The sequence below is a fragment of the Stegostoma tigrinum genome, chromosome 9 (assembly GCF_030684315.1).
Source record: "Stegostoma tigrinum isolate sSteTig4 chromosome 9, sSteTig4.hap1, whole genome shotgun sequence".
Lineage (NCBI taxonomy): Eukaryota > Metazoa > Chordata > Chondrichthyes > Orectolobiformes > Stegostomatidae > Stegostoma > Stegostoma tigrinum.
This window is the reverse complement of record NC_081362.1, coordinates 56784516-57361231: the sequence shown is the minus strand read 5'-3', so window position 1 is coordinate 57361231 and position 576716 is coordinate 56784516. Positions and strand designations below refer to the sequence as shown.

The window sequence follows — 576716 nt, the reverse complement described above, 5'->3', positions numbered from 1 at the left end:
TCTCCTGAGGTGATTCTAAATGGGTAGAGACTGAATCCACTTGTTTAGTTCCAGGGTACACAGAGAAGATAGGGATCTGATCTGGTGTATTAGCAGCCAACTTCTGTAAGGCAAGGTTAGCAGGTAAAGTTCTTGGTGGATGTTTGTCATTGGTAGCAGATGAGGGAACACTGACCAAATTCCCAAAGTGTTTATCATCAGTGTGAAATACTGATAGATGGCATGTTTGTGCCTAATGCTGCTTTAGGAAATTCTTATCTTTGCTTTTTTTCCTGTCTTCTTCTGCATTTGGTGAAGATAGAGGGCATAGCATTAACCTTTCCATCCATGCTTGATGAGATCTGGCAACATTGACAGCAGCTGGATCGACGAGGCAAACACAAAGCAAGCTCACAGTGGTGGCAGAGTCAAGTTTGGGCCAGTGGGGTAACCCAGTAGCATTGGTGGTGACTTCATTGGCAATGTCCAGTGAGCACTCATAGGACATCAGTAGAGGTAAAATGGCACGTGAGAATGTTAATATTTTTTCCCCAACAGCAGCGCAGTGAAGGGGTTTCATGCCTGACAATCACACCCATGGCCCATGGCAGAGCACTTAACAAGGAGCACTTCTTCTTCTGTGTTTCTTTATTTTTCTGCCTCTTTATTCTCTATTTTGGTTTATTTTTCTGTGTTTTAGTGTGGTGCCAGAGAGAGGCAACACTCTACAACACTTGTAACAAAATACACATGACAATAAATAAATCATATTTAAAAAACTACGTATACTGTGAAAGTGTTCATTTGAACAACATACACTCAACCACCTTTCGCTTCACAAGTTGCGTTTCAAAGAGAGAATTGGTCTGTTGTGCCTTTCTAACACTTCTCCAGAATGGGTATTGTTTAGCTAACTGTTTTATTTTCCAGTCACTTCTTTACTTCTCTGCAATAATTGGCAGGAATATTAAAGCTTTGAAGCCTTTAGAAAGGCCGGAAACCATTGCATCTCCATTGGCAGTGAACTATCTTTACACAATCCTGAGAAGTGCCTCTTGTTATCATTTGATGTCAGTTCAATATCTACATGTGCCATTGTTGCACCAGCTTAAGAAAGCATGGAACACAAAAAGGTCATTCATCCATTAGTCGTATTTCCTCCTATTTGAAGCAACAGCAATAAGATGAAAGTACTGTTATTTAGGTAATGGTATTGCTAATTTGATGTTCTGTTTTATTGCCTCGGAATATCAGAAATTTTGCAGGAGCTTCAATGGACAAATGTTTCAATGAACATAATTCAAGCTTTGTATTGAATAACTGCTATGTAAACCTTATTATTGATGTTTCTCATGTTAAACTGGTCACAGCTACCTGCTTCAAATTACATTTCCCTCTTTTACCAGTAGGTGGTGAAATAATATGATTTCTAACCTTAATCTGACCATAAACAAAGAATAAATTGAGCTGAATCAATTTTGGAGAGTTTCAGAATGGATTTCTTTCCATGAGCCATGGCGACTATTCTTGCACAATTCTTTGTTGCTCACCTCATTGATTATACACTCTGTCTCCATGGCACCACTGTCTTACAATCTTGCTGTCAGCAAAGGGGGATGTGCTCCCAGGGCCAGGACCACCTGGCAATCACTCAGATGCCATATTCAAAAGCCAGCTGTGCACCATTTCAAATGCTGCAAGGCAGGAACTGCTCTTAATATATTGCTGTACACTAAAGTACAGCAAGTGCAATCACTAGGTGAAGTGGCAGACATTTAAAGTAGTACATTTTAAGGAGTAGCATCATCTAATTAGCAAAATACAGGCTACATACATCTTAAAGATGATATGCTCAACTTTCTACTGATCCCCAAGATGATTCATTTTAAAGTTCTATGTAGTTTCAGCTCAGAACTCTGAACATTTTTTGAAGCAGGCAGCAACTCTTTCCTAGCCAATCCACCTGCTCCCACAAATGCTCATTAATCCTCTGCTGTCCTCTGTGAGTTGGTTGATTGTCCAAATAGTTTCATTTTTGTTTGGTCTCTCCTGTATGCATTCACTGATCTTTGACTTTCCCCCTTTCCTACAATCATGAGAGTCATTCTCTCTCCAATGTCACATATGCTTTTTTCATTGTGTTGGCTAGTTTTCATACTTATGCTCAGTTCCTCACTGCTAGGACACCCCACTCTTCAACCCAATTAGCTGCCTGCACACAGTGATCTACAGCAGGAGAACCTCATGCTCCTCTGTTTTGCTGGCAGCTCGAAGTCAAGTAACAGTCTTTGAAATGCAGATCAGAGAATTATTTAAAGTCAAGCAAGAAAATGGGAAAGCAGAGAGGAAAACATTATACCTGACAGAGCTAAGGAATGGTGATGAGACATAGATTGAGCTTCCTTTCACCAAAGCAAATCCAGGAAGGACTTGAGAGTTATTGTATCATGGAAATAGAATCTCTACATAATGAAAACAGGCCATTCAACCTATCAAGTCCACACCAACACTCAAAAGACCATCTCACCCAATCCCTGTAACACTGCATCTTCTCATGGCTAATCAACCTAGCCTTCACATTCCTGGACAATTAAGCATTGCCAATCCACCTAACCTGCACATCATTGGAATGTGGGAGCACTTGGAGGAAACCCATGCTGACACGGGGAGAATGTGCAAACTCCACTCAAACAGTCACCCAAGACTGGAATCAAACCCAGGTCCCTGGTGCTATGTGGCAGTAGTACTAACCACACAGCCGCAATGCCACCTCTGTCTATCCATGGAACATAGAAGACTACAGCGCAGTACAGGCCCCTTCAGACCTCACTGTTGTGCCGACCTGTCAAACCAATCTGAAGCCCATCTAATCTACACTATTCCATTATTATCCATATGTTTATCCAATGACCATTTAAATGCCCTTAAAGTTGGCGACTCTACTACTGTTGTAGGAAGGGCATTCCATGCCCTTACTACTCTCTGAGTAAAGAATCTACCTCTGACATCTGTCCTATATCTATCACCCTGCAATTTAAAGCTATGTCCCCTCGTGTTAGCCATCACCATCCAAGAAACAAGGCCCTCACTGTCCACCCTATCTAATTCTCTGATCATCTTTTATGTCTCTATTAGGTCACCTCTTAACTTTCTTCTCTCTAACAAAAACAGCCTCAAGTCCCTCAGCCTTTCCTCATAAGACCTTCCCTCCATACCAGGCAACATCTTGGTAATCTCCTCTGCACCCTTTCCAATGCATCCACGTCCCTCCTATAATGCGACGACCAAAACTGTACACAATACTTCAAGTGCAGCCACACCAGAGTTTTGTACTGCAGTAACGTGACCATAGAAATGAATTAAAGTTGCCTGGGATACAATATTGTGTTGCAAAAGAAAACTAAATCCCAAGTAAATCAAGGAGTTTCGTTTTTGAAGTATCTTTGTCCATAACATTGAAATGAGGCCAGCTGTAGTTCAAAGGAACAATGTGAAATCAAAGCGGAGATGGTCGTTTTGCCTGCACCCTCACAAGTTGAAACAGAGTTTCAGCAGTATAATCTGAATGTTGATGATGAATGAAATAAAGTCTGCCAGTATCAAGATTTGAAAGGATGTGGGCCAGCAACAAGCTTGAATTAGGGCGACTCTGCTACTTGGCCCGAGTGTGATGATCATATATGATAAATGTTGGTGAAACATGAGCCAGAACAAATTCAGCCATTCAATTTCTCAACGTGGCGATCAAAGAAAACTCTCAACAATTCAGTACAAAATGATATTTGCCAAGCGGAGAAGAAATGCATCATCAGTAGCATCTGTGATGCATTTTAAAGGACTTTGAATTAAAGCAAAATTTCAATGATGCTGGAACTCTGAAATAAAAGACGGAAAATGTTGGAGAAACTCAGCAGTTGGGTAGCATCTGTGAAGAGCAAAATTGAATTACCATTTTGAATCTAATGACCCTTCCTTGGAACAGAGTTTGTGAGGTTTCACCAGCAGTTTCTGCTTTTATTGATAGGTTAAGGAAGTGGACAAAAAGTTGGCAAATGGAGTATAATGTGGAAAATGCAAATTTGTTCATGAAGGAAGGGCGAACAAAAGCACGAAATATGATTTAAATGGGGGAAAAAAACGGCAGAAAGCTGCAACACCAAAATACTTGGAAGAAAGATAGTAGGAGCTGCAGATGCTGGAGAATCTGAGATAACACAGCATAGAGCTGGATGAACGCAGCAGGCCAAGCAGCATCAGAGGAGCAGGAAGGCTGATGTTTCAGACCTAGACCCTTCTTCAGAAATGGGGGAGGGGAAGGGGGTTCTGAAATAAATAGGGAGAGGTGGGAGGCGGATCGAAGATGGATAGAGGAGAAGATGGGTGGAGAGGAGACAGACAAGTCAAAGAGGCGGGGATGGAGCCAGTAAAGTTCAGTGTAGGTGGGGAGGTAGAGAGGAGATAGGTCAGTCCAGGGAGGATGGGCAGATCAAGGGGGCGGGATGAGGTGAGTAGGTAGGAGATAGGGGTGGATCTTGAGGTGGGAGGAGGGGATAGGTGAGAGGAAGAACAGGTTAGGGAGGCGGGGACGAGCTGGGCTGGTTTTGGGATGCAGTAGGGGGAGGGGAGATTTTGAAGCTTGTGAAGTCCACATTGATACCATTAGGCTGCAGGGTTCCCAAGCGGAATATGAGTTGCTGTTCCTGCAACCTTCGGGTGGTATCATTGTGGCACTGCAGGAGGCCCAGGATGGACATGTCATCTGAGGAATGGGATTGGGAGTTGAATTGGTTCGCGACCGGGAGGGGAAGTTGTTTCACGCGAACCAAGCGTAGGTGTTCTGCAAAGCGGTCCCCAAGCTCCACTTGGTTTCCCCTATGTAGAGGGGGCCACAATGGGAACAGTGGATGCAGTGTACCACATTAGCAGATGTGCAGGTGAACATCTGCTTGATGTGGAAAGTCTTCTTGGGGCCTGGGATGGGGCTGAGGGAGGAGGTTTGGGGGCAAGTGTAGCACTTCCTACGGTTGGAGGGGAAGGTGCTGGGTGTGGTGGGGTTGGAGGGGAGTGTGGAGCGGTCAAGGGAGTCATGGAGAGAGTGGTCTCTCTGGAATGCAGACAAGGGTGGGGATGGAAAAATGTCTTGGGTGGTGGGATCGGATTGTAGATGGTGGAAGTGTCAGAGAATGATGTGTTGTATCCGGAGGTTGATGGGGTGGTATGTGAGGATGAAGGGGATTCTCTTTGGGCGGTTATTGCAGGGCGGGGTGTGTGTTGTGGGAGACATGGTCGAGGGCGTTCTCAACCACTGCTGGGGGTGGGGGGGTGCGGTTATGGTCCTTTAAGAACGCGGACATCTGGGATGTGCGGGAGTGGAATGTTTCATCCTGGGAGTAGATGCGGCGGAGTCAAAGGAATTGGGAATAGGGGATGGAATTTTTGCAGGAGGGTGGGTGGGAGCTGGTGTATTCTGCGTAGCTGTGGGAGTCGGTGGGCTTGAAATGGGCATCAGTTTCAAGCTGTTTGCCTAAGATGGAAACAGAGAGCTCAAGGAAAGTAAGGGATGTGTTGCACACGGCCCAGGTGAACTTGAGGTTGGGGTGGAAGGTGTTGGTGAAGTGGATGAACTGTTCGAGCTCCTCTTGGGAGCAAGGGGTGGCACTGATAGTCATCATTGTAACGGAGGAAGAGGTGGGGTTTGGGGCCAGTATTGACCTTCTTTGCGTTGTATACTATTTTAGTCTGTCTCAAAAGAATATATTGGTGTCAAAGGGAGTGCAGCACTGATTTACGAGCATTATATCCAGACATCAAGAGTTAAATTAGGGGAAAGATTGGGAATTTATACGGCTAAGGGGCGATTTCATCAACATTTGTAATATATTAATGTGAACAGACAGGTTAGATTAGGATTAGGTGCATTACATAAATTTTTTTAGTCAGAACTTTCAGGAGTAGTTAGAAAATATTTCTACACATGAAGTTTGGGAGAAGTTCATAACTTACTTCCACACTTAGTGATTGATATTAAATCAGTTGTCAATTTTAAACCGGAAATTGATAGTTGTTTAATAGCAAATAGTATTCAAGGTATAAGGCAAAGGTGGATAACTGGAGTTAGGTTACAGATGGCAAAGATCTCATTGAAGGTTACACAACTGGTTCAAGGAGCTTATTGACTTTCTACTGCTCCTATATCCCAATGCCTGGTGAAAATCAAATTGGTTCTTCACATTTACTTTTAATTAAAAACCCAGTAATTGTGATTGCGATTTATTGATATTTAAAGTTAAGGAGAATCTACCATTTCTGATGTAATGCATTTTGTGGGAGTAGATGTTCTACTCTGTCCCCTTCCATCCTCTTATCCAACCCAACTACAGAAATTGACCTTTCGTCTTTGACTTTTGGACTACGTTTTTGGGTTTTCATGTATTTATGCTTTTATTTCTTCTGATTCAAATAAAGACATCCCAACTATTTAAGTCACAGGTGTGATATTAAACTAAATATTCAGATGACTGCTTCTGGCACCATTTACATGAGCTAGCTAAATGCTTGGTAATCATATTTTACTTGCCACTATCATCTCTTTAGGATTGGATCCACAGAGTCTGATGTAGTGCAGGAAAACCACTAGATGGTCTATTGCAAAGAAGCTCTTGTTTTAAACAAGACACAGTTTTCACCCCAACCACAAGATCACCTGGACCATCTCCAACACATCCCTCGCCTTCCTGGACCTCTGTCTCCATCTCAGGCAACCACCTAGAAACTGACATCCATTTCAAGCCCACCAATTCCCACAGCCACCTAGAATAGGGCGGCACGGTGGCTCCCTGGCTAGCACTGCAGTCTCACAGCACCAGGGACCCCGGGTTCGATCCCAGCCTCGGGTAACTGTCTGTGTGGAGTTGGCACATTCTCCCCATGTCTGCGTGGGTTTCCTCCAGGTGCTCCGGTTTCCTCCCACAGTCCAAAGATGTGCAGGCTAGGTGGATCAGCCATGCTAAATTGTCCGTAGTGTTCAGGGGTGTGTGGTTTATAGGGGGATGGGGTTTGGTCTGGGTGGGATGCTCCAAGGGGTGGTGTGGACCTATTGGGCCGAAGAGTCTGTCCCCACACTGTAGGGAATCTAATCTAATCTAAAAAAAACTAATCTAATCTACTACACGTCCTGCCACACACCTTCCTACAAAAACTCCATCCCCTATTCCCAATTCCTCTACTGCCACCACATCTGCTCTCAGGATGAGGCATTCCACGCCTGTCCTCGTTCATTAAGGACGGCAAAATCCCCTCTGCAGTGGTCGAGAACACCCTCGACCATGTCTCCCGCATTTCCTGCAACTCATCCCTCACACCCTGTCCCCGCAATAACCACCAAAACAGAATCCCCCTCATCCTCACATACCACTTCACTAACTACCAGATCGAATGCATCATCCTGCAACACTTCTGCCATCTGCAATCTGACCCCACCACCAAAGGCATTTTCCCATCCCCACCCTTGTCTGCTTTCTGGAGGGTCCACTCTCTCCAAGACTCCCTTGACCAGTCCACACTCCCGTGCAATCCCACCACACCCAGCACTTTCCGCTGCAACCGTAGGAAGTGCGACACTTGCCCCCACACCTCCTCCACCAACCCTATCCCAGGCCCCCAAGAAGGCTTTCCACATCAAGCAGATGTTCACCTGCACATCTGCCAATGTGGTATACTGCATCCACTGTACCCGTTGTGGCCTCCTCTACGTTGGGGAAACCAAGTGGAGGCTTGGGGACCGCTTTGCAGAACACCTACGCTCGGTTCACAATAAACAACTTCACCTCCCAGTTGCAAACTATTTCGACTCCCTCTCCCATTCCTCAGACGACATGTCCATCCTGGGCCTCTTGCAGTGCCACAACGATGCCACTCGAAGGTTGCAGGAACAGCCACTCATATTCCGCTTGGGAACCCTGCAGGCCAATGGTATCGACGTGGATTTCACCAGCTTCAAAATCTCCCCTCCTCCTACTGCATCCCAGAACCAGCCCAGCTCCTCCCCGCCTCCCTAACCTGTTCTTCCTCTCACCTACCCCCTCCTCCCACCTCAAGCTGCGCCTCCATTTCCTATCTACTAACCTCATCCTGCCCCCTTGACTTGACCATCCTCCCTGGACTGACCTATCCCCTCCATACCTCCCCACCCACACTCACCTCTACTGGCTCCATCCCCGCCTCTTTAACTTGTCTGTCTCCTCTCCACCTATCTTCTCTATCATTCTACAATCTGCCTTCCCGTCTCTCCCTATTTATTTCAGAACCCTCTCCCCTCCCCCTTTTCTGATGAAGGGTCTAGGCCCAAAACATCAACTTTTCTGCTCCTCAGATGCTGCTTAGCCTGCTGTGTTCATACAGCTCCACACTTTGTTATCACAGTTTATTGTATGTCAGCCGTCAAGTAAAAGTTACATTGGTAGAGATAGACATTACTCAAAGAGTTAGTGGCTGTCTCCTTTGAAATCCAGTGTTTTTCTACATTTCTCCATCCAAATCCTTGTGAGGTCATCATATTATGTGGAGCTTAATGCTGGCTTCAGCATTTATCCTTTCAGAACCATTAACTTATACAACATATATAATTTCTTGTTTTCAAATCAAAGACCAGTATTTTGGAGTTAGTACAGGGATCTGATATTTTTCAGAGTGGTTGATCAGCTTTTGATTGTTTTCTATTCTCGTAATAATGGAACTGTAACATGCAAGTTTGCATCTGAGATTAGTCCCCCTCAGTTTAACAATGGTGGTTACATCTGTGCATGTCAGGTAATTAACCTCTTGTAATCTGCTTCCAAACCTGAGTTACTAACTCAAATGTATGTGACAACTGCCCACAAAGAGCTTTCATTATAACCCTTCTAATCATTAGTCTTCATGAGATGACTTGCCTCTCTATTGCACAATTCTGATTAATAGAAATAATTGATATGAGGATTGATTTCCAGTCTTCCTTCATGTCATTCTGCTTGATGTCACTGCAATGCATTATTCTATCCTTTTCCTCAAGGATGAAAAAAAATTCGAAAACAAAGGAAAGCAGCAAATATACTATTTTAGCATTTCCTTTTGACCAACTACACAGTTTGACAAGAGTATTTCTTTTTATTAGCTGTTATGATTAATATAAATTTACACATGCATATATTTTTCATTAGCTATCAGAATATACATATACACTCATCACAACAAGAGATTAAAGCCTTTAAAATAGTCTTTGACTTCCAGTAACTTTTTCTTAAGTTAATGGTGCATCTAAAATTCACAGCAGTTACCTCCAATGGTCAGTACTGTGATTACCGAGACTGTTACTATGGGAACAATTTAAGCTGTCCTAAAAGCTGTCAGTTCTGTGCTACATTTACTACTTGTCATTCTTGATGTCACAAAGCTCTTAGAAAACATGCCATTGTTACACAAACTCAGCACAATAAATTTATCTGCTGCAATTTTATAACATAGAACTGGACAGTTAAGAAATACAATGTGAAAATGACATGTTTATAAATATATTTATTTGCAAAGACTGTTGTGTATCTATGTCTACTTCTCCAAGTTACCACTCTACTGACAGTGTAAATATTTTAAAACTTGGTTTTGGGGTATGTGTACCTCCAACAGGTCTATGATTTGCCTGAGGTGACACAAAGAACAGTCATATGGACAAATTAACAAAGTCCTGCAGGGGCTGATGGAACCATGCTGCTGTATGCATTACCACAATTCAAAAGGACCTAAAGATAAAATCAGAGTTTACATAATAAAAAGGTCATATAAAATTGTGCAATTTCAATTGTTTATACATAATTTGGCTTCTGAAGCTATTGTGTTAATTGAAGGCTTATTATCTTCCCAAATTGTTGGATAATTCCGACACTGTACTAGACATTTAAACTCAACCAGCTGTAGCATCTGTGACGGTATGACCATCAAGTCATTGTAAATTAAATAAACACTTGCATGTGCTGCAATACCAACAATAAGCATCTTGTGTTGTGCATACTTTGCTGCCATCGTTCTCTTTGCCTAATTGGGGTCTAAGCCTTTTGGATTTACACTCATGGACGAAACCCAATTACATCTCTTAATGAAAACTGGTTCTTGTCTTAATAGGATAGAACATAGAACAATACAGCGCAGAACAGGCCCTTCTGGCCCTCAATGTTGCGCCGACCTGTAAACTAATCTAAGCCCCTCCCCCTACACTATCCCATCGTTATGTAGCTTCGAGCATTATAGCTTCTAAACTAATCACTAAATCATGAATTGATTCAAATACATATACTATTGAAAGCAAAATCCGAAAGAACTGCGGATGCTGCAAATCAGGAACAAGAACAAAGTTGCTAGAAAAGCTCAACAGGTCCAGCAGCATCTGTGAAGAAAAAAAAAGACTTAATGTTTGTGGTCCTGTGACCGTTCCTGAGAACTGTTATCACATAGCCTGCCATTACACACTACCTGTTGTTACTCACTACTGGTTCCCTTTAACAACTATTCACCACCCCAGCCTGATCGTTATCAACTCCTTTGTCGGTTCAACTGTTCTCTTTCTTTAGGTTCTATCCTATTGTTTACACCCTACCCCACCCACCTCCCTATTTTCTGCATATAATCCCTTCTAGGGTCTAGGCCCGAAACGTCAGCTTTTGTGCTCCTGAGATGCTGCTGGGCCTGCTGTGTTCATCCAGCCTCACATTTTATTATCTTGGATTCTCCAGCATCTGCAGTTCCCATTATCACTGAGCTTTTCCAGCAACTTTGTTCTTGTTACTATTGAAAGCAATTGGGCCCACAGTTCATAACATTACGGTTTATCAAGGCACAACAGACACAGATACCTTTAATGAATCTTTTTTGACAGTTGCTTTAATCTGAGAACAAATAGCATCCTTGAAAGAACAAGAATTAACAAAAAAGTGATGCATCCAGTGAATCTGTGAAGTTTTTCTTAATTATGTCAACAGACAAGCAGAAAAATTAGACAATGGAGCTTTGCAATCAGAATTTCTGAAACCGAATTGATGTTAGAATTACTGACAAGTCAATGTCAGATTTAATGTAGTACAATTCTTGACTTTGGAGAAAACTTGTGGTAGAAGCAGTAAGCAAACTCTTGAGGGGAGAAATACAACTTTATCTCAGGAGAGCAACAAAATCCATTTGTGTAGTTAACAAAGTGTGAAGCTGGATGAACACAGCAGGCCAAGCAGCATCTCAGGAGCACAAAAGCTGACGTTTCGGGCCTAGATTAGTGTAGTTGGTGTGTATGGAACAGACAGCGTATCCCAAACCACAGATCTTAAGAGTTAATGTCAGATCTGTGGAAGATCTGTATCTTATAACTGTTTTTCCAAGGTATGTCCAATCTCGTCTATTGTTTACCCCACTCACCAATTAAATCTGCCAGGCAAGATTACTTTTCCTGCAGTTTCTAACTATTGTGATTATATATTCTTCTTACTTTAAAGGATTTATTAAAAATTCTTAAAATGTTGTATTATTTTTGTTCCCAAGTAAATTCTTAATTCTTCAATATGGAAATGTTTTCAAACTTTAAATTCTGTAATATAAAAATGCTGCATTTCTGTACTCTTTACCTGGAATGGTCCCTTTGTTTTGCAGTCAAAATGTAGGTTTCCTGCCTTCCATGGTCAAAAAGGTTGCTGTCCTTTTCAAAGTCAAAATGAACGGCTTCTCAGGTTTCATAGCATAATAAACCATGCACATCCTTTTCCACAACTGTTCGAAATAAAGCCTCTTACTGCGGCCTTAATAAATTCTTACCTGACCACAATTTAAATTAAGATACTCCCTCTCTTATTGCAGCCCCAATAAACTTCTTGCAATCTTCTTCTGTTTGACTTTAATTAGGCTTTTAAACTGTCCCTTTGTCACTTTAAGAGATAATGGGAACTGCAGATGCTGGAGAATTCCAAGATAATAAAATGTGAGGCTGGATGAACACAGCAGGCCAAGCAGCATCTCAGAAGCACAAAAGCTGACGTTTCGGGCCTAGACCCCTCATCAGAGAGGGGGATGGGGAGAGGGAACTGGAATAAATAGGGAGAGAGAGGGAGGCGGACCGAAGATGGAGAGTAAAGAAGATAGGTGGAGAGAGTACAGGGGGGGAGGTAGGGAGGGGATAGGTCAGTCCAGGGAAGACGGACAGGTCAAGGAGGTGGGATGAGGTTGGTAGGTAGATGGGGGTGCGGCTTGGGGTGGGAGGAAGGGATGGGTGAGAGGAAGAACCGGTTAGGGAGGCAGAGACAGGTTGGACTGGTTTTGGGATGCAGTGGGTGGGGGGGAAGAGCTGGGCTGGTTGTGTGGTGCAGTGGGGGGAGGGGACGAACTGGGCTGGTTTAGGGATGCAGTAGGGGAAGGGGGGATTTTGAAACTGGTGAAGTCCACATTGATACCATTAGGCTGCAGGGTGCCCAGGCGGAATATGAGTTGCTGTTCCTGCAACCTTCGGGTAGCATCATTGTGGCACTGCAGGAGGCCCATGATGGACATGTCATCCAGAGAATGGGAGGGGGAGTGGAAATGGTTTGCGACTGGGAGGTGCAGTTGTTTGTTGCAAACTGAGCGGAGGTGTTCTGCAAAGCGGTCTCCAAGCCTCCGCTTGGTTTCCCCAATGTAGAGGAAGCCACACCGGGTACAGTGGATGCAGTATACCACATTGGCAGATGTGCAGGTGAACCTCTGCTTAATGTGGAATGTCATCTTGGGGCCTGGGATAGGGGTGAGGGAGGAGGTGTGGGGGCAAGTGTAGCATTTCCTGCGGTTGCAGGGGAAGGTGCCGGGTGTGGTGGGGTTGGAGGGCAGTGTGGAACGAACAAGGGAGTCACGGAGAGAGTGGTCTCTCCGGAAAGCAGACAGGGGTGGGCATGGAAAAATGTCTTGGGTGGTGGGGTCGGATTGTAAATGGTGAAAGTGTCGGAGGATGATGCGTTGTATCCGGAGGTTGGTAGGGTGGTGTCTGAGAACAAGGGGATCCTCTTAGGGCGGTTGTGGCTGGGGCGGGGTGTGAGGGATGTGTTGCGGGAAATACGGGAGACGCGGTCAAGGGCGTTCTCGATCACTGTGGGGGGAAAGTTGCGGTCCTTGAAGAGCTTGGACATCTGGGATGTGCGGGAGTGGAATGTCTTATTGTGGGAGCAGATGCGGCGGAGGCGGAGGAATTGGGAATAGGGAATGGAATTTTTGCAGGAGGGTGGGTGGGAGGAGGTGTATTCTAGGTAGCTGTGGGAGTCAGTGGACTTGAAATGGACATCAGTTACAAGCTGGTTGCCTGAGATGGAGACTGAGAGGTCCAGGAAGGTGAGGGATGTGCTGGAGATGGCCCAGGTGAACTGAAGGTTGGGGTGGAAGGTGTTGGTGAAGTGGATGAACTGTTCGAGCTCCTCTGGGGAGCAAGAGGCGGCGCCGATACAGTCATCAATGTACCGGAGGAAGAGGTGGGGTTTGGGGCCTGTGTAGGTGCGGAAGAGGGACTGTTCCACGTAACCTACAAAGAGGCAGGCATAGCTGGGGCCCATGCGGGTGCCCATGGCCACCACCTTACACGTAACCTACAAAGAGGCAGGCATAGCTGGGGCCCATGCGGGTGCCCATGGCCACCCCCTTCCATACAACCCCTCCCATTCTCTAGATGACATGTCCATCATGGGCCTCCTGCACTGCCACAATGATGCCACCCGAAGGTTGCAGGAACAGCAACTCATATTCCGCCTGGGAACCCTGCAGCCTAATGGTATCAATGTGGACTTCACCAGTTTCAAAATCTCCCCTTCCCCTACTGCATCCCTAAATCAGCCCAGTTCGTCCCCTCCCCCCACTGCACCACACAACCAGCCCAGCTCTTCCCCCCCACCCACTGCATCCCAAAACCAGTCCAACCTGTCTCTGCCTCCCTAACCGGTTCTTCCTCTCACCCATCCCTTCCTCCCACCCCAAGCCGCACCCCCAGCTACCTACTAACCTCATCCCACCTCCTTGACCTGTCCGTCTTTCCTGGACTGACCTATCCCCTCCCTACCTCCCCACCTATACTCTCTCCACCTATCTTCTTTACTCTCCATCTTCGGTCCGCCTCCCCCTCTCTCCCTATTTATTTCAGAACCCTCTCCCCATCCCCCTCTCTGATGAAGGGTCTAGGCCCGAAACGTCAGCTTTTGAGCTCCTGAGATGCTGCTTGGCCTGCTGTGTTCATCCAGCCTCACATTTTATTACCTTTGTCACTTTAATTCTGGTTTTGTGTTGTTATCAATGCTGCAATTACTATTAAATAATTTCTATATCCTTGATTTCCAGACTGTGACTGTGCCTTCTGGTGTCTGCTCACCATTCAGGTAGCTTCTGTTGTGTGTTAAAGCAATCCCTTTGTACTTCCAGCCTGCTCAATTCTTCCGCAACATTAAAGTTTTCTTCTTCCCCAGCAAGGAATTTAACTTTATGCAGGTGTGTCCAATGCTGGTTGTTTCCCAGTTGAATCACTAATCTGGATTATACCTATACATCCACATGGCTTGTTGGAATCTATAACTGACAGGTGCCATCTGTTTCTAGCTGTCACTTGCTTCCATGTTTCTTACCAAGTAAGAAGTAAAAGGCATTATCATTAAGTGCTGTTTCTCAGTTGCTAATCATTGGAGGAATATGCCTGCAGGCTGTTTGACTGTTCAGGTTGTGCAGCTACTGGCTATCTGTGTAGCTTCACACTTGGCTATCTGTGTGATTGGTTCTTAAAGTTGAAATATCTTTGAAGCTGTACACGTTCGCTACTGCCTCTGTGCCCAGTGAAATTGTCTGCTTTTAGCTTGGCTGGAATGTTTACTGTTGTTGCCATGTGGAAGAAAATGATGCACACTGCTGGTACCACACTGTACATTGGTGGTGAAATGTCAACCACTTCTTGCTATCAGAGATAATAGGAACTGCAGATGCTGGAGAATCTGAGATAACTAGGTGTGGATCTGGATGAACACAGCAGGCAAAGCTGCATGTTAGGAGCAGGAAAGCTGACATTTCGGGCCTAGACCCTTCATCAGAAATGGGGGAGGGAAAGAGGGTTCTGAAATAAATAGGGAGAGATGGAGAGGCGGATCATAGATGGATAGAGAAGATAGGTGGAGAGGAGACAGACAAGTTAAAGAGGCGGGGATGGAGCCAGTAAAGGTGAGTGTAGGTGAGGAGGTAGGGAGGAGATAGGTCAGTCCAGGGAGGACAGACAGGTCAAGGGGGCGGGATGAGGTTAGTAGATAGGAAATGGGGGTGCGGCTTGAGGTGGGAAGAGGGGATAGGTGAGAGGAAGAACAGGTTAGGAAGGCGGGGACTGTGCAATGTCACTGCAATCGTCCGTAAACTGTAGACTGTGTCTTTGGTGTTCAGCTTAGTTTTGGTATGGAGGCAAGTAAAGGAAGGTGATTGCCTAGTGATATTATCGCTGGACTGTTCATCCAGAGACCCAGATAATATGCTGGGGATCTGGTTTTGGGATGCAGTAGGGGAAGGGGAGATTTTGAAGCTTGTGAAATCCACATTGATACCATTGGAATGCAGGGTTCCCAAGCGGAATATGAGATGCTGTTCCTGCAAACTTCAGGTGGCATCGTTGCGGCATTGCAGGAGGCCCAGGATGGACATGTCGTCTGAGGAATGGGAGGGGAGTTGAAATCGTTCACATTCCTTTACTTAACAGGTTCCAAGATTTACAGTGGCACAGAACAGTGAGCCTTAATGTGAAGAAGCTCTTGTCTTAGAGGTATACAGAGCAGGAACTGACCCTTTGTTTAAACTTGTCCAAGCCAACCAATTTTCCTAAAGTGAACTAGTCCCATTTGCCTGCATTTTGCCCATATCCCTCTTAAATATTTTCCTATCCATCCACTTGTCCAAATATCTTTAAACGGATATAGTTTATTGCAAGACAACAAGTACACATTACATTAGTAGGTTTGCTTTTGTTACAAAGATTATAATGAAACCTGTGGATATAGGTCTTAAGATCCTAGGACTCGCTGCATTCCTCATCCAAGTCCATGTGACATCACCAGATTGGGTGAAGCTTAATGCAGTTTACAGCATTAACCCCCAAAGAATCATTACCTTATACAACAATAGCAAACAAGATTTCGCTTAAGTGGCAAAGGATTAGAAAATGAAGTAGTGACAGAAGGTAGATTAATTGGGGGTTGTCTATCTTTTCCAGTCCACATTAAAAGTTCCAAATGCTTTCCTGCCATCCTGTTATTCAGCTAACTTTGACTCAGTAAACACAATTGGCTCAAACCCAAAAGATTATAGGTTCAAATCCAATTCTAGTGGATTAAGAATATAATGCAGGTTGATACTCCAGTATGATAGTTAGGGAAACTGAACTGCCATTAGGGATGAGCAACAAATACTGCCTAGCCAGTGATGGCCTCATCCTGTTAATCAATAAAGAAAAGGAAACTGTACTATAGGAGGTGTCCAACAGGTGAGGTGTTAAATTGAGGGTACTTCGGCTGTCATAAATTGGCTTAAATGCAACATTCCATTACTTGAAAAACAAGAGTTCCATTGGTCGCCATTATTTATCCATTAACCAACATCTCTAAAATAGATTATCTGATCATTTGTGCACTGATGTCTGGGAGAAATTGCAGCAATTGGCTGCAGCGGTTTTCAACACTGCATCATTCTATAAAGTACTTCATTGGTCATTAAGCACTTTGGGACCTATTGTGTAAGCTAAATTCTTTTCAAAGATATATCAGGGAAATGATCCGTAGCCATTAAGACACAGTCCATAGAAACTGATTTTGCATGACTTTTGCCTGAATGCTTGAGGAGTTGGCTTCAAGAAGAGGATTAACATTTTCCTGATTGCCATCTCAGTGAATCCGCAGGATATGATGGAAGTATTGGCTGATGGAATGTCTCTAGTACACTTGTGCATGACTGATAGACAATTCAGGTTTTACTGCATTACAGGGGTATTCCGTACGCCAGTATTATTGTCAATGTTCATAGGTCTTTATTGCCAAACAGTCAGTGTCATAGTATGCAGGAGGCTGATTTGGTAATGCTGATGCAGAATTGGATCTGTACGTCAATGCTGGCCAATTGATTGAGATGGTCACCAAGCTATAGGAAGTATTCCAGAATCCCACCTACAACAAATATGGAGATGAATTATTTAGCTGACCAGATGTGGGTTCACATGCATTTATTTTGGTAACATTCAAGGAGAAGCAAAGTTTCTTGTACACAGAATTGAAAAGACCAAGGTTGTCTTGCAAATCTGACGCAGACTGGACAATGTCACTGCAATCGTCCGTAAACCGTAGACTGTGTATGTCTTTGGTGGTCAGCTTAATTTTGGTATGGAGGCAAATAAGGGGAGGTGATTGCCTCGTGATATTATCGCTGGACTGTTAATCCAGAGACCCAGATAATATGCTGGGGGTAACAAAGTGTGAAGCTGGATGAACACAGCAGGCCAAGCAGCATCTCAGGAGCACAAAAGCTGACGTTTCGGGCCTAGACCCTTCATCAGAGATAATATGCTGGGGACCTGGGTTTGAATCCCGTGACAGTAGATAGTGGAATTTGAATTTAATAAAAATATCTGGATTTAACAATCTAATAAGGACTGTGAATCGATTGTCAGGAAAAACCCATCTGGTTCACTAATGTCCTTTAGGGAAGTAAACTGCCATCCTTACCTGGTCAGGCCTTCATGTAACTTCAGATCCACAGCATTGTGGTTGATTCTGAACTGCTCCCTGGGAAATTAGAGATGGGCAATACATATTGCCTAGCCAGTGATGCCCTCATACTGTTAATGAATTTAAAAAATCCCATTTACGTGATATCTAGTAAACAAACCACTGGATATCTTCATTACACTTCAGAAGGCGGACTAATATGGGGACCAAAGATATAAACTTAAATTTTAAGATCAGAATTCAGATGCCACCAGATTCAAGTCCAACAGGTTGATTTGAAAACATAAGCTTCCTGAGCATTGCCCTTTCATCAGGTGAGGTGACAAAGAAGCACACAGACACAGGATTTATAGGTGGAGAGGATCAATGGGCCGAGACATCAAAATATTATACAATGGATCGAGTAGAATGTCGACAGCTGAATAACAAGCAAAGGAATGACCTATTATCTGATTAACTGAAGCAGAGAGATAATTATAAAAAATTAAAAATAAGGTGGTGCTGGAGAGAAATCAAATAACTGAAATAGCTTAATAGGTAAAAGAGTTGCATGCAGAAGGTCTAGCCAAAATAATAAGTAATCCAAAACTGTACAATTCAAGTACAGAGATCATAAGAATTTTGTCAAGGTGATGGTGTCAAACAGGACAGTAAAGAAGATTTTACTGATGCAGTGCAGTGCGGTCACATGTAGCGCGACATGAACCTAAGATCACAGCTGAGGCTGTCTTCATGGGTATGGAACGTGGCTATCAGTTTCTGCTTGGTGATTGTGTTATTGGGTATCTTGAAGGCCGCCTTGGAAGATGATTACCCAAAGATCGGAGGCTGAATGTCCTTGACTGCTGAAGTGTTCCCTGACTGGGAGAGAACATTCCTGTCTCGCGATTGTTACGCATTGTCCATTCTTTCATTGTCATAGCGTCTTCAAGGTTTTTCTGATATCCCATGCCTTGGGTCATCCTTGTCTTCAATGTATAAGATAGACAACATTAGCCGAGTAACATGAGTACCTACCATGTATATGGAGAGTGGTGTTCTCAACGTGTGATAGTAGAATCCGTGTTGATGACCTGGCATGTCTTGCAGAGGTTGCCATTACAGGATTGTGTGGTGTTGGGTTGTCCGGAAGGCTGGGTAGTTTGTTGTCAACGTTGGTCTGTTTAAGGTTTGGTGGTTGTTTGAAGGCAACAAATGGAGGTGTTGGGATGAGCTTGATGAGGTGTTCATCATCATCGATGAATGTTGAAGCCTGCGAAGAACATGGTGGAGTCTATCCACTCCAGGGAAAGTACTCGATGATAAAGGATACTGTATCAGTTGTATCCTGTGTCTGTCTTCTGAGGAGGTCTTTGCTGTTTTTTGCTGGCACATGCTGGAGCTGGCGATCGAAGAGTTGAGCATCATATCCTGTTCTTTTGAGGGCATCCTTCAAAATCGCTGGGTGTCTATCACGTTCTTCCTCATCTGAGCAGATCCTGTATATTCGCAGGGCTTGTCCGTAGGGGACAGATTCATTAACATGTTTTGGATGGAAGCTGAAGAAGTGCAGTGTCGTGGGCTTGGAGAAGAGTGAAGTACTGAGGCGTCCAAACTTGTTGGAGATGCATGCGTCCAAAAATGAGACTGATTCTGAAGAACGATCATGCTAAGTCTGATTGAGGGATGAAGCTTGTTGATACCACTATGTAGTTGTTTCAGTGATTGCTTGCTATGAGACTAAGGATAGGAAATGTCATCAATGTCTCTGGTGTGTAGTGTTGTTTGGAGGCTCTGTGCAGCAAAGTCTTGCTTAAACTTGTGCATGAAAATGTTGGCATATTGGGGTGCACATCTGGTCCCCATAGCTGTTCCATGTGTCTGGATGAAGAACTGGTTGTCGAAGGTGAAGATTTTGTGGTCGAGGATGAAGTGGATGAGTTGCAGGAAGGCATCTGGAAATTGGCAGTTGTTGGTATTGAGTACTGAGGCTGTCACAGTGATGCCGTCATTGTGAAGTTGCTGATGTAGAGTGCCGAAACATGCATTGTAACGAGGAATGTTCCTGGTGTGACTGGTCTGTGGGTGCTGAGTTTCCGTAATAAGTCTCTAGTGTCATGGCAGAAGCTGGGTGTACCTTGTACAATAGGTTTCAAGACACCTTCAACTGAGCCAGAGGGTTCTCACATAGGGTCCCATTGCATGATGCGATTGGCCATCTAAGTGTGTTGGCGTTGTGTGTCTTTGGAACGCAGGAGATGTGCCAAACGCAAGAAGCACACAGAATGAGAGAACATAGGATAATTTTAAGAGATTTAGAACAAATAATAGAATAATAGATCAGGAGAAACTTTTTAACAAATTATGAAGGTATGAAAATCACTTCTAGGATTAGACGCAATCTCAAAAAGCATATCAATATTTATCTTTGATGATGGGGCCTGGGGAAAGAGCAGGTAATTGTTATTTAGACATTCAATCATGAAAATAAACGCCGACTGAAATTTTGGCCCCAGTAAAGTTTTAGTGTTGTATATTGATATTGGTGTTTTCCTTCATGTGAATATTAATCTTAATCATTATGTGAGCTCTTTTCTCTCCATAGATACGGCTTGCTACTTGAGTATTTTTCTTTTTTTAGTCCTAAGTGCATGTCCTGACCTCATGTCCCTTAATCCAGTTTTCCTTCATAAATACTTAGTTGAGATGTCACATTCTCAGACCATTTGCCGCTTCACCTCTGTAATTTAATCATAAATGTAGAAATAATCGAATTTCTCTTTGGGAGCCAGGTTTCTTCTGCCGGTGATTCTGCAAAGGTCACGATGGTGCATGGGAGGCAAGTCCAAACAGGAGGCCAGTCTCTGTTCCTATCGCTAACTCCGGTTCCCCAGGTGAAGTTAAGGCCGGAGGATATTGAATTGAAGTTTTTTTAAATTATCAGTGTTTTCGTATAGTTGGGATTACTGACCCAGTATATTCTGGAAGGTTCTGTCTACGTTGCATTACATTGATTTACAACAACTTCGCAGATCGTGAATATTTGCGCTCGGTGAGCAGACGATCAATGGTAACTCGCCGTTGGCATGGTGACGAACGCGACATTGGACAGAATTCCCGCCCACAAAATTTTCTGATTGGTCAAATGACAAGCGTGCCCCATGGTAACCTGTACTTCATTGGTTATGTCCACTGTCCATATTCAGACCGATCGTAACGTGTTGCCAGCAGCAGAGAAATGTTTCTTCGTTTGAAAAAACCCTTCCTGTAAGAAAGTAACATCAACTAAAAAGGGTAAGAGAGACGATCTTTTTTGTAAATGTGAGTTAATTTGCAACATTTTGCTTAGTGTAATGCAACGGCGGGCGTACGTAATTATCATAGATATTTTGTAAAGCTCTCTGCAAATTGATAAAGTTCAGATGTGAAGTATTGCTTTCACAATTAAGTTTATAACGGAGCTGCAACTTCGAGATACTCGTAATTTTAAAAGCCTGGATTTATTCAGTATCAGCTCCTGAACCCCAGTAAAAACATTTTCTAACAGTATCCGACCCCACCACCCAAGACATTTTTCTATCCCCACCCTTGTCTGCTTTCCGGAGAGACCACTCTCTCCGTGACTCCCTTGTTCGCTCCACACTGCCCTCCAACCCCACCACACCCGGCACCTTCCCCTGCAACCGCAGGAAATGCTACACTTGCCCCCACACCTCCTCCCTCACCCCTATCCCAGGCCCCAAGATGACTTTCCACATTAAGCAGAGGTTCACCTGCACATCTGCCAATGTGGTATACTGCATCCACTGTACCCGGTGTGGCTCTCTCTACATTGGGGAAACCAAGCGGAGGCTTGGGGACCGCTTTGCAGAACACCTCCGCTCGGTTCGCAATAAACAACTGCACCTCCCAGTTGCGAACCATTTCCACTCTCCCTCCCATTCTTTAGATGACATGTCCATCATGGGCCTCCTGCAGTGCCACAATGATGCCACCTGAAGGTTGCAGGAACAGCAACTCATATTCCGCTTGGGAACCCTGCAGCCCAGTGGTATCAATGTGGACTTCACCAGCTTCAAAATCTCCCCTTCCCCCACCGCATCCCAAAACCAGCCCAGTTCGACCCCTCCTCCCACTGCACCACACAACCAGCCCAGCTCTTCCCCTCCACCCACTGCATCCCAAAACCAGTCCAGCCTGACTCTGCCTCCCTAACCTGTTCTTCCTCTCACCCATCCCTTCCTCCCACCCCAAGCCCCACCTCCATCTCCTACCTACTAACCTCATCCCACCTCCTTGACCTGTTCGTCTTCCCTGGACTGACCTATCTCCTCCCTATCTCCCCATCTATACTCTCCTCTCCACCTATCTTCTTTTCTCTCCATCTTCGGTCCGCCTCCCCCCTCTCCTATTTATTCTAGAACCCTCACCCCATCGCCCTCTCTGATGAAGGGACTAGGCCCGACACGTCAGCTTTTGTGCTCCTGAGATGCTGCTTGGCCTGCTGTGTTCATCTAGCCTCACATTTTATTATCTTGGATTCTCCAGCATCTGCAGTTCCCATTATCACTTCTAACAGTAAACTTCATTTTGAATGATAGGTGTACCATATTGTATCTTATCCGTTAGCTGACTTTTTCAATTTTTGTGTACAATAAAAAATGGCTTCTGTAGTCAAAGGGAAATTTCTTAAAATTTCTTTTCAATCACGCGGCACTGAAGTGCATCAATGTTCTTGATAGTTTCTGCAGAAAAGCTGCATTTATGTAGAGCACAAAACACCGGACGGATCATTTGTACAGGCTTTTTCAAAAATAATTCAAAACTGCTCCTTCTTCTTTTCCCATTTGTGCAATATCTTCCTTTATATAGCACACTGCATTTTCCATAAGAAGAAGTGACTCTCATTTGGTTGGGCAAATTATACCATGCTCCAGTCAAACCTCCAATATGAACTTCTTTTCTTTTAACTTTCAATGACAATTTTGAATCAATGAACCTCAACACAGACTCCTCAAACAATGGAAATATTCTGCATCAGCCTCCTCCTTCCACTACCTTGTATCTTCATTAAGCCTTTAAGAATTCCCTTTACTGTTTGCTGAACCTTTTGAGATTACATTCCGAATTCACAAAATCAGATTATCGTGTATAATGTTTAGGATTGTGAAATGTGCGTTGCCCCTGCAAACCCCACCTCTTCCTCCGTTACATTGATGAGGAGCTCGAACAATTCATCCACTTCACCAACACCTTCCACCCCAAACTTAAGTTCACCTGGACTATCTCTGACACCTCCCTCACCTTCCTGGACCCCTCTGTCTCCATCTCAGGCAACCACCTAGAAACCAATATCCATTTCAAGCCCACCGACTCCCACAGCTACCTAGAGTACACCTCCTCCTACCCACCTTCCTGCAAAAATGCCATCCCCATTCCCAATTCCTTCGCCTCTGCTGCATCTGCTCCCAGGATGAGGCATTCCACTCCCGGATATCTCAGATGTCCTCATTTTTCAAGGACCGCAACTCCCCCCCCGGCAGTGGTTGAGAATGCCCTTGACCATATCCCCTGCATTTCCCGCAACTCATCCCTCACACCCCCTCCCCGCAATAACAACCAATCATCCTCTGACACTTCCGCCATCTGCAATCTGACCCCACCACCAAAGACATCTTTCCCTTCCCACCCTTATCTGCTTTCCGGAGGGACTACTCTCTCCGTAACTCCCTTGTCCACTCCACACTCCCCTCCAACCCCACCACACCCGGCGCTTTCCCCTGCAACCGCAGGAAGTGCTACACCTTCCCCTACACCTCCTCCCTCAGCCCCATCCCAGGCTTTCCACAACAAGCAGATGTTCACCTGCACATTTGCTAATGTGGTGTACTGCATCCGATGTACCCGTTGTGGCCTCCTCTACATCGGGGAAACCAAGCGGAGGCTTGGGGACCGCTTTGCAGAACACCTACGCTTGGTTCGCATGAAACAATTGCACCTCCGAGCTGCGAACCATTTCAACTCCCCCTCCCATTTCTCAGACAACATGTCCATCCTGTGCTTCCTGCAGTGACACAACGAAGCCACCCGGCGGTTGCAGGAGCAGCCACTCATATTCCGCTTGGGAACCCTGCAGCCCAATGGTATCCATGTGGATTTCACAAACTTCAAAATCCCCCCTTCCCAGACTGCATCCCAAAATCAGCCCAGCTCCTCCCCGCCACCCTAACCTGTTCCTCCTCCTATCTCAAGCCGCACTCCCGCTTCCTTCCTACTAACCTCATCATGCCCCCTTGACCTATCCGTCCTCCCCGGACTAACCTATCCCTTCCTACTTCCCCACCTACACTCGCCTCTGCTGGCTCCATCCCTGCCTCTTTAACTTGTCTGTCTCCTCTCCAACTATCTTCTCCTCTACCCATCTTCAGTCTATTTATTTGAGAACCCTCTCCCCCTCTCCCTTTTCTGATGAAGGGTCTCGGCCCTAAATGTCAGCTTTTCTGCTCCTCAGATGCTGCTTGACCTGCTGTGTTCATCCAGCTCTAAACTTTGTTATCTCTATTGCCCTTGCAGTACAGCACTTGCAACCACCCTCCAGACTGAGCAATAGATATCCCAATTTTTATTTTTATGTTGGCCAAGCAACTTCCTTTTCCAAGCTCTATCTGTTCTCATTACAAGTAGCATGATTTTTCAAAGAGGTAATTGACATAAACAGAGAAGTTCCAGGTCACATTTGTTCGTGCCCTACATTCATTCAGATTTAATGAATGCCTTCTGACATGGAAATCGTGGACACAATTTCTCAGACAAGATTTCACCAGAGAATCTTTCTGCCTCAAATTGCTTGCCAGATTGCATTGGCAGGACCCCAAAGTAGGCAATTATGTTGAGGAAGCCTCAGGCCCGTGGCAATGTATGCTAACCTGACCAAACAAACAAATCTATTTACATAAATCGCCTTGTTTCAGAAATATTAGTTAGAATCAGCAATCCTAACTTTTTAAAATTAAACTTCTCTAAAAAGAAAGTTTCTGACCTTTGTTTCAAGAAATAGTAAAACACCAGTGATAAATTTCCGGAGGAATGCTCCTGGATGTCTGCCATCAAATTGACAGAAGAGCTGCAGAAACCCAGGGGAAAAAGAATCAGTTAGAAGACTTTGACTTTTGAGAAGCATTCTTTGAATTTGTGTTATTAGCTTTAACACTAATTAATAAATAGGAAATTCTGGGATGCACAAAGTGCAAGGCCAGATTCCCACTGGTTTATTGGTGCATTGTTAAAATGGATCAATTCTTCTATTCAGCTCTCAGGAAATGTTTGACACAAAGAGAATGTAAATCTGTCAATGCCTCCTGTTCCTTTCTGTACAGTTTCTATTCAAATTCAAGCTGAAACCACAGTAGAAAATCACCTGAAGTTGAGGTCACCACAGTATCCCTGCAAATCAAAATTATATTAATTTTGTTCATATGAACGGGACCCCTTTCAGATAGCTAAGTGTCCATTCAAAAATTATCATTATTTCTTAAGATAGTGAATATTCGCATTTCATTTTGCATGACTGAATTGATTGGGTACTTTGTTGATGCCATTTTTACCCTTTCCAGGAAAATAGTTTCTTTTCACTTGGGGAATAAATTTCATCCTGATCTCACTGACAAGCCCTAGTAAAATAAATGTGGAGAGATAATTGATAGTCAATAAATAAAGCCAACAAAGAATTTTCTTAATTCATTCCAACTTCTACTAGTTAATTCAATTTTTAAATATTTTTACCATGTTAAGCATAATATATAAGTTGGCAAATTTGGACATAGTATGGTCAATTATCGTGATGAGGTAAAATAAAATTACAGTATTATGACTTGACTGGCATTTGTTTTTCAATAAACTGTGCTGAGCTCCAGGTGTAAGGCCTTTAATGACTTATTTTTGAGGCTTTCATGAGCCTGCTGTTCTGTGAGTAATGAGTGTACAGTTCTCTACTTTTTATCTACCACTGTTTATTTAAACAGTGATTGTCAGTGGCAACATATAAATAAACTATTTTCTTCCAATGAAATATGCTACCTAATGGTTGCAACTACCAATGCTCATTCAACTTCATCATATTATTGGACTAAATATCTGAGGATTGCCTCCCATGATTATCAGCGAAAATATTCCAAAACATCGATGCATATAGATAGGAAAATTGATTAAAGTATGTTGAAGCTAATTACACTTCAGAGTAATGATGATGTATTTGCTGTTGAAACAGCTGGATATTTTGATTAAAAAAGAAAGTTCGCCCACATTTACATGTTCATTATTACCAGAGCGTTTCAACCCAGTTCTGTCAATATGATTCTAAAATAGAACCTTACAATTTTAATAAAATGTATTACAAAAGCTTTCTTTGCTGTCAAACATTGAATTGAGTATGAGTGCCAGTTATAATAGAATCATAGAACACATAACACATGAAGAGACTATTAAGTCCATCTTGCCCTTGCTAGTTCTTTGAGCATGCTGTCCAGTTAATCCCACTGTCATGTTTGTTCCCTATCTCATGCAAATGATTCTATGATATGTCCAGTTCCTCTTTGAAGGTTCTGTTGAATCTGATTCCATCACTGCTACGTCTCCCCTTGCTTGTTTTATGTATCCTGCCAATATTTAGTTTTGAAATAGCTTCACAATATGTTATTAGGTGATGTTATGGCTTTCTAAACAATTAATATTCAAAATGTGACATGAATATCCAAGCTCAATTGAATAAAATTGAAAACTAATGACATTTACCATACAAGAGGAGAACATCTGTGCAAGTGCCTCAATTTCAGCTTGTCCAAACTACTCTAACAGTAGTTCCCCATGTCCATATTTTTGACAAACCCTCATTCAACTCTACTTTAAGTGATGCCAAATTGTTTGTCATAATAACCATCTGTGGCAAAGCAATTGATTGTTTCATAATCTTCCTCCCACCTTCAAGCCTTTATTAGCTCATGGCTTGATTGTTTCCACACACTCATTGCCTGTATCACATCTTCCATGCTTCATAGACTTGAGCTGATTGAAACTTCTGCTATCCAGATCAGTGTTGAAGAGAATTATAGGAGATAGGATTTATAATCATCTAGAAAGTAATAGTTTGACTAGGGATAGTCAACACGGTTTTGTGAAGGGTAGGTTGTGCCTCACAAACCTTATTGAGTTCTTTGAGAAGGTGGCCAAACAGGTGGATGAGGGTGAAACACTTGATGTGGTGGATATGGATTTCAGTAAAGTGTTTGATGAGGTTCCCCATGGTAGGCTGTTGCAGAAAATATGGAGGCATGGAATTGAGGGTGATTTAGCGGTTTGGATCAGAAATTGGCTAGCTGTAAGAAGACAGAGGATGGTTGTTGACGGGAAATATTCATCCTGGAGTTCAGTTACTAGTGGTGTACTGTAAGGATCTGTTTTGGGGCCACTGCTGTTTGTCGTTTTTATGAATGACCTGGATGAGAGCTAGAAGGGTGGGTTAGTAAATTTGTGGATGACACTAAAATCAGTGGAGTTGTGGATAGTGCGGAAGGATGTTGCAGGTTAGAGAGCGACGTCGATAAGCTGCAGAGCTGGACTGAGAGGTGGCAAATGGAGTTTAATGCGAAAAAGTGTGAGGTGATTCACTTTGGAAGGAGTAACAGGAAAACAGAGTACTGGGCTAATGGTAAGATTCTTGGCAGTGTGGATGTGCAGAGAGATCTCAGTGTTGCTGTACATAGATCCCTGAAAGTTGCCACCCAGGTTGATAGGGTTTTAATGAAGGTGTACAGTGTGTTAGGTTTTATTGGTAGAGAGATTGAGTTTTGGAGCCATGAGGTCATGTTGCAGCTGTACAAAACTCTGGTGGAGCCACACTTGGATTCTTGCGTACAGTTCTGGTTGCCGGATTATAGGAAGGATGTGGAAACATTAGAAAGGTTGCAGAGGAGATTTACCAGGATGTTGCCTGCTATGGAGGGAAGGTCTTATGAGGAAAGGCTGATGGACTTGAGGCTGTTTTCGTTAGAGAGAAGAAGGTTAAGAGGTGACCTGATAGAGACATACAAGATGATCAGAGGATTAGACAGGGTGGACAGTGAGGGCCTTTTTCCTCGGATGGTGATGGCTAACACGAAGGGACATAGCTTTAAATTGAGGGGGGATAGATATAGGACAGATGTCAGAGGTAGATTCTTTACTCAGAGTGTAGTAAGGGCGTGGAATGCCCTGCCTGCAACTGTAGTAGAGTCGCCAACTTTAAGGGCATTTAAATGGCCATTGGATAAATATATGGATGATAATGGAATAGTGTAGGTTAGATGGACTTCAGATTGGTTTGACAGTTCGGTACATCACCGAGGGCTGAAGGGCCTGTACTGCGCTGTAATGTTCTATGTTCTATGTGACATAGAAAAATTTGGTCTGCATAATGGTAAGTTACAATACCGCTACAGTAAAGCAGTAATAGCTGTGAAACGCGCAAAGTTCTATATCTCTAATAGATTTCTGAGAGTCGCACAGTGTTGCAGCATTGTTTGGTATAAATGGGATAAAAATGGTATGATTATCACGGAAAGACATCTTGTTCTTGAAAAGTAGCTTTGAACTAAAAGCTTGATAAATTGAAAATTTTCAATAAGTTAGAAAACTTGCTTAGGAGAGTTTATAAAAACTTTTAACAAGAGATACCAGAATTGCTAAGTTTAACAAATTTGCTTGTCACCATTTTACATGTTGTTTTCTCTGCCATTTAGGACTTCAGTCAGCCATGATTCCTAAGCATTCCCTGATGGGACCATTTAAGGGACATATGTGCATAAAGAGCAGCCGTAAGTATCATTATAGTATAGGGTGGAAATCAACAAAATGAAACTGCATTCTGAGTCGTGTAATAAGTTATCTGTCTAGCATGTTGTTTTCTTTCAAATATACTTGACATCTGTGCAACAAGTACTAAGAAGCCACTGAAAATGGAACAAAAACTTTAGTAGTTGTTGTCCATGAGCTGTTACCATGAATAAGCTAGTTTTTTAAGGCTTCAACTTGTACTAGTATGAACAAGAGAACTCCATCCTTCTCCACAGGGCATCCAAAGGCTGGTCCAGTCCATTATCGACATCTGCTCCTGTGGCTTTTCCATCTCCCCACGTACTCCACTCTCGCAAAGGATTTACCTGAGAGCCACTGATAGCCAGGCACATAACCTGAAACGTATCTCTGCAAAATTGAGTACACAATCTCTGGAAGCATGGCAGGTGTAAATAAGTGTTTGAAATGAGGCCTAATACCAAATTTCAAGATGACTTCGCGTCTCCTTTTTGTGGTGCATTTTGCCTGCCAACACTTGATGTAAGTTACCCTAGCAAGGAATACACATCAGGAAATAACAGGCAGTGATGCAAGATTTTCCATCCATTTAAATTTACAAGAGGCTGTCATGGATGAACAAACTCAATCAAACCTCCTCAAAACATGGCAAGGAGATAGCGTAGACCCTAACGTTTTATTATTTTAAAGGCAAGTGCCAGGCATTGAGCGGCAGATCCAATTCAATTCATCAAACTATCAGGTTTGAAGCAAAATACATTTTATTGATATATAATTGTTAAAGCACAGACAACATAAAAACAAAAGAAAAGAATTAACTGAACAGTAACTCTATCAAAATACTAAACAAAATTTTTAAAAAACTACTCACTTACTATTCTAATTCAATAACATCCCCTAAGCACATCCTTGGCAAAGGCAAATTCAGTAGAATAAATTGTCTTGCTTACAATTCTAGCAGCAGGAAGAGAGCCCAAGCTTTAGCTGTTATAAAGTGAGAGAGAGAGATGTAGCAGCTTTCACAACCCCAACAACTACTAGTGGCTAAACTGAAAAGTTCTGGTTCGATGAAAGCTTGACTACACCCATTTAGGGTGCTTCTATTGTTCCAACTCTTAAAAAAAACCAAGGCCTCTCAAGCTGTTTACTTTAATGGCTTGAAGCAGACCACTCATTACCTCCATTTCAAACTCTCTTCATAAAAATTGATTGAATATACATCTTAAAACATAGTATCATCGCAGTAATGTTAGAGCATAAATCAGGTAGGATACTGATAATGCAAATCAGTATGCTACACAGACTAAAGACCACCAAAGGCACTTTTCAGATATAAACGAATGGAGAGCAGGTTTAGTAATCTGTTCTCGGCTTAATCAATGGTTTAAAGGAACTGCTGAAGGCCATTCAGAAAACAACTAGGAGTATTGCACATTTACTTTTATAGGGTCAAGAGACGGACACCTGGTCTATTTGGGCCCACAGATACATTGGGTGATTGCCAGGTGTTAAAATCCATTTCTAAAACCAATCTTGGTTGCCAGTTTAGCACGAGAGCTGGCTGATTTCCTGTCTTACCACCAACCACCAAGGTGCAGCGGATTGATTACTTAGTGCTCAGACCATGCTGGTAGCAATCATATGGGCCTGAACTGAGGGTGGCTTGGGCTTACTGAACAAAGCTGTCTGCAGGTAGCACATACTCTGTTTGCACCTGGTTCGGTCGGATATTGAGGATCATGGATCCAGTCTTCAGTTACAGGGAGCAAAATGACAGAAAAATATTTGCAGTTGTTTAATTGATACACATTTTCTGTTTATTGAAGTGGTTTTCTATTTACTCATTGCAACTTGAATCTTTAACTTATTGCTCTCTAACTTTGTTGATAATTTGTTTTAACTTATTGTTTGACATTTGTTTTCTACATTTCAGTTCAGATTTGTTGGTATTATGCTTTGAATCTGTTTGCAAGGTGTGATGGTAAAAGTGTGATCATGGAAGTGTGATTTCAAAGTGTGAAGTTAGAAGTAAACATTTCATAATAGTGGGTGCAGGTTGTAGATTCAGGTTTTCAGGTTGTAGATAAATGTTGTCAAAATGTGTGAATCACCAGTGTGTATCTTTGAGTTTTCATTTGATCAAAATCTGTAGATTTTAATTACTTGGAGTTCTAAAACCTCATTCAAATGAGCAAGGTTGGTCCTTGCACCTCCCTGAATCATTACAGACCATGAATATATCTGTATAATAGTCTGCAGGAAATCAAAGTCAAATTACCATGATAGTGAAGAATTAAAGGCTTATCCCTACTCACACACACCAGGCCACATGTACAATCAAAAATAAATCTATAATAATAATTTTTATTTTTAAAAAATCGTGCTGAAGTTCCAAGTGCAGGTGGCTTTTATTCACCTAAAAACATTTTCAACATGTTTTGATGTGGGAGGAGTTCTAGTTCCCAAGAATGAGTTGTATAGTTAAAATTAATGCAAATGAGCTGTGGTTTGGTATGTATTGAAATCTACCAATGTCCTCTCTGAATTAAAAATGATTACTCCTCACGATAGAGGTCATTTTCATACTAGAAAGTGCTTCGCAGTGATTGTAATGTGATCAGGATATTGGATAGCACACCAAAACATAAAGAGCATCACTGACCACAGCCGGGAAAATATCCTGTGGTAATTTTCAGAATTAAAGTTTTATCTGCAGAAAATAGTTTAAATGCCAATTTCAACAAGCTGGGAGGTTATTATACTTAAAATATTGGGTTTGAAGAGATGGAGCTATAAAACAGCAGGTGAAGAAACTTAAAACAATGCATGACCTCGCTGAAAGCAGGAACTGAAAAGTAAAATATAGAAAGGAAACTGACACTTTCTATGTCTAAAGAAACAGAAACTGATCCTGACTTCATTCTGCCCAGAAGTTTTGGTTTCCAGGATTTAAAGCTACAATTCTATTCCTCATTCCCACCCAAAACACTTAAAATCATTCAGATGCCACTTTCTTGTTAACATCAGGGCCTACTATGCAACTTGTCTACACATTTTGCTTGTTTGTAATTGCAGGCTAAATCTAACTTTTTGTTGTTTATTTGTTAATTTAGTTGAGTTTAATGGACTCAAACCCACCTCATTAAACTCCTACCACGCCCATAAGATATCTCCTTAATGTGAGGCTAGCTCAATTCTACCTACTCAGTGTAGCCGAAAGAGCTTGCCACTTACCAATATTCCAGAATAAAAGGACACTCCCGGCATCCACGCCATCTTGAAAATGCCATTACGTACCTACTGCAAGTGTTGGGAATCTGGAGTAGCCTTGCATAGTTCAATATGTATTCACTGGACATGACTGATTAGGATAAATTGGCACCCACTTTACAGACAGGTACCCAGGTGTTCTGGTCACTGGGTCGGTGAAGAGGCGAGATAGCTTATTTTATTTGTCCAAGGGACATAAGTGTCACTACTAAGTCAGCATTTATTGTCCACCCCAATTGCCCAGACAGCAGTTAAGAGTCAAGTTCACTACTTTGGTTTTGGAATCACATCTAGGCCAGACCAGATAAGGATGAAAAGTGCTCTTTCCTAAAGAAAATTAGTGACCCTGATGACTTTTTTACAACAAACAGCAGTGGTTGCATGGTTGCTATTGACCAGCTTGTAACTTCAGATTTTTATTTAATTCAAATTTCACCAACTGTCACGATAGAATTTGAGCCCATGTCCCAGAACATTGGCCTGAGGTTCTGAATCAGTCCAGTGATGTTACTGCTATGTTACCACCTTCTCCTACACTCCTCATCCATGCCCAGCCAAATCAGTAAGTACCATTCTTCATTCCAGTGCAGTTCTTACATTAGTCCCACTGTCAGTGTCTTTCATGGCATAACAAAAATAACCCTTGGCTGTGATGCCTTCTCTCTTTTGTGTCCCGCAGGTCAAGTGACATGCCCACTGACTGAGTGGTCAAATGGGCTGCTGTGCAAGAAATGCTGTCCAACACCTCTGAGAAGGAAAGTTCAGATGCCTCAGAGGAAACATAGGCGAGGCTCTGCTACCACCCTCTTTAGCAGTAGGAGCAGCAGCTCAAACCCTAACACGTTGGTGGAAAGCTTTGCTAAGTTACAGTTGGGAGCACATCTGTTTGAACAGATCACTGCCACATCTCTCCTGCTGACTTGTGGAGGTGGAGGAAGAAACACTGTAGGTCACAGGCACTTGCACTGCTGGAGACAAAGCACCTGCTCTGCCCCAGGCAGAAGAGGACCTTGCAGTGTTGGCATACAGGGACTTAATGAACGTGCACAGCGTGAACAGACAGAGAAGCACCAGGTATTTGTATGGCAGGAAATGGCCCTCGTAACCCACAGGCTACCAGGCTGCAGCCACACTATGCGGCCCCAATTGCCTCAGGCATCTGAACTTCTGGCTACCTTTAGGGAGATGCTGGTGGCTGCCAGGAGACCCAGGTTCAGCTTCCTCAGGGTCTGCTAGACTTGCACCCAGACCTGCACTCCATTGCACAAGCCGTTGGTCCTGAGTAGCAATGATAAGGGGACAGGGGAAATGGGCCACCTTGAACTTACACCTCTGAAATAGACAGGTCAGTGCCAGTCAGCACCCAGCTGGAAGAGGCCTTTCAGAGGAAGCCATTGAGGTGGGTGGACTTTTCTCCTTCAGCCTGCTTGTAACATCACGCCTGAAACAGTTCAAACTGAGGAGTGTGTACTTGCCTCCAGCAAGCACAGATGCAGCATGTTGAACCTTTGAGACAAAAATATCCTTAGGGTCACCTTATGAAATTGTCTCCGCTACAGAACAGGCTCCCTCCAACCCAGCAGCTGAACCTGACTAGCACCTAGACAAATATCAAAGAAACTCTCGAGGGCAAGTTGCAGACATGGTTGGCATTTCACTGGAATTAAAGCCTCACAACTGTTAAAACATGCTCGGAGTGTCACTACTTCTGATTGTTTGTGTTTCTGTGTAGCTCCTATTGTAACTGACACGCTGTATGATCAGACACCAGTTTACATGTGTGATGTCCCACAGAGAAGTTGCTGCACCATGTGTGTGCAATGTTAAAATCACATTTAGAAAGGTCTTCAACAACAAATCACATTTGTCCAGGTTTGCAAGTATTTGTAGTGGCCTCAATGGATAAAGATATCACTTTCCCACAAAATGGTCTACAGTATTTGTACCTGGGAGGGGTTTGGCACACAGTGAGCCAATACATAGGTATTTCCCGGGAGCAGGTGGTTGCCGATGTGTATCTTGTATAGTGAAGGGCCTGTGTATAGTGTTATCGCCCTTTGAAGGGCATCACATTGTTGGGCTCTGCAGTCCCCTCCCATAACCAGGTTAAGGCACTTAGCTTGCCAATTGTGGATGTGGTTGTGGTCATTTTCTCACTTTTGCACAGTTGTAATCTCCAGAGTAATGGACAGTGACGTCAAACATTTGCACCATAATTTCCAGAGCCCATTTTCAAGCATCAGGAAGGCCCAGAAAATCTAAATCCCTTTCCTAGCAGCACTTCCCATGAACTGCAAAGGCATTACATCTCTTCAGGTGCCTACTGAATTTGTCATGAGCACCCCACAACCCCACCCGACTGGTATGTGAGGTGACTGTGCCAGACATGCGCTGTTCCCCTTGGAAGACAGGGTGACCCTTACTGTCAGTGACCCCTTTCCCATGTGACATTACTCTCATCCATGTTTTAATATCTCCTACCCTTACATGTACAATTGCTCCCTTCAAGTTTGTCATCTCTCCTGCACCCCAGCCCTAATTTCTTTCCCACAGCAGTAGTCCCTTTCTCTTCTGACCCTTCTTACCCCTTGCCTCCCTTGGATGGACATGTCAAACTAACTGCAGCCAATCACCCAAACAACCTAGCTGGAGAGCCCCAGACAGGAAGTGCCCGTACCCCTGCCTGATGCATGAACATCACCCCAACTGTGTTAGTCCTAGGCCCTGGACAGTCCTTTATGGAAGCACAGCACTGACCTACTCCCTGACTACGGAGGCACAGACTCCTGGATCAAGACTATCCTGACTGTGACAAAGCCCGTGGTCTGATTTTGGATGCTTTCTTGACTTATTGCACCTGGACACTCTGTCTGATGCAAGCCTCCATGGACTACACTGAAGATCGCTCCCTTCAGACTTAATTTTGCTTAAGGTACATGCAGTGTGTTTGCCGTGTAAGTTCCTGGTAGATAGTGCAGGTATGAGAGTGACGTAGCAACATCCTATATGCCAAAATGTTTGCCCTGTTGGTAAAAGACTGCTGACCAGCAAGACAAGCAGTGTGTCTCTGTACTAAGAGGCCAGGCAAGGATGCTGTGAGAATGCATTGAGGCGTGAAGTAAGTGAAAGCTAAGAGGGCAATGGAGCAGCCCTGGGATGCAGCCTGATCTAGTATGTGAGCTGGGTGTGTCCTTGTACACTGAGTGTCCATACAGCAGAAGTGTAAGTGCAGGTGCTCGTGTGCTTGGAGAGGTGCCATGAGGGTCTGAGAGACTCCAATTGTTCAATTCCAAGATTTGTTGGCATGAGGTGTGTGCAGCTAATGCACTGGAACATGCCTTGGACATGTCGCTGGGTGTTCAAGATGATGGTCTAGTGGTGTAAGTGACTAGATGAAGTCACCAGGTACCCATTTTGACTTTCATGTCAGGAGTTGTTGTTCTCTGAAGACAAAAATGTGCATATTAATGAGGCAAGGTTCAGTGTTAATGAGACTATTAATAGGCAAAATCTGTATTAATATGCATCTCACTATTTCCTCGTGAGACTCTCATCTCAATACCTTGAACTCTTTTCGAAACTGCAAGTTCTTTTCGACATTGAGAAAGGCCACCTCACCTGACTTCTCACACAATTTACTCACATTTCTTGGCATAATCCATGTCATTCAGGGCCTAGGCATTTTGAGTCAACCTGTTGGAGGGTGTGACAAATCTCTGGAGCAGATGGGATTTGAAACCAGCTACGTATCCATATAAAAATGACTAAGCTGTCTATATAAGTCCAACGCAATTAACATTCCAACTGCAGTGAATGCAATAACAATTCCACAACAAAGTGATATTTTATAGTGTATAGGAACTCTCCCTTCAGGCACCAAATTACTGCAGTACCTTACTGTAGTCCAGCTCTGAAGAAGCGTCACTGGACTTGAAACATTAATTCTGATTTCTCTCCACAGATGCTGCCAGACCTACTGAGTTTTTCCAGCAATTTCTGGTTTTGTTCTTGTTTCTGATTTCCTGCATCCACTGTTCTTTGGGGGTTTTTTTGCTGTGGTACATATTTTTGTTCAATATAATGTGAGCTAGGAGTGCTCATAATGAGCATTCAGTTCATTTCACAAAGAAATCAAATTTGTAAATACCAAACTTATGAACCCTTTCTTAATCTTTTAGACCTCTAATATAGAATGGTTGAATGTTTAGGTTAGGAATAACGAAGAAATATTTGCATTTACATGGTGCATTTTATAGTATCTCAATCTGTTTTACAGTTAGTTAAATATTGCGAAGTAGACTCATGTAATAGAGAGAACACAGCAGCTGGTTTTACACAGAGGAAAGTCCCCACAGACTGAAGAGACAATGACCAACGACTCGTTTTTTAAATGATGTTCATGAAAGGACAAATATTGGCCAAAATGCTGGGGTAAAGTTCTCAACTTCTCTTTAGAATAGAGCTGTGAAATCTTTATGTTCACCAAAAAAATGTAAACAGGGACTCTAGTTTAAAGCTAATAAAATGTGAGGCTGGATGAACACAGCAGGCCAAGCAGCATCTCAGGAGCACAAAAGCTGACGTTTCGGGCCTAGACCCTTCTCTGATGAAGGGTCTAGGCCCGAAACGTCAGCTTTTGTGCTCCTGAGATGCTGCTTGGCCTGCTGTGTTCATCCAGCCTCACATTTTATTATCTTGGAATTCTCCAGCATCTGCAGTTCCCATTATCTCTAGTTTAAAGCCACAGGTTGAAAGGAGGCATCCCAATCATGCATCAACCCTTCAGTGCTATGCTGGATTTTCAGCCTAGAGTTTTGTGCCTAAGTCTCTAGAATGGAACTGTGAACTCACAAACTTTTGACTCAGGGGTACAATACTGAACTCCAATCTTTCTCAATTGAAAGCACCCAGAAAGACCCTGTTTTATTATGTTTTCTGCCTTCAAATTCCAGTAAATTTCCCAATCTCAATTGAATTATATGAAAATAAATATTTTTGCTGAGCAATATAAAAATGTGACTACAGGCATAACCTTGTGGTAATATTTGTATCTGATCTTCTATAATCCTTACAATCTCCAGCAAATATGAAGATATGTTAATATGTTTTATGTATTTGCATGTTCATTAAAAGCTTAATTTAATCTCATTTCTTGGAAATTATGTGAGCATTCGCTCATAATGGTTTATTTCTTGCAACTGTTTTCACTTACTCAGAGACCTCAAGAATCACTGCAAGACGAAAACATGCTGTGCACTGAAATGAGTGATGCATCTTTGTGTAACACTGTGTATACTTTATGAATTGCTGAGACAATTCATTTTGTAAACTTTTGTCTGACAAGTGAGTTGCTTGTTTCCATCCAACATTAAAAATGGAAGCAGCAGTAACCGTTTATTCCCCTGAGCTTGCGTTGCCATTCAATACTATCATCACTGATATTGTGCTTCAACTCCACTTATCAGCCTACTCTCCATTGTCCTTGATTCCCTGAGAGGTTAGAAATCTATCCGTCACTGCCTTGATCCTAATCAATGATGGAGACTCCACAACCCTCTGGGGCAGAGTATTCCAAAACTTTCTAACCCTTTAAGAAAAGTAATTCCTTTGCATCTCAGTGTTAAATAATTCTGAGTCGGTATCCCTGCTTTTTAAATTGCCTGACTGGTGGAAACAATCTCCCAGCACCTACCATATGAAGCCCCTTCAGAATCATGTACAATTTAGTAAGATTGCCTCTCACTATTCCAAACTCCAGCACATATGACCCAATTTTTGCAGCTTCTCATTATAGGACAAATCTTTAATCCCAGGGACTAATTTAGTGAACCCTCATTGTACAGCTTTCAGTGCAAAGATATATTCAATTAAATGTGGAAATCGAAACCAAAGACAGTGCACCAAATGTGGCCTCAGCAAAACACTATAAACTTGCCAAAAGGTTTCTTTATTCCTCCATTCAATCCCCCCTTGAAATAATGGGAACTTGTGTTTGCCATTTGCCTTCCGAAAAGCTTGCTGTACCTGCCTGTTATCATTTTGCATACCTTGTCCGAGCATACCTAAGTCTTTTGAGCATCTATATTTACAAGTTACACACCTTTCTGAAAAGAAATTCTCCCATTCTCATAACTAAAATGAATAACAACATTTCCCTACATTATAATCTATTTGCTATCTTGTTATCCACTCACCTTGCAACCTCTTTACCTTTCACGTTGTTCTTTACTTTGCCTTTCCACCTAGCATTGTGTCATTAGGAAACTTTGATACATTACTGTGTGTCTCTACATGTAAGTTAATGCAGATTGCAAATAGGTCAGGCCCCAGCACCATTCCTCAAATTACCCCACTAGTCACATCCCGCCAACTTGAAAATATCTTGTTTCTATAATTCACTGCTTCCTATAGTGTAACCAATCCTTTGTCCATACAAATATATTACCCCCAGCATGATGAGCCCTTGTCTTGTTTATCAATCTCTGTTCAGCATCCAATGAAATGCCTTTTAGAAATCAAGGTATACTACATCTGTTAGTTCCCATTTATTTTTCTTACTGGTTAAATCCTAAAAAAACTCTGAGAAAATTGTCAAAAAAGGATTTTCCTTTAGTAAAATCATGGTGACCTGTTTTAAGTATATTACACCTTTCTAAGCATACTGTTAAAACTTCCTTAGTAATAGCCATTATCAGAATAATTGATAGATTAACTGAGTTGTAGTCGCGTGTTTTCTCCCTGCCTCCTTTCTTGAAACGTGATACAATATTTTTCAACTTTTAATCTGATGGAACCACTTCCAAATCCAAGGAATTTAGGAAAATAACAGCCAGTGCATTTATTATCTCTGAATTTATCCTGTTTGGAACACTAGAGTATAGGCCATTAGGTCCTGGGGATTTATCAGATTTTAGTCCCTTGCTTTGTCCAATTCTTTTTATCTGTTGATATTAATTTCCTCATTGTTTTTAGTCCTAGATTGCTGTCTACTCTGAAATGAAACTTGTGCCACCTTCTGTAAATACATCAAATAAAACAAGTGTAATAAACAATAAACTTCAGTGGCTGCTGTATTTCTATTACTCTCTCCCACACAATGCCAACAAGATATAAATCCAGAGATTACAAATTGCTGCCTCAGTCTGTACTTGCAAATTGATGAAAACTGTTCAATTATGAAAAGTTAACCATTGCTCAGTGATTATATTCATGCCTCTGAGTCAAAGTGTTTAGATTCTATCTAAGACTCAAGTGGATGATGTGGATTGGCACTTTAGTGTGACACTGAGACATTAAATGAGACATTGAATTGAGGTCTCATGTGGATATAAAAGATCTAATGATAAATTCGAAGAATGTCGGGGTGATTTTCTAGATGGCCAGGGTAATATCCATCCCAAAGACTGCATTAAGTGCAGATTATTTGTTCACGCATCTCACTGCTGTTTGCCAGACATTATTGGGCAGACATTGCCTGTTGTGTTTGCCTACTTTGACTATGCTTCAAAATGAATTCAATTATTGTAAAGCACATTGAAACAGCCTAAGGTTATACATGCTTCTTCTTAAAAATTTCAGAGAACAGGAAATAATAAGATTGTGAATGCTTTCTTTAACTTTCAAAGGCAGCAAAGATGACCTGAAATGACTGGTAGCTATTATTTAGCAATTAATCTGTGTGCCTCAATTGATGAGTTATTGTTCTTAAGCAGAACAATGGCTCATCTATACTAGTCTTTGCAACAGTTAAATTTTTAATTTAATATGCATATAAAAATATAATGTAATACTTTTTGTTTTATTCACTCACAGAATGTGGGCTTCACTGGCTGTTCCAGCATTGTTGCCCATCTCTAGTTACTAGAGAAGGTAGTGATGCAGAAGGTACATAGCCTTCTTGAATTTCTGAAATCCGTTTGGTGTAGTTACATCCACAATGCCACTAGGGAACAAGTTCCAGGATCATGACCCAATAACACTGAGGTAATGGATTTCCAGTTCTGGATGGTGAGTGCTTTAGAGGGGAACTTGCAGGTGGTGGTCTTCCCATGAATCTGCTGCCCTTGTCCTTATGGATGGTAGCAGTTGTGTGGTTAGAAATGCTGTCTAAGAATCATTGGTGAATTCCTGCAGTGCATTTTGTAAATGGTACTGTTTGCTGCAACTGAGCATCAGGTGGTAGAGAGACTGAATGTTTGTAGATGTGGTGTCAATCAAATATGCTATTTTTCCGGATGGTGTCAAGCTTCCTCCATGTTGTTGGAGCTGCACGCATCCAAGGCGAATGGGGAGTATTCCATCACACTCCTCACTCGTGCCTTGTAGATGGTGGACAGGCTTTGGGAAGTAGCAAGTGAGTTATTCACTGCAGGACATTCAACCTCCGACCTACTGTAGTGGCCACAAAGTTGATATCACTACTCTAGTTCAATTTCTGGTTAGTGTTAATCCCAGAATGTTGATAGTGAGGAGTCATTGATCGTCATTGGAGGAAAGTAATGTTAAATTCTATCAAGAAATTAATGTACCATTAAAATTCATTTAAAGTTTGTAGTGCCCATGAAAGTTGTTTATTCACTAAGTAAAAAGCGTTATCATTAATGTTAGACCATCAGTGAGAACAACAGGCAGAACAAATTGTCTGCATTAGTTCGTTACGATTCAAATAGATATTAGTTTTGTGAAGGCATCTTCCCACCTGTGTTCTCCCATGATGGATTGCTAATCTGAACGGAGCATTTACAGAGAGGAATTGATTAATTTTCCATAAGGAGGGAACTAAACTGACAGAGAGTTGATTACCTTGGAGGGCTTTGTGCAGATCCATCAACTGTGAAGAGATTGAATGCAGTTCTGTAGGGATGGAAATTATGTAACATGAAACTCACAAAATTCTTGCAAGGAGTGACAGGGTGAAGATAGATAGAATGCTTCCCCTGGCTGGTGACTCTAGAACCAGGGCGCAGTCTCACGATGAGGGCAGGCCTTTTGCATCTGAGAGGAAATATCTTCACTTGGAAAGTCATGAATCTTTGGAAATCCTTAACCCAGAAGGCAGTGAAATCTCAATCATTGATCAGGTTCAAGACAGAGATCAGTAGGTGTCTCAAGACTCATTCTCTGAATTAAATTCTGTCTTCTAGCTGCAGCCCATACTGCCTGCCTATCTATTTCATGGTGCAGTCAATTGATATGGACCCCACTGTTTGCCACAAATATTACCACAATTCAAAATTCTACTCTGTATTCCACCACCCAGGTGCAGTGGCCCTCGTACTGACCCTTGGGGAATACCAAAGCTTACCATCCTTTAGTCTTAAAAATAACTATTTCCCACAACTTATTATTTTCTATCCTTAGGCCATATTTTATCAAAGCTGACATCGACTCTCTTGTTTCAAAAGTCTTGACTTCTTTCAACTGACTGTTCTGTGCACCATGGTTAAAATGTGTCTCAAGTTTCATATGGTTAATGTCATTTCATTCTTTCATCAATGTTGTCTGTTAATTCATCAAAAATGCAACTGTCAAGCAAAAATTGCATTTTACAAATTGAGGCTGACTGTCATTACCTCACACCTGATGATCTGTTTCCTATTGTTCCTCAAGCCTTTCATACCACTGATGTTAATTTGACGGAACTTCAGTTACTAGGAGTATCTTTATATCCTTTCGGAGAATCATGGAATTCATACAGTGTGGAAGTAGGCCATTTGGCCCATCAAGTCCACATCAATCCTCCAAAGAGTATCACACCCAAACCCACCCATCTATCCCTTCCACCCATCCCTGTAACCCTGCATTTCCCACGGCTAACCTACCCAGAAGCACATCCCTGGACACTTATGGGCAATTTAGCATGGGTAACCCACCTAACCTACACATCTTTGGACTGTGGGAGGAAACCAGAGCATCAGAAGGAAACCCACGCAGACACGGGGAGAATGTAGGAACTCCACACAGACAATCGCTGAGGCTGGAATTGAACCTGGGTCTCTGGTACTGTGAGGCAAAAATGCCAATCACTGAGCCACCGTGTCACCCCTTTCTTGAAGAAGTATATGACATTTGTTGCCCTGCAATCCTCTGGCATCTTCACTATGCCTAGGGATGATTGGACAATTATAGCAGGCCCTTCAGTGCCTTCCTACAGCGAACTGGGATCAAACCCTCCATACCAGGTGACTTATCTATTCTTAAGCATAGCCAAACTTCCACAGCATACTGCCATTCAATTTTCAACTCATTCATTACCTCCGCCATCCACTCTTCTACTGATATTTTGTCAGCAGCTTGATCCATAGGAAACATCACAGTCGCATTATATATTCTAACCACATCCTGTTCTATAACACTTCTGTCTCCAAGCATCATCCATTGCTCCATTACCTTTTTTGTTGCCAGTTTTTGTTTTAATTTAATGTTTGCTAGATCCCCACTCGTCCACCTGAAGTTACTTTTTTGTTCTTGAGGATCTATGATTGCTCGCATATTTGCTCCTCACTCTTTGTCTTCGATTAGTTGGAGACCTAGTAAATATTTTTACCTAAAGAGTAGAACTCCATGACCACAAGGAGTTGACAAAGGTAATGGTGTAGAAGAATTTCGCGGCTTTCGAACTGCAGATGCTGGAAATCTGAAACAAAAACAGAAATTGTTGGAGAAACTCAGCAGGTCTGGCAGAATCTATGGAGAAAAAACAAACCCCTCTTCAAAATGACTGTGGCTTGAAAAGGTTTGTATGTGTGTTGATGCTGGCATAGGGGGAAGAGTAAACAATGGATGGAGAAAGAGCCCAGAGAAAGAAAACAACAGTTTGGAGACAAAATAATGGGTAATGGTCAGCATAGAAGAATCAATAGCTGTCAATGGGGACAATGGGGTGGTTGTGGTAGAAGCCCATGTGATGACAAGGCTTTGTGTGCAGGTGGAGGGGAGGACAAGAAAGAAGGTGTTCAGGCACCAAAATTGTAAAACTTATTTTTGAGTCTTGAAGGCTGCAGGTTCCAAATTCAATGAGAGATACTGTTCTTCCAGTTTGCATCGATCTTCACTGGAGCACCACAGCAAGCCTGAGGCAGTAATTTTGGACAAGGAACTGGTGTGTTGAAATGGCTGGCAAAAAGAAGCTCAGTTTCATTTTTATGAATAACCATAAGTTTTCTGCAAAGCGGTCACCCAGTCTGTTTCGACACCCCAAAGCAAAGGAGAGCACATCGTGAGCAGCGAATACAGCAGACTGGATTGAATTATCTTCCACCCAGAAGATGTGTCTAGGAGAGGAGTGAGGAAGTAAACAAGTGGGTCTTGCTCCTCCTGCGGTTGCATGTGAAAGTGCTGTGGGGTGTGGGGAGGAGCAGACCAAGGTGTCCCGGAGGGAACGGTTCCAGCAGAAGGCTGACAGGGAGGGGAGGGGAATATACTACTGATGGTGGCATCCCACTGGAGATAGCAGAAATGGTGGCAAATGATCTTTAGATGCTGATGTGGTGGTAAGTGAGGGCCCTATCAGTGTTGATGGGATGAGAAGGGATGAGGGCTGAAGTGCGGGAGGTAGATTGAACACAGATGAAGGTCTGTCAGTCACAGCAGTGGGTAAACCTCAGTTGAGGAAGAATGTGGACAGAACATTGCAATGGAAACGGAGACAGTGGGAGAATGGAATGAAGTCTTTACGGGTGTGAATATGTATAGTCCACGTAACAATGTGAGTGAGTGAGTTTGTAACAGATGTTGAAGAAAGGAAGGGAGGAGTCAGAGATGGGTCACATGAAACTTGCGCCACACAAGTTGGAAGTAAAATTAATACACATTTTCAATTCTGGACACGAGTGGCAGTAGTGATGAGGTAATTGATGTACTGGAGAAAGGGCTGTGGATGGGGGCCAGAGTAGGACTGGAACAAGGAAGGTTCCTTGTACCTCACAAAGAGACAGGTAAATCTGGAGCCCATGACAGTACCCATGACCAGACCTTTGACCTGAAGAAAGTGAGAGGAATTAAAGGAGAAGTTGTTCAATGTGAGGATGAGTTCGACCAGCTAAAGGAGGGTGATGGTGGACGGAGGTAACAAAGTGTGGAGCTGGATGAACACAGCAGGCCAAGCAGCATCTCAGGAGCACACTCCTGAGATGCTGCTTGGCCTGCTGTGTTCATCCAGCTCCGCACTTTGTTATCTTGGATTCTCCAGCACCTGCAGTTCCCATTATCACTGATGGTGGACGGAAATGGTTCGGAAGGGTGGGGATGGCTCCTGATCTTTGGACAGCTGGTGTGGAGAAGCCTGACGGACCTCCCCATGTGACTGCACTTGGACCAAGCTAAAGTAGCCATTAATAGGTCCATACATTGGCAGTAGAATTGTGGAGGGTATGATCATTCCTGACGTCCTCCCCATCTTTTGCAGTTATGCACTTACACATGTGTCTTTGAAGAAGGAATGCATAGTATCTGATGGCATGCTTAAAGCTTTTAGAGGCCATTGGACTCTGGGTTTCAGGGTAGGGTGGTTGGCGCATTATTTCCACCAGAAGTAATGCTCATTTTGATCTACTCACTTGCTTTCTGTTTGCATCGTACTAGTGAGCTGTTTTGAGTTTCTTTTCTTTTAAATTTTGCTCAATTTGCTTTTGTTTTTACCAAAAAGGAAACTGTTTAAATTTGTAACATTTGGCTTTTAGCTCCTTCAGATAAGTCTTCAAATGTATATAACGGTGAGTCATAGTTATTGTGTATGTATGGTTTGTTGAAATAACATTCTGACTGGAGTATTTCACATCTAGTGATTAACATTAGATTGCATAATGTTGAAAAATCCTTTCAGAAGAACAGACTGAAGATTTGTAAATGGTACATAATTCTTGTAAACAGTGAAAATAGTCAAGGAAATGCAGAGAGTTCATATTTTGTACGTGCTTTACTTCCAAAGTCCATAATTTTGGATGAAGTTAGTACATAACCCATGAAGGATGATGACAGCTTGTGAACTTGATTAATTTGACAGCCTTTTCAGAAGTCAAAAAAGTATGTAGGTAAAGGAAATATAGTGATTTTGCATACATTTTCAGAAGACGTTCAACGAGGTGTAATTTACAAATTTTTCAACAAGATATTATCTTGTCTTTTCAGTTAGCAGTGCTGTCTTAAGTGTATCTCATATTCTGTACAATATGACATTTCCCATTGTCCACTGTTTAGTTAAATGGCAGTGACCCATAGCCAGTAACACAGAATCCTTATTGCACATTTTGGCTATGTCACAGCTGCAACCATATATTGTCTCCTATCTTCAACAAAACCAGATTTAAAATTTCAAATAAGATAACCCATGATTGCAAACTAACAATCTGGCTTGTTTGCAGAAAATATTCAATGAAGAGTGTCAATTTTACTTACCATAAATTGAATATGCAAGTACTCCAATTGCCCCTCCATATAAAAACTCATTTTCTCGGAAGAGGGAATGATTCACTACGGCACTACAAGTTAAAATGAACAATTTCTTCACAAATTTGATGTCATCTTTTAGAGTCCCACTGAAATCAAACAATTTGAACTCATAGATTTAATTAATATGCATAATTTATAGAAGCATTCAGTGTATGTGAAATAAAAATTTGTTAGTTTCAATGGTGTCATACATTTGAAATATTAAATTGTACATCAGTGCACATGGCTAACTGTGATATGGAGTGAAATTTCTCCTGACTCAGAATGATAGTGAGAAATGTGAGAGAATCGCACAAGATATCAAGTGAGGCCTCTCTTGACATCAGGAGCAATAAGTTGCATTTTCGGACTAAGTTCCAGACATCAAGATGAGATTGTCATTACTAAGTGGCAAGAGGTCCATTAACTGGGATTATTGCTCATTATCAGCCTCAATTTTACCTAATCTCCACCTGCCAGATAGAAACTACTTGTCAAGAATTTCTGAAATGCAAGTCAGCGTGGATATCTGGTGACTCTAGCTCACTACTTGATCCTTCAGACCTCCATCTTTGACACTCAGCACCAACATTTCAGGATATGCTGCATGAACAGCAGCCACATGCACTGCACATCCACAGACACTACCATCAGCACATGCCAGCCTCTCTAAACCATCATGGCACATCTCCGGTTCATTTATATTCGCTTCTGCACTGCCACACTGCACTTTGGAGTGCACTGGCATCTATCATTGGAATACTGCTGCAAGGGTACTTTGCATGCAGGGTCCCAGTTCACTGATTGGACCAAGCTGAAATTCGGGATTAATTGCTTGCTTTTTTAGCACCCATTCACTTAACACTTGTCAGAATGCTCATTGAATCTCTGCTTGCTTTGCTTTCAGCACTTTGCCTCCTCAGACAGAGGCAACAGACTCACAATATTGACTTGCTTTTTAGGGCGGACACAATGCTAGGAAGCTTGTCATGATTTTCAGTGGTCACAAGCCAAGGGAATGGACATGTTGCAGTACAGCAACATGCCAGGTTAATCTCACATATGCAACATGTGCCAGCACTATATGTTACATGTGCTTCAAAAATCTAACAGGAGTAGTCCTCAGTCATGTCACAGGTATCACACTTTATTCAGGGGTTCTGGTACAATACGTTAAGGGCAGTCTCCGTTATCAGTCTAGAGGCTTGATCACAAACAGTTTGGCAAATCAGGGCAGTCAGCATTAAGCTTCTCTCCTTGTAGGGGTGAGGACCTAGATACTAGGCATTCCACCACATATCTAGGCCCTTTTTCTTCTGTTGTGATCCAGATTCTCCTGGAATGAGAGAAAGGAAGGGATTGAGTAAGATAAAAGTGGGTGGCTGTCAGTACTGCCGTAGATGGAGCATGGGGGTTGAGATGTCCCAAATAAGTGAGCTGGCAGCACAGAGAGTTAATATTATGGGACAGTTAGGTGGGGAAGAGCAAGTGAGGGAAAATGTTACATGCAATAGTGAGAGTTGCACAGTATGAATCTTGGTGGGAAGTGGATGCTGTAGCAAAAGTAGAGTGGGTCTGAGGGAGCCGAGACAATGGTGGCACTTGCTTTGGCAGCACAGAAAAGGTCATTGACCTTCCTCTTTTGTTGCTGGATATTCCTCGAGACGGTTGAGACCACACTGACCCAGGTGACAACCTTGAAACAGGCAGGCAGGGTCTGGTGATGTGGACCCCTCTGCTGGTCCTGAGGGAAGAGAACAACCCTCTGATACACTACCCCATTGCCAAGACCTAGGTCCCTGTCTGCAAAGCCTAGTGTCAGTTTCCCCTGATCTACCTTGTCCAAGGCAAATGCTATGAACCCATGCAGGGCAGCTGGCCTGACAATGCTTGACTGAGTGTACATTTAAAGATGATGCCTGAACTAGGGATCCCATCAGTGATGAGTACTTCCAGCAACCATGAGTGGGCAAATCAGATTGTGGTGCCCTTTCAGATGTAAGGGCATCATAACAGTGTGATAGGAAGTTATAGTGGTGTAGGTAGAATCATAGCATGAGAAAACCCTTTAGCCCTCCAAGAAACTTGATAAAAATGACAGTTTACCATTATGTGGGAATGTTTAGCCCATAATTCTTTCTACACAGAAAATAATAAAAGGTAATTGGCTTCAAATTATATGAAATAGGCTTCAAAACAATCTCATTAGGCAACCTTTAATCAATAGATTGGTGAAGAACAATGATCAATGTGGATTGCTTTGTTTTTTCAGCATTTTGCTTGGGATCATCCTGCAAGCTATCCACACAGTTTATTATTCAAGATCACTTGGCTATGCATTACAAGAGTCTACAATCAGCCAAAGGTATCATAGTTAAAATATAGATGCCTATGCTTAATTGTCATTTGTGGCTATGTATTAAGCAAACAACAGACATTATGAAGAATTTTTTTAATTTTGCTAATGTGACACAAATATTCATACCTAATGCTACAAGGATAAAGTATTTGCTAGAGCGATGCAAAAATATCTTCAATTTTTTGTACCAACTTTTTCCATATCAGAAAGGAGTAGTGTAACTCAATGTGCAAAATTTAAACATCTGTAAGTGAATATTTGAGAGTACTGAATTGATTTTAACATTGACTAATAGGTTGTAACAGGTAAACAGTTTATTTGCCAATTATATACCTTCCCCATTTTATACTCCATTGAAAGCACATTTAATAATCACCATTGAAATTTAAAATCCGCCACAAATATTTGTTCTACAGTGGCCTTCAACCATAACATTAAATCAGGCAAAAGGGTTATATTAGAAAATAAGACTGAGACCATGAAGGATTTTCTGTTTGATATTATTTTGAAGCCTTTATTAACTGATCCATTTTAAATTAATTAATGCCAACATTAGAATAACAGACTCTGCTCAGGGCCTTGTGGCATGGTGATATCCCTACATCTAGCTTCAAGTTCCACTGTAGGATGTGATGGCGACAGAGGTTTAACAGACAAAACATAACAAATAAGTTGATTTTTTAAAAAATTCTATCAGAGGCTAAAATCTCTATTTTGAAAATGAGATTACCAGCTATTTAGTTTAGAATATAGAATATTGCAATAGAAACCTTTCAGCCCACATCCCATTCCTCTAAAAGAGCTTCTTGTTTAATTCTATTCCCTCCACCCTTTTCCTAGACAGTTATCCTTTTCCCTTTGTATGTTTATCCAAAATTTTCAATAGGCTAATGTGGATTTCTCTATAATCATTATGTCCAGTCCTACTATTCCACTGTTCTTACAACTTACTGCATTAAAAAAATTCTTGTAACCTCTAGCTTCATTCTTCTGAAATTTATGTTCTCTAGTTGATAACTTTTAGACCAATAAATGTATTTTTACATTTATTTTATCAAAACCCCCACAAATTTGAACATCTATTCTGAGCTTTCAGTAAAAGAAGACCCACATATAAAATCAGAAATTGCTGGAAAAAAAAGAACATGCCTGGCAGCACCTGTGGAGAGAATAACATTGCGGGTCCAGTAACCCTCTTCAGAACTCAAAGTTACCAGCATTAGACCAGTTACTCGATTTCTACTTATAAGTAAAACTTTTTCTCTTTGATGCCATCTCAAAGTATGGTAACCTATCCTGGAAATAGTAGACTCTTTGCATAGCTTGCCATAGTTGTCCACTATAATTACGACCAGAAGAACCATGGAAAATTTGGTAAGACTGTTTAGGGCATTTCTGTTGGATCTATTTAGATCTTCTTTCTGATTACATTGGTTAATCAGGAGAGATTCTGCGATAATGTTGTATATTTATTTAAATTTAACATCACCTTTTTTCCTTTATGCTGTCCTTTAGCATATCCAAAAGTATTATTAACTATATACTCCTAAATAATAAGATAGCAGCAGACAAATTGGATGTTTTTGTTTAAGAACTCAGCATTAGAACTTGTGTTGTTCAATATTGCATAGTGTCTTTTCTATGAACCTGCCAAAGGCCAAAATTGCTATAACCTCTCTGTGATATATCTAAATTCAACTGGTTAATAATTAAAGCATATTTCTGTGGTAGAGACATTTTAATATAAAAGTGTTGGATAGACTACAATTATTGAACAGATCTGACACATCACTTCTGCCATTAAAATCTACCTCTTCAGATAGGTGTCAGTGGAGTCAAAAAAACTGATTCACACTTGTACTGGACTATTCTAGCACATTTTTTAACATTAAGATTCAGAGTTGATGATAGCTATTGAATTATTAAGTCTGAAGTGTCTGTGTAGCTCTAGATAAATAAATTGAATACCTGAACATTTAAAATACATTCAGATTTCTTTCTAAAATGTGTGTGTGCATTTCTTTTTTTCATTTCATCAATTCATAGAACTGAATTATAACGAAAATGAATGTTTACTATCAAGGGTAAATACCACGCAATTAGATTAATTCATGTAATTTTCACTGTTTTCTTGTTTGTATATATTTCAGCCATTGTTGATTCATCTATGCCAAAAAGCATGTCTACCAGTATTAAATGTAAGTACTTAATTCATGAGCAATTACAAAATCAGTTGTAATATTTTATAGCAGGCAGAAGTTTCCTGCAGTCTTTAGAAATGAAAGATCATATAGATAGCCAAGTTGTACTCTTATCTTACATGACATAGAAATAAGTAGAATTTGCAGCACAGCAATAGGCCATTCAGCTTAACTTGCTCTTCTAGAGTTTATACTCCAGCTGAGCCTCCTCCTATCCCTGTTCATCTAGCTATCCTTATATTTTTCTATTGTCCTATCACATTTCTTCTAAGATCATACCTACAATCCCCTTTTTTCTTCATTTTGTTTCTCCCTTCTCCTCCTTAAATAAGTGGTATATGGGGAGGCCTCAATGAGTATGTGGAATGTACGTGATCTAGATTCTCAATGCCAACTGGTGTACTAGTTCTGGGATACAGAAGTTGGAAATGGTTACAATGGGGTGCTGTAGCTGAAATGATGAGAAGTTTAGTAAGTGCATGAGAAAGAGATAATGTGGAGCTAACTGAAAAACATCTTTGAAGGTTGAAATGACATAGATTCCAAGATTCTCAGAAACTACATTAGAATTGTTGATATTGATAGAGTTAAAAGAAAGAGGCAATAATGCTCATTTAAAAAGTATGTAGTTGGAGGTGCATTGTCACCATAATTTTCTTTGTCCTAAAATAACTTTAATATCCCGAGCAAGATGAATAAGATACAGAAACGATGAGGCAAACTTAACTCAGCCTTGCGCAATGACTACCAAATAATAGAAAAGAAGAAAGGAAACCCTTAGTGAACACAATATATTGTTATCCTTCAGTGATACACCTACTGTCTTACTGTTGTTGTGTCCCAAGCCACAGTTTCTTTAAGGTCTAAATGAGAAATGAAGACTGCAGCTAATTACGGGTTAATTGGAGAGTATTTGTTGGGACTTAAAGTAAAGCTACATTTGTGTAATATTCCTAGCGCTCAAAACATTGTGCATATTTCAATAGTGAAGCTTGAGAGCTAGGGGCAAAAGACTGCCACAAATAGAGGAACAGCTGGAATTGGCCCCATCCATTGGAATAAAGAAGAAGCTCTGTCATTACGGCTAAACAATGGTGTTTTAGGAAAATATAACTAGTGGAAGCCTTGAAAGTTGGAAACAAGAGAGAATCCTTTCAGAAATAAGCTTTGCTCTCTTTGGTCATTCTTGTTACTTGAGCAACTGGACATTGTTTAATCACATCTTTTGAATCTCTACAAGGTATACCCTTCTAAAATTACTGTCCTAAATGCTTCTCAAGTGCAAACTATTTACAGAATCACCTGACACTCCAGAACTCACAGGGAGTTATTTACTCAAGCGTGGATCTTCTAAATTATCCTTCCCATCTGCAATGCATTAACAGTCCTTCAGTCTTGGTCACCACTGTCACGTACTGTCTCCTTCTCATTGTTCCAATATGAATCTTGCTCTACCACTGCAAATAAAACATCAAAACCAAATACGTAGTAGAAATCATTTCATCCAACAGTTCTATTTAATCTGCATCAACAAAAAATTGGAATCAACTTTTCAAAACTATTTTTGTGTGTTCGTTTCTGAGTTGTATGCACAGTGACTGTAGCTGGGAGGTGGAAGGCTTTTGAATGGTCAATGAAAATTCCTGCCTTATCCCCATGACACTAGATTCTCCTACTGATTAAAAGATGTCTATCTCAACCCCAAAAGTATTTAATGATCCAGCTATGACAACATGCTGCAGTAAAGAACTCTACAGATTGGTTCAGAGAAAATAATCTTCTTCACCTTTGTCTTAAGTGGGTAACCCCTTATTCTGAGTTAATACCACCTGGTCCTAGACTGCCTCACAAGAAAAAACAACATCTTTCTAGCTAGCCTTTCAAGTTCACTAAAATTCTTAAATGTTTCCAAAAGTGCCTTATATTTTTCTAAACTCCAATGAGTACAAGTCCGCATTCTTAAAAAAAATCCCTCCATGCCCAGGGTCAATAGTGAACCTATCTGAACAGCCTCCCAAGCCATTGCATCTTTCCTTAAATAAGGGAACCAAAACTGCCCGCAGTATTCTAGCTGTGGTCTGACCTGTGTCTTATACAGTTTTAGTAAGACCATCCTATTTTTATTGGTCATTTCCTTTGAAATAAAGGGCAATATTCCATTTGTTTTCCATATTACTTGCTGAAGTTCGATACTAGCATTTTGTGATATAAGCATGAGGACACCCAAATCCCTCTGTGATAAAGTTCTCTGTAGTCTTTCCTTGTTTATATGAAATAATCATTTATCTTCTGTCCTTCTTGCTAAAGTGCCTAACTTCATATTTTCCCACATTGTATACCATCTGCCAAATCCTTACCAGTTCTCCATTTGTAGATTCTCTGTGCCATTCTCACTACCTGCCTCCCTGTTTATTTTTGTACCATCTGCAATATAGAATATTCACTTTTCCTCATCTAAGTCATTAATACCCATTGTAAATAATTGTGACCCCAACACTTCTTCACTAGTTACAGGTTGCCATTCTAATTCTGTTAGCTAGCTATTTCTCCATTTATGCTAATATATTACTGCCGACACTGTGGACTATTATTAAGGAGCCTTGTGTGTAGTACCTAATTGAATGCCTTTTGGAAATCCAAATATATCACATCTATTAGTTCTCCATTATCTATCCTGAATACTACCTCCTCAAAGAGCTGTAATAAACTTATCAGGTATGATATTTTCCTTCATAACGTCATGATGACTCTATTTGGTTATATTATATATTTCTAAATGCTCTGCCATTGTATCTTTTATAACAAGTTCTAACACTTTGCCAATGACAGATGTTAAGCCTACTGGCCTATAGTTATCTATTTCTGATTCCCTTTTGAATAAAAGTGTTACCTTTGCAGTTTTTCAATCCTCTAGGATTTTTACTGAGTCTAAGGATTGGAGTCATCGAGTTGTACAGCATGGAAACTGAACCTTTCGTCCAAATCATCCATGGTGACCAGATATCCTAAATTAATCTAGTCTCTTATGCCAGAATTTGGCCCATATCCCTCCAAAGCCTTCCTACTCATGTCCCCATCCAGATGCCTTTTAAATGTTGCAATTGTACCAGTCTCCACCATTTCCTCTGACAATTCATTCCATAACGCACCACCATCCGCGTGAAAAGGTTGCCCCTTAGGTCACTTTTATATTTTTTTCCTGTCAATTTAAACCTAAGCCCTCTGGTTTTGGACTCCGCTACCCTGGAAAAAAAAATCCTTGGCTATTCACCCTATCTAGGCTCCTCATGATTTTACAAATCTCTACAAGGTCACCCCTTCGGCCTTTGACACTCCAGGGAAAGTAGCCCCAGCCCAATCAGCCTTTCGCTATAGCTCAAACCCTCCATACCAGGTTTGTAAAACTTTTCTACACCTTTTCAACTTTAACAACATCTTTCCTGTAGCAGGGAGACCAGAATTGAGCAGTAGTCTAAAAGTGGCCTCACCAATGCCCTGTACAACCACAGCTTGTAAGTCCATTTCCTATACTCAATGCACTGACTAATAAAGGCAAGTGTATCATATATCTTGATGAGTGATAATGGGAACTGCAGATGCTGGAGAATCCAAGATAACAAAGTGAGAAGCTGGATGAACACAGCAGGCCAAGCAGCATCTCAGGAGCACAAAAGCTGACGTTTTGGGCCTAGACCCTGGCCTGCTGTGTTCATCCAGCTTCACACTTTGTTATCTTGTATCATATATCTTCTTCACTAACCTGTCTACCCATGACACCATCTTCAAGAAACAGTGAATCGAAGTTCCCTTTGTTCAGCAACACTTCCTTGGACCCTACAGTGTGTATAAGTCCTGCCCTGATTTGTCTTACCAAAGCGCAACACACACATTTATCTAAATTAAACTCCATCTGCCACTCCTCAGTCCATCTGATTAAGGCCCTGTTGTACTATGAAATAACCTTCTTCACTGTCAACCACACCACCAATTCTGGTGGCATCGGCGAACTTACTTACCATTCTACATATATTTACATCCAAATCATTTATATAAATGGCAAAAAGCAATGAACCCAGCACTTATCCCCGTGGCACACTGCTGGTCATAGCACTTCAGTCTGAAAAACAACCCTCCACCACCACCCTCCGTTTCCTACCTTCAAGCCAATTTTGTATTCAAATGGCTTGCTCTACCTGGATCCCACCTGATCTAGCATTGCTAATGAGTCTACCATGCAGAACCTGTTTGAATGCTTCATTGAAGTCCAAATAGACAATGCCCATTGCTCAGTCTTCATGCATCTTCTTTGTCACTTCTTCAAAAAGCTCAATCAAGTTAGTGAGACACTATTTCCCATGCACAAAGCCATGTTGACTATCCCTCATCAGTCCTTGCCTTTCCAAGTACATGTATATCCTGTTCCTCAGTATCCCCTCCAACAACTTGCCCACCACTGTAGATACCAGTCTACAGTTCCCTGGCTTTCCCTTGCTACCACTCTTAAACAGTGGCACGACATTAGCCACCTTTCACTCTTCTGGCACCTCACCTGTGGCTATCGATAAAACAAATATCTGAGCAAGGGGCTGAACAATCACTTCCCTAGCTTCCCACAAGGATCTGGGGTACACCTGATCAGGTCCCAGAGATTTATCCACTTTTATGGGTTTTAAGATGCCCAGTGCTTCCTCCTCTGTAATAAGGGTAATTTTCAAGACATCAACTGTTTACTTCTCCGAGTTCTTCCATATCCTTTCTAAAATAAATATTGATGCAAAATATTCTTTTCATACTTTACCCATATCCTGCCTTGTTGATCTTAAGGGGTTCTAAGGGGCCAAAACATTTTCATTTCTCCTTTTTCTCTCCTGATTTCCCTCTTGAGTATTCTCCTACTTCTCTTATACCCCTTGAGGCATTAACTTGATCTCGCCCATCTAAACCTGCCATACACCTGTTCTTTTTCTTGGTCACACAATTTATCTAGTCATCTGGCATTCCGTACATCTACCAGCCTTGCCCTTCACACTGACATGAAGATAATGCCTCTGGACTCTCATTATCTCAGTTTTGAAGGCCTCCCACTTTCCAACTACCCTTTTATCTTTGAATCACCTCTCCCAATCAACCATTGAAAGTTCTTGCCTAATACTGACAAAATTGGCCTTACTCCAATTTAGTGCTTTAACTTTTAGATCAGGTCTATCCTTTTCCATAATTATTTTAAAACTGAAAGTGTTATGATCATTGGCCCCAAGATGCTCCCGCACTGACACCTCAGTCACTTTCCCTGCCTTGTTTCCAAAGAGAAGGTCAAGTTTTGCTTCTTCTCTAGTAGGTTTATCCATATACTGAATAAGAAAATGTTCTTGTACTCATTTAACAAATGCCTTTCCATCCAAGCCCTTAACACTATGGCAATCCCAGTCTATGTTTGGAAAGTTAAAATCCCATACCATTACAACTCTATAATTGTAACAGATATCTGAAATCTCCTAACAAATTTGCTTCTCAATTTCCCTCTGACTGTTATGGTGAGCCTACAGTACAATCCCATTAATGTGAGATCATCCCTTTCTTATTCCTCTGTTCCACCCAAATAACTTCACTGGATGTACTCCCAGGAATATCCTCCCTAAGTATGGCCGTAATGTTATCCCTAACCAAAAGTACCACTTGCTCTTCTCTCTTGCCTCCCTCTCTATCCTTCCTAAAGCATCTAAAGCCCAGAACATTAAGCTGCCAGTCCTGCTCTTCCCCTGAGATACATCTTTGTAATAGCTTTGACATCCCAGCCTCATGTTCCCAACGATGCCCTGAGTTCATCTGCCTAATCTGTCAGACCTCTTGCATTGAAGTAAATGCAATTTAATTTATCAGTCTTGCCTCATTTTCTGCCTTGCCATTGTCTGCCTTGACTATTTGATTTGCTTCCTTTCTCAACCATGTCAGCCTCAGACTTGCCTCTTTTCTCACAATCTCTTTGGGTGACCCCCACCTTACTAGTTTAAAGCCTCCCAAGTAACAGTAGTTAATCTCCCATCAGGATATTGGCCCTTTTGCAGTTTAGGTCTACACCATCCTTCTTGTATAGGTCACTTCTACCCCAATAGAGATTCCAGTGATCCAAAAATGGAAATCCTGCACCATTCTTCAGCCATGCATTCATCTGCACTATCCTCCTATTCCAACTCTCACTAGCACGCGGCACCAAGAGTAATCCAGATATTACTATCTTGAGGACCCACATTTTATTCTTGCCTAATTTTCTATATTCTGTCTTCAGAACTTCATCCCTTTCTCTTCCTATGTCATTGTACCAACATGTATAGTGATCTGCTGAGCCTCTCCAAGCCATCCTTGACCCTGGCACTAGGGATGCAACATACCATTTTGATGTCTCATTGTCAGCTGCAGAAATATCTGTCTAGCCCCTGACTGTAGGGTTCCATATCACAATCAATTCCATGGAACCTGACATATTCCTGATTACAGTGGAGCCAGTCTCAGAGAAACCTGGCTGCCAGTGCTACATTCCCTTCAGAGTCCATCAGCCCAAAACATTTTCCAAAACAGCATACTTGTTTAAGATGGGGATAGCCACAGAAGATTCTGTACTACCTGTCTACTGGTCCTACCTTTCCCAGAGGTGTACCTGACTCTATCTGCAGTTTTTGTACCTTTCTGAAGCTGCCATCCATCACACCCTCCGGTTCTTGTAAATTCCTCATTGCCTGTATCAGCAACTCCAACCAATTCATGCCATCCAATAGGATTTGTAACCAAACACACTTCCTGCAGACATAGCCACCAGGAACCTTGAAATTTTCCCCAACCTCCCACATTCGACAAGAAGAGTGCATTGCTCTGCTAAACGCCATTTCTGCACCTTAATCTACATACACAGAAAATAGCAGTCTTATTACTCTAAAGACATTGCTTTAGGATAACTTAATACCTATGTTTTGTATTTTTAAAAAATTTACCGAGAGAGATCTCACTAAAACATAAAATAATGCCCTGACCCTTTTCATTATTGTATGTTTACAAATAAAAATCAAGATTTATAACAGTATAAGTCTTAAAAACAAATACTTAACTGATCAATGAAATCCTGACACTCCCAGCCGTGAGTAGTTCTAATAATGAGGTCTGCCCAAGGTCAGCTGTCAAATTTCACTGTTGTTTTTTCTTGCACCGAACTCCACTTTCCAGAGATTCTTGTACTTTCACAGTTGGAAGATTACATCCACTATCTCTATCGCTACTTCCTTTGAAATCCTCGATTGTAACCATCGCATCCAGGAGACTTATTGGCCTCTTGCTCCATTTGTTTCTGCTGTACTTTTCTGTAGCATTATTTATTGTGTTTATTTTCTTCCTCACCCCCATACTCCTGAGCCCATTAATTATTTAAGTATTTTTGGAATGTAGTTAATGATATTTACCTTGGAGACTGATGTAAAGTATTAATTCAACTCTTCTGCTATTTTCTGGTTCGCTTATCATTTTCCTAGTCTCTTTCTCTGAGGCCTCTGTAGTGATTGTAACAAGGTCAGCCAGGTGAACCTTACAGAAAATGAGTTCCCTGATTGGAGCTGTTAATCTGATCCGATCACTGAGCCTTGGCTGACAAATACGAACAAGAGTGTCAGACATCCTGTTCACTCCTAGAGCGGACTGGATGAGTGTCAAGGACACTATGAATGAAGGGTGACTTGATGACAGTATACCAGCGCCTGTGGAGCTATGTAGGGTCTATGTTCAGTTTGACCTCTTGGTTCAATTTTATATATTTAAAGAAGCTTTTGTGTTTTATTTTGATATTACTTGCTCATTTTCTCACTCGATTAATTTTTGTTCTTTTTGTTGGCTTTTAAAACTTTCCCAATATTCTGGTTTGCCGCTAATCTTTGCTGTATTATTTCTTTTTTGTTCATTTTGATATCATCTTTAAAGTCCATGGGTAACCGTAGCTGGTTTGTCCCCTTCCTGGATTCCTTCTTTCTCACTGGTATATAGCCTTTAGCTATTTCTTCCTCTCAACACAAATAAGCACCAGTATTCTTAGGATGGAAGGCTTCTCTGTCTACCAACAAAACACATGGCCATGAATATAAAATTCAGTCTGAGATGTAAGGAAAAACAAAAGACAGAAGGAGACAATAACAGCAAAGTCCATTTACCACAGCCTGGTCCTTCATTTCAATGTCAAAACCACATGGGTTGCTGCCTTAATTATGGTCATGAATCTTCCAAGTCTCAAAAAGGAATCTTTAGATTTCATCTGCCATAGGCATCTCTCCTACTTTATATTTCTCCTTCTCTCTGTAGGAATTTTTTCTAAATCCCCACTCTTAAACTAAATAGTTGAGCATTCTTCTTCACCTCTCACTTTGGCATGGGTTTCATTTCTCTTATTCTTGGAAGCCTTCTGTTGTTTATTTGCATTAAATGTGCATTTGATAGTTAGCTGTTATATTACTGTCAGATTATTCAACTGACATTTTCATGTGTGTTGTATTATATCACAGTTAATAGGGAATGCAGTGACTGCAGCCAATGACTTTCTGCTGTATGGGTGTGGCCTTCTTCCTACCTTCGGCACTTTCTCACACTTACCGTTACGTAAAATGATAATTGGTGCATTTGCCGTGTGGCGTCCCTGTTGCAATAGGTGGCATGCTTTTGGTTTCACACACTATATGGCATATTCCACCCTTATTCAGCCCAAGCCATTCTAACATCCAAAAAATTTGTAAGTGAGATGTGGCATTCATTGCTCACCTGAGCCATAGACAGTTTCCCATGGCACTTGTCTGCATTGATTGGCAAGTCATCCAATGATTGGATTTGTCTTAAGCCTTCAGCTACAGCATTATACTGTCAGAGGGCTTCATTTCAGGTACTGACTGACGTTTGTCTCCTGTGGTCTGTCACATTGCCATCATGTATTTAGATGAGATCCACATTTGGAAGAATGAATGTTAGTAAGTTTTTTTAAAAAGATAGCCTATTTATGAAGCATGTAAAAGAGGAAATCTTCCTCAAATATTATGGACACAGCTCCAATGCCATGTGATCTGATATTGTGGCATAGCTGCTTCCACACATGCTCAGTACTGTACCAGTATACAAACATGCACACAAAAAAAGTGGGAGCAAAAGTAGACCTTTCAGGCCAGCCATCTCACTGAGTAGGATCATGGCAGATCTGTTTGTGTCTTGAATTCCAGATCCCTGTTTGCCTGTAATAATCCTCGATTCCCTTGCCTAAAGAGAATCCACGTAGCTCTCCCTTAAATATGTCCAATTACCCCAACTCCGCGCCTTCTGAAGCAGAGAGCTACAAAGCCACAGAACCTATAAAATCTTCATATCTCTGTCTTGAACAGTGCTGCCTAGTTCTGGACTGACCCGCAAAACAAAACAACTCTTCCAAGTCTAACTCGTCCTTCAGACCACAAGACGTGGGAGAAGAATTAAGCTATTCAGCCTATCAGGTTTGCGCTGCCATTCAGTCGTGGTTGATTGGTTTCTCAACCCCATTCTCCTGTCTTGTCCCAGTAACATTTGATCCTGTTACTAATCAAGAACCTGTCTATCCCCGTGTTAAATACACTCAGTAACTTGGCCCCCAATGGCAATGAGTTGCATAGATTCATTACTCTCTGACTGAAGAAATTTCCTCCTCATCCCAGTTCTAAAGGTTTAGTCTTTCACTTTGAGACTGTACTTTTGAGTCCGAGTCTCCTACTAGTGGAAACATCCTCTCCAGGTCCACTTTACCTTGGCCTGTCAGTATTCTGTAAGGTTGAAGACCATCTAGGACCTTATTCACTTCAATCAATCCCTCCTCAGTTTTCCGGTGAAACAAATCCCGTCTGTCCAACATATCGTCTTAAGATAAACTGCTCATTTCACAAATCAGTCCAGTAAACCTCCTCTAAACCACCTGCAATGCATTTGCATCCATCCTTAAATAGGGAGACCAAAACTGTATCCAATATCCAAGATTTGGTCCAATTAATTCCCACTATAACCAAAACATAACATTCTTACTTTTGTCTTCAATGTCCATGGCATCCCATTAGCCTTCTTGATTATGTGTTGAGACTGCCTACTAACTTTGTGATTCATGCACTAGGACACCTTGAACTGTCTGCACTTCGGATTTCTGTAGTGCACTCCTATTCTTAGAGTAAAGGGATGATTAATCCTTTATTCCATAACCAACACTTCCACGTCAAATCTGCCCTCCTTCATTGATCATCAGTGTTAGCTCAGTGACAATCAAGAATAAAAACCACCATGAAATAAACATAGTGAAATAAATGTGTTAGTCAAACAATTGTTTGGATATGAAAGTTATTCTTGTTTATTTCTTTCATCACCATCTTCTCCATGCTTTTGCCTGTCCTAGAGTTCCAATGCATTGCTATCCCAGTGGTCACAGCGTAGCTGGTAAAAAGCTGCTTGTTTTCAGATACTCTTAGAGGACGACGTCAAAACTCTCAACACAAAAGATTTGGTTTCAGATTACTGTCTTGATGTGGTCAGCAGCTTTCTAGGCCGGCTTAGAGTCAACATCAAGTTCACAACTCTATTTTTTGTGCAGATTTCTGACAGATGACAGAAAATTGTGATTCTTGGAATCATTGTCACTTCCCAGGGTAGTTCAGGTACAGTTCTAATACTGTGCTGGAGGCACAATAGGTGTACTGCTGTGAAATCCCGCAAGCCCTTTTGCAATACACAATGCCATGGTGGTAGCAATCTGAGTTTGATAAGAGTCATCAGATTACATGCCTTCAGTCTGAGCTTCAATTGCAGATTTAGATTTTTGATGGAAGCTGCTTGTGCTAAAATGAAGGCTAAGGCATTGACATCAGAAACTGTACCATGGTTGGGTCTTCAAATGTGCTGATGACATTGGCCAAACCTCTCTGTCAAAAAAGATGGTTCCACATCTGCTGTGCCAAGCTCATATTGGCCTCCTCCAAGCTCCTTGACTTAGTCCGCAAGTTTCCCAAAACATCAAGCATTTAATTGTGGTTATTCATCAGTGTTTTTCTGGTGCATTGGTTCATGAGTTCTCTGCAAAAAAAGTCATTTGGATCTTGACTACTGTCAAGCTGACATTTGCATTGCTCTTACTGCTTACCCTTGTCATGCCCAGAGATTCACCATTTGCAAATTTTGTTATTGTTGTGATATCCTCCAATTATCATGAAGTGGAAATATCAATGCTGACAACAGCAAGTGTGAATTCAAATATTGATACTTTGCCCTCATCATCACTGTCTTGTAGCTGTTCCTGCAATTTCTGGGTATCTGAAAGGGGAAAACAATCAGAGTGAAATTGTTGCGTGGAGGAAGTAAGAATTGTATGATCCATAAATATCTATAGCATATATATCAGAAGAGTGTAAGGGATATAGAAGAGGTGAGATACGGGAAAGAATATTTCGTATGAAGAAACTGTGATTCTCTGTTCCTGCGCTGGCTACAGACTTATTAATTACTTATCCCAATAATGGCCAGAACCATCTCTTCAAGAGGCTTCAGGTTAATGTCTACATCAGATTAATTTAGAATGGCATCATGGTCAGCACAGATACGGTGAGCGAAGGGCCTGTGCTACGTTCTATCCCCTGACTCTGGCGGAAATCCTCATTCATTCCTTTTTGCTTTGTTCTTACCTCTAAATCAATTTCTGGAAGACACATTTCTTAAATTTAAGATAATCCAAAATTCTGCTTAGCTCCTTACTCACACAAAGCCTCTAGCCCAGTATTTCTGTGCAAATTACTGTTGGCAGTTATGTAAAAATCATGGATTGTTACTCTAAGATTAACACAATGTAATGTAAGCACAACTTAAGAGTAATACAATAATGATCTCATTGGCTATTTTGGGCAGACAGACAGCTCTTGCTGCCTGTAGAGTGAACACCTCCATAATAAAGCTCCAACTATTTCATTCTTCAGCTTCCATGCCCTTCATGAAACTTAACACATGACAAAAACTGGTCAAAATGATAGCACAAAAGGCATTCCACACCCATTCCACTGTAAAGGAGCATTGTGAGTGATGCATATGCTACATGATGAGAAATGTCTTGAACTAGGGGTGTGTACTCAGAAAGATAGAGGAAGCCTCAGGAATACCCTGTTTTTAGCAAGAAGAAGTAGTACTAAAATTTTCATGTTACATCGTATGATGCAGGCCCCTCCCATTTCTAAACATAAGGCAGGAAATTTCAGAGAAAACCATTGAAAAGTTGGGGGAGATCTTTGTGAGGTTTGATTATCCAGAATAACTTGTTAGTGATAATGGTCCAGTTTATATCACAAGAATTTATGCACTATTTAAAGCAGAACTGATTTCAATATGTCTGATCAGCTCCTTACCACCCAGCCACAAATGATTTGGCAGAAAGGTGTGCTCAGACAATGAAATATTCCTTATGAATAACTTGTATATGAATATGACTTGTGAACAGGATTAGTATCTAAAAGGCTGAGCGAATTTTTTTTTTAACATACCAGAATACAATGCACTTGATGATTCAAAATTCTCCAGCATTGCTCATGGTAAAGAGTCAGTTCCACCGACATTTGATTTGCTGAAACCATCCAAGACAAAAGACATTGGTGACAGCAAACAACTGAATGAGGTTTTCTAACAAGTGAACAAGGCTAAATGTCACATTTTCCAAAAGGTCAAAAAGCGTTGGTGAGGAATTACAATACTGTCAAGAAGTGGGGAGTAGCCATCATTATAGCACATACTGGACCAGTTTCCTATCCCATACAGACAAGTGATGATATTGTATAGAGAAGACATACAGATAATCTCTCGGCAACCAAAATGAATGTGCTGGCGATAACGTTAATTGAAGATCCTCAAATAACTGTGCCAAATAGAGATAACAAGGTGTAGAGTTGGATGAACACAGCAGGCCAAGCAGCATCAGAGGAGCAGGAAAGCTGATGTTTCGAGCCTCGACCCGTCTTCAGAGACCTGGATATACCTGAGGATAGAACAGTAAATGGAGCAAGTCAGAGAGGCAGTACCTTAGTGAAGAAAACAATAATATTGTACGAACCTCCGAACATTCAGTCATCTCAGGAAAAGATGACAGATGATGTTCCTAGTACTCTTAAAACACCAGAAGCTAAAGCCAACAAGAAAAATAAATACATTCCTGAAGTGTGACAACAGCCATGTACGAATCCTCTGAAACATCTTACCTACTGTTTGTTATATATATGATTATAAACAATGTTATTTTCATTGTAGGAACCTCTGATATAAATGGGGAGCGATATTGTGTATTTGTTTAAGTATGGTGGACTGTCACTGACCTATCCCCTCCCTACCTCCCCACCTATACTCTCCTCTCCACCTATCTTCTTTTCTCTCCATCTTCGGTCCACCTCCCCCTCTCTCCCTATTTATTCCAGAACCCTCTCCCCATCCCCCTCTCTGATGAAGGGTCTAGGCCTGAAACGTCAGCTTTTGTGCTCCTGAGATGCTGCTTGGCCTGCTGTGTTCATCCAGCTCCCCACTTTGTTATCTTGGATTCTTCAGCATCTGCAGTTCCCATTAGCTCTGCCTAACCTTGCTACCTGTGTGTGAACATCTTCATAATAAAGCTCCTATGGTTTTTTGCCTGACCCTCGCATTCCTTCTTGGATCTTAACCCTGACGTAGGCCCCTACTTAAGAAATACCTCAATTTTAAATTCTCATCCTTGTTTTCAAATCTTTCCGTGGCCTCACATCTCCCTATCTGTGTAATGCCTTCCAATCTAAAAACTCTCCAAGATATCAGTGCCTAAATCTGGTCTCTTAGCTTCTGTGATTTTAATTGCCTCACCAATGCTGACTGTGCCTTCAGTTGCATAGGACCTAAGCTCTGGATTTTAACTGTAAATCACCTCGTTCTTCTCTTATGACTTTAAAACTTTCCTATTTGACTACGCTTTTGGACAAGTGCCTGAATATGTGATTTGATGTCAGCTTTTTGCTTAAAAATACCCTCGTGAAGCACGTTTTCATACATTAAAGGCATTACATAAATAAAATATGTTTTTGTATGCCATCTCGTCTTTTATGAGAAGAAAGTGTGTCAGCTAGTGTTGTGTTACTTGTCTGGGAAGTCTCTTTACCGTGATTGAATAGCATCAGATTGTCCAAACTATGGATTACACTTGTGATGGCAGTGTTCCTTGTGTGAGGCTGCATGCAGCATATTGATATGTATCCTGATTGTTAAGAATTTGTTTACTGATAAGAATTGGAGCTGTTTCATTTCGAACAGTCTATGAGGCTAATGGTACAGTTGGCAGAAGATGATACTCGAAGGTACATTTGCTGACCATTCATGTGAACATATTACAGTACTGTATCCAGATGTGCAGGGCTTGACTCCTGAAGATGATCTTCACAGTCATCTTTTTCACTTTCTTCTGACTGTGTGTTTTGGAGATCTCCTAGCCTCCTAGAAGGTACAGTGAGACATCCCCTCAAGTAATGGCATGGAAAGCCTTATATCAAAATTTGCTGATAATGCAAAGTTAGGTGACGTTGTAGATTGTTTAGATGTTTACATGAAATTACAAAGGGGTATTGATAGAGTAAGTGATTTGGGAAAACTGTGGGAGGTAGATTTTGGTGTCAGCAAGTGTCAAGATATCTATTTTGAAAAGAGAAAGGATAGATCAAGGTACTTTGTAGGTGGTATGAAGTTACGAACAGTGGATGTCCAAAGAGGCTTGGGTGTTCGGGTGCATAGATCTTTAAAATGCAACAAGTAGGTGCAGAAAATAATCAAGAAGACTAATGGAATATTGACCTTTACATTTAGAGGACTGAAGGAGAAGGATGCAGAAGTTATGTCTCAGCTATACAAAATTCTGGTTAGACCGTACTTGGAGTACTATGAGCAGATCTGGACATCACACCTTTGGAAGGATGTATCAGCCTTTTAAGAAGTACAGCATTGGTTAGCAAGAATGATACTTGGACTTCGGTGTAAACTAATAAAGAGAGTTTATACAAATTAGGCCTGTATCTCTAGAGTTCAGAAGGGGTAGTCTAATCGAAGTCTTCCAGAAATTAACGGGAAAAGATGGGGGAGATAAAATAAACAATTTCACTGGATTGAACAAGGGGACATAATCTAAAATTTAGGGCCACACTGTTCAGTAGGGATGTTAGAAAGTACTGCTACACATGCAGGATGTTGAGTATCTGAAATCCTCTTCCACAAATGACAGTTGATGCTAGATCAGTTGGTAATTTTAAATCAGAGATTAAAAAAAAATTGTTAAGCAAATGTATTGAGGAATGTGGGCTAAAGGCAAATATATGGAATTAGTTCACAGATCAGGTATGATCTTATTGAACGGCAGAACAGGCTTCAGAGGCTGAATGGCCTATTCCTGATGCTATGTTAAGATGTCTAGTGTGAAAACATGAACTCCATGCTCTCTGTCATTCTTGTCTGCCCTAGGTCAGTTCCAACTGCTAAAGGACTGCCAATGCCTACTCTAGCCACAGTGCACTTCTTTAAGAGGTTTAGACTTGCTTTAAACCATGCAGGCTACTTTATAACTGTTGCCAATGACTCATTATTTTGGCTCCTTGCTCAGTTTGTCACCAATCAATGGCATGGTTGGCAGTGACATTCTGCCGAAAGCATTTTAAATGGCATGCAGCGCAAAGTCTGTATGTTGCGTGTGGTGCAGCTAGTGAACACTCCTTAGTCAGCTATGCCTATTGTCAGGGATATCTAATTTAGCCCCAAATGAATGATCATAAATCAACAAGTCTACACATTACTTTGTAAAATGCCAAGTTATTTTAGTTTAAATTTTTCGTACTTACTTAATTGATTCCCCAATTACTATCTCTGCTCCATCATGTGGATGTTCTGAGTTAATCATATTCTTGATTTGTTTCTGTGCCATTTGTTGATTGACTGTTGGCAGAGATTTGAGAACAAACCTAGTTCAGATACCTTTCCATGTTCATTGAAAGAGATGGAATTTTTCATTCTTCATATTCTGTGAAGTTATGGACTGCTGTCATAACTCATCAAATGAGGGAGGTTATGTTTACATATTAAAGCCTGTGATAAAATAAGATAAAGAACTGCAGATGCTGGAAATAAATAGTAAAAGAAATTGGTGGAGAAACTCAATAGGTGTGGCGGCATCTCTGGAGGGAGAAACAGAATTAGCATTTCAAGTCCAGTATGGCCCTTCTTCAGAACCCTGTTTAGCATCTGCAATATTTTCTTTTGATCTGATCAAGTAGAATGCAAGATCAGAGCAATTCATTGTCTTGCCCACTGCTATCTTCATGGGAAGTTATAAGTAAAACTTGTTCAGTGATATGTACCTGACGTTGAATATAAATTATCCTTAATCAGTGCAGTATGCATCTGAAATACTGTTCCTTGCAGAAACTAAAGTAGGAGCATTAGTCTGAGCAGACACTGGATTGAAATAGCCTATACTGGGAAGCCATCTCGCCCTCCTGTTAGCAGCAGTTTGTCTTCCTCTAAGTCACTCATGTCCATACCATCTGTTGTGTTGTATTCCAAAGTGGCATGCAAACTATTTTACTCATGTCTGGGGCCAAGTGTTTTGTGCAAAAACCTTGAAGTCAGGAACAGTCTGCCTTTAGCACCCTGTTTAGCACTCCCTTCACTTTAGCAATGCCAAATAAACAGGACAGACCATCAAACATTTGTCCAACATCAACATCAAGTAGAAATCAATAGCAACTATCCTGAAAATTTTTCATTTTTAATTAATGCAGAGGTATTAGATGGAGTGGAGATCCTTCCCGCTCCATAACCTATATTCAGCTGTGTCAGGATGAGAGAGGGCATTAGCTCAACCCTGAGTTCCAAAATGGCAAAGTTGACATTCCTTCTACAAGGTCTCTGGACTTGAATGTTAACTCTGATTTCCAAACACAGATACTACCAGACCTGCTGTTTCTCCAGCGATTTCTGTTTTTGTTTCAAATCTTCAGCATCCACACCTCTTTGTTTTATTGCCAGACAGCTGATTTGACATTACAGTCTGCTAATTCTGCATTTTTCTGGCATATGTTCAACATAGTATCCAATGTGACCTGCACCGGAGTTGTGAAGATTCTACAGTCACCATTCTGGAAATAATATTCCTATTACGTAGAGAAATACGGCACGGTGGCTCAGTGGTTAGCACTGCAGCCTCACAGCACAAGAGACCCAGGTTCGAGTCCAGCCTCGGGCGACTGTCTGTGTGGAGTTTTCACATTCTCCCCGTGTCTGCGTGGGTTTCCTCCGGGTCCTCTGGTTTCCTCCCACAGTCCAAAGATGTGCAGGCTAAGTGGATCGGCCATGCTAAATTGCCCATAGTGTTCAGGGGTGTGTGGGTTATAGGGGGGATGGGTCTGGGTGGGATGCTTCAAGGGCAGTGTGGACTTGTTGGGCCGAAGGGCCTGTTTCCACACTGTAGGTAATCTAATCACAGGTACTAGATAACAGAATTTTGTGGTGCTATAGAATGCTAATATGAGTATGCTGGGCTGTTGGTTTAATACTTTATTTTCAGCTGATAGAGATAAAAGTTTTATAAACTCAGAGCAAGAGTTCCTGCATTCAGTCCATAAGCTCAATTACTGTTAGATCGGGCCAGCAGATGCCCTCCAGCATTGTACTAGACTTTGCAAGCTAGGTAAAAGATATCTAATCAATACAGGGAACAAACACTGTAGTGGCATACTCTGTACATCCACCTGCTGAATATTGTCAGAAATTCTGGCACTTGCCCAGCATTGCAGATTTGGAGGCATTATACAGAGTCCTTCAACCCAAACCATGTTTCTCTGTCAGTAACAGGTAAGGGGGACGATCATGAAAACTAGAAAAATAACTTTTTCAGTGAAAATGCAGTGAACGAAAGGGAAGAAAAATAGATCAGCTACCAGCAACAGTTACTTATTTACTAAATGTTAGCTCTGAACTCCCATTTGTTTGTTATTTATGTATTAGGGCTGAACTGTTCAGTGCGGTACAATTATTTATAACTAACAGTCACGAAAGATTGTTTAGCCAACAAAGATGCTGTAACACAATTGTAACTAAATAATATCTGGAAATGTTCAAAGCATCATGGTTGACTTCTGCTATTGCAGAATGCTGAAACTGTTTCATTCTGTTTATAAACTCAAGTTGTTGTGTAACCATGGTGCGTGTTATCAGATTTGTTTTGTTTATTTAGTTCCTACCAGAACATCCTGCTCACTTGTGGAGTCAACTTGCTTTTCAATTGTATGTAAATCACAAACTATACATGCTTCCTTTCACATGCTAATCAAAATCTGTAATCAATTGTTTTATTGATAGAGTGAAGTATTAGTAGAATTTTAATGAGGTATCTTTGTTTCTTTCTTTGGTACAGCAAAAGATATTTTTCTGTCAACATTAGCTTTTATCATTTATGATTAAAACATTAACATGGAGCATGTTATAAAAGTAATTTTAACATGCTTTTAAGAGAACCATGAAAGCTCAAATTCTTTATTTGCTTTTAAATTAAACCACAATCATTTCATTTTTTTAAATTCATTTGTGGGACATGGGTCTTGCTGGCTAGCCAACATTTTTTGCCCATCCCCAGTTGACTTTAGAAGGTGATGGTGAGCTGCTTTCTTGAACTGTTGCCATTTACATTCTACATTGACACACAATACCTAAGTAGGGAGGGAATTCCAGGTTTTTGACTGAGCAACAGTGAAGGAACACTGATATATTTCCAATTCAGTATGGCCTAGAGAGGAACTTGCAGTTGGTAGTATTTCCATGTATCTGCTGTCCTTGTCATTCTAGATGGAAGTGTACACATGTTTCGAAGGTCTTTGGTGAATTTCTACAGTGCGTCTTGTACGCAGTACACACTGCTGCTACTAAACGACGATGGTGGAGGGAGTGGATGCTTTTGGATGTACTGCCAGTGAAGTGGGTTGCTATATCCTGGATGGTATCAAGCTTTTTGAGTGCTTTTGGAGCTGCACTCATCCAGGCAAGTGGGGAGTATTCCATCACACTCCTGACTTGTAGACTCTGGGGAGTCAGGAAGTGAGTTGCTAGTTGCAGTATTCCTAGCCTCTGACCTCCTCTTGTTGCCACAGTGCTATTTTAGGGGGAGTCCAGTTGAGTTTCTGGTCAATGGTAATCCCCGTGATGTTGATAGTGGGGTATTCAGTGATAGCAATATGATTGAATGTCAACAGATGGTGGGTAGATTGTCTCTTATTGGAGATGGTCATTGCCAGGCTTTTGTGTGGCATTTGCAATGTGTCAGCCCAAGTGTGGACATTGTCCAGATTTAGTTGCATTTGAACATGGACTGCTTCAATGTTTGAGTGTTGCAAACGGTACCAAACATTGTGCAATCATTGACAAACATCCCCACTTCTAACCTTATGATGGAAAGAAGATCATTGTTAAAGCAGCTGAAGATGATTAGGCCTAGAACACTACCCTGAGAAACTCTTGCAGGGATGACCTGGAGCTAAGGCGACTGACCTCAAACAACCACAACCATCTTCCTATATGCCAAGTATGACTCCAACAAGCCAGAGTTTGCCCCTGATATAAATTGATTCCAGTTTTGCTAGGGCTTCTTGACGCTACATTCAGCCAATATGGCCTTGATGTCAAAGGCTGTCATTCTCATCACACCTCTGGAATTCAGCTGTTTTATCCAGGATTAAACCGAGGCTGTAATGACATCAGGAGCTGAGTGACCTGCTGGACCCAGACTGGGTGTCAGTGAGCTGGTTATTGTTGAGCAGGTACTGCTTGATAGCACTGTTGATGACAACTTCCATCAGTTTGCTGATGATTGAGAGAAGACTGATGGTGCAGTAATTGGCCGGGTTGGATTTGTCCTGTTTTTCATGTGCAAAACATAACCAGGCAATTTTCCACATTGTTGGATACATGCCAGTATTGTAGCTGTATTGGAAGAGCTTGGCTAGGGGAATGGCACTTCCTAGAGTACAAGTTGCCTTTGCACTATCCATTGCCTCCAACTGTTTCTTGAAATCATGTAGAGTGAATCAAATCATCTAAATTCTTAATAAAAAGATGAAAAGATGAAAGAAGATGCTGGAAATCAAAACCAAAACAGAAATTGCTGGAAAATCACAGCAGGTCTGGCAACATCTGTGGAGAGAAATCAGAGTTAACGTTTTGAGTCCAGTGACTCTTCTTCAGAACTTCAGAGTTCTGGCATGCTGTTCTGCATTATCCATTGAACCAGTGGTAGAGTGGGGAATATGCCAGGCCATGAGTTTACAGATTGTGCTGGAATTCAGTTCTGCTGCTGTTGATGGTCCATAGCACCTCATGGATACCCAGTTTTGAGTTGCTAGATCTGTTCAAAGTCTGACCCATTTAGCGCAATGTTAGTGTTATGCAGCACAATGGAAGGTATTCTCTATGTGAAACAATGTGCAATCAGGACTTTGTTTCCACAAAGATTATGATTTCGTCACTTCTACTGTTCATGGCTGATGATCTGCAACTAAGAAACTGATAAGAATGGGGTCAAGTATGCTTTCCCTCCAGTTGGTTTCCACACCACCTGCCATAGAACCAGTCTGGCAGCTATGTCCTTTCAGACATGACTAGCTTGATCGGTAGTGCTGCTGTCGAGCAATTCTTGATAATGAGCTCTGAACATAATCATCCGTAATGGACTCTGGAATCTTACCAACAACCAAAGTCAGGCTAACTGGCCTGTAATTTCCTTTCTGCTGCCTCCCTCATTTCTTAAACCAGGGACACTTACCCAACTCCAGTGATTGTTGAAAGATCACCGCCGATCTCCTCAGCTATCTCCTTGAGAACATTGGTGTGTTATCCAACTGGTCCAGATGGTTTGTTCACCTGCAATTACCAGACCTGTAAGCTTCCCCAGCACCTTCTCCCTAACGATGGCCACTACCCCACTTCTGCCCCTAACTGTCTTGAAGTTCTGATATGCTACTGATGTCTTCCACAGTGAACATTGATGCAAAGTAACCTATTCAATCCCTCCACCATTTCTTTGTTCCACCTTGCCTCTTGCTACCTGCTTACTATTTGCATGCTGGTAGAAGCTATTAGGGTTTCCATTTATGTTAACTGCCATTCCGCTCTCACCTACTCTTTGCCAAGTTTATTTCACTCTTCATTTCACATCTCAATTTATCATGTTTGGCATGGTCCTCATTGAAAAGTTTTCCTGATGTGTATCACACACTTTTTGCATTTCATCATATTTTCTATTTCCCTTGTCATTAAAGGAGACCTGTTTTGGTTCCCTTACATTTTGTCTTTGTTGAATGTCTCTAAGCTGTGCCTGAAAGCTCTCTGTATACATCACCCATTGTTTCAGTAATATTTTACCTGTCACTCATATGATTAAAATTAGGCTTTTTCCAATTTAGATATATTCAGATTAGATTGATTCTTGCTCATCTCCATCAGTAATCTAAACCTTACAGCACGGTGATCAATCTTACACCATCACTCTCTCACAGATACTTGGTACACTTGAACAATCTCATTCTCCACCGCCAGCTCTTGCAATATTTCTTTTTCATTGAATAAGGAACACACTAGATTGGTAAAGTTCTCTTGAATCTATTTCGCAAATTATTCCCCCTGCTTACCTTTCAACACAAGCCTAATTGACATTTGGGTAATTAAAGTTGCTGCTGTATAGTTCTTGCACATCTCTGTGATTTTGCCTGCTGATTTACTCCTCTATTACCTCTTTCTTCCATTTAGAGAAACCTATGACACTTCTTGACCAAAGAATGGTGAGCATGTGGAAGTTACTACCACAGGGGGTGATTAAAGCAAATAACATAGTAGCATTTATCTGCAAGCTAGATATGGGAGTAGATAGTTGTGATGATATATTTACAGGAAGGGAGACAGGAGGAATTACAAACAGAACATAAACCCTAGCATAGACTGATTGGACTGAATAGCCTGTTGCTATAAGCTGCATCCTATGTTATCTTGTATAAGTTCATTGCTGGCATTGGGTAGGTGGTGTATTATGAGGGTCTGTTTTGAATCTGTCTTTTATTTTATCATACATCTATCAAGCACCTTGGAATTCAATAAAGTCACTTGACAATGCAAGATGTTGTCCTAGAAGAATACAAGTGTTTAGACACCATCACACTATTTAAAAAAAACCCTAAATAATTTAACAAGAATGTTTTAATTTTATAGACAAGGATCAGCAGAAAAGGGAGAGGCTAAATAAAGCAGTGAAAAAACACCAGAAGGAAATTCTGCACTATCGTTCAACATCTCAAATGAATTACAGCTCTGTTTCCCTGGCAACAAGCAGAGTAAGTAGATTCTATTGTGGCTATCAAAAGGGAATTGGATCATTGTTTGATTTGCAGGCCTGTGGAGAATAAGCAGGAGAATAGGGTGAATTGTTTAGTTCAAATAGAAAGCCAGGATGGACACAACAGGCCTTCTGTGTTGTTACCATTCTATGATTCTAAAATGTGATAAATAAACCAGGTTTCTAACAGTTGTTAAGAAGGTTCATGTAATTGGAATATGCACATTAGGGATTTTGTGCATGTCCTTAAAAACTGATGCTATTGCCTACTGGTACAAATGACCACGTGGAAGCCATTAGTGAGTCCTAATTGGACTTTGTAAAATGCAACAGTGAAATTAATTCAGACATTAGTGTTTTTTTGATGTTGTTGTTCAGTCTGTGGGAAAAATATAGTGCTGCCTCAAGCAAATGTTCACTGGATCCATGTGTGGACAGCAAATGACTGACATTGCACACGATACAATGAAAGAAGATGCAGGCATAATGATTGAAGCAGGAGGCGATCTTTTCTGTATGTGGAAATCCCGTCTCTATGACAGAGGTTAGCTACATCAGAAGATCATTGGATTTTCTCTAGGTGAGCATTCATAATCCCTTTTACTTAAAGTCTCATACAACTCAAATTTTAAATATATCCATGATATTGAAAGCATCCACATTTTTGATCCCCTCAGATTACCCAAAAGGCAATAAAAATACATGTTTCCACTGTTCATTTGTATAAATCTGTTGGTCCAGCCAACTAAAAGAAATTAATCACATTCTATTTACTTCCATCTCACTCAGTCACTCTGAGAACTCCATTGTCTCTACCACCTCAGTGTTGGCAAAATAAAATCATTATAGTGCCTCCACAGAGATACTATATAGATTATTAACTTCTAACTTACATTATTCAATTTTAATAACTGAGACCTTCATGGACTAAGGTAAAAAAATGTGAGGCTGGATGAACACAGCAGGCCCAGCAGCATCTCAGGAGCACAAAAGCTGACGTTTCGGAAACGTCAGCTTTTGTGCTCCTGAGATGCTGATGGGCCTGCTGTGTTCATCCAGCCTCACATTTTATTATCTTGGATTCTCCAGCATCTGCAGTTCCCATTATCACCTTCATGGACTAAAATAGCTTTTAAAAGGAGGAAAATATTGTCTTAAAATGGTCACGGAAATCATCTGACTACAAATTGAGGCATGTTCAGGAAACTAATATGGAATAAGCAAAGTTGTCTGAACTGAAATTATTACCGTGTCCAAAGTCAATGAAAGCAGTCAACTAAGTTGGGCATCACGAAACTGCATTTCCTATTTTACTTTGCATCATAAACAAGTTGGACGTAAAAATATGCCTACAATGCTCCAGCTCAAAAGACAATAAAAAACTCAGGAATACACAAAGGAATCATATTTCAGTAGCTGCTGGGCAGAGCATCAGACAGAGAGAAAGAAAAAATGATGAGTAACAAGAAGAACAGGACGATCATCTGTCTTTGTCTCCCTCTTTTTGTCACCTGTTCTCTCGTCTCTTTGCATTGAGAGAGCCAGCACTGATGATAAAATAAATTGGAGAACCACTCATTCAGCAAGAACTGAAGGATAGTACAAATGTTGCTACTGATAAGGATGTAAAACATCAACAATTCTGACAACTCATTTATATTTCCTTTTGTACTAGACAACTCCCAATCCCACTACACCCCTTCTAAAACTTTAGGAATTTGTGTGTGTATTGGGTGTACGTTTAGTTATTTTTGTTGGAATTAGTAGGTGATAAATTCCGCTTTCTTTCACTAAAGAAAATCTTGTGATTGGCTCCTTAATTTTGACAAACATTACATTTTAATTGAAGTGTGATCTAGAAAGAGAATTTAAATTTTTTTTTCTCACCTGATTCATCCCTCCTCACTTAGGATAATAGTCTTTAACAAAAATTTTTGAATCAATAATACAGATGTTTCCTGAATTAATGAAATATTCATATTTATATATCTATATTTAAGGGATCAGTTCATTTAGATAACAACTTCCTCAAATCCAAAGAATCTCAAAGTGTTTAACAGCTCATTAAATACTTTTGATATGTCTTCTCTGTAGTAATAGAGGTAAATACAGCAAACAAGGTGTGCACAGAAAAGTGTCACAAACAGTGATATAGTAATGATAAGCTAATGATGGTTAATTTGGCTGAGAACAGAAGGTGATGTTGGGTCGCAGAGATGACAAACTTGCACCAATCAATTGTGTTGCAAGCGGAACAGTAAGCACACTCTACCTGTGGTTTTAAATTACTTCTTTGCACAACCAACCTTACAAAGCCCTGAATTTGAAGTAATCAGCAGCATTTGGCAGAAACTGTGATTGGTTAGTGGTACAGAAAGATTGCCTGTGTTGTGAATGCACGCGAGGTAGGTTTCATTCAAAAACTATTTCCACGCGCTAGTACTTCGAGCAGTGGCTAAGTGTGTGATAGAGTATGCATCAAGGATTTCAGACACTGCAATGGACTTCAACTTCACATAGAAGGTTGTATCAGCTGTAACGCAAGGTTCATCTACTGCTTCAATTCATTAGATACCAATCACACGTCCACCAGCAATCTCTAACAATCAGAACTCCAACATTTATATGCCTTACCTCTGGGACATATACACATATAGCAGTGTCACAAACCTCATGTCAACACTCACAGTTAGAACACACAAATAGCTGTTCAACCATGAAAGTTACATCACCCAAAGATTTTGCAGGATGCACATAAGCACAACGTCCTCTTTGTCACAGAAGATGATGCTTAAAGCATGATGCAACAAAGATCTGGAGGAAATCAAACATGTCTCTATGTTTTAATATGTTTCAACACCAATATTGAAGCGTTCTGACCATCTTGGGAAGGGGTATTGCTAAGGCTATTTCCATTGGCAGAGCTGAAGCCATTAATAATAAGTGTATCTGCATAATTAATCTTCTCTCAGTATACTTTTCCATCATCCAATAATCTCTTTGGCTCACAAGTTATAGATTGTGTAAGCCTACACTTCTTACTTCCTTCCATCCCCTCTTTATTACCAAACTCCTGCCCCATTTCCTTTCAAATGAGCAAGAGTTGGAGGCTCATGTTCATTGGTGGAAAAGAAAGAGACAATGAAGATTAACAACTGAACAATTACAGCCGTAAGGTCAGACCAAGGTGGGACCTTTACATGGCGAGATAATGGACATAAGTGTGCAGGAGCCAGGATGAGGATTAAGAATAGTACAAGTCCTGCTTGCTGGAAAGCAAATGCACACACTGGGTCTGCTGTAGAGGATTCAAATGAGCACTTCAGTGTACTGGACTTCAGAAGAAGGCTGATAGTTCTACATAGTCAAGTATGTGGGGTACTGGAAAGTCAGCCCTCGGCATCAAGCAGCATAATCAAGTCTGACACAAATTTGGCACAAAGCTCTGCCCAACCTTTCCAGCATAGAAGCGGTGGCTAACTCCATCAACATTTGCCAAGCCCACTGTGATACTATGTCTGATGGCTGTGCTACAGCTTCCACTGCAGTGTAAACAGCATTTATCAAAGGTCAGCTTACTACATTTGAAGCTTATACGGCTATCTTCATGACCCGAATACAGTTCTACAGAATAGTTGCTAAGGATGTCAGAGTAATCTTTCCCTCGATTCTCCAAAACAAAAACATTAAGATTGCTGGTACTGCCATGTGAGAATAGTGGTAGCTCCTTGGATCACAAACATATTGTCCTCTCTTTCACAAATAAGGTTTTAGGGCTCCCATCCCTTCTGTGTTGCCAATATCCTTGTTGTTACCTTTCAGCCAGCCAGTGAGATACTACAGTCCATGCTGAAATTATGCAGTCTGAAACCAGTTCAAAAGCTTCTAGGCTGAAAGCTATGCAAACCCATCCAGCCAGGTCCATCCGCAGTTTCTTCAATTGGAGGTTGGTAGTCTTCCGTCTGCAATTGAAAAGGCACGATGTAGCTGTACTAGCAGAGTCAAAAGCTGTTCGAAGATAGCCAACAAGGGAATGCAAAATGATAATTGATATAATTGTGCATGCATTTTGTTATGTTTGAGTTAATAAATTTGCATTGGAATGTACATTCTCTGATGGTTTGAACTTTTTGTGTTTTAAAAAGAGGACAATATGAGAATCAATTATATTTTTATTCTTTGATGTGATGTGGGCATCATTGGCAAGTCCAGAATTTGATGCCTATCCATATTTGCCCTTGAACTAAGTGTTTTGCTAAACCATTTCATAGAGTGATTAAGAGTACAAAGCATTATTGTTAGTATGGAGTTATGCTTAGGCTAGATCAGATAAGGGCATTAGATTTCCTTTCCGAAAGGAAATTAGTGAACCGGAGAGATCATTGCCACAAGGATGATACTTTGTTGAGTTGAAATAGCATTTTCCTTCCATTGCCCACCATAAGTGAGATACCATGCTGCTCTTGTGAAACCTGAAGCGCAGTGTCCATCATGAGATCTGATTCCACAATTAGATGACATTCGCTGGTTAATCCTGAGTTTACAAGGAATTATACTAACGACTGGTTTAGGACTGGCCTCACAGTGTGGCACTTTTGTGCGGACTCAAAATTACATATCAATACACAGGGCTCTATTCTTTGCTGACAGAAATGACATGGTCATGCATTGTATCAGAGGGGTTTCAATGCAACAACATAACTGTCAGCCATTCGCTGGTTCATTTGACAGAGCAATAGTTTGAATAAATCAGCGTCATCAGGCCTTGTGTAAAATTTAATCAAAACCTGACCATTAACTGTCAATCATCAGTCAGCACTTTCTTATCATTACAGTATGCCTTGACCAACCTATTAAATTAGTTTTCTAGTGAATTGTCCTGGTGAGTGCAAGACAAAAAGCTTCAACAGAATAGATTTTTTTTAGCAATATTCACATTTGGTATTATGGGAAAACTAATATAAAACTAGTTCAACTTAGTTAACTTGCCTAGTTAAAAATCTCACCTTTACCCTTTATAAGTATGTGGCTCAAATGCATGTTCAACAGGGATGTACTATAAGGTAATACCTAGGACACTGAGTTAATGAATCAAGGTTTGTTGCATATATTCAAAGCAGACAATATATTCATCTAAGGAACAAGGACTATTTAAATAACAAACAAAAGTTACAAAGTTGTATTTATGAGAAATACAGGGCAGACCGGCATCCGGATCCAAAACACTGCTCTTGGACAGGAAATTCCTTACTTCCTCGGGATAAAACACTTCCAAATTTTCACAACAGCAGAAAGTATCTCTAATTACCTTTCAATATTGCTAAACCCTGGACAGAAAAGTCCCTGGCGAATGTTCTTCAGCTCCAGATCAGTCAGAATAACTTCCAACACTTAAAAACAAGGCAGTGAAGCATTTTAGCCTGACTACTTGTCTCTTAGAATAGAGATATGTTGCATGTACTAAAGGCTTTGTTGGCTGACAATAACTTGAGGCGTCTGGTTCCCTTCATTCCAGAGCTTATCTACCCTTCACAGTGTAGATAAACTCCATTTTAAAATGTGAACAGTTATTAAATTGCATTAGAAAAAAGAATAAAACTGCAGATTTCATTTATTATTGATTGATTATTGGTTAGTTGACCTGCTTTCTGTAATTAATCATTGGTTTCTGGATGATAACTAGCTTTGTTGGTATTTTGAGATTAAGTGTGCCATGATCAGAATAGTTCTTGTATTCATACATTTTTTTCTCCTGTTAGACTAGCAAAATGCACTGATTTGTAAAAATAAACTTATAGAAATGGCTAGAAGAACCAAATTTTGAACTAAAATATAAAACACAATGATTTTTTAGAGACGTGTGGGCAGTGTTGATAACTAGGAAGATTTAGCAGTTATCATCCATTATTTCATCAAGTAGTCTCCATGCCCTTTCCATTTGCTGCACTTCCTATTGAACTTCTTCCTCATTCTCTACTCTTGTTTCATGCTGTTTACACCTCAGCTTCTCACTTCATAGCTGGTACAACGGATTTTCCCTCATAGTGCTTGATTTGTGCAACAGGTAACATTTTATCAGTAGCACTATTAATTTTTCAACTCAGTACTGCAGGCCTATTCCAGAGATGTTCAGGAAGTAGAGGTATTGCATAAGGACTCTGATGCCTTGATCTATATTATTCCTGTAACACACCTGCTGTGCACATGCCCATGAGTCCATGACCAGAGTCATGGTTAATGGCATAAAGTATTACTGTTGAATGACGAAACTGTGCCTATTGTCAGGATAATATGCATTCCTCTACATGATATTCTGTCTGTAGTGATATTTTAACTACATATTCAATGAATAGAATTTGATTTGTTTTACAAACATGGCTGCTTTCAGATGAGGTGTAAGTAGTCAAAAGCAGCAAGATAGATTGAGATTAAACTGTCTATCCATGCAGGGAGCCTCAATGATCTTTTATGCAACAATGTACTGCAAGTAGTGAGATGTTTGGAAGGAGGCAGACATGTAACTGTTAGGCTAAGAACCACAAATGTCTTTTTCTGATGTTTTACATTTGGCTGCAGCATTTAGCAGATTTTAGACACAATCTGTTTACTAATATCCTGAGAGATTATGAACTCTTGTTCTGAGCCCTTCTCTGCCCTCTTCTTTCCTGCAATTTGTCCTGCTGTACGTGATATCTCTTAATTATTCCAGTTATACTCAATTCCTCAAACAACCCCTACAAGTCATCCATGTCTGGAAGTAACTTGTTTTAGCGCAGCCTCTAAATGAACAGAAGGGTGTGTCAGCACCAGCCAGCTTAGTCTTCGTAAATTATTTAAACTTTGGGCAAGTATTGAAAAACGACAAAAATGCCATCAATTGCACCAGCAGCTAGAACAAGTAATGTAGCACCTAACCGTTAAGTAGTCAAGATCCATTTAGATAATGTTAGTTGTGGAAGTAAGGTGACGAAGGGTTAGGGGTATTCTTCTGCATGTTTTTAGTATTGTATTCACCTTTTCAAAGCTGGAACATGGCATTTGAAAGTGACAACACTGGCATCAAATCAGCATTACATAGTGATTAACATCATGGTCTACCTGTTCTGCGTGTTGCCAGTGCTCACTAGGCACATGTTCCCAGGCACATAAATCCTTCAGAAATATGGAAACATTTTGGATCCAGTATTTTATTGTTAAGAAATCAAGTAGCATCTGAATGATATATATTAAGCTCAATTTCTCTCCTAATCTGTTGTACTGTTGTTGATTTAGGTATTAATACTGGCCAGGACACCAAATAGTACCACGTAATCTTTTGCATTCAGATGAAATCACAGCATAGCACTTTACAAATATTGTGTTGTGGTTGATTATGAGCTCATGTCTATAGAATAACAGTTGAGCTCATAAAACTTGTAGTGGTGATACTGTCATGAGGATACAAAATATGGATGACTACTTTTGAATTCCATTGTCAGATTTAATACTGTGGCTTTCACAAACTGAAATGCTTTTAAAAAGAGACCAAAAGCATTGACTCTTAACAGGTTAGCCAAGTTTATGAAACCTAGATTAGATCCCTAATTGCTCCAATGAGAAGACTCTAATATTCTCTGTGATTTATGGCATTATGAATACTTTCATAGGTTGGAAAATAGAACTTTACCTGAAAATACCGAACCCTAAAACAGCCAGTAAATATTCAACCTGTTGTTATTTCAAGTGGTTTCTTTGGCATAGCAGTGGGGATACATTTTAGGCAGCAAAACTGAAACAGGCTGAAGAAGGCACTTTCTCTCACATCTCAAAGAGAAGAGCCTAGTGACAACACAGACTAGAAAGAAACATCAGAAAAGCAAAGACTCAGAGGGGATTGAAGGATGGGTCAGCAAGTTTGCAGACGACACGAAGGTTGGCGGTGTTGTTTACAGTATAGAGGGCTGTTGTAGGCTGCAGCGGGACATTGACAGGATGCAGAGATGGGCTAAGAGGTGGCAGATGGAGTTCAACCTGGATAAATGTGAGGTGATGCATTTTGGAAGGTCGAATTTGAAAACTGAGTACAGGATTAAGGATAGGATTCTTGGCAGTGTGGAGGAACAGAGGGGACTTGATGTGCAGATACATAGATCCCTTAAAATGGCCACCCAAGTGGACAGGGTTGTTCAGAAAGCATATGGTGTTTTGGCTTTCATTAACAGGGGGATTGAGTTTAAGAGTCGTGAGACCTTGTTGCAGCTCTATAAAACTTTGGTTAGATCGCACTTGGAATACTGCGTCCAGTTCTGGTCGCCCCATTATAGGAAAGATGTGGATGCTTTGGAGAGGGTTCAGAGGAGGTTTACCAGGATGCTGCCTGGACTGGAGGGCTTATCTTATGAAGAGAGGTTGACTGAGCTCGGACTCTTTTCATTGGAGAAAAGGAGGAGGAGAGGGGACCTAATTGAGGTATACAAGATAATGAGAGGCATAGATAAAGTTGATAGCCAGAGACTATTTCCCAGGGCAGAAAAGGCTAACACGAGGGGTCATAATTTTAAGCTGGTTGGAGGAAAGTATAGAGGGGATGTCAGAGGCGGGTTCTTTACACAGAGAGTTGTGAGAACATGGAAAGCGTTGCCAGCAGCAGTTGTGGAAGCAAGGTCACTGGGGACATTTAAGAGACTGCTGGACATGCATATGGTCACAGAAATTTGAGGGTGCATACATGGGGTTCAATGGTCGGCACAACATTGTGGGCTGAAGGGCCTGTTCTGTGCTGTACTGTTCTATGTTCTATGTTCTATTTGCTCATTTTCTCATTAACATTTGCACCTGCTTTGAGCCTGAGAACCCAACTAACTAATGTGGTTTCAGGAACATTCTGCCTCAAATACACCCAAGGCACCCTAAATTATATCAGAGATAGTAAGAACTGACAATGTTGGATTCAGAGATAGCAAGTGTGGAACTGGAGGAACACAGCAGGCCAGGCAGCATCAGATGAGCAGGAAAGCTGATGTTTCAAGTTCCAGACCCGAAACATCAGCTTTCCTACTCCTCTGATGTTGCCTATCCTGCTGTGTTTCTCCAACTCCACACTGTGTAAACCCTAAATTGTATGTTCTTTTGTTCATGTGTGTGTGCGCCTGCCTGGTGGACTTCAGAGAGGTCACATGCTTTACATTGAATCTTTATAATCCTTCTTGAGGTTAGCAGGTAACAAAATTGCTCTTCCATTTCCTCAAGAACACCTTATAATTGATTCATTATTGCTTGCATTGAAAACACTGAACAGTTAGCATTGTAGGTTCATCACAAAAAATATATTGTCAACATTCTATAGTTCTTTCATCTTTTTCTCCCTGTTGTGGACTTTTTCTCACTGTTCAAGGCTGTAAGCAACTCACACAATCCATTCATACATCCAGCGGTCCCAGCCAGGAGTTATGCTTTAAAGCAGAAGTTAAGCAAAGATGGGATACAACATGGAGGGGACAATTCTTTTAGCCGCAGCACCTTTGAGTGCAAGTCCTTGATGGACATGCTACATTTATTCCACAGCACTTCTAGCAGTACACATATACAAAATTTGCCCTTTTGAATTCAGAACTGAAGGTTTCAAAGTTTAAACATTCCTTAAAATTATTAACATTTCCAAATAACTGTTTCACCTATTATTTATATTCCAGTTCTTTGCTGAAGTAGTTCACAGGTATTATGATTCCATCATTTGCTCTCCACGGTATCTGTACTTCACTCCACATATTAAAAGATGTTCTGATATCTGCTTCAAATACTTTTGTGGTAAAATTTCATGGTCCAATAGCTCTCTTTTACATGTTATCATGATCTCGAAGGAAATTTCTTGCCCCAGCACTGCATCTCCAAATAGAGGAAATCAGCTTTCTGTATGCACTTTAGCAAAACTCTTCATTGAGCAAAACTCAGTTTTAAATCTCCTTTTGTCCTTTTCTGTTCCAATGGAGATAATTTTATTATCTCAAGTTCTTCTTCCATCATAATTTCCTGTCCTTGGTCGCATCTCGTGCATCTACAATGTGCTGGCTCCGACCATAATAAACTCTGTCTAAATAAAAATGATAAATATGTACAAAAATCATTCAGTTTAAATTCTCCCTTTGTGGCATAATCATTGCTCTGAACAAATTTAGCATCATTTTATTAATTTGTATGTTATGGCCCATTTATAAAATCAAGAATGGACGTTTCATTTACAAGTGCTTACAATTTTCGGAAATTATTTATTTCATATTCACATCTAATCAGTCATCAATATCTTTCAGCACTTTAAGCTGTATATACTCTGTTCCGTGTAAAGATACACTAAGCACGGACGTCTGGGATATACCACTCCTAACATTTGATCAAACTTAAACTTCTTCTGTTCATCAACCAGTTTAAAAATATATTAATAAATTGTCAAATGTAATGCCTTCTGAATTTTCAGACATGCCACGTCTAGTGGATTGTTGTTTTACTTGGCCACAGTTGCAATAAAATCTAATAAACTTGTCAAAAATATGACAGGAAATAAATTGGCCCCCTAGTATCCATTTTTCAGGTACCACATGACTTCTTATCACCACAAAAGAGTGAGAAGATGACATACATTTTTGTGGGCAGAACTGGACTCCCGGAGTGTTAGGCTCAAAGATGTTATTTCATAAAATTCTTGATCTCAAAATAGTATTGAACTCTGGTTACAAATCAAAAAAGATTTGCCTTTTGGAAAATGAAAGCAGGAGTGGAATTCAGTTCCTCTGTTGGAATTTGCTTGATGGAGTAGGACATTTCTGTATCAGAGGAATGTCAAAATGTCCAAGAATCTGATGCGGTATGTTCTCATGAGTATTCTGTACTAAAACTCTTGTCAGCTGAGAACTAGCACTGAGAACTTTAATTACCTTTCATTTTAGAACTAACAGTTCCCTGTGGAGCTTTGGTTGAGTATTATTTAACTCTTTCTCCTTACCTTGAAAAGAAGGAGAGATAAGACTAACATCTTTCCTGGGTTTAGAACATGCTAAATAGCAATACCACCAGTAAATGGAGGAATTTAGCCCAGACTTTGGGAGTCTTGCCAGCTGGCTGGAGACCCAATGAAAGCCCCACTGATGTCCATTTCAAGCCCACCGACTCCCACAGCTACCTAGAATACACCTCCTCCCACCCACCCTCCTGCAAAAATTCCATCCCCTGTTCCCAATTCCTCCGCCTCCGCCGCATCTGCTCCCACGATAAGACATTCCACTCCGCACATCCCAGATGTCCAAGTCCTTCAAGGACCGCAACTTTCCCCCCGACAGTGATCGAGAACGCCCTTGACCGCGTCTCCCGCATTTCCCGCAACACATCCCTCACACCCCGCCCCCGCCACAACCGCCCAAAGAGGATCCCCCTCGTTCTCACACACCACCCCACCAACCTCTGGATACAACGCATCATCCTCCGACACTTCCACCATCTACAATCCGACCACACTACCCAAGACATTTTTCCATCCCCAACCTGTCTGCTTTCCGGAGAGACCACTCTCTCCGTGACTCCCTTGATCGCTCCACACTGCCCTCCAACCCCACCACACCCGGCACCTTTCCCTGCAACTGCAGGAAATGCTACACTTGCCCCCACACCTCCTCCCTCACCCCTATCCCAGGCCCCAAGATGACATTCCACATTAAGCAGAGGTTCACCTGCACATCTGCCAATGTGGTATACTGCATCCACTGTACCCGGTGTGACTCCCTCCACATTGGGGAAACCAGGCGGAGGCTTGGGGACCGCTTTGCAGAACACCTCCGCTCAGTTTGCAACAAACAACTGCACCTCCCAGTCGCAAACCATTTCCACTCCCCCTCCCATTCTTTAGATGACATGTCCATCATGGGCCTCCTGCACTGCCACAATGATGCCACCCGAAGGTTGCAGGAACAGCAACTCATATTCCGCCTGGGAACCCTGCAGCCTAATGGTATCAATGTGGACTTCACCAGTTTCAAAATCTCCCCTTCCCCAACTGCATCCCTAAACCAGCCCAGTTCATCCCCTCCCCCCACTGCACCACAAAACCAGCCCAGCTCTTTGCCTCCACCCACTGTATCCCAAAACCAGTCCAACCTGTCTCTGCCTCCCTAACCTGTTCTTCCTCTCACCCATCCCTTCCTCCCACCCCAAGCCGCACCCCCATCTACCTACTAACCTCACCCCACCTCCTTGACCTGTCCGTCTTCCCTGGACTGACCTATCCCCTCCCTACCTCCCCACCTATACTCTCTCCACCTATCTTCTTTTCTCTCCATCTTCGGTCTGCCTCCCCCTCTCTCCCTATTTATTCCAGAACCCTCACCCCATCCCCCTCTCTGATGAAGGGTCTAGGCCCGAAACGTCAGCTTTTGTGCTCCTGAGATGCTGCTTGGCCTGCTGTGTTCATCCGGCCTCACATTTTATTGTCTTGGATTCTCCAGCATCTGCAGTTCCTATTATCTCTGAAATTCCCACCTTGCCTCTCTTGGTGAAGACTCTTCATATTAATTGCTAATCAGGAACTTGAGTAATCAGTGACAGGCATTTCCAGATTGTCTTTCAGGAGCAGCACCCAACCCTGAACTCCTTCTCATGCTATGTCCCTCAATCAAGTATTGAGCGCTTTTCAAGAGGAGATCCACCCCAGCCCCTGCCCCCACATCTGAGAGTGACAAGAAAACCTGACAGGGATTTGCTTTTGTGCTCACTGTATAACTCTATTAAAGAGCGATGATAGCAGAATCACAAGGGCCTCAGTTGGCATTAATACAGAAATACTACCAAAGGGCTTTCTTCCTCCAAACCCAATCAGGGAAGATTTAGAAAAGCAGCTTGATCCACACCCACCACTTTCCAACCTGTCCTCCCACTTCCAAAGGACTTAGGGAAGGACATTAAATTTTACCCACAGGGAGGACTCACCATCAACTCAACCACAACTCCCAAAAACACACCCCACACTCCCACTTCAGCTCGGACCTAACCCCCAAACCCCAAAAGACCTGACAACTTACAATCAAACTCCCCACGTCTGATACCCCAACCTAAACCCTTGGGATTCCAACTGCCTCTCGTACCCCTCCTACCCATTCCGACCAAACCACTGACCTAACTCACCATTGAAGCCGATTTCTTCACCCCACCGATTCCCCATCGCCATCCTGACCTGACTAGATGCTCCCCCTTCTCCTTCTTCCCGCTTGTCCAGTAGATCAGACTCACCCCAGGACCCTCTAACACTCCACTCCCTGCCTTGAACTAGTGCCCTGACTCCTTCACCCAGTTACCTGCCACACAAACTCCATCACCCCAAGTGCACCTGTATCCATCACCCAATTGATTGCCAACCCTCACTGGCCTGGACCTGCACTCCCTCATCCACCTTGAGGCCTATACGCCTCTTCTCACATATTTACTTCACTTAACTGCTATCCTATCACTTCACCCACATGGCACTGTTTCTTTCACCCACCTGGCACCCTAACACCCTGCCCACTGACACCATACCACTTACCTTACACTCTTCTCAGTAGTTTTCAAAGTTACTTAAGGACCTTTAAACCACAGGATACAGAAGTTACTGCTGAATAAGTGGATGTGGGAGCTGATCTTTAGTACAAAGGTACCTTGATGGTAAAGGAGTTGACACCAGTTTTAGGAACAATAAACCAGATGCTTGTTAAAGAGATGATTAACAATTAGTTTATCTTTAAATGTTAAGGAGAATGTGTGACATTGGTGAATAATTCTTCAACTACTGCTCTCTCCTAACAATGATTAGCTGATTGGAAGTAAACAAATTGTTGCAGAAGATTTGAGCAGTACTTAAAGGTATCATCCTTATGATCTTTTACTATTGGCCTGCTGTAGTAAGTTTGAAAAAGATTTTTGAAAGACACCAGGAGAGACTTGGGGTCACTTTCTCCAGATTTTCCCAACACCATATCAACATTTTTTCCCTGAACATTTCTGAAGCTTTTACCTAAAAAGGATAAATGCTGTCCAGTATCTTGGTTGACAACTTATGGAAGTCATTAAGAGTATGTTTGATCATGTGTCTTACTTTGTCTACAGGAGCAGTGGGGGTGGCCAGGCAGAACTACATTGGCTGTTACAAGATAGGGTGCTCAAAAAGGAAAGTAGATATTGTTAAGCCTTAGACATCCTTCCTACTCTGGGCCACTGCCAACTAGATCTCCAGTACTATATCTCTTAGTCCCAAGGCATCCGAAATGTTTGTCATCCACAATACTCCACATTCTCGCCAGAGATGGGTGACTAAACCCACATGTACTGCTTCACAAAGATCTATATGTGTTAAACCTGCATATGTTTTAATATTGCTTAGTAAGTTTAATTTGTGGTAACAAGTAACTGGAACTATGATAAAACTAAACTTCCAAACAGATATGTATTTAGTGCCTGTTTTTATTTTTTCCTTAAAATAACCCCCACTGAATGACAGCAGGAGAGGTCCTGCAGAAACTCATGCCACTTTTTTGTGCTTTATATCATTTGGACAGAAGTATTTCCAAGGGAGCAGCCCATCGCTGAGATGTGATTCTATTCTTATTGGATCAGGTTACAGCTAAATTGCTGAAGTACTTTGTAATAAAGTAAAAACATCAGCATGAGTTGCAGTGTAGTAATAAATTACATGCTGACATTTCATAAAAACAGGCTAAAAGAGAATTCAGTCAATTTTGATAATGTCCAGCTTGTTGAGAGGAACGAGATCTCAGTAATCTGAGATCTTGAAGTGGAAAATTGTCCAAAAAAATCATCTTTAAATGAATACCTTAGATTCCAGCTCTGAAGAAAGTGCGATGCTACTTGACTGGTTTAACTTTATGACCAAGAGTAGAGTTTTGTTCTCATAATGTTCAGAGGAAATTTACTTTGATGAACTGTTCTTTCAATTTTAAGTATGTACGAGCTAGGAGCAAGTGCAGGCCATCTGGCCCTCATGCTGGCACAATTGATCAACAACTTCATGACTAATCTACCAGAACTGCTCTTTCCCACTCTGTCCCGATATTTATTGATTTCTTTAGTGCCCAAAATCAATCAATCAGTCTCAGCCTTGAATACACTCAATTGCTTTTTTAAAATAAAAAATTAATTCACAGTGATTAGGTGTTGGTGGCCTGGTCAGTATTTATTACTCATCTATTATTGCCCTAAACTTATAGACTCACTAGTCATTTGCAACACACAGTTAAAAGTCAGTCACATTGCTTTTGGCCTTCATTCTCAGGTAGGAATAGCAACTACTATTCAATTTCTTATTTCACTTCCTATCATATGAAGGAGTGCAGGTCTGAAAGGCTTCATGCTGGTAAGTGCCTCAAATGCCACCTTTTTCAATGTCATTCAGACATGATAGGAGGCTTTTAGGGCCTCGGAGGAGTAAGACTTACTAGCTGGGTCTTCCTCATAGTCTGTGTAATAATTCCCATCACATGTAACTTATATATTGATTGCTGCCATGCAATAAGCTACATTTTGTTTAAGTCAAGGAACTCTCTCATTAGATAACTAAGTAATTTTCCTCTACGCCATTAAGCTCTGTAGATCCTACCATGAAAGAACAATGGATGCAGCAAATCTATGATTTAGCTCACACAACATGACGAGGATTCATCATACAAGACTTTCCCTAAAACCATTTAATGGTCACAATGTCAGCAGTGTTTTACATATATAACACATCAAATGAAAAACAATTCAAATGCGCTTCACAAGAACTTCACAATCTATTTTTAATATTGTTTAGAAAACTTTAAATTTTTAAGGATTGTGTAAAATGTATTTTTCTAGTTGTTTGAAAAAACTAGCATTTCCGTCCTGAAGAAGAGTAAAGAGTGAATGTATTGTACTCCAGCATATGTCACATACTATTATCTGATCTTTACATTTTGTCATGCACAATGTGCACATTGCCAATGAGAACTAAACAGGACGCCTTTCGCTTTACTGGCATTAAACTATTGCAAAACTTGGTTAGACAGTCTTTCATGTTAAATGACTTGAGGAAATTTTCTATAGGAACTTACAATGTATATATTCCACCCTGGGCCTTAGAAGTAACAGATGCATAACATTTTCTAATCTTACTTCTTACTGATGCTAGCTGAATTTTCCTCCTTAAAAGAAAGAAGAAAAAATTGAATAATGCTGAAAAGATCGACGTTGCCAAAAATTTTCATGTTACACTCATCAGGACAAAAGCAAGGTTCCCAAGTGTTAAATGATTGTAGCATTTTAAATTGCAGGAAAAGGGTGCTGATTGGTCAGCAGGTTGACTCTGTTCAGTCAAGGTAATTTCATGGAGAAAATACTGGCAACTCACTGTATCCCAAATTCTGGATAATTCAAAAAAGTATGAAGCTTCTGTATGTTCCTTTTGTTTGTGAACTATGGGTTCCTGCATATAAATGTATGGCTCATACAGGAAATCTAATTGAGCCTCTACAAATGATCTTAAATTGATTTTAGTACAACTATTGATATACTCAGCCTTATTCAGCAAATATTAACCAATTGTTCTCAAAATCCAAAACAACACATTTACTATTTATGTGATTCTACAATCAGTTCTGCGTTACTAAAAGTGAGACTTGCAATGATCATGTCTCCTGTCATGACTGCAGCATGCCTTAAAGTACTTTACAACCAATTAAGTTGTAGTCACTATTGTAATGTGGGAAATTAGAAGACACATTTATTGCCCCCTAATTAAATCATATCCAGGCTGTATTTGGTTGCATTTTGACTGTTATTTCATAAATCTTGTGGCTGCCTGAACTGGGCCTGTGCTATAAATGTTAAATGCACTCATCACCTTCACAGCCACAGGGAAAGCTGTAGGATTTATAACAGGTCTTCAAGCAGTAGATGAAAGTGCTATCCCATTGCCACTTTGGTGAACAAATTCATCTTCTGCATATCCCCTTGAGTATTAATATTCATAAATGGTTTCTGTTACGTATATATTCTGTAGGAAAATATCAGTTGGAATTCATTGTCTTTACAAAGTCATGCCCATATGGCACACCATATGTGCTCCTGATAATGGAGTGGTGAAGAGGTGGCAGGCAGCAGACTTTCTAGTGACATTACTCCATCAGAAACAGTCGGTAGCTAGTCCAGATCAGTGAAGGCAGAAAGACAAAAAAAATCACAGCATCAGAGATTGCTATTGAATTTGTAAACTCTTCAAAATATAGACTCCAACTGGATTAGCTAACACCAGCACCAATGGTGCATTTTTAATTCTAGTGAAAGTTATCCTAAATGCCTTGACAGTATAAAACCGTGGAACTCAGAGCTGTTCCAACAATAGGCTTCATTACAATAGATGTTAAATTACTCATGCAATTTATATATTATAACATGTAAATTGATTCAGGATAAATCTTGGCCAGGATAACCTTCTTTCTGTTCTCAACTTGTACCAAAGGATCTCTTACATGGATCTGAGAACACAGATGGAGCCTTCATTTAACATATTATTTAATAAACGGCTTCTCCATCAGTGCAGTAGCCCTTTTCTTGATGTTGAAATTACTGCCAAATGAGTGTTAGGTGCAAGATTAGAGAAGGTTCACTTTTCTAATTTGAACTGTTGCAAGTAAGCACATAGTTTCTATAGAACTTCCCTGATCTTGATGGTCATATCGCTGGACTAGTAATCCAGAGGTCAAAGCTAATGCTGCAGCACCAGTGCATCTGGTGGAATCCAAATTCAATTAATTATTTAGTTAATTTTAAACATCTGGAATTGAAAGCTAGTTTCAGTGATGGTGCCATGATACTATCACTGACTGTTGTAAGAAAAAAGCCATCTAACACTAGAGTCTTAAGACCCTGTGAAAGAGCTCAATAGCATAAACAGCCGTAACAGCCGAATAGCTTTTCAGTTCATTCCAGCCATTACACCAAAGCCAAAAAGGAACACAACCAAACAGATCACCTGGCATCAATGTAGACACTAGAAACCATAACACCGCACCTAGCTGTTAATGCTGCAATATCCCCCTAATGAGAATGGAGGGCATTGTGCCGAAATTGGGAGACCCATCTCACTAACTAAATAAGCAACAGCCTGACTAAGCCATACTTTCCAAACTGTACCATATAATGGCCCAGACACCATCATCACCATCCCTGGCTAAATTCTATCCTACAGGAACAGCAGACCCAGCAGAAGGGTTGGTAGCATGATGGTATAGAGTTTCAAGGGAGTTGCCCTGGGTCTCATCAGTAACTGAGGACCTTGCCTTCTCATGTCACCAAGGCAAACACAAGCAAGGAAATCTCTTTGCTAATTGCTACTGACTGTTGCGCTTTGGCTGGTGAATCAGTATTCCTCTAAGTTGAACACCACTTAGAGGCAGCATATGGGTGTCTTGAAGGACGTATCTGCCAGATTGGATTTGTAGCATGTGTTAAGGGAACCATAAAAAGGGGAAAATAGTAATAGATATTCTCATCCTCAACGTTCCCATCAAAAGTGCATCTGTTCATGACAGTATTAGGGAAGAGTGATCACCACAGTGTCCTTTTGAAAACCAAGTCCAGTATTCACACTGAGTATACCCTCCATCAGGCTATACATCACCACTATCACTGTGTTAAATGAGATAGAGCTTGCATGGACCAAGCAGGTCAGAATAAATGTCAACTTTCAGCTAACTCGATTCATCTCACATTTGTCAAGTTACATCTGCAGACAATTTGTACTACAAAAGCCCTGACTACAATCTGGCAATAATACTGAAGACAATACTGAATAACACTGTACTGCAGAACTCAATGAACCACTAGCCATGTTACTCCAGTAGAGCTACAATGTTGGTACTTCCTACTGTTGTAAGAAAAAAGCCATCTAACACTAGAGTCTTAAGACCCTGTGAAAGAGCTCAATAGCATAAACAGCCGTAACAGCCGAATAGCTTTTCAGTTCATTCCAGCCATTACACCAAAGCCAAAAAGGAACACATGTATATTGAAAATTTCCCTTTGTTGTAAAAGTCAGGGCATCTGATTGAATCAAATATAACCTCATCATTCTTCTCTCAATCATCATCAGAGTGATGCAATGTGTTGTCAATAGTGCTGTCACCTGATACTTACACAGTCATAATCTGCTCACTGATGTTTACTGATGATTACACAATGTTTGGTACTCCCTGGATACTGATGCAGTCAGTGCCAGTATGCAGCAAGACCTGAACAACATTCATGGGCTGATAAGCAGCAAAATTCAAAGCATGCAAGTAGCAGGCAAGGACTGTCATTGACATGACACCCCCTTGACATTGATTGGCATTGCAACCAGTTTCCTTGGGCAGGGTTTACTATTAACCCAAAGCCAAACAAGACAAGCCATATAAATATTGTAGTTGGAAGATGCTGGGAATTCTGAGGCAAGTAATTAATCTCCTGCCTTGCCAGTCCATCATCTAAAAGGCACAAATGAAGAGTTTAATGGAATGCACCCCATTTTTCTGGATATGTGCAGCTTCAACAACTTGCAAAAAGCATGACATGATCCAGGACAAAGCAGCCCATGTATATATAAGATGCATTGCAGCAACTCAGCAAGGCTTCTTTAACAGTACATTGTAAACCTAAGACCTCTAACAGCTCAAGGACAGCAGATGCATGAGAACACCGCCACATACAAGTTCCTCTGGCGTCACACACCATCCAGACTTGGAATTACATTGCTATTCCATCACTGTTGCAGGTTTAAACCACTGGTAGCACTGTAGGTATACCTTCACCAGGTGATTGCTGTGACTCAGCTACAAGTCAGAGAATGCGGACCTTATCAGCGAAGCCGACATCCCATGCAAGAATTTTTAAAAATAGACACCAAGAGATGACCAAGATGGAAAAGAGCCTATGTCAGTGAAAGGGTGAAAACAGATGCAAAATGGTGCAATGGTAATAATGAATGTCTGTTTGAATATCTGGTTTTAGTATGCAACTTCAGTCTGAATTGCTAATTTGAGTTGCCCGGGGGCATCTGCAGTTTAACACTGAAGTATTGATGAGATGCAAATATTTTTGGAGCAGTATATGGGAGCTTCACAAACATATTCCCACCAAAGTATAGAATGTGCTGGTTGACGTGCAGCTGCTCATCTCTGTACAGGACAGGGATCACATGAGAAGACCACACAGAATCTTGGACACTGTCCTGCAGGTCCTGGTGGAGTAGGTCCAAAGGAGGAGCGATGTTATGTACCCACAGGGGAGGAAAGCAGGAAGCAATTCATCATGCCCTTCTGTACCTCCCATCCCTCACTCCTCTAATAGCTGGTGCTACTTCCCAAGACTTCTTTCCTCCTCCCTTTGTCTTGCAAACCAAGAGCGTCACCTATGGTGTTGGTGAGTAAATACCCCCTTTCTCCTGATAACTGCTTACTATTCTTAGGTGGAATCCTGAGAATTTCAAGCATAAACATCTTGACCACATGATCCAGAAAGTCACCTGATTCATTTCAAATTCTCAGCAGCCAGTGAAATGTAAAAATTAATGTACCTTCAATGTGGCATTCAAACTTCTCAGTGAACATTTGTTTACTCCCTATCAGGTAGCCTTTAAATAAAGGATCACCCACAAAAGCAACTTGCAGTCTCTTTATTGACTGCGACCAGGCAATTTAACTGTCAGTCAATCCCGTAATGATCCTCTGGGCGACTGTTCTTAATACAAGCTTCAACTCCTTTCACAAGATAGTATCTAATGGTGAACAAATTGGAATCTAGTTTTCCAACTTCAGCCCCTGTCACAGCCACCTCATCACCTCATGAGCACCTAAATCATACTGTTTTATAAGGTTCTGAAGGGATTAATGCTGAAGTACACCTTAAGCACCACCCACTTTGATAGAGCTATGTAAGTCATACAGCGCAGAAACAGAGCCTTTGATCCACCTTGCCCATGCTGACCGAGTTTCCCAAACTAAACTAGTCCCACTTGCCTGCATTTGCCCCGTATTCCTCTAAACCATTCCTATTCATGTACCCATCCAAATGCCTTTTAAATGTTGTAACTGTGCGTGTATCCACCACTTCTTCTGGTAGTTCATTTGATATATAGACCACCCTCTGTGTGGAAAAGTTGCCTCTCTGTTGCTTTTAAATTGTTTTCCTCTCGCCTTAAAATTGTGCCATCTAGTTTTGAACTCCCCAACACTAGGGAAAGACTTCTGCTATTCAATTTATCTATGCCTCTGATGACTTTATAAAACTCTATAAGATCAACCCCTCAACTCAAAAACTCCAATGAAAAATGTTCTGGTTTATGCAGCCTTTACTTGTAATTCAAACCCCCCAGTCCTGGGAACATCCTTGCAAATCTTTCTGCACTCTTTCCAATTTAATAATAATCAGCAGAAGTCAATATTTCAGTTGTCCTTTGAGCGCTCGGTGTTCTGATGTTTTAAAATCAGTGCTATCATTGTACACTTTTCCTTCAGAAGCCCAACTAAAGATGGTTCTCCAGTTGCTTCCACTTCGCCAGACAAAAATATATCTTGCTGCTGTGCCAAAACTGGTTCCCTGAAATATAAGCTGGTTTGTGTAGTTCAGTATCTGAGTTTGTTATTTTCAAGCTTGAAAATTGTACATGCCGTCTTTCATCTTCAGTATTTTACACTTATTACACAGGTACAAATCAAAAGAGATGAGGGTCTTTTCACATCTGAAAGATGTTATGATTCCTAGCTGATGGTACCACTGTGAAGTGAGATACTAGAATAAATTTGATCTGATAGATTTTTTTAAAGCCAAATGATAGTCACTGAAACATAGTCACATGAGGCTTCGAAGTGTCTTTAGTAACAAGACAGATACTTATTACACAAATGGGAAGCAACAAATCAAGTTATATGAACACAGAAAATAGTGCAAAATATTCAAAAACATCGCAAAACAAAGTTCCAATTCATTTCCTAAAACTATCTGTTACAGAGTCAAATCTGTAGGAATGAGCCCTTTTAACAATCTTACTCTTAACAACTTCAACTTAATTGATTCTTCTTGATTCTTTCTGGTGAACTGTCAAGCCTTCCTACATAAATACGAATAAAAACTCAGCGCATAGACCGTCACCTTCTCCAACAGACTGCAGATTTCTAACCAAACATTCTTGGTCTGGACGTTTCACAAATTCAACTTTTCTATTCAGATAACTGGGCTTTCCCTGAACTGTCCTATACTCAATTATAGGAGGAAGACTATACTTGCATCTCACCCCAATCAGGTCTCGCCAAATACTCCCTAAATTTTTTCTGAAGGATATTCTAAGCTAAAATCAATCCTTAAGTGTTGAAGGGTAAGTGCCTTCAATGTTTGCACTCCCTAATATAAACCATTGCAGTAAAAGCAATTCTGCATTAGTAGCCTAGGGAGCGCCAACTTCCTGATACTCACTGAATTAAGTCACTGTACTGGAAGGACTGTCTCACCTAGATAGTTTTGTAAACACTTTGGCAAAGTAATCAACCGCATATGCCGCTACTTTAAAATCTAAACTGTGAAAATGATTTCTTTGTATTTAATATGTTTATATTTTAATATGTATTATTAATTATAATATATTAACATATTATATAGATCACATATCACTCAAAATTGGTTTGTGTGTTTTCAGTGTCTTTTGATAATATGTTCATTCCAGTTCAGATTATCTTGTTTATTCTATATTTGTTTCATGAAGCATGGTTAACCTATAAGTTCAGCTAATTGTTGTGGCCATCAGTGCTTTTCCCTTTTAAAACCATTTCAAATCAGATATTAAAATCATATGATGCAATTCCAAAAGGAACTGTTCATATTTTATTTCTATCTGCTGGAATTGGAGGATATTTTGAACTCTTGTTTTGCAAAAAGCAATTGATTCAAGATCAATTGATAATTCTAGAACTAAGATGGGTAGTTTTCTGGAACATAAGTAAGTCTATACAGTTAAATCACAGATCAGACAGGATGTCATTGAGTGGCAGAATAGACTCAAACATGATATGACCTGTTCCTGTTCCTATGTACTTAACCATGCTGGCTATTCATTCTTATGTTGGGTCAATCCAGTTCAGGAACAAGAACCTGATGAAGAGACCTTTTCAAGATCCTCAAAAGAAAACATTCAGTGGAGACCTCCTTGATAAGCATTCCGAATGGTTTACAGAAGAAAGACAGGCTTTCACTCCAAGAATATTGAAGAATAGGGCAAAGTCATTTCTTTTGAAGTACAAGTATTATACAGCACCGATAAAGACGCAAGACAATTCAAATGTAACTCCAACATGCAACAGGATAAGCACTGATGCTAACATTGAAAGGTACTTGTGTTTGCATTGTAAAATAAAATGAAACTTAACAATAAATTCAATTACATAGGTTTAACTAATGACAATTATATTTTAGCATATTTCTGGTCAACAAAAAATTAACTGCTACAAAAAAAAATAACCTGAGTGTATTTTTCATTTAATAAGATGGCTTTTATTGCTTCAACATAATGCTTAGCTATTTATTTCTGGTCTTTAGGCATCTACCTACCTTACATAAGCACATCTAACCAGTTAATGAAACTTCAGTATCCTTTTAAAAATGACATAACAATTGAACTACAATAATACTTATGAGGAATTCAGAAATTGTCTTAAGGCTTTACAAATCAAATAGGTACAAGACTTGGCAAGCTGTTCTCCCAGAATTGATTCCTTCCCAATTCCATTTTTGAGCCAGAAATTTTTGTCAGTCCCCCTACTTTCCTCCCTACTGGGAATAGATAGGCAGGTAGTGCGGCCTTAAATCAGGTGCCATGTCAGGGTGCTAAGATTTTACCCATGAGAGATACATATTCTATGGTCCACCCATCTTTGGTCACTTAATAGTCACTTAATACATCCCTCTTGATGCTTGTAGTATTTTCACAGTGGCAGAGGGATATGATAGATGTGCTCATGCCATGTGATGAAGCTGCCAGGTATACCCTGGCAGCAGATTGAGTGGAGGGGAGGGTGATCAGCAGTGAAGAGTGCCTTCTGTTTGACCACTCTGTGCCCCAGGAAAGACTCCCCACCTCCCAAGTGGCAAGGATGGCACTCCCTTTGTTCCTCTCCCCTTCCAGACTTCTAATTGCCCAGATGGGGGTGGATGCAATAACCTAGGGCAAATCAACTGTAAAATCTGGTACTGACTTCCTGGACCATTAGATACTGGCTTGCACCTTGCTCACAAGCTGGTGAGAGGGGCCACTATTTTGATATAAAATCCCTGCCTTGTTTTTTGAGCATAATCTCTGACCTGCCCCAAACGGATAGATGAGGTTAACAATCATTAAGTGGCCGTCAGTGTTGATGGTACTGCATATATAAATACAGTCTGCCTATTGAGCTCATTAAATTTAAGTCAAGGTGAATGGCTATGCTTGGAATTATGAGTAGTGTATGGTATTTCTCTATTTACTGGTGCACACTGGAACAATTTTCAACAACTGCAGTATTGGAAAACTATTCAATACCATGGAGACAAAAAATGAGGTCTCAAACTTTGAATGTTCTCCAAATTTGCTACATGAGCCACAATGACCTAGTTCTTACCTATTCCTTCTACTAGACCGTATGATTAATGTTATAATGGAACAGATTACTGAATGATTTGCACAGTGCATGCAACACTACAGAGAGCAGCAGCAAAAGGCACAGCAACTTTGGGCTGTGGGCAATATAGGAAGAATGTCCACCAGAGCCTTGATGGACTGCTATGAATCATTGCAATTTTGTTGAATGACAGGTAGAAAATTCTGCAGCTTATGGGATTTGAACAGCAAGTTAAACTTTGTTGGTAAAAATGTAACAATAAAACATGGAAGCACTTTTAAAGAAATATTAATCATTGGCCACTAGATAATATGGATGTGAAGTAATTCTGTAAGTACTTTTAACAGAGAAGGTAGTGCAAAGACAATATCTATATTGACAAGTAGAATACTTTCATATAAATGTGACAAACTCGCTGACAAAATTAAAAGTAAACAGATGCAAAGGATTCAAGGGGATCTCATGAAGTATCCTGAACAGCGTAGGCCCTGAATTCTAGATCATCCTTCCTGGTGGTGACTATTAGATTAGATTCCCTACAGTGTAGAAACAGGCCCTTTGGCCCAAAAAGTCCACACTGCCCCTTGAGAGATCCCACCCAGACCCATCCCCCTATAACCCACATACCCCTGAATACTATGGGCAATTTGGCATTGCCAATCCACCTAACCTGCACATTTTTGGACTGTGGGAGGAAACTGGAGCACCCGGAGGAAACCCATGCAGATGCAGGGAGAATGTGCAAACTCCACACAGACAGTCGCCCAAGGCTGGAATTGAACCTGGTGCTGTGAGGCTGCAGTGCTAACCACTGAGCCACCATGCTGCCCCATGGTTAATTGGTACAATTGGGCCTGCTGTCCATTTAAGGGTAGTGAGATAGCTCTCTCAGAAATCTGATAGCTCTACAGCCGAGACTGCATCACCCAGGAAGATTGACACTGCTGAGGCTGCAAGAAAAAAAAGCATCTCCATTTTTAAGTGCCTTCATGAGCAGTTGGAATGTTTTTTCTCTGTCTGGTAGGCACTGGTGATCAGAGGAGTAATCGCAGCAGCTGTGAGTGTAGGACCACAAGAGCGGTGTTTATGAACGGAGTCCCCTTCACCTGGGCCGTGGGGCCTTCAGTACTGCCGGACCCTCACCCCACCCCTGCCCCTGCAAGAAACTGAAGAAAAGCCATTTCCAGGCAACCACTGGCTTTGCCATGTGATTGCCAGCAGCCCAGGGAAATGGCCCTACATTGGTTCTTTAACTGGCTAGGTTGACAAAGCCTTTGCTGTTCACTTACACGCACAACTGTCAGTTCAATCACCACTATGATCCTGTTTGATATTCCCTTCTAGCAAGTTTGGGTTGGAATGACAGACTAAAGTGAGAGGGTACAATATAAGTAAATGGGGAGGCAGGCAGGTAATGGTGAGAATAACTATGCCCGCAGCTCAGAAGAAATTGGTTCTTAAACTGACTTGATGTGGTTCAAAACATGGAATTTGTTAGTCTGTCTTTTCAGGAAAGAATGTGAAACAACTGTTTTCTATATGTTGCATTTTAACGAATGCAAAATTTGATCCAATCGCAACATTTTGTGACATTGTAACAATTAAACTACTTTAAAATGCTTTATACTCCAGAGTATTTCTGGTGCTGTTTTCACATTTTCTCAGAAATATGCCTCAGGGAAAATTCCTTTTGATCACAGTCAGGTTATCTCATTGAAACTTACAAAATACTTAAAGGGATAGAAAAGGCAGATGCAAGTATGATGTTTCACGTGTTCTGAGAGTCTAGAACCAATAGACGCAGTTTAAAAATAAGGGCAATGCCACTTAGGTCCAAGATAAGGAGAAAAACATTTATTCAGAGGGTTGTGAACTTTTAGCATACTCTAGCACAGAGGACTGTGGAAGCTCAGTCCTTGATGATGTTTAAAGTAAAAATTGAATGATTTCTGATTACCAACAGTGTACCAGGTCATGGGGGTAAGGCATTGAAGTGTTCAATCCACCATGACTGTACAAAATAGTAGGGCAGGCTCAATGGACTGAGTAGCCCCATCTTATTCCAATGTTCCCAAATAGTGTAGCAATAATCCATGTTCCACAACTGTACTGCACTTCTAAAATTTCAAAAAGTCTGTCTATCACAGCCATCGTTTCCTAATCTATCCTCCCTGTAAGGCATCACTCTGTCATGGCTTACATTCTCCAGTGCTCTCTGAAATATTCTAACCGAAGTTTTCAGTAATTCTCTATTCTGTCTAATTTAGCGCCTGCTGCTAGGAGATTGCACTGAGCTTTTTAATCACTTGAAACAAAAACAAAAATACTGAAAACACCCAGAACATCAGGAGCAGAGATGAGAAGCCAAGAAAGGCCAATTCTTAGAGAGTTTGTGACAATGTCAGCCGTGGATAGGCCATCACTGTTTATCGAGCATTGATTGACCATGAGCAGGGTCAACAAAGTGATATGCAAGGTCTTTCTCACTTCTTTCTACTTGGCTGGCTTTGAGGGTGGCCTTCCTTTTTGATATCCCCAGTACCTGCCCTGGGAACCCCATTATCACATTGTCAAGTTTATGTTCACTTTGTCTTGTAAGCTTCTTATGAAAATAGAAACTTTCAGACACTGGAAATAACTAAATATATTGGACCACATTTTTGTGGTGCACGTAATAGTGTATCCACTAACATTCACTGTTATAAATGAGTAAATCGGGCAGCAACAGAAAGCTTTTAAGTATGTGCAGTTAAATCAAAAAGCAGGAAGTTGCTACCCGAGTTACTTTGCTCTTGAACATACTTTGTTGCACCAATACGTTAGTGAGAAAATTGGTATGCACAAATATGTAACACCGTTAAGTTACCCACCAGATATCCATTCAAATATGAACCTGTTTGTAACGTTGTCTTTATGCCTCTTTTATCTTTCTTGCACTTGCATATTTCTTCCTGTCTCTTTAATTTTGTTTTATCTATATGATTTTAGATTTTATTTAACCTAACACTTCTTGCTTTCGACTCTTTAGCCAGATCTTTAGGTCTACATTCATGTCAAAATGGATTGTGGCTGTCAAAAATGTTAGGCAACATCCAATTGCAGAGTTCCCACCCCTTTCCCAGAGTGCCTGATTTTTACGATGTCAGGATAAGACTGTGGATAGTGAGCCCACACTCAGCAATCCCACCTTAGACTATTGCAGAAATGGGCTTTTCTGATATACCACTATTCTTTTCGTATCAAAACCATTCTGATAGGAGACATGGTTCCTGGCAACTTACCATCTCAGTAGTGAAACCATGAAACAATCATTGATTGTCACAGAGACCCAGACTGGTTCAATATTTTCCTTTAGGGAGGGATATCTGCCATCCTTGCCTGATCTGGTCAACATGTGACTGCAGACCACAGCAATGTGACTGACTCTTAACTGCCCTCTGAAATGAGCTAGCCAGGCACTCAGTCAACAGGAAATTATAAATGGTCATCAAATTCTGGCCTTGTTAGCGATGCCTACATCCTATGAAAGAATACATTTTAGAAGTTATATTTCCCATGCTCTTTCCACGTGCCTTCCATTATTCCACACCTCTTTAATGCTTCCTTCATCCCAATTTCCATTCACTGTACATGTACTATGTACAAAACCTATAAACTACATAACAATGATGAAAATTTTTCACAATGCTGGTAAAAAGAAAACCCATTCAAAAATCTCTTGAAACAAAAACTGCTGCTGTTTCACCCTTATAAGAATGGTAATCATTCTATCAATAACAGAAGCATTACCCCCACTTCATACCTTTTATTCCTGTCCAAATAAACATAGATAATGAAAAATCACATCCCAGAAACAATACACTACAATAACTTCATAAAGTTATCAATCTCGCAGAACTTTAACCTATGAAAAAAGACCCCTGCAGAGCTGATTCCATTGGAGTGCAACCAAATATTTATAATGAAGCCATCTGGAGAAACAAATGTCTGACCATCTGCTTCTGTTTGTACAGTTCCCCAATAACCTCATTGTGAATGTCACTCTCCCATGCAACCCGTGTAACCCTTGAAGTTTACTTATTTCAAGTGCACATCCAATTTGTTTTCGAAATCATTGATCATCCATCACCTTTGTGGCAGTGAACTTCTGGCCATTACCAGTCACTGCATGAAGTGCTCTCCCTCATATTCTCTCTGCATCCCTTGCACAAGACTTTCTGCGTAATTTAGTCCTTGTATCATTTGCTAGTGGAAATAGGTCTTTTCTTATCCAAATCTGTGCTGACTAACTGCAATTAATTCGAAGTTCTTCAAATTTTATTCCCTGATTGATTTTTACTAAAATCTCACACACCATGTTAAACTATTTTGCCTGTAGTTACGAGGACTGCCCCATGCCTATTCTTGTATAAGGATGTCACATTTGCCAAGCCTCTGGTCCCTCTTTCATATCAAGAGAAGATTAAAAGATCATGGCAAGCCTTCCACTATCAGCACTCACACTTCCCTCAGCAACCAGGGGTGCAAGTCATCAGGATTTATCTATTCTAAGCACTTGCTTTTAAAATACCTCCTCTCAAACATTTTACCCAATCCATTGCCTCTACTATTTCCACATCCATGATATTTTGTTGGATTTCCCTTCGTAAGTAAACACTAAAAAAAGTATTCTTGCCTTATCATGGGTCTCCAAGCACATATCACCCTCTTTTTTTTCCAAGAGAAGAGCCGCTGTATCACGTACAACCCATTTGCTATTTACATGCCAGTAGGAGACTTTTGACTCCTTTTATTTATTGACTGTCATATATTCTCATATTCTGTCTATATGTTGACCATACCAGACCTACCTCTCCACCACCTCTCTCGATCCCTCGGCTGTAACTAAGATGTATGTCTGCTTCTCCAAGTTCTAGTATTGCATGGAGAAACTGTTTCCTCCAATAAATTATTGGAAAAATCAAAGCTATTATCTTCCAACTACTAGAAACTCCATTGTCAAGCCCCCAGTTCTGTTCCTTTAACTGAAAGCTGTTTGATGTGGAACGAGGTTTTTTGCATCTGTCCTTATTCATGCTTTTGTTGCCTGTAGACAAGCATCCCATGTTGTACACTTTCTGAACCTCAGGTTATCCAAGATATTGTTGCCATATCCAAACACACACCAAATTAATTCCTCCATCACTCTGGTATTCGCTGACCTACATTGACTCCCTTCCTACCTCTATGCTCTTTCTCATCACTACACACTCTGCAATATCTGTGTTCCATTCATTCTGACCTTTTAAACATTCCCAATTTTACAGCAGCTGCTGAAATTATAGACTCAGGAATTCTCGTTTAAAACATCTGGATGGGCTACCTTTCTTTCCTCTTGAAGATATTGATCAAGCTTTTCATCCTCTGTCTGAATAGCTTCTTGTGTGACTTAGCATCAAATATTGTTTGATAATGCTCCTTTGAACCATCTTGAGACAGTTTGCTATGTTAAAGGTAATATGTAAATGCATATTATTGTGGTTATAGTCAAACCCAGTGCCAAGAGCTAAAGTAACAATGGGGTTAATAGGTAACAGAGTTCAACATTGTGAAAGTGGATCGATTTAGGAGAGGAAAATGAGTAAAATCCAGATATAGTTCCAGAAGTGTAGCATGAGACAGACTTTACAAATGGGTGGAATACAGTGAGATTCTGGGAATATAGCCATGTAACTGTTACTATTAGAGGGTGAAGAGTGTGCATATGCTTGTTACTAGAAATCTTCCTCCAGCTTACAGCTTTATCAGCCCAGGCAATGGCAGGAATGCTGCAATTTAGGACTAATTTGCAAATGTGTAGCCAGCTAGTGAAACAAAACATTGCAAGTGCTGAAAATCTAAGATAGAAACTGGAAGTTCTGGAAAAAACTCAGCAGACCTGGCAGCATCTTTGGAGAGAGTAAAGGGGCTAATGTTTCAAGTCTGACAAACTCATCTTCTGAACTTTCTGCAAATATTTTGAGTAATATGATTGGTTTGCTTTACCATTACTAATAAAACTAATAGTAAGAGAAATAATCACACTATTCTGCCAGTGTAGCAGTAAATTGATGGTTATTGAAAAACAGATTTAGCTGCAGAGACTTTTATTTTAGATATACAGAGATCTTTGATCCAATTTAGCCAGACTACCAAATGAGCAGCAAGGTATCTCGCAGAATGTTTGACATCTTGCAGGGGAGATATGCAGGGAGTCTCATAAATGTTGTGGTATATCTAACCTTTATGCAACTTACCATGTCCTAGAATTTCTGACCAGATCAGCGCCAGGGAAGACTAGTGGCCAACAACTACATGTGTATTGTGCAGTATTCCATCAAAACTTTGGCCCTTGTGCTTAATTTTCAGAACAAGTGTCTTTTTAAAATTAAATCTGTACATTTTATTCATATTTCTTTTCCTCAGCTTTACAGAAAAGTCTTCTGTCCCATTTTATCTGGAGACAAACTGTCCAATATGGTATCAATCACAGGTAATGACATTTTGCTTGGTACAAAAGGTTGCGTATATTAAACAGCATAATCGATAAATAGTCATGATTAATAAATTATGTCTCAGAATATACTTATGTACACATATGAGAAAAAGACCAACTGAGATCAGAAGCTTTACTGAAAACTAAGCGGCGCATGATCATTCAGCATAAATAATCTGCATTCCCAAAGGCCATGTTGATTGTCTTTTTTCCTGAAATTATGATGTTTGCTATGTTAAATTGCTACTCCTGATTTGTTTGGTTCATTCACATTGCATACCTACACGGAGTGTGATAGACACATTTGTACATCGACTTAAAATCAAATAAGGTAAAGAAATTACAATGGGTTGGAAAATAGACAATGTAAAATGTACTATTAGCATACAAATTAAAATGTTGGAACTTATGTTATTTTAGAAACAGTGAGGGAATAAGATGCAGTAAATTGTGCCTCAAAAAAGTCAGTTCAGACTCCTGTGGTGTATGACTTTCAACCATGCTGTATTATTGTACGATCCTGTAATCATGAAATTGGACAGTGCAAGAAAATATGAATGGGAATTGTGGTGCAGATTTACTGTGTACCTATTGCATTTGATATAGACAATATGCAAACATAATTATTTAATGATTAATACACAAGCCAGCACTAAGTGTACTTTTCAGTGGGCAGGTGACTCAAAAATTGCCCAAGACTAGCATAGTTCAAGCCTTTTAAAGGGAAGACATGGCATGGGAACAGAGGATGCTGGAACTTGTTGTACAACTGAACCTGACTTTAAAAAGTCACAAAAATGACAAGACATTTCACAGAAGAGGCTCCAAGCTTTTATAAATCTGCTTTGGAAGCCTTGGTGCCAGATTTTGTTTTTATTCATTTGTGGGATGTATTTATTGCCCATCCCTAATTGCCCAGAGGGCATTTGGAGTCATAGAGTCATACAGCATGGAAACAGACCCTTTGACCCAATTTGCCCATGCCGACCAAGATTCCCAATCTAAACTAGTCTCACTTGCCTGCATTTCGCCCATGTTCCTGTAAACCATTTATGTACCTGTCCAAATGTCTTTTAAATGTTGTAGCTGTACCTGCTTCTACCACTTCTTCTGGCAGTTCATTCCACATATGAACCACCCTATATATAAGGAAGTTGCTGCTCAGGTCCTTTTAAAATCTTGCTCCTCTCACCTTAAAAAATGCTCCATAGTTTTGTACTCCCCACCATAGAGAAAAGACATTTGCTCACCTCACCTATGCCCCTCACGATTTTATAAACTTTAGAATGTCACCCTTCACCTCATACGCTCCAGTGAAAAAATCCCAGCTTACCCAGCCTCTCCTTATAACTCTAACCCTTAAGTCCAGGCAACATTCTGGCAAATCCTTTATGCATCCTCTCCAATTTAATAATCCCTTCTCAGCGTGACGTAACCAGTACTGCACACAGTATTCCAAATGTGGCCTCACCAACATCCTGTACAGCCTCAACATGACATCTCAACTCCTGTAATGAATGGTCTGAGCAATGAAGGAAACATGCTAAATGTCTTCTTAAACTCCCTTGCATTATTGTGACAGAACTTTCAAAGAACTATGTACATAAACCCCTTGGCCTCTCTATTTGACATCACTACCAAATGTAGGAATGAAGCCTAAAGTATATTTTAATTTTGTGGTGCGTTCCCTCAGTTAGATTCTAATTGTAACATATATAAGAACAATGCTTACATTTTTTCTAAGCTATTGTCTGGTTATAACTGCTGACTGTGACAGTACCTTTGTTTTATGGTCTTGGAAGTGAGAGCTTGACATTCGTAAGCCTGCATTAATTTGTAGATTTCTCATGTGTGCATGGAGTTTGAAATGAAATAGACAGATTGCTACCTGGCCAGGGTTGACAATGTTCAAATGATACGTTTCCTCCCAATGCTGCTATCCTATTTATCCAAATCCTCAGATATAGTTTTGAATGAATTAGTGTTAAGTAAATGTTTTAAATTAAGTTTCAGGTTACAATGATTTGTTAGAATGCCATAGACTTCATACAATGAACTAATATAATTCTGCAGCAGGTTACTATATATACAACTGCCTATTTGCTATCGTATGATAGTTCAGCACATAAATTCTCCACAGACTAAGGTAGACTCCTCTCAATCTTTTTGACTGTTCCTAGCATAGTCTCCTTGCAAACTGCTAACTCAATTTTCACCAGTGAAAAACTGCTGTGTTTGTAAAGCGAATTAGACATATTTGTGCTCCTTTTGCAGGAAATGCAGAAGTTGAATACTAGAGGTTTGTCTGGAAAAGGACACAGTTCCACTACAGTGAAATCAAAGCTGATGGCATGGTAATGCATGATTCATCTATCTGGACAGCATTAAATATTTATCGTATGAATCAAAGCAAATTTCAATTTCACTTTCTTGTCCTACAAATATTACAAATACTTTGATTATGGTAAAGCATATGTTACTATGTGAAATTTGTAATTCTGTTTAATGAATAACCTACAACTACTGATTTTTCTATTGGGCATACCCTGAAGAGGGCTCAGGGGAAGAAGGCACTTGTCAGGTAGGCACAGATTTCTAGTGTTAGACTTTTAGTCCATTTAAAATAATAGATTGTAAAATCGGATTCTGTAGCCTCATGAATGTCTCACCAATATGCCATATGAGAATCATGAAAGGCGCCGACCTAAGGAATCAGCATCTATATTTTTGCGTTGCTTGGTTGCAAAGATCAATAAAACCATCACAGGCTAGATTTGTTTTCATGAAAATTTATCACCAGACATTCACCAGAACTTACCTTTAACTCAACAGAGATTCCAACTTGACTCACTTTTCTATATAATCTTCCTGATAATATTTTCCTGACTTCAATATTGAAGCCACTTCTGGAACACAAGGAAAATCTAATGTGCTTGATGTTTACATCATAGTGTTGTGCCTTTTTAAGGAAATGCAAAAGTGGCTAGTAAACCCAGTTGGTTGAGAATAGTGTCGCATCTCATGAATTGTTTTGAGGTATTCCCCCAAAGTCACCTGAGATCAATATTTCTAAATATGGATGTGTGTATTTTTTATCCTTCTAATGTGAGAGAATCCCTTTTTAAATACCCCAGTGGCAAGCTTCTTGCACACAAAGGAAAGGCTAGTTTCTTCTAAAGTTCTTTCCCAGTAGGTGACTAGAGATGCTGATATTTTTACAAAATAAAGTATAGGAGATCGTCTCGTTCCGTTGTTGGTAGGCTATTACGGAGAACCAGACATGTTCCTGGGAACTGGGTTCATGGCAGATGGGTGATTTTGAATTTGATACAAATGTGGAATTAAGAGACTAGTGATGACCATGAAACTGGTGTTGATTGCCAGCGGGAAAAAATCATCTGGTTCACTACTGAGATATCAAGGTGTAGAGCTGGATGAACACAGCAGGCCAAGTGGCGCCAGAGAAACAGGAAGGCTGACATTTCGGGCCTCGATCCTTCTTCAAAAATGAGGGAGGGAAAGGGGATTCTGAAATAAATAGGGAGGGAGGGGAGGGAGATGGTAAATGCATAGAGGAGAAGATAGGTGGAGAGGAGACAGACAGGTCAAAGAGGCAGAGGTGGAGCCAGTAAAGGTGAGTGTAGGTGGGGAGGTAGGGAGGGGATAAGTCAGTCCAGGGAGGACAGACAAGTCAAGGGGGCGGGATGAGGCTAGCAGGTAGGAGATGGTGGTGGGGTTTGAGGTGGGAGGAGGGGATGGGTTGGAGGAAGGACAGGTTAGGGAGGCGCGTCAAGCAGCGCTGGTTTTGGGATGCGGTCAGGGAAGGGGAGATTTCAAAGCTTGTGAAGTCTACATTGGTACTATTGGGCTGCTGTTCCTGTAACCTTTGGGTGGCATCATTGTGGCACTGCAGGACGCCCAGGATGGACATGTCGTCTAAGGAATGGGAGGGAGAGTTGAAATAGTTCGCAACTGGGTGGTGCAGTAGTTTCATGCGAACCCAACATTTGTGTTCCGCAAAGTGGTCCCCAAGCCTCCGCTTGGTTTCCCCGATGTAGAGGAGGCCACATCTGGAACAGCGGACACGGTGTACCACATTAGCGGATGTGCAGATGAAAATCTGCTTGATGTGGTAGGTCTTCTTGGGGCCTGGGATAGGGGTGATGGAGGAGGTGTGAGGGCAGGTGTAGCACTTCCTGCGGTTGCAGGGAAAGGTGCCAGGTGTGGTAGGGTTGGAGGGCAGTGTGGAGCTTTTTCAGGAGTCATGGAGAGAGTGGTCCCTTCGGAAAGCAGATAAAGGTGGGGAGGGAAAGATGTCTTTGGTGGTGGGGTCATATTGGAGATGACAGAAGTGTCAGAGGATGGTGCGTTAGATCCGGAAGTTGGTGGGGTGGTATGTGAGGATGAGGGGGATTCTGTTTTCGTTCTTGTTGCGGTGAGGGGATGTGAGAGATGAGTTGTGGGATATACAGGAGACACAGTCGAGGGTGTTCTCGACCACTGAGGTAGGAAGGTTGCACTCCGTGAAAAACAAGGACATCTGAGATGTTTGGGAGTGGATTGCCTCATCCTGGGAGCACATGTGGCGGAGGCAAAGGAATTGGGAATTTTTGCAGGACAGTGGTTGGGAAGAGGTGTATTCCAGGTAGCTGTGGAAGTCAGTGGGCTTGAAATGGATATCGGTTTCTAGTTGGTTGCCGGAGATGGAAACAGAGAGGTAGGCAGGAGAGAGAGGTATCAGAGATGGTCCAGGTGAACTTAAGGCTGGGGTGGAAGGTGTTGGTAAAGTGTATGAACTGTTCGAGCTCCTCGTGGGAGCACGAGGCGGTGCCGATACAGTCATTGATATAACAAAGGAAGAGGTGGGGTTTAGGGCCAGTGTAGCTACGGAAGAGGGATTGTTCCATGTAATCTACAAAGAGGCAGCTCCCACGAGGAGCTCAGACAGTTTATCCACATCACCAACATCTTCCACCCCAACCTTAAGTTCACCTGGACCATCTCTGATACCTCTCTCCCCTTTCTGGACCTCTGTTTCCATCTCTGGCAATCACCTGGAAACCAATATCCATTTCAAGCCTACCAACTCCCACAGCTACCTAGCATGGGCCTCCTCCCAACCACCTTCATGCAAAAATGTCATCCCCTATTCCCAATTCTTTTGCCTCCACTGCATCTGCTCCTAAGATGAGGCATTCCACTCCCAAACATCATAGATGTCCTCGTTTTTCAAGGACCCCGACGTGCTCACTCAGTGCTCGAGAATGCCCTCGACCGTATCTCTTGCATTTTCCACAACTCATCCCTCACAACCCCTCCATGCTACAACTAAAAGAGAATCCCCCTCGCCTTCACATACCACCCCACCAACCTCCGGATCCAATGCATCATCCTCCGACACTTCTGCCATCTGTAATCTGACCCCACCACCAAAGACATTTTTCCCTCCCCATCCTTATCTACTTTCTGGAGGGACCACTATCTCCATGACTCCGTTGTCCGCTCCACACTCCCCTCCAATCCCACCACCCCCGGCACCTTTCCCTGCAACCACACGAAGTGCTACACCTGCCCCTACACCTCCCCCCTCACCCCCATACCAGGCCCCAAGAAGACTTTCCACATCAAGCAGATGTTCACCTGCACATATGCTAATATGGTATACTGTATCTGCTGTTTCAGATGTGGCCTCCTCTACATCGGGGAAACCAAGCAGAGGCTTGGGGACCACTTTGCGGAACACCTACGCTCACTTCACGTGAAGGAACTGCACGTCCCAGTCGCGAACCATTTCAACTCCCCCTCCCATTCCTTAGATGACATGTCCATCCCGGGCCTCCTGCAGTGCCACAGCGATGCCACCCGAAGGTTGCAGGAACAGCACCTCATATTTTGCTTGGGAACCTGCAGCCCAATGGTATCAATGTGGACTTCACAAGTTTCAAAATCTCCCCTCCCCCTACTGCATCCTAGAAGCAGCCCAGCTCATCCCCGCCTCCCTAACCTGTCCTTCCTCCCACCCATCCCATCCTTCCACTCAAACCCCACCACTATCTCCTACCTACTAGCCTCATCCGGCCCCCTTGACCTGTCCGTCCTCCCTGGACTGACTTATCCCCTCCCCATCTACACTCACCTTTACTGGCTCCACCCCTGTCCCTTTAACATGCCTGTTTTCTCTCCACCTATCTTCTCCTTTATCCATCTTCTATCTGTCTCCCCTTCTCTCCCTAGTTATTTCAGAATCCTCTTCCCTGCCTCCATTTTTGAGGAAGTGTCTAGGCCCGAAATGTCAGCTTTCCTGCTCCTCTGATGCTGCTTGGCCTGCTGTGTTCATCCAGCTCTACATCTTGTTATCTCAGATTCCCTAGCATCTGTAGTTCCTACTATCTCTGGTTCACTACTGATCTAGGAAACTGCCATCCTGGTGTACATGTGACTCCATGCCCACAGCAACATGGATAATTCTTAACTGTCATATGAAATGGTCTAGCACGCCACTCAGTCATATCAATCATTACAAAATCTCAACTAAGAAATGAAACTGGATAGATCACTTCGGCAGCAGAAGCAGCAATGGTAAAAACAGCCCAAAAGATCCTGCATTTCCAACCCCACTAATCTGCCATGAGTAAGAGTAAGGTAAGAGTGACTACGGCACAATCCTTCTAGAGGCAAAGACTTGCTTTCACATTGAGTGTATCTTGCATCGTGTTGTGTGACACTATCACTGTGTTAAATGAGGCATCAACCTGGTGAAACTACCAAACAAGACGACTTGCATGCTCAGCAGCATAAGCAACAAATGGTATGTAGAACTAAATGATTCCACAACCAACAGATCATATTAACATTCTGCAGTCCTGCCGCATTCTATTGTGAATGGTAGTGGACAATTAAACAACTCACTGGAGAAGAAGACTCCCCAAGAATCCCCATCCTCAATAATGGGTGAGTGCAGCACATCACTGCAAAAGGTAAGGCTGAAACATTCACAAAATCTTCGGTCGGAAGTGCTGAGTGGATGACCCATTTTGACCTCCTCTGGAGAACCCCAGCATCACAGATGCTGGACTTCAGCCAATTCAGTTCAACCCATGCGATAACAAGAAATGGTTGGAGGCACTGGATACTCCGAAGGGCAAGGGTTCTGACAATATTCTAGCAACAGTGCTGAAGACATGTGCTCCAGAACTTGCCTTACCCCAAGACGAGATCTTGTGGTACAGCTACAACACATCTACCCAGCAATGTGGAAAATTGCCCAGCTATGCCCTGTACGCAGAAAACAAGACAAATTGAACACAACCAATTACCACCCCATCAATCTACTGTCAATCATCAGTAAAGTGACGGGAAGGTGTCATCAGTGGTGCTACTCAGCAGCACCTGCTCAGCAATAATCTGCTCACTGATGCCCAGTTTGTCTTCACCAGGGACATTCAGTTTTTGACTTCATTGCAGCCTTGGTTCAAACATGGACAAAATTACTGAATTCCAGAGGTGAGATGACATCAAGACTACATTTGACTAAGCGTGCCATCAAGGAACCCTAGCAATATTGGAATTGGGTGAAATCTCTCCATTGGCTAGAGTCCTACCTGACACAAAGGAAGATGGTTATGTTGCTGTAAATCAGTCAGCTCATCTCCTGAACATTTATGCAGGTGTTCTTCAGGTAGCCTCCTAAATTCAACTGTCCTCAGCTACTTCATCAATGACCTTATGTCCATCATAAGGTCAGAGGTAGGGATGCTCACCAATAACTGCACAATATGCAACACAATTCATGAATCCTCAGTTACTGAAGCCGTCCATGGCCAGATGAAGCAAGACCTGGACAATATTGAGGCTTAGGCTGAAGATGGCAAGTAAAATGCATACCACACAAATGCCAGGCAATGACCATGGCAACTAATGGGCAATCCAACCATTGCTTGGTGTTGTTTGATAGTATTGTTATCACTGAATTCCCTACTGTCAATGCTCTGGGGTAACTATTGTCAAGAAACTAAATGGATGAGTAACATAAATAGAGTAGCAGCAAAAACAGGGTAGAGACAGACTCTCCAAAGCCTGTCAACTATCTACAAGGCACAAGTCAGGAATGTGGTGCAGGACTTTCCACTTGCCTGAATCAATGCAGCTCCAACAACACTCAAGAAACTTGACACCATCTAGGACAAAGCAGCCGATTTGATTGGCACCACATCCACAATCATCCAGTCCCTCCCTTACAGAAACTCAGTAGTAGCGGTGAGTACTATCTCAAGGATTAACCGTAGAAATTCACTGAACATCCTTCGACAGCTCCTTGAAAACCCATGATCACTACCAACTAGAAAGACAAGTGCAGCAGCTCCTCTCCAAGCCATTTACCACCCTGATTTGGAAATATATTGCCATTCCTTCCCTGTCATTGGGTTATAATCCTAGAGGTCCCTCATAAGGGCACTGTGGATCTTCCTACAGATCATGGTCTACAGCAATGGAAGGAAACTGCTCACTATCGCCTTCGCAAAGGCAGCTGGGGATAAGCAAAAAATGCTCGTCCAGCCAGAAATGTCCTCATTTCATGAGTGAATAAATCAAACATCAAACAGAATGATAATACTGCTGTTTTATGTCATGCTTTTCCAGGGAAGATGAAATGAAATATTTACAGTTTCTCAAAGATGTAACAGATGATATATTGCTCAGAGGTTACCATTCTAACAGGTAAATTAGAGAAATAGAACATTTCCCCAAACTGTCGTATTTTACAAGTATATTTATTTACTGTAAGTTATTTTTGTGGTGATAATTTTCATGTTGAAGCTACAGGGTCTCACACACTAGAACAAATATGGCAATTTTGGGTGCATGGAGAAGTAATTGATCATGATAAATAGATGAAATTCTTTATTTATCTACATCTGTGTGCAGAGCAACCAGCAATCTATAGGCGGGAACATTTATGAAACATTCTATTCCTAGAAATGCTTGGCAGCAACATTCAATTCTGCCCAGAAATAAGAGTGGAACCAGTTCCAGGTTTTCAATAGGTTATTCAGGACAGTTTGAGCATCAGAAGAGCAGTTCAAAGGGGATAGGCAGTGAATGTGTTAGGTAGACAGAAGTAAACTCCATGTTTAGGGGTGCTGCAGAACTGTGCAGAATTTGTGAAAGCTTAGGACTCAGCTTGAGTATCAAGAGAAGTTGGATATTTCTGTGCTATTAGAATGAATTTGGGAAAAAGTTCTAGAAATTAGGAAGCAGCTCATTGTTGGAATTGGCTCTGAAAAGAGGTCCTAAGGAGATCAGAAAGTATGAGGTCCCTGGCTCTGTGTTGGAGAAGCCGTGAGGGACTCAGAGGAAGCCTGTGAACATTAAAACTGCATTGTATAGTCGAGAGCGTGCTGGTTGAAAAGCTGACCAATAGTTTTTGCTTGATGCAACTGAACAGGATTCAAGTGTGGGGAAAGAAACATGGACTTGATCAGCTGGGTGAAGCTTTCTATGGATAAGCAGCTCCAGTAATGTTTGTGAACGAGTGCTGGGGGGTGCACTTTCAGAATCCAGAGAGCCTCGAATCAGAAAAGGAAAGTGATCAATCAGACAAGAAAGAATCGTTGAGGCAATCAATGACAGAATGCTTGTTGAGAGAGTTTCAAGACCAGATTAGCAGAAGTGAAGAATTGTAATTCTTTGTGAAATTTAATATTTATTGACCCCCTGTGGTATTAGCATCTGGGGAGAATTGCTGGGAATTCCGTTGGATCTATTTTGATTGCATTTGTTATTTGATGTGGGCTGTCATCTGTTTGATTAGCTTGTTTACTCATATTTGCCACATGTAAATGCTGGTTGATAGAAATAAGTTGAAAATGTATTGTAGATTGTCTTCCTGTTCTAAAATTGTTTAGGAAAGTTGATGTTTGTTCAACGCTATGATGTATCTTGTGGCTTTATTCTCTTAACAAGATCCCTGGATCTCACACATTGCCTGTTTTACAGTTAAAAATTTCTGGCCCCATGCCAGATCATAACATAAATCAGACCATCTGATGCGGGATTATAACAGGCCATAATTTTCACATTGAAGGTCTTAACCATCAAGAACAAAAATGACAATCTGGTTGCATAGAGCACATACATTTGTATCCAACATCTTTAAATTTCCAATGGGCAGCTCCTGGTGAGGTACCTTGCTGCTATGAGAGAAAATAATGATGTGTTTCCACAATCCTGCCTATCATTGTTGAACAGTGCATTTGAATGTGTGGTAATATTAATTTAGGATGGTGAAGCTGTCTGGGTGATATTATATTGACAAGCCTACTCAATTTTTTCTTTCTGTTCATTTACTTCCTTGTATGGGGCTATGAATTGCGGTTTCAAGTACGGACTAACCTGTCCAGCACTTCACCAAGTGACCATATTTTATGAGTAAGCCTGGATGTTCAGGGTTGGTACGTGTACAATGGAGGGGCATCATTGTTTTCAACAGATATGTTTACATTTTATTAGAGTAAAAGGATATCTTTTGACTGAAGTTGTGTCTGTAACTCTGAAGTAGCCACAAATCTAATGCCCTTATGAGTATCATTATAACCAAGCACAATCCAATCATCATCAAATGCATACTTGGCTATACAGTAGTCAAGAATAGAAACTATAGCCAAGTCCAATTGTAGTACACCTTCTAATACCCCAATTAAGATTGGCTAACTTAGTGTAGACTAGAGATTGAAGTTGGAATGTACCTTTTCTCTGTGATTCAATGCAATACAAAGCTTCGGATTTGCCTACTGAACTCTGGGAGAGTTGTAAATACATAACTTTAACCGCCTTCTCAACTTTGTATAAACAAAATTATTTAAATATTTTGATGCATAAATATTGTCATCCTATGTAAAAGAAAACAAATTCATTCTGCTTAATTTATTTTTATCTTTTATAGGATCCTGGAAAACATTTTCCAAATACATATTGAAAGGAGCAAATACCATCTTAATGAGGTAAACTACGGTTCATGTTTGATGATCCATGCAGTGATTATTGTATGAACAGTGACATAAGCATATAAGGCAACTATCAGAGCTTGATACTAATGGCCAGAAGTTTTGATTTTATTCCCACGTTTAAGTGTTAGCTGACAAAAAAATAGCTTTCTGCTGTTACCCAGCAATTCTTCTCAGATTGTTCCAGGATTCTCTTCTACACAAATGCATAAATCCAGCATCAGGGGAGAATTTTCTTGTGATCCGAGAAAAAAAACTATAGTGATAGTCTGCAAGTATAAGAATATACGGCCTTAAAAACAACCAGTTTATAACAGTTACATAAGAAAATGTAAAGCCAACTTTGTATTGCAGAAAATAGATTTACTGTTAGCTAAATGTGTGCTTAACTATTCACAACTTGGTTTTTAAAGAAGTTTCAAAATTATTGGTAGGATGAATATCCAACAGCTTCTTTATTTTATTTTTTGTCTGACTAATGTTGGCATCCAGATCTAAGAAAGTTTCTCTTTTATAACTAGCAGCTAGGCCCAACTCCCACTGCTTAGAGATAATGGGAACTGCAGATGCTGGAGAATTCCAAGATAATAAAATGTGAGGCTGGATGAACACAGCAGGCCAAGCAGCATCTCAGGAGCACAAAAGCTGACGTTTCGGGCCTAGACCCTTCATCAGAGAGGGGGATGGGGAGAGGGAACTGGAATAAATAGGGAGAGAGGGGGAGGCGGACCGAAGATGGAGAGTAAAGAAGATAGGTGGAGAGAGTATAGGTGGGGAGATAGGGAGGGGATAGGTCAGTCCAGGGAAGACGGACAGGTCAAGGAGGTGGGATGAGGTTAGTAGGTAGATGGGGGTGCGGCTTGGGGTGGGAGGAAGGGATGGGTGAGAGGAAGAACCGGTTAAGGAGGCAGAGACAGGTTGGACTGGTTTTGGGATGCAGTGGGTGGGGGGGGAAGAGCTGGGCTGGTTGTGTGGTGCAGTGGGGGGAGGGGACGAACTGGGCTGGTTTAGGGATGCAGTAGGGGAAGGGGAGATTTTGAAACTGGTGAAGTCCACATTGATACCATTAGGCTGCAGGGTTCCCAGGCGGAATATGAGTTGCTGTTCCTGCAACCTTCGGATGGCATCATTGTGGCAGTGCAGGAGGCCCATGATGGACATGTCATCAAGAGAATGGGAGGGGGAGTGGAAATGGTTTGCGACTGGGAGGTGCAGTTGTTTGTTGCGGACTGAGCGGAGGTGTTCTGCAAAGCGGTCCCCAAGCCTCCGCTTGGTTTCCCCAATGTAGAGGAAGTCGCACCGGGTACAGTGGATGCAGTATACCACATTGGCAGATGTGCAGGTGAACCTCTGCTTAATGTGGAATGTCATCTTGGGGCCTGGGATAGAGGTGAGGGAGGAGGTGTGGGGACAAGTGTAGCATTTCCTGCGGTTGCAGGGTAAGGTGCCGGGTGTGGTGGGGTTGGAGGGCAGTGTGGAGCGAACAAGGGAGTCATGGAGAGAGTGGTCTCTCCGGAAAGCAGACAGGGGTGGGGATGGAAAAATGTCTTGGGTGGTGGGGTCGGATTGTAAATGGCGGAAGTGTCGGAGGATGATGCGTTGTATCCGGAGGTTGGTAGGGTGGTGTGTGAGAACGAGAGGGATCCTCTTAGGGCGGTTGTGGCGGGGGCGGTGTGTGAGGGATGTGTTGCGGGAAATACGGGAGACGCGGTCATGGGTGTTCTCGATCACTGTGGGGGGAAAGTTGCGGTCCTTGAAGAACTTGGACATCTGGGACTTGGACATCCCACAGCTACCTAGAATACACCTCCTCCCACCCACCCTCCTGCAAAAATTCCATCCCCTATTCCCAATTCCTCCGCCTCCGCCGCATCTGCTCCCACGATAAGACATTCCACTCCCGCACATCCCAGATGTCCAAGTTCTTTAAGGACTGCAACTTTCCCCCCACAGTGATTGAGAACGCCCTTGACCGCGTCTCCCGTATTTCCCGCAACACATCCCTCACACCCCGCCCCCGCCACAACCGCCCTAAGAGGATCCCCCTCGTTCTCACACACCACCCTACCAACCTCCGGATACAACGCATCATCCTCCGACACTTTCGCCATTTACAATCCGACCCCACCACCCAAGACATTTTTCCATCCCCACCCCTGTCTGCTTTCCGGAGAGACTACTCTCTCCGTGACTCCCTTGTTCGCTCCACACTGCCCTCCAACCCCACCACACCCGGCACCTTCCCCTGCAACCGCAGGAAATGCTACACTTGTCCCCACACCTCCTCCCTCACCTCTATCCCAGGCCACAAGATGACATTCCACATTAAGCAGAGGTTCACCTGCACATCTGCCAATGTGGTATACTGCATCCACTGTACCCGGTGCGACTTCCTCTACATTGGGGAAACCAAGCGGAGGCTTGGGGACCGCTTTGCAGAACACCTCCGCGCAGTTTGCAACAAACAACTGCACCTCCCAGTCACAAACCATTTCCACTCCCCCTCCCATTCTCTAGATGACATGTCCATCATGGGCCTCCTGCACTGCCACAATGATGCCACCCGAAGGTTGCAGGAACAGCAACTCATATTCCGCCTGGGAACCCTGCAGCCTAATGGTATCAATGTGGACTTCACCAGTTTCAAAATCTCCCCTTCCCCTACTGCATCCCTAAACCAGCCCAGTTCGTCCCCTCCCCCCACTGCACCACACAACCAGCCCAGCTCTTCCCCCCCACCCACTGCATCCCAAAACCAGTCCAACCTGTCTCTGCCTCCCTAACCGGTTCTTCCTCTCACCCATCCCTTCCTCCCACCCCAAGCCGCCCCCCCCCTCTACCTACTAACCTCATCCCACCTCCTTGACCTGTCCGTCTTCCCTGGACTGACCTATCCCCTCCCTACCTCCCCACCTATACTCTCTCCACCTATCTTCTTTACTCTCCATCTTCGGTCCGCCTCCCCCTCTCTCCCTATTTATTCCAGTTCCCTCTCCCCATCCCCCTCTCTGATGAAGGGTCTAGGCCCGAAACGTCAGCTTTTGTGCTCCTGAGATGCTGCTTGGCCTGCTGTGTTCATCCAGCCTCACATTTTATTATCCCACTGCTTAGAACCTGCTTCCTCTGATTGCCCCACCAGAGAAAAGGGAATGTGAAAGTGAGTGTGATGCAATATGTTTGGATAACATAGCTGCCATGACTGACTAGCACCAGTGCAAAATATGGGAGGGGGGGGATAAAGCTGTAGATGTTAGGTATGGGTCCTGATTGATAACAATTGTTGAGAAGTGAATGCAGGGAAATGTAGTGTTTTGAGTCAAGGAGTGAGTCTAGTGCTGTAATTGGTGAGATGTGTTACTGGAAGATTGCCTTCATTGACATTCACCACTAATCTAAAGTCATTGAACCTTTTTGCTACATTGCATCTAGCTCTTTGAGTTTTGATTTCCTTTAAGCCCCAGGGAATCCTGGCCAATTTCAGGTCCCTTGTAGATAAAATGAATCTCTTCTCTTCTGCCTCTCTGTCTAATGACCTCATTCGGAGTATTTGGAGTCTTTTATCTCCAGTATTTTGCCATTTCTGAGAATAGAATGGCTTTTAAAATGTCCTCCAGTATCTACTTAACCCCCGATGCACTACCCCTTCAAGTACAGCCTGGCTTTAATTTACGTTGGCTTGCCACAATTTTGATTTCCATGCACATGGCTGAAGGTAGTCAGATACTTTCCTAATCAACCTGTTCAGTGACATTATTACCCAACTCTGGAGCAGGTGTAACTTGAACTTGGGCCTTGTGACCCAGAGGTAAAGATGCGACCATGTTGTCACTGGACCCATGTGAAGGTACTGATTACCCAAGAGTATGTTAATGCAGGGTTTGTGCTTCAAACATAATAGTGGCAAGAGAGCATCAGGTTTGTGTGAAGGTCAGTTATTAGTTACTAGGTTACACCTGAAAGCATTGACACCTTGCATCAATTTATTGATGAATTAAAGTAAGAGATTGATGGGGCAGTAATTTAATACATTAGGTTTCTACTATGTTTTGTGTTCAGAACTAATGGGACAATTTTACACATTGTCAGACAAATGCCAGTTTTGAAGCTATACTGGAACACTTTGGCTTGGAGTGCTGCTACTTATGGAACACAAGTCTTCAGCGCTATAGCTAGGAATTTGCACAATCATTGATATATCTAGTGCACTCAGCCATGACTATGTAAGGTTTTGACTTATCAGAACAGTAATGCTTGGCACAATTGAACCAAATCAGGAATTGACTGATTAAACCAGTACTCTGCCAGATTTATGTGTTTGTAGAAGATGTTATCATTGGTTTTCCTCCAAATGCAGGTACCCAGCAACCTTCATGCATCTGCCACTCATGTGCAGCTTCTTGATTAGGGGCTTTACAATTCACAGTCCTGCCACTGTTGTTAGTTCTTCAACACCGAAGGATTTGGCAAATGGACTTTGGTGGAAAGCTGCATGAAACTTTGATAAACATGTGAATCATGATTGTCAAATTTTGGTGATGCGTTGAATCATGATGACTGTCTTCACAGCTAGTGAAAGTCACAGTCTTCTCCTGTTATGCCATTGAGAACTTTAGATGATTTAAATGCTATAGTTTAAGAAAATGTGTTTCAAATTGGGTCAGGTGGAGAATTTCCAACAGATTTTTGGTGTCTAGGAATCAAGCAATATGGGGATATAGCAGGAAAATGGAGGTAAAGCCAAAAATCATCCATGATCATATTGAATGGCAGAGCAGACTTGACAGGCTAAATGGTTAACTCCTGTTCCCATGCCTTGTTCTGGTGGTTTGTGAAATAGTTGAGTAGTATGCAAATGAGTGACTGCCAGAAATTGGCTTGGTCGGAAGCAGGAACCTGCCATATATACAGCACAGAGTAGGCTGACTGTTTCACCTTGGAGTGCAGCATGCATGAAGCATCTGTGAGAACAGAAAGACGACAAACTTTCAATTAACCAGGCTAATGGTGGACAATGTGTAAACTTAACCATATTCAAGAGAAGTGAGTTACTTACGCTTGAAGAAACAATACCGAAATATAAATTCACCCAGAAATGTTATATTGCTTTTTTTTAATTGGTTGGCATCTCCATGTCTAGTAATCTATTTCAGAATCACTTTTTCAAGAATAGATGCCACTTACACCTACAAGATTGTGGAATAAAAATTCCATTAGTATTCCTGCAATATTGTAAATGTGCTACTCATCATGACTTTGCTACTTTAGTTAATCAGTATGCTCACACTACCAAGCTATGAGCATGTTCATTTTGTCTGTTGGTTATTAGACTTAACTAATGCCTGGAAACAGTTTACACTGGAATTAAAAAGGTAATTTACTACTTGACATAAACAGATGTGCAATTTTCAAATTACAACCAATGCAAATGAGATATACAGCTTTCTCTGTTAGTGGTATGCCACATCTGCCGGTGCAGCCAGGACCTAAGAAAATGATACAAATACAGAAGAAGATTCTATATTTATTTGAATGTGTTAGTTAGCATAACATCAAGATAAAACTGAGGATACATGCAAAAAAAGATATACACGTTGAGTAATTCGATGCTTTGTTGTTGGAATCATATTCTTCCTAGACTGATGATTGCCATAGATCTGCAGTTCTGTCAGTTCTGCACTGCTCTTACAAGTTTTGCAGATGTCAGAAACATCCAATCCTTTATTTACATCATCCATATTCTCCTCTGATTCCTTTTTCTATATTTTTTGTCTGTCTTTCCCTCCAGTTACTGTCTATTCATTTGTAGGATGTGAGCGCCGCTGGCTGCCCAGCATTTATTGCCCATTCCTAGTTGCCCTTGAGAAGGTGGTGGTGAGCTGCCTTCTTGAACCGCTGTAGTCCACCTGCTGTGGGTTGACCAACAATGCCATTAGGGAGGGAATTCCAGGATTTTGACAGGGAAGGAATGATCGTATATTTCCAAGTCAGGATGATGAGTGGCTTGGAGGGGAACTTGGAGGTGGTGATGTTCCCATATGTCTGCTACCCTTGTCCTTCTAGATGGAAGTGGTCACAGGTTTGGAAGGTGCTGTTTGAGAAGCATTGGTGAAGTTTGGTTGTGGAGGGAATGGATGCTTGTGGATGTAGTGACAATCAAGTGGATTGCTTTGTCCTGGATTGTGTCAAGCTTCTTAAGTGTTGTTGAAGATGCACCCATTCAGGCAAGCGGGGAGTATTCCATCACACTCCTGACTTGTGCCTTGTAGATGGTGGACAGGCTTTGAGGAGTCAGGATGTGAGTTACTCGCAACAATATTCCTAGCTTTTGACCTGCTCATGTAGTCACTGTGGTTATCTGGTGAGTCCAGTTGAGTTTCTGGTCAGTAAAAACCCCCAGAGTGTTGATAGTGGGGGATTCATTGGTGGTAAACACCATTGAATGTCAACAGGTGTTGGTTAGATTGTTTCTTATTGGTGATGGTCATAGCCTGGAGTTTGTGTGGCACGAATGTCACTTACCACTTGTCAGTCCAAACCTGGATATAGTCCAGATCTTGTCTCTGTTTACCTTTATTCTAATTTTGTGACCAAAGTATTGCATCATTCTCCTTTTGGTGCTGTACACTAATTTCCAAGTTTAATTACAGTGTGACATTAAAAGGAACTGCAGAAATTGTGCTGGCTATAAACGGACACGATACGCATGATGTACTTCTTATTGCAGTAACTTAGATTATTGAGAAGTAATGTTCTGCTCTTTAAATCTTATTTCCACAAAACTACTCAGCATTTATTTCCCTACTTGTCCCTCATGTTAGCTAGTAGTAATAATGAATATCTTTCTTATTGTACAATCCTCCTCTTTCTTCAAATCCATTGTCTTCCCACTCTTTTCATAAGAAAAAAATCTTTGAGCTCTACCTCTCATCCGACTCGACAATCTACATATTCTTCTCAACATGTCTGAGGCTTTCAAAATAGTTCAATTTAGCATCCTGTTCTAATTCCACCACACCATTATCCAGCTGGAGAGTTGCATTTCCTGTTTCCATTCTTGTCTATCCAACAGAGATCAGCAAATTATGCATGCATGTTAAACGATAGGAAGGATAGGAAAAGGTGGAAGAATAGTTCTGTTAATTAGTTATGGTATTAGCACAACAGAGTTTGATGACCTAAATTTAGGAAACTGAGATATACAAGTGGTTTTAGTAGAGATGAAAAATGATAAAAGGAAGAAGTCACTTTCCGGAGTGGTGTACAAGTCCCAGAAAGGTAACTGCATGGTAAAGCTTGTAATAAAGGATCAAACAACAAGACCTTGTCAGAAGGATATGGCAATATCAATGTGCGTTTAAATCTACATATAGGTTGGAAAAACCAAATGAATAATTGTGGTTGGATGAAGAGCTCACAGAATGTTTTTGGGATAGTTTCTTGGAAGAGCATGTTCTGGACCCAATCAGAGAACAATCTGTGGTATCCTGGTATTTTGCAGTGAAATGGATTAATTAATTCATCATGGTGAAAGTATCACTAAATTTCAGTATTCATTAAAATTTACATTAATTTTGAAGTAGTGGGTCCAAGACTATTTCTTAAACTTAAATAAGAGCAGTTAAGAAGGCTCAAAGTAGAAGTAGCTAGAGTGAACTGGCAAATTAAATTAAGGGAAATGTTAACAAAGGTACAATGGCAGACTTTTAGGGGGATATTCCAGATTACACAGAATAAACATTTTCCACTTAGAAAGAAGAGTTCCAGGCAGAGGACCTACTATCCATGGTTAACTAAAAAAGTTAAATGCAGTGTCAAGCTTAGAGAGAAAACAGATAAAGATGCATGAATAGGTTGGAAGATGAGGCGTAATATATAACAAAAAAAATGAATGACTGAAAGAATAATAAGGGAAATATTAAAGTATGAGAAGATACTAACTGGAAACATGAAAACAGATAGTAAGAGTTTCTGACACTTAAAATACTCGCATACTTAAAAAGTAAAGAGTTAATAAAATGAGCATTGGACCAAAAAAAATGTGATCTAGTAAAGTAATATTGCAAAATAAAGAGCTGGTTGATGAATTGAACAGGTATTTTTCATTGGTTTACACAACAGAGAAGACAGAATTAGCTATAAATCAGGAAATAGAGGGGAGGGTGTTATTCAAGAAAATTATAATCACTAGAGAAGTGGTATTGGGCAAATTGTTGGAGCTGCAGGTGACAGGTCCCAAGGTCCCATTGGACTTCATCCTTAGTGTAACTCCTTCAATCAAAAAGGGAGGGAGACATAAAACAGAAAGCTAAATACCAGATAGCTTAGTATCTGGTATGAGGAAGACTCTAGAAACTATTTATTCTGTCACTGTTTAATTGCCTCGAGACCTACAATGCCAGAGTGGAAGAAAGAAAGCCTTGATATGAAAGAACTGCATAAGATGACATTAAAAGTTGTTGGTGGAAATAGTATCTCATTATATTGAAGGTAACGTGTCAGTATAGCTCGAAGATTGGATGGCTAACAGGAAGCAAAGAGTAGATAGAAGTGATCATTTTCTGCTTGGAAAAATGCAACAACTGGTGTGTGCCACAGAGATCAGTGCTGGGTCCTCAACATTTTTAAAGATTGTATAAATGACATGGATGATATGACTGAAGGTATAGTTGTTACTTATCTGATGACACAATGCTAGGTAGAAAAACAAGATGTGAAGAGCACATAAGGAGGCAACAATGGGGTAGATTGTCGATTAAGTTATTGGACCTGATCTGCAATGGAGTATAATGTGGGAAAATGTGAAATTGTGCATTTTGGTAGTAAAAATGAGAAGAAAGATATGGCTGAATTTTACCAGACGTCACCCAAGTATCAATTTTAACAAGTTTCATAGAAGGTTTCTCTCAATGAACCTCAGCATAATTTCTAAGCCTATTTTCAGAAACTTGCCTTGTTAGCTGAGCACCAAGCCTGTAAGGCACTCTGCTTGTCATATTTTCCCACTTGTCAGAGGTGGACATATTCAACACTGCCAAAACACCCTGGGATTCCTGGCACCGGTGCCATTTTTAAAGCCCAGGCATGTATCCATTCAAGTGCTGCCAATCAGGAGTTCCTCTTCATCATTCACCTTGTGGGAATGGAACCAAAGAGAGGACCTCTTCTCAGGGAACATAAGGGGTGTGGCTGGGATTTAATTGCAAATGCAGGAGCACACTCCGAATTGTATGTCTTTTAAAAACCAAGCTTATCTGTCCTTAGCCGTACCTCAGTTAAGAACCTTGTGTAAGGGAGTGTTACTCTTTCCCTAGTGTCCAATATAACCTACAGCTTAGTCACACTAACCATTGTGCTGCAGTATTCCACATTGAAGCCAGAATGGTTATGACCATTGATGTTTCCCCATCCAGAAGAAATCCAGGTTGCCCAGTGCATTATCATTCCCTTTATATGTTGAGTTTCCCTCTTTCAACGTTATTGTCTTTTCACTTTTATTGTCCCTTCCGTAACCCAGCATACTCCCACCAATCCACACAAGTGATTTCCCAACTTTCCTACCACAGTAGTAGCCCATTACAATTCCTTGATTTTCATTGAGCAGATCCCCAGAACTGATTATGGCCCATCCTTCTGATCATCTTGGACAGAGTCCCAACTGGAGACTCACTAGACTCCTGACTGATCTCTGTGCAGCTCCCCAATAAACCTACTGCAGTTCTCTGTATTTGTACTCAATGCTATTATAATCACAGGATTGTTTTTCTTTTTCAATTTTGGATGATAATCTAGTTTAGAAAGAGAAAAATTGGTGTACTGTTCAATCAATCAATTGCCCACTTTCCTTGGATTTATATTTTTCTATTCTTGCACTCAATCCCAGAGTCTTACAACCCCGTCTTCAAACTATGAATTTCTACTGGTGTTCTCTCCCAAGTTCAATCACAGCTCGACCCCTCCCCCCACTGCATCCCAAAACCAGCCCAGCCTGTCTCTGCTTCCCTAACCTGTTCTTCCTCTCACCCATCCCTTCCTCCCACCTGAAGCCGCACCTCCATTTCCTACCTACCACCTCATCCTGCCTCCTTGACCTGTCCGTCTTCCCTGAACTGACCTATCCCCTCCCTACCTTCTCACCTATACTCTCCTCTCTACCTATCTTCTTTTCTCTCCATTTTCAGTCGGCCTCCCCCTCTCTCCCTATTTTTTCCAGTTCCCTCTCCCCATCCTCCTCTCCGATGAAGGGTCTAGGCCCGAAACATCAGCTTTTGTGCTCCTGAGATGCTGCTTGGCCTGCTGTGTTCATCCAGCTCCACACTTTGTCATCGTCAATCACATACTCTAATTGATTCTGACTCCTGGCTGAACTCCTCATTTTAGCCTTTGTAAGGGCAATTAAAGATGAGCAATAAATGCTGTAGTGGGATGAAAAAAATGTTTGAAGTAATCCAGAACTAGCTGTCCATGTCCTAACTCACACCATTGCAATCACACATCACCACAGTGCTTGTTGACCTGTGTTGGCTCCTGATGAAGCAGCATTATGTAGTTAATTTCTCATCCCTGTTCTTAAATATTTTTATGTTATCCCTCTAACCTCTCCCCCACCGCCCCCATGTCTATCCGTAGCCATACAAGTTATCTACACATATCATATTTCACTTGGAGGTTTTGAGCTACAGAGAGAGGCTGAATAGGCTGTGGTTATTTTCTCTGGAGTGTTAGAGGCTGAGAGGTGACCTTATAGGAGTTTATAAAATCATGAGGAGCATAGATAGGGTGAATAGCCAAGGCCTTTTCCCCAAATTAGCTGAGTCCAAAACTAGAGGGCATAGGTTTAAGGGGAGAGGAGAAAGATGGGAAAGGGACCTAAGGAGCAACTTTTACACACAGAGTGTGGTGCATGTATGGAATGAACTGCCAGAGTAAGTGGTAGAAGGAGGTATAATTACAATATTTAAAAGGCACCTGGATGGGTACATGAATAGGAAGTGTTTCGAGAGATATGGGCCAAAAGTCGGCAAATGGTACTGGATTAATTTAGGCCATCTGATCAGCATGGATGAGTTGGACCAAAAGGTCTGTTTCCATGCTGTATGTCTCTATCAGCACTGATTTTAATTGTTCTGAAATTGGTTTTGTCATCCAGAAATTCCCTCTAAGCCTCATTTGTCTATTTCTCTTTCCTCCTTTCAAACTGGTCCTACTGCTAAGGTGTTTGTGTGACTTGATGTCAAAATATTGTTTGATAACACCACTGGGAAGCTCCTTTGGATATTAAGCTATGTTGAAAGCATTCTATAAATAAAAATCATGTTGAACCTTTATAGTAACCTATGGAGTGAATGCTCCCATATTTTGGTAAAGTTCAATTTTGCGGAGTTTCATGAATGGTTTCCTTTGATAAGCCATGGTGACATTTCTGTGTACCAGTTTAAACGCTACAAGCCAGAATTGCCCTTTACAAAATGAACAACAACACATTATAAGGGCTATGTCCACATGGCCTGAAACATGGTTGTGTGAGTGAGATAAATTAATACAGAGGAGAACAATGAGATTGAAAGAGTAGGACAAAATGGCCCAAAGCAAAAGCCCAAATCTACTCAGCATGTTCAGGAAACAATTTTTTGGTCTCAACATTAGTGAGGAACATGGTGTCAGGCTGTCTGCTGCTTCAAGGAGGCGCTCACTGAAATGCACCGTATTTCAGTCAAAATCACATCCTTAGAGCTGGGTATTGACAATATTGTCAGTAACTTTGTAGGTTACTGTGACCATGAACACATATGCATCAAACATCCTTCAGAATGCAACAGGCAATGAACAGACAGAGCACATACATGGCTTAGCCACTGTTACACATTTGCTTATGGTGCAGAGTGCTATTGACTCCATTCAGTTATCCATCCATGCTCTGCATTCAAGTTCTAAGATGTTTTGCAAACACTTACTCCATTTCTAGTTCTTCTGCGCCCATGATCAGGGCATATTCTAGACAAAAGTTATCTTCCTGGCAAAAGTCATTCTGTTGGCAGATCATTCTCCTAAAAGGTCAAACCAGAGGATTACTACTGGATGGTAAGGAATAGTCACTGACCACTGGCTCATGACTCTGCATACTAGAGCATCCTGGATAGAATGGAAGTCATGGTACAACATGAAATGGACCAAATAGCTCATCGAATTATGGAAAGACAGTCAAGCTGCTTGGACCACACTGAAGGTATTGCAAAGAACTTGCAGGAATTATACCATAATTTACCATTATTTGTGAAATGTTGCAGCACCTTGCTTTCAGAACAGCACAACCCCATGTTGCTTGGTATATAGCAAGCAGCTAAGGAGCAGAAACAAGGGGATGAGAAAGATAAAAAAAAAAGAAACAGTGGAAGTAGTGAAGAGAAAGCCAGTGCTTTCTTTCTAGTTGGCTATCTGCAATCAGTTCATCTGATTGTTGAACCAGTGGAACAATCCTATCTCCTCATCATAGTGTTCTATTGGCCACAACATTGAAATAATTATCAGTACCAAATAATCAACTTTGTTAAATAATTTAACATTCCATACAACTATTAAGAGTCACTAGTTTGCATTCCATTAGTGATTGTATTCCATATCATATTTCTCAACTTCTTAAAAATTCATTCGGGGATGTGGCATCACCAACTGAGCCAGCATTTATTGCTAATATTTAATGCTCTTGACTAAGTGGTGGTAACTTGCCATCTTGAATCATTGTAGTCCACTTAAAATGCTGAGAGGGAGGGAATTCCAGGACTTTGACTGAGTGATACTGAAGGAATGGCAATATATTTCCAAGTCAGGATGGTGGATGGCTTGTAGGGAAACTTGCAGGTGGTAGTGTTCCCATGTATCTGGTTCCCCTGTCCTTCCAGACAGTAGTGGTCATGGGTTTGGAAGGTGTGGTTCTAAGGAACATTGGTGTATTTCTGCAGTGCAGCTTGCAGGTAGTACACACTGCTGCTAATGAGTGTCGGCGATGGCGGGAATGGAGATTTATGGATGTGATGCCAGTCAATTAGGATGTTTTGTCATGGATAGTGTTACATTTCTTGAGTGTAGTTCGAGCTACACTCATCCAGGCAAGTGAAGAGTGTTCCATCACACTCCTGCCTTGTACCTTGTAGATGTTGGACAGGCTTTGGCAAATCAGGATATGAGTTACTGCAGGCTTCCTAACTTCTGACCTGTTCTTGTAGCTGGAGTTTTTATTTATTCATCATGAAATGTGGGAGGTCGCTGTTGACCCTTGCAACATCTCTGTCTATAGTTGGGGTTCGTTCAAGCCAAGTGTTCCTGGTGCCCAAAGTAGTTGGGAGGCCAGGGAAGTGGTTGGGAGATTGTCGAGGAACAGTTGGGTGTACAGTGTGAATGATAGGGGTGTGATTACCCAGAAGTAAAACTCAGCTTTCACTGTGTAACATTGCCTGGATAACTGACAGAACTGTCTTAATCCTTCCACTCTAGGCTTTTCTGGAGGATCCCGGGAAGTAGAAGAATTGTCCATCACATGTTCAAATTGCCATGGAGGTCAGCACGCTGGGATTTCCACAGGGTCTTAATGCGCACCTTGAGTCGCGCATTCAGTATCTGGTGATCAAGGAAGTGGAACGCTTAGGCCAATTAAATTATTGATCAATGTGCATCATCAAACAAAGTCTCCTTCAAAGAATAGGAATCAAGTTAACTGAAGAGGCTAATCATGCAGTGTCATTTCACAGTGTTTGAATAGCTGCGCTGAGACTGTTCCACAAGATAATAATCTTATCAACAATCGTTGCAAAGTTCAGTAAGTGCACAACTGATGCACAGGCCTTCTAAATTCCCCCAGATGCTTCCCTACTATATTAGCCTGTGTTATCAACAATGTGATGTGGGAGTTACACGTTAATCCAGGACTGGATTAAAAGTCGTTGGAGCCCTGAATATGAAGAATATTTCAGTTCATACATTCGTTGTCAGCTGTATCATTCAAACAGGTGCATAGTAAAATGCATGAAGGATTACGACAATGCATAAATGAGATTGTCCACTGGTAATAGTCCAATTTATAGAACTAATTGTTTGAGCAGCTTCCGACAGCCAAAATTACTGTCCTTAGCTCCCATTTTTCAATTTCTGCTGTGGCTGCTGCATGTAAATGTAATCCCAAATTTATTATCAGGATTGTCCCTCTAATGAAATCCTATTGTAACAGATTTTATATTCTGCTGCTGCACAGGAAGTCTGCCTCAATATTATCTTTCTGATTGCATGTTCCCTTATGTATTCCTATAGAGTATATCCTAATCCAAGTTCCCACTGTCTCTGAAATTCCATCTCACCGCATCACAATTGTGCATTGGAATTTGTATCTAAACAGTATATAAGTTTGAAATGACTTACTTAATGTAGTGAAGCATTGCAAGGCACTGTATAGGAGAATTGTCAAAATATATATTGACACTGAACCACATAAGGGGATATTAAGAAAACAAATTTTGGAAAAGGAAACTAGAAGCTAGATAGAACAGCTAGGTTTGAGGGAGTATGTTAAAAGAGGAGATGTAGAGAGGTTGAGGGAGGAAATTACCGATCTTAGGGTTCAGGCAACTGTCAGTTGTGAGGATATCAAAATTGGAGTTGAACAATAAATCAGATTTGGCAGAGCACACAGACGATTTTGGACAATGGAAGTGGTAGAACTATGGAGGAATTTGCAAATAAGAATAAAAATATTAAAATTGAGGCCTTGCCAGACCTGCAGCCAATATTAGGCAACAAGAATAAGAAGGATAAATGAGATGATGTGAGTTATAATATAAGCAACTGAAGTTTAAATCACTTCAAATAGGGAGGGAGGCTAGCTAGGATGCGTGACATTACAGGGTGGAATGAATGTTTTCATATTGGTGAAAAGAATATAGTTTCAAAAAGATCAATTTAGAGTGAAATAGTTCACCAAGATTGTGAAAAGTCGAGTTGAGCCTCAGGCAGTAGGTAAGGGATAGGGATGGAGTTGGGGGAGGGATTGAATTTATGATGAAGTTTAAAGACAATTGTTTTGGTCTTCTCAATATTAATTTGGAGGAATTTCTTTTTCATTTAACGAGCACTAATTGCATTAATCACCAAATCCCACGTGAATAGCATCCTGCTGGTTACCACAGACCAGAAACTGAACTGGACTAGCCAGGAGGCAGCGCCATAGCGTTAATGTCGCTCGATTCGAAGGAACTATCTTGGATCCATCATATTTCAAATTTGAGTTCACTAAAAATCTGGAACAAAAAACGAGACATTTGTAATAAAAACACATCTGGTTCATTAGTGTCCTCCTGGGGAGGAAATCTTTATCTTGTCTGGCTTCCATGTGAATTCAGACCCACAGCATTGTGGGTGGCTCTTAACTGCTCTCTGGGAAGTGATTGAAGCAGAGTTCCTGTGCAGCAGCAGATTATGAAGTATGTTGCAATAGTACTTATTTAGAAAGGCATTCCCGACACTACACAAAGGATTAAACTTGCATACTGCAGCCGCAGCAGAAGTTGAAAAAGGATAGAGCTAAGGAAAGTAATTTTGGACATTGGTATTGCATTTCTGAAGTTGGTTGTGAGACAGATAAAGCTGCTCAAATAATTAGATCTATAAATTGGGCTGTTACACTGGATGATCTCATTTATATATTGCATGTTTTAATATGAATTATTTTGAGTGTATTCCATCGTGTATTTTACTATACACCTGCCTTCTAATGAATCACGAATGAGGGCCACATTGTATAAGTGACACTGAGTGTATGAATCCAAATATTCTTCAAATTCAGGGCTCCATCAATGTTTAATCCAGTCCTAGATTATTATGATGCTTAGACATTGTTCTTAACACAGACCAGTATGGTAGGGAAACATCTGGAATTTGAAAGGCCTGTGCATCAGTTCTGTACTTATTGAAGTCTAACAAAAGATTGTTGACAAGATTATTATCTTGTCGTAGAGTCTTAGCACTGCTATGATTCAAGCACTGTGAAATGACACTGCATGTTTAGCCTCTTCAGCTAACTTGATTCTTGTTCCTTGAAGGAGAGTTTGTTTGATAATTGCAATGCACGTTGATCAATACTTTAATTGCCCAATTCTTCCATCTTTGCATCATCAGATACTGAACGTACAACTCAAGGTGTCGAGACCCTGTGGAAATCCCAGCGTGCTGACCTCCATGGCAATTTGAACTTGGGAAGGACAATTCCGCTACTTCCCAGGATCCTCCACAAAATCATAGAGTGGAAGAATCCAGACAATTCCATCTGTTATCCACAAAATGTTACATAGAGAAAACAGAGGTTTACTCCTGGGTAACCACAAAACTGACATCACACCGCAATCACTCACACCAATATGCCCAACTGTTCCTCGACAATCTCCCAACCACTCCCCTGACCTCACAGCTACCATGGACACCCAGGAACTCTTGGTTTGAATTAAACCTAACTATAAACAGAGCTGCTGCAGGTTTCCTCCAGGGTTCCCTCGTGCCCAATACATTGTCTTCTGGTTTCAGAGGTCGATACTGCACACAGACCTCAGAGGGTCACGTACCAAAAAATAATAGAGAATTGGTCTTGACTACCTTTCCTGAGTCTGCTAACTTCCTGACTACCTCAAACTCATGACTAACCTCCGACGTGACAACCCTGATCCAACCTGACCACCCCAAAACGCACCAACCCACTACTCTGATAAAATAGTGTAGATCTAAAATTTATAGCTTAACTATTTCATCTGAAATGTGAATAACTTCAATTATCTTTCTAAACCTTAATGAAAAGCATTATTTTTCCTAAACAGAAAGACACATTGAATTGTGAAAGTCATCTGGCATCTGCTCCCACTGTTTTTTCGCATTTAACAATGTGCAGTGCTGCCTGATAAAAGCTTTTAACCAAATTAATGGGAAAACCACTAAGAATGAAGCTAGATGTGGAAAAGCAGAGTTTAATGAAAAGGAAAAAACGTTAACCATTTCTTTTAATTGAGTACCCTAAACTGAACCATACTGCAATTATTCATGCTGCATATTGCAGTGCAATGAAATGTGAGAAATAAATATTATAAAGCAGAGGCACAGGCATTATAGATCTGGCTAAGCTAATTTACTTGGACAATGAATAGTGTACACAGTTAGAAGGCAGATTTATTTTTATTTGGAACATAAAACATCCAGGGCCACAGGGGAAACAGGAGTCGATCTAGCGGTGTTACAATTGTGGAGACTCAGCAGGGACATGACAAACTGAATGGCCTGCTTCAGTGTGGTATTTCTTCAGAATTGACAGGCTGAATGTTATGCAATGATAAATCATACCACTACCAGGACTAAAAGCAGGAGCATAACAGGACTTTGTATGGCATTTAACCATCAACCGTTGATTGAGAGGGCATAGCCAGGACCTCTGTCAAATGGGATTGGTAAGCCTGCATCCAGAGCTCCCAATAGATGTGACTGTTGATGCTATAAGAAGGCAAATCCCTGCTTAATTGTTGTTGAAGACCAGCTAAGTTTTTAATCATGCCGGGACAAGCTCTGACATTTGGAGGGATGCATGGGTGACTCTATTGCTGTTTTCAGTGAGGCATAAAGGAGAGACCCCCATCCTCAAATCATTTTTGCTCTCCCCATGCATCTGCTCACCTCCCAACATCAATAAAATAACTGCAGGCATGGGATATGATCCATAATTGAGCTCTTAATAGGTACTAATAGGATTCCTTTCAACAATTCATGATCTCTTTCTAGGCATTTAGTTACTTTCAGAGACATTGTACAACGTTATACTGTGCTTTCCTCCCTTACATTTTTATTCTTCATGTTCCCAATTCTTGGGCCCAAACTCTTGCATGTCATTCTATATGTTCACCCAGTCATGTTTTCAGTGGTCTTCCCCAATCTACTTGTATTCATTGCATTTCATTACTGACTAGCCCCATCTGGTAGATATTTGACTTTAGTATCAACTTTAGATTGTTGTTTTTTGGAACCAATGGTGTCTTTAGATCATCAGAGTTGATCAATCCTTCATCAAATGAACTGTCAATTGCAACAGTCTGATCTCCAGAAAAGTGTAATATTTGGTTATGAGAAGTATCTGGTTCCTTCTTACACTTTATAACTCATTTAGAGTCTGCAATTTTGTAATCCACAGGAAGCAATCTTAAAGAGTGTACTTGAACGTGTTATTCTTATGCATTACAATTATTGTTTTTCCGTCTATATAAATCTTCCCTGAGCTCTGAACTCTAAGTCCCTGTCTTTTATGATAAACCATGTTTCCAGAACAGTTCTGAAGAGTCGTCAGTGGACCCAAAACATTAACTGTGCTTTCTCTCCACTGATGCTGCCATACCTGCAGAGTTTTTTCAGCAATTTCTGTTTTTGTTTTTCATTTCTAGATCAGCAGTTCTTTGATTTTCCTCCCTAATTTAAACTGGTTTCCAGTAACCTGACATTATCAATTAAGAATCGCTGATTTCTCTCTGAGACATCGGCTTTAATTAATGCCTTCCTGCCTGCAGGCAGTGCATTCAATTATTTCTTTTTTGTTTTCTAACTTTTTGCCCTCTATTTTGAATAGCATTTCATTAATTTCTTTAGTGGAGAGGTCATATACCTCTAAAAGAATGCAAAAGTGAATATGTGAAACATCAAAGCTATTGTATTCGGAAAACCTGTTATAAATTCACAGATTTTCCAAATTGCTTTTATGTTTTACATATTCAGTTTCGTTTGTGCCTTTTTCATTGATGGTACAGTCAGTTCTGTTACGACACATGTTCCGTCAACACAAATTGACTGTAACATGATCGACGAATGGGGGAGCACTATTTCTAAAACGTTAGCACCAAAAGAATCTCTGTGCTGGCATCATGTGATCATTTCACGGGTTTTATCATGAAGTGCTTTCTGTGAGAGGTACAGTACAACCACTTCCCCCACAAAGTCATCTTGACATTCTTTCAAGTTGAAGTGTTCAAATTTACATTTATTTCATTATTAGATCTGAATTAAAGATTTATTCAAATTGTGCCATCCTGTTTGTTAGGCTTTTGAGTGACTTTTGAGCAGGTTCAAGTGATATTTTTGATGGTCTGCCCCTAACCCCACTTTTCCCTATTATTTCTGTAGCACAATTTTCTATAACACAATGTTGTACACAGCTATTGTGTTAAAGCAGAACCAACTTTATTCCTAATAACAAAGACATTTCTCTGCATGTTACTGTACTGATAAAATGATTGATTTTAGCTTTTGTTTTTAACAAAGAATAACTACTTTTAAAATAGATTTTAGTGCATCATCCTCCTCAAATCTGAACACTAAAATGGTCCCTGTCTGAGCCAAATCTCCACCATCTGCCTCTGAATCTTCCATTTTGTGTTTAACTTCAAATACTGTGTTGCACATTTTGAGACAGTTCATACGCAATGGTACTTTCATTCACATCTCAGTATTTCTGGCGTTTTCCCTTTTATTGTAAGTCTCAAACTTACTTCACTTCTCAAAGTTTTCAAAAGCATTTCTAACCTAATTTCTCTTCATTTAATTCTTATTTCACAATGTCATCTGTGACCTGTATCTCAATGCTCTTGCTAGACCATTAGCATGGTGTCCTCCATTTTCTGCTCCATAGCCAATTTTACATTTGCACAACGAATGCCACTGAAAAGTAATGCTTTCAAAAAAATTTTTTGCGCTTCTGACATTTGTTCAGAGAAGAGCTTGACAGAGTCCACACATTTGCTTTTCTAGTCAGAGTTACATTCCAAATCATGCACTATCAACTCCAAAACCACTTCTTCCCCACAAATATGCACTTATTAATCAGTCAATATCTCACACAGTTAACATATAACTACCATCTGTTCCCTAGTACTAGTTGGCTTTATGGATCTCTGCCAGACCCACTTGAGAATACCAATCAGAACAAAGATTTCATTCAGGTACACAATCTGTTATAACAAGAGTATTTGGTTTTATTTATCATCCTGATTCAAAGAACCTACTATGAGTTGGAGATATTGATTGAAATGTGAAGTGGCAGGCACCTCACTGTGATAATGGATCATTGTGTAATCAGTCATGTAACACTAACCCATAATAAGAACATACAAAATAAGTGAAGTAGATCTTCTAGCCCTAAAAGCCTGTTGCTCCATTTAATAAGATCTTGGCTAATTTCTTGGTGTTTTGAATTTCAATTTGCCAGCAACCTCCAAGAACCTTTGCTTCCATCCACCCCTGCCTTAAAAATATTTAATTCACCCACTTCAGTGCTTGCTGAGGCAGAGCATTCCAAAGTTGCACAACCCTGAGAAAAATAATCTTTGTACTCTTGTCCAAAACCCACAATCCATGATTTTTAAAAACAGTGCCCTCTAGCTCTGGACTCAACGACAAGAGAAAACAGCCTTTCCACTTAGACTCATAGGATGTTGAAAGACAGAAAGGAAAAGGAAAAGTGGGAGGGATTGTCCCAGCAATAAGACTTGCTGGCAATGATCTACAGTATTTCCCACGGAGCTGAGACGACCGAGAGCACCTCATTTGGGGTGATTTTTATTTTTTCTTGGGAATACTTATTAAGATTGAAGAAATTAAAAAGAAAATCTGCTCCACTCATTCATAACCAAATTTCAAGAGGACTGAACTAGAAATACAGGCCAGAAGCACAGAGCTCGAAGCCACTGTAAGAGGAAAGGGCAGATTTGCAATTTGATTGTCATTGCCCATTACCTATTAATAGGACATATCTGACTAGTATGTCTGTCCTTATCAACCATTTTGAATTCCCATTCCTTTTGAATGGATTTCAGGGCTCTCATCTTAATCTATCAATCTCTCATGATTTTGTGCTGTCCTATGTTTGTCCATTCAGATCCTTTGCGCTTCTGAATTTAATGTATATACTTCCTGAACTCTATTCCACTATTGGCGATAAAATCTTCAGTTTGCTTTTTTCCTTCTTTCTAACAAACATTCATCTCATTATATATGCTAAAATCCCTAGAAAGCTTTGTCTCTTTAATCACTCTTTTTGTCACCACTTCTAACCTTTCAATTATTTAGCCCCTCCTCCCTTTTCTAAAATGCCTTAAGACCATTTGTTTTTTTTTAAGGCATCGTATAAGTGTGAGTTGTATTGGAGTACTAGCAGCCAAGATGCCAATTTTATGCTTGATTGTTTGAAAAAAAAGTAATTCAATTTTTATAACTACTATGAGGATACCTAGAGCATATTTCAATTAGAGATTAATTCAACGGAATGATGAGTACATAGGCTGGTAAGTGTAAGTAAGATTGAGAATTAGCAAAAACCTTGTGGACTAATAATTCCAAAGCAAAGAATTAAACTAGAGAGAAACTAATAACGTGCCAATGAGCTAGAAATGAGAAATACTATAATAGGATTCAATGGGCTCATGTCCAAGATATGCAGATTACCGTTGTGGATTGAATTCAAAGGAGATGAGTCTTAATAACCTAAAACCATACACAGTTTTTTGATTCATTTGAATATTTTTCTTGATTTATCAGGATCAAATACATATTCTTTCTTACTTGGAGATTTTTAAAGGCTATCTTTAGACATAGAATGTTCATTCAAACAATGTAAATAATTTATTTTTCGAGATGGAAAACCCTTACAATCATTTTGGATCAGGAATAGATAATGACATTGTGGTTAATGCTACAGTTGCAATAACTAATTGCGTATGTTTAACGGTTCCTCTTAAATAAAAAAGGTGAATATAGGAGAATTTTTGCAGTGCTCTCCTAATTCATGGCTGCAATTTTAATGGAAGAGCTCAAAATGACAGAGGAATTTTATAAGGGCTGAAGTTATGACAGACAAGCAGGAGAACCCCTGCAGGAATGTACTCTCCAAGTTATTTTAGATTAGGGAAATTAATGCCTTCGATATGATAAAGCACAGCAGTACTATAAAGATTTTACTAGACAAAAAAGGTAGGAGGGAAGTTGAAGTTCAATTGCATTCACTTAGTTGTAGATTACAATATGCATTTCTTCTTTATTTTACTTAGTTTCATGTTTCTCGGGAAGATAATCTACCAGTTTGGTTGGACATTGAGGGTTCAGTACCTAAAGCTGCATTTCCTTGAAACAAAGCTTTAGGCAAATATTAATGATTATTCTGATTGGAATAAGTTATGATTTTCATTCAAGTATATACTATAATTAATGATATTGAAAAGTTGATTGTCCAACAAAACAAGGGCTCTTGTACATTCCTTTGTTAAAGAGAATGCTCAAAATATCTTATTTATTGTCATTATTCCTGTATTTTGACTTGGAGAATATTCTTGTATTAGACTGCAAAAACTCAAGTAGGTAGCTACAGTGTAAGATCAAATTAATGTGTTAATTGTGAAGAGCTTAAGAATGTTTAAGTCTAATATCATTGGATAGAACTATAGTTATTTTTGCCTCAAGCTATTTCATCCATATAGATTAGAATAAAAGTTTGATTTATGGTATTCATCTTTAGTAATTTCACAGTAATATTTAGTCAGATATTTTCTTTCAATGATAGAATCTGTTGAATTATGTCATTGCCTATTTGGCAGCAAACATTCATTAGAATTGGTCATTTAATGGTTCACTGGGCTGTACAGAAAATGAAAAAGTAAACTCAAAACACATAGTCAATTTCAGAACAGTTTCCTTTAGGACAAGCACAATTATACATTAGCTACATTTAGAAAAGTGAACATTATGATAGGATTGACCTATATTTTATAATTACACATAAGACACTATGAATGCATATACAGAAGACAAACATTAAGTAAAAAATAGAATGTGACTTGCATTGTTAATGTCATAACAGAAGACTAACCAACTCATACAGTAGGGGTCATTATACAATGTTAACTCATGTACGTACCAGACTGACACATCTCCCGCACCATTCTGAGAACCATGTCACATTAGTGAATAATAGCCGCTAAAGAAAGCTTGCAGCTGGCAGTTTTCCAATCTAGGGAAACAGCATGCACTATAGACAAGGGGCAAGCCTATAATCATGAAGTGCACCAGTATTGGTGGGGTTTGGGGTCAGTGCGCTAACAAGTAACCATGGGTGCACATATATTTCACTTTTATCACAATATAAAAATTAAATTGAGGATTCTGAAGTTATAAAATACGTGGTATTATTGTTGCTATGCAAGATTTCTGCCTTTTGTATAGCAGTAAGAGTTCTTATCAACTCATATTGAATACTTAACCAGTAGATTGATGTCTTATTTCCAAAGGATTTTATATTAATTAACCAGGGTACAGCAGCGCTGTAAAGTTCACAAAGCAATCGCTGAGAACCATCTGGTGAATGAGCAGGACTCAGGCCAAGGCATTTATCAACATGGCTTGAGGCCAAATAGATAACTGATACACTTGAGCTACTCAAAGTGCTTTTTTGAAGGTTGTTCACTAGGTCTCCTCTCCGTTTGTTGTGTCACTACCAATAGCATTAAATATTATGAAGTCATCAAAACTCCACAAGTTAGATCAAAAACTCTATCTCACAGATAAGAATTTTCATTCACTTAACTTACAATAAAATAAATGTTCTCACTTAGAAATATGGTGAGCATTTGGCTTATGACTTGGTACTTTGGAAAATTAATTGGGTGTATTTCAGGAAGTATACAATTGAGTATGTCACCTCCTACCATCTCTTCCATCAGGTAGAAAATACAAAAGCCTGAACACGCTTTCAGCTTCTTTTGGCTGTTATCAGACTGTTGAATGGACTCTAGCCTCAAATAATGTAATCTATATGCCTCTAAGTCTTTCTGATCTGTACATCCTTTGCTTGCTGTGATCTGCCTGTACCACTCGTAAACAAAGCTTTTCACTGTATTTCAGTACAAGTGAAAATAAATCAATCAATCAGTCAGAGTCTTCCACAGAAGTAAGGATACGTGGCAGGTCCTGTTAATTCAAAGAGATTAATAAAGGTATTAAGTTCAATAGGACAGAGGGTGTATATCCTAAACTTCTGAAAAAGACTTGGAAAATAATCGTGAATTTAGATAACTATAAAGCAAAAGAAATCCAATCAGTTGACCAATATACTTGTCTCCCATTTTCACTGAAACCAGGAGAAGTCTACAGAATAGTTAAATTCTAGAAGACACATAAGAGGCACTGAAGGTTTCGAAAAGATTCTAAAGTTTTTCACTCCTTGGAAATACAGCTGACTTTTGATCTACACCAGGATGGTGGGGCGGGTTGGGGTTGGTGTACATGGTAGAGATCCCAACACTATCCTATCTCCCTCCAATTAAGTCCAAGATAGGAAAGCTTGTGGCTATCTCATCCACCTAGAGGCCAGTTCAGGCCCTTGAATGGCTATAATAGCTTTGTCCTGCTGCCATAGGATTCACCATCCAGGGAAACTGACTGTCCAACCCTCTTGGGTACCTGTGGCATTATAGACAGTTTCCCTCTTCCAGGGAAATAATGTGCCCAAATGAAGGATTAATATCAGAAACAGACTGTGGGATTGGTGTGTCACAGAACACCAGCCACCTTGGTTGTAAGTTTTCCTCCCTCACCACAACCCCTGCTGGCCTCCCTCATAGGAATCAGTATAGGCAGAAGCTAGCATTGTGTGAGAAATAGTCACACAAAGTGATTTTCCCTAAATTAGCCAAACAATGGCCTGAAAGCTGGTTCATCGACCAATTAAAGACAGCAAATTGACTCTCAAAGCTGACAGCCCAGTAGGAAGTGCTCAGCTTGAAAGCAATGGCAGAATATTATGACATACCACATGACTGTAACAAAGGAGCAAACACAGAGAATGCTGAAGAAACTCAACAGATCTGGCAACATCTGTGGAAAGGATTAGCATTTCATGTTTGCTTTGATTCTTCTTCTGAAGAAACCCTTCTAAAAGAAAATGTATTTGTGCCTCTCTTCAATTAGCTATTACCTGTTTAATGAATTATACAACTTCAACAGTGTGATGCAAGTAAAGACACTTTTATGGATATACATACCATGCATAATTTTATCTAGCGTTTGTTTTACCTGAAACTATATTCTGTTTTGTTTCTGTCACACTGATGTTTTTGACTGAACTGTTTGTTTTCAACATTAGCAGTAACATTTGGTAGGAAAACATTTAAAAGTGCCTATAAGTGTCCCCCCCATCAAAAGCTCAGCTGATGAGTTTCCTGTAATGGACTGCTGATTTGGTCTATACTTCAACAGAAACTTAGCCAGTTACAGTTGCATATTGAGTTTTCATACAAATATACATGCAAACATACAAAATAGGAGCAGAAGGAGACCATTGCACTCCTTGAACCTGCTCGGTCATTTAATAGATCAGGACTATTTTATTGCATTGTTGACTCCACATTCTCATCTACACCCAATAACCCTTGATTATCCTGCCTAACAAAACTTAGTCAGCACTTCATTTCTACAGTACTTTGTCAAGTAGCCTAACTAATCTTTCAGCTGATCCCATTAATGCCAAAGGTAAGGAGTAGTGTGGGATATGCAATACAAATTTTCTTCATGAAATTTTGGAAGGTAGCAGAATGAATTTGATGGTCATTATCTGATACTAATTGGTAATCCATGACAAGTAAAAATAGACAATAACAATTATTCATTCAGTATTGGGGTTTTGATCTATTTGCTTTACTTCGATTCACTTCGACTGCCTTTCATTGAGAGCCAATGAACTGTCATTTTCCTTTTGACAAAAATCACATTTCTTTGAAATGCCCCTGTGGACCATGATTACAATTGGTAGGGGTTTTCTGGTGGCTTATTTCTGCAGCTTTGGCAGGTAATACATTTGCTTACCGATGATTCTAGGTCTGTCTCTAGACAAATGAACATACATCTTCCTATGAATTATTAGACTGACTATTCTTATGTGTTCAGTATATCTAAGACTCTGCTTGACACAGCCCTGCTAACTTGACATTTCATTGTGGAATGTTTTCAGTTCCTCATCTAATCACTGGTCAAATTTTGGTCATCCATTCAGTGCCTTCTCATAGAATATTTTCTGAATTGTCTCTTCCTGATCTTCAGCTGCAATTTCAGTTTCCTGCAATTTCAGGAAAGTGTTCTATTTGCCAATATTGTAAACAGTGAACCTGCACAACCTGCATTAAGCCTTCATATGGCAAATTCCACAGTGTTTCAACAAATACCTTCTCTTTTGAAATATGATTATAACTTTGAGATCATACTGAGAGAGATTTACAGCACACCATTGCAGCTTTGAGACAGTAAGGACTGTAGATGCTGGAAGCTGGAGTCAATAAATGTGGAGGTGGAAGAGGACAGCAGGTCAGACAACATCTGGGGAGCAGGAAAGTCAACGTTTCAGGCCAAAATGTTGACATTCCTGCTCCTCAAATGCTGTCTGACATGCTGTGCTTTTCCAGCTGAAAATTATTGCATCTTTAACACAGCCATCATCAAATTTGCAGACTGTGGCCCTAGAATAGTTATTGCATGTTTATGATCTATTACAAGTAGGATTTTATTACCCAACAAAACAGTTTCCCAAGGCTGGCATTGACCCTGGGTCTCTGGTGCTTTGAGCCACTATGCTGCCCTGAAGTCCAGGTGTCATCCTTGTAAAGCTGCATTGAACTCCCTCTAAGACCAAAACATCCTTCCAAAGGTGTGGTGCCAAAATCCGTTCACAGTACTCTAAGTGAGGTCTAAGTAGGGATTTGTATTACCGCAATCTAATGTCTGCATCCTTATACTCCAGCCCTTTAGATATGAAGGCCAGCATTCCATTAGCCTTCTGGATTATTTTCAGCACCTGTTTGTATCTGTTTGTTTAAAAAACAATGCACCTGAACCTTCTTGTTGGACATTCATTATATTTAACTTTGTGCCTTCCAAATAATCCCTGATCTATCCTTTTTCCCTCGAAATGGGTAACCTCATACTAACATATATTAAAATCTATCTGCCACAGCTTTGCTCATTCACCTAATTTATCAATTACCTGCTGTAATTTAAGCTGTCATCAACATTGTCTGCAACGTCATTTTGAGTTCTGAAAGATTGTGCATTTTCAAAGGAACAGAATTTAAACATGAAAAATAAAAAAATACAGTTCGTTTTTAGATTTCTCTCCATTCTTTCTGGCATGAAAACTTAACGTTTGAGAAAATACGAAACTGGCCTAGGCTTACAAAATATTGATCTTGCACATACCTGATTAGGATGTGCATTTCTACACTGATTATGTCTTCATATCTGTCCTTGAAAATGCTGCCATTGCTATTTAATTGTTGATCGGGTTTCTTGATCATTTCAATTTGGTGCCAGTATTATGCCTCAAATGGAGTAATGCACTATAAATCATTCTCCACTATTTCTGGGGTCATCATGGAAGTTAAAAAGTTTTAAAAATTTGCAAAAACAATCCCCAGTTTACCTGTCTTTTGAAACTAGGTTGACAGAATCTACATTTCTGTACTTAACAAAGATTACTATTTATTACAAATCGGTAGATTTTAGCTACAGGCACACAATTATGCACATTGACATATAAATCAAATAGTTAAAACTCCAGCCCCTCATATAAAAGTCCTCCTACACATATATACAGACAGTGTCAAATAAACATGGTGTTTTAGCTGGAGGGAAAGATGAGAAGATAGTTCAACAGTCCCTGTCCATAGGGTTTATTATTACATAAATTATATTGCATGCATTAATACTATGTATGTTCATAATATAGGAGTGCAATCCACATGCCATTCAGAGTAAGTGTGAGATTGCCCCAAAATGAAGACACCCTCACTCCAAATTTTGTCCTTCTGTATGGAAGCAGTCGTGCATTTGGAAGAAGTGTCTGAGCATCTTTGGTGAATTTCTGCAGTGCATTATGTAGATGGTACACACTGCTGCTACTGAGTGACCGTGGATGTTTGTGGATGTGGTGCCAATCAAGGGAGCTGCTTTGTCCTGGATGATGTCAAGCTTCATGAGTATTGTTGGAGCTGCACTAGTCGAGGCAAGCGGGGAGTATTCCATCATACTTCTGACTTGTGCCTTGTAGATAATGGAGTTCAGATGACATAGTGCTCATGTCACTGGGCTAGTAATCCCAGGATCCAGGTTAATACTGGGTATATGGGTTTCCAATCCTACCATGGTGGCTGAAACTTGAATTCAAATGAATAAATCTAACATATAAAGATAGCCTTATGACTACCCTTAGTAAGGCTATTGTTGATTGTTGTAAAAACCCAGTTGGCTTGGTGTACTCTGAGGAAGGAGGTTTGCCATCCTTATCCTCTGACTCCTGGACCGCAGAAATACAGACGATTCTTAACTACGCTCTGAAATCTACTTAATTCAATTGCAATTATGGATGGAAATCAAGTGCTGACTTTGCCAGCAACACCCACGATGGATGAAAAAAATAGAAAAAAGGTCCTGCTGACTGTCTTTGAAAACCAAAGCTTTTCGAAATGATAATTTACTCTGTCCCCCAGTCATATTAATTTTTCCAGTGCTGATGTTATTCTGACTGGCCTGTAATGACTTAGTTTGTCGGTTTCTGTTTTTTATTTAAACAACAGCATAGAAGTAGCAGTGATCGTGATGAGTATTAACTATCTTTAAAAAAGGTCAATAGAAAACAGAATCAGGTCTGATAGAAAATTTCAAAAGAAATTAGATGAGTATTTGAAGGGGAAGAAATTAAAGGATGTGATTGGCGAAAGAACGAGAGAGTGAGATTAATTAATAGCTTAGCGAAGGAGTTGGCACTGGGACAGTGAACTAAACGGCCTGCTTCTATACCGTATTATTCTGTGATAATGAGGTTCTGTATTAAATCCATGTTCCTCTACTGTCCAAGTTCATGCTTGCCCCAACAATCTTATACCATGCTCCTTTCCCTTTTCCCCAGGGATATTGTGGCCAGCATTTCAGGTTGATAACTTCTCATTGGAACTGGAAGTAATTAGGTATTTAATAGTTTGTAAGCAAGTCCAGAAACAGGGGATGGGGGGAGGAAAGAATAAAAGGAAGGTGCATGATAAGTCTGCTTATCTAAGGAAGGTTGTTGGAGTGGTTCCAGAGGAGGTTTAAAAGGATGATCCCAAGGATGAAGGGCTTGTCAAATGACAAGTGTTTGAGGACTCTGTGTCTATACTTAGTGGAGTTTAGAAGGATTGAGGCCTGGGGTGGGGTGTTTGTGGAGGTGGGGGTCATTGAAACTTACTGAGAGGCCTGGATAGAGTTGACATGGAAAAGATGCTTCCTATTATAGAAGAGAATTGGACTCAAACGTACTATCCCAGAGAGAAGGGACAAACCTTTAAAACTGAAATAAGGATGAACCCTTCAGCTAGAGGGTGGCCATTCTATGGAATTCATTGCTGCAGAGGGACGTGGAGGCCAAGTCATTGAGTCTTTAAGACAGGGATAGGTTCTTGATTGGTAAGGGGATGACGGGTTACTGGGAGAAGGCATGAGTGGGTTTGAGAAATATATCAGCCATTATTGAATGGGGAGCAGACTCAATGACCTAATTCTACTCATGTATCTTCTGGTCTTACAGGACTGAGGCAGAAATTGCTGACTGAGATTATGGTGGAGAGCAAAAAGGTTTGTAATTGAGATAAACACACAAACAAAAGATGAGTCCAGAGGATATATCATCAGCTACAGCAAAATCATTACTAGCCCATTTAATTCCACAGTGTGTAAACTAGCCAATTGTAGAAAGCGTCTCCAAACTGTCATATTACTATTGTTAAAACGTAACATTTTTCCACCATTTACCTTACAGGAACTCCTCCTAGTATGCCATAAGCCTTTATCATAAAACTAGTAGTGATTCTAATAAAAATGTTTTTGACTGCAGGAGACAAATTAACAATTACTAATGTTGCTCCCAGATGGCAAGTATGAGCATTGAGCCAAACTAATTTTCTTACTGAAGGTAAATCTGTTTTTCCAATGTGTGACAAATCTCTCTGATAATTTCCTTTCCTTGGAACTGAAACAAGCAGAATAGTTGGCATATGACTGATAACTAAAAATAGCCAGTCAGATGTAGTACGAAGATGTAAGTAACATATTCTTTTCAGTTGCTGAAGTCAATACAATCTGCTAGTGCACTGCAGGATCCTTAAATGTAAGTGTAGAAGAAGCACATGTAACATTTTGAAAATCTGCTAAATGTCACAAGGGAATGAATATGTGCTCAAATGTATAAATAATAAGCAATTGCAAAGTAACAAATCAATCAAGAGAATGAATTACCAATTCAAACCATAGAAACAAAGCTCCAGCAGTGCCCTTTAGTCATTCCATATTGTTTATAATCATAAATAATGTGTTCTACAGGGGAGTGAAGTTTAACTTGCTAGTATGGGTGCATGTCAGAGCATGCAAATGGTTAAAAGAGCAAGCATGCAAGAAGCCAACATGAACCTTCCAACTTCCACGTTTAACTCAAGCAGGCTTAATTGCGAGCATGTTGGAAATCCTAATAAGACAAGGTTTGCTGCAAGGAACTTGACTGCATTTTTAACCATGAGTTCTTTGTTTAAACTGTCAGAGCACAGTTTTTGTGGACCTTCTTCAACCTGGTGAAACAAGGTTAAACAAGGTGAGAGGTCAGCAGGGAATTTAAGATGACCACAGTGCTGAATTTCTTCGCCTCCAGCTAATTCAAGGGATTTCTAGAATCTCGCAACCTGCAGTGTACAAGTCATCTCTTGGGTGACCACTTACATCCACTTCTCAAATGACAACACCAGCAAAGGATCTATCTGTCTCAGCCTTAAATATACACAAGGACTGTGCCCCCACAGTTCTCTGTGGCAAGGAGTTCCAAAATTATACAAACTAAATTTTTCTACTGACGTAGTTGTGCTTCTTCTGAAATAGTTTGTGCTCCTTTTTTAGGAGAGAACAATATTTGCTTCTGAACCCAGTCAGGTCTCCTCTGAACGACCCAAATTCTTATAATCTCTGGGTTTCCTTAGATAATGACAACCCTTGATTATTCTGATGCAAAACCAAGATAATCGCCTCCAATATTTGCACTCCTTGTTGTAAACCAGTACATTAACAAACTTCCATTAACAGTTGAGGAGTCCCTTACCATCTGACATATATTGAATGAAATAACTGTTCAGAAAGTGTTTGTTAAACCTCTGACCAAGTGTTTTTTAAACTTCAGAAAATTAACCACACCGTGCGATACTATTCTAAAATCCAAGCTCTAGCATATATCTATATCAATCGCCCTTCATCAAAAGGTTACATCATTAGACAACAGGAAAGTAGCAGGGTCAAGGGAGGTAATTGCCTGCCCATTTTTTAACTGCTTCTGCCATGTGAAAGAGTTAAAGTCAAGCCCAGTATGTCATAAATGGTGTACTCTGGTGTTTTGCTACACAGATACATGAAATGTCCTGTGGGAATCAGCTCAAGCAGGCATAATTTCTGATGAAGGATCTCAGACAGATGCCTGCATTTAATATGGATTTCCTCCAAATGTAACAGATGGACAATAACTTCCATGATAAAATCTACTAACCCTTAAATTGTAGCAGATGGGTAATGTCCAAAAATACTCAAGCAAGTGTAAACACTTAAAGTATCTGATATAGAATGCTTGAAGTGACTTTATTTGGTAAAATTATAATGATTTTCATTAAACCCTCCATTTTGGCTGAAATTAAAATCATGAAACACGTCCTTACTTCCTCAAACATTGTTAGGTTAAGTAATCCACTTTCCTAATTATTGTTCTGCTTGTTTAATTCTGGCTGTCATGCAATAGAAATCTTCATATAATAAGGTTCTCATTGCAACTTAATAGGGAATCACCCTTGTGAATAAGTATTTACCACACAGTCTAAAATTGCAAAGTCAAATCAATTCTAACAATCTCAATATACCTGTTGTATTTGATTTCCTCCCTCCTAAAACAAATGGTGTTGCAAACATTTCTTTATGAAGCTAATGCATCTTTAACGATAGGTTCTGTACTTACTTGCTGAACAGAAGTACATGATATGTAAAATTTCAGATCCACTGTTCCAACTTGCAGTTATGTTTTTTGGGTGAAATTGTTTGTGCAATTCGTAGCATTTTCTCAAAGGGCAATCATGTTTTGCATGGTGTACACTTTACTCACATTGCTGAATATACACAAGTAGTCAATAAACTACAACATTTTGATTTGTGATTAATTCTGCCCGAATATCAATATGTAAGTGCAATGTGTTTTACTGCAGACTACAGTACAATGAGCAAAACGGATAAAAATTTTTATCTCTACGTACATTGTAAATACGCATGGGGTAAAATTACATCTTAAATATGATTTTCCAAAGTTAAAATGAGGGGAAAGAACGTATATTCCATACATTTTAGTGTTTTTCAAAGAACTTCACAATCAATCAAACAATTTTGTGAACACAACATACTGAATTTGAAGAAATTCCACAGTAGATTTGAAATGTTAACTCTTTTCTCTCCTTGCAGGTCCTGCCATACCTGTTGAGCTTCTCAAGCATTTTCTGTGTTTGTTTCATTTTTCCAACATCCACAGCATTTTGCATTTATTGTACTGAATTTTACTTGTAGAGCTCATTTGGGTTTTTGTAACTTAATTGAACAAAATCCCAATTTGTGAGACTTAATTGCAGTTTCTCTAAATGTTCAATTTGTGTTCCAATGTAGCACTAGTCACTTTGAGGATCATTTTGATTTTGGGCAGTAATGTGAAGTGTACAATATTGAATTAGCTGAACATCTCTGGATTTTCAGTTTTATTGGTATTAATCAAATATATACTGGCTGTTTTTTTCCCAGTGACCCCCATTTAATGTTGTAGCCCAAAATCAAATTTAAACCCTCTGTAGGAATGTAGGAACAAGAATAGGCCATCTGGCTCCTCCAGCCTGTTCTATTATTTGATTATATTAGTCTGGCTTTTTGCTGATTCAGGATGGCACAAGAGCCTGAGATAAATGGCAAGCATGTGTAATGAGGCAGGCTGCTCAGAGAGCTTAGGGTGAAGGAGCCTCTTGGGGGGGCAGTGACCATAATATGAAAGAAATCACCCTGCAGTTTGAATGGGAGAAGATTGAAGCAGATGTAACAGTATTACAGTCGAGTAAAGGTAACTACAGAGGGAGGAATTGGCTAGAGTTGATTGGGAAGGCAGCCTAGCAAAGATTTTTTTGGAGCAACAATGGCAGGAGTTTCTGAGGTAATTCAGGAGGCACAGCAGAAATTCATCCCAATGATGAAGAAACATACTAACGGGAGGGTGAGGCACCAAAGTTCTCAAGGGAAATCAAGGGATCGCAGAAAAGCAAAAGAAAAAGCCTACAATGTGGTGAAGATTAGTCGGAAAATTTAAAAACCAGCAGAGGATAACTAAAAAAAGCAATAAGTGGGAGGGGAGAGGTTGAAATATGAGAGTGAGCAAGTTAGTAATATGAAAGAAGATCACAAGTTTTTTAGATATCTAAACGGTAAGAGAGAGGCAAGGGTGGACATTGCACAGCTGAAAAATGAGGCAGAAGTGTAGTGGCAATCAATAAAGAAAAGGTGCCGGGGAAGCTAGAAGGTTGAAGTTGGATAAATCACCCACACAAGATGAACCACACCATAGAGTTCTGAAGAGATAACTGAGGAGATTGTGGAGGCATCAATGGTAATCTTTCTGGAATCACTGGAGTCAGAGAGGATCCCAGGGACTGGAAAATGACTAACATAACACCTCTTGTGTAAGAAGGGAGGGAAGCAGAAGGCAGACATCTATAGGCCAGTTAGACCTCTGTGGCTGGGATTAAACAGCAAGTCAGATAAAGGACAGCAACGGACATGACCTGTTTGGATTTCCAGAAGCCTTTGACAAGGTGCTGCAATGGAGGCTGCTAAACGCGTGAAGAGTCCATATTGTTCAGGGAAAGGTACTGACATGGATAAAGGATTGGCTGACTATGAGAAGGTGGAGAGTAAGGATAAAAGGGTCTTTTTCAGGATCATAGAATCACAACAATGTGAAAGTAGGGCATTCAGCTCATTAAGCTGACACCAAAACTCCGTAGAGCATCCCACCCAAAACCCCCCTGTCCCGGTAACCCTACATTTCCCATGTCAATCTACATGACCAACACACCCCTGGAAACTATGGGCAATTTAGCATGGCCAGTCCAACTACCCTGCCCGTCTTTAGACTGTGGGAGGAAACCAGAGCACCCAGATAAAACCTGAGCAGACATGGGGAAAAATGTGCAAACACCACAGTGACTACAAAAGTTGATGAGGGTCGAGCTGTGGATGTGGTGTATATGGACTTCAGTAAGGCATTTGATAAGGTTCCCCATGGTAGGCTCATTCAGAAGGTCAGGAGGAATGGGATACAGGGGAACTTAGCTGCTTGGATACAGAATTGGCTGGCCAACAGAAGACAGCGAGTGGTAGTAGAAGGAAAATATTCTGCCTGGAAGTCAGTGGTGAGTGGGGTTCCACAGGGCTCTGTCCTTGGGCCTCTACTGTTTGTAATTTTTATTAATGACTTGGATGAGGGGATTGAAGGATGGGTCAGCAAGTTTGCAGACGACACAAAGGTCGGAGGTGTCGTTGACAGTGTAGAGGGCTGTTGTAGGCTGCAGTGGGACATTGACAGGATGCAGAGATGGGCTGAGAGGTGGCAGATGGAGTTCAACCTGGATAAATGCGAGGTGATGCATTTTGGAAGGTCGAATTTGAAAGCTGAGTACAGGATTAAGGATAGGATTCTTGGCAGCGTGGAGGAACAGAGGGATCTTGGTGTGCAGATACATAGATCCCTTAAAATGGCCACCCAAGTGGACAGGGTTGTTAAGAAAGCATATGGTGTTTTGGCTTTCATTAACAGGGGGATTGAGTTTAAGAGTCGTGAGATCTTGTTGCAGCTCTATAAAACTTTGGTTAGACCGCACTTGGAATACTGCGTCCAGTTCTGGGCGCCCTATTATAGGAAAGATGTGGATGCTTTGGAGAGGGTTCAGAGGAGGTTTACCAGGATGCTGCCTGGACTGGAGGGCTTATCTTATGAAGAGAGGTTGACTGAGCTCGGTCTCTTTTCATTGGAGAAAAGGAGGAGGAGAGGGGACCTAATTGAGGTATACAAGATAATGGGAGGCATAGATAGAGTTGATAGCCAGAGACTATTTCCCAGGGCAGAAATGGCTAGCACGAGGGGTCATAGTTTTAAGCTGGTTGGAGGAAAGTATAGAGGGGATGTCAGAGGCAGGTTCTTTACGCAGAGAGTTGTGAGAGCATGGAATGCGTTGCCAGCAGCAGTTGTGGAAGCAAGGTCATTGGGGTCATTTAAGAGACTGCTGGACATGTATACGGTCACAGAAATTTGAGGGTGCATACATGAGGATCAATGGTCGGCACAACATTGTGGGCTGAAGGGCCTGTTCTGTGCTGTACTGTTCTATGTTCTATGTTCTACCACATAGACAAGGGTGGATCCCTGGTATCATGAGGCAGCAGTGCTAAGCACTGAGCTACCATGCCATACAAGGATAGCAGCTGGTGACGAGTGGAGTTCCACAGTGTTGGGACTACAACTATTCATGTTATACATTAACAATCTGGAGGAAGAAACTGAGGGCATTGTTGCTAAGTTTGCAGATGACACAAAGGTAGGTGGAGGGACAGGTAATGTTGAGAAAGCAGGGAGGCTGCAGAAGGACAGGCTGGGAGAGCGGGGAAAGATGTGGCAGATGGAATAAAATCTGAGAAGATGTGACATTACGCTCTTCGGTAGGACGAATAGAGGGACAGATTATTTTCTAAATGGGCAGAGGCTTCTGAAATTTGAAGCACACAGGGACATAGGAGTCTTAGCTCTGAATTCCCTTATGCTTCACATGCAAGTTCACTTGGCAGTTAAGAAGGTAAATGTAATGTTAACATTCATTTCAAGATAAATACTGCAGAGGCTGTGTAGGGCTCTGGTCAGACAGCATTTAGAATAAAGTAAGCAGTTTTGGACCCTGTACCGAAGGAAGGATGTGTTGGCCTTGGAAGGGTTCCAGGGGAAGTTCACCAGAATGATTCTGGGGATGAAGGGCTTGGCATATGAGGAACGGTCAAAGACTGTGGGTCTGTACTGCATGAAGTTTAGAAGAATGACAAGGATCATACTGAAACTTACAGAATACTGAGACACCTGCATAAAGTGGATATCATAGAATCCCTACAGTGTGGAAACAGGCCCTTCGGCCCAATAAGGCCGCACCAAGCCTCAGAGCATCCCACCCTGACCTGACCCCTTGTAACCCTCCTAATCTACACATCACTGAACACTACAGGCAATTTAGCATGGCCAATCCACCCAACCTGCACATCTTTGGACTGTGGGAGGAAACCGGAGCACCCAGAGGAAGTCCACGCAGACATGGGCAGAATGTGCAAACTCCACACAGGGCCCAAAGCTGGAATTGAACCCGGGTCCCTGGAGCTGTCAGGCAGCAGTGGAGAAGATGTTTCCATTGGTGGGCGAGCCTAGGACCTGAGGGCACAGTCTCAGAGTGAAGGGATGAGCTGATACTGACCAGGTTTACTACTTAGTACTTAATAGCTACTTACATCACATTTGAAAGATCAGAAAGTCAAGAATGAGGTTGGGAATCCTGTAACTGGAACCATTTCTGAGATATCAGGCTTGACTTAATATAGCACATCACTGTTAGCTATGTGGCACTAAACACTGAATTTGAATTTGTCTTTAAATACCACTACACCAGATGGTTCGCTCCTCCCTGTAACAGTCCTTTGTATCCTGATAGACAAAGTTTGTTTTAATGTCAGTTATCCTTTCATTGAGTATCTTGTAGAACACACAGCATCTCAGTCTGCAAGAGTGTGTCTTTTGAATTGTAAGTTGAAATGTCATTGCTGACATTTGCAGACTCCTGGAAGGAGACTTTCTGCCAAGTGGACTCTGTAGGCACGCACTGTCATTGGCAGTCAAGGTCACCATGGATCTGAAGTTGTTCTCATGCAGCTCCTTCCAGAGACCTGGAGAATCTCACAATCTACTATGCATGTCATCTGTCAATGCCAAATTTGCTCTTTAAATCCACTTCACTATTGATAAGACCAATCAGGAGAGGGACATTTGATTTGCAACCAATGCTAGCAATGCTCAGCCATGACCCCAACTCAACACCCATGGCTCCTCATGCCTCCATGCCAAGCAATGCCCCCCCCCCCCATCCAATCCCCATGAATTGTCCAGCCGCACCACCTCCCCCAGGCCAAGAATACATAATGTGATTGGGTTGAGATCCTAAAAGTCCATTACTTTCTTCAAATACCTGAGTTACAGGGAAAAGCATCCCTTGCTTGGTACTTTGGGATGCTGATCTCATCTGTTAAATTCACAACATTTCTTTATACAATATTGAGGTTTCAATTGCTTCTGGTTTCAGCTGTTGATATTTTAAAGGACCTGGATGTTTAACACTTTTATTGGCTTATAGTAAAAGAAATTTTATTTCAGAAAGTGAAACGTAGCAAATGAATGACTCTGGTGGATGCATTACTGGCAGTAGACACTGCTTCCTTGGTGGCACTGGTGAACAATCTATAGCAGCCAGCCTCTGTTGGCCAGCTCTCCTTGAAAACAGGATAACAATGGCCTTCATCTCACGGAAGGTTTACTACTGATTAGTCAAGTGCTTAATGGACACTTAGTTCAGTGCATCATCCCAAAGTCAGACAACATGCTGCCTCTCCACTCTGCTGGCAGGATCCCCATCACTGACATAAAATGTTGCCCTTTGTGTGCAGAAGTGTTTCCCAGTTTCATTCCTGAAAGATGTTCTCCACAATTTATACTCTGCTTCATTTTCTTTGGCTCCCCAACTATAAGAAATAACTTTATCCAATTTGCTCTTTCTCCTTAAAAACATGAAAATTTCAATCAAATAGTTGAAATTTCCTACATTCTCAGTTGTACGACCCTACATTTGTGTAATTTTTGTTTGTGATATAGTAATTTGATGCTTGGAGTATAAAAGTATGGTGCCCAGAAATGTTCACAGTTAGTTAGGGAGCTGTAGAGATGATGTCAGGGTTTGTTCTGCTCTCAGCCAGGGCTTTTGTCACCTGTCAGTCTTGGGGATCGATCATGATCAGTGCTGGGCTATTTGGGCAGTAGAAATCAAGGGGCTTATCAATGTTGTTTTAAGCTGAGCTGGAGAAAGTGGAAAACTCAACTGTGGTTTTGGGGCCATTACACTGGGAATAAGGAAGGTAGTGACTGAGAAGGGGCCAACTCTGAAAATAAGAGTGGGATCTTTTGTAATATGGGAGGATATAGGATATGGTGGGAATGAGAGTTTTTGCAAATCACCTCCATCTGGTTTCAACAGGAGGCAGGGTGGGGGGGGAGTGGGGCGGTCAGTATATTGTGAATATGAGTATGAGACGCAGTAGGCTCGGGACTAAAGCAGAAAATAAAGTGGAGATATTAGTTGTTAAATCATTCTGGAGAAGGGTCACTGAACTCAAAATGTTAACTGTGTTATCTCGCTATGCAGATGCTGCCAGATCTGCTGAGTTTTCCCAGCTATTTATGTTTTTGATTCTGATTTCCAGCATCCACGGTTGCTATTTTTTGTTTCGTGAAGCCAAAAGGTTAGTTTGGAACAGGGGGAGCCTCAAAGCTAATTGGGCTCACTGGGACAGCTAAACAAGAGAATACATGAAAAGTTTGGGTTGAATCTTGACTTTCAGGCAGAACATGTAATTCACTCAGAGAATCATGAACTGAATGCCATTCCATCTTCCACCAAATCTTAACTGCGCAACCAGGATAAAAAGTGGTTGTCAGCACTCTCATGGTGGGTGGATTAAGTTTGTTTTGATTTGTGTGCAGGGTTGGTTTGCACTTATGGATGATTAAAGTGGTTTTCAGGACAGTTATATTAGTCAAGCATCAATAGATTCAATAATGACACACATATGGCATCAAATCACTCTGCCTATGCAGTTCATGGATTGACCAACTATATATATTACAAACCTTGGTCACAAACAGTCAAGACAATGTCACAAATTATTCCAACTAATCTTTGTGAAGCAAAAATGATCACAACTGACCTAAAAGGTACCACATATGTTTGTGAGTTCTCCAACATATTCTAAAGGTCCCATAGCTGCACAGCTTTCCTCTTACAATGAGCTCAAAGCATGTTTTATAATATGGATTCTTGTATTCAATGTTGCATTTCATAGCTGATGTGGGGCTGAGGTGGGGAGATTTGCAAACTGGTAGTGCTCCTACCACAGCTACAATATCCCATTGAATTTGCACAACAGAGCTTGTGATGTATGCATCTGTATAAGATGTGAAATCTCAGGGGTCTACTTTTGGGGCATTTCATGGTTCTCCCTTAGGGAGGCCTCTATGTCCTACTGTATCACAACCTGCATTACAGCCTCATTTGTGTTTGCTATGACTTCTCAGGAATCACATCACTCATTCGGTATTATGTTTTTGACATTTTCCACACATTTTCATGCATCCATCCCGAATGGATCCAGCAACAGCAGCTGCTATCATCATTGTTACAGTCAGAGGATGACAGTGTGGACGAATTGAGTCAATATAAAGGTGTCACCCAGCCCAGGACTAAAAAATGCTTCTAGCAGATGTTGTATACCATTGATGTGCCTCCAGCAAATGCTGTACACCCTTGATGTGAGGAAGCCATGGCCAAATTAAACCCCCAGGATGTGGAGGAGGTTTAAAAGGGCCTGAATGTAATGAGTATACTATCATTTCCACTGAATGACCAAAGCCTAGTGCAGGCGCAGAGTGAAGATGGCCCAGGACACTTTACCAGAACTGTAACATCTACCCGAGCAGGACTTGTCTGAAGGAGTGAGTGGCCAACTCATCCCAGTGACTCTTAGGGTAACGTCAGCACTTGATTGTTATGTTACTGGCTCATTCCAGGCATCACCTTGGGGCCTGTGTGAATTCTGCCAATCCTCAAGATACAAATGTAGTAAGGATGTTACATGTATTATTTGTGCAAGACCTTACCCCTTCATTTCCTTTTCCTGTGTTGAGACCAGTGCTGCAGCCCAGGCAGTGGGATTTTACAACATCCTCTGACTTCCCCAGGTGCAGGGTGGTACAGACTGGGCACAGATTAACAGTGTCATTTTATAATGTGGCTGAATTAATTAATCGGAAAGAGTTCCAGTCAATCAATGCCCAATTCATTGGTAATCTTTGCTATTACACCTTAGAAATCAGTGCCAGATATCCTGGAAGTAGCCAGGATGTCTGCTCTCTTGCTAACTCATAAGTTCCTCCCTCATTCCAAGGGCTAAATGCCAGAGAAGAAGGACTGCTGGGAGACAAGGACTGTCCTCTCCAATCTGATGTCTTCTTTAAGGAACCTGCGGCTGGAAGAATGTAGGTACAATGCAGTTCACTCTTCTACCAGGACTTTTGGAACAAACAATAGGGATCTTCAAAATGAGATTCCAATGCTGGGATTGAGCAAGCTGCAATTCACTGCAGATAGAGTGTGCTGTATAATCCTGACATGCTGTACTCTGCACAACCAGAGCAGGCAAAGAGCAGATGACACGGACGCTGAGGATGTGGGAGAACAGTAGCAGTCTTCTGAGGAGAAAGATGAAGATATTAAATGGGAGAAACATCACTTTCACCACGGTAGAGCAATGTTACATTCGACACAACAAGCCAAGCAATCCCTAACTGATACCCTCTTCCAAAAGATCGGAGTTGGCTGACTGGGTGATTACATCACTGCTGCACATTCCTTCTGAGCGAAAAAACACCACTGATCTGGGAGACTATCCCTAACCAGACTAACGGGGTTTGGTACCAAAGTGTCTGTTGGCAGCCCTGAGGGAAGAGAGCAGCAGTGCTATCAATTACTCCATCCACAAGGAAGGACCTCCAGGTCCCTGTCTGTGAATTTGGGATGCCAGCATCCTTTTGCTAGCCATCTCTTTTTGAAATATAGTGCAGCAAGACAATTGGACTGGCCATGCTGCAGCACTTGAAATAGTGCATAAAAGGGGTTTACGTATGGTGCCCACAGCCCCTACACAGTAGGGTCCCATCAGCAGCAAGCATTTCTGTTTCTGAGAGTGCCTGATTCAATGAGTAGAGCACCATGGCAGATGAATGTATAATTAATGAGGTGAGCAAAAGAAGTTTTCGTGAGACATGTCACCATTAGAGAAACTGTCCATGTAAATCCTTGAATCGACAGTTATACAAAATATTGGGTAGGCGGGGGGATAAGGGAGGAATTCAGCCCATTAGCTTCAATGCCACTGTTATATTGCTTATGTTAGTTTTGTTGAGTGTTTATCTCTTGTTTAATATTGGCTTTCTTGAGATGTCTGGCATTCTGAACTCCCCCTCTACCAGAAATACTATTGGAAAGTATTTACACAACATTTTCATCATATCCTGATGACATTGGAAAAGAGAACAGATTGCTCTTTTACACTCTTTATTTCTTAACATAATTTCAAAAATCTTTTTTATTGATTTTGATTGAGCTTGCAAGTTTCTTTCGTGTACTCTTTTTATGACTGTTGGGGTGGAAGCTTATAGGCATTTTAGGGCACTAGACACATGCATCCCACAACTGCAGAGATTGGCATCTGATATGTGCCACCCACTAAGCACCTTCATTGCACATCAAAGACCTGCTGATTGAAGGCTGTGCCCGAACTGTGATTGTAATGCTGCAGCAAGGATACCTTGTGCTAAGGGACATGCACCCAGAATCAATGGCTGCATCATCGGGCTGTTCATTTACTGTGTCATAGTACTAACTCACTCTGAGCCTACCTGGATGCTCACAGCATTCATTTCCTTGCCTTTCCTTTTTGTACTTTGCTCTGTCTGCCAGAGATGCCAAGTTTTAACTATTGCTATCTTACTGTGTAGTTTAGCACAGACACAAAGCCAGGAAGTTTATCATGGTTGTCAAAAGGTCTCAGTCAAGACAAGGAGGATGGCCTTTGCTCAGTGGGACACAGTAAAGTAAGTTGAGGGCAGCCTTGGATTCTGGTCCACAGCCTGCTCAGGGCAGCCAGAGTCAGGATCCCCAACTCATAAGTGTGGAGACGCTGAATGATGGGCAGCACACAACCTGTCTTGACTCTTACTGGCCTGTTGTTGGCTGCTTTCTTTCTGGACTGAGAGACAGGCAGGTAATAAGGGAGATGAAAGTGATTGGCTAGATGTTCCTATGAGTGCAGACAGGGAACGTACCGTGAATAAGTGAGTGGGCAGAGTAAAGGTCATGCAGGATGAGTGACATCGGGGCTTTGTTTGGGTGAGAGCAAGAGGAGAAGATGTTGCAGGCAATAATGTGAGTGGGAGAGTATGAGCCTTGGTGGGAGGTGGGTGCAGTAGCAGAGATGAAGGCTGAGATATCAGAGAAAAGAGAGTGGCAGTTACCCTGGTAGAGTGAAGGACATTGCCAGGCAATCCTTCAGATGGTTGAAACTGCCTTAACCCAGCTGGTAACTTTGAACCAGGCTGGCATGGCCTAGTGTTCTGACCTCCACTGCTGGTCCTGGGGGAAAAGCAGGGCCTCCAGGATCCGCCCACAAAGTGGAGCACCAATTTCCTCCTGTCTGCCACGTCTCGGGCAAATACAAGGCACCTTTTGATTGACAGTGCTTGTCTGGATGCACAACAAGCTTTTAAACATCACATGGATGCAAAGGATGGTGCTGTTTCAGCAGATATCCACTGAGTGGCGAGTTATTCCAAACAGGGACCATGGTAAGTTGAGTCAAAAATTGAGCAATGGGAGACACCACAGTGGCATAACAGAGAATTAATGAGGCAAGCTACGTAAGCTAGAACAAGAAGACTCATTAGTTGCTGCAGCAAGAAGTCCTCCTAAAAACTCAATGCATCTCAGACTTAGCCAGATATGTAGGATTCAGGCTTGGTGTCTGTTTTTGGCAGCACTTTGTATCCTTCTCAATTGCCAAAGACTGCCATATTCTGCATTTCTGTATGCTTTTTCTTTTCATTTTGTGTGGTTGCATACAAATTAGTCATCTATGCCTTCTTTTTGACAAGTAGAACACTTAGGATATTAGCTAGTTCTGTATCATTTTAATGTCCTCTTTGACCTCCTTTCAAGTTATCTATTAATCTGTTGCCCAATTTACTGTAGGAAATCTTAGTTTTCACATTGAAGTCACCTCAGTTGATCTGGGATCTCAAAAGCTGTTTCATGGTCCTCTTTTTTTTACTCCATCTTTGATGATTGTTAATGGAAAACGTTAATGGACATTAAACATTATTCTTGAGATTTCTTTCAAAAGGCACTAATGCCCCAAGATTAAGAGGAACAGGAATCAGTCAGATAACAGAAAGTGAGAGGTGACTACAAGGTAGATGTGAACTATCCTGCCAGCCATTTCACAGGTAAACAGATACATCACAACAAGAGAGATTGGGGCATCTCACCAAAGAGGAGGAGAAACTCAAACAAAATAAGACTAAAGAAGACTATTCTTGTTCCTCCAAGTTTCACACGAAAGATAAATTGTTTTACCGATATAGGCCTCCTCTGTGTCCAGCTCCTCAACCCATGAGTTCACATGGCAGGAAATGGCTTGCCTTGACTGGCCTCAGTTAAAAATGCTTTCAGGGATTGATTATATCATTGAGCATTGACACTCATATTTATGTTTGCAAGGTTCCAATCTGCTTTGTGCGGGCACTTCATCTGACTGTCATATCTTGCAGGTTAGGATCGGATACAGTAAGCATAGTGTTAAATTCCAAGTTGGTAAATAACCTGTACATTAACTATCCACTTGTCTGAAATTTACCATCTGGGTCGTGTTAAAGTTTTAATGCACAATTGAAACAGCAGGGTTTAAAAATAAATGCTTGATTTTTTATGACTTATGATGGAATATTTGACTTCTATGCTAACAAAACAACTGATTTAATGATTCTATTCCCATTTATTACTGCAAGTCATACTATGATCAGCGGGATATAATCATATTGTATAAATTACACAATATAATTTGCAGAAGTTAATTTTAGAAATGGACAGACTTGATTTTGAAGCATGCAGTACTTTATTGGGGAGCTCCAGTGATGACTTTTCCAATGAGGACGATATTTGAATTGCCTACTTAAAACTGATGAATTTCACTAAAATATGAAATAAGCTTAGCAGCAAGTTCATTTCAGGTAGAACACTGACATTGGCAATGCAGTTGTTTTTAAATATTGGAGACCAGTTTTAGAAAGAAGGCCTAACTATAATTGACCTGCTCTTTGTAATAGACCTGCTGTTTTTTAATATCTGATTTATTGTTGAATCACCGAAAATGCTGCACAGAAGAATGTGTTCAACATATCACCCCTCTGCTGCTGCTATCTCTTTCCATTTCCTGCCTTTGCCCCAAAAATTAATCCTTAAATCTCCACAACCACAATGCCAGATCAGCTATGCTTAAATCAGTCATGAGTGAAATGCTCTATGATTGTGACTGTAATGAATTGTGTCTCCATTTTGACTTTGCCCATTCGGCAGATTTTAATCCAGAAAACCACACCATTGTTTTTCAATGCCTTCCCTTCATTGACCAGCTCAGTAAAATTGCCCTCACTTGGTTTCACTACCACCTATACGACTTTAGTGAGAGGATCTATTACACCGTGTTCTCATGCTCCTAAAATCTATTCTTGTTTCTGTAATTATTCTCACCTACACATCATCATCCTGAACTCCTCCACCGTTTTTGTGTTGTCAAGCTGTCGGATACCTAGTATTAGATGAGCTGTAATTTCTTTCTGTTAAGCATTAGGAAGGCAAAAGGCTTTGTCTTTGGCCCTCCCATAAACTAAATTCCATTGCCGCCAATTCAACCCCCTTCCCTCGTGAAGCCAAGCTAAAGAGGGGTGACCACTACCTCATCATCCTCTCAAATCTTGAGCTGAGCATCTGACTTCATAACCTCTCAGCCAAATGACCACTAAATTTCAACTCTGTAACATCATTTGCCTTTGTTCCCACCTATCCCACCTGTTGCTGACATAGGCGTTTATGCCATCTCATCTCCATGCTGAACGGTTCCACCACTCTCCTGTCCAATCAACTGTCATCTAATCATTGTAAATTTAAGCATGGCAAAACTTCTGCTGCTACTTGTATAAACTAAATTAGATTCTACCCTTACATCTCAAATGAAAAATAATTCATATCCTAATTGAATCTGTCCATAGCTTCTGCTAACTTTCCTCCAATTTCTATTACTCTGGTACATTCTGCTCTCAATTCTTCGAAATATGAATTTCCCATTTCTCCATGCCCATAATTATTTCCGGTGCCTTCAGCAATATAGGCAATACAAGAAACCACTCATCCTACCATCATTACCCTCCTTTAAGATGTAGTCATTCCACCACATCTGCAAGAGTTCCGTTCCTGAGAACCCCAGCGAATGTTGAAATTTCTGATTCCCTTCACGTCTCGGAGAGGCAGGATGGCTGTTATGTTAGGTCAGAAGGAAACATTTGGCTTGTTTTAAAATAGCTTAAAAATTGCAGTTGCATGATTATTGCTTGAAGATGTTGATCTTTGTTGTTACTTATTTTTTGGCATGGACAGCCAAATTTGCAATTTGTGATTGTGGAGGATTTACTCCTTAAGAGATTGCTTAGACATTGTAGGATTTCTTGCTTTACCTAATGTCCCATATTTTAAGGAGTTTGACTCTGAAAGGCCCCAGTATTAAATATGCTACTATGTGTAAAGGCATGTTGATATATTAATCCCAACTCCCAATGAACGGAACTAAACAACTTTTTTTACTGCTTTTAGACCTAACAAACAAAGAAGAACAAAAGTTATATAAACAAACGTTTGGTCTTAAATATGCCCCAAGGAATTGCCAACAGAAGTACCACCCACAGAATATTGCAGAAGAGCAAAGAACCACTTCAAGGCTTTCTTGTTCTGGGAGAATTGCCTGGGAGCCTGTCACTTTACTTCCATGCCCATTATTTACCTAGATGTATATTATATCTCTATTCCTCTTGCTGTACTCCTACAGTGCTGATGCTGGAAGCAATTGGGCAAGAATGATTGACAATTTCCAATAAGGCTGACTTTGTTATTGTTTTATGGGTTTATACCAAATACGCAAATTCAAGCCATAGTCCAACTGAGCTAGCTTTTGGGGATTGCCTGTTCACTTTGCCCCACGGTATAGCTGTCAAAATCACAAGATTTCATGGATCATCTTCATTCTAAGCTCCTTGCAAAATAAGCGAAGAGAATGAAACCAGGAGCATGTCACCTTCATACACTATAAATAAAAGCGAAATACTGCTGATGCTGGAAATCTTAAATATAGACACGAAGTGTTTAAGAAATTCAACAGCCTTAGCAGCATCTGTAGACAGAGAAACTGAATTAACATTTCAAGTCCAAAGACACTTATTCATCCACTATAAATCCTTAGCACAGGTGTAGCTGCAGAACTCAATATCTATATTCAATCATACTCTAAAAATGTCTTTGTTTGACATAAACCAGTCACATTTCTAATCCTTATCACATGGTAATTGCCGGTGAGGGAGCAAATTCTTAGTTAATCCATCCAGAAAGGTCCTGCATTTCCTAAGTGCAGCATCTTAAATTTTTCCAGAATTCTTAACTCCAGTCATCTGTAAGTAAGTCTATGCCATGTGTGAACTCCACTTGTATAAAAGTATCCTGACATCAGTTTTCAATTTTGAGCCTGTGTCTCCTTATCCTAATTGGTGTGTTTATTTGTACTGCAACACCAGGAGGAACACTTCCTGAAAATGCTCAGAGGCAATGCCGGGCACAATACTTAAGAGATGCTTTTATGTGCAGCTGGTGACTTATAACTCATTTGCAATAGACAGACAGCCTAAATTAAGTTTTGAGATGTAAACCAAAAACTGTTATTATGGAGTAAATTAAAACAGAATCATGTCAGGATTGACTGTTCTATTCCAAAAATATTTTACCAATCTTTATTATTACAATTCTCATCAGAAATGCATTGAGTGATGTGTGTTTGTAGATGCTACCAAAAATCCTTGAAAAGCATCAAAATTATGACTGACTCAATTTGCATTATTTCTGAATATTTGCTACTTTCTATAAATGAATGCATTCTAAATGGGGCTATCCCTGAAACCCTTGGTGGCAGTTTATAATTCTTCCATCTGTGACAAGGACATTTGTTCACCATTATTCACCAAAATTTGAGAGGATTAAAGAAAAAGTCTTCATTTAACATAGGGCTTGAGACAAAGACCATTGGATTAAGAGTTCCATTTGCTAAAACTGCACCAGGCAAGCTCTGTGGGAATTGGATTTGGAATAGGTGCATCTATTGTGAATGTCACCTCGAGGTGCAGCAACAAGCATCTCAAGCAGAAAAACAATGCTGCGACCAGCTTTTGTCATTGGCTCAATCTGTGTGTTTGCCTCTGGGCATTTGATCAGCCATTCTGGAGTTTGGATGAGTGGATGGATCACTGCAATGGCAGGAAGAACCCTTCCCCAGCTGGGTGCTGAAGACAGCTGAGTCAGTGTGACGAAGGAGGCGACAACAGAAGAGACCTAATCCACAGACAGTGCTGTAAAGGGGAAGCTTCTCTTCAACAGCCCCAGCTTGCTGTTCTGTGATTCCCCCTACCCTCAGCCTCTCCGGCATCCCCATCCCAGCTTGATTACCTTGTCTACATATGTATGGGCGTCATTTTGGTGTTCTGGACCATTACTCCACTTAGACTAATGCTTTTGGTCCTGTCCCCAATAGAAAGGCACCAAGATCAGTTGGGGCAAGTGCTACATGCCACAGCGTGGGCTGAGTGTACTCAGGCAGTTGTTCCTGACAGCTGTCTGGTCAACATCGAGAGGTACCTTCTGTCCAAGTCTGCTTACTAGTGTCACGTTTACACCCTTCTGGTTCATCCTGTGAATCCACTAGGATTGATTTATCTAAAGTTAGAGCTTAGTTCATATGGCAAATGATGCTGCACAGTCTGACTTATTAGATATTGTTTCCTCCTCGGACAAATCTAGAAGAAGAAAATAGAAAAATTGCTTTGTACCTTGGTAACCTGACATCATATCTAATGAAAAGTATTGAGTCTTATGTTGTTTTGGCTAAGTGGAAGTTATGTCAAATTTTTTGGACAGATTCTTGAGGCCTGAAGGATTTCCCACCATAACTCAATATTCACTGGAAATGTGTCATAACACCTTCATCTCTAATGTCCACACCATCTTTCAAAGGCATACCACTTCTATTTTGGCAGTTATGCAGCAAAGCCACACTGAGGCACAAACATTGCCAATGAGCAATGCTTCATTACGTTAGTTAGAATGTATATCAAGAAGTAAATTTTTTAACTAAGTACCGGTTTTGAGCTTTTCATAACATGACAGTTTGGGTGTGTCAGTCAGTACTCTGATTGGCAGAGCAACTGATTTTGTGTTCAGTAACTAACTGAATGTCACAATTTACCCTTACAAAGAAACAAATCTCAATATGCCTGTTGGATCATTCTTATGAAGTTGTGTAGAGTAATCATTAGTTGCAAGGCAGGAAGCTAGAAATTGTAAAATAAAGTGCACAGCTCCTTTAAGAGGGCAAAGTACTTTTCTAGGCTCCGAGATTTATACAGAAAAAAATGTGCCTGCATGTAGCTGAAGATGGACAACCAGTTCTGAAATTGAAACATGAATCAATTTGCAGTGTGACTGGAAACCTCAGGCTTGGTTCGGCAATTAGCCGGATTTAGCCAATTATTTAAACCAAGCTCTTAGTGGTTGAAAGCCAGTTGAATTTAAATCAGATGGTTTTGACAACCTTGGGCCAATGCAATTGTAAGAAAATTTGATATGTCATCCAAGGTATATAAGGAGAGGGCTTTTGAAAATCGGTGTGAGAGTGAAACACCATCTGAAAAATATGCATCTAGCTCTCTCGAGGATTTACTAAGCTGTCTACGAAAGCGCCATCTATCCATAAAAGCTACCATGGTACTTCCAGCTAAGAGTCCTCACAGAAGACCTCACAGAGAAAACATCGCTGACAGCCAGATCAGCGGAAGAAAGATGTTTATGACTTGAGAAAAGTAGAAGAAAAGCATGAGGAACTAAGTTTTAATCTATTTTCTTGTATAAGTGGGACTTGAGTTTATTGGATCAGTGTGCTTGTAGAATTTAGATCAGCAAGGGAATAGTTAGCAATTAAGGGTGAATTGTTTGGTTTGTTAGTATTTCTCTTAATCTGTTCACTTTTAGGGTTAAATAAATGAATTGTTACTTGTTACTTATAAAGTGAATATCAGGTATTTTCTTTCATTTAACCTCCTCTTCACCATAACAGTTTAACAGATTAGCAGAGTAGGCAAGCTTCTCTGGGCATTTTGGGTTTAGTTATTAGAAGGGGACCTCTACTCCCACTTTAACAGGTTGGGGCTTTGTGTTTTACTTTTAATTATCATAGGGATTTGACCTCCCCTTCCAGCAATTATAGAGTCATGAAGTCACAGAGCTACACAGCATGGAAACAGACCCTTCGGCCCAACTCGTCCATGTCAACGAGATATCCTAAATGAATCTAGTCCCATTTGCCAGCATTTGGCCCATATCCTTCTAAACCCTTTTCTATTCATACACCAATCTAGATGCCTTTTAAATGTTATAATTGTGCCTGTCTCTAACACTTTTTCTGGCAACTCATTCCATATACGCACTACCCTCTGCATGAAAAAGCTACCCCATAGGTCCATTTTAAATCTTTCCCCGTCACCTTAAACCTATGCCCTCTCTAGAAAAGACCTTGGCTATCTATGCCTCTCATGATTTTATAAACTTCTATAAGTTCACCCCTCAGCTTCCAATGCTCCAGAAAAGGTAGTCCCAGTTTATTCAGCCTCTCCCTATAGCTCAAACCCTCCTACCTGGCAACATCCTTGTAAATCATTTCTGAACCCTTTCAGGTTTTTCAACATCCTTCCTATAGCAGGGAGACCAGAAATGAATGCAGTATTCCAAAAGTGGCCTAACCAATGTCCTGTATTGCCGCAACATGACATCCTAACCCCTTTGTTCAATGCACTAACCAATAAAGGCAAGCATACCAAACACTTTCTACACAATCCTGTCTACCTGGGACTTCACTTTCAAAAAACTATGAACCCGCACTCCAATGTCAATCAGATATAGAAATCTTTAGATTCTGATAAAGGGCTTTGATTTTAGAATCAAAACTTATATTTCAAATTCCGTTTATAAAGTTAACGTAACACTTATATGGAATTAAAATAAGGCAATGTGTTCTCTTTTCTAAGAAAACAATTATTATATAAAGGATGAAGAAAATCAGAATGTATTAAAGTAAGTCAATGCTTCGTTTATGAAGAAATTATGCGGTGCAATAATAGTCTAATGGAGCTTCTTTCTTACATTGTGAATCATTCTGGAATGCTTTTAGAAACAAAGCTCTTTGTTTGCACTAATTAAATGGTATAGCCAGTTCGAAGACCTTTACAGAACATTTCATAACATAGTGCCATATGACTATTGGACATATTATCAATGTATTTTGTGTTATTTTTACTTATTGGTATTGTGACAAAAGGTGTATAATACGTAATTATCATTTGGCATTTGAACTTTAAATTAGAAGCAGATGGATTTTATATGGTAACAAAAAAAAATTGCTAGAAAAACTCAGCAGGTCTAATGGCATCTGCGGAGAGGGATTGAAGTTAACATTTCGGGTCCAGTGGTCCTCCTTCAGAACTGATGGTAGCTATGAAAACGTCTTTTTTTAATGCAAAAGATAGGGTGGAGGAGGACGTAATAAGTAAATGATGGGTGGAGTTAGAGACCAAAGAAAGAAAAAAAAGTTGAACAGACAAAGGAGTGGATAACGGTCAGCCTCAGAGAATGAACAGGTACTTATGGAGATTATTAGTGGCTAACAATGGGTTGTGTGTAAAAGCAGACTGTGATAATAAGGCCTGGTGTGTGGGGGTGGGTGTAAGCGTGGGGAAGGTGCTCAAGCACCTCTAATTTCGAGCATCTGTAGTTCTTTGTATTTTTTTAGATTTTATTCAGTTCTGTGAAGAGTTTCTTGAAAAGGTCAGAAAGTAATTTGGAACATGGACCGAAGAGACCCTGAAAGCTTATGACTTCTGTTGCTAAAGAATATCTGCAATCTGTGTGAATAGGTTTTGTTGACTAATCGTACGATAATGAATAAAAAAGTAAGCAAATTATCTATGTAGCCAGGTTTCATACTGGTATCCAAATTGTGCAGTATTTCAGTCAGCTGGGTTTATAGCAGTGTGACAATAACGTGATTAAGTTTTTCAATATACTGAAACTGCAACTAATGACCTCTCAAGATACATGGCATTGGTAACTAACTACATAGAACTGTTTGAAAACCCACAGAAAACGTTATGTTTATTGGACATGAAAGAAGCTTCTCTGCAGTGAATGCAGAATTTCAGAGTAGAAAATAACATGCAGAAACTGGCTTAAGATTTATGTACATCTTTTGTCTCACAAGAATGTGTTTACAACAGATGCTAATGACAAAAATAAGAGAATAAAGCTATTAATTGAAGAGGTGGTGTTAGGAAGCATTGCGTAACTGAAAAGATTCTAATGAAACATTGGCTGGAATTTATTGGAGTTTGCAAAGATTATACCATTGGAGTCAGAAGTGTAGGGTGGGGTGGGATGAGTCTGCTTTGCAAGAGCCAGGGCTGTGTTTTATATTCTGGAACCAACTGTTCCCAAAAATTGCCAATTTAATCAGAGGCAGCTCAGCAGCATCACTGAGAACAGTGGTCACTGCTGAGACTGGCAGGAGACCTAGAGCCTACAACAGGGATCTTCTGACCCCAGGCCAAGGACAAAATGAGGAAATATTGGGGTAATCATTGAGGAAATCATTGGACCTTTAGGGACTACCTCCCCTTTCCAAGACCCATCCTGGTTTCAATAAATCATCCCGCTCCCAGAAGGCTCCTGGTCAAAGCCTCGTGCAGCACTGGGTTGATCCATTGTGGTCTTTACATATTGGTCTTAATTTCCTAATTGGTCTTTGTGTATGAATGTTGGCTGGCTGCCTCTTTGGTGTGACCTGTACTCTCAGAGCACACTGGGGGACCAATCTGAATTGGCTCCTTATCATTTCCAGCACCTAAATCTGCCTCCTTGGGAGTTGGTAAAATTCAGCACAGTGTATAGGACCAGAGAGCATGATCTCAGAATAAGGTGGCCATGATGTGGAGGTGCCAGTATTGGACTGTGGTGGACAAAATCAGAAATCACATGACAACAGGTTATACTCTAACAGATTTATTTGGTCACAAGCTTTCAAAGTGCTGTTCCTTTGTCAGATGCGCTGCACCAGTTGTCGTGTAACTTCTGACTCAGAATAAGGGGTCACTAATTTAAGATCGAGATGAGAGGAATTTGTTCTCTCAGCAGGTAATGAATCTGTGGAATTCTTTACCACAGAGGGTTGCAGAGGCTGTGTAATAAAGACATGCAACACTGAGTTAGATTTTTATTCAGTAGGGAAATCAAGCATTCAGGGAAAAGTTGAGGATTGTAAGAGCAGGCATGATCTCATTGCATGGTGAAATAAGCCTGATGGACTGAACGGTCTACTTCTACTACATCTTATGGTCCAAATTCATAGAATACCATGAAAAATAACAATGTTGATTTGCAAAACTTGATATTTCAGACTTTTCAGTATCCTTTCCCAAATTAATGGAATATTGTATTTTCATCATGCAGTCATGCTATTTTAACTAATAGTAAAAACTAATTAAACATTTCTTTACCTCTCTACAGGAGAAGTTGAAAAATATCCTACAAAACCTGAGACATGAGTTGCAAACAGATCTATCTGTTAGCTCCTCTGAATACAATGCAGCAGCAGTACAGGAAACTCTGCTTCTTGGTAAAACATTCGACAGAACACGTAGACCTGCAGACAAGGAACCAATCCGATTTAAAGATGATGACAAAGGAAAACATGATTGGAGGAACTCAGACCTGACTGAAAATGAGAACATATATCCATGAAAATGGCAAACACAGAATGGGGTTGAAAACTTGAGGAAGAGACTTGCCACAGGGCTTTCTAAAACAGATCAAGGCTTCCAGTAACATTCATTCTGAAGAAAAGTGGCAAGGGCATTTCACGCATCAAGATCACAGTGTTCATGGTAGATATTTAGTTGACCAGTAATGTTCTTACACCAGTTTCAGGAGGTACTGAAGTAGAGTTTACTTAAAGCATTAACACCTGTCATTATCACCTTTCTACTCTTTAGGTTTCAAATTTACTTGTAATTTATCAATTTCCAGTAATGAGTAGATGGTGCAACTTCTTGCTCGACTCATATTACTCTAAAAAGATAATACAAATGTTCTATTAAATGACAAAATTTATTCTTCCAGTTACATATGAAATGAAACGACATTTCTTCAGCCAGAGAGTGGTGGGCTTGTGGAATTCATTGCCACGGAGTGCAGTGGAGGCCGGGACGTTGGATGCCTTCAAGGCAGAGATCGACAAATTCTTGATCTCAGAAGGAATCAAGGGCTACGGGGAGAGTGCGGGGAAGTGGTGTTGAAATGCCCATCAGCCATGATTTAAATGGCGGAGTGGACTTGATGGGCTGAATGGCCTTACTTCCACTCCTATGTCTTTTGGTCTTATAGCTTCCTTTTTATTGTGGAAGCGATGTTGGGATTTTGTTATTATTGAGAGACAATTTCATTATCTTATTATGCATCACATAATGAAGCCTGCAAAAGAAAATCCTAAAAACGTCTTCAATTCATTTGATCTGTGAAGATTGTTTGTTGGAGGATAGGGGTGCAAGGATATTTTAGGTCGTTGATGGCTGATAATTGCACACCAGCTTTCCTGGATCAGTAGCCTCTCTACTTAACAGTCACACAGATAAACAACTAACATAAGTTTTGAGTAGAAACCCTTTGTACCACAATGAAGAAAGCATTTTTCCACTGCAAGATGTGTTCAAGCAGTCTTTTACCTTCCTAGCTGAAAGGAACTGGAAATAAACTGCTCCATAACAAAGTATGAACATGCCAGCAAAGTGCCCCAAGTTGGATGCACATTCAAAGAAATGCATGTTCCCAACCTAGCCTTCTTGATTGAGATAAGCTTTATGAGGGGAAAGACCATAAGACATAGGAGCAGAAATTAGGCCATTCTGCCCATTTAGTCTGCTCCGCTATTCAATCATGGCTGATATGTTTCTCAACTCCATTCTCCCACTTTCTCCCTGTAACCCTTGATCCCCTTGACAATCAAGAATCTATCTATCTCCATCTTAAATATACTCCAAGACCTGGCCTCCACAGCCTTCTGTAGCCGTGGATTCCATAGATTCATTGACCTTGGGCTGAAGAAGTTTCTCCTTATCTCCATTCTAAAAGGCCTTCCCTTTACTCTAAGGCTGTGCCCTCCGGTCCTAATCTCTCCTACCAATGAAAGCATCTTCCCAACATCCACTTCGTTCAGGTCATTCAGTATGCTGTAAGTTTCAATTAGATTCCCCCCTCGTCCTTCAAAACTTCATCGAATACAGACCCAGAGTCCTCAAACGTTCCTCATATGTTAAGCTTTTCATTCCTAGGACCATTCTTGTGAACCTCCTCTGAACCCGCTCGAGGGCCAGTACATTTTGCCTGAGATATGGTACACAAAACTGTGCACAATACTTCAAACTTGGCCTGACCAGAGCCTCAGAAGTATATCCCTGCTTTTATATTCAAATCCTCTCAAAATAAATACCAAAATTGCATTTGCCTCCTTGACTACTGACTCAACCTGCAAGTTTACCCTGAGAGAATCCTGGACTAGAACCCCCAAGCCTCTCTGCACTTAAGATTTCTGAATTTTCTCCCCATTTAGAAAATAGCCCATGCTTTCATTCTTCTTATCAAAGTGCATGACCTCTCCCTTTCCCATGTTGTACTCCATCTGCCACTTCTTTGCCCACTCTTCTAACCTGTCCAAATCCTTCTGCAGCCTCTCTGCCTCCTTAATACTACCTGTCCCTCTACCTATCTTTGTATCGTCTGCAAACTTAGCCAGAATGCCCTCATCTCCTTCATCTGGATCATTAATGTATAAAGTGAGAAATTATGGACTCAACACTAACCCTTGTGGAACACCACTTGTCCTGGCTGCCATCCTGAGACAGATCCTTTTAACCCCTCTCTGCTTTCTGCCAGACGATTAATCTTTTCATAGAATCCCAACAGTGTGGAAACAGGCCCTTTGGCCCAACCAGTCCACACTGACTCTCAGAGCATCCCACCTAGACCCATCCTTCTATGACCCACCTAATGTACACATTCCTGAATATGATGGACAATTTCATATAGCCAATCCACCTAACCTGCACATCTTGGGACTGTGGGAGGAAACTGGAGCACACAGAGAAAACCCATGTAGACATGGGGAGAATGTGCAAACTCTGCACAGATGGTCGTCTGAGGATGGAATCAAACCCAGGCCCCTGGTGCTGTTAGGCAGCCATGCTAACCACTGAGCCCCATCATGCTACCCCCAGCTAGCACCTTGCCTCTAACACCATGGGCCCTTATCTTACTCAGCAGCCTCCTGTGCAGCACCTTGTCAAAGGTCTTCATGAAGTCGAGGTAGATAACATCCATTGGTTCTCTCCTTAAGAACTCTGTGGTGTAGTTCATCTGATTAGATTAGATTAGATTCCGTGGTCCTGGTGATTTATCCACCTTCAGTTCCTTCAGTTTTTCTAGCACCTTCTCCTTGGTGGTGGCTACCATACGCAACTCTGCCCCCTGACTGTCGAACTTTTGGGATATTACTCATGTCTTCCACTCTGAAGACTGATGCAAAGTAATGATTCAGTTGCTCAGCCATTTCCTTGTTCCCCACTACTATCACTCCAGCGTCATTTTCTAGCAGTCCAATGTCCACTTTTGCCTCTCTTTTGCCCTTTATATATCTAACAAAACTTTTACAGTCCTCCTTTATATTACTGGCTAGCTTACCCTCATATTTAACCTTCTCCCTCCTTATTTCTTTCTTGTGTCCCCTGTTGGTCTTTGTAAGCTTCCCAATCCCCTCGTTTCTCACTGCCCTTCACCACATTATATGCTTTCTCTTTTGCTTTAATGCTATCCCTGACTTCCCTAGTCAGCTATGGTTGCCTCATTGTCCCTGTACTATGCTTCTTTTTCCTAAGGGTGAAATTTTGCTGCGTCTCCTGAATTACTCTTAGAAACTCCTGGCATTGCTGTTCCTACTGCCTTCCCTGCTAGGTTCCTCTCCCAGTCAATTCCACCCAGCTCCTCCCTTATGCCTCTGTAGTTGCCCTTATTCAGCTGTAATACCATTCCCTCTGATTCTATCTTGATAAGGTTCCACATGGTAGACTCATTCAGAAAATAAGGAGGCATGGGATTCAGGGAAATTTGGCTGTTTGGATACAAAATTGGCTGTCCAATAGAAGACAGAGGGCAGCAGAAGATGGAAAGTATTCAGCTTGGAGCTTGGTGAACAGTAGTGTTCCGCAGGGACCTGTTCTGGGACTTCTGCTTTTTGTGATCTTTATAAATGACTTGGATGAGGAAGTGGAGGCATGGGTTAGTAAGTTTGCCAATGACTTGAAGGTTGATGGAGTTGTGGACAGCATGGAGGGCTGTTGTAGGTTACAAAGGGACATTAACAGGATGCAGAGCTGGGCAAAGAAGTGGCAGATGGAATTGAACCCAGAAAAGTGTGAAGTGATTCATTTTGGAGAGTTGAATTTGAATACAGAGTACATGGTTAATGGTAGGATTCTCGGCAGTGTAGAGGAACGGAAGGATCTTGGTGCCCTCATCCATAGATCCCTCAAAGTTCCTACCCAATTTGAGAGGGCTGTAAAGAAGGCATATGGTGTGTTGGCTTTCATTGGCAGGGGAATTGAGCTTAAGAGCCGTGAGGTTATGCTGCAGCTCTATAAAACTCCGGTTACACTACATTTGAAATATTGTGTTCAGCGCTGGTCACCTCATTATTGGAAAGATGTGGAAGCTTTAGAGAGGGTGCAGAGAAGATTTACCAGATGCTGCCTGAACTGGAGGGCAAATCTTATGAGGGAAGGTTGAGGGAGCTAGGGCTTTTTTCATTGGAGTGAAGAGGATGAGAGGTGACTTGATAGATGTGTACAGGATGATGAGAGGCATAGATAGAGTGGATAGTCAGAGACTTCTTCCCAGGCCGGAAATGACAATGACGAGGGGTCATCATTTTAAGGTGATTGAAGGAAGGTATAGGGGAGATGTCAGAGGTAGGTTCTTTAGACAAAGCATGGTGAGCATATAGAATATGCTGCCGGCAGTGGTAGTGGAGTCAGACACATTAGAGCCTTTTAAGCGACTCTTAGATAGGCACATGGAGGATATAAAAATGTAGGGTAGTGTAGATTGATCTTAGTTGTATTATAGGTCGGCACAACATCGTGGGGAGAAGGGCCTGTAATGTGCTGTACTGCTCTATGTTCTTCTATGTTCTATCTTCTCCCTCTCAAAATTGCAGAGAAAATTCAATCATACTATGATCACTGCCTGCTAAGGATTCCTTCACCTTAAGCTCCCTTATCAAGTCTGCCTCATTGCACAACACTAAATCCAGTATTACTTTTTCCCCAGTGTGTTCCACCGCTAGCTGCTCCAAAAAGCCATCTCATAGACACTCCATGAATTCCTTTACTTATAATCCACTAGTGCATTGCAAGAAAGCATAATCTAATGATGTGGAGGTTGAGGATTTAGAAATTACTGTCAAAGAAAACATGATGAGTTGCTGCAGTGCATCTTACAGATGGTACACACTGTGAACAGATGGTGCGAAGAGTTAAATTTTAAGTTGATCGATGGGGTGCCAATCCAACGGTAAAATAATGAGTAAAATATTGTAAACACAGGAGATCCGAAATAAAGACAGAAAGTGCTGGAAAATCTCAGCAAGTTTGGCTGCATCTGTGGAGAAAGCTAGAGCTAATATTTTAAGTCCAATAACACTTTAAAAGCATTGGATTTGAAACATTCCACAAATGCTGAGATTTTCCAACATTTTCTGTTTTTTTTCTCCCATTCAAGCAGTTTGCTTTGTCATGAAGTGTTGTAATGAGTTGCAGATATCGAGCAAAGATATTACATCACACTTTGGATATGTACCCTGTAAAAAGTGCAAAATCTTGGGACAGTCAGGATGTGAGTTATTTGTTGCAGAATACCCAATTTATGCCATGGATCACAAGGTGAATCCAAGCGGTTCTCTCGGATTCAGTTAAATATAATTAAGAGAAGAGTCGACAACAGCAATTTGCCTAAATATGGCTGTTTGTTAAGCAATAACAATGATAATAATGAGTAAAAAATGGAAAGGAAAGAAAAAACAATAAGCCTCATGCCCTTCTGCCTGTCAAGGACCCCGCAATTGAATGCCGTTCTGGAGGCTTAGGTTCGTCCCTGGTACCAAGGCAAAGTCCAACTCTCAGAGCAAAACTCTCTCTCTTGTATACAGTGTAACACAGCCAGGACAAAGAATGCAGATACAGAAGACAAAACTGCTTGCTAGTACAGAAGACACAGCTACAGAAAACAAGCTGCTGGTGCCGTTTCGGCCCATAAAAGCATGCTCACAGGACTCATTTAAGGTCATGCAGTTGTCGAATGTCATCATTAACTTTCCCAGCCTATACAATCCACCCCAATGATATTTGACACCGCATGTTACAATTGCAAATGCAGACGCAGATTAGTGATAGCTACCCAAGCATATATAATAAGGGTACGTAACCTACATCAGAAAATTAAAACTACAATGAAAATAACCATCATCAATATGAATAAAACAACAATAGGGTGTATCATCAAATCAGTGACCACGGTGGCCTTTGGGGATTGATCCTTAAATATATCCCACCAGTGATGTATGGTCAAGGCTGTGATGGAATCAGCAAGTCATGTTAAGTGTCTACCGCACATGACTTTGATGACTTTTCATTCATCATATATTTTGCCCCCTTGTCACCAGTTCCTGACTAATATGAGCACTTTCACAGAGAAATCGCTTCAACCAAGTCAAGTTGACAACTGGTGGAAGGTTCTGAGAAGAAATCATATCTTATCAGTTTATCATCTTTGACAAATCACTCTTTCTGTTAATTTCCCCCCTCTGTCTATACACTGTGATGCTTCCTGTTCCATTATTAATATCCTATTGGAATCACCTTGTCCGTGGGCTAGTATCTCACCAGGCTTAGGTGGTGTTGTGGATGGCGTACCCACACTTTTCCCCCTTTACAAAGGTTGTCCGACATTGTAGGTTTATTGGGAGGATGTAACTGGCCACCTTCTTTAAACATACTACTCATGGGTGTCCCTCCTTTCAGGGGCGGTTATTCAGATTATACAATGCCTGTGACAGAACTTTGAGCCACCCCTGTAATGTGTGATCAGCAGTCAGAAACTTAATTTGTTGCTTTAATAGCCCATTCATTCATTCTACAAGGCCAGCTGCTTACGGGTAATAGGGAATGTGGAACATCCAATGTATCCCATTGCTGCACCTGCTGATTTGTAAAGTGTGAGCCATTATCTGATTGTATTTCTGATGGTTCACCACAGTAGGATATCAACTGTTCTGGGCTATTGACAGTGTTACTCTAATTTGCTAGTATTAGCCCAGAGTAATTGCCCACCATGGTAGCAGATATTGATATCATTATTGTAACGGTAATGGGCCATCATTGTCAACCTGACAGATTTGAACAGGCCGATCTCCTCACTTGATATGTACCATTGGCTTTTTCGACAATAAGACGTTTTACCTTTTAACATTTCTCACACTTGCCAATTTTTCACCAGATTGGTGGGTAAATTACCTATTGCGCAGTGCCGTGATACCCTAAGGGTCCTGATTTTTCATCAGTCCGTTTTCCAGTGTGGTACTCTTCAGATGCATCTTCAACCATCTGGTTTTTACTACCATCCACAGTATTGTTGTGTTCAGCAGATTTCAAACCATCCTTCATATGGGCATCAACATGGTACATGGTAATTTTTATGTGCTGTGCCTTCACCCATATTTGTTTCCATAGTTCTAAACCACCACATCTCCACCTTGATATCCCTGTTTGTCACTCACTCGGGTGGGTGTCATTCTTCACTTACCAGCCTCCACATCCCCTGTCCTCACAACAAACATACCTGTCCCACTGCCTGTTCCTAGGTGTTGGCCCTGATAAGGCAAACACCTCTTATCCAGCCAGAACCACTTTGTGTTAGCTGGCTCCTCATTCCTGCTGTGAAAGCTTTCTGGTCTGGATTCTGAAACTGTGGAGAATACATATCCGCTTGTATAGCCACATCCCTGAAGTGTTTTATACCTTCTGGTATGCTCTCCCATTCTTCAACATCTCCTTTCCGATCTATCGGGAAGGGCTATTTGTTTCCTACTGCTAATGTCAGTGCATTCCACAATGATCCAGTTTGCCCTATGTTTTTACAATGCTTTTCACATGTAGATCAACACATAGTGCTCTCTGTCGCACTCAGCATAATATGGGCAGCACCTTGGTCCGATGACCGCCAAGAGTTCACCCGATTTCTGCTTAAAGTGCGACCCCAAGTTCTGCAATTCCGATATAGAGTGATCGCTCACTATTCTCAAATTTTGTGGGTTTTGTCCTCCTATTTTTTTTTTGCCTGATTTGTTATTAAGGGTCATGCCATGAATACCTTTTCTGAGGACGGCTGCAGAGGCGGAGCATTCCCATACATGTCTGTCCATTCATATGCCGAATGAGACGAATACCACATGTCCCCATCTGAATGGTTGGGGTCCCATTGTGAGGTTAATAACGTGTGCACTTTAACTTTCCAATTGTGCCGTTTTGCTCTTTTTCTATTGTGCCATTGCCAGACAGCATTTAATTTGATTCTGTTTCTCCTCTGCATTCTTAGCTCTCTCCTGCACTGTTTTAATTGCTTCTGCTAGGGTGATGTTATGTTGTTCTACCGTCGTCAATGAGGCCTCAAGATGCCTGTCCTTGGCCTAGTACTCTTCTAATTCTCCACATGTAAAACGCAAAGCTGTTTACAATATCCATCCCATCTGCAGTACACTGTTGTTGCTTTTGGGGAAGCCTGCTTCCCACAAGCACTTGCATTTGGCAGTCTGTATGAATAATCCTCCTTTCTTTTTCCAGTTATAACTTGCAGGGGTCCTAATTGTGCTAACAAGTTATCTACAGACCCGAATCCAGAGTTTGCTGCATTCCATCCCGGAATAGTGAAGGTCTCCAGATCATCAGCTTGCCTTTCCCGTCTCTTAAATATTTTCCTGAATCCCATCCTTGTTGCCAAAATGTGTCTTGGATCGCAGGGTGTAACCAAGCGGTTATTTTGGATTCCTTTAAATATAGTTAAGAGAAGACTCAGCAACAGCAATTTGCTTAAATGTGGATGTCTGCTGAGTAGTAATAATGATAATAATGATTAAAAATTGGAAAGGAAAGGGAAAAAACACCCAACAAGCCTCATGCCCTTTTGCCCATCAGGGACCCCTTGATTGATGGCTGTTCTGGAGGCTTAGGTTTGTTCCTGGTTTTATTCATGATCCCGGTCCGAAGCAAAATCCAACTCTCAGAACAAAGCTCTCTCTCTCATTTACAGTATAACACAGCCAGCACAGAGAATGCAGATATAGAAGACAAAACTGCTTGCAGGTTCAGAAAACAAGCTGCTGGGTCTTTGGCCCATAAAAGACTGTTCATAGGACTCCGTCTAGGTCATGCAGCTGTCGAATATTGTCATTAACTTTCCTAGCCTATTTTCCCATCTTACACAGCCTCTAACCTACTATTAGTCACAACGATTTTTTTAGCTGATGCAGTTAAGTTCCTGGTCATAGTTATTACCCATCACAAAGGATGTTCATACTGTTGAATGTCAGGGGTGTGATCAGACTGTTTTGTTGGAAATGATCAATGCTTAATATCTTTGTTGTAAGCACATAACCTGTCACTTATCAGCCCATTTATTTTTTGGATTGAATATTATGTACGTCCTGCTGCATGCATACGGGTGAAGGCTGCTTCATTATCCAAGGGATTGTGATGGGAACGGAAGGCTGAAACTCCAAGTCAACAGTCTCATTTCTGATTATATGTTGAGGGGAAGTTTTACTCTAATTCTCATTCCCTTCAATTTTACTAGAGTTTCTTGATGCTGCACTCAAGTGAATGTTTTGCTGAAGTCTTCTCAGCTTTGAAATTCAGCTCTTCTGTTTTGATCAAGACTGAGGTGTGGAACCGAGGGGTTCTGGCAGATCCCAAACTAAGCTTTAGTGAACAACTTAGTTATAAGTACTGTTTGATACCTCTATTGCCAACACGTTTATTTACATTGCTAATGATTGAGAATAGGCTGACAGACAAGATGAAATATTTTCTGCTTCTTTCTGGCAGACAGGACAGTATGTAATCCAGGCAATTTTCCACATAATACAGTAGACAGTCGTGTAATACTTAGGTGGAGACAGTAGGATTAGACATAAAACACAAGTCTTCAGTAATACAGCCAGGCTGTTGCTGTGACCCATGATCTTTGCTGTATCACTATGTTCAGACTCATTTCGATACCAAATGCAGTAAATCCATTTGTAAGTTTAGCTTGTGATTTTGACAACCTTTAGAAGAGGTGAAGATTGACTTCACCTGGCTGATGATGATTATGAATGCTTCAGCTTTATGTTTAAATGCTCAGGTACCAGGCTGTACCGTCTCTGAGGATTAAGATGTCAATAAAACCTCCTCCTCTTGTTAGTTATTTGATTTTCCACTATGATTCACAACTGGATGTGGCAAGATTTCAAAGTTTTGATCTGACAAAGATCTGCAGTCTAGGTGGATTAGCCATAGGAAATGCAGGGTTACAGGAATATGGTAGGGGATAATTGGGTGGAATGCTGTTTGGGGGAGGGTCAGTCTGATGGGCTGAATGGCCTGCTTCCATACTGTAAGGATTCTATGATACTTTGATACTGAGGCTGTTCAATTGTCCATAGCATGCTGCTTTTGTTGTTCAACCTGTGTTTTAGATTCACCAGATTGACACCTCATTTTTAGGCATGCCTGGCTATGGCATATATTTGACACTCCTTATTGAACTAGGTCTGTTCCCCTTTGTATGGGGACTTGCCCAGCATTTGAACGTACAGTATATTTTGTAATTAAAGTGTTTTGGTTGTATTAAATCATTACAAATGAAAGCAAAGCTTTGAAGTTATTACAGCCTTGATGGCAATGCGACACTGAAAGATATGCTCGGCCATGAGGTTATAGCATTGGACAGAATACAATTGCAGCTGTTTATCCAAATGACTTGTAGATGCCCAGTTTCAAGTTCTAAATATGTGGCAGTCCTACACACACAATAAAAGGTATCCACATTGTGAAGACAGGGCATGGCTCCTCAAGGACCACAACAGCTAATTCTATAAATACCGTTATGGAAAGATGTCTTTGACACAGACATTTGAGGAGGATAAGGTCAATTGAGCTACATCTCAGCATTAGAACAATAATAATGCTAACGAGTCACTCTAGCTAATGGACATAGAATGTATTCTGGTTGGGAAATTTAGTGCCCTTTCTGCCCTTAATACCAATTCAATGTTGTAATCAACACAGAGGAATACTGATACATTAGAACATGCTGCTGTCTCACCACTAATCAGCAAGTTTCCTGGCTCATGTTTGATACCATGCAACCTTGTGGAAGTTGGCTCTAAGTCAGTGTTAAAGACTGTTGAGCTTTATACCATTGGGACACCATCTGTAGTGGGTCAGGTCTTACCCCAGAGTTGGTAGAGGAAGAATTTGGTAGGTTACCTGAAATGTATGATTCTGTGAGTCACATGTTAACATGTCCCCGTTTTCCTCTCCCAATTTTGGCTCAAGCCTCCAAAATGTTCAAGACAAGGACACTTCAGAGTTGATTGAGCTGAATGTGCCTTTGTGTCTGCTGTCTTGGTTGATGCAAGGTGGTCCACTTTGTTTGACGATATTTTATAGCAGCAATTTGATACAACTGAATATCTCACTAGGATCTAGCCCCAAAGTCTTCTTCCAGGTTTTTGGATTAATAATCCAGTAATATAATTTATTTGCCAGCACGTGGATGACAATGCCATTAGGAAAATTTGAAACTAAAGCTTAGTTAAAACCAGTCACAGTCACAATCTTAATTGAAATTTGATTAATTTTAATCAATTTCTGTACAATTATATACAAAATGCTAGAAAAGACAAAACAAGCACATAAGTATTACATTCCTACTCTAATAGGAGTAAAATATTATACATTTTTTTAAGAAAGCACAAGTTTATTTGCCATGTACTGCATAAAGGTTGTTACTAGTTATGAAACCTTACCCCACAAACAGATCTGAAACTTCTAGCAGCTTAGAACTCAAATTTAAGCTTATGAAAAAACTGGACTTGTTACAAAATCACAGCACATTTAAAGATTTTTCTGAATTATTCAAATTAATGGCTTTTGGGATGGTGCTTTATGACAATAAGGCCCCTCAACTAAAAAAAAATCACTTGAGATGTTCAGGATGCTGCCAATATTTTACAGAAAATTGTAATTTAGGGTTAATAGTTTAGAAAAGAAATAATGTACAAAAGTGGCAGTTTTCTGCAAACAGTAATCTTAACCATTTTGTAATATTACTATCCTCCTTTACAGAGGATACTTTACTACTTTAAAGCTGTTTGACATATGATAGTTGGCATTATTACTAGAAACTTACAATCATTTACTCTGTAAATCACTGTACTTTGCACACTTTACAGTCAACTTTGGTACTTCCTTTTTGCACCGAGAACTTCTGCAGAAGAATTTACAATGGAGTACTCCTGTTAATAGTGTGCTATTTCTACTAATATTTGTTTACTGTACTTTGCAATTTTCATTTTCGCCTGTCACAGTAATCTGTTTGGTGTAGTGTTTCTTTTGTTCCACAAATTTCTTTGTATTCAATGGGCACCTACTTTTTTCTGATTGCTTCCCATCAGATGTATTAAAGCCCATTTTATTTGCACTGTTTGTTAAAGATGATAGTGGTGGCTCTGTCACATTTGGTACTGAATCCGGATGTAATACTGGAAATTCAGCTGAGTGCTAAGGAACACAATGAAGATAGATGTCAAAACGTGAAATTATGTCATATGATGAGCAAATATCATGAATTATTTTCTGTTTATTATGAGGGAATGCAATCAAACAGGTACAAACATGAATAGGAAACTATAGTCCAACAGACAGGAGAATATTCCATATCCATATTTGCTTTGTTGTTGTGCTGTTCCTTCCATTAAAGGATTTAATAATTTTTAAATGTACTCTTAAGAAAAGCTTTGGTCATGATTTTTTTTAAACATTCTGCACCAAGGCTCTAGTATACTGGTAATGTCAGTTATCTGGAATTCAAAATTAATATTTTGAGGACTTGGATTTGAATACTTCTATGGCAAATGGTAAAATTTGAATTCAGTAAATTCTGTAATTAGAAATGAGTTAGTGATGACCATATGGCTGCAATACACTGTTGTAAATATTCAACCTTCTCTGATCTGGCCGATATGGGACTCAAGACCCATAGCAACTTGTTTGACTCTTAGCTGCCCTCTCTAATAGCCTAAAAAGTTCAAGGGTAATAAGGGATAGGCATAAATGCTGGCCTAGCCAGCAATGCCAATCTTCCATGAACAAATAAAATGTTTTGTTAAAGTTCAAGAATAATTAGTCCACAAAGGAAGAGTGGAGAAAATTCAAGATAAAAATATAATTTGAAACTAAATAAACTAAACACAGCCTAACTGAATTGAAACACAATGAAATGAGAAAAACAAAACAAATACTTTATCAATTTTTATATAGAGACAAAGGGATGAAGATTAGTGATTACAGTGGTTGAGATCGGATTTGGTAAGAAGTTAGCCTAAAAATCTCAATTCTTCCTCAACATGCCAGATTGAATGGATGTGAAACAAGGGATGGAAAGCAAACCCCAGGCACTGAACTGGTTAAGTTAAATATTTAAAGAAAGCTGAGCAGCCTCTAATTTAGGAGCCAATTATTAAACCTTGCAGGTGAAGCACTTCGAAGAGACCTTTGGAGAGGAAGCAAGTAACTTTATGACACTATATGTGAGCAAAGTGATGCAAAATTCTTTTCTTCACTCCTCTAAGCTCCCCACTATCAAAGCCCCATGCCCATCCTTGTGCCATACAAAGACCCCTGAACTAAAGACCAAGCCTTTCTTCATTAGCCTCAATGTCTAGGCCAAGGTAATTTATGACCCCCACTCACTAGACAAAACTACTTCTTAAAGATAGCATAACTTCTGAAGGATACAGTCTCAATAAATTTTTGCCACGTTTATTTCTTCACAGTCTACAAATGGGCCAACACTTCTTTATCAGGATCAAATGGTATTTTTCATGCTGTATGACTCTATATCAATTATATCATCACAGGAAGAAATGCGCCTGCTGAATAAAGTTACCTGCTGGACAGGACTGCTTCCTGCTGTTGTCTCTGACTTGCTGCAGGTTTGCACAAATCCCTTATCTTGCATCTGTCTCTGGGGAGATATCCTGCTCTGAACTGCAAGGGTGGAACTTGCCCTGTTTAGTAAGGTTGTCCTTCGCAGTATGCAGGGACTATGTGATACAGTAGGTATGTCTGCAAAACCTGAAGAAAAAGAAAAAGATTATCATTAGACACAACCACTGCATAAATTCCAGAATTACATAAATATGTATTGAGTCAACAGTTGTTCAACCTGCTCGTGAATAAAAGACCCTAAATCAATTAATCAATTAGCTTTTGAAAATATGCTTCAACAGATGCAACATTTTGCATTCAAATTCACTGTTCTCATTAAAGACACTGACTTGCAGGATTATTAGGACCCTCAGGCAAAAGGATTACAGACACTGCCAGATATTTCATTTAGTTGAAAACAGCACTGGGCACTAGCTTCTGGAACCGCCTGACTTGTACTCTTCTTACAGGGATGCTGTGGGAATTTTAACCATGGGTCGGGTACACCATAAAAGCCTAAAGGTCTCAGAGGTCACACAATTAAACTGCTTGCCGAACACAAATTAATAATTTATAACTACAATGAATGTGTCTGCTTCAGAATAAATTACCATTTTAAATTTACAGAGGATATGTTCCCAACGCAAATATGATATATTGCTCAACCTGTGCGTGTGCGTTTGCACTCACATAGTCACGATAATTCCTTTCTTTCTGGCCAGTTAAGCTTTTTACTCAAAACGTTTAACTCATTAATTTCAATTTAGCAAGTGAAAAAGACAAATTTACCAGCTATATCAAGATGACTCCGTACATAAGAAGCAGCATAAGTTTATTCATGAATAATCACCAACATGATTGGAGTTCTCAGCTATTTACCTTATCGTGTTTCAGCTTTATGCAAAGATACAGAATCTCATTTATTCCTTTGCACAAGACGTGCAGGTTAGGTAGATTAGCCATGGTAAATGCAGGATTACAGGGATGGTGGTTTGGCGGTTGGGGGGGGGGGGGGGGGGGGTGGGGGGTGCACGGTACTGCTCCTCTTTGGAGGGTCAGTGCAGACTGCAGAGGCAATGGGTCAAACTGCACCGTTCTGCACTGTAGACATTCTGTGATTCTATGAATCAGAAATAAATAAATATTGAGCCAAAGGAGCTATTGCATATGTATGCATGATTGGCTCCACCTTGCAATGGCATTGACTACAAATATAGAGACTTAAATTTTAGACATTGGGAGACTCATACCAAAAGAAAACGTCCTGAGTACGGAAGTCTTTAAGTGCCTTTTCATTTACTATTATACCTGCTTCATGCAACTGCACCCATGATCAGGCACCCCCAACCCTTCCAATCTCTTCGATCTGCCCAACCTTCCAGTGTCCATGCCCATACCTCACTGCGACCAGCAGAACTCCAATCTCTCCCTCCACTAACACTTCCAATCTCCCCAACACGCTCACATTCCCAAGACAAAAAGAGGTAGGGAGCAGCAATAGACAGAGTCTGCTCTGCAGTTCAGTGAAATCATTACTGAACTGATAATCATTATCGCAGTGAGGTCTCCTATCTCTCTGCTTCTCAGCTACATCCTAGTGCAAAGAGCCCACTAGCCCATCAGCTAGTTCCTTAGTCTATCTGCAGCTTGAAAATGAAGAAACAAAAAAAGTTAGCAAAAATCTCTGTTAGATTTGACTGGAGTGGAAGGAATTCTGTATTTTCCACATCTGCCATTACATATCTGTTCAGAGGCAATCTAGATAGCTTGTCCATTCTTTTCAGTTCAACCTTTTAATCTCAAAATGATAACATTACTGATCAGCAATTAATACTCTATTTGGAGTAGTAAAATGTATTTTTTTAAAAATAAATCCTTCAGCTGCTGTTATTCATAATCTCCACAGACCATAAGACATAGGAGTGTAAGTAAGGCCATTCGACCCATCAAGTCCACTCTGCCATTTAATCATGGCTGATGGGCATTTCAACTCCACTTACCCACACTCTCCCTGTAGCCCTTAATTCCTTGTGAGATCAAGAAATGATCAATCTCTGCCTTGAAGACATTTAATGTCCCAGCCTCCTCTGTGCTCCGTGGCAATGAATTCCACAGGCTCACCACTCTCTGGCTGAAGAAATGTCTCCTCATTTCTGTTCTAAATTTACCCCCTCTAATTGTAAGGCTGTGCCCACAGTTCTTAGTCTCCCGGCTAATGGAAACAACTTCCCAGCATCCACCCTTTCTAAGCCATGCATTATCTTGTAAGTTTCTCTTAGGTCTCCCCTCAACCTTCTAAACTCTAATGAATACAATCCCAGGATCCTCAGCCGTTCATCGTATGTTAGGCCTACCATCCCAGGGATCATCCGTGTGAATCTCCGCTGGACACGCTCCAGTGCCAGTATGTCCTTCCTGAGGTGTGGGGCCTAACTAGAGCTTTATAAAGTCTCAGAAGCACATCGCTGCTTTTATATTCCAACCTTCTTGAGATAAGTGACAACATTACATTCGCTTTCTTAATCAGAGACTCAACCTGCAAGTTAACCTTTAGAGAATCCTGGACCAACACTCTCAGATCCCTTTGTACCTTGGCTTTATGAATTTTCTCACCGTTTAGAAAATAGTCCACACCTGTATTCTTTTTTCCAAAGTGCAAAACCTCACATTGAATTTCAGCAGCCATTTCCTGGACCACTCTCCTAAACTGTCTAAATCTTTCTGCAGGCTCCCCACCGCCTCAGTACTACCTGCCTGTCCACCTAACATCGTATCATCGGCAAACTTCACCAGAATGCCCCTAGTCCCTTCGTCCAGATCATTAATATATAAAGTGAACAGCTGCGGCCCCAACACTGAACCCTGCGGGACACCACTCGTTACTGGTTTTAACCCAACTCTCTGCCTTCTGACAGACAGCCAATCCTCAATCCATGCCAGTAGCTCACCTCAAACACCATGGGCCCTCACCTTACTGAGCAACCTCCCATGAGGGACCTTATCAAAGGCCTTTTGGAAGTCTAGATAGATAACATCCAATGGGTTTCCCTGGTCTAAGCTACTTGTTACCTCTTCAAAGAATTCTAACAGGTTTGTCAGGCATGACCTCCCCCTACTAAATCCATGCTGACTTGTTCTAATCCGACCCTGCACTTCCGAGAATTTAGAAATCTCATCCTTAATGATAGATTCAGGAATTTGACCAGCAACCGAGGTCAAGCTAATCGGCCTATAATTTTCCATCTTCTGTCTTGATCCTTTCTTAAACAAGGGGATTACAACAGCGATTTTCTAGTCATCTGGGACTTTCCCTGACTCCAGTGACTTTTGAAAGAGCACAACCAAAGTCTCCACTATTTCCTCAGCCACCTCCCTCAGAACTCGAGGATGTAGACCATTCGGGGCCAGGAGATTTATCAACTTTTAGACCTTTTAGCTTTTCTAGCACTCTCTTTTGTAATGCTACCATAGTCAACTCTGCCCCCTGACTCTCCTTAATTGTTGGGATACTACTCATGTCTTCCATTGTGAAGACTGACGCAAAGTACTTATTAAGTTCTTCAGCTATTTCCTTCTCTCCCATCACTCGCCTTCCAACATCAATTTGGAGCAGCCTAATGTCTACTTTTGCCTCTCGTTTGTTTCTTGTGTATTGAAAGAAACTTTTACTATCATTTCTAATATTACCGGCTAGCCTACCTTCATATTCGATCCTCTCCTTCCTTATTTTTCTCTTTGTTATCCTCTGTTTGTTTTTGTAGCCTTCCCAATCTTCTGATTTCCCAGTGTTCTTGGCCACTTTATAGACTCTCTCTTTTTCTTTGACACATTTCCTGACTTCCTTTGTCAGCCATGGCTGTCTAATCTCCCCCTGGATAATCTTTTCTTTGCGATGAACCTCTGTACTGTGTCCCCAATTACACCAGAAACTCCTGCCATTGTTGCTCTACTGTTTTCCCCGCTAGGCTCTGCTTGCAGTCAATTTTCGTCAGTTCCTATCATGCCCCTGTAATTATCTTTATTTAACTGTAAAAAGATTATATCTGATTTTGCCTTCTCTCTTTCAAACTGCAGACTGAACTCTACCATGTTATGATCGTTGCCTCCTAAATGTTCCCTTACTTTAAGATCTTTAATGAAGTCTGGCTCATTACATAGCACTAAGTCCAGAATAGCCTGCTCCCTTGTGGGCTCCATCACAAGCTGTTCCAAAAAGCCATCCTGTAAGCATTCCATGAATTCCCTTTCTTTGGATCCACCGGCAACATTATTCACCCTATCCACCTGCATATTGAAGTCCCCCACGATCACCGTGACCATGCCTTTCTGACATGCCCTATCTATTTCCCGGTGCATCTTGCACCCCTGGTCCTGACCACTTTTAGGAGGTCTGTACATAACTCGCATTATGGTTTTTTTGCCATTGTGGTTCCTCAACTCCACCCACACAGACGCTACATCATCTGACCCTATGTCATTCAGTGCCATAGATTTAGTTTCATTCTTAACTAACAGGCCAACCCCACCCCTCTGCCTTTTCGATAAGTTGTAAATCCTTGGATGTTTAACTGCCAGTCCTGAACTCACTGCAACCATGTCTCTGTAATGCCTACCACATCATAATCATTCAAGATGATTTGTTTCGTTAACTCATCTACTTTGTTACGAATACTACGAGCATTTAAGTGCCTTAATGCTATCTTATCATTATTAGAGATATTGGAAATCCTAAGATGTCTTAAGTTTATCCTTCCTTTTTGCTGCATTCCTAGTCTGCCTCGAGCTTAAACCCACTTGTACACATAATATCCTGCTGCTTATCCTTCCATTTAACTCCATACTCCCTGTTGCTTTCGCCTTCCCTTCCCCGACTGAGAAGTTTAAAGTCCTACTGACCACCCTATTTATCCTTTTCACTAGAACACTGGTTCCAGATCGGTTCAGGTGGAGACCGTCCCAACGGTACAGATCCTCCCGATTCCAAAACTGATGCCAATGCCCCATGAAATGGAATCCCTCTTTCCCACACCAATCCCTTAGCCACGTGTTTATTTCCCTAACTTTCTTATCCCTATGCCAATTGGCATGTGGCTCAGGCAATAATCTGGAAATTATGACGCTTAAGGACCTGTACTTCAATTTCCTTCCTAGTGCTTGATAATCCCCGAACAGGTCCTCTACCCTAGCTTTGCCGATGTTGTTAGTCCCAACGTGGACCACAACAACTGGATACTCCCCCCTCCCGCTCCAATATCCTTTCAAGCCGGTCAGAGATGTCTTGCACCCTGGCACCGGGCAGGCAACACACCACGCGGGACTCCTGGTCCAGCTTGCATTGGATACTATCTGTTCCCCTAATTACAGAATCCCCTACAACAACTGCTTGTCTTTTTGCTTCACCATCTTGAATGGCCTTCTACACCATGGTGTTGTGGTCAGCTGGCTCATCCTGTCCACAGCCCTATCCTTCATCCGTACAGGGAGCAAGAATCTCTTACCTGTTGGACAAGGTCAAGGGCTGAGGACTGCTGGCTTTGAGACAAGTGCTTAAATAGCAATCACTTAGCTTCCCAACAGCCTCTCTGCTCCGACCTCACTTCCGCCCTGCTCCCACCGCTCTCTGCTGAAAAGGTCTCATTAGTAAAAGTCTCATTATTAGCATATTTTACAAACCCAACCTCATCATCCATCTCCATTTTACCTCGAAAAGAAATAACTTGATATGGGCTGACTCTAACCTTTACAATGGCGGTGGCAGGTAGGGGATGCAATATGTGTGGAAAGGAACCAATGATAATTAGTTAGTATGCAACACTAGCATCTATCCAACAATATGGAAAATTAATCAAGTATATCCCGTCAATAAAAAGCAGATCAAACTTGGCTAATTACTGCCCCCCTCTCAATCATCACTAAAAGTGATAGAAGGTTTTATCAACAGGGGTATTAAGCAGCATCTGCTTAGCAACAACCTGCTCACCTAACTGCCCGAAGCCTGCACACCATATCCGAGGCACAAGTCAGTGATGGAATACTCTCCACTTGCCTGGATGAGTGCAGCTCCAACAGCATTCAAGAAGCTTGACACCATCCAGGACAAAAGTAGCCCGCTTGATTGGCACCACATCCACAAACAATAGACAACAGACAATAGGTGCTGGAGTAGGCCATTCGGCCCTTCGAGCCAGCACCACCGTTCATTATGATCATGGCTGATCATCCACAATCAGTATCCTGTTCCTGCCTTATCCCCATAACCCTTGATTCCACTATCTTTAAGAGCTCTGTCTATCTCTTTCTTGAAAGCATCCAGAGAGTTGGCCTCCACTGCCTTCTGCGGCACAGCATTCCATATATCCACCACTCTCTGGGTGAATAAGTTTTTCCTCAACTCTGTTCTAAATGGCCTACCCCTTATTTTTAAACTGTGTCCTCTGGTCCTGGACTCACCCATCATCCGGTCCTGGACTCGCCCATCAAACATTCACTTTCTCCACCAATGACGCTCAGTAGCAGCAGCAGCAGCATGTACCACTTACAAGATACACTGCAGAAATTCACCAGAGATCTTTAGACAGCACCTTCCAAAGTTGCAACCACTTCCAGCAGAAGGTCAAGGGCAACAGATACATGGGAACACCACCATCTGCAAGTTCCCCTCCATGCCACTCACCATTCTGACTTAGAAATGCATCACAGTCACTGGGTCAAAAACCTGGACTTTCCTCCCTAACACACTGTGGGTTTACTTACCACACTGGTTCAAGAAGACAGGTCACCACCAACTTCTGAAAGGCATCTAGGGATGGACAATAAATACCAGCGAGCCAGTGACACCTACGTCCCATAAGAGAATATAAAAAAATTCTCCTCTCTATTAAAGTCAACATAGATGAATACCTGGCACAGCATAAAAATGGATGATCAATCAGGTATAGCATATCTATTGTTGCTGCTAAAAGTTTGAATTAGGCTTATTGTTTCAGTCCTGGCAAACTCTGGTGTCCTACCTAAGCTAAATAGCCAATTCATTTTTAAATTAGTCTTAAGTAAGCTTTATCATTTGATTGGGCAAGGAGGTGTTTGTGTGATGTCAGTGGTAGTGGTGTAGAGAGGGAGCGAGGCAAATCTTTTCACTTATAATCAAGCTGGAAACTTGGCTGATTTTTTTGCAATTCTTGTCTTTGGACATTAGTAAGCTGTACCATCAATGCAAAAGTTAAGTCAGGAAACTATTTTCCAGGTTTCAGTGGCTGATAAAACCACAGAAGCAAGTTTGCATTTGTAATAATCTCAATCTTTTCATTTATTCTATAGGTGTGAGATTGAATAAACTCACCTTTTTTAACAATATGTGGAAGACCCTCTGGTTCAGATGGAGTTTCAGTTTTTGCAGCAGGCCTTAAAACAATCTCATGCTCTTTATCATTTTTTGTCCTCTTTGCAGAATTCTGCAAAGCTTCTGACTTCAATTTATCTCGTTCCTCCTTAGATTCAACTCCCCTTACTCTCTTTGCAATAAGGTTTGATTGAGCAGCTGGGTGCTTTTGGTGACTTTTCTTTCCAGCTAATTCCAGTGAAGCATTCACAGGCTGTTCTGCAATACGGTTCACACCTGGAGACTTCAGATATTTTTGTTGATTGTTGGACTGACCAGGTGACTTCTTTTCACCCTTGTGTACAACTGATCTTGGTGTAGCAACTTGTTCTGCAATACCATTCTCTTCTTGAGCATTTGACTGTTGTAATTTATTGCTCAAGAAGACCACCCTGCTCTTTAACATTTCATTTTCCTCCTCCAATTTATGGCTGCTTTTAATCAGGTTCCAATATTTCTCCATATTTTCATCAGCTTCTTTTGTTTTTTCCTCCAGTGCCTCCTTTAGATCCTCCAACTCAGCAGTTAGTTCATCCATCTTTGAATCTGGACAAGACATTAAAATTATTAATCTATGAAAGCCTCGCAAAGGTTGGATAAATTCAGGGTTATGACAAGCTAAGTGGATTTTATAACTACTGTTAAATCTGATATGCTTAAATTTTACCATTCATACCACTCCTCCATAAACAGGTCAGGCCCTGTTATAATCTCATTTTAATCATTTGGTACAGTGCTGGTTCAGGAAAACATACTTGCGATGGTGAACACAACTAAATATTTCTATTTTAAAAACTTATGTTCATATAGGAAACAGGAAGAAAATTTGTCAGTATGGTGCAGTTGTCACTAATCAAACTTGAAATTCAAATAATTATAAGCTATTAAAAATTGCTGTTGAGAATGTATCTAACAATGGTTAAGGTATAGATTAATGAATTTTCAAGCAGCAAGATGAAGGACTTCAAAACTGATTCATTTTACAATTTTTTTGTTACTAAGGATAGAAATACTGACATAGTTCAAAAGGCACCTTAGTGGGAAAGGTGCTAAAGGAAAAGAATGCAGTACAACTTTTTAAAAGCTTTTTTTTAAAGAAAACATTTGAAGGAATAACACACCTTTTGTTCCTCGAATGCAATGTCGGAAAAGCTTTTCAAATTGCAGCAGTGTAAGTTTTTGATTCTCATAATCAGCTAGGAGTGCTTGCTACTAGAATAGTCCTTGTAGTGTCAACGTGTGACAAATTTTGGCTAGTTTTCTGCTGTTACGTAATATAATATATAATTTAACTTTTAAGCTTAAAGTTTCTTTGGAAAAATGGATATCATTGTGAACTATTAGAAGTTTTCCCAATTATGAAAAATATTGTTCATTAAAGCAAATAACAACAGAAAAGATTTACAAGTTAAGACTAGAAAGGAATCAGGCCAAAATTAATAGATGTTTTAATAAGTCCAAAATAGGTTAACTAGTTCAAAGGACTAACCAAACCATCTGCATTACTTTTAAATTTGACATGTTTCTTTTATTTAAGTGGTAGATTAATCTACTGACTACTTACCCAGTTTTGGGTTTTTCTGGAGCTGTGCAAGTAGCTCCTCTTGTTGCTGAATGTGTTTTTTCAGTGACTCCTTTTCATGTTCAAGTTGTTTACAGTTTTTCATCCAAAGTAACAGTTTATTTTGAGCACAATCCTTGTCTCCTTTTAGCTTAGCCATAGATTTTTGCAGTTCTTCTGCCTAAAAAAAGGTTTTGTTGATAAAAAATTCTTCAATAATTGTTTAGATACTTTTATTTTCCAAATAAATGCACTCATTCAAGTTTGTAAACCATTTTAACGTCCTCTTCGATTTTTAAAAATTTCTCTCCTTCCTGAATCATGGAAGTCAGGTGTTGAAGGATAGAAGTAGAACTAATTTTAACACACTTTAAAAGGCATCTGGATAGAACTCTTTCCCCATGTAAACTTTGTTCCTAAAACTTCAATGTCTCAATGCAGCTGGTTCCATTTGTGTGTCTCAACATGACTTCCATCCTACTATCAGTTTCTTTCAATCTTTTCCTGTTCATGGAAGTGTAAAGTAGTCTCCAGTTATTGCACACTATTGCATACAACTGTATACAATTAATTACAATTAGTTCATGGTGATGTGGGACATAGGGCATTACGGTGGCTCAGTGGCTAGCACTGCTGCCTCTCAGCACTAGGGACCCAGGTTCAATTTCAGCCTTGGTCAACTCTCTGTATGGAGTTTGCACATTCTCCCAGCGTCACTGGATTTCTGCTGGGTGCTCCAGCTTCCTCCCACAGTCCAAAGATGGTCAAGATAGGTGGATTGGCCAGGCTAAATTATCCATAGTGTTCAAAGATGTGCAGGTTGGGTCCACTGCTATGGGAAATGCAGACTTGGGGAAATGGGTCTTGGTGGAATGCTCTTCAGAGGGTCAGTGTGGACTTGTAGGGCCAAATGTCCTGTTTCCACACAATGGGGTGCTACGATGATGATTATGAAGTGCTACAATTCATGGTTTAACATTTCTACAAGTTTACAAAGGAAATACTACATGAGCATTGGCTCAAAAGCTAATGTGCTAAGCTCTTAAGTTCTTTGTCCAAAAATTGCAATTAATTAGCCTGTATGCTCATTTGTAAACATGTCATATTCACTGTCGGTATATGCATGATCATGGGCACTAAGAAGGATTACTTAGCATAAGCCATTTCCTCTAACTGTGAACAGAGGAAAATTAAAGTGACAGATAGGCAGTCAGATTTTTATTTCTAAAAATCCCTGCAAATGTGAGCTTCCATAGGCTTCAAAATAGAATGCAACTAGGAAAAAAAATCTTGACAAAGCAGGACAGTTCTGTGATTGGTGGAAGGCAGAATTTACATTCCTTTGTACTATCACATATCATTCTAATCATCTAGTAAATCTGATAATACTGTCTGCTCTTTACTGTTGCAAATATTAAAATTAAACTCTTTTGTGTTTCTTTTCTGTTCCTGTTTACTAAATAAACAGCATACTAACGAGAAAATCCAGTTTAAGTCATACCCTTGAGTTAGACTATTGTATAATTTGTTTTTATTTGGCAGCATGCAAATTAAACTACAGATATATCTCTCAGAATTTGTACTAAAGCCCTGAACAATTTGAACACTCATATCAGTAATTTGTTTACATTAAACAGGAGGAGTGTTAAGTGTAGAAATTAGCTGCTATTGAGATTTCACCTGAGTTTTACCTTGCAGATAGCTTCTTTTAAGGTAACATTTACTTCTTCTTTTGCAGTCTTTAGGTTGTTAATTTCCATTTCTTGTTCAGTTAGCTGTTTCTGCATCCCAGCCAATTTTGCTTGGTCCAGCTGTACTTGAACATTATGCTAACAAATTAAATGCAATGTTTACAATTATCAAAGCAGTATTAAGATTTTGGGGTAAATTTTAACAAAAAATTTCTGAAATAAAACATTGATAAAAGTAAAAGCAAAAATACTAGAAAACAGGTACTTATAACAAGATTTTCATGACTCTGTCCATGGCAGAATGGATACCGGTGAGCTTTAAAAATGGCAGTAAGGACCCATTTCATCGTGTTTTTTCCCCACATCAACAATTATTAGCTACAAAGAATAAGGGCACAGGAATAAACCCTAGACATAGCGTTCCTGAGCTTGGCAGCTGCATTGAGAGTGTAGGGGTTTCAGACCCTAAATTTTAATGGAAGTCATGCCAACTCTTGAAGATGTCGTCATGACAGCTCAGAGAAGTTGTGAATGCTAAAGAATATTCAGTCTGGTGCATGGCCTCCTTTATCAAGTAAATTCCAAAAGTATTGCACATTTCACATGTCATAATTTTGTATGTTGTATCTGTATAGAATGCAGCAATTGATGATGCTCTTAAAAGATAAATGACCATTAAACTGATCTGCATGATGAGAGTAGAAAAAAAAACAATGCTTTAGATTACATTATTTATTATATAAAAGTATATTGGACAGTGGTGATATTCAGATTTGACTATCAACTGTTCCCTGTGATTTAAAGTTTTTGTTATTTGACAGCTCTGACATCCCTGCTTCTGCTTTAAACTGTTAGCAGCTGACTGAGCTCTTCCAGTCATCTGTTTCGCCTACTTTGTACTTTGACCAGATGGTTCAATTCTGTAAATGAATTTGAAAGGCTTAGTGTATTCAGCTCTAGAAGTTTTGTTTATAAATATGAGCTATGCAATCTTATTATGAGTAGTCGGCTGGATTCTAAATATCAGAAAAGGATTCAGCTCATTAGGGTTGTTGTCACAGCTCTTAAGGTTTATTCAGCAAGTTTATTCAGCTTGATAGGTTTAAGTCTACTTTATAGGATTCTGTGTCTTGGGATAGTTTATGGAACACCATTTGTTTACCTCAACAATTTTAGCACCACATATTACTGAATGATTTTGTTTTCGTAGTTTAAGAATATTACAAAGACTTTCTAATGGCACTGTTGAGCTCAAAGGTTCCGTATATAGTGGACACAGAGTGAGTGGTTGTCAAAATGATGGTTTATGGGTGGGAGGATGCGTTTGAGTGGTATGGGCAGGATGTCAGGGGAAGCAAGGTTGGTGGCTTCACACTCATCTACCAATCTCGATAGATGTCACAGGGAACTGAGGTAGGTCAAACCTGACATTTCTTCCTCAGGTAATAAAGTGTGAAGCTGGATGAACACAGCAGGCCAAGCAGCATCTCAGGAGCACTCCTGAGATGCTGCTTGGCCTGCTGTGTTCATCCAGCCTCACATTTTATTATCTTGGATTCTCCAGCATCTGCAGTTCCCATTATCACTGATACACTTTCTTCCTCAGGATTGCTTTATGATACGGAGTCCCTGAGTCCAGCCTGCCTCCTGAATCACAAAAATTGTGTAGGCAGTATTGTCTGCTGGATGCAGAATCACTTTGTTCAAAAATGGCTTGACTCATGATTACTATCTTAATGTGTGGAATTTGGGCACTAATCTTTATTGACAATGCAATGCATTTCAAATCAGTAATGCAATCAATGAATCAATTATTATAGCGATTTAATTTTGATAATCATCTGTGAATATTTATATTGTCATTTAACAAATGCTTTAATGTGCTATTTAAGGAAGATTTTTTTTTTGGCCATGACTTTAAAGTGTGTTTTTTGTACCTTTCAACAAAATCTCACTAACATGCAGCTTAAATCCTAAAAACATTTAAAATTCAAAATGCCCATCTTCCCTATGGGAAAGCTTACTTTCTATCAAAGAATAGGAAACATAACTCTACCCTGGGAAACGATTGAAATTGTATGTTTATGAGCAGTTATTGCCAAGACCATCACTAATAGTTACTGCCAACTAGAACAACCTTAAGGAATAGGCAAATTCAGATATAAGCTAAAGGTTAATTTCCTTCCCACCATCACACAGCAATGAGGTTACCGATTTTAGCAATGTTGTTTGCTGGATAAATAGCGGCAAAGAAACAGAGACAGCGACAGCTTGCATTCTCTCCTGCAAATAATTCTCAATGTTGTTTATTTCTACGTACTGAGCAAATGGGCCTCGATTTAACGTCTCTTCAAAAATATGGCTCCTCCAAAATGAAAGCATTCAGTCCATACACTACTGAGGTGCTAAAATGGATTATGTACTCCTCTAAATTGATTTTAAATTTACCAACTTCTGTCTCTGAAGTGAGACGGCTACAGTTGAAGCATGACAAGCAACCTACATAATCTGGGTGCTTGAAAACAGAGCAATTAAATACTCAACAGTCAGAAAGCAGGGAAAAAAAGAGAAAAGGGTTTCACAACGTTGACTCTCATCTCAGCAGAAAGTAGTGCAATTATTTGGATATAAAAGGAAGTTGTAATATGCTTGAGATCATCTTAAACATAACTAAAAACAGGAACTCAGATAGCAAGAACTGCAGATGCTGGGGTCGAAGATAACACAGTGAAGATGGAGGGAAAAACAGCAGGCCAGGCAGAATCAGAGGAGCAGGAAAGTTGACGTTTCGGGTCAGGAGACTTTTTCAGAAATAGGGAGGGGTAAGGGAGCTTAGAAATAATTAGAGACAGGAGCAGTGGGGCTGTGGAAGGTAGATGGAATGGTGATAGGTGAGTGCCATAGTTTAGACCAACTTTCCTGCACCTCTGATGCTGCCTGGCCTGCTGCATTCTTCCAGCTTCATCCAGTTATCTAAAAACAGGAACTACTTGCCATTCATCCCATTACATACAATAGGCATTTACTTGCACAAAATGGTTCCATTTTGTTGTGTTACAGTCATTACTTTCTAAAGTTAATTCACCATATTATGTACTGTAATGCTGTGAAACAGGGTTATTGACAGTTCTTGGCTTCTGCAAGATTTCTAATATTAAACAAAAAATTAATTATTTAGTTTCTGTCTTAGCTCTGGATGAATCTATTATCAGCCTTGATTTGGTAGAGTATATTACCTGATCTTGTAAACCTTTAAGCACAGCTTGATGCTCTTCTTGGATGCACATTAGTCTGTGTTTATGTTCATCTAGATCCTTTTTGAGGACATCAGTGATCTGAAGTTCGTTTTGAAAATATCCAACATCCTTTTCTAACTTGTTTTTTTCTGATTGAGAAATTTCTAGCTGTAACTAAAGTTAAAGGCAACTTTAAAAATGGAGACAACCATATCTAAAATATTACTTCCATTACTATGTTTTATTCTTGTATCTTTAACTAATTTTTCAAGGAATCAATGAATAATTATCCTCCACTTGCCTGTTAAAAAAAATAGAAATGCTGTTCTTGTTAGATACAAGACTGCAGTCACAACTAATTTCTTGATACTAAGAAGTGTAGTTTGCTAATTTATAATAATTTTTTTAACTTTAAAAATACATCCATACTTAAACTTTGTTGTTGGTCGTGATAGGAAAAAAAACTTTGACTTTTGCAAATGACAGAATGTTGGAAATTTATGATACTGAACCTTAAAACTTTCTGACTGACGTCTGAACTCTTCAAGTTGCGCTGAAATCAAATTCTTCTCCACATCAAAGTCCTGCTGCATTTTCAGAATCTTTTCATTGGCTATGGTTAAGTCATCCTGCAGTTTATGATAATTCTCTGTCTGATCATTTACCTAAAAGATAGCCATTTGGTTGGTTACTAAACACTACAGTAGTTCGATCATTTTACAAAGTGTCAAAATCTTGTCACGCGTTTGATGTGACAATACCAAAGGTTACCCTGGGAAAAAACATGTCATGTTTTAATATTGACATAATTGGTTTAGGAAGCCTTTGTTAAAACCAGTCAGATTTTGCAGCCAGCAACATTGTGAATTCAAATCATGAGCTGGTTGGCTAAAGACTCTATTGTTCCAACAGTGCCAGAACACAGAAGTGACCACTGCTGGATGTACTAGAAGAAGTTCTACTAAATACATCTCTTGACCCCACAGCCAATAATGAATTTCATGTTAATGCAAATCTAATGCCAAGTCAGGGACAGCTCTAGATGACACAGATGTCAATTGAACAATATGAGTAGTCAACCACATGAAAATTTTCATGAATGATAAAGGAGACACTAAAGTTTATTTATACTGTTCTCTCTTTAAGTTTACAAAAGCAAAAATACACACTGGAAGCTGAAATATTGGGGTAAATTTTATGCCCCCTCCCCAGCACATGTGAAGGTTTCAGAGTGAAGTCACATGCAATAAAGCAGACGGTCAATGCACCACCTTCCCATCTACTCTTGATTCCCATATAACCGTGGATGGGGAACTGGCCAATTCAAAACGTCATTCACCTCAGTGGCTGTAAAATATGCACCTAGCGGACATTCAGCCAGTCTAACAGCAGATAGGAAGGGGAAATGCTACCTCTTTTGGTCAGACTCCATGGCCAGCAGGGACATCCCCGCACCCTCAAGAGGATACAATCTCAAGTCATTAAGGTCACCACCACAGCATTCTTGTCGCAGGACAGCCAGATTTAAAGTCAACAAGGTGCCAAGTAATTTTTCAAACATCATGAAAGGAATACTTTCGCCTATAAATTCACTCCATTATTAAGATATTTATCCATGCCAGCCCAACTCCCTCACTCGCCATAGGCACAAGTACTGGCTACTTGTGATCTCTCGTACTGGTGCCATCTTTGAACCTCAGCCATGTACCCAGTCAAATGCTGGCAGTCTAGATTTGCCCTTCACCATACATACTGTGAGTCTGAATCCACAATCCAATGTTTCTTATTGCACATGCATGGCACAGCTGACAGTTCACTGCATAAACACCTGTACGTTCCTACTCTTGTTGGTGTTTGAGTATCAGGTCACACAACTTACCTCTCCTTAGTCACAACCCATTTTACAGTACAGTATGGAGAAACTGGTACTTGATGGATTCAAGTTTCCATGGACATGGAATACTCACGGTACATAGCCTGAGAAGTTGGGGATTGATGTCCAGAGGAAAAACCATACCTGCTCCAACATTCATTATTGTCTAGTGTCTATTGTCTATACACCAGATGGGAGAATAAGAGACTGCATACTAATGAGACATGATTAAATAGTAAGGACGGTGATAATGAGTGATAATAATCCACTCTTGCCTCTTTACTAGCCAGAATCTTACCTCAACATTCAACAATTGGTTAGAAAATCTGACTTATTGGTCTCAAAATAAAAATCACCTCAAGATTTTTTCAAGTTTCTCGCCAAATCCCACATCATTCACGGCTAGAAAGATTCCACACAGAGTAATTGCATCAAAGGTCTACAAAACAAACTTCCTTGTAAATTGACAAACCTAGTACGATAGGGCCAGAATAATCATATAGGCTGTATATTTATCCCCTTGCTATACCTCCTAATACACCCACAGCTGTGTTGTCAAATTCAGCCTAACTCCATTTACACGTTTGCTGGTGACACCACCGAGGTGGGTTGGATCTCAAACAATGACGAGACACAGTGCAGGATTGAGATAGAAAGCTTAGTGGAATGGTGCAAAAACAAAAATCTCGCCCTCAAATGTCCATAAAATGAAGGAGGTGGTTGTTGATTTCAGGAAGCAGAGTGGAGGATACGGCCATCCATATCAATGGTGATGTGCTGGAGGTAGTTGACAGTTTAGAGTTGCTAGGGATAAACTATTACCAACAATCTGTCCTGGTCCATCTATATCAATGCTACAGTCAAGAAAGCACACCAACACCTCTGCTTCCTCAGAAGGCTAAGGCAATTTGGCATGTCCACAACAACTGTTACTAATTTTCATAAATACACCATAGAAAGCATCCTATCTGGATGCATCACAGCTTGGTATGGCAACTACTCTGCTCAAGACTGCAAGAAATTACAAAGAGTTGTAAATGTACACCAGTGAATCATGCAAACCACCCTTCCTTCCAATGACTTTGTCTACATTTCTCACTTCGTCAGGAAAGCAGCTGACAAAATCAAAAACCCTTCCCATGCCAGTTACTCTGCCTTCCATGCAAAACAATACTATTCACCTGTACCTTGGTACATATGACAATAATAATAATGAGATCAAAACAAAGAGGGTAAATCACGAAGTAAGGATCGCACTGATCCAAGTTTGGGAGCTAAACGCACATAGGAACAGATCATTCAGCCCATCCAGCCTGTTCCACCATTCAATGAGATCATAGCTAACCTCTGGCCAACTACCCATCTTTGGCCCATATCCCTTAATACCTTTGCTTAACAAAAAAATTATTTATCTCGGATTTAAAATTAACATCTGATCTAACACCAAGAGTCGAATATGAGAGAAAGTTCCAGACTCCTACCACTGTGTATGCAGAATGTGTATGCTTTCTAACATCTGTCCTGAATGATCCTGCCCTAATTTGGAGACTAAGTCCCCTAGTTCGAGAATCTCTAGCTAGTGTAAATAGTTTACCTTGACTTTTCCGACTAATATTTTAAAGACTTCAATCAGATCACCTGCAAATCTTCTAAATTCTAGAGGCTTGATTTACATAATCTCTCTTTATAAATTAATCCCTTAAATTCAAGTATCATTCTTGTAAACCTACATTGTCTCCCTCTAAGGTGAAGGTATCTTTCCCAAGGTGTGATGCCGAGATCTGCTGAACTGGAGGAAGCAAAGATCGGAAAAGGTTCTGTTTTATCTAAACTAAAATTGAAAACTGAAATGTAGACTTATGCATGTAATGGTGAAGAGCATTAAATGTAAATATAATGGCTATGATTAACAAAAGAACCATCTAAATCAAGAGCTAGTGTAACGGTTTTGCTGAAATGATTGTACCTGAGCCGCTGCCAACCTATTAATGGTCTAGTTCAATATGTAATTAACACAAATCTGTTGAATGTGCACTTTAAATGTTGCAGTGTACTAGGAATCTAAGAAATACTTAGCCAGATTTGATGCACGACAGTGGAAGCACCAGGTGTGTGTGCATTTAAGGTTTTCTTTAATACACTAAATATATTTACACAATTTTCTAAAGGACTGAGCTGAATGTGGTTTGAAACCAATATGCTAAATTTATAATTTAATTTCCCAAAAATTGACAAGAATGTCTAGTTAACATTGTACTCTTTGGTTAGCTATCAGAGTTTGATATGGACATGTGCACAAATGCAAGAAATTCAGAATTTGTGCACTAAAAAACCCTGGTCAATTTAACCACTTCGAACAGAGATCAGTTTACATTAACAGAGGTATGTTGCATGTGGTCAGATTTCACTGTTTTACCTTGCAGGTAGCATCTTTAAAGGCAACATTGATTTCTTCTTTTGCAGCCTTTATTTTGTTGATTTCCAGGTCTTGTGCACTGAGCTGTAATTCCATTTCGATTATTTTCTTTTGGTACAACTGCACTTGAACTTCATGCTAACAAATTAGAGACAGCATTTGGTAAGGAAATATCCATCAAATGGTTTAGTCTAAGCATGTACAAAATACTCTGACATTAATACTAATGCTGTTAAAGTAAAATAAATCAAAAATAATAGAAAACAAGCATTTATCTTGGAAAAGTCCAAAACATAGAACATAGAACAGTACAGCACAGAACAGGCCCTTCAGCCCATGATGTTGTGCCGACCATTGATCCTCATGTATGCACCCTCAAATTTCTGTGACCATATGCATGTCCAGCAGTCTCTTAAATGTCCCCAATGACCTCGCTTCCACAACTGCTGCTGGCAACGCTTTCCATGCTCTCACAACTCTCTGCGTAAAGAACCCGCCTCTGACATCCCCTCTATACTTTCCTCCAACCAGCTTAAAACTATGACCCCTCGTGTTAGCCTTTTCTGCCCTGGGAAATAGTCTCTGGCTATCAACTCTATCTATGCCTCTCATTATCTTGTATACCTCAATTAGGTCCCCTCTCCTCCTCCTTTTCTCCAATGAAAAGAGTCCGAGCTCAGTCAACCTCTCTTCTTAAGATAAGCAATCCAGTCCAGGCAGCATCCTGGTAAACCTCCTCTGAACCCTCTCCAAAGCATCCACATCTTTCCTATAATAGGGCGACCAGAACTGGACGCAGTATTCCAAGTGCGGTCTAACCAAAGTTTTATAGAGCTGCAACAAGATCTCACGACTCTTAAACTCAATCCCCCTGTTAATGAAAGCCAAAACACCATATGCTTTCTTAATAACCCTGTCCACTTGGGTGGCCATTTTAAGGGATGTATCTGCACACCAAGATCCCTCTGTTCCTCCACACTGCCAAGAATCCTATCCTTAATCCTGTACTCAGCTTTCAAATTCGACCTTCCAAAATGCATCACATCGCATTTATCCAGGTTGAACTCCATCTGCCACCTCTCAGCCCATCTCTGCATCCTGTCAATGTCCCGCTGCAGCCTACAACAGCCCTCTATACTGTCAACGACACCTCCAACCTTCGTGTCATCTGCAAACTTGCTGACCCATCCTTCAATCCCCTCATCCAAGTCATTAATAAAAATTACAAACAGTAGAGGCCCAAGGACAGAGCCCTGTGGAACACCACTCACTACTGACTTCCAGGCAGAATATTTTAAATGATTATTACAATTTAATCTCAACAAATTTCAATAAATGATTTACACCAGTCTAATTTTGATTGCTAATTAACTAAGCATAACTATTTATATCTCATGTAAATAGAACATTGAATAAAATAATAAGAAAAATATTTTTCTTTGGGCTTTCAGTATCCTCACCAATCAAAAGCTTATTTATTTTCTTAGACAACTCAGAATTCACATCTTCTATGAGGAAGGAGCTTATCCACTTCATTTCAAAGAACGAAAAATGATACATCATACTGGGAACCAGCAAAACTGTATGCAGAAGCAAAATTATATCAAAGAATTTCTTAAATAAATACTTAAAATCCAGTCAATCTGAAGCAGCATTTAATTCAGATTATTCATGGTTAACTAAGTGGTCAGGTGTAAGCAGGAACTAAAAACTCCTGTAGCATGCTCAATGTATCACAAGCAAGGAGGCAAACAAGAAACTTCCAGCCTGAATGTCTAATGAAGAACAACTATGAAATTAGTGTATTCATTTGACAAACAGAAGGTAAGCTTATTCCTGACCCTGCCAAGTTCAAGAGGCAACCTCGACATCAGTCAATTGCATTCAAAGTTTCAGGTGCAGCAAATGATTCACTACTTTGCCAATTCATTCCAGAGAGTGTGGAACGCAAATTCATACTCAGTGTATTCAAACAGATAGTTTTGCATTCTAGAAACAGATTACAATCTTATGCCTGAAGTCCACATTCAACAAGCACAGCGATAAGCATAGTCTCTTCACAATGTACTAGATTCCCTGGCACCCCGACCCTAGCAAAAGGATTGGGGTGAAGAATGCCAAGATGATTGCTAATCGGGTATTAATAGATTTGAGGTGGACAGCTTCTACCTAGTGAGAGCAAATCCTGTCTAAAGCAGAGTTGGCAGTCAATTAGAAATCAGCAACTCCCCAGAATTTTTATCAGAAACCTGCAGTATCTTGTCAGTTGTCAAGATGGCAGGATCGTCTCAGGATGGTAGAGAGGATTTAAAGTTTGAGATGCCATTGACGGAAGGTCTTGTGTGGGGAGATAAAAACTTTGGGAGGGGCACTCTGATGGAACTAAGGGGCCCATTTAAGCAGCATAATCCACTACTGACTGCCAGCTTTTAGTGGGGGCCTCTTCTGCTGTTGGTTGATACCCCTACCGTTAAAACCTTTTTTGGCATAAAATCCAGACCATATTCTACTTCCAACCATCACCCATGCAATTGCATCTTGCAGTTTCTTACATGGTCACACAGAAAGGTGCCCACAAATTAGAGCGATATATATGAACACAAATGGTGGACAGAGTAGCAAGGATCATGCAGTTGCTCCTGAGATTCAGGCTTATTTCTAGATTTACTTCTAGATTTTTCAGTTATTAAGAAATGTTTGGAGGGACATCAGTCAAGTGCAGGTGAGTAGGGATGGTTTAGTTTGGGATTATGGTCGATATGGACTGGATGGACCAAAGGGTCAATGAGAATCAATATTTGACTGAAAACAGGGAAAGCTCCCACGCACTTCCCCGAATAGTGCTTAGAGATTTCATCTTCTCCAATGAAATACTGACTAGGACTCTGAATGAACTTATCTGTGCACCATTTCCTCTATACTCGACTGAGGTGCCAGCCTGGATTATGTGCTCAGTGTTCCACAAAAACACTTTGGTTTGGGGATGATCATTGAGACATAAAAAGAAAACTAAATGTCAGAGGGCTTGAGAGGAAGGACAATTAAAGACTGGAAGACTCTGAATGTAAACAGAAAGAGGAAGAAATTCATTAGCATTGACCAACTTCATTGTTCTGGAGAAGGATAGATTCCATGTATTATGATATTTGGGGTTTCCTTACATCATAATTATATTTGATAGCAACCAGATATGGTAGGTTCGTTCCTCTCGTCACATTTTATAGGACTTTGCTCATACAAAATAGTTCTAATTTTGAATCTGACAGTATTTATGTTCTCAAGGCAATTTGAGATGTTAAGCACTGGGATGATCGGACAAAGGGTTATATTTTGAAAGATTTCAAATACTAAACACAAAATTAATATTTTGATCTTGGTCTTAGCACGAAACCTTTCTATCAAAACTGATTTGGTGCAAAAAAATTACCTGATCCTGTAAATCTTTAAACACCACTTCATGTTCTCCTTGAATGCATTTTAGTTTTAGTTTATGTTCATCCAGTTCCTTTTTCAGGACATCAGTGATCTGTAGTTCATTCTGAGAACATTCAACCTCCTTTTCTAACTTGTATTTTTCTGATTCACAGATTTCTAGCTGCAACTAGAGATAAAACCAATTTTAAAATAGAAACAATTACAATTAAAGCATCACATCCAAAACTAATGTCTACATTATTGTCCATAATTACATCCCATACTTTAATTGATTTTTCAAGATACAAAAAAGCAAAGATTTTTCTCCTGTCACAAAAAACGAATGTTGTTCACGTTAAAGACTTTGGACTCAAAGCTTTCCTGCTCCCCTAAATATACGCATGGCTAATTTATCACAAAAATATTGCTTTTGTACATTTCAAGCCACATTCTGTATTGTAATAGGATCATACTCATGCTCATTTATCTCTTTTGAATAGAGAAAAATGAATTTGCAAAGAAGGCTCAATTTTTACACCTAAAGTTGGAAAAATTCCTGATTCCACAAACCCGACTCAGGAGAAAATGACCTTGATGCTCTGAATTTCACTCTCGGTGGGCAGATGATTAACAGAACTCAAACAAACCTCCCCCGAAAATAGTACACAGGCAGCCATAGCAACGTGACTTCTAGGTGCATGGAAAAAATCCAGTTGTAAGAGAAGATGAAACAAAAAACAAAAACAGCCTGCACACTTTTCACATGTCTCCACACTCTCCATCTTAAAACAACTCATGCCGCAACCACCTCACTGCCTGATGCACTCCTGATGCAAACATACGTCCCTACCCACCCCAGAATGACCCCTCACACTCCCTATGCCAACCTATGTCCCTCTGCCCACTTATATCAATTTATAGACAATCATAAACACATTTACCCTGACATCGCCCATGCCAACCCAACATCCACCACAGGCAGAATTCAGGACTCATGCTGAATCTGGCACGTTCCAAGCTTTCCTTACAGACAGTGACAAAATCTCATTCACCACGTGCAAATTATTTAAACTATCTAGTCCCTTCCAAAAATCTCACATTTCATTCAAGTACATCATCTTTTACCAGAACATAAAAATGTATAAAAACATCTGTACTCATAACCCTGCATATAAACACATTTGACCAATCAAACTGTGAACTGACAGGTAGCAAAGTTTAATGGTAGGTTGTGGAATTAGTTGAAGCATAAAACCTATAAAAGTATCCCTCAGATTTATGTCAACAGACACACAGTGTTAAAGCATTCATTTTTATTTTAAAATTGCAGATGTTTCAATTTAAAGGACAAGAGACTTTAATGCCTCAATGGCTTGACAGCTTAAATAGCTTTACCTACTTTTCACAAATTTTCATACCAACTTTTAACAATTCAAAAGGGGAAAGTGACCTTTCCAAAAGTTTCCCTGGACCTATACATAAGGTCTCTCATCTCTTTAAAAGATTACTCTACCTCCCGAAGAACTCCAGTAAGCTTAGATCTTCTCCTGAAAAGTATAACACTTAAGTTGCATCACAGAAACCTGGGTGGCAAAGATTATACCTCAGTGAAGACTTTTCCCCCCACAGGTAGCAGCTTCTGTGAACCATGGATATGCAAAGTACAACTCGATCACATTCTCCCCCTCCCTTCTACACAGAAATTAGTGGATATGAGTTTGGGGGTGGGACTTCTGAAATTGGACAACTTTGACTAAATTGAAGAACCTCTCGAGCCAAAATTATCTTTGGTCTTATGCCCAAAAAAGATGTCATACTCCTAACTTACAATGAACAAACTTTATCAATGTGGATTTTTTTGAAATTTGAAATTGACTTTTCCTTTAACAAGTGGACAATGAGATGCAAAGATGGAGTGAGATTTGAAACTTCTTCACACAGAGAGTAGTAAGCCTGGGGAATTCTCAACACAGAAAGCAGCCTAAGCCAAAACTTTGGATATTTTCAAGAAGAAATTAGATATAGTTCTTAGGGCTACTGTGATCAAAGCAAATGGGGAGAAAGTGGGAACAGCGTACTAAAGTGAATAATCGGCTATGATCATACCGAATGGCGGGGCAAGCTTGAAGAACCGAATGGCTTCCTCCTACTCTGTTTCTATGGTCACTGAAGATCGGATCACCTGACTTGTGTATTTAAAAACTGACTCACTGTCCAACAGAGAACAGAAATAATCACACAAAATTCTGAAAACATGAAAAAACATTCCCAAATTGATTGCGTCTTCTTCAAAACAAAGGTGCTGATCAACATAATCTCCTCAGGGTGAGCATCTTTAAACAAACAATGTGGCTAATCAATCAAAGGCACACTATATTTGGAAAAGTAACTGAAGTTGAGAGATTGTCGTAATAAGGCAGCTACGTTTATCCCTTTTCAATCTTTAAATGCTGACTGCAGAACGTAAGATACGGCAGCAGCAGAAAGGGCAAGAACATCTGTGCATCCTTTATGGGTCCACCAATCCAGTAAACTGACCCCAATAACAAGACTACAAGCAACTAATTTCGAGACCTGCAGTAAGTCCATCCCTTCGACAGAATCCTGAAACGAGTTTGGCACGTGGCTTCGGCTGTTGAATTCACCTAAACTACGCTTTAGGAATGAAGACGTCTTCTTCATCAGGCCTGCAATGTGTGTTTTCCAGAACAAGACAATCATGTGAATAATTAACTATTCTTTTGCTTATAACCTGTAAAAGTGCACTATTCTCATCGACTGTACTCTCCTTGTGTGTGTGATTTTGAGTGAGTGTTGTAGCGTTAGATGCCAGAATGAACTTACAAACAAATAAAACAAACTTATAACTCTAAACACGTAAAAAAAAACTTGCTGCCGGTTCACAAATTATCCACACACACTGGTTAAAAACACACGCACCCTCCTTTCAAAAGATTATTGATTGCAGACAGTTTGGAAAGGAATAGGGGTTTCAATAATTTTCTCTCATCCTATCTGCAACAATGTAGCTAAATAGCTTCACAAAAGAATAGTGAGGCTTCTTACACGTTTTGCTGATTAAAAAATTATGAAAATATTGATCTCTGGCAAATGACGAATTCTTGGACTTTTTCTTATACTGAACCTTAATGTTTTCTGTCTGATTCCTGAATTCTTCAAGTTGTGCTGAGATCAAATTCTTCTCTGCATCAAATTCCTGCTGCATTTTCTGAATCTTTTCACTGGCCACAGACAAATCATCCTGCAGCTTACGGTTATTCTCTGTAAGATCACGAACCTACAAGACGTCATGGTTGGTTATTAAACTAAATGTTATAACATTTGTGGATGATTACACATTAATGTATTATCAATTGGAAAACCAATGATACACAATTTGCACTAATATCAAAATTGTTGAGAAAGGATATCCTATGTTAAAGATAATGGGAACTGCAGATGCTGGAGAATTCCAAGATAATAAAATGTGAGGCTGGATGAACACAGCAGGCCAAGCAGCATCTCAGGAGCACAAAAGCTGACGTTTCGGGCCTAGACCCTTCATCAGAGAGGGGGATGGGGAGAGGGAACTGGAATAAATAGGGAGAGGGGGGGGAGGCGGACCGAAGATGGAGAGTAAAGAAGATAGGTGGAGAGAGTAGAGGTAGGGAGGGGATAGGTCAGTCCAGGGAAGACGGACAGGTCAAGGAGGTGGGATGAGGTTAGTAGGTAGATGGGGGTGCGGCTTGGGGTGAGAGGAAGAACCGGTTAGGGAGGCAGAGACAGGTTGGACTGGTTTTGGGATGCAGTGGGTGGAGGGGGGAGGGGGGGGTGGGGGGACAGCTGGGCTGGTTGTGTGGTGCAGTGGGGGGAGGGGACGAACTGGGCTGGTTTAGGGATGCAGTTGGGGAAGGGGAGATTTTGAAACTGGTGAAGTCCACATTGAAACCATATGGCTGCAGGGTTCCCAGGCGGAATAGGAGTTGCTGTTCCTGCAACCTTCGGGTGGCATCATTGTGGCAATGCAGGAGTCCCATGATGGACACGTCATCTAGAGAATGGGAGGGGGAGTGGAAATGGTTTGCCACTGGGAGGTGCAGTGGTTTGTTGCGAACTGAGCGGAGGTGTTCTGCAAAGCGGTCCCCAAGCCTCCGCTTGGTTTCCCCAATGTCCTCTACATTGGGGAAACCAAGCGGAGGCTTGGGGACCGCTTTGCAGAACACCTCCGCTCAGTTCGCAACAAACAACTGCACCTCCCAGTCGCAAACCATTTCCACTCCCCCTCCCATTCTCTAGATGACATGTCCATCATGGGCCTCCTGCACTGCCACAATGATGTCACCCGAAGGTTGCAGGAACAGCAACTCATATTCCACCTGGGAACCCTGCAGCCATATGGTATTAATGTGGACTTCACCAGTTTCAAAATCTCCCCTTCCCCGACTGCATCCCTAAACCAGCGCAGTTCGTCCCCTCCCCCCACTGCACCACACAACCAGCCCAGCTCTTCCCCCCCACCCACTGCATCCCAAAACCAGTCCAACCTGTCTCTGCCTCCCTAACCGGTTCTTCCTCTCACCCATCCCTTCCTCCCACCCCAAGCCGCACCCCCATCTACCTACTAACCTCATCCCACCTCCTTGACCTGTCCGTCTTCCCTGGACTGACCTATCCCCTCCCTACCTCTACTCTCTCCACCTATCTTCTTTACTCTCCATCTTCGGTCCGCCTCCCCCTCGCTCCCTATTTATTCCAGTTCCCTCTCCCCATCCCCCTCTCTGATGAAGGGTCTAGGCCCGAAACGTCAGCTTTTGTGCTCCTGAGATGCTGCTTGGCCTGCTGTGTTCATCCAGCCTCACATTTTATTATGTTAAAGACATGCTTTTCGATATGGTACTTAAATAAGTGATAGCCAAAACGTTATTTTGGCTTGACAGCACCATTCTGTTAGTTGTGAACACCTCTTATGTTGCTCCTGCCTGGTGGTGGTGTGAAAAAGTTAACTTCACCGTTGATCAAATTTCAAATCACTAGGCATCTACCAACATCAATATTACCAATAAGACTGGAGAATTATCACACAGGAAATATAATGGAGCAAACAACCTTTAATTTACATCAATTTTAAAGAAGCCAAACCAAGAGTACTTCATCTCAGAGACTGAAATATCATAAATTTTAAAATGTTGTAAATACAGCATCTTTTATTTTGCTAGCAAACTGGCCCCAGAGAATGCATACAAAGTGAGATTCGGCCAGCAACATACAGCTGATTGGTTTTTGGTATTGCGATCAATTGTTTATGACAAAGGCCTTCTGCCTGCCCATAACTGTGCAATTGGCTCCAAAGTAGCTGAACAACTTATGGGAATTAATAGTATGCCCAGAATCCTTTGGACCACCCGTACGGGAAGTAGTGCCTTTTTCTCAGCAGTAAAAACACCTTAAACCTGAGGAAAGCCAGTTTATTCTCCTTAGCCAGTTGCTGTTTGCTGTTCCATTTAAGCAATAAGTCAAAACTTTATAAAGTTATTAATCAGCCATTTATGCCTCCTGTAAGCAAGTGCCTAGAAAACGGAGATCATGGAGCAGCGTGTTTTAGCAAGCCAAAAGGATCACCTCAGCAAACACTGTGGACAGGAATAATAAAGTGTGAAGCTGGATGAACACGGCAGGCCAAGCAGCATCTCAGGACCACTCTCGAGATGCTGCTGGCCTGCTTTGTTCATCCAGCTTCACACTTTATTATCTTGGATTCTCCAGCATCTGCAGTTCCCATTATCACTGTAGACAGGGATGATTGAATTGCCTTCCCAGATTTTCCCTCACCCATAACACCAATTTATTTTGTGTGTGTGCCTGTAGTGTGCATACAAGGGGAGTTTTATATAGCAATTAAACTTTTACCTATAAAGAGTTATGTATCAACAGTGAATTGTTCACCTATACCTAGAATCTATTTCAATAACTAGTAATTCATGTTAAGTACAAAATCCTGCCTGTACTTTTTGCCAACTTGGGTCTAAATATATGTAAATTGAGAAATTTTGGACATTTTTATAAGATTTTTATTTCTGCAGGAATTTCAGAGCTCGAGTTCCAGTATGCTACTCCAGTGATGTGATAATATTGAAAATTATGGAATAAATCTAATCGAAAGATTTGGCATTACACATTATAAAATTAGGGAAAACAGGATATCCAGCACCTGTTATAGGTTAGTAATTAATTTAATTAACCTGTTTAGGGATGTTATTACACACCTCTGGAGCAGGTGGAACTTGAACCCGGACCTCCTGGTCCAGAGGTAAAAACACAATCACTATGCCTCAACAGCCACACTTTAATAGGGTATCCTGCGAAAGAGGACGGGTAAAACGGTCAAACATTTTTTTGATTTCATTTAACTGCACATGTGGACAGCAGAAGCAACTGTAAGTTTTACAATGCAATAATGGCGAATGGCAACAGTTTTTTTTTTGCAGTCAATACAAATGTAATATCTGGGCTAATAAATTGCCATTCCCATTCTAAAAACTAGCAAATCAGAATATTTATAAAACTAATTCCTTAATTTTTGCCTGTCATGCAGAGAAAATTAAGACTTTAAAAGGGGTGAAAACAAGGATAAAAGAGCTGCTTTTATATTTTGCAAAACAGTTAATAGGAACATTGATATTATGGGTCTGTTTTGCAGGAGGCCAATAATGGCATTTTTTAATGCTCACGCACGTCCAAAAAGTAAACTATGTTACAAACTGTAAATTCTGTTTTCACATATTCAGGGAACAACAAATGCTCTCATGCATCTCTCAAAATTATTTTAGTTGGTTATTATAGCACTGGTTGGAAGTTTCCATTTTCTTTTGAAGTAAGGGGTAACATGTGAAGAGGTGACTGAGATGCCAACCCAAACTGGTGAGATAACTCAAACTACCTGCGATTCAACTCACCAAAGCAAATGAAGTTGAGTATCTCACTCAATCACAGGCCTCTACACTATTGACTAGCAGTGAGAAGGTAAGTTTTCTTCTTGTGGGATGGGGTATGGAGAGGGGGGAGACTTTGAGCAAGGAAAGGCAAGTGGCTTTCAGAAACTACCCCCTTGACCGCCATCCTGTCTCCAATTGACCCCAGATCAGGTCCACGGGAGGCCCCTCACCAAATCAGTAGGCAAATTGCCATGATTTCTCAGTTGGGAAGGCAGCTGATGGAGGTGGCAAGTTGAAGCTCTTAATTGTCAGCAAGTCCTGAAAACCAGCAACAGACCTTTTTTTGATCACTTAATTGCAGAGGTGGTTAGAAGAGGTGGGTTTGCAGGGCACAGTTGAACAATTATCTCCGCTTCTCACCGCCTCTAGCAAGGGAAAAATCTGCTCATTAAGTATTCAGCTGCCCACATTCCCTCTCTAAATTTCCACCTCTAACCAATTTTCTTTCCCATTCTCCCCTTTTCAAAACTACCCGAATAAATTCATGGCCATAGGGGTACACAGTATATTCCTTTGTGTCTAAATGATATAGTCAGTTGTATCCCAGATTACGGGGTCTACAGCCTTGTTACGATGACCAATTTCTCCATCTGTCTGATTGATCACCCTCTTAATCTCTCCCTTTTGTGCACAGTATTGGTTTTCATTCTAGTTTTAAAGCCCCTTTGCACACAGAATCAGAGTAATACAGCATGGAAACAGACCCTTCGGCCCAAACTGATCAATGCTGACCATAGTGCCCACTCAGCTAGTTCCAAGTGCCCACATTTGATCCACAGCTCTCTAAACCCTTCCCACCCTCTGTACCTATCCAAATGTTTTTTATATGTCGCTATTGTGCCTGCTTCAACAACTTTGTCTGGCAGTCTAGTCCAAAAATGCACCACTGTCTGCGTGAAGAAATTGCCTCTCTTGTCCTTCTTAATTCTTAAAAGACTACATGCATTCATCCTATTATGCCCCTCATGATTTTATACACCTCAATAATATCACCTCTCATTCTCCTACGTTCCAAGGAGTAAAGTCCTATCCAGGCCAACCTCTCCCTATACCTCAGGCCTACTTGTCCTGGCAACATCCTCGTAAATTGTCTTTGCATACTTTCCAGTCTAACTATGTGTTTCCTGTAACAGGGTGACCAAAACTGTGTACAATACTCCAAGTACGACCACACCAACAACTTATACAACTGTAATATAATGTCCCAACTCCAATATTCAATGCCTCAACTGATGAAGGCCAGCATGCTCGGTGCCTTCTTCACCACCCTGTCCACCTTTGATGCCACTTTAAATGAACTATGCGCTTGTGCTCCTAAGTCCCTCTGTTCCACAACACTCCTTAGGACCTTACCATTTAATGTACAAGTCCTACCTTGGTTTGACTTGCCAAAGTGCAACATCTCACATTTATCTGTACTGAATTGCATTTGCCAATCCTTGGCCAACTTCCCCATCTGAGCAAGAACCCTCTGAAATTTTTGATAGCCTTCCTTGCTATTAATGTTTCCTAATTTTGTATCATCTGCAAACTTAATAATCATACTTTGTATATCCACATTCATATTGTTTATGTATTAACAAATTACAAAGGTCGCAGCACCCACCAATATGGCACACCACTAGTCACAGTCAACAGTCACAGGCCTCCAGTCCGAGAAACAACCTTCAATCATCGTCCTCTGCTTCCTACCACCAAGCCAATTTTGACTTCAATTAGCTAGGTCTTCCTGGATGCCATGCAACCTAACCTTCATGACTAGTCTGCCATGTGGGGCCTTGTCAAATGCTTTGCTAAAGTCCATAAAGACAACATCCACTGTGCTACCCTCATCTATCCTCTTGGTTTCATCTTCGAAAAACTGCAAAAAATTGGTCAGAAATGACTTCCCACGCAAATATCTACGCTCTGGTAATATGTATGCAGTCCAAAACATCCCTACTTGTTTCCCTTATTTCCTTAGCATCCATGATTCTCTCCTCAATAAACACAGAGGAGAAATATTCATTAAAAATCTACCCCTATCTCCTGTGGCTCCATTCATAGGCAGCCACGCTGATCTGTAAGGGGACCTATTCTCTCCCTGACCACCCTCTTACTCTAGTGTAGCTACAGAACCTCTTGGAATTATCTTTAACTTTATCTGTCTTTATCCATCTCATGCCCTCTTTTTGCTCTTTGGATTTCCCTTTTAAGTGTACACCTACACTATTTACAGTCACCTAGGGATTCACTTGAGCACAATAGCTTAAACCCAATGTATGCCTTATTTTTCCTGATCACAGCCTCAATCTCACTCGTCAGTTAGGGATCCCTAAACCTACCAGCTTTTCCCTTTACCATCACAGGGACATACTGTCCCTGGACTCTTGATATCACACTTTTCTTCCTTTTGTTAGTCGTTCCTTTTCCTTCAAACAGACTCACCCAATCGACCTCTGCTAAATCCTGTCTAATGGCCCCAAAATTGGCCCAGCTTAATCTGTGGACCTGTCCTATCTTTTTCCCTAACTATGTTAAAACTGAGAAAATTACGGTCACTGGACCCAAAGTGCTCTCCGACTGGCACTTCAATCATTTGCCCAAACTCATTTCCTAAGAGGAGGGAAGGTGCAACACTGGATTTAGTAGGGCCCTCTACATGTTGCTTTAAGAAACTTTCTTGGACACATTTGACAAATCTACCCAATCCGAGCCTTTTACACTCTGGGTGGCCCAGTCTGTACGGGGAAAATTAAAATCTCCAACCAATACTACTCCATTATTCCTACAGGTATCTGCAATCTCTCTACACATCTGCTCCTCTTGTATCCACTAGCTATTTAGGGGTCTATAATACAGTCCCAACAGTGTGAGCATCCTCTTCTTGCTTCTAAGTTCTAACTGTATGGCCTCACCTTTTGACCCCTTAAGAATATTCTCTCCAAGCAATGTTATTACATCCTCGTCTATCAAAACATAAATTCTCATTTTTTAATTATTTCTTCAATGATAGAACGTGGGTGTGGTTGGCTAGGTTAGCATTTATTGCCAATCCTTAAGCGACCTTACAAAGGTGGTAATGATCTTTCTTGAACTGTTGCAGAGCTTTGGGAATAGGTGCATCAACTATGTTGTTAGGGAGATGGTTACAAGATTGTGACCCAGCACAATGAAGGAACGCGATCTAATTCCAAATCAAAATGATGTGTGGATTTAAAGGGAATTTGCAGATGATGGCATTCCAATGCACTGGCTGTTTGTGCCTGTCTAGGTGATAGAGGATGCAGGTCTGGAAGATGCTGTTACAGGAGACTTGGTGAGTCAGTGTAGTATATCTTGTAGATGGTACATACTGCTGCCACCCTGTATCAGTGGTGGACAGTGAATATCGAAGGTCACTCGTGGGGGTGCAATTCAAACAAGCTGCTTTGTTTAATTTGCACCCCCTTTTGAGTTGTTTGAGCTGCACTCATCTGTGCAAGTATTCCATTACACTCCTGACACATAACTTGCAGGTGATGTGCAAAAACCGGGAAGTTAGGAAGTAAGTAGCAATCATGTTCAAAGGTGCTTTAAAAGTATACGGCAAACCAATACTTAGCTCAAAATGCTGATGTTGTTTGAATATGATTATTAATATTTGTATTGATGTTGATTACAATAATTCTTGATTCACTTAATGGTGATTTCCTTAATTTGTAAGCATTTTTGTTAAAGAAAAATTGCGACTCCAGAATTTGGCAATGATAACCAAATAACACTGAAAGCATTGCAAGCCATTCAATATGCAAAAATGTAAATGAAAACATCTTAGTTAATAGACACACTAGGAGATATTTGTCATAATATTTACAGCAACATTTTTTCAGGGATGCAGTAAATTAACATTATCAAATAAAATATAAACTAAAACACAAAGATTTAAAAATTAAACTCCATTTAAATTGATAAATCTAGGTTGAAAGTTCCAGGGTAGTTGAAGAAATTAAGACAATATAAATTCTGAAAAGAACAATCTTGATCAACTGGGTCAGTGAGCTGGTATAATTTAAATAAATGTGAGGTGTTGCAGTTTGGCAAGACAAATCAGGGCAGGATTTACACACTTAATGGTAGGGCCCTGGGGAATGTTGGCACACAGAGACCTAGGGTGCGGGTATATAGTAGCTTGAAAGTGGCTTCATATGTAGACAGGGTGGTGAAGAAGGCATTTGGCAGGCTAGCCTTCATCGGTCACAGCACTGAGTACGGTAGTTGGGGCATCATGTTACGGCTGTACAAGACATTTGTAAGGCTACATTTGGAGTACTGGGTACAATTGTGGTCAAGCTGCCAATAGGAAGGATTTTATTAAACTGGAAATTGTGCAAAAAAGATTTACGGGATGTTCCCGAGACTGGAAGATTTGTTGAGTTATAAGGAGAGGCTGGATAGGCTAGGACTTTTTTCCCTGAAGCACAACAGGCTGAAGGGTGACATAACGGAAGTTTACAAAATCATGAAGAGCATAGATATGGCACAGATATAGCCAAAATCTTTACCTCCGGGTAGGAAAGTCCAAAACTAGACAGCATAGGTTTAAGGTGAGAGGGGAGAGATGTAGAAGAGCTCTGGATTAATAACTTTTTCACGCAGGGGGTAATGCATATGTGGAACCATTTAAAAGACTTTTGTACAAGTGGATGGATAGGAAAGGTTTTAGTTGGAATAGGGCAAATGGAACTAGTTCAATTTAGGAAACCTGATCAGTATGGATGATTAGGGCCAAAAGAGTCCGTTTCCATGCTTCCACAGTTCCAACGAATCTGCTTCCATTACTCCATAATGCTAACATGGAGTCAAAATTGGTATTCAAATGACAGGATGCAGTGAAGACAAAGTCTAACTTTAGCTTTAAGTGGACATGTTCATTCAAAAGGATTTTGAAGAGAATTTGGGAAAGAACATTAAATGTGGATGTAATGTTTGTGATCAACAACAAAATCATTTAAACGAAAGAGCTAATATTTTGTTGAGAACATTTTACCTGATCAAGAAGTGTAGTTGTTTGCAACTGTGCAACCTGTAGTTCATTTTGTAGTTGATTCTCAGAAATTTCCTTCATGTTTTGCATTATCGTTAACCTGGATGTCAAATCTTGCGCTTCTTCCTGAGATTCCACTAGTGCAGTCTGCAAATTGTTCCTTTCTCTTTTTAAATTCTCCACTTCAATATGCAAATTACTCAAAGCCATAGAATTTTTCTGCTTCAATTGCTCCAGATCTGTAATCTGTTGCTGAAGTTTCTCTTTGTCTTCTGTATGCAAATTCAACTGCTGTTGAATTATTTGAAGATCTTTACTTAGTATTGTATTTGTGGATTTTAGCTCCACATTTAGCTCATCAGTTTTACAAACGTGGTTGGATAGCTGAATATTTTCACATTCCAAATGTGAATTTTGACTGAGGTATTTTTTCTCACTTTCTCTCAATTTTTCCAACTCTTCTTGGCAGATTTTCATCTTTTCTTTTAAATGGCAAACGTGAGACTGTAGTTCACTAACAGAATTTTCATGGGCTTCTATCATTTTGACTTTTTCATTTTCAGCTGCTTCAGCATTTCTTGCCGAATGTATGCACTGAGTTTCTAATTTTTCCTGACTTTGTTGCAGTTGCTTCTCTAAAGTTTGTTTCTCAGAGTTGAGGGAATTGAGGTCCATTTTCAATCGCTTCAGATTTTCAGTAATCATTTCCTTCTCTTCCTTTAATATTTCAACCTGTTCCTTTGCAGTTTCAGCTTCTAATACCATTTGCTCCATATTTTCTTCAGAGGCCTGAAGCTCCCGTTCAACTGCCTCAACCTTGTCTTGAAGGGAGTCTGTTTTTCGTTCACTGATTTTAAGTTTTTCAGCCATTTGTTGCTGTTTGCTATGATCTGCTTCAATGCGTACTTTAAGTTTCTCAATAGCATGCCGCATTTCAGCCACTTCTGCCTTGGTAGAATTCAACCTTGCTGCAATTTCACTTTTTTCTGATTTAGAGAACTCCAAAGACTGGAGTAGTTTCAACTTTTCAAGCTCTACCGCATTAAACTTGCTCCGCAGAACTTCAGTTTGCTCTAGGATAGATAAGTTTTCCTTCTTCAGCAGATTTAGTTCTTGTTCTAATTGCTCCTTTCCTTCTCTATCCAACACTGAATTATTTTCCAAACAATCAATTTCCGGGATTATGCTTTCCTTTTCCTTTGAATTTTTCTCCATTTGTTCAGCAAGAACTTGTCGTTGACTGGTTAGTTTCTTTACTTCAGCTTCAAGCATCCGGATTGTATTAACATTGTAGATTTTCTCTGCTTCAAGATCTTGAACTTTTTCCTTCAACTTTTTACTAGTTTGTTCCAATTCATTATTTGTCTCAGCTAGAGTACTAATCTCCTGAATGACTCCATTATTTTCTGTTTCAAGCTCATTCAGCTTTTCTGCCTGAATGGAAATGGTCCTTTGACTTGATTCATGTTCTTTTTCTAACAACTGCTTTCTGATCTGCAACTCATCCAGATCAACTTCCATTTCAAGAATGTGTTTTTCCAGGTTAGCTTTATCCGATTTTGCTCGCTTCAGTTCATTTTCTAGTTGAAGGAATTGCTCATTCCTGTCTGTTTTATTCATCTCTGGGCTTTCCAACACCTTTGTCATGTCAAGCAATTTACCTTTATCAATTTTCAACTGTAAAGTAATATTTTTGAGCTGCTCTTCCAAATCATTTACTTTGTCTCGAAGATTTTGATTTTCAAGCACAGAAGACTTCAATTCATTACATAGTTGGAGCTTCTTTTCTTCAAGAATGAGCATTTTCTTTTCTAACTCAGCATAAGCAGCAGTTTTGTTAAATAGTTCTTTTTTATTGATATCTAGCTTGCTATGCAAATTCTCCATCTGACTGAGTAGCTCTTCAGTTATTTTCTTATTTTCTTCATTTGGAAGCAGATGAAGTATTTGGCCAGACGCCTGGTCGAATTGTAACAGAGATCCAACAATAGTTTCATGGATTGATTGGCATTCCACTGGGCCACTAACTTCATCATTACCTAAATGTGTTGATTGCACTATGCACTGTTCTTTTGCATTGCTTTCATTCAGTTCATTATCAACGTCCTTGCTTACATTCTTAATATTATCAAAGTAAATGGTGGAGTCCTTGGAAAATACAGGGCTTTCACTTGTTGTTCCAGATTGTAAAGTGGGTTGTTTCACCCTTTGTACATTAGAATCAGGGGACACATTTTGTCTGCTAACAGATCCCAATTGATTAGTGATGATCATCACCTCTGTTTGGTGTTTCTTTGAATCAATAAGCTTTAATTGAAAAATAAAAATAGTTGTAAGTTAAACACATCAATCCTTACAAACAAAATACAGTCAATTGTCGGTTTCAACTATGTAATGCCAAACATGATATACAAATGAAACCTTGCAATTATATAGCAATACACAAATCATTAAAAAAAGACAGAAAATGATCCCATAAGAGACAACAGTACTAAATTATGCCTGGCATTTCGGGCTTTTTTAATATTATTACATTTTAGACAAAAATTGTTCTAAAATATCAGTAAGTAATTTTGAGATGTCGTGAATGACTGATGGGAATTATGAAAGGTAATCATGTTCCTTCTAAAATACATGCATTGGCAGTACTTTTGAAACCTGTACAATGTGTTTAAAATGTTCCAATTCCATGCAAAACCAAGGCAAAAGTTTTTAAAATGAGTTCAGTAATGTAAGTATTATTTGGGTTGAATGTCGATTCTGAAGATTTTCAATATTGAGCGCAGGATGAGCAGAAAATATGGAACCAGTCAACAGCTTGCCAAAACAAAAAATATTCTATGAAATTTCAGATTGTTAGATACACATTCTGTATTGTACAGAAGACAGTTCACAGGCTGTGATTCACTGATTTCAGATTGAGTGACGGAAAAACTACCACAAATGGGATTAATTAACTGTGATCGCTTGAGAGGGAAGGTTTATAAAACTATGATTGCTATTTCTGCATGCCATTTGATTAGTACCGCTACAAGGAAGGACATGTTTAGAGTGTCTGGTTCAAGATTGCTTCATGAACCAACAGAACATTTTTCAAGAGCTATGGCATTTACTTAATTTAACAGGTCCAAACACTAACATTTATTCACTAGTAAACCATATACTATATATTACAATATTTCATTACTATGATATTGATTTTTTATTATTCACCTTATGCGGAGTACTCTCTTCATGATGATAGCTAGTAAACAGCAATGACTGGGAACTGAGGTCCAGAGACTGAAGTTGGATTCTCGCACCTTCTAACTCTGTAGACAGCAACTCATTTTGCTGCCTCTGTGCAGCCAACTTTATTTCCATCTCAGTTGTTAAACTGGTCAACTTCAACTGCCATTGTTCAATTTCTGATGAATGTTGTTGCTTCAGAAATTCAAGTTCTTGTCTTGTTGCAGTTAAGGTTTGATGCAAATCCCAGGTTTCTTGATCTGCAGCATCTTGGTGTTTTTGAAATTTTTCTCTGAGCAATGTAAAAGACTGCTCAGAAGTCACAGACCAAGTTTCCAGTTCCACAGGCTTCATTATCAGGTGATCATCTTCAACAGAAAAGGTTGTTTGGTTATTTACAATCAAGTTGGGTGAATTTTCAATTGTGTTCAGAAGATTTTTCTTATCATCTGATGAATCATTTTCAACAACATCAGCCACCTCTTTCTCTTCTGAAATGTTTTGATGCCTAGTTTCTAGGGATGAAATCATCACTTCTTTTACAACTTTGCACTCTTGAGGATCATGGATAGCAACATTGTTTATTAAATCTACTTTACTCAATAGCAATGCTTTTTCAGTTTCCAAAGCTGCAATAAGAGACTGTAACTCAGACACAATTGAGGTGAGATGTGTTTCCTGTTCTTTACGTTTTTCAAGTTCACTCTTCAGATCCTCACCAGTTTTCCTTTGTAGAGTTATTTCTTCCATCAAAGTTTTATTATGACTTTTACTTTCAATGACATGTAAGTTCATAGCCGATAATTCAGACTGCACATTACTCAAGCCTTTCTGCACAAGAGCTCTTTGCTCCTCACTCTGCTGCAGTGCAACCTCCATACTACTCAAAGTAACTTGCATTTGTGCTTTTAGGTCCTGCTCTTGAGAAGCCATTTTAGATGCAATATCATTATTTTCACTCATTAATTCATTTACACGAAGTTCAGAATGACACAGCTTCTTCTGAAGTTCCTTTATCTCCTCTTCTTTTAGACTGCATTGCCTCCCCAATTCTTGGCTTTCAGCAAGCTGGATTTCCAAGGAATGGAGATGATCAAAATCCATTTTTTGTTCATCAAATTTACTCTGCAGCTCTTCAATTGTTTGTCTTTGTAGTGTTATTTGTTCCAGCAAAGCTGACTCTTGGTTCTTACTTTCATTAAATTTCAAATGCATATTTTCCATCTCTGTCTGCATTGAAGTTAATTCCTTCTCCAGAAGAATCCTCTTCTCCTCACTATTTTGAAACTTACTCTCCACACTGCTAATCTCACTTTGCATTTGTTCTACTTGGGAAATATAAGACTCTAAAGAAGCCTCTTTATCTTCAAGGTCCATCTGAAGAAGCTGAAGTCGAGCTTGAATTTTCTGAAGTTCAATTTCTTTTGTATTGATTGTGTCTTTCAATTGTTCTGAAATAGTATTTTTCTCTGTAATTAATTTACTGTGGTTAATATTTTCAGACTGCAGTCTTATCAAATCACTTTCAAGCTTTTCTAATTCTGCTGCAAAAATGGTTTCTTTTTCAGTTTTCTTTGTTAACAAGAGTGTTAATTGTTCTTTTTCCTGGAGCAATTCATTGTGATCTTCCAGTATTTTGTTTTGTCTTGCATAGGATTCAGAAAGTTCCTTTTTTAAATGATCAATTTCTTCCATCTTCTGCAGCTGTAACTTGAAACCATCTATTTCCTCAAGCATTGTTTTGATCCTTTCCTCATAGTCTAGAATTTTGGCATTATATTCTGTAGAACACTCAGTATGTTTTCTTTGCAGCTCCTCAGCTTCTGTATTTCTCATCAATAATTCCTGTGAGCTTTCATGCAACTGCATTTGCAAGAAATCTTTGTTTTCTTCCAAAGCACTGCATTTTTCACGAAGACGTTTCAGTTCTTCTTCTAATGCACCAAACTGATGCATTAACCCATCTTCCCTTGTTTCCTTCTCATGCATCTTTTCCAGCAATTTCTTCATGTCACTTTCTTTGTCTGCTACTGTGTTCTGCAGAAATCTTTGATTTACACTTAGTTCTTCACACAGAGTTTTAAGATCTTTGAGTGAGTTTTCTTTGGTAGCAGCTTCTTCTTCAAATTTTTTAGTCTGTTCCTGCAACATTGTTTCATTTCTTTTCATTTCATCAGCGAAACTAGAATTCACTTTGTTCAACTCTATATTTTCCTGCATCAAAGTGTTGTTGGAGTTTTTCAGTTCTTCAATTCTCTTAGAAAGCTGTAGGAGTTCTTCTTCCTTCAAACTAATTAATTCGTCTTTTTCCTGAATGCACTTCTCAGACAAAAGACAAACTTCCAGCTTCGCTTCTAACTCGTCATTGGCTAGCTGCAAACACTTCAAATTATTTGCATTGGTCTCAAGTTCTCGTGAAATGTTTTCAACAGATTTATTTTTCTCATCCAAGATAACTTGCAATGCTTCGTCATGTTGCAGTTTCAGTTGATGAATTTCTTGTTCCATTTCTATTTGCAAGTCAACACATTTCTTTTCTCTCTTCTCAATTTTTTCTTCAAATTCTTCTGTCTGTTTTAACAGAGCTTCACACTTGTTCTCAATCTCAGATCGTTGTTGTCTTTCAAGTTTCAGTAAAGATTCTTGAGAAGTAATCTGCTCCTTGAGGAGGGCGATATCATGTTGGTAAATTTCTAACGTTGACTTTGCATTTTCAATTTCAAGACTGTCAAGTAAAACTTTTTCATACTCGTGCATTACGTGTTTTTTCTCTGCTTCAACTTTAGCGAGCTGTCCTTCAAGATTATTTGTGATCTGCAAAATGTTGTCCTTCAAATTCAAAATTTCCATTTCTTTAAGTTCAATTAAGCATTCTTTTGACTTTACCAGATTACTGACATTTTCATAATCAGCAATGAATACACGCTGAGACTCTTCAAGTTTCAAAACTTTGTTAATTTCTTGTTGCAATTTTTTCTCCAGTTCAGCTCTCTGTGCTGTGAGCTGAGAAATGCTCAAGTTCAGGTTTTCTATTTCCTTTCCATTCTTTTGCTCTTGCTGCTTTGATGAACTCATGAATTCTTCAAAGGTCTGCTTTTGTGTTTCTAACTCTGAAGTTTTGTTGTCTAGAATTTGCTTGAGATTATCAGTCTGGTGATGCAAATTCTCTTTTTCATCCTCAACTGACCTAAGCTTTTCTGATTGCTTTTCATTTATATGCTGATAAACTTCTAGGCTCTGTTCCTGTTCTTGATTTTTTTTAAAACTCATTGCAAGATTTTCTTCTAATTCTTTAATTTTATTATTCATCACCTCCTTTTCACATCGAAAAGTATTTAGAACATGCATATTTTCCATCTTCCACTGAGCCAGGGAATTACTTTCCTCTTTCAGTTCTTGAAATGCCTTTTCTTTTAATTGTATATTCTTTTCTAGTTCTTCAATTTGATTTGTCATTTTTTGACCTTTGATATTTAGCTGTTCCATGCTTTCTTCTTTCTCTTTCATTCCCTTACAAGCAGAGTCAAGTTGCTGCTTCAGATGAGAAATTTGTTGTTCAAGCTCTTCCATATTTATACACATGGACTTGCTCTGTTCATCTAATTTGTGTTGTAGACTTTTAATCTCAGCTTCCTGAGAACTGTTCTTACCTATAAAGAGAAAAGGAATGCAGAAGTCAAAAGCAACAACTTTATCCACAAATCAATACTCAACACAAATGAAAATGATCTTGCAATAGAATTAACTAATATTAAAACCATTTATGTCGACCTCATTTTGGAGGAGGAGGATTTCCTCGGTATGTCATAATTACAGTTATAAATATGCTCTTATACAATTTTACAAATGCTGTATGTACACTAAAGAAATCTACCACATCATTGTTAAATGAAATTGGAAGTTTTCATGAAATTTACAAACACGAGTTAGTTCACCAAAATACAATTTTTAATGAGTATCTGTAGGAGCACATGGAGCTGGCAACACTAGTCTGATTCACAACAATCATACCTGCAGCAAGCTTCTGTATTTTAAAAGGAACTTTGACTTAGAGACGATGAACTGTAGTCCAGGCTTTGGACATTGTGTTTCAGAGAGGAAGACATTTAGTTTGAATTAAGGGACAGGAGAATGTAACTGTGAATGAGGCAGATATGGTGACCCATTTGAGAAGCCTCACCCCTTGCACTACCCAGCAAATACAAAAGCCTGTATTTTCAAATAGCCAGACTGCGTTTATTCCAGTACAGGTAGAAGTTGCACATGGCAACATTAAGGGATTCCATTTGTAGCACACTCCAAAGGAATTGCAGAGGATGTTGAGGTTTTTTTTGCTGGGCAATTTCTCTAAACCTGGTTCTATCTGAAAGTCTTCATATAAATTAGAGAGTTCAGACTTTCCAATGAAATTATATAAACTACTCAGGATAATCCAGAATATAGAATGTACGGTCTTACTCAAAAATAGCTATTTAAAGGACCCATACTTAGCTTACTCACACCCCCACCAACCTTAATGATCTAACCCAAACAACCCCTGCTCTGCACCTGACCCCATATGGAAGCCACGGAACAAACTACTTTACATCTGTTAATGTATAAATGAGATTTCATTAATCCATAGTAATAATCATACAAGAGTTTGGAATTTGGTAATAGATCAAACCAAAAGGCTTTGTATCTGCAAGCATTTGGAATTTGGAGTAGAATTAGCAAGTTAACAGCACAAAGAGACAAATGAATATGATTTGGTGGCAATTACAGAAATGTAGTTGCAAGGAAGCCACTTTAAGGAGTTGAATTTCCAAGGGTACTCAGTATTTCAGAGGAACAGGCAGGATGGAAAAGGAGGTGGTGTAGCTTTGTTAGTAAAGGGTTACATGAGTACCATAATGAAAAATGAAATCAGCATTCGTGATGAAGACCTGGAATCTGTCTGGGTAGAGATAAGAAATAGCACAGGAAAGAAGTTCCTGGTGGAAGTAATCGAGAGATCCCCAAAAATAGTCACGCAGTGAGCCATGGTATAAACCAGGAAATACTAGGGACTTGTGAGAAATGAATAATCATGGGTGATTTTATTCAGCAAATTGATAAAAGGTACCTGAGAGGGAATGTTCATCGAGGGTATAAGAAACTGTTTCTTGGAACAATGTGTTTTGGAACAGGCATGACGACAGATTTGGGTCGAATAGATTAGGCAGGAAGAGCAAAAGGTACAACAATCGATTGCAGTGTCAGCTGTTTAAGTAGATACTCAATTGTTCCCAAAATAGGCTCCAGAAAGGAAGAAAGATTGTAAGGGGAGAAGAAACATCCATGACTGAACGAGCAAGATAAAGGTTATATAAAGTCAAAAACTAGGAATACCATACGTCAAAGACTAGTGGCAGGCTGGAAGACTGTGAAACTTTAAAGATCAACAAAGAATTACTAAAAAAAGTAACAGAGATAGTGGATCCATCAGTTTTAATATTCCAAATTTCCCTGGATGCAGGAAATGTCCCACGAATTGGAAAGTCGGAGGGGAAGGCAGACAATAGGAAATTACAGACCAGTTAGCTTAACATGTCATCGGGGAATTATCAGAATCAAAGCAATAATAAGACATTTAGAAAGTCAAAACACACTTCATTGGAGTCAGCATAGTTTTATTAAGTATAAGTTGTGTTTTGACTAATTTACCTAAGTTCTTGAACATGTAACAAGCAAGGTGGATAGTGGGGACACTGCAGATGTGGTATATCTGGAATGTCAAGGTGCCACACAAAAAGTAATACAAAAGGTAAGGTCATACGGACTTGGATAATTTATTCACTTGGATAGAAGATTGAGTAATCAACTGAAAGCAGAGTCAGGATAATTGGGTCTTTTTCTGGTTGGCCAGATGTGATTAGTGGGGTACCAAAGGATTCAGTGTTTGAGCCCCAAATATTTAGACTCTACATTCATGACTGGAATGCAGGGATAGAAAGAACTGTTGAAAGATTTGCAGATAACACTAAAAAATAGGGAAAGTGGATTGCAATTAAGAAATGACAAATAAACAAATGAGGTATATGAGCCAAAATTTGGCAGATAAGTTTAACATGGATGAGTGTGAAATTATCCATTTTGTTCAGAGGATTAGAAAAGCAACTTGTTAACCGAGTGGAGTCAAAGATCAGAGTGCTTCGCTGCAGAGGGATCTAGGTGGACAAAGATACGACGTTTCCTCTCATGGAGCAATCTAGAACGAGCGGTCATAATTTCAGTATAAGGGATAGCAGATTTAAAAAAGATGAGGAGAAATTTTCTTTCAAAATGCAGTGGCTTTGTGGAATTCATTGCCCCAGAGTGTAGTGGATGCTAGGCATCGAGTAAATTTAAAAAGGCGATAAACAGATTTTTAATTAGTAATGGGTTGAAGGGTTATGGACAGCAGGGAAGAAAGTCGAATGGAAGACAAGATGCGATCAGCCATGATCATATTAAATGGTGGAGCTGAATCTAGGGGCTGATTGTCTATTTGAGCTGCTAGCTTTTAATGTTCATATAAAGGATCCTCAAAGCATGAGTGATCATAATATAATAGAATTTCATGTTCAGTTTCAGATGTGAAATTTAGGTCTGAAACTCACAGATTAAACTTAAATAAATGAACTACAATAGTATAAAAGATGGACCATGCATGTAGACAATGAAAAATAAGTTAAGATTTAAGACAGTTAAGTTATGGCATGCATTTTCAACCAAGATGTATTCCATTGAGAAATCAATCCTGAGAAGGGCAAACTATTCACAACTACATAAGCTAAGGATGTTATCAAATTGAATGAAAAAGCATGCATTGATAAAACAGACTCAGGGTGTTGCAGGAATTAATAATAATAATAATAAGAGGATTGGCCAACCATTAGAAAACGGAGTTCGGAAAAATGGTAAAACAGGGCATTTTGAAGACAAATATCCAGAATCCAAAGTTTATTGGCAATGCAAAGACAAATGGGAAAGTAAATGGTGAAGTACAGAATTTAATATAGGGATTGATGGAGATCTTGTCCACTGGCTGAAGAACACCTTGTCACCTCTTTCCAGTAAAGCCTTCACATTAAATGCCTCCAAACAGCAGGAAGTGCTGTAGTTTGCTGAACTCTGATGGAGATTGCTTTTCAAACTTCTAAGTGGCAAGTACCTGCCTTCTCAACCTCCCTCCTGTCCAATTAAGTTCTCTTCATCATAGGAGGAGGAGGAGACCATTAAGATTATAAGACGGGAAAATCAAAATCCAGGTACAGCGCATATCAGATATACAAATGGAATTTTGACCTTCATAGTAAAAGGGGCTGAAGTACAAGAGGAAGGTGAGTGTTGCCATATCTGTTGAGAGACCTAGAGAACAGTTTGGACTTTACATTTAAAAGGAGTGCTAAACTTACACTGGAACAATTCAGAACTCGTTAGAATGAAGTGATCATGTTAGGTCCATAGATTTGGGAGTTTACAATGAGTTAACCTATTAGATTCTGAAGGAGATTTACAAAACATGGAAACAAAGACGACATTTCCCTTGTAAGGGAATTTAAAGGGGGGAACAATTTCAGAAAAACGGACTTTCCGATCGAGATGGATAAGAGAACAAATGTCTCAACAAAAACCACACAGTCAGTCACACAGCGTGGAAACAGACCCTTTGTCCAAATAGACTACACCGATCATGTTATCAATATAAGCTAGGCCCACTTTCCTGCATTTGGTCTATATCCCTCCAAACTTTTTCCAACCATGAACTTATCCAAAACATCCTTTAAATGTTGTAACTGCACCCGTATCCACCGCTTTCTCTGGCAATTCATTCCACACACAAACTGCTCAAAATTTGCACCTCGTGTTCTTTTTATCTATTTGTCCTCTCACCTTAGTTTTGAACTCTCCTATCCTAGGTAGACAGATGTAATTCACCTTATCTATGCCTTTCAGGATTTCATAAACCTCAATATGGTCACCTCTCAATCTCCCATGCTCTAGTGAAAAACATCCCAGTCTGTTCTTATACCTCAAACCCTCCATGTCCGGCAACATCCTGGTGAATCTTTTCTGAGCCCACTCCAGGTTAATGATCTTTCCTCTAACAGGTCGACTAGAACTGCCAACAGTACTCCAGAACAGGCCTCACCAACATTCTGTACAACCTCAACATGATGTCCCACCTCCTATGCTCAAAGGTTTGAACAATGAAAGCAAGTGTGCTAAATGCCTTCTTAACCATCCTGTCTACTTTTGACACAAATTTCAAAGAAATATGTACCTGAACCCCTGGGTATCTGTTCTGCAACACCACCTGGGGCCTACCATTAATTATATCAGTCCGGTGTTTGTTTCTATTAACAAAATGCAATACTGCACATTTATCTAAATTAAACTTTATGTGCAACTCTTCAGCTTTGTGGATAGCAAATGCGCCCCCCCACCAAGAGTGGGGGACTCCATTACTAGGGGTCATGAGTTCAAAGTGAGAGGAGGAGAGTTTAAGGGAGATATGCGTGGAAAGTTCTTTTCAGGAGGGTGGTGGGCACCTGGAACACGTTGCCAGAGGTGGTGGTAGATGCAGACACGTTAGCGTCTTTTAAGATATATTTGGACAGGTACATGGATGGGGAGGGAGCAAAATGGACATAGACCGTTAGAAAATAGACAGGGACTGGCCCCCACAGCCCTGACCCGCACACAGGGACTGGCCCCTGCAGCCCTGACCCGCACACAGGGAGTGGCCTCCGCATCCCTGGTTAAACAGAGGATCTTGATCGGCGCAGGCTTGAAGGGCCAAAGGGCCTATTCCTGTGCTGTAGGTTTCTTTGACCTAATTGATCAAGATCTCTTTGTAACCTTAAATCATCTTCACTGACCACTATACCAACAATTTACTATGTCTCCTATATCCTCATCCAAATGATTTATATGAATGACAAAAAAAAAGTGGACCCAATACCAATCCCTGTGGAACAACATATGGAAAACAATGCTCCACAACCACCCTGACTCTTGCCATAAAGCCAATTTTATACCCAATTGGCAAGCTTCACCCTGAATCCCATGTGATTCAAATTTACTCATTAATCTACCATGCAGAACTATGTCAAAGGTTTTAGAAAGTCAGAGTAAAGAGCATCTACTGCTCTGCCCTCAAATCTTTTTGGTTACTTTATTTGAATTTTTTTTAATGAAGTTTGCAAGGCAATTTTCCTTGCACATACCAATGTAGATTATCCCTGTGTTGTAGCCCTGCTAGAACAGTTTGGCTAGGGACAGCACAGTAGAAGAGAGTTGGGAAAGTTTCTTGTTGAATACCTAGCATTGGACTTCTGACCAATGTTTCACAGCATCCAGGTCAAAAACGTGCAACAGAACCTCATGTCGATGCTTAACTCTTCCTACCCTCACCTTGTCTCAGCTCATGATTCATGTTGAGGACCATTTATAGACAGCAGAGGGGAAAAAGGGCAAAGACTCCACAAGGGACACTAATGCCTACTGCCAAGAAAGTAGCACCAATGCTAACCAAAACAGGTAAAATCCTAATAGACACTGTTGCTAGAATGGGACTGTGGCAAGTGTTGAGGATATAAACATGCAATATAACTGGTCTTGATTTTGTCCTCACTAAACAAGATCTGCACTATGCTTTTGTCTATGACAATAATTCTAGGAATGAATACTACAGAGTGCTTGTGATGACAGCCCTGTCTCGACATTGTGTGGCACTACCACTGTATGAAATGGACTGATTGCGAACAAATTGAACATCATTTAATCATTAAAATAAAACTGGTGGGAGTGGAGCGAAAACACAGGACTCAAAATGAGGTCTGTTTTTCTTTCCACAAATGCTGCTAGATCTGCTGACTTTCCTCCAACACTTTGTATTTTTGTTTCAACTTCTATCCATTCATTCACAGAAGGTAAGGCATTGCCAGCTGGGCCAGCCCATGCCTAGATGCCATTGAGGATGTGATGGTAAGCAGCCAAATGAAAGTAATGAATATTTGGAAATTCTCTTCATCACGAAAGCAAAATGGAGTCTCTGACACTACACATATTCAAGGCTAATTTTGTTAAAGTTTTGACTTACAAGGCAATTCTGTGATATGGGAGCAGAGAATAAGATGGCGTTGAGGCCGTGATCAAAAATCAGTCATGATCTTACTGAAGAGAGAAAACAGCTCATGAGGCCAAATTTCCTCCTATTTCTTTATAACAGAGAGGTAGTTCATATATTTTGTACCAAACCCTACACGTATTATTTTCTTTATTCCACAAGTCTTGTTCCAAAGTATTATTCTAAAGTGGACGCTGAAATAATATTCTGTCAAGCTGAGTGGGAAATCATCCATATGCACTAATATCTTAATAAAACAAGCAAAAAAAACCTGTCAACTGTGGTTCAGATTTTGCTGCTCAAACAAAAACAGCATAACCTCGGCCATCAGTACTGCACTGAAAATATTAGCAAAGGGAGCTCAGACAAGGGAAGGCAGTGACCAAGTGGTATTATTGCTAACTATTAATCCAGAAACCCAGCTAACGTTTTGGGGACCCAGATTAGAATTCCATCGTGCCAGATGGTGGAATTGGAATTCAATTTTTTTTTTTTTTTTAAAAAGCCTGGAATTAAGAATTTAACAATGCTTGGTTTTTCTGACAATCAATCTGGCTTATTAATGTCAGTCAGGCTCGTCACCTGGTCTGCCTACATTTGGTCTGCCACAGCAATGTGGTTGGCTCTCAACTGTTATCTGAAATGGCGGAATAAGCCAGTCAGTTGTACCAGTGCTTACGAACTCACAAAGAAATGAAACCAAAATGGGCTACCGGGAATCAGGAAAGACAAAGCAACAGCCCTGTCGACCCTGCAAAATCCTCCTTACTAACATCTAGGGGCTAGTGCCATAACTGGGAGAGCTGACTCACAGATAGCCATGGAATCATACCTTACAGATGCTACTACCATCGTCAACCGTAGATATGCCCTGACTCACAATCAGGGCAGAACTGGCAGAGGAGGCAGCTCAGTGGTACACAGGTGGAAGGGAGTATCCCTGAAGTCCTCAACATTGAGCCCTGATTCCATGAAGTTGCATTCCTTCAGGTTAAACATGGGCAAGGAAACCCCCAGCTGAAAATCGCATATCGTTCATCCTTGGCTGATGAGTCAGTATTCTATGCTTAGCAACTTTTGCGAGGAAGCACTGAGGGTGGCATGGGTGCAAAATGTATAATTGATGGAGAATTCCAATTTCTAACACCAAGGGTCTTTGAGCAGCATCACTATTGATCGAGCTGGTCAGGTCCAAAAATACAAAGCTGCTAGGCTGTGATTGTGGCAGGTTTTAAGAGAACCAATAAAGAGGGAAAAACATTAGACCTCATCCTAACAAATATGCCAGTTGCAAATGCATCTGTACATGACCACCGCACTGTCCTTGTACAAACAAACTCCTGCCTTCACACTGAGAATATCCTCCATGTGCTAAAACAGAACAGACTTTGAATACATCCAGCATCTCAAGACTGAACACCTGTGAGGAATTACAGGCCATCAACAGCACCAGCATTATATTCTAATCACAACCTGCAACCTTATAGTGCAGCATGTCACACACTAAACCATTGATCAGCTGGTTGATGCTAAAAACCAAAATCAGAAATTGCTGGAAAACCTCAGCAGTTCTAGCAGCATTTGGAGAGAAAGCAGAGGTAACATTCCAGGAGAGAGTAACCTTTCCATTGATCCTTCCTTCAGCCAGTGGAGTGCAGAAACACTAGTCATATCTAAAAATAAGGGGTCAACTCATGAAGTTACCAACAGGACTACTTGCATGCCAGACAGCAAAAGCAAGAGAGAGACAGAGCTAAGGATCAGATCTAAACTCTGCAGTCCTGTCACATCCAGTAGTGAATAGTGGAGAAAAACTGAATAACTTAGTGGAGGAACAAGTTCCATAAAAAGCCCACAGAGCAAAAGATGAGGCTGAAACAATTGCAGCAAACTTTTCACCAGAAGAAGTGCCAAGTGGATGATCCAATTCAGATTCCTCTGGTGGTCCCCAGCATCAGTCTTCTGCTAATTCGATTCACTCCATGTAAAATCATGAAACACCCGAGGGCACTGGATCCTGCAAAGGCTATGGGCCCTGATAAGATTCCAGCAATAGTACTGAAGATTTGTGCTCAACAACAGGTTGCTCCGCTCGTCCAACTGTTCCAGTAGAGTTTAACACTGGCATCAATCCAACAATGTGGAAAATTACCAAGATATGTCTTGTACACAAAAAGCAGGACAAGTCTAACCCAGCCGATTACCTCTTCAGTCTACCCTTAGTCATCAGTGAAGTGATGGAAGGTGTTATTAATAGCACTTTCAAACAGCACCTGCTGATAACTTGCTCACTAATGTCCAGTTTGGCTTATGCTAAATGACTCCACTCCTGGCCTTTACAGCCTTGGACAAAAAAAGATGAATTTCGCAGGTGAGGCAAGAGTGACAACTCTTGACATCGAGACTGCACTTGACACTGTGGCATTAAGGAGCCCTAACAAAACTGGAAACCATGGGCTTCAGGGTTCAAACTCTCTGCTGGTTCAAATCATAAATAACATAGGAAGATGATTATGGTTTCGGAGATCAGTCATCTAAGTTCCAGGACATTTCTGTAGGAGATCCGAAGGGTAGTATCCTCAGTCCTACCATCTTCAGCTGCTTTGTCAATTAGCTTCCCTCCATCATCAGGTCAGAAAGGGGAATGTTCACAGATGATTACAAATGACAGCACCATTCCTGACTCCTCCGTTACAGGAGTCCATGTTCAAAATGGAACACGATCTGGACAATATCCAGGCTTGGGCTGACAAGTGGCTATAACATTCATGCCATTAATGCTAGGCAATAACTTTCTCCAAAGGCAGGCAGGCAGACAGAAACAGTCTAATCCACTGTCCCTCGACATTTAAATGGTGTGATGATCACTAAAACTCCCACTATCAACATCCTTGGAGTTAACACTGCGCAGAAATTCAACTGGACTCACCACAAGCACAGGAGCTAAAATAGCAGGCTGTAAGCTAGGAATACTGTGGTGACTAACTCACCTCCTGACTCCCCAAAGCCTGTCCACCATCTACAATGCACAAGTCGGAGTGTGATGAAATAATCTAAAAACTTGCCTGGACGGATACAGCTCCAACAACACTCAAGAAGCTGCTCGCCATCCAGGACAATGCAGCCCACTTGATTGGCACTACTTCCTCAAGTATCCACTCCCTCCACACCAACACTCAGCACACATAACCTGCCCCATTTACAAGTTGCACTGCAGAAATTCACCAAAGATCCTTAGATAGCACCTTCCAAACCCATGACCACTGCCATCTAGAGATATCAGGGCAGCATATAAATGGGAATATCACCACCTTCAACTTCCCCTCCAAGCCATTCTCCATCCTGACTCAGATACTTATTGCCATTCCTTCATCGTCCCTGGTCAAGATCCCAGAACTACCTCCCCAACAGCACTGTTTCAACCTGCAGCACATGGAATGCAGCAGTTTAAGAATGCAGTTCACCACCTCAAGTGCCACCTGGGACTGGCAGTAAGTGCTGGCTAGCCAGTAATGCCCACATTCCATGAATGAATAAAAAAAAAGTAGAATAATGAACAAAAAAGGTTCTTACTGTCAATGATTTTACACTTGCCCATAGGGTTCAGTGGAGAGGTTTTAAAGAACTTGTAAACCCCATGCAATCATAATGGAAATTTCCATTCTTAACACCATTAATTTTGCTGTAAAAACCCAAAAAGTTAAACCTTGTCAGAAGAGGTTTAGTCAGATTTTTAATGTCATACTAAATTCATAATTATTGCTGAATATTTTTAGTGACCTGGAAAAGTTAATTTAATGTTTAGGGAATGCCAAATTTCTCCACAATGACTAAAAACTCCTTTAAGATTTGTGCTTACATAAGAATCTACTATCTTAATACAGTCAAATTTCTCTATACAAAAATTTGAATTAAGTGAAGAATTTCTATTGCTTTTTAATATCCCAGCCTTGAGAAGGTAAGTACTTCAATCAGATTGTTTGCCTACCTGCTGCTCATGTAACTGCTGCAACTCCAGATTTAAGGTACCATAGTGAAAGGGAGAGAAACCGATGCCAGAGGTTACCTGACATATGCAGGCAGATTGCTTCATGGTCAGTGGCAATGTCCAGCAACAGCCTTACCACATAAGCCGACATATCATACCCGATATTATCATTTCTGTTTGGTGGTGACCTTTAATGGCCTTTTGCCAATTCTTCGCTCCATTCAAATTGATTCTATATCTTGGTCTTTAGATTTAAGACCCCTTTCTCACTAAATATGTTGATCTCAGTTTTCGTTACCTTACTTACTTTGCCTTTTCACTAATTCTTCTGAAAGACAGAAGGATTATGGGGCCAATTAGGTTCAAGGTAGTCTGTTGGTTTTTCATATAAAACCGATAGATCAGGAGCGAACCCACTCTTATTTGCTTTCTCTGGGGAAAATAATTTTCATTTGCAACATTTTCATTTAGATTAGATTACCTACAGTGTGGAAACAGGCCCTTCGGCACAACAAGTCCACACTGCCCCTTGAAGCATCCCACCCAGACCGATCCCCGCCCCATAACCTTGAATACTACAGGCAATTTAGCATGGTCGATCCACCTAGCCTACAAATCTTTGGACTGTGTGAGGAAACTGGAGCACCTGGCAGAAACCCACACAGACATGGGGAGAATGTGCAAACTCCACACAGACAGTCACCCGAGGCCGGAATCGAACCCAGGTCCCTGGCGCTGTGACGCCGCAGTGCTAACCAATGAGCCACCGTGGTTTGTCATGCTTCTTTTTAGGACTGCTAATCCAGTGATATCCATCTCCTACAACATAGCTCAAGAAACGGTTTTAAAAATCAACTGAACAGGAAATACTTGCAGTTAATTCAGTTTTGTTAAGATTTGCATATTCTACAAAGATATTGGTTAAAGAGTTTACTTTTCATCTCTTCCCCAAAATTCCAAGAGTGGTTAAGATCTTGTTTGGTCTTCTTTAATTCATCCTCCAGTTGGTGAATTTGTGTAGAATTCTGTTGAATCTGCTTACTAAGACAGTTTCTTTCTTCTTGAATACTCTGTAATTAGAAAATTGTCTTTGTAAAAGTTTGATTCTAAACTGGAATTGATGTGAATAAATTGAGCTAATTAAAAAACATGAATCACATTAAAAAATTTACACATAACTATTACTATTCAGTTTCTCCCAGAGGATATAAAAGAAAAAAAAATTTAAGACCGCCAGCCTCTACCATGACTTAATCCACTTGCAACTCAAACCACCATCTGTGCGTAAATCACTTCCAAACTCAATTATTCTAATGCTCTCCAGCAACCTTTGAGATTGTGTAATGAGGCAGGATTAATTAGCAATATTGTGGTTCAAGATCTGTTTGGGTTGAGTGACCATAATACGATAGAATTCTTCATTAAGATAGAGTGACAGTTAAAATGGAGACTAAGGTCCTGAACTGAAAGAAAGCTAACTTTTGATGAGAGACATGCATTGGCTAGGATAAGGTGGCCCAAGGATATTTAAGGGGTTGAAGGTGGATAAGCAATGATAGACATTAAAAAGAATGCATGGATGAACTTCAACAATTCTACATCCATGTCTGGTGTTAGAGTAAAACGGAGATGGTGACTCAGCCATGGATAACAAGGGAAAAATCAGGAACAGTGTTACAGCCAAAGAGGAGGCACAAAACTGGCCAGAAAAAGCAGCCAACTTGAGGACTAGGAGAAATTTAAAATTCAACAGGGGAGGGCAGAGGGTTTAATTCAGAAGGAGAAAAAAGAATGAAAGTCAGCTTGCAGAAAACAAAAACTGACTAAACTTCTATAGATATGTGAAGAGAAAAAGACTGGTGAAGACAAATGTAGGTCCCTTGCATTTAATAATGAGGTAAATTCATAAATGGACAATGATTATGAATAATAGATCTGTCTTCCCTGAAAAGGACACCAATAGCCTTCCAGAAATGCTAGGAGTCAGAGGGTCAAGCATAAAGGAGGAACTGAAGGAAATCCTTATTAGTCAGGGAATAGTGTTAGGAAAATTAATGGGATTTAAGCCTGATAAATCCCCAAGGCCCGATGCTCTCTATCCCAAGGTACTTAAGTGGCCCTAGAAATAATGAGTGCATTGGTGATCATTTTCCAGCATTCTATAGAGGGAGGTTGTAGACATGCTCACTGAGCCAGTGGGTTTCATCTGCAAACTTTTCATCACCCTGCTAGGTAACATCAGTGCACCTCCAGCGAAGAGTCAGTGTTCTGCCTCGTCTATTATTTACGTGCCTCCGTTTGCTGGGGTCATTTGTGTTATTTCCAGTTTTGTTTCAGTGGTTTATACACTGAATTAGATCTTGTGTTTGTTGATGGAGTTCCGGTTGAAATACCAGGCCTCCAGGAATTCCCTGGCGTGTCTCTATTTGACTTCTGCGATTATCCATGTGTTGACCCAGTCAAATTTGTGCTCCTCACTGTGTGTAGTGACAGGAGTGAGAATTGGTCATGTCTCCTGATGCCTAGTTGGTGTTTATGTCTCTGTATAGCCAATTTTCTTCCAGTTTTGCCTATGCAGTGTTTCTCACGGTCCTTGCATGGTATTTTGTATACTACCACAGTTTTGCTGGTTTTGGGTATTGGATCCTTTACATTTATCAGTAGCTATTGTAGAGTGGTTGTCGGTTTGTGAGCTACTCTGATACCTAGGGATTGAGTAGTCTTGTGGTCATTTTGGAAATGTCCTTGATGTATGGTAGGGTGATAAGTGATTCTGGTCGTGTTGTGTCTTCCTGTTGTGTTCTGTCTCAGAGACAATGGCGGATTATGCTTTGAATACCCATTTATTTTGAAGACTCCATACAAGTGTCACTGTTCTGCTTTGCGTAGTTCCTGGTTGCTGCAATGTGCTGTGGCTCATTTAAATAGTGTCCTGATACAGCTGTTTGTGGGAGTTGGGGTGGTTGCTAGTGTAATTGAGTATTTCGTCTGTATGTATAGTCTTTCTATATATGGTAGTTTGGAGTTCCGTTGTTTGGAAGTTCCATGGTAGAATGCACAGAAGACTTTTGGCAAGGGACCTAGAATGGAGAATTCAAAAGCAGGAGGCACATTTGTAAAGTGAGAGGAAAGAGATTTAAAAAGGAAAGAGGGGCAACTTTTTTGACAGAGTTCATACGTGGAATGAACTGCCAGAAAAAGTGGTGGATGCAAGTAGAGTTATAACTTTTAAAAGACATGTGAATAAGTTGGTGAATAGTAAAAGATTTGGAGGGATGAGCCAAAAGGCAGCAGATGGAACTGTTTTGTGGGGGAGCACTGCTGGTGCAGACTGGTTGGACTTAAAAAAGGGTCTGTATCTATGCTATATGACTCGTCGACTGTACTCTTACGAGATACCCATCCTTCCCCAATTGTAGGCTTTTGGTTCATCCGTATGCTGTCCATATTTTTTGGATCAAGTATTATTCATCAGTTACTCCAATCCTCTATAAAAAAATAGTTCTCTCGCTCCACCATTGCTCAAAAAACTTTAAGCGTTAATCTTACACACAGTTAACCCTACCTTTCTACACAACCTCCAAGCCCAACAACTCCCCGACTTGCATAACCAAATGCTCTGTTCTGGACTTACTGCTCAAGAGACTCTCCTTTTCTCCCTACCTTTGCAACCATACCTTCAGCTGCTCAGGCATTGATATAAAACTATAATAAAGATCTGCAAATCTGAAACAAACAAACAAAAAGGCTGCTGGAGAATCTCAGCAGCTCTGGCAACGTCTGTGGAGAGAAAATACAGTTAACAGTTCAAATCCAGCTGAGCAGCTGAAGATGCCTTTTTGAGCTTCTCCAACTTCCTGCCAATCTTAAAGTATCTTCTGAAGTTCACAGCTGAACAGCTCCTTCTCAGACTTTCTAAAGTTCTTTGGATCAGAGTAATTTTTCCTCAAGCCTCAGTGATATAACTAGAGTGGTTTCTGCACTAAAGACTATGTAAATGCAAGTTACTGTTGATATGACTGGTATATTGAATAACAATGAGTTAGTCTGTGTCATTCTTTGACTGCTGTCTAGCCTGTAGACACAAGAGAATAAGAACATACATATATTGAGAAAAGGGAGGTCAACACTAACTTAATGTGCCAAAATGTCAAGCAGAATTGTTCATTCTTCTAAAGTTTGAATTCTTTACTAAATCTTACTTCAAGTTCTTTTTTCAAGTCATTTTCCTTTGTCTGATTGTCCTTTAGCATTTGGTTAGAACAAGATAATTGTTGCTTAATTTCGTCCAGTTCTCTTTCTAGTTTTTGTTTGTGTGCTGCTACCTGCAACCAAAAAAAAACAACCGTTAATCACCTTTCGATGACTTGTTGTCCTTAAGTAACATGCAAGTACTTTATAAGATTAGTTTTCTTAACTTGAAAATAATTAAACCTTACTTAAATTGAAATTATAATGAATGCACTGTAAGTCGAGTTCTGAAACACCTTGTACACCAATGGGAAATCTGCATTTTATTTGAATCATAGTTCACATTGCTTTTAAGCATAACAGAAATTCAACGAGACTGTTTACAGTTACTGCTTAAAAAACTTGAGCAAAAAAGGAGTCTAAGTTTACCAGTAAGTGCATTCATTCAGATAGTTCAATACTGCAAGCTGTACACATTAGATAAATCAGTTGAGTCCAAAATTACATACTTTATCACTCTCCAACTGCAGAGCATTGTAATCATTTTTAGCTTGCTGCAACTCCTGGTTCAGCTTATTTTTCATTTGACTGAATTGTTGGTCCAGATTGTGCAGTGAGTGTTGTTGATGAGAAAGCTCCTATGAAACAAATAAAATTCAGAGATTAAATGTACAGATGTATCTCCATACAAGGAGCCCTGGCAAAGCTGGAGTCAATGGGAACTTGGGTGAAACCTCTCCACTCAGTGGAATCATATCTAGCACAATGGAAGATGATTGTGGTTGTTGGAGGTCACTTGTCTCAAACACAACATATCACTGCAATAGTTGGGGCGTGAGACTTGAACAGATGTTCCAGCCAAAAGGTAGGGGCACTGCAACTGTGCAACAAGAGCCCAATGAATTCCTCAAGACATTTTCTATTCAACCTCTTTAGAGATATATTACTACACATCTCTGGAGCAGGTGGAATTTGAACCTCGCTCTCCCGGCTTAGAAGTAGGAACACTACAATTATTTCACTATGTGGTCTTCAACCAAATGATTTTCAGTTGCTTCATTAATCATTTGCTCTCCATAAGATCAGAGGTGAGTATGCTTCTTGATGATCACACAATGTTCAGATACTCAAGTAGCCCATGTCAATCTGCAGCAAGATAACAAGGTGTGGAGCTGGATGAACACATCAGGCCAAGCAGCATGTTAGGAGCAGGAAAGCTGACGTTTCAGGCCTAGACCCTTCAATCTGCAGCAAACCTGGACAACATCCAGGGCTTGGACTCTTAAGTGGCAGGTAATATTCATACTGCACAAGTGCAAAGCAAAGCAATGACCATCTTCAACAATACAGAATATAACCATTTCTCCTAAACATTAAATGGCATTAACATTGCTATCAATATCTTGGGGTCACCATTGATTAGAAGTTAGATTAGAAACTGGATCGGTCATGCTGATATTGTGGTTAGGAGAGCAGGTCAGAGACTGAAAATTATGCTGTGAATAACTAACTTCCTGACACCACAAACCCTGCCCAAGCACAAGTCAGGTGTGTAATTGAATGCTCTCTACTTGCCTGAGTGCAGCTCCAACCACACCTTTAAAAAGGTCAGCACCATTCAGGACAAGGCAATCTACTTGAGTCACACTCCACCCGAGACCTTCAACATTCATTTCCTCCACCACTGAAACTAGCAGAAATGTCTAGCATCTTCAAGGTGCAGTGAACTAATTCAGTAAGACTCCTTCAACGGTATATCTCAAACCTTTGATCTGTACTGTTGAGAGGGACACAGAACAGATACACAAACAGCACTATCTGAAAGTTTCTATCCAAGGGACATGCCATTCAGATTTGGCCCATTCCTCACTGGGTCAAAGTGCTGAACCCCTCTAGCAGTGTGAGCATCATTTCAAGAAGGCAGCTCACCAGCACCTTATCAAGGACAAGGTCAAGGCCAAGGCCAGCATTTGTTGCATGTTAGCCACCACTCAAAAAAGGTCAGGTCAGTGTCTATTATCAAACCATAACAATCACCTAAAAATATCACAGGTCACTGAAATATACATATCCTTTTTACACGAGAGAGCGCGAAGGTGGCGCTCAAGAGAAAGCAGTGGGAAGTAACGGAGCGGCATGGGAGGATGGAGACGAGAAGCAGCAGCAGCACCTGCCGGTTTGATTCTGCAATGAGGAAATAATGATGGCCACTTTGAGAAGGGCCATTGCTGAGAACCATTATTTCCCCACCTTGGCTCAGTCCTAGAAACTAGTCCTGCACTGTGCATTCTCCAGTCATGCTCAATGCCAGATGAAGCTCCACTAGGTCACTCATACCTAGAGGTTTGTGCAATAGCCTTCAAGTCAAACTTATACTTCAGTTCTTGACAAACCACTCTGTGGGCTACCTGAAGCTTTAAATAATAATGTAAAAGCACCCAAAATGTGGAAATTGCAGGAGCAGCCAGAAGAAAATCATCCAGCAACTAACTATTGAGTTGTTGCTGATCCCTTTGGATAACACTTGGATGGAGTGGGTTTGCAACGGGAGATTTTATACACTCAACAGTATGAAGGAACACACAATGCTAAGGTTCTCAGAGATCGCAGTGTGGAACTAAAACATGGCATTGAGATTAAAGCATCATTACACACTGATAGAAGTTACAAATTTGCCTGTTCTATGTTGTCCCAGTGGTTGTTAGTTTGCCTGTACATACCCCTTTGTAAATATACGGTCCAGTGCACTTTTTGTTAGAAATTTGAATGCATGTAGGCATGATGCTGGCAGTTGACCAAGTCCATAAAAATAGGTGCTAATAGAGCCCTTTTTGATCCTCAATCTCAGCATAATGGCTGGATTTTAAGGATCATTGTAGTCCTATCCTATTCCACAGCTAGAAAGCCAGCAAGGAGCATGCGCACCATACTAAGATAATAAAATGTGAGGCTGGATGAACACAGCAGGCCAAGCAGCATCTCAGGAGCACAAAAGCTGACGTTTCGGGCCTAGACCCATCAGAGAGGGGGATGGGGGGAGGGAACTGGAATAAATAGGGAGAGAGGGGGAGGCGGACCGAAGATGGAGAGTAAAGAAGATAGGTGGAGAGGGTGTAGGTGGGGAGGTAGGGAGGGGATAGGTCAGTCCAGGGAAGACGGACAGGTCAAGGAGGTGGGATGAGGTTAGTAGGTAGCTGGGGGTGCGGCTTGGGGTGGGAGGAAGGGATGCCACAATGATGCCACCCGAAGGTTGCAGGAACAGCAACTCATATTCCGCCTGGGAACCCTGCAGCCATATGGTATCAATGTGGACTTCACCAGTTTCAAAATCTCCCCTTCCCCTACTGCATCCCTAAACCAGCCCAGTTCGTCCCCACCCCCCACTGCACCACACAACCAGCCCAGCTCTTCCCCCCCACCCACTGCATCCCAAAACCAGTCCAACCTGTCTCTGCCTCCCTAACCGGTTCTTCCTCTCACCCATCCCTTCCTCCCACCCCAAGCCGCACCCCCATCTACCTACTAACCTCATCCCACCTCCTTGACCTGTCCGTCTTCCCTGGACTGACCTATCCCCTCCCTACCTCCCCACCTACACCCTCTCCACCTATCTTCTTTACTCTCCATCTTCGGTCCGCCTCCCCCTCTCTCCCTATTTATTCCAGTTCCCTCCCCCCATCCCCCTCTCTGATGAAGGGTCTAGGCCCGAAACGTCAGCTTTTGTGCTCCTGAGATGCTGCTGGGCCTGCTGTGTTCATCCAGCCTCACATTTTATTATCTTGGAATCTCCAGCATCTGCAGTTCCCATTATCTCTGCGCACCATACTGTTGGCTGCACCACTGCAATTTATGATCGGAATCAGCACTAATTGCTAGATCACAAGACTTCTGCCCTAACTTCAGGGAAAGACCGGTCTTAGGAGAGCGAGAAAGACGGAAGCTCTGTATTCCCAGCAGCACCACAAAGAATCACTGTCCACTGCTGGGATTACTGGCAGGAATAACAAAGATGAGAAATTGTGGGAACTGCCAATGCTGGAGAATCAGATAAAGGTTAAAGCTGGATGAACACAGCAGGCCAAGCAGCATCAATGGAGCAGGAAAGCTGATGTTTCGGGTCGGGACCCCTTCTTCAGAAATGGGGGAGGGTAAAGGGATCCTGAAATAAATAGAGAGGGGGGTTGGGGGCAGGGGGAAGGCAGATGGAAGATGGATGAAGGAGCAGATAGGTAGAGAGGAGACAGACAGGACACAGAGGTGGGGATGGAGCCAGTAAAGCTGTGCGGTTGAGGGAGGATAGATTTTGAAGCTTATGAAGTCCACATTGATAACATTGGGTTGCAGGGTTCCCAGGTGAAGTGGAGGTGCTGTTCCTGCAACCTTCGGGTGGTATCGTTGTGGCAGTGGAGGAGGGTCAGGATGGACATGTCGCCCAAGGAGTGGGAAGGGAAGTTGAAATGGTGCGAGACTGGGAGGTACAGTCTTTTGTTGCAAACTGAGTGTAGGCGTTCCAACGATGCCACCTGAAGGTTGCAGGAACAGCACCTCATTTCATTTGGGAACCCTGCAACCCAATGGTATCAAGGTGGACTTCAAAATTTCCCCTCCCTCTACTGCATCCCAAAAACAGCCTGCCTCCCTGACCTGTCCATCCACTTCTCCCACCTCAGCCCCCACCCCCATCTCCTACCTACCAGCCTCATCCTGCCTCCTTGACTTGGCCATCCTCCTCTGACTGACCTATCCCCATCCTAACTCCCCACCTACACTCCCCTTCACTGGCTCCATCCCCACCTCTTTGACATATCTGTCTCCTCTCCACCTATCTGCTCCTTTATCCATCTTCTATCCGCCTCCCCCTCTCTCCCTATTTATTTCAGAATCCCCTTCCCCTCCCCCTCCCCCATTTCTGATGAAGGATCTAGGCCCAAAACGTCAGCTTTCCTGCTCGGCCTGCTGTGTTCATCCATCTCTATACCTTGTTATCTAATAACAAAGACAAACTTGCATTGGCAGGTCAATCCAGGCTATTACTAGGCCAGGCTGAGAATCACTGGTAAGGAAGGTCATAGGCCATGAGGTCAGATGGACCAAGTAGAGAAGGAAACATAATCTGGAGGAGATATGGGGGTTGTCTCTGATGGGCACGGTGCCCAACAGTATAGATTTTCTTCAGCAGCCCCCATGCTTTTGCTGGCTATAAAACTTATCACGTAGCTGGACCTCCCCCAGTGCAGGTAAAATGGTTGCACTGGCAGGATGGTCGCTATTAGTTGCCCATTTAAGAACATCAAAAGCTCCAAGGGTACACTAGCTGCCACTTCTTCGCTTGTCACTCAAAATGGCAGGCAGGCAGCATTTAAACCCACCACTGAAGTGTGTAGCATCCAAGCCATTCATATTTTTAGGATGCCAAACATGCAGAATCAAACTGATAGAGATCTATAACAACCCCTTGGTCCATCATATCTGCACCAGGCAAAAACCATCTAAAAATATTCTAAAGTCATTTTTCTAGTAATTCTAGAGTGCTCAATTATGTAACTAAAAACAGAATTTAGTTTCTTCAGTAGCACATTATTTTAAGTTTGCCCCAAATGTTTGATAATATTTAAGTACTTTTTTAAAAATTCTGTTAGTGACGCTCTTGCTTTGGTAAAGGACGTACTACTTCTCACTTTTCCACCCTATCTTTGGCAACATTCATCAAGTTAGGTTAGTAGATGAATTTCCTTTAGGTTTTCTTCACATCATGACTGAACCCCCAGTCACAAGTACCAGATACACGGAAAGTGCATAAAAACCAACAATTGCTTTTGTCTTCAAACTACAATGCATGCTTTTACCAGAGAAGGTTTTGATTTCAAATAACTCTAATTTTGCATACTACGGCATTTTTAATCACCTGTTGGAAATCCTTTTCCTTATCTTTTAACTTGTGTTCCATGTTTCGTCGTGTACTTTCAGCATTTTGTCTGTGGCAACTCAGTTCATCAGATACCTGCTTCAACTTCTGTTCAACCATCAGACACTACAAAAACAGAAACAAAAAAAATATGGATGGGACTTCTATACCCTGGGATGAATTTGGCCACAAATACATGCAAGAAAGAAATAATTTAAGTTTAGGTTTGTGGAATATAATGCATAACATGTGTAATCGAGGTTTCTTTTAAGATTTAAAATGATTTATACCCAAAACAATAGACAAGTTAGTTTCACAAGTGTTGTCGCAGTTATAGCTTCTATCCTCATCAAATTTGGAAAAAATGCTTTTACTTTTTTGCTCAAATTAATCTTCTATTCTTAGCTGAAGATCTTGGCTGGAATCTTCCTGTCACTGATCTGACAGGAGTGGGAATGCAGTGCAAAAAAAAACAAAACCTCACGAGTATAGGTGAAAAACACCACTCACCCCACCCGCAACAATTTATCAAGCTGATCCACTTCTATTAACACCTCAGTTTACATATTTGTGCTAAGTTTGCCAAATGCAATATTAACATTTTCAGCTTTCAATTTTTTTGAGAGATAGCAAAAGATTAGATTTTTAAGGCTAAGATAACTAAGTATAGAGCTGAAGGAACACAGCAGGCCAGGCTGCAGAGGTACAGGAAAGTTGATGATCTGAAATGTCAGCTTTCCTGTTCCTCTGATGCTGCCTGGCCTGCTGTGTTCCTCCAGCTCCACACTTGGTTATCTTGGATTCCAGCATCTGCAGTTCTTGCTTTCTCAGATTTTTAAGGCTGTATTTTTTTTTTTCTAAAACAAAATGTTATTTATCTTTTGGATTAAGTTCACTATTTTAGAGAGACTTAACCTCCCATTTTTCAATCCTTACTTGTGATTATCAATGGTGAAAACAAGAAGAGATTGCCAGTCTTAGTTTCTGCAACTTCAGAATCCAGCCATATACAATTTTCATAGTTAAACAGCTACGGCTTTTAAATCCATGCATACAGCTTTAAAGAATTAGTTCTGAAAAAAGCAATGTCTCAAATGGAATAGTTTCAAACTCATTCTCCAGATAGGACATTTGTACCTTTTGAAAAGGCATTAAGTAAATTCAGAAAAAGGATGATAAATGAAACTTCACTAACATTATTTTGCGGCTTTGATTAAAAATAAAATTAGATAAACATGCAGAAGAAACATCTTCATGTATACAAGTGGTGAATAATGATAAGACAAAGTGAAATATCTCAAATTTGGTTTGGCAAACTGGAAATGCACCTTGCTATAAATAAAACGAAGTAAAATATATAAATAAACAATAAATGCAACGTGCTATAAAAGAAATTGTAGTAGTGTGAAAAGTGCAACACAGTTTCCAGCTGAATTTTCACAGGTTTTGAATAAAATCAAATGAATAAATTTCTGTTGATATTGGAAAATTAAGGGATCAGGGAATTGTCATGAAGATGGCCTATATGGCACATTAACTAAAACAATGTAAATTGCAATTTACGTATGTAACAAAACAGTTTATGTAACTACTAACAAAGGGAAAGGGGTCTGACTCAAAGTAGCTGTTAACTTTCACCTGTGAAGACAGACTTTGTGCCCGCATCAAGTGGTATGGAAAAACTTTAACAAAGACAATGGCACCCTTGAAGATGTGAACAGCTCCTTATCTTGTCAGGTTGGAGGATGGATCATTCAAGAGTAATGATTGGGACATGTGATCTTAAAATATATTTTTTAAAAATCATTCAGCCATATAATGGCGACTGAAGAAAAGCTGTAAAAGATATTCTATATTTACTGGAACAGAAAACTGGCACAGGGTTAGATCACGTGAACCAGCTCTTTGAATATATAACTACTGGCAGGCAGAACAACAGGAATTGACTACATTTACATCGGTCTCGTTTTTCCTTTAGAAAAGTCTCAAGAATGCACCCGAATTGGGACTTTTAAAAATCAGACAGAAAACTACCTTGCTGCAAACATTAAAATTTTAAAGAAAACTTTGATCCTGGCCAAAAAAAATTACTTGAGGAGAAGGGGACATACCAGGCACTAATGTAAGCCAACTGCCTCAATAAGAACCTAAAACAGGTAGATATAATTAGTGAATTAGTGTTACTGCACTGTAGGAATCTATGAATCTTTATTGACTTTCCAATATTTGAATCTACACTCCCAACTTGGCACTGTTTAATATCTGATTCTCTGTAAAATTATATTTCTTTTCTGCATTACTGGGGAATAGTATAAAGTGTATAAATTCACCCTTTTAGAAATAAAACTTTAATTTTACTGATCTAACTCAAGGATAATTGTCTAGTATAAAATCAACTGCATATTGAATTGACATACTTCTAAAGAATTCAAACACTTCTTATAGTCAGACAAAGGAGGGAAAAGGGCAAAGCTAGTCTTTTCCTTCTCACCTGTTTATAACTGGATACACTCAAATAAGCAAATAAAAGAAGCAACTCAGCTTTATTAAGTTCATGAGGTAAAGCAACCAAGCATCAGGGAACAAAGAAGAATTCTAGAAGAACAAAATTAAAAAGTCAGGGAAGTTAACTTAATTGTATTTGGGCACACTTGAAATGATATATACAGGTCAGGTCATATTATAAAAATACAGAAGCAGTTGACATATTGTGCAAAAAGAAATATTTTAAAAAAGGTAACACCAGAACTGGTAAGTAAACTTTTGAAAGAAAGCAGCTGAGCGGTGACCTGACAGAGATCATTAAGATCGTACTTGTTATGATTGGGTAACAATAGAGAAAGGTGTCTCTACTTCTGAAGAGGTGGAAAACTAGAGATCATTTATATAAGATAGTCACTAATAAATCCCACAGGGAAATTAGGAGACCCTTCTTTATCCAGAATGGCAAAAATGTGGAATGCAATATTACAAAGAACATTGGAAGGAAATATAATTTAAAGGGGATAGCTAGATAATCTTGTAACAACAATGGAATTTACTGATTTCACGGGGAGGAGGAGGTGGTGGTGGTGGTGGTGGTGGAGACAAGATTCACGTGTGCATAATGTTGGCATGGGCCAGTTGGGTCAATGGTTGTTTTGTGCAGGAGATTCAATGTAACGCTCAAGGTAAGACAAAATAAAATTGGAAAATGATTCAATTTCAAGCAAGTACCTTTCATTTAAGAATATTGTACAGTTATGGATTTTAAAAACTGAATAAAATTAAACCAACTAGCTACATTATCATAGAATTTACTAGTCTGAAAAATTAACATAAGTGAATTAATAGTTCCTACTGTACCTTAGTACTGGCTTGCTCACACTGTGCTGTTACCTTGGTCAATTCATCTCTGGACTTACTGAGTTTTTGTTCTTTCTCTGAAAGATCTATTTTAGCTTTATCAAACTGGAACTGGATTTCATGAAGTTTGTTCAGATGATTTTTGATTTCTTTCTCCTGAGCTTTAAGTCGAAATTCCAGATCCGAAACTTTACTTTGCAGGTCTTCGAAAAAAAAGTGCACACGTTTCAGCTTTATAAATTAAGTACTGCTGCAGTACAGCATTTAATCATTTACTCTGCTTGAAACATCTCAACTATTAAAACTATTTCATGCAAGAGCGATATAACAGCTAGCACTGAAATACTTCAAAAACACAAGGGCACCGGTAGGGTGTGCAATTGCAGAATTCAGTTTAATCACAGGCGGTTGGATCCAAAGCTTCTATTCAAATGTATTGTTTCAAATATTTATTTTTTTAAAAACTTAGCAATTCAATAAAATGAATCTTTGTGGAATTTATTAATTTCAGGTTATATCTTATGTGGAAATAGAAATTTAAAATAAATATATTAACAATTTTTTTAAAGTGCTGGCTTATCAGTTATGCTTTCAGTCTTATTAAAATAAGTGGTCAACTATATGGTAAATGGAAGTATAATGTGGGAAAATGTAAAATTGCTTTTTTATTCTCCTTGCTAATATGGACATGTCGTCTAAATGGTTAAAGACTGCAGATGGCTCTGGGTATCCTACTGCTTATGTCACAAAGTTAGGCTGGAAGAAAGCAAGTAATTAAGAAAACTAACAATGTTAATTATCGTGAGGGGAATTGATTTGAAAAGTAGGTTATGCTTCATTATGGAGCACTGATGAGACATCGGATTTCTGTGAACAGTATTGATCAATTTAAAGGTAGGACGTAAACATGTTAGAAGCAATTCAGAAGAACTTTACTCAACTATTACATGTAACGGCTTTTGTCTTATGAGGCAAGGTTGGACAGGCTAGGCTGTTTTCTGAGAATTTATAAAAGGAAGCGACCACTTGGTTAAAGTAAGAGATCCGGAGGGATCTTGACAGGATAGATGTTGAGGGGATGTAGGAGAATGTAGAATTAGCAATCACTGTTTAAAAGTTAGTAATTGGGCAATTGAGAGAGGAGGCAAAATATTTCCTCACAGATGTCCATGAGTCTTTGGAACTTACTTTCCAAAAAAGGTAATGAAACATCAACTTGAGTATTTTAAGGTTTCGGTAGATAGATTTGTGGCAAGCAAGAGGTTGAAAAGGTATCAGGGGTTGGTCAGTATTTGGATTTACGGTTAAAAATGAAAATCAGTCATGATCTTATTAAATGGAGCACAATAATGGCTTCAGAATGACTTACTCCTGCTCCTATTCATAACATTTGATAAGAACGCATAGTTAAATTTAAACTGGCCAATAATATGACAGCTTCATGACTGATTTAAGGACTTAGACAGCAAAATCTTCATTATTAAAATCCATTTTTCTCTGTAGAAATTAGGGACAATCCACTCTTACACTGATAGCAATACCATGACAGTTCCACTGAGTGTAAATTGTGAAACAGAAAATTTAAATCATCCAGAAGCTGAAAATCATTAACCAAATCATGCAAGGTACGATGCTAGTATTCATGCAAAAAAATTAGAACTTCTGCACCCAACATGTTGTGGCTGGCTTAAAGATGAGGAAAGGTTGAAAAGCCATCATGTCAATTTAGATGGATGACAGAAGTATAAAGCAGTCCCACTAAGAGGCGATTTTGAGATGTGGTCACTATGGATCATGGGGCACAAGTGTACGCTACATTGAATGCTGATTTCACTTTTATTTCCTGGACACTTAATATATTGCTGTAAGAAAGACAAAAAAAAAGATTTATCCTTCTGCAGTACAGGATTCACTTCTAAAATTGAATTCAGGGTGCATTACTTAGGTTGAAGAAAGCATGTTAACAAAGAGTAAGAAATTGAAGAACATTCAGGATGCCTCAAAGATTAGAATTAGAAGGACAAATTGAGAAGTACATTTAGTCAAATAGGGTATAATATGTGTTTGAACGCTGCTTGTGATCCTCATGGTTTTAAGAATTGCAAAAAGGTTCCCGAAAGCAGTTTTTCCTCAAAATGGTTAGTTATGAGCAATTATTTTTGGTCACTACAATACCTTGATTTTGTAACTTCAGTTGGTCCTCCTGCTTAGAGCTGTCCGTGCTGTTAAGCCAGCTTGTTGATTGGGTAGTCTTTTGCAGTGATTTGGGACAATGCTTTAAGGGAGTTTCTTCTTGGTCCCATTGAAAATTCATGGCAACACCTTTCTTCAAAGGGGTTTCTAGTGAACGAGAGGTTTGGTGACTTGGAGTCTGTTCTTGTTGCCATGGAAATATAAAAGAGGATCGTTGATGTGCAATATTCCGATGGCTAACGGTGCTTGGAGGCTGTGTCTGGTTAAACAGCTAAAAAAACAAAAAAATGAAAAAATCAATTCAGAAAAGGAGTTCTCTAACAAGCATTCTCCTGTAACTATGTTTGTTAATTTGAAATTGAAAACACTACTATTGCTGTATGAACTTTTATTTACAGCATAGATATAAACCCACATTACAAAAGCAGGAAAGTGTACAGCCTCATTGTGCAATCCAGGTCACCAAAGTGCCTTGCTACTTTAGAGATGATTGAGAAATACCACAATAACACTTAGCATTTATGTGAAGTTTCTAAAATCTATAATCGCGAATTGCTTTAAATTAAAAACCCTGACCCAGAGAAAGTTAGGTGGGAGGAAGTAAAGCATTGTTAAAGAACTGATTTTTTTTTTAAAAAACAAGGATCCTAAAGGAGCCCAGGGACATGGAAAGGCCAAGAGCTCAGGGACAGAACTACAGAGTACGGGGACCAAGTAGCTGAAAGCAGAGCTGCCAACAGTGGACTGAAAGATAGGTATACCAGACTGGGTTTAGTAGAAAGAACAGTTCAGGAGGAAAGATCAGTTGTGTGATTAGGGTATGTTACAGAAATACATTAGATTAAGCAACAAAGGATTGAAAGAGGAGAACAAACAAACAAGTTATAAATCTTAGCAATTTATGTCTGGTCCTGCGGGGGTAATCTTAATCTTATTGATCTCTTTGTTGAGTCAGTCACTTGAGCCATCTGTGCCCATTTGACTTAGTCACTAGACCAATAATCACTGTCCCTTCCTGCCAAAAATTTTACCCAAGTGAAGCCTCACCAGTAAACAAGGCTTGTGAGAAATCACTTGCCAAATCTGTACAGTGTCAGTGTGGGTTTTATCCACCAACTTATGCTTTCATCTCACTTCCTATACTCCACTGGCTCTGTCCTGTGTCAAACTACTCACCATTCCTCCCTTTATAAACTCTCCTTTAAAACCGTGGTATCTTCTCTCACGTTAATCCTCACCATAGGCATCTCACTAAATTATACGCCCTAAACGTCCAAACTGCATCTTTCCATCTTCAGAACTCATTTCTTCTCTTGCTTTAGCTCCTCTGAATTCACTCCCTCCCCCACCCACAGCCCATATTAAATCTTTCCTTCATATAACTCCTCCTAGGATTTTGAGTGCGAGCAGCAGCGGAGGCAAGACGGACCCGGAAGACAGCAGCTAAGGTAAAGCAGTTTATTTTTAAAATTACTTACCGATAGCGGGCAGCGGTGTTTTTTTTTTCCTCTTTCAGAGAAGGAGCAGGAGCACCAGAGGAAGTGACGAGGACCAGAGGGGCAGCCGGGAAGGAAAGCAGTGACCATATATATCAGCAAGGCGGCTAAACCCGAGACTCTACAACTGTAGTGTCTCCCACCCGCCCTCCTCCTCTAACCTAGTTAAAAAGGTAAGGTTCATTCTAAACTTTCTCTATTGAACATAAGTTTGTTATTAATTTGTTATTATTACTTGACGTAAGCTTTCTGCTTTAGTACTGAGTGGGTGTTCAGATAAGTGGGGTATGGATGCTAGGGCAGTTGCTTGCTCCTCCTGCAGAATGTGGCAGTTGGGAGATGTGGCACACGTCTCCGCTGGCTACATCAGCGGGAAGCGCACCCAGCTACAGCTCCTTGAAAACCGTGTTAGGGAAATGGAGCTGGAGCTGGATGAACTACGGATCATTCGGGAGGCAGAGGGGGTAATTGAGAGGAGTTATCGGGAGTTGGTCACTCCTAAGGCTCAGGTCGAGGATAGATGGGTTACAGTTAGGGGGAGGAAAGGGGACAGACGGACAGTGCAGAGATCCCCTGTGGGCATTCCCCTCAGCAATAAGTATACCGTTTTGGATACTGCTGGGGCGGGGGGGATGACCTACCAGAGGAAAGCCATAGTAGTCAGTTCTCTGGCACTGAGCCTGACACTGTGGCAAAGAAGGGAAGGAGGCAGAATAGAAAAGTACTCGTGGTAGGGGACTCGTTAGTTAGGGGAATCGACAGGAGGTTTTGTGGGCAAGATCGGGATTCCCGGAAGGTATGTTGCCTCCCTGGTGCCAGGGTCCGGGACGTATCCGATCGGGTGTATAAAGTTTTAAAAGGGGAGGGCGAACAGCCAGAAATCGTGTTACATATTGGCACAAATGATATAGCCAGAAATAGGTTTGAGGATATAAAAAGTGATTTCAGGGAGTTAGGATGGAAGCTGCAGAGCAGGACGAACAGAGTAGTGTTCTCTGGTTTACTACCGGTGCCACGAGATAGTGAGGTGAGGAACAGGGAGTGGGCGCAGCTGAACACGTGGCTACGCAGCTGGTGTAGGAGGGAGGGCTTCAGATATGTTGATAATTGGGATGCCTTCTGGGGAAGGTGGGACCTGTACAAGAGGGACGGGTTGCATCTGAACTGGAAGGGGACCAATGTCCTGGGTGGAAGGTTTGCTCGAGTAGTTCGAGAGGGTTTAAACTAGTATGGCAGGGGGGTGGGAACCTGAGCTGTATACCAGAGGTGAGCGTTGATGCAGGTGAGGCAGTAGCAAGAGGTAGACCAGCTAGTGGGAAGGATTTTCCTGGGAAGGAACCAAGGGATCGGTTAAAGTGTTTGCTTTAATGCAAGGAGTATCAGGAATAAAAGTGATGAACTTAGAGCATGGATCAGTACCTGGTGCTATGATGTTGTGGCCATAACAGAGACATGGGTTTCTCATGGGCAGGAATGGTTGCTGGATCTTCCAGGGTTTAGAACATTTAAAAAGAATAGGGACGGGGGGGAAAAAAGAGGAGGGGGTGTAGCACTACTAATCAGAGAGGGTATCACAGCTACAGAAGCTTCCTGTGTCGAGGAAGATCTGCCTACTGAGTCAGTATGGGTGGAAATTAGGAACAGCAAGGGAGTAGTCACCTCGTTAGGGGTTTACTACAGGCCCCCCAATAGCAGCAGGGAGATTGAAGAAAGCATAGGTCGACAGATTTTGGAAAAGTGTGTACGCAGTAGGGTTGTTGTAATGGGTGACTTTAACTTTCCTAATATTGATTGGAACCTCCTTCGAGCAGAAGATTTGAATGGAGCTGTTTTTGTAAGGTGTGTTCAGGAGGGTTTCCTAACGCAGTACGTTGACAGGCCGACGAGGGGAGAGGCCATTCTAGACTTGGTGCTCGGAAACGAGCCAGGGCAGGTATCAGATCTTGTGGTGGGAGAGCATTTTGGTGATAGTGACCATAACTGCCTCACATTCTACATAGCTATGGAGAAGGGGAGGATTAGGCAGAATGGGAGGATATTTAATTGGGGAAGAGGAAACTATGATGCGATTAGACATGATTTAGGAAGCATGGACTGGGAGCAGTTGTTCCATGGTAAGGGAACTATAGACATGTGGAGACGGTTTAAGGAACAGTTGTTGGGAGTGATGAGTAAATATGTCCCTCTGAGACAGGCAAGAAGGGGTAAGATTAAGGAACCTTGGATGACGAGAGCGGTGGAGCTTCTAGTGAAAAGGAAGAAGGTAGCTTACATAAGGTGGAGGAAGCTAGGGTCAAGTTCAGCTAGAGAGGATTACATGCAGGCAAGGAAGGAGCTCAATAATGGTCTGAGGAGAGCCAGGAGGGGGCACGAGCAAGGCTTGGCAGAAGGAATCCGGGAAAACACAAAGGCATTTTACACTTACGTGAGGAATAAGAGAATGGTCAAAGAAAGAGTAGGGCCGATCAGGGATAGCATAGGGAACTTGTGTGTGGAGCCTGAGGAGGTAGGGGAAGCCCTAAATGAGTTTTTTGCTTCTGTCTTTACGAAAGAAACCAACTTTGTAGTGAATGAAACCTTTGAAGAGCAGGTGTGCATGCTGGAATGGATAGAGATAGACGAAGCTGATGTGCTGAAAATTTTGTCAAACATTAAGATTGACAAGTCGCCAGGCCCGGATCAGATTTGTCCTCGGCTGCTTTTGGAAGCGAGGAATGCAATTGCTTCGCCACTTGCGAAGATCTTTGCATCCTCGCTCTCCACTGGAGTCGTACCTGAGGACTGGAGAGAGGCAAATGTAATTCCTCTCTTCAAGAAAGGAAATAGGGAAATCTCCGGCAATTATAGACCGGCAAGTCTCACATCTGTCGTCTGCAAGGTGTTAGAAAGGATTCTGAGGGATAAGATTTATGACCATCTGGAAGAGCATGGCTTGATCAAATACAGTCAACACGGCTTTGTGAGGGGTAGGTCATGCCTTACAAACCTTAGAGTTTTTTGAGGATGTGACTAGAAAGGTTGATGAGGGTCGAGCTGTGGATGTGGTGTATATGGACTTCAGTAAGGTATTTGATAAGGTTCCCCATGGTAGGCTCATTCAGAAGGTCAGGAGGAATGGGATACAGGGGAACTTAGCTGCTTGGATACAGAATTGGCTGGCCAACAGAAGACAGCGAGTGGTAGTAGAAGGAAAATATTCTGCCTGGAAGTCAGTGGTGAGTGGAGTTCCACAGGGCTCTGTCCTTGCGCCTCTACTGTTTGTAATTTTTATTAATGACTTGGACGAGGGAATTGAAGGATGGGTCAGCAAGTTTGCAGACGACACAAAGGTCGGAGGTGTCGTTGACAGTGTAGAGGGCTGTTGTAGGCTGCAGCGGGACATTGACAGGATGCAGAGATGGGCTGAGAGGTGGCAGATGGAGTTCAACCTGGATAAATGCGAGGTGATGCATTTTGGAAGGTCGAATTTGAAAGCTGAGTACAGGATTAAGGATAGGATTCTTGGCAGCGTGGAGGAACAGAGGGATCTTGGTGTGCAGATACATAGATCCCTTAAAATGGCCACCCAAGTGGACAGGGTTGTTAAGAAAGCATATGGTGTTTTGGCTTTCATTAACAGGGGGATTGAGTTTAAGAGTCGTGAGATCTTGTTGCAGCTCTATAAAACTTTGGTTAGACTGCACTTGGAATACTGCGTCCAGTTCTAGGCGCACTATTATAGGAAAGATGTGGATGCTTTGGGAGAGGGTTCAGAGGAGGTTTACCAGGATGCTGCCTGGACTGGAGGGCTTATCTTAAGAAGAGAGGTTGACTGAGCTCGGTCTCTTTTCATTGGAGAAAAGGAGGAGGAGAGGGGACCTAATTGAGGTATACAAGATAATGAGAGGCATAGATAGAGTTGATAGCCAGAGACTATTTCCCAGGGCAGAAATGGCTAGCACGAGGGGTCATAGTTTTAAGCTGGTTGGTGGAAAGTATAGCGGGGATGTCAGAGGCATGTTCTTTACGTAGAGAGTTGTGAGAGCATGGAATGCGTTGCCAGCAGCAGTTGTGGAAGCAAGGTCATTGGGGTCATTTAAGAGACTGCTGGACATGTATATGGTCACAGAAATTTGAGGGTGCATACATGAGGATCAATGGTCGGCACAACATTGTGGGCTGAAGGGCCTGTTCTGTGCTGTACTGTTCTATGTTCTACTCATTCTCACTACCAGCCTCTCAAACTTAGCATGTCCCAGTGTCCATTTCCATTGTCTCTCAAAATGCTTCCTTGTTACTCTTAGCAGCCACAACCCTAAACTCGACTAATCAGGCAACCTAAAATTTCCGCCAATGTTTCCTGTTATCTGCAGATGCATCCAACTGCACTCCGAGGATAACATGGCCTCTTACAAGATGTCCTATTTAAGACGCTGTGTGCAAAATTGAAAAGGTACCATCCATTGATAAAAAAGAAACCATGCATGAAGAAAACAGTTAAAGGGAACATTGCTTGCTGCTGCACTTTTTTTCAAATCTTAACTATCAAGTCTTTGGCCCTCTTTTCCTCAACATGCAATTTTTTCCATGCACTTGTGGGACATGTGCATCACTGGCCATCAGAGTTTCCTTGATAAAGAAAAGGGATGACCCGCCATCTTGAACCCCTGCATTTTGACCCACAATCCCCTGATGGAGGGAATTCTAGGATTTTGGCCTAGCAATAATGAAGGCTTATCCTTCCAGATGGAAACGGTCATGGGATTGGAAGATACCATCTGAGGAACTTTACCAAAGTTCTACAGTGCATCTTGAAGATTGACACTCACTAGCAGCAGTGTGTTCTGAGGTTGCTGCATGTCGGTATGGTGCTAATCATGCAGGTTGTTTTGTCCAGGATGATAAGCTTTTTCAGTGTTGCTGGGGCCTGCACACATCCAGGCAAGTGGGGAACACTGCATCATATTCCTGACTTGTACCTGGTTAACAATGTACTGGCTTTGGAGAGTCAATAGAAGAGTATTATTCATTGTCTCTGACCTGCTGTTACATCTGCTGTGTTTATGTGGCAAGTCCAGCTGAATTTCTGGTCAGTGGTTAGGGTGTTAGCTAGAGGATTCAGTGATGGTAACACCATTGAATGTCAAGGTGCAGTCATTAGATTATCTTTAAGAGATGGTCACTGCTTAGCATTTGTGAAGCGACTGCCACTTATCAGCCTAAGTCTGGATATTGTCCAGATCTTGTTGCATTTGAACTTGGACTGCTACAGCATCAGAGCAGCAACAAATGGTGCTGAACTTTATGCAATCATGCCCCCTCTTGTCACGGCCCATAGTATTTGCGGTATCAAGTGCTTGCAATAGTTTCTTGATCTCACGTGGAGAGAATACAATTGGCTCAGACTGACATCTGTAGACCACTGGAGGAGACCAGGATTGAACATTCACTCAGTACTAGCGACTGAAAATTGCTACGAATCCTTTAGCCTTACTTTTTGCACGGATGTGCTGAACTCTTTCACCATCGAGGATGGGGATATTTGTGCAGGGTCCTCCTCCTTGTTTAACTGTCTTCCATCATTCACAACAGGACTGCAGTGCTTAGGTCTGATCCATTGGTTGAGAGATTGCTTAATTCTGACTATCACTTGCTGCTCATGCAGTTTGGCAAGCAAGTAGTCCTGTTTGGTAGTTTCATAAGGTTGGCACCTCATTTTTAGATATGTCTGGTGCTGCTCCTGGCATACCCTCTTGTACTCTCCATTGTGTCAGGGTTGGTCCACTGGCGTGATGGCAATGTTTGAGTAGGTGATATACTGGGCCATGAAGTTGCTGATTGTATGGGAATACAATTCTGCCGCTGTTGATGGCCCACAGAACCTAATGGGTGTCCAATCTAGACTTGCTAGATCTATTCAAAGTCTGACCATTTAGCACAGCAATAGTGCTACAAGACATAATCTAGGTATTCTCAACATGAAGGCTGTTGCAGTCGTCACCGTTACCATTACGGTCATAGACAGATGACTATCGCAGAGCCTCAACACAGTTAACAATCCATGATACTACCCTGTGTGGACATAAAAGTTTGTGTCAAGCTGATAGTCATATTCAGAACTAGAGTGAGACTCAGTCACAGCTGTAAAAGGTGAAACAATGAAATGTATACACGTGGAAGTTCACCTGTGCCAAAGCCCCTTCAATAAAAATTCTCCCTCATCCTATCACTTCATCTTAGCAAACTTCCTACTTCTGCAGCTGCATGTGGGGAGTCTGCAATGCAGTCCATTAGCCACAGAGTTTTGGTCAGGCAGCCCCCAGGGTGTTTGGTTCTGGGCAGCCCAGATATGTCAGAGATCTCTTAACAGAATCATGTGAACCACCCTCATCTAAAAAACTTCCAAGGGTGCAGGTGAAAGGTCCAACCAACTCAAGTCCCTGGAGAAAATTTCTGACAGACCCACATTTGGTTGTTCTTCTGGTTGGGTGCCTCCTGGCACCATTCTTTCTTCTCGTGAGGAAGGGTCACATGGTGGAACACCAGGTTCCCCAGACCTCTGGTTATCAGGAGTGAAGATGTGGTGACGACGGCTGGGACAATGGAGTGAGCTGTGCGGCTTCTCTAGCAAACCCTCAGTGCTGGACTTGGCTTGCTGTAGCAGTTACTAGTGGGTCCATGGAGCCAGACAATTGAATGAGTTGCTGTGCTGCTGCAGTTTCTGGACAAGGTCAATTGCATCCAACCTATCTGTCAGTCACTCTTCCCTGTGCACATGGATGAAGTCCCTGCATGCTGACACCACCAGGTCCTCTCCTGTCTAGGACTGAACAAGTGCTTGGTCATCAGTAATCATCAGATTTGCCAGTGGCCTAGTGCATTATTCTCCCTCCCCTCAGGCAGTTAGAGGTTTCAGTGAGGTGCTAGCCAGATTGTAATCATAAGATTTCTGACACTAACATCCTCCTTGGGGTGTCTGTCTCCAAGGTGAAGGTGGTGGGCACAGCATTCAGCCATGCCGATGCTTCTCAGGCCTCAGTGCATTCGATCCTGGAGGTTGAAGAGATGGCTTCTGGGGAGCTAGTCATTTCTCCATCCATGTACTCAGTCCTCTAGATGTAAAGGCTGGGATTCTATTAGTTCTCGATTATTTTCTGTACAGGCTCTTGACATTTTAAAAATTTATGCAGCTGAACCCCCAAATCTCTGAACATCCACTGTATTTAAATTTCATACAAACTACAAAAGTAACCTGATCTATCTTTTTACAGTCTAAAATGGTAAGTTCTGTTGCTTACATTTAACCCTGGCAGATGGAGTTCAGAGTTGTAGGGGAATGAACAATGCCACTTATCATTTGGCACTTTGGCATCTCTACAGCAGTCCCAGTTCTGTCTGTGACAGCCAGGATTCTCTCCACTTATGGGCGAGAGACCAAACATTGGGCAACCCTCCACTCGTCCGGGCCCTTTTTACCCTACTGTGGGTTGTCTTCTTCAGGAAGAAGTGCAAGTTCTGGATTGAGTAAGATGAAAGACGGTAGGGTGCTTTGGTGAAGTGAGTAGGCAGAGTCAAGTTGGTGATGTGGAAAGTTGAGGCTGACAGCCAGTCAGGGAAGATGCTGGTGATACTGCGACTGGCAGAGCATGAGCTGAGGCAGAAGGTGTGTGCTGTGGCAAAGATAGAATGAGCCTGAGGTGACAGAGTGAAGGTCGTGTCACTTACTTAACCTGGCAGAGCAGAGAAGATCAGTAACTTTCTTACAGCACTGCCAGCCATTCTACCACAGTTAGGACAGCACCGACTGGATTGGTCATCTCTAATTGGCTTGTCAGGGTCTGCTGGCATGATCTCCTCTGCCAGTGCTCCAGCAAGAGGACTCCTTTCCTTCATACCACTGCTCAACCAGGACTTTCCTGTCCATGTCAGACTCTTAGCATTGTCTTGCCATTCTCAGACATGCTTACATTCTATCTTTGATCAAGCAGGACAGTTTCAGAATGCCAACACTTGACCAGATGCACAGCAGCGTTTTAAATACAGCACAGGCAACAGTTACACTGGTCTACTAGCAGATGTGCAACGAGTAGCAAGAAGTTCCAAAACAACAGGTGGTAGAATCAGATGCGACTAATTCAATTACCACCTATCTGCTCTGATTGCATTAACAAATATTTGGCAACACAAGACAAGAATCTCTCTGGGCCTGGTGGTAAAAATCCATCCTAAAAAAATGTGACAGCAACTTGTGTTAAGCCCAAAAAAAAAACAAAAATGTAAGGTTCAGTTCCATTTATTTCTTTCCTCAAAACAGAAGTGCTTTGCAGCTAAATCTCTCAGATGCCAAAGCAGGGATCAGAATCTGCCATAAGAAAATAAACTAGAATTATGGCATTTAATGTCACATGAAAGTTATTTTTGAATGAAATAATAGAAGCCAAACCAGAAAGTTGGATTAGTGAAAAATAAAATTTTAATGTCAGTTCTTTATCCCTAGAAGCCTACTGCATGAATACAGTTCAATAGGTAGAAAAAGACAGTTGGGGAGAGTACGAGAGCGCGAGAAGGAAGAAAAAGTTAACAGAAAATGTAACTAATCAACCCTCGGCTTGAGAGAAAGCTGGAGTTGTATTCATGTGACCAAAACAAATTTGTCAAAAACAAAACCTCAATTAAATAACAGCATTTCCCAAGTGCAAAGGAAGCAATTTTAAAAGAATGAATAACTTTAAAGATGGACAGATGGAGGACGAGTCCCGAATAAAATAAAGGTGTCATTCCCTCCTTTCAAATTCATAACAATTTATACCAGCATTCAAAGGATGGGAAAATTGAAACCACTACTTTAACTCTCAAAGCAAAATCAATTTTGTTTACAAATTTAAGTCATACAAATATAAAAAACAAAAAAAAAAAAACTTTTAGCCAGCAGCACAAAACAGACAAGGATAACTTGGGACTCTGAAATTTAAATTTCAACAGAAATAGAAGGAATTGGGCCAAATGTAAGTGGGTTGACAAACTGCCATTGCCTGTATTCCCCATCAAGAGTTAAAATTTCAACCTCCGATCTAGTTAGCATCAAACAGCATATTTCAAAAGCCTAATAGAAGACTATTTACATTTTAAAAGTGACATATTGCAAGTGCTTGAAGTCTGAAATAAAACATAATATTTTAGGTTTGTGATCTTTCAACAGATCAGCTCAACATGCTGAATTAAACCAAGGAATTAATAGTGAATGAAAGAAAAATGAAAAACAGATTCTAAATGTAGATGGAAATACTTACACCAGAACCAAGAACAGTTCTCAGTTCAGTTACCTTTCAGTCATTTTTAGACATGCCAACAAATTTGCTGCATATTTCCAGCAAATTTTCTTTGAACAGACAAAGATCTATCTTACCTTGGTTTGAATGGTTTTTAGTTCGGTTTCCAATCGCCTTCTTTCTTCCACTTCTTTATTGTATTGTTCCTGTAATTCCTCTAGTTTTGGATCTATGAATCAACAAAATGACTTGGTACCACAACAAGCACTACAAATTTGCTTCAGAAATTTAATAAAAATTTAACCTTTTTGAACATTCCACACTATTAGTATTCCCCAGCTAACAGTACAAACTTGTCCATGATATTAGAATGAGACTCTTGGTGTTCTAAATCATACTGATCCCATATATTGGCCAATCTTAGGCATGGCAGCTACAAGGAACATAATCAATAATATAAGCAGCTAGAAATCAGCCTGGATTATACACTAGCGTCTTGAACAGGGCATGGTGCATAAACAGGTGGTGTCTCAAAACACAGCATGCTACCAATAAGCTCAAGGTAACACTTGTGATTTACTCTCATGTTCAAATCTTATAAAACATTACAATCTAATCCCAGGAATATTCTTACTTGGTGTCACAGATCCAGAGAGATTTCTTTGTGGTGTTCCAGACTGTGTATCTCCTAACATTACAGTCTGCTGGCTTCGTTCAAGTTCTGACTTGTACCTATTAAAACAAGATTGGTAGTTAGATGAAAATCTGATCTAACTGCCTTTAATTCACAGAAGTAGAATCAATTCTTAAATTTGTTTCACTGACTAAAGAAAAAATAATTCAAATATAGTTTAGCCTATCTACACAATTAAAAATCAAGTTCAGCAGTGACTTATCAGCAGTATTTTTGGGCATCTAGCGGATACTATTAACACCCTGGACCTATATTTCTTCCATCTTCGACAAATGGCTATGTAATCTAGCCACCATTTTATTTTAGAGCTTCTAACTCCTAGCTCAGGTGATTCCCAACCTATTCAGTATCAATGCACTCTATAATGAAACAAGCAACTCCACAACCCACCAAGTTTTTCAGCTGAATTAATTACCTATACAGGTCACATTTACTATGCCATAGTAGCAATAGAGATATGGAGCAATTGATGAGGCTCCCCACTCACTATTCATCAAAACAGCTGCCTTTCAACATGTGCCCATCTTGCAGAGGTTGCCACGTGGTCTAGTCATGGAAAGGAGGCCCAGTGATGGGCAGGAAGCCCATCTGTCTGCAATGGCAGCAGCCCTCCCCCACTGTGTGAGCCTCAGTGAGCCAAACTCCTGTCCCCTGGATTCAGCTCTAAGGGCTGGCTCTACAAGTTGCGGTTCCCGCACTTACCATTTTCTCAGCTCTGCTCTGGTGAAGCCCTAATCACCTGTAGTAGCAGCAGCACTTGATCCAACTGACTCAGTCCAGGAGCAAAAAGGCCAAAAAAGGTAACAGGCTCACCTACCTCAAGCACAGAGTGACACTTCCGTGCTCCAGACACAGCTATACCTCCCACACCACAATAACAGCAACTGCTATCAGCAGGTAAAGCATACTGCTTCCCAAAAATTTCATGGCATACTTCTCACTTTGTAGCACACCATTTGAAAAATATTAACTAGCCCACACAACATCACGCTGTTAAACACTAGCTTATAAAGTTAAATTGCAATATGTCATTTGTTAAAAGGAACATGCTCTCTTATATACAGAGTATATTATGCCATTATATTAAATGCTATCCTCAAATTTAAGTTCTGAAGTCACATTTGTTTAACTGCAGATTTTTATTGCATCTCTAATCTTTGCTGAAAATCAAAAAGGTTGCTGGCATGTAATTCCACAAATAGCAATCAGCCTCCAATATCTAATGCGAAAAATTCAGCTCATTGTGAGCATACAGACAAGATCTGCATTTCTGTGTCACATACTGACAAAAGGTTGAAAGTTGGTTCACTAACAAGCAGCATTAATAGATCCTTTCCACATCAACAAAATGCATTGAGCTGTGTACCACAGGGATCAGTGGGTTATCTTATGGGGCAAGGCTGAATAGCCTAAGCTCACATTTGCTGGAGATTAGAAGAATAAAAAGGTGATTTAGCTGAAGCATCACAAGATCCTAAGAGTATGTGACAGTTTAGATGTGGGCAGTGTGTTTCCTCAGATAGGAGAATTTAGAAATGTAGTGGGGGTGGGGGTGAACAACCCATTCAGAACAAAAAATTTAAGTGATTTTGTTTCCTCTTAACAAGCCACAAATGTTTGGAACTCTTCCTGAAAGGGTAGAAGCAGGGTCCTTGAATATTTAAGGCACAGGTAGATATTTTTATTAAGCAAGGAGGCTAAAAAGTTCAGAGACAGATGGGAATGTGGATTGAAGTTTGAGAACAGCTTATTGAATGGTCGAGGAAGCTTGAGGGCTAAATAGCCTATATTTCTTCTAATAGATATGTTGTTTTGATTATGAAAGCAAATGAAAAGGTTGGGAGGGATATGGGCCAGGAGCAGGCAGATGGAATTAAATTAGTTTGGGATTATTGTCAGCGTGGGCTGAAAAGGGTCTGTTTCCATGACCCAATAAATAGAAAGCCAGCAGTTTTACCACATTTAATGTCATTACAACAGAATCTGATACTGCCTTCAATATGATGGCAATGAATGTACATTCTTATTTGGAATTTACCAGATACTGATGAGGAATAGAAATGTAGCAAATGTTTATCACTGTGTTGCAGAGGAACTGAAGACAATTCAAGCACTGTCCCAAGCAACTGTATAGAACAATTAGCAAGCATAAATGGTTAATTTTCCAGTATTTACAACTTAGCCTCTCACCAACTGAACCTGGTGAACTGAAGTGATCTTGCACTTCCAAAACTACAGCCAGGAGAGTCCTGAAGAGGTAACATCTGACTTGAAACATGAATTCTGTTTCAGTCTACAAATGCTAAATTTGCTGAGTTTCTCCAGAAATTTAATTTACTAATTAGGAGATGGAGGACAAAACACATCCTCTGCAAATAATCTGCTCTGTTATTTCAATTCATGAGGCAGTTTAAGTATCACCCTCTGGTGGCTAACTGTTATACCATCAGGCTTCCTGATTATTACTTAATTGCAATTAACATTTGAAACCAACAAGTTAGTGTTGCATATTTTCCAAGTAAACATGTTCCAAAGTCTTACATTAATGAGGAAGACACAGTTCACTAAGGTAGTGTTAATTTGGTTCACCTAATTGATTGCATTGTTTCCAGCAGTGCTCCATCCCTGGCTTTGGTAAGAAACAGTGCCTCCTTAGTTCTTTGTATGCCCATGCATTATATTATCTTGAGCCAATTTATCAGCACAGTATAAAAATCTCCATTACCTCTTGTTCTCTTGCTCAAGTTTATCCATCCGTATCTTGTTTGATGCAAGCTGTCCTTCCAGGTAATTAACCTGTGATTCCTTCACTTGCAGATCATGGGAAATTTTCTGTCTGATTTTCTCAAGGTTTTCACATGATTCTATTAAGTTCTGGTGTTCACGCTTCAAAGCACTTGTTTCAGTCTTTTCATTCTCTACCTGGTTTACAAACAAACACAAACACATGGAAAACATCAATATATTTTCAACCTCAAAGAAAACTTAGATTACTTTACAACAAACTTATCTCCCCTTTCTGAAAGTTTTAACATGCTAATAGGCTATTAATCTTCGGCAACTATTTTCAGTTGTTTATTGTGGATTTCAACCCATACAATGAGGTTCAGTAAACTATTTTCCCACATAAGCATCATAGCGAGAAGAGATTTAAGATCAAATTATGCTTTTTGCACGAATTTACAAGTATCTGTGCAGTTGTTGTCAGTACTCTCATACTATCCATGGAGACAGAAGACATCCACAAACAGGGTGAATTTCTGTAAAGAATAGTGCAAACTGCTGAAAAGCAGTTCAATAAACATCTGAGAGAGATCAGGACAGCAACTGAAGAAATTCATTCCTGCAGTCAAGGTTGGCATCCCAACGCACTGTTCACATACTGCACCATTGTCAGAGATTTAGTCCTGTCTATTTACTCAGAGTCAACATTTGGGAGGAGTTCGTTATTCCAAGAGCAGCAGAAATCTCCTTTAGACAATGATTTCTTTTGATTTACTAGACAGTAACATTCATCCAATTACTGTCTGTACTTCATACAAATCAGTTGCCATATTTGCCCACAACACAGTTATGCCATTTCAAAGTTATTTGCAGTATGTAACATGCATCTGGGAATATTCAGAGACAAACAAAATAAATTCAAGACTGCTAAAGAAAATTGACAGTTGCAAATGTAAAAATAACTGAATTAGTACATGCAACAAAAAGGACGAGTTTTCTTCCCACTTCTCTAGCTAATGCACCACTTATTCCATCCCTTCTGCTTCAATCATCTACAGATTTGTAAAAGGGAAAATCATCTCTTTCTCCCACTGCAGTCACACTGTCACCAGCACTACAGTTAAAAAGAGTGTTACCACAATATTCAATTACCCCAGGTTCACTGCATGCCCATGTCCACTAGAAAAGGGGACAGATAAGAGAAAATTTGTCTGTCAAATTCAGTTCCATGATTGTGGTGTAACAAAAGACTATCCCTTGTACCCATATTGGTGCAAGCATCTTCTACAGGTGCCCAAGAGGCATTCACCAGCGGAAAAAAGTCCCCTTTATTCTTTCATGAGATGTGCGCGTCAATGGCAAGGATAACATTTGTTGCCCATACCGAATTGTGCTTGAACCATTTTAGAGGGCAGCCAACTTTCAGTAATTCTGAAATCACATGTTGCTCAGACTGGGAAAGGATGACAGATTTCTTTCCATAAAAGGAAATTAGTGAACTAATATCAATTATAGCTTCATTGTTATTATTACAAAAACACATTGCCTAAGAGAATGGTAGAAACAAATCAAATTCTGACGTTAAAGCTTTTGAGAAGATTTGTAGCGTGAGTTGCAGAGGAGGCTGTAGACTGGCTTGCCAAGCCAGTGTGTTTGGCTGCAGGCATTTTGTCACCCTGCTAGATAACAGTCAGTGGGCCTCCGGTGAAGTTTTGGCATTCTGTGCCACTGGTTATTTATATGCTTCAGTTTGTTGGGGTGGTTGGCATTACTTCTGGAAGTCCATCAACAAACACATTGAACTGGACCCTATGTACAAACCACTGGAAAACAGAATCACAGCCAAATGCACCGGCTTAGTGAGCAAGACTACAACCTCAGAATTCTGACTGTCAAAAAGAAATTTGATGTTTAGCTAATGGGAACAAAAAAAATGCAGGGCTACGAAGGTAAAGGCAGGAATGTAAGATTAGTCGTATGTGCTCTTGCAGAAAGACTGCACAAAAATGACAGGTTGAATGATCTCCTTCTGGTGCTGCATCTCCCTTCATTGATTAGATCTCTAATTTTAGTAAAATAAAGTGGCTAATACTGAAGAAATATTCTTGATTACAAGACCATCGAAAACTCCCAAAGTTATTGAAACAAAATACACCTTAACATGTTGTTATTTCTTACACTCTATTGTTTTTATTTAGAAATCTTCATAATTGTACATGTTCTTTGAATAAATTTCATCTTTCATTTGCATTTATTGAACCTTTCATTAACTTTACATATTGGCTCTCATTTGCTTTATTTCCAACACCAATAATGTGCCATCACAATACATTCTATTACTAAATAGCTCTCATTTCGAAAACACTATACTTCAGTAGCAGAATTGTACTTTTCTAAAAAAAAGACAAAATGTTCCTGTCATCATTATTTATCTGTTCCTTTAACTTGAAAATCAAGAAAGAAAGTTTATATTTATACTTATGTCTCACCTCAAAATCTTCTAAATTGCTCCACAGTCAATGAAGTACTCAGAGGCAAAGTCACTATTCTTATGTAGCGAACAATCAAAGTCAATTTGCACACAAGATCCCATAAATCAGGAATTTGTATTAGTGATTTTTGGTAGAGTGATAAAGATTATCAGGACATCAGTAAAAATTCCACGCTCTTTCAACTTTGCTCGACAGAAACGGTTTAGTGTTTTACTCAAGCAGCAACTCGCAAAGTGACTTGAATTTACAACAATGGTCAAGAGCTTAAAGTGCTCCAGCTAAGCTGAAGTCTCATCATATTTCTAATACTATTAACATTGATAAAGTGACAAGTGGGACAGTGATGAATGGCCTGTTACTTGAAGCACATGGTACATGGGATTAATGTTGGAACACTGCCCAACTGTAGTATGCAAGGCAACAAGTGGTTGCAATTGCATTGTTGATCTCGTTTTTGCAGTAGTTCTGACTTCAACAGCAGTATTCTTTCCTGAAAGATCTTTGGTCAGTTGTATGTGGCAAAATTCCCAAGCTTTAGATATCTTAACTTGTAAACTATCGCTATTTGGGGTTTGGATTGTACAAAACCATTATTGTAAATATTTCCACAATAGACTGAAATGTGCTGGAAACCCATTTTAATTGGACCATGAACTTTATTACTGGTGGTTACTAGACCTGAAGCACATTACCCTGCACAAAGTTGACACTAGTAGTAAATACCACTTAATTACTAAAATGGCATTTACAAGAGCCAAAATGCAGCAATGCACTTGGTCCTCAGGAGATACGTACACCATGATCATGAAGCATGCAATTAAAAATACCTTATTTAAGTGATGGATTAAGTTCACCATACATTGCATACAAGTTAAGCTGAAAGAGTTAAATAAAGTTGCAGAAATAGTTTGCTGCAGTGGAGTTAACAAAATCCACAACCCATCCCAAAGCACTTTACCACCAAAAAGTTAGTTTTCAATGCAGTCACTGTTGTTACCATAGGAAACTGTAATGGCCAATTTTATTCTGCCAACTGACATTAGTGGTTCATGAAGCCTTGTTATGTGCAAAATTGGTTGGTACTTTCTCTTAAAGGAAGAAATAGTTTAAATCCTCAAGCCCATCAGGGCACTTAGAATTACAACACTCTAGCTGAGCCAAGAATAAACTTCCAAGGGGGAGAAAAAAAACTGACATCTATGAACAACTGAGCTATTTCTACGCAAGTGAAGAATCATCACCTTTTGCTTTTGCTTCAGCAATGCAGCTTCCAGAGATTCTAGTTGAAATTGTCGCTGCTGGCGTTCCTTTTTCAGTTTATCCAACTGAGTTTCAATCTCCTGTATCTTCTGCAGTGCCTTTGTAGGTAAACCCTGTTTCCACTCTTCCGCTACCCAACTCATTTTGCTCAATTTTGTGAAGAATTTAGATCATAAACTAAGAAACAGGAAACAAATTTTAGTTAGTCAGTGCTGTTTACAACATCAGAGGACGCTGGATATTCCATCACGCTCTGTCAGAGCTCTGAGGTTATGCATCAATAGAAACATACTGCAACTTCAAACCCAAAAAGAGACTATTCAATTTAAATGAAGTTAAACTTGAGTATTACCATTACAATACCAGAGATGATGCAGCAGAAATGACAGTTTAAATAAGTTCCCACTAGGATGAAAGGAAACAAGGCTATTAGTTTTGATTATCAATAGTATAAAGGGCTATGGGGATAGTGTGATTATAAAGGCACTCAAGCATTTGATCAGCCATGATCATATTAAATGGTGAACTGGGCTCAAAGGGTTTAATGGCCTACTCCTTTTCTTAGTCCAAGATTAGGAACAAGGAAGCTTTCAGGTGGTTTAGACAATTTGGGAAGATAAGGTAATGTTAGCCTTCTATTTGAAAAATTATTTCATATACATGGTCACTCATCAATTACTGCTCTCTATCAGTGAAATTGCATAACAGTCACGAACATTAACTCCAAAAAACAGTCACAAGAGCTAATTTCCTGAGTGAATGAAGTTTCAAGAATTCTTGCCCTTGCTACACATACACAAACCCGACAAACTTGCAAGATGGTTAAATCAATTAAAATGTAGAATTCTTTCTAGATTGCATGAACCACTTGCATGCCATGGGAAGTTCAGACTTAGAAAGAAACATATCATGCAATTACAACTCTTTCATCTTCAGAATTCTGCAATCTAATATTTAGAAATTTCAAATCAAACCAATGCACAACTATCAGCTTATCACCGAAAATTAATTGGTAATTTTTGAAATTTGGATTTCAAAATACATGCAGGTGTATTTTTTACTTCTCTGAAGGAAGTATCCCCACAAAAAAAAAGAGAGGCTATCCTTCTAGAACAGTAATTAAATGTAGTCTTTGTTAGAAAGCAGGTGATTGATTAACACCCAGGATTTGCAAAAGATTTTTATACTGTTGTGCTTACGACATTAACATAAAAATCCAAAGCAATTAGATTTGTTGTCTGTTCAGAAGAATCTACTTTGAAGGGAGTCATTGATTTTTAAAAATCAGTTCGGACGACACCAACGTTGAGTTTGGAAGCAAGGGTAGTTTGTCTTCTAGGTGGAACTTTTCAGGGCAGCTCAGGGAACTGGGTACCTCGGCGGAAGGGTTTTAGTTTAGAAAACTTCCAAACCAGGGCATTATGTGTCCAGCTTATTAGAACGAAGAAACGCTAGGCTCTCAAATTTGAGAAGTCAGATTTGGAAAGGACTGCAATTTTGTCCACAATTCGAAGCCCAAAAAAACTGCCACAAGTCAATTCAGTGGAATCCTAAAGAGTTGAAATAGAGTTAATTTCTCTAGACTGGAGTGTCTATAAATGGATAGGGTCAGGAAATGTTTAGAATTTTTTGCTGTGTCTTTCAAATCTTGTTATCTTCCATATTTACAGCATCTAATTTTTAAGGTTAGAATTTAAAGTGCTGGTGGCAAGCAATGGAGAAATGTGCACTCATGCAGAGGGAAGTTACATTGCTGAAGGTAACCATGGTCATGTGATAATTCAGGGTATATGAGGGAACATCAAAACAACCTTCTAGACAAATAGAGAGGGTGGTTGTTATCAGAGTTACAACCTTCCTGCTAAACTCCACTGTCATTAACTGTGTCTCTTTTGAAGCTGCAGTGTTCCACACAAGTATTTCTGATAGGTCTACCTGGCTGATGATTTGGTCCTCCAATATGTTTGATCTATTCCATGTGCTTTTAACATCACTTTTCTCCCCCCTAAAATTGAGATATAGTTTCCCAATCAGCCTCTATTCAAGGGACAATCCTCTGCCATTTTCACTAACTCTAATGTGATGTCATGAATAAACATCTGTCCCTGACAAACAGTTGCTGGAACAGCTCAGCAGATCTGGCAGTATCTGTGAAGGAAAGAACAGAGTCAACATTTCAGATCCAGTGAGCCTTCCTCAGAACCCAGAGGCAGTTCTGAGGATGGGTCACTGGACCCGAAGAGTTGACACTCTTTTCCCTTCACAGATGCTGCCAGACCTGCTGAGTTTTTCCAGCAACTTTTTTCATTCCTGATTTACGGCATCTGCAGTTCTTTCAGTTTTTAAGAATCTGTCCCTGTCCTTTTTCAGGATTACAGTCATAAAGGTTTACAGCTGGTCAAGAGGCCTCAACCCATTGAATCTAAGTTGGTCAAAACAAGCACTTAACTATTCAAATCCCATTTGCCAGCCCTTCACCCACTGCCTAGTTTGCTCTGGCATCAAAGTGCACTTGCAAATACCACTGAAGGCTTACAAGTGCTTCTTCTACTACGCTTACAGACGGATTTCCAGATTCCCAATATTTTCCTTACATTCCCTCTGAACCTCCGGCCTCTACGTTAAATCCACGCCACAAGTCATGAAATCCTCCACCAAGAGGACAACGGTCCTTTCTGTATACTCCTCCATGCCACTCAATTTTATTCACTTCATCATATCTCTTCTCAGTCTTCTCTGCTTCAAGGAAAAGAAGCCTCGTCTTTTCTACGGGAATTGTTGCTAGCTCAACACTGACTCATTCCCAACACTACCTCACTTCCTATGCATTTTTTGCATTCTCCTTTTACATCATCCAAGGCACCAAAAACATTGGTGTCCTCTCCAACAAGGACAGGCAAAAATAGACTGTTTCGAAGAAGGGTCACTGAACTCAAAAGTTAATTGTGCGTTCTCACCACAGATGCTGCCAGACCTGACTACCAGCAAGTTGCTTTTGTTTCAGATCTTGAGCAACAGTAATTTTTGTTTTATAGGCTGGGTGAACCTTTGTGGAATACTTACATTCAGTGCTCATAAAAGACTGGGCTTTACATCATTTGAATTCTCTACTCCGGCATTTACGTCCGTGGCTTGCTGCAGTATTGCAATACAAGCTCAAGCAAGAACACTTTTCATTTTGGTAGCATATAACCTCTCGTACCAATCTTTTCAATGCTACAATCAGTTCTGAAGATGGGTCACTGGACCTGAAACATCACCTCTTGCTTTCTGTCCACAGATGTGGCCAGACTTGCAACTTTCCTAGCAATTTCTGATTTCGTTTCCAGGATTACCACCATCTACAGTTACTTTCCCCCCCCCCCCTTCTTCTGTATTAAATAATGAGTACTCAACCTTACATCGTAAGTATTTCTAATCAGTGACACACACATCTAGGAGTTGAGACTTGATGCTGGGTCTTCAAAAATCCAGAAAGACACGAACACTGCACCATAGGAGCCAACTTCTGCCCCTAGCTTGCTCTGAGATAATCTTCTGTTTTATTTTTATAAGTCCGTAAGACTTGGAGCAAAAACTAGGCCATTCAACCAATAGAGTCTGCTCTGCCATTCAATCATGGCAGATAAGTTCCTTGACCCCATTCTGCTGCTTTCTCCCTGTAGCCCTTGATAATCAAGAGCTTATCTATCTCAGTCTTAAATGTACTCAATGACCTGACCTCCACAGCCTTCTGTGGCAGAGAATTCCATAGATTCACCACGCTCTGGCTGAAGAAGTTTCTCCTTATCTCCATTCTAAAAGCCTCCCTTTGTTCTAAGGCTGTGCCCGCAGGTCCTAGACTCTCTCCAATGGGAGCATCTTCCCAACATCCATTTTGTCCAGGCCATTCAGTATTCTGAAAGTTTCAATTAGATTCCCCCTTCATCCTTCTAAACTCCAATCAGTATCATCCCAGAGTCCTCAAACATTCCTCACACGTTAAGGTCCCCAATCCTGGGACCATTCTCAGGAACCTCCTCTGAACCCACTCCAGGGCCAGTACGTACTTCCTGAGATGTGAGGCCCAAAACTTCACACAATACTCCTAAAGTGGCCTGACGAGAGCCTTATAAGGCCTCAGTAGTACATCCCTGCTTTTATATTCAAGTCTTCTTAAAATAAATGCCAACATTGCAATTGCCTTCTTGACTATGACTACTAACCTGCAAGTTTATCTTGAGAGAATTTGCTAGCTTATTTCTCTTTTTATCCTTTCAGTTTGCATTTAGGTAGGCACTATGCAACCTTTCAGGCTTCACCCGCACACATCTGATTCCTTCCTTATCAGAATTCTCTTTTGAAATTTCTATCACAATCAATTTTATTAGTAAGTCTCTCCAGTCTCCCAGACTATTGCAGTCTAATCCTAATGTTCCTGGTACACCAAATTTCTCCATTACTAGTATAAAAATCTTGCATTTCTATTTTCCTCCTAAAAGGTTAACACTTTCTCCGCAGACATTGTTTGACAGGTTGAATACTTCCAGCATTTCAGATTTTATTTCACGATTTACTGGATCCACTGTTAAGTATTTTTCTTTTGTATCAGCCGTTTTAATTGGTTTATACTTTTATCATACATCTCAAATTGTACCCATTGCAAAGACTTACAACTGGGTTCGCCCAGTAATCCTAGGCTCGCTTACTAATGGAGCTGCCTTGCAATAGGTTCGCTTAGTAATGGGACATACTAAATAAGAGCAAAAATCATTTGGTTTCTCCAGCTTGCTCAGTCAGTCTATCGTATCATGTCGATCTACTGTTTTACAAATTCCACGTTCGCATTTAACCCGATAAGGCTCGAGGCCCCCACGACCTAAGAATATCCACGCGGTCTTAACAATATCCAATAACCCACATCCCACCCTATCCAAGGCAGAGTTACAGTCGTACAACCCTCCGGAAATTGGGGGGGGGGGGGGGGCGCCGCGGGGGAAAGAACCCTCATCGCTCTCTTGAAAGGATCACCCCGATTTTAAAACTGTGACCCCTCGTTCTTACGGGAACGACAAGAGGAAATATCCTTTCGACGTCCGCCTAGTCAAGACCATTTAGGATCATGCATACTTCAGCCAAGTCACTCCTTAGTCCAGGGTAAATAAACCCAGTTTGTCCAACTTATCCTCATAAGATAACCCTCCCATTCCAGTCACAGGAATCCTTCTTCGGAACCCCGCCCGACGCATTTACATCCTCCCTTAAGTAAAGGGATCTAAAACTGGGACGTGTCTTTTACATCCTGTAGTCTACACTGGTTCATTCACTAATCTTGCTGTCTTGGAACGGGGTTACACTCTTACTACCCTCGCAACTGAACACTTAACGCTACTTCCAAGTGCTCAGTATTGTTTTGTTTAAACGACTTTGCATACACCGCCTGATCTCTGATTCGGCATATAGCAAGGACTAACTTAAATGGAGCGATCACGAAACGACAGTTGCGATGCGAAAATCCCCGGCTCCCAGTTTTCCGACCGACCTCTAAAAGCGTTAACTAAAGGCAGCAAGCGTTTCACGCCCCTTGCTCGCAAACCGACAATAACACGAAGACATCGCCGAAATGAAAACATCAAACCACACACCAGAACCAGTAGCACTTTCAGCACCAACAGCCCGATTTCAAACTGCTGCGGGCTTACCAACAGCTTCCACGAGCCAACGGCGCAGCGGCCTGGCTATAGAGCTGTCCTATTGGTTAGAAAGCGGGAACACCCCCTTAGCCCCGCCTCTGATAGGCTAACTCTGACGGCGACGAGCCACGGTTACAAGGTATGATTGGTTTTAAATTTAAACACGAGACCCTCTGTCTATTGGCTGACTCTCCGCAGCCGTTGGACTTGTCCCCGTGACCCGGCCTCCTGATTGGTCAGTCAGCCCAGTGCCGGCGGAGAAATGGATTCCTGAGCTAGAACTAAGGGCTTTACCTGCAGCCGAGGTACATTCCAAACTTATGATGTCATTTCCAACTGAAGATGCCGGGAAGAGAAGCATAAATACTTAAGTTCAAGGAATAGAAAGGCTACAGCTTTCATCAAAAGTGGGTATGATGACACGAGAATGGGCCTTTTCAATTTCTTATAAAAACAGAAAGAGCTGGAGAAATTCAACAGTTCTTATCTGACAACATCTATGGATATCGATATAACTGTTCTTCAGATCTGCTGAGTTTCTCCACCATTTTCAGTTTCTTTTTCAGATTTCCAGCAGCCAGCATTTTGTTTTTATCTGGGAATTTTCAATTCTGCCCCATGCATCTGCCTTTGTGTTGGCATCACACATTAGCATCCCGATTTTGCCAAAATGATTGAATCTGGATCAGTGTGTAACAATGATGAAATAAACTTTTTTTTGTTATTGATGAACAGTTTTTGGCCAAGCTGAGCTTTCTTGCTGTCTTAAAAAAAATGCTTTCTGCTCTCCGAATTCTCTACTCGAATTGTTCCAATCTTCCATCAATTATGTAATGTTGAACTTCAGGCAAGGATATAGGATTTATGTTGCTACATGACAAATTTTAGGAACAATTTTACTAATTTGTATTTTATTACCTGGTGGGCAGGAACAAGGATGTGCTTTTTACAGCTGGTTGGAGATGCCTGTCAATTCCATCACTTTGTTGTGGCAAACTGACGTCTTATTCTCAATCAGTGGGGTGTTCAAAACACTTAACCTTTAATAATTCTTAAAACAAGAATCTTTGAATAACATTTTTGGTTGTTCATCAGTGTGTCATTTATCAAAAGATAGATATTGGCAACTGCCAGGATCCAGGGTGCTCAAATATAACCAGTTAAAATGTCGCAGATTATCGACACCAACTAAGATGAATACAGCCTTGGAATGCTGGGTGAGAGTGGGAGACTGACTGCAAAGAATTCCAACAATTAGTGACAGGCCTACCTTCTAGGTGTACCATTAGTAAGATAGCCTGGGATTGTTATTGCCCAGAATACAGCAAACCTGCCTGGCGTGGGTATGGTTATTCATTTTGTGACAGAGGTTTAAATTGGTATCATTCTCTAATCACAAAAGTGTGAGTCAGTAGCTGTTTTGAACAAGATGGAATCTAAAAATCTCTGGATCGCGCAGCTTGCATTCACCAGAAACTGAACTGGGCTATCTACATAAATAATGTGGCTGTAAGAGCAGGTCAGAGGCTAGGAATTAGATGGCAAGCAACTCACCTCCGCCGTTGCTCATCCTACATATCCAATTCACCAATCAGAGATGTAATGGAATATTTTCCACTTACTTGGATAGATGAATTCCAACAACATTCAAGAAGCTTGACATCACTCAGGACAAATTAGCCCACTTTACGAGCATCCCATCTACCACTTCAACATCCTTTCCCTTCACGACTGATGCACAGTCGTACAATGGGTACCATCTAAAATATGCACTCCAGCTAATCACCCAAATAAGGACACACATCTCCTGACTGCCAGTTCTAATCCAAAGAAACAATTTTTTTCATTACTTTCCTTTTTATTTTCATTTATGGGATAGAAGCTTCACTGGCCAGGCCAGTATTGCTTATGAGTAAATTGTAGTGTGCTTCCATCTTGAACCTTTGCAAAGCATGTGAGTGGGTACACCCACAGTGCAAGATGGCCCAACAACAATGAAGAAATTATGATATGCTTCCATTGCAGAATGATGTGTGGCTTAGAAGAGAATTTGCAGTTAGCATTGTTGTCACATTTTTGATGTTGTTGTAGCTCTAAGTGGTAGAGATCACAGGTTTCAAAGATGCTTTTGAAAAGATCTTAGGTGACTAAGCTACAAGATGCAGAGATTTTTAGATTCCATCCTATTCAAAATGTTCATTGACTCAGACTTTTGTGATGCAAATGGTACTTGGATGTTGTCCATGTCTTGTCGCATTTGAAAATGTTCTGCTTCACTATCTGACGTATGGTATCGAACATAGGGCAACCATCAGCAAATATCTGACTGAATTTTTGATGGGGGTAAGGTGGCTGATGAAGCAGTGGACAATCTTGGGGCCTAAAATAATACCTTTATATTGTTTTGGGACTGAGATAATGGACCTCCGATAAATACAACCATATTCCTTTGTGCTAGGTCTGACTCACTCCAGCATGTATTTTTTTTTCATTTGATTTGCTTTTGACTTCAGTTTTGCAAGGGCTCCTTGAAGTCATACCCGGTCAAATGCTGCCTTGATGATAAGGGTAGTCATTCTCACCTCAACCCTAGAGTTCAGCTCTTTTGTCAATGTTTGGACATCAATCCTGGTCCATCCACATCGATGCTACAGACAAGAAAGCACATCAATGCCTGTACTTCCTAGAAGAGTAAGGAAACTCAGTATAACCACAATGACTCTTCAATTTTTATAGGTGCACCATAGAAAGTATCCAATCCGAGGCATCACAGCTTGGTGTGGCAACTGCTCTGCCTGAGACCACTAGAAATTACAAAGATGTGAACACAATCCAGTCAATCACAAAAAACAGCCTTCCTTTGACTGACACTTCCTGCTCAGGAAAGCAACCAGCATACCACCCCAGTTATACTCTCTCCCATGGGGCAGAAGACTCACAAGTTTGAAAACACATACCAACAGATTCAAGAACAGCTTCCCCACTTTTATCAGATTTATGAATGGATCTGTTATATATTAGAGTTGACCTTTCTCTCCACCTTCTCTGTAGCTGTAACGCTACATTCTGCATTCTGTTCTACAACCCTATGTACTTATGTAAGATACAGTTTGTCCGGTTAGCACTCAAAACAGTACTTTTCACCGTACTTCAGTACATGTGACAATTATAAATCAAATCAAATCAAGGCTGTGATGATGTCAGCTGTTGGTTAAACCCAAACTGAGCATCAACTGGCAGGCTGTTCCTTTAAAAAGTGCTGCTACTTGATTGCACTATCAATGACCACTTACATTGCTTTGCTGATGATCGAGAATCATCTCAGACACAGAATGATGGAGAAACTTAGCTGTTCTGGCAGTATCTGAGTAGAAGTGAAACAAAGTTACCATACCATATGGTATGACTTCTTCAGAACATCTAAAGACTTTTCTTTTGAAAAACATTCATACCAGACTTGAAACATTAACTCTGTTTCCCTGGCCATAGATAATGCTACATCTGCTGAGTTTCTCCAGTATTCTCTGATTGTTTCAGGTTTCCAGCATCCGCACGATTTTATTTCTATTCTAGTAACATAGCTGTAATTGACTAGGTTACATTTATACAGCTTTTTGTAGAAAGAACATACCAGGACAATTTTCCACATTGCCAAATAAATAAGTGGTTGTATCTGGAGGGGAACAGCTTGGCTGTGGGTGGGGCTACTTCTGGAATACAAATTGTCAGTCCCAATATAATCGAAGCCTATAGCCTTTGCATTGCCTTTAAACTCTTTTTTGATATCTTGTGGGATGAATTAAATTGTCTGAAGACAGGCACTTGTAGGACTGGGGACCTCAGGAGGGTAGATCATCATTGAGATTGGACTGTTTGTGGAGCCTCCTATTCCTCTTCATTGTTTCATTGTTCACGATCATTCATGCCAGGATGTAGCAGAACTGCAGGGCTTAGATCTGATCGGTTGGTTTTGGGACTGCTTATCTCTGTCTATTGCATGGTCCTCTGCAGTTTGGCATGTGATGTGGCTTCACCAGGCTACCACCTCATTTTTAGGTATATCTGATGTTACAGAGAAGTGGAAAGCCAGACTCCTCTGATAAATAGAAACACAACCCCCAATCTGTTGTGGCGGGGCATAGAGGTTCACTTCTAATAATTAAACCCGAAACACACAAAGTCTCTCGCCTCACCTTTATAATTTATTGAAAGAATGGTTAAATGAAAGAAAATCCCTGATATACACTTTATTAGTAACAACTTATTTAACACTAACAGTGAACAAATTAACAGACTTACTAATAAACCAAACAATTCCACCCCAGACTACTAACTACTCCCTAACTGGCCTAAATTCTACTGGAATACTTTTCAAATAAACACAAGTCCTATTTATATAAACATTTAAAAACAACAATAAATTAAAACTTAATCTCTCCAAATTTTCACAGATTGCGTCTTCTGGAACACTCTGCCTTCTCCATTACACCATGATGATTTAGTCAGTGACAACTTGGAGCTAAAATGCACAGTACCTTTTTCGGATAGATGGTGCTTTCTTGGAGAGTTTAGCGATTCTTTGTGAGAGTTCAGGGCTTATTTCACAGATGGCAGGCTTGCTTTCCCCTCAGGTGACAGTTCTCACCGTGATTATCAAAAACCGTCATTGTATATACCCCCCAATGACACATCAATTTCTTCTGATATGATTGGTTTCAGGTTGTCAAAATCATCAGTTTCAATTTTAAATGGCTATCTATATTTAGATGCCTGTTTTAAATTAATTAGCTAAATTAAAACTTGTTGTCTCGATACCAAAACAAAAGTGCCTTTTTGCCTGCCAACTATAAGGCCTTTGATACAGTGATAATGGGAATTGCAGATGCTGGAGAATCCAAGATAATAAAATGTGAGGCTGGATGAACACAGCAGGCCCAGCAGCATCTCAGGAGCACAAAAGCTGACGTTTCGGGCCTAGACCCTTCATCAGAGAGGGGGATGGGGAGAGGGTTCTGGAATAAATAGGGAGAGAGGGGGAGGCGGACCGAAGATGGAGAGAAAAGAAGATAGGTGGAGAGGAGAGTATAGGTGGGGAGGTAGGGAGGGGATAGGTCAGTCCAGGGAAGACGGACAGGTCAAGGAGGTGGGATGAGGTTAGTAGGTAGGAGATGGAGGTGCGGCTTGGGGTGGGAGGAAGGGATGGGTGAGAGGAAGAACAGGTTAGGGAGGCAGAGACAGGTTGGACTGGTTTTGGGATGCAGTGGGTGGAGGGGAAGAGCTGGGCTGGTTGTGTGGTGCAGTGGGGGAGGGGACGAACTGGGCTGGTTTTGGGTTGCGGTGGGGGAAGTGGAGATTTTGAAGCTGGTGAAGTCCACATTGATACCATTGGGCTGCAATGTTCCCAAGCGGAATATGAGTTGCTGTTCCTGCAACCTTCGGGTGGCATCATTGTGGCACTGCAGGAGGCCCATAATGGACATGTCATCTAAAGAATGGGAGGGGGATTGGAAATGGTTTGCGACTGGGAGGTGCAGTTGTTTATTGCGAACCGAGCGGAGGTGATCTGCAAAGCGGTCCCCAAGCCTTTGATACACTTGTTTCCATTTTGGAGTTCTCTGTACAGTACTTGTAAACTTCCAAGCACAGACAAAGCATAATCTCTTAAAGGGACCATGCACTACTTCTCCTCACTATAATCTTTGCCAACAAATTCGAACTTCCTGCCTTCTAATTCAGAAGTACGTCATACAACTGACATGCCCTGCTGTCCTCATTGAGCAAGGATAGGTGTCCAGCTTGATGGTCATGGTAAAGTGTGGATTATGATAGATCATAAGACTGCACATTGTGGTTGAGCACAATTCTGTTGCTGCTATTGGCCCACAATGCCATCTTATGCAATTAATAACAGTTAGTTTGAGCTTTTGCTAGGTTGAAAACAAGTGCCAAGATATTTCCACAAGTAATGTATTGTGTAGTGCAAAATTCCAGAAAATATGTGAGTAATCTCACCATTCCCCTGACAATAGCATGGTCACAAACAATATACATTAAACATTGATTCTATCCGTTAGAAAAAAAGTTTTCTCTGAGTTGCACATCCATCAGCCTGAGGGAAACTCATCTGCATACAAATAAGTGGGCCAACTCATAGTTACCTCTTCCAGAAACTGCTACCCCATACAGACATTGGAGTTCTACATGTTGGCAGGAAAATATAAGGTAATATTGATTGTGAGTGCAGAATTTTAGCAGCTTAACTTCCGATACTCTATTTTGGTTAAAAAGAAAGGAAGAACTAAAACTTATGTTGAAACCAAAACAAATCATATTTATATATTACTTTAAAAGTAGTCAAAAATCATTAGTCAAAATTTGACACTGCATTACATGAAGTGATATTGTGGTAGATGACCTATAGTCATCTAGCTGGTGGGTGAAAATCCTTTTCAATTAATAACTGCCTTATCTCTGCTTTTGCTCTTTCACGTTCCTCTCTTAAAGCATCAAGCTTTCTCTCATAATCCTTGGATAATTAGATACAGGCTTCCCCAGCATTAGATTGACAGGCCTTTTCAACTCTCTCAGTCCATTTTGTTTTATTTCTGATTTGGTATGTGTTAGGATATGGTAAAAAAGATTTGAATGGCTTGAAATTTGTGGAGAGTTGATGTGTGACAGGCGAGGTGTGCTTTGGAATACTCAAGTCCACAGGTAGTAAAGATGTAAAAGATGGGGTGATAATGTCATAGTTATAACGTCATTGTACTGGTATTCCAGACGCGCAGGCTAATGCTCTAGAGACATGGGTTCAAATCCAGATAGGGAGACTAGTGGAAATTAAATTCCATGCATTAATACATCTAAATTAAAAGCTAGTGTCCATAATGATGACCATGAAATCACCATTGATTTTTCTATAAACTTATTGGGTTCACTAATCTCTGTTGAGGAAATTAGTCTGTCATTATCTAGTTTGTTCTACATGTGGGAAGTGGTAATAGCCCTACCTCTAAGTCAGAAGGCCTAGGTTCAAGTCCCACCTGCTCCAGAGCTATATAATAACATCTCTGAAAATTGATTAGGAAAATATCTCTGTCCAACATGTGACTCTATATTCCAATGCTGTCTGCAAAGGGCTAGCAAAGTTATAAAGAAATAAAACTGGATCACTTACACAGCATTGACCAAGGAGCTCCCTTCCTAATAGGCAGTGAGTGTAATTGCAGCAGTGGATAACCAATAAAAGACCTTGTCTGCCAAGCCTCCTATGACAACATTTTTTTTTAAATAGCAAATGGGCTGAGATGATGTCAAGTCAGGTGATGTTATGAAGTTGGAAGTAGGGATTATGATGGGTATTGTTGAAATGGCTATATAGGATTCTCTTGCCTGTGAAGGCAGAGTTCACAGATGACATTGAACCACTGCAATTTCTAACAGGCAAAAGCCTTTCATTTCCACTGATTCATAGGAGAACAGTTTGGAGAAAGCTCTAATCATTTGCTGTATCAATCTTTTCATGTCGGCACCTATGTCTCAAAGCAAATGTCTGTCTCTCCAAGCCAGAGCACAGATTTGAGTCCAGGATCCATCTGAGCTTGTACTAAAGCTATAAAGGCTGATGGCACTGATTTACTTGGTGAGGGCCAAGCTGAAAAATCCATGAAGGAGGGAACGTTCTCCAGAAAAGATGGCAAAGTGTTGTACAGCTGGCAGTGGTTCCTCTATTTGTTCAGTCATAAATAGAGTGAAAACTCCTTGGCAGGCATTTAAATAGCAAATTTCACTGCCTTTATGAGGCCAACAATTTTCAGGGATAAGCTTATGAAGTCCACGTATGGCAAAACTGACAGAAGACACTCTTCATTCATCATTCCTGAGCTATCCCTGCATTTGGTTCCTACTGGATGCTTCACTGTATTTCAAACCCTCTGGCACGTTGATTGTGTTAGATAGTGAGCCAATGTCTTTGTCAATGCGTGTGAGGGAGACAGCATGTGAGGACGGATCCTTGAGAGGATAGATCACCATTAAAATGTCTTATTTGAAAATCTCTTGTTCCTGAGAAATATCTAGGTGAAAGAGATAATGGAAGAGAGTTAGGATGGTACTCAGGAGCTGAACATTAGCTAGTGGTGGTCTGAAGATTACAGTTCAAAGTTGTGAAGCTTGTTGAATACTTGCTGAAGTAATGGATGGATTATTAATTGAGTCATAAAGTTCTGCGGCACACATAAAAGTCCTTTAGCCCATTAAATCAATTCTGATTGAAAACAAACATTTAACTATTCAAATCCCATTTTCCAGCCCTTGTCTCCATAGCGCTGTATGCCTTGGCAGTGCAAGTGTGCATCTAAATACCTCTTACATGTTATGAGAATCTCTGCCCCTACCACTCTTACAGGCAGTGGGTTCCAGATTCTCACCCCTCTGGGTGAAATTTGTTTCCTCGCATCCCTTCCAAACCTTCAGACCCTTGCTCTAAATCATTAATCCCTCCTTCAAGGGAAAAAGATTCTTCCTGTCTACCCTAATTTTATACATCTCAATCATGTCCCGTCTTAATCTTCTCTTCTACAAAGGAAAACAACTACAGCCTTTTCCAAAGGAACTGTTCCTTCCTTAGTACTCTGATCCATTTCTAACATCACCTCTTCTCCCTACAACAGCTTTGCATGCATGCACAGAAGATGCAACGTCTGCTCTTCTTTCATTTTATCACATTCTTTCATTTTATCACCCAAGGTTCCTAAAATTCCATCCAAGTGAAACAATGACTTATTTGTACTTCTTCCAAAGTTTACACAATGTAGTCTCCACCCAATGGGGAAGACCAAACAGAGACAGGGTGATCCTTTCATGATTTGTTTTATTCAGTACGCAAGAAAGACACTGAACCTCCTGGCTTTTCTGTCCACAGCCTGCCACAGCATTACAATGAAAATCAATACAAGCTGAAGGAATGACATCTCATCTTTTATCTTGACGGTCTAGAGCCTTTTGCACTCAATAATGAATGCAATAACTTTAAAGCACAAAAATATTTAATCAACCTGTTCAAATATGTTATGACAGACCTCTGGAGTAGATGGGATTTGAACCTGGATCTTCCAGCTCAGAGGTAGGCGTACTACTACTACTGTACAAGGGCCCAATCTCTGGTTTTGTCTTGTTCTATGTGTTAGTCTGTTATTTTAATTTTGATAGCTTACTTCTTCCCTTATCATTTTATGTGGCATTTAGATAGGTACAATATAGCCATTCAGACTTCATCTGGACACAGAAATTACTTCTTTTCTCAATACCATTCTCTTTGAAATTTGTACAACAATCTATTTTATTAGTTAATCTCTCCTATCTTCCAGGCTATTGTTACTTATGCACCACTAATTTTCCCCATTATTATGATTGGGGATTCTCTGGTCAGAGGTCAGACAGAAGTTTCTGCAGCAACAGCTGAATGGTGTGTTGCCTCGCTGGAGCCAGGATCAAGGATATCACAGAGAGGGTGGGGAATATTCTCAAAGGGAAGATGGACCAGTTGGAGGTCATTGTACACATTGGAACTGATGACATCGGACAAAAAAAGGATGAAATTCTGAGGAGACAATATAGGAAGTTAGGCAGCAAGTTAAAAAGTAGGTCCTAGAGGTTAGTAATACCTGGATTAATCCTGGTGCCACGAGCTAGTAAGGGTAGGAATAGGAGGATAGAGCAGGTGAATGCATGGTTGAGGAGCTGGTGCAGGGGAGAAGGATTCACATTTTTGGATCATTGGCATCTTTTCTGGGGTAAAATTGACCTCTATAAGAAGGATGGATTACAACTGAATTGGAAGGAGTCTAATATACTGGCAGGGAGATTTTCTAGAGCTGCTATGGAGAATTTAAACTAGTAAGGAGAGGAGAGCTGGTGGGACCCGGGTAGATAGTGAGAAAAGAGATCAGTCTGAGACTGATACAGTTGGGAAAAAGAGTAAGTCAAACAGTCAGGGCAGGCAGGAACAAAACAGAATATGAGATAGGACTGGTAAATTAAACTGCATTTATTTCAATGCAAGCGTCCTAACAGGTAAGGCAGGTGAACTCAGGGCATAGTAGGGAACATGGGACTGGAAATATCACAGCTATTTCAGAAATGCGGCTCAGGGAAGGGCAGGACTGGCAGCTTAATATTCCAGGGTATAGATGCTATTGAAAGGATCAAAAGTGGGGGGCAAAGAGAGGAGGGGGAGTGGTGTTTTTGATTAGGGATAACATTACGGCTGTACTTAGAATATTCCTGGAGATACTTCAGTGAAGTTATTTGGTTGGAACTGAGAAATAAAATAGGGATGATCACCATCTTGGGATTGTACAATAGGGCCCCCTAAATAGAGTGAAATTGAAAAGCAAGTCTGCAACGAGATCTCAGATATCTTTCAGAATGATAGGGTTGTAATGATAGGGAATTTTAAATTTCCAAACATAGACTGTCACAGTGTTGAGGGCTTGAATGGAGAGGAATTTGTTTAAGTGTGTACTAGAAAAATTTCTGATTCAGTATGTGGATGTACCTACTAGAGAAGGAGCATAACTTGACCCATTCTTGGGGAATAAGGCAGGGCAGATGACTGAGGTGTCACTTGGGGGAGGACTCTGGGGCCAGTGATCATAATCCTATTAGTTTTAAAATAGTGATTGAGAAAGATAGACCAGCTCTAAAAGTTAAAGTTCTAAATTGAAGAAAGGCCAATTTTGAAGGTATTACACAAGAACTTGCAAAATTTGTTTGGAGGAGGATGTTTGCAGGTAAAGGGGTGGCTGGAAAATGAAGGGCAAAAGGGGGACCTGAGATAGCTTTGGCAAACAGTATAAAGGAGAATCCAAAGGGATTCTATAAAAACATTAAGGACTAAAAGGTAAGTCGGGTGAGACTAGGTCCCCTTAAGGATCAGCAAGGCCAACTCTGTGTGAAACTGCAGGACATGGGGGGAAATACTAAATTAGTATTTACTGGGTTTACTGTGGAAACGGATATGAAAGATACAGAAAATGTGGAAATAAATAACAACATCACAAAAAATATCCACATTACAGAGGAGGAGGTGCTGGTCGTCTTAAGAAGCATAAAGGTGGGACCCAATCCGGTGTACCCAAGAACTCTGTGGGGATCTAGGGAAGTGATTGCTGAGCCACAGGTGAGGTGGTTGGAGGTTGGCTAATGTGATGCCACTGTTTCAGAAAGGTGGTAGGGAAAAGACAGGCAACTACAGACTAGTGAGCTTCACATCAGTAGTGGACACGTTTTATAGAATAGAATCATAGAATCTCTACAGTGTGGAAACAGGCCGTTCAGCCCAACAGGTCCACACTGGCCCTCTGAAGAGCATCCCACCCAGACCTATCCCCCTACCCTTTCCCAGTAACCCAATATTTCCTATGTCTAATCCACCTAAATTACACATCCCTGGACACTGCTGGCAATTTAGCATGGCCAATCCGCCTAACCCACACATCTTTGGATTGTGGGAGAAAACCAGAGCACCCAGTGGAAACACAGGGAGGATGTGCAAACTCCTCACAGACAGTCGCCCAAGAGTGGAAGTGAACCCCAGTCACTGGTGCTACGAGGCACTAAGGCTTTGTGCTGCCCAAAGTTGTTGGAAGGAATCCTGAGGAACAGGACTTGAATTGATTTGGAAAGGCAAGGACAGATTAGAGATAGTCAACATGGCTTTGTGCATGGGAAATCATGTCCCTATAACTTGACTGAATTTTTTGAGCGAGTAATGAAGAGGATTCATGTGGCAGAGCAGTGGATGTGATCTATATGGACTTCAGTATGGCATTCAACAAGGTTCATCATCTTAGACGGATTAGCAAGGTTACATCACACAGAATACAGGGAGAACTAGCTGTCTGGATGTAGAACCAGATCAAAGGTAGAAAGGGGTCGTGGTGGAGGCTTGCTTTTCAGAATGGAGATCTGTGGCCTGCAGTTGGAACAGGATCGGTGCTAAGTCTACTGCTTTTTGTCATTTATATAAATGATTTGGATGTGAACACAGGCGGTATGGTTAGTAAGTTTGTAGATGACATGAAAGTTGGAGGTGTGGTGGACAGTGAAGAAGGTTATCTCAGAATACGATAGGACCTTGATCAGATGGGCCAGTGGGCCAAGGAGTGGCTGCTTTGAACATTTGCAAAGAGCATATGGCCTCTCCTAAAGGCTATCTTCACTCTTCAAAAGGGTGTTTTACCTCAGTAAAAGAGCTTACCTCTCCCTAAAGACCAGAAAAATAATTTTTAATGGGGCTCCGGCATTGGAAATCACAATTTATTTATTTAAGCTGGAAAAGAAGCCTCGTGAAAGCGTCTAACTAAAGAAGAAAATTTAGGAGAAACTAAAGATCAAAGCACCTGGACTCAGTAATTAAGCCATAATTTCAGTGAAATAATTTACAAAGGCCACAGATAGAGACCTTTATTTAAAAGTTTGTGCAAATGTGTTTAAGCCGTGAAAAGTGGAAAGCTATCCATTTTGCCCAGAAAGAATTGGGAAAACTCCAGCTGGGCTGCAGAAGGCAGGAAAGCTCTAAAAAAATGTAGAAATCCAGCATTTTGATCATTATGAAAGGTGCAAAGACCATGTAAGCTTTACAGAGATACAATATTATAAAGAAAGTGAGTTTTGAAATTTGAAAACAGTAAGTCACTACAGAACAGCCTTAACATAATTTAAAGTTTTATTGAATAATTTAACACAGCATTACAATTATGCAGAGTTTAAAAGAACTGGCAAACAAGGAAAATACTGTAACAAAGTATGGGTCTGGATGAACTCAGCAGGCCAAACAGCATCTTAGGAGCACAAAGCTGAAGTTTCGGGCCTAGACCCTTCATCAGAAAAAAAGCTTTTATTTCTGATGAAGGGTCTAGGCCCGAAACGTCAGCTTTTGTGCTCCTAAGATACTGCTTGGCCTGCTGTGTTCATCTAGCCCCACACTTTGTTATCTTGGATTCTCCAGCATCTGCAGTTCCCATTATCTCTGAAGGAAAATACTGTACACAGTTTAGCAAGCAACTGAAGTGACTGAATTTAAAGCAACTTTGGTGAACATAAAAATACTATGTTAAGGAATAGCAATTTACAATCAATATTGAAATGATACAGACTTAACATGTTTTTCCTCAGAATAAGAATTGGTAAGCATATTGAGAAGAATTGAAAAGAGGCATAACACTTCCTCAAAAATTCAAAATCAGGTTGGAAATTTTGGAGTAAACAGTTCTTAAGATACAGTATTGCCACAAAGTTAAACACTAAGTATAAAGGTGTAGAGTTACAGAGCTGCAGAAAGGGGATGATTATGCAGGAAAATGTACTTTATGCATTCATGGGAGAGATCAGTAATCTTAACAACATAGGTTTCGCAGAACTTATTTTGTGTCAATGGACATCTTGTTGAATTCAAGTTTGAGACAAGTGCCAAGATTACTATGTCCTGTTACTATGGTCCAAGAGTACAGATTTGCAATAAGTTGCACTACATCATGCTATGGAGCACGTCTGAGCCTCAATATCCCTTAAAGGGTTGAAAGAACCTGACTAGTCTGATTAATTCCAAGAGAACAACTAATCTAGAAACAAATTGTTGCTAGCCAACTGATCAAAGGCAACTGGTAGAAGATTTAATTGGGGTCCCTAGACTCACAGTAGAACCCAAATGGATAAAGGAGATATTGAGATTATCTACAATGGCATGAAGAAAATGTTTCATACAACAGGGAAGAAATGGCCAGCATTTCAACCAAATTTGGCAAGAGCACGAGGAAGACCAACAATATGCGCTGCCATGCACCAATATCATATTGAAGAATAGCGGGACCAAAGGTCTAGAGGGTTGGTTAAGAAGCCTACTTTGACCACTGGCAGCATTTCAAAATGATTGACAACTTACTCGTGTATGACACAAGATTTGTTACTCCAGCATCCCTTCAGGAAGATATACTGGAGACATTTGGATATTGCTAGGTGTACAGTGAGGTATTAGTCAGCAATATCGTGGCCACATAAAAAACATCACAACCCATTGTGAAATCTGCAATTCTACAGGATTGTCAGGTTTAGAAGACAATCCTATCATCACTGAAGACATATGAGTAGATAAAATTCAGCTCTGTTTGCAAGAAGAAACAATTACTATGAGGAAGAATGAGCAGTACATTTGACGGTATCTGATGAGTCTTGAAGTTGTTCAGATAGGAGAACAATCCGGTAAACAAATTGATACTGTGGAACTATTAATGTCAGTGATAACGATCATGCTGATTGAGCAATAATCTTCTAGTAATACGACTGAAAGTGTGAAAAAGCCTAGTTCACCATTCAAACAAGACAAATGAAGACATTTAGCCTGATCAACAAATTGAAGGAGATGAGTGACATACAACTCCATGAGAGCCAGATCACAGATTTAGGAAAGAGTCAAAAAGAAGAAATTACCTGATTTTAGCATCCAGGATACTGAAAAACATGCCTGGTCCAGAAATCCAGGATATTGCAAGCAAGAAAGTACTTGTTTCAGCCGAGCAGCTGTCTTTCATAATGGGCATTCATAAGATTAAATGACCTCCAGATAAGTTAATGAACCAATTACTAGGTCAAGCAGGAACAACAACCTCCACAAAGGATATCCAAAAGATAAAAGATCTGCCAGTGGATTTGTGATCCATAGGTCAAAATCATGGCCCACAGGCCTCAAGTAGAAGGTCTATCTTCTTCCAAGTCCAAAGAGAGTGTATGCTGGAATAACTGTGAAATAACAACATTCTACGTTAGTGGAGTCAGAAATTTGAGGGTAGATAGGAGAGTAGCAAATGAATGTGTAATGGTTATCTATTAGGGAAAGTACTTGGGGGAGATATTGTATAAGATAATAGTTCTGAGAGATAATGTTGTAGCTGTATTAGCTTCATTCAATCCAGTTATGTCACACATTCCATTTCTACACTAGCCTTTGTAGGGAGCAGATGTATTCTGTCTAGCTCGCAAGTGTCTTTAGTAATTATGCTTGGCTAGCAATGTAAAATTATTATTTGTTGCTATTAGACAATAAACTATGTTGTTAACCAAGGCAAGTATCTCTTCTAGATAACAAAGTGTGGAGCTGGATGAACACAGCAGGCCAAGCAGCATCTTAGGAGCACAAGGTAATGAGAGGCATGGATAGAGTTGATAGCCAGAGACTTTTCCCCAGGGCAGGATTGACTGCCATGAGAGGTCATAGTTTTAAGGTGTTAGGAGGAAGGTGTAGAGGAGACGTCAGAGGGAGGTTCTTCACCCAGAGAGTTGTGAGCGCATGGAATAGTTTGCCAGTGGTAGTCGTGGAAGCTGAGTCATGAGTGACATTTAAGCGACTGCTGGACATGCACATGGACAGCAGTGAATTGAGGGGAATGTAGGTTAGGTTATTTTATTTTTCGATTAGGATTATTCCACGCACAACATCGAAGGCCGAAGGGCCTGTACTGTACTGTACTTTTCCATGTTCTGTTTTCTAAAAGCTGACATTTCGGGCTTCTGTTTAGATTCACCAGTGGTCTGTCCTCTGAAACAATATAGATAAAGGAGGATTGGTGACAGTGAACTATCACAGAGTCATACAACATGGAAAAAGGCCTTTCGGCCCAACTCATCCAATCTGATCAAGTTTTCAAAACTAAATTAGTTGCATTTCCCTGGAATTGTCCCTCTTCTAAACCTACCTTATTCATATATCTATCCAAATGTCTCTTAAATGTTGTAACTGTACCGCATCTACCACTTCCTCAGCTAGTTTATTCCACATTCAAACCACCCTCTGTGTGAAAAGCATACCCCTCAGGTCCCTTTAAAATCGTGCCTTCTAGTTTTGAACTCCCCTACCCTAAGAAAAAGACTTTTGCTATTCACATTATCTATGCCCTTCATGATTTTATAAACCTCCATATAGTCACTCTTCAACCTCCTATGTTCCAGTGAAAATTGTCCCAGCTTATCCAGCCCTTCCATATAATTCAAACTTTCCAATCCTGGAAACAACCCTGTAAATCTTTTCCACACCCTGCTCTGTAAGTTCCACTAAAGACAGAAGAAATAAAACCAGTGTGGAATAAACTAGCTGAGGAAGTGGTAGATAAGGTACAGTTACAACATTTAAGAGACATTTGGTTAGATATATGAATAAGGTAGGTTTAAAAGGGGAACAATTCCAGGGAAATGGAACTAATTTAGTTTTGAAAACTTGATCAGCTTGGATGAGTTGGGCCAAAAGGCCTTTTTCCATGTTGTATGACTCTGTGATAGTTCGCTGTCACCAATCCTCCTTTATCTATTATTAGCCAAAGGATGAATCCATGAAAGGAAATGAAAGCTAGATAATAAAATGTGAGGCTGGATGAACACAGCAGGCCCAGCAGCATCTCAGGAGCACAAAAGCTGACGTTTCGGGCCGAGACCCTTCATCAGAGAGGGGGATGGGGTGAGAGTTCTGGAATAAATAGGGAGGGGGGGAGGCGGACCGAAGATGGAGAGAAAAGAAGATAGGTGGAGAGGAGAGTATAGGTGGGGAGGTAGGGAGGGGATAGGTCAGTCCAGGGAAGACGGACAGGTCAAGGAGGTGGGATGAGGTTAGTAGGTAGGAGATGGAGGTGTGGCTTGGGGTGGGAGGAAGGGATCGGTGAGAGGAAGAACAGGTTAGGAGAGCAGAGACAGGTTGGACTGGTTTTGGGATGCAGTGGGTGGAGGGGAAGAGCTGAGCTGGTTGTGTGGTGCAGTGGCGGGAGGGGACGAACTGGGCTGGTTTTGGGATGCGGTGGGGGAAGGGGAGATTTTGAAGCTGTTGAAGTCCACATTGATACCATTGGGCTGCAGGGTTCCCAAGCGGAATATGAGTTGCTGTTCCTGCGACCTTCAGGTGGCATCATTGTAGCACTGCAGGAGGCCCATGATGGACATGTCATCTAAAGAATGGGAGGGGGAGTGGAAATGGTTTGCGACTGGGAGGTGCAGTTGTTTATTGCGAACCGAGTGGAGGTGTTCTGCAAAGCAGTCCCCAAGCCTCCGCTTGGTTTCCCCAATGTAGAGGAAGCCACACCGGGTACAGTGGATGCAGTATACCACATTGGCAGATGTGCAGGTGAACCTCTGCTTAATATGGAAAGTCATCTTGGGGCCTGGGATAGCGGTGAGGGAGGAGGTGTGGGGGCAAGTGTAGCATTTCCTGCGGTTGCAGGGGAAGGTGCTGGGTGTGGTGGGGTTGGAGGGCAGTGTGGAGCGAACAAGGGAGTCACGGAGAGAGTGATCTCTCCGGAATGCAGACAAGGGTGGGGATGGAAAAATGTCTTGGGTGGTGGGGTCGGATTGTAGATGGCAGAAGTGTCGGAGGATGATGCGTTGTGTCCGGAGGTTGGTGGGGTGGTGTGTGAGAACGAGTGGGATCCTCTTTGGGCGGTTGTGGCGGGGGCGGGGTGTGAGGGATATGTTGCGGGAAATGCGGGAGACGCAGTCAAGGGCATTCTCGACCACTGTGGGGGGAAAGTTGCTGTCCTTGAAGAACTTGGACATCTGGGATGTGCGGGAGTGGAATACCTCATCTTGGGAGCAGATGCGGTGGAGGCGGAGGAATTGGGAATAGGGGATGGAGTTGTTGCAGGAGGGTGGGTGGGAGGAGGTGTATTCTAGGTAGCTGTGGGAGTCGGTGGGCTTGAAATGGACATCAGTTACAAGCTGGTTGCCTGAGATGGAGACTGAGAGGTCCAGGAAGGTGAGGGATGTGCTGGAGATGGCCCAGGTGAACTGAAGGTTGAGGTGGAAGGTGTTGGTGAAGTGGATGAACTGTTCAAGCTCCTCTGGGGAGCAAGAGGCGGCGCTGATACAGTCATCAATGTAACGGAGGAAGAGGTGGGGTTTGGGGCCTGTGTAGGTGCAGAAGAGGGACTGTTCCACGTAACCTACAAAGAGGCAGGCATAGCTTGGGCCCATGCGGGTGCCCATGGCCACCCCCTTTGACTGTAGGAAGTGGGAGGAATCGAAAGAGTAGTTGTTGAGGGTGAGGACGAGTTCGGCTAGGCGGATGAGGGTGTCAGTGGAGGGGGACTGGTCAGGCGTGCGGGACAGGAAGAAGTGGAGGGTCTTGAGGCCATCTGCATGCGGAATACAGGTGTATAGGGACTGGACGTCCATGGTGAAAATGTGGTGTTGGGGGCCAGGGAATTGGAAGTCCTGGAGGAGGTGGAGGGCGTGGGTGGTGTCATGGACGTAGGTAGGGAGTTCCTGGACCAAAGGGGAGAAAATGGAGAAAAGGGGAGGAAATGAAAGCTGCTGACTGAACTTCTAGGAAGCATGAAGAAAAGTTACAAATGACATAAAGTATGAAATAAATTGTGTGATTTTGTTTTGAATCAGCTTGCAAACGTCATCTGTTCTCGTACTAACTACTCCATTTAATTTGTGCTGCAAGGCTTACCCTTGTATTTATTTCGGAAATACAAATGGTTGATTGAAGTGGTAATTAATGATCACAGACTCTATTCTGTGGCATTGGGCACTCACGGTTCAAACTGTTCAAATAACCATTAGGTTTGAAATTGTACATGAAGGACTGTTGTTGGATTATAAACAATTATATTCAACATAACTCAATGTTCAACAATCCTAATTTTCTAACAATTGATGTTTTTGTTCTTTTAAAATGATTAAGCAAGTCACTTAACTAGTGACTACTTATAGTTTGCAAAGCAGGCCAAAAGTCAGAATGGAAATTAATAAACTGCCTAGCAGCATTTTATCATTTCTCAGTCAAACCCTAATCACACAACTCATTTTGTCCCTCTCTCCATTACATCCCATTGTGTTCAAATACTTTTAACTTAATTAGGTATTGTTATTGTCATTCCTCAAGAATGTGTTAATTTCCAACAATAAAAGCAGTGAGACATAACAGGAAGCTGTCACAATATTACCATAATTACCACAACAGATTATTCAATCAGATCAAAACATGCCACTTGTTTGCTGATAACTTTAAAGAATAGAAGAGAATAAAAATGCATTGTCATACGTACTTTTACATGAAAAATACAGTGAAAGGTTTTATAAGTCACCCTTCATGGCACCTACATCATTGACAGAAGTCATACATAATGATATTTTTGATATTTTTAATTAAAAAAATGTAAAATTAAAACAAAGTTCATGATAGTTTATTTAATGGCTCCTGGGCTCAGAGAAAGCTGATTAAGGAAAAATGGAGCATCCTGAAGATCCAGCCAGGATGACGGCGCCATGCCAGGCTGCTGAAAAACTGGGTCGGAGCCTCCACTGAAGAACACTCCCTTTCCAGGCTGAGACTGCCACTGCTGGATGAGACAACCTACCAAGCTGCTGGAATATCTGGATGCCAAAGACAAAAAAGACCACCACGCCAGGCTGAGACCACCATTCTCCTCCTTCAGTCACATGGGCCTATCTGCAGACCTGGACCCTTGGTCTAGCCTGCAAGTCCCGGCTGGGGGAGTCAGCTGAAGACCTGTTCCTCACTCATTAGAAGATCCCGGGCTGGGATGGAGCCGTGTCCGGCTTGTCCTGGCATTAAGAAGAATTAAGAAAAAAAACAAAGAAAAAGAGCAAATGTGAAAAGAAGGAGAAAAGGAGAAAGAAAGCCAAAGGGGATGGACAAGTCCTGGGCTCAGTCCCTGTATTCCGCTGCCATCTTGACCTATTACAAAGGTGTTAAATGGTGTGGAATCTTAATGCAACTATAAAAAAGTCAAAAGGGTATTGCTAACCGAAACTATGCACAAAGATTGTTGCCCTTATCATGGTGTTTTATGGCTTTTGATTCATGATAGTGAAAAGAAACTCAAGTCCCACATCATGATGGTGTTTCTGAATAAGTTTTAGTGTTTATCCCTTAGTGCATATACATAATTATAAATTTTTAACAATTAACATTATCACAGTTGTAATACCCTACATTACCACATATTTTTTTCTAAAACAAACCTGTTATAAGCAGGAATTATTTTGTAACTTTATAAAGATACATTTACTTGGGACAAAATATTACTCCTTTTACATATTGGTGAAATATTCTGACAATCAAAGAGCTGAAAAACAACAATATTTCTATATTTAACTATATACAGAGTTAGTATTCTTTCCTATCTGTCTGTAATTTGTTCAGAATTTTGATACATTTAATTGATTAATAAAATTGTGTGGTAAACTTCAGGAAGATACTTAGTGAAAGGGATTGTGACAATTGTTAAGGTCAATATGAAGAACATCCAAACAAAGGGATTACCAACAAGATTTCACATTTTGTGACTTTAGTTATTACCATTTTACATTTTCTACTTGGGTAAAATCATAATTTACACATGCAACAGCAGATGTAGCAAACACTATCCTATGGCATTAGTTGGCAGTCAACCTCACTTGTTCATTCCACAAACAGTTTCAGTCACACAGTCCCTCCGAACCGAATTCTGGTCTCTTTCTTTCAAGGACTTAGCCAATTTGCCACAGGCAACACACAGTTTTTGTCTTCTCTTTGTCTCTCTAGTCTAGTCTATGTACACTAAACCATCAGGCTTCTGCAGTACCTTGTTTTATGGCTGAGAATTAAGTCGAAGGATAGTGACCTCTCCTGAAAATTCAAAGAACAGGAAAGTCAACAGTCCTGATGAAGGGTCCTGACCTGAAATGTCAACATTCCTGTTCCTCTGTTGCTGCCTGACCTGCTCTGTTCCTCCAGCTCCACACTATATTGACTCTGATTTCCAGCATGTGCAGTTCTTCCTACCACCTGAAAATTATATGGGCAGCCCCAAAATTCCATGGACTTTGATTCTGGTACATCCTTCAGAATTGTACCTTCCAACATCCATTGATTCTAAACTTGCTGGAGAATGCAGTCAATAAGAAAGTATCCAATTATCTTGGGCCTGTTGTCACGCATGCTGCACCAGGTACATCTTAAGCATCTGCCTGTACTAAACAATTGTGAAATCTGTTTTGGTGATAGGTCCAATGTGAATGACTGGTGCTCCTAGAAATATTCAAAATAGGGTCCAAGCCTGTGCTTCTGTGGCTTGATGACCTATACTGATCCCTGATTATGCCAGCAGGAAGATTATGCACTTTGCTTAGGATAACAGGATGGAAATATTTTTAATTCCTGAAGATTGATTGTATGTCAAACCTGTAGCATTAGGTTTATGGTGACATGAAGTATCTAAAAACAAAATCAATGTAGTCCCAGAATTTATTTGCATTCTATATTGAATTTACATTTCAGTAAATGTCATATGACTCATTTACTGTGTCTGTGATCTGTAATTGTTTAAAAATTTATTATTTATGCCATTGTATCTTTATTATTTATGACAATGTATCTTCCTCTGTTAAATATGTGTAAAAATAAGTCTCTTTTCAGTGGTTACCTAAGTCCTACAAGCGATTGAATAAAATGTAAATTATAAAATAACATACAAGATGTATTTTTGTGTGCTATTAAATGCTGTCAAGTGTACCACTAGCAAAAAAGGTCAAGAATACAGAAAAGAATATAAAGGAATATAGAGGTTGAACTTCTGAGAGTTTTACTGATCGTCCACTATAACTGTGATACAGTAACATTTCACTGGGATTTACTCAGGGCCTTTGCAGATCCCTCAGTAAATGTATTTATCTGAAAATTCGTATGGAAATTCACACTACTTACATCAGTAACTACAGTGAATCCTTTCTTCAAGAGAAGTTTGTAAGTCACCCAATCACAACCTGTCCTAATCACTGTGAAACATCTCACCGTCCACCCCGCTTTGTGTTGTCTGCAAGCTTACAAATATTTATTTCCTTCAACTTAATCAGCAATATCTGCTATGAGCTCCTGGGGTCCAAGAATGCTGTCAGGGTACAGCAGTTATTATGGGTGACTTCAATCTACATATAGATTAGGCTAACCAAACTGATAGTAATGTGATGGAGGAGGATTTCCTAGAATGTATGACCAACATGTCAAGGAACCAATGAGATAGAGAGCCATCTTAGACTGGGTATTGTGTAATGAAAGAGGATTAATTAGCAACATTGTCGTACAACATCCTTTTGGGAAGATTAGCTATAATATGGTAGAATTCTTCATTAATATGGAGAGTGACACAGTTAAATCTGAGTCTAGGGTCCTCAAGTTAAAGAAAGCTAACTTTGATGGTATGAGGCATGTATTGGCTAGGATAAACTAGGCAAGGGTACTTAACAGGTTGATGGTGGATAGACAATGGCAGACATTTAGAGAACACATGGATGAACTTCAACAATTCTACATCTATGTCTTGACTTATCACAGATCATATTTATCTCTTCAGTATGGAAACAGGCCCTTCTGCCCAACAAGTCCACACTGAACCTTAGAGCATCCAACCCAGACCCATCCCCTTATAACCCACCTAACACATCCCTGAACACTATGGACAACTCATCATGGCCCATCCATCTAGCCTGCACTAGGACATTTTGGACTGTCGGAGAAAACTGGAGCACCCGAAGGAAACCCATGCAGACACGGGGAGAATGTGCAAACTCCACACAGGCAGTCACCTGAGGCTGGAATCGAACCTTGGTCCCTGGCACTGTGAGGCAGCAGTGCTAACTACTGAGCCACCGTGCTGCCCCAATAAAGGCAAGTGTCCCTATTGCCTTCTTAATTACCCTATTAACCTGCTCTGCCAACTTCAAGGATCTGTGTTCAAGCATCCCAAGATCCCTCTGTTTCTTATGAGTTTCCTTCAGTGCTTTGTGTCTTGTCACTTATTTTAATGTGCAACACCACACACATATCAGGGTTAAATTCTATCTGCCACAGATTTGACTAAACTGTCTATATCCTCCCAAAGCTCAAGACCTTCTACCTCATTGTCAACCACCTGGTCAATTTTTACGTCATCTGCAAACTTACTTATCATCTTCTCTGACATTTTCATTTACATCATTTATATATATATATAAAATCAAAAATCAAGAGGGGACCCAGCCCCAATCCCTTGGTACATCAGTGGACACTGGCCTCCAGTCACATAAACAGTCTTCTCCCAACACACTCTCTCTCCTGACACTTAATCCAATTTTGGAACCAACTTGCTAAGTTACCCTCTTTATCAGTCTCCCATGTGGAACCTCGTTGAAAGTCTTAACTGGAATTTATGTTAATTATATCAACAGCACTACACTCATTTACATACTTGGGCAGCTCATCAAAAAGTTCAGTTACATTTGTTCAGCATGACCTCTTCTGACAAAACCATGCTGACTACCCCTGAGCAAACCTTGCTCTCTAACTGGAGATTAATCTTTTTTCTTCAGAATTTTCTCAAAAGTTTCCCTATCGTTGATGTGACGCTTGCTCATGAGCACTTCACTGTTCTATTGCTGTACTATTCTTGACAGGTGAATGAGCTGTCTTCCAGTCCTCAGGCACTTCTATGGCCAAAGAGGGAGTAAAAAATTGGGTCAGGGCCCTGTGATTTCCTCCTTCAGAAAATAATTTCATGAAATGTAAATTCATGTTTATGGAGGTTTTTTTTCATAAATCCTATACAGCAATGAATACCCACCCCCTTCTTTATCAAAAGTATTTCCAGCACTTATCTGCCCCTTTTATTGGTGTTGGCAGTGGCTCATATAATATCCTAAACTGTTTACCACAACATAGAGAAATAGAGGAGAAATTAAAGAAGACAATTTAAAGCATCAACAATCAAACTTATCAGGGCCTTCAAAGGTAGTGTGTAAAGTACAAAAGCAAAGACATTGAGAAGTGAATTCCAAAGTGCTGAGGTAATGGCTCTACTATTGTTGATTGAGATGTGGACAGAAAGTGACAAAGTAAACCAGAGTCAGAAATATGGAGTCCTGCACATTGTCCCTACAAAACAGTTGGCTGAAGACTCAGGGTAACAAAGTGTGGGGCTGGATGAACACAGCAGGCCAAGCAGCATCTTAGGTGCACATAAGCTGACGTTTCGGGCCTAGACCTTTCATCAGAAAAAGGGGATGGGGAGAGGATACTATCCCAACAGACAGCATATCGCATTCTCCTGTCACACTTGTGGTTAGTGAACAACATTGGTTTCTGACATGGAAAGAGCCCAATTTTAGTTTTCTCACCACTATTTTCAAATCCATTCATGGTTTTGCTCCCTTTATTTCCAAAAATTCTTCAAACATATGACTCTCTGAGATCTGTATACCTGTACATCTCCAATTCTCACTACTTGCACACTCTCAATTTTCATCAGTCATACCTTCAGGTAGCTGAGCCCTAACCTCCCAAAAAATCTTTGTTTTTCCCTTTCTTTAAAATCCCCTCCAATCTCCCACTAGGATAAAGATTTTCGTCAGTTGTCTAAATGTATCAATGCATTCCTTAGTGCCAAATTTTATGCGATAACACTTTCAATTTAGTGCACTGCGATTACACTGGAGGAGTTATTCAAATTTAAAATGTTTTCAATGTTTCAATTGGAATATTTTTCATGGGAAGCCTTCTGGATGAGCTTAGCTAAATTGGAACTCAGGATTGTAAAATAGGCATTCAAATAGAATGAGTACTGACTGAGATTTAAAGCATGGAAGTAAGAAAGATTAAATAATATTGATGGTAAAATGTGAGGCTGAATGAACACAGCAGGCCAAGCAGCATCTCAGGAGCACAAAAGCTGACGTTTCGGGCCTAGACCTTTCATCAGAAAAAGGGGATGGGGAGAGGATACTATCCCAACAGACAGCATATCGCATTCTCCTGTCACACTTGTGGTTAGTGAACAACATTGGTTTCTGACATGGAAAGAGCCCAATTTTAGTTTTCTCACCACTATTTTCAAATCCATTCATGGTTTTGCTCCCTTTATTTCCAAAAATTCTTCAAACATATGACTCTCTGAGATCTGTATACCTGTACATCTCCAATTCTCACTACTTGCACACTCTCAATTTTCATCAGTCATACCTTCAGGTAGCTGAGCCCTAACCTCCCAAAAAATCTTTGTTTTTCCCTTTCTTTAAAATCCCCTCCAATCTCCCACTAGGATAAAGATTTTCGTCAGTTGTCTAAATGTATCAATGCATTCCTTAGTGCCAAATTTTATGCGATAACACTTTCAATTTAGTGCACTGCGATTACACTGGAGGAGTTATTCAAATTTAAAATGTTTTCAATGTTTCAATTGGAATATTTTTCATGGGAAGCCTTCTGGATGAGCTTAGCTAAATTGGAACTCAGGATTGTAAAATAGGCATTCAAATAGAATGAGTACTGACTGAGATTTAAAGCATGGAAGTAAGAAAGATTAAATAATATTGATGGTAAAATGTGAGGCTGAATGAACACAGCAGGCCAAGCAGCATCTCAGGAGCACAAAAGCTGACGTTTCGGGCCTATCATCTGATGAAGGGTCTAGGCCCGAAACGTCAGCTTTTGTGCTCCTGAGATGCTGTTTGGCCTGCTGTATTCATCCAGCCTCACATTTTATCATCTTGGAATTCTCCAGCATCTGCAGTTCCCATTATCTCAAATAATATTGATGGCTTTGTTTTTAGGGCTAAGGCGAGTTGAGTCAAAAAGAGAAGAAATATGTAGGTGGATCTACTTGGTCATGCAGTCCTTCAGCCATCGGAAGTCTGGAGCTATATAAATGCAAGCTTAAAGTCAACGCCTTTAAAGTCCAGCATCACCCACATGGTGTCGCTCGTGAGCTGGTCTGAACAAGTAAGTGTCATCGTTCAGTGGTATATCCACATAGCATAACAATCCCACAGCTCGGTTAACGAACTGTGTGAATTCCCAATGAAAGAAAATGCATTGCTGCAAGAATTCATTACCTGGTAGGTGTTCAATGCAGTGTACTTTTAATGTATAAAGAGCGCAATGTTGATTTTAATCCGGCCAAGAGGAATCGTGCAGCACACTGTTAAGAGAGCAATCCCCCAACCGATTACGCTAAAATATTGCATGGGCAAAGTAACCAAATCGATTACATAGCTAAAGTGTTGCAGTACAGCTTTAAATCGACGTTGCCTGGGTGTGTTTTCGGTGTGTGACCATTAAGAAGCAACGACATCTCAGCCCTTCATCAGCTCACATTCCTCACATTCCACATTTCTGATGTCACGAGGCGCAGATCTTTTTTTCCAAACCCACAAACTGTGACCATGTTATTTAATCGAAAATAGTCTCGGCTGCAAGGGGACGACTAGGAAAAAAGAAAGGAGGGAGGTTAAAACAAAACAACTTGGCGATCACAAAGGCTCTCGGACCGCTGGCAGCTGCTGAAGAGTTCAGAATAGCAAACAAGAAAGTGGGCAGAAAGAAAGTTTCACCAAACAAAAGTAGTTCTTGAGCGGATGAGGTAGGGCTCTCCGTGTAACTTCAAACACTTCTGGTGAGCAGACGGACCCTGGTCCCGCGGTCCTTTAGACGAGTGGATCCTTTATCCAGAAAGGGATTTTTGTGCTAGTTTCTGCTTGTGGAAACTTTTCTCCTCCCCCCCCCCCCAACTCCCCAAACAAGAAAGGAAGAAAACACGTTGGAAAGTTTGAAGGGACGCGTGCAGTTTGTGGTTTTAATGGACTGATCAGACACAATAAAGACATGTAAACAGGTAAGGGAACTGGAGATCCTAAGTCCAAGAGCTTGCCTATTTGATTGACTATAGAAAGATAGATATACCAGAGAAGCATAGCCTTTTGATCCAAGATTTCTACTTGTCCTTGAGTGGTTTGTAGGAGTAAGTCAGACATGCCGATTAAAGGGAGGTTGTCTGCCTTACTCTCCGGCTCAAATGCCAGCATTCCTCGACAGCCCCCTTTTTTTCCAACCGCCTTGATGGTGAGGGGAAGGTCCAAGCCAAGGTATGACAGCGAGTATTTGTTTAGATTCAACTCTTCACAATACAATTCCTATAACAGAAATCTATGGCCCGCCCTCCAAGGAGGCTAACTTCAGCCTGTACTTTGTTGCAGTATATTTAAAGAGACCGTCTCGCGTTTCGGTGGCTAGGCTGACTAATGAAATAATTGTGAAAATGCCATCTCTGCCGAAATTCCACACTTAAAAGATGCTTTACTGGAATAAACGCTTTGCAAAAGTTTCCAGACTGTAGTGTAAACTGATAGATGAAGGCGATGACTCTTTGTGTGGGAGACAAGGGTTAATTTCTTTTACTTAATCATAAGGAATTGCATTGTTCAGATGAATTCTCAAAATATGAAAGCAAAATTTTAAATAAGAATATGATTTTTAAGTGCATTACTTGAATTTTGACGTTGGATCGTTGCTCAAATTTGTCAAAATATGGCTTTTTGTTCCAAGTTGGCTTCTGCATTGTTGCGATTCTGTTTTCTGATTGAAGTACCGTATTGGAAACAAAAGATGGTGTTGACTTTGAGAAGACAGTTCACTTAGTGAACGCATCTTGCAATAGAATTTGCAGTTTTACCATTTAATATTAACACTTGTGTAAAAAATTGGAATATTTGTATAAAGTTTTGAATGAAGCCTCCAACTATATTTTCATATTTATTAAATTTTACATATTTTCAATGTGCCTCTTCGAGCAGACTAAATTTGACAACATTTAGTTACAGCAGTGTAAACAATCTGATCTGAATTCCCATTTGTCACTGATCCACATTATGGACTAATCAACTATAAACTCGCAGTTTTGAAGCATATGACCTATAGGTATGCTGGAGTTCAAATTTGGGGGAAATCTGTGGCATAAACACCAGACGAAATCAACCTTGCATTAATGTTGTCACATTTTTCAAGAAGATCCAGCAGTTTAATGAATCCTAGACTTGCACTATGGTAACTCTGCTATGAAAAGCAATAGGAATTTTGGACTGAAGCAATAAAATCAGGAATAATGGACAATCTGATTATTGTTTATATATTGGAATTATGTTTGTTACAGAAGTGTGGAGATAACACTACCTCTTAAATAAACCTGTTATGATATCAGGTTATGTTTACCACGCTGTTGGATGACCTTAGCTTTGATTAATGTTCACTGTTCAAAACCAGAACCCAATATCTTCAGCTCTTCTTGGCTTTCGTTTAAAGTCTAAGGGATCCAAAACATTTGACAGAAATATATTACTGTAAGTTGGCTGCATTACAATGGTGACTACACTGCAAATGTACTTCATTGCTGTAAATCGCTGAGATGTCTACTGCACATGGAAAGCACAATATCATTGCATGTCATTCTTTTAATTTTATTTTGAAAAAATGAATGTTCAATGTAATCCTTTTTAACCAATTTGAATATATAAATATTTCCTCAATTTTCAGATTTTTATTTAACGTATTTTCACCTAATCTCATGCCTGCAACTGAAATTGTGTACAAAGTCAGTTTGTAGCCCATCACTAATACAACTGCCAGTCGGCATTAGAGACCACACAGATGTGAGTCCCTAGTCATGCTGTGTCCCTCTGTTACTTTCTCATTGCTGAGTCATAATCCCAATGCTCCCCCCTTAACAATACTGTGGGCATATCTACACCATATGGACTGCAGTGGATTAACAAGGCAGCTCACTACCACCTGCTTATGGACTATTGATGAGGTAATAAATGCTGGCCTTGCCAGACTGTATCCTGTGAATGGATATTTTAAAATAAAAGTTGCACTCAGCTGCAATCTCCTTTTGATGGGTTTCACGGTGATGCTGTGTCTACCTGTTGGGCAGTTGCAAAAAATCCCATGGTACAGTTCAAAGAAGACCTTATTTTCGAAGCGTCTGCTAGATTTTCGATATTACAAAAATGATTAAAATTTGAAAAGCATGTAATTGACATTGCAGAGTTTTGGGATGTTCTAAGGTCGTGAAAGGCATGATAAAAATGAAAATAAAAGCAATATACTGTGGATGCTGGAGATCTGAACTAATTTAAAAAATGTGTTGGAGAAAGTTAGCAAGTTTAGCAGCATCTGTGGAGTGAGAAGGAGTCAACAATTTAAGCCCCACGGCTTTTCTTCCGAACTCTTCTGCCCTGAAGAGTTATATTGTGCTCAAATTGTTAACTCTGTTTCTCTCTCTACAGGTGCTGCCAGGCCTAAGTTTCTCCAGGACTTTCTGTTGATTTAAAAATGCAAGTTCTTCAGATGATGTTAACTGGTTCTACATTTATTACTGAATTCTAGATGTCTTGATAAGGCATTGGCAGGTCTTTTTAAATTGTTACGTGGTGGTGTTCCTCCAGTGAAGCCAGCCCTGTCCAAAGTGCCTAATCACAATGCGAATTTTATTTGATTTTGTTTAGAACAATTGAATACAGTTTTGTGATCTATTGACAGTTCAGTAAAATGCCAATTAACTTTTCTGAAATTATATTTACATGCACATTTGTTTTGTGTGTATCGGGTGTGATGCCCTTCAACAACTGTTTTTAAAAAAATGAACTTGGATTTGTCCGGCAACTTTCGTGATCTGTGCACCTCAAACTGCCTTAAAATGAACAAAGTATGTTTAAAGTGCAGTCACTGTTGCAGTGTAGTGAACCTAGCAGGCACTTTGCATCCAGCAATCTCCCACAAAGAACAAATGTGATAAGACCCACGTAAAAATGGTAATAGAAATGAGCCAAAACTCAAAATAAAATTTCTTCTCCCTGCATCCTACAACATTTTGAGACCCTCAGTTCTCTAATATACTAATTCTTGCCTTTTTTGAGAATTTCTGATTCGAATTGATTTTTTTGGTAACTATGCCTTTGCTTGAAAAGCCCTAAACTCTGGACTTCAATCCAGAGCCTGTTTTTAAGTCATTCCTGCTTTGAATTGCTGGCAGAAATTTGGCTTTTTGTTTCCAATATTTTTATTTGTTTGTGCTTGATTTGAATCAAGACTGACAGCACTTTCTGTGTTGATGAAAGAAGGTGGCAAATTTGCATTGCCCAGGTGTGGGCAAAAAGGGTGCTGCCAGCCTTTGTAAATCACTTGTCTAAATATTTGAGTAAACAGAAGACTGTCTCATGTGCTGGTTTCCAATATCCACCATAGTCAATTTAAATATTCTGATGAAAATTTTAGCGCAGAATAATATCATTGACATTGCCTTTTGTTTTGAATGCAGCCATTGCTTTGCAAGCTGGATTTTCAATGTTATTGTGGACTGCAGCATCTGTCTTGGCTGTGTTGTGAAATTGTGTAGATGCTGACACAATTTTAGACTCTGTTTTCAGGTTGTAATTGCCTCACATAGGTCAGTTCTAGGGAATGATTGGACAAAAGTCAGATGATAGTAATTCACACTGAATTACAGAGTGATGAAGTTAATTTTTATTTTAAAAAAAACTCTGTTTCTACACCCTTTTGGGATTTTACATATGATTAGTAGGCACTTTTTTCACAACTTTGGTGCACATGCCTATTCATTTTCTGTATGTAGTGATTGACTGAGAGCCGACACTTGCCTGTGAATTTTGAAATTTATTTGTTTTCATGAGAAAGCAGAGGTCCCTTTTGGCTCTGTGGCAACCTATTTGTTTTAGAAGCACTATTTAACTTGCAGGTGGCAAGTCACATTTACAAGTGATGTTTATTGCAACTGATTTTGCTGTTTTAGTTGCATGCAAGTAAATCCTGTTTAGCAATTTCAGATCCAAACCAATTCCATTCCATCCTTTTGAAATGTCAGGATTACAATTTTATTTTAAACTTTTAATAAAATGAGCATTAATGTATTCATTTCAAAACCAATTGATGCTGATTCACTCTATTAAACTGACTGGTTTTATTCTGCACATTGTTTGAAATTAAACTCCAGAACAATGTAATAGAAAAAATACAAACTTGCCTTTCTGCGAAATAATCGTGCACAAAAATAAAGTATGCAAATGATTAAAATACTAAATTTGAAACAAATTTAGACTTATTTTTCAAATGTTTACGGTAACAATGGATTTATGTATGAATTGTAAAACTTATGAAATTATAGTATTCTTTCTCCGTTATTAGGCAGTTTAAGATTGAGTGCAAGTTTTTTTTTGTAGATTTACTTTATTTACTGTAATTGCTTCTGTTCTGCTTCTGCCAGCAATATTACCAAAAGTGATGGTTCAGTAGTTGGTCAATCACCTGATCAACTGAACTCCAGAATGCCCATGTAGATCTCTGGATGGCAGACCCATCATACGTGGAAGTGGTCAACGAGTTCTTTCTTTATATCATCTGATGTTGTCCTAGAAGAATGACTAAATGAAGTATGTACTCATCCTATTGACAGTCCATGTTATATTCACCAAAGCAGATTGCTGATTTGAAAGTAATACAGTGCCTGCTTGTTTTAACAGTTATAAAAACCAGCCAGTGCTACATGAAGCCAGATGCTTGTTTTCACCACTACAAGTGTACCTTCAACAACGCTGGTCCTGTTATTAATTTTCTAATCTCTGCTTTAAGGGACCAACACTTGCTTAAGCTACTTTTTCCTTTCTTTATGTAATTGAAGCTTTTATGGTCAGTTTTTATATTTCTTGTGGTTTTCTCTCATACTCTAATTTCTCCATCTCAATTTTTAGTCATCCTTTGCAGGTTTCTAAAATTGTCCCAGCCTTCTGAGCCATGCTAACCTTTGCAACATCGTGCATCGTTTCTGTGCTTATACCATAATTAAATTCCTTACTAATCACAAATTCTTCTCAGAATAACTTCAGAATGTAATCTCTACTGATTAGAAAATATCTTTTACAAAGGTGTCATTGCTGTTCGTTTGAGTAGGTCTTTGACCAAAAATAGAACATTTTAGAATTTCCTGTGTACATTTTAAATGTTATGTCTTCCATCAGTGCATATTCTAGAAAGAGCCTTTTCTTTTCATAGGATCATAGAACCCCTATCATGCAGAAGAGGCTGTTTGGCCCATCAATTTGGCACTGACTCTCCAAAAAACATCCCACCCATACCCAGGCCCTTACTCTACCCTGTAACCCTGTGTGGCTAACCATGGTCAATCCAACCAACTTGCACATCTTTGGACCGTGGGAGGAAATGAGTACCCAGAGGAAATCCATGCAAACACAGGGAAAATGTCCAGTTTCAACTTGGATAGTTGCTTGAGGGTGGAGTCGAACCCGGGTGCTTTGAGGCAGCAGTGTCAATCACAGAGCCACTGCGGTGTCTTATTTCTTTTTATCTTTTGCCTTAGCCTTACTTATTTTTCCTTATATTTTCGTGCTATAGTCTCCATTTGAAAGAGAATGTTATTCGTATCAAATGTATTTTAGATTGGAAGTTAATTTTCAAATTGTTTAATTCAGGAATTGGCGGAGGTATTTCGTAAGATACTGTTATAAATAGCAATGTACATAATACCTTAATCGATTTTAGTATAAGCATTGTTTCTTCATATTAGCCCAATGTGGAGACCTTTTTAAATATCAAATCTGTGAATGGATGGTTTCTTTTTGATCAGGTATTATTTCAAATGCATGACTTTCAGAGTGTTTTGGTGACAGTGTTGGCTCACTTGATTTGCTTTCCTGACCTTGCTCTGTATTAATATGGCTATATGAAGAGACTCTTTTCAATTGAAAAGCATCCCTTTATAATTGTATACTCAGTGTAATATTATCAAGAATAACATTAGGAGAATGGCACAATTCAGCCCTATCACTACTGTGATAGTTAATCTGATTTCTCTGATTTGACATTGTAATTAAAGTAAGGTTGAGCTAGTTTAAACAACTTTAAAAGTATGGCATGTATGATATTTCAGCAATTTAAATAGGTGGAGTATATAGATGGTTGAATAATTTAATTTGTTACACTTCAGCAGCTACCATGCAAACCAGTTTAGGCGCACAGAAGTTACAATAAAGCAACAAGCTACTTGGTCGATGCCAACATTAACTCCACGAGCAAGCAAGTACTGTTTAAACACATTTGGCTGCCTTGTTTTCATATTTCTTCAACCTCTTTGCTTCATCTACCTATATAATCTAATGTTGAATTTTAATGAAATGGTGACCTCAGCTGTTAACTCTGGAAGTGAATTCTTCAGATTCAGATCTCCTGCACAGTGACCTGCCTGCTTCAAAGAAGTTCAGAATTAAGGCAGCCGTCTGTGCAGATTCTGTAATTTGATGCTTTAACCAGGAAGGGCAACAGCACTCTGAGACATTGTTGACTGCCAGCCTGGACTGCACAAAGGCTTGGAATTTGTCCAATTGGCTGCAAATAATCCTTCAAGCCAATACCCTAATGGGTAAGGTGACCTTCTGTGAGTAGCAGTGAGAAGCTTGTAGTGATTGATACTTAGATGCAGAATAATAAATTTGAGCAATCCCCCCCATATGCCGAGTCATTCTTTCAGATTTGGTTGTGGAGTCACAGAGCTGTACAGCATGGAAACAGACCCTTCAGTCCAACTTGGCCATGCCAACAAGTCCCATTTGCCAGCATTTGGCCCATAACCCTCTAAACCTTTCCTATTCATATATCCCTCCCGATGCCTTTTAAATGTTGTAATCGTACCAGCCTCCACCACTTGCTGTGGCAGCTCATTCCATACATGCACCAACCTCAGCGTGAAAATGTTGCTCCTTAGGTCTCTTTTTAAATCTTTCCCCTCTCATCTTAAACCTATGCCATTTTGTTTTGGGCTGTGCTACCCTTGGGAAAATAATTTGGCTATTCACTCTACCCATGTCTTTTGTGATTTTCTGTAAGGTCATCTTCAGCCTGTGACACTCCAGGGAAAAGTAGACCCAGCCTATTCAGCATCTCCCTATAGCTCAAACCCTCCTACCTGGCAATATCCTTGTAAATTTTTTTTGAGCCCTTTCAAGTTTCACAACATCCTTCCTATAGCAGGGAGACCACAATTGCATGCAGTATTCCAATAGTGGACTAATTTATATTCTGCACTGTTGAAATACAGCCTCCCAACTTCTGTACTCAATGCACAGACCAACAAAGGCAAGCATTCCACTATACTCACCATTCTTCACTATTCTATCTGCCTGTGACTCTACTTTCAAGGAACTATGAACCTGCACTCCAAGGTTTCTTTGTTCGGCAACACATTGCCATTAAGCGTATAAATCCTGCCCTGATTTTCCTTGGCAAAATGCAACACTTCACATTTATCTAAATTAAACTGCATCTCCCACAGCTTGGCCCATCGGCCCATCTGATCAAGGTCCCGTTGTAGTCTGAGATAACCTTCTTCGCTATCCACTACAACTCCAACTTTGGTGTCATCTGCAAACTTACTAACCCATACCTCCTGTATTCACATCAAAATCATTTATATAAATGGAGAAAAGCAGTGGATTCAGTACCAATCCTTATACACACCACTGGTTGCAGGTCTCCAGGACTTGTCAGCCTGAACCTGTAAATTTGCTCAAATTAAATTGGGTATTTAAGAGCGAACCGGAGAGTGAACCTATATTGAACATTAGACATTCTTCAGGTGATTTTTAAATGGGATGAAAACGTCCACGTCCAGGTGATCCAAAAGTAATTGTTGGAAAGGATCTGGATTACAAATGTGATATAAAATTATATATTTGAATTCATTTTACTCGATGTGCTTTGGATTCAAGCCTTGGCCACTTTGTGGTTTGCTCGAGCAAAAACTCTCCATTGTTGTTTGTAATGCTACGGCTCATGCTTGAAAGTCTACCTTGTGACATCAAGGCTTTAGCTGTGACAGGCAGTTATATCAAGCCAAATGAGTGAGGAAGAAATGAGATGGTGAGGATTTGGGGGGAGTTGAATTTTTATTGACGGTGCCCTACCTATTGTGTTAATTACAACTTGGAAACATAAAGCAATGCTGGGGATGGTAGAAGTAAAGTACTATGGATATTGAAATTGAAAATAGGAGTGCTTGAGAAACCCTGCAGGCCTGGTAGTATCTCAGGTTTTCTCTTCAGTGTTAACATTTGAAGTCTTCAATGCCATTTGCAACCCTGGGGATAGTATTGCCCATTAACTTACTGCAAATGATTTCTTGATAAGCCTGTGTCTTTTCAAACTGGTCTTTGGAAATCCACACGGAAGCACATTTACAACACTGCTGTGGATTGTTGAAGTTCTCATTTTTGGAAGTCTGAATTGGGGATCCCTACAATTATTAATGTAAGAGGTCTCCCACAGGCAAGTTTGAACACCAGCAGGAGTGATACAACAAATGACTGCTTTACTTCTATGTTCATCTTTCGACATTAGTTTGATACTCAATAATTTACATGGGAATTGAGATAAAATCTTTGATCTGTGACAGTGTTGCTTTATAAACTACAAAGATCATTTAAAAGTCATAAACATTTGATTTTCAAAGACTTATTGATCTAAATGCTGAAAAGTCAAGAATTTTGAATAATATTTATGTTCCAAATTGTTTCAAGTGACTTCAATGGGAAGTAGATTTTATGCTAAGAAACATGTGAATTTTTTTCTTGAGAACAATGAGCCATTTAAAATCCTAAGGATTTGGATTAATTATATTGAGTGTTTTTTTTTCAGCTGGTGCCAGTAGGCTCTTCAGTAAGCTGTAAACAAAATGCACTTTTTTCAGCATATAAAACATACCTGATTGTGTGTGAAATCATCTTTATCTTTACTATTCCCAACTCCTAGATGTGCTGTGAATGTATTACCCAGTTTAAAACTGAGCTATTTAGATTACAAAAGTCCAGGTTTATGGTCGTCAGCTCTGGTGTCGGTGTATGCAATTTGGAGAATGCGAATGTCAACCAAGGTTTTATATCCAATTGCTGTTGACAGGTATCCATGTAGCAATTTTGGGTGCATTTCATTTACCATTACTCAGTGTTGAATAGCCTCCTGCTAATCGTCTTCTGGGTTTGTACAGGAATGGATGGCTGAAGGCGAGCTTGAATTCACTGAACTGTCTCCCAATGTGTACCTATGCAATTAGGTAAGAAGGAAGAGAAACACTGTCTTTAAATGCATGATACATATCATTCAAGATAAAAATGGTAGACTGATCACAGCAGTCCATTTTAAAATTGCAAAACATCCTATGGCATTTTACAATAGTCCGTATTAACTTATAATGCCTGTATCATTGTGATTTGAATTTACAATGATCAGCTTTAATAAAACCTTAAATCATAATATCTTTAGATTATTAACAAACTTGGAGAGAACTGCTGCCAACATGGGGCGTTCCACTCCCAAACATCCCACTTATCCTCTTAGTTCAAGGACTGCGACATCCCCTGCTTCAGTGGTCAAAAATGCTCTCGACCGCATCTCTTGCATTTTCCGCACCTCTGCCATCACATTCCCTCCCTGCGACAAGAACAAAGACAGAATATCCCTTGTCCTCACGTATCACCCCACTAACCTCCGGATTCAACATGTCATTCTCCGCCACGTTTGCTACCTGTAATCTGACCCCACAACCAAGGACACATTTCCCTTCCCACCCCTGTCTGCCTTCAGTAGGGATTCCCTCATCTGCTCCACATCCCCACTGTTCCCACCACGCCCGACACATCTCCCTGCAACTGCAGGAAGTGCTACACCTGCCCCTATACCTTCCCCCTCATCTCCATCCAAGGACCCAAAAAAACCTTCCATGTTAGACAGAGGTTCACTTGCACATCCACTAATGTGGTCCATTGCATCTGCTGCTTCAGATGTGGCCTCCTGTACGTCGGTGTGACCAAGCGGAGACTCGGAGATTGCTTTGTAGAGCATCTGCACGTTGTAAGTGACAAACAAAGAAACCTACAGCACAGGAACAGGCCCTTCGGCCCTCCAAGCCTGCGCCGATCAAGTCATGAACCACTTCAACTCCTCCTCCCACTCCCTGGATGACATGTCCATCCTGGGCCTCCTCCAGTGTCACCATGACGGCACCTGGAAACTGGAGGAGCAGCACCTCATATATTCTGCATTGGGAGCCTACAACCCAATGGTCTCAATGTGGACTTCACTAGTTCCAAAATCTCCCCACCCCTGGCCTCATCCCATGACCATCCCTCCCTCTCATCCCCACCTCCTTGATCTGACACAATCTGTCCGCCTTCTCTCCCACCTATCCATTCCTCCCACCTCGCTGACCAATCCCCACCACTGCCTACCTGCACTCACCAATCAGCATCCCAGCTACCTTCCCCAGCCCCACCCCTCCTCTCTACTTATTTCCAAGCTCCCTTCCCCCTCCCCTATTTCTGAAGAAGGGTCCCAACACGAAACATCAGCTTTCCTGCTTCTCTGATGCTCTCTGACCTGCTGTGTTCCTTCAGATCCACACTGTGTTATCTCTGACTCCAGCATTGGCAGTTCTTACTATCTCTCTTGGAGGAGTTAATGCTCAATCAGATGAAAGAACATCTTGTCAATACATGTAGGCTTTGCTTTTATAGGAATCATGTTTAACCCATACTTTGAGTAATGTATACAATTTTGGTCTCACACTACAGAAATAATATTGAAGCACAGGAAGAGTGTTGCCAGTATTTTAAAAATGTTAGTAGCATGGTGAGGAAGCAACTGTCAAACAATTGAGGAGTCTGAGGCTTTTCCTTTTTAAATGGAAAAGAATACTAAGAGGAGATCTAATCATGGTCTGGAAAGTTGTGAATATGAAGGAAGTGTTTTCACCTATCTGAGTAAGGAGGCATAAATATGACATTACCCATTACTGATCTACTAAAAAATTTTAGAGTTCTTCTTTGCACACAGAATTTTGGGAATGTGGTGTGGCTGAAACGATATTGATGCATTAAAGGGGTTTGAGGAAGAAGGGAATAGAAAGAGAGAGAGTTGGGCATCAGGCGGTAATTACAATGGCAAGAAGCTCCTAAGGAGTAAAACCATTTGCAAGGATAAGCTGGATGGAACAATCCCTTTCTGTGGTCTGAAATATAATTGATAAAATCCTAAAACAAACCTCTTCATACGTACAATAATAAAACCTGATTTTATTTTTTGGAAAAGAAAACCTGTTTTACCACTTGAAATGAAATGTCCTATTAAAACTAGTACAGTTCAGATGCATTCGGTTTTTAAAATTCTTCAATGTTGAAACATAATTGATTCTAATCATAGGGGCATTGGGATGTCTTCACTCCTCCACATCCCCATCCCCACATTAATTACCTGTTTTTTAATAACTGTGAATTGCCCTATTGGTGTATTTTTCCAATCCCAGCAATCTTGGTACCTTTCTATTGCCCCACCCCCCCAAAATAAAATTTCCTGATTTTTTTTTTCTTCCTTGCCTTGTTGTTTTCCCCTTCCTACTTTACCTAGCTCCCTGTCCCTTTGCCACTCCTTTAACTCCTGTTCGTTTTGATATCTGAATTAAGATATGTGTTTCTAGTCTGTAGACCCCCGGTAGTTTTAGGCTAAACTGTTGATGTCTTACAGATGGCCACGTACTTGTAAAGTTGCAGCTGTGTCTTGCTAGCTGTGTTGAATTATTTATGGTAAAGGGAAATTTCAGTGTAGATTAGCAAGTCATTTATGATTGTCATGTTTGTGTTAGTTCCTCCTGAAAATGTTTGTGGCAAAAGATCTAATTCTTCGTCATTTTGTTATGCATGTTATACTTCAATGATTGCATTTTGCATATATTTATAAATAAATATATTAAGAATCACATCTATTAGTAATCTTAAGATCATAGAACATGTGACCAGAACTAAACCATTTTGCCCATTGAGGCCATTGGGCCATTCAATAAGATCATAGCTGATTAGATAATCCTTGACTAGAGTATCCTGCCTTTTCCTCATAACCTTTCATTCCTTACTGTTTAAAAATCTGTTTACCTCATCCTTGAATATCTATAATAACCCACCCTTGGCAGTTCACTGTTGTAAGGAATTACTAACACATTACCTCTGAACAAAATTCCTCCTTATCTCTGTCATCAATATGCAGCCCTTTGCCCTGAGACTATGCCCACTGGTCCTGGACTCTCCCACAAGGGGAAACAACTGCTCCACCTCTACCCTCTCAAGCCTTGAAAAACCATATATGTTTCAAAAGGTCACCTCTCATTCTTCTAAACTCCAGTGGATAAAAATCCAAACTACTTGACCTCTCCTTGTAAGAAAATTTCTCCAAATTCAGGATCAGCCTATTGAGCCTTCTCTGGACATCTCCAATGGCAGTAGAGATAACAAGGTGTGGAGCTGGATGAACACAGCAGGCCAAGCAGCATCAGAGGAGCAGGAAAACTGATATATCTTTTCCTAGACAAGGGTACCAAAACTGCTGTCCATATTCAAGGTGCCTTATATAGTTTTAGCAATACTTCTTTCTTTATTCTCCATTCCGTCTGAAACAAAGGTTAAAAATCCATTTTCCTTCTGTATTACGCACTGAATTTGGATGCTAGCCTTTTTTATGATTAATAATAGTTAACATTAACTTTAGATTTCTGTTTATTTATTCCTTTCAAATATGTTGGTGAAATTCCATCTGATAATAGACTTTGAACAGGATTATTGAGGTGCCGTGATTAAAAATTATGCTATCGTTGGCCTACAACTTTTTTGTTGTACAGCTTTGTTATTATTTTGTGTAGATTTGTGTTTGAGAACTTCCATCTTGCTGTTATGTAAGGTTGAAAACAAGGTGGATACTACTCAAGTAGGTTACAATTAGGTTCCCCTCTACATGGGCAAAACTAGACGCAGACTGGGTGATCACTTTGAAAAACACCTATGTTCAGTCCACAGAAATTATCCTGAGCTTCCAGCTGGCTGACGTTTCGAGACACCATCATGTTGCCTGGCAAACATCTCTGTCTTAGGCTTGCTGCAGTGCCCCAGTGAAGCTCGGAGTAAGCTGGAAGAACAACACCTCATTTTTCGCTTGGGAACACTGCAGCTTTCTGAACTCTATTGAGCTAAACAATTTTGGGGCTTGTTGCACCTTCTCCCAAGTCCTTAGCCCAAACCCTAAACACCAAGCCTTATTATTCACATGGGCTGCAACCACACCCAACCCATTTTCAGCTACCAATAGTTTCCATTTGACATCTATTCATTCTCCTGGGATAACTTTTACCTAGTCCTTTGTCCAACTTTTGTCTCAAAAACCAAAAGAACTGCGGATGCTGTAAATCAGAAACAAACACAAATTGCTTGAAAAGCTCAGCAGGTGTGGTAGCATCTGTGGAGAGAAATCAGAGTTAATGTTTTGGGTGGAGAGACACTTCCTCAGAACTACAGTTTTGAGGAAGAGTGGCTCGACCCATAACGTTAACTTTAATTTTTCTCCACAGATACTGCCACGTCTGCATAGCTTTTAGAGCAATTTCTGTGTTTGTTTCTGATTTATAGCATCTGCAGTTCTTTTGGCGTTTTTGTTTAGGTTACAGTTAGGTTGGGCTTGCTCAATTTTTTTCCGTCTAATGCTTGATTTGTAGTTACTTATTCAGTCTTTCTGGAAAAGAATGGCAGGTCTATTTTTGCTCTTTTTGGTAGACATACATTTACTATTAATCAGCATTTTATATCCAATAGTAATGATAGTTTTTAGTGCTTAACTTTACTAAGTGGATTAAAATAGGTATTGCTTGGAACATAAAACGAGTAATTAACATTCCCTTAAGTGTCGTGACAGTCAGAGAGTCCGTGGGGTTGAAATTTAATACATGAGGATTGTTGCTGGTCTGATTTCTACTCTTGAAATTCAAAGAACATAAAAAATATTAAAACACATTTTTTTGGGAGAAAAAGTCAAGAAGATATAAACCAATTAAACAGAGGTTTTCAAGCATTCTAATGGAATCCAGGTCTTAACTCTGTATCGCTGCAAGTGAAATACCATACATTGATAATACTTCTAACATTTTAAAAGAATCTCCCAATCTTGCTGTGTTTCATAGGTTGAGTTTTGTCTGTTGGGGCATTAAATTGTTTGGTTTTGGAAACTGACTATTAAAGTAGTAGCTTTGTTATTAGCACTTTAATCTCTTGCAGTGTGCCGCACAATGCTCTTAATACGAAAGCTGGAAATTCCTATTTTTTTTGCTCCTTCTGTATTAGTGAGCCTAACACTCACCCAGTTAGTAATCTTTTTCCAGGCTTTCTTTCATGTTTATGGATTAGCATCAATATTTTGCCTGCTACTTGCACCGCTCTCTCTCCCTCTCTTTTCCCCCACATCCCTAAGTTGTGTATTCCTTTTCTCTTTCTTCGACTATTCTCTCAATCTCTTCTTCTGTTTCATCTGGAGAAATCATAAAGCGCCCCAACCGAATTAAACAAAAGCATTGATCTACATTAAGATAACACGGTGTGAAGCTGGTTGAACACAGCAGGCCAAGCAGCATCAGAGGAGCAGGAAAGCTTGACATTTCTTTGTTGCTGTTTATAGCGCTTCTTAAATACAACCTTCTTTTGTTCTTCAGAACTTAAGATTGTGGCATTACTTTCTAATTCCATCTTCCCAGCAACTCCTAAATTTGAATCTCACCAGGTGGCTAACCCTGTCGTCGCACTGAAGCAGCTGATCCAAAATCACAAATGAAGTTCTCAATGGTTCTGGAGAGATAGTAGGAACTGCAGATGCTGGAGAATCTGAGATAACAAGGTGTAGAGTTGGATGAACACAGCAGGCCAAACAACATCTTGACCTGCTGTGTACATATTCTCTATGGTTGTGACTGGATTCGTTATCACACCTTAACACTTGCGCAGCCTTTGATACGTCACCCTCCCAGTATCTTTTCTCCATTGTCCTGCTTCGTGGGATTGATCTGATATAATTTTATCATCATCTATCCAGTTATTACAGAGAATCTTCAGCAATGGCTTTTTTCTTATCACCTGTACCATTTGTCTTCTCAGTCCTCTCAGAGTCTATCCTCAAGCTTCTCTTCTTTTTCTTTCGTCCGTATGTTGTTCCTTAGCATTATCATCCACAGAAGTCAAATGAGCTACATGTTGATGAAATCTAGTTGCACTTTTGCACTACCTCTTTTGACTATTCCGCTGCACATACAACATTGTCATACCACTACCTAGTCAGGGATGGACTCCCGTATCTTCCAGTTAAACATTAGGAGGATCAAAGAATTGGCTTCAGTTACAGCTACAAGCTGTCTACCCTTGCCACCATATCACCCTCCTCCTGAGTTATTATCTCAGCCTAAACCAATCCGTTAGCAATCTCAGCATCTCCTTCAACTCTGAGCAGTGCTTCTGACTGCATATACTCTCCAGTGCAAAGATGGCCATCGTGTTATTTTAGATATCATAATTATTTCTTCATTTTTATGTGTATTCATTCAAATTTCTTTTTTTTGGGAGGGAGAAAACGGTTGCTGTTGCATTACTTTCGAAGCTGCATGAAATATTCACTTTTGTCCTCCTTTTGACTGCAATCCTGTGCCCCTGCCCAAACTTCATTTTAAAAGCACTTCACTTTTTCCTGAAATCCCTTTCTAATTTCCAGACTGACCTGGCATTTTCCAGCTGCCTTGCATATCCTAACACATTGGTTCTGTACATTTTAATACTTCTGGATCAGCAGACATGGCTGAGATCACTTGAAACATGTATTTCTGTATTCTGCAAAATTGGAATATTCTGGAAATAAAAAGCCAAGACAGAATACATTTTGGCTGCTGGCACAGGCCAGAATTTCTTTGATTTCTTAAATAAAGGCTTATGGAATTCTGAGCTCACTGTCATGCATGACATGGTGCCAGTACGCTAAACATTTGCAAAGCACTTCTCCTCCAATTCAAACAAATGTTATAGGTTAGTTTCAGATGGTTAACATCAATAACATGGCTTCTGGTGTTTAGCAGTTTCTCTTCCTTTAACAAGCTAAATCAATAAGTTACAGTATGGATCAGTGAGCCACTTTTAATCGTAGACAATGGCCTCTTGCATCCAGATGCAAATTGAGCATCTTTACAAAAACTGGAGCCTTACCTGGGCCACAACTTAATTGTATTAACATATGGATTACTGTCCATGTTTGAGCACCACTCAGCAATTTTTCTAGTCTTTGATCTCTCTGATCACCATTACCAACAGCCCTTTGTTGAACAAAAACATGCACTATAATTTTTTTGAGATAACAAGGTGTAGAGCTGGAGGAACACAGCAGGCCAAGCAGCGACAGAGGAGTAGGAAAGCTGATGTTTTGGGTTGAGACCCTTCTTCGGAATGTCAGCTTTCCTGGTCCTCTGATGCTGCTTGGCCTGCTGTGTTCATCTAGCTCTGTACCTTGTTATCTGAGATTCTCCAGCATTGGCAGTTCCTACTATCACTATAATTTTTTGTTCAATTTCTTTTTTTGGTTGCAAAGTGCATCAATCTGACCTGCCCATTCAGGCTTTTTCATGTCACTCCCTTCCTTGCTTCCAAGTTCATTTCTTGTCAATACGCAGAGCGATTTAATTAGTGATAACAAAGTGTGAAGCTGGATGAACACAGCAGGCCAAGCAGCATCTCAGGAGCACAAAAGCTGACGTTTCAGGCCTAGATCCATAGTGATTTTGTTTTAACACCAGTTTCCTTTCGAAGACCGTGTTTCATTCCTGATCAAGTTACAGGTTTGTTGTTTGATGAGCAATTGTTTTAGTCTCCAGTTTACAGGCTGTTCCTTGTGTTTCTCTATGATGATCAAGGTTACTCCAAAACAAAAACAGAAGTTGTTGGAAAAGCTCGGCAGGTGTGGCAGCATCAGTGAAGAAAATATCAGAGTTAACATTGCAGGTCCGGTGACGCTTCCTCTGAACTGATGGTAGCTGGGAAAATGTCAGTTTGTGTGCAGAAATGGGGAGGAGGATGGGGTAGGGAGTACGCAATAAGACAGAACCAGGAGAGAGAGAAGAGCAGTTGGATATTTAAAGGAATTGATGACAACCTGGCTAGCAAGGTGAATAGCTGTTATCGGTAGTGTGTAATGGCAGGCTGTGTGATAACAAGGCCTGGTATGTGAGTTAGGGAGCTAGGCAAGGGAGTGTTTAGGTCCTAAAATTATTGAACTCCGATATTGAGTCCAGAGGGCTGCAGGTGTCCCCAAGTAGAAAATTAGGTGTTATTCTTGCAGCTTGCGATGATCTTCGCTGGAACACTGCAGCAAACCAGAGACAGGTGTTGGCCAGGAAACAGGGTGGTGTATTAAAGTGGCAGGCAACAGGTAGCTGAGGTTCTATTTTGTAGGCAGAACATAGATGCTCCATAAAGCGGTCACCCAGTCTACACTTCGTTTCTCCAGTGTAGAGGATACCACGTTGTGAGCAGTAAATGCAGTAGACTAGATTCTGGGAAGTGCCTGTAAAGTGTCACTTCATCTAGAAGGTATGTTTGGGCCCTTGGATGCTGGGGAGGGAGGAGGTAAATGGGCAGGTGTTGCACCTTCAGCGGTTTCAGGGGAGGATGCTGTTGGAAGGTGTTGGGGGTGAAGGAAGAGTGGACCAGGGTGTCCCAGCTTGAACGGTCCCTGTGGAAGGCACAGAAGGGAGGGGACGGGAATATGTGCCTGGCGGTGGTATCTTGCTGGAGGTGGCAGAAATGGCATCTGATGATCTTGTGGATGTGGATGATGGTGGGATGGTAAGTGTGGACAAGGGGAACCCTATCGCTGTTGTGGGAGGGAAGAGAGGGGGGGAGGGCGGAAGTGTGGGAGATGTGTTGGACCCGGATGAGGGCCCTGTCGACAACGATGCTGGGGAATCCTCAGTTGAGGAAGAGGGTGAACATTTCAGAGGCTCCCTTGTCAAAGTTGACCTCAGCAGATCATATATGATGGAGATGGAGGAACTGAGAGAATGGTTTGGAGTCTCTACAGGAAGCAGGGTGTGAGGATATATAGTCCAGGTAGCTGTGGGAGTCATTGAGTTTATAATGGATGTTAGTGGCCAGTCTATCCCAGAAATGGGAACAGAGATGTCGGGGAAGGGAAGGAAGGAGTCGGAGACAGACCAATTAAAAGTGAAGGCAAGGTGAAAATAGGAAGCGAAAACAATGAACTTTTCCAATTCCAGACGAGAGAGGGAAGCAGCAGTGATATCATCAGTGTATCGGAGAAAGAATTATGGGTGAGAGCCAGAATAGGACTGGAAGAAGGAATGTTCCGTGTATCCCACGAAGAGACAGGTCGCCGCAGGACCCATACAGGTACCCTTGGCCACCTCTCTTACCTGAAGAAAACAAGAGGAGTTAAAAGCGAAGTTGTTGAAGGTGAGGGCGAGCTTGGCCGAGCGGAGGAGGATGGTGGGTGGGAATATGTCAGGCTTTTGCTCCAGGAAGGAGTGGACAGCCCGAAGACCCTCCTGATGGGGAAAGGAAGTGTAAAGGAATTGTAAGTCCATGGTAAAGAGGAGGTGGCTGGAATCTGCAAACTGGAAGTTTTGAAACCCTGCGTAAAGTGTCAGCGGAATCACAGATGTACATGGGTAGGGACTGGACAAGGCGAGAGAAGGTAGGAAAAGTTGAGTTCTGTGAGGCTGGAGCAGGCTGAAACAATGGGTCTATTTGTGGATTTTTGGAAGGAGGTAGAAGTGAGCTGTTTGGGGTTGGGGGACTATCAGCTTGGAAGTAGTGGTGGTGGGGGTGGGTTGTGGGTGGTGGGAGTGGGGGAAAGTCACCAGATGAAATGAGGTCAGTTACCATAGTTGATACGATGCCCTGATGTGCGATGGTGGGGTCATGGTCCAGAGGAAGACAGGAGGAGGTATCTGAGAGCTGGCACTCAGCCTCTGCAATAGAGAGGTCAGTAGGCCAGATCACAACAGCACCACCCTTACCGGCAGGCTTAATACCAAAATCAGGGTTGGATCTCAGAACACAGAGTGCAGTCAGTTCAGAGGGAGATAGGTTGGATCGGTGAGGAGTATACAGAAAAATTGAGGTGACCAATATCACATTGACAGTTCTCCATGAACAGGTTGAGTTCAGGTAAAAGGCCAGAGGGAGGGGTCCAGGTGAAGGGACAATATTGGAACTGGGTGAAGGAGTCTGTGGGATGGGGAGAGGACTTGTCCAAAGAAATGACCGCAGAGGCAAAGACGGTGGAAGAAGAGCTTGACGTCATGTTGTGCCCGAAATTCGTTAAGGTGGGGATCCAGAGGAGTAAAGCTGAGACCTTTGTATTCTGTACTCCGCATCGGAGAGCGGAAGGTTAGGAGGGATGGTGAATATCTGACAGGAGCTAGGGTTGGGGGAAATGGATGGAGTCAGTGGGAAGGGCAGGAGACTAAGGTTCCAGAGGGCTATGCGTACCTTTGAGTTGTTGCATCTTGTGGGCTTGATGCCTGAAAGGGAACAAAAAATTTTCTTGTTCGTATGATGAATGAGCCGAAGGATGAAGTGGAACAGTGGAGTGGTACAACCCTGAGCCAGTGTGTTGCAGTGCTTTTGGAGATAAAGGTCGAGAGTGTGCATGTGACACTGCCTGGCACTGAGTGTGGATCTCTGGATGCGACAAGAGCAGCTGCCCATGGAATGTTGAATATCACCGGAGATATGAGGGATGAAACTTCAGTTGGAATCCAGATGGGGTGAGTGTGAGCTGGAGGCAGTTACTGAAGAATGTAGTAACCTGTGGACTTGGTTGTAATTCACCTGAACTTTTACATGTGCTGTTATTTCCTACACACTCACTGTCTCTTGTGCTCTCTCTCTGTCCTTCCCCCACCCCGCCTTTTCTGTGTCCCTCTCTTCCTCACCCCCCTTACTGTCTCTCTCAACCTCTTTCACACATGCTGTTTCAATCTCAAAACGTGTAATTTTTTTCCCGGATCTCAAAGATTGTGTGGAAATTTTTGCCCTGTATCGGTCTCGGTGTATCATAATTACGAATTCATTTATGTACTCTAACTTTTAGATTTTTTACGTTATTGGCTTTGTCTTTCCCCATGTAAAAGCTAAACCCAGATGTTCAAGCTGTCAGCTGAGGTTCTCTGAGCTGTAATCATGATCTTGAGACAATTGTCTATGTTCAAAGTTTAACTGAAGTACATGTTATTGAGCAATTAAATTGTGTAAGTATTCACCCTGCCTCTGTAGTCCTTTCAAACATTTCGAATGCTCACTTTCTCCTCAACATCAGTAATCTTTTAGTCTAAATCAATAAAACCATAAGAAATAGGAATGGGAATAGGCTGTTTGATCTTTCGAGCCTGTTCCTCCATTCAGTAAGATCATGGTTGATCTGACGTTCCTTGCATTCACTTTCCAGCTTTTTCCCCATTATCTTAGATTCTTAATTGGGGTGAAATCAATCTAAGCCTTAAGTATACACAAGATCTCTTCCCCCACACCTGCCTGTGGTTGGGAATTCCAAGGACTTCCATACATTGTCAGTGCAATTCCAGAGAAATGGTTGGCCGTTCTTGAGTAAACTAATCTGTTGCTTGATCTTGCATAGTCTTCCAGCATACACTAGAAATGATAGCAAGTATTTGTAGTATTGCTGTTTTTCATTCTATTAATCCTCTTCTGTTATGGGGAGAAATACCTTGTGCATACATATTATTCAAGACTGCTCTGAAAATTATTGTAGCTGCTTAGGGCTTTAATTTCATCACAAAAATGACATTTTCTGAAAATAATTGTCAAGCAGTAGAAAGGGAAAAATTCAGCTAAATCGCTTCCAATTATTGATTGTAGAATAAGTTTGGGTGGAGATACAGAATATAGGAAATACAGGAAGGAAGCCTCTCGTGAAAGAAGTTTGTAGTCAGCTAATAAAAGTTAATAGATAATGACACCAACTAATTTAAGGTTTCTTAGAGTCATGGAATTATAGAGCTGCTCAGCATGCACACAAACCCTTCGGTTCCAAACATCCATGTTAAACAGATATCCTAAATTAATCCAGTCCCCTTTGCCAGTATTTGGCCCACATCCCTCTCAGTCCTTCCTGTTCATGTACCCATCCAGGTGCTTTTTAAAAGTTGTAATTGTACCAGCCTCCACCATTTCCTCTGGCAACGCATTCCATACAGATACCATCCTCTGCATGAAAATGTTCCCATCAGTCCTTTTTTAAATCTTGCCTCTGACAAACATATGCCCCCTTGTTTTGAACTCCTCTATCTTGGGGAAAAGATCTTGGCTGTTCACCCTATCCATGCCCCTCATGATCTTATAACCTATAAGATCATCCCTCACCCTCGGATGCTCCAGGGAAAATAGCCCAGCTTGTTCAGTCTCTCCCTATAAGCTCAAACCCTCCAACCCTGGCAATATCCTTGTAAATCTTTTCTGAACCCTTTCAAGTTTCACAATATCTTTCCTGTAGCTGGAAGACTTCAAAGCAAGCTCTAGGGAAGAGTGATTAAAACATAACAGAATTTAGCATACAGTTCGAGCGTGAGAAATGTGGGTTTATGAATCGCATCTCCAGTTTAATTAAAAGTAATTACAGGGGTATGAACACAGTTGGCAAAAGTAGCCTGAGAAATAGGTTAAAGGGGAGAGGTAAGATGGCAGAGAAACAATGATGGTCATTTTAGAAGATACATTTCATTTTGAGGAGGGGGGAAAAACTGCAAATGCTGTACCATTCATTGGTAATTAAGGAAGATCAAGATGTTGTCAAAAGAAGAAATTAGAGAATGTAGAAAGCTAGCATGAAATATATAAAATAGACAAAAGCTTCTGGAAGTATATAAAAAGATAGAGAGCAGTTGAACTGAGCTTTAGCCCCCTAGAAGATGAGATTGGGAATTAATAATGGGTAGCAAAGAAATAGCAGCGACTTTTGAACACCAGTTTTGTATTTTGTTTCAAAGTAGAAGGAAAGAAACACCAAAAATAGGAGGAAATTGAGAAGGGAAAGAGACACCGAAAATAATCAAGATTGTTAGAATCCCTCAGAGATTCTTTAGGTTTAAGCTTCTTTTAAAAAAACTTGCAGTTGATAAGTGAAAAGAAAACACAGTAAGTTTTCACATTTTTTTTAAACTTTGTTGTAACACAACTAGGAAAACAATTGAGTAAATACCATTTTTTCTGAAGAAGGGTCTACACCCAAAGTGTCAGCTTTCCTGCTCCTCTGCTGGACCTGCTGTGTTCATCCTGCTCTACACCTTGTTTTCCAGTACATGCTGTTTCCCTTTTGAAAGAAACTTCTATTTGAAACTGCAGATTCTATATTTATGACATGCCACAGTCCCCGTGGAATTACGAAGAACAGAACTGTACAGTACAGAAACATGTCCTCTGGCCCACCAAGACATTCTAAACTAAATCCTTTTTCTTTTCCAGAATCCGCATCCCTTTATTCCCTGCCTATTCATATATCTGTTGTGATGCCCTTTAAACATTGCTATTGTATCCACCTCCTCTGGCAGTGCATTCCAGGTACTTATCACCGTCTCTGTAGAGAAAAGAAACCTGCCTCTCGCATCTCCTTTTAAATTTACTCCCTTTTTTTTACCTCAAACCTTTGTCCCCTAATATTTGACATTTCTACCCTGGGAAAAAAAGACTATCTATTCTATCCATGCCTCTCATAACTTTTTAAAACTTACATCAGATCATCCCTCAACCTTTTGATATTAAGTGAAAACAAACCAAGTTTGTCTAATTTCTCCTCATGGCTAATATCCCCCAAACCAAGCGACATTCTAGTTTCAAGCTTTTGTGCTCCTGAGATGCTGCTGGGCCTGCTGTGTTCATCCAGCCTCACATTTTATTATCTGACATTCTAGTAAGCCATTTCTTTACTCTCTCCATATCCTTCTGGTAGTTGGGTGACCAGAACTGTACATAATATTCCAAATGTTTCCTAACTAACGTTCTGTTCAGCTGCAACATGACGTGCCAATTCATTTTACTCTATGCATCCACAGTTAAAGGCAAGCACACCACCTGCCTTCTTAACCACTTAATCCACTTGTGTTGCCGCTTTTGGGAAACTGTCAATCTGTACATCTAGATCTCTCTGTACATTCTGCCATTTACTGTACACTTCCCTGCTGCGTTAGACCTTCCAAAACATCGCCACACCTTTGCCCACATTAAAACTCTTTCTGCCATTTCTCTGGCCAAGTCTCCAGCCTATCTGTATCCTCTGGCAATCCTCCTTAAAATCCACAGCTCCCCCAATCTTTGTGTCATCTGTAAACTTGCTAATCAGGCCTCCTACATTCTTCTCCAAATCACTTACATTTATATTACAAATGACAGGGGCCCCAGCACAGAACCCTGTCAAAACCCACTGGTAACAGATCCCCATTGTCACTCACCTATCTTCCATGACTACGCAGCTCTGTGTCCATCTAACCAGCTTCAACTTTTGTATCAGCCTGCCGTGCGGGTCCTGCCCTGACCAATCATCTTTGTCATTTCCACAAAAAACTCAGTCAAGTTTGAGCTTCCATAGCCATGCTGCCTATCACCCTGATTAGTCCACATTTTCCAATGTGAGTAAATCCTCTCCCTAAGAATATTTTCCAGAGATAGGACATAAGGAAGGTAAAAAGTTTTATAGAACCTGTGACAGTAGTTTTACTAAAAAAGACAGAATGTGCAAGAATACCTAAATAGGCTGTGTAAGAAAGATAACATGAGATTGGGTGAATCCAGACAAACAAATGTGCCTGGAAAATTAGTTCAGAATAGATGTTCAGGACAATTTCTTAGTACATTCTAGAAACAAGCAGGGGGCAGGAAATTCTAGAGCTGGTAATGAGAAAAGAGACAAAATCAAGCATCACCTTCATGGTAAAGGAGTTTCTAGGATGACAGTGATCATAACATGAGTGAATTTCACTTTCAGTTCATGGGGAAGAGTGAGAGTCAAAGACTTGTACTTTAAACTCAGATAAAGATAATTTCTCGAGATTTGAGGGCAAGGCTAACTAAAGTGAACTCGGAAACAAAGTTAAAAGATACTACCTGGCATTCCAGTGGTTGATTTTAATTGGGGACATTTAATAACTCAAAGCTTTATGCCCATCAGAGAGAGAGAGAGAGAGAGAGACTTGTGAGAAGGTCAGAAATTCTGCAGCAAATTACTGTTTCCCTTTTATAGATGGTTGACAGTCATTGTAAGGGAATACAGTCCACCTCACTGGATGAGTGCAGCTCTGACAACATTCAAGAAGCTTGATTCCTTCCAGGACAAAACTTCATCAAAACTGTCAATCTCCACCACCTGAAAGGACGATTGTAGCAGATTTATGGGAACAACACCCTCAAGTTTCCCTCCAGCCATGACACGAGCTTAGTGAAGAACTCCTCACTGTTCCTTCACTGTCTCCTGATCAGTATCCTAGAATGCTCTTCCTAACAGCACTATGGGCATCCCTACACCCCAAGGACTGTAACACTTCTTCCAGAGTAATTCATCACCAATTAAGGTTGGGTAATAAATGCTGGCCTATCCAATGACGCCCGCATTCTATGGATGGAAAAATAAATGCATTGTCCACGGTTAAATATGGGAGTTAAGGATAATTTAAAATAGAAAGAAGCAAAATAAAAAGTTTTGTGAACTGACAAGGAATTACTAAATGAAAAGGAGAAGGTAGATTATAAAAGAAAGCTGATTGGTAAGATAAAAGTTATTGGTAAGAGATTTTACGAGTAATTAAGTAGAAAAAAGGAATTAAATTTTGTATTGGTCCTCTAGCTAGTGAGGTGAATTAACAATGGAAAACACACCAACAGAGAATTTGTCTGTATTGTGTCTATCTTCATTGTAGATCGTGGGCCCAAATTTCATTTCTGGGGCTGGGATTGCACTGGATTGGTAGTTGCTAAGTGTGATCCAGAAAGCGTTTACAAAAAAAATGCTAGTTCCAGAGGTAGGCCAGAATGAAAACTAACTTTCAAGCTCCACTTTTAAATGTAAAAATAAAAATCGAGGTAGAAAATGTATCCATGCTCTTATTCCCCATGCTCAATCTGTGCCCTTGTACCCAACTGTTATGGCTCCTCATACACTCTGCTTATCTACTCATTCCTGCCCCACCTTGCATTACCTCACGCATCCCTTTTATAGGAACAGGAGTAGGCCATTCTGTCCATTGAACCTAAATAAGATCATCGCTGGACTGTGGCAGGTCTATCCCAGGCTCAGTAACCCCACGCCTTGGATTGGCTGTCTGCTGTATTGAATCCAGTGTCACTGAAGAGGTAATGGCTGTTGAGTGCAACATCTACCCGACACATAGGCTCATTGCTGGATTTTAAAGCAAAGAAGAATGATGGTGGCTTGGGTATCACAATAAGAAGGCAGTTGGGTGGCTCCCTGCAGGCCCCTCTACCAGATCACTGGATGAGGCACTGAGTGCATTAGAGTAGGGAGCCCTTAAACATCCTGGTACTGGATTCTTCTTGTCGTTCTTCCATGGTAAGACCACGGTCCACTGCTGAAGGTTTAAGTTGGCATTAGTTGCCCACGTATGGGACTCAGAAGCAATAAAGGAAGGAGGACTGTCCAGAGGCCTACCCATTGCTGAATCAATAACAGTGGAGTTAGGAAAGCAGCAGGGTTACCACCTGCCTTTTTTCTGCCTGATTAAATACCCTGCACTACCAAGACTCCCCACAGGAGAGGACATTTGAATTCTGAGGAGCTCTAATTCCCTCCTGTTCTGAACCTAAGTGATACTGCGGCCAAATATAGTGGTTTTCACTCAGTCAGTAAAGGAAAAAGATAAACACCTCTGCTTACTGTGTAGCTTAGCTCTCAATTTTATACCATTTTCAACCCTTAACCCCCACTACCCACACCATTCCCTTTCAAAGCCCTTTTTTTGTACTAAACAAAGCATAAGCACAATATAACATATGTCCTTATTTGACCATTTCCACACTCAGAAGATTTCAAAAGGTCACTTTATAAATACTTGCTTGTGTTTCAGTTAGCATTCATTTTTATGTTTTCTGTGCAGTAACATTTCAAGTAGGATTCTTAAATGATTACTGTTCAACCCTGCCATTGTAGAGCGAATGCAAATTTTGCTGCCTTTACATACATGAAAACATGATTAAGCATTATGCAAGTCATAATATCTTTTATTCAAAGTATACATTTTTTGGACACATTGTAAAATTTGAAAATGCTAATGGTAAACTATTAAATCAAATAATGTTTGCCAAATATCACTGGAATTGCTGTGAATGGTAAGCATACTCGTATCTTCATGCTCAATATAGAGCCTAACATTAGAATCAGTGGTGTACTGTTTCAGGAAGCTCCTGTTGTGTGCATTAGATGAGCTCCGTTGATTTGGTTACAGGGAGGAAATAGAGCCATCATTCCTGCCTCCAAGCTCACTACTTAGCTCACCAATATCGTAAGTACAAACTTCCAGCTAATATGCCTAGAGTATATATGGATTAATTTTCCCATTTTTAATGCCACCTTTAGAAAATATTTTGGACCAAGCAGGAAATAGAAATCCCACTGAGCTGGTGCAGTTACAAAGTTTCATAAGTAAGAAACGCACCCTCGTTCCTGAGGTTGGAAACTCTGTAAAACAGCAATCAGCAAGTTTGACAGTTTAGCTGGGACTGTAAAGCACCAGCAACATTGGAGGATCTGTATAGATGTGCAAGGAATGCTGTGGTAGTATCGCAGCTTGTTGTCAAGCTTCTCTAGCCAGCTTTTTTGATACGTGTGTGTATTTCATAATGTCAGAAACAAATTTATTGACCCACCTTTTCTGTTTTTTAAAAAACATACCTGCCAAGAGAAATAAATGAGAGAGGAGGATTTTGACCAATCTATACAGACTTGGGAAATGTAATGCATTCATTAACATAGCCGTAGGGCTGCACCATGGTGTAATTAATGAATTGGGGGTGGGGTGACGTTGAGGTGGGACGTGTTGTGTGGGGACAGTGCTGAAAAAGAAATAACAGTGGTCACTCATACCTTGTTTTTGCTGCAAATTGCCAAATAAAGTATGTTTTGGCCAGAGGCACATTTTATACAGCTGCTTATGTACAAGGTTGGCCTGAAGCAGTAAATAGTCGTGATTCCTCAACGAATGAAGTTCATTATAGTTTGCAAACTTCAAAAACGAGGCTGGGGCTGCACTTAGCTTGCTTTTAGATGGTAACTCAGCAGCATATCCTTCCACATCAAGGATTAGAAATGAGAGTGCATTTTAATATTACATGTGTGAGCAGTTATTTACAGCACATGCTTCCTGACATGTGCAGGCTGTCTGAGAAAATGCTCTATCTCGCATATCACAGGTGAAGTCATTGCCAACCATAGATGCATAGGACCATTTCAAACCACTACTGGGTAGTCTGTTCAGTGCAGTATTTACATGCCAATTGTGATGACAAATAACAGCTTGGACTTGCATACCCTGCTCTTTCTTAGCTGCACAGCCGCTGGGAGATTCTGTGCCCAGTGGTTGACAAGCCAGTTCTTCCGTTTTTAGACGCTGCTGGATTACAAAATAATTAGAGGGAACGCTGATTATGCAGCATCTTTAACATGGTAAGAATATATCAAATCACAAGAATTGAAACCGATTCCTAGAAGGAGACACTAGGTCAAATAAAGGAAACAGAATTAACTTTCACTATACACAATTTAAAACACTTGAAAGAATAATGTAATTTTGTTAAATCATCTGTTGGCCTTCATAGCGAGGGAATTCAAGTCCAGGAAGAAGGATATCTTACAATTATACAGGGCATTGGTGAGACTGCACCTAGAATATATTATGTACAGTTTTGGTCTCCTTGTCTGAGGAGGGATATTCTTACGATAGAGAAAGTGTAGCGAAATTTTACAAATTTGATTCCTGGGATGACCAGACTGATATATATGAGATTGAGCCAGTTAGGATTGTATTCAGTGGAATATCAGTACTAGAGAGGTTAGAAGTAGGAAGGATGTTCCTCATGGAGACAGTGCAAAATCAGTGGTCGTAGTTTAAGGATAAGGGGTAAACATTTTAGGATTGAGATGAGGAAAAAGTTGGATATCGCTCTTGTGACTAAATGGATATGGGGGAATGGTGAGATTAGGATTTTGGGCTCAATGATCAACTAATATCATCTTGACTGGCAGAGCAGGCTCAAGGAGTCAAATGGTCTCACGCTGCTCCTAACCTCTACGTTTCTGTGTTTTATGATTAATGAGGACAACGTTCATGTTAATCTGGAGCCAGACTAGTCAGAGAGTTGAAAGTGCCAGGACACCTTTGTTATAGATGGAATTTATTGGATTACTCAGTCTTGCAGTTCCTTCTATTCCCTTTAGTGTTAGCGTTCCATATATACTCAGAAAATTAATAACCACCATCTATTTTGATCCTATCCTAAAATAAAGACATTCAGTTTTTTAAATACGATTCACCACCAGTTAGGTTCAAAATTTATAGGACGGACTTTATTTTAGTTGTCATAAATGTAATGTAGAGCAATACACTTTAAAAATGACAAAGTAGATTGTCATGTGTGTCTTTATCTCTCACACACTTTATATAAGAAATGGGTCTTTTACTAGCATATTTCCAACATTTTTAAAGCGTAGTTGGCTAGCTTCTCTTGGTGTCTATTTTTGATCTTTCCACTTTTCTCACTCTCCCCTGACCTTTTTCTCACATTGCTTTTTCATTGTTCAGTACGATCAGCAGGAACAAATTTTTGAAAAAAAATTACATTAGTTATTTTTAAACCATTAATACCTCTTTCATCAGTTTTTTTCAAAACATGATATTTCTTATTCTAAAAACACATCTGGTGAGTACTTTTAAATTTTACTCAGTAGTTCATGACCTGACATACCTGCCCTAGTTCTTTTGTTTTACATTTGTTACATTAAATAGTTCAAAGCAAAAGTTAAATGTTCCCTGGCACAATTGCTTTGCAGTTCTAAATAGTCCTGGCCCAGTTTTGCCAGGAGTAATTACACAAAATGTGATGTGACCAAGTTTTGTTTAGTAAATAGGTTCCTGATGGGATCTCAAACAAGACTTTTACTTTTAACATGTGCTTAGATTTGGCAATACTAACTTCTTGCCAAGCTTTAAGTTCAGATGCCTAAAATGCATTCTTATTTAAAGCAGGGAAGTGGAGAAAATATTTTCTCATAACTTTCAGACACACAAGATGCAAGTAGCATCACATTTACAAATTGCACGCCAAAAAATTCCTATTTTCCTTCTTCTTCAAAACCCTACCCAACTTTTCACCATCCAACATCAGAAATAATATTTTATGGTTGTGATGAAATTTACTTTTAATTCTGTAACATATGTTAATGTTTATGATTAGGTGATGTGACATTTGTAAACATTTTTCTGTGTGGGCAGTTGTTTCCCATCTAACTAGTAAAAGCAGTCTTGCTGTCCTGTACCCTGCCTTTTATTTTTAAAGTTGATGCTGGGTGTTGAACTTCACTTTGGAATGCAGGCACCCTGTTGCGCTATTAGTGGAAATGCGGGAACCAGCTCCTCGTATTTATTTCATAATCCATTCTTAGACACATGTTTTTGTGGGTCTGTAGTATCGTCAGTTCCCACACCATGGGACATTTCCACTTTGGAGTGCAGCTGATAGGATGGTCAGCTACAAGCGCTTCGGACAAAATCGTCAAAGTTAAAACTTTTGCAGCTACATTAGGATATTTATTGCAGTACTGCTTCTTGAAAGATGTTTTTAGAAATTGAAAACTTCCAGAAGAAACTACTCAAAGCTGTTTGTTTATAAAAATAGGCCAAGGGATATTTAAGAATCTATTTATGTGACTTGATTATAATCAAAGAATCTGAAATATAATTGGGGACTGTTTTCCCCCCCCGAAACAGGCTGACATTTGATGAGCTCCATGTTATTTGAGGAGTAAACACTTTATTTTCAAGAATTTTTCCTGATAAAATTACAGCATCATAATATTTAAACAGCTTTCTACCAGTTTTGTTGTTGCATGAGACAGTCCTTGCTTTAGAATTCAAGTTTTGTAACAATATTATAAATTGCTCCTTATGTAGTCTAAACAAAAGTGAAAAAAGAAATAACTTCAATGGGACATTGAGCTACGACAATGAAATAGAAATCTGATTAAGTTTTAAAGCACATTTGAAACATTTGATTATAGATTCAGGTTGTTGGACAGGCTATAGCATTTATGGCAGCTCAAATCTTTGACAACTAGGTTGAAGTTAATAGACTTTACAGGCTATAAAAATGACTGGCTGCTTCTTTATACTTAATACTAATTCTTTCTGTGATGTGTATTGATCTTTTCAACCTTTTTTGCTCTTTTGAAAAAAACTTACATTGTTCATTTCTGAACGGAATAGAATTACTCTGCATGTCCATCCTTGAAAGCAGGACAAGTAGATGAGCTAGTTAAGGCAAATCAGATACTAACTAAAATGATGGTTGAGACAGGAAGCCTCAAGACATTTTAGGAATTATTCAAACAAACAGTTGAAACACACACAACATGAGGCTATGGGCCCAACACTGGAAAATGGATCAGAATTGATGAAAACAAGGTGTAGAGCTAGATGAACACGGCAGGCCAAGCAGCATCAGAGGAGCAGGACAGCTGACGTTTCGGGCTTGGACCCGTCTTCAGAAATTTTGCCAGCTACAAAATGCCAGCTTCCTGCTCCTCTGATGCTGCTTGGCCTGCTGTGTTCATCTAGCTCTACACCTTGTTATCTCAGATTCTCCAGCATCGGCAGTTCTTACCTTCTCAGAATTGATGTGTTTTTTTTTTTATGACTGGTGTGGACATGATTGACCAAAGGGCTTCTTTACGTGCTGTAAAAATTCCATGATTGTAAATAACACATTCTGGAAAACATTTGTATCTTGATTCAGAATGTACGTCAAAGCGAAAGTGTTTATGAAGGTTTAGTTCTCTCATTCAATCTAGTTGTCTTCCTCATGTTCCAGATCAGAGCTGTAATTAGTCCTGTATGGGAAGCACACAGTCAGACATGCTTGTTCAAATTTAGAAATGAAGTGGACAACTGAATAACAGTCATTCTAAGCATGGCTTATGGCAGGGGTGAAATCAGAAAGCTTGGGACGGAGGTTACGGTCCATGCAGCATTCCTAAGGAAGGAGGAGTTGAATTTGTAGAGCTTGTGTGAGATTTAGAGCAGTCAGTTTAAACAACTCAGCCACTGTTCTCTTCTGCAAATGGAGCTCTCTTGACTATTGTGGTTCTTTTTTCTTTCCAATGTATTCTTTATTTCTACATTTAATTTTTGTCAAACAGTTCCATAAATTGATGGAAATGTGTGGTGAATTGATTTATAGCCAAGGCTCGGGCTACCAGTAAGCAAGTTGTGGGCCCAAAAGATGAGTACATAAGCTAGACTGGCTCTTCATGGCATCATTTAGAGTGCACTACAACATTTGGAGATGCTGTTTCTCAAAATGAGGAGTTAAAATAGTGACGTGTACCCTTTTTGAATGCAAGCAATCTGATAACATGACTTGAGGACGATCAAGATGTTTTCCAGGTACCGTGTCCAGATTTGATGACCTCTATTTTTGTAGAAATGTATTTTATTCGTTAAAAAATCTTTATCTGCATTCACAGGAACTAAAGTAGTTGTATACAGTCTTTGTGTAACAAGAAAATCAAACGATGGAATTTGACATTCCCTGCAGCTGCGAAAACCAAGGTATTTCTTACTCGTGTAGGAAAGTATTTACATACTTTGCAGCAAGAGAGGGCCCAACAACTGAGAGGATTCCCATTATACTTTGGCAGAAAGACCTCAGATGGTGGTCTTTCCCCACTGTGCCTTGGTGTTGACTGCCCCAGGCTTTAGTACATCCCTCAGCACATGGTACTGGACTTTTGAATGTGCCAGTCTGTAACACTTGCAAGGGGTTGCCTCTTTACACTGGCAGATCAACAGGTTTTGGGCAGACCCAAGAGGGTTTTTACTGAATTGATGGTCCTCCAGACGCAGTTGTTGTTTGTCTCAATAGAGCACAGAGTTCTGTGTTTGGAGTGTGTGTGTGTGTGTGTGTGTGTGTGTGTGTGTGTGTGTGTGTGTGTGTGTGTGTGTGTGTGTGTGTGTGTGTCTGTCTCTGGCTCTCTCTGTCTCTCTTCCTTCCCCTTCCCCCGCACACGCATTGTCTCCAGACCTTCCTTACAAAGGCACATTCCAGCAGAGGATGAATGATATCTAATGTAAGTTTTTTGGTCTTTGAACTTTGTTTGAATGACATTGTGTGCGAATTAACTGACTTAATTAAATTTGATCTATCACTATCATGTGTACCGAAGTACAGTGAAAAGTGTTGTCTTGAGTGGTTTCCAGGTTGATTGTACTGTACAAGTGCATCAGGGTAACAGAACAGAGTGCACGATACAATGCTACAGCTCTTGAGAAGCTGCCACAATTCCCTACTTTATGGCAGTGATTGTAGTTCAAATGTACTTTACTGGTTGTAAAGCACTTGGAGCATTCTGTGGATGAGCAATTTAAATATGTGCTATTTTAGCTCATCCAATTTTGAAACCCAGTGCTAACATTGAGCATCACTGGGTAGGTACAGCAACTGCCACATGCAAAATACAACCATCCAGAGCCTGGCAATGTTTCTTGAGCTCACTATTAAAGGTTGCTTGTTATTATACAAATAATAGTATACTTTCTTAACTTTTAAAACTAATTATTTTTAAGGCTTTTCTGAATATGATTGCAAACCTTTTCTGTGTTCTTACATCCACAAGGGCTCACACATTTGCGTTATAGCTCACAGAAGAGCAGCCTTTTAATTACAGCGCTATGTACTAAATTCAAAGCTGCACCTTCAGAAAAACGGGAAAAAAGAACTATACTAATGCACTTCACCACCATGAGCATGGGGGTAAGACTATAATTTTTAAAAATGGAAACTGTCAATGTTTACTCATTTGGTTTGGGCAAGTAATATTTTAAGGGTTGGTAATATTTCAATAACTTAGCCAAGATATTGACGCCTCTGGGACGGGACTGGATTCTTGCTTGGGGAAGATCAGAAAATTTTATCATTCGTAATCAAAGGATGGGTGGTGTTCCTAAACTTCAAAGCATGCCTTGGTCTTGGGCATAATTTAAATCAGACTTTGGTGATGTGACAGCGAGAAAGTTCAGATATTGTTAAAGTGCATTCCAATTCTGTTAGTAGCCGATCAAAAACACAAGAAAAGGAATTTTGTGGCATTAGCCATTGTACCAGTTAGCTGGAGAACCAAAAGGAGATTGGCACTACTTCTTTCCAGGAAGGCTTGACAAATTACTTGCCAGTCAGTGGCAAGGCCACTAGTAGGTCTTCCTTTGGACCTGAAATCCTTTGGACCAGATTCAAGACCTGAAGCTGACGTTGAGAGGGAGAGAGAGATGAAGTCCATTTGGCATCAGCAGCGCTTGTGCTGAGCAGCCCTACTTGGGGAGGCAATGAAGGAAACTTCCAGAGCTTGGAGGTGATGAGCAAGCTGTACATTTTCACCGGTTGTGTGGGCTGATGACAACATATCACCTTGTATTTGGGTTAATCTCAGCAATGGTGGGATAAGCCCATTAAGTGATTAGTTCACCAGTGATTGTGGCAGATGCAAGAAGGCAACGGGATTCAGGTTTGCCGCCACTCCACTAGTTAAATGCTCTTTCTGCCTCCAAGTAAAAGCAGAATTTAATTTTGCTTTCATGAAGTATAATTGTACTTGTGCATAGGAAGAAATGCACCAAGTGCAGCTTCACTCAGAAGGTATGCTGAAGAATGTATTGTGCTTATGTTTATTAATGCGCGGTACTAATCTGCAGAAAAGTATAGGAGCTGTTTTAGTTGTGCATTTGAAGAAGGATGTAATGCTATTGAAGACTGAATAGCTTTATTGTGTGGTTAAGCATGATTTACCAAGTGAAGCAAATTCAAAATCAAACCTGTGTCTGGTTAATGTAACTGGCTAGACATTACCAGTTAAGGTATTTATAATACAGGGTTTCCTAAAGACTGTGTTGGGAAAATCCACTTGCCCAGCAGGTTGGGAACAAATAAATGTAGCCCCTAGGTTATTGACCATTATCCTGTAGCTTAAACTGGATCATATGCTGAGTGTACCATCGACATCAGGTACAATCATAGTCTGCACTACAATACAGTGTGCATTAAAAAAAAGCTTATAAATCCTAGGAATTAAAGTAGATAGGGGAGTACAGCCTTGTTAACCATACGACGATAGTAGGGAAAAATACTATAATCTGTTATAACCTATGTGATTATTGAATATTTAGGAATTTCTGAAGGAGATATTATGTTTAACAATCCTGATGACATTTCAATTTTTAGGCTATTTTGAGGATTACTAAAGTCAGTTTGGGTGAACCATTGAATGTGTATATTTGGAATTTCAGAATGCTTTTGATAAAGTCCCACCAGGAGGTTAAATATCTGACAGTGAGCTCTAATTATGTAAAATGCTCATTAGTTTTCCAAGTATTTGCATCTCCTCTCAAATGCAGCTGATTGTTGCTGTCTGAAATTTCTTCAGCATGATAGGATTAGAAAACATTTTTGCCAACACATTTTTCTTGATGTAGGTTTTGATTTTGTTGACAATATGAAACAGTTCTCCTATGCCAACATAGCTAATGTCAGTTAATTCTGCCTTTTCAGGCTCTGACAGAAGTCTAGAAAACTCTGCTTTTTAAAAAAATTCTTCCACTGATTGTGAACAACTGGTCAAGACACATTATGACATTTTCTTGATCTGTGGTTCCATGACAACTGGCTAAGAAACAGTCATTTTAGATGTTATAGGAAGGATGGAAAGGGAGGCAGGAGAGGTGGTGGAGTGGCATTTTTGGATAAGGAAAATGTTTCTACTGAAATTAGAGAGGGTATTTCTGAAGAAAAGTCCAGTGAAAATATATGCGTAGAAATAAGAAAAGGATGATCACTTTGATGGTTTTGTACTATAGGCCCCCAATAGTAAGGGGACAATGGAGGAGTAAATATGTAAAGAGATCTCAAATATATGTAAGAATAATAGGACTGCAATAGTACGGGATTTTAATTTTCCAAACATTATCTGGGATTGCTGTACTGTTAAAGGCTTGGATGGTGAGGAACTTAAAGTGTTCAATTTTTTTAATCAATCTGTAAATGTACCGACTAGAGAAGGAGCAAAACATGACCATCTCTTGAGAAATAAGCAAGGGTTAGTAGGGGAATACTTTTTGGAACTAGTGAGCATAATTCTCTTAGTTTGAAAATCGTTATCGAAAAGGATAAGCCTTCCATAAAAGTTAAAGTTCTTAATTGGAATAAGGAAAATTTTAATGCTATGAAACAAGAACTTTCAAAAGTTATTTGGAGTCAACTGTTGGCAGGTAAAAGGATAACTGCCGATTGGGAGGCTTTCGCAAGTGTGATAATGAGTTCAGGGTCATGATGTTCCTGTTAGTTTGAAAGTAAGACAGGTAAGAATAGGTAACAACTTATAAATAAAAATATTAAGGTTCTAGTCAAGAATAAGAATCACATATTACATATGGACAACAGGGATCAAATGCATCTCTTGAATAATATAAGGTGTGTGGGGGCATCCTTAAGAGGGAAATAGAGTCTTGGCAGAAAACACTAGGGATAACCCAAAGAGATTTCACAAGTACATTAAACACAATTAGAGAGAGAATAGGACCCCTTAAAGATCAACAAGGTTGTCTATGTCAGAAGCAAAAACAAAGTTGCTGGAAAAGCTGAGCAGGTCTGGCAGCATCTGTGCAGGAAGAAACAGAGTTAATGTTTTGGGTCTGGTGACCCTTCCCAGAATTGATGGTGGCTGGGAAAATGTCAATTTATATGTAGAAAAAATTGAGGGAGATGGATTAGAGAGTAAACAATAGAATATAATAGGAGGATTCAAAACATGAGGGATGAAACTTCAGTTGGAATCCAAGTATTTACCAAAACTTGTTTCCACAGCCTCAGACTCACCCCATGTGGATTCCAACTGAGTTCCATATGGTAGATGGCATTTAGTTTGGATAAATGTGAGGTGTTGCATTTTGGTGTAACAAGCAAGGGCAGGATTTGTACAGTTGATAGTAGGGCCCACGGTAGTGTTGTAGAACAGAAATCAAGAGGTTCAGGTCCATAATTCTTTGATATTTGCATCACAGGTATACAGGGTGGTTAAGAAGGTGTTTAGTGCAATTGCCTTCGTTGCTCAGATCTTTATAGGAGTTAGAATGTCATGTTGCGGTTGTACAGGATGTTGGTGAGACCTCTTCGGGAGTACTGTGTGCAGTTTTGGTCACCCTGTTATCGGAAGGAAATTATTAGATTAGGACGGTTTGCGAAAGATTTGCCAGGACGTTGCTGGGAGTGGAGTGTTTGAGTTATGAGGAGAGTCTGCATGGCTGGGACTTGTTTTCACTGGAGCGTAGGAGGTTGAGGGGATTTTATAGAGGATTATAAAATCATGAGGGGTATAAATAAGGTGAATGACAAGGGTCTTTTCCTAAGGGTGGAAGATTTCAAAACTCAGGGGCATATTGTTAAGATGAAATGAGAAAATTTGTAAAGGACGTGAGGGGCATCATTTCTATAAAGAGTGTTTGTGTGTGAAATGAACTTCCAGAGGAAGTGGTGGATGCAGATATAGTTACAACGTTTAAAGATGTTTGGTAAGTACATGAATAGGAGAAATTTGGATGGACATGGGCCAAACACAGGCAAGTTGGACTAGTTTGGTTTGGCAACGTGTTTGACATGGACTAAGTAGAAGTTTATAAAATCATGAGGGGAATGGATTGAGTGAATAGCCCAGGTCTTTTTCCCAGAGTAGGAGTGTCCAAACCTAGAGGGCAGAGGTTTAAGGTGGGAGGAGAAAGGCCCCTTTTTATGTCTAAGGGGCAGCTTTCTCACACAGAGGGTAGTGAGTGTGTGGAATGGGCTGCCAGAAGAAGTGGTGAAGGCTGGTACAGTTACAACAGTTAAAAGGCAATCTAGACTGGTACATGAATAGGAAGGGTTTAGAAGGATATGGGCCAAATTTTGGCAAATGGGTCTAGATTAATTTAGGATATCTGGTCAGCATGGATGAATTGTACTAAAAGGTCTGTTTCCATGCTGTACGTCTGTGATGCTGTAGTTAATTGGACAGGCGGGTCTGTTTGCATGCTGGATGACTCTGACTCTATGACTCTATTGTCTATTAACTTCACTCATTTTATAATTTAAAGATCGATGTCAAAACCCACATGGATGTTCAAGAGTTAGAGCTGTTTTTTGTGACGTATGTATATAACCTGTACCATATAGAATCCAGATTTTGCAGAGTTGCTAGCAGAACATCTGTTTTTAATCCCAAGAGCCATCTCTCCTAGACCATGTAATTGCATTGTGTCAGCTTCTTCAACAAAGGTATACCATTAAGACAATATAGTGATACTCCTGCACTGCCACAATGATGCCACCCGAAGGTTGCAGGAACAGCAACTCATATTCCGCCTGGGAACCCTGCAGCCATATGGTATCAATGTGGACTTCACCAGTTTCAAAATCTCCCCTTCCCCTACTGCATCCCTAAACCAGCCCAGTGCATCCCCTCCCCCCACTGCACCACACAACCAGCCCAGCTCTTCCCCCCCCACCCACTGCATCCCAAAACCAGTCCAACCTGTCTCTGCCTCCCTAACCGGTTCTTCCTCTCACCCATCCCTTCCTCCCACCCCAAGCCGCACCCCCAGCTACCTACTAACCTCATCCCACCTCCTTGACCTGTCCGTCTTCCCTGGACTGACCTATCCCCTCCCTACCTCCCCACCTACACCCTCTCCACCTATCTTCTTTACTCTCCATCTTCGGTCCGCCTCCCCCTCTCTCCCTATTTATTCCAGTTCCCTCCCCCCATCCCCCTCTCTGATGAAGGGTCTAGGCCCGAAACGTCAGCTTTTGTGCTCCTGAGATGCTGCTTGGCCTGCTGTGTTCATCCAGCCTCACATTTTATTATAGTGATACTTGTGCCAGATCAATCTTAAAAATAGTGAGCTAACCATTGAAGTAAATATCTTCTTGCCAAAATACTTGGCTGAGATCCTCTATTCTTCTGGGAATAACTCTTCTGCCTTTTTGTTTTACTGACAGTGTCTCCATAACATTTTTTTAATAATTTGGGAACCAGAACTGTCTTTTTGTATTTTAAGGTTTCATGAAAGTTTCACAAATGTTTTTGTCTTTATTTAAATTGTATCCCTCTAGAAAAAATCAAATGTGGTTGATTGCTTTAGGGTGACTTTGTGAAGGGCAGGTCCTGCCTTACAAGCTTTATTGAATTCTTTGAGGATGTGACAAAACACATTGATGAAGGCAGAGCAGTGGATGTGGGGTATATGGATTTTAGCAAGGCATTTGGTAAGGTTCCGCATGGTAGGCTCATTTAGAAAGTAAGGAAGCATGGGATTTGGGGAAATTTGGCTGCCTGGGTGCAAAACTGGCTGTCCAATAGAAGACAGAGGGTGGTAGTAGATGGTAAAATCCAGATGTGGCCTAACTGAAGTCTGATTCAGCTGCAACATGACTCAGCAACTTTTATGCTCGGCTCCTTTACTGATGAAGGCAAACATGTTGTACCCTTCTTTACCACCTTGAGTTTAATAATTTTAGAGTGTGACCAGTCTCCCATGTCTGTTATCTACGCCATCTCTCCTGTCATAAAATGGGCTGTTTACAGTACTGCCAACCCTTTTTCAACTACTTAGTCCCCATCATCATCTCTCTAGCTTCTCTTCAGTGGCACACTAAAAACAACAATCTCAGTTTCTGTATAATTTTTTTTTATCTGTCACTCTTGCTCTGTTCCCCGGCCACCTACCTGTACACTCTGCCCATTGTCTGTTTAAGTGCCATCTCTGACCTGTTACTAGTCCCAAAGAAGTGTCGTAGGACTTGAAATGTTAAAACTCTTTTCTATCCAAGATGCTGCCAGACCTGTTAAGTTTCTCTAGCAAATTCTGAATTTCCTCTCAAGTTTTTGCTACCTGTCCACTGATTTTTTTTAAAATCCATTTGTGCTGTGTAAATTGGCTTATAAATTTAAAGCACAGGATGGGCTACTGCAGAATTTGTGTAGCTTGTCTTGATCACGTCTACTGTTGATGTACTTATTGAGTTGTTCGACTACACTTTGACTGTTGAACCAAAATTAACATCAACATTGTGCATTTTATGGTAAAGGTTTTATTTTGTCTGTGGCTTTGTTTTCTTAGTAAGTACCCAGGGTTCAATCAAGTTTTGTTTCATCAAGCAAAATAAATTTATTAGCCTTAACCAGATTCTAACATGATCCAATCCAGGATTGTAACACCCGTTATGAATTCACAATGCGGTATTTTATGAAGCAAAATTCAAAAATATTAGGCCTAGATAATGCAGTAGATCTAAGTATTTGTTACTACTTTGAAGAATTCACTAAGTTTAATCAAACATGACCTTCCCTTCTGAAATCCAGACGGACTATTCCTTGTATTTTGAATTTTTATTCTAAATGTAGTGGAACTGATAGGCCCTGGTACACAAATACACCAGTTATTAAAACAGCAAAGCAAATAGATAAGCTGTTGAAAAGGCAGATGGACTGCTTGGATTCATTTAGAGAGAAATAGAATAAAAAGCAAGTAATACTAACCTTGTACAAGATTGGATGACGGTTAAAATACTGTGTGCTGTTTGAGTCATTCTCTGTCTGGAAGGGAATAAAATGATGAAAAAGATGAATATGTTCATTATGATGCTACCAAGGATGAGGTTACAGGAATATAAAATTCACAAATTGTATGTCTTTCAGACAGTGAATGTTTGATATTCTCATGTCTTTGAAAGGCAACAAGAATACATAAAGAATTATTCCTATAGGTCAGTGCAATGAAGGAGCAACTGAGCACAATTTACATTAAGCATAAAAATAATTAGAAGTTAGATAGTTGCTTGGGAAGATTAAACAGGAGAATGGAACTCGGCTAGGTGATTTTGCACTGATGAAGAGCAGGACAGATTTGGTAATTCAAGAAAATCCAGGATTTCTGATGACGAATCTAGGTCTTGAAAGAAAAGTTGGCATGATCTATGTCCTTGGTGTTCCCAAACACTAATTCATCAATGAATTCCTTTTGATCTGTCGGTATTGTATGGCAGAATTTTGTGATCTGGCTCTGTACCAATCAGAATTCTCTAGCCACTGGAACTTCTGACAGTGCAAAATTTTTCTTTTTAAACTGCACTTTTTCAGTATTCAGATGATGCATTATTTTAAAAATTGAATAATTGAGTTTACAAAAGTTATTCTTGGGCTTTATGTTGCAGTTATTAAATATTGGTTTTGGCTATTGTGATTGAACAAAGATGTAGTGCTTGGAACAACTGCACGTGAAATTAAGAGCTCAATTCTTACTTTACAAAAATCTAATCTGGAGGTCACAGTGTTATCCTGGCCTTGTTAAGACATTGAGACAGCCAAGTGTGCCTTTCTACCTCTGTATTTGTTACACGGTTCACGTTATAGTCTAGGAGGTTTATTTGAAACCACAAGCTTTCAGGTGCAGTGCTCTGAAAGCTTCGTAACACAGTAAAATTGCAACTATCAGAAGACCCTCAAAGTTGATCTCAAAGGCTCATAACCAGACTTTTGAATCCCAGACTTCATGAATAATCAATTATCGATGCTGGTTTGTAGTTTAAGCAAAAGACTTGTAGTTTAAGCAAAAGACTTAGTAATTTGTTAACAATGCAATTACTTCAGTCAAACAAAATTAAACAATGGGTTCTAATTGGTTTGTGCAATAAACTCAGAAATATTTTTGTGTTCAGCCCAATTTACACAGACCAGCAAAGATGTTTTAAGAGACAAATAAAAGAAAACAACCAAATTAGCCATATTATCTAAATTGGTTTTCATGATGCATTGTTCCAGAGGCATAGATGATGGTTTCTTGATTAATTTTCTGATGTCAATCAGAGTAGCTTTTTACTTTTCGCTCAGTTAAAGGCAGTAATGCTTAGTTTTCTATTCTGAGCTTCCACGTGTTAATTCATTGGAGGATAGGTATGGAGCTTTCAAATCTTTGACCTGTGGTATCAACATTTTTTATGTTTCAAAAGTGTGTTCTATTCATAAAAATCTTTACGTACCTGCATTGTCACTACAGCATCAAAAACAAAGTTGCTGGAAAAGCTCAGCAGGTCTGGCAGCATCTATGAAGCAGAAATCAGAGTTAACGTTTGCGGTCCGGTGAACCTTCCAGTTCTGGTGACTGCACCCGAAACATTAACTCTGTTTTCTCCTTCACAGATACTGCCAGACCTGCTGAGTTTTTCCAGCAACTTTTGTTTTTGTTCCTGATTTACAGCATCCGCAGTTCTTTTGGTTTTCATTTACTCACTACAGCAGTTTGATTCTGCACACAGACGTAACAAATGGGGGACAAACAAACCAAATGCATTTCTTATCTAAACAAGACTGTATTTATATGCAGGAGGGCTCTGCTCCTCTCCACAGTTAGTTGAAATGGCTGTTGGGGTTGCAGCGGTGGGGAATGTATTTAGACACTCTCATATATCCCCTTCCAGAATGTGCCTTTGCAAAGAACGTCTAGAGAGAGACGCAGTGGTTTTGTCGAGGGTAGTCCCGCGCCGCCAAGTGATGCAGGATTCTGCTCTGCAGTTGGTTCTCCCAGACGCAAGCTGAGACAAACATCAACTACACCTGGAGGACCATCAACTTGGTGAAAGACATTCTTTGGTCTGCCCGAAACTTGTTGGTCTTTCAGAGCAAGGAATTGACCTTGACTGTGTGTTGCAGGCTGACACATTCCAAAGTCCAGCACTGTAGTGCATCCTTCAGCACAAAGTCTGGGTCAGCTGCTGCCAAGGCACAGTGGGGAAAGACCACCAGCTAAGGTCTTTCTACTGAAGTACAGTGTAGATCTGTTCAGCTATTGGATAATCCTGTAGCATCAACAGCCTGATTCCTTTCTCAAAACAGAGTCCAAAGCCCACATTGAACTCTGATTGCTTCCTTGCAGACTAACCACCTCCTTCACAAGGTCCCCATTACTTTTCATCAACTGCATCTACTTGAGCAGAAGGCATTTTCTCTATTTGATGGAACCAGTTCCCAGGTACTGACTTTGTTAGTAGCCAATTTAGAGTAATAGAATTGTACAGCTTGGAAACAGGCCCTTCAGTCCAATTTGTTCATGTTGACTAGATATCCTAAATTAGTCTAGCCCAGCAATTGGCCCATATCCCTCTAAACCCTTCCTATTCATGTACCCATCTCGACGACTTTTAAATGTTGTAATTGTACCAGCCTCTATCATTTCCTCTGGCAGCTCATTCTATGCATGCATTACCGTTTGCATGGTAAGGTTGCCCCTTAGGTCCTTTTTAAATGTTTTCCCTCTCACTTAAACCTATGCCCTCCAGTTTGGGACTCCCCAACCCTGGGGAAAAGATCTTGGCTATCCACCCTACCCATGATCCTCATGATTTTATAAGGTCACCCCTCAGCCTCTGACATTCCAGGGAAACGAGCCCCATCCTATTCAGCCTCTCCATATAGTTGAGAACCTGCAATCCTGGCAACATGCTTGTAAATATTTTCTGACCTCTTTCATGTTTTATACCTTTCCTTTGGCAGGGAGACCTGATTTTAATGTAGTATTCCAAAAGTGGCCTCAGCAGTGTCCTGTACAGTCTCAGCGTCATCTCCCAACTCCTGTACGCATTGCACTGACCAGTAAAAGCAAGTGTACCATATGCCTTCTTCACTACCCTGTCTACCTGTGACTCCACTTTCAAAGAACAATGAACTTGCACCCTAAGTACTGTTTGTTTGGCAACACTCCCTAGGACCTTGCCGTTAAGTACATTAGTCATGCCCTGATTTGCCTTTTCAAAATGTAGAACCTCACACTTATCTAAATTAAACTCCATCTGCCACTCCTCAGCCCATTTGCCCATCTAATCATGGTCCCGTTGTACTCTGAAGTGACCTTCTTCACTGTCCAGTGCACAATCAACTTTGTGTCATCTGCACACTTGCTAACCATGCCTCCTGTATTCACATCCAAATCATTTATATAAAATGACAAACTACTTCTGCTATCTGTTGAAATATAATGCTCTTCCCCAATTGTGAATCATCTATGGAAATTTTGATTTGGTACCAATCTCCAATTAACTTCCAGGCCTGGTCTAAAGAATAAACAAAAGCTTGTTTTAATCTGTTTTTCTTTTTAACACAAGTTGTTATCCACTGTGCTAAAGCCTTCTTTAAGTCACAGTTCACAGTTCCAAATCAAAATAGTAAAACAAAACAATGAAAAATCAGCCAGGACTCTAACAGTCTTCAGATGTTGTGGTTTTACTGTGATTCCATGCTGCCCAGCTCTTTTCTCATCTCTCCTCGACAGGTAGACTGGGCATCTTGTCTTGTTTCCAGAGTCATTCAACTCCTTGTTAACCATTCGGTCATTATTTCTGAAACCCAACACCTTTACAATGAAGAGATCCTGCTGAAGTTGTACAGTTTTATTTGGGTGAAGCTGTACCTGGAGTACTCATTGCAATTTTGGTCCTTGTGTTTGAAGGTTTTGGAGGCAGTATAGCAAAGAGTCACTAACTTGTACCTTCACATGAGGGTTAGAGTTGGAAACTGACTGACTAAATTGGCCTTCCATTTTTTTTTGTTTTATTCATTTGTGGGACATGGGCATCACTTGCTGGCCAGCATTTATTGCCCGTCCCTAGTTGTCCTTGAGAAGGTGATGGTGATCTGCCTTCTTGAACCGCTGTAGTCCACCTGCTTTATGGGTTGACCCACAATGCCATTAGGGAGGGAATTCCAGGAGTTTGACTGGGAAGGAACAGTGATACATTTCCAAGTCAGTCTGGTGAGTGACTTAGAGGGGAACTTGGGGGTGGTGGTGGTGTTCCCATATGTCTTCTACCCTTGTCTTTCTAGATGGAAGTGGTTGTGGGTTTGGAAGGTGCTGTCTAAGGATCTTTGGTGAATTTCTGCAGTACATTTTATAGATAGTACACACTGCTGCTACTGAGCATCGGTGGTGGAGGGAGTGGATGCTTGTGGACGTGGTGCCAATCAAGCAGGCTGCTTTGTCCTGGACGGTGTCAAGCTTCTTGTTGATGCTGCATCCATTCAGACAAGTGGGGAGTATTCCATCACATCCTCCTGACTTGTACCTTGTAGATGGTGGACAGACTTTGAGGTGTCAGGAGGTACTCACCACAGTATTCCTAGCTTCTAATCTGCTCTTGTAGCCACTGTTTATGTGGTGAGTCCAGTTGAGTTTCAGGTCAATGGTAACCCCTAGGATGTTAGTAGTGCGGGATTCAGTGATGGTAACACCGTTAAATGCCAAGGGGCAATGGTTAGATTGTTCCTTATTCATGATGGTCATACCCTGGCATTTGTATGGCACGAATGTCACTTGCTACTTGTCACCCCAAGCCTGGATATAGTCCAGCTCTTGTTGCATTTGAACATGGACTGCTTCAGTATCTGAGGAGTTGCTAAAGGTGCTGAACATTGTCCAATCACCGAACACCCCCACCTCTGACCTTATGATGGAAGGAAGTTCATTGATTAAACAACTGAAGATGGTTGAGCCAAAGACTATCCTGAGGATCGACTGCAAAGATGTCCTGGAGCTGAGATGATTGACCTCCAATGACCTCAACCATCTTCCTACGTGTCATGTATGACTCCAACCACCAGCGAGTTTGTCACCCGATTCCTGTTGATTCCAGTTTTGCTTGATGCCACGTCTGCAGCCTTGTTGTCAAGGGTTGTCACTCTCGCCTCACCTCTGCAATTCAGCTCTTTTGTCCATGTTTGAACCAAGGCTGTAATGAGGTCAGCAGCTGCGTGGCCCTGGCAGAACCCAAACTGGGCGTCACTGAGCAGGTAGTGCTTGATAGCACTGTTGATGACACTTTCCGTCACTTTATTGATGATCAAGAGGAGACTGATGGGGCAGTAATTGGCTGCGTTGGATTTGTCCTGCTTTTTGTGTACAGGAAATACTTGGGCAATTCTTCACATTGTTGGGTAGATACCAATGTTGTAATTGTACTGGAACAGCTTGGCTAAGAGAGCGGAAAGTTTTGGAGCACAAGTCTCGCTACTTCTTGCCAGAATGTTGTCAGGCCCGGTAGCCTTTGCCATATCCAGTGTCTCCAACCATTTCTTGACATCGTATGGAGTGAATTGAATTGGCTAAAGACTGGTATCTGTAATGCTGGGGACCACTGGAGGAGGCCAGGATGGATCATCCACTTCATACATCTCGCTGAAGATTAATGAGAAAACTTCAGCCGTCTTTTGCACTGATGTGCTGGCCTCTTTCATCATTGACGATGGAGATATTTATGGAGCCTTATCCTCCAGTGAGTTGTTTAATTGTCACCACCAGTCACAGCTGGATGTGGCAGGACCGTAGACCTTAGATCTGATCCGTTCATTATATCCGGTTTTGAGGCGATATCATTGAGGCATAAATTCTGAAGGGCCTTGATAAGATAAATGCTTAGAGATTTGATTCCCAGCAGAAACAAAATACAGGATCTCAGCCGTAATGGATGGGGCTCCCATTTAGGACTCCCCAAGAATTGTGAGCACTCACCATTGAGCGTACTTAAGGCTGTGACAGTCAATTTTTTGATGTCACGAGGAATCCAGTTAAATGGGAAGCAGACATGAAGGTGGAGTTGAATTTAGCTATGATTATATCAAATGGTAATGTAGGATTAACAGGTTTACTCCTGTAACTATTTCTTCTTGACTGATCAGATTTTTGGTTATCACCTACTCTCCAGGTGTTCCAGATAACAAAAATGTGACTGCATTATGGTTGGGTTAGAATTTTAGTGGCCAGAACCTAGGGTGATTTTTATTTTTGCTCTCTCTGTTTTGGAAGTTGAGGCCAATTATGAATTACTACCTCCTTTCACATCTGTGTTGTCTATTTTCAGCAATAGCTGTAGAAGTCCTGAGTTGAGTGATAATGGAAACTGCAGATGCTGGAGAATCCAAGATAACAAAGTGTGAAGCTGGATGAACACAGCAGGCCAAGCAGCATCTCAGGAGTACAAAAGCTGACGTTTCGGGCCTAGACTCTTCATCATCCTCTGAAGGGTCTAGGCCCAAAACATCAGCTTTTGTGCTCCTAAGATGCTGCTTGGCCTGCTGTGTTCATCCAGCTTCACACTTTGTTATCTTGAAGTCCTGAGTTGGCTTGATTCAAACCATACAGATCTGTTTTGTTTTGTTTTGTGCCTGCCTTTCTGTGTACAGTTTCAAGGTCTGCCAAATTACAGATTCCGAACAATTTTTTTTGTTCTGTTTCATCAGTCTGAGAATTTCTGACTTCCAGCACTTAGATACAGGGGAATTGACCGAGCTAGCCTGCTTACAACCCAAATAATAGGAATCTCCATCCTGTCCCCCACCACGACAATAATTTTTCATGTCATAAAATATGACTAATGTTATGTAAAGAATGGTTTCCCAACAACAAAGTCTAATAATTGTCATCTGTAACAAGCACAGCTAGTACTGGACAATATCAGCAGGTCTGGCAGAATCTGTGGGGAGGGAAACAAAGTCAACTTTTCATGTCTGGTATGACCCCTCTTCAGAAGAGAAACGTGTTTGTTTGAAAACTGATTTTCATTCAACCCAGAAGAGTCTTACTGGACTCAAAATGCTAACCTTGTTTCTCTCCCATCAGATGCTGCCAGGCCTGCTGAATTTCTGCAGCATTCTCTGTTTGTTTATTACAGGTATTCCTACACCCGCAGTATTTCACTTTTTTATTCCATTGTCATCTTTTACAAGGGGAAACATTTGTGTAAACAAAGTAGAATCTATGAGTACTTACTCGCTGGGGCGATGTACACAGAGGTATGTGCGTTAAGAATGAAATCTTCAGTGTGCTCTGAATTCTTGCATCATTCGCTGGATTTGTATCATGGGCCTAATTTTAAAACAAAATTGTTGCATGTAACCCCACAATGCAAGTAGAGCCCATTCAGCCTATCAAGCCTGGACCGACCCTCTGAGGAACATCCCACTCCCCCCTCTTATCCCCATAACACAGCATTAACCATGGCTAATCCGCCTAGCCTGCACATCCTTAGACACTACAGGGCAATTTGGCAAGGCCAACCCACGTAACCTGCACAGTTTTGGACTGTGGGAGGAAATCAGAGCACCTCAAGGAAACAGGTACGGGCACTGGGAGAATTTGCAAACTCAACACAGGTGCCAGGGATCGAATCCAGGTCCCTGACACTGAGAGGCAGCAGTGCTAATCATTGTGCCATCGAGCTGCCCATGTTCCCAAGCATTTGGTTCCAAGCTATGTTTTGAGTTTATATAAAAGGTTGTTTTTTTTTTATAAAGGCAAAGTTCATTTTCTCTCCTGCTCCCAAACTGAAATCTGTTAATGTGGAGCTTTGCATTATTTTTAAAAATATAATTGTGCTGTGCTGGTGCCAGATATAAATCCAGAGCACTCAGTTTCAACTTCAAAGCAAGTGTTCTGGATTCATGAAACCTGAGTAACCATTTCAAAAAAAAAAATTCCCTGTGTCAGCAACAGCTAGCCCAAATTTATTGTAGAAGTGTTGCCAGCCACTGTGTGAAACTTGTGTCTAGGAAATCACAGGCATTACTGAGGCTGTAAAATAGATCAAAAAAACAAGAATATTTTTGTTGGCTTTACAGGACAGGAATCAAGGTAGTCATAGATGTACAGCATAGAAATATACCCCTTGGTCTAACTTATCCATATTGACCAGATATCCTAAATTAGTCTAGTTCCATTTGCTATCATTTGGTCCATTGCCCTCTAAACTCTTCCTATTCATGTACCCATCCAGATGCTTTTAAATGCTGTAATTGTAGCAGCCTCCACCACCTCCTCTGGAAGCTCATTCGAAACACACACTACTTCTGTGTGACAAAGTTGCCCCTTAGGCCCCTTTCAAATCTTTCCCCTTGCACCTCAAACCTATGCCCTTTAGGTTCGGAGTCTTTGAAGAAGTGTGAGGGATTACTGTAGCTGCTGAAGGTTGAACCACTACAACAACATTTTTGGCTTCGAGTTAAATTATAATTGATAGTTTGGCACATTGGAGATGACGTGAATAGAGTCAAAATTCATAACATTTTTAATTAACAGCCATACTCCTGACATTATGTTTGGCAGACTATTGAGGTTGAAAATGATTAGGCATGAAGATTTTCTTGAGAGCTCTCGTCATGAAATTCAAGTAGTGCAATTTTCGACTTCCAAACATGCATGACCATTCTCCAGCTGGTGATGATAGCACCAGACCTCTATCACATTAGAAATTGTACTTTAATGTATAATTCTGTAGAAACTGATAACTTTGCTGCATGGAAGTCAATTATGAGTTTCAAGCTCTGTTCTTAGCCTGACATGTAGTATGACACTATTGTCATAATATTTTTGTCTTCAATAGATTTGTGTGGTGATTACTCCCTCTACTGTTGTGGATCAAAGAATTTCCAGATAGCCAAATGGTTGCGGAAGATCCTTTTGGATCCTTCTTTATCTGAAAGCCTGGTCTTGCAGTACTATCCTTCGAGATTAGGCCAATTTTTAGTAAGTTGTGGCCCTGCACCCTTGACTCTGAACCTTTGAAGTCTGATTTACATGTTATGCTCTTGTTTTCCACAATTCTTCTTCTGAATGGAATTCTGCCAAACAACGGGTACTGAGACCAGAAGGTTTTCTTGGTCTTGTTTGACAAGCCAGAAAACTTCAAAGAATCCAGTGTCCATACTGAAAACTTTGAGGTCCTAGTCCAGCCAGCTATGTACTGCTGTGCCTTTCCCTTTGTCTAGTCATCAAATAGGACAGCACCTAACCCAGGTATTTTGTTCACTGGGAAATAGTCTGCAGAATTTACAAAAGCCCCACAAGTCAATAGATGGTGGACAGGGACTAGGAAAAGTGAGCCTTTTCCCCAGGCTTAAAAATGTTAATTTATTTTTCTTTGATAAAAGATACTTATTCCAATCTTCAAACCACGTAATATGTTGGGGAAGAGAAAGGAAATAAAAGAGCAGTTGATAGACAAATGCTATTCGAAGTGGTTTGTCTCTGGGTAATGAAAGGCAGCTCTGTCACATCAAAGAAAATTGTTCTCTCTTTCAGACGTTGTAAATTGGGCCACTATTTGTAACAGTGAGCAGACCTCCTTCACCCGCAGTTGGATGTGCTGTGCCTCCTGGTGACTGTGTTTTATCCCTCATGACCTTTTCTCATCATTATTGCATTCAAACAGCTTCCATTCATTGCCACAGGTGATTTTTGTTTTGCTCAGCCATGCTGATATTGCCCAATATGTTCTGCTTTCTAAAGATTATAGCTCATTTTTGCATAACTAATTTAGATCTTTTAGGTCATAAGCTATTAGGTCTGATGTTTTAGCACTGTGTAGACCTTCATTCCTAATTGCTAATCAAATCTTAACAACTTACTTTTCTGCAATAAGCATGCATTAATCTAGAAATCATCATTCTGAAGGTTATTTTAAAAGTTTTATATTCTTTCAGATCTATATCCCAATTTAGATTGGGGAATTTTATGGACATACTGATAATATACTTCTTGCTGCTATCAATCCAGCACAAAGTCTGATCATTTGCCTTGCTTAAGTGAACTAAACTGGACTTTTGATGAAGGATTTCCCTGCTTACCAGCAAGTTGTGTTTTAAACACGCACATTTTGCTGCAATAAACAAAAACGTTAAGGATTGTTTTCAATACTTCACCATAATTGGAGTGTGTCAGCCACGTGTTTCATCTTCAGCAGCAACATTAACTTGTTTGCTGACCTTTCAAGCAGAATGGGCCTCCTCCTCCTCCTCATCATCATCATCCTCATGTTTTCTAATGCTGCTCGCCTTGTCATGTTAATGATAATGTTAATGATAATGATCTACTGAACAGCTGATAATCAAGGATTGATCAATTCCGTGGGTTAGTCCGTTTACAACAGTAAAACACATTAAAAATTATGAAAGAAACACGACATTACCAGAGTGATGGAAAAAACAGTTAAAGTTTTGGGTCTGGTGACTCTTCCTCAGAACAGAGTTCTGACTATTTCCCAGTGAACAGTTCTGAGGAAAGATCACTGGACACAAAACGTTAACTCTGTTTTTTCCTTCGCATTGTTTTTACTTGATCTGGCTTAAATCACCAGACCCGAAACGTTAACTTTGTTTTCTCCTTCACAAGTGCTGCCAGATCTGCTGAGCTTTTCCAGCAATCTTATTTTTGTTCCTGATTTACAGCATCTGCAGTTCTTTTAGTTTTTATTACATTTACCATTCATTTCTGCATGTATGTAGCTTGTAGATGCATAGCAGAACAATTGCTAGGTAGAATTGGAACGTGGTATGGACAAAGCACATGTGGGGGGGGTGGGGGCGCAGTAATGTGGCATGGTGGTAATGTCCCCATGTCTCAGCCAGGAGGCCCTCGTTCAAGGGCACCTTCCCCCGCCCCCAACTTTTCTGCAGGTCGGTATTAACTTCTCTGAACATGTTGATTAGAAAATATTTATGGAGGCCTTAAGGGCGAATTCTGTCTTTAACAGAACTCAACCCTCATGTTTTTCCTTGACTCATATCTTGCTCAGTTGCATTAAGCAAATATTGCTGTGGCTTTGCTTCACTCTCCTTCATAGATGCACTAAACTGTTCATGGCAAGCCGTTTCTGCTGAATCCCCACAGCTTCTGGGAATGCTTTTGGAGCCTTGACCCAAACACTTTTTTGACTGAAGTTTCAGGAGTTAATAGACAATTCAGTTTTAACAGCGCAGCCCCCAACAAACTGCTCTTGACTTTTCGTTGAGCCCCCGACAAAACAGACACAGTATGCTCTATTTGCAGACACAAGATTTAGTTTTACCGCTTCTTGGGGGCCACGCTTATACTCTGAACTGTGCTGCGCCTGCTGTAAAATGTTAACATTACTGGGTTTCTGTATCCATGGTCTTGAGCAAAGGACTAGAAAAATGATATAGTTTTAGGAGCCAAGAGTTCCACAGCCTTTTGAAAATTGAAATTCAGACCTTTTCTTCATTAGCACATAAAAGAACTGAGCATCTTTGGCTTCTGTTATCAGAGAAAGCTGTAGTGTAGTGGTTTTGAGGTGAAGGAAGTACAAAGATGGATGAAAACTGAGCAAACCCTGTTTTGAGTTGCGCTTTTTAAAAAAGCCTTTCTTCAATCAGCTAAAGTTGCCTTCTTACAGTCATTTCAAATTGGTAATTAGACTGGTATCAAATCTTCCCTTAGGTTTTAAGGTATGCTGCTCCTTCAAGGGTGTTACTCTTTTGATGCTTTCTCTTTTGATGTTTTAGTGTTCATTTTTGGTTTGCAAAAAGAGGTGTCTCAGTAAAGTTAGTGCTGCCTGTTCAAAGGAGGGACAAAACATCAAAGAAAGAGCTTCAAAGGAGTTGCAAGCCAGACCCAAACTGTTCGCTCATCCCTACAATTGTGGCTGTTCTTGTGGAATTATTGTGTTATTTTAACTTGATAAGAAGACTAAAACTTAACTAAATTAGCAATGTTGTGGCTTTAGATTTAGTTTCTGCAGGCGAACAAAGCCATTTAATTAACTTTCTTTTTATAGAGTCTGATGGCATTTCCAAATGAAGGACGGTATAACAGTCAAATTGTTTTCACTCTGCTTAAGTCAACCTTTATTAAACTTGTAGAAGTCTATTATCAAATCACATCTTGTTTAGGAAATATAATGTGGTGCAATGGTACTTAAAATCATCTTTTTGTAAAGTAGCGTTTTATTTATTGAGAAATTTGAGTCAAAGATTAAGAGCCATATAAAAACAAATACTAGGGGTGCTGAAAATCAGAAATAGAAACAGTAAGAACTCAGCAAGTCTGCCAGCATCTATGGAATGAGCAAATAGTTAAAGTTTTTTAAGTCTGACATGTGTTGACTGTTCCTCAGAACTCTTATTTAAGATCCATATCACTGGTCATCACCAAGATTGAAACGAGCCAGATAAATCAAGAAGTGTTTGCTGTTAGATGCCTTTAAAATTGGAGTAGGTGGGGAAGCCTGACAGCTGTAATTTTGAAGTTCTGGACAGCAATGAGTTAAACTTGATTTTTTTTTGCAGAGAGGCAAATGGATGAAATGTGGGTAGAATAGCAAATTTGGAATTCAGAAAGAACAGAATATTCGGATAAACTGGGCAATGATGTATTCTTGCCCCCATTTTGCTAGATTTTGAGAGATATTGCCTGTTCTCAGGTATTGAATAAACTGCAGTAATTAAACATGGTCCATAGGTACGGAAAATGTTCATAACATTTATTTTCCTATTAAATTGATTTTAATGGGAAACCTGCTTTTTATATCATTTAACTTGCCAGCAGAAGACCTTCAAAGAGCAGCTTTTATTTTACATGTTTAGATACCCTATTTGAAGGTTGGAGAGGTTACAATTTACCCCGAGCCTCAGTCTTCAAAGGTTGAAGGCTTGCACAAAGTCAATTGAACAACTATTAAATGAACTCTTATTTGCCAGTAATTGCTATGATAATTTATGTACTCAATGGGACATCTCTCTGTTTGTTGACTAGTGCACTGAGGCCTTAGAACATGTCGACCTTCCAACAAGTCTGTAAAAGAACCATCGAGCCACAAATTCTCACATTCAAAGTCAACCATACATCCATCAACTTGGTTCAAACGTTCGGCTATCTTGGGGAACATCCTGTCCCCCCCACTGATCTTCTATTGGATGATGAAACAAACGTCTGGGGCAATTGCTCAAACTCCCGGACTTACCTACATTGCCAATATATGTGCACGATCCAGTAGGAATTGGAGTAGGCCATTGAACCTGCCGAGCCTACTCCACTATTCAGTACAATCATGGCTCAGTGCTTTTTACTCATCACGCTCCCATAACCCTGCATGCAGCTGGTAATTAGAAATCAGCATATCTCCATCTTAAACATAATCAGAGACTGAATCTCCAACCATCTATGGTCGAGAATTTCAAAGGTTCAAAAATCTCTGAGTAAAAATATTTCTCCTCACCTTGGACATAGGTTGCATTCCCCTTAACTTTAAAATTGGGTCCCTTAGTCTAGCTAGAGAAGCATCTTACCCGAAACTGTCCTGTCTGTCCCTTTTTGAAAAATGTATTTTGTAAGTTTCAATGAGATCACCTGTCATTCTTTGAAACTATAGAGAATACAGGCCCAGTTTGTCCCATCTGTCTTCATAGGACAGTCCTGCCATCTTGTGAGCCTTTGTTGCATGCCTGCTGTAGTGATAATACCTTTCCTAAATAAGAACAAGACTACACACAGGACATAGGCCCTAGAAGAGGAGGAAGTCGCAGACTTAATTTTAGGTAATGGAGCTAGCCAAGTGTTGAAGAATTAGTGGGGAGTGTTTTGCAGAATCTGTTAGTTTCAAGATTCCTTTTGGAAAAAGACAAGGATGAGCCAGAAATTGAAGTTCTAAACTAGTGGATGGCTGATGGTTTTTTTTTTAAAATGTCACGATCCGATATGATTTGACCAAAGTGGACTGGGAGCGGATACTTTTGGGTAAATCTGTACTAGAGCAGTAAGAAACATTCAAGAAGGAAATAAGGAGAGTACAGAGTGAGCATCTTCTAATAAAGCCAAATCCAATAAACCCTGGATACCAAAGGATACACAGGATTAGATGAAGAGAAGAAGAGAGGTTTATGACAGATGCTGAGGGCTCATAAACATTGAAGCACTAGAGAAGTGCAGAATGTGCAATGGAAAGCTTAAAAAGGAAATTGGGACAGCAAAGAGGGGGCACAAAAGAATAATGGCAGAGAAAATGAAGGGAAATCCCAAGTTATTTTACAAGTACATTAAGGTAAAAGGATAACTAGGAGAAGAGTAGGGCCCATTTGAGAATCACAGTGGCAATTTGTGCATTGAGCCAGAGGAAGTAGGATAATGAATACTTTTGTGTCAGTGTGCACTGTTGAGGAGGAATGATGTGGGTATAGAAATCGGGCAGAAATACTGCGATGTAGTTTTAAAAATTAGCATACACAGGAGCTCATGAGTCGTTTGGTGGGCTTAAAAGTAGATAAATCAGCAGGATCAAATGAAATGTACTCCAGGCTGTTGAGTGAGGCAAGGGAGGAAATAACAGGAACGCTGGCAGTAATTTTTTCAAATCCTCTCAGGCCACAGGAGAACTGATCGATGACTGGAGGATAGCCAATGGAGGGGGCAAGGGATAAACTAAGGCCACTCAGTCTAAACACAGTGGTGGGGAAACTTTTAGAATTCTGAAGGATAGAATTCATTCCTACTGTCCAAATAAAGATTGTTCAAAAATGTTCGGCATGGTTTTGTTCAAGGGATGTTCTCTCTGACAGTGTTCAAGGCATTTTTTGAAGAGATCAAATTTGATAATGATGGAAGCACATCCAACATCATCTCATTTGAATCCTTCCAGGCTTTTGATAAGATCCTGCATGGGAGACTGATCATAAAGGCAAGAGTCCATAGGATCTAAGGAAATTTGACTAATTGGGCTGAGTGGCAGTAAACAGGGCAATGGTTTAGGGATGTTTTTGTGACTTGCAGTCAGTGTCCAGTCAGGTTCTGCAGGGTCCAGAGTTGGAACCTTGCTGTTTTTTGGTAAATATAAATTATTTAGACTTGAATGTAAGAGGGTTGATCAGTAAGCTTGTGGATGATTTAAAAATTGGTGCGTTGCTCAGTAGCGAGGAAGATAGCCTCTGATTACAGGAAGACATAAATGGAGTAATCAGATGTGCTTATCAGTGTCAGTTTGAATTCATAGAGTCCCTACAGTGTGGAAACAGGCCCCTCTGCCTAACAAGTCCACAGTGAACCTCAGGGCATCCCACCAAGACTCATCCCCCTATAACCCACCTAATCTGAACACCCCTGAGCACTATGGGCAATATAGCATAGCCAATTCACCTAACTTGCACATCTTTGGACTGTGGGAGGAAACCAGAGCACCCAGAGGAAGCCCACACAGACACGGGGAGAATGTGAAAACTGCATACAGTCGGCTGAGGCTGGAATCGAACTCAGGTCCCTGGTGCAGTGAGGCAGCAGTGCTAACCACTGAGCCATCATGCTGCCCCTATCCAGATCCAGATAGGTGTGAGATGATGCAATTGGACAGGACAAAACAGGCAAGGGATACATGAATGATAGGCTGCTGGGAAGTACTGAAGATTGGAGGGACCTTCGTGTACGTGTCCACTAATCCTGTAAGGTAGCAGGATAGACAGATAAAAATGGTTAAGCATGCAAATGGGATACCAGCTTTAATTAGCTGAGGCCTAGGGTTTAAAAGCAGGAAGGCTATGCTAAAACAGTATGAAAAGTTGGTTAAACCACAGCCAGAGTATTATGTGCAGTTCTATAATCCACATCAAATGAGGCATATGATTGCACTGGAGAAAGTGTAGAGGAGATTTACCAGGATGTTGCCTAGGGTGGAGAGTTCTCATTACGAAGAGATTGGATAGACTGGGGTTGTTTTCCTTGGAGCAGAGGAGCATGAATGAGGAGGTAACAGGATTGAGATGTATATAAATCAGAGGCAGCAATAGGATAGACAGCAAAGAGCTTTTTTTCCCTTGTTGGAGAGATCAATGACTAGGCGCATAGATGTAAGGTAAGGGACTAGAGATTTAGAGGAAACGTTTTGCACTGAATGGTGAGAACCTGGGCCTCAATGCCCTTAAGGGTGATAGAGGCGGGAACACTGATCATTTTAAGTATTTAGATGTGCACTTGCAATGCCAAAGCATACAGAGGGAAAGACCACTGTTTGGGGTCTTCTTGCTGAAATTAATTGGGGGTCCATTCAGTTATCAGACCCTCCTGGTGCCTCAATACATATAAATATGGTCTTGTACGTGTAAGAGAGGCCTTTGGTTTGTTGGAATAGAGACAAACTCAAATGTTTGTTTACTTGATCTGTTACTGTATAGAACTGAACTGAATTTTTGACAATTGTATTTATACAAGAGATTTTTGTAATGAATAAAGTATAGTTCTGAAATTAAAAAAGCTATGGGTCAAGTGCTGGAAAGTCAGATCAGAATAATTGGTTCTTTTATGACTGGTTCAGACTCTGTAGGCCAAAGGGCCTTTTTTCTATGCTTTCAACCTCTATGACTGTGTTATGAACAGATAAGCCCAAGTATTGATCCTTGTAGAGCCCCCCCAGTCTCAGCCAGCCATGACCTTTTTATCGCTTACTCTGTGAGTCCACAGTGATGCAAACCCTTAGAAATATTATTCATGTAAAACATCGATCTCAAAAAATACCACAAAAAAATAGCCTCAAGGAAATCAACATTTACAACAGTAATGCAGTAAACAAAAGTGATCATCTGGATTGTGGGAGACCATACTGCTTGAGAACATAGCAGTTCCAAACTTAAATTTGTGCCATTGCCCTTGGGTAAATGTAATCTTATGTGCAGTGCAAGTTTTAAAAAAGCATTTGGCTTTCTTGAAACCTGTTCTAATTGTGGATGGTAACTTAGTAAGATTTGCTGAGGCAAGTTAAAGCCAATACTGTATCCAACCACACACATTGCAGAACACCTGTTAGGATAATAATAGATGCTCTTGAAAGCTGTTAATTGGGATGGTCCTGGTAGAAGTCGATTTATCTGATCGTTTCAACGCAATTCAAAATTCCAGATGTGTAAATTGTTTTGCAGGAACTAGCCTAATGTTGATTCGTGAGTAAAGACAGCAAAAATACCAGGACATGCAAGGACTTGTGAGAGCTGGAAGAAGTTATTAGTGCGATCATACTGACCTATGATAAACAAAAATAAATTGCTGGAAAAGCTCAACAGATCTGGCAGCATTTGCAGAGAGAAAACAATTAACACTTCAAGTCCAGTAACCCCTTTTCAGAACACAGCTCCTTCATCTGCAATTCTTCGTTTTATTATACTGCCCTGTGCTGCTTTTAAATTATTGTGTTGAAATCAGCCATGATATTGACGATTAAATTTTATTATTAAAAAAGCTTTGAATTATGGACTTTAAGCAAGCTTTAGTTGGGGAGTGGGGAGTCAGATGACAAATTAGCTTTTTACTTTAGTTTGAATAGTGAGAGCGAAAAAAAAATAGCTGTCAGAATAAGGAATCTGTGGAGCTGGCGGACAAACTGTTCTATCATGTTTCAAAGTAATTTAGTGCTGATATAAAAATATTTTTATTGCATGTACACTTATTTGGATTAAGTTGGAAGGCTGTTAGTTTGAGTAAAAAGCAAAGGTAACAGAGGCTCTATGTCATTGCATTATATGTGTAAAAATAAGTTAGAATATAGAACATAGAACAATACAGCACAGAACAGGCCCTTCGGCCCTTGATGTTGCACTGACCTGTGAACTAATATAAGCCCATCCCCCTACACTATCCCATCATCATCCGTATGCTTATCCAAGGACTGTTTAAATGCCCCTAATGTGGCTGAGTTAACTACATTGGCAGGCAGGGCATTCCATGCCCTTACCGCTCTGAGTAAAGAACCTGCCTCTGACATCTGTCTTAAATCTATCACCCCTCAATTTGTAGCTATGCCCCCTCGTACAAGCAGACGTCATCATCCTAGGAAAAAGACTCTCACTGTCCACCCTATGTAATCCTCTGATCATCTCGTATGTCTCTATTAAATCCACTCTTAGCCTTCTTCTCTCCAATGAGAACAGACCCAAGTCCCTCCACCTTTCCTCATATGACCTTCACTCCAGACCAGGCAACATCCTGGTAAATCTCCTCTGCACCTTTTTCCAATGCTTCCACATCCTTGCTGTAATGGGACGACCAGAACTGTATGCAATATTCCAAGTGACTTAAATGATTTGGATTTCAAAAATATTATTTATTCGTAACACAATCTTTTCCTCCCATAGTTACATTTTTCTCCAATGTACCTTGCAACTAGCCTGAAAAACAAACATGGATCCAACTTCACCAGAAGTGGCTTTTCCAGCTAAGCCCACCTAATTTAGAAAATCTTGTCTCCGTCCTCTTCAGTTTCCCGCTACCTGTCCTTTTTATTGTTATGATCCCTACAGAGACCAATCTGTTTCTTTTAAAAAGTGAATTTCCCAACAAATGACAAAATGAATGAAATTTCACTTTTGAAAACAAGTTTACTGTAACAAACAAACTAAAATCAACAAATCCACCATCCTCTGACAGGGTGGAATTTCAGTGAGAGACTCCTGAATGAGCAAAAAGTTTGCGGATGAAACTGGACTGTTTATTTGATGTCTGGTCCTACCGACTTCCCTCACTGGTACGGATGGGTTTTTTACACGAAGTTGCCTGTCCTAGCACATTGTGCGTAGAGCAATAAATTCCATTGCTTTCAAGTAGAAAACAATCTTTTACAAGAATTGTACTTGTTTGTTAACATAAAAACAATTTACCATGCTCTTTACAGCAGAAGTTGCTTCCCCACATCTTTTTATTTTTTCCCCATGTGTTTATCCAAAAAGTATTTGTTTCTTTTTGTGTCAATGTGTAAAAACTGTCAGTTGATTTTCAATAAGCATTTGGTTAGATCACCTAGGTCCATCTCTGATCAAATGCTCACCATCCTCCCAGCAAGAAATTCTGCTTTTCCTTAGGTAAAAAGCCTTTTAAAGTATACCAGTTTTGTAAAGCCCAACAGTCATAATACCATACCATCATCTTTTGCATTTCATGTCTCTCCATCTCCTCCTCTCTGATCTTATCTTGCCTGTCTGTTTATATTGCTATATTGTGCTAATGAATTCAGAACTATGGGTGTGATTTTTTTCCCCCTCCCTCAAAACAGGAAGTAATGTGGCACGATGGACAAATAATTATTGGGTAGGCCTCTTCCGCCTCTTCCATTTTAATTCTGATAAGCAGGTCCATGGGCAACCTTCTCAAACTGCCACCAACAATGACCCATCAGTATTCAATTAAAGGCTATTTAGGGACTTGAAAATGCACTGGCTCCATTACCTGTCTACCTGGCAAATGAGAGAAGTGGCTGCTATACCCAGCAGGGAAACAAGGATGCCTGTCTGCTGGGTTATGCAGATCCCTCACTTGCTTCAATATGAGGGCAATTAGGGCAGAAGGGTAGTAAATGAAAGCCACACTCTGCTGTTATGCCCAACCCAACCCCGTAATAAAGACCAAATAAAGACCTCACTGACACAATTGGAAGTGGAAATAAAGCATAGTATCCCATAAAGTGCCCACCTTTTGCGTTACAAAAGAAAGAAATGTGTCAGTAAGTGTTGCTTGGTCTTCTTGGTTAGTGTGGTTGTCATGAATAGCTGGCATTATCTGAAACCGCAGATATGAGCATGAAGCACTCAGCAATTGTGTGTGGGTGAGATGAAGTATATAAATGTAATTGTTATTTGTAGGTGAGTAGTTTGGATGCGGTGAACTAAACCAGGGCAAAGGCTACGGGCACAGTTGCAAAGGTAAGGCAATTGAAGATGCCTTTGGCGTTGACTACTCATTCAACATTGTTGAAAACCTTTGTAGCTGTACATCCGGGTGTACCTAGTAGTGGCCTGTGCAGATAGCTGCTCCCATTGCTTGTTGATCATGTGTGTGCAGAGCCTCCTGAATTTTTGTGGACATCTCACCTCCTTTCCAACTTCTGTACCAGATCTCCAGTACAATATTTGAAAATCTTGAGACGTGCTCTGCTGCAAGATATTAGCATTCCCGTACTGTTTCCCAATATTGATTAATTCCTGCATGACTCCCATTAGTTACTTTGGCCACAGTACCTTCCATTTCAGCAGTACAAGGTGACTTCTTAGCTTGACGTGAACATATGATATTGGCTGCTGTGCCATGTGCAGGCAGTGACTAGCACATGCTGTATGCAGAAATTATCATCATGAACAGCAGTGCAAAGTGGTAGGTTGCCGACAATTGATTTAATACATGCAGGTTTAATTACACCATTTTTGAGGTTAGTCCAATTTAACATTTCTAGTTTTGCTGAAAGTATTGGTGAGCCGGAGCAAGAATGGCTACATTTTGTATCAGAATTATTACTTTGTTTTTCGTGGAACTAAATTTAAAAAGGTCCAGACCCAAAAGATCAGCATTCCTGCTCATCTGATGCTGCTTGGCCTGCTGTGTTCGTCCAGCTCTACACCTTGTTATCTCAGATTCTCCAGCATTGGCAGTTCCTACTATCTCTGAATATATTATGGCATCTATGTTTAATAGCTTGTATTAAAATTGTGATATCTGCTTTCCTGATCTTTTATATGATCTGATTGAAGATTTACATTATATAATGTCAAAACAGCATTGTTCCATTGAATATCTGCAGTTGTTTTAATCAATCAATATTTGTTGGCATTGGTTGTATATTATGCACTGGCTTTCTACCAGCTGTGGTCATCTTTTGATTTGGCTTAATCATAGTGACGCTGAAAAATAATTCTGTTCATCTGTCTTCATCAATGAATGCTAACCAGCTCATCACCTTGTTTGCTTAAATATCTGCAGAATACTTGCCTAGTAATGTGCCATGCTACTGTATAGAACATTGCTTATTGTAATGATTTGCTTAGGTTGTGAATTTTTTTTCTTATACCCATCACCAGTTAAAATAAGGAAAGAAGGAAATGGCATGTTTTAATATAGCACCTACCACATCTTTAGCATGTTCCAAAGTGCTTTACACTCTATTATTTTAATACATAATAAGTGGAAGATCCTACTTATCATAAAACGTCTATTTCATGTTGACTTGAGGAAGAAAATATTTGCCAGGATACTGGGATTATTTTTTGATGTCCTTTTGGCTGGTTCTGTATTACTTTTAGTTTATATCTAAAGGGGCACTCCACTTCATTTCAATGTCCCATCAGTGCAGAACTCCTTTAGTATTCCATAGAACTATCAAAATCTAGAACATGTTCCCCATATAGAAGAGAAGATTGATAAGAGTGTTATAAGTACTATAATGGGTCTGGATGAAATAGTTGAGAATAACTGTTTCCATTTAATTGGAAAGTTTAGACATGGAGGACACCAATTTAAGCTGGTTTGACAAATAACCAGAGACAAACGAATGCAATACCTGAGGGTGATTGTGGCAGATTCAATTGCAGCTTTCTGACAGGAATTTAGATAACTAACTGTGTCTGAGACGTTTCTATGTCTGAGGAAAAGATGGGGGAGTGGAAGAAATGTGTTGGCTGTAACAGAGAGTTGGCACAGATGCAACTAGCTGAATAATCTCCTATTGTGCTATGTAACCACTCTATGATTATATATGCTGAAGGCTTGAAGTAGAACTAAAGTCAATGTTCTCCTTATTCAAGTGAAAGCTGCCGCTATGTCAATGTGATACATTATTCATACATCAACTGGGGCAATTCTGCATAGTATAGAAACGCCATGAAGGTTATAGCTGTCTGCTGAATATTGAGCATGTACATGTCTTTCAAGTCAACCAAGGATATGTTTTTGACTTGAGGAAACAATGAAGTAATTTCAATAAAACAGTTTATGGCAGAAAATTGAATTCTAGGGGCCTTTTTTGAATGTGGTTCTGTGGGTCAGCAAATGATTGATTTGCATCAATTCCGTTGGCTTTCAAAAGTAGTGTTATTCCACAGGAATGAACACCAACCATAAATATTTTGGAATCAGATGAACTAAGCCTCTTGGCTCAGAGATAAGGATGCTATCACTGCACTACAAAAACTCCCTCACAAACTGTAAGAAAAAATGACGTTATCTGATACACCTGTCCTAACTCATTAAGTCCCATTTATCCATCGTCTTTTTGATCTTTCTCTGTGCATGCTGACTATTTGCTTCTGGTCTGGCAATACCTCGGTTTTACTAATCTCACCCTCTAATTTAAATTCTTCTACTATCTCACAACGCCCCTCTGATAACTAAAGCCGTAATACCCAGAGGAACTCGTCCCACCTCGTAATCTGTTAAAGTGTGAAATGTGGTATTTTTACCAACGACAACAGATTTTTCAATTTAGCCAATTGATTTGAACCAGCCGTGAGATATCACGTTGAAACCTGCCTCTTGCCCGCCCCTCCCCCAATCTTTTATAAAGGAGTGGTTAAATGAATGAAATCCCAGATACTCATTTTATACTCAAGTAACAATTTATTTATCTAACTCTAATAGTAAACAAAATAACAATACTAACAAACCACAAAATTCCCCGTTAACTACTAACTATTCCAAAATAAACAAAATTCTAATATTATGCTGTTCCAATAAATACCACTCCCACTTATATAAACCAAAGTAATAATAAAAATAAATTAAAAATTAGTCTCTCAAATTACAGGCAGGATCAGACTTCCAGAATGCTCTGCCCCCTCTCTGTTGGTCCTCAGTCCCTTCTCCATTTAATGCCTGTGTCAGGAATATTAGCTAAGAGTATTGCTATACCTTTTGGCTTAGATGATGGATTTCTCAGACCTTAGAGAATTCTTTGAGAGCCAATGATTCATTCTTTTAAGGCTGAGAGCTGATCTCTTAGAAGATGACAGTTGACTGTCTCACTGATTTTTCACATGCCCTCTTCTTTTATACCCTTGATGATTTATTATTTCTTATAATAGGATTGATCCTAGTTGTCAAAACCATCAGATTTAAATTTAATTGGCTTTTGATGTCTAGGTCCCTAGAATTCAATTTTCTGCCATAAACTGTTTTATTGAAATTGCTTCATTGTTTCCTCAAGTCAAAAACATATCCTTGGTTGACTTGAAAGACATGTACATGCTCAATATTCAGCAGACAGCTATAACCTTCATGGCGTTTCTATACTATACGACCTGTTGTCGTTGGTAAAAATGCAGTTTTGCCTGCTAACAGTATAGTCTTTTGACACAATGTTTCACTTTCAAGAATTCTGAGCATCTGGTGCTACACATCAACTTCCTGCCAAAGCATTTTACAAACATCAAATACTCTACCCAACTTTGGAATGACATCGCCAGTCTCAAGTTCTGCCTCATGTATCCCCTGATTTTTATCTCTTCTTTTGATTCTCAGTCTTTAAAATCCCATCCTTTCCCTAAATCTCTCCAGGTGTTTACTCCACTTTCCTCTTTTTTGCGTTGTTTAAGTTGATGACTGGTGTTTAAATGCAGCTTGATGCAACGAGCAATTTATAAGTCTCCAATATTTCCCACAATTGCACATTAGAAGTCATAGAGCATTGAAGCAGACCCTTCAGTCCAACTTATCCATGCTGACCAGGTTTCCTAAACTAGTCCCATTTTCCTGCATTTTACTCCTATTTTAGTTCACAATCAAACATACAGAAAAAAAGGTAACAGCCTTTACACTAAGGAATGCAAAACATTTATGTTCTTGTAGTTAGTGACATGTACCATTTTTGGAATAGCCTTCCAGCATATACTGTGTGGGTTTCTAGAAGAACAGTGGCCACTTTGGGCTACTGGTACCTCTGGAAATGAACTACACTGTGAGTCAAAAGGGACAGGAGGTATTCAATGCAGAGCATTCTTGAGCTTCAGTGAACAGATTTGTTTTTAAATTTAGTTTCCTTTTTCTCCTTTATACTAAGATTATTATAATGGAAAAATACTTGATTCACAATCCATTGATCCAGCACTAATTGACCATTATCCTGTATTTACACCATTTAAAGGCTCTGATTTAATCATGAACTAGGATAGCAAACATTTTACAGGCCGATGGTTTACAAAACATTAATAATACACGTTAATTATTCTGAATATTCGGTAACACTCTCAAGATTACTTAATATATCAATATTTTTTGTGTCCAGTTTTCAAGAATCAGGTACACATCCTTAAGTTTGAATATCAAACTCCAGAACAATTCTAAGCATGTTAGTGTAAAAGATTCCATGCACAGTTTGGACGTTTTCTCCCTAGTGCTCCAGCCTATATTTATCCCTCAATCAACATTACAAAAACAGATTGGCTGTCAGTTACGACATTGCTGTTCATTGGAGTGCAGTTGTAAAATTTTCTGTCATGTTTCCTGCATTGCCAAATTGATTGTACTTCAGAAACAGTTCATTTTACGAAGTGCTTTGAGACCTCTGGTAGCCTCGACCAAGGATATACATAGCAAATCCTTTTGTTTTTCATTCATGGTATTTAGTTATTGCTCAGGAGAAATTCAGGATGGAATTAAGACTCAGTGGCAGAGGACATTTGCAGTATTGGGGAGCAAAATAAACCTGGTCAGTGGGCATAATGCTGCTGTGACCTTGAATTTGGTGATAAATATAAGGAGACAGAAAATCAAAAGCATAGAGAAATGTATCAAAAGATGATGCAGAAAGGCTTTTTTTTTAAATTGGCTGCCTTCCCAGTTAAGGAATGAGCCTCAAGTTTTCCATATTTTTGTAATAAGAACCTGAATTTGGTGTGGTTTACATTTTACACATGTTTCCTGTGGAAAATTTATGTTCATATTTCCTGCAGACTTTTCTCCCAGAGTCAACACTGAGTGCAACATAAAAAAAATCTCCTATGCATTACATTCGATAAGCCGTTTACCTTAATCATTCCAAAGCAGCAAATCATTTTACTAACATCCACTTTCTTCAGAATGCATACAAAGTGGCCAAATTTTACCAGAAACTGTCCAGATGGTAAGTTTGGTGAGTTTTGTAGAGGAGTTTCTCTGAGTTCTAGTCCCTTCCTAAACTTGCCTCATAACCTATGCACTGTGCTGGTTGTATCCTCCCTCTTGCTCTGGGCAGATGTTCTTGCAACTGCCAGGATATCTGGGGATTTCTGCCACCTGTACACAGCCAAACATTGCAAGGAAGCTCTGGAATTGCACATTTCATTTGCACTGCCCCAGACATGTTGGACAGAGGGAAATTGGCATATCATTTTGCCAGAAGAGACTTAAGTGCTGGTGACTGGCATGATTGAGAGGGGAGCCATTCTGTTCCCTCATAAACACAGAAGACACTGCCAGTCTGGCCTGAGGCACTCATCCTGGTCAATGCTGTTTCTTTGATCTGGACAAATGTCAAGCAAGGCAAAACAGAAAATCAGCAATCTTCGCTGCAGTGCAATGCCACCATCTTCTCTCTGCTACTTCACATTCCCTTTATCTCCCCTACTGTGCACACTTCCCACCATGACTCACTTGCTTGCATGAAACATCTTGGTTCATTCGCTCTGTCCCACCCAATTCCCCCACAACACCAATCCTGGCTGCCGTCTATGCTGCCTACACACTCACTCAGAACACCTCACCACCCTTCTCCCAACTACACCTAACCACTGCGCCAGACACTTCCACCTCACTTATTCCCTCCTTTTGCTTTATTCCAGGAGGAAAAGGCCCACAATAGGGCTTAAAGAACCAAGACGTGATGGGTGCCCAACATTTGGCTCCTGCTCTCCTAAGAGAGGAATAACCATGTCAAACAAAATGGACTAACATCAAAAACTGCCCCAACTTATTGTACTGGGATCCCCTTGCCTGAAGGGTGTCTCCCCTGACTTGACTGAGGACTACTCCCCTTAGACCTTGAGACATGACTGTTTGGTTGGTGCATGTGCATGGTGCAGGTATGAGATCATCAGGTGTGAGGCACTGTCTCTGTTGTTGTAAGAGGTGCAGATCTGGCCCATTCACTGAAACTGTGCTGTTTCAGTCAACTGAGCTATCTTCCACTTCATCTGGAGGTCTAAGGTCGACCTGTCTGCAGGGATTCCACGTACAAAACTCTGAAGAAGGCAGGGAAGCAAATACCCAATGTCGCCCTTATTCTGAATGCCTTCTTTTATGTGTGGCTGCATCAAGCTGTGCGTAGACCCTTGATATGCAAACAGCAAGCGTTGCTACATACTCCACCTGAGCCTGGTGTTGTGGAGGATAGGACTGGCCTCTTTGCTGCGGAACACTCCAAGTAGTTGGACTATTCTGTATCATCTGCCCTTTGTGGAGATATTTGCAAAGAAAAACACCTTTGACCACAAGTGCATCAGGAATTGGTCAGCATACAGCCTCCTTGAGAGCCTGATGGAAAAGGAGAGGATGGATGTTGTTGCGTAGTCCCCTGAGCAGACTCTGAACGTCTTTTGGCAGAATGTCTCATTACCAGAACTTTCCAACAAGCACCAAGACATTGCTTAGCTGGTAGTGAGAAGGGCAGTACCTGTGAGACTCTCTGTTTACACCCAGTCGATGTGAGCACCACATGCTGCCCTTGAAGCCGCTGTGGGAACATTGAGACTTCACACAGCTCCTGATGGAATGTGCCTACATAAAGGAAGTCTGGAGTAAGATGCAGTGGCTTTTGTCGAAGAGCATCCCAAGCAGCTGTGTGACCCAGGACTCTGCCCTATTGTCTGTTCTCCGGGATGCACATTGTGAGAAACATTTGACTCCACCTGGAGAACAATCAACTTGGTGAAGAACATTCTTTGGACAGCCCGAAGCTTGTTGGTCTTCCAGAACACAGAATTGACTTTGACCCAGTGTTGCAGAGTGGCACATTCCAAGGTCCAGGACAATGTACTGAGGGATGCACTAAAGCTGGGGACAGCTGCTGTCAAAGTGCAGTTGGGAAAGACCACTGCCTGAGGCCTTGGTGCTGAAGTTATTTGGGGGTCCGTTCTGTTATTGGACCCTCCTAAAGCCTCCAATGCAGGTAAGTATAGTCGTGTGTAAGATATGCCTTTGGTTTGTTGGGGTAAAGTCAAACTCACATATTTGTTTGTATACTTGATATTCTACTGTACGGAGCCAAACTGAATTTTTGACAATGTACTTGTGCAAAGCTATTTTTAAGATGTACAACATGTCCATTCTCTGTCTACTAACAACCATGAAAAGCTGTCTGGATTCGTGTTTGTGCTAAAAGGCAAGTCAACACAGAAGTACTGTGAATCTTTAAGCTCTGCAAAATACAAAATGGCAAGGCAAAGCAGTGATACTGTACTAGTTGCAAGATGTGTTAACACAGAGAGCAATGTAAGGAATGTTCAAATCCATGAATTGATCCTTATCCCGGGACACACACTGTCTTGGGAGCATTATTTTAATGGAAGGTGCCTGTATACGCCGAAGTGCAGTATTGAAGTGCAGAATTGTGTTGTTTATGGATCAGAGATGTGTGACGCAGCTGGCACATGTCCAATGCCAAAGTATGTGGATGGGGGTGCTTGTGGTCGCTGCCTATGGGGAGTGCCCTGAGATGTCAGTACTTGGTGTCAAAATAGAGAGTTTGAATGGTCCGGTTGTCGCTGCTACTCTCATGTTTTGAATTGCCACCTAATTCTACCTGGTGGGTGGGAGGATAAAACACTATGTGTAAGTGAGATGAGATTAATTTTACTGTGAGATTTTAATGCATTTAAAGAGGCCTCTGCTTGCTGTAGCAAGATTCTTGTCTCGTTATTTAGCACTTGGATAGTAAGTAAGACATTTTGCTCTTGATGGCAAGAAACTCTTTACTGCTGATCTTGCCTGACTTTTCCAATTTTCTTGCCAATTCAATATTATTCAGTGGCTGGGAAGGCACTATCCAAGAATTTCAGTCTATGTGGTATTGAAAAATAAAATCTTCCATTAGCTGCTTTATCCTTCTGTCAAAACAGGTAAACTACCTGCGAACAGTACACAGTTGAGATCCAACATGTCGTCTTACCATGATGACGCATGTCTGTGAATGATTATGAACCTCCTTTCAGGCCTACGAACATGCACTGCACTTCAAACTCGATATCCTTCTGATTCCCAGTTCTCCCCACTGGTGACTCTGCATTCAATGACTGAGGCTCCACTGGGTAGGGAATTGCTCTTCGGTTCTTTGGATCAATTAGTTTTTTCCATGTGCTTATTTGCGACAAAACTGCATTATTATTGCTTTTTCAAGCAGATGGCTGGCAACGCCATTTTTTTAAAGAGAAGCTTGGTGTTGAATAGGATTTGCATGCATTTTTAGCTTGAAGGATTGCATTTTCATTTTTGAGACAGCTAGTGGGAGTCGGGAAAATTTAGGCCAGGTTAACAAATGTTGTGTGTTGGCTCAAAAAAAGGTGTTGCTTCCATCTGTGTCAGTCTCTCTCTAATATCAATATGAAGAATGTCTGTTTATCTTTATGCTGTGATAATCATTTTTAATAAGACATACTTGAAGTTAAAATTTTTAAACAAACTATACTTTAGCCAGAGATAATGGGAACTGCAGATGCTGGAGAAGCCGAGATAACAAAGTGTGGAGCTGGATGAACACAGCAGGCCAAGCAGCATCTCAGGAGCACAAAAGCCGACGTTTCGGGCCTAGACCCTTCATCAGAGAGGGGGAAGGGGTGAGGGTTCTGGAATAAATTGGGAGAGAGGGGTTTGCAGTGGGAGAGAGATCCCCTGAGCTTTGTCCGGAGGTAGGAGGGTAACTTGTTCAAGTTAGGCATCCCTTGAAGAAGTTACCTTCCTCCCTCCGGACAAACCTCAGGGGATCTCTCTCCCACTGCAAACCCCTCTCTCCCTCCCCCTTTTCTGATGAAGGGTCAAGGCCTGAAACGTCAGCTTTTGTGTTTCTAAGGTGCTGCTTGGCCTGCTGTGTTCATCCAGCTTCACACTTTGTAATACTGTAGCCAGACTTGAGTGAACCATGATTACATCAACCTGATGAATATTTTGTCATATACATGGAGCTGAATGACATGTCTAAACTTGACACATGTTGAATTCTTTTGTTACGAAAGGTATTTTTTAAAGGTATCTGCAGTTGAAGTATTTTGTACCTTTTTTTTCATTTCTATTCAGGTTTTAATTGTGTTGCAATCATTATTTTATTTAAAAGCATTTCTTGTCATTCACAAGGAAATGGCCGGTTTCTGGTTCGTTCTCCTTTTTTTGTGAACCAAGGGCTGGATTGTAACCTCCTTTGCCACTGGGTTTGAAGACAAGGGGATGCTAAAGTCCAAATGGGATGTCTTCATGCCACCTAGCTTCCCCCACTCCCTCACTGAGGCCATTAAGTGGGCAATTCCGCTTACAGGTCTTATCCCGCTGTTGCGAGTCTCTTTTTCTTGCATTGGGACAGTCGCACTAAGTGGTATCAGGTGATGGGGATGGAATTTCTTCTGCAGCACCTGTAGGCCCATTTGGAAGCATCCAACTCTGCTGAGGCTGGCCGGTCAGTCCACATCACTGGCACCTCAACTCTGGACTTAAGAGGACCCTTAGGTACTGTGATCCTACATCTGGCCCAAGCATTGATCATTAAAGTGTGGTAGGGCTGTTTTCAGGATGGTGGATGGCAACAACCTCCCGCCCACCCCATCTTCCCCAGAACACATACACACTTAGCCATTGGGATGAGGACTCAGGTGCCCCATAAAACTCAGCTTTGAGCCTAAAATTACAATCAGAAGAGAATGGAGTGAAATTGAAAATGGGCTGGAACACAACTTAGAGAATTAGAGTTGGGGGTAACAGTTATACAACACACTTGATATCCAGTTTTACCACAGCCAATGGAATCAACGGGATATCGGGTAAAATGTAGAAGAGATGAATGTGAAAACCTGTTTTGTATTCCCGCCAATGTCTAGTTTCACCCCAATTTTATATTTTGTTATTTTAATAGCACTTTAGATAATTTTAGTTTTAACTTGTTAAAGTTTATTAAATTCTCAGATAACAAAGTGTAGAGCTGGATGAACACAGCAAGCCAAGCAGCATCAGAGGAGCAGGAAAGTTGACAATTCGGGGCCAGACCCTTCTTCAGAAAATTTTTTTTCAGAACAAGGGTTTAGGCCCGAAACGTCAGCTTTCCTGCTCCTCTGATCCTGCTTGGCCTGCTGTGTTCATCCAGCTCTACACCTTGTTTTCTCAGATTCTCCAGCATCGGCAGTTCCCACCATTTCTGAAATTTATTAAATGCTCAATAAGATTTTAAAGAAAGGTATTCTTTGCTGACCTGCAGGTAACCTACAATTTAATGTAAATAGTATTTTCTCACAGTGAAAGAAAACATTTTACTAAGTTTCCTGACATTGTAAAGTAATATGTTTTGTATTTCTTTGTTATTAAGTCTTCATTTTATCGTAATTTTCATTTCTTCTTGTTTGGATACGATTATAGCTGAATGATGGGAAGTCATTTGACAAATGCTGAGTTATAGCCAAGTTTGGTGTCCTCACACGTGTCATCAGGATTCATTTAAATGGCAATCAGGACTGGTAATCTTCCTGAATTTTTTTTTCTTCTTCCTGTCTGAAACTTGGCCAGATGAAATCAGTTAGGTTAGGTTAAGAATAAAAGCAATGCTTTTCTTAGTCTCTCAGGCTTAGCTTCCTTAGATGTAGCTCAGCTTTTTTACTATATTCATAAGCAGAAATGACACATTTTCTCAACCGAGTGGCAACTGAAATTGATAGCCTTCCTGCCATAGTTAAAAGAATAACTAAAGGTGAATTAGTCTTATTACAAGCCTTTTGGCCTGAGTAATAGTGCCATATCAAAGTATCATTGCGTGGGCATTCCAGAGAGAATGAGCAGGCCACTTTTTTAAATTGAAATTTGTTTCTAAATGGACAAGAAGAAAGCGGATACTATCGTTTGGGGTGTTGTTCTTGGCGCATCATGAACAATGCCTCCTCTCTCCTTCCTTCCCATCTGCCTGGGTCTCCAAAGCCCAGTATCCCATCCCCTTCCCGAAGGTGATCAAACATTCCTTACCCGCTTCACAGGGGACTGGCTGCATTTCTGGCATCACCATTACGGATCTCTTGGAGCTGAAGAGACGACTTGTGTTGCTTAATTTTAAGTTTGCTCCCCTTGTTATGGGTTCCCCAATCAGAGGATATATTTTTCAGGATGTGAGTTTGCTCGCTGAGCTGGAAGGTTCGTTTTCAGACGTTTCGTCACCATTCTAGGTAACATCATCAGTGAGCCTCCGACAAAGCGCTGGTGTTATGTCCTACTTTCTATTTTTCTGTTTAGGTTTCCTTGGGTTGGTGATGTCATTTCCTGCATTTGTGATGTCATTTCCTGTTCTTTTTCTCAGAGGATGGTAGATGGGCTCCAAATCGATGTGTTTGTTGATGGAGTTCCAGTTGGAATGCCATGCTTCTAGGAATTCTCTGTGGATGTCTCTGTTTGGCTTGTCCTAGGATGGATGTGTTGTCCCAATCAAAGTGGTGTCCTTCCTCATCTGTATGTAAGGATACTAGCCACAAAACAACATTATCCACTGTCACTAGTATCCTTACATACAGATGAGGAAGGACACCACTTTGATTGGGACAACACATCCATCCTAGGACAAGCCAAACGGAGACACGCACGAGAATTCCTAGAAGCATGACATTCCAACTGGAACTCCATCAACAGACACATTGATTTGGAGCCCATCTACCATCCTCTGAGAAAAAGAACAGGAAATGACATCAACAGGAAATGACATCACCGACCCAAGGAAACCTAAACAGATAAATAGAAAGCAGGACATAACACCAGCGCTTCTTCGGAGGCTCACTGATGATGTTACCTAGAATGGTGATGAAACGTCTGGGAACAATTTGGCAAGCTCAGTGAACCAGCTTACATCTGGAACACAATAAAGACCCACTCTCTTGTGGACCGAGAGGAGGAGAGTGCTGTGTTGGAGGTGAAAGGAGGACGTCAGGTTGGCTGTGCACCCTTGCGACCAGTGGATCTTAATGCTGGCTTCGGCCTAACGCTGGTTCAGGGGAGCAGCCAACCTGCAATGATGGCTGCGGCAAATGCTCGTGCCCCAGGTCAGGGGGTCCGGAACACCATCTGTGTTTCTGTAAAGAAGGTGGATGAAAGTGCACCTGTGGACCGCACCTTCTTCGTGAAGAGGGTCCTGTTGGACTGTTGTGGGTTCGCTGCTGCGGACATTTACTGCCTGCAGGATTTCCCTGGAGGAGGTTTTTACGACGTGACCTTCAGGAGTGCCAGGCTTTGCGAGCGCTTCCTGGAAGTTTTCAAGGAGAAAGGAGGTGAGGGCCCCCTCTCTGTATTGACCGCTGTCCCACTGTTTGTGATGCCAGCACAGAGGAGCCGTTTGGTGACTGTACATACGTACAACCCGCATGTGCCAGCAGTTGATGTCCTGACCTTCCTTGGAAAGTATGTGAAGGTGGAAGGGGACCTAACTGACATCGTGGACCCCTTTGGCATCTGGACGAGTAAGAGGCAGGTCAAGGTGACGCTGAGGATGGGCGCGGACAGGAATGTCGTACACCCACCGTCCAGCTTCGCGATTGGCGGGAGCAGGGGCTACCTGACCTATGCAGGCCAACCTAAAGTCTGCCATGCCTGTGGTAGGTCAGATCACGTGGCGGCCGACTGCAAAGCCACCATCTGCAGGAACTGCAGGGAGGAGGGACACCTTGCAAAGGATTGCCCACGAGAGAAAAGCTGCAACCTTTGCGGGGAAGCGGGCCACCTCTATAGGGCATGCCCGTGGCGGGGGACCACCTACGCCCAGGTCGCCGGCAGGGGCAATGCGGGGCCAGCCCCCCCGGAGGAGAGGAAGGCAGCAGGGCCCAGCAAGGACCCCACGAATGTGCAGGAGGGCCAGGCCTTGCAGGAGGGCCCAGCCCCGCAGGATGGGCCCGAGGCCAGCAAAGCACCCCTGCAGGCTCCGATCCCCCCCCCCCCCCCCCGACAACCCGGAGTCGATGGAGGCGGCGACAGGCGACCCAGGGGAGTGGACAACAGTCTGGAAAGCGAGGAGGAAGGTGCGTCGACGGGCCCAGGAACCGCAACCATCAGGCGAGAAGAGGCAGCTAGAGGGGGGCTATAAGAGGTCCTCTGACGAGGGGGATTTGCAGAGGGCCCACCCGAAGCAGAAGTTAAAGATCTTGATGGGGAAGGAAAGCAGCACCCGGCTTCCAGGTGACGGGAGGCATCCTGAGGCTCCCTCCGACACCCAGTCAAGTGCTACGGGAGCACTGGAGGGCCCCCCGGAACTTCCAGGCGGGAAGGAGGAAACAGTGCTTCCCCAGCCTGACCCGGAGCCGGACCCTCCTGCCTCCGCACCCCTGACGGGGGGATGCCACCCGGAAGGCAGCACGGACGGTTTCCTGAGCCCGGAGAGCGTCCAGCAGTTAGCCTGGGCAATGGGCATGAAGGGACAGATGGAGGGGCTGGACCTTGGACTTGGGGAGGGTACTGCGGTCACTGCCCACAATGGGGGTACGAGTTGCGAGCATTAATGTGCGCAGCGTCAAGTCAACCGCAAGATGTGTGTCCACGTTGGCCTACGTGACCACCATCAAGGCGGACCTCCTGTTTCTGCAGGAGTGCGGGATACCGTACCTCGGCAGGTACGGGAAATGGTCCGGCGCCTGGACCTGTGGACCTTCGATCTGGTCGGGGGGTAACGACTGTCGCTCCTCGGGCCTGGCTATTCTGCTGCGGGGGCGCAACTTCACCATCTCTCAAGTTCAGGAGGTGGTGGGGGGGCACCTCCTAGTGGCTGACATCACCTATTGGAACGCTCCCCTGAGGCTGATCAACGTGTACGCCCCAGCGGTACGGAGTGAGCAGTTGGCCGTCCTGCAGCGGCTTCCACCCCTGCTGGCTACGTCCAGGCCGGTCATCCTAGGCGGAGACATCAACTGTATCATTGATGCAGATGGAAGATCCGGCGTGGGGACAGCGGGTGGGGGGAGTCAACTGGACGTCACGTCCAGATTCCTGATGGGCACGGTGAAGGACGCCAAGCTGCTCGACGTCTTCAGCACCCCTTCAGACGGAGTGCAGCAGAGGGACACCTGGTCGCAGCCAGACGGGTCTATCCGCTCAAGGATAGACTTCCTGTTTGTGTCACGGACGTTCTCGGTCAGGTCCACCGGCGTCGAGCCGGTGTTCTTCTCTGACCACTGCCTCCTGCTGGCGACTGTCACTTACAGGACGACCAGCCGGCCGGCAAGGGGATGTGGAAGCTCAACACAACTCTGTTGACCCCAGAGAACGTGGAGGAGCTTAAGAGGGAGTACGCCGGTTGGAGAGCCGTGAAACCCCTCTTTGAGTCTCCAGGCGACTGGTGGGAGACGGTGAAGGAGAACATCAAGAGGTTCTTTGTCCTCAAGGGTGTTCAGAAGGCAAGAGAGAGGCGGGGAAAGCTGTCGCGACTCCAGAAAAGGGTGCAGAACCTGTTCCTTCTGCAGTTGATGGGGGTCGATGTCATGGAGGACCTCCGCGAGGTGAGGGGCCAGCAAGCCTCGCTCTTCGCCACGGAGGCCTCCCGGATAATCTTCCGGTCCAGGGTCCGCTCTGTGGAGCAGGACGAGACGTGCTCGCGTTTCTTCTTTCAGATCGTGCACAAAGAGAGCTCTGTGCTTAGCCGGCTGAAGGAGGACGACGGCTCAGTGACGTCGTCTCGGCCCGACATTTTGAGGATCAGCAGATCCTTCTATGCCGGACTGTACGACACGAAGCCCACGGACAGCACGGCCTCCGAGTTGTTCCTGTCGTCTATCACGGAGATCTTAGACAATGGCACGAGGGAGTGGCTGGACCGGTCGATATCCCTGGACGAGCTGGCCAGAGCCCTCAAGCCCTTGGAGAGGAATAGGACTCCCGGAAGCGACGGCTTACCGGTCGAGCTGTATTCCGCTCTGTGGGGCCTGGTCGGCCAGGACCTGCTGGAGGTGTACGATAGTGCGCTTCGGGCAGGGGAAATGTGCAAGTCCATGAGGAAGGGCATCATCACCCTCATTTACAAGAGGACGGGGGAGAGGGAAGAAATTGTGAATTGGTGTCCCATTTCACTTTTGAACATGGACTACAAAATCCTGGCCAAGGTCATAGCCAACCGGGTCAGGTCTGTCCTGGAGTCAGTGATTCACCCTGACCAAACCTGTGCTGTGCCAGGCAGGAAGATCGCTGAGAGCCTCGCGCTCATCAGGGATACGATCGCCTACGTACAGGACAAGCGGGTGGGCACCTGCCTCGTCAGCCTGGACCAGGAGAAGGCCTTCGACAGGGTCTCTCATGCTTACATGAGGGACGTCCTCTCCAAATTGGGGTTCGGGGAGGGCATCCGCAATTGGATCCGGCTGCTCTACGCCAACATCGTTAGCGCAGTCTCGATCAACGGGTGGGAATCAGACAGTTTTCCTGTTAGATCTGGAGTCAGGCAGGGCTGCCCACTCTCTCCTGCCTTGTTCGTGTGCTGTGTGGAGCCCTTCGCCGCCTCCATCAGGAAGGACGTGAGCCTGAAGGGCGTGAATATCCCAGGCAGCAGAGGCCTTCAGGTCAAGACCTCCCTGTACATGGACGATGTCGCCGTCTTCTGCACCGATCGTCGGTCGGTGAGTAGACTATTGGACATCTGCGGCCAGTTTGAACTGGCCTCGGGTGCCAAAGTCAATAGGGGTAAGAGCGAGGTCATGTTCTTCGGGAACTGGGACGACTGCTCTTTCATCCCCTTCACCGTCAGGACAGACTACTTGAAGGTGCTGGGTGTTTGGTTTGGTGGAGCTGGGGCATGCACTAAGACTTGGGAGGAGCGTATCGCCAAATTGAAGCAGAAGCTGGGCAGGTGGATGCTCCGGTCCCTCTCCATCGCGGGTAAGAACCTGATTGTCAGGTGCGAGAGGCTTTCGGTACTGTTGTATGTGGTGCAGGCCTGGCCTATTCCCTGGGCCTGCGCCGCTGCAGTCACCCAGGCCATCTTCCACTTCATTTGGGGGTCGAGGATGGACCGGGTCCGCAGGGACACCATGTACAAAGACCTGGGAAATGGGGGAAAGGGCGTACCGAACGCCACCCTCGCCCTGATGGCTACCTTTGTGTGTGGCTGCATCAAGCTGTGCGTAGATCCTCAGTACGCAAACACCAAGTGTCACTACTTACTGAGGTTCTACCTGTCCCCGGTGTTGTGAAGGATGGGCCTGGCCTCGTTGCCGCGGAACGCTCCGAGTAGTTGGACCGTTCCGTTCCACCTGTCCTTCGTGGAGAAATTTTTGAAAGGAAACACCTTTGACCACAAGGCCGTCAGGCAGTGGTCAGCACGTAGTATCCTCGGGACCCTTCGGGAAAAGGAGAGGGTGGATCCCGTCGTGTGATTCCCCACGCAGACTGCCAAAGTCGTTTGGCAGAATGCCTCATCGCCAGAACTTTCAAACAAGCACAAGGACATTGCTTGGCTGGCGGTGAGAGGGGCTCTGCCAGTGAGATCCTTCATGCATGCCCGGAATCTCTGCACCACCGCACGCTGCCCTCGAGGTGGCTGCGGGGGGGATGAGACTGTCGATCGCCTCCTTCTGGAGTGTGCCTATGCGCAGGAGATCTGGAGGGGGATGCAGTGGTATTTGTCGAGGTTCGTCCCGAGCAGCTCCGTGATGCGGGACTCCGTGCTCTGTTTCCGGGGATGCACACCGAGACCAACATCAACTGCGCCTGGAGGACCATCAATGCGTTGAAAGACACTCTTTGGCCTGCCCACAACTTGCTGGTCTGCCAGCTGAAAGAACTGACCCCAACCGAATGTTGTAGACTGGCGCACTCCAAGGCCCAGGACTACGTGCTGAGGGACGCGCTAAAGCTTGGGGCAGCCGCCGCCAAGGCGCGGTGGGGAAAGAACACCGTATGAGCCCCCTCGTCCAGAAAAGGGAAAAGAATCCTATCTGGTAACTGGGCCCAGCTGGCGCCTTCCCCAACTGGTCAGGGGGCCAACTGGGACTGTGCGGGGTGGTTTCTTTGCTTTGTTTTTTTTTCTCTGTTTTGTTTTTTCCTTTAGTTGGTGTACGTACCCCCTGGGTAACCTGGAGTGGCTTGCATAACTGGGTAGGTGTATAAATGTTTTATTTTTTGTACATTCTATGAATAAAGTATATTTTTTCAAATAAAAAAAAGTGACGAAACGTCTGAAAACTAACCTTCCAGCTCAGTGAGCAAACTCACATCCAGAACCTCAACCTGAGCTAAAATCTTCTCAAAACTCACTAAATATCAAACTGATTTTTTAAAAAAATGTTCTTTTTTTAATTGTTTGTTTAGAACTCTTCAAATGCTTTCTGCCAACTCTCAGGCTTTCGTCAGACTCTCTCAAAAAAAATAGGTAGGAAGTGCAGTCAGAGATTTGGTTCACAATTCAAGTGGCCTCCCACTTCATGTTCATTTATCTGTTCCAAACAAAGACAAAAATTTGGAGGATTCATTAGCAGTGTCTCCAGTGGCAAGAATCTTGCTTTTTAAAACAGTTCCCCAAAGATAAGTAAAACCACATCTCCAGCAAGAAAATATCAAACTGGATGTGAGTTTGCTCGCTAAGCTGGAAGGTTAGTTTTAAGACGTTTCGTCACCATTCTAGGTAACATCATCAGTGATCCTCCAATGAAGCGCTGGTGTTATCTCCCGCTTTCTATTTATCTGTTTAGGTTTCCTTGGGTTGGTGATGTCATTTCCTGTTGATGTCATTTCCTGTTCTTTTTCTCAGAGGGTGGTAGATGGGCTCCAAATCACTGTGTTTGCTGATGGAGTTCCGGTTGGAATGCCATGCTTCTAGGAATTCTCGTGTGTGTCTCTGTTTGGCTTGTCCTAGGATGGATGTGTTGTCCCAATCAAAGTGGTGTCCTTCCTCATCTGTATGTAGGGATACTAGTGATAGTGGGTCATGTCATTTTGTGGCTAGTTGATGTTCATGTATCCTGGTGGCTAGCTTTCTGCCTGTTTGTCCAATGTAGTGTTTGTCACAGTTCTTGCAAGGTATTTTGTAGATGATGTTCGTTTTGCTTGTTGTCTGTATAGGGTCTTTTAAGTTCATTAGCTGCTGTTTTAGTGTGTTGGTGGGTTTGTGGGCTACCCTGATGCCAAGAGGCCCGAGTAGTCTGGCAGTCATTTCAGAAATGTCTTTGATGTAGGGGAGAGTGATTATGGTTTTTGGGCCCGTTTTGTCTGTTTGTTTGGGTTTGTTGCTGAGAAATCGGTGGACTGTGTTCATTGGGTAACCGTTCTTGTTGAATACGCTGTATAGGTGATTTTCTTCTGCTCTGCGTAGTTCCTCTGTGCAGCAGTGTGAGAAAAAGAACAGGGAATGACATCACCAATGCAGGGAATGACATCACCAACCCAAGGAAACCTAAACAGATAAATAGAAAGCGGGACATAACACCAGCGCTTCGTCGGAGGCTCACTGATGGTGTTACGTAGAATGGTGACGAAACATCTGAAAACTAACCTTCCAGCTCAGCGAGCAAACTCAAATCCAGAAACTCAACCTGAGCTACAAATCTTCTCAAAACTTGATATATTTTTCAATATCTAGACAAATCTCTTTCTGATTTCATATATTTCAGTTAGATCTTGCCTTTACAATCTAAACTTGAGAGAGCGGCAGCAAGAAATTGACTTGCAAGAACATTTGTATGACGGAACTGTTAATAGATAAACAAGGTCACCTCTTGTTGGTTGACTGGGTTAATAATTCCTCTGCAACTGTTTATGTTGTTGAAATGTAAGCAGATCAAAATTATTTAGTTTTAGGTCTTTAATTTTGTTTTATTAAGCAAACCTTACACTTTCTACATAGATTATGCAGCATACTGCTATGTATGTCTGCTGATGGTGGCAATGATGCAGAAGCTTCTTTTATAATGCCCCTCATGAGAAGAGATTTCCTTATCTTCAATTGTGACAAAATAACACACAAACAAAAAGTACTTTTTGAAAATTTTACTCCCATTAGTGCACGATGGAAATATTCTGTATTGATTTTATCAGATAAAGTGTGTCATTGTTAACCTTTTGCAGGGATTAGGAACTTGCGCAAAAGATTACAAGCTTAATTATAAACAACTTCTCTGGTTTCTTCCATCACTCATTATTCCTGAAGCCATATGCCATGTATATGTATACCAGAATAACACAACTAGAAATACAAAGGCTAATCTGATGGCTGTGTAAAGTGATTAAGTAGCCTGACAATGTATTAGCATCTGCAATTGTTAGGTTTCACACTGTTTAGTCACAGCGCCATAAACAACTACTACCTCTATTGCATTCACGAGTTCACGAATGGAAGTGGTTAAGAAATGGAATTCTATCAAAATTGGAATTTCATTGAACATATTATTCTAAAACTCTTGCTTCATTGACTGCTGCAGTTGAATTTCTATCATCGACAGAATTTGTTTTCCTCGTAGATTTTGCAAGCAGTAAAGCTGAGCTGTAATTATTAGTTGTCACAGTCTGCTTAAATAATGGCAAGTTTCTATTGGGAACTGAGCAATAATTCAAGTGAAATGTGTTGCCCAGGGAAAGCATTTATTGATGTTTCCAACTACAACCCTTAATGTCAATGTATAGGCTATTGAAGTGCCAAGAATGTGGAGTGTTTTGTAAGGGAGAATTTTAAAAGTAGAACCCTTCAATTTTCATTTCTAAATGTAGTATTATCAGTTGTGAAGCTTTCTAAATGGTTTTGAAAGTAGTAACACCCACAAGGCTTTACATTGTTTTGCTATCACCTGTTCCCCATATCCATCTGACAGAAGGATGGCCAAGTGGTCTATTTCAAAGTCTATTTCACCTCTATTACTGAGTCGTAAGGAAGTGTGAAATTCCATTGAGGGTCTTCAATTCCATTTTTGGTTCTATGAACCAGAATGCAACTTGCAAGAAATTGCACAGATAAATCTATTTTCATGTGCCATGTAGGATAACATGGTCAGCTGCATTGCTGTTCTCATGTTTAGTTTTCTTCAAAAAGCCCAGATTCTATGCGATGGTGATAAATCTAAACTGACAGCCTGAGTTGGATCTCTTCAGATGTTAGGATTTCCCTTTATGGGTAAAAATGTATTGAATTGGACTAGAAACTGTACAAGGAATCAGTGGGTTTAGTGTTGGGGGCACTAATCATAGGATATCTCCATTGATCTATTAGTGCAGTTTGCAGAATGGGCAGCACCTGTCATACTGATTGTGAAGCCTGATGGCTCAGTTTGCCTTTGTAGGGATTTTTAGGCAATAGTAATCTGCTTCTCACAGCTGGATAAATACCTGATCCCTCACACAGAGGACTTCTATACAAAATTGGCAGAAGGCCTGTCCTTTATGAAGCTGGATACAAGCTACTTCTATTGCAAGTGCAACTGGATGAGGAGTCCCAGAAGTATGTTCCTGTTAATACCCAAAAGGGTTTATGCCAATATACAACACTGCCAATTGTAACAACAACAATAACAATTTGATAACAAACTGTCCCTGTTCCTATTCGATTATAAGACCACCCTTCACACAACAGGGATAACTCCAGTGTTGACGTGGAGGAGAGTCCCCACCTGATTAATCATGATACTCCCAGACCTTTTGTGGGGGTTGGTGGGCATTGGTGGGAGAGAGAGAGTGAAATGCCAGCAGTAACATCAATGCCGGCCACATACCTCCTCCAAGCAAGAGAGATAGTTTAACTTGGGGGATGAAGTTGGCACCAGCACATACAGGGCCATTTCTATGGGTTGCGAGGTGAGGTCACTGCAAGGTCAGGTTCTGTGACCTACAAAGTTAAGGTCGATGATACAGTTCTGAACAAACGTGTGGATCACCTGAAAGCTGTTACCTTGCAAACAGGGCACGAGCAAAATATATCTGGCCTCTCAGAACAGCCAGGAGGCCTGTCAGAAACTGTAGGCTCACCGCCTTCATCTAGTGTCGAGGAAACTTCAGAGTTCAAGATGGATGCAGTCTCAATATCATTTCTGCTGGAAGAAGAGGAGGAAAGTCTTCTGAGAGGCTCTGAATGCAAGAGACCAGCTATGATCCAATACATACCACCTGTGTCAGACAAACTGGACCCTGGTGCAAAAATGTCACTGGAAAAGCTACAAGATAAACACCAGCCTTCATCCCTGGATTTCAGGAGGGAGGGAGGGATGTAATGATTGGAACCAGGTGGACCTTGTTGACCATGAGGTCCTTGATTGGCTCAGGTTAATAACCCCCATCAGGAAATCCTGGCTGACCTTAGAATCTCCTCAATTCAGGGAACTGACTCTGAGCTGCCTGGACCATAGCCAGTGTACTGTGCACAAATAAATAATGGGTAACTTGGTGATGGGATACTGGCCCCTGTGCAGTTATTTCAACATGCGAAAGATTTGCAAGCTTTCATTTCCAACGAATAAAAGAAAAGCTGAAAGCGCAGTTGTGATGCTGCAAAGGAGAGCTGTATTTACAGGAGCCACTGTTAATACACAAATGCCATGCTGTTGTGTTAATACAATGTTATGACGGGGAAAATGTGACTTCCTTTATTTTGGGGGAAATAACAAGTATGAGGAAATGCCACTTTGGAGGATGACTTTTTGAGAATGTAGCTGATGAAGTGTATCAGGAAACCTAGGAAATTGAAGCACCTTCGACTTTGTTGAACCTCCAGGTGGCTAGATATCTGACCCCAATTACGTCCATTTTATTCTGGTGTCAAATGGAAATTTGCAGCCAGCACAAAAACCACTCTGAATGTTTATGTTTAGTCTCACCGGTTGCATTTTCAAATTGTCTGTTGCAGGATTACACATTACCTTTAGTTATCGTTCTGTTTGTTTTGCCTGAAATGGAATGCTGGACTGCATCCAGAGCAGCATTCCACTAACAGAAGGTATAACAAGAACAGACATGATATATGAAACTGGATTGCCTTTCCCCCAGGAGAGAGAAATTGTAAAACTGTTCTTTGCAAAGAAATACTGTAACAAGCATAAGTTAACTACAACTAGCCATGGACAAAATTGAGCCACTGACACTATTCAGTTAGACTATTTCTTCCTGGCTAAATCTCTGCATACCAGTCGTTGTGAACATTTTAAGGAGCCAGCTATGTTGTAGCTTTGTGAGGAGTTTACTGCTGTGGAGTAACATAATTGCTTTGCTCAGGCAGTTGCTCACAAGGTGAGAGGTTGCCAGTCCACACCCCTAAGAAGCTATTGAAATTGTTTGCTACAGAATCTCTGTATTGGCATCAGGTTTGCCAGAATTGCGATCTGCTACATCATGTGAGGTCCAAGTGCATGGAACAAATTGTTGATTTCTTTGGTGCGGCACTTATTTTACTTCTGATTTATGTTTTGTATGCAAATTTCTTTTGAAGTAACAACATAAATGTTTTGTACAACAGATCAGAATTAAAAAATACTAACGAAAAGGCAGATTCCAAGCCAATGGAATCATATATAAATTGCAGCTGCATTTACATGTATGTATTTTCACTTTTACAAAATATCACAGAAGTGTAAGCCCTTTGTCATCGAAGAGCCTACTATGTTACTTAAATATTCCTAATAGTAAGGTTAGACTTCCAGTGGTTGTGGCACAAGTATGAAAATTACATGGACTATCAAGTACTAATTGGGAGATTCCAATTTGATTTATTGATATATTTCTTCAGAGAAATTATTGGAGAATTATAACTTGTGCCATGTAGAATGTTTCTCTTAATGTTCTGGGTATTCTGTTTCATACTATACATTTGCCTAGAATTTGTGTATGCTTCTACCATCGAAATACAGCATTATGTGAACCAGCACAGACATTCTGAAAAATTGTACCACAGGTGATTCAGGCCATTATTTACATTGGACCAAATTTTCCTAGCATCCATTGCTGTGGTCTGAACCTTGATGAAACTGTAAGAAATTGACGTTTTTCTGAGCTCAGCTTGTTGATATATTTAATGTTCAATTTGCTGAATTAACTTTTGAAAATTAATTCATTGGATATTGCTGGCAAGGTCTAGACAGGGAAGAGGATACAGCCAAAAGTGACATTGTGGAATTAGTCATAAAGCCCAAACCAGTTAAAGATGGTAAGTTTCTTTCTGCAAAGGACTGGTTGAGTTTTTTCAACAAACCAATACCTTTTTACTGGAATAGATTTTTATTTCCACATTATTTTTCAACTGAATGCAAATTCTAATATTCCTACAGTGGAATTTGAGCACTCACTCATTCTTTTCAGATTATTAGTCTAGTATTCTGGATTATTAATGACTTTGATTGTTACTGCCACATAGAGTAAACTAAAACCATGACCTAGCTGTTGCGTGATTTATGACTCAAAGTTTGCTCTCACTTGAGCAAATATCTTTTTATTGAACTTTGCCAACTTATTTGGATGATTCAAAACAAAAATGGTTTTTGACATTTAAATGCTGGTTGAAATATTTCTTACATAGGAATATGGGAACAGGAGTAGGCCTCTGAGGCTGTTGAGCCAACTCAACCATTGAGTTAGGTCTTAGCTGCACATCTACCTGGATGGTATTTAAATTTTTGATAGCTATTTATTATTTCGGTCCTGATCCGAAATGTCAAGCTTTCCTGCTCCTCTGATGCTGCTTGGCCTGCTGTGTTCATCCAGCTTCACACCGTGTTATCTCAGATTCTCCAGCTTTGGCGGTTCCTACTATCTCTGTAACAATTAGTCAATAGATCTTGGGTTGACTTTTCAATATAATTCTCCTGCAAAACACAATTTTAAAATGAATCTGCAATCACCATTTGAGAACAATTACAGTTTAGATACCTTTGGACAACAGATACTTGTGCTAACTAATGCATTTTTCATACTGGGTGCAGACATTGCATTCCTTCTGTTAAAAAACAAAATAAGTAACAGATTTGTGGAAATTCAACATGTCAAAAATGTACTTTAAAATTCAGACTAAAAATTGGATGCATATCTGTTCACATGCTCAAAGTCAGAATTGATAGAGAGGTTATTGCCTTAATGGAGTTCTCCATGAAACATTGATGTAAATCTGCATTGTGGTGCTTGGTGTAAAATGCTGTACCTGAGCAGAATTTGCATGTGTGTGAGAAGAGGCACCCCTCATTAGAGCTGTTATTGATGAAATTAGTTACTTTTTAAGGTCAATATAGCCTCCAACTACTGAGTTACTGGTTGCTGAAGAAAACTGATCATGTGTGAAACGTTGAAAACCATTTCTAACTACTTGCTGCATAATTACATTTGGTTTTCCCTGATGACTGCAGTTTCAACTGCAGTTTTTGTAATTGGTTTCCTTCAGACACATAAGCAGGGATTCATAATTACTCCCAATGTTTGGTCCTAAGATGTCTTTGGCTGTTGCAAGGTAGCATAAGTTCTGCCCAATTCTCCAATCTGCTATTAAAACTGAGTCTGTGGGGAGTGTAGGACTTGTGTCCTGTGTACTTGCTGAGATCCGGAGAGGGAAAAAATGACGGTGCATTACCACTTGAAATAGGCCCTTGAAATGGGAACGAAAACAGAAGTTGCTGGAAAAGCTCAGCAGGTCTGGCAGCATCTGTGAGGAAAAAGTCACAGTTCACGTTTCGGGTCTGGTGACCCTTCCTCAGAACGTACAATTTGAAATGGGTCCTGGCCCAACATTGCAGCATATAATTGGTGGGCAGCCCATTCATGGTATAGCCACCTGGGAACCCATCAAGCTTACTCCAATGGTTACCCAGTCCTCACTGTGTTGCATGCCCAATTTCTACTCCAACTTCAAATTAGTTTTGGTGAAATGCTACATGATATTGTATGTATCTCCCAAGTCAATCAGAAAGAAAATAGGCTAAATATCTTGAATTTTTCTCTCGTTACGATCTGCTTGAAAGAGTCTGGCTGGTATCCTATCACTGTTCCTACTATACACATATTTCATTGGATAAGCCATCTCTTCTCCACTGAAATATATGTAAGAAATGCAGGTGCTTGTGCTGTTTATTGACAAAATTGACAATTTGACTCTAAATTGACTGAACAGTTTTGCATAGTACATTGCAGAGTGTGTGGTTTCAAGTTTGAAATTCCTGTGTATCTAATCTGCCAACGGCAATGAAAAAGAAAACCTGTTGTGGGTGTGTTAGAACCAGACCTTCATATTTGAATGAATTGTAGACAAACAAAAAAAAACTCAAACTATGTCTTGATGGCTATTTATTGAAAGTTGTTTTTGTTTTTGCTGTGCTGATTTAAAATTTTGGAGCATCTTGGCAAAATACACCTCAGTTTTAAGTGAAAGTATTTGTCATGTCATGTTCTACTCAAGTATGATGGTTATATAATCTGTACAGACGTCGACTTACATTGTACATACTGTGCAGTGAAAGAATCTGTTAACAAAAACCTTTCTAAGGATAGCATTTTGTAGTGTTCAGTTGAGATAATAAGATTATTATATACCTTTTTAAAATGTGTAAATATGTGTGCAGCTATTTAATCTGAAGGTACTACATTGCTAAGAGAGACTAGAACAAAATGTCCCTGGCATAGGTAATTACAATGTAATTGATTTGGGTATTTCTTACAGGTTTTGCCAGAAAATATTTGTGGGGCTTTGTGGAATACTTGAACTAGAGAAGCAAGAAATTTTGTTGTTGACAAGTTCCTAAATTACCATCCCAGCTCTGAATGCACTTTTAAGTTTGGCATTATTTGTTGGACAATGTATGCAAAATGTGCCTTGGAACTTAATAGTTCATATGGTCAGACTGCCTATAAGTGTCATCGTAACTTCTTGTTCAACTATGAGCATAATCTCAGCCCCAAAACTTGGTATTTTAGAAAAATCAAAGCCTTTGATTTAAATGTCTTGGAGGAATGCGTGAGTATAACAAACAATTCTACAGTTGAAGTTAAAATAGTATCAGAGGTAATGGGAACTGCAGATGCTGGAGAATTCCAAGATAATAAAATGTGAGGTTGGATGAACACAGCAGGCCCAGCAGCATCTCAGGAGCACAAAAGCTGACGTTTCGGGCCTGGACCCTTCATCAGAGAGGGGGATGGGGAGAGGGAACTGGAATAAATAGGGAGAGAGGGGGAGGCGGACCGAAGATGGAGAGTAAAGAAGATAGGTGGAGAGAGTATAGGTGGGGAGGTAGGGAGGGGATAGGTCAGTCCAGGGAAGACGGACAGGTCAAGGAGGTGGGATGAGGTTAGTAGGTAGATGGGGGTGCAGCTTGGGGTGGGAGGAAGGGATGGGTGACAGGAAGAACCGCTTTGCAGAACACCTCCGCTCATTTCGCAACAAACAACTGCACCTCCCAGTCGCAAACCATTTCCACTCCCCCTCCCACTCTCTAGATGACATGTCCATCATGGGCCTCCTGCACTGCCACAATGATGCCACCCGAAGGTTGCAGGAACAGCAACTCATATTCCGCCTGGGAACCCTGCAGCCTAATGGTATCAATGTGGACTTCACTAGTTTCAAAATCTCCCCTTCCCCTACTGCATCCCTAAACCAGCCCAGTTCGTCCCCTCGCCCCACTGCACCACACAACCAGCCCAACTCTTTCCCCCCCACCCACTGCATCCCAAAACCGTCCAACCTGTCTCTGCCTCCCTAACCGGCTCTTCCTCTCACCCATCCCTTCCTCCCACCCCAAGCCGCACCCCCAGCTACCTACTAACCTCATCCCACCGCCTTGACCTGTCCGTCTTCCCTGGACTGACCTATCCCCTCCCTACCTCCCCACCTATACTCCCCCCACCTATCTTCTTTTCTCTCCATCTTCGGTCCGCCTCCCCCTCCCTCCCTATTTATTCCAGTTCCCTCTCCCCATCCCCCTCTCTGATGAAGGGTCCAGGCCCGAAACGTCAGCTTTTGTGCTCCTGAGATGCTGCTGGGCCTGCTGTGTTCATCCAGCCTCACATTTTATTATCTTACAGTTGAAGTTATATTTTTTAATTGGTATATCAACTTTTTAAATTGGTATATCATTGTATTGTTACACAATGAGAGGAGGCTATTCAGCCAATTATGTCTGTGCCTAACTGTTCAAATGAGAATCTTAGTGCAATTGCTCACATTATTCTTCCTGAAATAATTGTTAAATTTCTTCTTGAGTGCATCAATTGAACATGCCTCCACCACATGCTTGGGCAGTGCCATCCAGATACTAACACATGTAATGCCTTTTTGCTTTTTCTTTAGCCATTACTTTAAATATGTGCCCATTGTCTGCCACTCATTTCCTGAGTGGGAACATTATTTCCCTAGTTACTGTGACTAGATTGCGCATAAATTTGAATACAGTAATCAGATCTCTGCTCACTCTCCTCTTTGTGGAGAACAATCTATCTTCATGACTGGTTTCAAAGATGAGAAACTTCACTGTTGTAAACCTCTTCTGCACTTTCCATAATGCCTTTATATCCTTTGTTAAAATGAAATGCCTAGAACTAGATGCAATACAGCAGCTGAAGCCGATTTTAATATCTTGCATCAGGTTTGGCATAACCATCTTGCTGTTGATTTTCTGACTTGAGCTGGTTGCTTGTAAATGCTCTTCATCAATTCCCTTGCAAAATGAATTTCCAAAGATATGCTCCTATTAATCCGGGACTAGAAATTTACAACATTGTCTCCACCTGCTGCTTGACCGTGGATAACAACACAGTCACTTGTCTAAAGGGAGCAAGAGAGAGAAAAAAAAAATCAAAATATTTGCAATATTTGTGGAAACGTTAGTTCACCTATTGCCTCACCATTTTATTTGATGGTTGTTGGTTTTCATTTCCTACTGCTTAATGATGTATGTGATTAATACTGTTCTATTAAATAAAATGGAAGATAATCACTGCAACAAATTTCATATAATATGTGACAGTGAAACGAGACCGAAAACATGCCAAAAGGTACTGGCATGACATTTCAGATAACCAACATATGGCGTAGTGTTGCTTGTATAAAGTAAATTTATGTGAGTTTTGGAATAACAATTGTAGTTTGCTGTATTTTAATCCTACTAGTTTATGATACAAAATGCACAGTGCTGTCAACCTGGAGCAACGTACGAGATGGCCCTTATTTAAGCTAGCAAATCTATTTGCTGGAAGTACACATAGCCTGAGGTTAGGTTAGTTATTTGTCGCAAAAGTGGAAATTGCTGGATAAACTCAGCCGGCCTGGCAGCATCAGTGAAATGAAAGCAGAGTTAACATTTCAGGTCCAGTAACCTCATTGCTTGGTCAAACAGTTTTGCAGATAGAAATGGGTTTGTCTGTTTCAGGTTGTGCTTGATATTTTAAAGCAGTTTCTCGTTTTAATGCAGTGTGCCAAGTCAAATAGAATGCTTTGATGTTCTCAAATTTAGTTTTAATATATTGAAATGGCCATTTTGTATGTAAAATATCCAATCTAAAAACACTAGTTATAGATTGCAAGATGAATTTTTGTCATGCAGGACAAATATGATAAAGTATAACAATACAACTTGACAGTCATCTTGCATAGACTGAAGCACAGCTCAGGGCAAAGTCGTACCCAGCCCAGTTCACCTTGTAAATTCCTCCACATTGTAAGTTTTAGATTACAATTTAGAATCAAATCCTAATTTTCATATATCTGGCTGGGACTAACAATCGAGTCAACAAAAGACAGTCTAATGAAGTAAATCCAGGAATTGTTACCTCACTTCATGAAGTAACATTTAACCAATCAGGGCAGAACTCTATAGATGCACTGTGGTTCTCGCTTTCCAATTTGGCTTAAGGTGCAAGGTTGACACAGCCTCTGGTTTCTTTCCAACTTCCCTGGGTACTTTTGCTTCTAATTGGATAGCAGTCTCTACAGACTTTTGTTTCTAACTTGGTGCACAACTTGGCACTGATAGTTATTGTTATTAACACTTGCCACACCACGCCTGCAACATGATCAATGATTTAATTACATTCTGAACAACCTAGGTGAGACAAGACTCCTTCCTAGCTAGTTTAAGGCTTGCACGATCAATCTGTAATGATCCCTTTAAGGTGATGAATATTGTCATCTCCCACTGTCCCCGATAGGTTCCCTTTTGAAGGCGAATTACTCAGGATCACATTTCTCATTTATCGTCTGCCTGTGTTCCTTTATGAATCCTTGCTAAGGTAAAAATATATTTTTAGATCTCTTTGCCAATTTGTTTAGGTTACTAAGAAGTATGCTGTCAGATCCACATAATTGATGCTCTGAACTCGTTGTCCCAGGGTTTGCTTAATTTGGGCAAGTTTCCCTTTAAATCAAATGCATATGACATTTTTAAGAAGTCATTTGTTAGATGAATTTGTTTATCTGTGGTTACCTGGAATGGATTGATTTTCCTTTCAAAGTGAAAAATATAGTTTAAAACAGTTATGAAGTAGGTACTACTTGAGTTCTACAAAGTATGTATAAATTAAAATTGTTTATTATTTAATGTGTGTAAATGTTGAGGTAGTGAGATACTATACATTCAGTCACCACGTAGATTTAAGTAATAAAAGTTGAAAGAATTGTACAGTTACAAATTAAACTATTGTTACAAAGTTGGCTCTGATATAGAGATTACAATCAGGTAAATACAATTGCTTCTCTTCTAAAACGCTAAATTTAATACAAAGCTAATGCATGATACAGCTGCTACTTATTTTTTCTTGCCTTGTGGCGGCAATACTACTTCTGGCTGTCCTTCATTGCTAACACCAGATTTCAGGTATGGATTTAATGAGTTGAGTGCATATGAACTTGAAGTTCTCGCAGTGTAGCTCCTGTGAAACAAAAGTCATCTAAACTAGGATCTCTTGGCCTTTGCCCTTTACTTGACTAATGAATGTATTGCCGTCCTTCTATTCAGAATCCCATGGTACATTCCTTTGTCAAGCTGGGTCACATGAAATTACAGTGCTAACATCTCAAGGAACAATTTAAAGGAATATAATGGATTAATTGATGAGTTTATGTCAATTGCGTGATTATAAAAGAAACTGATCATGAGACACCAATCACACAGCTAATCCTACAACAATAATGAATGAGCACTTGTGCCAATGTTAGGATAGCTGTTTGATGTAGTAACACTGTATCGTATCTTTCAACTAATGTACTAGATTCTACCAGAACATAGTCTGGAAGCGTCTTGTCTCACCAGCAGTCAATAGATGTGAAGCTGGAACACCACAGCAGGTCAGGCAGCGTCCGGGAAGCAGGAAAGTCAACATTGTAAGCTTCCTGCCTACATTTGTGACACAACCCATGCCCTCCGGCTTTTCCAAAACTTACAATTCTCCGAACCCAATACCTCTTCTTCACCATGGGCATACAGTCCCTCTTTACTCCTGTATCCTCCACACAGACGGCCTAAAATCCCTCCGCTTCTCCTCACATAGATACAGCCAGTCGCCCTCCATTGGCACTCTCATTCACTTGGCAGAACCGGGCCTCCCCCTCACCAATCTTTCCTTTTCATTCTTTCCACTTCCCACAAACCAAAGGGGTGGCCGTGGTTACCTGCGTATGCCCAAGCTATGCCTACCTCTTTGTAGGATTCGTGGAACAGTCCCTCTTTCACAACTCACCGGCACCATCCCTGATCGCTTTCCCTGCTGTATTGGTGACTGTATTGGTGCTGCCTCGTGCTCCCAAAGGAGCTTGAACAATTCGTCAACTTCACCGACACCTTCCACCCCACCCTCAAATTCACCTGGACCATTTCTGTCACCTCCCTCCCCTTCCTGGACCTCTCCATCTCTATCACTGGAAACTGACTCACCGCCACTCAACCAACCTCCATTTTAAACCCACTGACTCCCACAGCTACCCTGACTACACCTCCCCTCACCCACCATCCCGTAAAAAATGCCATGTCCATCTCAATTCCTCTGCCTGTGCGGCATCTGCTCCCAGGATGAACTCCGGAACATCCAGGTATCTTCCTGCTTTAGGGACCAGAATTTCCCTTCCTCTGTAGTTAAGGATGTCCTCAACCATGTCTCCTCCATTTCCTGCACTTCTGCCCTCAAAACCCCTCCCCTAACAACAATAAAGATAGCATCCCTTTAGTCCTCACATACCACCCCACCAAACTCTGAATCCAACACATTATCCTTCAACATTTCTAGCACGTGCAATCAGACCCCACCGCCAAAAAGATATTTCCTTCCCCACCATATCCACTTTTCACAGAGACCGCTCATTCTTTGACTCCCTTGTCAGCTCTCCACACCCCACCAACTTCTCCACCACAACTGGTACCTTTCCCTGCAACCACAAGAGGTGCAATGCCTGACCCTACACCTCCATTCTCACCTCTGGCCAAGGTCACAAACAGTCCTCCCAGATCCGACAGATGTTCACCTGCACTTCATCCACCTGATCTGTTATATTCGTTCCCCCCCGTTGAGGTCCCCTGCATATCGGGGAGACCAAATTCAGACTCAGGGACCTGTTCGTGGAGCATCTGTGCTCTGCAAGCACCAACCAATCCCAACTTCCAGTTGCCATCCATTTTAATTCCCTCTCCCATCCTTGGCCTCCTCCACTGTCAGAGCGTTGCCAAATGTAAATTGGAGGGACAACGTCTGATATTTCACCTTAGGAACTTACAGCCCAGCAGCCTTAATATTGATTTCATCAGCTTCAAAATCCCTCCACCCTCAGCTTTATCCCATGTCCAGCCCTCCCTGTCCTCCTCACCTCTCTGACCTGAACTAAACTATCCATCTTCTGATACCCCTATCCACTCCACCCTTCCCACAGACCAATTACTGCTTCCTACCTGCATCCACCTATCACCATCCTACCCGGGCTTCATCCACTCCCACTCCCCAAATCCTCTGTTTACCCTTGGACTCCCCTCTCCCTCCTGAATCTTGTCGAAGGGTTTTGGCCCAAAACGTTTACAATGCTGCTTTTCGGATGCTGTCTGACCTGCCATATTTTCCAGATTCACATCTATTGACTCTGGCTTCCAGCATTTACCATTCTTACTGTCTCCTTGTCCTACCAGCAAGTTGGATCACAAGAACTGGCGCTAGAGTGATTTACAGTTCAGCAGGTACGGCTTTGGGAATCCTGTACATTGACTGTCAGTCCAATGAAGCCATGGGACATCAGCACAAACATCAGTGATGAAACGTGTTGTTAACAACCAAACCCCATTCCCCAAACCGATGAATCATTATTCCTCCATTTTGAACATAAATTTAAGGAAACACTGATGATAGGAGGCCACAAAATGTACCCTGGGCTGGTGGATCTCATAGTTCGACACCATGAATGGTGCGAGATCAGCACTGTTGACCTAGCTGGTTAAGTCACGCTGAACTGGGCCTGCAGCCGATGTTGAAATAACCGAAAAAGAGAGTAACCTACATCACTTCATCCTCTTTAATCGATGTGTCATAAATGAATCTATACAGGACAAAGCTGGTGGGAATAACCACCATGCTATCCTTGTGACGAATTTCTGTCTTCACACTGAGAACACTGTCCATTACGTTGTATTTTTTGAAAAAGAATATGTTTTGAACAGACTTAGCAGTTCAAAGCTGTATATCAATGAATTGCTATGTACCATGAACAGTGGAATTGTTATTGAATCACAGGCTGCAATCACCTGGCTCACTGTATCCATCGGTCTACCATTCCCATCCATTTTTATGAGCTTTGAGTTATTTATGGTGACATATCTCAAAATAGAGTGAAAAGTGTTTTGTTGCCACAATACTGTGCCATTTTGAGTTACAAAAACAGAAGAAGTTACATAAATAGGGTTCATCTTCTGTACAAGGTGTCCCAGGCCTCAAGGAGTCCACATTTCAGGTACCCCACAACCAGGAACTTCTACAGTCCATGAGCAATACCATAACCAAAAACAAGCTACAACTTGATGAACGTGGAATTATTTGCATGCTAAACAGCCATAGCGACTTGCTATAAACAGAGCTAAGAAATCCCAGAATTAATTGCCAAACTTGGAGCTCTGTTATCCTGGTGTAGCCAGTCAATGTTGGTGGTGCAAACTGAATAGCTGAATGAGGAAGTTTCATTAAAATCATCATCCTCAACATTGGAAGTCACTAAAGTCCTGTCTGCCACATTTCCAGCTTTCTTCATCCAGAACTGCCAAGTCCGTGATCCAATTCTGGCCTCTTCCGACATCTCCATCATCACAGGTGCTAGACTTTATCCAATTCAATTCACTCCACTTGCTATCAACAAATTGCTGAGCTTGCTTGTTTTGAGAAGGCTATCAGACCCGACAATAATCTAGCTGCAGCGCTAAAGATTTGACCGCCAGAACCAATTGCACTTCCTGCCAAGCTGTTCCAGTATACTATAACGCTGGCGTCTACCCATCAAAATGGAAAATCACCTACTTATAACCGAGCCACAAAAAAGCAGGACAAATCAATATTCGTCAATTACTGCCCCATCAATCTACTCTCAATCATCAAGAAGGTAGTGGAAGATTTTATTGACATTACTTTTGAGGACCGCATTCTCACTGATAACTTGCTTGCCATTGTTCATTTTGGATTCTGTCTAGGCCACGGCATTGCAGGCCTTAAAAGTACTCTGGCCCAAACGTTGAAAGAGGAGCTTAAATCCATAAGTGAAGTGAGATTAAAGTATCTGCCCAGGGTGTTAAAGCTGCATTTGACCTCAGTGGGGCAGCAAGAAGGCCTTGTAAAATTGAAGTCAATGAGAATCACCCAGAAAAAATTTCTTCACTGTTTGGAATTATACCTTGCCCACAAAATCAGTTGTGGTTGTTAGAGATCAGTCATCTCAGTCTTGGCATCAACTACATGAATTCCTCAGGTTTGTGCCGAGGCTCAAGTCATCACCTTTGTTTCTTCAATGATCTCTTAGTAATAATTCCAGAGTGTTCAGTTCCATTTGCAGCTTCTCAGACACTGATGCAGTCTGTGCAGGAGTTGTATGAGCCAAAGAACTTTCACTATCATGGAAGTGCCTGGCAATGATCATTTTCAGTGAGAGAATACAACCATCTCCCTTGCTGTTCAGTGGTACTACTATTATTGAATTTCCCTACCGTTAATATCTGGGGTTCACTGTTGCTTTGGAACTTAACTGACTAGCCACATAAATGCTGTAACTTCAAGAGCAGATCAAGGCTGGATTCTGTGCCAGATGACTCACCTCCTTGCTTCCCCCAAAGCTGTTTCAATCGCTACACAACACAAATCTCATTGGCCCTTATGTTAGCTGACATTGTTAGAAGTTATCATGTTCTATCCCCAACCTTCAAATCTCTCCTTCAAATCTGCAATCATCCACTGTCCTTCCAATGAACGAATCCTTGACCCCCCTACATTCTTGCAACCTACTGTCTATCTCCAGCTACTGTATCCTTTCCAAGGTCTTAATTATCTTCCAAATTCTTCAGATGAAGAAGGGCAGGTGGGACATGCAAATCCTAGAGCATCCTGACTTGGAAGTATCATTCCTCTTTCAGCATTGGATCAAAATCCTGGAACTCCCTACCTTACACAACAAACACCTGTCTACAGCAGACAGAATGCAGCAATTCAAGAACATGGTTCACCGAGCCTTTATGTAGATCAGTTGAACTATTGGCAGAAAAGTGGTAGATGGAGATTAATATGGAGAAATGTGAGGTGATGCATTTTGGAAGGTCAAGTACAGGTGGAAATTATACTGTGAATAGCAGAACCCTTAGGAGTATTGATATGCAGAGGGATCTGGGTGAGTACGTCCACAGATCACTACTGGCAGAGCAGGTAGATAAGGTAGTAAAAAAGGCTTATGGTGTGCTTGCCTGCATTGGAAGGGGCATGGAGTATAAGGACAGACAAGTTATGCTGCAGCTTTATAGAACCTCAGTTAGGCCACTTTTGGAATATTGTGTATAGTTCTGGTCACCACACTACCAGAAGGATGTGAATGCTTTGGAAAGGATACAAAAAAGGTTTACCAGGATATTGCCTGGTAATGGGGGATTTTAGCTATGATGAAAGGTTGGATAGACTGCATTTGTTTTCACTGGAATTCAGGAAGTTGAGAGGCGACTTGATTGAAGTTTATGAAATTGTGAATGGCATGAATAGAGCGGATGAGGCTTTTCTCAGAGTAGAGAGGTTAGTTACTAGAAGATACTGTTTCAAGGTGTGAGAGAGGAAGTTTAGAAGAGATGTGACGGGCAAGTTTTTCACACAGAATGGTGAGTGTCTAGAGCACGCTGCCAGAGGAGGTGGTGGAAGCAGACATGATAGCAGCATTCAAGAAGCACCTAGATGGATACATGAATAGGTTGGGAATAGAGAGATAGGGATCCTGTAAGAGTAGACAGTTTTTTAGTGTGGAAGGGCATAATGCCTCTGCACAGACTTGGAGGGCCGAAGGACCTGTTCCTGTGTTGTATTGATCTTTGCCTATGATGGTCATTAAGCATGAATGAAAGAAATCCATATAAACGTCAATTGGCATATTCTTCATAACCCCTTCAGGTGGCTATTATGCATAATCCCGGTTGAGTCTATTCTTGAACCTGATTAGGACTTGCTTTTGGAATTGTACTGCTATTAATGTGGATCCTGAATCATGTGACAAAAGTGGTATAATCACAGTCAAAAATTCAGAAATGTCATGCGTGTGATTATTATTACTGTGATTTCTGAACAGGCTGTAAAGCAACCAACTGCGTATTAATTCTGAGATAACACAGTGTGAAGCTGGATGAACACAGCAGGCCAAGCAGCATCAGAGGAGCAGGAAAGCTTGACGTTTCGGGTCAGGACCCTTCTGCGTATTAATTCTACTCAGTTTAGGATTTGGTTGGATAGAATATTTGAGTTGCTGAGCAGAAGGGTGAAGCATCGAGAGCTACAAGTTTGCCCATAGTTGTGGGTGTGCAAACAATTTTTAAGATAATGCAGTGATAAAGTCCAACATAATTTCAACTTTTTTTCTTCTTTGATTTTGCTTGACATGCATGTAGGGGAAGTTGTGGAAGCTAAAGGGTGGTTAGTTCTGCTGGCCGTAACGCAGAATTTGAAGGTTGAAAGTCCACTGACTGACATTTCTCCAGTCTTAACTGTGGTTAAGGATGCTGTAGAACCACTATATGCTGAAAGCTTATGATTGACAATAGCTGAAATAATTGTACTATTTCCATATTTATTTCCTTATACTTTTTAGAAAGGCTTTTGATAATCATTCATGACAAACTAATCAAGAAAGTAAGAGCCAAGGGATCTCAGGTAAAGTGGCATGTTAGATCGAAAATTGATGAAGTGACAAGAAGTTGAAGAAGATGGGAGATGGGTGTTTCAGTGACTGTAAGTCTGTTTCCAATGAGGTTTCACAGGGTTCAGTTGATAATGCCTTTGCTGTTTATGGATTGCATTAATGATTTGTACTTGATTGTACGGGATATGATCAAGAACTTCAGGATGGCATGAAAATTGATAGGTCGGTGAATAGTGAGGAGGATAGCCATCGACTATCGGAGGATATGAATGCACTGGTCAGGTGGGCAGAACAGCGGAATTCAACCCAGAATAGCGTGAGATAATGCACTTGAAGGGATAACAAGTGAGGAGTTACAGTATGAGTGGTAAGACTCTGGAAATTATTGAAGATCAGATGAACTTAGTTTGCATGAATCTTGGAGGGTCACATCTATGAAGCAGAATTGGATATATTTAAGGTTATTTTTCTTGGAGTGGCACAGGTTAAGAAAGGACATGATAGAGGTCTATATGATTCGGAGACGTAATGTCGACAGGATGGCATTTTTTCTATTAATAGAGAGTTTAATAATCAAAGCATATAAACTTAAGAGGTAGAAGGCTAAGAAGAGCGTTGAGAAATATATACACTGAGCGGGTGGTGAGCGTCTGGAAATCACTGCTTGAAAATGTAGCTGAATCAGAAACTCTTGGAACATTTTAAGCCGCATTTAGACCTTTGTTTGCGTTGCCATACCCTCCAGCACTATGAGCCAAGGGCTGGAAAATGGGATTTGTGTGTTCAGATCAACAAGGACATGATGGGCCAAATGGTCACCTTCTAAATCGTCAACAGCTAAGTTAATAACCAAATGTCTTATCACTGTTGAATAGCAATTTGAGGTTTATAGAGAGGAAAGAATTCCTGGTAAATCATTTACTCAAGCTAGCCTGCCCCAAACAGATTAAATACTCAGTGGCATAATAACAATCCTTTGATAGTTTTATACCATTTCTCAAAGTCTAACATGACTTTATAGCTTTATGATATGCAGTTAATGTGGTATGTTGCTGGCATGCATAAAGAATGTGGGCTAAGAATGCAACATGTTTACACAGGAACCTGCTTTATGACCCTGGTTAATGAATGGGTTTTGAATCATTTAAAATCTTGCCCCACTGTTAATCTCAATATTGAAACAGTCCACTACCTATTGGCCCTGACTCGCAGCCAATGCATCAGATCTAGGGTTTGCAGTCCTACCACATCCAGTTGTGCATGGTGGGGAACTAAATAAACAACTAACAGACCGAACAGGCTCCTGACCTCACCACAGCACAAGTATCGACAGAAGGGGTCAATTCCAAAGGTGATGTGGAAGTGACTGCCCTTGATATCAAGGCAATATTTGACCAAACATAACATCAAGGAGCTCAATGGGAATTGAAGGGGAAACTCTTTGGTTGGCCTCGTACCTGGCCAAAGGAAATTTGTAGTTGTTGTTGTTGAATGTTAGTAATCTCGGCTCCAGCACACCTCTGCAGGAATTCCACAAGATTGTATTCTTGACCCAACCATCTTCAACTGCTTTATCAATGACATTCCCTCCATCATTAGGGCAGAAGTTGGGATGTTCCCTGATGATTGAACAATGATTGATCAGCACCATTCATGACTCTTTAGGTACTGAAGCAATTGATGTACAATTGCAGCAATATCTGAACAACATCTAGGCTTGGGGTGATTAAATAGCAAGTAACACTCGAGCTACATAATTGCCAAGTAATGACCATCTCCAAAAAGAGAACCCCACCTGTGTCTTTTGGTGTCTTGAGGATTTCCATTGACCAAGAGCTGATCTGGGCCAGCCAATTAAACAGTGACTGTATGTGCAGATCAGTGGCCAAGAATTCTGCAGTGAGTAACTCACCTCCCATCTCACAGGTGTCTGTCTACTCTCTGCAGAGTTTAAGTGTGCTGGAAAACTCTCCATTTACCTAGATTAATTTAGCTCCAAAAGCATGCCAGAAACTCAACACCATTAATGACAAAGCAGCCCCATTGATTGGCATCCCATCCACTCCCTCACGATCGACATACAGTGGCAGCAGAGTGTACAAGAAAGATGCATAGCAGTAACTCATCAAGGCAGTGACCTCCTGCCTAGAAGGAAAGGGAAGCAGATGAATTGGAACCATGCCACCAATAAGTTCACTTTCAGGCTCCACGCTATTTTCACTTGTTGGGTCAGTATCCTAGAACTGCCTTCTTAATAGCACTTTGGGTGTCTGTGCACCACAGGGATTGCAATGGCTTAAGAAGCCAACTTTTCAACAAAGGCAGTTAGAAATGCGTGATAACTATTGACTGAGCCAGTGAAACCGACATACTGTGAGCAATTAAAAGTTATGTTGTCTTATCGCAACATCGCTACAGTATTGCTGAGTATTATTCCCCCTCAAAAGCTGACCTTCAATGACTTTTCCCGATTACTGTTGCCAATTATATACTGCTTTGTGAATGATTGCGGTGAGACAATGATTTTTTGAGCGCTGAAATGCCCTGACAGTTCTCCAAATTGACTCTCAGCTGTACTGCATTAAATTCTACATATGATTCAAAGAGTGCTCAAAGAATAAATTCTCAGGAATTATTAAACTCATCTGAAAACAATCTATACTTGTTAGTAAACTATCTTATGTCAAATGTGTATCAAATGTTAGTTTATATGTCCATCACAAAAGAGCTATCCATTTCCTTTGTAAGAATTGGATTTTCCTGAATTAAGATGAGTCTTAAATGTTCGAATATTCTTTGCCTTTAGCTTTATTTATTATGTTCAAAACTGCCCTTTCAAACATGGTTCTAACCTAATCTCGATCTCATTGTTCACAGGAAGTCTGAAATATTTAAATGTCACCAGGAAAGGGGTAGCTGTTTCCACCCTCAGCAGGAGAGGAGCTCTGAGACAACAGGCAAACTGTTTGAAGGATTCCGTTCTGGGAGAGGCAGCTTTTGAGGCTAGTGAGCCATGCCTTTCAGGCTGAAATTGAGGAGGACCAGGCGGTACAATGTTCTGAGCAAGAACTGCTTTGTGACACGCATACAATTGCTAGATAGCAATGTCATTGAGTGCACGTTCTCCGTGGAGAGTACAGGACAATATTGCTTGGAGGCCGTGGCTCAACGGTTGGAGTTACGTGAGGTAGGTGAACTTAATGTGTGAATCTTCTAATAATAAAATGTAGGCTTAAAGCGTAACTTTGTTTTTCACAAATAAAGGTACACCTTGGAATTACACTCCAGATATTTTCAGAACTGCCAATAAAATGTGAACTATGCGCCTGTTGGGTGTAATGAATCACCATGTATGTCAATTTTCTTTGACATGATGGTAATACAGTAATTTCTCAACATCAACTTAAAAGAGGAGTTTTTTGTTTCGAAGGAGGAGAAATTTGGGTATTTGAGAGAAAAAGTTGGGAGAGGATCTGCATGCACAGAAGTGAAATGTTAATTAGAACTCTTGTTTTTTATATGCATCCAATTGCTTTTTTATGTGTTCAGTCTTCCCAGAATTATATTTCATAGAATCATAGTATCCCCACAGTGTGGAAAGAGACCATTCAGCCCACTGAGCCTGTACCAATCCTCCGAAGAGTATCCTACCCAGATCCCCCACTCTATCTCCGTAACTCTGCATTTGCATGGCTAGCCTGCATAACCCTGGACACTGAAGCAATTTAGTATGCCCAATCCACCTAACCTGTATATCTTTGCACTCGGTTTACTTTGGTTTTGTTTAAGTATGGGATTATGTTTGACTTTCCACATTTCTGTTGGATGTTAATTTACTACCGTGCTTAACAATTGTGGATAATTTTAGTCAACTTGCTGTAACTGGTCTCCTGGAGCAATGGGACTTGAAGCCAGGCCATCTGGTCCGGAGGTAAAAGTAAAACCACTGCACCACAGGAGCCCTTTTTAAATAAGCCATTCCACTTCTGGATATTCTTAATCACCCTGTTCAGGCATATATTTAAGCCAGGTGGAACTTGAACCTGGATCTTCTGGCCTATTATTCTGAAATTTTTGTCTTTGAATCTTAGTTCAACTTTTATGCATCAAGAATAACTTTATTCGCAATCCTGTAATCTGTAGCAGCCTCCTTGGAGAACAAAGCATAAACTTCCATGTGCTTCCTTGTTACCCTGCTTTCCATGACAAGTGTCCCGCTTTTCTCTTGGCCACCTCTTCTGTTTACATAACTTCTCAAAACAAATTAAAAATCATTTCGGCCCCTTTTGTCAGACTTCCAGAGGTCTTGCACAAATTTATGTAGCTCCCTGCTGCGTTTTTAGTTGCCCTCGCATCCAGCCCATTGGGGAATGTTCTTGAGCTAAAGACATTCATCTCTTTCTTTTCTCCCTTCTAAGCTGGTATTCCTTTCTCTTTCCCACCTTGCTTCTTTTTCCTTTCTCTTTGGAATTCCAGTTCCAGCCTTTTATGCACTTTTTTTTCCTTTTTCATTTCCCTGAAATTCTTTTTTCAAGTTCAGTGTTTTTAAATTTTATTTTTCATTTTCCAGTTCAAGCTGCTTAATGATCTACTGGATTCTGACTATTTTGATTGACTTAATAACTAGATTGTCTTGTCCATGGCCAATTTCAAATGCTATGCCAATACCCCAGTGTCTGCTTTCTTTTCTCCTTTTTAATCCTAACTTCAACTTGTCTGCTAATGCTAATGGATTAGTTTCGGTTATTTTTCACAAATCACTCCAGGATAAGTCTTCCATCTCGACAGAATCACAGAGACGTTCTAGTGCAGAACGAGGTTGTTCAGCCCATGTTCCTGCACCAGCTCTCCAAAGGAGCACCTCACTTATTGTTTTGTCTTTTCATACTGTCACACGTTGGATGAATATTTGATGTGGCCTAACCGCAGTCCAAAGTCCTGTATAGTTCCTGCATAACCTCTTAGCTTTTGTAAACTATATAAAATAGACAAGTACCCCCCTACCCCAAGATCTTTCTGTTTCTCTGAGCTTCCCAGTGCCCTGCCATCCATTGAGTATTCCTTGTTACTTCTTCCAAAGTGCATCAACTCACACTTAAATTCCATGTGCCAGTTATCTGCGCATTTGACATCTGACCAATCTGCCTACAAGCTCCTGTAACTTAAGACCTTCTTCCTCATTTTCAATCACCCAGCTAACCTTCATGTTATGTACAAAGTTATCACATCTCTTTCCTTACTCTCACTCCCAATTCCCATTGCAATATTTTCTTCTATATCATTTACACTTACCACAGTTAGCAATACTGTACACTAGGCACCAGTCACACAAATAGCCTACTACTACCACTCTCAATGTCCTACCACAAAATGCTAAATTTGGATCCAATTTGCTATGTGCACCGCATCTTGTATGTGTTTACTTTCTTTTTTCAGCCTCCTATATGGGACTTTCTCAAAAGCTTTCCTGAAATTGATTTGTCCACTTTTAAGCTCACCAAGACTTCTAATATTATCCCATTCCTTTATGTAAATCAGTTCAAGAGGGACTATATCAATATCCTCCTTCTGAATGAAGAGATTGTGAAGTACTTATTTACAACTCTACCTGTGCCATCTGGCTTGATGTATGGTTGTCCCCTTGATCCCAAATGGGCCCTACTCTTTCCCTGGTTGTTCTCCTGCTCCTGTTTGCTTTCTTAAGTCCCCCTGTACTTTGTATATTCCACCAGGACCTCAGTTGATTTGCTGCATTTATATCCATTTAAAACCCTCTCTTTTGCTTCTTATCCAGTCCTGAATATTCCTAGATGTCCCAGGTTCTCTGATCTTGTTGCCCCTACACTTCAACCTAAGGGGAACACGTTGGGCCTGTACTCTCTTCAATTCATTTTTGAACATGCCCTGTTATTCTGCTATAGATTTACCCATAATTTCCTGCCTCCAGTCATCCTTTCATTGAGCTATTTTTAAAGAAAGATAAAGTCCGGTCTCTCCACAGAATTTGAAATAACTCTGTATTTTCTAAGCCCTTCAAATCTCCAGTCCTTCAAAAAACTGTTGAACACAAGGCCTTCATAACAACAATTGGCATATGTCTGGAAACTGATACCATGGTTTTAAATTAGTGATGGAAATCATAAGGAGAATCTGTGGATTCAATCCTTAGTTGGAATGGACATCAAAAAGATGACCCAGTGGCGACCTATAATACATTTGATGCAATGGTTTTAAACAGAGTGATGAGTGTCCAAATAATGCAGAGATGGATTGTGGTAGCAACAGGTTAAGGATAATGGTGCAGTTGTCTCCACCATTCCACCAATGGTGATCATGTCTTTAGTTGCCAAGAATCTAAATCTGAGAACCTTCTGGCTCTCTACTTTTTCAAGACCTACCCCTTTAATTAAGTGTTTAGTCTGTGTGAAATTCTGATCTTATAAAGCATTTGAGAAACATTTAACAATTATAGGTGCTTCGTTAGTGCCTTTGTTGAAGACAGATGGAAGCGAGCCATGCCTCTTGCTGTGCAAGATAGTTTGTGACTGACAATTGCAGTTTTAATGTGTGGGATAGGTTAAAAGACTGATTAAATGTTTTTCCAAATCAAAATAGCAACATATTTTCAATACTGATGTGTTTACAGATTTTGCGTGATTTTTACTCATCTGTCACTGCTTATATCAGTGTATGATTTGATTTGTGCTGTCTCTTTTCACCAAATGAGATCCTCTGTTTATGTAGCATGGGTGCACATTCTAATTTTAATGATCCTTTTGAATAGTTTTTGTTTTAAATTTTTCATTTGAAGTTTTTCCCTCTCATCAGGAGAGTTTACTTTATATAACCAGCAATTGAAACTGTTTAGTATCCTGTGCGTGTAGACACATTAAAGTGCATAGTGTCAGCATTCTGGTAATGGATTTGCTAATGATGTCTCTGTGTAAAAGCTGTTGACTAACATCATGTTGTGATATTTTACAACTGTTGGTGGCTGGAGAGTGATTATGATTTCCTTCTTTTCAAACTGCCTTTTGACATTTCTGTCGTCATCGTTCCAGTGTCTGTTGATGGGCTATCATGGACATTAAGTCTCTCCTGAAGAGAGATTTTATGCCGTTGACCAATTTAAATTCAATGTATCAAATGGAATGTTCCTAACAATAGCATCAGAATTTGATGCAGTTACAGTAATGCAAGATATTAATGAGTTGATTTTTGTCATTGCATGTCTTGTACGTGGCTGTTATTTGGTGGAAACACGATCTATAGTAATGAACATGTTTTCAGATATTTTATTCATGAACAAAGTTTGGTTTAAAAATTAATTTCTTGTTATTATAAATGCATGGACATATATCAGTGGTGACTATATGATTATCAAAAGCTCAGATTTTGTAGCTAGAGGCAAACTGATGCTGCCAGTTATTCATTTCTCTTACGTTTGGCTGTAAACTGCCCATGGGTTTAATTTTTAACTGGAACTCTGGTTAGAAAGCTGTTTTGATACAGTACCCTCTACAGGAGATTTGGTGCCAGTGCAAACAATTGTACTGAACCAATCAGATTAATGGATCCTTACAGAGGCACACGTTCAAAACTGGACAATGTAAACTCAAATAGTTATTCTTTGCCAGGTTATGTGCAGAAAGAAAAGGATGATGAGAGGGAAATAAAAGATACAAGGACTTGAAGCTTATTTCAACTCATTTTTACAATTGTCCAGCAATAATTGAAATGTGAGGGAATGAGACTGGAAATAAATTAATTTTCCATGCCACAGAGTTTGGCAGAAATTCAGGCTCCATTGTCCTGCTAATATTTATTCACTGGAATGACCATGTCCCAAATTGTTCTGGTGAGTTTAATTGTTAGTATTGCATCTTCACACTCTATTTCAGTGTCAAGTCTCTCAGTGAGGTACTGGTGTAAAAAAGCTTCTGGAGAAGCAGGGAAAGTGAAGACTGCAGATGCTGGAGTCAGAGATAACACAGTGCGGAGCTGGAGGAACACAGCGGGCCAGGCAGCATCAGAGGAGCACTTGCCTGTTGTGTTCCTCCACCTCCACACTGTATTATCACTGACTCCAGCATGGGTGGCTCTTACTTTCATAGTACCTGTGGACACAGGTCCTTTGGCCCAACAAGTCCACACCAACTCTCAGAGCATCCCACCCACACCCATTCCCCTATAAACCTACCTAATCTACACATCCCTTCAATTTACCACGGCCAATTTACCTAGCCTGCACATCTTTGCACCAGAGAACTTGGAGGAAACACATGCAAAGATGGGGAGAATGTGCAAACTCCACACCCAAGGATGGATTCGAAGCCGGGTTCCTGACGCTGTGTGAGCCACCGTCTAGCAACAATCTATCTCAAAGTCAAGACAGTGACTTTTTTGCTGGTTTCTGCATTTAACAATGCTTAGTTAAATGAGAGAAGTTCTTGTCCAATTTACACTTGAATTATTGTAACGAGTGCTAATAGCCTCACGAATATTATTACCATGAAATCTGGGCCGTTACCTTTTCGTCTTTAAAACTTTTATTTAAGTGAATGGAATCTGCTTGCTTTTTTTCTCATAGCAGGTACAGACAAATTAAAGTATATATAATATTTTGCATGACTATAATCCTGTGAGAAAATGTTTTGGTTTGGCTTTTTTAGAAGTGTAATTAGTATTTTTATCAACTGCAATCCGGTTTCTCAATACTTGCAGCATTGACCAATTTATCGTATTGGTACACTCACTGTGTGGTGCTTCTTTCTGATTTGGAAATGCCTAAATTCAATCTTTTTTTTGTGCTGAGTAACCTGATAAGTGCCTGGTTGGAGATAATGGGAACTGCAGATGCTGGAGAATCCGAGACAACAAAGTGTGGAGCTGGATGAACACAAAAGGCCAAACAGCATCTTAGGAGCACAAAAGCTTCAGGACTCGCGGGGAGAAACGCTTCTGAAGGGTCGCTTTGGCTTGGCCTGCTGTGTTCATCCAGCTCCACACTTTGTTATCTCAAGTGCCTGGTTGGAGTACATTTTAATCTGGTGTCACCCATTAAGGAAAGGGAAAAATCCTTTGAGATTACCACTCTGGATCACTTGTGACTGCCATATGTTGGAAACTGCAGGCATGGATATCAGGGTTGATCAGGCTGTAATGTCCTTGGAGACAGGCTCCAGCTATTTGGTTTTATGGAGGAATACCAGCTATTAGGTATTGTAGCAGGTAGGGAGTAGGGTGGAGGTGGACTGAGAGGGTGGGCTTGCTGGGATCTTTGAATTCTATGCAGGTGAGAGTAAACAACAGGAATTTTTCAAGAATAGGGCTTGGATCCCATGCTCAATGTAAAGAATGAACTTGCATCTGTTTTTGTGCCTTATGGCCTCAGGAGATCCCAAAGCATTCTGTGTATATGAAATTACTCCCTGGAATGTATCACAGTTTTGTAGGCAAATGCAGCAGTCAGTTTGTTTGCATCACAAGTAACAAAGAGATGTGTGATGACTGAATTAAGACCATGAAAATAAATTAAGTATGATAGTCAGGACATAGGAAGGTTTCCCAACTCCTTTTTTTCAGACTGAGAGTTTTTGGGTGTTTTTACATCCATCTGAGCAAACAGGAAGGATTTTTGCTTAATATGTGTTCTGAAAGATGCAAATCTTGACTTTGCAGCATTTCTGCATTAATGGACTGAAGAGTCCATCTGATCATTTGCTTTAAAATGATCAATGATTCACGAATTTGTCATGGAGAAAATACCAGCTTAGCACAGTTTCTAGAGAAGCAGCACAACTTGACAGCAGTTCTTTGTTTCTGTCAACCTTAAACTAGCATTTACACATAAAACATTTCTGGTGAAGTTGGTATGTTTGTGCAAAAGCACTTCTTTCAGTGATATACTTTCTTCCCTTGTCATCCTGTACCCACTAGCCATTCTACACCTGTCAGGTTTGAGGCTAATGATCAACAACTTCGGAGCAGCAGGGGACATGGAACTGTAACTGAGGTGAAGTAGCCTTGACACTAGGGATCAGTACCCCAAGCCCAGTGAGCGGCCAGAGTCAGTGGCCAAGCCCAGAGAGTAGCAAGGGTCAGTACCAAAGCCCAGTGAATAGCACGCAGTGAAAACCAGTAATCGGGGCTAGAGAGTGAAAAAAGTAGTTGACCAGTACTCAAGCCCAAACAGCAGTGAGAGGCAAGTGCCAATACCTACATTTAGAGAGCAATGAGAGGACCAGTAACTTTGGCTAGTGTTGTCAAGATCTAGAGCCCAACAGGCTCTGTGCTTCAGCGTCAGTGTGCCAGGTATGGTTCCTGTCCCATTGTTCTGTTGTAAATGTGATTTTTCTGTTGTTTTCCCAGCACTACAATTGTGCGCTAGCTACACTCCCCAATCTCACAACCTTTGCCAGTACAAGCAATTGGAAGGCTCAGATGATCTCAGCCACAGTTGTTGCTATGATCATTCTGTGGTCAACCAACAGCGGTCAGGATTCAAATAGGTTTGTGTCGAAAGGCTTTGCTGTATGACAGAAAAGGTTTTTTTAAAAAAACAGTAATGTTGGAATGCATTGTCACTGCACATTTCTCTATGCAGCATTGTAGCAGAATACTAAGAGAATATCAAACTGACCGATGTGCTTTAGGATGGAATTTCCTGTGAGGAAGTATTTGTGAAACCACACCTAGAATTATTTATTTTGCCAACTCACGTTGGCTGCCAATTCTATTAGACACACCTGAGAGGAATATTCATCATAAACAATTATATGATCCTTCCCAAAATAAAAAAGAAAACTTCAGGCAATTGATGGAGTCAGATGATAATCATGAAACCATCCTGGTTTGAAGTATGTAATGAAATTAACATTCAGAGATTACAACCATGTATTTTAGTCAATTTAACAATGTAGACTTAGTCGCCTAATTTTAGTTAGGTTCACTCATCTTTTGTAATGATTGACAGTGGTGACCAGGCACTCCATAAAGTCAACACACCATGGTATCCTTATGAAAGGTTAGAATTAGGAGGTATTCAGATATAACCTCTGTGATTCATTCACAGTGATTGCCAAGAGATAACATTTGTATGATGTAATTTCGTCTTCGTCAAGTACTATTTTCAGCCTGTAAACATTCTCGAGTTTCTCTACATGTTCCCAAAGGATCTGCTGAAAGTTTTCTTCACCAATTGCTTATTTGTTGAAAAAACATTGATTCTTGCCTTGAGGCACTTAAACATTTAGCTGAGTATGCTATCCAGTGTCAGAATAATGGTCCTTTTTTGCGATGATTAAATTGTAGTAATCATTCTGTTTAGCTGTATTTCCCTTGTCAAATTCCATCTTGTGGCATTTGAACTATTTGCTCCAGGCCTGTTTTCTTCAGGCAGGGAAGAAAGTGACCAGACTAGACCCCATTGTGATGGTGTGTACAGCTCTATTATAGATATTATTAGTTGGGTGTATTTATTGTAGAAATTGATTAAAATCTCCACTAAGAAATGACAAAGCACACATAGAATTCTCTTTACGGTGAAATAGTTGGGTTGGTCACTTGTGGAATCCTAAGTTATTGCCACTGTGGCTAGCGGTTTGCTTAACTTCGCTTCAACTATGAAGTTATTAGTGATTTTTCTATTAGTTCTGAGCATTTGTATCATGTCAGCATATATATTTTTCTACCATGTATAAAAGCAACACCAGTACAGAGGTCCGTCAGTTTGAAGTTGTTCTGATAGTGCTTTTTTTTGTTGTAGAGTGCTTTTCAAACTTGGGAACTTGTCCTAACAAATGCCTCCATATTCATGTCAACATAGTTACAGTGCATTTTTGGTCTGTTTTCATTTAAACACTTGCCACTTCCACACTTATTATTTCTACCAACCCCTTGCTCCTTTCCCTCTTAACTCCCCCTTTCTTTTCTTTTCCTCCCTCCCAACTCCCTTTCACTCGCTTCCTTTTTTTATCTTCCTTGCTGCTTCTCACTTGCCACTTCTCTTCTTCCAAATACCTCATTTCATGCTGTTGGTTTCTCCCTACTCTGACCTCCCCTTGCTGCTTTCCCACTCACCACAGAGGATAGACCACTGGTGAGCCTAAACAGAAGAGGCATTTGTCTTAGCACCATGGTTTCCTGAATTATAGCAATAAGTGCAGTTTGCATGACACGTAAGGTGTAATTAGTGAGGACGTGTTAGGATCTCCTACAAAAGAGAGCTGCTTCATATGAAGGTTTGTGTAAAATTCCCCAGCTCCAACCAAAAGACGCTGACATCCACAGATTGCGTGTTGAGCTAATGCAAATTCAACATTTAACTCTTTTTAAAACCATTTTCTTATATGGCAACTTAAGTAGAAAGGTACCTTTTCAGGTGAGTCAGAAGCTTTTATTCTGCCTAAGTCAGATTCAAAGACAGCAACTAGGTTTTGAAGTGTAAAAAGTACAGGTCAGCATGGTAACCCTTTCTCCTTATGTGTTCATTTGGGGAATATGATTTTTCTTCAGTACGTTTTCATTTAGCACCCTGCTATTTAGAAACACATTAGGTGTGCTAAACAAGGGACAATTGAACACAATCCTGTCCTCCTTTAGTGTTAAAGTACCTGCTGAAAGTGTAAGAAAAATTTGTTAACCAAAACCTTGGTATCCAGCAAAGAATACTGGTTATTCAAAATCTGAACTTGGCATAATGTGTGAAGAGGAACTTTCTTTATATCTTCTTGAAGTAGTTGGAACAATGAATAACATCTGTCATGTCTGTGATGAGGACACTGGCTACAATGATCCCATCATCAGACCAAAGAGGATAGTGTGGATATAATGAATAATTCCTGGTGCAAATGTGAAAATCAAAAGAGGAGGGAAGTCAAGAAAAACCATTGAAAACAATTGTATAAGTGATTTGGCAAGTAGCCATCTTCAAAACTTTTGATCTCTGCTTTTTTGGGGGTATGACAAATTTACTGTGGAGTTTTATCGAAAGCAACATACATTCCCTTGAGGGAAAAATTACCACAGGGATTCTGTAATTTTAACATGGACATTGATAACATGAAAAAAACATTTTCTTCTTCTTTGTAACTTGTAACAACTGACAATAGAGTTCGACTGATGATAAAATGTGAGGCTGGATGAACACAGCAGGCCAAGCAGCATCTCAGGAGCACAAAAGCTGACGTTTCGGGCCTAGACCCTTCATCAGAGAGGGGGATGGGGAGAGGGAACTGGAATAAATAGGGAGAGAGGGGGAGGCGGACCGAAGATGGAGAGAAAAGAAGATAGGTGGAGAGAGTATAGGTGTGGAGGTAGGGAGGGGATAGGTCAGTCCAGGGAAGACGGACAGGTCAAGGAGGTGGGATGAGGTTAGTAGGTAGATGGGGGTGCGGCTTGGGGTGGGAGGAAGGGATGGGTGAGAGGAAGAACAGGTTAGGGAGGCCGAGACAGGTTGGACTGGTTTTGGGATGCAGTGGGTGGGGGGGGAAGAGCTGGGCTGGTTGTGTGGTGCAGTGGGGGGAGGGGACGAACTGGGCTGGTTTAGGGATGCAGTAGGGGAAGGGGAGATTTTGAAACTGGTGAAGTCCACATTGATACCATTAGGCTGCAGGGTTCCCAGGCGGAATATGAGTTGCTGTTCCTGCAACCTTCGGGTGGCATCATTGTGGCACTGCAGGAGGCCCATGATGGACATGTCATCTAGAGAATGGGAGGGGGAGTGGAAATGGTTTGCGACTGGGAGGTGCAGTTGTTTGTTGCAAACTGAGCGGAGGTGTTCTGCAAAGCGGTCCCCAAGCCTCCGCTTGGTTTCCCCAATGTAGAGGAAGCCACACCAGGTACAGTGGATGCGGTATACCACATTGGCAGATGTGCAGGTGAGCCTCTGCTTAATGTGGAATGTCATCTTGGGGCCTGGGATAGGGGTGAGGGAGGAGGTGTGGGGGCAAGTGTAGCATTTCCTGCGGTTGCAGGGTAAGGTGCCGGGTGTGGTGGGGTTGGAGGGCAGTGTGGAGCGAACAAGGGAGTCACGGAGAGAGTGGTCTCTCCGGAAAGCAGACAGGGGTGGGGATGGAAAAATGTCTTGGGTGGTGGGGTCGGATTGTAAATGGCGGAAGTGTCGGAGGATGACGCGTTGTATCCGGAGGTTGGTAGGGTGGTGTGTGAGAACGAGGGGGATCCTCTTTGGGCGGTTGTGGCGGGGGCGGGGTGTGAGGGATATGTTGCGGGAAATGCGGGAGACGCGGTCAAGGGCGTTCTCGATCACTGTGGGGGGAAAGTTGCGGTCCTTGAAGAACTTGGACATCTGGGATGTGCGGGAATGGAATGTCTTATCGTGGGAGCAGATGCGGCGGAGGCGGAGGAATTGGGAATAGGGGATGGAATTTTTGCAGGAGGGTGGGTGGGAGGAGGTGTATTCTAGGTAGCTGTGGGAGTCGGTGGGCTTGAAATGGACATCAATTACAAGCTGGTTGCCTGAGATGGAGACTGAGAGGTCCAGGAAGGTGATGTGCTGGAGATGGCCCAGGTGAACTGAAGGTTGGGGTGGAAGGTGTTGGTGAAGTGGATGAACTGTTCGAGCTCCTCTGGGGAGCAAGAGGCGGCGCCGATTCAGTCATCAATGTACCGGAGGAAGAGGTGGGGTTTGGGGCCTGTGTAGGTGCGGAAGAGGGACTGTTCCACGTAACCTACAAAGAGGCAGGCATAGTTGGGGCCCATGCGGGTGCCCATGGCCACCCCCTTAGTCTGTAGGAAGTGGGAGGAGTCAAAAGAGAAGTTGTTGAGGGTGAGGACGAGTTCAGCTAGGCGGATGAGAGTGTCGGTGGAGGGGGACTGTTCGTGCCTGCGGGACAGGAAGAAGCGGAGGGCCTTGAGGCCATCTGCATGCGAATGCAGGTGTATAGGGACTGGATGTCCATGGTGAAGATGAGGTGTTGGGGGCCAGGGAATTGGAAGTCCTGGAGGAGGTGGAGGGCGTGGGTGGTGTCACGGACGTAGGTGGGGAGTTCCTGGACCAAAGGGGAGAAAATGGAGTCCAGATAGGTGGAGATGAGTTCGGTGGGGCAGGAGCAGGCTGAGACGATGGGTCGACCAGGGCAGGCAGGTTTGTGGATTTTGGGAAGGAGGTAGAAACGGGCCGTGCGGGGTTGGGGAACAATGAGGTTGGAGGCTGTGGGTGGGAGGTCCCTTGAGGTGATGAGGTCATGAATGGTGTTGGAGATGATGGTTTGGTGCTCGGGTGTGGGGTCATGATCGAGGGGGCGGTAGGAGGTGGTGTCGGAGAGTTGGCGTCTGGCCTCGGCGATGTAGAGGTCAGTGCGCCATACTACCACTGCGCCACCCTTGTCTGCTGGTTTGATGGTGAGGTTGGGGTTGGAGCGGGGGGCTGCCTGTTCTGCGGGGGAGAGGTTGGAGTGGGTGAGAGGGGTGGAGAGGTTGAGGCGGTTAATGTCTCGACGGCAGTTGGAGATGAAGAGGACGAGGGAGGGTAGGAGGCCTGGGGGTGGTGTCCAGGAGGGGGACTTGTGTTGAAAGCGGGTGAAGGGGTCAGTGGAGGGAGGGTTAGGTTCCCGGTTGAAGAAGTAGGCATGGAGGCGAAGACGGCGGAAAAACTGCTCTATGTCCAACCGTGACTGGTATTCGTTGATGTGTGGTTGTAGGGAGACAAAGGTGAGCCCCTTGCTAAGGACTGACCGTTCGTCCTCAGTCAGTGGGAGGTCTGGGGGAATGGTGAAGATGTGGCAGGGTTCAGTGTGGCTGTCTCCTCTGGGGTTGCTGGCTGTGGAGGTTGTGGGCGGAGCGATGAGGTCGTCGGCCGTGGGCAGGGTTCCGTCGGCGTCAGCTGTGGGCGGGGTTCCGTCGGCCGTGGGCGGGGTTCCGTCGGCGTCGGCCATGGGCGGGGTTCCGTCGGCGTCGGCCGTGGGCGGGGTTCTGTCGGTGTCGGCCGTGGGCGGGGTTCCGTCGGCGGTTGGAGGATCGGGGTGGGCAGCAGCAGCTGCGGTGAGGGTGGTGTGTGAGGTGTTCTACCTGGAAGTGGAGGTGGTGACTGCAGCAGCGGTTCCAGAAGTTCTGTGGCCGGCGGAGGCGGATGTGGCGTCATCGGTGGGGTCTCCGGCCGTGTCCTCATGGTCAATGGCGGCGGGTGCATGGTGGGGGAGGGGCAGGGACAGACTCGGGATTTGGGAGGTGCTGGAATCCTCTTGTGGGTGGCAGGGGCCAGTGAGTTGGTTGTACTTACGATTTTTGGTGTCCAGTAAAGCTGAGTGAAACTGGGTATTCAGTCTGTGGATTCTGCGGAGGATAAAAAACAGCAGGGGTCCTTTGCAGGTCTGGGAGAGGGAGGCTCTGAGCTGGGGCAGGCTGGATTGCAGTGTGTGGAGGTGCCGGCGCATGGCTGCAAGTGTCTGTTTCAGGACTCGCAGGGAGAAACGCTTCTGAAGGGTCTGAATATTCTGGGTGTAGAGGTGGTCACAGTTGGAGCCAAATTGGGAAGGCTGAAATGTATACTGTAGTCCCTTGGGGATGATCTGGTTCCGTAGGCAGGTGCTGAGGAAGGTGATGTGGCTGTCTGATAGAGTTCGACTGTTCCTTTTCAAAATAAAATCAATACACTTACCAACAAATGGCCATCTGCATTGTTTTTAATCCTGTGTCAAAAAATAAAATTTCTGCATTTTCAACCATGTGATCTTGAAATGATTAAAGTTAAAGTAAGTTGACTATTGTTCCCTTCCTTTTCCTTGATTCAGAACTGGATAGGTGAGACAGAAAGCAGATCGGTTCATATAAATTATTTAAGACCAGAGAAGTTTATTTTTCTATATTGGAACTAATTTAGCACATATACACATTGTAAAGTCAGATTTCTGGCACCAATTTTTTCTCTAAAACGTAGGGGATTGATTTATAGAATCCCGATAGTGTGGAAACAGGCCATTCAGCCCACCAAGTCCACTACACCCCTCCGAAGAGCATCCCAACCAGACACATTCCCCTACCTTTCCGTGTAACCTGGCATTTCCCGTGTCTAATCCATCTAATGTATACACCCCTAGACACTACGGGCAATTTAGCAAGGCCAGTCCGCCTAACGCCCACATCTTTGGACTGTGGGAGGAAACCGGAGCTATGGGTGGAAACCCACGCAGACATGGGGAGAATGTGCCAACTCCACACAGACAGTCACCCAAGGCGGGAGCACTATTTCAACCGGTTGACATCTACCTCTCCCACCATCTTGTTACCTAACCATTTACGGTGGCACATGAGCTGACCCCAAAGTAGTCAGTTGGAGATTTTGTTTTTGCCAATGCTGTCCCCAAAACTAGCTTTGCACCAGCGTCAGTTTGACTAGATTTGTTAGAAAATTTGGTCATTTTGACTAAAAATCAGTTATCAACAATCTGGACAAAGCAGAGGACTCTCGCCACGTTCTGTTTTACTGTGCTTAATTAGTTGTCCGTATTTGAATACTTGATGGAATAATTTTCTTTTCTTTAGTTTGAAAAAGCTAACTTCAAGAAGTCAACATAGGAGCTGAGTGTCTCTAGCTTTACAGTAGGCAGTTTATAAAGTATCGTTTTATCTGAAACTCTTCTAACTCTATGAAAATTCATTTCACTCAATATAATTGCTAGTAGTGATCTTTAGCACAACTGAGAGGTATCTATTAGTTCGCAGTAGACTAGGTTGGATTATGAAAACTGCCATATCTCACCTGTGCTTATGATGAAGGCTTACAATGTAGAAAAGTTATTTGTGCAAACCTTCAAAAATAATGGGCAGGAAAAGACCAACTGTGTATCAAACCAGCCATATTTAGGATACATGATGGTAAAGTTCTTTTTAATCTGTCCAAATGATGTAACTCCTGGAACTAGCAAAGCAAAAGAAAAGCTCAGGATGTAGAAAAGTCATTTTATGCACTTATAATTTTCCTCTGCTTTAGAGGTGATTTTCTTTTTCCTGCCCAGAATGCATAGATTGTTTCAATGAAGTGTTTTATTATGTCTCATAGTCAGTGTGTCGATATATCTTTTTAAGAGGCATACTGCACTATAACATGTGGTCTGAGGGTGTGAAAATCTCCTGTTCCACCATACTCTGAAATCACTTGAAGCATGACACTGTAGTGGAAGAATACTGCACTGTTTTAAGTTACTAATTTAGTGTTAGCACCTTGCAATCCGAGAAACACAATATTTGTACATACTAGCACTGTAATAAGTATGCTTTTATTTAAATTCATTCATGAGATGATGGCATCACTGACTAGGCCTGCATTTATTGCCTATCTCTAACTGTTAAAAGTCAGCCACATTATTGTGGGTCCACAGTTATGTGTAGGCTCGACCAGGTAAAGATAGCAGTTTCCATCCCTAAAGGGCATTAGTGAATAAGATAGATTTTTCTAACGATTGACAGTGGGTTCATAGTCATTATTAGACCCTCAATTCTAGATTCTTTATTAAATTCAAATTCTACCATCTGCTTTGGTGGAATTCAGAACAGTACCAGGGTCTCTGGATTATCAGTCCAGCAATAATACCATGAAGCCGTCACCTCCCCTTGCATTCCTTATGGACTCTACTCTTTTACAACTACTGATGTTAGCGTAACTGATCTGTATTTCCTTGTTTTCCCCTTTCACTTTTGGTTAAGTAGCCCGTTTTCATTTGCCGCTGTCCAATCTACTGGGACAATGTTGGAATCCATGGAACTTTGGAATACGGCAATCTGTGCTGTCTCCTTGGCTATTTCTTTTGTTACCCTGGGATGTAGATGATCAGAACCTGGGGATTTATCAATTTTAATCAATCAGTTCCGTGGAGGGATCACTGGATCTGAAAGTATAACTTCGATTTTTCTTCACAGACGCTGCCAAACCTGCTGAGCTTTTCTAGTGACTTCTGTTTTTGTTCCTGATTTACAACATCCACAGTTCTTTCAGTTTTTCTTAATTTCTCAAGCCTGGATTCTCAGTCCTCCCTTGGCTAGAATGTGTCACTTCACTAAAACTTCCTCAGGGTTTTGTCACTAATCTTTAAGCCTGTAAGGTCAATTGCAAAGGTGGCTTAAACAATTAATAAAATTGGATGTTTGGCTGTATCCACTCATGAGAGAGAGAGAGATACCCAGAGCCTGTCTTATTTTAAACCTTTGGAAAATTTGCAAAGTTTCTAATCTCATGACTAGCTGGGTCTGCTTTTTATTTTGTTTTGATGGATAAGCTGGCTATTTTCCACATTTCTGTTACTCCCCAAACTGTGTTATTTAAATATTTCCCACTGTGATGAATTAACAACTTATATGCAGTGTTTTTAGCCAGATGTTTTTCAGTTGTTTAGAAAATAGCATTAGTGTTATTAAAGAGAAAAGAAAACTCCAGGATTAGTTGTTGTTCATTTTAATTTAAAATCAGATTTTTCAAACTAAATGACCTTTTTATATCGAGAGTAAATCTCTGTGTGTCTCAATTTCATTGTCTCAAAGTAATTTTTTTTAGAAGAAAAATCCCTACAGTGTGGAAACAGGCCCTTCGGCCCACCAAGTCCACACCAAGCCTCAGTGCATCCCACCCAGACCCATCCCCCTATAACCCACCTTAGCTAAACATCCCTGAACACTACGGGCAATTTAGCATGGCCAATCCACCTAACCTGCACATCTTCGGACTGTGGGAGGAAACTGGAGCACCCGGAGAAGACCCACACAGACACTTGGAGAATGTGCAAACTCCACACAGACAGACACCCGAGGCTAGAATCGAATTTGGGTCCCTGGTGCTGTGAGGCAGCAGTGCTAACCACTGTGCCACCATGCCACCCCCAAATGATGATGAGTTGGATTATTTTTGTAGAAGTTGGTAGCAGGAGTCTAGAAATTTGCCAGCCCGGTGCTCTTGCCTTGGGAGCAGGATTTTTGTTCCAGGAATTCAAGTGATGTTTGGTTGGGCTCAGTCCACTACAAAGTACACATGCACTTCAGAACAAAAGTCCACCTTGGCATTCTAGGATTTTGTCCCAATTATAATTGTAATTGACAAGCATACAACAGCCATTTAGGCCTTGCACCCTCCCCACAGGATCCCCTTGCCAACTCATGAAATCCACATTTATTGAGGCATAGCTCAGAGACCAGACATTGACTAGTCTGTTAAAATAGCTGCACCCAAGGGAAGCTGTTGCTTCATTGACAATTTCTGTTAATTCCACAATATTTACAAAAGAGAGACCTGTTGAAAACTAGTAGATTTTTTTGTTAAGACTTTAAAGGTTCAAATGATTGACATGTTTAGAGGGATGTAGGAGAAGCAGTATTTTCCTTAGAGAAGGAATTTTTTTTAAAAACTGACTGATTTGAAATTTCCCATGTATGTGGTTGATTTGATTAAGTTTATTGTTTCAGTAAACTGCTGAATGGATGTGGAAGAGCAATAGCTTGACATGGAGGATGTGGGTGGAGAGCTAAAGAGGTCATAAGTAAGACCTTTTGAGAACATCCCTTTTAAATGGTTCCCTCATCCATGACATCTGAGGTGTACTAAACTACAAAACTGGCCCTGATGTATGTGGCTTATAAAAGTTTGCCTTTAAGGTCTCTGGCTATACAATGTTGAACTTCTTCCTAGCAATTAGTCTGATTTGGGTTTACAAATTGCTCATACATAAATCACTGGTTAGCTGTAATAGTTGCTTCAGAACTTGTAATGGTTTTCCTGTTTTAAATAAATTAACCCACAGAATTAATCCCTAATGAATGGCTGATTTATTAGACCATTTACATTAACATAGCATCATGAAAAGTGGTGTACTTGGTTGACGGCCTTAAGTTTGCTAAACTGCATGGAACAACATTCTATATTCCTTACAGACAGTGCTGAAAATGCAGCTTGCTGGTAAGCCATTAATTGCCTATTGAGAGACCAGGCCAATTCACTTGAAAAAAGCAACTGATAAGGTTTTGTGCTAGATTGACAATAAGCGAAGAAAAATCAAAAATGCATTATCAGAATGCCCATAAAATTCTGTTCTTTAAATTGGGACACAGCACACCTCCTAACGGATTCAGTATGTTTTAAATAGCCATCACAGCTGTGATTTTTTTAGATTGAGGTGTGCCTAATACAGAAAAACAAGCCACTAAGATTTTCTTAACAATTAGATACAAGGGTCTACACAGACATGGTATGTCAAGATTAAAGAGCTGAAAGATCTCAAAAATTAGAAGATTGATTGAGAGTCAGATTAAACTTTTATTTTCATTGACCAGTATTTGTATCATTTTGATAGAAGTTTACAGAATATGTAAATGACTTGATTCACATGCACAGTTAATTTTTTAGTTTCGGCAAGTGAACAGAATTGTTGAGTTGGTAATTGTATCCGCACCCATGGATGCTTTACGGCAGGAACTTCTAAATAAAGCAAAGACTTGTGGCATGGAAAACCTACTGAAGAATGGATGGGAGTATGAAGTAATCCTTGCAGACTGACTAAACTTGGAGATCCTATGTACAAATTCAGCAGTTGATTTATTCATTAGAGCACCCAAATTTAATGAGACAAATGGAACTTGCGGCTTTCTGCATGCACTAAGGAAATGCCAGCTTTCAAACAATTTTATGTATGGCATTGCTGTAGTGTATTACCGTGGCCAAAGGCTGTTAGAGCTGCAAACATCTGTGTGCTGGCCCAAACAACTGGCACGCAATGGGTATCTTCAAACTACAGTAAAGATAATCTAGTATCCAGGGTTTGAGGGATGATTTGTAGTTTGGGTGCTGGTTGTAGATGTTGATATCTTCACTGAGCTGCTATCAAACCTCCTAGCTCAGTGCAAACACCAACATCTATAATCTAGTATCCCACTCGAAAGTTATACATGATGTGATCAACATTGTGCACATCAGATGCACAATGACAGAAAGAGTTGTAGACACATTTTTCACACTGTTAATTTGATGGAAAACATCAATGCCATGTTAAATTGCCTGGAAAAAATCAAATTTATATCCTTGGAAAATTATTGACTGTTGATCACAAAAATTGACATGGCAACTGGCAATGTATCAGTCCTGCAAATTCTAAAATGCATGAACCCAAAGATATGAGAAGCAACATTGAAAGTAATAGAGAAACCTGTGAATGTAAAATGATGGAGCCACTTTACAAGAAGGACTGTAAAGTTAGACACTTGCTTTTTTTTCATTTTCTTGCCTTTACATTCTATGTTTTGGTTTATTTTCCTGTGTTTGAAGATGGCACCGGAGAGTGGCAACACTGTACGACACTTTTCAGTGTATTTTGTAACTTGATACGTGTGACAATAAATAAATAAAATAAGTTTCACAATAGAAAACGTTACCAATTCTGTGTGCAGGATCAATAGTGCTAAAGTGCATATATAATCAATTTCTTTGGATGCCGTAGATGTTCTACGATATCAGTACTGTTGGGATCACCAATCACCTGTCTGCGTTAATTGCAATGACCTAATCCTAGTTAAAATTTGCTGAGTCAGGATGATTTGGAGCAACTTGCCTGTGAAACAAGTCCAGTTCAGCAGAAGCAACTACAGCAACATAAGCTTGTGCTCAAAGCAATTCTCAAAGTGCCAGACCTGCCAAAACATGTGGATATGCACATCACAAAAGAAGTGTCCAGACCCAAAACCTGAGCTTTCCTGCTCCTCTGCTGCTCTGCCTGCTGTGTTCATCCAGCTCTACACCTTAACACAAAAAAGTCATTTATTTCAGAAAGAAATGCCAGTAATGTTGATCACTGGGGGGAAAATGTCTCTTAACACGACATGGAAGAAACCGAACAAGCACTGGTGCAGCATGTGGAAGCGGTTCAGATTTCAAGCATGTCAAAAAGAAAGAAAAGTTGGAGAGACTAACAGTTATTAAGGCCACTTTCAAAGAACAAAATGTACTAGTCCACCAGAAAGCTAAAGTGTTGGTAGAATTTGAAGAATCCAAGCTTTTAAACCAGAAACTTCATATTGACCAGGAAGCTGTTAAAGGACAAAATAGTTAAATGCCAAGAAGATTACCTCCACTCGAGAAACAAGAACAGTCAGTGGCTAATCTAGATCCAAAACTGGCTGTGGTGCATCAGGATAAACAAATTCTAGAATAGCAACTGCACTCGGTCGGTTTGAGGGGTGGAGGGATGAGAGGAGAAGAACTTGATAACAGTGTGATCATCATACAGTCTGGAACATAAGAACAAATCACTAACATTTTGTCAAGAATCATAGGCTCTCTTATCATAAAAAGCTAGGCATGTCCTTTTGGAAAGGAAGAGGATGCTCTGTGTGTACCATTCCTTTTCCTTTGAAAAGTGTTTACTTTTAAGGACATCATGTGCTGTGTGTATACAATGTTGTAACTCTTCCTGAAGCTTTGCTTTGAGTTTGCAAGTTCTTAGAAGTCAGTTGATTTACCTCAATGCCTGGTGCATAACTGTATTGTGTTTTGTTTTAACAAAACTAACACAGCGAGTTAATTAATCCCTGATAAGTAATTATTAGATTATTATTGTTAACATGATAAACCCCTGCAATTTCCATGAATTTGGAGCTAGCAGATGTCTTCTCTGCACTGGAGCTACTCAGATCAGGAGTATACCATGCAAGCACAACTCATTCCAAACCCTACCTTCATCCCACCTTGAATCCCAGATTTTGGCCTGCGTCACCATTTATGGGTCAATGGATGCTCTCAAATTCTGCAAAATTTCTGCCTGATACCTTTCATGGGGGAGTAAGCTTTTTTTTAAAATGCGTGTTGAAATTGCAACTGAAATTGGCAACTGTTTGTTTCAGCATATTTTCACAGTTCACCTTGTCTCCTCTGCCCTTTAGCTTCATCTGTCTTGCAGTGAATTAATCCCAATGACCTAAAGATATTTGATTGCTGATGTACCTTCCAGCACCTGAATCAGGGAGCAGCTTTTTGTTTCAAATCTAGCCTGCCTCAAGAAGTTTACTTGAAGGGTTAATTTTAAACTGGGACTGAATAGGTTAAGTATCACTGAAACACCGAGAGAAGCATTGGGTGATTATCATGACAAAGCCAACACCACAATGTCAATGGCACTGGATCATTCTTCATACCAGATGTGACATTTCCTGGGGTTCTCCTTCCTCTCCTGCCCCTCAAGCTATGTATACTCAATTGTGTGTCTCTGTCCCTAATGGAAAGGCATGCCTATGGTTATTCGTGGGCTTCGGTTAATAATTTACCTAATCCTAAATATCAAAATGTTTAAACTGTTTTACAGTACCTTTGCAAACCACTTAATGTCATACAATGTATACAAGTCACAACACGTAGCTAATTCAGCTTCTCTTGAAATATAAACAACTTGTCTAAAATGTTACTGTCTGACTATTTGCTCATTTTGTTAAGGGGGCAGAGATTACACAGGTTCTTGCAGTGTAGATAACCTAAATCCCCATGTTCCTGACCACGTTAATGTATTAAACAGCCTGTCATTTTCCAATCTGTCATTGTAATAACACGTTATTTCAAATACTCTTTGAAATAATACCAGAAACATATTTCATTACAATACTGAAGTAAATGGGATGTTTTAAATGTGGTTTGCTCCATTTGAAAACATGTAAACCTAAAGAACTTTGGGGAAGGCAGGATTGTTTGTGGGTGTTTACAGATGTGTAAGTTGTTACTATAGTGATTCTGTCTGTGTTACATCCTCTACAGTGCTGACACAATGTCTTGGCAATTTCAAAATACAGCTGTTACACAATTGTTCTATATGTAGATTGACAACTAATGGATTACCTGCTTTTTGTGTTAAAATTTTGCTAGAAGCTCCTCCTGATTCACTTTTTTTTCTTTTCCTGGGTTTTTCCAATGCCAACTCATCCTGGAACCTCACCCAAATGTTCATTGATTGTAATCTTGACAAGGAGCTTCAAAATGGCAAGCTGGAGTTCAAACTTCAAAGCCATTTTAACTGGTATTAGGATGTATTGTATGTTGTGAGAGAAGCTTTAATCAGCGGGGAGTGGGACAAAAGGCAAGTAACAGATAAGGGAAGTGGTAGAAGTACACTGTTTGGAAGTAATGGAAACAATGAGAAAGAGGCAGCACATTGGATACACAAGAAGAGCAGGCACAGAGGTATGCAGAGTAGTACAGGAAGAGGAGAGCAATTGAGGAAACAGCCAGGAGGGAAGAAAAAAATTGTGGATGGTTACAGTTTTAGAATAATAAAGTGCTATTTGTGTTGACACTCTTTTTTTAAAAAAAATAAACAAAATAAAGGTAACACCGTATCTGAAATTCCCATCTGTCATTCATTGGTGACCAAGCCAAACAGATCTTGCCTGTGAATATAATTAAAATCTAGTATCCTTTTACAATGTGTACTAAGGGGGTACAGAAGTATCACAGAAAACCCTGACATTGTTCTTCCTCAATATTTATACAAGCAGATTTTCCTGCACAAGTTATTGGTAATTACTAGACAGCACAAAAATACTGTTGCCCCTTTCCACAAGTCAGAAGCATCTGGTCAAGTGTAATTTCAAAACTTATTTTGTTCGAATTAACTTTGCATGAGAAATTGAACTTGAAGCCTTTAATGTCCATCTGTCACAGCATGTGATCAAATGAGACATTTATTCTAAGTTATTCTTTAATGAATACCACAAAGTGAAATAGCTACTGATTTGCAGATGGCAAATTCTACCCTTTACATTGGAATGTGTGTTTGGCGAATTAAGCTGGTTGAAGTCGAATGTTGCAAAGTTGGTAAAGGGTTTGTGGATTGCAAAACAGGACATCTGGATTTGTTTGTCATATGTTAGGGGAAAGAGTGTGTGGTCCCTTTAAAAGGTGTGTCTTTTTAGTCTTGGAGAACAGTCTGGAGATAGCATCAGATGCGCAGTGTTCTTGAAATTGAAACATTGTATCACAAGGCTGTACTGTTAGCAGGCAAAGCAGCATTTTTTTCAAGACAACAGGTTTTTGAATTTGGCCAATTAATTTAAACCAGGCTTCAGATACCAAAGCCCAGGTAAATTTAAATCTGATGGTTTTGCCAACCTCGGACCAATCATAGTTTAAGAAATTAACAAGTCATCAAGGGTATAAAAGAAGAGGGCATTTGAAAATGGGGGTAAGAGCAAACTGTCATCTGTTAAGAGAATAGTTCTCAACAGCTATCAGCTCTAAAGAAAGAAAAACACTTGCTGTCTCAGAAATCACTCAGATCTTAGAGTAAGCACCCTCTAAATAAAAATACTATTATTCTCAGCTAATATTCCTGATACAAGAATTCAACAGAGAAAGGCATTCCTGAATGGAAAACAGCAGAGAAGGCAAAGCAGCGGGTGATATGGTGGCTCAGTGGTTAGCACTGCTGCCTCTCAGCACTAGAGATCCGGGTTCGATCCCAGTCTCGGGCAACTATAGAGTTAGCACATTCTCCCTGTGTCTGCGTGGGTTTGCCCCAGGTGCTCCAGTTTTCCCCCCACAGTCCAAAGATGTGCAGAGTCGGTGGATTGGCCATGCGAAATTTCCTATAGTGTCCAGTGATATTTGGGTTAGATGTGGGGAAATGCAGCTGTAATGAGTCAGGGTGGGTTGCTGTTTGGAGGGGAAGTGTGGACTTGTCGGGCTGAATGGCCTGTTTCCACACTGTAGGGATTCTGTGAAGATTCTGGAAGATTTATCCTGGCTGTAATTTTAAGAGTCTAAGTTGTAAGTTTTTTTTTGTTTCTTATACTTTGGTTTATGTGAGTGGGAAATATCTATGGAGCAGCATACCATTAGAATTTTGTTTTATTCAGGAGTTTAGAAAATTAGGGGGGAATTGTTTGGTTTGTTAGTAGTTGTTAATTTGTTTGCTGTTAGAGTTAGCTATATAAAATTGTTACTTGTTGATTGTAGAGCAACTGTCAGGAGTTCATTTTATTTCACCTGTACGTTATAACAGGTTGGGAAATGAGGGACAGGCAAACCACTTTTCACATTTCCTTTAACAAATTACGACGTGAGGTGAGCTTTATAGGGTTTTCAGTTTTAGTTATCAGAGAGGTGTCGACCACATAGGTAAGACCTTAAAAAGTAGGAATAGGAATGGAAGTAAGCCGTTTGGTCCCTCAAGCCTGCTCCACCATTCACTTAGATCGTGGCTGATTTGACGTTCCTCATGTTCGCTACTTGCCTGTTCTCTGTTACACTCAATTCCCCTCCTGATCAAGAAACAATCTACCTCAGCCTTATTTATACACGAGAACTCTGCCTCCATAACTCTCTGTGGCAAGAAGTTCAAAAGTTCTCTCCATCTTCCTCATCTCAGTCTTAAATTGGTGGCCTTTTATTTTGAGACAATGACCTCTGGTCCTAGACTGTCCCACGAGGGAAAACATCCTTTCAGTAATTACCCTGTCAAGCCCCTAAAGAATCCAACATGTTTCAATGAGATCATCTCTAATTCTTCTAAACTCCAGTGACAAGCATGCCAACCTGTTTAGCCTTTGCTCATAAAACAATCCCTGTACACGAGGGATTATCCTCGTGAACTTTCACTGAACTGTCTCCAATGAAATGATATTCTTCCTTAAATAAGGAGAGGAAAACTGCTCACACTACTCCAGATGTGGTCTCACCACCACCTTGTACAGTTGTGGTAAAACATCCCTACTCTTATACTCCAACTCCTTAAAATAATCCATTAGCCTTCCTGAATACCTGCTGCACCTGTGTACTAACTTTCTGTTTCATGTAGAAGTATCCCAAGTACCTTTGTGCTGCAGCTTTCTACAGTTTTTCTCCATTTAAATACTACTGATCTTTTGTTCTCCTGTCCAAAGTGAACAGAAGTTCACATTCTTTGCACTGTGCTGCATTTACCAACTTTTTGCCCAATTATTTAACTCAATAATATAAATGTTTTAGGTCTGGAACATTATAAATTTCAAAAGATGGTTGATGGGTGCAGGACATTCAGTACTTTTAGCCTGTTCCACCATTCTAGATCATGGATATTGACCTACTGTAATGCTAAAGTCCAAAAATGTACAGGTTAAGTAGATTGGCTATGCTAAATTGCCTGTAGTGTTTAGGGAGAAAAATGCAGAGATAGTTGGAGGGTGGTTCTGGGTGGGATGCTCTTCAGAGGGTCAGAGTGGCATGTTTCCATACTCTAAGGATTCTGTGATTTAATTTTGCTGTTCTCTTCCTGTGTCCATTGATATTCACTAGTAACTAGAAATCTATCAATCTGTCTTGAGCGTACTTGATGACTAAACTTCCACTGCACATTCTCTGTCAGATAATTCCAAAGATCCATTACTTCAGAGTGAAGAAATTTCTCCTAATCTTAATCCTAAATGGCATGCCCCTAGTTCTAGATGTCACCTCCCTGCCACTCAGCAAACGAAGGTATCCTTAGTGCACCTACCTTGTAGATCCCTCGAAAAATGCTTCCATAAGATCACCTCTCATTTTTCTGAACTACAGAGAATACGGAAGGGGAATGTGGTTCTGCTGTCAGAATTGAGGGAGCTGGGTAGAAGATGAACAAGCAGAACTTAAAAAGTAATAATCTCCAGATGACTCCCAGTGCCTCAAGAATAAAACAGATGAATGTTTGGTTGAGAAGACAGTGGCGGAGGAGGGAAGGATACTAATCCCGGGGACACTGGGATTGACTGAGAGATTGGACCTGTACAGACCAGATAGGGTACACCTAAACAGAGCCAGGACTGAGTTATTTGTGCAGTGTCTTCTTAGTGCTGTTGTGAAGGGTTTAAACTAAATCAGCACAAGAGCGGAAATGGGGAGAGTAAATCCGAGAGGAATATCAGGGAACACAAAATACAAAGAGAAAGTTTGCGTTAGAACTGAAAATAGTAATTTGGTAGTTGGAGCTGGACTAAGGGAGAAATTGAAACATTTGAAACCACTGATACAATGCAAGTGTGAGAGTACAGGGAGTATACCAAATAAGACTGAGTTACAAGCATGAAAGAGAAGAACTGATTATCACATTCCTGGATTCAAAGTCTTCAGGAAAGACGAGAAAAGGAGGAAGGTTACGATATTGGTTGTAGTGCTGGACAAGGACAGAATCAATTTTAGAACTGGAATGAGATGACAACAAAGCAGTGACAAAGTGGTTGATGAGGATAATGCTTTAGATTTGGTTTATGTCAATTTTCTCATGGTGCTTATACAATGATGCATAACAGACCTGATATCAAAGTAAGAGATCGTGGAATAATGGGGATAGTAGCGATGTGGATGCAAAATTTATTGAGTAATAGGAAATGGAGAATAGTGGTTAATGGATATTTTTCGGGCTGGAGGAAGGTTTGTCGTGGAGATTTCCAGGAGTTGCTACTGCAATCTTTGCTGCTCCTGATGCATATTGATGATCTTGACCTTGGTGTATAGGAAAACATTTCAAAGTTTACAGAAGATACAAAACTTGGAAGCTGGTATAGAACTTGACCAACTTGTTGATGCCCTTTTGAAGTGGTCAGAGGTGTGGCACATGTTGCTTTGCGGAGAAGTGTGAAGTGATCCATTTTGGTAGGAAAAAATATGTAGAGATATTCTACAATGGAGGATCCAACTCAACAGGATGTGATGAAGCAGGAAGATTTGGGTGTACATGTGCATAAGTCACAAAAGAGGAGCAGGAGAGAGCCAATAAAACATACAATACCCTAGGCTTCATGGTAGATGCATGGAGTACAAGAGCAAGAAGGTGACGATGCTGAACTTGTATAAAACAGTAGTTAGATCTCAGCTGCAGTATTGTGCACTGTTCTCAGTGCAGGAAGGTTGTGACCACATTGGAGAACGTGCAGGAAAGTTTCACAAGAAAGCTTCTCAAAATGAGGAACTTCAGTTAGTTTGATGTATGAGAAAGGTTGGGGCTGTTTCCCCTTGGAGAGGGGAAGGCTGAGAGAAGATTTTATTGAAGCCTTCAAAACGATGAGGGGTCTGAACAGAGAAAAAATGGAGGAAAATATTCTTGCTCATGAAAGAATTAAGAGTGAAGGGGCACAGATTTCAAGTAATTTGCAAAGGGAGCAAGTGAGATGTGAGAAAACCTTCACACAAGTGGTTTGGGTTTGCCTTAATGGAGGCAGGTCAATGAGATATACAGACATTAATGATAATTGGTATAAATATAAAATGCATGGTTACGGGGAAAAGGCAACAGACTGGCATTAAGCCATAATGCCCATTCGGAGAGCCAGTGCAGACACGGTCTCCATAATGATTTTGATTGCATTTGCTAAGCACTAATTGGCTGTCATGTTTCCTCCATGACAGTGCAAAAACTTCAAAAGGTATTTCATTCGCTGTAAAGCAAGTAGAGAGGTCTGGCTGTCATGAAAAGTGCTTTAAGAATGAAACTGTTTTGTCTTAAGGTTTCAGACCAAGAGGTATTAAAGATAAATTGGTGGATGGTATAAATGAATTGCTGAAAGCATAGAAACCAGGAATAAATTGTTGTCTTTTCAGTTTGCACATTGCATTTTGCAGTGCGCCTAAGGAAATTATGTTAGATCATACCCTGCCAGGTAAATCTATGTTTCATATGTTAGCCTTCATTCATCACACTTTAGATGTCACACATGCAAATGATTGTAATAAATCATTAGCAAAACTCAGAGATATATAAGCAGTTTCCTTTCATTGACTCTAGCTCATTTGGGCCATCGACCTCAATGTGCCATTATAGCATTGGCTTTAAGTGAATTATGTTGAATAACATTAGAGTATTGAGTTTGAATATTCAAATCGGGCTACAGAACCTTGGTCCATCAACATTGTCACAGGAAATCAATTATTACACAAATATTTTTGACACAGGCATTGAAATTTCTAAATGTGCCAAAGCTGTGACAAACCAGGTAGAAGGATGTGGGTGAAATTGTGAAGATATGATGAAGGAGTGGGCAGTTAAATTGCAAATAAAGTACAATTTTGATCATTGTAATCATGTATTTTGGGAAAAGGAAATGATTGTACTATTAATTGGAAATTCTCATTAGAATGGAAGGACAGAAAAATGTTCAGCGTATATATGCCTTTTTAGAAAGAGGATTAGAGGTGGAGAAAATCATGATAAAGGAAAACACGAAGCTATAAAAACAAGATCTAAGCAAGAACTTCACTCTTCATCAGAACTGGAGCCGAGAAGATAAATGAGCAGTTGAGTTCTTTATAAAAAGTAAATTTAAAAGTAAATATGGTATGTGTAAACTGGTATTTATAAATATACGTAAATAGCAAATTGTATAGAAAAATGTTAAGTAGCTGTTCACAACAATTTAGGAAATATTTTTGTAAATATTTAGGTAGAAGGTAAAATAAAGCTATTAAATATTACACAAACAGAAATTGCTGGAAAAACCCAGCAAGTCATCTAGCATCTGTGGATTGAAAGCAGAGTAAACATTTTCAAGTCCAGTGTCCATTCTTCAGAATTGAAGGGATTTGCTGAACTTTTCCAGCAATTTCTGTTTTTGCTTCTGATCTCCAACATTCACAGTTTGTTGGTTTTCCATTCTATTAAACATTACCTTTTAGACAGTGCGGTTTGTTGTCACTGAGAAATTGGACATTTGCAGGGGTAAGTTAGATGATAATATTTGTGTAATGTGGAAATAGGCAACATTGAGAGAAGCAGTTGAACTGTGGAGAAGTTAATGGTAATGAGTTGGGTAAGTGTATGTGGTGACTGAAGATTCAAAGTAAGCGATGCAGTATTAAAATTTCAGCAGGAAATGATGGGCTGTAGAGAATTTTGAGTTAGCAACTTCTCTGCAAAATATGAGGATGAGGGACAAGTGTGGAAGATGGAGCTTCAGCCATTAAGACGAAGAGAACGGTGAAAAAATAGGTCACCAGAAATGTTAAAAGTCATGTACAGTTTTAATAGCTAATTTAGGCAAGTTTAAGATGACTTCAGATGTTAACTCTGGCTCAGTTGGCATCAGTCTTGCTGATGAGTCAGAAGGTTATGGATTCAAGGCTGCACTCAGGCAGAATTTGATGTCCTCCCTTTTGGGTAATTTTGGTGGTGGGTGGGTTAGATCTTGTCAGCTTCCTCCCTCTGCCCCAAATATGTCTATGGTCTAGAGATTTGTGGTTGGTGTTCCTGCAGCCAAATGAAGCCTTAAAGTGAGCGTTAGTTGCCCATTTAATGCCCATATTCCATGGCTCCTGGTACTTATCTAGCAATGGGTTAGTGAATTTCCCTGAGGGAAGCCTAAGAAGCAAACCCTGTTGGATTCGCAATAGCACTTAATAGTCAATACCACCTGACATTGGGTCCTGCCTCTTGTAAACCCTTGCCTTTTGATTTCCCTCTCGTGCCATTCACTAACCTGTGACCTGAGCCCCTCTGCGACTATAGCCTTGGATGGGTGTCGCACTGGCAGAGATCACTATGCCCCAAGTGCTGCTGTATAGCAACAAAGAATTAGCCCCTGTCAGTGAATGGAACATTAACCTTGATTGCAGGCAAGGCCTCCTGCTGCCCAGTTAAGTGGTAGAATGCCACTTTCTGTGAAGGCATTAAGTGCCAGCATCGGGCTTTAGCCACTACTCCAGCTGGCTTGCAAGATTTGCTTACATGAAATTCTACCCTCGGAATTGAGCACAAAAATGAAGTTGACACTCTAGTGAAGTACTGAAGGATTGCTGCATTGCTGGATGTCTTATCCTTCTGATGTTAACCCTAACCTGAGGCCCACTGTTCTCTCCAGTAGAAGTAATAGATCCAAAGGCACCATTTTTAAGAAGGGCAGGGTTGTTACCTCTAGTGGCTTGGCCAATATTTATCCTTCAGTCAACGTCACAACAAAACATGCAAGCTGACTATCACATTTCTGTTTCCAGAAATTTGCTGTGTCGGTATTGGCAACTGTGTTTTCGACATATCAATGGTGACTATGCTCGAAAAGTACTTGATTGAATGTAAAACATTTGGAACACCCTGAGGTTGTGACAAGTGCTACCCAAATGCAAGTTCGGCTTTTAATTTTTTTTCCCCCAAGTGAAATTTTCTTTTCAAAAGTTGGGAATAGAATGAAATCAAGCAAAAGACCGTGCTCTTAACAAAAAGGGAGAACAACAAAACACAGAGGTTTGGATTAGTTCTCTATACTTGAGCCAAATGTGAACCTGCACCGCTGGTCTAACCCCAGGCCACCAACAGGCCATTTTCTTGTTGTGGCATGATTGGGCCCAGCAGAATGACGCGCCGTGCTCACTGCGAATCAGCCTTATTAAGAGCTGAGTTGAGGGCAGCTAGAATTTTCCAGTCGGCTTCCATGTTCCTCATTGGCGGAGGCCAGATGAGGTGTCTGAATGCCATCAGGCCAGCATTCCAAGCAAGCTTAAAACTAAACTAAAGGCAATGGAGAGCAGCCTATTCTGACCTCCCTGGCCGTTCAATTTGTTTTTTGGCTAAAATCTTAAACAAATTGGAGAGAGGTGCTGTTCTTTTGGAGCACCCTATCCCTTCCTTGCCTTCCATTACAGTCTGTCATTCCTCTCTAGCTGGAAGACTTCTGCTTGGCCGTCCAACTTTTAGACCCCGACTGCCTTCCTTAATTGGATGTACAATCTGTCTTCCTGGTAGTTAAAAGCATGGCCTTGTGAAAATCCCAGTGAGTGATTTTTCTCCTACAACGGGAAGGGTGGCAGCCCCCCCCACCCCCCCACCACATACTATTGCCAATGAGAAATCTAACCCTAAAAGTGGAAATAAAATGCTTAAAAGTTAGATAGTGAAACATCGAAACAGGGCTAGAATGGAAATGACATTGCAGTTATATAGCCACTTTAGTGTAGGAAAAAAATCCCCTTGCCTTGTAGCTTCCTTCGCACATATTAAGAAAAGCCTCGTCAAAGAGGTAGGTTTGAAGAATCAATCTAGAAGTGGTGAGTTTTAGATAGAGAATTCCGACTTTAGGATCAAAGAAGCTAAATGCACAACAACCATTGATACAGCAATGTCATAGAGAATACACTGAAGTCCTAACTGAGGAATGCAGAGAACGCGGATGTTGTGAGGGGGAAGAAGTTGTGGAGATAAGGAACGGTGATGTTATTGACGAATTTGAATGCAACAAGGCGAACTGTAACGTTTGCAGCATTGCTGGAGCGTGGCAGAGACTGGTGAGTGAGACTCGGAACAAGTTCCCAAAAAAGAAACAGTGTTTTAGATGAGTCCACCATGCTGTGGACAATGGAAGACTCAACTGTGACAGCTTTGGAAATATCAGGTCTGGCTGTAGGAGGAAGGGCAGATGGAGTTGAAAGTAAGCAGTTCTGGTGTTTGAGAGCATTTGTCATCAGAAACATGGCTCAATATCATGTTAGATGCCAAATATACAAGCAATTTGATTCAGCCTCCATCAGTGAGCAAAATGAAGGATGAAGTCAGAGGCAGAGGATTTAAAATAGTGATCTTTGCCATATTTAATTGGATGAAATGTCTCCTCTACTGAGACTAAATATGAGCCAAATGATCATGATGTTTTTGAACATTATGGGGATGAAAGAGGTACTGGTTGAAAAAAATGCACTGTGCCATTATGAAAGTCCAAATAGTGGGAGCAAGAAATTTAGAGAAAATAAAACTGGATTGACATGAAAACAAATGCCATGGTGAGAAATGAATACCAGCTGTGGTTTAAAAGTGGAAATACTGAATGCAGGAGTTAAAAGAAAACAGATTTGTGCTTGCGAACACAAGCAGCCACTTTTGAGAAAGGATAAAATGAATATCAATAATAAGAAAGTATGGAATGAGGGAAAGATAGACACAAAGAAAAAAGAAAATGTCAGGAATGAGAATAATAGAAACCATTCAGGTAGATGCAAACTTCAATGAATGTAACAGATTGTAGGTCACAGCTAAAATAAACAACTTGTGTATTAAGTTGAAACCTAAGCACAAGTCCTTGTAAATTAAGAGTGTACTTAACCTTGTACAGGTAGGTTTTAACAATTGTCTGCACCTAGCATTACATAAAATGCTTTACCTTCTTAAAATCTGATATTAACTGCTTCCAACAGTTCTTGAATCAATTAAAAACAATCTCAGGCTGATAATGTGGTCCTATGAAAACAAATTAGAAGCGCATGACTGTGCTACCTGTTAATGTATTTAGATAATGGAATAAGATTACATGAAGAATTCCTCGGGAATGATTTGGAAATACTTCAATGGATTACATAATAAAACACCAGAAAGGAATCTTTCAAATGGAACAATATTTATTTATAATTAAGGTCCCAAAGTAGTCAGTGTCCTCGCTTTACTTAGAAGTGCAAAATGTAGCCAACATGATGTCATTTGTATCTTAAATATGTTCTACCAACTGTCTGGCAAAACTAGCAAGAACAATATTTGTGCATAGGCAATATGTTACCTCCAGTTAATAAAATGTTACCTTTACTCTGCATCAAAGAGCACTGTCAGCTGAGCGCTGTCTCAGGATTTTGTTTTCTAATACAGTATTTAACAGGGAGAAAAAAGTGCCCTTCACCATTTTGGAGCTGGTTATGATATGTCCCATTAAAGTGGTGCCTTTAACCATTTTTCCATGAGTGCTGGTAAAATGTTGGCTGTAGGAGAAAAGTCACATGCTGAGGCTGGCTTTTCAAGAATAATGATGGGACATACTGTAAGATATAATTGACATAAGTAAGCCTCATAGTAGATACTGTCAAAAGGAATTTCCAATGCCTTGAACAGTGGCTGAATTGCAATACGTAAAATGAACTCTTGCCAGATTTCCAATGACTCTCAACTAATTGTATCTTGGTTATTTGTTTGTGTGAGACAATTAGCTACGAAGCTGATTGTTTTTAGCATTATTTTCCACTGAGGTAAGAAGTCTCGAATATATAGGTTCGATTGTTTTGGAGGCTGTATTTCCTTTTGGGTATAACTTGAGAAGCAGAGAAGCTGATTAATGAGCAATGACACACTTCTTTTAAAAGAGGCCTGAGGAGGTGACAACAGGAAACGAGTGGGAAGACGTTGCAATTGAGAAAGGAATGTAGTCAGTACAGAAGCAACTCTGATTTGGACCAGTAAGGGAGAGCTTATTATGTCAGAGGGGAGATGATGTTGTACAGAAAGTTACAACACCTTACTATTTCTGTTTCCAACTTATGGATATCTCAAAAGGTGGAACAAGGTCCAGAGTAATAGGAGGACTCAAAAGGCCCAATTCTTTAAACTTCCGCAGAGCATCACCAATAAGGGGAGGTGACAGCCTAGTGGTGTTATTGCTGGACTGTTAATCCAGAGACCCAGGTAATATTCTGGGGACCCAGATTTGAATCCCACCAGGGAGGTGGTGGAATTTGAATTCAATTTTTTAAAAATCTGGTATTAACAGTCTAGTGATGACCACAAACACATTGCTGATTGTTGAACCCATCTGGCTCACTAACGTCCTTTCAGGAAGGAATTGCCATCCTTATCTGATCTGGCCTACATGTGACTCAGGACCCACAGCAATGTGGTTGGCTCTAAACTGCCCTCTGGGACTTTAAGAATGAGCAATAAATGCTGGCCTAGCCAGCAACAGCATCAACCTTCCATTGTTTTGCTGATGATTGAGAATAGACTGATGGACTGGAAATTGAATTTGCTTCAGAATTTGTGGACAGAACATATCGGGGCAGTTTTTCACATTGTTGAGTAGCTGTCAGTATCATGGCTAGTCTGTAATAGCTAGGCGAGGGGCACAGTTAGTTCTGGAGCACAAATCCTCGGTACTATTGCCAGAATGTTGTCAGGGTCCACAGCCTATGGAGTATCCAGTACCTTCAGCCATTTCTTGATGTCACGTGGAATAAATTGAATTGGGTGAAGACTGATATCTGTCATGCTAGGAACCTGAGGAGGAGGCCAAGATGGGATCATCTCCAAACTGTTCGCTGAAGCTCAGCCTGTCTTTGTTTTAAAACTGCAAATTTGGGATGCATTTAAATTGGGCCATGCAAATAACAAAAATACTTGATAAGCAGGTTTTATTCTGTGCTCAGTTGTCCTTGTAACTCTACAAGTTAAAAACTCTCTTCTTAAAACAAAAATTTGTTGAACTTTTGCCATTTTGGTGGTTCTCAGGTAAACCTGCAGAGTATATATGAAAATACAGAAGAATGCTACAAAGTATCTCAAAATAGTAATTAGAGTTTATTTGAAATCATGCTCAACAGTTCATTAAATGAAATAGCTGAGATTTTTGTGAAATATGTATGGTTTTGACTTCTAATTTGAACGAAGTCAGCTTCTGTCTGGTGTTGTCAGTGTTTTCATGTCTTTATCACTTGAAGAACAAATGTGCTCAGTGACACAGCTGGGAAAGTAAAGGGAATCTTGCTTATGATCTCTTGATTCAAAACCCCTTTGATTAATTTTTTAGCAGTAAATACTCTCTGCTGTGTCTTTGCCTATTTAATTCAACTTATTTAATTTCATGAGAAAATGACTTCAAATTAATACAAACAAACTATATGTTGTGAAGTTTTTAAATTTCCTGTTCAGAGATTCTTAGGGCTGTAGAAATACTTAGCTCTGTTATAACTCTCTTGTTTCTTCTGCCAGACACACTATTTTGGACTGTGGTTCCTCAGTAAGACCCAACAGGGACGATGGGTGGAGCTAGAAAAAGCCCTAAAAAAGCAACTCGACAAATTTGCCAATGAGCCTCTCCTCTTCTTCGGAGTGATGTTCTATGTACCCAGTGTCTCAAGACTTCAGCAAGAAGTCACAAGGTACAGAAAACTAACAAACATTTTTCTCTTAGATAACGACGTGTGGAGCTGGATGAACACAGCAGGCCAAGCAGCATCTCAGGAGCACAAAAGCTGACGTTTCGGGCCTAGACCCCTCTGATGAAGGGTCTAGGCCCGAAACGTCAGCTTTTGTGCTCCTGAGATGCTGCTTGGCCTGCTGTGTTCATCCAGCTCCACACTTTGTTATCTTGGATTCTACAGCATCTGCAGTTCCCATTATCTCTGAAACATTTTTCTCTTAGTGTCTTTTAAATTGAGGTAGAAATGATCTTCAGGAAGAATTGTGAACTTGCAAAATTTTCATTCTGCAAAAATTTACAACTGATGAGATAAAAAGATAACTGTGAATGCTGAAATAAAAGTTTTAAAATGCTTGAACTCACTATTATTTCTTCTTTTCACTGACGTTTTGGTGCAAAATCTTTGATCAGTTCTGTTTCAGGGTCTTATTTAAAATGAAACTTTTTTCCCACTTTTGAATACTGAACGATTTGCTATATATTTCAGAAATATCACTGGAACATCTGTTTCTCTGGTGCTGTCGCATACGTCATGTTGAATAGGAAAGAATGAGTATTAATGCAGCAAGCAGCGCAGACTAGAGAGGATAATGTGTGACATGATGAAGGCTGTGTTTGAACATGAGTTGGATAATAAGATGAAGTGTTGAGGATAAAAGTTGGTTTCTAATGTTGCTATTTGTGATGCATGCAAAACTAAAACACTTGGATGCATAATTCTTTTGCATCTTTGGTGTATTTATTCGTTACCATTCCGGTCTCTTTTTCACATTAGAGCATGCTTTTAAAGCCTCTGAGGTAGAGGAATTTCAGATATATTATTTAAATGTTGGATGCAATTTTTAAATTTTTGAACATTGTGTTAACGTACAAAAATGCAACATTTTGACACATTCACAATAAATTCAAATGCTTGCAAATGATTTCAATAACTCAAAATTCTATTACACCAGTAAGAATTACAAAGTATTTACATGCTTTGGCCTAGCTGCTTTATTTCGTTATTTATGGTTCACAAAATCCTGTTACCACTTTTCTTCATCCAGCCTTTCAAACCATAACCTCTGAAACCTCTCTACCATATATTTTTTTTAAATTTAGCATGCCTCAAATGCTTGTATATTATTTGCTTCATTTACTCCATATTGTACAGTGAGGTCCACACTCTAACTCCTCTTGGGGTAAAGAACGTTCTCTGAAATTTCTTGTTGAATTATCTTCAATATATGTACTCTGTTTATTTTGTGTTTATAACCCCTAGATTGAGATTACCCTACAAGCAGAAACATTTCCGCTTTTTGACATACCAGATTCCCCAGAATTGTAAACTCATCTATTAAGTACTAGCCCCAGCCATCTATTCCCTCAATAAAATATCCCCTGCCTGTTCCACATTTCCTGATAGTTTGCAGGCGATCCATTCTGGGATCATCTATATAGCTTCAAAAAAAAAGAACTGAGCCTGTAGTCTTAAAAGTGGTTCATGATTTTAAGATTACAATGATTGACATTACAAATTAAATTGGTTACTAGCTGAACTATTCATTATAAATAAAATGACAATTCCTTCACTGCTTATGTTTTAATTACCAACTCTGACTGCCTTTAAAGCTAGTACCTTAGGCACTTGTCACAAGGATTTCATTTAATTCTTCAGCTGGTAGAGTAATGAGAGGGAACTCACCTAAAAGCCCAACATAATGAACTGGAGATTTGATTTTGAACTAGCCTTGGGTAATTCTTCAGCTACAGGGTACTGTTCTGTTTGACTGATCAGAAGTACCGGTTTGAGTGGAATGTTTAACATTTTGATGGAGTGGCTTGTCTCAGATAGCCCTTAATAGGCAAACAAAAAAGATATTAAGATTGATTCTGAATTCGGCACAAGTAACAGACTTTGAAATTTGAAACGTGTTTCATCTACATTATTGTTTAGAGAACCATGGATAGCTATTCTGTTCTAGAGGACAAAATTTTATGTGAATTGAGGACAATCCACTTCTGGGATAAGTGGCTGATCCACGTCTGCCCAGTCGAACAGCCTGAAAACCTGCAGCTTGCCGGGATGGCTCAATTCAGGTCATCACTGCCAAGGATCAGAGAGAAGAGGAATCATTGAGATATATAGCACAGAAACAGGCCCTTCAGTCCAAGTCATTCATGCCAACCAGATATGCTGTGTAAATCTAGTCCCATTTGCCAGCATTTGGCCCATATATCTCTCTAATTCTTTCCCATTCACACACCCATCCAGATGCCTTTTAAATGTTGCAGTTATACCAGCCTCCTCCACTTTCTGTGGCAACTTATTCTATGTATGCGCCACCCTCTGCATGAAAAGGTTGCCCCTGATGTCTACTTTATATCTTTTTCCTCTCACCTTAAACCCACACCTTCTAGTTTTGGACTCCCCTACCACAAGGGAAAGACCTTGCCTATTTACCCTATCCATAGCCCTTGTGATTTTGTAAACCTGAACAAGACCATCCTTCGGCTTCTGATGGTCCAGGGAAAATAGCCCTAGCCTATTCAGGCTCTCCCTATAGCTGAAATCCTTCAACTCTGGCAACATCCTTATAAATCTTTTCTGCGTCCTTTTGAGTTTCACAACATCCTTCCTGTAGGAGAGACACAAGAATTGCACACAATACTCAGAGTGGCCTAACCAATGTCCCATACAGCTGCAACATGACCTCCCAACTCCTACAAATAAAGGCAAGTATACCAAACAGCTTCTTCACTATCCTGTCTACCTATAACTACACTTACAACAAACTATGCACCTGCACTTCAAGGTCTTTATTCAGCAACACTCCCCCAAGACCTTACCATTTTCATTCAGAGATTTATTTTTTTCATTTGCTGGGATTAACCAGGCAAGCCCTAGCAATTGGGAGTGTTGAAGTATCCATTTGGGACTGTTGCACTGCTGGAAAATTGCAGCTTAAAATGGTGGTTAATGGTCCAGTTAACTGAATTAATTGGCTGCCTGCTTCCAGTAGATAGGCATCTACCCAACTGCCCTTCCCAATCACTGGTGGTGATGGGAATATGTCAGGCATCTCTCTTCTGTCATTGTTTTACAAGCTGTCCCCTCTCCTAGCCCATCACGAGAGGGCTATTAAAATTCTGACGAACAGCTCAACTTCACCTGTCTCAACATACCGGTTCTTCTGCTTTTGTTGTATTGTTTTCGTCTGAAGCAATTCATTCTTTTCTACTTCCTGTGCTTTCTAAACCAAACTGGAGCTGGAGTTGAATGCTGTGGGACACTGGGAGAGTTTTTGCTTTTTTTTCCTCCTCTCAAAAGTGCCATGGGAGCTTTTAACGTCAAATTAAATCACTGGAATGGATAAATGAGGCCTTGACTTAATGTTTCATCTGAAAGTTAATTGCTTTTAATGACTGCTTGTGTTGGATATAACTAGGTCAATTATGACAGCTTAGTCTGTATTCGAATACCAAAGCGGAGCTTGAACTCATGACTAAGAATGCAGATGTGACCATTGAACCAAAACAGTATAAATCAATGAGGTTTGAATTTCTGCTCAAGTACTGTTGCTGAGCTGATGGGTTTCACCCACATCTGGAAGCTCAAATGGTTCCTTCTCCAGTCCTCTTGATCTTGAAAGAATCTGTCAAAAATCAGAACAAATGGGGTGAAAATATTGCGGTTAACTCAATTTACCTTGTAACATGTGGTTCTCATGCAAAAGACAATTTTCTTGAAAATTGGATCATCCACACAGCCAGTTTCCAGTTGGCATTTTAACTGGCCAAGAATTAAGTCTAAATGGGCCTTCCAATTTGAGATCTAGTTCCATTCACGAGCAATAACAACAATTTATGTTTACATTTATATAACAATGATTCCCACTGGTTACAAAGACAAAGGAAGGAAAATAATTTTGGAGATGTATCATGACTTACGTGGTTGTTCAAATAGATTTTTTGCTGGCTTCGGCTGGCTTCAAACCCATTTGGAACAAAAAATTATAATCTTTTACCAAAACATATTTAAGTGGGAGGACAGAAATTTAAAAAAAAGACATGAGGGGCAAATTATTTTACACAGAGGGTGGTTTGAATGTAGAATGAACTTCCTGAGAAAGAGGACGTGGGCATAATTACATCATTTAAAAGGCATTTGGACACGAATAGGAAAGGTTTGGAGGGAAATGGGCCAGGAGCAGGCAGGTAGGAATAGTTTAGTTTGGGATTATGCTCGGCATGGACTGGTTGGACCGAAGAATGATACAGCATGGAAACATACCCTATCTAGTTTGGATTTGAATCAGCTTCCACAATGCGGGTTGCTGGAGAGGTTTGAGCATATTGCATGGCTCACTACACCATCAAACCAAACATTCATTTATCAGCTGATTAGAAGTTTCAAATGAAACCAATCTCGGAGCAATGAATCATAAAATAGCCAGTGGATTGCATTCTCCACTGCTGACATCTCTTTGGCAGGATACTTCATGGCCTTATAAAAGTCACACTGCTTAATTTGCAACATTGTTCTCACTTTCCACATAGTTATGCATTTCTAGTGTTTTAGTACCTCGAACATTCTATGACAATGGATGGTGAATAATAAATTCTGAATTTATTTCTGTATTTCCATTCTGTGTTAAGAAATTTACAGACATAGAACACTCAAGTTTAGCAAACATTGTATCTCCTTGATTGCTACCAAAATAGTTAAATATTTGTTTTAAGTAATAAGCATACAGCAAAATATTATTTTATCACTGTCAGCTTTACCACCCACCTCAAATCAGAGCATTGGAAAATGTTTTGGCATGTCCAATGAAGATACGCGAAAACAGTGTATTCTGAAGGTCATAATGAGCTCACAACAGAAAGATTTTGTTGTTATAAATGTAAAAATAAAATCTGTTATTTAAATTGTGCAGCTGAATTGAATGCTCATTTTTCAATAACTTACAAGGAAAGGCCCTTGGAAGAAGGGGCAAGAGAAATTTTAAATTCCAACAGTATCAACTCTGTCTTCCAATGAAAGATCCACAGTATTACTGATGCACCTCTCATATTAACAGGTTTTTTAGCTGAAGGAAACACATCTATTCCAAAGTTAGTGTAGGGACTGCTACCACCACTTTTTAAAGAGAACAAAAGAGAAGTACAGCACAGGAACAGGCCTTTTGACCCTCCAAGCCTGTGCCAATCATCATGCCCTAGCTAAACTAAAAAATAAACCTGGTGTGAAGCTGAATGAACACAGCAGGCTGAGCAGGAAAGTTTGACGTTTCGGGTTGAGACCCTTCTTCAGAAATGGGGGATGGGAAGGGGATTCTGAAATAAATCGGGAGACGGGGGAGGCAGACCGAAGATGGATAAAGGAGAAGATAGGATGAGAGGAGGCAGACAGGTCAAAGAGGTGGGGTTAGAGCCAATGAAGGTTAATGTAGGCGGGGAGTTGGGGAGGGGATAGGTCAATCCAGGGAGGATGGACAGGTCAAGGGGGTGAAATGAGGTTAGTGAGTAGGAGATGGGGGTGGGGCTTGAGGTGCGAGGAATGATTAGGGAGGTGGGGAGTAGCTGGGCTGGTTTTGGGATGTGGTCGAGGGAGAGGAGATTTTGAAGCTTAGAAGTCCACATTGATGCCATTGGGCTGCAGGGTTCCCAAGCGGAATATGAGAAGCTGTTCCTGCATCTTTCGGGTGGCGTCATTGTGGCACTGCAGGAGGCCCAGGATAGACATATCGTCTGAAGAGTGGGGAGGGCGTGTTGAAATGGTTCGCGACTGGAAGGTGCAGTTGTTTACTGCGAACCGAGCGTAGGTGTTCTGCAAAGCGGTCCCAAGCTTCAGTTTGGTTTCCCTGATGTAGAGGAGGCCACACCGGGTACAGTGGATACAGTATACAACATTGGCAGATGTGCAGGTGAACATCTGTTTGATGTGAAAAGTCTTCTTAGGGCCTGGGATAGGGGTGAGGGGGGAGGTGTAGGGGCAGGTGTAGCACTTGCTTCGGTTGCAGGGAAAAGTGCCGGGTGTGGTGGGGCTGGAGGAGAGTGTGGAACAGACAATGGAGTCATGGAGAGAGTAATCCCTCTGGAAGGCAAATAAGGGTGGGGAGGAAAAATGTCTTTGGTAGTGGCGTCGGATTGCAGATGGCGGAAATGTTGGAGAATGATGCATTGGATCCAGAGGTTGTTGGGGTGGTACATGAGGATGAAGGGGATTCTGTTTTGGTTATTGCGTGGATGGGGTGTGAGGGATGAGTTGTGGGAAATGCGGGACACACGGTCGAGGACATTTTTGATCACTGGAGGGGCAGTTGCGGTTCTTGAAAAAAGAGGATATCTGGGAGGTTCGGGAGTGGAATGCCTCATCTCGGGAGTAGATGCGGTGGAAGCGAAGGAATTGGGAATGGAGGATGGCATTTTTACAGGAAGGTGGGTGAGAGGAGGACTATTCTAGGTATTTGTGGGAGTTGGTAGGCTTAAAATGAATATCAGTTTCCAGGTGGATGCCAGAGATGGAGACAGAGACGTCTAGGAAGGAGAAAGAGGTGTCAGAGATGGTCCAAGTAAACTTAAGGTTGGGGTGAAAGGTGTTGGTGAAGTGGATGAACTGTTTGAGCTCCTCTTGGGAGCATGAGGCGGCGCCGATACAGTCATCAATGTAACGGAGGAAGAGGTGGGTTTTTGGGCCAGTGTAGCTTTGGAAGAGGGATTGTTCTACTTACCCTTCAAAGAGGCAGGCATAGCTTGGGCCCGTGCAGGTACCCATGGCCACCCCCTTTGTCTGTAGGAAGTGGGAGGAATTAAAGGAGAAGTTATTGAGGATGACGACGAGTTCGGATAAGCGGATGAGCGTGTCAGTGGAGGGTGACTGATCAGGCCTACGGGACAGGAAGAAACGAGGGCTTTTAGGCCATCTATTTGGGGCATACAGGTGTATAGGGACTGGATGTCCATGATAAAGATGAGTTGTTAGGGACCAGGGAATTAGAAGTTCTGGGGGAGGTGGAGAGTGTGTGTGGTGTCATGGATATAGCTAGGGAGCTCCTGGACCAAGGGGGAGAAAATGGAGTCCAGACAGTTGGAGATAAGTTCAGTGGGGCAGGAGCAGGCGGAGACAATGGGTCGACCAGGGCAGTCAGTTTTGTGGATTTTGGGAAGGAGATAGAAGCGGGCAGTGTGGGGGTGGGAACAATGAAATTGGAGGCCATGGGTGGGAGGTCAGCTGAGGTCTTGAGTTTGCGGATGGTTTGGGAGATGATGGTTTGGTGGTCGGGGGTGGGGCCATAATCCAAAGCCAATCTATCCATCTCCTGTTGTACCCTTTTATAATCATTAGCCCTATCAGCAACTCCACTAAACATCATGTTGGCAAACTTACTAATCAGACCACCCACATTTTCCTCCAGATTATTTATTTAAACTACAAACAACAGAGGACCTAAGACTGATCCCCGTGGACCACTATTTATTGGTCTCCATTCTGAAAAACACTCTTCCACCGCTACCCTGGCTTTTATGACCATGTAGTTTTGTATCCATTTGTCCAGCCCACCCCATATCCCATGTGATTTTAGTTTTTATACCAATCTTCCATTTGGGACCTTATCAAATGTTTTACTAAAGTCCATATAAACTACATCCACAGCTCTTCCTTCAGCAATTATCTTTGTCACGTCTTCAAAAAATTCAATCAGGTTGATGAGACATGACTTTCCCCATACAAAATCATGCTGCCTGTCACTAACTAGTCCATTTTCTTCCAAATATGCACCTATTTTGTCTTTCAGTATCTTCTCCAAGAGCTTCCCCGCCACTGACGTCAGGCTAGCCAGCTGATAATTTGCTGGATTATCCCTGCTTTTTTTTTGCTGGTTCTGTGAGTCAGCTCACTTCATTGCTAACTAATGTACTGCTGCATCCATTTATTAGTCATCATTGGCCAATATTGTGCTAAATCATTGCAACTCAGACACATTGTGCCAGGTTTTTCTTCAGGCTTTGAAGGATGAGGCCATAAGTGAAGGTAAATCTGCTGAATTGGCCTTTTTGTTTACCTTTCTTCCTGATATAGCAAGCTTACTGTGTTTGCAATAATCAATACTGGCTTCAGTAGAAATTATACACAGGGTCTGACATGAAATATTTATCTTCCATGGAAAACCATTTGCAATAAGCAAAGCATTGCTGGTAGAATTAAGAAAATGCAAGTATTGAAGACCACCCATTTTGGTAAAATTCTAAGAATTCCATCTGATTGTAACTTCACATTTGACTAACAGAAAGCTAAGGCTGTGATTCAGGGTCGAATTTTGGAATTTGGTAGCATTACTTTGCAGCAGTGATGTTCTTGTCATGTTCACCTTCATGTTGAAGAGGAAGCTGAAGAGGTGAAGCAGAGGTTGTCTGAATGGCCAAAAACCGTAGACATTGGTAGGCACTCACCCAGAGAAATCCACATCTAGAACAACAAACCCTTTTAAATTTAGTCACCAATGTCTTAGAATACCGTACTGAAAACAAGACATGCTGGAAATCACAGCAGGTCAGGCAACATCTGTGGAGAGACAGCATGCTCTGAGGAAGAGTCAACTAGATTGGAAACAGTAGCATGCTATCTCTCCATGGATGCTGCCTGACTCCCTGTGATTACCAGTGTTTTTTGGTTTTCAGTACAAATTCTAGAATCTGCTGTAGTTTGCTTTTAGAATACCATGTTTCTCATGGGGTGAGGTGGGGGGGGGAGCGCAAACAAAGTTATTCTCTGACTGATGAGAAATTGGAAAAGGTTGCGCTATTTTATTGACGGTTGCTTTCTTGAGAACGAGGTACTGTTGGGAGAGTGTTTGCAGCTTTGCCTTAAGCTGTTGTCTCCCTTAATGCTGATATTGGTTGCTTTTAAACTGAAGCTGTCAGCTAGAGAATGGAAAAGTCCCCAAAAGCCATAGTGGATCTTCTTTCTCCAGTAATTTAAGGAGAAATAGACGTTAATAGGTTACACAGTTATCAGCGCTTACAAAAATAATCTGCCGCCTATCCAATTAGCTGAAAGACTCAGGATAACAATATTCCAAAAGCCAGCCTTTTTTGGTTATATGTTAGCTTATATGCCCATGGCAGCAAGGCCCACAAAACAAATTACAATTTCGAAAGGGGAGGAATGTTTATATTGAATGTGCATCCTCTCTTAATATTTCAACACACCATGTTAGTTTCCTTTGATTACCACTGCTCATTTCTATTTGTCACTGAGAGCAAGATTGTTCTGTTGATTCTGAATTCTACACCATGGAACATATTTAAAAAACACAATTTGCTGTTGTCAACACAGACTTCTTTCAACAGGCTTTAGAGAAAATAGTTAAAGCCTCCATATTTTGTTATCAAAGTCAAAAGCAACATGGTGAAATTTCAAACTTATAGGAATCTCTGGATTCAGTGCCAAAAAGACCCACTTTTTCCACTGCTGTAAAGAAAAAAAGGTGTTAATCATACGTACAAGTTGGGACTATATAAGAGCTTGTGTAACTGATTTGGTAATGTAGTCACTGGATGCCAGTGTTACTAAAAGGACTAGAATGTGCACATACAAACAACTGCAGGACACTAGAAAGCATCTGCAAATAAAATTCATTTCTAGAAGTATGAACGCATAGATTTCATGAGCTGAGTAGAATTATTTGCATGTGATATTTTTATTGCCTATTTTGAATTGAGATTACAAGACCTGTTGGATTTCTGGTCAGACTGAATGAATGATGCAGCGCTCAAGGGGCAGATTATGCAACAAGAGGGCTGCACTAATTCACTGAAAACTCAGCAGCATGCTTTTCTGTGTTATTTTATTAGAACATTGTTAATAATGAGTCTTTATCTGCATTCTTATTCACACACTGTTCAAAATCATCAAGGTGTTTTGAAATCCACAATCAGTTTAAACAGAAAAGCACAGGAATGAATGCACTTCTTCATATCCATTCAGACTGCTTTGTTTTCAACCTATTTCTTGAGATGAAGCTCCCCTACATGACATTATAACATGGGCTAGTACACAGAAATGTTACAGCACAAAAGGAGGCCATTCTGCTACCATGTTAGTACCAGTGCTCCAGATGAGCATCATGAACTGGTACCTTTCTCCTGCCTTTTCCCCATGGCTTTGCGGATTATTTCCAACCAACACTTCCAGGCAGGGCATTCCCGATTGATTAGAAGGAGAGGATTGGTGGTGGATAGTCCAAAGTTACTTCCACTGAGTATGTAAGTTGTACTAAATTTGAAAATATTTCTGGTTGAAGCCTTTGGCTTGGCTCGGAATTATCAAACGGCTTCTTTCTTGAGAGAAATATAAACTAAAGGGTTTTGCCAAAAACATTCATTTTGAAGTTTAAGTGAACTTCTCCCACTTTTCCTGCACTTTTTCACATTTACATTCAATATATATATGTTCACATTTACATTCTTAATGCAACTGCTATGGATATTAAATACAAAATTTTCTGTTTGCTAGTCATGCTCATCAGCTCATACATTTTGTGAAAGTGATATGAGATTACTTTATTTGAAATTTTAATTTATCTTTATTATGAGAATTACAGTTTAAAGTTAGCTTAACTGTTGAGGGAACAGAAGTTCTCACAAAATTATAAGATAGTAGCTAAAAGCATTGGAGCCTTATTTTCATTGATTCTGAGCTGCTTAATATAAAATAATTACTTCCGAACTTTGTCCCGTTCTGTCTTAATCACTTTTCTAGGCCCCACTGTCCAAGATACTACTCTGATCACGATGAGAGAAAATCAAGAAAGGTTCCAGTTAAGCATAGCTAAACATCTCAAGAATTTCTCCTGCTGCCAGACTGTAAACTTAAAAGCTGTAGTTGGATGTCAACACAATCATGAGTGTTGTGCAGGAGCTTAAAAGAAGCATTTGTGTGGAGGCCCTTATGTGGTTGAAAATCTTGGAAGAATTTGGCGTGAAGTTTAGCAGAGCAGTATGTGGAATTCTTGGGTAGTGCTGTGTTACAACTCTTGTCTTATCTGGTTTACAAGTTTCCACAGAGTTAACGCATTCAGTCCTTCTGCAGATGTCAAATTATATTATCAGATAATGCACCCAAAAGCCAGAAAATACAACTGGAGTTGACCTAGTTTGTCGGACTAGTTTGCCGGACTAGTTTGCAGAAATATGATTATATATGAGTAGTTAAATTTTAATTTGATCTGTAAGCAATTTGCTCTGTAGATGATAAAACTTATACTGTAGACTTAGACATCTATTCTGACAGTGAGGCCACATCTGGATGTGGACATTTTAAGGGGCAATGGGCAATGGTCATAAATACCCAATAAAGTAACAATTATAATAACACACGAGTACAAATAGCGATACCACCTTACATGATAATTTATACCATTATAATAATGAATCACATGCTTTAATGAAAACAAACTTGCACTCTTGCCGCACCCTCTTGGCTTAATTTGAACAATGCAGTTGGTTACTCTTTTCTACAACTTTATAGTGCCATCAAAGTCCTCTCCTTATGCTGCTTGACTTAAGTACATAATTAGTAAACCACATTGGGGTATATCTTTCATTTAGAGACAATTAGTTATGAGTAGCTTGAGTGTACCTATTCTGCAAGCATGGGGACAATGTGAGGAGGTGGGCCCATGAGCTCCAAAGCCAGTACAGGAAATGAATCTGAGCCATTAGGCATCATTCTGCATCATTCTAACTTATGTACTTCCAGCATTTTCTATTTTTCTTTCAGATTTCCAGTATTTGTCTTGCCAGTGATTCACAATATAGTGTTGCAGGAATCAGCAATGCTTCATGAGTTGGCCGAAAGTTCTACTTGTGTTACCTACGTGTATGCCATGTTGTGGATCAAGACATTAATTTGATTGTCATTATAGATCCAAGATAGTAGAATCTGTTTACCATTTCCAGGGGATCAGTAGGATTGCGTTTAGACTGACCAAGAGCAGAGTTGTGACACTTTGTCTCATAACTATGGCCTCCACGTCTCTTATTGTGAAAGAGAACAAATTACAGGCATGGGAGAAAAAATTCAGGAGTCACTTGTAACCAATAAGGGAACAGCAATACTGAGAAAAACAAAACATGGACAAACCAAAAGGCATTTCTGAAGCAATCATCACATTTTGTGGGCAGCACAAAAATCTGTATTCTAACTCTAACTTCTATTCATAAAGCTGGAACTTAGTGATCCCATGGCCCATTTATGTTCTTCTCCAAGCTCATCTGTACATTGTTCCACTCCTGTTAGGGGACTCATTCTTAATTTAAAAACAAAACGCTATGGATGCTGCAAATCTAAATTAAAAGCAAAGTACCAGAGAAACTCAGCAACCTGGCAGCATCTATGAACAGAGTTAATTGTTTTGAATGCTGTATGACTGTCCTTTGGAATATTTTGGAGCTTGCGTTCCTCAACACCTAAAAGGAAGAGAAAATGTTACTACTTAAAGTGTCAAATGAGATGAATACTGAAATGAGACTAGGAACAACTAATGGAGAGTTGGGGGGTGGGGTGGGGAAGAGAGAGAGAGAAAGCAGCTTCACAAGCAGCTTATGTCTGGGACTGCCATCTCAAAAAGTTTGCTAATGAAGGTCTTCAGTCATTCATAGCTTTGGATTCACGTAGATGGCATCATTTATGCTTTCATATTTCAATCCTGAATATGGTGGCTTTAACCTTTGGTGTCGATGCGTGTTGCCAAGCTGCAATATCCATTTGATTGTTGTGGTGGCACACATCTGCCCACAGTTGATGCCACCATTTCCCACTGTTGTCAGCTGATGTCTCCCTAGTGTGATTATTGACTTTTGGAGCCATCATTTCATCCTTCTAAGCAGAGCTTTGGGTGCCACACTCCTCTTCTATCTCTGGCTACTTCACCACACAAAAAAATTACTTAGTTATCATCTACCTGCCATCCAGCCAATGTCCCTGAACCAGCAAAGTAGCTTCTATTTGATAAATGCAAACATACTTGAGAAGTGTGCCACTGAAAAGATTTTAGTGATTTTGTCCTTCCATGAGATTAAGCATTCACTTACTTCCACCACTTACACACAGTACTGCCTGCAAGATGCATTCTGGCAACTCATCAAAGTTCCTTCAGTAGCATATTTCAAATCTAAAACCACCACGACCTTGAAGGAAAAGGGCAGAAGGTTCATGAGAGCACATTTACCAGAAGTTTCTCTCAAAGTCTGACACCATCCTGACTTTTTGTAGCTATACCACTATTCCTTCACTGTTGCTAGGTCAAGATCCAAGAATTCCTTTCTTAACAGCACTGTGGGTGTATCGACACCACACAGATTAGTTCACACTATATATTGCTTCACAAAAGCAGCTCACCACCACCTTCTGAAGAGCAGTTAAGGATTTGGAGCATATACTCAGTGACATCCACACATTATGAACAATATTTTAAAATGCCCAGAGTTCACTGCAAACAGTGAAGATAAAATTGTTCTGCTGCTTTTCTCAATAATTGTTAAGTTTTCCATGTTTCACAGCTGCACCAAAATGGTGCAGGGAACTCAGGAAGCAACTTCTTAGTCCTAGGAGCCAGCTTGATGTTATTCCTTGCATGCTTCATGAGTTGGCCGAAAGTGGTACTTGCTTTACCTCCGTGTATGTCATGTTGTGGATCAAGACATTAATTTGTCACCATGGATCCAAGATAGTAGAATCTGTTTACCATTTCCAGGAGGATCAGTAGGATTGTGTTTAGACTGACCAAGAGCAGAGATGTGACACTTTCTCATAACTATGGCCTCCAGGTCTCTTATTGTGAAAGAGAACAAATTACAGGCATGGGAGTGAAAATTCAGGAGTCACTTGTAACCAACTAGTGCTACAACATCGGGATAGTTAGAATCCTACGGTATCATATTGATATCATGCTGATTACAAGGTGCTTCATCTCATGGATGACAAGAGATGAACAAACCTAAAATTTAGAAGGAACGCCTACATTTAAACGGGTCTTATTTAGAAATAATAATCTGCATTTATCCAGAAGCTTTTATTCCAGTTTAGGGTGAATTGTGCTAAATAATGCTGCACAATCAGGAAGACATTCTCCCCTGACACTTCCGCCATCTACAATCCGACCCCACCACCCAAGACATTTTTCCATCCCCACCCCTGTCTGCTTTCCGGAGAGACCACTCTCTCCGTGACTCCCTTCTTCGCTCCACACTGCCCTCCAACCCCACCACACCCGACACCTTCCCCTGCAACCGCAGGAAATGCTACACTTGCCCCCACACCTCCTCCATCACCCCTATCCCAGGCCCCAAGATGACTTTCCATATTAAGCAGAGGTTCACCTGCACATCTGCCAATGTGGTATACTGCATCCACTGTACCCGGTGTGGCTCTCTCTACATTGGGGAAACCAAGCGGAGGCTTGGGGACCGCTTTGCAGAACACCTCAGCTCGGTTCGCAATAAACAACTGCACCTCCCAGTCGCAAACTATTTCCACTCCCCCTCCCATTCTCTAGATGACATGTCCATCATGGGCCTGCTGCAGTGCCACAATGATGCCACCCGAAGGTTGCAGGAACAGCAACTCATATTCCGCTTGGGAACCCTGCAGCCCAATGGTATCAATGTGGACTTCACCAGCTTCAAAATCTCCCTTTCCCCCACCGCATCCCAAAACCAGCCCAGTTCGTCCCCTCCCCCCACTGCATCCCAAAACCAGCCCAGCTCTTCCCCTCCACCCACTGCATCCCAAAACCAGTCCAACCTGTCTCTGCCTCCCTAACCTGTTCTTCCTCTCACCCATCCCTTCCTCCCATCCCAAGCCGCACCTCCATCTCCTACCTACTAACCTCATCCCACCTCCTTGACCTGTCCGTCTACCCTGGACTGATCTATCCCCTCCCTACCTCCCCACCTATACTCTCCTCTCCACCTATCTTCTTTTCTCTCCATCTTCGGTCCGCCTCCCCCTCTCTCCCTATTTATTCCAGAACCCTTCACCCCATCCTCCTCTCTGATGAAGGGTCTAGGCCCGAAACGTCAGCTTTTGTGCTCCTGAGATGCTGCTGGGCCTGCTGTGTTCATCCAGCCTCACATTTTATTATCTTGTCTTCTCCCCTAACTTGCCAGATTAATTTCCTATCTGATGTTTGTAAACAAATCCAATAGAGCTGGATGTATGTTACACCGCCCTTCAGCTAAACCCATGATAAAGTTATTTATGCAAGTGCAATGTTCAGTTAAACTTTATAAGTGCATATTTTGAGTTGGCCTTGAGAGATCAGACACCCTAACTGGTTAGTCGTCTAGAATTGGGTAGTCTCAAAGGTACTGGTGTTAATGTTGGTGAAACTGTTCTTGCCTTGCAGTTGTTCATGGTTGTTACTGTTTTCAACTCTTCATAAAAGTGATATGAATGTGTTATAGTCAAAACTCTGCTTAATCTGCTGTGATTATAATTAGAAAGCAAAATTGTTTTGTGTTGTACCATGGAGTTAACTTTCAATTGCTGATGGATATTTTGCACCTAAGAACAGGTGATTGAAAGTTTTAAAATGGGGTGAGGGCAGCCTGTCATTTGATGCTCAAGATTTGTCTTTGTAATTTTGAGACGGACTGTAAATGTCCAAATAGCATATCTGTCTGTCTGTCTGCAAAAGGATGTCATTGCTGAATAGCTTAAACAATGATCTTTGAGATAACCTCTAAAAATGTAATTGATGAGTATTTTGTTTAAATTTCCATAGAGCCAGAAGGAGCAAGGGTCCTCGGCACAGGTAGAGTTTGGCACCTGTAACTCTCTAGCTGCATTTAGATGGAGCTCAAAACTGAAATCTGAAACCAAATCTTTGAAATGGACTTTAGAAAGACATTTGACAAGGCTCTGAGTGGTAGCTTGGTTCGTACAGTTAGATCACGTGGGATTCATGGTGATGCAAATTTGGCTTGACACTAGGAGACAGAGGGTAGTTGTGAAGGGTTGGCTTTTGGACTGGATACCTGTAATCAGAGATGTTCCCCAGGGATCGCTGTTGGGTCCACTGTTGTTTGTCATTTATATAAACGATTTGGCGGAGAATATAGGAGGCATGGTGAGTAAGTTTGCAGATAGCACCAACATTGGTGGATATAGAAGGCATGAAGGAAAGTTATCTAACATTACAAAGAGATCTTGATCATTTGGTCCAGTGGACCAAAAAGTGACAGATGATGTTTAATTTAGATAAATGCAAGGTGTTTCATTTTGGTAAGCAAACAAGGGCAGGACCTACACAGTGATTAAAAAAAGGCATTTGACACACACTTGCCTTCGTTGCTCAGATAATTGAGTGTTGGAGTTAGGATGTCATTTTGCAGTTCTACAGGACATAGGTGAGGCCTCTTTTGAAGTGCTATGGAAAGTTCTGGTTGCCCTGCTATAGGTAGGATAATATTAAATTGGAGAGGGTGCAGAAAAGAATTACCAGGATTTTATGGGAACTGGAGAGTTTAAGGAAAGGCTGGATAAGCTGGGACTTGTTTTCAGTGGAGCACAGGAGGTTGAGAGATGACCTTATAGAGGTTTATAAAATCATGAAGGGCATAAATAAGGTGAATAGCAAAGGCCTTTCCCTAGGATTAGGGAGTTCAAAACTAGGTGGCATAATTTTAAGGTGAGAGGAGAAAAATTTAAAAGGGACCCGTATGCAAACTTTTCATACAGACAGTGGTTTATACAAGGAAAAAACTAGCAGAGGAAGTGATAGATGCAGGTATGGCTGCAACGTTTAACAGACCATTTTGGAAAGGTAGATGAATACGAAAGGTTTCGAGGGACAGGGCCAAATTCAGGCAAATGTGACTAGTTTAGTTTGGGAAATTTGGTCAGCATGGACGAGAAGGACCGAAGGGTCTGTTTCCATGCTGAATAATTATGACTGTAAAACTTCCCAAGCACTTCATGTCAAATAGGTAAATGCTGTTGCCACTTTGCATTTTTAAGACTCCACAAATAACCAAGAGAAGAACATCCAGTTAACCTGCTTAGTTGAGAGAGAGAGATAATGGGAACTGCAGATGCTGGAGAATTCCAAGATAATAAAATGTGACGCTGGATGAACACAGCAGGCCAAGCGGCATCTCAGGAGCACAAAAGCTGACGTTTCGGGCCTAGACCCTTCATCAGAGAGGGGGATGGGGAGAGGGAACTGGAATAAATAGGGAGAGAGGGGGAGGCGGACCGAAGATGGAGAGTAAAGAAGATAGGTGGAGAGAGTATGGGTGGGGAGGTAGGGAGGGGTTAGGTCAGTCCAGGGAAGACGGACAGGTCAAGGAGGTGGGATGAGGTTAGTAGGTAGCTGGGGGTGCGGCTTGGGGTGGGAGGAAGGGATGGGTGAGAGGAAGAACCGGTTAGGGAGGCCGAGACAGGTTGGACTGGTTTTGGGATGCAGTGGGTGGGGGGGAAGAGCTGGGCTGGTTGTGTGGTGCAGTGGGGGGAGGGGACGAACTGGGCTGGTTTAGGGATGCAGTAGGGGAAGGGGAGATTTTGAAACTGGTGAAGTCCACATTGATACCATGTGGCTGCAGGGTTCCCAGGCGGAATATGAGTTGCTGTTCCTGCAACCTTCGGGTGGTATCATTGTGGCAGTGCAGGAGGCCCATGATGGACATGTCATCTAGAGAATGGGAGGGGGAGTGGAAATGGTTTGCGACTGGGAGGTGCAGTTGTTTGTTGCGAACTGAGCGGAGGTGTTCTGCAAAGCGGTCCCCAAGCCTCCGCTTGGTTTCCCCAATGTAGAGGAAGCCGCACCAGATACAGTGGATGCAGTATACCACATTGGCAGATGTGCAGGTGAACCTCTGCTTAATGTGGAAAGTCATCTTGGGGCCTGGGATAGGGGTGAGGGAGGAGGTGTGGGGACAAGTGTAGCATTTCCTGCGGTTGCAGGGGAAGGTGCCGGGTGTGGTGGGGTTGGAGGGCAGTGTGGAGCGAACAAGGGAGTCACAGAGAGAGTGGTCTCTCACGGTCTCACCCCGCATAGCCCGTTTCTATCTCCTTCCCAAAATCCACAAACCTGCCTGCCCTGGTCGACTCAGCCTGCTCCTGCCCCACCGAACTCATCTCCACCTATCTGGACTCCATTTTCTCCCCTTTGGTCCAGGAACTCCTCACCTACGTCCGTGACACCACCCACGCCCTCCACCTCCTCCAGGACTTCCAATTCCCTGGCCCCCAACACCTCATATTCACCGTGGATGTCCAGTCCCTGTACACCTGCATTCCACATGGAGATGGCCTCAAGGCCCTCCGCTTCTTCCTGTCCCGCAGGCCCGACCAGTCCCCCTCCACCGACACTCTCATCCGCCTAGCTGAACTCGTCGTCACACTCAACAACTTCTCTTTTGACTCCTCCCACTTCCTACAGACTAAGGGGGTGGCCATGGGTCCGCAGGAAATGCTACACTTGTCCCCACACCTCCTCCCTCACCCCTATCCCAGGCCCCAAGATGACATTCCATATTAAGCAGAGGTTCACCTGCACATCTGCCAATGTGGTATACTGCATCCACTGTACCCGGTGCGGCTTCCTCTACATTGGGGAAACCAAGCGGAGGCTTGGGGACCGCTTTGCAGAACACCTCCGCTCAGTTCGCAACAAACAACTGCACCTCGCAGTCGCAAACCATTTCCACTCCCCCTCCCATTCTCTAGATGACATGTCCATCATGGGCCTCCTGCACTGCCACAATGATGCCACCCGAAGGTTGCAGGAACAGCAACTCATATTCCGCCTGGGAACCCTGCAGCCTAATGGTATCAATGTGGACTTCACCAGTTTCAAAATCTCCCCTTCCCCTACTGCATCCCTAAACCAGCCCAGTTCGTCCCCTCCCCCCACTGCACCACACAACCAGCCCAGCTCTTCCCCCCCCACCCACTGCATCCCAAAACCAGTCCAACCTGTCTCGGCCTCCCTAACCTGTTCTTCCTCTCACCCATCCCTTCCTCCCACCCCAAGCCGCACCCCCAGCTACCTACTAACCTCATCCCACCTCCTTGACCTGTCCGTCTTCCCTGGACTGACCTATCCCCTCCCTACCTCCCCACCCATACTCTCTCCACCTATCTTCTTTACTCTCCATCTTCGGTCCGCCTCCCCCTCTCTCCCTATTTATTCCAGTTCCCTCTCCCCATCCCCCTCTCTGATGAAGGGTCTAGGCCCAAAACGTCAGCTTTGGTGCTCCTGAGATGCTGCTTGGCCTGCTGTGTTCATCCAGCCTCACATTTTATTAACCTGCTTAGTTGACTTATGTTTACTATCCTTTGGAGTGGTTTCATGGATTATTAAAATCCAGTTTATTTCCAGATTTTCATATTTGCCAAATACGCTCAATTATTCTGCCCAGCCAATTAATCAAGTGATATTTTCCATCGGAAAATATGGTTAAATGTGATAATTATGGTTGTAATGCTAGTTTTGAAATTAGTTTTTGTTATTTGACAGTTAATGTTGTTCCATACTTCATCCATTAATCACAAGGCTAAAAGGAAATCTCGATGTGGCTCATTCATTAGTGCGTGTTTGGCATTTTCTACCAAAATTGGTGTGTGCACCACTGCACATGACTAGTCAGCAATTTATATTGGACAGCACTGATTCAGTCATTCAAGAACCATTGCTGAAGTCGTAGAGGAAATCTGATCTGATCTAACCAATTGGTTATTGGCCTGCAATATTCATTAGGATATTACCCTCACTAATGCATAATTTGTAAAGGAAATGTCTAGAATTTGTTTAATGGGATGAAACCCTTCAACTTATTCGAATATTTTAGACAGTCAAAAATCTGTCTTGTTCTGTAATTTCAGTAAGAGACAATTATGGCAAAAGGCTTTTTTTTGAGAAAGAATAAGCGTTGAGGCTATGTGTAAGAACTCATTGGTTTTATTCATTGAATGAGTGAACCATACAGATTAGGAATGCGTCTGTGCGGAATTAATGGGAATGATTTTGGGGTAAAAAGAGGAAAACCATGAAAGCACTTCTATTGGATACTATTCACCAAATTTAGCTGGATATGCTGACACTTGAACTTGAGACAAAGTCTGGATTGGCATGGATGTCAAGCCAAAATTGAGTAGCCCATCAACCAGAACCTAACACTGTCAGCTTACGTAATAACATGTTCCACACTTTAATGATAGAAGTTTGGTTCAGAACTATCTACAGTGAAATCAGAAAAATTGTCGTGCTGCTTTTTCAATGATATAGGACCATTGTTAAAGGTGTTTATCATTAGTTCCGGCAGGAATTGTTCAGCAAAATTGTGTTTTATTAGTGCTTACAGTGTTATCACTTATTCCTTTCTGAAACCAGTACCTCTTGCATTTAATTTAAGAAACGATGGTGTTGTATGAAATGGTTGCCTATACCCAGGGTGTTACACTTGGGCAGCAGAAGTTGTCTGATCCCTACTCATACTTCCACAGGTATGACTACTGGAGTGGATGAGGAAATTCCTTTTTCCTTTTGTCCCATGTCTACCCCAACCATTCGAAATTTTATTGACTTGGCTAAATCCCCTGTTCTCTAATGCTGGAAATACATTTGCCTCAACATTTTTGTATTGTTGTACTTCTGCCCTCCTTCCTGTCTGTCCAGTACATCCTGTTAATGGATGTAATTTATACTCTCCATATATTTTGCTGTTGGTAGTATTGCCAAGACTGAAATTTCATTTACTGGGGAGTTGTGAACAGAGATCCATGCCTTAGAATTTTGTGTCATTTTCTACTTTGGTAAAAGAATAGGAAATCATAATTTTTTAAATGTTAATACACAGAGGGATTTGGTTGACTTCATATACAACTCACACAAAATTTACAGATGGATATGGAAAGCGATTAGGAAGGCAAATGATATGCTGGTCTTTCTAGAATAAAAATTAGAATTTGTTGCTGCCATTACACAGGGCTGTGGTAGAACTGCATCTCAATGACTATATGGATTTGAACTGCTTTCCAAAGAAGGATATGTTTGCTGAATGAACCAGAGATGCTGTAAATCAGGAACAAAAACAGAATTTGCTGCAAAAGCTCAGGAGGTCTGGTAGCATCTGTGAAGAAAAGAGTTAACATTTTGGGTCTGGTGACACTTCCTCAGAACTGATGGTAGCTGAAAATATGTTGGGTTATATGCATATAAACCGATGTCTTCCTAGCTACTGTCAGTTCTGAGGAAGGGCCACCAGACCCGAAACGTTAGCTCTGATTTTTTTTTCAAGGATATGTTCGTCTTGGATGGGTGATACCAAAGGAATATTGAGTTCATTCCTAAACTGAGAGGATTGCCCTATGAGGAAAGATTCTGCAGAATTGTCTTTTATTCTCTGAAGTTTAGAGGAATGAGAGGTTTTCCTTGAAACATAAAGAAATTTTAGAGGCCATGTCAAGGTAAGTTCTAAGAGGCTGCTTCTCCTAGCTAGAGGGTCAAGAACAAAGGATCATAGGAAGAGGAGATAAGTTTATAAAAATATCGGGATGAGGAGGCATTTCTTTATTTAGATGGTTTTGGTATTTGGAATGCGCTATTCCAGAGGACTCTGGTTGCTCAGTTGTTGAATATATTCAGAACTTGTGTTGATACTCTTTTTGGATATTTAACAGAATCAAGAACTTTGGGAATTGGGCGGGATTGTGGAGTTGAACAGTGATAGTATTGAACAGTGACACAATGTCAAGGTGATATAGCAAAAACTCTTACTACTTATGCTGTTGTGTTCGTGACACTCAAAAGTAGAATTTAGCAGCTCATGAAGTATGGTGGACAGGAGTCTGACCTTTCCTGTTATCCTCATCTTTCATCAAACTTATATTTGCTTACAATAAAACAATTGCTGCCACTGCCCATATCCCTCCTGTTTCAGCACCCTGTGATAACCTTGTCCATTTTCCTGTCACCCTGTCACCTTGGTCGTCTTTTATCAGGCACTTTCCTCTGCAAATACAGAAGCTACAGCAGTTACACATTCACCACCTCAGCATTGCAAGATTTCACATACGTTTAGATGAGACATCATTATGCTAGTATTTCTTCCAGTGCTCACTTTGCAGTCTGCTTGCTGGGTGTTGCATTTTCTAATGCATGCCCATCAAATGCCTTTTGTCCTTAGGTGCTTAGAAGTCAGCATGAGAGCCCTTTGCAGCAGAGCTTTTTGAATTTTTGTGTAAAATATGGGAGAAAGTGTGTCAATATGCTGCTTTGGTTTTGAAAGAATGCATTGTTGGGCAAAACATTGTGTTATGATAGTGACTTCAACAAAGTCACAGGACACTAGTGCACATTGAATTTACTGAGTGAGGATTTGTTAAGGAGGAGGCTGTAGTGAACCATATATGGAAGAGCATACAGTTACTGATGAGCAGTATCATTTAAATAGGTACTAAAATAAAGAATAGTTCACTGCCAGTAGGAACTGAGAAACATCTGTTGTCTGTTGAGAAACACAATAGAAGTGCTAATAAAGTTTCTATAAATATGTATTTAAACCCTGAATGAACAAAGTTTATGAAGAGCATTTAAGGAGAAATTCAATACACATTTTCACCTAAAACACACACAACTATTATCAATTCAAGACTTAAATTCAACACAAAACACTTGCCTCAAAAATATTATATCCGACTTTAGGAAGAGTAAAGATAGGATTGTGCTCTAGGTGCACCATTCGATATTTTTTTTCTCCCTGTAAGTAAAGTTTACTCAATGGCTCACTGAAATGGCACAGAGCAAGTAGTTAGTTGGATATGGCAGACAGAATGGGAAGAATTTTTAACCAGCTGAAATGCTGGGACCACCAACAGGTCTGGCATCTGTTGATAGCTCGGGGAGTTTTTGCAAGAGCCGTTCACCCATGATATAAGCAGCATACCTTCAAATTCACAAGTTAAACAGAGGGGAAATGGGATGATGCATTAATTCTGTCAACCTGTTTTTCTAATGAACCGGTTCAGAAATGAACAGGTGGGTCTTGAACTGGGTCTTCTGGTCTGGCGTAGGGACACTGCCACTGCTCCGTAAGAGGGCTCTCAATTGTGTCAAAGGGATAACTCCTATTTAAAGGAACCTGATATGAATTACAGTGGTTTAAATGGGAATGGATTTTTGCGGCTGCAGCAATCACAGGAATGAAGAGATTCTGCCTCTGGCCCTTCACACTTACCCAGAGGCATTGCTGGATCTGCAGTGAGTTGATTTTTCCCAGTGGGAGAGAAGGACAGGAGAACCTGTCCAATCAGACAAATGTGAATGGAGGGGAGGTCAGTCCAGGTTGGAGTGAGCGCATCATTAGGATCCAGGATCTCTGTAGTTCAGGAGAAACAGCACTGCGGTAATTTCACTTGGCAGTCCCCCCACCATGATCTTCTCCTGCACAGCGCTCCTTGAAGCAACACACCTTGTTACCTCAATCATTCTTCACTCTTGAAGTACTTCACAAACAGAGCGATACTTATTTTAGTATGTGCCTTCCTTCTATTGTCCTCTCCTACCCATATGCCATATGCTTTGGGAGGGGGCTGCGGGTGCATTTGACCTTGCTGTGACAGATGTTGGTCAAGCATTTTCACCTGGCCCACTAGGTATGAAGCCTGACTCTGAAGCTGCAGACATCTGCAACAATCTGTATGAAAATCTGAGCCGCCTGAAGCTCTCATCTTTGGACGTGTTAAGAGAGCTTTGCCTCTTCCTGTAGACCCTGTCATTGGCATCTTGCTGCCTTGGAGGTGGGTCTGCATTCTTCCACTCTATCTTGTGACGTGGCATATGGCTATACAAAGAGCTGGCTTTGCTCTTGCTGTTGGTGCTGCCGTTTCTCATGCTGTATGTCAAAAGCACATGGTGGAGCTGTGTTAACTGCTCCCACGCCACACGGAGGACTGGCAGCAAGGAACTGCAATTTAATAAAGTGCACAGTAAGTGAAGTGGATTCTAAGAAGCTGGTAATCAACTGCTGAGCAGATAAACACAGTGGCAAAAGGAATATTGTGGACAGAAGTTTCTCCATTTCATTGGTCACAGTCTCCTCACCTGTTGGTTTCACTGAAGTTACTCTTTCTGCTCTGCACTTGCCCATTGATCTCGGTAATTTGCTAACAGCTCAGGATTTAACTCTGTTGGCTTTTAAAATCAGAAACCTTGATAAAAATGGAAACTAATGAGCTATTTGAATGTTGAAATGGCTGCCTAGCATTTGTGGGGGTTTTCCCCACTGTCCTTCAAACAAACCTAGGTGAAGTCAGAGGTGAGGTATCAGGTGATGGGCAGATAGTTGAGACAATTATTGAAACATTTAGCTGATATTTCTCCAGCAGGCTGCCATTTTGCCCCTCGCTCTCACCATAACTTGCTACTCACAAGCAATGACAGTAGAGCAGCAGGTCAGGACACCATGAGGTGAAAGCATGGTTTACAACTTTGCCCGTTTAATACTGCAGTCTTCAGGTCATCTGTCCAATATGGCTCACAAATAGATGCATCGTATCTGCTGGTATGTCTACTGGATTGAACTGGGCAGGAGGGATTTTCTGACAGTCACTTCATCATTATCGTACTTACACTTTCTTAGATTTCTTCTGTTCCATCAGATCACCAGCAGCACAGCCTTCACAAGGGGCCTACTGACTGCCCTTCACATCAGGAATTTTGGCACTTCTTCCCATCCAAAGTCTGATTTTGGATCACTAACAAGGAAGCACTGGTTAGCTGCCTTCCATAAAGTTAAATCAATGAAAGCTGGAATGTCAAGGCTGGAAATCGTCCCAACATTAGCTTCTTGATGCTTGTTCCTTAACAAAGCCATTTGTTTCCCCCCTTCAGTACAGTAATACTAAATTAATAGATAAACAGAAACAGAATAGAAATTTTGCAGATGCAATTAGTAAACTATCATTTCTTAAAAGCAGCTGCACTTGTGTAGTAAGTTAAGCAGGACGGAACATGGTAGTTGAAAGGATTTTTGAAAATATTATGTTAGCAGATGAATCTGTACTTTTTATCTCATTCCATATGGAGTTTGCATATGCATGGCTAGATATTTGGACTGGTTTGACATTGCATGTACAGTATTTGTTCATTACATTGTTCTGCTCCTTCTGTTGAGGTTAGTGTTGAATTTATTGTTGAAAACATGTTGTGTTTTGGCTGGTTCGGATTTTTGTCTGTTAAAACTCGAGCCAATAACTGAGAATATTTCCTGGACCTTGCAATAGCAGAGCAGCCTACGAATTTAACAATAATGGTTCATAGTGTAACTTGTAAGCAAAACTGAATATTGCATTTTTCCCAGTATCTTCACCACCATATGGTTTACATTGTCAAAGACATAGTGGGTATTTTAAGGGATCTCAGCGACATGAGCTGTAGTGAATTTTGTGGCAGAATTGGACACTATGTGCGGAGAAACTCATCTCAACATTGGGGGTAACTCACACCATCTTTTATCATTTTCATAAGCAACAATGTGGCAGTTCCATCTCATGCCTGTTCCATGTGCCAGCAGCTTACGCAGCAAACACAGCATGAGCTGCAAACAAACAGTGGGATCTTAAAGTCTCAGAGCGTGAGTAGTTCTCATTGAAATCAATGGAAATGCCTGTCAGCCAGGGGAACCCAGAACAAAAGGTCATGGTCTGGCATCAGGTTGCATGAATCTGGTTAGGGTAGTCTGTCCTTCGCTAGTCTAGGGAGTAGATCCCAGTCAGTCCTGTGGCTCCAATAATGGCCAGGCAGGGTAAGGTCTAACATGGTCAAGCAAATGTACATCCACCGTACAGGTCTGGGCACTTTTTCTTGTCTGCATCTGTGTTGTCAGGTCACTTGAGGGTGGATCATGGTCAGTCCATCAAGACTATCAACAAGACTAAGGACCCTATTCCCCCACCCAGGGCACCCTACAGCCCAGAGGACTCAACATTGAGTTCTCCAATTTCAAATGACTTTGCCACCCAACCCCCACTTCCCCATCCAACCCCAACTCCTCCCTTCTATTCCATCTTCTGACCCCCGTCTTCTAGCCACCAATCAGATTCATCCCTGCCACCAACCAACCAGGTCGTACCTACCCCCAGTGTCTACCTATCACCATCATTCTGCCACCATCCCTCCCCCACCCCCACCCCCTTTATCTGCAGCTCCCCCTACCCCCACATCCAGTCCTGAAGAAGGATAGTACCCAAAATAGTGACTGCTCCTTTCCTCCAGATGCTGCCTGGCCTACTGTGTTCTTCCAGTGTCCCGTTTATCTACCCAAGACAGAGGAGAAAGGTGGAAGGACGTTGGTGGGGCTATGCGCTGCTGTCACCATGAGAATGAGACACAGCCAGTTATTCTTCAGTGCTGAGGGCAGCAGGCTCTGGTGAAGGGATGATGACATTTTTGAAAGGGGCAGCAGTATCTGCAAGGGAAAGTATGGTAAAGCAGGCCTAGGAAGGGGTTAATGCAGAAGGGAAGGCCATCTACGGTGAGGAGCAGCCCTGGCCTTGGGGCAGTGAAGGACCACAACTGACACACTCACTATCTGTAGCTGGAACTGTGTGGGAAAGGTGGGCAGGGGCAGGTGCCTATGGACGGCTTGGATGGGCACTTGAGGGGGCAGGGGCATGAAGCTTGTGAGCTTTACAGGATGGGCTATGATGAAGAGGATGGTGCTCACTGATACATTTATGTTACAGGCTGCAAGCCACTAGTCAAGGAGTGTTCACTGTTGCCTTCCATCCTGCTGGAAATCAAAAGTGCACAATGAGGTAGAAAGTAACTGTGCCTATACTCAATGAGGAGGATACGTGATATGACATGTCAGAATGGGGGCTGCAGGACCCACCAATGACAGGGCTTTTCAAAGGAAAGCACCTAGGGTCCCTATTGCCTGGCCATCCTAAAGCATTTGCCCATTCTGTGTTACAGAGATAGTAGGAACTGCAGATGTTGGAGAATCTGCGATAACACCGTGTGAAGCTGGATAAACACAGCGAGCCAAGTAGCATCAGAGGAGCAGGAAAGTTTGAAGTTTTGTATCGAGACCCTTCTTCTGAAGAAGGGTCTCGACCGGAAACATCAAACTTTCCTGCTCCTCTGATGCTGCTTGGCTCGCTGTGTTCATCCAGCTTCACACCGTGTTATCTCGCCCATTGTGTGTGTTGACCTCCCTTCCTGCACACTGCTGGATAACTTACTGACGGCTAAACCCTTGGGCACAGAGGCTGTGGAGCCACAGGAATGTTGCACAAGGAGGTCAAAGGTGAGAGCATGACCCACTGTTCTGAGGAATGGTCACCGGACCCGAAACGTTAACTCTGTTTTCTCCTCCACAGATGCTGCCAGACCTGCTGAGCTTTTCCAGCTGCTTTGTTTTTGTTCCATATATATACTTTGTTCATCTTGCTTCGACATGATGCTGTCAGCTCTTAGTGCAAACCTCCAGCCATGGGACCAGGACAGTGGCCATGAATGATGCTGGATGGTGTGACAGTATCTCTTGGCCCAACTTAGATTTGAACATCGAGATAACATAAGGTGCATATATTTATTGAGAGGTTCACAATTATTTACAAGCCATGGTTACCAATGCCATCAAATTGCCCCCTTAGTTTTCCCTGCTTCTCTCTGTCTCTGTCTCTGTCTCTCTTTCTCTCGCGCTCTCTCTCTCTCTCTCTGCCTCTGCCACTGTCTCTCTGTCTCTGCGTCTGTCTGTGTCTCTCTGAACCCGCTCTCCTTCTGCCCTCCCTATCTCTCCCTCTCGCATGCTGTCTCCCTCTCCCTCTCACGCACTATCTCCATCTCCACTATCCTCTCCACTACATGGAGTGAGGAGCCAACAGAGAGACCATACAGGATTAATGATAGAGTTGGATGGGGTTAGACTGAGTGACAGAAGATGTTGCTGACAATAGTGATGGTGGCATAGTGCAAGCCTTGGTGGGAAGTGGATGCAGTAGCAGACATTGTAGATGTGTAGGAGCAGAGAGTAGATTGGGACTTCTCTGGGCAGTGGAGATGACCTTTCTTTTACAGTGCTGATCATTTCTCTGCACTGCAGAGACCACACTGACCCAGATAGGGGCCTCAAACCAGGCTTTCAGGATCTACTGGAATGGAGCCTCTTCTGGTGATCCTCCAAGAAGAGAGTTCCTCTCTTCTGCATACTACCAGATCCCTGTCAGAGAACCATGGTATAACTTCCTCTTCTCTGCCATGTTCCAGCTCTGACATTAACAAGCATGGCATGTTCAGAATGCCAGTGCTCATCCACCTACATCGTGGCTTTTCAAAGATGCCATGGTTGCAAGGGAGGCTGGTCTTTGGACAGGTATCCAGGCATGTGGCAAGATGTGTCTGGAATCAGATGTGAGAGATGCCATGGGTTTGAGGTGGGTTATTAAGGTGGCAAGTCTGATATGATACTTTGTGAAAACTCACTAGGTCTCACAATGAAAATGCTCTTCTTAAAAAAGATAACTCGATGCAACTTGGACTAAGGTTCAGTGCTGTGTTACAGTTGCTCATAAAATGTGTGTTGTGAGTGATTACAGCTAAAAGTTAAACAAAAATGCATGAGATCAAAGTTTGCAGTTAACCTATTGCACTTAATGTGCTGATATTAGCATTCAAAGACCCATATGTTGGGTTGCATTACAATTGAAATTGTTTAAGGAAAAGCAATCCTTTAAATTTAATGTTGATTCCTTGTAAGTGTATATATTACCACCCCTCCCCTCCATTACACAGAAGGCAGCAGATGTTCGGTGCCTGAGTAGAAGAGGTTCATTTGTTCGGAATGACTGACGGTGCAGTGAAGAAAGAATCTCTAGAGCTCCCTTTGTGGAAGGAATGTTGTGTTTCGGACAGGCCTCAGCAAGAGGCTGGCACTTGTACTAGCTTGCAGTGTTGTGAGAGAGAGAGAGACAGGTGTGCAGAACACATGGTCGACGGCTTCTGTCAGAGAAAGGGCTACTTTGTTTGTTAATGTTTTTGTGCCTTTAGAATTAGATGTTAAAATACTTTCCCAGTCTGAGTTGTGTTAAGAAGCCAACATGGCCCAATCCATCAAGCAAGAAGTGCATATAAACCATTGCACTGTTCTAAATAAAACTTTTTGTTGAAAAACTATTCAGCTTTCATGTTACACCTGTTCTTACTTTTTAGTATATTATTGCAAGGGCAACCTCAAGAAATAATCTTTTCAAACACTATATTAGTGTTGTGTATCACCAATATTCAGTTCCGTGTCCGGACCTGGTGTAGGGCATATGCATGGCTGACGGTGTTGGGAAGTTAACTTCATCCTTATTTTAATTTGAGAAAGTATTCTCCATGGCAGATATCATTGGCTGGGTGTTTGCTGTTTTGCAGGTGCTAAATTACCTTTAACATAACATTTCAGCTGACTATTTAATAAAAAGCAAAATGTCAGCACCTTAAGGAGCTTTACACATTATTCTCAAATTCACTGATGTACCAATGAAAACAAAATATGTAAAATTTTAATCCTATAAATTGGAAAATTTGTACAGGCTTTTTAACCATTTCAAAGAATATTGCACAACTTCTTAAAGACAGACTAGGAACTTTCCAAAAGTAAGTTTGAAAAATATGCGAATATAAGCCTATGATCAAGTTTACTGCTTTACAATGGCCAGTCAGGTTCAATGCTACTTTCATTACATGAGATTTCAGGATTTGTAACCAGTGATTTGGAGATCATACTTATGGGAAATGCTAATATAGTGGATGTCACTGGACCAGTAATCCAGAGTTGAGAGTTTGAGTCCCATCTCAGCAGTTCTAGACTTCAGTTTGGATAATTTAGCACCATTCACAACTCCTTCAGATACTGAAGCAGTCCTTTTCAAAATACAAAAATATTAGGCAAAATCTAGGCTTTAGCTGATAAGTGGCAAGTAACATTATCTGGCAAATATGTCCTGAAATGCTACTTCCAACAAAAGAGAAGCTAACTATGCTACCTTGACATTTGGTCACATTACCATTACTGATCTTGTACCATCACCACCACAACGTACCTCCCCCCAATCAAAATAAAAACTTTTAACATTATCTGTGTTACTATTGATTGACTGTGGACTGAACTGGATCAGCAAGAAAAATACTGTGGCTGCAAAGAAGGTCGGAGCTAGAAATTCCGAGATGAGTGACTATAGCACAAAACAGCCAGCCTGATTGGCACCCCACCCACAGCCTGAAGCATTCAGTCACCCCCACAAATGTATGTTGGCTAACATGTGTATTACTTACAAGATGAACTGTGACCATTTGCTCAGGCTCCTTCAGCAACACTCTGTGAGTGTATCTAACCCACATGGAATACACCAGTTCAATGAGCCTTATCACCAAAGACAAATAGTGACAGACAATAAATGCTACCTTAAGTAGTGATGCCTCTTTCCCATGAGCAAAAATTTAAAATAAAGTAAATCTGAAATCAAAAGTAGCTGTAATGGTGACCACAAAATACCCATTTATCATAACAAGTCATTTGGCCCACCAATGTCCTTTTACGGAAGGAAACTTATTGTCCAGTTGATGTGGCCTGTATGTAAATCCTGATCCACAGTAACAAAGTGTGAAGCTGGATGAACACAGCAGGCCAAGCAGCATCTCAGGAGCACAAAAGCTGACGTTTCGGGCATAGACCTTCATAAGAGAGGGGGAAGTGGAGAGGGTTCTGAAATAAATAGGGAGAGAGGGGTAGGCGGACTGAAGATGATTAGGGGAAAAGATAGGTGGAGAGGAGAGTATCGGTGGGGAGGTGGGGAGGGGATAGGTCAGTCCAGGGAGGACGGACAGGTCAAGGAGGCAGGATGAGGTTAGTAGGTAGGAAATGGTGATGTGGCTTGAGGTGGGAGGAGGGGATAGGTGAGAGGAAGAACAGGTCAGGGATGCAGGGACGAGCTGGGCTGGGTTTGGGATGCAGTGGTGAGAGGGAACGAGCTGGGCTGGTTTTGGGATGCAATGGGGGAAGGGGAGATTTTGAAGCTTGTGAAGTCCACATTGATACTATTGGGCTGCAGGGTTCCCAAGCGGAATGTGAGTTGCCGTTCCTGCAACCTTCGGGTGGCGTCATTGTGGCACTGCAGGAGGCCCATGATGGACATGTCGTCTAAGGAATGGGAGGGGGAGTTAAAATGGTTCGCGACTGGGAGGTGCAGTTGCTTATTGTGAACCGAGCGGTGGTGTTCTGCAAAGCGGTTCCCAAGCCTCCGCTTGGTTTCCCCAATGTAGAGGAAGCCACACCGGGTACAGTGGATATACAGTATACCACATTGGCAGATGTGCAGGTGAACATCTGCTTAATATGGAAAGTCATCTTGGGGCCTGGATGGGAGTGAGGGAGGAGGTGTGGGGGCAAATGTAGCACTTCTTGGGTTGCAGGGGAAGGTGCCGGATGTGGTGGGGTTGGAGGGGAGTGTGGAGCGGACAAGGGAGTCACAGAGAGAGTGGTCTCTCTAGAAGGAGGACAAGGGTGGGGATGGAAAAATGTCTTGGGTGGTGGGGTCGGATTATAGATGGCGGAAGCATCGGAGGATGATGCGTTGTATCCGGAGGTTGGTGGGGTGGTATGTGAGGACAAGGGGGATCTTCTTAGGGCGGTTATTGCGGGGATGGGGTGTGAGGGATGTGTTGTGGGAAATGCGGGAGACGTGGTCAAGGGCATTCTCGACCACTGCGGGGGCGGGGGGATGTTGCTTGAAGAACGCGGACATCTGGGATGTACGGGAGTGGAATGCCTCATCCTGGGAGCAAATGCGGCGGAGGCGAAGCAATTGGGAATAGGGGATGGAGTTTTTGCAGGAGGGTGGGTGAGAGGAGGTGTATTCTAGGTAACTGTGGGAGTCAGTGGGCTTCAAATGGACATCAGTTTCTAGCTGGTTACCTGAGATGGAGACTGAGAGGTCCAGGAAGGTGAGGGATGTGTTGTAGATGGCCCAGGTGAACTTGAGATTGGGGTGGAAGGTGTTGGTGAAGTGGATGAACTGTTCGAGCTCCTCTTGGGAGCAAGAGGCAGCGCCGATACAGTCATCAATGTAATGGAGGAAGAGGTGGGGTTTGGGGCCAGTGTAGGTGCAGAAGAGGGACTGTTCCATGTAACCTACAAAGAGGCAGGCATAGCTTGGGCCCATGCAGGTACCCATGGCCACCCCCTTTGTCTGTAGGAAGTGGGAGGAATCGAAAGAGAAGTTGTTGAGGGTGAGAACGAGTTCGGCTAGGCGGATGAGGGTGTCGGTGGAGGGGGACTGGTCGGGCCTGCGGGACAGGAGGAAGTGGAGGGCCTTGAGGCCATCTGCATGAGGAATGCAGGTATATAGGGACTGGATGTCCATGGTGAAAATGAGGCTTTGGGTGCCAGAGAGTTGGAAGTTCTGGAGGAGGTGGAGGGTGTGGGTGGTGTCACAGACGTAGGTGGGGAGTTCCTGCACCAAGGGGGAGAAATCGGAGTCTAGATTGGTGGAGATGAGTTCGGTGGGGCAGGAGCAGGCGGAGACAATGGGTCGATCAGGACAGGTGGGTTTGTGGATTTTGGGAAGGAGATAGAAACGGGTAGTGCGGGTTTGGGGAACAATAAGGTTGGAGGCTGTGGGTGGGAGGTCACCTGAGGTGATGAGGTCATGGATGGTATTGGAGATGATGGTTTGGTGCTCCAGGGTGGGGTCATGATCAAGGGGGCAGTAGGAGGAGGTGTAGGAGAGTTGGCGTTTGGCCTCGGCGATATAGGGTCAGTGCGCCATACTACCATTGCGCCTCCCTTGTCTGCGGGTTTGATGTTAAGGTTGAGGGAGTGGAGGGCTGCACGTTCTGCAGGGGAGAGGTTGGAGTGGGTGAGAGGGGTGGAGAGGTAGTATGGTTGTCCTCTTAAGTAATGTAGCAAGACCGACAATCATAACTAAACTATCTATGAGAAATGACTGCAATGGTTCAGAAGATGTCTCACCTTCTGAATTAATAGAAAAAAATCTTATATTAAAAACGTTGTTGTTACATCTTAGAATTAATGCTTGGTGTTATTTCAAGTTGAAATCCTAAACCCAAAGGCAATGTCTGTGGCATGCAGAAGCAAGTGCTGACAGAATGTAGTGGTATATGAGTTTACTATTGCTTAATAATAGGCATACCAAAATACCTCTTACAATTGCATTCAAGGGAAAAACAATTTTTTTTGCAGTGGAAATTTCGCATTTCCAAGGAGCTGCGTTTGAGAACTGAGGATACACAATGTATTTCCTAGAGGTTTGGAGTAATGTCTTTTCCAAGTTTTTTTTATTAGACATTTTTTTGATGGCTGTACCTGTTTGTCTGCAGTCAAAAATAATTTAGCTTAGAAGAATCAGAGATAGTGGATGTTAGAAATTCAGGTAGACATTTGGTTTTTTTTCAGATAGAAGGCAGTTATTTCTTCATTTCCCCTGAATTTTCAGCAGTTGGAGATCTGAATTTTCTGTTAGCTAATATCTGTAAATGAATTAAAATAGGCTGCTGCCAGAACACACTGGCTAAATTTTCATCGATGTAACCCTAAAAACGTGATAGATCTTCAAAAGACTCAACAGGAGTCTACCATGTTGTCTTTAAACCTTTAGGCATGACTAGTCCCTTCAACCTTTCCCTCTCCACCATCCCTGATTTTTAGTCCAAACCTACCGTAATTTCTACTGACATAGTAAAAGATTTCCTAGAAGTGGATACTGCATTGAGGTTACTGTCGTTGAGGATTGGAAGAACTTAGTTTGCACATCAAACTGTTTGGTACTCTAGAGTTTTGTTACTGTTTTCCATCAGTTCTATAACAACACTTGAGAAGGAATTCCCATCATTAATTAGTTTACCCTGAAGTCTCAAAGTCATACATCACAATTGCTGATTGGTCATCACAATTATCTCCTACTATTCATCACAATGGCTCATGATTCCAGTGAGTCTGTGCCATGCAGTTGGGAAAAGCCATTATAAGAAGGCACGTGTAACTATAACAAGAATGATGGAGAAGATTAGGGACATTCTGAAGTTTTGTTCTCAGGAGCTGGACATAACTGCTGCAGCTGCACCGTACAGTTCTACTAGAGTTTCTAGAATTGCTGCATTACACAACATAGTAATGAAGAAACATTTGTGCCTTTTGGAAGGTGAAAAGATTGGTTGAGTGTTGGAAAGGCTTCCCTCCTTCACATGTGAAAGGTACGCGGCGGGGGTGGTGGGGGGAAGGAGACTGTTGAAAAGGGGTGACCTGTTGTCAAGGATTTTCAACTTTAACACATCAGTGCAAAAAGAAGAATACCATATTTGGAATAGTCTTACCCCTGTCAACCTTATTTCTGTTGAAAGTGCCTCCACAGATAGATCTGAAAAGGAGACAAGGAGCCTTGCATTGTTGACGCTATGGTTTCTATTGACACAGTGTCCAATACTGTCCCCTGCTTTTGAATAACTACAGCATGGTAGGCACTGCATAATTTAATTTTCCTTACTTGTTGTGGCAATAAACCTTAGTAGTGGTATTGCCACTCCAACCTGTTCTGTGCAGCTAATTACTATCTTGAGAGGAAAGCAAGTTGGATGAGTGCACTGTCTGGCACCTGATGTTTAAATGAGAAAAATTGAGCCCAATTATATTCTTGTGCAGTTAGGTGTGGAAGCAAATTTGATGAATAATTAGGCAAGTGACCATAACAATAGATTTCCAATATCAGCTGAACCAAAGGCTGAAATGAGCATCCATTAGTAGTTTGACTCTTCAAAAGGCTAACATTACTGAACTGTGGGAATACTTCAATCAAGCCACTCCCATTGAATTATGCTGGGATAGCTCCAACTTCTTAATATAATATGAATACAGGCACAGTGGTGCAAATCCAGCATGCTTGTAAATGAGACCACACCCCATTTTGGGTATGCACCATTTAAGTTTGGGTACTTCAGGCCAAGGGCAATTTGAAGCACCCAGTGGTGGGGTGGGGTCAAATGTCACTTGGAGTGAGGGGATTGGCAGAGCCTGTAACCAGCTGGAACCACATCAGTGCAGTACTTAATTGCATGTTCATCAATGTCATTTCTTTTAAATTTTACTTTATCAAAATCGGTGCACAGAATATTATAAAAATGTTGGGTTCTCAGACACCTCTGGGTAACCTTATTTGAGGTACTCAAGCTGTACCTTTTATAAAAAGCATATTAAAGTAAAAGGATGCCACATATTTCCAGAATTTCCTTGACTAAATTTAATGCTGAGACTTGTACTGATCTTGCCAAAGGAAACCTAAGGCTAAATTTTCTGCAAAGCATGTTAGCCTACAAGATATTAAATCTTATATTAAAACAAGTGCAACTTCAGTGTCCACAATAGAGGTAGTCGTGATGGGCGGGTGTTGTCTACCTTGACGTCTCATTCTTAATGTTTCTGCAGCTTCTCTTCCCCATGTTCATTATTATGTAGGCAAAAGCATTTCATTTGGAAATACCATGGCAGATGCTTAGTCCTTTTGGAAGTGCTGAGATGAATTTGACCAGACAAAGTTCAGATGTGTCAAAATTCATTACACTTTAGTTAAAAATAGAGAAGGTTTCAGTGACAAAACTTCAATGAATGAAATGTTGATAAAAACATCAGTATCAAAGTCTGTTATGTACAGTGTTACACTCAAATATGGGTGTACATCTGTGCAAGCAAATTCTTGAAGTTATGCGAATAAAGTCACGCAAGTTACACATTGCTCGGGCAAAAATGCAATGTTATGTTAGTGACCAAGCAAAGCTTTAGGCAAACATGTTATGGAAGTCAAGCAAAAGTTTAAAGAAACCCACGTGAAACAAGGTCCTGGCATAAAGCGGTATTCATATTGACAGAACTGGGAAACTGTGTTTACCCAGGAGTTAATAAATAGACCCAAGGAGCAAGTTTTCAGTTTGTGCAATGAATGTGGATTTGCTGCTGCATACCTTCAGAAGAGCACTGGTCAGCTCACAATTAAGGCAGAGATAATAGGATATAAAATTCATTAGTTGGGTCTACAAATTTATAGAAATTGTGTCCAATGTGGTGGGTTACTTTTATTATCTAAAGCCGGGGATGTGTTCAACAATAATATAAAGCTGCAACTGGCTAGGTATTGCTTATGTTTAGAGAAGTCTCAATGGACCAATTGGTCTTTTAATATCTATCACTGTCATACGTTGACACGAAGCACTTCACACAATGTTTCTGGAGCAGTGTAAATAAAGGACAAAACATGGACTTGCACAATTTTAAAAACTCCAAAAAGAACTGTTTTACAGTTTATTTATTACCCACAGTATTTGAGACCATTTCCCCTGTTTTCACCCATGTTAGCAAGTATTGGTACTGTATTGTATACTTTTAAAACCCCTAAAAGACAGGTGGAGTAGGGAATATTTTGCCAGGACATTTGGGGTGACTAATAGCACTGGAAATTCTGTGAACTTATACTTCCAGTATAAAGTTTTTCCACCGGTAATGTACATTTTAACTCATTCAAAACTCATTTACTTGCGGAGTTAAAATTGGGCACAGTATGTAACATGTGTTCTATCTTGGTTAAACTATTATGTTGAGTCAAATGCAATATAGAATAGGGGTGGCTTAGGGGAGGTTTGGCTGGGTGGTTAGTTTATGTTTACAGAGTGATACCAACTGCACGGTTTCAGTTTCTGCACTGACTAATGTTACCATGAAGATCCCACGTTCTCAACCTTGCCCCTCACCTGACACAGGGTAGCATTCAAGTTAAGCTACCACCAGTCATATCTGGCTAATAAGAAAGCCCTATGGTCCTCTCGGATTTGGGTAATTTTACCTTGAGAATTTTGAATAGCTGATGCTTCAGTGTTGTTATTCAACCATTCGTCTTGATGATATTATAAACCGTAAGACCAAATACAATTCTGTTTTGATCAATTAGAGCGTGCAGGATTGAACTGCTGCCTTGAATTGGCTGCCAAATGTCTATTCTTACATGGCAGTCGTGTGAATCAGGACAGTATTACTTAGCACAACATAATTATGTACGGTTTAACAAGAACATGAATGACATTGTATCACATAGATTGCAATATTGAAGGGGAGGAGCGTGGTAGAGAAGTGTTTTGATGTCCCTTTTCTTCCTTATGCCACTTGCTCCCCAAGCCAAGATGAGAACCATGAGTAGGACACAAAGGGAGCAGCTCAGTGGAGTGCCATAAAGCCAGAAAGGAGTTCTCAGTTGCACCCTAGGAAGTCTTATGCCATCAGTTCAGATGTGGGCAAGGAAAGATCCTGCTGCTCACTACCAGCTTGCATCCCACCTCCTCATCAGTTGATGCATCAGTACTCCTTGTTGAATACAAATTGGAAGAATCACAGAGGATGGAAAGGATGCAGAACCTTTTCCAACTGGGGACTTTAATATACATCACCAAGAGTATTTGATAGTGCTACTGCTGATCAAATTGGCCAGTTGCTAAAGGACGTAGCTTCTGGCCTGGGCTTATAGCAGTGCTGAGGAAACCAAAAATAAGGAGAAACCTATATCCTCACAAAACTGTGGTCATAGATCTGCTGTTCACGACAGTATTGGTAGGAGTGACCTTCAAACAGACCATGTGGAAATGAAGCCCCATCTTCACATTGAGGATATCCTCCATGTTGTGAGGCATTATCACTGTGCTAAATGGGAGAGATTCAGAACAGATCTAGTAACTCAAAACTGGACATCCATGAGGCAATGTGCAACAGTAAAATTGCATTCAACCACAGTCTGAAATCCCAAGGCCTGACATGTCCCTCAGTTCATCATTGCCATCAAGCTGGGAGATCAACCCTGGTTCAAGGAAGCATGCAGGAGCATCACCAAGCATGAAAATGGGATGTCAGCCTAGTGTAGCTATGACATTGTACAGCTTGCACACTAAACAGCAGAAGCAACATGCATTAGACAAGGATCAGCACTCCAATAACCAAAAGCAGTCCGGCACATCCAGTTGTGAATGGTGATGGACAATTAAACAACCAAAAGAAGGAGCCAGTTCCACAAATATCCCTATCCCTATTGCAATCTATGTGATTGTAACATATATGAATGCAAAAGACAAGGCTGAAGCATTTACGTTCATATTCAGAAGGAAATGTCAAGGTTATGATCTAGTTTGACATCCTGCTAAATGCCCTAGCATCATAGATGCTAGTCTACAGCCAATTTAGTTAAACCCACATGATACCAAGAAATGACTAATACCAGAGGCTGCGAAGGTTATTGACAATATCCCAACAATAATACTGAAATCTTGTACTCCAGAACTACAATGTCCTTAGCCAACCTGTTCCAGTACAGCTACAGCATTGGCACCTACTTGATGATATTGAAAATTGCCCAGGTATGCCCTGCCCACAAAAAGCAGGACCCTTCAAATACAGTCAATTACTGTGCTCTCTTTCTCTTCTCAATCATCAATAACATGATTGAAAGGGTCGTTGACAGTGCCATCAAGTGCCAGTCATTCAGTGATAGCCTGCTTATTGATGCTGCCTTTGCTCTGGCCACTCAGCTGCTGGCCTCTTTACAGTCTTCATCTAAGCTTGTCTAAAAGAATTAAACTCCAGAGGTATCAAGCATTTGTCATCGAGGCAGCACTGAACTAAGTAAGACATCAGTAGCCGGCATAATCATAATCAGTAGACCGCCCCCTCTGTCCCAACTGTGGTATTACCTTCTTCCATCAGGCATAAGGTACAAAAGTTTGAAAACCAATACCAGCAGATTTAAGAATAATTTCTTCCCTGCTGTTATTAGACTTATGAACGGACTTCTCATATATTAAAGTTGACCTTTCTCTGCACCTTCATAGAATCCCTACAGTATGGAAACAGGCCCTTTGGCCCAACAAGTCCACACCAAACCTCAGTGCATCCCACCCAGACCAATCCCCCTATAACGCATGTGAGCTGCACATCCCTGAACAGTATGGGCAATTCAGCATGGCCAATCCACCTAGCCTGCACATCTTTGGATCGTGGGAGGAAACCGGAGCACCCGGAGGAAACCCACACAGACACGGGGACAACATGCAAACTCCACACAGACAGATACCCAAGGCTGGAATCGAACCTGGGTCTTTGGTGCTGTGAGGCAGCAGCACTAACCACCGTGCCACCCGCTCTGTAGCTGTGGCATTGCATTCTATTCTATCACCCTGATGTACTTATATATATAATTCTTACAGTGTGGAAACAGCCCCTTGGGCCAACAAGTCCACACCAACCCGCAGAGCATCCCACCCAGACCCATCCCCTTATAACCCAACTAATTGACACATCCCTGAACACTACGGGAAATTTAGCATGGCCAATCCACACAGCCTGCACATCTTTGGCCTGTGGGCGGAAACCAGAGCACCCGGACACTGGGAGAGTGTGCAGCCTTCACACAGATTGTCACCCAAGTGTGAAATCAAACCCGGACCCCCGGGGCTGTGAGGCAGCAGTGCTAACCGCTTGAGCCACCGTGCTGCCCAAATGATTTGCCTGGATAGTATGCAAAACAATACTTTTCACTGTAACTTGGTAATGTGGCAATAATAAATCAGATCAAATCAAATCAAAATAAATGTGCATCAGGGAAAAAAACTCTCCATTTGTTGGACTTATGCCTTGCCAGAGGAAAATGGTTGTGTTGTTGGCGACCAGTCATCTCTTTCTGAGACATAATTGCAGGAGTTCCTTAGGGTTTTATCCTGGATTCACCCATCTTCAGCTGCTTCACCAATGACTTTCCCACCATCCTAAGGTTAGAAGTAATTATGTCCTCTGCACAATATTCAACACAATCCACAATTTTACAAATATTGAAGAAGTTCTTGCCTATAGCAGCAAGTACTTATAAATGTCCAAGCTTGGATTGATATGGTGTAAATGTTATTTGTCACTGGCACAGACCATTTCAAAAAAGAATCTAGCAAACTCTTCTTGATGTTCAGGATATCGCCAGTGCATCAACCACTGTCAAAATCTCAGAAGTTATCATTGATTTGAAACTGAACTGAACCAGCCATGTAAGTACTGTGTAGAAGTTAAGAATACTATGGCAATTGACTTGCCTCCATTCTTCCCAGTGCCTGTCCATCAAGACAATCTACAAGGCACAAGTCAGATGTGTAATCAAATACTTTCCCATTGGCCTGGATGGGTGCAACTTCAAGAAGCGGGATACTGTCCAGAGCAATGTAGCCCATTTGACTGGCATCTGTTCAAGAGCTTGAACATTCACACAGTTCAGCAAGTATGCACAGACAGTCACCCAAGTGTGGAATCAAACCCGGACCCCCGGTGTGTACCATCTACAAGATGCATTGCAATAACTCACCCAGACTCCTTTGCCAGCACTTTCCAAACCTGTGACCTCTGCTACCTGGAAAGACAAGAGCGGAAAATGCACAGAAACACCACCACCTGCAAGTTTCTATCTGTAAACTGTCCTGACCTGGAACTATGTTCACTGTCTTTGGATCAAAATCCCGGAACTCCCTTCCTAACCACATTGTAGGGATAGCTACATCTCAATGACTGTGGCAGCTCAGACAACTCACCCCACCTTCTCCAGGGCACTTAGCAGTGGGTAGTAAATCTTTGCCCAGACAAAGATGCCCATATCTCATGAATGAACTAGAAAAGGTTAAATGTAGCTTCAGCTAGAATGAACATTATGATGAGGTATACCTGTTCACTTTCTTCAGTGAACATGATTGCAGATCATTTGCTCGAGATGCTGGTGTTCCCATGCATCTGCTGCCCTTGTCCTTTTTCCCGAGGAGGTGATGGCCTGGTAGCATTATCACTAGACTGTTAATCCACGGAGACTCAGGGCATGTTCTGGGGTGCCAGATTCAAATCTTGCCGTGGCAGTTGGTCGAAGTTGAATTCATTAAGAATCTGGAATTAAGACTCTGACAATGATGATTAAATAAAAACCAAAAGAACTGCGTATGCTGTAAATCAAGAACAAAAACAAAGTTGCTGGAAAAGCTCAAGGTCTGTGAAGGAGAAAACACAGTTAACATTTCGGGTCTGGTGATTTAAGCCAGATTAAGTAAAAAACAATGATTAAATCATTGCCCATTATTCACCTGGTGTCCTAGTGTCCTTTGGGAAAGGAAATCTGCTGTTTTTACTTGATCTGGCTTAAATGTGACTCCACACCCACAGCCATGTGGTTGACTTCAGACGCCTCTCTGAGCAATTTGTGATGTTATAAATACTGTCTTGCCCACATTCCAGGAATGAGTTCAAAAAAATGTACAGGGACTTGCTGTCCCGTTGACCTATTATTGACAAGAGCAAGATGACCCAACCAGTTTTCTTCCAAGTTATGATCTGTGTGTTAAAATGCATGGTGCTTGCTACTGGAAGCTAATGCACTCCCAGACCTCAGGTCAATATTTCGTCTTATTGCAGTTCTCCAGCCATTTGGAGATATAGAAGTGTAACCAGGGCCGCAATTTCTGTTTCTGCCTTCTCTCTCATATTGCACAATAACTTTACTTTTCAACATCTTCTGAAGTTGAATTTGAAGTAAAATGAATTTGATTAAAGAAACCACTTGTATGAAGTGACTTAAATGCTGCCTTCCTTTGAAGGTTTATTTGTGCCCAGTCAGCAGTTTGATGGGATATTAAAGCTGTAAAGTTAAAGAGCTGGTATCAGCAGACTAATGAAAGCTGAAAAGCATTTTATCCTGCAGTGTAAGAGCGCAGATGCCTCCCAGCTATGGATGCATTCCGCAACTCCCAGCCCCCACCTCCTAGTGTTTGCCATATGAGGAGGAGGATGATGAGATCCATGTAATTACAGCTTTGTTCAGGCATGTTATCAGAACCTTGTCAATCATGTATGTAAACACTAACCAAGGACATCATCCTTAATCCAAGATTCTGATTAGCAGTTCAAACACCCAGGGCTTTGTTTGAGCTGTCTTGTGTACATTTTAAATACTTTGCATTCAGCCTCCTATAATGGCTCCTTCTTACTTTTATGAGTATTTCTTTGACTTTGTGTTTATGCGAATTGTACTTGTTAACTGATTCTAATTTGTGTGAAAAGGCTCTTGGCCTAGATATTTTATTGGTGCTGAAGTTTCCTACGTTGACACCATTACTTTGAAACTGACGACAACCTCTAGCATAACAAGGTGTAGAGCTGGATGAACACAGGCCAAGCAGCATCAGAGGAGCTGGAAAGCTGATGTTTCGGGCCTAGACCCTTCTCTCTGAAACAACTTCTGGCATATGCAGAGATAGCAAGAACTGGAGATGCTGGAGTCAGAGATAACACAATGTGGAACTGGAGGAACACAGCAGGCGAGACAGCATCAGAGGAGCAGGAAAGTTGACGTTTTGGGTCAGGAACCTTTGTCAACTTTCCTGCTCCTCTGCTGCCTGTCCTGCTGTGTTCTTTCTGGTATATGCACTTGTTTAGTAAAATTTGGAAATTGGGAAGTTCAGGAACCAATGACAACAACCTCTGAATTTCCAAATTTTACTAAACAAGTGCATATGCCAGAAGGAACACAGCAGGACAGGCAGCAGAGGAGCAGGAAAGTTGACAAAGGTTCCTGACCCAAAACGTCAACTTTCCTGCAATAGGGAAGACTTTCTTTGACACCCTTGCAGATGGATGTCTTTGAAGTTACTTGTTTTGACATGAACTTATTGTCCCACCAAAATGCCAAGGAAAAGGTTAATATTTATTAAAACAGGTCAAAATGGAATTTTAACAGTACTACAAGTCATAATTACTTTTGAACAGCCTCTTTGGCCCTAATAAACTGATTATTTTATACTGGTGATGCGTCTAATATCCTCGCTATGAAAAATAATCGATTTTTAAAAAGCTTTATTTTAAAGTAAATGATATTTCTGTTTCCATGTTAGTCCCATACATATGCGCCAGTTCATATGTTGATATATCTAAAATTATTAAAGAGTGAAGGATAATCAGTGCACTTTTACTTCCTGATGCTGAACTTCCATCCTCTATCTATACAACCTCTCAAAACCTGGCACCATAAAATGATGTCAGGAAAGTGAGATCCATGAAGAGAAATTGTTAGATTTTTGTGGACCCCTTCAAGGTCTGTGTCACTTTGATTTGTTTATAAGATGTGATTCTCGATTCATTTTTGTATTTAGGGAGTATTGTTGTTTAAAAGAACCAGTTGAAATAAGCACTGTTAAAAAAAATACCTAAGAAGAAAAATAGGATGGCATTGGTATCTAAGAACGGTGAGATTAAACCCAAATGATTCAGGGGTTTTAATAAGCTCCACCTTCAACATATTCATTTCTACAGAACAGCAATCAAGGAAGTAAATCCTGTAGGCAAATGAACAGATACATTTGTAGAACAAATTATACACAAATTAGGTAACCTGCAAGTTAGACTGTTCATACCGTTGTTCATACATTGGAAGCAGTCCTGAGAGTCAAAAATGTAATTCTTATTGTCTGAGACATTGAATCTTTGTTTAGTAGCATAGAAAACATAATTTAAGAGATTTTGTAAAAGCATATAGGATGTTAAACAATGAAGAAGAGGTTGAAAACCAGAAAATAATGTGATTTTATGAAATTTTAATGAATAAACATTGGAAAATAAGATTATTTGTATTAATTGATCTGCTGGTAGATCATATTTATGCCCAGATGTTGATCAGCTAAGTATTTTCAGCAGCTTTTGTTTGTATTGTGGATTTCCAACATCAAAACTACTTGGTTTTTACTCACCAAATCCTCTTCCACGTCCCACTACCTTGTGACACATGCTGCCTCACAAGCTCAAAAGTACCATGGTTTGATAATTGGCCTGTTAAGTCACTTAAAGACCCGAGGCAGAAGTTCCATAATCTTGTGCAGGCATCACCCTCAAAATGATGAGCAGCTGACAGGAGTCAAGTGAAAATTTCCGTAGTCCCAGAGGACCAAAGACAACTGGCAATGAGTGAAATGTGAGGGCTGCCACACCTCGGCTGAGGGGTGAGGTTGAAAAGTTGTGCTTTCATGGTAACCTCAGCTGGTGCAGAAATTGAACTGCCCTGTTGGCATCAGCCAGCATTGCAAACCAGCCATCCAGCCAACTGAGATAACCAAATTTTGCAGCCTACTCCACCTTCATATTGCACATTTTAATTCTGCAGCATTCATCACTAGTGGTGTCATTTTCAATGCCCTGTCTTTTTGATGCAGTATACAGTCATAAAGAAGAAATTCTATTCAATATATCCTGAAGTCGGCTTTCTTTAGAATCATAGAATCCCTACAGTGCAAATAGAGGATATTTGGCCCTTTGAGTCCGCATTGGCACTCTGAAGAGCAACTTACCATCTAAAATATTCTGTAGGAGGCAAAATTGCCACACCCCCCTTAACCCCTTCGTCTTACTCTATTTCCTCATGGATGCAAGCACCCACCTCAAATCCTATCTTTCCCACAGTAGCTTTGAGTGGGATGAGGCCATGGTGCATCATTTAGCTTTTAACGGAGGCTGGCTGACATTTCTGGCTGGAAATTTCATGTAATATATGATTAGCTAAGATGAAAGGACAATCACCTATTTTTCAATAATTTCTAAAGATACCAACAGACAATACAGTGCAAGATTGAGTGTAAATGACAGAAGAGTAATGTGTTTTCATTAACTGAGAAGATATTGTGCTGGCTTATCAAGACTTGGATTTCAGTAAATGGAAAGCAATGCTGGATTCTGACAAAGGTTCACTGGACTCGAAATGTTAACTGTATTTTTCTTTCTACAGGTACTGCCATGCATGCTGAGTTTCTCCAAAACTTTGCTTTTGTTTCAGATTTCCATCAACCACAGTTCTTTGTTTCATTTCTGTGTATCTATGACGTGGACTGACAATTCCACAAGTTAGTAGTATTTGTATTGTAATTGTTCTGTATTATAAAACAAAAGAATATGATAGTGCCATGTTCTAGTAAGTATGGTAATTCTTGGTGACAGCAATCAGTGAACTCGCATTTCTACAGTAAAAGTACTGTTAACCACAATATGTTACAGTAACAAGGTGATTCCTTGCTTGGTCTTGGCAAGCAACCATCAATATAACTATATCTGTGTGTAAATGGTGTCACTGTAAAACTTAGATCTGAACATTAAACTTAATTCAAATATTTATGTAGCTTTGTGGAGAAAATGTCTTCTTTCCTCCAGCACTGTCCGTCAGTAAATTTTTATTGACAGTTGGAATCCATTAATTGATCCAGTGTGGTAGGGCAGCAAACATTTATGTTAACATTCCAAAAACAGCACCATTTTCCTCCCTTTAATGTCCCTCCAAATTCTTGGGAAATTCTTTTAAAGAAGATGACTTGTGCTGAGGTTAGCAATGGTCTGCTTCCTCAACAATGTAACAGCTCTTCAGGCATAATCCATATATGGAATATCATTTAATTGTGTGTGTTGGGAAATGAGGTTGAGAATTAACACTGAGCCAAATCTTCCCTTTGCCCATTTCACTCTGTAAGATATATGGATTCCTGCACATGCAGAGTTCATATGCAGCAGCCCCGTATGATTTCCTTTCTTCCTCCAATAAAGCCACTTGTGGGACAAATGTTGAGGTCAGTTTCTCAAAATAGCTGGGTTTAAAAGTACCTTGATTGCTCATTGCTTCACATTGCAAACTGAACCACAAGGAGAGTCTTATATGCATGCAATTTTCTTGCTTTATTCTTTGCCACTTTTCCCTTTCATTACTAATCTATTTGTCTACACAAACAAGAGCTATCTAAAGTAAAATCGCAAGTTGTCAGGATATTAATTTTGTTTTTAAGGAAAAGTACTGAATTTATTCAATGAAATGGGTCAGCACCTCTTGACGAAAATGTTCACTTCATTTTTTTTAGGTATCAGTATTACCTGCAAGTAAAGAAAGATGTGCTTGATGGACGGCTTCCTTGTACGTTAGACCAAGGCATCAGGTTAGCGGGTTTAGCTGTGCAAGGTAAGTGTACAATGGCAGAATCTTTGCCTTTCTGTTGATTCTGACATCAGAAACTGTTGCTCTTGTCGATACTCTGAAATTTAGTCATACAGCAACATAAGTTTGACTTTGATATCTGTGAATGGAGCCAGAGGACCCTTTTGAAATGGGGGCATCACTATGAAAACCAGCTCATGTGGTGATCTCTCAGTGAAACAAACTGCCTTGTAAAAGTTGGAACTGACACATTGTTCCAAAGACCAGTGTTTGTTGTTGTATATCCCATCTATTGGTATGAGACCAGCCCTTGAAGACATAACCAATAATAGAATATTACAGACCGCATGGGCTGGCTTAAATGCAGAGGGACTTTCAGCCTTCTCCAGAAGGAAAACCCATCTGCCAGTTCGAGGTGAGCAGCAAGATGCCTGGAAGGAGGAAGACACATGGATGCCCCAAACCAAGGGTAATTCCCACATGATGATGGGGGCAGGTGAGCAGATACACTTGAGGGTGCTGAGCTGGGATGGGAAGATGGTGGGTGGGGCAAGGAAAAACTGTTGGGGCAAAGGTCTCAGATTGACACAAGGTACCCAGGAAGGAGGTTACCCCCACCCCATTCTCTGATCAGCACCTGGTAGGGTTAAACTAACTGGCTATATGTTGGACACCACCCTTTCCTGTTGTGTGTTAAATCTGGGTGGTACCAGAAGAAGACCTTTAAATGGACACTAATTGGACCTCAATTCAGCCACGGCTGGTTGACCCATAGGCTGCCCAAATTTGAGTCTGGGTAGTTTGCAAAATTCACTTCACCTTCTGGATGTTCTGACTTCTTTCCAAGTGTTCATTCTTCCTATTTGTAACTGCTGTAAATGCTGGCAGTCTACTGTAATAGAGCCATTCACTCTGCATACCCATGTATATAATCACATGTATGTTTTCCTGTTTCTATCATCCTTTCAGTAAATGTTGAAGGGAAATTTGGGTTGATGTTTCTTATTCCCTAGCTCAATCACTCTGTATGTTTATTCTGCCCTGTTTACACCTGGCCTACACCAAGAAACAAATCTCAGATTCACTTCCTGAGGAAGCAAATTTATTATACAATCTACCTCCCACATTTGTGACATCAGGAATAGGACTTCAGGTGGAATATGGGATGTTGTTCGCTATAAATGTTGATGGAAACTTCATTTAAAACCTGCATAGGCTTTCACATTTCCAGATAGATTTCGAGAGATTTCTGCCATCATTTGTCCTACTAAGTGAGGCTTTGTTCTTTCATTTTTTTTTGAACATGTGCTGAGTTATAGTTCTGCTGCTGGGCGTAAACAAACAGCTCAATCATATGTCAGCCCTGGCACTGCCATTTTCCTGGAAACGAACCTAGACCAGCATCTGTATAAAAACTTTGAAGAAGCGTTATGGTGGACTCAGAGTCTGTGTGCCTGTCAACAAGTGCTGCTATATTTGCCGAACTCCTCCAGTGCCTTCTGTATTTCTATGTCATATCTCCAGCATCTGTATTATTTTGATTTTATATTAAAATGAAAGCGTTTGCATGTTTGGCAAATTCTTTCCTCCATATTGACAGATTACCATGAATTTGGGCGTTTGCCCCTTCATAGGTCCTCTATGCTTTTAGTTCTCCGAAGCATTGAGTGTCCACATTTGCGTTCTTGAAGGTTTCTCTGTTTTACTAGCCTGCTACTGTTTTTAGCCTCTAGTATTTGCAGTTTTTCCTCATCAAGAATAAGGCTTCCTCAACCTTTTGAGAACTGTAAAATCTTTATTTACACTTAGATTGCATATTACTGAATATAGCTTTCTAGTACTGGGCTTCCCTGCTACTCAATTACATGTTTCATGCTAGTCTGCTCTATCCTGCTCTTCTGATATCAGTATTATTATAATTTTCATTGTCACTATTAGCATAATCATGTCCCATTATAGTATATCTCCTGTCTACTGACTGTTACTGTTCAGGCTATCCGAAATAGAAGGGATGTTCTGGTCTAGTGTAAATAAAGAAGGTGCTGGCTTAGTGGTAATGTGGCTGGCCAAATAATCCATATCCCACTTTGAATGCTCTTGGAAGTTTGTTGGACATGCTTGTGTTATTTCTTCAGGACTTTAGAAGGGTGAGGCATGACTTGATTGAAGGCTATAAAGTTCTGAAAGATCTTGACGAGGTGGATGTGGAATGACTGTTTCCTCTTGTGGTAGATCGAGAGCTAAAAGACGCTATTTTGAAGTAGAACCACGATGAGTAGATTTTGATTTTTCCTTTTTGAGATGTACAATTTTGGAATCCTCTGCCTCAGAAGACAGTGGACACGGAATCATCGAATATTTTTCTGCATAGAAATATTCTTGTTAGGTAGTGGAATCAAAAGTTATTGGTATAGATGAGGATGTGGAAATGCAAAACTTAAACAGATCAACCATAATCTTATGGAATGGAAGAGCAGTCTTGAGGGGACAAACATGTACATCTGTTGAGATTTCGTATGATTGTATGGATTTGAATCCTGTCATGGCAGATGGTGAAATTTTAATTCAATTAAATTTGAAGTTAAATGTTCATTTAACAGTGACTGTGCAAGCATTATCCATTGTTTTTAAAAACCTAAAAGTTTCACTAATGCCCTTCAGGGAAGAAAATCTGGTGCCCTTTCTTGGCCTTGCCTGTGTGTGAGTCAAGGCTCACAAAAATGTGATTAACTCTTATGTGCGCTATGAAATGGCGTAGCAAACCACTCAGGTGAGATTGCCATCAAAGCAGGATTTGATCAAGTAGGCTTTCAAGGAGCCCAAGCAAACTGAGATCAGTGGAAATCGGGGAGAAGATCCAGCTAGTTGGAGTCATACCTGGAACAAAGGAAAATGATTGTGGTTGGAGAGAGGTGATCATCTCAGCCCAAGGACATCAGTGTCCCTTGGGATAATGTCCTAAGCTTAACTCTCTACAGCTGTTTAATGAATGACCTAGCTTTCTTTTTAAATATAGAAGTAGGGATGTTGCTGACAATTACACAATGTTTAGCAATGAAGCAGTCTGTGCCCATATGCAGCAAGACCTGGAGAGCATCCAGTGTGAGCTGATAAATAACATTCACTCCTACAAAAGCCAGGTAATGTTCATCTCCAACAAGAGAAAATTTAAGCATAATGCAATGGCATTACTGTCACTGAATACTCCTTATCAACATTCTGGAAGTTCCCATTAACCGGAAACCTGTATTGAAACTGTGGCTACAAAGTCAGTTCTATGACCGAGGAATTGCGCAATGCGTAACTCACCATCTGTTTCCCTCTGCAAAGCACAAATCAGGAGTGTGATGGAATACTCCCTACTTGGCTGGGTGAGTGCGTGGACACCATCCATAACAAAGCAGACCATTTGATTGGCATGCTGATCACCATCTTTAACATTCACTTGCCCTGTCACCAATGCACTGTGCTAGTCATGTACGCCACCTACAAGATGCACTGCAGCAACTCGCACAAGCAGCCTTTGGCAGCACCTTTGAAAATTGCCATTCTCAGCCCCTAGTAACAGATGCATGGAAATACCACCATCTGCATGCTCCCTCCAAAGTCACACACCATCCTGACCTAGAACTTCTGCTCTTCCTTCATTGTCCTTGGCTCAAAATCCTGGCACTCCCTTCCTAACAACATTGTGCATGACTATATAACCCAAAGAAATTAGTGGTTCAAGAATGCAACTCATCAACACATTCATTTGTGGCAATTAGGAGTGGGCAATAAATGCTGTGCAAACCGGCAATGCTCCTATCACACAATCCGATTTTAAAAATTCTAAAAGGTATCTCAGACTGCTGCACAAAGTATGTTTTTCAGGGTTTCTTTGTTCTTTGCCATTAATCAAGAACTGACTTTTGCTCTAGCAAATTACAAAGAAGTGATTTTCAGAATAGAGGAATACGTTGACTGGACACAAACATTTTTACCCAGATTTTCCATTCAAATTGCTGACGGCAGAAAGTAAATCATTTTTGGAAAGTTTTTTTTTGCCACAGATACAGAATCTCACAACCAGTAAGAGTTTATTGGAGAATCAGAACTACAGTTTTAACTCAATTCAGATCTGTTCTTGTATATGACAAGGTTTTGTACTGACAATGGAACTGTGCAAAATTACTCTTGTGGATTGATATCTGATATAAGTTACGTTAGGCTAATGCCATTGTTTTTTCCAAGCTTGTGAGGTGGAACGTGCGATAAGTAAGCCAACCAGTGTTTACACATTTGTATGTTTTTGCCTTGACCACAGCAAAGGTGTTCATCTTTTGAATTTATAAATGCCTTTTTGAGGGATGAAATCCAGTTGTAATGAATTGAATTCCTGCGCTGACAAAGTGTGAAACTGTTTGTAGGTGTGAAGGGACTCTGGAATGTGTACTGCAGCTGTGTTGAGTCTTAGGGAATTTCAGGATCTGGTTTATTGGTTGTGGAACAAGAGTTGTATTTGTTAAGATGGTTTATATGAGGCTACTTTGCAGGATATATTTGAAGATGTGGTAAAATGTGAAGTTGTCTAGTAGTAATAAACCAGTTTTAGGATCAATATGTTTAAACACTTAAAGTTTACAGTGTTCCACTATAAAGTTGATGGATGTACTGCTGGAGTAGCTAAAGTGACAGCATTTTAGTCAGATGGACTAATATTAGTAGAAAGCTCCAGTTTCATGGAAAATGTCTTCTCCATGTCATGGATAAATGTATTGCAGGCATATAGTTACTTAACATCAACAACCATTCAGTACAAATCTTTGCAGCCGTTCTCTTTCACCAAAATTTAGAGTTCTACATTAATTTATTAGGCACAGCACATCTTAATAAAATTTCTAAATTTGTGTCCAGTAGTTTTGAGCAGTACATTTACTTCATCAGAGTAAGCAGTAAGATTATTGAATTTAGATTTACCCTTATTCTGCTGTGCAAATACAATTGGTTGGTCTGACTCCTTTGCTCTGACTTGTTGGAATGGCTCTTTATTATTTGGACATGCTTTCCTCTGCTGCCTTGGCATAGTTATTCCAATTAGTTGAGCTGACTGTGATAACTGCTCCCCTCTCTAAACAATTCTGCAGTTGTTTACATGGTGAATTTTCAGTGATGTTGCATAGTATTTTAGCAGATGGCCAATAAGCAGTAACAAAAGAAGGAAAACTCATATAGTGATCATCTTGCTACATGAAGAAATATACAAAAGTATAAAGCACACATGCTATGGATATATGGGTGTGGAGATGACATGCCAAATGACATTGTCACTTTTACACACACTTCTTCTTTGGCAGCCCCTCAGGGTTAAGAATGGGGCCACAGATTTCTACTGCAGGTTTGAGGAGGCAGATGGGTTGGAACTCTGGATTTTATGCACTCTTTCCACTGTTTGTGTTTGACCTTCACTCGGTGCCATTCAGAAGTGATTGGTGCCTTTGTGGATGCTTCTTTAGTTTGTGTGTCCTATAGCAAGTGATTATTGTGTGCCATCCGGAATGTTGCATTTGCATAAGGCAGCTTTTAGAGTGTCCTTGTAATATTTCCTCTGTCCTTCTCATTATTGCTTGCCATTGTGAAGCTCAGAATGGAACAATTATTCAGGGAGTCTTGTGCTGGGTGTGCATCACAGTTGGTCATGTGTGACCAGTGTCTCAATGCTGGGTACGTTGGACTGGGAGAGGATGTTCCTTTTGGTACACCTGTCTTGCCCGTGGATTTGCAGGATTTTACAAAGGCGCTGCTGGCGATATCTCTCCAGCGACTTAATGTGTCTGCTGTACATGGTTCATGCTTCTGATATATACAGGAGGCTGCTTTGTAGACTGTGAGCTTGTTTCTGGGTTTGAGGTCTCAGACTTTGAGCACTGTAATCCTCAGGAGTCCAATAGTTGCACTGGTGCATTGGAGCCAATATTGGATTCCATTACCAATGTCACATTATTTACACATTGTTCACACATTGTCAGGCAAAAACGAAATTTTCCATGTTTGGATTTCAGTTTGCCATGATGTGTTGGGCAGCAATGGTTCTCAATATTGACAACCTATGCTGGTGCTGGACTTGTACACTTGGTTCAAATAAATTGCTACATGTAAGCCCCAAACTTTCCATTGCTTTACAGTTGTTACTTAACTTCCCAAAGACTTCATCTTTTGTTTTTAATTCTGGTTTTCCAAGTATCTACCATTTTCTTCTTTCAAATAGTTGTTTGTCTAGTTTATTCATTCCTCATACATTCTCCGCTCATCCAAAGCTGGCTACGACACCTTTGCAACACATTTGGCCCTTCTGTATGATTTTAGTTGACTATTTGTTGCAAACTTTCTATCCATTTAAAAGCTGATAAATATCTTTGTGAATTTTCACATTTTTTCATAACTGAAACAAAATTAGTGTAAATTGATGTTTTTATAGAACTCTTCACTTTCTGGAAATATACAGTTTTTTTTGTTTTATGGTTTTGCATTCATAGTTAGTTAAGTCAATTTGCCCAGCGTCCAGCTCAGAAATTTCTTAGTCTTGGTGTACAAGAATTGTTCTTCAAACCATCTGTTGAATAAAAGGTGGTCATTTCTTAGAAATCTGTCCAACTGATCTTGTACAAATAAAACATCATTCCAGGGCTTTTCATAAGATTGTGGCTCATCTAATTTTTACCTCAACTGTACATTGCTGCATACTCCAATGATCTTTTATCTCCTTGATAATCAAGACTCTATCTCTCTCTGCCTTATAAATATTTAAAGATTCTGCATCCACTGTCATTTATGGAAGGCAATTCAAAAGACTCTCAGCTTTCTGAAAGAAAAAAAGAATCTGCACCTCTGTTTTAAATGGTCAACACCTTATTTTTAAGCCATGACCCCTAGTTTTAGACTTTGCCACAGAGGAATCATCCTTTCGACACCCACCAAGTCAAGTCCTTTCAGAATCTTACATATTTCGATTTAAGTCATCTCTGATTCTTCTAAACTTCAGAGGATCCAGGCCTAGCATGGCTAGTTTCTCCCCTTAAGGCAATCCACTCACTCCGCGGGTTAGTCTAGTAAACCTTCACTAATCTGCTTCCAATGCATTAACATCCTTCCAGATTTATTAAGTCATGTCCAGACTACCAAAGTCTGTCCACGATTCACAAGTCTCAAGTCATGAGTCTGATAAAATACTCTCCATTTGCCTGCTTGAGTGCACTGCAAGAACACTTGAACAGCTTGACACCATCCATATCAAAACAGCCATGACTGGCACCTGTGCACCACTGTAATACTCATTCTCTGTCCACCAGTGATGAACACTGGCTGCAATTTATAAAATCTTCAAGGTGCACTGTGCAAGTCACCAGTTGAAACTAATTTGCATTACTTAAAGGCAACAGGTATTTCTTAAAGGAGAGATGCATTCTGTCATGGAGCAGGTGCTACTACTCGTAACTTCTACTAATATTAATAGCTTCATCTCACCTTCGTACACTTAGCACTGCTGCAAGCCTCACACATGTATCCTACAGCTTGCTTGCAGCCAGCTATTCAATCATAACAATCACATTACTCACACATATTGCATGATATTTATTGATATACTTCCCTTCCTTGTAAAACAATGTGGCAAATGCAGAAGCAGGAGGGGATATCATGGAAGTGAATATGATTAAGCCAATGCCACTAGTTGGGCTGTAATCATACAGGATGGCAACATTTTCCTATTCAGTACTCTTCTTCTGATTTACAGGCTGCAGGTGATGAAAGTCTGCACTTTGTTTCCCTCCCCATAAACTCATCACTACCGTAATTTGAGGCTTTCTCATAACAGATGCCCAAGACCTTCAGTCCAGCCAAGTCATGATGGAAGAGTTGACAACTGTGAAGATGAAGAAACCACAACATCTACGCTTTCACTCTGAGCCATCAGCTCAGATATTGATGTTGCATGCACTTCAGAGGTTGTCTTCAAGCCAGATCTTTGTGGTGAGACTGGCATGAGTGGCATGTAGGCAAAACAGCATACAAGGATGGCATGGCAACCAACTCAGTGACCATGTTTGCGTACATATTCTGGAGCCGAAAATTCAGAAAAGATCTTTGAGGTGGGGAAAGAAGAAAGCTGTTACACATCCCCGGTGAAATACTTGGTGCAGACTTTCCAGAAATCCTGTAGTCAGTGTCGAGGGGCACAGGAGTGTCTGGAAGCAAAGAATTTTCAAAGAGAAAATGGTGTATTATTTCCAGTGTGATTGTGGCAGACAACTGCATTAGCATACCTGAGAACCATATATGATACAATGTGTGATGTCCATTAATTCAGCTTCCTGTGCAGCGCTGCCAAAATCTTTTTCATATCTGGGTGCAGCATGGAGCAATTGATTGATGTCATGCAAGGTTAAACTTCTGCCACACAAGCTCAGACTGCTCTTTGGAAACTCAGCTTGACTATATAGAATCATAGAATTCCTGCAGTATGGAAGCAGGCCATTTGGAGGCTCCAACCTGGGAATGTTTCAGTGGCTGCATGGTGCTCAAACCTATTGTTTTCTCTTAGGACATAGCTGTTTATGCATCCTTTACTGCAACTGCAGCAGTTCCCTGTAATTGCTTGTCAGTGCTGCTGGGAAGGTGCAATCTGAAACTGGGCTTTCTAGGCTCACAGCAGCTCAAGGCCATTCTTCAAAGCCATCTTTAGTCTCATCCACATTGCATTGTAATACTAGGAGAGGTAAAGGCACTAGGAAGACCAACATTAAGGAAATATATATGGGTGATTGTCATTTTGCAAAGAAATGTCATGGTTTGATTTATACACTTTGTCTGGAATATTTATTTTCTGGTGGCTTTAATTTCAGCTTTGTGGCTGAAATGCACCATCTAGAGTAATCCAGGCAGTACAAGTACAATTTAAACACTATTCTTCTGCTCTATTACATTTCGCACAGCAGCATGGCTTTTATTCTATGCTTGCTTCCTTTTGACATGCGCATGGGAGCCACAAACCAAGTTGTTAAATCATAGCCCAGCAGTGTCTGTCATGTTGAGTTGGCCAGAATGCGATTTGCTTAGTAAAATTGAGCAGATTGAAGGCGTGATGAATATTTCCGAGGTATTTGAGCTTTAATCTGCATGATCTGCTGTTCCTGGTAAGTCACCAACTGAAGCGTGGGAAGTTGGACTCCTTTTGGTTGTGGTACATCTCGGAGTTGTCACGTGATGCCCACAATATAATGTATGGCCTCCTGCAGCTTGAAGAAGTCTTAAACCTTGCCAAAGCCGCATGCTTACTCCCCATACTGTATTCTGACAGGAGAAAATGAAACGATTTTAACTGTCTTGGAATAGAGAGCTTCAGCGACCTCCCGTATGAGGCAATGGACAGCAGACTGGGTAATGTTGCTTATGTCATTGCTTGAAGCCTGGCTGGAGCCAGATTCATAAAGGTTCATGCTCACAGTTATCTTCACAGCTACAGGCAAAGCTAGTTTTGTCCTGCTGTGAGGCTGCAGTTGTAGTGGTGGCAGCTGTCAAGTTTCAATGAGGGCATCTTTTTAGTGAGACGGAGTGATTTGACAGCATGTTTGAGGTAGAGGTGCGGGTAGAAGAATTGCTCCCTGTGCCATCTGGACTGATGACCTGCTGAGAGCCCATGTTGCACCACCTCTGCCTCTTCCTTCGCCTCCTTACAGCAGCTTTCCTGCCCTGTGGTGCTACTGTCAACCCGATAGACCTACTGCGCATAGGTGTGAAAGCAAATAATTTAGACAAAATCAAGATAAAGACCGAAAACAGGTTCCACTTGCAAACTTTCAAACATGTAACAAACTGTGAAAATCATCACAAGTACAGTGCATACCAGTAAAAATCAATTAGCAATTCACTTGTAGGTAGTTGATAATCCTTTTAAATGGTGTTGGAGGCGAATCCTTCCTGATACGAAATGGTTGTTTAGCTGTGTGTGGTTAAAATATATTAGCCAGAAACTAACTTGAAATTATACAGGCAGCCTTAAAAGATGAGTGACATCAGGATCTACCTCATATGCATTCTTCTGCTAGATGCTCTTGTTTTAAAACAATAATCATCTGACCAGGGTATTTGGTGTAGTTCATTACCAATGTGCGTATGCTGGCCATGGACACTATGGGCAAAATGACTCCTGTGCTGAAAATCCTGGGAATGTACTTTAGTATTTTTACATGCTATTTCTAAGCATGTAAGATAGCTCTACACATGTATTTTACAGGGTTACTTACTGTGATTCTGACTGGTGTTTCAAATCGTTGCTCTCATTAACCTTTGCCAGTTAGATTAATTTTAGCAGTTTTACTGCCACCCCAATGAAGATTTACTAAATCCGTAAAGAATAGGAGTGTAACTTGGGAGCGTTCAGACCTGTGGGATTCAGTTGTGTGCTAGTCTTACCAAGCGAACAAGTAGGAGGACTCATGAAATTTAAATTAGCAGTAGTGGAGTCACTATTTGCATTCGACCAACTCATGACTTCAAATCTTATCATTGTCAATTACAAAATGGTTTGTGCTTTCAAGTGTGATATTATTAGGATAATTTTACAATTTGTGTCTGTATCTATTATGAATTATGATGTATTTTTCTTTACAAAAGAGATAATCCAATAGTAGCAATGAGAATAATTACTGCCCATTTTTTTTCTCTTTCCTCATAGCTGATTTTGGAGATTATGGACAGTACGAATCCCAGGATTTCCTCAGAGAATACGTTTTGTTCCCAATGGTAAGTGAAACGAATTCTCAAGCTATTTGAAGTAGACAGGTCATAAATTGTATTGAATAAAGATTCATAGTTATGTAATGAAAAATATTTTTATGTCCAACCCTCCCTGGGATCGTAAAATTTCTCAAATGAACGCACCTCTATAATGTTGACCCAAAGAGACCCACATTATGTCAATATAGTTCAACATAGTCCTGAGTTTCATGGCAAGTTAGGATTTCAACAGCAGATGAGCTGAGGTGGGGTGGAGTCGTGTGATGTTACGGAGTTGAAAGCAAGCATTCTTCATGATGACATGGGCATATTATTGGGAGCTTACCTTGACATCAAGTATCAGTTGCAATTACTCAACTGATTGAAGTAAAGGCTGGGAAGAGGAAGGAAGTCGTAAACAAAGTTAAAGATGAAATGCAATGTTTGTGTGACATTGATTCTTGACCTATCTGTACATTTGGACAGGATCAGGTCCAATCTCGTCCAATCCCCCTGTCCAGCTGGATGAGCTTGCTCTCACCTGGTTTCCTTCTTAGCTAACCATCATATTAAAAGCATCACTTCCAATGATTTCTCCTCTTGTTTCTAATTCATTATTTCTGGTGTGACCCAAGGATCTGGTCTCCAAACCTCCCCCCCACGCCCCCCCCCCCCCCCCCCCCCCCCCAACCCCAACTGATTCTCAGCTATGTGAAACCCCTCAGTGAGGCCATCTGATAGCATAGTGTAGAAAATATTCACTGATAGTGACCAGCTCTACCATACCACCACTTCTCTCAACTCATTCAATGTTCACGTTATCAAATTACTTATTAGTATTTAGAATTGGAGGAACAGACATTTTCTCCATTGAAATATTACAAGAGCTAAAACCATTGTTTTCAATGGACATTCCAAACTTGTTTTCTAGTTATCAACTTCATCCCTCTCTCTGGCAAATGTTTGGAAATTAATCCATGCTGTGTTCAATTTTTGCATCATTTTTGACCTCATAAATTTCCAATTTTCACTAACTGCCTATTTCTATCTTCGTAACATTGCTCGACTCCGCACCTTTCTCAGCCTATCATTTTTATTTCTACGAGGGATATTAGCATCACTATTATTGCTGCTGAAACCCTTTAGTTACTGCTCATCCTACAGTTACAGTGTGCTCCTGCCTTCTGTCCTACATTCCAGCCTGCCTGCATAAGATCTTCCAAAACTTTTGTTTCTTAACTCATACCAAATCCCATTTACCTTTCTCCCCTTCACATGCTGATCAACATTGGCACTTGGTCAAGCAACATAATAGATTCCCTAAAGTGTGGAAGCAGGTCATTCAGCCCATTGAGTCCACTCCAATCCTTTGAAGACTACGCAACCCAGACCCACCCCTGTACCCAGTCCCTGTAACCCTGTATTTCCCATGGCTAATCCATCTAACATACATATCCCTGAACACTGTGGATAATTTAACATGGCTGATCACCGAATCTACACTGTGGGAGGAAACTGAAGCATCCCAGAGGAAACCCACACAAACGATGGGAGAATGTGCATACTCCACAACTGTCCAAGGGGTCCCCTCCTGATTTCAGAATTCTCATCCGTGTTTTAAAGTTCTTTAATTGTCCAAATGCCCTACATCTCTGTAACTTCCTCCACTCCCAGAACTATCCAAGAAATCTGCACCTGTCTGCAGTCTTTTGAGCTTCTCCAGTTTAATCACTCCACCACTGGTGGAAACTATGGTTTTTGTTGCATCAGCCCGAAGTTCCTAAGTTCATTCTGTACAGCTCTGTGCCTTATTTTCTGAATTTAACCCGCTCCGTTTGAAACCTAACTTCTCCACCAGGCCTTTGGTCCTCTGGCCGAGCACTACTTTTTGTGACTTGGTATCATATATTTTGTGTCCTAATGCTGCTGTGAAGCACCTTGGAAGCATCATTACACTAAAGGTGATTTATCAATGCAATGTTGATGTTATGAGCCGAAACCCTATTAACTCAGGAGCCTGCTCACAGTGATTTAATACAGTGGTGTCCAATGCCAGAATAAAAAACTTAACTGCCTCAAAATATTCTGAATTTTAACTCCATGAACCTGGAAAAGCAACTGAGTTTCACATTGTATTTTAGATTGCAGGCTTTGCCTCAAAAACAGAACTGTCTCATATTGTCATTGTACATGAATTAATATTGGCTCATATAAACCAGACTCTTTGAAGAAAGGTCATCATGATTTCTTGGACTGAAGAAATCATTGACCTGCTGACCTACAGTCATCAGAGGTATGAACAGAAAGCTAGCTGCCTGTGTTGTGAAATATACTGAGAACAATAAACATTCCTCAGTATTGCTAACTTTTGTTATGGAACCAACAAATAGAAAGAAAATTGCAGACAACTCTCCTTTGAATAAGATTCTAGTACTATTTGGTTATGGGACAACATTGGGAATGGGGATAGCATAATGGAAGTGAAAAACACCGGAGAATTACCACGTAAATAAAGCTGACTTTTGATTTAAATAAATGTCGAGCTTCAGGCATTTGAAGGAATTTCGCAGTGCAATATAAAATGCTTAACTCAGTAAATCATGTATTAAAATGTAGTCTAATCTTTTAGGCTATAGATCATGTTTGTACTTGTACAAATCTTGCAACCTCAGTTGATACATTTGTAAGAAGAACATTTCTAAAGACTTAATTTTCGTATTGTACATCACATCAAATAATACTATACAAAAAGAACAGCATTTTGCAACAGTTTTTTCTAGTCCCATCACTAAGTATAGAGTGTACGAGTACAGAAATTATGACGCATAGGGACATGTCATTTTCATGCTTTTTTAACCAAACCTTGTGCTAAGATTTATTTTGAGAGGGATAGAATTCAAAAACAATGACTCACATTAAACTAGGTTAGCCCATGTCTAGTATATTGAATACATTTCTGGTTGTCATATTATAAAAAATAGAGAAACTGGAGAGGTTAAAGAATACATTTACAAGAATGATGTCAGAATTGTGGGGATGAACAGGCTGTGTCTGTTTTCTTTAGAATAGACCAAGGTGAAGAGTGACGCAGTTGTGGTTTATAAAATTGCAAGAGATTTGATAAACTAGATTCAGATATAATGTTTCCACTGGTGGGGAAGAGCAACGGCAAAGGTCATTAATAAGATAGCCATGAAAAGAAAATGCAATAAAGAATTCAAAAGAAACTCATTTTTACCTCAGCATGAGGTCAGTAACTTATGACTTTGTACCCAAGCGTGCTTCCTTGACAGCTCATTTGCAGTTGCAAATTTTATTAGCCAATTCTCAGTCTTGGAAAGAAAATGGAATCAGTTGTTGAGACTAGCAACTCAAAGAACTAAAGACTGACACAATTCTTCTGTGGCAGTCAAAGGTTAATAATTATGCATTTCAACATTTCAAATGTTTTTAGTGACACAGCATCATACTTCAAGTCAATGTGTTCATGTCACATGAGTGTTTGTAATGAGGTCGACCTAGTGGACCTCAGAATGAGTTTCCTGAGTGGGACTGTTAATCTGGACCAATCAGGGAGCCCTGCCTGACACACGTAAACAGGAGTGTCAGAGGCTGTATTCACTCTGAAACCTGGCTTGGAGGGAGCTAGCTCAACATTTTTTGAATAGAAAATGGCTACCTGACTGAAGTCTGAAGTAGAGGCCAGGAATTTCTTCAAGAACATCTTGCAAATTATCAAAGAAGCCAAGGCCATTTTGCATGTTGACCAGAAAGCAATTCCATGCTTCTGCCTGTCTAGTGCATTTGCCTTGCAGGCAGAAGTGGAGGCAGAAATCAGAAGGCCAGGAAAGTGAAGGAATTATCAAATCAGTCCAGTTTGCAGAATGGGCAGCACCAGTCGTATTGATTATGAAACCAGATGGATTGGCTTAATTTTGGGAGGGATTTTAAACAAATGGTAAACAGCTTTTCAAAGCTGGATAAATATCCAATCCCTCGCATAAAGGATTTATACGCAAAGCTGGCATGGAGGCTGTCCTTCACGAAGCTGGACATGAGTCATGCATACATGAATTGTGGTTAAATGAGGAGCCCCGGAGTATGGTACCCCTATGTCTGTTCAGGGCATAGGTCTTTCCCTGGACTGGTGAAATACTAAGGAAAGTTCATACATAACCTGGCCTCCATCCTAGCATCTTTGCACCAAATCTTTTTTAAAAATAGACAGGATCAGCCTTGGAAATGGTTGTGTAGCCAAACCATAGCCTTCAGGGAAATCAAGAAACAGCTATCATCCTCCAAGGTGTTGGCAGACTATTATCCCAAGCGAGATTTGGTACTGACATGCGATACCTCCCCATACAACATTAGGCTAGTATTAGTTCGTAGGTGGCCAAATGGAGAGGAACGCCCTATAGTGTATACATTCAGCACTTTGAGCTTATTTCTGCTATGCATTAGCTAGACAGAGGAGGAAAGTTTGACTCAATACTTGAAGTCAGGAAGTTCCACCAGTACCTTCTTATGGATGTAAATCAGTTGTAATAACGAACCACAAACCCCTGCTAGGTCTACTTAAAGAGATCAAGGCAGTAATGGCCGTAGATTCAAACTGAATTCAGCGCTGGACTCTAATACAAAGTGTGTATAATTACAAGTTGGAAGGCCAGGAAGCAAATCCGGATACATTCAGCTGCCTCCCACTAGTAGATACACCACCAGTGGTGCTACCACTGGAAGAATTTGTAATGGTTTTAAATTTTCTGGACACACTTCGAGTCACAGCTGAAAATATCAGATTTTGGATGCAGAAAGTTCCAGTGCTGGTAAAACTGAAACAGCAGCTGGTGATGGGGGAAACAAGAGGGCCGTCACAACCAGAATTGAAATCTTTTTTGACCTGTAGAGACCAGATCACAGACGACGAACATATTATTATGGGGAGCAAGAGTGATTGTCCCAAGCAAAGGTCACAGCCAGATACTGGCTGAAATCCAGGATTATCCAAGAGTTTCCAAAATGTAGAAGTCGACGAGATGTTATGTCTGGTGGCCAGGATTGGATACAGACATAGCTGCATTAGTCAGTGCCCAGAATGCCAACAAGGTCAACAATTGTTGCCAACAGCTCCCCCACATTCGTTGGGATGGCTGGGTAAACCTTGGACTCAGTTACACATTGACTATGCAGGCCATTTCATGGGCTGAACACTCTTGGTCATTGTGGATGCCCACTCAAAGCGGCTGGATATGCATAGAATTCATTTGTCAAACACAGGGGCAACAGTTGAAAAACTGTGTGCCCCTTTCATAATACACGGACTCCTCGGAATCTGTGACGGACACAGTAGGTGTCACTGCCCTGATGCCTTTGCCACCTGAAAAGGAGAATTAATTTCTTGCAAGATGTTCTGGGTGTGAGAGGCAGAGTTGGAGGAACCTGACCCAGTGCTACATGCCCCAGGAGGAGCTACAAGAAAAAGAATCAGCCTATGTCCTCGGATTCAGAGGGGATGTAGTGATTGGAATGAGTTCCCTGATTGGACCAGATTAATAGCTCCAATCAGGGAGTCCTGACTAACAGATATAAATATGAGTATCAGAGGTTCGGTTCACTCTGAGAGCTGGATCAGTGTCATTGAGTGCCCATGTATAAATAAAGGGTGATTTGCTGGTGAGATACTGGCACCCCTGGAGTTACTTCGGCATGCCCAGGGAATAATTATGGATAAGTGTTAAGATTACCCTGCACACTGATGTTTAAAAAGAAACTCAAATTTCCAGTAAATAGCTGAGAGAATAGCACACCAAGATTTCTTTTTCAAAACTTTTGATGTACCAAATGAATAAAAGGACTGTTGACTAAAAACTTTTTAAGATTTGTAACTCCTGTTTTAAATGAAAGAGAAACATTGCACTTTTATACTGATAACACGTTTCACTGTCCACAGAACTAGAGCCCTTTTAGCTAACATGGTTGTTTCAAGCTTCCATTCAATTCCTATATTCTTGTTTCAGTACAAAATAATTTGAGTGACTGCCTCCAGGGGATTTCCTTCATTGTACAGTTTTTAGTCTCACTCCGAGCTGTAGAGGCTGTTCCAATGATTTTTCTGCCCATGACAATGCCAGGATGAATCTCCTGAGACCCTTCGATGGCTGCAGGATGATCTCTTCGATGAGGGACTGTGTCTCCTTCCCACAACCAGTTGTGGTAGCTCGCAAAGCCACACAAAACCTCTGTCTGTCAGTGATATACATTGGTTTGTAGGGATGACTGTAAATTGAGCTCAAAAATGGCTTTCTCTACTCTATTCGTCATGACATTGTGAACTACTTTAACATACACAATCCTTGAGCCCAGCTTTCTATCAAACTAGAAATAAATGGACAGTTAACATCACAACTGCCCCCAAACAAAATTTGATAGCCTTTCAGGGATTTTGGGAGCTCCTGGAATGGATAATTGGGGAATTTCTAGACCTAGTGGACCCAACTTGCAACCTGTTTCCCTTGACAGATTTGAAAATCCAGGGATCATAGATTCAAGCTAAGTGACAGAAGGATTAGAGGGGATGTGAGGAAAAGCCTTTTTATCCAGAAGGCGGTGGGTGTCTGGAATTCGCTGCCTGAGATGATGATGGAGGCAGAGATCCTAAACTCTTTTCTGAAGTACCCAGATCTGTACCTTAAATCCTGTAAGCTGCAGGGCTATAGGCTGTGTGCAGAAAGACAGGATGAGAAAGGGTACCTGAATGTCTTTTAACAGCCTGGACAAGACGGGCTGAGTGGCGTCCTTCTGTTTTCTACCATTTCTATGGATAAAAATGGCATATTTTTACCAGTTGTTGGTGCGGCGAGGCCAGATGCAGGTTAGGATCTCATCTACTACTTTGGGAAGCAGATCAATGGCAGCTGGGTTCCAGGGCAGGCCATTTTAAATGTGTACTTTGGTTCCGTAAGAGTTGGTCCCAACTGAATGGCAAAATTTAATGTTCTCCAAGTCTCACCTTTCACTCTCCCACACTCACTCTCTCCATATAACTTGCATGCGAACGTATTATCGTAAGCCATCTTCCTTAGATCCTCATACCCTCTATGCCAAACCATGACATTCATATCCATTCAATATCTACTCCGAACAGAATCAATAAACCTTATGGGAGCAATGGCATATGTGCAACTACTTTTAAAAAATTGATTCATAATTTTGTTTTAAAGAAACTACTGTTGCTAAAATCTTGTAGAAAAGATAATTAACCATGCTTTTAAAATACCAATAACGGAAACTGTAAGCATTTGATCCCCCTTTATTTCATGACAATAAACATTGAACCATCAACAAAAGAGAACACCAATATAAGTGTTTATTAAGACATCATATGCTCTCAATCAAATAGGTTCTTTCTTACTCCCTTGCTGTGCCTAAAGAGAGAGATCCTCATGTGGGAATCTCGGTTTTCAACCAAGCCTCTTTATTCCCGAGGGTAGTGGGAATTCCAAGATCCAATCCCACTTGCCATTTTTTAATTGCTCTTCAGTGCTCAAAATGCTATGAAGGTCTGTCCTTTGGGGTGTGCTTACGAAGACAATGTTAGATATCTTCCAAGTTTAGCAAGCATAAGCTGGAAACAACTTGCATCACCTTCTCAGGGAAACAAACTAAGCTTTCCTTTTATCTCCAACAACTTTAAAAAAACACCAGGCTTACTGTCAGGCAGACTACAGAACAGGTCACATGACTTGATTTATTCTAAATGTGGAGCTATTTTAAGTCCTAAAACAATGATCTTAATAAACCTCAAGTATAATGTTAGCCTTTGTGTTCATGAATCAGTTTTATTATTGCAGGATTAGTATTTCAAAAATAGTTGAAAACAAATTACTCTAAATATAGTTAGAAGCTATTTTGTATCGTGAGAATCTATGGTCTGGCAAATTGTCTTTGTCTTTGTTCTGAACATTTTGAGCAAAAATCTCATTTTAAAGGTAAACTTATAAACAAATTCACAGTAAAAGAATAACTTTTAATGAATGTGTTTCTTAGTCAATATAAGATTTGTCACTGATGTTTTCTTCTGAGTTTTAAACAAAAATGTTTTGCTGATTTTGTTTTGCAACTACAAACAGTTTGTATTTTAGGCAACTTCCTTTCTTTGCGGTTTAAAAGACAAATACTAACTCCTGACCCAGACAGTGATGAGATTGAGGACTTGCTACCACAGGGAATGGTCAAAATAAATAAAATTAAGTGCAATTAAAGGAAAGCGAGATAAGTACATGGGGAAAAGGGAATGCTGATAAAGTTGGCTGAGAAATTATGGAGGAGGATTCAATGGGGCAAAAATGCTGGCATGGACTGATTCGGCCACATGGCCAAATTCTCTGCTATAAATGTGATGTAAACCTTCATAATTCCTGTACTGACTCAAATGACCATGTAGGTCCCACCTTCTCAATCCCACCCGCTCACCTGAAACACAATCACCCTCCAGTTAAAGCATCACCAGTCATCTGTCTCTAATGAGAGCATCTGTATGGTCCACTATGGTGTCTTCACCGTTTTTCACATATTCCTTTGATATATTTCTGTCACAAACTGTGAATGATGATAATAGATATTGATGTTATTAGTGAGTGAGATATTAGAGTGAGTGAGCGGATAAAAATCTATGGACATAAGTGCAATGTTGGCATTTGAATTGCCTATGAAACTTACTTCCCTTTCATTGAGAAATATTTTAACTGCATAACATGTACTGAAGCTATTAAATTATTTATTGTAAATGGATAAAGGAAAATTAATTTTCAGTGCTGTGGAAAACCAGGAGGGATCTGGACTGATTGAATGGCTCTTCCATGTATCTGATCCAGACATAGTCGGCAGAATGGGATCTTTGCTGTAGATTGCAGTTTTGTAATTTTATCCTTGCAGTGGCCAACTACTTTCAGTTGCTTTATCGATGGGTCTCTGATTAAGGTCGGAACTGGAGACATGCGTATCGCCAATCATATCGCCTTTGATTCTGTCGAAGTGTTTTTGCAGCTGCACTTCGACAATGCACAGCTTTGTGCTAATATTTGGCAATGGATATTCACACGAGAGTGGCCAACTCCAACAAGAATGAATCTGACCAGTTGCCCTAGACATTCAACAATGTTACCATGACTGAATATCCTGCTATCATCCTAGAGTCACTGTTGATCAGAGACTTAACTGAACCAACCGCATAGATGAGAGATAATGGGAACTGCAGATGCTGGAGAATCCAAGATAACAAAGTGTGGGGTTGGATGAAGGCCAAGCAGCGTCTTAGGAGCACAAAAGCTGACGTTTCGGGCCTAGACCCTTCATCAGAAAAGGGGGATAGAGAGAGGATTCTGAAATAAAAGGGAGGGGGACTGAAGATGGATAGACGAGAAGATAGGTGGAGAGGAGAGTTTGGGTGGGGAGGTAGGGAGGGGATAGGTAAGTCCGGGGAGGACTGACAGGTAAAGAGGGCAGAATGAGGTTAGTAGGTAGGAAGTGGAGGTGCGGCTTGAGGTGGGAGGAGAGTAAGAACAGGTTAGGCAGGCGGGGACAAGCTGGGCTGGTTTTGGGATGTAGTGGGGGGAGGGGAGATTTTGAAGCTGGTGAAATCCACATTGATACCATTGGGCTGTAGGGATCCCAAGCAGAATATGAATTGCTGTTCCTGCAACCTATGGGTGGCATCATTATGGCACTGCAGAAGGCCCAGGATGGACATGTCGTCTAAGGAATGGGAGGGGGAGTTGAAATGGTTCGCGACTGGGAGGTGCAGTTGTTTCTTGCGAACCGAGCGTAGGTGTTCTGCAAAGCGGTCCCCAAGTCTCCGCTTGGTTTCCCCAATGTAGAGGAGGCCACAACGGGTACAGCGGATGCAGTATACCACATTGGCAGATGTGCAGGTGAGCATCTGCTTGATGTGGAAAGTCATCTTGGGGCCTGGGATGGGGGTGAGGGTGGTGGTGTGGGGGCAGGTGTAGCACTTCCTGTGGTTGCAGGGGAAAGTGCCGGGTGTGGTCGGTTTGGAAGGAAGCGTGGAGGGGAAAAGGGAGTCCCGGAGAGAGTGGATTCTCCGGAAGGCAACAAGGGTGGGGATGGAAAAATGCCCTGGGTGGTGGGGTCGGATTGTAGATGGCGGAAGTGTCGAAGGATGATGAGTTGTACCCAGAGGTTGGTGGGGTGTTTGTGAGGACTAGGGGGATTCTCATTTGGCGGTTATTGCGAGGGCGGGGTGTGAGGGATGTGTTGCGGGAAATGTGGGAGACACAGTTGAGAGCGTTCTCGACCACTGTGGGGTGGATGTTGCGGACCTTGAAGAACGAGGAAATCTGGGATGTGTGGGAGTGGAATACCTCATCCTGGGAGCAGATGCGGCGGAGTCAAAGGAGTTGGGAATAGGGGTTGGAATTTTTGCAGGAAGGTGGCTGGGAGGAGGTGTATTCTAGGTAGCTGTGGGAGTCGGTGGGCTTGAAATGGACATGGGTTTGTAGGTGGTTGCCTGAGATGGAGACAAAGGTCCAGGAAGGTGAGGGATGTGTTGGAGATGGCCCAGGTGAACTTGAGGTTGGTGTGGAAGGTGTTGGTGAAATGGATGAACCGTTCGAGCTCCTCTTGGGAGCATGAAGCGGCGCCGATACAGTCATCAGTGTAACGGAGGAAGAGGTGAGGTTTAGGGCCAGTGTAGGTGCGAAAGAGGGACTGTTCCACATAACCTACAAAGAGGCAGGCATAGCTTGGGCCCATGCGGGTACCCATGGCCACCCCCTTTGTCTGTAGGAAATGGGAGGAATCGAAAGAGAATTTGTTGAGGGTGAGGACGAGTTCGGCTAGGCGGATGAGGGTGTCGGTGGAGGGGGACTGGTCGGGTCTGTGGGACAAGAAGAAGCGGACGGCCTTGAGGCCATCTGCATGAGGAATGCAGGTGTATCGGGACTGGACGTCCATAGTGAAAATGAGGTGTTGGGGACCGGGGAATTGGAAGTTCTGGAGGAGGTGGAGGGTGTGGGTGGTGTCACAGACATAGGCAGGGAGCTCTTGGACCAAGGGGGAGAAAATGGAGTCCAGATAGGTGGAGATGAGTTCGGTGGGGCAGGAGCAGGCAGAGACAATATGCGGAGATGATGTGGCTACAAGTGCAGATCAGAGGCTGAGAATTCTGCAGTGTTTAACTCACTTCCATTGTCAAGAACACAGAACATAGAACAGTACAGCACAGAACAGGCCCTTCAGCCCACAATGTTGTGCCGACCATTGATCCTCGTGTATGCACTCTCAAATTTCTGTGACCATATGCATGTCCAGCAGTCTCTTAAATGACCCCAATGACCTTGCTTCCACAACTGCTGCTGGCAACGCATTCCATGCTCTCACAACTCTCTGTGTAAAGAACCCGCCTCTGACATCCCCTCTATACTTTCCTCCAACCAGCTTAAAACTATGACCCTTCGTGCTAGCCATTTCTGCCCTGGGAAATAGTCTCTGGCTATCAACTCTATCTATGCCTCTCATTATCTTGTATACCTCAATTAGGTCCCCTCTCCTCCTCCTTTTCTCCAATGAAAAGAGACCGAGCTCAGTCAACCTCTCTTCATAAGATAAGCCCTCCAGTCCAGGCAGCATCCTGGTAAACCTCCTCTGAACCCTCTCCAAAGCATCCACATCTTTCGTATAATAGGGCGCCCAGAACTGGACGCAGTATTCCAAGTGCGGTCTAACCAAAGTTTTATAGAGCTGCAACAAGATCTCACGACTCTTAAACTCAATCCCCCTGTTAATGAAAGCCAAAACACCGTACGCTTTCTTAATAACCCTGTCCACTTGGGTGGCCATTTTAAGGGATCTATGTATCTGCACACCGAGATCCCTCTGTTCCTCCACACTGCCAAGAATCCTATCCTTAATCCTGTACTCAGCTTTCAAATTCGACCTTCCAAAATGCATCACCTCGCATTTATCCAGGTTGAACTCCATCTGCCACCTCTCAGCCCATCTCTGCATCCTGTCAATGTCCCGCTGCAGCCTACAACAGCCCTCTATACTGTCAACGACACCTCCGACCTTTGTGTCGTCTGCAAACTTGCTGACCCACCCTTCAATCCCCTCATCCAAGTCATTAATAAAAATTACAAACAGTAGAGGCCCAAGGACAGAGCCCTGTGGAACACCACTCACCACTGACTTCCAGGCAGAATATTTTCCTTCTACTACCACTCGCTGTCTTCTGTTGGCCAGCCAATTCTGTATCCAGGCAGCTAAGTTCCCCTGTATCCCATTCCTCCTGACCTTCTGAATGAGCCTATCATGGGGAACCTTATCAAATGCCTTACTAAAGTCCATATACACCACATCCACAGCTCGACCCTCATCAACTTTTCTAGTCACATCCTCAAAAAACTCGATAAGGTCTGCGAGGCATGACCTACCCCTCACAAAGCCGTGTTGACTGTATTTGATCAAGCCATGCTCTTCCAGATGGTCATAAATCCTATCCCTCAGAATCCTTTCTAACACCTTGCAGACGACAGATGTGAGATTTACTGGTCTGTAATTGCCGGGGATTTCCCTATTTCCTTTCTTGAAGAGAGGAATTACATTTGCCTCTCTCCAGTCCTCAGGTACGACTCCAGTGGAGAGCTAGGATGCAAAGATCTTCGCAAGTGGTGAAGCAATTGCATTTCTCGCTTCCCAAAGCAGCTGAGGACAAATCTGGTCCGGGCCTGGCGACTTGTCAATCTTAATGAGTGTGAAATATTCTCCATTTGCCTAAATGAGCACATCACCAATTATGCTCCAGGAGCTTGACACCATCCACGAAAAATAACCCCATTTGGTACCATCCACCACCATAAAAATTCACTCCTTTCATCATTATCTTGTAGATTGTATCTGCTACAGTAGCTTGTCAAGATTTTACCAAAGCCATAAAACCCACAACTATTAATTAGAAAGGACAAGGAAAACATAAAAACATTGCTCCCTGAAAGCTCCCCTGCAAGTCGCACACCATACTGATTTGGAATTGCATTGCTTTTTTCTATGACTAAATCAAAATCCTTACTTCTTTTGCAAGTTGTACTATGGGAGTGAATACAGCTCACTCATCACATGCAATGAAGCTAAGCTAGAAGATGCTTCACTACCAACTTCTCAAAAACAGTTAGCAATAGCAAATAACTGCTGGCTTCGTGAAGCCTGCACTTCTTGAGACCATAATACAAATATTTTCCATTGTTGATGGTCGCTCTATCAATCTGTGTCCACCAGTATTTTTGACACATACATTGTGAATGAAAGTATTTGTAGTGTTTACTGATTGGGAAAAAAATTAGACTGCAATCAGCTTTTCCTTTGGCACGTTTTTTAAAAATGAAACATTTGCAGCAATATTGTGCTTTTCCATTTCAAAAATTTTTTTTCTAGTTTATTCAGATGAAATTAATGGTGTTAAAAGCTACCATCTCTGCCACTTTTATATGCCTAGTGCTTTGGTTATAGCCATAGACTGCTTGAGCTTTTTGCCCTGTCAGACTGATCTGTAGTAAACTTTGACATTGCTATATGAACCTTTCTTTGCCATTCGTACTCAGTGTCTCTGGCGAGTTAATTTAGTTTGAGATGTCTCAAATGTACTGGGGTTGCTGAATCCACTTCTCAGTATAACTGTGGCAACTTAGTCTCTTGAAAAAGAAACATGTGACATGTGCTGAGAAACAGGTGCGTGAATAAGCCATATGACCCTTTGAACCTGTGGTACCTCATCTCCCATTTTCTCAAGCTGTTGCCAGATCCCTGGATTTCTTTAGTCTCTGACAGTCTTGAATGTATTGATCAACTAAGCATCTTTCATTTTTTGGGACAGTGTTGATTCACTGCCCATCCCAGTTCTAAATGGAAGATTGTTAATCTGAGTTTGTGGACTGTGATCCCCAGTTCTATATTCCACTGCCACTCCCCCAAATTCCCACTCCATCTCCCAGCCAGTTAAAATGTCCTTCCAGCAAAACCTAATAAGTATTTTATCATGTTTCAATGAAAGATACCTCATCCTCTCTGTGTGGACTCCGACTAATCCAGATCTAATTTATTCAGTTCTTTTTCTTCATCTCCTCATCCCAGGAATCAATCTGTTGAACCTTTTGATCTCCTTTTAAAGCTTCTATAAAACATTAAAAGCTAAAGCTTCTATATGCTTCCCTCCGTGAGGAGACTAAACCAACATACAGTGCTCCAGGTTAAGTCTCACCAGAACCTTACATAATTCACTCTGCAAGCCCTTTGTAATAAGTGCCTTCCTTTAAATGCTTGTTGTACTTGCCTGTTGACTTTATGATTTTTGTACAAGGACATTCGGGTTCCCTGTTATTAGTAACATTTTTCAACCTTTCACAATTCCTTATTGTCCCGTTCAATTTTTCCCATGAAGAAATTCTGATGAGTGTTCAGTAGCCTGAAACATGAACTGTTTCTCTTTCTGTCCATAGATGCGGCCTCATCTGTTGAGTGTTTTCTTGCTTTATTTTCATTTTTTTATTTCAGATTTCCAGCATTTGTAGGATTTTGCTATGAGATAATTTTACAATTCCCCCAAGTATTTTTTTCCATCTACCTTGTTCTTGACTAATTCTTTGTCAATGTTTGCTCATCTCACTTTGCATTGTCAATCACCTTTCATATGATGGCTGGAGATTGTAAATCGCTGAGACCCATGCAATGCTGTTTGCATTACCCCTTGATTATAACTTGCCAACTGGAAAATTATTTGTTGATTTCTATTTGCTTGCTGTTAACCAATCTTCAGGCAATGTTAATATATTGTCTCTATCCCATGAGTGTTAATTTTGTGTCATTACCTGTGGCATCCTTTAGAGGACTGGAAAATGTGAAAATCCAAATAACGCCAGTGATTCCTTCTTTACTCTCCTCCTAGTTATGATCTCAAAACAATTCCAACAGACTTGTAAATCAATTGCGACTCTGGTTTGCCATATCATAATTTTCTAAGTTCCTTGCCACTCCCCAAATAATTAACCCTAGCATTTTCTCTACTATTATTTGCAAATTCCTTGGTTGGTAGTTTTGCAGTTTCTCTCTCTCCTTTCTTAGGACTAAATGTTTTCTCCTTTTGAGGTGGGTATCATGAGTCAGGAGCTTGTACCGCCTGCCTGACTATGCTAACCATGCTACATTTGTGGTGGTGTATACTGTTTGGGCTGCTGCCTCCCAAAGCAAGCCTGAGTTGGCAGATGATGTGATGATATCAGCCAGTTATGTACGTGACTATGAGGCACTTAGGCTTCATGCCCCTCTTTACTCCCACCCCCACTATCCAAGATCCAGGTTAGACAAATCATAAGTTCAAAATAACATTTCGGATGCTCATAAAAATGCCAAAGCAAACAGCCAACCAAACCCAGGTGGGGGCAATGGCCTAGTGGTGTTATCACTGGACTGTTAATCCAGACACCCAGGTAATGATATAGGGATAATGGGAACTGCAGATGCTGGAGAATCCAAGATAATAAAGTGTGAAGCTGGATGAACACAGCAGGCCAAGCAGTATCTCAGGAGCACAAAAGCTGACGTTTCGGGCCTAGACCCTTCATCAGAGAGGGGGATGGGGTGAGGGTTCTGGAATAAATAGGGAGAGAGGGGGAGGCGGACCGAAGATGGAGAGAAAAGAAGATAGGTGGAGAGGAGAGTATCGGTGGGGAGGTGGGGAGGGGATAGGTCAGTCCAGGGAAGACGGACAGGTCAAGGAGGTGGGATGAGATTAGTAGGTAGGAGATGGAGGTGCGGCTTGGGGTGGGAGGAAGGGATGGGTGAGAGGAGGAACAGGTTAGGGAGGCAGAGACAGGCTGGACTGGTTTTGGGATGCAGTGGGGGGAGGGGAAGAGCTGGGCTGGTTGTGTGGTGCAGTGGGGGGAGGGGACGAACTGGGCTGGTTTTGGGATACGGTGGGGGAAGGGGAGATTTTGAAGCTGGTGAAGTCCACATTGATACCAATGGGCTGCAGTGTTCCCAAGCGGAATATGAGTTGCTGTTCCTGCAACCTTCGGGTGGCATCATTGTGGCACTGCAGGAGGCCCATGATGGACATGTCATCTAAAGAATGGGAGGGGGAGTGGAAATAGTTTGCGACTGGGAGGTTTCCACTCCCCCTCCCATTCTTTAGATGACATGTCCATCATGGGCCTCCTGCAGTGCCACAATGATGCCACCCGAAGGTTGCAGGAACAGCAACTCATTTTCCGCTTGGGAACCCTGCAGCCCAATGGTATCAATGTGAACTTCACCAGCTTCAAAATCTCCCCTTCCCCCACCGCATCCCAAAACCAGCCCAGTTCGTCCCCTCCCCCCACTGCACCACACAACCAGCCCAGCTCTTCCCCTCCACCCACTGCATCCCAAAACCAGTCCAGCCTGTCTCTGCCTCCCTAACCTGTTCCTCCTCTCACCCATCCCTTCCTCCCACCCCAAGCCGCACCTCCATCTCCTACCTACTAACCTCATCCCACCTCCTTGACCTGTCCGTCTTCCCTGGACTGACCTATCCCCTCCCCACCTCCCCACCTATACTCTCTTCTCCACCTATCTTCTTTTCTCTCCATCTTCGGTCCGCCTCCCCCTCTCTCCCTATTTATTCCAGAACCCTCACCCCATTCCCCTCTCTGATGAAGGGTCTAGGCCCGAAACGTCAGCTTTTGTGCTCCTGAGATGCTGCTTGGCCTGCTGTGTTCATCCAGCTTCACACTATTATCTTAACGATATAGGGATGCAGGTTAGAATCCTGCCATGGCATAATTCAGAACTTAAATTCAAATATTTGACTTAATTTTAGATTTTCATTGAAAAATAAGAAAAAAGAGTCTAATGATGACCATGAATCAATTGTAGGTTGTGGGGGGAAAACCCATCTGTGTCACTAATGTCCTTTTGTGGAAGGAAACTGCCATCCTTACCTGGCCTGGCCTACACGTGATTGCAGACCCACAGCAATGTGGTTGACTTTTAACTGTCCTCTGGGCAATTAGGGATGGGCAGTAAATACTGGCATAGCCAGTGATGCTGTAATCCTTTGAATGATTTTTTTTAAATTAGGCAAAAATCTCTAATCCTATTAGGAATACATAAATCTGTCAATTAAACTGCCATAGAAGCTCCACTTGGAATAAAAATTTCATTCTTCTCAAATACCCATAGTCAAAATAAACAAAGAGCCACTCAAACCTCTCAGAGAAACATAATCCTCCTGGGAGTTCATATAACTGGGAATCTAAAAACAAACAGCACGTTTGTCAAGTCTATAAATAGCCCTGCTGAGTTGAATTCTGTTGTGTTATTTGGAGTTAAGCCAAGCATTCATTATTCAACCTGCAGAGGAGCTGTGCAACAAAAGTTGTAGAACTTAATACATTTAAAACTTGTGAAGTAGTGCAATGAATAACTGGGTTCTTTTACTCAAAGGCATAGCAGATGACTTGTGTTTCAGTCAATGTAAAGAGCACAATGCCCAGTTGGCAAATTAAAATCTGAATCACAATGCTGTCGAATACAAGAAAGTCCCTTAACTCTTCTAGAAAGTACTCTAATGTATTTGAATACTTGCACTGTGGTGGTCAGTTTACTGGTCACTTGCATTTTACAAACAAAGTCCTGTTATCAACAATAGTAGAAACTGCAGATGCTGGAGAATCTGAAATAACAAGGTGTAGAGCTGGATGAACACAGCTTGGGTCTACGCCCGAAACGTCAGCCGTCCTGCTCCTGTGATGCTGCTTGTCATGCTGTGATCATCCAGCCCCACACCTTGTTATTCCTGTTATCAACTACTGCTTCAAAAATCAGCACATATAATCCTATTCACAAGACATAGCTCACACAAGCTTCATAAAATCATCCACCTCTCTGTAAATACCAAACACATTGAAATACTAAATAGTGGTCAACAGGAAAATGGCAGTCCTGACACTGACTTGCACATATGCAGAACACGACTTGCCACATTTCCACCATACATGAAAATGGCAGCCAACATCAATGATATCATAATTTTGTATTTCACATTTACCCCCCCTTCAATTTAAGTATGTTATTAAACTGGAGAGTGTGCAGAAAAGATTTACAAGGATGTAACTGGGAATGGAGGGTTTGAGTTACAAGGGGAGGCTGGATAGACTGTGGCTTTTTACGCTGGGACATGGGAGGTGACCTTTATGGATGTTTCTAAAATCATGAGGGGCATAAGTAAGGTGAATAGCGAAGGTTTTTCTTCCAGAGTAGGGGAGTTCAAAACTACAAGACATAATTTTAAGGTGAGAGGAGAAAGATTTAAGATACCTGAGGGGCAATATTTTCACACAGAGCGTGGTTTGTATATGGAATGAACTGCCAGAGGAAGTGATGGCGCAGTTACAACATTCAAAAGACATTTGGCCAGGTACATGAATAGGAGCGGTTTAGAGGGTTATGGGCCAAACATAGACAAAAGGGGACTAATTTAGTTTGAGGAAACCTGGTCAGCATGGATGAGTTGGACTGAAGGGTCTGTCTCTGTGCTGAATAACACTATGGCCCTATCCGTGACAGATTCTAGAGAATTTGGAAATTCAAAACCAAAAGACCCTCTGTCTGTGGCTAAACATTTTAAATTAACACAATGATGGCAATTGTCCACTTGTTATGTTATTTTTTACAGGACTATTTCTTCACTCATAAATGATTAAAAGCTGCCCATCTCTTGTGCCTGAATGATGATACAATGCTGAAGTTGAAATAAACCAAAATCTCCATGCCATTAATTTCTTGTACACCAGAAAAGCTATCAAACGCTGCAGCTGATTTATCACCAGCTTCATATCCCTGGTCCTCCCTTTTGATACTTGTTTCTGTCAAGGAAATATGCAAGAACTTGATCAGAAATAATGAGACAAAGCAACACTCTATGCCTGCAGGCTACCCTACACCTGTAGGGTGCTATCTTTTGTTTCTGATTTCCAAGCCAAGTCAGCTCTGCTCATTTGAAGCGTTTTTTTCGTCTGAAGATCAAACACACTTGATTCCTTTCAGGCCTTCTTTATAAAGAAAAATCTTTCTGACTTTGCAGGTGCACTTGATCTAAACAAACCACGTTTCAGATTAGCTCATTAGTTAATTTTCTCCACAACTATCAGCAAACCAGCAAACCTGCTTTAAGGGCTTCTTGTATTATGTCAGTATTGAAGATGAGTTTCAAAGGTATTTACAAATCTCAATTGTGAGTGTATCATTGATGTCAAAAATGTGGAGAGTATCTCACTGTTTCAGTTCAATACCATATTTATCAAACAAGTTATCTGACCTCACGATTCATGAACTACAGTTATGCAAAGGTTATGAAGGTTCGGGTGGGAGTTCATTTTATTTCATAATTAATGGGGCACAGCTGTGGCCTTTTTGCCCTGGTTAAAGGCAATAAAATGTCTAGCACTACTGAACCTACATTTTTTTGAAAACAAAAAAAAGGCAATTTTTTTCAAGGACTACTTTGCACTGAAGCAGTATGGTGTCTGATGCACAAAGCAGCCAGGTGGAGAAAAAAAGCACTTGTTGGAAAACTGTTCAGTGGAAAGTAATTTAGTCTAATTATTCTGCTCACCGCTGCAAAGCTTTTCTTTTAAATTAAGAATAAAAGGATGATTTGTGACATCAGTTCTTCTTTCACTTCCAAATCCACTTTCACACATCTGTCACCAGCCTTTTGTAGGGAAACAATTTAATTTGTAATTTTGATGGGAGTATTTCATCAATAATGCATTTTTATTTAAATTTCTCTCCTCCATGATTTCCCAACCTCCAGAAGGCATTGCTTTTAATTAAAGTACAGAGCTGAGGCATGGCAATCGTAAGGTTCTAATCTGGATATCAGCACAATAGTCTCAAAAATAACCAGGCAGCATTAAAAAAAAGACTTCATATAAATTAACTGCTTACTACTCAGAAGAAATACTTACATTTGTCTGAGTTTTCCTACCTAGATAGGGGCACCGTATTTTGAAAGTGATTCACTCTGAAATATTTTGCAACCTGTATAGAACATGACAGAGCTTTGAATATTGTTAAAAACACCTATTCAGTTCAGCATAACAGCCAACAGGACAAAAGACAAATCTAACCTAGCCACTTACCGTCCCACCAGTCTCCTCTCAATCATTAGTAAAAGGATAGAAGGTGTCATCAACAGTGATATCAAACAGCTCAACAAAAACTTGCTCAGTGACACCCTGTTTGGCTTCTGCCGCAGCCACTCAGCTCCTGACCTCATTACAGCCTTGGTTCGTACATGGACCAAAGAATTGAATTCCAGAGGTGAGGTGAGAATGGCATCCCATGTTATTAAGGCCGCATTCAACTGAGTGTGGCATCAAGGGCCCCTAGCAAAACTGGAGTCAGTGGGTATGGGGGTCAAAGCTCTGCTGGTTGGAATCGTACCTGGCACGTAGGAAGATGATTATGGCTGTTAGAGCTCAGTCACTTCAGCTCCATGGCATCTCTGCAGGAGTTCCTCACAGTAGTGACCTTGGCATGAACATCTTCAGCTGCTCCATTGATAACTTTCCCTCCATCATAAGGTCAGACGCGGGGATGTTTGCCACTGATCACACAATGTTCAACACAACTCACAACTCCTCAATTGCTGAAGCAGTCTGCATTCAAATGCAACAATATCTGGACAATATCCAGGCTTGGGCTGACAAGTGCCAAGTAACATTCATGCCACACAAATGCCAAGCAATGACGATCCCTTCAATGAGACACAATCTAACCACTGCACCTTAATGTTCATGGTGTTACCATCACTGAATCCCCCACTATCAACATCTTGGGGGTTACCATTAACCAGAATCTCAACAGGACTCATCACATAAACACAGAAGCTGCAACAACAGGTCAGAGACTCCTGATACTGCTGTGAGTAGCTCACCCCTAACTCCCAAACCTATCCACCATCCAGAAGGCACAAGTCAGGAACGTGTGATGGAATGCTCTCTACTTGCTCGGATGGGTGCAGCTCCAACAACACTCGAGAATCTTGACACCATCCAGGACAAAGCAGCCGTTTTGATTCACACCACATCCATAAGTATCCACTCCCTCTTCCACTAATGCTCAGTGGCAGCAGTTTCTACTATCTTCAAGATGTGGCGCAGAAATTCACCAGCAGTCCTTAGATCGCAGCTTCAAAACACAAAACATTCCACCTGGAAGGACAAGGGCAGCAAATACATGGGAATACCACTGCCTGCATGTTTCCCTCCAAGCCACTCACCATTCTGACTTGGAAATGAGTTGTCATTCCTTCACTGTCACTGGGTCAAAATCCTGGAATTCCCTCCCGAAGGGGATTGTGGGTCTATCTACAGCACATGGACTGCAGCAATTCAGGCGGGCAGATCACCACCACTTTCTCAAGAGACGAGTAATAAAAGCTGGCCAATTAGTGATGCCCAGGTCCCATGAGTGAATTTTTAACATGCCACTGAAAGCATCAATCAGTTGACCTAGGTGATGAGAGCTCCCTCTGTACTCAAGTGGCAGGCTGATATACAGTGATGTTCAGTTAGGAAGGATTTAACATACCTAGAGATGAGTCACTGGGGACATAAACAGATACGTTTTGGTCCAAACTCGCCTATGCTGACCATTATGCCAAACTAAACTAGATCGAACAGAAGAGGCCTCACCAGTATCATACACAGCCTCCACATCTCAGCTCCTATACTACAAGGTTTGAGTAATGAAGGCAAGTGTGCTAAATGCCTTCTTAACCACCCTATATATAATTGATGCAAATTTCAAAGAATTATGTACCTGAACCCTTAATTTACAAAGGCCCTAATTTAAATTGTATAAGTCCTAACCTTGTTTGTTTTAGCAAAATGTAATCCTTCACATTTATCCAAATTAAACTCCAACTGACAGTCTTTCAGCCCATTCACCCAATTGATCAGGGTCTCTTTGTTATCTTAGATAATGTTCTTCCCTGTTCACAATACCACCGATTTTGGTGTCATCCATAAACTTGCTAACCATACCTTCTATATTCTCATCCAGATCATTTATATAAATGATAAACAAAAGTGGACCCAGCGTCGAACTCTGTGGAGCATGACTGGCAACAGTTCTCCAGTCAGAAAAGCAACCTTCCACCATCACTCTGTTTCCTGCTGTTAAGCCAATTTTGTATCCAATATCCAATACTTGATTGATTAATAATCACTGACAGGTTAAAAAAATTAGGATGATATTTTTAATTTTCTTTGTATATTTTTAATGTGTACTTTAATTGGTGAATTAGGCCATGAGACCATAAATTTGAATGTAGAATTGTTACTTGGCACCAGCAACAGGTTTAACATTAAGTCAGCAACCAAGATTAATACTGAGTATATGTTTAATTGCTTTTTTAAATAGAAGGCATACTTGTACTTGAGGGGATCTGTGGAATTTTTAAGTGTGGAAACGGAGGATCTTTATGGGAGAAAAATTGATAATCACAGCCAGGAGAGATTTATCCAAACAGTCAATCATCATGTGTGTCTGAGTAGAATTTTTTGCAGAATCCTGCTAATTTCTTACTGTAATTCAGAAGGTTAGCAGAAGCGCTGGACCAGCAACGAGAGATTGGGAGAAATCCCAGAAATTCTATTCATTTGTGGAACTGAGGACATCTTTCTGAAACCTAGTTATAGTTTTTCCTGAATTTGCAGCAGCGCACAGAACAACAACTTATATTTATATAGTACCATAACATAATAAGAATCCCAAAATAAGAATCAGGGATAGGAACACCCAGTGATTTTGTTATTCCTCTCCAGCCAAGAGAAACAAATGGTTTTATTGTGAAGAATTTGTTTTACAACATATTACCTTATTTGACATAAGCATGGCTCTCTTGACTTGTAACTAATAAGGCCCCAAACCAATCATAAAACCTCTTGATTTCTGTTCTTGGATAGCAACTTTATAAGGCTGCAAATGATTTATAGCATGAATAACTGTGATTAGCTGCCAAATTTGTACATTGCTTTGGTGATCTGTTTGCAGGACTGGGCTCAAGATGAACGGGTTCTGGAAGAAATGACGTGCAAAGTAGCACTGCAACACCAGGCTTACAGGTAAGCTGGGTTTCCAGTACAGTCAGACTCTTAACTGAAATCAGCAACACCTAATTATGTTTTACAAGAACTTAGCTTCTTCCAGCTGTTCCTTTGATCCATTGCTTCATTTTTGAACATATAGTCTTCTACAAATTGTTGCCAAGATGGAGTGTGACATTGGATTACACATCTCTGTAAACTCACTGCTAGCTGTTCATTAATATTGCTACAGACAGGACCGCTGATTCGACTTCATGTTTCAACAAGGTCAAATATAATGTTACTACTGTCAGTATTATTTTAAAAAATATTATCAGTCAGCATTGATGACAATGACAGTGTAATTCTGCATGGTCTCTTAGAGTGGTAGATTTCAGGATATAATCTTAAGTAGAATCTCAAACATAGTTGATATTTCTGGTGTTAATGATATCAGCAGAATATGCTAACCATGTAAAACTGTATTCTGTTTGTACCTCGCATCATACATCAGATTATCTCTCAAGCTGGTTATAGGTGTGTTTCTGATGCCCCAGCTGGTTCACCCAATTTTTAAAGCTTATGCAGAACAAATCTACTGAGTAGCTAGTGTTAGAACCCTATCAAGCATCGGCCAACTGTACCCTGTATGAGTGGGGCAGCAACGCGATTCTGTCATTTATTTTTCTCATACAGAGCTCAGTTTATAGGTAGCGCTCCCACTGTTCTTATCTCAGCATTTCCGTGTACACAATCCAAATTCTAGCACAGGCTCTCCATATGATTTGAACACCTTCTGCCATCTACCCTCAGAATTTTCCAGGTTGGAGGTTTAGATCATGACACCATCTATAATTTTGTAAATTGTGCTGTGCTTAAGGGTAGTGAAGTATGGAGTACTCTGGCAGCTTGGGTGTAATCTGCTGAAATGCTTAGTACTGGATATGCTACTTGTTTTTCAACCCCATACGCTGAATTATATGCTGAGCACAGGCCCCTGCACCACAGAATGTGTTATAAAGCAAGTCTGCCTTCACTTAACTGATTCATTGCCCATAGTGCTCAGGGATGTGTAGTTTAGGTGTCTTAGCCATGGGAAATGCAGGGTTACAGAGAAAGGGTAGAGGGATGGGTCTGGGTAGGATACTCTTTGGAGGGTCAGTGTGGACTTGTTGGGCCAAATGGCCTGTTTCCCCACTGTAGGGATTCCATGAAATGAACTTCTTTAAAACACTCAAAAACCTTTTGTTGAATTACTTACTTAGGATCCACCTACTAGACAGTGTTGGAACATGCAGCATTCGTACAAAACGTACTGAACACGGACTGCAAACAGCAGATACACATTCTGTCCATGACAGTAATACTGAGGAAATGCTGCATTGTTAGAAGTTAGAAGTAAATTATAAGTTAAATGGAGCCCTAGCCTTCTTGTTCCTGTGACTCAGTTGGTCATATAAAAGCTCCATGGCACTATTTAAGAAGCCTAGGCCTGAAACTTACAGGGTTTTTTTTGCTAAGTCTGAGATGCATTTTCCTTTCCACCATGAGGCTTGGTAAGTTCTCTCACTGTATCTTACCAAACTCCACTCATGACCAACATCTGCCCCATCTTATCACATGTAATTTTCAGAACAATTTGCCACTCAGCTGATATTGTGGATTTCACGAGCTTACCTTGTTCAAACACCATCTATAAAAGCCCATTGTGCACCCAGAAGAGCACTGTCTGTCTGTCTGGAGCTGATGTGACTAACTGGGAAATTGGCATCCCATTTATCAGGCAGGGTCCTGGAGGTTATGGATGGGTTGGTGCACAGGCAAGTATGTTGCACCAGGACTAACAGTGGAGGACACGAGATCTGACCATACCAGCCTGGTCCAAGGTTGCTACACAGGTTCAAACAGTCTCAGCCATCTTGACTAATTCCCAGGACTGTAGGAAAAAGGTTAATGTCCTTCTCCACTCCACCAGCACACGTGACACTATTTTCTTTCTGCTAACTTACATTCACTTTATTTGTATTGTCATAGCCACCTCTCACCAAGTCTCTTGCTCTTCCACTGTCACAATTGCTTGCATTCTCACTGTCATCTATCCCAATTCCATGACCACTAATCATGCATGCCTTCTGCACTGCTTACTCACGTGACTGGGACACCTCACCACATGCATAAATAACAATTGCTGTGCCCGTCACTTTTGTTTTCCATAATATATACCTCTCTCTCATTCCATGAGGAGAACAGACCAAATAGGGCAGAAAGATTCAAGATGAGTTGAGTGACCTCTGTCATTTGGCTTCTCACCCCTAATGAGTGAAAGACCCTGGTACTGACCAAATCATTGCAGAACCTGAGCTGGTGTTGGAGGCAGCCCTTACTTAGTGTGCCAGGACTCCAAGTGAAGGCCTGCTGACAACTGTGACAAGCTTCCTGGCTTTGTATCTGTGTGAAAAGGCATGAAAAGCACTAAAAGACAAAACAATATACGGTAGGGATGCGTAAACATAAAAAACAGGGTCAAAGTGAGCAAGTGCTTGGTTAGCGAGCAAGGAGTCCAGAGATGTAATGTGGTCCAGTTCGTAAGTTGTGTGTTTCCTCCTGAGCACACAGTGTCCTAGCTGCAGCATTAGTTGCTTGCTGAGATTGCAGTGCAGCACCAAAGTGCAGAAGTATACTGTAAGTGGATCCAAGATATGCGATGAAGGTTCACAGAGGTTAGCATGTATCGGATGCTAATATCTGTGAACATAGGGTGCAAGTGATTGGTACCCATGGAACATGCCCGGAGGCGTTGGTCCCTGGTGGAGGTCATTTGAAGCAGACGGCAAGCTAGATTTGCTGGGTGCTCTCCTCTAATTTTCTTGTTGAATTATCCTGATGACTAGCTTGTCTGGCAAGCTTGCTAAACCGGGAGGCTGGATATTGCTGAGGTGAGTTCGGCTGTTAACAAGACAGATAACAAGCAATAATGAGTGGTAGTTAGCATTTCGCTGCTGCACAGTGAGAATCTCACCAAGCCACTTATGAAAAGCCTAAATGATGTAGGAAGATGACCTCGGTGTCAAGGTGGGCCTCACTTGTCACCTGATTGTGCTCTGCATCATGCTATAGCCCAAATCACTCAGACCCCTTATAGAATTTTGCCCTTACAGTTTTCTGAAACTTTAGATTAGATTCCCTACAGTGTGGAAACAGGCCCTTTGGCCCAACAAGTCCACACCGCCCCTTGAAGCATACCACCCAGACCCATCCCCCTATAACCCACACATCCCTGACCACTATGGGCAATTTAGCATGGCTGATCCACCTAGCCTGCACATCTTTGGACTGTGGGAGGAAACCGGAGCACCCGGAGGAAACCCACACAGACACTGGGAGAATGTGCAAACTCCACACAGACAGTCGCCCGAGGCTGGAATCGAACCCGGGTCCCTGGCACTGTGAGGCTGCAGTGCTAACTACTGAGCCACCGTGCTGTCCCCGCATTCAAAACCACCGAAGATAAAGGTCATCTGTCACACTTGCTGTTTATGGGACTTTGCTGTGTCACATTGCCCCACACAACCATAGTAACCACAATCCAAAGATAATGCATTGGATTTGAAGCAATACCAAAAGACATAATGACATGCTAAATAAAAGCAAGTTTGCTATTTCTGTATCTAGATCTATACCCAAATATGAATTATGTGCTGTATTAAACAGGCTTGTGAAAGATTAGTTTTTATAACTTGAGTTAATTTTTGTTTTTATTGCTTTTGTCTTTTCTTTTCCCCCCCATACCATTTCATGTCTTAGAGGGACTGCAGACTGACAGCTTGCTTACAATCCCTTTTTTCATGTTGTCTCAGAATTAAATTAAGGAAATGATACCCGGTGTGGTTTGCCACATGCTTGGCATATTTGATCTTCTCTAAGCTGAATCTGATAGGGTTCAAATGCATTATTTGCTGTTGTGTGAATTCTGTTATTGACAAATGCAGGCAGAGCGGTATTTGGACAGGGAAAATGTTACCTTCTAAGGAACATGGGTGTATTGATTTAATTTTTTCTTTCTTCCCAGTGGGATGCTAGCTGCAGAGGCTGAGTTGCTATACATAAAGGAAGTGGAACAACTGGAAGGCTTTGGTCAAGAAAGCTTCCCTGCTAAGGTATATTCAGAAATTGTCAAATTGATTTTGATCAATAGCTTCTAAGATATTTTATATTTTCACCACTGTAGTTTTAGTTTGTTTCTGCACATGCTTAACTTCTTTCTAAGTTGGATTGGTGTAATCGAACACAAGTTGTAAAGGAAAAATAGAACTTAAATTTACATTAGCAAGGATTTTGTTTTTTACAAAGATGATGTAGATATATTATGATGTGATATATTATGAACTTCAATGTTGCAAAGGGGTGTTATGAACCTAGATCAGACTTGAAAATGCTATGGTCTGATTAAGGAACAGTAACTTTACCTAGTTCCTGGGTTCTTACTAGGAGAGTAAGGGAATAAAGCCAAAGATTCCACAGTTTGGGATAAGAACCAACTTTATATTTATTGTACAATGAATGAACAATCTACAGTATATACTTGCATACTCTAGCAACTGAAGTTAGCATTATGTAAATAATGGTAATGGACAAACTGGTCAAACATCATTCAGAATAGATCAACTGGCAAATCTAGTTCAGAAATTTCTCACAGATTTCTCGACAACTCCCCAGATGTTAGTGTCACTGCAGATCCAAAAATCACATTAAAACTTTGCAAAGTTCTCCAATTCTTCATTTTCAAAGACCTAGCTTCAGAGCTCTCTCAATAGCAGTTCTGTTATGGACTGTCTCAAAAACTGCTCCCAACTTGGTTATTCGTACTCCTTTTGGCACTGTCCCTGCTGCAATTCATGAAACTGTGCCTACAGTTTATACTCACAGGCACAATTCCAGCTTGTTGACAGATAGCTAACTTTACCATGCTGGTAATGATCCTGGGATTCTCTGACCTCCAATCTTGTTGAGTTACACTGAAGCTACTTCCAAGCCCCAATGGCTCCCAGTAGTACTCAGAGTCCCAACTGCTTGAAGCCTACTCTGGCAGCACACTCTTTGGTCTGGAACCCTTTATTTGTGCAGTCAATCGCCTAATTCACAACCCTCTTGGCTTCCAATTTGTAACTGCCTTGGAAGTCGCAGCCTGTTTTCTGTTCCCTTCTCAGTCCTGTGGTCTCCTGGCTGTACAAACTGACAGGCCATGCTGAGACAATGCTGGCTGAACCCCTAAAATGTTTAAATGGAAATTTAGGCAAAGCATGGTGTCTCACTCTGTGCAGGCCTATGCAGGATTTCTGGGGTCTACTAGAAAATGGGGTCTTCATCAGATCGTGAAACCAGTGAGTTTGTTTTGTAATGGGACATAATTTTCAAATGTAAACTATCTCCCTTATGAAACATTGTGATTGAATGTAGCATTTCTGAGGATGTAGGAATTACAGCAATCCATCATTTGCTTAGACTCAACCAACAACCAACCTACTTACAGCTCATTCTTTGAGGAGACTGACAGAAACAAATGTCAAATAATCAAACTTTTGCCAGTTCAGTTTTTTTTATATCAATCACGGCTGACAAATCACAAGCAAGTACTCAAAAGACATTGTCCAAGAATGCCTATTGAAGGATTTATCTTGTGGCACTTCACATTTGAAAACATTTGATTGGTTCTTTTTCATCTACTAGCGTGTATCTTTTTAATAAGTGCTTTTTAGAAAGTGAAAATAAACCCTACAATTTCAAAACCTACTCTTTTTTATTAGATTGGTTGTGAAGACATACAATAATCTAGGTTAGACCAGATCCCTATTATTAGAATTCGAATGCAGTTTACAGCATGATTTTCTATCATAATTTCCTTTGAACAATGGAACCTTCATTCCTGAAATTAATGGCATATCTGAGACAATGAGGGCATAGAACTATGCTAATCCTTATGCTGTCATTCCTGCCTCAGTTAAGTTCCATTATGATCAAAGTATAAACAACAGACATCCAGATCAGCTAGGCACTAGTCTGTGATAGTGCTGTTCTCTTCAGACTGGGTGTAGTGGGTTTCCTTGTGGAAATTCTGTATGGCATCTACTGCTTAGAAGAGAAGGGTGCCAGAGCAATTGAAAGAAGCCTGGCTGTTAACACTGTGCTAGAGATGCATTCTGTATGCAGGACGATATAAGCAGAGGTCTTCTTTACCCGCTTCCTTAAAGGAACCTTTTAATTTGACTAGCAAATCTATCCATTGCCTTTAGTTTTGTTCACATTCCCTCTTCTTACCAGTAAAATGCCGTCATCCACCTTTATTACAACCTCCTTTATTAGCCATGTGTCATACAGCTCTCAAGCAACGTTCAGAGCTTAAAAAGAACAATGTCTAAATGCTTTAATACAGACAAAATTATTTTCCAATCACTTTGGAGATCATTTTCCTCGTTCAATATAATCTTATGCTCCTAGCTGGTAGCTGAGTGGCAGGGATGCATGTAGCTATTGTCAACTGGACTGAGAGCTTCCAAATCTCAGAAAAAATGAGTAACATCCCCATCCTCCAGCTCTGCACCTTGTTATCTTAAAACCTTAGCATCTGATTTCCTTGTAATGTGTGATCTTTTCAGTCCACCTTAAAGAAGATTTGAAATGTACATGTGAGAGCACATGCCAAAGGCAAAACTATCCAGTCCCGTTTGTAATTTTGGAATACTAGGTTGCAAAATCATATTGTTTTTGGCTCATCTGGACGCACTCTGAAATTTTAGACACTTTGGTTCCTTAGCAACATTATACCCATGAAAGAATCTAAAGCAGCCCTAAATTGCTAGTGTATATATGATGATATTCAAAGTCTCAGAGATAGTAGGAACTGCCAGTGCTGGAGTCTGAGATAACAAGGTGTGGAGCTGGATGAACACAGCAGGCCACGCAGCATCAGAGGAGCAGGAAAGCTGATGATTCGGGTCTGGACACTTCTTCAGAAATGAGGGAGGGAAAGGGGGCTCTGAAATAAATAGAGAGTGGGGAGGCAATGATAGAAGGTGGATAGAGGAGCAGATAGGTGGGTGAGAAAATGGACATGCCAAGGAGGTGGGGATGAAGCCAGTAAAAGTGAGTGTAGGTAGGGAGTTGGGAAGGGGGTTGGTCAGTGAGGAGGTGGGAGGGAAGACAGACTGGTCAAGGAGGCGGGGATGAGGCTAGTAGGTAGGATGTGGGGTTGGCGGTTAATGTTAATGTTAATGTTAACATTCTTCTGACTATACCTTATGGCTGTTTATAAAGTCAAGAATCCTATATGTCTGAACATTGGGGTGGCATGGTGGCTCAGTGGTTAGCACTGCTGCCTCACAGCGCCAGGGGCCTGGGTTTGATTCCATCTGCGGGTGACTGTCTGTGTGGAGTTTGCACATTAGAACATAGAACATAGAACAGTACAGCACAGAACAGGCCCTTCAGCCCACAATGTTGTGCTGCCCATTGATCCTCATGTATGCACCCTCAAATTTCTGTGACCATATACATGTCCAGCAGTCTCTTAAATGACCCCAATGACCTTGCTTCCACAACTGCTGCTGGCAACGCATTCCATGCTCTCACAACTCTCTGCGTAAAGAACCTAACATTCTCTTCGTGTCTCCTTGAGTTTCCTCCAGTTGCTCCGGTTTCCTCCCACAGTCCAAAGATATGCAGACTAGGGGGCTCCTCTATCAACCTCTATCACCGCACCCCTGACCTCTATTTATTTCAGAGCCCCCTTCCCCTCCCCCATTTCTGAAGAAGGGCCCAGACCCAAAACATCAGCTTTCCTGCTCCTCTGATGCTGCGTGGCCTGCTGTCTTCATCAAGCTCCATACCTTGTTATCTCTGAAGTAGCTTGGTAGTACTTGTTTGTGCATGGGGTGTTATGTACGTTTCTCCTTGTTAATATGTATTTGTTCCCCTTTAACAGGATAACCTTGGAAATGACACTGTCATTGGCATTTCTTTCATGGGGATATTTGTAAAGCACAGGAATGGCCGGCCAACAATAACTTACAGGTAAACAATAAGCTGTATTAGATCAAATGCAATTGTTTATCTGAACTAAATTTCTAAGATTTAAAACTACATGAAATAGCCTCCAGTTTTCTTTTCCTCGGATACATCCTTGTGGCAATTTTTGATATTCATGCTCAATGCTGCTCCTTAATCTCCTTTATCATGAGTTCCTCTGAGATCTAAAATATGTGCAAGAATTGCTTAAATTGAGCCTTATTTTGTGTATAATTTCCACATGTCCAAACAATTTATTTTACATTAATTGATAGGTTTCAGATTTTCCTTGCCCTAGAATGGACTCCACCATCTCATGTCAATTAATCACCCAGTAAGTTCATCTGAGGAGTCTGTGTGGATTCTCACCCAAAGTATTTAGCAGTAACCGGGGTTAACAAATTCCATCTCAAAAGAATAAAATCAAAACGTGATTGAAAGTGCAAAATGTCTTTGAATTTACAGATGGAATGAAATTGGAAATATTACGCACAACAGGTCTTCAATTAATGTGGAGCTAACAAATAAAGAAGAAACCGTTCCATTTCACACAGTAAGTATCTGGAGCTATAGTGATTTGCTTCACAAACTTCTTTGAGTTTATAGTAGTTTAACAGTTATTTTAAAATGGTTCTGTTACTCTCTTTGGTACTTTGGAGTTGACCGCTGGCATTTGTTTGGCAAGTTGTGTGTAAAATTCCTTCTTTGTGAATCTTTTGTGTTCATCATTCTTTAGTTTGTAGTAAATGCCTTCTAGATACTGATGCTCCAGTGTTTTCTCTCTCCCCACTTGTCCTAAATGCATCGATTGAATGCCTGTTGAATTATGGTTTCCAGATATTGAACTGCCTTTTGAAATGTACTACTTTAGATATCAATAGGAGCTATCATGTCCATTATTAATTTGGCTTAATCAAATTTAAACATCATCCAAGGCATCTACAGACATCTTCGTTCTTCAAATTTCTCCTTCTAAATCTAAGCCAGCATCTCTTTTTGAACTTACTGAGCTTAATCGCGGTGAAAACATTAGTTCAGGAAATCTGATCTATCATATCTGGCCTTGTCACTTTCCCTTCAGGACTCAGTTGCAAAAATTGCTATCCAGCTAAACTATACAAATTGAAATCATTCATTCTTCATCCATGTCCTCTTTATTGGATGTACTGTATAAATCTCATGCACCTGTTTTCAATAGAGGAGCATGTTATCAATATCACAGTAGAGGAGATTGTACTGGGAAATTTAGATAAGATTCCCTACGGTGTGGAAACAGGCCTCTTGGCCCAACAAATCCACACTGCCCTTGGAGCATCCCGCACAAACCATCTTCCTATAACCCACACACCCCTGAGCACTGCAGGCAATTTAGCATGGCCAATCCACCTAGCCTGCACATCTTTGGACTGTGGGAGGAAACCAGAGCACCTGGAGGAAACCCATGCAGACATACGGAGAATGTGCAAACTCCACACAGCCATCCACAGGTGGTATCAAACCCATGTCCCTGGTGCTGTGAGGCAGCAGTGCTAACCACTGAGCCACCGTGCCACCCCAATGTTCAGCCATGTAGGATTCTTGGCTTTATAAATAGCCATAAGGTATAGTCAGAAGAATGTTAATGTTAACATTTTATTTATCACAGGTGGAGTATTGCTTCTAGTTCTGGGTACCACACTTTAGGAAGGATGCAAAAAACTTTACAGAGTAGATATTTAAATGGTACCAGGGATGTAGAGAATCTAGATAAACTGTTCCACTTAAACTATAGAGCATTAAGGGAAATTTAATAGTGGTCTTCAAAATCTTGAAGGGATTTGCTGCAGTAAATGAAGAAAACTTTTCCAGTGTCAGATGAACATACTTAAAATAATTGATGAAAGAATTAGAGGAAAGGTGAAAAAAGTTTTTTTAAACAGTGAGGTATCGTTCTTTAGAATGCAATACTTGAAGGGCTGGTGAAAGGACATTCAATTACGTACTTGGCGGGGAAAAATTACAAAGTCTGTGGGAGAAAAAGAGAGTATTGGGATTTATCAGATAGCTCTTTCTAAAAGCTGGTACAGTCGCAGTAGACTAATTAGCCTCATTCTACAGTGTGCTGTATGATGACGTTTTGAATCTCAAACAGAATGTCTGGCTTTAGGTTTCCCTTCCAGCAAAAAGGCTGATTTGATACTTCAGGTTTTGAGTTTAAGTTTAGATTATGCTGTTTGTTGCATTGGCAATGTCATTCTGATTATATGCTGGTAATTTTAAATACACTTTGCGTTGATTGAAGAATTGTTTGCTATTGTTAAAAAATGCCGTTTTGGTTCCCACATGGCATGAAGAAAGTTTGAGTTTAATATTGGGTGTCTGCTGACTTTAAATGTTAAAAGAAAAATGTTATCTGTGTTATTTTCATTATTTCATGCAATGTTGACCAAATTAAATATATTTAAAAACTAATACTTGAATACTAATTGAATAAAGAGCCTAAGAATCTGTTAATGCTGGATCTGTCTGAAATATGCCTGACAAAAATTTCAACTGCCATTTATGAGAACCTGGGACAAACTAAGTCTGCCCATAAAGTAGAGTGTGATATCATTTCTAAGCATGCATGTATATGTGTAGGTGAAATAATGTGAATTACATATTGAGGTGATTTAAGAATAAGAGCATGGCAGACGCAAGACATTTCAGGAGGCATACTAGTCTGAAAAAGCCCAACATTTTCAGAAGCTAAGCAGACTCAGGCCTGGTTAGTACTTGCATGGGAGATCACCCTAGGATACCAGGCTTTAGGGCTGTTTGGCACAGAAGTAGTGTTCCACCTCTGAGGAAGAAGGCCTGGCTTCCAGTCCCACCTGCTCTAGGGGCTCACAATTACATCTCTTAACAGGTTGATATTCTTTCTTTTAAAAAAAGGGTTGAAATTTCATTTTGGAGCAGGTGGATGTACTGCCTGAATTGCTTCAGTGCACGAGCTAATGCCTGTTGCTTTCACTTAGTCATAATCCCAACCCATTGTACTGAGTCACATTGCAGTGTAGATCGCTCATGCCTGATGGTGGATTCAGGGCAGGTTCTCTGCAGGATTGCTGCCACTCAGTGGAGAATTTGCCATTGCCAGCAAGGAAAATTGGTGTATTGTCTAATAAGGGAGAGGAACCATAAAACAGACCAAGGTGCTAGAGGAGTTTTATTTATAATTCTAATATCGCTTTGAATAAACAGCTGAGAGTGTTGGAGTAGTTATAGACAAAGATGAGAGGGAAGCATGGCTACTTTGACATCCTATCTTTCCAGCTTGCCTACCAAGAAGTTTCCCACAGCCCTTTGCATTTCACCTCCCCCATTTTACAGGTACTAAGACACATTTGTGTGTGAGATCAGTAGAACAGCAGTGGGAAGGCATAGAAATGGAGGATTTCCAAGTAGTTAGAAGATGCACACGTGATATGCAGGTGGTTAGGCCAAAATCCCTGCTGAGAGTGGGGAGAAGTTTGGTTGTAGGCTGTAAATTCTCATGGGTGGTCGGTGTAATGGTGAAAATGTTATGCTAAGAGTGTGCAGTACCACGCTGTCTCACTGCGTTATTGTGGGGTATGGATCAAAGTTATATGGTGGAAAATTACTAACTTGTTCATCGCATTGGTATGAAATTGATTATTTTAGATATTCTACGGTGTGATTTTTTCTTTTACTTTTCCTTAGGATGATATTGAAATGGCAAAATACATCTCACGGTTGTTCACTGCAAGACACAAATTTTATAAACAGAATAAAATCTGCGCAGAGTAAGTATACTGACAATTACACTTATTTTCATATGCACCAAGACTGCCAACAGATAATTTATTTGAGCATGGTGTTGCTTTCAATTATATTATGCTCTTTCAAAAGTGACAGAGTCAAAGGTAGGCAAAATTTTAGTATTTGTATGATTTGATTTCCCCAATTCACCCTCATCAAGGGTGTTTCAATATTGCATTTTTCATATACTTTGTCTCAATTGACAGTTATGCTTTTCTATTGTCCTTCAAGGCTTTGTTGCTTCATGCAGATATTAGATGTTTCCCAACATGATTTTAAATGCGTAACCAAATTCTAGCTGTTTTGTTGGGTGAAGGAGCTGATAAGGAAGATATCTTTCAGGTCTGTTGACATTATTAAATAAACAGAGTTAATTGAAGAGATACAAAAAGAATTTGTTCTACAGTTGTTTCAAATCCTATACAGAATTTAATGTAATGCACCAAAGTCTGAAGGGGCATAGTTTGAAAATTTTGAATTTCAAGATTTTCAACCTTTGGATGTATACCTGTCAGTTTAGCAGAACTAAACTTTATGTAAGAAAGGTAATTGAGCCTCTGGAGGTTAGAAATTTCAAGCAACACTAAGTAATGGCAATTTAAAGGATTACCTATATTTATTTAACAAGGTCAGCAAAAACAGGATTTGCTTGAATTCAGCAATAATTTAGCTTTGAAACTATCAGTTAATGTAAATATTTATCAGCAACCCCAGATGTTTTCCATTACTGTAGAGATAAGGTGCTCAGTATGGAACTTGCTTGCATCACCTGAACGTTCTTTTTTAAAAAAGGATTAACTTGCCGAATACTAACAGAAGGAAGGCCCAAGAAACCGCAAATATTAATTGTGATAAATGTTGAAACCCATCCCAACAAATAATTACACAATGTCAAGCACCTTTTGCAACTCCGCAAATCCTAAAGCAGACCTTGTCAAAATGCAGTCAGATGGGGCCAATATCTAGGTTTGAGCTGATAAGTGGTGAGCAGCATTCATTGTGCATAAGTGCCAAGCATTAACCTTCTCCAACAAGAAAGAATCTAACCATTGCTCTTTGACGTTCAATGGGATTGCCATTGCTGAATTCCCCGCTATCAACTGCCTGTGGCTATGACATGACTCCTATCCTTGAACTGGACTCCCCAGCACCTGTTCATTATCCACAAGACCCAAGTCAACAGTGTGTGGGTATATTCTCCACCTAACTGGATGAGCACAGCTCCAACAACTCTCAAGAAGCTTGACACCATCCAGGACAACGCAGCCCCCTTGATTGGCATCACATTCACAAGCATCCACTCCCTCCACCACCTATACTTAATATCAGCAATGTATTCCATCTACAAGATGCACTGTGGAAACTCAGCAATGCTCCTTGGATATGGAGATAATGGGAACTGCAGATGCTGGAAAATCCAAGATAACAAAGTGTGGAGCTGGATGAACACAGCAGGCCAAGCAGCGTTGCTCCAAAGATGCTGCTTGTCCTGCTGTGTTCATCTAGCGCCATACTTTGTTATCTCAAATGCTCCTTAGAAAGCATCTTCCAAACTCATGACCACTACCATCCATGACAAGTACGACAGATGCTTGGAAACACCACTGCTTGCAAGTTCCCAACTGAGATACTTCCTTGATGCGGAAATACGTTACTGTTCCTTCAGTGTCATTGGTTCAGATTCCTGGATCTCCCTCCCAAAGGGCATTGTGGATCTACCTACACCAAATGGACTGTAGTGGTCCAAGAAGCAAACTTACTAGATTCTTCTGAAGGGTAATTGAAGCATATGCAATAAGTACAGGCTCATTTAGAGATGCTCACATCCCACTGAGGACGGATTGAATGGCTGGTCTGATGGTATGGTCTCAAGGATGTAGAACAGAAGGAGAGAGACTAGTGAAGTCTGAGGGTCGTAATCTGGAGGGGAATAGTCAAAAAGTAGATTATGAGGGAGGTATGTTGGCTCTTTAAATCCACAATCAGCAGCCAGTGAAAGTACTTGAGTCAGGCTCATGAAGATCACAGATTCCCCCTAACGCTGAACATGCACAAAAACGAGCTACTGATCCTGAATTTAAAAATGCCAACATACATCCCTCCACAAATACCTTTAGACGATTCGCCTAAAGATTACGACCCTCAGACTTCACTATCAGCCCCTCTCCTTGAGTGACATGTCTGCAGGTATCAGGAATCTTATCAGAAGGTTAGGGAAGCAAATGACCCAGTCTCAACCATGTAGTTGGATGACTCTGCAGTTCACCTTTCTTCCCCAGAGAATCCTAGTAACTTTTGGGTCAACTGACAGGAGCCTGTCTCCTGGAATAAATTAACCCTTGTTTTTAATATTAGAAGAATTCTTCCTTCATTGTCACCAGTTTGAGATTGAGCATTATGATCGAGCGTTTAGCTGATGATTTCCTGATGATTTTTTTATTGCAAACCATTCATCATTTTTATAAGACGAAATGTGGAATGCAGCTTAGGATAAATATTCAATGTGCTGTTTATTGAGATTGATGAGTCTATATTAATCAATAGATGAGGCTGTTGGGTAACAGTGTCCAATCAGTCAAATTTAATTTTTATTACATCGTATTGTTGAACTTGTACTCTTACTTTGGGGATCACATGTAATTTTGGCCAGTACTATTGTTAAAACCAAACAGTTACCTTGGTTAATAGGAAACTCTTGATCCATAGTTTTTAACTATAATTTCCTCAAATTTTATGTTCCTATCAACCACTACAGCTAAACTTAAACGAAACACTATACCAGTGCTTAGGAAAAGGAAATAAAGATTATAAAGTGTTCAGAGTCGGGATTCTTCAAGTGTAAAGAACGAGGAAAATAGAGTGACTTAATTTACAACAAAGAAAATACTGGTAGAAAAGGGAAGATAAGTGATGTGTTGCAGCTGCAGCATCTTGATGTTTCTGGTCACCAAGGTGACCAGCATCTATGCATATTTGCAGCTTGAGCAACTTCCAATCAGAGTTGAGTTGGAGTCCTAGATGCCAGATCAGGGAGGGAGACATTACCTGGAAATTTTGCTCCCCGTTGGATTAGTGTTACACCTCGCTGGGGTAGAATGTTGGAAATCAAGCCCAGATATTCCCAGAGTAATCACAAATGTTAAACGATTTATAAAAGTAATCCAAATACTTAAGCTAAAACAAAGAATGGTGAATCCTAAGATATGAAACAAAAACAAATTGTGAGAGAAACTTAGGCCTAGCAGTATCGGCAAAGAGAAGGCTGAGTTAAAATTTTGAGCCCAGTCACCCTTTTTTAGAATGAGTTTCAAATGTGTCTCCACAGATGCTTCCAGACTTGCTGAGTTTCCCAGCAATTACAGGACAAAAAGGAAAGGGCTTCCTGCAGATAACACTAGAATGGAGATTATGCTATAATAGAAGCTAGTGTAAGGGATCACTTGATTCATTGAGAGTTGTGAATTAGGGGAAAAAAATTGATTCCAGGCCAATCTGTCATGTAGACAGATCTGCAAGTATGAAAATTTCTCCAGGTTACTTATCTTCTCGACCCAGGTTGATAGAAAACATGGTCCAGGTTTCTGTACTTAACAATGACTATATATTTCAAATAAATAAATTTTAGATACACATATGGACTATTGATACATAATTCTGCTAGTTAAAACTCAAAACCCACTTACATATTTGCAGGAGGCACAGCCCAACTGACTTATACTTACAAAGTTTCTGATTTATTGGTTAAAAGCCACAGCTTACAGCAATTTATGAGAGAAATAAACTGGCTTTGTTTAGGCTCCAAGTGATTTTTGCTATAGAGAAGGGACAGCACCCTCCTTTCTGGAGGTTTGATGGTTTCTGAGCAACTATTTGTTCTGCTAATTGGGAGCCAATCTCCCAGTTGTTACAGGCATAAGGTCTTTATCATTTGTCTATGGAGTAGTGACCAGTTGTCAATCAGCTTCTTGTTGCCAGCTAATCCCCCTTCACACTCATCTCCTGGCTCCAGCTAACCACTCCTCCTGCTCGAACAAACTAAAGTATAAACAGCATTTAAAATGAGTGTCTTGCTTTGAAAAAGTGCAGTACTCCTTTCCACCATCCTTGATTTTTAAAACAGCCCTGTTACTATTTCAGTGCACAATCAACAATAGAGAAAAATATAAAGATACAGTCCTTATTAAGTAATTCAAACTTGGCTTGTGATTAAAGGCAGGCGGTGTGATTGTAAGTCAAGCAAATATGGGGACCCAAGCAACAGCCTTTGAGAAGCCTTTGACCCTATAATTGTTCAACAGATACCAAACTTTCAAGCTGTATGGATGAGAGTGTTGGTTGCAGGGAGGAAGAGCAAGTTGACCAAGGCACCATGGTGCATGGAGCCACTCAGGTGCCAGGATGAAATAGGAACAGAGTTGTTGTAGGAGACAGTTTAGTTAGAAAGATAAATACTGTTTTCTGCAACTGAGAGTGAGAGACCTGAAGGATATGTTGTCTGCCAGGGTTAAGGATATCTCCTCTAGTCTGGAATGGAATTTGGAGTGGGAGAGAGAATGTCCAGGTATCATCATCCACAATGGTACGAATGACATTGATAGGACTGGAAAAGAAGTTCTGACAAAATTTAAGTGTCAGGAACTAAACTGAAAAGCAGAATGTCTACGGTCATAATTTCAGGCTTACTATTGGAGCCACAGGCAAAGCCAAGGAGTTAAATGTCTGGCTCAGAGATTGTTGTGAGAAGGATGATTTTCAGTTCATGAAGCACTGGTATTAGTATGGGTGTAGAAGGAGAGCTGTTGAACTGGGACAGGATTCACTCAAACCATGCTGGAACTGGTGTCCTGGTGAATTGATTATCTCAGGCTGATTTTGTTTGAGTGCTGTGGATTCAAAGTAACCGGATCATGAAACTATTTTTAACAGCTGTGCTTCAAATAAGCGACATAACAAGTTTTAAGCTATTATTGAAATTAAGGTAAATCAGGAATTTACCTTGAATCAGGAATTTAATTGGCATTAAATCAGGATTGACTTAATCATTACGATCAAGCACTAGCTTCAATTTGGGAAATGACACATTAAGAGCAATTGTTGAGCAGGAGTCATACAATTAGAACCAATTTAATAGTGAAGCAATTAATGCAGATCACAGTTCATTTACTTTGTTCATTCTGTAGGTTCTAACTATTGTTTGTGAAATACTTTCAGGAAAAGTAACTGCAGCATGACTTTCTGGAGTTTGGCTGAGTACAGAACTGAATCTGCTTTCTGTTCTAGGAATTGCATTTGGCTCAGGTCTTGTAAGAATGCATGTTCTCCCTTTAGCTCTCAGATAAAGAAGAAATATCAATAGATTTTGCAAAATAGATATTTTGTACATGGTTGCGGCTTCCCTCAGAAGTAATGTTGAAAGTTTGGACGTCGTGACTTAAGTGTCAGCTGAGGAGCATGCCCCAGGGCACACACTACCAAGAGATAATTTGAAACCAGTATTGTGGAGATTTCTCCATAGCTTTTGCCAGGTCAGAAACCCAATGTAACGTGAATAAATATCCTGCAACCCTGCACACCATAGAGGATAGAGGAAAATCTCAGTGAGAACTTTGGAGTAACTATTTGCACTACTTAGCAAGGAGAAAACAGGCAACTTTTAGCTGCTAGGAAATGCTGAGAACCTGCTAAACCTAATGACCACACCTCATCCTATTGATTTTTCTCAGTTTTTTAGCTGTCACCTGTTCGATTTGAAAGACTGGTTAACTGTCGGGATAGAAGGTTTTGGGTAAAATGCCATAAGCTAGAGGGCAGAGGATATTGCTATAGGTGGAGTTTAAAATGTTACATCAGCGTTCAGTAGATTGGAGGGGAACAGATCACATTTGGTGAACGTGGTCTGGGAGGATAACTCGGGGAAGTGTTCCTGCTGCTCTTGGCCCATAAGAAGTGTCAGAAGAGTGCTTTGTATGCTGGATTTGGAAACTCCCACCTTCTTTCAGCTGCTTAGCTCCAGGGAAATGTGGCTCACATTTGTTAAATGTCATAGTCACAGAAAATGTGATTCACGACTTTTGGTCATTTCAGAGGCATGGGGCAGTGATAGAGCAATTCAGACAAGAAGTTGAGTAGTAAGAATGGTGTTCAGTGGTATCAGAACTTGCAGGAGTTCAGGATGAACATTTAGATAGCAAAGTAGAGGGACTAAACATAGTTTTTTTTAATATATTGGGGATGATGGCACGCATGGAGGAGAATGATACAATTCTTGGAGAAAGGAAGCTAATTACAATATTTGGCCAGCATCACAACAGGAAGTGAAGTTGAGTGATCAGCAGTACATTGTGAAGGAAATAAGAGGCAGTTGTCACAGTCAGAATCACCGTGCAGAGGGCATGGAAGGAGATGAAGCAGCAACTAAACATAAATGAGAGTTGCAGGTTTGGGCAACAGGCCTAAGGGAAAAGAGAGGAAACCACTGAACACATCATTTCGGTCTTCATAATAAACATTTCTGAGTTCTTTACACTTTGGTAGTTATCTTTGAATTTAATTCTTTGAGGCAATCACTTTCATTTCTTAGATAACAAAGTGTGGGCCTGGATGAACACAGCAGGCCAAGCAGCATCTCAGGAACACAAAAGCTGACGTTTCGGGCCTAGACCCTTCTTTTGTTATCTTGGATTCTCCAGCATCTGCAGTTCCCATTATTTCTGATACGACTTTCATTTCTTAGATCACTTGGAATTCTGACTAACACAGGATTAATGTTTGAGCCATCTATCACAAGTTGGGTTTTGTGCATTTGCACGTCTCTGAACTGTACATTTCTTGATTCATTGTTCTTGTATCCATTTCACACTTGTAACTTTAATGATTTATGGTTGCTGAGAAAGAACCCACAAATGGGCACTTGTAATCAGAAAGTATTCTTGCTTTCAGTTCTGGTTTTAACATTCAATATGATGATAAGAAGAAATTTCCCACTATCTCTACCTACATGTAAGCATTCCTTCCACATTCCTAACCTCCCTGTAATTTAACTATACCTTGTCTTTAGGATTAACACCACTAATAGCATGTGCTTTTTTCTGAGGTTTAATTTTCTTGGATTTATCTATTTATAATATGTTAAAAGTATAACTAGAGCCTAAAAGCCAATGAAATGAAGCATAAATTCAGCTGGAGTAGAACACTGCAAATGCATGTGTGGAGTGGGCATAATTATCCCCAAAACACTGAGGAGAAAGCAATCTCAGGAGACAGTCACATAGAAAAGGGTAGTCTGCTTATGTGAGAGTAACAGAATCTGAGAGGAGGACCTCATCCAATCACAGCTTCTGCCTCTCGTGTTGCTCCAGTCATAGATTCCCCCTCCATTGCTCTTCAAGCCCCAGGATCTTTAATTGGACAAGAGACAAGGTTGGGTGACAGAAATCCTGGAGGTGGTGGACTTTGGTCGCATCATTACCAATCTGTGGAAATCCTGTGGAAGGCAGAGCATAAGAATCAGAAAGTGAAACCAAGATGATGAAGTCTCAGTCTTTGTTGAGTCGATGATTGTCAACAAGGGTCAGACCCTCTCAGATTGGTGCTCAGTCTGAGCTTCAGCTATAAGTGGAGCAGTTATCCCAATGCTATTGGAAAAGAAGGAGAGAAAGAAAGAAAGATACAATTTGTAACCAAAAATAAGACAGAGAAGAAGTCTAGGCATTCTGGAATACCTTGTAAAGATCAACAAACGATAATGCAAAGCATTTCGCTTAAGGGAATAAAGATGCAGCGGTGTCCAACATGACATTAATTATTTTAGGGCTGCAAAACGGGTTCAAGAGATTTAAATGAATCAATCAGCTTCTGAGAGAATCGAGGCTGAGATTTGGAAGAGAGACATGTATGTGTTACTGATTTGGAGGAGGAGGCTGGTCATAATATGGCTGTGATGTTTATTTGATACATTACCTAAGAAAATGTTTGAAATTCATTCAAAATCAATTAGTTGGCCAATTTTAATTAGATTGCCCAGTTCCAGACTGCAGTCTGAAATAATTTGAAGGATTCAATACCTGTGTCATTCAGGTGCTTCCACCATCCCATTCTCAATACAGAATGAGGAGTGTTATTTATCAAAAATGTTTTTAAAATTTTCTAGATTCCAAATTGAAAGATTTAGAAATATTTGTATGTATAAAATCATTGGTATTTGTGCTACTTAGCTATCTAAAGATAGAATTGCAGCTCCCCTCGCCAAGCTCTTCCAGAACAGTTACAACACTGGCTTCTACCCAGCAATGTGGAAAGTGAATTAGGTATGGCCTGTACACAAAACGCAGGATAAATCCAACCTGACCCCATCTGTCTACTCTCAATCATCAGTAAGGTGATGGTCGGTGTCATTACCCATGCTGTTAGCAGCACCTACTCAGCGATAACCTGCTCAGTGACGCTCAATTTCAGTTCAGCCAGAGCCACTCAGCTCCTGACCTCACTACAGCCTTGGTTCAAACCCGGACAAAAGAGCTTAATTCCAGAGGTGAGGTGAGAGTGGAACAGCTGTGACATCAAGGCTGCATTTGACTGAGCGTGGCATCAAGGAGCCCTAGCAAAACGGGAAGCAATAGGTGTCAGGGACCAAACTGTGGTGGTTGGAGCCATACCTGACACACAGGAAGATGGTTTTGGCTTTTAGAGGTCAGTCATCTCAGCTCCAGGACGTCTCTGCAGGAGTTCTTCAGGGTAACATCCTCGGCCCAATCAGCTTCAGCTGCTTCCATCAAAAAACTTTCCAGCAGCATATTGTTAGAAGTGGGAACGTTTGCCAATGATTGCACAATGTTCAGCGTCATTCACAACTCTCCAGATGCTAAAGCAGTCCGTGTTCAAATGCAACAGGTTCTGGACAATATCCAAGTCAATACAGTGTGGAGCTGGAGGATCTCAGCAGGTCAGGCAACGCCAGAGGACCAGGAGAATCGACATTTTGAGTCTACTGCTTTCTTCAATATCCAAGCTTTGGCTGACAACTAGAAAGTAACATGCTTGCCTCAGAAATGCCACACAAAGACCATCTCCAATAAGAGACAATAAACACCTCGCCTTGACATTCAATGGTGTTACCATCAATGAATACCCCACTGTCAACGTTCTGGGGGTTAACATTGACCCGAAACTCAACTGGACTTGCCAGATAAACACAGTGGCTACAAGAACAAGTCAGAGCTATGTATGCTGCCGTGAATAACTCATCTCCTGACTCTCCTCTCTACTGTTTACAAGGCACAAGTCAGGAGTGTAATAGAATACTTCCCACTTGCCTGGATGGATACAGCTGCAACTACACTCTAGAAGTTTGACCCCATCCAGGACAAAGCATTCTTCTTGTTTGGTACATATCTACAAGCATCCCTTCCCTCCATCACCCTCCCTAAAGCCATTGTGGATCTACTTGTAGCACGTGGACTGCAGCAGTTCAGGGAGGCAGCTCCCCACCACCTTCTCAAGGGCAACAAGGGATGCCAATAAGTGCTGGTCAGCCAGTGATGTAAATGTCCTGTGAGTCAATTTTTAAGAAAACCCTGCAAGGGGTAGACACAAGTACAGATGGTAATGTTAGCACGTGACTGCCAGCATTCCCAGTAATCTTTAATTCTTCTGCATGACCTCTGAGATGCATGCGTACCAGCAACTTCTGGAACCAGAAATCATTGCTGCTAACAGTTTTGACACAGTGATTGTCCACACTTCTTTGGGGCGTCATTGGTTATGTACCATCTAATGAAGGAGTTGGTGAGACCAAAAAAACTGAACCTCTGTAAATGGAAAAGTCGGGTCAATTTCCATGCTGTATGACCCTGAGTAGCTCCCAAAAATCAAAAAGCAGAATTAAGTCTCAAAACGTCTTGAACAAAATTGGTTTTGAACCTCAGTGGAGAGTAAGTCAGGCATTTGACCTGCATCTTCCTGATATTGCGAGGCAGTTTTGATTAAAATTAAAACTTCAGATTTGGGATTCAATAAATTCCAAAACCCATTATAGCACTAAAGCAGGGGAACTTTAATAGGTCTTGCTTCATATAGACATCAATGTGAGAATTTAAGCAGTCATTATAGTACTACATATGCCTGTAATCTAGCTCTACACATTAATTTTTTGCATTCTTGCATTATCACTAAGTGATAATGGTTCAACGTCTTGGTTTTGGTACAAGGTTAGCTGCAGGTACCCAGTGGTACTTGCAAGAATGCTTGTGTCATTTTAACGATGTGATTCTAGTCATTTTGTAAAATCTTTGAATCAAAAACCCAGGTTGTTGGTGCAGCCTACTAGAATAATGTGCCTTAGAACGCAGTAAGACATATTACACGTATTAATGTCTTAAAAGCTGTGAAATTTTGTATTTATAACATTTGCAATGACCTATTAAAAGAAATTTCCTGTTGTTGTTTGCCATAACAAAAGGATCTGTAGAATAGAAGCAATAGGAAAATGGCTCACTTGACCATGGTATTTGTTTTGCTGATTAAAAGAAAAGTTATATTGTTCACCAGTACACAAAGGTTTCTCTGCACAAACTGATTAAGAAAGACCATTGGAGCATGATCTCTAAAGGTTAATACTTGGTATATTTCTTTACAAGAGTATGACAGCGTAGTGGTCATGTTACTGGACTACTAACCCAGCTACCTGGTTTAATGATCTGGGACTAAGAGTTCAAATCTTAATAAGGCAACTGGAAAATTTAAATTCAATTAATTAGATAAACCTGGAATAAAAAAACTAATTACAGTATTGGTACTTGTGAAACTATTCAAATGTCTTTAAAAAATGTATCTAGTTCACTCCTATCCTTTTGGGAGGATAAATGGTTGTCCTTGCCCGGCTGATATGTTTGTAATTTCAGATGTCCAGCAATGTGTGGACTCTTAGCTGTTCTCTGAAATAACTTAGCAAGCACTCGGTTCTGCAAATAGTGAAGGATAATAAATGACATTGATGCCTGCATCCTGTCGATGAACTTTTTAAGACATTTAATTATGTGTCAAAGCTACCTTTTTTGTATTTTGAGCACTAAGAATATAAGTGTGAAGAATGGCTTTCTTTCCCTGGAAATTTGCAATCTACGATGCATGTGTTTGTAACCGAGCAATAAGTCCCTCAAGGAGAAGGATTATCCAAGTTCTGTTCTTGAACTGCTAATATTTAATGGTATTTTCTCACAGACAAACACAGTCATGTTCCCCGACGCCAATCAGGAGACAACCCACATGGAGCAGATCATCTTTGGTATGCTTACTGTCACCAGTACTATATGTGGCATTGGATAGCAATGACTAATTAAACAGGGTCTTATTTAACCTTCTAATTTATATCTTATTTTGTAAAATATTTCCTGTACACACAATCCTGTAGATAATTCTCATGTTGTAAGCATCAGGAGTTTAGATGTTGTTTTCTTTTACTTTTTCTCTAAACATAAACACTTAGAAAATATCAGGTTTTTTTTTCCTTTTGCTACATTAAAAGATTGTCTCACAAATTGTTTTATATTTCAGTTAGTTTGTCTCCTGATCCTCTTTGGATTTAATTTACTGGAAAATATTCTAAGAAGGATTTCACCTATGATTCTTGTGTTAATAAGAAGTAAAAGGCAGATAATATTGATGTAATAAGATGATGAATATTTTTATTATGTCTTGTTAAGATAAGATTTATTTGCTAAATATGTCAGAAGGGATGGTATCAAAATGGCATGAACCTGTTTGGGGCAACTTTCGTTAACTGCCCAGTTAATTGAATGGCAAATCAGGATAAGCGGAAACGCCTGTTTTTACCCTTCCTCACTCGGGGTACTGCAGTCACCTATCCTGCCATCTCTGCTGAGATCAATTGATTTGGCACACATAAAGGCCTGTTTTACTGGCCTGAAACCAGCACCAAAGAGCCAGATGTGGTGGTGGGGATGAGCAGATACCCATTTCACAGTGGAAGCCTGCCACCCATCCCAACAGCATTGGAGTCCATGGTTTATGCCTGGAACAGATTTTGAGCCCTTTGAATTCAAATGATGAAGCGAGTGCAGGGAGGCTTAAAGCCACTTGGTGTTTAGCCACAGAATGTGCTGTACAATCTGTGGTCAATATTCTCAGTGCCTGGCAACTAAACCAAGGCAGTCTGTGGAAAGCACTTTATTTTGCAATCAACTCCTGTTTCTCCTGTATCCATATTAAATTAAAGATCCAGTGCTTGCTTCGTTTCAATAGAAATCCTTCCACCACTTCCTTCTGTTCTACAATCTGCCCTGCTTCGGGAATCTGGGCCAGCCACTTGTAGTGTTTTCTGAAACTTGATCGTGATTGATACAAATTTCCCATGAACTTGCCGGTAGCTTCAATAAGCATGCATATTAGGTGTTGCACTGGGATTGCTAATTTGGGAGCTCTTGATTTATTTAACTCAATGATTTACTTAACTTTCCCAAATGAATCATCAGAACAAGACTTTTAACAAAATTAGTTCTTGTATCTCCCCATCCTTGGCTCATGATTCTCTAGAAATTATTTGCATTAGTAAATTCCAGTTTCAAAATTTGTGCTGATTTATGTATTACCAGAAATTTCTACCAATGGTGTAAGACTGGATAATATTTAAAATCACATCTTTGGATTTTAAGCAGCTGTTCTCATCATAATCAGAGAACAAATGTGTGATTCAATTTTCAGTCAAGTGCTTCTGTTAATTCATGATCCTCACCAGCTTGGTAGTTTATATTAAAAATGTTATAGTTCAGCATCTGTCCAAATTTCTCCGCAGGACATGGTGAATCTGATAGGATTCACTTCTTGTCCACTCACTAATTGATCTGAGCTAGGGAAGGCCAAAGTCATTTGTGGCTGCATTACTTGTATTAATGGCACTTCTGTGGGATTTTTACCAAAGTTATGTCAATGGAATAAAAGAAATGGAAAGGAAATTCACCCTCTAGCAATTAACACATTATGTTTGCTTACATTGAAGGTTCCAAGAATATGTAATCTTCCAAGAAATAACATTCTAATTTTTCTCAATTTCTGATTCGCTTTTGGTCCTGTTTCAGCAGTTTTATGTTTCCAATAGATGAAGAACCCCATCCAGCTCACAATTTATCGAACCGTAGCGAACCTGTCAACTTAATTTCAAACATTAATGTCATTAGGGCTAAGGGAAGAGAGAGATCACCTTTGATATTATGACAGTACAATGGATTTAATTTTCAAAAGTGTTTAATGTTAAATATTGTCAATTTTCATATTTGCTTCTGAAAGACGTTACAATATGAAATTAATCGCTGTCCTAATGTGCTTATGTGCAAATAGTGCTGTTTCTCATTTTCATACAATTTTTATTGCTTGATTTTAGCCAAGGCAACAACCATTTATAATGTCACCAATGCACGTTCAATATGGAGAGCATTATACTGAAACAAACACCTCGCAAGGTACTTCTCTTATTTTGTTGCCAAATATCTAGTATATCTTGGCTTATTTCTAGTGGTGACATTACTGTTGGAACAGTGCTGGATGCCAGTGTTATGGCCCAGATGAAGCTTATTGTTACGGTTCCAAAGAAGGGTCACTGGACCCGAAACTCTGCTGTCTCTCAACAGACCTTCTGAGTTTTTGCAGCAATCTCAATTTTGTTTCTGATTTCCAGCATTCACAGTCCTTTGGGTTTGTTGATGCTCTGCAATTGAATGGCAATCAAAATAACTCAGTGATGTTCATCATTTTTGTTCAGTCTTAATTATGCAATAATTTTGGAAGGTGGGTGGAGAAAAAGGTAGAAAAGGAAAGAACGCGTGACTGGATTAAATTGGATTACTGGAAAGACTGGTCTCATGTTCATTGCATCAGTTGTTGCTGGTGCAAAGCCGCCTTTGAATTAAGTATTTGTTTAGCTTTATTCTCTTCTGTTTTATGTATTCTAAATGTATATTGTTAGTTGACTGTGTAAATGCATTGAGCATACGCGTTTGGCATCAATTATCACGAGACGATGCCTTATTCAGACCATTGGCATATGAAGAATTCTACCCGTAAGTCAGCTGCTGTGGAAATAAGCATGTTTTATTACACACAAACATGGGAATTCGGATCTGGAATAGGCCACTCGGCTCTTTAAGCCAACCCCATCATTCAGTAAGAACATTATTTGATTTTGACCTCAACCCTACAATCCTTCCTACCCTGGTAACCTTTTACCTCTTTGCTTATCATGAATCTATCTGCCTCTGTCTTAGAATATTCAAACGTTCTGCCTTCACCACCTTTTGATGAAGAGAGTCCCAAAGACACTGGCCACTTTGAGAGAAACAATTTTCCTTATCTCTGTCTTAAATGGACAACTCTTAACTTTTAACCAGTGATTCTCCCACAAGAGGAACGGTCCTCTCCACATCAATCCAATGTTTCAATCAAGTCACTTCTCACTCTTCCAAAGTCTAATGGATATGAGCCAAGCCTGTCCAGCCTTCCTTCATATGAGGACTTAATGATTCCAGGTATTAGTCTAGTAAACTTTCTTGAAATGCTTTCCTCACATTTACATTTTAGCTTAAGTAGAGAGACCAGGACTATACACGGGACTCCAGATGTGGTCTCATTTATACCCTGTACAGCCAAAGTATATCCTCCCTATTTGTGTACTAACTTCCCCCCCACAATAAATGTTGTGGCACAGATTGAGTATATAAAGCTAGTGATTTTACTGTAGACTGAGATATCATCTCTGTGACCTTTGAATTAGTAAAGCTTTAAATTGCTGTCTTTTAATCATAATTTTTAACTGTCTATGCTTTACTTTAGATAGTATTTACCATGGCAATGAGGAAAGATTCTACTGCAGATCTCAGTCTAGTTTGGACAGATGTCCAATGGAATATAATTACATGAATGGAACTGTGCCAAATGGCAGTGTGTATAGTGCTTCTAGCATGAACTCATTGAATCATTCACAGAACTTCATCCAGGCATCGCCAGTGTCCTCTAACCTCAGCATTCCTGGAAGTGACATCATGCGTGCAGATTACATCCCCAGCCACAGGCACAGTGCTATCATTGTGCCCTCATACAGGCCTACGCCTGACTATGAGACTGTAATGAGGCAAATGAAACGAGGCGTCATTCATATGGATTGTCAAAGTCAGTCATTGAGAAATCTTAATATTGGGAATACTCATGCATACAATCAGCCAGAACCTATGGTTTACAGTCAACCGGAGATCAGGGAGCGATCACAATATCCCTCTCGATATGGGTCAAAGCACAGTTATAACAAACCTGTAGCCACTTCTGCTCAACAAAATGCCAGCCATCCAACATCTACCCGGACAGCAAATAGTGCAATCTCACACACAGTAAGCACACCAGAGCTTGCCAATATGCAGTTACAAGGTACTCAGAATTACAGTACTACCCACATGTTAAGAAACCATTTTTGTAGACCGCCTCCTCCGTATCCACGTCCTCGGCCTGCCACCAGTACACCAGACCTTGCCAGTCACCGCCATAGGTATGTTAGTGGCAGTAGCCCTGATTTAGTCAGTCGACGAGTACAGCTCTTTGTGAAAACATTTCAAGAGGACAGTTCACCTGTCGTGCATCAGTCCTTGCAGGAAGTCAGTGAACCCCTCACAACAGCCAAACATCATGCAGCTGTTAACAAACGCCACAGCCTAGAGGTAATTAGCAACATGGTACGGGGTATGGAGGCCATGGCACTGAAAACTTTAAGTGCTTCAGTCCCTCAGCGTAGGAACACCATGCGTGACCAACGGTGTCAAGATGACCAGGTCCAAGAGGCTCAACAGCAACCTTCGTTTCATCACAAGAAGACCTTGTCAGATGCCACAATGCTAATTCACAGCAGTGAAAGTGAAGATGAAGAAGACACACCTGACTATGATGTCCAAATACCAACATTTAATGACAATATGGACTATCGAGCCCAGCTGCAGGCAGCATTGGCAAAAATACCAAACAAACCCCCTCCTGAATACCCAGGAAACAAAAAAAGTATAAGCAATGGAGCCTTAAGACAGGAACAAGCTAAAATTTCAGACTTTATTATCAGGACCAAACTGCCAGGTCCTGAACTGGATTCATTCTCACGTAATGAACAGATGACACTTAATGGGTCTTCACTCGGGCCTTCCATTTCTGAGCCTGATCTCACCAGTGTGAAAGAGCGTGTCAAAAAGGAGCCAGTCAAAGAAAGACCTGTATCAGAACTGTTTTCTACTGAAGACAGCATTGTGGAAAGGGAAATCATGTTGAGGGTAATTGTTTTTACTTTTAATATCAATGATGTATATTTATGCAATTAGAAAAAAAAAGCTGGTTTAGAATTTAGTTTTGATTAATTATATCTTTTACATTTCAGTCACAAAGGGTTAGAGATACCATGACTCATATCCATATTGCATAGCTAAAGATTATAAAATATCTTTTATTGCATGAAGAGATATTTAATTATTTCTATTAACAGAGAATTCAGTATGTTGTGTTTCTGCAGAAAAAAAATCATATTATGATTCCCTTAAAGTTGGTGATATAGAACATAGAACAGTACACTACAGTACAGGCCCTTCGGCCTATGATGTTGTGCCGACCTATTATCATACAAAGATCAAACTACCCTGCATACCCTACATTTTGCTATCCTCCATGTGCCAATCCAAGAGTCGCTTAAAAATCTCTAAAGTCTCTAACTCCACTACCACTGCCAACACCACTCTCTGTGTAATGAACCAACCTCTGACGTCTCCCCTATACCTTTGTCCAGACACCTTCAAATTATGCCCCCTCGTAATAGTCATTTTCCCCCTGAGAAAAAGCTTCTGGCTATCCACTCTATCTATGCCTCATCATCTTGTAAACCTCTATCAAGTCACCTCTCATCCTTCTTCAGTCCAATGAAAAAAGCCCTAGCTCTCTCAGCCTTTCCTCATAAGACCTGCCCACCAGTCCTGGGAGCATCCCGGTAAATCTCCTCTCCACCGTCTCTAAAGCTTCCCCATCTTTCCTATAATGACGCAACCAGAACTGAACACAATATTCGATGTGTAGTCTAACGAGGGTTTTATAGAGCTGCAGCATAAGCTCGCAACTCTTAAACTCAATTCCCCTGCCAATGAAAGCCAACGTACCCTGCACCTTGTTTATAACCCATCAACTTGGGTGGCAACTTTGAGGGATCTGTGGGCGTGGACTGGAAGATCCCTCTCTCCACGCTGCCAAGAATCCTGCCATTCACCTTGTATTCTGCATTCAAATTCAACCTTCCAAAATGAATCACTTCACACTTTCCTGGGTTAAGTTCCATGTGCCACTTCTTTGACCAGCTATGCATCCTGTTAATGTTCCACTGCAACCTACAACAGCCCTTCACAACTCCACCAACCTTCGTGTCATCGACAAACTCACTAACCCACCCGTCCACTTCCTCATCAAAGTCATTTATGAGGATCACAAAGAGCAGAGGCCCCAGAACAGATCCCTGTGGAACACCACTGGTCACTGAGCTCCAAGACAAAGATTTTCCATCTATTACCATCCTCTGTCTTCTATGGGACAGCCAGTTTAGTATCCAGACAGCCAAAATTCCCTGAATCCAATGCCTCCTTACTTTCTGAATAAGCCTACCATGGAGAACCTTATCAAACACCTTGCTAAAATCCACGTACACCACACATTCTGCTCTGCCTTCACCAATATGTTTTGTGACATCCTGAAAGAATTCAATAAGGCTTCTGATGCATGACCTGCCCCTCTCAAAGCCATGCTGATTATTTCTAAACAAACTGTGCTTTTCCAAATAATCATAAATACTATCTCTCAGAATCCACTCCAATAATTTGCCCACGACAGAAGTAAAACTGGCTGGACTGTAATTCCCAGGATTATCCCTCTTCCCTTTCTTGAACAAAGGAATGACATTTGCCACCCTCCAATCTTCTGGTACTACTCCAGTGGACAGTGAGGATGCAAAGATCATTGCCAAAGGGGCACTCATCTCTTAACTTGCTTCCTGTAGAAACCTTGTGTATATCCTGTCTGACCCAGAAGACTTATGTATCCTCATGTTTTTCAAAATTTCGAGCACATCCTTCTTCCCAACCTCAATATGTTTGAGCATATCTGCCCGTTTCACACTGTCCTCAGCAACATCAAGGTCCCTCTCACTGGTAAATACTGAAGCAAAGTATTCATTAAGGACCTCCCCTACCTCTTCTGACTCTGCACACAAGTTCCCTTCACTATGCCTGATCGGCCTTATTCTCACTCTGGCCATCCTCTTTTTCCTCACATAAACACAGAATGCCTTGCAGTTTTCCTTGATCCTACCCACCAAGGATTTTTCATACCCCCTTCTGGCTCTCCTAAGTCCATTCTTCAGTTCCTTCCTGGCTACCTTGCAGACCTCTAGAGCCCTGTCTGATCTTTGCTTCCTCAACCTTAAGTAAGCTTCCTTCTTCCTCTTGACGAGGTGTTCCACATGTCTTGTCATCCAAGGTTCCTTCACCTTACCATCTCTTCCTTGCCTCAGTGGGACAAACCTATCTAGTACCTGTAGCATCTGCTCCCTAAACAACCTCCACATTTTGGTATGCATTTCCCTGAGAACATCTGATCCCACTTTATGCTCTGCAGTTTTTGCCTAATAACATAGCAATTCCCCCTCCACCAATTAAATAATTTCCTACACCATTTGCTCCTATCCCTCTCCATGACTATAGCAAAGGTCAGGGAGTTACGATCACTATTGCTGAAATGCTCTCCTGTTGAGAGATCTGGCAGCTGGCCTGGTTCATTGCCAAGCACCAAATCCAATATGGCCTCCCCTCTAGTCGGCCTGTCCACATATTGGGTCAGAAATCCTCCCTGGATACACCTGACAAAAATCTGCTCCATCCATATCTTCACTTAAAATATTAAAATCAAATCCACATCTTATACAAGTAAAGTTGTGTTCTTGGGTTTAAAGACAACCTGTTTTGAAAACTCTTTGCCTTATCTCCATTTCTTGAAAATCCAAAGTCAGTTCAAAGCTCCCAAAAATCATTTAGTTTGATTAATTATTCTAATTAAACTAAATGAAACCACTGTGCGACTCCAAAACCTTTTCATTCCTATTTTTGGTATACGCGTTTGCTGATATGGTGAAAAATGGCACTTAATTTTCTAAAGATTAACACTTGATAAATAAAACAGAATTTTGCGGATTTTTGCAGTAAAAAGAATGCTATTTGTCATGGTCACCAGTTTCAATACCTTTGTTAAGCCCGTTGTTGAAAGGTAAAAGTTTGAATTTTTCCTTTTGAATATCAGCGCCAATGACGTTAGCATTTCTTCTCCCCATCCAAAGAATTTAGAAAAGCAGAAACTGGCAGCAGCAGAAGCCCAAAAGATAGGGCCATTGAAGTGGGCAGCACTCAATGGACTCTCAATGGCCAGGGTTCCAGTGCTCGAGGACAGCCAAGATGACTCTTCAAAAGTCCCAATGGACGAAAGGGTGAGCATATTTCAAGCAGTGAAAGAAATTGTACTGTTTAGAGGAATAATCTTCTTGTTTGCAACCTTCTTATGTTGCTCAATTCAACTTGTTTGTAAATTCATAGACTCGGAAGTGAACATGATCCACATGCTACTTCAGACAAAAGCAGAAATAGTAACATAAGTAGTTCACATTGATCATATAATGTTCGGAGGAATCATCCTGCTCTTCATTTGTTAAATATATCTTGGTTGTCTCTGATTTATAATCGAGATGAGGCGATAGCATACGTTGGAGATAATGCAAATGTAAAGTAAACTTAGGAACTTTTTCACAAGATCATCAGAGATTATGTTAAAATATGATGGAAGCGTTTAAAGCCATGAAACACTTATATAAGCACAGACCCAGTCATTTAACAGCCTTAGATACAAGACTTAATGAAAGAGATTTACGATATCTCTTATAGAGTGAGTCAAGAATGTAAAATTTACTTCCAGGGTTAGTCATGGAGGTAGAATCCAAGTAAACAACTGAAAGTTAAATCAGATAATGGAAAGGATGGTTATGGTAACTGGCACCATAGCTGACTTTGGGACTATTTCCTTGAATAGACAGTAAACTGTAATGTGGATCAGTTATGTAAAATACTTTGCATTGATGTTATAGTTTCTGTATATGTATTCTTTGTATATCTGTATGTCTTTACATGTAAATATTGCATAACATATTAAGTTGCAAAACAACAAGTTTTCCTTCCTGTTATAAATTATTTGATCTTTACTCTGCTCCTCCGTTACATAATGTGCTGTTTTAAATAAGATTGATAACTAGGAATGATCAAAAAGTTGTGATCTTTATCTACTTATAGCACAAGCTGATTCATAGTACTGGATTTGAATATTTGAAGACCATTCATGTTGTTATTTTTATTGAAGTTATCCCTTACTAGTTTTCTTTAACCAAGGCTTGTGTCCCCTGGCTGACCTATTGATACAACCATGTGGAGCTCATTTGATAAGTCCCACTTAATAAAATGTCTTAAGAATACTTTTTCTTTCTTTAATGGATCAGGCTGTCACTACCAAAGACAGTATGTGTTGCCCATCCCTAACTGCCTTTGAATGGAGTGCTTGCTATGCATTTCAGAGAGTGGTTAAGAGTGAACTACTTGGTATTGGTTTTGAGATGTATGTAGGCCAGACCAGGTAAAAATCGCCGATAACCTTAAGGACCTTAGTGAACCACTTGGGTTTTGGAACAATCAGTGTTAGCCATAGACAATTAAGGCAGTATTTTGGAATACACCGAATAGATTCAAGCCAACAATAAAGAAATATTTCTTGGGAAGAATCCAATATCTATGGTTCACTAAAAATGTTAAAAGTTATGCTGAATTTTAAGGAAAAAAGACATAATTGCACAAAGAAGGGTGGCAGGTCAGCAGACTGGGCGAGATGCAAAACACAGAAAAGAATGACTGAAAGATTAAACAGGAGGGAAATCGAAATAATTGGCTGTTGGTTTTCACTATACAAATGTAAGTAACATCTCGGAAATAGCTGTTAATCAAGAACTGGAAAGGAAGGAGGAACTCAAGAAAATTACAATTATCGAGGAAATAGTACTTATCAGGTTATTGGAACTAATTGCCAACAAGTCCCCAGGTCTGGATGTTTATATTCTAGGGTCTCAATTACTGTGGATAGTGTGATAATATTGTGTTAGTTTTAATTTTTCAGAATTGATTAGATTTGGAAAAGTTTCCATAATATGGAAAGTAGTTAACATAGCCCCTTTATTCAAAAATGAAGGAACACAGAAAGCAGGAAATGATATGCCAGTTTGCAGTCTCATCTCCTTTTGAGGAAGAAAGTTGCAAAAATTCACAATCTTCTGAGGAAAAAAAAGTCTCCTGGTCTCAGCCTTCAATAAGTGACCCTAATTTTTAACTTTTCCCACAAGAGGAAGCATCCTTCCCACAATCCCATATCCACCCTGTTGAGCCCATTCAGTATCTATTACGTTTCAATCAAGTCACCTCGTACTCATCTAAACTCCAATGAATCCAAGCCTAACCTGACCAGCCTTTCCTCAAAAGATGACTATCCATTCCAGGGATTAGTCTAGAATGCTCTCTCTGAACTGTCTCCAACGTATTTACATGCTTCCTTAAACAGGGAAGTGAATACTGTGCTCAGTACTCCAGATATTTTTTTCATTCATTTGTGGGACGTGGGCATTGATGGCTGGCCAGCATTTATTCCCTGTCTCTATTTTCCCTTGAGAAGGTGGTAGTCAGTCCATCTGCAGTCGGTTGACCCATAATGCCATCAGGGAAGGAATTCCAGGATTTTGACCCAACAACAGCAAAGGAACAGCAATATATTTCCAAGTCAGGATGGTGAGTGGCTTGCCACTCCCCTAGCCAAGCTGTTCCAGTACAGTTACAACGCTGGTATCCACGCAACAATGTGGAGAATTGCCCAAATCTGCCCTGTACACAAAAAGCAGGACAAATCCAACCCAGCCAATTACCGCCCCATCAGTCTACTCTCAACCTTCAGTAAAATGATAGAAAGCACCATCAACAGTGCTGTCAAGCAGCATCTCCTCAGCAAGTTTTTGAGCCCAAGTCTTCACTACTTCTTGCCAGAATGTTGTCAGGGCCAGTAGCCTTTGCAGTATCCAGTGTCACCAACCATTTCTTGATGAAATGAATTGAATTGGCTGAAGACTGGTATCTGTAATGCTGGGGACCACTGGAGGAGGCTGACATAGCTCATCCACTTGGCACTTCTGGATGAAGATTGCCATGAATGCTTCAGCCTTATATTTTGCACTGATGTGCTGGATTCTTCTATCACTGAGGATGGGGATATTTGTGGCGCCTCCTCCTCCAGTGAGTTGTTTAATTGTTCACCACCATTCATGATTGAACCAGGGTTGATCCCCTACTCGATAGTAATTGTTAAGTGGGTGATATGCCGGGCCGCAGATTGTGATGACTACAATTTCGCTGTTTTAATGGCCCACACTGCCTTATGGAGGATGGTATGTAGTAATCAGCAGGAGGTTTCCTTGCCTATGTTTAACCTGAAGCCATGAGATTTCACTGGATCTGGAGTCAATATTGAGGACTCCTACAGCAACACCCTACCACTGTGCCACCCCCTCTCCTGGTCTGTCCTGCCGATGGGACAGGACACATCCAGGGATGGTGACACTGGTGTTTGGGACATTGTCTGACAGGTATGATTCCATGAGAATGACTATGTCAGGCTGTTGCTTAACTAGTCTGTGAGACAACCGTCCCAACTTTGGCACTAACTCCTTGATGTCAGTGAGGAGGGTCGAAAGATCTGTTTCTGCCACTGTCTGTTCCAGTGCCTCAGTTGATGCCAAGTGATCCATCTGGTTTCATTTCTTTGAGACTGTAGCGATTAGTACAACTGAGTGGCTTGCTAGGCCATTTCAGACAGCAATTGAGAATCAACCACATTGCTGTGCATCTGGAGTCACAAGTAGGGCAGACCAGGTGCGGATGGCAGTTTTCCTTCCCTGAAGGACATTAGTGAACCAGATGGGTTTTTCCGACCATCGGCAATGATTTCATAGTGATCAGGAGATTCTTAATTCCGGACTTTCTTTAAAAACTATTGAATTCAAATTCCACCATCTGCCATGATGGGATTTGAACGTGGGTCCCTAGAACATTAGCTGGTTTCTGGATCAGTAGTCTAGCGATAATACCACTAGGCCATTGCCAATCCTATTTGTTCTCTCAACTGCCCTTTATAACTGAAGAATAACCTCCCAGTTTGGTATTCACTTTTTCTTGCAATAAACAACATTGTATTTACTTTCTAAACTACTTGCTGTGCCTACACACAAACCTTCTCTTTCTCATGTATTTGGCAGCCAGGTCCCTTTGCATTCTCAGAGCTCTGCAATCTCTTACCATTGCGATAATGTGTTAGTCTTTTTAGTTTGCTTGTTGAAATGGACGGTTACTTTTTGGCTTAGGGTGGAAACGCTCCCAATGTTGCAAACAAAATATTTTCCAGGTTGGTGCTTTTTTATCCCTGCCCCACTCTTCTGCCTTTTTATCTTTGTTTTGAATCCTTATGAAAACATTAGCAAATGAAAGCTCAGTCCAAAGGAGTATCTTGTAGCCTTGAACAAATTACATTTTCATTATTATTATCTTTTGGATAAGTGTTGGTATGAGAGACATGTCATTCCAAAGCCAACTCAAATAGTTCACAACATGTTTTACTTTTTATTCCTTTTTAGGCAGTATTTCTGATTGGTTACATCAGATTTCTGGGCTGCATAATGGCGTAGCTATTAATGAAAATAATTGCTGTGTCTTCTGTCCGTTCTCTGTTTGATCCGAAATATTAGTTTGAATGTAGGCTTGTCAAGACACCAAACAATTAAAAAGTGCATTTATTAGAGCCCATTATTCAAGGGAAACAGTTGTGTTAGCAAAAACTTCTGACCTGTTTCAGTCCCTGCTATTCCTTGTTTGCCTTCAAATGTGATGTGACAAAAGAGGGTGTGAGATAGTGATAGTTTCACGTAAAATGTTGTAAGACTTTCTTGGGTGCAAGGTGCTGTTGACCCATTATCTGTGATTATCTCCCCATTGGGAGTCAAGTGTTATGGAACGCACGTTGGAAACTAGAGCTCAGAAGACGGCCAGATGGCTCTGATCTTACTGAATAGTCAAACAGGCTCCAAGAAGATCTCCTGCTTTGCAGTCCTATGCGCCGATCTCCTTTCTCGCCTTCCATTTCCCAGCTTCACACATACTTGGAATGAATCTTGAGTAGCACCACCACGATCAAAAGTGGGAACTGACCCCTTGCTGGTAAGAATTTGAAAAAGCCTGGATTGTTTCAGCAAACTGGCACCCATGGAGCTAGTCCTGATGATTAGGTGGTGAAGGGTGTACGTGGCATGGTATACCTATGGTAACAACTTCCTGCTACAAGTTAAATGGCGACATGCACCTGAACAGCTCATTTGACCACCTGAATGGCAACTGTGCCTGCCACTAATAACATATCAAAATTATGCAAAGATGTTGAACTTCTCTCCCAGTGCCCCTCCAAACACATTACCAGCCTGTTATTATAGGACAAGTACACCTAAATGTGACCTACATCTCATCTTGTTATTTTACAGGACGTTATTTCGTGAAAGGTTCTAATAAGACAAACCTATCTGAGAATCTACCTGAGCATACACTTTTAGTTCAAATTATCCTGAATTTTAGCTTACCTAGGGATGTTAAGCCAAAGACACTTGCTGATTTGGAATACGAGCCCGATGATAATTTTTGTGTAGCAGTTTAACTGGGCTGCACTCATTCACTCCCTGAAAATGTGGATTGCGTTGATGGCCATACTGCGGTAAATTTCAGTTTGGCTCAAATCCACCAATTGGGTTAGTCAGATAGGACACTGGATGGAAATGGATTCCATCTTTCTCTCTCATCCTCCCTTCCATCAGAAACTGGGTCTGCTCTAATTAGCCTAATGTCCTCCTCCCAGTCTCTTGCAGCCCAATGGGGTCACTTATCAAAAGGTGACACCGTAATCTATTCAACAAATTCCTCAGAGAATTTCCAGGATAGATTTCAGTTGCATGCTAATGAGTTTTTATAATATGCCCTACAAGTCCCCAATGTGTTTCACAATTCATCTTCAAATTTCCAAGAGAAACTGAGTAATAAAAGAGTTTTGACACATTGTCTAGGGTTAAGGTTGTGAATATGGCTGCTGAAGCATACATTTTACTTGTGTAAATACAGAAATAGTGCTGGGGATTCTCTGAAGCGACCTCTTTACTCCTAAGCAATTGATCTCTGTTCAGAAAGGGTGATTGTTGAAGTGCCTGTCTCTGAAATTCCATGCATTTTCTGAATGAGTTCCACTTAAACTAGCTTTAAAATAGTGCCTTTTGCGTATAAACATCCCAAAGCTCTTTGGGAGGTGTAATTGAACAAAAATCAGGGATGAACCAAAGAAAGGGATATTGGTAAGAGTGATGAAAAGCTTAATTGAAAGGTGCAATTTTAAGGGAGTGCAGCCTTAAATAAGGAGACAGAGGTGGAGGGTCTGAGGGACAGAATTCCAGAGCAGGCTCCTAAATGGCAAATTGAGTCACTGCCATTTGAGGGCGAAGAACAGTTACTGGCAAATAGGTTAATCGGGAGTAATAGTTATGTATGACTTTTTATAAGATACAGGTTGCTGTATTTTTGGTTCAGCTGAGGTTTATGCAGAGTGGGAAACCTAACAGGAGAACATTGACATAGTTGAGACTGGGTGTGACAAGGCATGGTTGAGTGTTTGAACAGCAAATGAGCTGAGACAGGGATTAAGGCGATTGATGTTCATAAAATCTAATTGAGGAAGTGAAGGTTAACTCTATGTAGAAATCTTTCCTTACAAGGGAATGGAGTTTCATTGTTGGGAAGATCCCTATCGGTGGAAGAAATGTAGAATATTGAGGTGTAGTCCTAGAATAAATGTGGAAGTTTGGTTACTGCTAGCAACTTTGATATCAATATTGTACCAGTGATAACTTAGGAATGTCATGTCCCAGATCCATCTCTATGGTCGCAGAAGATAGACTAACATGGAATAGTTAACTCCTCAAGCTTGTCAATCATTTGACTTTCAACTATAGTCGGTTCAGAGTAGGTTTCTCTTCAACCTGGAAGACAGGGCTGTACTTATAATGCTCTAAGCACCTTTAGATTTCCTTAAACACAAATTACCATTGGAGAGAATATCAAAAGGCTTCTTCTAGCTTTGCCAGCCACTGTTTCCACATTATTTCTCTCAGTGCTGTTCAGGTCAAATTTTAATGTTTGTACTTGGAAGAAAATTGATGTAATTTGACCTTTTGAAGAATGGGCTTGGTGAGGCAGATTGCGGGAGGTGGGTGGTAGGTATGTTGGTTCGCCTAATTGGCTGTGTAGCTGGTTCGCCATGCAGAGCAGTTCCAAAAGAGTGGGTTCAATTCCTGCACCAGATGAGGTTACCATGAAAGACTCTTGTTCTCAATCTCTCTCCTCACCTGAGGTATGGTGATTCGGGTTAAATCTTAACCAGTCATCTCTCTCTCTCTCTCTCTAATGAGATAGAGTAGCCTAACGGTCTGGTAAGACTATGGTGACTTTACTTGAGGCATAGGTCTTCAGAGTTTAGATAGTTGCAATGAGAAGTGTATATTTGTGGAGTGAAATTCTGGCAATTTATTTATGGTGAAATGCTGACCAGTTCTGTGCTTAGACAAAGATTTGAGCTATGACATAACAATCTGTCAAAATGACTACCCGTTCATTCGTAGACATTAGTGTTTAACCATTAATCAGCATGACACAAATTTGGCTAAAGGAGCAATAAAGAATAAATGATAAGGACTGGCTCCATGAGCTTGCTTTCAACTTAGTAATTTGCTCAGAATGTGCTCAGAACTGCTAAAAGTGTGTGGTTCGTAGCCCATGGTCCCTTGTCATATGTTGTTTCATATCATTTTAGGTAAATTAATAAATCAATGTATTTAATCTTAAATTGAAGCCAGGTTATAGTCTGACAGGATTATTTAAAAACGCAAGCTTTCGAAGCTCAGCTTCTTCCTCGGGCATCATGTGAGAGAGAGGGTATAAGACAAAGAATTTACAAGCAGTAACAACTCTAAAACTGCCACCTCTTTTGAATCTTGAATCATTCAGGGAGGAGACTACTGATTGAAATGCAAAATCCAAGTCATTGTCCCAAGATAATTCAAGGCTTTTATCAATTTATACAGGAGGTGACAACACAGGGCAGACAATGCATTGTAGGTGTAAGGTCATGCTTAGAATCTGTCTGTTTTTGAAACTGGGGTCAGGTTTTACATTTTTTGAGCAAAACAAAATGTATCTGCAACTACACAACCATCTTGGATGAAATAATTCATGTATGAGTGTATGTGCATGTGAGAGGGTCTGCGTAATTGTGCGAGTGATTATGTGAGAAAGTGTGTGCGTGTGTGTCTGTGTGTGAGAGAGAAAGAGAGAGAGAGTGTGGGAGTATATAGTGTGGTGAGGTTGCCGGTAGTGCAACGTGAACCCAAGACCCTGAAGCCATCTTCATGGGTACAGCACTTGGCTAACGGCCTCTGCTCAATGATTTTTGCACTGTTGTGTATCTCAAAGTCCACCTTGGAGGATGCTTACCTGAAGATCGGAGGCTGAATGTCCTTGACCCCTGATGTGTTCCCCCACTGGGAGGGAACACCCCTGTCCTGTGATCGTTACATGGTGTCCATTCATCCATTGTCATAGCATCTGCATGGACTTACCAATGTACTATGCCTTGCAGCATCTTTTGCCTACATCCTATGAAATAGACAACATTGGCTAAGTCACATCAGTATCTGCTGTGTAAATGGTGAGTGGTGTTCCCACATGTGTTGATAGTGTCGGTGTCGATGATCTGGCATATCTTACAAAGGTTACCATGGCAGGGTTCTGTGGTGTCGTGGTCGATGTCATCCTGAACGCGCAGTAGCTTGCTGTGAACACTAGTCTATTTAAGGTTTGGCAGTTGTTTGAAGGTGAGAAGTGGAGGTGTGGGGAAGATCGTGGTGAGGTACTCATCATCATCAACAATGAGTTGGACGCTTCAGAGAACATGGCATAGTTCCTCCGCTCCAAGGAAGTACTGGATGACAAAGGGTACCCAATCGGTCATGTCATGCCTGTCTTCTGAGGAGGTCATTGCAGTTTCTTGCTTTGGCTTGATGGAACTGGTGATCAATGAGTTGAGCATTGTATTCTGTTGTTATGAGGGCCTTCTTCAAGACCTTCAGCTGCCTGGTGCTCTGTCCCTCATCAGAGCAGATCCTGTGTATGTGTAGGGCTTGTCCATAGGAGATGGCTTTTTTTAATATGTTTTGGGTGGAAGCTGGAGAAGTGCAGCATCGTGAGGCTATCCATAGGCCTGTGGTAGAGTGAGGTACTGAGGTGTCTGCCCTTGATGGCGATACATGTGTTCAAACATGGGACTGGTTCTAAAGAGTAGTCCATAGTAAGTCTAGTTGGATGAAACTTGTTGATATCAGTATGTAGTTGTTTCTGTGTTTGTTCGTCGTGAGACCAAAGGAAGAAAATGTCATCAGTGTATCTGGTGACGTGAAAGGAATCTGGATTTTGCATTTTAATCAGTTTCTCCTTCCTAACTGATTAAAGATTCAAAAGAGGGGCCAGTTTTAGCGTTGTTATCTTTCTGCTTATAAATTCTGTATCTTATACCGTCTCTGCCATATGACACCTGAGGAAGGAGCTGAGTTCCAAAAGCTTGCGTTTTCAAATAAACGACCATAACTTGATTTTTCACCTTGTCCAACCCATCCAACGCCATCATCTCCCCATTTTTAAAAAGAAGCCACATTGATGGTGAGTGTGTCTCCTTATTGCATTCAGTGGAGATTCATTGTGTATTAAAATGTATTGAAAGTATTTTTGATATGAAGTGTGACTTAAATAGTGTTCAGTTTATTTGTAATTGGGTGATAGAAGATGCTTGAATTGTTACCATATATTTATTGCCAACTAAGCATTGTTTAAGGAACAATTTAAAGCTATAAGTAATGTCACAAAACCCAAAGCAATCTTATTCTTTGCTTTGTGGATACTATCAAGCATATAGTGTGCACTTGTGTTACTGCATGGATATCTGACCACTTCTTGCATTATTCTTTGTATAAACATTCTACTGAACAATCCTGGTCTCTGTGGTGCCTTTAAGCTATTAGCTTTGACGGCAGTAATGTCATTACAAGTTTAAAAATAACTGGCTATTCGAACGTATTACACTGGTCGTTGCCTAAAAGAATAACAACAAAGAACAAACTTATCTTTAGTTTTGATTCTTGAAGTAAAAAGGAACAGATGTGAGAAGTGTTTTATATTTGCTTGATTAATCTATCAAAGCATGCCATTAAAGTACGATCTGGAGGGACTGGTGTGGAGAAGGTCAGAAGTCACACGACACCAGGTTATAGTCAGACAGGTTTATTTGAAATCACAAGCATTCGGAGCTGTATCCCTTCACCTGATGAAGGAGCAGACTGTAACCTGGTGTCACATGACTTCTGACATTAAAGTGTTAGTGTGACCAGCCGCGGTCAGTGAATGTCTGATATCCATAGGTTTCAATTAGTATGTGCAAGGCAGCTGGTTTTCAATTTTAAATAAATAAATTGATTGGAAAAACATCCTAGGTTAGTGGTATTATCCTTTGTCTGCAGGATCGAGACTCCCACATGGTGTGGTGCCTGCCTGATGCCAGAGTAAGGGATATCTCTGACTGGCTTGAAAGGATATTGGAGAGGGAGAGGGAGGATCCAGTTGTTATGGTCCACATCAGAACAAACAACATAGGCAAGACCAGGAAAGAGAATCTGTTCAGGGATTATCAGGAGCTAGGAACAAAGTTAAAGAGCAGGTCCTCAAGTCTTATAATCTCCGAATTACTGCCCAAGCCACATGCAAATTGGCGTAGGGACACAAGAATAAGGGAAGTAAACATGTGGCTAAAGGAGTGGTGCGGGAAAGACGGGTTCGTTTTCATCGGGCACTGTCATCAGTAGTGGAACAGGAGGGGCTTGTACCACAGGGACGGTCTCCACCTGAATCAAGCTGGGACCAATGTTCTAGTGAAAAGGGTAAATAGGCTGGTCAACAGGACTTCAAACTGGAAAGTCGGTGGGAAGGGAAGGGTAAAACATATCCCACTAGGATACAAAGCAGCAGGTTAATGTCTGTAGGATTCAACTGTGTGGAAAAATATGAAAGAAATGACAAGTGGTATTATCCTTTGTACGCAGGATCGAGAGGTCATTAAAGTCTCCGGCATAGACACAAAGTGTTTGGAAAAGGTTAGGAATCAAACTTCAAGCACACTGGATAAACAAGTGACAATAAGAAGGGGGATGGTTAATACAGGACTGAAGATGTTATATCTGAATGCACACAGTATAGGAAAGAAGGTAAATGAGCTTGTGGTGCAGATCAAAATTGGCAGGTATGACGAGGTGGAGACATGACTGCAAGGGGATCAGGATTGGGAACCAAATATCCAAGGAAATACATCTTATTGAAAAGATTGGCAGGTGGGCAGAGGGGGTAGGGTTGTCTTACTGGTGAAAAATGAAATTAATTCAATGGTAAGAAACAAAATTGGATCAAATGGTGTAGAATCTGTGTGGGTAGAGCTGAGGAACGGCAAAGGTAAAAAACCATAGTTGGAATTATGTACAGCTTCCAAAGAGCAGTCAGAAACTGGGGTGCAAGATACACCCGGTGATAGAAATGGTGTGTAAGAACGGCAAAGCTACCATGATCATGGGAGGTTTCAATATGCAGGTGGACTTGGAAAATCAGATTGGTCGTGGATTGCAAGAAAAGGAATTTGTGGAATGTCAACGAGATGGCTTTTTGGAGCAGCTTGTGGTGGAGCCCAATAGGGAACAGGCAATACTGGATTTAGTGTTGTGCAATGGGGTAGACTTGATAAGGGAGCTTAGGGTGAAGGAACCCTTATCAGGCAGTGATCATAATATGATTGAATTTACTCTGCAATTTGAGAGGAAGAAGATAGAATCAGAGATAATGGTATTACAGCTGAATAAAGGCAACTTCCAGAGGCATCCGGCTGGGCAGAATTGACTGGGAGAAGAACCTAGCAGGAAAGACAGCCAAGTCAGGAGTTTCTGAGCGTAATTCAAGAGACACAGCAAAAATTCACCCCTTGGAAAGAGAAGTATAGTACAGGAACAATGAGGCAACCATGGCTGACTAGGGATGTCAGGGATAGCATAAAAGCAAAAGAAAAAGCATATAATGTGGTGAAGGGCAGTGAGAAACGAGAGGATTGGGAAGCTTACAAAGACCAACAGAGGGTAACAAAAAAAAAATGAGGACGGAGAAGATTAAGTATGAGGGTAAGCTAGCCAGTAATGTAAAGGAGAACTGTAAGAGTTTTTTTAGATGTATAAAGGGCAAAAGAGAGGCAAAGGTGGACACTGGACCACTGGAAAATGACGCTGGAGAGATAGTAGTGGGGAATAAAGAAATGGCTGCATAATTACTTTGCATCAGTCTTTATAGTGGAAGACATGAGTAATGTCCCAAAAATTCAAGAGAGTCAGGGACAGAGCTGAGTATGGTGGACATCACAAGGAGAAGGTGCTAGAAAAACTGATTGGCCTGAAGGTTGGTAAATAATCAGGACCAGATGGCCTACACCTCAGAGTTCTTAAGGTGATAGCTGAAGAGATAGTGAAGGTGTTAGTGGTGATCTTTTAGGACTCACTAGAGTCAAGGAGGGTCCCAGAGGACTGGAAAATCATTAACGTAACACCCCTGTTTAAAAGGGAGTAAGGCAAAAGACTGAAAATTACATGCTGATTAGCCTAACCTTGGTCGTGGGTAAGATTTTAGAGTCTGTTGTGAAGGATGAGATTTCTGAATACTTGGAAGTGCACAGTAAAATAGGGCAAAGTCAGCAAGGCTTCATCAAAGGGAGGTCATGCCTGACAAATCTGTTAGAATTCTAGGAGGATAGTGAGAACATGGGTAAGTGTATCTGAGTCCACGAAAAGATCAGCCATGATCTCATTGAATGGCGGAGCAGGCTTGAAAGGCCGAACGGCCTACTCCTGCTCCGAGTTCTTATGTTCTAAATAATGAGCAGGTTAAACTAAGGAGAGCCAATGGATGTTATCTACTTGGACTTCAAAAAGGCCTTTGAAAAGGTACCGCACAGAAGGCTCCTGACCAAGATAAGACCTCATGATGTTGAGGCAAGGTGTTAGCATGGATAGAAGATTGGCTGTCTGGCAGAATGGGGTTAAAGGGGTCTGTCTCAGGATGGCAGCCAGTGACAAGTGGGGTTCCACAAGGGTCAGTGCTGGGACCATAACTTTTCACTTTATACATTAATGATCCAGATGAAGGAACTAAGTTTGTAGACAATACAAAGATAGAGAGAGGGACAGGTAGTACGGAAGAGGTGGGGAGGCTGCAGAAAGATTTGGACAGGTTGGGAGAGTGGACAAAGAAGTGTCAGAGGGAGTACAGTGTGTGAAGTGTGAGGTCATGCACTTTGGTAAGAATAGAACAATGGACTATTTTCTAAATGGGGTGAAAATTCAGAAGTCTGAAGTGTAAAGAGACTTGGGAGTTCTAGTCCAAGATTCTGTCAAGGTAAACTGGCAGGTCGAGTCAATTGTTAGGAAGGCAAATGCAACTTTGGCATTTATTTTGAGAGGACTTGAATATAAAAGCAGGGGTGTACTTCTCTATAAGGCTCTAGTCAGGCCACATTTGGAGTATTGTGCACAGTTTTGGGCCCCATATATCAGGAAGAATGCACTGACCTGGAGCGGGTTCAGAGGAGGTTCAAGAGAATGCTGCCAGGAATGAAAAGCTTAATGAATGAGGAACATTTGAGGATTCTGGGTCTGTCCTTTATGGAGTTTAGAAGGATGATGGGTGATCTAATTGAAACTTACAGAATACTGAGTGGCCTAGACAGAGTGGGAAGATGTTTCCATTGGTAGGAGAGACTAGGACCCGAGGGCACAGCCTTAAAGTAAAGGGAAGACCTTTTAGAATGGAGACAAGGAGAAACTTCTTCAGCCCGAGAGTGGCGAATCTAAGGAATTCACTGCCTCAGAAGGCTGTGGAGGCCAGGTCATTGAGTATATTTAAGATGGAGATAGATAGGTCCTTGATTGTCAAGGAGATCAAGGGTTACAGGGAGAAAGTGGGAGAATGGAGTTGAGAAACTTATCAGCTTTGATTGAATGGCAGAGCAGGCTCAATGGGCTGAACGGCCTAATGTCTGCTCCGATGTCTTCCGGTCCTACATTGCATGTGAACTGAGAAATGTGTGCCCTGGCACCATCTAGTGATTATGTGTCTGAATTTCATAGAGAGTTAAATGTGGAGGGGCTAAAATTGGCCTGTGCTGGGGAGATGGGTTTGCAACAAATCGACAGTCTGGAATCAACTGCACCAGATTTTATATTCCATTGCCTTGGAAAGTATTGTGAAGAATTTTAATTTCAACCCAAATAAAATGACCATTGCAATTATGGCAAAAGTTTCCAAAAAGTGTTTGAAGTATTGTTCCGTGACTTTCTATGGAAAGTGTTGGGGGGTGGGATAGAATCAGTTGCTGATTAGCGATGAGTCCGTCACACAACTGACTTAGACTAAATTTACCCCCTAAATCTACTAAACCTTGGACAAAACAAAATTTGGATGCTTTGTATTTGCTTGTGGCATTTATTTAGAAGGTAGTTTTTAAAAATGTACTCCATTCTCACAAATCTTGGTGAGTAGAATATATCATGTGAGGTATTGAGAAAACCACATCTGCAAAATGTATAGCTCTATTCTAATGAATTAAATTGGAAGGACACCAAGATGTGAAGATAGATGAAATTAAAATAAATATTGTAGTTTACTACCATAATCTATAGTACATAAAAGAAATCAATATTTTCATTATAAAAGACATAGCCTAAGACTGACAGGAAGAGATCACAAAAATTAAACCAAACATAATGAAATAAAATCATACCACTGCAAAGTTTAAAAAAAAGTAACTTCCACGTTGTTTCACAGGTTGTCCCCATGAGTTACTGCGTTGTTGAAAAACTGTGTGGGCCAAACTATCTTAGAGGATTTGTCCAGAGCCAATCTTACAACTAGCAATATTAATCCCTCTATTGTCTCCCTACCATGTCAGTTAGTAGCAAAAATGATTGGGAATATTTCTAATGTGCCTGCTGTTATTACATTTACCATTTACTTTCAAGACATTGAATGGAACTCCACTAATGGCACCTTTTATTTTGGTGGAAATGCAGTGCAGAATGCTAGAAAGAAAGCTGGAAGAAGATATGGTGTTTACAGAATATGAGCAGATCCCAAAGAAGATGGTAGATGGTGTTTTCACCACAGCAACTCTTCCAGAAAATGCAGAGCGTAATCGTTTCAGGGATGTTGTTCCTTATGAGGAGAACAGGGTGGAACTTGTGCCAACCAAAGAAAACAATACTGGCTATGTCAATGCCTCCCACATCAAGGTGAGCATGTTTTTAAAGATTAAAGCATTGGCAATGTTGTGCCATCATATGTTTCCATAAATTACAGTAAATGTTACGTTTGAACTCCTGAATATCACAGTGACACATGAGCCTCAACTTATGGTGTATATTTACAAAGGTTTATCTTATCGTTGCTCATGTACATTTTTGAAAACTAGTTGAGAAGAAATGTGTGGAGTGATATTTCATAAAGAGCCACGTTATCAAATTTTTGTAAGCATGAGTTGAATCACTATTATTTCACTGCCCATACTGATGTTGATAACTATTTCAAAGGTTGATGGGTTAGAGTCTGTTCACGTTCAACAGTGGGTCTTTTGTGTATGCATTGTAAATACATACTGTTCTTAGATAGTTGGGCAGTTCCAATAATTGTTTACCAACTATTTGATTGGTTAGAATTACATCCCTTCAGGCTGCTTTATTTTCATTTGAGCATTCACTTATGGCTTTTATTTTGAGTGAAAGTTGTGCATCTTCAATCATGACAGAAGTCCTTAATTGTTAGAAATCTATTCTTAAAAGTAGATACAATAAATTTTACTTTCTGGAAGGACTATATTACCAGGCCTGTGACCTGAAATCAGCAGGTGAGTAATTTGTAGAATGAGTTTCAATGGGCTCCAGAGGTATTTTTACTTTCCTCAACTTTGTTATATTTGCGAAAGTGTTTCCTCTCTATTAATTGTTCCCCCAACAGCTAGAGGCTAACAGTCTTTAAGTTATTGCTGCACGTAGATATTTACACTGCACTCAATGATACTTCATATTGGAATGGATCCTACTCCTCAAACTTCATGGGATTCCCATGTTTTAATCGATCTCCCAAAATGTGTTGATTTTGTACTTAAAACCAAATTGATAAAGTCAACAGCACCCCCTTTTAGCAACAAAAACAGCCAACAGTAGACCTTCATAAGAACAATGGATACCAACTGTAGAGAGCAACATAATGATTTCACATGTTCTCAGTCCAAACTAGACATTAGAAAAATGGTAATATCCCATGTGACATTGCATGGTACATCAAAGCAAAACCTCTCAAATTCTATTTAAGTGATATAATTGTAAGTGTGTTTTAAAACAGTAGCCAGGAAACCTGACCCTCAATTCCCTGTGACTAACCCAACTGCCATTAGTCCATCAATAGCAGAGGACTGCTGTTTTGGGATCTTAGGAACTGTGAATGTGAATGTCTGTGCTGTTTTTTTGGCTACCATCAGATGTACAGCTTTCTCCTGAAACTGGCACAATGAGTTTAAAATATCTTACGTAAAGCCTTTTAGTGTTGTTGTTCTGGGACTTCAGTGCATTCTACCAAGTTTTGCATCTGAGTAAATTGAACTAGTGTGTCAAAATTGGTTAATTGTTTGATATTGTGATAACTTACAAAGCAGGCAAGAAGGTCATTATATTGAATATACTTTCAAGAGAGGTACAGTGGTTCATAATATCATTGAAAGCCTTAGCCACGTTTGCCACACAGACTTTTAACAAAAAGAACATGAAACATAAATGAAAAAAACTTCCTTTGTGTTCTCAACTTCAACTTACATTGGTACTTTATACTGCTTGGCCCACAAAGTAGGAAGCAGGTCTTAAGCTGCTAATTGTTACTTAAGGATCTAGTTTGATTGGACTGGTTCAAGTCAAGGATATGCTATCAACCTTTACCTTTGTACTACTAAACACCCAATATCCCATATCTACACTGTTGGTAAATCCAGAATTATTCCTGTTTGTGCTATGTTACACCACCATTCTACCCAATGAAAGGGTTTTTGCCTCCTCTACATATGACATTCTGTACATATATTACCTCAATGGATTCCGTGAACCACTGTCCAATAGAGACTGAAAATAGGCCAATAGCATTGTTGTGTTGTTGAATAATACTTGTTATTCAATAAGGCCAGAAACCTTCCCATTTTAAAGAAGGAAATATCATTCTGCAATATTGTGCCTGTTTAACAAAAGGAGCCGGTTACCACAGCAGATGTTGTGCAGAATTTAATGACGCCCCAAACCCCACCACTCCTGGAAGTGGGATCGGAGGTGGGGGATGGTTGGGGTCAGCCTTTTGATTGGGCAAGAGGATGTGAGACATGGACCACAGCACCTTAATTCCTCCACTCAATCAGTGTCAGGGCAGGAGGCTGGAGGATGGACTTCCTGGCTCGAGGCCAATTGAGAGGGTCATAAGTAGCCACTTCCTGCAAGCAGGCAGGGACACGTCATGCAAGGAGACTGTCCCATTTTCCTGTTGTCTCTTTGGGGTAGTTCCTTTGTTTTCAGGCACTCAGCCTAATTGAGGGATCCTACATCACCATAGGAGTCTCATTGAAAGCAACCAATCTGCTTTTTGCCTTTGACCCTCTTTACCTCTAAACCACTGCTGTTAACCTCCTAGCAGACCCCCATCTCATCCGCAGTCACCCCTCTTTGGGGATTCAGCCACAATCTTCGAGTTCAGCCCAAACGTTATACTAGCAGTGGCCCCACTCCCGGTGGTGCAGCAGGTACAGGAGATTTCCAGCTTCTGGCCCACACTGCATGGAAGTGGGATTTCAGCCATGCTGGGAACTAGATCACATGTGGCGCTGAATACTGTCCAAGTATATGCCAAATTATCTGGCTACTGTATCTGGTCTCCCAGAAATAAGTACTGCAGGATTCCCCCAGACTTCCCAAACAATGGGAGTTATTATCTCCCTACCCTGCTCCCCCCCAAAAAAGACCAAAGTCAGAATTAAATTTTGCCCATTCTGTCTGGCTTTTGGATGTAGATTAGCTATTCTATAACCAGCAACATGTCTCCATGCCAGCATCACAAAAACACTGCTTATTGCACCAGTGTCATATTTCACTATCATTTACCATGTGATATTTCTGAGCTCAATTACCAGCAGTCACAAATCCCAGCTCATTTTATGCCGTGGCCCCATGTTTACTTGGAAGAGGAGTTAATTGCCACAACTCAATCTACACAAAGGACTACTGTAGCCAGCAAATTGGAAAATTTATTTCATCAGCCTGAATGCATTCTTACCCACGTGCCAGTGGTAACAAATGGGTGTGTTGCCATGGTGTGCTGCACAGTCTTTCAAGAAATTTTTTTTTTAAAAAATAGAAGGTATGCTTTTTGTAGTTGGAATGGGGAGATTCTTTTCAAGCACATAATGGATAATACTAATTCATGCAGACTGTTTGTTTATATTTTCTTCTGTATAATTGTCAGGTTACAGTTGCTGGAGAGGACTGGCACTATATTGCCACGCAGGGACCCCTGCCACATACATGCCATGACTTCTGGCAAATGGTTTGGGAGCAAGGGGTGAATGTTATTGTCATGGTTACAGCGGAAGAAGTAAGTTCTGTGTTTTTGTGTTTAATATTTCTAACAAAGGACACTGCAGGAAATTGTTGAACACAATGTTCATTTTGCTGTTAAACAAAGCTTCCTGTTGATGGGTGTAAATGCATGGTGGTTTGTAGGTCTTGAACTTGCAATGTTTCACTTGGAAGCATTTCTCATTATGTTATCTCAAGTACATAAAACACCTTATCCAACATATGTAAAATAGCAAATGGGTAGAGGGACTGCTCAGTTTCTTCTGGCCACAAGAGTGCTATAAGATTAAATTTCTTCTGGGACCATATGACCAGGTATCACACTACTGCTGTCATTCTTTGTTCAAGTTTAGAATAAAGAAAATTATTTCATTTAGGGGAAAGAAGTCACCAAAGTTGAGGTGAATAAGCCCATTTGAAGTGTGAAGATATCAATATGAATTAACCAAAGTACCTTAAGTAAAGGGGAAAACCCAGGTTTAATGCTAATCTCAAGTATCAAGTTCAAGTAGATCAGATATTGATGGTGCCTGTCCTCTATATTCCTATTCAGTGCTATATATGGAACATCAAATGGGACAAAGCAATATTTGGACCCAATGTCACCTATCACTTCTGAATTTTGAAATCTGAACCAGTATTTCATAACTCCAGTTTTAAAACTGTATAGTAGCTTCTGTCATGTAGTGTCGCTATAGGCCAGGAAATGTTGTAGAGAGCTGGTATAGTGGGGATCTTGTGGAGATTGTAAGAGTTGTCTAAATAGAATTGGATATAATACTTGCACCTTCTTCTAGTCTTCATAAACCTGAACTACATTAAATCTTTCACAAATGCATATCTTCAATTAAAGTAACATAATCTAGGGGATACCATACAGTTCCTGGAAAGGGAGGAGGAAAAATGGTAAAATGATTTCTTTCAGTGTGTTAATTGCATATCCCTCCTTCAGATACTCAAGCTATTTCTCTGGTGTTCCACAATCTATTGGCAGATTGATCTTATAGCCTACTTATGCTGTCACAGTAAAAGATTTTGTTTCCTAATTATCATTCAGCTGCTCTTGGTGAATTAATTCCTCCTGTGAATAAAGTAATATCATTGCTCTGACATTTAAGAAGTAAACTGTTACAGGAAATAGGATTTTGTTCTTTTTTAATTATAATCTTTAGTGCGTTTGTTTATTCTTTCTACATAATGATTGGTGATGTGTAAAGGGACTGTGCTTGAAGGAAATTATGATCAATTATATTTTTCTTTCTAAAATGAAAATCCTGAAATTAAGCTTTCTAGTATTAATGAACTTACCCTTTCTCACATAGGAGGGAGGAAAACCAAAGACCCATCGATACTGGCCCAAACTGGGCTCGAAGCACAGTTCAGCAACTTATGGGAAGTTTAAGGTGACAACCAAATTCCGCACAGATTCTGGTTGCTATGCAACTACAGGTTTAAAGGTCAAGCACCTTTTGTCTGGACAGGAAAGGACTGTGTGGCACTTGCAGTACACTGATTGGCCAGACCATGGCTGTCCAGAAGATGTACAGGGTTTTTTGTGTAAGTACCACAATATATTATGCAACGTAGGCCAAACAAAATGAAGCATTAACTTTATCATTTCAATAAATTGATTCTTTTAATAAGTCTCAATTAGAATCCAGTGTAAAGCATTTGTATACTAAACATCACTGTTTGCTTTAAAGCAGCAACATTTATAAAATATTTAAACTGTGGTCTATAGAACATATGTAGCCGGCAAACTGATCCAAGAAACCAAAAGAATGCAGTGTTTCCTACTAGTTACTGGCTCCACTTAAATTTTGTGTGGCTGGAGTTTTGGAAAATGCTGTTTTTAGACTTATTGTTGGATAAATTTTAAATTGGACTGGTTAGCTAAAGTAAATCAAGAAGCATGTAAATTAATAGCAGAATGGAGGTACGTTTTACACTGCATTATAAGTGCCTACTTGTGCGGTCCCAAGGTCAAAAAAACACCTTGAAAATTTTTGCTTCAGAATTCAAGACACAGCCAGATAACACTGTTATAATGTTGCAGTTTGGTTGATAGGCAGAACATTTGAATATCTCGCACCTCTCAGGAAATGCCAACTTCAGTTCATGCTTTCGGCAAGCATTCTAAAATTTGCAAAGTCGAATGTTGCACTTACAACTGTAACAACACAGCACAGGATTTTTTCTTGATACCACCTCAAATTGATCCTTGAGACAAGACTCAACAAAACTCCAGAGTTAAGCAGTTCGATACTATACTTCATCCCCAAGTACGCATAACCACGAAGACTCTTCAAAGAATACTATTAAATGATGCATCACCTTTTCTTTTTAAAATAGCTAATCCTTCCGTATGGGAACTAAGTATTTGAAAAACTGCAATAAATCATTTTAAAATAGAGAACATGCTGTGAGGAAGAATGGTTCATACAATTTTGTACCAAGAATGTTGTATAGGTGGTCTTAGTTGTGAATGACATTACTGCTTGCCTAATTGTGCAGTGGAAATAGAAATAATTATGTTAGATACATTTTAATATTTAATTGCTGGTTTTCAAAGGCTCAGTACAAAGAAATATTTATAAGGTAATTAGGATTTGATGTCCTGAGGACATCTGGAAATGGCAAATAACTACTAGCATGCCAATATCACCTACTGGCAAAGTGCAAAAAGAAACAAAACACAAGGCTAATATATTCTATCAATTATTTTCCTCTTCCTAATAATATTTGCTTGAACTCTGAATTTTATTCTCCATCTCTGGAAGCTGCTCCTACCTGCAGACATATGGAGCTGGATTTTCATCAAGAAGATGGATAACTGGAGTCAGGAAAGGTCCTGATCCTGCAAACCCATTCCCAATAAGGAAACCTCCATACTCCATATTTTGATTCCAGGAATGCATGAGTGGGATGGAGTTAGGACCACTGCCACTGGAGGCAGGCTTGAGATAACAGTTAAGGACGGGGAGGCTATCTGGCCAGAAGATTTAGTTTTTTTGTGGGACATCAGCACAGCTGATCATAAAAGTCAGGCTCTCAACTCCTTATCCCGGTCAAACCCAACCATCCCAACATTATACCTCCACCTCCAATGTTTCTGCAAAACTCTCTGGAATCTCCATGCTCCAGTTCTCCTCTTGCATCCACTATGTCCAGTATCCTCATAATCTACCATTTACACCAGAAATGAGCCATTTACACGTGTGGAAAGTCCTTGAAATGCTCATGAAACTGACATGATAAGCAGAAGAGTTTTGAAAATCTGCTGATAACAGGGACAGCACAGCTTGCATCTTCAAAATGGTCAATCAACCACAGCCACCGAATTATTGACAAAAAAGTGTTTATCCATTTTACCCCTTTTAATCTTCTACAAATAAGCACACAGGCATTGACAAACCTCTGAAAGAATAACTTATTGCAAGATGCTAAGGATGTGAGTAGTAAATAGCTTCCAGCCCTATCTGTGGCTGTTAATATTGCTTGCTGAGCTAAATGAATGTGTCATTTTTGAAACTCAGCCACACAGTAATAATGAGGCCATTGGCAACTTTATTCACATAAAAGAAGTTAGATAGATGGCCTTAACATTTGTTTTTTACAAATGATGGGACATTATAAGGATAACAAAGATTAAAACCCAATTAAGCCAGAAATTCTGAACCCTAAAAACGTATCTGTATATGTGACCAACCACCATATTACCCATGTTTAAATATTGAAAGAATAAATTAACGAAGATTGTCAGGCTGTAATGCGATGACCTGAAGAAGCTGCCTTGAGATGAACAGCCCTCTTGACATGGAAGTACACTGTGGTTCACCTGAATCCACTGAACTGCTGTTGCTCCAAATTCATTATTCATATGTGCACTCATTTACATGCCATGCAAAAGTAAATAATTTTACAACAAACTCACTTATAATGCCTAAAAATTGAACTTCAGTTGTAAATAATGTTAACTGAACTTTGAGATCTGGTTTTATCCTAAGAAGACAAAATTAAAAACCAGCTGTCAAAAAGTCATGCTGGACTTGGGGAAAAATTCAAATCCCTATTAGATTCCTCTGACTGGGCTAACCATTACTTTGTGTATAATCATTTCTGCCCTTGAAGTTCTAGGCATTTCACACAATCTGCCGTAGAACCCCAAATGGTGGTTTGCAACCACCTAAATTCATCTTCACTTTATTGAGTGAAATTGTGGCAGACAAGACCTTAACGCCAATAAAATACCCTAAATAGTCACTAATCATTTGCCTTCACAAATCCTTTCAATTATTAAAAGTATGGCACTTGAAAGGAGGTTTCATTTTGGGGTCAGGTTTGCAGCGGTTGTGGATGCTGGGAGGTGAAGAATTTGGGTGGAGGAACATTAAATCTTCTTTTATGTTCAGCATTTCAGGCATTCCTCTTTACTAAATTGTAGTCAGTTTAACTGTTTCATCCAGCTCAAGGTCAGTTTTGCAGTGTTGACAGCCAGCAAGCTACTTACTGCAACCTCCAGCACCAAGTTTTTGTTTGGAACATCAATCCTTTCTGTTCTAATTTTTCAGCTTATCTCGAAGAAATTCAATCTGTCCGTCGACATACAAATAGCATGCTGGATTCTACCAAGAGCTGCAACCCACCAGTAGTTGTGCATTGCAGTGCAGGAGCTGGAAGAACAGGAGTGGTGATTCTAACAGAAGTTATGGTTGGTTGTTTGGAGCATAATGAGGTGAGTGCAACAGATATTTTTGAAAGTGCATTTGATCTACTTTTAATCCATGGTGTGCTGATTAGCAGTTAGCTTATCGATTTGGTCTTCACCAAATTTTACACAGTATTTCCAAACCATCTGTATGTTGCATAAAAATGGAACAGCGATTATGTCATTAGAGATAATGGGAACTGCAGATGCTGGAGATTCCAAGATAATAAAATGTGAGGCTGGATGAACACAGCATTTATTCCAGTTCCCTCCCCCCATCCGCCTCTCTGATGAAGGGTCTAGGCCCGAAACGTCAGCTTTTGTGCTCCTGAGATGCTGCTTGGCCTGCTGTGTTCATCCAGCCTCACATTTTATTATCTAGCGATTATGTCATTGTTGGGTTCTGCTCCTAATTAAGTCGCCTGACAACCTGAAATAGACTGAAGATAGAAGGAGAAAAGAATGTTGACCACTGTTCTTCCACGTTGGCCTCAGTACTTTGTACTGTTTTATTGGTTATTTCATTTGCCTGCATTCCTGAGCACTGATGTTCTCTTCCAATAAATACGAATATTCATTGTGTGCATTTTCCTAAACTTGGCATTTTAGTGAGTGAAACTTCTCCGTAAATTTGCGATAAGTACTAGTTTGCCACTGATCCTCAATTCCATGAGCATTTTTAAAGAAAAAATCTCTCCACTTCCAAACCATCTTTGCATATCAGTTTGGGGAGAGATAGTAGGAACTGCCGATGCTGGAGAATCTGAGATAACACGGTGTGAAGCTGGATGAACACAGCAGGCCGAGCAGGAAAGCTTGACCTTTCGGGTCAAGACCCTTCTTCAGAAAAAAAAAGTTCTTTTTCTGAAGAATGGTTCCAACCCAAAATGTCAAGCTTTCCTGCTCCTCTGATGCTTCTTGGCCTGCGGTGTTCATCCAGCTTCACACCATGATATTGCATATCAGTTTGTATCTGTTTCTTGACATTAGTATTAAAGTCATTATCTAATATTAAAGTCAATGTTTTAGCCTTAGTTGTGTTGGAAGATTTTGAATTATTGTGAAAAATTTTACATTAGGAATTAGTAACAATCATATTAGGTTGATGGTTAGTTTATTAGGTTATTCTTTATTCTTGGCTTGATTATTCCACTACATAGTTACTGGCTTCCAAACTGGGTAGCCAGGATATAACAGAAAATCCAATGAAATTTATAGAATTGGAAACAAGATTTTTATTGCACATAATATCTCACACCTATTTGGAAAACCAATTGATACAAATTATGTATCTAAACCTGTAAACTGCCGACTTAATCTGTAGCTCCTCTAAACGATTGGAGCATCATACTGCATCTTTGAATCTGCAGTTTTTTCATTGTTGTTGGATCCTTATTATGGGATGAGCCAAAGCTAAAAGTCCAGCACAAAATAATAAATGTGTATTTTCTGAAGATAACTAAGTAAGACAGATAAGGATGCTTATTAGTTGTTGTATATAAGCAGGTAGCATGACTGTCTATCAGACTTTTTTGTCAAAACAGGCCGTGAAGTCATAAAGGATTTGACAGAACATTTCTGCGGGTATTCCTTTCTTTAACTTAATAATATAAGAAGGCAGTAAGGATCAAGTGCTGAGTATTTTTTCCTTCTCCCTCCGTCATTCTCCCCTGCTTCTTAAAAACAAAGTATTTCATTTGCCTGAAGTGCCTAACGTAGAGGAGATCCTTTAAAGTTTCAAGGCAACTGTTGTGTCTTCAGGGTCTGGGCTGTGTCATGTCTTGCTCCACACTCTGCACCCCATCTAGAATGCATTATTTACATTCTTTAATTGAATCTATTATTTCTGAAAGTCAGTGTTAGTTATCCAATATCAAAGTCCACCCTTGGGATAAATGAGAAAAGCAACAAAACTTTAATCAGACTATTTTCAACTTTGGAATAATTATGAAAAACGTATTGTGGAATCTTTGAAACAAAAACTATCTTTTTCAAAGCTCATATTCTTGGGTATAATACTTGTTTAATTGTTTATTTTTTCAATCTATTTTCCTGTATTACATTGGATTTTTAAGACAATCTATCAATTTGTGTAATAACATTTTGCCATTGCTGTTCTGTTTCAGAAGCTGGAAGTGCCAGCTATGCTGGGATTTCTCCGACAACAGAGAATGTTAATGGTTCAAACAATAGCTCAGTACAAGTTTGTCTACCAGGTGCTCATTCAGTTCCTGAAGAACTCTCGGTTGATTTAGATGTGAATTCACAAATGCTGTATTTAAACAACCTTAATAATTAGCAGTGGAAATGGAGCTAGCTTTCTTTCCAAGAAAAAGTGCAGCTCAGTACATCAAGCTTCTGTCAAGTGATACCTTGATTTTCAGAACTGTGCCCTTTACTTGTTGAGCATTTTGTTGATGTTAAAGCTGCTTTTGAATCCTTCCATAGAATTCTAAAGTACTGAACATAATAGTAAGAAACGGGACATTCTGTGTGCACACTTAACATGAGTGAATGGTGGCGTTCTTTTGCAGTTGCTGTGCTTCTGGTTGCACAGTGATATTCCAGAATGATGTTTTCCAACTAAACAAATGGAGCACTGTCCACCTTGTAGACTTGTCAAGAAGATGTACAATCAAGAGCTAAAAGTATGTTGGAATTGCTGTTGTATTAACTTGAGCAATATTCCTTTAACATTGCCTTGGTCTCATTGTTAAAAGACCTAAAAGTATCAGAGGGACTGGTCCATTTCATAGTAATTTGAGGATGACCTACTGAGTTCACAAACCTTTAAGTGATATTATTTTTTGTATAATTGGGAAAACCTGGTTTGCATAGTTGTATTTGCGATTTTGAGCTGATTATTACTGTTAAAAATAGATGGTAAAAACACACAGATGATTTGCTAGATTACTTTGATTATTTAGTATGAAAACAATGGCAGCTCAAACTTTAACCTTTTTGAACAGCTGCTTGCCTTGACACTGTTTCTTGGCATGATTTCAAACATTTTGGATGCAGTTATAGACTGCTCCTCAAGGGGGCAATATTTCAAGGAGTACAGGACACATTTATGGCCACAGCAACATCAGACCTTATGTATAAATAGAAGTTATATGGATGTCCCCAGTATTCTGGTGGTTTCACTGGTGATTAGTGACAGGATCGAAAGAGATACTCTTCCCATAAATAGCAGGAGATTCTCATGAAAGAGGTTGAGACACATGACTGTGGCACCATCAATTCTGTGTTGACATTTCACTTTGTTTAGTGTTATTTAGCTATTTTTAAGGAAGCCAGAATCTTCCACAACACAACATGTCAGGAGTTCTCAGAGAGTTAAACATTCAGCAGCTGCAGATAATTGCACAAATGAGATATATCTCCCAGAAAGGGAAACATTTTCTGCGTTGGGAGTTAATCAGATGGGATATTTGTGGTTGATTTATCTGGCTGTATAATCATCTGGGTCAGTCATTCAGCAAAGACAGTGCATGTTGCTATCACAGACAAGGGACGAAACTTTGCTACTTGTCCAAAAGAGTAGTAGTGTTTCACTAGCTTTTTTAAATGATTTAATCAGCAAATCTACTGTAGATTATAGAGTGGGGCATTGATTGGCATAACACTTTAACATTGGAAATATTTAAATAGTATGACGTGGGTTTATTCCTGTAGAACTCTAGTGATTTACCGATTTTAGTCTTGCCCATTTTCAGGAATGTTGGATTGCTTTCTTGAAGGACAAAAGGAAAATCGGTCATATGGAGGTAGATTCACACACACACAAGCAGTACTACAAGAAGCCTGGCAGCATGTTACTACTTGCCTGGTAATTAAGGTCTGGTTGTATTGCAAAAACAGGAAAACTTTCAAAAGATGTTTGACCCTTAAACTTTAGATTTAAAAAAAAAATTCAGTTGAAACTGCCAATTGATGCCTGGTCCCCTAATTGTAACTGCAGTATTTTATTCTGTGACTAACACACCAGGCATTGTGTTTAATGAGTTTTGTTTTTATTTTTAAACTGAGTTGTCTTCTAAAGTTGGCTTCAAGCATTAGAATTCATGCTGAGTTGTGTGTTACACAGACTTGACTCAATGAATGAAGCTACTTGCAACTCTCCACAAACTACAGAAAATGCTGAAAAGACTCATCTGGTCAAGTATCAGCCCTAGGCCTAAACATTAGTCACTTCATCAATGGCTTTCCCTCTAACGTAAGTGCAATGTTTGCTGATGATTATGCAGTATTCAATACCACTTGTGATTCCTCAGATAGTGTAGCAGTCTGTGCATTCATGCAACAAGACTTAGTAGAGAACACTGAGCTGTATGTTCATATGTGGTAAGAAAAAATTCATGGCACACAAGTGCCAGGCAATGACCATCTCCAACAAGAGAGAATAATACCATCTCCCCTTAACATTCAACAGCACCACTGAACATCTCATCATCAAAAGCCATTGACTAGAAACTGAACTGGTCCTGCCTCATAAATACTGTAGCTACAAGAGTAGTTCAGAGGCTGGGATATACAGTGCATAACTTATCTCTTGACTCCCCAGAGTCTGACAATCATCTACAATGCCCAAGTCAGTAATATGAAGGAGTCCTCTCCACTTGCCTGGATGAGTGATGCTTCAACATCTCTCAAGAAGCTCACCGTCACACAAGATAAAGCAGACCTCTTGATTGGCACCATATTAAACAACTTGAACAATCACTGCCTCAACCAGTGATACACAGTGGAAGCAGTGTGCACCATTTGCAAGATGCATTGTAGTAACTTGCAAAGCCTCCTTCAACAGTACCTTCACATCCACAATTTCTACCACTTAGAAGATTAGGGACAACAAATGCATTGGAACACCATTACCAGCAAGTTTCCCTCTTAGTGTCAGAACATGCTGGCTTGGAATTATATCACCACTCCTTTACTGTCATTCAAATCACAAACCTGTAACTCCTCCCTAATAAGACTGTAGCTCTCCCTTACAGCACATGGACTTCGGTGTTCAAAGTGACTTACTGCCACCTTCTCAAAGTCAGTTGGGAGTAGCAATAAATGCTAGCCTGGCCACCAAATGCTCACAAAAGTAGGGTTCATGTTTCAGTTCTGAGTTCTAAAATATTAACTGTTACACGCTGCACAGATACTGCCTGTCTTGAGTATTTCCAGCATTTTCTAGGTGTGTTTCAGTTTTTCAGGATCTGCTCTATTTCTTACTCTAAAATTAAAGCAAATTGACATTGTGAGGAAGAGCAATGTGTATAAGAAAAAAAGACATCTCTAATGTAAAAGAGAAAGAAAAACCACTCCATGTGGAGTAATAGTGTTATTTTAATTTATTTTATATATTTGTTCCGTTAACTAATTTAAGTTACCAGATCTTTTTGAAGACTATAAGCATTAAACAAAAATAACACGAAATGGTCAATTTTATTTCTGAATCTTACTACTTTTTATACAAATAACTGGTACCAAATATAAGACATTAGAAGGATATTTCCATTGTTATCCATTTTTAATTTGAAGCATTCTTTTTGCAACAACTACATTTTTTTCTGCACTGCAGAGAAAAAGATGTTTATATAACTGGAGGTTAAGTATTTTAAAATTGACCATTGTCTTAACGTTTGTAATATGGTCATTCCTATAAATATTAGGACAAATTATTTTGATCTCTGGGAAGATTTTTTTTAATTGTAAGAGGAAAATCAATTTGATTCATTGTCGTTTTTGTTACATTTCAATAGAGATTCTTAAATAAACTATCTGTTCATGAACAACTATGTAAATTATTTCTTGCAAATCAGTAAGCGTTTGAGTAATTTAAAGAAATTTACCGAAACATCAAACAATCCTCATCAATAGATTCATGGAATAGATTTTTTTTTATCTTGATGGCAAAATATTGTGCCAGTTCTAAAAACGTTAATAAAGATAGCAGCACTAAAACAAGACAGACTAAAACAAGACAGACAGGTCAAAACAGCTTTTCATGTACTACTGTGTAAGCCTCCATGACTAGATAGTCATGCCTTCCTGTAGATAGTATGGATCACCCAACTTTGACAGCTAGATATTTGTCAGGGCATTCTGTTAGCATGATGGTACAATACTTAGGTTATTTAATTTTCAATAGGCAAACTGCATTATTTTTTATTATTAATGGTAAGGAGAGAAGGCAATCTTCCCAACAACTTTACAGAGGGGATAGTGCTCCTTTTTTTGACTGACTGTTTCTAATTGATTATTTTTACTCTGAGCTTGCTGTTGCTCAGTTGTGGAAAAAAAGACTTATATGAACTGATTTATGAACTACAACATGTTACAGGTGCAATCCAAGTTTAAATAAAAATATCAACCAGCATTTACACACACCTTTCTCAGTAAAAAGGAATGAATGCTGTGGGTGGAAGGTAGCTTCAAAATTAAATTACAGAAATTACTTATGCAGAAATACAGTTAGAAAACAAATTTTAAATAACTTCCCTTAAGATGACATAACCGATGAGCAAAAGCCAAAGAAAGCCACCTGCAAACTTGTCATCACCAGATGCAAAAATGATCAAGTACATACATTGTCAGAAATTGTATATTTTTTAGAACTGAGAGAAAACAATGTTTAATAAAAACATATGGTCGTTGGCAAAAAATTCAGAAGATTGAAGACTGGAATGTAAAAGAAAATAATACAAAAGATAAACACTCTGGGTGAAGGTGCTATAATCCCTTTAATAATAACTAGCATTAAGTTTAAGCAAGGTTCGGGTTGGATATTAAACAATGTGCAAGTCTGGATTGTTTCAGTTTTGATCACGGTGCTGGGTATGGTATGTAAACTAAATATATGTGACATGCAGGCTTTGAAATCCCTTGCATGCTGCTTCTTGCCCTTTGACAACTGCTAGGTTTAATAGGAAAACACCTGATTCCTATGGGACAGACGTGAGTTAGCGCCAGAAGAGGCAAATTGCTGCTGCCTACTGCATGCATTTGAAAATTCAGGGTTTGCCTACCATGGGATGGAATAGTCAGTCCAGCCCTGCTCCACTTTGCAAGTCGAGCCATTTGCTTTCCAATACCTCATGTAAGAACATGATTGAAACGTTTCTCTAGTCTGTATCCATTGGGTGGTACTCACTTTCGCTCATTCGAAGACCTATACCATAAATCGCTAGATGTATTGAACGCTGCAAATATCTGGGTTGTGACTGAGTTAGAATATTGCAGCATTAGAAGTCCCGGCACAGATTCAGTTCCCTGGTAATTTGGCTTGTAAGATTTCACTCCTTAACAAGGCATTGGGAAATTACTAATGAAAATGGAGTCTCACTGAAATTATGACAAGGGGTGGACAGAAACCCCAAGGAATTTCAGGGTTGTCGCTCAGTAGAATATTTTAGATGAACCCCTAAACCGTGCATTGATTATCAGTAATTGACAGGTGAAAATATGTTTTTCAGACCACTTCCTAGAAGCTAAATTTCACACACAGTGCTGCATGGTCGGAGGGGAAAAAAAGTGAGGAGAAATGGAATAACTTTAAATGGTTTAGATGCTCACAGATTCAGTGGGTTGGTGAGAAGTTCAAAAACCCTTGTGGGGAACCTTGTTATTAAAATTGTCATATCTAAGATGGCTGGCTCACTGTGACTTTGCAAGCTCTTTCCACTGACTAATACTGTTAACTGATCTTAATTTGTGTATTTATATAATTTAACAGTTTGGATTAAAGTCCAGTCTGAGTTTTTAATATGCTAATATCCGTATTGTGTCTCAGTATTTTTTTGGCTCTTCAATATTGCTAAGGTTTGAATTGTTGGAACACGTGCTGTTGAACAGTGTTCTATATTGATTGCCAAATGATTGCCATATCTGAAATTGCAACACATTCGTTGCAAACCTATCACATATTGTATTTGATGTTTGGAAATGCTGAATGGTTGGTGGTTGACCAATTTTTAACGTTGCTCTGATTGTTGACTTAGTATGTTTTGAGCAGTAATCAAGCGCCAAAACCTATTTGTTGTTTTTTGTTAAAAATGCTTTTGAATGTACACATTTTTTAATGCCTCTGTGATGTGTCTTAGGACTGTTTTTAATATGTTAAAGGCGCTATATAATTTTTATATATATGAATAAATGCATTTATCACTGTAGGTTTGAGGTGCACCCAGAATCCTTTTCAGTTTTTGGCTTAAACTTTGACCAGTTATTCAGATTCAAAGTTAGGTGGGCCCAATTGGAAACCATGTACTGCACAGTTAGCTGTGCATTACCGCCAAAATATTAGGATATTTACCACAAGCAGCTCTGGAAGTCTTTTTTTGTTTAAAACTTGCTGTTTTAAATAATAAGTCATACAAGATCAATATAAAATCATTAGTTTATCTAATGAAAAATAAGGTCATGACAACTTTGCTATATAACAAATACAAATTTGTTGTACACTATATTGAAAAGTAGTGGGGAAACTTGCTAAAATTTCTGTCTTTGTATAACTATAACTCACCTTGTTTGTGTGCCAACTTTAAATGTACCAACTAACCCTTATGTAAAAATTGAAAGAGAGTTTTGTGCTGGAATCCACCAGAATACTGAACTGTCTACCCTTACACCATTTAACTATTGGCAGAATGGACTGGATTTAATAAATTTACTAAGTCCATTGTCTAACCTTGTGTTACATATTCCGAATTGATAGTGATCGATTAAGGAATAAACATATGTTGCTTTAAGAGAACATTCCTGTCATATTCATTAATACATATGGACATTTATGTAAGCAGTGAATGAAAGACATTAAGACTTACATTGATAGGGTTAAGCATGTTGGTCCCTATCTTTAACAAGTAGGATTGTGCTATCAATTGCCAAATTCAACTGATACACACGTGATCTTACTCATTAATAATGAAACCAGCACCAAGTTTAGAACTAGAGATGCACATTCACTTGGTCAAAAAATAAAAATTGATTGCGGTATGAGTGATAACTGACAATAATAGTAACTGATTCCCTATATCTATTGAAAGGATATCTTTGAACAAGTTCAAAGGCACATCATGAACAACGATTTTAATTTTTCATTAGTGATCTCTTATGGCGATGTCCACGTGGTTTCTTTATAAAAAGAAACTTACTAATTTCCCATGGCTTCCACAGATTCTAACTGGACAGGTCAGTTAATTTTTAGCATCAATGTGCCGATAGTGGATTCAATTGAAATTGTTCCTTGCTCTAAACCACTGCTCTGCATCTCATTTGGAAATAAGCCCTTAATTAGCACAAAAAAGCCTATAAATGTGTGTTATACTAACTCAGTGAAAAGGCATCTGCCCTCATAATTTATATTCTCAACCTATTGTGTTTCTATGTCTGAAAATGTATAACTTTGTGACAGGAAGTTTTAAGTCCATGCCATGTTGGAGTTGCAACAAAAGTGGTTTTAACTACAATGAGTGGAACTGTCTTCTGCTTGAAAACTAACTGTGCATGCTTATTACATCAGGTATATATGCATTCTGATAAGTGTATAAGCTTTTGTTTCCAGTTTTAGTATAAAACTGTGATACTACATGACAGTATTTTACATTTGATCTTGCTGCCTGTTGTTTTCTATGGATACTGAGACCATTCAGCATTGCTTCACATGACTTGTCAAAACAAAATTATCACTCATTTCTTTCTATGTCTTGTGTAAATA

General features: G+C 40.9%; 3 protein-coding genes across 11 annotated transcripts; 2 read left to right on the top strand and 1 right to left on the bottom strand.

Annotated features, from left to right (window-relative positions):
* The first annotated feature begins 20903 nt into the window (after nucleotides 1-20903).
* On the top strand, nucleotides 20904-180104 carry LOC125454750 (spermatogenesis-associated protein 7-like). 3 transcript variants are annotated; one of them, XM_048535902.2, is made up of 12 exons: nucleotides 20904-21008; nucleotides 28487-28561; nucleotides 47530-47622; nucleotides 49767-49814; nucleotides 72123-72244; nucleotides 95380-95630; nucleotides 103341-103407; nucleotides 105685-105764; nucleotides 112051-112128; nucleotides 114353-114410; nucleotides 167468-167844; nucleotides 175903-180104. In XM_048535902.2, exons 2-11 carry the CDS (start codon nucleotides 28501-28503, stop codon nucleotides 167699-167701), a joined length of 1092 nt encoding a protein of 363 aa, XP_048391859.1. In that variant the 5' UTR covers nucleotides 20904-21008; nucleotides 28487-28500; the 3' UTR covers nucleotides 167702-167844; nucleotides 175903-180104. The 3 variants fall into 3 exon arrangements, with proteins under 3 accessions (XP_048391859.1, XP_048391860.1, XP_059504559.1); XM_048535903.2 differs by lacking the exons at nucleotides 112051-112128; nucleotides 175903-180104 and having other exon boundaries at nucleotides 167468-168206; XM_059648576.1 differs by lacking the exons at nucleotides 47530-47622; nucleotides 49767-49814; nucleotides 175903-180104 and having other exon boundaries at nucleotides 167468-168206.
* Nucleotides 178806-271483, bottom strand: LOC125454749 (centromere protein F-like). 3 transcript variants are annotated; one of them, XM_048535900.2, is made up of 23 exons: nucleotides 271401-271483; nucleotides 265758-265953; nucleotides 262026-262222; nucleotides 259241-259338; nucleotides 258744-258835; nucleotides 247845-248133; nucleotides 245670-245872; nucleotides 242325-242450; nucleotides 236929-237057; nucleotides 236431-236553; nucleotides 233163-233298; nucleotides 218091-221755; nucleotides 214881-217184; nucleotides 206026-206178; nucleotides 202894-203067; nucleotides 199467-199604; nucleotides 195690-195842; nucleotides 195178-195351; nucleotides 191942-192079; nucleotides 190254-190431; nucleotides 188651-189235; nucleotides 181271-181458; nucleotides 178806-179883 (listed from the first exon to the last, which is right to left on the bottom strand). In XM_048535900.2, the coding sequence occupies exons 2-23, from the start codon at nucleotides 265917-265919 to the stop codon at nucleotides 179653-179655; spliced, it is 9636 nt and encodes a 3211-aa protein (XP_048391857.1). In that variant the 5' UTR covers nucleotides 265920-265953; nucleotides 271401-271483; the 3' UTR covers nucleotides 178806-179652. The 3 variants fall into 3 exon arrangements, with proteins under 3 accessions (XP_048391857.1, XP_048391856.1, XP_048391858.1); XM_048535899.2 differs by lacking the exon at nucleotides 271401-271483 and adding an exon at nucleotides 271298-271397; XM_048535901.2 differs by lacking the exon at nucleotides 271401-271483 and adding an exon at nucleotides 271230-271305.
* Nucleotides 271484-297585: 26102 nt separating this feature from the next.
* Nucleotides 297586-576478, top strand: LOC125454778 (tyrosine-protein phosphatase non-receptor type 14-like). Of its 5 annotated transcripts, none has more exons than XM_059648573.1 (20): nucleotides 302586-302747; nucleotides 304319-304411; nucleotides 397440-397749; nucleotides 432206-432375; nucleotides 478400-478497; nucleotides 489185-489252; nucleotides 512335-512405; nucleotides 516436-516523; nucleotides 520345-520433; nucleotides 520893-520980; nucleotides 524130-524212; nucleotides 535446-535509; nucleotides 537622-537700; nucleotides 539067-540538; nucleotides 543628-543774; nucleotides 558703-558921; nucleotides 562181-562309; nucleotides 563616-563850; nucleotides 566865-567028; nucleotides 569128-576478. In XM_059648573.1, exons 3-20 carry the CDS (start codon nucleotides 397576-397578, stop codon nucleotides 569254-569256), a joined length of 3567 nt encoding a protein of 1188 aa, XP_059504556.1. In that variant the 5' UTR covers nucleotides 302586-302747; nucleotides 304319-304411; nucleotides 397440-397575; the 3' UTR covers nucleotides 569257-576478. The 5 variants fall into 5 exon arrangements, with proteins under 5 accessions (XP_059504558.1, XP_048391934.1, XP_059504556.1 ...); XM_059648574.1 differs by having other exon boundaries at nucleotides 302734-302747; nucleotides 304322-304411; XM_059648575.1 differs by lacking the exons at nucleotides 302586-302747; nucleotides 304319-304411 and adding an exon at nucleotides 297586-297886.
* Nucleotides 576479-576716: the final 238 nt, after the last annotated feature.

Bases quoted from the DNA above. Each gene is read 5' to 3' on its own strand.
- LOC125454750 (XM_048535902.2), top strand. From the start codon at position 28,501: ATGATTCCTAAGCATTCCCTGATGGGACCATTTAAGGGACATATGTGC. The intron at 49,815-72,122 runs GTAAGTACTTAA...TTAATTTTATAG, and splicing joins CATGTCTACCAGTATTAAAT to ACAAGGATCAGCAGAAAAGG. The intron at 95,631-103,340 runs GTACTTGTGTTT...TCTTTTCCTCAG, and splicing joins ACTGATGCTAACATTGAAAG to CTTTACAGAAAAGTCTTCTG.
- LOC125454778 (XM_059648575.1), top strand. From the start codon at position 397,576: ATGCCTTTCAGGCTGAAATTGAGGAGGACCAGGCGGTACAATGTTCTG. The intron at 520,434-520,892 runs GTAAACAATAAG...TTGAATTTACAG, and splicing joins CGGCCAACAATAACTTACAG to ATGGAATGAAATTGGAAATA. The intron at 520,981-524,129 runs GTAAGTATCTGG...ACTTTTCCTTAG, and splicing joins AAACCGTTCCATTTCACACA to GATGATATTGAAATGGCAAA.
- LOC125454749 (XM_048535900.2), bottom strand. From the start codon at position 265,919: ATGAGTTGGGTAGCGGAAGAGTGGAAACAGGGTTTACCTACAAAGGCA. The intron at 262,223-265,757 runs GTGATGATTCTT...TTTGTAAACCAG, and splicing joins TGCTGAAGCAAAAGCAAAAG to GTAGAGAATGAAAAGACTGA. The intron at 195,843-199,466 runs GTAAAACAGTGA...GCTATCTTTTAG, and splicing joins TTAAAGATGCTACCTGCAAG to GTAAATGATCAGACAGAGAA.